The sequence below is a fragment of the Schistocerca americana genome, chromosome 1 (genome assembly GCF_021461395.2).
Source record: "Schistocerca americana isolate TAMUIC-IGC-003095 chromosome 1, iqSchAmer2.1, whole genome shotgun sequence".
Taxonomy (NCBI): domain Eukaryota; kingdom Metazoa; phylum Arthropoda; class Insecta; order Orthoptera; family Acrididae; genus Schistocerca; species Schistocerca americana.
The window spans coordinates 1,098,756,901-1,099,285,788 of NC_060119.1; the positions used below are offsets into that span (position 1 = coordinate 1,098,756,901).

Consider the following 528,888-nt stretch of genomic DNA (forward strand, 5'->3'; position numbering starts at 1 on the left):
GGTCATCAGTCCCCTAGAACTTAGAACTACTTAAACCTAACTCACACATATCCATGCCCGAGGCAGGACTCGAACTTGCGACCATAGCGGTCATGCGGTTCCAGACTGTAGCGCCTAGAACTCCTCGGCCACCCCCCACCGCCATTTCCTAAGGGACCAAACTGCCGAGGTCATCGGTCCCTAGCCTTACACACTACTTAAACTAACTTATCCTAAGAACAATACTCACACATCCAAGCCCGAGGGAGGACTCGGACCGCCGGGGGAGGGGCCGCGCAATCCGTGACATGGCGCCTCATACCGCGCGGCCAGGCCGCGCGGCGATAGGGAAATGGGTATTGGACAGAGAGAGGTGAGAGGAGGAGATGGACAAGGAAAGGAAAGAGGAGAAGTTGGACAGAGAAAGGGGGATGAAGAGACACGCAGAAATACCAGGAGGAGGGAATAAACAGAGAAAGGGAAGAGGAAATGGACAGAGAGATGGGAAATGCGGAGATTGGCAGAAAGGAAAGGAGAGGGGATCATCAGGGAAGAGGAGGAGTTGGACACAGAGATGGGAAAGCAGGAGATGGGCACCGAAAGGAAAGGAGACGAGATGAACAGGGAGAGGGGGAACGAGAGATGGACAGGGAGAAGGGAGAAAGAAATGAACAAAACGAGATAGAAGAGATTGACAAAGAGAGGGGCAGGAAGAGGTGACAGAGGGGAAAGGAGTAGATGTACAGAGGAGGAAGGAGCAGACTGACAGAGTGATGGAGGAGAAGGAGATGAACAGAGAGAGAGGGGCAGGAACTGATGGACAGCAACTGTGAGTGGAGGAGATGGACAAAGAGATCGCGAAGGAGGAGGTTGACTAGTAGAAGATTGGAATAACCACATCTCCGAGCAGCGCTGAATACTCAAGAAGTTTGATTAATAAATGTATTTAAGAGGGCGTAGAACGTCAAACGAACCGACTTGGAGCAGGAGATGCACCAGAGGACGTTTTAATTTCCACTGTCCATACTTTTACAAAAAAAATCATAGAACTTTGTCAGCATGACCAGGAAGGATTCAGAATTCACACTCATAGCAGTGGAAGTTCGAAAACATAACGAAATAATTGTTTTTACATGTGAAATTCCATCTCTTTTTCCACTTACTAATGGCAGTATTTGTTGCTATAGGTACACTTTTCTTCATAAGTTAGAGAGATTCTTCGATGAATTGTGCATAGCATACAAACCATATGGCTCTGAGCACTATGGGACTTAACTGCTGAGGTCATCAGTCACCTAGAACTTAGAACTACTTAAGCCTACATAATCTAAGAACATCACACACATCCATGCCCGAGGCAGGATTTGAACCTGCGACCGTAGACGTCGCACGGTTCCAGACTGTAGTGCCTAAAACCGCGCGCCCACACCGGCCGGCCATACAAACCATACTTAAAGGTGTATGAAACTGTAGAATTTTCAAAATCTATTAAAAACTGTGGTAAAAATTGAGGTAATTAACTATAAAATTTGTGTTTTTTCGACACTTGAAGTTTAAAATATAACAGTTCATTCGTTTTTTCATAAATTAAATAAATTTTATAGTTTCATACACCTGTGAGTGTGATATGTATGATGTGCAAAATTCATCGAAGAATCTCTCTAACTTATGAAGAAAAGTGTACCTATAGCAACAAATGCAGCCATTAGTAAGTGAAAAAATGATGAAATTTCACACGTAAAAAAAATTATTTTGTTATGTTTTCGAACTTCCACTGCGATGAGTGTGAATCTTGAATCCTTTCTGGTGATGCTGACAAAGCTTTATGAATTTATTTGTAAAAGTATAGACACTGGAAATTAAAATGTCCTGTGATGCCTCTCCTGCTCCAAGTCGGCCCGTTTGACGTCCTACCCCCTTAAAAGTCATTAAGGATTTACGCCCCTACTGTCCTCAGTTACTTTTCGTTCCAGTCGTTTCCTGCGCTACAAGTATAAACAAAACAGTGTATGATGTCCAGTCAAGCGTTTCGTGGCGGCCTTCACCTAACGTACCAAAGCGTGAAATAACAACGTGGAGAGTATGGACACTGGAAATTAAAATGTCCTGTGATGCCTCTCCTGCTCCAAGTCGGCCCGTTTGACGTTCTACCCCCTTAAAAGTCATTAAGGATTTACGCCCCTACTGTCCTCAGTTACTTTTCGTTCCAGTCGTTTCCTGCGCTACAAGTATAAACAAAACAGTGTATGATGTCCAGTCAAGCGTTTCGTGGCGGCCTTCACCTAACGTACCAAAGCGTGAAATAACAACGTGGAGAGTATTGACGTTCCTCTCGCTAAATCTAAAACGCGCAGTACAGCAATAACACATGCCATGTGTAATGTGAAAACGAAGTCTGCTCGCGGTTAACGCGGTGATGAGGTAATTGCCGCCAACATTAGTGGCGCAAGAACCGTGGGTAATTGGATATATTAGCACGCTGCGGGCCGGTTTGCGAGCACGTGTAGCTCCGCATCGACCCGCCGCCCGCCCAACGGGGATTACAGCGGCGGTTATCCGCGTTTGCTGCGCCGGTACACTCCCCAGCTGCGCCTGGTCGGTGCCTTGCCTCCCGGTGCCGGGCGGCCAAACAGCGGCGCGCGCTTAGCGTTCCCCGTCCTCTGCACGCGTGTGAACCCTTTATTTACTGCAGTTGTAAGGAATATAAAATCACGGTTCAAAGTTTTTTGCTTTAATGCTTGATGAACTGTTACTGGATTGATTGTAAACGATTTCATTTCAAAAAAGATACAAAGTCTTTAAATGTGTAAAATGTTCAGAGCACTCGTAAATCCCGACCGTATTATACAAGCGAAGTTCATTAAGGGATTGAGAAGCTCCAGAATCATAGAGCTTGCTTTATAGCTACTGGCGGTACTTATAAAAGAATTTCTTTTTTTTTCATTAACACACAGAAAAATATTACGCTCCGAACGCTTTGAATCGGGTTTAGACGCCGTCTTTGTAGATGAGCAGAGTTCACATCTGCCTCTTGAACTGACAGATATTGGCCAGTAAAATCCTGTATTCTAAAAAGGTACGTCGTTTGGCACGGAAAATGCTTTCTTCTCCTTGGAATTGAAAGAGGAGAATTCTGATCCTGTTTTGGACCGTCCCCGTTTTTCGGACATTTCCTTTTCAACTGTGAGTAGATGAAGTATATTTCTACGTTTGAAATTAAGCAATCGAAGTCTTCCTTTGACGTCACAGTGTGATGTATTCCTGGGGTAGACTCTCTGCGTCAGAGATAGTGCGCGCCCTATGTACTAGACGCAGACGCAGGGAGACGCAGAGAGTCTACCCCAGGAATTGGAACATCTGAGAACTGTATTTCGAAAAAATGGGTACTCAGAGTGGCAGATTCAACGTGCTCTCCGCCCAACCACTGCAGCACAACCTCTTGAGATGAATGAAGTCACGAGGGAGGAGGTAGGCACTGCATTTATTCCATACACAGGCGCACTCTCGGGGAAAATCGCCCGCATTCTGAAGAAACACCGGGTCGGAACTGTGTTTTGTCCTCCAAATAAAACTCGTGCACTGGTGGGGAGCGCCAAAGATGACCTCGGTTTAAGGAAGGCCGGCGTGTACCAGATTCCGTGTCAATGTGGCAAGTCGTATATTGGTCAGACGATGCGTACCGTCGAGGATCGATGCCGTGAACACCAGAGGCACACTCGTCTGATGTATCCGAGCAAGTCGGCGGTCGCTGAACATTGTTTGTCGGAAAATCACGCCATGGAATATGACCGCACGAGGATTCTGGTACAGACGTCGAGATATTGGGACAGCGTTGTTAGAGAGGCCATCGAAATTCGCACCAATGACGACCTCATAAACCGTGACTGTGGCTATAATCTTAGCAAGGCTTGGGAACCAGCGATCGGGTTAATCAAGAGTATATCGAGCAAACGTATAGTTGTGACGACCAAGGCGGACAGAGCCATCACTCCGACGTCATCTCAGACGCCGTCGCAATCTGTTCCACCGCGCGACCATGGCGCGGGGCGCGGACGGCGGAGGGAGCGCGCCGCGGGCGGAGGGTATTTAAATCGGCCGCCGCCGCGACCGAACCCAGTTCCCTCTGAGCAGCCATAGCGTACGGATCTCCGTGCAGGCACGTTCACAGGAGCTCAGTCCGTCAGTTCACCTGATGGTGGCGACATGTGTGATCGCCGAAATATTGTGCCCGTTGGACACTGCAGACCGGCAGCACACCCGTGGATATTTTGACTATCAAATACGCTGGGAGAAACTCAAGAATCACACAAAAAATACTGATTACCAAAAAAACTAAAAAACTCCTCCCCCACAGTCCTTGAAGGCCCAAAGGTACCGACTGGCCGCCGTGTAATCCTCAGCCCACAGGCGTCACTGGATGAGGATATGGAGGGGCATGTGGTCAGCACACCGCTCTCCCGACCGTATGTCAGTTGCCGAGGCCGGAGCCGCTACATCTCAATCAAGTAGCTCCTCAGTTTGCCTAACTAGGGCTGAGTGCACCCCGCTTGCCAAAGCGCTCGGCAGAATGGATGGTTACCCATCCAAGTGCTAGCCCAGCCCGACAGCGCTTAACTTCGGGGATCTGACGGGAACCGGTGTTACCAATGCCGCAACGCCGTTTGTGCGATTACGAAAAAAGAAAGAGATAATTAAACTGTCGCTGATCCACTAGGGCAATGAATATCAAAAATCCTAAGAAAGCTGATAGCAAAGAAAATTAGCAAATAGTCACTGACGTGCCAACAGAAGGTTGTCACTCGTCCAACACAACACTTCACGAGAAAATAAGTGAATCAGGAAGCACTGACTTCGCTGTTGCTTATTTTGAAGTACTAAATATTGAAAGCAAAGTTTAACGAAGTTGCTAGGTAAATAACTGACTAACTGTAACTTAAACGTTGCTACATAAGAAATGACTTTCAGTAACCTCAGCGTAAAGTAATCCAAAATTTGGAAAAGGGCAAGCAATTTACTTTTAATTATTGAAAGATTGAACTGAATTTACCTTAAGCAAATGAGGAACTGATTCACTTTTAACATAAGAACAATAAAAGCCAGCAGAAGTCACTCGCTAAGCTAAATACAGCAAAAATGAAATTCAGCACTATTAATTTGTGCTGTATCTTTACTTATTAGTTATGCCAGTGCAATTCTACGTTACTTTAAATGAGTGAAGTTAACACTCAAAATCGCAAATTAGTTAAGCCTCTGTTATGCGATGCAAGAATGAACAGTTACTGAGACAGCAAAATTTAAAGTGAAACTGGTCATCAGGAAACAAAACTGGCAGTAAATAGTTAATCAGTTTTCATATTTTTACGACACTGGGTGATTGCATGGAAAGGAAAGGGACCCTGCTTGGTAAAATGGAAATGAGAGTCTGGCGCCATTGGCGGGGCAGGTCCGGCCGCCTTGGTGGAGGACTTATTAGATTCGACGCCACATTGGGCGACCTGGCCGCCGGATGGGGATGAAATGATGATGAAGGCAACATAACATCCAGTCCCTGAGCGGATAAAATCTCCCACCCAGCCGTGAATCGAACCCGGGTCCGTAGGACGACAATCCGTCACACTGACCACCAGCTATCCTTTTTTTTTATCTCATTTGGTTCTATAGTGTTTGTTGACTTTGTTCGTGGCGGACGTCCGATGTCCAATGACACTCGTTCAGGTTGTTCGTTGATCCGTTCACTCAGTTTTTTTTTTTTTTTTTTTTTTTATTACAGATGCGTTCCTAAATCCTCTGACCGAACACGCTGAGCTACCGTGCCGGCAGGGTCGGACACCCTGCTTCGCGATAATGTCTGAGGCCAATGACAGCAGAGGTACCCTACAAATTTTAATTGTTGCACCTTATTGTTTAAGAAAGTAACTCTTTAACGTTTGTTAAAGAAATACCACTGACAAGGGAACCTCCCCATCGCACCCCCCTCAGATTTAGTTATAAGTTGGCCTAGTGGATAGGCCTTGAAAAACTGTACACAGATCAATCGAGAAAACAGGAAGAAGTTGTGTGGAACTATAAAAAAATAAGCAAATTATACAACCTGAGTAGTCCACGCGCAAGATATGCAACATCAAGGAGAAAGTGACATCACGAGTGCCGTGATCCCGTGGTTAGCGTGAGGAGCTGGGGAGCGAGGAGGCCTGGGTTCAAGTCTTCCCTAGAGTGAAAAATTTACTTTTTTAATTTTCGCTAAGTTATGATCTGTCCGTTCGTTCATTGACGTCTCTGTTCACTGAAATAAGTTTAGTGTCTGTGTTTTGCGACCGCACCGCAAAACCGTGCGACTAGTAGACGAAAGGACGTGCGTCTCCAATGGGAACCGAAAACATCTGATCGCAAGGTCATAGATCAACCGATCCCTCCACAGGAAAACACGTCTGATATATTCTATACGACACTGGTGATGGCATGTGCGTCACATGACAGGAATATGTTGTTGACCCACCCAACTTGTACACTTGGTGAATGGGTAAAACAATTCTTCTACCTTGCCCGATTTAGATTTTCTTGTCGATGTAATAATCATTCCCAAACAAGTGATGAAAACATAAGAATTTGTCACATAAACTGCAACAAATGAATGCAACAGTTTCACAGTCGCACAGTTTTCCCTGTGCTCTGTCAAAACATATGTTTTTCATACAACGTCCCCATACTACCTTGCCCGATTTAGATTTTCTTGTCTCAGTTACCTCGCGTCGGACGAACAGATAATAATTGTCTGAAAATAAAAAATTAAACCTTTCACTCGAGGGGAGACTTGAACCAAGGAACCCTTGTTCTGCAGCTCCTCACGCTAACCACGGGACCACGATACTCTGGGCTTCGGATTCTCCTAGATGTTAACTACCTTGCGCATGCACTACTCAGTTTGTATATTTTGCTTATTTTTTTCATAGTTCCACGCAACTTCTTCCTGTTTTCTCGATTGATCTGTGTTCAGTTTTTCAAGGCCTATCCACTGTGCCAACTTATAACTAAATCTGAGAGGGGTGCGATGGGGAGGTTCCCTTGTGAGTACAGCATTAGTTATACTCTGTCAGGTAACAATCTTACGGTGTCGTAGCCGTGGGGACGACAAAGAATGTAGCCGACGACAATGCTGAGTTGCTGCTTCTGGTACTGGTTGCGAACCGCTGCAGTCATGGACTGTGCGGCTGGTCCCAGCGGACGTTCGGGTTCTCCCTCGGGCATGGGTGTGTGTGTTTGTCCTTAGGACAATTTAGGTAAAGTAGTGTGTAAGCTTAGGGACTATGACCTTAGCAGTTAAGTCCCATAAGATTTCACACACATTTGAACTTTTTTTTTTTTTTGGTTGCGAACCACGAGTCGTCTTCTGACCTACGGATAACTGTGGTGCAGACAATAGTTAGAACCGCAGCTTCTTTCGCTTATCCACTCCGACCGTGCTCTAGATACTAGCTGTTTAATAAAATAGGTGGGTCTACACTGGTGCGATCTTAACTGCACACCGTGTCTGCGGGAGCGCCCAGTAAACAATTCTGCACTCTTTCAATACACAAACTGCTGTCTCTCCTCCTTGCTCGCAGCGCGACAGATGCTTTCCGTATGCAAAGATGAAGGACGACACTACTGCCATTTCTTCGTTGCTGTCGATACATTTAAACAAAGTTCCCTTGGCGATCGCCCCGCAATTTACAATACTTACATTATACGAGGGCTATCCACAAAGTACATTACATTTTGGAACTAAAAATAAATAAAGTATTGGAAATTTTTTTTATTATATACAGATGAAAGCTACACTTAAATACTACTTTTCTACATAGTTGCCATTTAAATTAAGGCACTTACCGTAGCGATGGACGAGCTTGGAAATTCCTTCGTCGTAAAATTCGGCCGCCTGCGCCTTCAACCACGTAATGACTGTCTTTTGGGAAAGAAAAGGTGTGATTTTTGTGGATTTCCTGGAAAGAGGCACTACAGTAAACTCTCAAAGGTATTGCCAAACTCTGCACAACCTCAGAAGAGCAATACAAAACAAGCGCAGGGGAAAGTTGGGCTCAAAGATCTTGCTGATTCACGACAACGCCCGGGCCCACACGGCAAATTCCACTCGTGAAGTTCTCGAATCTTTTAAGTGGGAGTTGTTTCCTCATCCACCGTACAGTTCCGACCTGGCACCGAGCGACTTCCACTTATTCCCAGCAATGAAGAAGTGGTTGGCTATGCAGCGTTTTGATGACGACGCACAGCTTCAAGAAGAGGTAACCACGTGGTTGAAGGCGCAGGCGGCCGAATTTTACGACGAAGGAATTTCCAAGCTCGTCCATCGCTACGATAAGTGCCTTAATTTAAATATCAACTATGTAGAAAAGTAGTATGTAAGTGTGGCTTTCATCTGTATATAATTTAAAAAAATCCAATACTTTATTTATTTTTAATTCCAAAACGAAATGTACTTTGTGGATAGCCCTCGTAATTACAACTACGAGGCTTGTTTTTTAAGTAAGGTCTTTTTTGTTGTAGATACTAGTAGCTCGCACGCATACTGCAACGAACGCGTGCGTCGTGTAGCGACATGCCTCCGGAACAACTGTGCTCAGTTTTAGCTTTGTTGATAACCTGTAAGGTTCTGTTCTGTGCTTTCAAAATGTTTACGACTATCAACTAGCCCGCCGCGTGCGAGGTTCGCTCAGTGATACGGTTTTTGTCAGCAAGGAACCTGTCTGCCGCAGAAATTCATCGACAGATTTGTGAAGTGTACGGTGATACTGCTATGAGTGAAAGCAAAGTGCGTAAGTGGGTACGAGAATTCAAAGATCGTCGTGACAACGTCGATGATGAGGACCGCTCCGGTCGCCCTTCTTTGATTACAGACGATTTGGTGGCTTCAGTTGAGGCGAGGATTCGTGACAACAGGCGCTTCACAATAACAGGTCTCTCAAATGAATTTCCTGATGTGTCGAGATCAGTGCTTTACAACATTGTTTCTGAACACCTTAAGTTTAGGGAATGGTTCAAATGGCTCTGAGCACTATGGGACTCAACTTCTGAGGTCATTAGTCCCCTAGAACTTAGAACTAGTTAAACCTAACTAACCTAAGGACATCACACACATCCATGCCCGAGGCAGGATTCGAACCTGCGACCGTAGCGGTCTCGAGGTTCCAGACTGCAGCGCCTAGAACCGCACGGCCACTTCGGCTGGCAAGTTTAGGGAACTGTGCTCTCGTTGGGTCCCGAAACTCCTAACAGAGGATCACAAAAACAAAAGACTTCAGTGTGCGATGAAGTTCTTGACTCGTTATCACGAAGAAGACGACGGCTTCTTGAGTCAAATCGTAACTGGAGACGAAACACGGGTTTCGCATATCACAATTCAATCGAAGCAACAGAGCATGGAATGGAGACACAGACACTCTCCTGTGAAGGTGAAGGCCAAACAGACTCTGTCCCAGCGCAAAATCATGGCATCGGTGTTTTGGGATAGGCATGATGATTTGTTGGTCGACTACATGCAACGAGGAACCACTATCAATGCAGAAGCTTACTACCAAACCCTGAGAAAGCTGCGCAGAGCGATTGAAAACAAGAGACACGGCATCGTGACAAAGGAAATTGTCCTTCTCCATGACAATGCAAGACCTCACCCTGGAGGTCAGACCCGCGATTTATTGGACAGCTTTGGCTGGGAAGTTTTAGACCACCCACCCTACAGTCCTTATCTTTCGCCGAGCGATTACCACCTGTATCTCCACCTCAATCAACACCTCAGTGGCAACCGCTACAGTGATGACGACGACGTGAAAACGGCAATGAACTCTTGGTTATCGGAGCAAGCGGCAAGTTTTTATGAAGAGGGTATTTTAAAATTGGTTGAGAGGTATTATACGTGTTTTAACAAACTTGGTGTGGTGTGCGTACTGTAAGACCTTCGGTACACACACCATCAGATTATTTGACTTGTCGCTCTAACGAAGTAGGCGAGTGTCACCTATATGTCTCGTGGTCTTATCGTGGCGTGTTTATCTTCTGCCGTTAGGTCAGACGATATAAATGCCACTTGCACGCTTACAGTAGCAGATTGACGGTGACCAACTTTAAACAGAACTTGATTAATTTTCAAACACATTTATTGAAATAATAACATGCATAAAAATAACTTACCTTGGTTCTGGATGCTATTTACAATTGAAAAACTGAAGTTCCTTTGGTCTTGGTACGTTCTCACATATCTCTGATACTTGACAAAGTGTCTATTCATTTATCTTCATGACTATGCACAGGAATATGGTAATCTTATTAGGCGCAGACTGAAACTTGACTATAGACTGGTACAGACTAATGTAGACTGGTAGAGACTGGTGCAGACAAATGCAGATTGACTAATCGGAGGTCTGTACACTCGTTATAATACCTCGCGCGTTCAGGTATCACTGTGCAAGTGTGATCCGCGAGGAGAAAAGGTTCTACGTTAGCAGCAATCTTATTGGCTGCGTTACATATTAATACGCGGATCGGCGGAAGCAGAATTTGGTCCGTCTCTAAAACAGTGCCATCTCGTAGTGCGGAGATGGACGAGCGCTGCGCCTGCGCTGTTGTGTTTAGCGGGGCGCACTCTAGTGGGAAAGTTGTGTACGCACTGACTACGCTGAACTATGTACACAACACTTGGCAACTATGTCGAAACATAGAAGGAAGTATGTACATTCTGAAAACAAATTTACTTTTTTTTGAATAACCTTTTGCTGTGTACTTATGTTTGAACGGACCTTACTTAAAAAAATACACCTCGTATATACATTCACAAATAAATTCACTATTACATCCATTATGTATAAAATTTAGTTTCTGTATTCTTTATTTTCTTTTGTTTGTGCCTTGTTCCCACCATGACGCAGGGTCGGCATGGTTAATTGGATGTGGCAAGGTTAATGTAAGGAGAGGCCGCATGCCCTTCCTGCCGCCATCCCGTACCCCTCAGGATGGAATGAGTGTACCCCAACTGTCTGTGTCTAGCGTAATTCATGGAATAGTGCGAATGTGTACAGAGTCTGCAAGCCGTGGAACAGAGGCGGGACGTTTGTACCAGCCCAGCCTTCACCTAGTAGGATGTGGAAAACCGCCTAAAAACCACATCCAGGCTGGCCGGCACACCGGCCTTCGTCGTTAAGCCGCCGGGCGGATTCGATCCGGGGCCAGCGCGCCTGCCCGAGTCCAGGAAGCGGCGCATTAGCGGGTGAAAATGTAGTTTCTGTATTGAAGCTTACATATTCAGAAGTATCAGTGTATTAAAAGTTATCAACGGATATTAAACGGTGAAAACATTTTGGATGGTGAGAAGGTATCTGATCAGCATTTTCGGTATTACACAGGCCGTGGAGACTTCTGTGAGGGCGCGTGCGTGTTCCTACTGGCGCCTCTTGTGCGTGCGTTCCATTGACTCTTGCCCTCGTCATATCATCTTTGCTGCGTTGTGTGTTCCTTCTGGGGCTGTGTGATGGTGAGTGGTGTGTCGGACACGGAACTGGACGGATGTGCGGGCTTACTCGGCGTCCTGACGACTGCAGCGAGTTAACACCGCTGACCGTTGGGCCATGGAGGCCTGCCATTTCCGGCAGCGTAGAACATTGCTACTGGCGAGTGTTGTGGCAAGGAGCGGCTCTCGTTGCTTGCAACCTGGTTACGACGTGCATCAGTCAGTCGTGGTGAGCTAAACACGCCAAGCTGTACTGAACAACTTGTTAACAGCCACGAGCAGCAGGGTAATATAATCCGGTGCATACATGGAGTCCTGAAGGTATTGGCCTTCCTGGAACTTGTTTCAAATTATCTGTGAAGATTGTTTAGATGTTCTGTAGTTAAAGATTCTCAATTCTGCCTTGTGTGAGCTGGCCAGCAATACAGTTTCTGTTTGCCTTTCAATGACCCCTTTTGGAGCTGTGTGTCTCAAAAATGGTTCCAATGGCTCTGAGCACTATAGGACTTAACGTCTGTGTCATCAGTGCCCTAGAACTTAGAACTACTTAAACCTAACTAACCTACGGACATCACACACATCCATGCCCGAGGCAGGATTCGAACCTGCGACCGTAGCAGTCGCGCGGCTCCGGACTGAGCGCCTAGAACCGCGAGACCACCGCGGCCGGCTGTGTGTCTCAATCTGGAGGTTTCTATATGCGCCAAACTAGTATTTTGCTATGTTAATCTTGTACTTGGAGTCATGGTTTCTTATTATTGAGTATTTGCTGCTGCTGATTGTAATTTCTGTTTGTTGTAGACCTCAAGGCCCTTCGTGGGGCGAGACACTGGATTTAGCCTATAACTAAGGTTGTGTGCGTTCAGCCTAAAGGTAAACACGTTGGGTCATATTTGTGTGCCTGCTTATATTGGCGCACTCTTACTCCGTATTGAGGAGCCCTTCTGGTTATACATGTACAGTTTAACAGGCATCTGCCGTTTGGTGCGTATCCCAGTTACAGTATCTATTAGCCTCTAAGAGCCCACAGTGAAGCTATAGATTTTTAAAAATTTTGTTTGAATTATTACGTAACTATTCTTCTAAATGACGTTGCGCATTGCTTCTTATTATTGCTGTGAAGGTTAACTTGCAATGTTATGAGCGGGCCGCTCCCATATTCTAGTTTTAATAGTTGAATTTTAAATTGCCTGTTTAAGTAATACTGTATATGTTAATTTTTATCAAACTTGTTTCAGTGATTGTCCATTGCTATATGCTGTCAGCCTTGTATCGGCAGCGGTTGACGCGTTTGCTGTTCTGCTGGTCCGGGGTAGGGACGCTTTTTCCTTCTGCTTCGGCGAATTTCCCGTCATCGCACGAGGCGTAAGAGGCACACGTCATTCTGCGTATATCCCGTTCCACCTTTAAGTTGAGTAGTTTTTGTCATTCTTTTGGTATCGTGCTACGGCGGGGATGTCGTTTGATTACGAAGTAACTGACTCAGTAATTCTGTTTTTGTGAGGCTCCCAAATGTTTGCGTGGTGGAATAATTATGGTGTACGCGCACGTGGAAACGGTGTTTGCACAGCAATCGCCGACACAGTGTAATTGAGGCGGAATAAGGGGAACCAGCCCGCATTCGCCAAGGTAGATGGGAAACCTCCTTAAAAACCTTCCACAGGCTGGCCGGCACACCGGACCTCTGCACTAATCCGCCAGGTCGATTCGTGCCTTCCCACCCGGGAAGCAGCGCGTTAGACCGCCGGTCTACCGGGCTGACTTCAATATAACTAACTCAATGAACGTAATATGATGAAAAAGGGATCTTGACCTTAAACGACTTACGATTAACAGTTGACTTATTGTGTCTTGTGCTTATGAAAAGGTCACAACTTCGATTTTTAGTTCATTCGGTGTACATGATATTCACGCTAGTCACATTATCACTTTTTTTCCACTGACCTTTAAGATTCTACATAAAAAAAAAAGAAAAAAGTACCATTCCCTATTGGGCAGAAGTACGTCGTACCCAATTCACGCCACTTTTCCATGTTCCTATTCCTACTGGTTCACACCATAAATGCCAACGCCTTTCTCTGCACGTGCCAGAAGCTCACCCCACTACCTCACTGACGGGCTACCCGCGCACCGTTTATGATTCCGGGTCCATCAGAGATACGTTAGCGTAAGATTCGATACATCACAGCGGTATCGACATCTGCGCCCTTACGATCTATGGCCTCAAGCGTTTGAGGCTCGCGTTCAGGGAAAATGGTTGCAGCAAGGAAGATATTTCTAACGCCTTGAAGTGTCGCCAACGAAGAACGAGGCGCGTTTCAACGACCGACGCAGACCGAACCAGCACCTGTGATGTGAGGTATTGGCAACAGATGGTTTATTCGGTTCGGGTATCGTGAGAAAGACCGTCTAAATTGTAGTCCTTCCTCGCGACTGTTCTCTGCGTTCGGAAGTAGCGCGCGAAAATCACAAACTCATGTTATTAATATTAGAAAAAACAGTGAATTTACTTGACTTTCATATGAAAACATCTCTCAATAGCAGGCTGCCATTCCATTATTTCAAGAGTGTTGAGCAAAATAATAAGCAAATGCTAAACGTAAAGGCAGACGAAGCACTTTGGAGATCTTCGGATGGCGGGCGCAGTGGTGCGCCTGCAAGATCAGAGCTGGTTGGGCAGTCTCGGAAGACAACATGCTATCTGCCTTGGTCAGTGTCGGTTAAGAACTTAATTAGCAAATTCTGGTTATTTGGACATGTAATTGAAAACAGGTTAATTAGTAACTGTTCAAATACGCAGTTAATTGCTTTGTTTATTTTCTGTGGAAGTGTGAAGAATGACGATTATTTGTGATTCATAAAATGGAATATAATTCTTCAGTTTCTCGATTTCCGCCAATGAAAAGCGAGTGATACCCGTATAAAGAAACTAATTGAAACTTTCATTATTCATAAAATATCAGTTCCTCGCTCAGAGTTTACTACAGCCTCAAGTTAACGGCTTCACGACCTACGTTCTGTTTTCTGTGCCGGAGACAACAATTGTAGAAGACTGCAGGTTGGTGAATTTATGCATTCCACCCAGGGTAGTGGAAGCAAATAGGCACCTCGCGTGTACCATATTCTTAGTACAAATGAGATCAGTGAAACGTTATCTGTGGTAACACAGAGAAGGTATGAAGGAGATAAATTTTCGAGGGAAGGGGTTTGTCATACGCACGTAAATCCCTCTCACTACCAATCTCTCTCTCTCTTTCACACGCCATAACTTTCAGCTCTTAATTGTCTTCAGTAAAACCTGAGAAATCAACAATTCCGTTGTAGTGTTTGGCAAATAATTCATTGTGATTCCACTTTAACTTCACTTTCAGATCATGTTCCTAATAAAATCTTTTTATACGTCATAATGTCATTCGAATCTCGTATCCCGATTTCTTTGACTTTTATTTGGCTCTTATGCAGTATGTCTGGAGCTTTTTGTAATACTCCTTTGGTCATGCACATCAATAGAAGAAAACTAGCTGTTTCTGAATCGTCGGTAAGACTTTTCTGAAATAATTCCAGTTGGTATAGAAAGGCAAAAAACGTCTTGCAACGGTCTCTTGTCATTTTCACTATACACAAATTTCAAATGTCCTGCAATATATGGACTTTTTTTATATACTCGAATCCAGTGACTCTCCCGAAATTTTTGTATTTCAAAGCTCTACGCAATTGAATAGACGGATGTCGGAACAAAAAACTAATTATTCTACTGGAAATCCCACTCAGTGTTAATGCTAAAACATTCTGGATGACCCTGGACATCCAGGAGCATTCCATAAACGTTTTAGGAGACTTTGTATTAGAAGTGTGATGGTGTTAATCGTTAGAAAGCACTGAGTTCTTGCTTGGTTCACTCATTTTGTAGCACTACAACTACGAATTGCGTAATTATACTAAGGAGACACGCATATCCGATAGTGTTAGCAATCTAAGAACAGTTTTGGAGGTTGAGGGCCGCTTGGATAAAGCGTTTGACCTTACATTGACACAGAATGTGACCTCACTTCAAACTTGACTCGGAAATCTGCGTTGTATAAATGTTAATTCCAGATTATATAGCGGTGAAGTAGGATACGCTTTGACTGCCGAAAATTCACAGATCAAAGTCAGGTTAAAATGTATTTGTCATTTACTGTGTAGTGACATTAAAAAACAACGCTTTTGTTTTGCGCAAAAAAACAAATTGAAATAATAACTAAGTTGTTATTAACATGTAAATATGTAACTACTGCACTCCCACATTGCTGAAGCTCGAAACACACATTTTTTCCGATCTATACGGTTACGTTGAGGGACTTAATGACTGGAGATAATGATTGATCTCATAACAATTCATGAAAACGTCTCGCAATTTATGCGATTAATTGCGAGGCTTTTTATAGACACTCAGCAACAGAGTAAGAAAGAAAAATTCGAGATACTTGCTGTGAACAGTGACGAATGTTGATAATGACAACAGCCAATAATGATTTAACCTCTGTTATAAATGTCCTATGTCGGCTCTTGTAACGCTAATTATACAACGTGTATTAACTTTTGAACTATCGAACACGTGACTAAACTGTTATGGCAGCTGCATACGCTCGAACGAATAAAGGAGAAATGAGCAAATATACGTAGGTTGTTAAACAAGTTATTATTTATCAGACACCCCGCGCACAACTACTTCGGTAGCAATTGCCAGAGACAACTACAAAAGGTAATATTTGACCCATTCATACACTTTTTATAAGGATGTTTAAAAAGGGAAACACCAGACAGGTACTTTTTAAAGGAATCCTCGAGTATATGTAGATGCATAGCTTAATTCCCTTATTTCGAATGCAGTCAGAAAAATTATATTCTTATAAACTGCCACGAATTATACAAGAACATACCCCTAAGAAGAGGGAGGTTTTCTTTTAAATAAGAAACAGGAATACTCCACAAACAAAATCATATTAAGAGAGAAATGACAATAATGCTGCATACTTTTCCAACTTTGAGAAATTACGAATTTTTTTATAAATTATAAACACAATATACGTTGCTAAAAAAATAAAATGTGTTATTAATAAAAAAAGGTAAAAATGTAGCTCAGCGGCATTCTGGTCTCTCTTACGAAGGAACTCAGGTTCAAATTCGGGTCAACTGGAGGAATTTTTTTTCTGTTTGATACTACTTTCTCTGCTGTATTGGCCATGAAGATAAGTATAATAACGCTACGTTTTGAAACCACATCACTCGTTCGTCCAATGCGTGAGCAGCATTTTGCGTGCAAAAACTTACACGATGTGAATTATGGTATATTTGTACCTTTAGCTTACTTTGCAGACATGTGAGTATTCCCGATGGATCTGTTGAGGACGACAAAGGGCGAACTCATTCTCGAAATTAAATGATGGATCACTTAAGCCGAAGTTTCGTTTGAGGGAAAAAAGTACTGTTAAAACTAAGATTGAAGGAGTATGTACATGAGACCCCACGAAAAAAAACCAGCTACTGATTCCAATGTGCAAGCTACTTTTAACATTAAGATCTTGTGCTACAGGAATCTTTCAGATGATGATTGGCGATTTGTTCAACCAGATGCAGCAACAGCTTGCAGAGTTCTCCACAAGCTATAGGTCTGCACTGCCTGACTGTAGAAAGAATTCACCAAAATGCTTACAGAAGAAAATGACATGAGAACGCAGCATGGTTTTTATCAAATATTACGTTTTGCTGGAATCTCCATCATATTTCCTGGTAGCAAAAGCGCAGAGATATTCAGAGATCCCCACTGATGGTGTGTGTTAAACGTACAAGGAATCCCAGACGCTAAACAGAGCGTATTAAAATGTATACAAGGCGTCACACTTAACTTCGCAATGAAAATCTTTCCACAACAAAATCCAGAACAAACAGAAAATGATCCTAACATGAGTTACAATGTAATGAGTGCTAAATTTATTTACAGAAAAACAGTTACGCCTTTTCCTTGCTGCTGTAATGACATCAGTGTTTTTGCATTCTATTGTATCATTTTATTGGCTCAGTACGATTTCCAACGAAAAATCTTTTTTATATGGGGAAAGTTTGGAAATCTGTTATTTTTCTGTTTACTTTCCTCTATCTTCATAACACGACACTTCCCACAATAAATACTCTGTATATACTACTAATGTCTGCGTTCGAAGCGTGACTAAAAATCGTGCATCGTAGCCGGCGTACGGGGCAGACGCAATAGCCAGTTGGCTCCGCGCTGTCGCTTGTGAGCAGGTTGTCATTGGAAAATGCATGTAGCTGCCTTCAGTGTCCGTGCACTTGCCGAAGCAGCCAGAACTTTGCTTACTTGTATTTTGAAACAAACTTTCGGCAGCCTGTAGGACCTGGGGGAATTTCCATTTCTGGAGGGACGTACAACATGTCTTCAAATTTATTGGCATCTCTTCCTGGCGCTTTATTTTGTAAAACACAGAATGCCTTTATTACGGCAATTACAAAAGTGTCTATTGGACGATGAAACATTCTTCGTTCTCCATTTCCCAGAGTGTAGTCTGTAAACCACTTAGTCCGAGACAGTCGTTTTTTAAAGGTTCTTTTATTATTTTTTAAACTCCTTCCTCCATAAGAATGCATTAACTTTACTGATATACCAAAAGCGTCTTCTCCGACAATGACGCACTGCGTCGCTACTCCCTTATTTGATATGGGGCTTTGCTTCGATATTTGTAAATTTTTCCTAACGAGATTTTCATGCAAAATTCATTGCATAAAAATAGATGATTCACTATATTTCCGAATGCTCCAAACTCTTTGCAAGTGAGCTCATAATTCGCTGAGCATAAAGCAAGTATAACGCCGGAAAAATATTTTTTATTATTACAGTAAAGTAAGTTTGTTACGAGAAAAAAGGCATAACATATTCCACGTCCATCTCGATCGGCTGATCGGTCACGACTGCCCATCAACCGGCTGACTAAATTGGCTGCTTAAGACTACGTTTCCCTAGTGCATTATAACCCAATCTACTGGGTCCGTCGCCTATAAGCATTTTTATGTTTCATTTGTTACGCAGTAAATCAGGTAAAGCTGCGCTCTATTTGAGGGATGATTTCAGCACTGCAGTGTTATACTAGGCTACGTGGTGTGCCCTTTTTCCTCCCAACTCTGAATAGATACAGGCAGTTAGAGGGATACCTCCATTTCAACACGTACTGCGAAATACGGTGCAAACTGAATTCGCATCATTGTCATTGTTGTGGGTGAAGGAAGCGATAAGAACAGAGAAAATTGGAGGACCAGCCAGGAATCGAAACCTAAGCCTAAATTTTGTAGCCGGGAACTCAAGCTACTGAGCCACAAAGGCACGTTTCTGGACGAACCATTAATAAGTTATTTATAAAACAGAAACTGCTCTGGGCCAAGGGAACAAATACTAATTCTGTACAAGAAGTAAACAAAGAAAATACAGCGGCATTATTCGTTATTTAAAATACATATAATTTATTAGCGAATAAATTTGTTAGGATGACCAACTTATACGAATAGCTATTCAGATAGAAACCCATTCGAATAATACCTGTTTCTTTTTATCTCCTGCTAATTCACTTATTCAGCTTACTCACGAAAGCCTACGGTATAGCTGGATTGAAGGTTTTAGTTAATCATAAAGAAAGTTGACAATTATTGTCTGTTACACACTGTCAACGTAAATTCTTTTAAGTTTTTGTCTTCAAAATATGCCTAACTTCAGTATGATTTCAGCAGCTGACTGAAAGCGAGCATTAATTCATCAGCTATTATTTCACGGAAATATACGGTTCCAGCGTTGAAAGAGTGACCTTCAATAACATTCAGTACTCGGTTATCACTTAAATTTTCGTTACATAGTGATACTACTTGTGAATTTCAGGCATACAGAGCACACCTTCTCCATAGAAAACATGGAAAATCGACAGCTAAAAAGAAATTCTAATTCCAAATGCATTTGAACACTTGCTAGACCCATTAGTGCCGCTATGTTGTGTCGAAGCTGTGTAATTAGAGTCTATGTTTCCTTAACCGCATGGCAAGTCGACGTGGCTGTTGCCCGTCACTCACTGAGTGAGTGTTACGTGATACCAAGTAAGTGAACTGCCAGCTGCGTGTTTCCGAGTGCGCGTGCATACCGAGCGACGGATTCGCCACGCTGATGCAGAGCTCTAGCGTCCACCCTTGACCCGACAGTCAACTATCACGCCCTTTTGGACGTCAGATGAATCGCTCTATCTCCGCCTTACGACGACTGCACTGTTTTGCGAGTCGCCCTGACACGCTGAATATTCCCTCCACCGCTAGTGCTGCCACTTGCCGTTTGTTTATCACACACTGACGTCGAACACAGGTGACGTTCACATTAACGTGACTAGGCCGTGTAATTTAAAGTACGCTTTGCTGAGTAGAAGAGTTATGATTTTTAAAATCTGTATTTGTAATTCGGTTTCAGTCTTTTCCTTTGTATTTTCTAACAATCTGGTAGTAAGTAAAAAGAAATATTATTGTGTCTGATAGGAAATAAAAAATTATCATCGCTTACTACTGCAAAAATTTAGACGTCACGTTCTTGTTCGAGCATCTCCAGCCCTCTTCATAAGCACACACTAGGTGCAGATTTCACTGGAAGCAGTTCACAAGGCACCAAAGATATCGCTTCCGCAGATGGAATTTCCGTGGATGTGTGGTAAGAATCCCGCATGGTTGCCTGAAAATGCGGGAAGTGTTCTCCAGGAGGGTGACACGAAGGCTGGCAGACGACAACAATGCTGCGGGCGTGACCGTCTGTCAGATAATGTTGACATGTGATGAAGAAATTAACGGGACTTTCTTTTCAATAACTGTGGCAGTGGAGAAGAGAATGCTGCCGGTTTTCAAATGGTTCAAATGGCTGTGAACAGTATGGGACTTTACATCTGAGGTCATCAGTCCCCTAGAACTGAGAATTACTTAAACCTAACTAAGCTAGTGACATCACACACATCCATGCCCGAAGCAGGATTCGAACCTGCGCTTCCAAACTGAAGCACCTAGAACCGATCGGCCACACCGGCGGCTGCCGGTTTTCAATCGAGAAACAAAGCACCAGCCACACCTCAGGATGTACACAGATTCACCACCACCAGATATATTTCGTGTAAAAGTCAGTACTGAAAAAGTTATGGTGGCCATGTTTTGAGAGAACGGTGTCGTAACAATTACTCATTGTGTTCCAAAACGCGCTACCGTGACAAGCGCGAGTTTCAGAGATGTTTTGAAGAACAAGCCTCTTCCAGCATTACAAGAGAAATGCCCGGAGAAGGCTCCACATGCGGTCTTTCACCAAGACCATGCACCAGAGCAATGGGAGAACAACTCGCACCAGATTCTTCGTGAAAACAACTGCAAAAAGGTTTCTCATGCTCCTTCCTCACTTTACATGGCTACTAGCTATTTTTGGAGTTTTTCAATTGTAAGTGAAACACTCGGTAGTTGCACGTTTTCCATTCGAGTCGCTATTGCACCAGCGATCCTCCAGAGGTGAAAGCAGACCCCTAAAGAAGCTTTTGGAGTGGCCACAAAATCATGACGTCAACGTTGTGAAAAGTTTGTGCAACTTCAGGAAGATTTCATTGAGAAATGACTATTTTGTGACACATAAAATCACAGACCTTACAACATGAATTCCCCTTGCTTATTTGTGTAATTCCGTTTTCTCATGCATCCAAAAGCCAAAGTTTTCGTGAGGTTTCGATTCTAAGATACAGAGGGAGCTTGTTTGGGCTTTGGATAATGCTTACTCACCGAATTACATACTGTAGTGTATTTAAAAATCCAATAAAATATAGGTTGAAAATTAATTCACAGAGTAAAAGATATTTTATACCATATCTTTTCCTTTTTTTCGCTTAGCTTTTGATTAAGATGACATATTTACAAGCTACTTACTTCAGATTCACCTTCAAGCACCTCACAAGGATTCATTAATTAACATCGCAGACCTTCAGGTCTACTGACTGAGAGTGTGATAAAACATTTTTTCGTGCATTACCACATGCCAAAAGACTCTTGAATTACAGCAACTTGTCTCTAGTGTAATCATTGATCACTGCCTGCTTACCTAGGTGGTAACGTGCCTGCCCCCCATGCAAGTGAGCCCGGGTTCGATTCCAGGCCGCGGTGGAGATTTTCTCCGCTCGGGGACTGAGTGTTGCGTTGTCCTCATCATCATTTCATACTCATCACTGGCGCGCAAGTCGCCCAATGTGGCGTCGACTGAAATAAGACTTGCACTTGGCGGCCGAACTTCCCCGGATGGGGCCTCCCGGCCAACGATGCCATACGATCATTTCATTTTTTTCATTGGTCACTCATATACGTAGAAGCTGTACTTATTTCATAACAGTGTAAAACACGAGTGGTTCGCAATGCCAGCAGAAAGCCACTCTGTTTATTCAGCTCTGTATTAAGTATAGCTTCTATGTAAGTCTGCCTCTACATATCACTCTGCAATACACAATTAAGTTCCTGATACTGGGTTCATCGAAACACCTTCCAGCTATTTCTCTACCGTTTCACTCTCTAAAGGCCGGCTGGAAAAACAATCACTTAAATCTTTCCGAACGAGCTCCGATTTCATTATTTTATTACGTTCATCATTTCTCCCTCTATAGGTACATTTCAAAAAACTATTTTCACATTGGCCGCAACGAAAAACGGCTATCTTTTAATTATTTCCATCCTAACTCACGTATCATATCCGTGACGCTGTCTCCCCTATTTCACGATAATATAAAACGAGCTGCACTTCATTAATCTTTTTCGCTGTCCTCCGCCAGTCCTATCTGATGGCCATCTTACACCGCACAGCCGCACTCAAGAAGAGGGCGGACAAGTGTAGTGTAAGCAGTCTCTTTCGTAGACCTGTTGCATTTTCTACGATTTCTGCCAGTAGGTCACAGACTTTGGTTTGCTTTGTCCGCATTATTATCTGTGTGAACGTTCCGATTTAAGTTATGTGTAATTGCAATCTCTAAGTACACCACTGGCCATTAAAATTGCTACACCAAGAAGAAATGCAGATGATAAACGGGTATTCAATGGACAAATATATTATACTAGAAGTGACATGTGATTACATGTTCAAGTTGCGTGCATAGTCCGCAGCTCGTGGTCGTGCGGTAGCGTTCTCGCTTCCCGCGCCCGGGTTCCCGGGTTCGATTCCCGGCGGGGTCAGGGATTTTCTCTGCCTCGTGATGACTGGGTGTTGTGTGATGTCCTTCGTCTAGTTATGTTTAAGTAGTTCTAAGTTCTAAGGGACTTATGACCATAGATTTTAAGTCTCAGAGCCATTTTTTGCGTGCATACATCCTGAGAAATCAGTACCCAGAGCAACAACCTCTGGCCGTAACAGAGTTTGGATGGCGTGTACAGGTACAGCTGCCCATGAAGCTTCAACAAGATACCACAGTTCATCAGGAGTAGTGACTGGCGTATTGTGACGAGCCAGTTGCTCGGCCAACATTGACAGACGTTTTCAATTCGTGAGATATCTGGAGCATATGCTGGCCAGGCCAGCAGTCGAACATTTTCTGTATCCAGAAAGGTCCATACAGGACCTGCAACATGCGGTCGTGCATTATCCTGCTGAAATGTAGGGTTTCGCAATGATCGAATAAAGGGTACAGCCGTGGGTCGAAACACATCTGAAATGTAACGTCCACTCTTCAAAGTTCCGTCACTGCGAACAAGAGGTGACCGAGACGTTAACCAATGGCACCCCGTACCATCACGCTGGGTGATACACTAGTATGGCGATGACGAATACACGCTTCCAATGTGCGTTCACCGCGATGTCGCCAAACACGGATGCGACCAGCATGATGCTGTAAACAGTACCTGCATTCACCCGAGAAAATGACGTTTTGCCATTCGTGCATGCTGGTTCGTCGTTGAGTACACCATCCCAGGCGCTCCTGTCTATGATGCAGCGTCAGGGGTAACCGCAGCCATGGTCTACGAGGTGACAGTATATGCTGCTGCAAACGTAGAACTGTTCGTGCAGATGGTTGTTGTCTTGCAAACGTTCCCATCTGTTGACTCAGGGATCAAGACGTGGCTGAACGATCCGTTACAGCCATGAGGATAAGATGTCTGTCACCTCGAGCGCTAGTGATACGAGGCCGTTGAGACCCAGCACGGCGTTCCGTATTACCAACGCGAGCAACAATGTCGTGATACGATAAACCGCAATCGCGATAGGCTACAATCCGACCCTTATCAAAGTCGGAAAAGTGATGGTACACGTTTCTCCTTTTTACACGAGGCATCACAACAGTGTTTCACCAGGCAACGCCGGTCAACTGCTGTTTGTGTATGAGAATTCGGTTGGAAACTTTCCTGATGTCAGCACGTTGTAGGTGTCGCCACCGGCGCCAACCTTGTGTGAATGCTCTGAAAAGCTAATCATTTGCATATCACAGCATCTTCTTCCTGTCGGATAAATTTCGCGGCTGTAGCACATCTTCGTGGTGTAGCAATTTTAATGGTTGGTTGGTTTGTGGGATGAAAGGGACCAGACTGCGATGGTAATCGGTTCCTAGCAATTTTAATGGCCAGTAGTGCATTTAGTTGAATTTACAGCCTTTAGATTTGTGTGTTTTATCGGTTAGCCGTAATTTAGCGGATTCCTTTTAGTACTCTTGTGGGTGACTTAACACATTTCTTTATTTAGAGTAAATTTTCATTTCTCGCACCAAACAGATACCTTGTCTCAATCATTTTTATTTGCTTTTGATTTTTGATGACTTTACTAGAGGATAAATGACAGTGTCATCTGCAAAAGATTTAAAATAGTTGCTCATATTGTCTTCCAAATCTTTTACATAGCTTAAGAACAGCACAGGGATTATAACGATTCCTTGGGAAAAGCCGGATATCACTTCTGTTTCATCCGATTTACTAAGAGCTGTGATCTTTGGTTGGTTGGTCGGTTTGAGAGAGGGGACCAAACTGCAAGGTCATCAGTCCCATCGGATGAGGGAAGAATGGGGAGGGAAGTCGGCCGTTCCCTTTCGAGGGAACCATCGCTCCATTTGCCTGTATCACCGAAAACCTAACTCAGGATGACCGGACGCGGTCCTGATCCGTCGTCCTCCCGAATGCGAATCCAGTGTGCTAACCACTACACCACTTCGCTCAGTACTGTGATCCTTCTGGTAGAAAATCATCAATCCAGTGGCACAACTGAGACGATATGCCATTGGTATGCTATTGGATTGGAAGTCTTCATAGTTTGAGGGGAACGGTGTCAAAAATCTTGTGGAAATCTGGAAATATGGAATCAATTAGAGATCCCCTGTATATAGCACTCATTACTTCGTGTGAATAAAGAGCTGGCTGTCTTTCACGAGAATGATATTTTCTTCATCCCTATTGTTTGTTAATGGTAGTTCATAATGTTCGAAAGCAGCATATGTTCCAAAATCATACTGCAAATCGATGTCATTGATATAGTTCCGTAATTCAGCGGATTACTCCTATTTCCTTTCTTCAATATTGGAGTCATCTGTGCAACTTTCCTGTCCTTAGGTACAGATCTTTCGTCGAGCGAGCGGCTGTATATTATTGCTAAGTATGAAGCTGTAATATCAGCATACTCTGAAAGGAACCTAGTTAGTATATAATTTGAACCGGAGGATTTGCCTCTGTTAAGGGATTTAAGCTGCTTCGCTACACTGAGGATATCTATTTCGACGTTACTCATGTTGGTAGCTGCTGTTAATTAGAGTTCTGAAGCCTTTGCTTCGTCTTCTTTGGTGAAGCAGTTTTGGAAAATCGTGTTTAATAACTCCGCTTTAGTGGCACTGTCATCGATAACATTACCATTAACATCGGGAAATCTCGTCGTTAGTGCACTTTACATATGACCAGAAACTCTTTGGATTTTCTGGTAGATTTCGAGACAGAACTTCGTTGTGGAAACTACTAAAAGAAAGTCGTATTGAGGTCCAGGCTGAATTTTTAGGTTTGGTAAAGTAACGCCAGTCTTGTTCTTCTAAATATGGCATGCTTATTCTCGTTTCCTCTGCAACAGTATTCTGACCTGCTTTTGGTACCATAGGGGATCAGTACCAACTCTTCACTTAGCAGCGTTGGTGAACAAAAACTTTGTAATTTATAATTTTGGACTACACTACAGCACTAAACTACACTGCACAGCACTATACTACACAGTGTCTCTGGAAATCCTCCCTGGTCCTCCCCGAGGCTCGTCTCCTCACTGCTTTCATCACATTCGCGCTTTTCCAGCCAGCATTGTATTCCTCTCCTTCTCACTGCTAGATTTAGAGGTCTAGTATAGAGATATTTGAGATTTTCCAGATTCTGGGCATCCGACCTTGCAGGAGAGATTCGTTTAATAACACTGTTATACATGGAATAACTTGGTCCACTAGCTGATGCAACACTTCTGCCGGTGTTTTGTCAGGTCCGGTGCATTCTTCTTTGTCAACTTTATTATTGTCAGTCTCACATGGCAAATGGAATCACAACAATGTTATTCACAAGCTCCTATAGTAATTCAGAGTGAAGAGCCAGATGGTATTGTGTGTCTTCCATCGTTGTATCGTCCGAAAACAAAGTTCTGAGTGGATACTGCACTGATGTCTCCCAGTCTGTCGCCATTGTGCCGCCGGATCGTCTCAGGGTTGATAACACAGTGAGTGATCGAACCTTGTTTGTTGCAAGTTTGTATGGAAAACCACAAACATCTGTTACCGTTTGGCCATTAATGTACGCGTCCAACTTTCTACCTTGGTTAGCGTAGTACTTCTTTGTGTTGTTGTTTGACAGTTCGGTAGAAATTCATTCTTCTTTATCGTTCATTGGTAGTCTCTTGCTCTGTGCCTTACGGACGTAGAGCGGGACTGTAAGAAATTTTGAAGCTTTTTAACTTCCTAAAAAATGTTTGGCTTGCCTTGTCTTCCGCCGTCTGCAACACTGGCACCAATTCGTCCACTTTGGCATCAACATCAAATCCGCTTCCTTCCAGTGGCTGTATCTTGAATTCTGCTCTTAAAAGTTCCTGGTTCACTTTGCGTACATCGCAATTGATGTTAGAATCTACGTCATTATCCGCGGTTGTTTTTGTGAAGTAAATGAGACTGTGATCACTTGTTATGAGTCCATCAAAGACCTTCCAGTTGGTGGTATGGTCACTGACATTCGAGTCTGCGAAGATGGAATCTATATTTGTTGCTGCACCTGCGCGGATTTGGAAAGTAGGTATGGTGAGAGGCCTATTCGTGACGCGAAGGTCAAGTTCCTATATAGCGTTCTAAAGGCATAGTCTTATTTCAATCTTTACTCTGCTATGCCACACTGTTGTTTTCACATTTGCGTCCATTACGAAAATGTGTCTGTCATGTCAACACAGTATTGCTGCAGTTAGTAATTGCTCTATATGTGGTTGTATTTCCTGACTATATCTAACATATTGATTCGTTATATAAAATTTTCCTAAGGCAGTCATTATGTTGATGTATCTTTGTCACTGATACGTCTTTATCTGGCACCACAATTGCGGCCATCGGATGATGACCTGATGTTATAATCTGTAATCTGCGCTGGAACTGATATGTGGGGTAATGGAATATGGTTCCTGTACACATAATATCCGTAGTTCCAACTCCTCTCACGAGTTCTTGCATCACTGTGGCCCTGCGCATCTCATTTATTTGGCCGATTTTAATCATTTATCGTTTCCATTGCCGATAGGATGCGATTCGATTGTAAGTGAATGTTACGGGAATCTAGTGAGCACATAGCTATGGGGCCAGTGTAACTTGTAATAATATAGTTCGACCATGTGTCACCAGTAACTGCGTGTGCACATGCTCAATATGAAGTGTCTTTTGCCTCCTCTTAAAGCCTACGTCAAATAGAGTCTGCAGTTCCTTTGTATTTATGGGACTGAGTTGACTATGTCTAGCTTGCTCCATGACAGGAAAATTTATGGTACAGCCTTTTGGATGAATGTGCCGAACCAGGATTCTTATGCCACGTCTAACAGGTGCATATCCTCCTATTCTGCAAGTCTTTTCCATTTTTCATGTCATGTCCATCACGTTTTGTATCCTTTTTGTAATTCCCGTAGCCATATGTAGGTTCTACTATCTGTCTATTTTCATTATATTCCTCCATCAGTTATTGCATGTTACAACACTCCGCCACTATAACGTTCTGTAGCGTGCTATGACACCAGGTATTCACTGCACTTTCAATTATTTCTGAACTTGAAAGTGTGTCCTTGATTAAATCTTCCCTGTCTAGAGTTAGGCATGCTGTCCATTCCTTGTTTTTGTTTCTTCTTAGACACTTCCACAAACTCAATCCTTCTCTCCATTATTCTTATTACTGGTCATTTTATTGTCCATCTCGTTATCCCCCTTGTCTATATGCTCAGTCACTTTTTTTCGGTTTGTGCCGTTATCTCTCTTCTCTATCAGTCCTTCACACTGGACCCGAAAGTTTGGACCTTTCTGCATGTCGCTTTCTTTTGGACAGAGATTTCCATGTCTTACAAAGATGACAAGTGATTTTATAATTCGTTTGATGAGTGGGCTGGGATTTAACAGTTTTCTTCCTGAACAGTGTTTCATCTTCTTCGACTGTCGGCCTGATACTTGCTACATTTGCATTAACTCTATCGTTTCCTGTGATGCGCGTCAGGGGATTACACAATGGTCCAGAAGCCACATTTGATTCATTGAATTTCCCACTCAAAGAACATTTGGTACCTAACCTCGTTAAATGCATGATTTCATCCTTTTCGCTCATGGAATGCAAACTGGAGCTCGCTTGATATTTTTGCAGTTCTTTCTCACATTGTCGCACTCTCCACGGTAGGAGCAGGTCGGTTTCTTTTTTTTATTGTTTTCGTTGTAGTACTTCATGTTGTTGTTGTTGTTGTGGTCTTCAGTCCTGAGACTGGTTTGATGCAGCTCTCCATGCTACTCTATCCTGTGCAAGCTTCTTATCTCCCAGTACCTACTGCAGCCTACATCCTTCTGAATCTGCTTAGTGTATTCATCTCTTGGTCTCCCTCTTCGATTTTTACTCTCCACGCTGCCCTCCAATACTAAATTGGTGATCCCTCGATGTCTCAGAACATGTCCTACCAACCGATCCCTTCTTCTAGTCAAGTTGTTCCACAAGCTCCTCTTCTCCCCAATTCTATTCAATAAATCCTCATTAGTTATGTGATCTACCCGTCTAATCTTCAGCATTCTTCTGTAACACCACATTTCGAAAGCTTCTATTCTCTTCTTGTCTAAACTATTTATCGCCCACGATTCACTTCCATACATGGCTACACTCCATAAAAAATACTTTCAGAAACGACTTCCAGACATTTAAATCTATACTCGATGTTAACAAATTTTTCTTTTTCAGAAACGCTTTCCTTGCAATTGCCACTCTACATTTTGTGTCCTCTCTACTTCGACCATCATCAGTTATTTTGCTCCCCAAACAGCACAACTTCTTTGCTACTTTAAGTGTCTCATTTCCTAATCTAATTCCCTCTGCATCACCCGACTTAATTCGACTACATTCCATTATCCTCGTTTTGCTTTTTTGGATGTTCATCTTATACCCTCCTTTCAAGACACTGTCCATTCCGTTCAACTGCTCTTCCAAGTCCTTTGCTGTCTCTGACAGAATTACAATGTCATCAGCGAACCTCAAAGTTTTTATTTGTTCTCCATGCATTTTAATACCTACTCCGAACTTTTCTTTTGTTTCCTTTATTTCTTACTCAATATACAGATTGAATATCATCGGGGATAGGCTACAACCCTGTTTAACTCCCTTCCCAACCGCTGCTTCCCTTTCATACCCCTCGACTCTTATAACTGCCATCTGCTTCCTGTACAAATTGTAAATAGCCTTTCACTCCCTGTATTTTACCCCTGCCACCTTCAGAATATGAAAGAGAGTATTCCAATCAACATTGTCAAAAGCTTTCTCCAAGTCTACAAATGCTAGAAACGTAGGTTTGCCTTTCCTTAATCTTTCTTCTAAGATAAGTCGTAGGGTCAGTATTGCCTCACGTGTTCCAATATTTCTACGGAATCCAAACTGATCTTCCCGGAGGTTGGCTTCTACCAGTTTTTCCATTCGTCTGTAAATAATTCGCGTTAGTATTTTTCAGCTGTGACTTATTAAACTGATAGTTCGGTAATTTTCACATCTGTCAACACCTGCTTTCTTTGGGATTGGAATTATTACATTCTTCTTGAAGTCTGAGGGTTTTTGCCTGTCTCATACATCTTGCTCACCAGACGGTAGAGTTTTGTCAGGACTGGCTCTCCCAAGGCCGTCAGAAGTTCTAATGGAATGTTGTCTACTCCGGGGGCCTTGTTTCGACTCAGGTCTTTCAGGGCTCTGTCAAACTCTTCACGCAGTATCATATCTCCCATTTTATCTTCATCTACATCCTCATCCATTCCCATTTCCATAATATTGTCCTCAAGTACATCGCCCTTGTATAGACCCTCTATATACTCCTTCCACCTTTCTGCTTTCCCTTCTTTGCTTAGAACTGGGTTTCCATCTGATCTCTTGATATTCATACAAGTGGTTCTCTTTTCTCCAAAGCTCTCTTTAATTTTCCTGTAGGCAGTATCTATTTTACTCCTAGTGAGATAAGCCTCTACATCCTTACATTTTTCCTCTAGTCATCCCTGCTTAGCCATTTTGCACTTCGTGTCGGCCGGCCGCTGGTGGCCGAGCGGTTCTGGCGCTACAGTCTGGAACCGTGCGACCGCTACGGTCGCAGGTTCGAATCCTGCCTCGGGCATGGTTGTGTGTGTTGTCCTTAGGTTAGTTAGGTTTAGGCAGTTCTAAGTTCTAGGGGACTTATGACCTCAGCAGTTGAGTCCCATAGTGCTCAGAGCCACTTTTTGTCGATCTCATTTTTGAGACGTTTGTATTCCTTTTTGCCTGCTTCATTTACTGCATTTTTATATTTTCTTCTTTCATCAGTTAAATTCAATATTTCTTCTGTTACCCAAGGGTTTCTACCAGCCCTCGTCTTTTTACCTATTTGATCCTCTGCTGCCTTCACTATTTCATCCCTCAAAGCTACCCATTCTTCTTGTACTGTATTTCTTTGCCCCAATCCTGTCAGGTGTTCCCTTATGGTCTCCCTGAAACTCTGTACAACCTCTGGTCGTTTCAGTTTATCCAGGTTCCATCTCCTTAAATTCCCACCTATAACAGCCATGAATACGGGCCACTGTGAAGTATTCCATATCCCGGGGTACTTCACAGTGGCCCATATTTCATGGCTGTTATAGCATTTCGTGACTGTAACGTAGTCCTTTACCGTGGTTATTCCAAATCCAATGTATATTCTTCTCTGTGTAACCAATTGTGCCCTGACTTTTCGATTGGCCTTCAGCACATTATTTACAGTCGTGCCCTGGCGTGGCAAACAACTAAACACTTGTCTAATGACAGCACTGCATGACGAAAGCACAGCTTGTTCCTCCAGCCTTATTAACCACGCTCCTGCCCCCCTGCCCCTGCCCCTGTCCCCTTCCCCCCCCCCCCCCCCACACGCCGCCCTGCCACAGCTACCCGTTTACTTGCTGGGAGTAATGGTTCAAATGGCTCTGAGCACTATGGGACTTAACTTCTGAGGTCATCAGTCCCCTAGAACTTAGAACTACTTAAACCTAACTAACCTAAGGACATCACACACATCCATGCCCGAGGCAGGGTTCGAACCTCCGACCGTAGCGGTCGCGCGGTTCCAGACTGTAGTGCCTGTAGGGAAAAGGTAGGCGGAGTTTGCTTTCTCCACTCGCGGTACCATCTTGAGTATATGGTAATCGTTCAGGGCGTTGTGAACAAACTATATGCGAAACATTGTCTTCCAAATAATCATGACATGTGCATCTCATAATTGCGCACCACTGTACAAACAGATCGAAATACATCAATTGATTTTGCCAGAATAGTAGGAGACTTCGAAATGAAGTTTTATAGAAGAAGTGAATCGAAGTTTTTTGTATAACAGTCACAGCCCTCGACAAACATTGTATTATGAACGAAATATTTTTTAATCTGGATTACAAACGACTGCACTGCCTCTCCCTTTCGCTTGTCCCAGATAAATGCTTTGACAAGCATGTTTTAAAACTTACGGAATCTACCCAGAACAAAGTGTTCACTCTAGTCGAGGAACTCCACTGTAGGGAACCAACAAATTCATTCTGCTCCGTTAGCAGCTTTGATCGAGATGCACCACGTCATTGTCCACACGCCTTATCATCAGAGAAATATTTTACCGCAACTGATGATGATGTGATGATTTATGGCTGAGCGCGCTAAACAGCAAGATCATCATCGCTTTACCACAAATTTCTGAAATCAAGCTCTTCCCCTGGCCGTTTCCGCAATCACAATTCAGCTCGCTTGGAATAGTGCTCTTTCTTCTACCATATGCACGTTTACCAAGGAGTCGACGAGTAGGCGATGAGATGACCGCTGGCTGGCAACAAGTGGAAATGACGATGTTCGCCTACCCCATACGGTATATGCGTCACGTATATTATCTGAGATGCTCCACTACAGCTTCAAATCAATTCCAGTAGCAGATTATTCATTGTACCGATGATATCGATAAATAGGAGCTACGAAAGGTACTATGTTGGTGCCTTGGAATTCCGTCTTGGTCTGGTTCCATGTTCTATTTGAGAAGGCTTATTTCTTCGTCAACACCAGGAGCGTTTATTTCGATCACACCCATTTGTGAGTGTGCAGGTAATAAAAAAAAGAACTAGCTCCGTACTAGTAGCCTCCTGCGTGAATACACTGAATGCTGTCTACCAGTTTCCCAGCGTATTTTTTTTTTTTTTTTTTTTTTTGTTCTGTGAGTGCAATAATCTGCATTTGCAATATTCTCCCAATTGTTATTGTTTTTCATTACTGCACTTTGTCCGCATTTATCAACACCTTGGTTTATGTACTTTAGCTTGAACCACAGCAATTCCACGTTTGCCTGATTTGAACTGAGTATTCTGAGCTCTCTTTGGAATTATGTGGTTAGTAGCTACCAGTTCGACTAAATACAAACCTCTCACAACAGTGTTGATAACCTCTCTTCCTTTGGTGATGTTCATTTCTGGAATGGCGTGACAAAATGATCGCTAAACACCCTTCTTATGTCTCTACAGCAAAAAGGTTTCAAATACATCTTTTGCGTGTGGTCTGTCGGACAAGTTTTTGAGACCATTTACTAAAAAATTGTGGTCTCAATTTGCACAAACTATTTTCTAGTTCATAATCGCCAGGTCTTCAAAAATAAATGATAATCCATTCAACATTTATTGAGATAAATATTCTCAAACAACCTTCCAATACTGGGCATGCCGTAACACTACCACTAAGAGAACAGAATATTCTAAGGGTTTTCCATGGAATATCACGTTGATTACGTCACGCTGTTCCATTTGGTTGATTTCCCAGTAGCACTAACAGTTCGTCGATATCGCAGAAGCCCTGTACTACACGTCGACCAGATAACACATTAGGGACATCGTGGTGTAACGCAACCCAGTGGAGATCGCTCGACTGCCTCTCGCTTCTTGTACCACGTCCGCAGGCATACAAAATTAGCATCTAAATTGGGAGTCACCTGCCGATCTCCGGCCGTTGACCGTTGGACGGCGTGGCTACAGTACACAGAGGTGCACGTGCTATGCCTCCAAATCCCTGGTAGCCGTCATGAGTTCATTATTCCAATTCAGTACGACGCACAGGTGCCGCAGAAAGTCAGTCTGTCTGAAAAGTAATCCATGGAGCGTATTATGTCCTAAAAAAATTATACAAGATTGCAAATAAGTTACATAAAACTGCAATTACTTTTTTGAATAATTATGTTTTATTCCATGAACCGGTTTTCGAACCTTTTCGGGTTCATCTTCAGATGGTTTCTGGAAGCTACATCATTGTTTCTAGCATAATGCTGAGTGGTGGCTCTGTGACAAGAAGATGGAACACGCTTTAATGTATCGCCATGACTATCCTTTATCTGTCGATATGGATGTAAATTCAGTTTTTTTTTTTTTTTTTTAACTTACTGCGACAGTATGGGCGGCTTCTTTCGATTAGTGTCCATCTGTCTGCCTCCAATTAAATGGCCAGCTGGTATATTATACCAACAGCTGCCACACCGCCCATACTGTCGCAGTAATAAAGAAACTGAATTTACATCCTTATCGACAGATAAACGACAGCCATGGCGATACATTAAAGCGTGTTCCATCTGCTTGTAACAGAGCCACCACTGTAGCAGCCCATTTTCTGTTTTCGCTTTTTCGTCTAAAAGGTGAAAGTTTGATTTTATTTTTTACACATTGACTGTAATTGAAGGGATTTACTTTTATTTAATATTGTCCCGGCTAAGTATCAGTTTGATTACTTTTAAAACCCAATGTTAAACGTGGGTCACTACACGTATAGTCTTCCCAACTCTGAGAGAAAAAATCTTTAGTAGGTTTTTCCAATGTTTAAAGTCGACGATACTTTAACCTTTCGTTCAATTGTTTTAGTTACGAATCGCGAATTTGTTCTTGGCATAGTTCACGTAACCTTAACGTTTATTAATCTAAGTTAAATTAATGTTCAAGACTTGTATTTGAAACGTCCCCTTTTGAACAATTATACAAGACTGTCCTTTAACTGATACACAATATTTTGTTCCACTGTGTCTAACTGTTGCTGTGTTTGTCTCTGGTGTTGTTCCATTGTGTCTAACTTTTCAAACTTTTGTCCCATTTGTTGCATTAATTGTAATAACAATGCACTGGTGTCTGAAACATGTTCCTCAGTGCTTTTCGGCAGTGAAGTTGCACCGGCAAGATTCACATTTTGACAAGCAGAAAATGTTTCTTGACTCATTTGAGAAAACGGTGAGAACCCAAAACCTGAGTCTACAGTATTTGCAATATTGTGTTCTGTCATTCCCGATTCCTGAGGCGAGCTGTTGCCGATCGATCGATCGATAATGCTCCCCTGTTCACTAATTGTTTCACTGCCTACGCCATTGTTTGCCGCCCGCTCCATTTCCCTATGCACAATTACCAAGTTACTACTTTGAACATTAGTTAATTTATTACTCTGCGGCGCTAACACACTGCTTTCGTCTTCACTGTCATTTCTCAGTTTACTTTGGAGCCTAGTATTACGTTTTTCACACGCCATAATTGTCACAGTATTTCACACGATAACACAGAAAAGCACAATTTGAAGAGTAAAATATTGTGTATCAGTTAATGGACAGTCTTGTATAATTGTTCAAAAGGGGACGTTTCATATGTCGACCCTTAGCAGAGGTACCTCACTGGAAACTTCTGATTTTTTCTTGTAGTTTGTGTAATTAGTGTAGATTTTGTTTATTGCTAGCGCGTAATTGTAGAGAGAATCTCCTTTGTAGTTGCAGTCTTTCATTGTTGTACAGTAAAACAGTTGTGGCATGCATGTAGATTTGCACCAAGTATTTCGCAGCTGCGCTGGCAATTAAGTAGACATTATTTCCATTGCTATGTTATTTTATTTTGCTCTTCAAAGGGGACGTTTCATATTATGTTTCAAATTAACAACGTCAGTTTATTGACAAGAATTATTAATAAATAGGTTCACTCATACGATCTCATTCAAAGAAGTTCTTTAATTAGATGTCTAAGTAGGATTTGCGCTAGCATCAGAGATGTTAGATAATATCCTGTCACTTTCGGTAGAAAAGTTATTTCTATTTAATATTCGCAAACTGTCATTAACAATGATCACTAGTCGCGTGAAGTTAAAGTTTCCCACTATCACAATTCAAAGTCCAAATCCGGGTAAAATTCTCAATTCAGTAAAGCGTTTAAATATTCACACGAATTGACATTAAAGCCAAAGAGGTTACTATTCACCTTCCCGTTTATCTAATCTGATAAACGTCCAAATTAAAGTCTTGAATTGACAACGCTCAAAAACAATCTCGTCACGATCTATTCTTGATCCCCGTTTAATAAAGTCCCAGTTGTTGTTCTCTAAAGATGTACGTACTAAATAACTTCCGAACTAGAACAGACTAGAGACTGCAGCATCGTAATTACAACGTATGGCTATTTATACTTTAGTAAAGACTATCTTTGGTGTCCCAGACCTACGTTCTATGACCATAATACTGATTTTCTTACGTATTGGAATAACTAATATTTTAATATTTTCTACTGTTTTTCCCCTTCCCATGTTTCTAAAATTTATAATTAAATGTTCCTTTTCTTTTGCTTTCTATACTACATATTTCCCTCTATTTGTTTTTATTTATTTTTCGTAATTACTGCTTGTGGAGGGACTTGGGTCATTTTGTGAATTGATATTTTAAGGACATGGGAGCTAATTTGGGAGCTATTTTTGTTTTGTCAACACCGAGAGGCGCTGTAGGTGTCACACCACCCAGCATTATGCTAGAAACAATGATGTAACTTCCAGAAACCATCTGAAAATGAACCTGGAAAAGGTTCGAAAACCGGTTCATGGAATAGAACATAATTATTCATAAAAGTGACTGGTTGCAGTTTTGTGTAACTTATTTACGTTCAATTAACGGTCACGGGTTCTAAAATGTCCATAATGGATAAGCATAATTAGACCAGACTGATAAGGGTTTTGCATCTTCTTCACAAACTGAAGCTTCCAGCGGAAACTGCTTTACTTCTGCACAGCAGACAATACTACATAACAAGAGATGCAGTTGATAACATCCACAGTTACGCAGAACCGCTGCACACGACTCATTCACTGCACAACTATATTTTAGTTAATAAATTCCTTATTAAATAATTATCGTTTACACTTTTAATTTTTGGTTTATCGAAGCGTGCTGCGCTGGCCGCTGTGGCCGAGTAGTTGTAGGCGCTTCAGTCTGGAACCGCGCGACCGCTACGGTCTCAGGTTCGAATCCTGCCTCGGGCATGGGTGTGTGTGATGTCCTTAGGTTAGTTAGATTTAAGTAGTTGTAAGTCTAGGGGACTGATGACCTCCGATGTTAAGTCCCATAGTGCTGAGAACCATTTGAAGCATTTGAACATGTGGAAGGAAGTTCTAGGCGCCGATTCACTATGGTAATCCAGGAAGAGTGTTTTTTTTTTTTTCCGCGCTGCTGCTACGGACGCAGGTTTGAATTCTGCCTCGGGCATGAATGTGTGTGATGTCCTTAGGTTTAAGTAGTTCTAAGTCTAGGGGACTGATGACTTCAGATGTTAAGTCCCATAGTGCTTAGAGCTATTTGAAACTTTTTTTTTTAATCCTTCCAGATATCAAGCCACATACTGACATTCTACATGCAAAAATCCGCGTTCTGAGCTTCACTAACTGCCTACTTCTTGTGAAACCAAGTCAGATCAGGCGTTTGTATTCGCTGGTTCCATTGATTGTCGGGCTAAAAATGACCACACACGCAGTCCATTCTCGAAAGGTTCGGTTCGAGGAAGAGCCATGCCCCACCAGCGCCAGCAGTTCCGTTTTCCGTTTCTTTCCGGTGTAATGAGCACTTCAAGTTTATATTCAGAAAATTAAAATGGGGTTGTTAAGACGGTGAGTATTATTAACGGATGGTACTGAAAGAGTCATCGATTACAATCAAATACCAATGGCGCAATTCAACAGTTTGCACTAATATCGGCCCACTGCTTCGTACCCGTCATATAAGGACATTATTACGTCATGTCTTGAGAGCAAAGACGCTGTTGTATATGATGACATTGTTTATTACAACAGGTCCGTTTCGACTTATTGCCATCTTCAAACTGTCCGTGAAAAGTACATAGTTTGGTGTAATATCTCAAACTATAAATAGATAATCTAACCTTTTATGGAATTGTGGTTTGATGTATACATCAGGTGGTCTTCATATCCTTACAACATCGATGTCTCAGTTGTTGTCACACTATTTTATAAGTTTGCTCATTTAATGCTGTTGGCGCTGCAGTAGATGTGCAATTTTTGTTGGAATAGTTATTTATGTACTTGTCCAATTGTGAAAGTTTTTCACAATGATGTTTCGTGACAGCTATATTGACAATTGACTCAGCGATACTACACGGTTACAAGAAGTTTACTATATCTTCGCCTGAAGATGATGGAGACGCTTTCCATCGAAACGTTGCAACGAGACTGACAACCCATGAAGACTTCATGTAAGAATTTTGCTTCTTTGGCATTGTCTAGGTCACATCTTTGTCCTTATCAGCTATACTACATTGCTTGTAAGATTTACGTTCATGTCGTTCTACGATACAGGTGTACAGTTGGTCATAACGCAACGACGTTAATCTGGTGTTCACTATAACCACTCTGACGAAAAGTGACCTCAAGATGGGCTTACTCAGCTGACAAACTCTCAGGATCCAAGATACGAAGTTCTCCTTCAGGCTGAGCCGGATGGCGACAAATATCAAGTCCGTGTGAATAGGCTTACTATAACCGACATGTCCTAAAGTACCATCAACCTTCCTTCCTCCTGAAGAACACATCAAGGAAGGGAAGACGGCCACTCTTTTCCAACTCCATCGTGAAACAAGTACTGGGGTCAATCGAATTCAGCCACTGGGTGAGTGATGATAATACCGAAGTGGCACCAAAGTCTACGGCCTTTTTGCCTTATGCAGGGAGCAGTTTCAACAGGACCTGTCTTATTTTGCGGAAATGTGATGTGAAGTGTGTTTTTCGACCACCAACTAAATCCAGGATCCTTTTAGGTTCCATAAAGGATTATCTTTGGTTTACGTAAGGCGGGTGTCTATCATTTCCATGTAGTTCCGGTATGTCATATATTGATCAGACTATAAGAACTGTGCATAAGCGTCACACACGCTTAAACAGGGTGACAATTACTGGACTATACGAAATAAAATCGTCGTAACTACTGAACGGTTTGCGTTAGGACGTTCTAAATGAAAGGCAAGCCGAGGGGCATCGTAGGAATTACTATGGTTTGGTTTGGTTTGGTTTAGCGACGAAGCTCATTTTCCATTCGGATAGGTTCGTCAGTAACCAAAATTGGCGCTGGGGGACTAAGAAGCCACATTTCGCGATCGAGAAGTCTCTTCACCCTCAACGGGTGTCAGTGTGGTGCGCAACGTGCAGTCAGGGAACAACAACTGAGATCATCCTTAATGGCACGGTGACTACAGAAGCTTTTGAAAGATGATTTAATCCCCATGATACAAACTGACCCTGGTTTCGACAAGAAGTGGTTCATGCAAGATGAGTTACATCCCACTGAAGCAGGAAAGTGTTTGATATCCTGGAGGAGCACTTCGGGGACCGCATTCTGGCTCTTAAGATACCCAGAGGCCACTGGCATGAGCCTCGATTGGCCGCCATATTTTCCGGATCTGAACACATGCGACTGCTTCTTGTGGGGATGTATTAAATACAAGGTGTACTGCAATAACCCCAAAACCAACACTGAGCAGTAAAAAGCCATTCAGGAGGTCATCGATAGCGCATCGTGCCTACAGCAAGTTTCCATTTTTCACGGTAGGTGGCGTTGGTACACCGTTAGTTACGTTGCATAATTTCACGGTTGTTGTTTTGAAGCTTTTTCAAATAACGCTACATTTTTATATATAGATAATAGTATAGGAAACTCATGCTATTTTATAGTAAAAATACTTCAGTAAATTTTGTTAGAAGTCAAGCGCAATATAATATATTTAACGACGTTATGCGAAGATATAATTTGCTGAGAATTTTTTCACGCCACATACGGAAAACATACAGCAACATAGCAGCAATAAATTTAGTCATAGGCTAGCTGGCAGTGGTGATGCTAGGACACATAAGGTAAGTTCTAATTTATACCAATTTATACCTAATGCTGTGATTAGTTGACTAAGCTGTGCTACATGGCGTAGGGATATGCCCGTATTCACTGCTTTTCTGCTCTCTAGTAGAAAAATATGGGCATAATGCATAACATGAAATCATTCTCCTATCTAAGAGCGTAGCGTACTTCATTCCAGTTTTACGTTTGTTGCATGCTATCTTCAAGAAGCAATTTTAACAAGCAGCAGTATATATACAATATTATTTGGAGCTGTAAACACTGTGAATGTAGTCGATGATATTCCAGGACAAGGCGGACATCGACATGGCAAGACCAGTGAAGAAGCCTTAGACGTGGTCCATTGACGACTGTGGCAACAAGCAGCAAAGAAGCAGGTTCTTTGTACGGATGTGAAACAACAGAACGGGCGTCGCACTAATGAGGAAGAGGGAATCAATGTGAAAGCCATATTAGCATATGCAGAGCAAGTAAGTTGCAGCAAAACAATCTGCAAATAAATATGCACCCTAAATCTGTTAGTGGTACATGTACGTCGTGTCTCTAAGAGTATTAACTGTAAGCCCAAGGATCAGAATTAAAGTGCATTTGCGTACCCTCGTTTCTTATCATGTTAATTTCGCGTTTTATCTAATAGATACGGCTGGCTGCTTGAGACTTTGTCCGGAAGTACAAACCAGGTCTTTCCAGTCATATCCCAGTGAAATGACATTGAGTTAGCGGATTCGTCGTTGAGAGAGAGGGGTATTTCCAGTTCCGCGAATCGTCTCTGAACCACATGAAAATCTCTGGAAATTTTTGTTTAAAATAGTGGATAATTCTTACGAAAATAAAAGTAACATATCATTGCCATGAAGTGCGCGTCGGCTAGTGCCGGTCGCTATTGTGAACGCCAGCACTGTGTTCTCTGGCTTCCAGGAAATAGAAACTGTTCTCCAGGCTGGATATGATGGGTCTGCCTTTCCTTAATATCGCTAAATGGGTTGTGGTCTGGACCGACTGGCCGTTTTCAAATGCAAGAGATCTTCACAGCACAGTTGGTTTTTCCCAATACGTCTTGGGAGAGGTTCTGTTGGGGACAGTTCTGGGGCTCATGACATCCGAAATGGACACACATCTGTTCTGTTGGGGACAGATCTATAGGTGGTCATGCTAGATACTGGAGAACATTGACATCATGCACAAAATTCGTAGAGACACATTCCACGTATGGCAAACACTAGCGTCTTGAATAATGGTACTACGATAACGTCGCAGGAGAAGTAACTCATGAGGACGCAGGATGTCTGCGACGAACCAATGTGCTGCCAGGGATCCCTCAATCACTGCCCCCCGTGACCTGAACTCATATGTACTGACTCACACCATAACGCCAGGGATAACAACGCTGTGCCTCTTCAAAAGATTAGAACAAAGGTATTACTTCTCAGGTCATCGCCACATTCACTAGCTACTATGATCATCTGGGGTAATGCGAAGCCATTCATCAGCAAAGGCACCTGAAATTGTTCTTTTTTGTTGTGGTGTTAAAGGCTGTCTACCTGTGGGACAGAAATTTGCTAGTTCATCTTCTGGCTACTCCCTGTCCAATGGTACAGGATGACACAGAATATTGAACGGGGGTCTATTACTCATTCATGGTTGGCAGGTGCAGATATGAACTCTATCCGATCTGCTTGGTGCACTACGGCCATCATCCCTTGTGGTGGTCAGACTTTGTCAACCAGAACCTTGACGACCAGCATGGAACCCCTCACGTTCCCATGCGGACCAATGGCTTGCTACAGACACATCCAAATGGCTCACTGAACTGAATATTGCAAGATTCCACCAGCCAGCTGTTGGGGATTCACACTGAGGTCGCCCAAGCAAACTCTGTCAGGTGCTGATAACATTGTCTCACATGAGTATGCATAATTTCTGTATCCTTCACAGTGATCACACAACAAGTGACGCTGTTGACGACCCTTACATACCCTACCAGGTCTGGAAACAGCACCAGACACAAACAACACTAATGCACTCTGGCGCCCGTTATCTGACTATCTGCCACATGGAACTGCAGCTCTAATTATTTACACTCTCGTCGATTGTGTGCGTGTGTACGAAGTTTCATTCACTTCTGACCCTGTCTTCTGTGTGCTTCACTGTTTTTTGTCAGGCAGTGCATAGCCTATATTTCAGTACTATAAGCTGTCCATGCAGGGCAAGTAGTGGAACAACAAGGACGCCAGCACATTTTGTTAGGGCAGGCTGCCTCATCAGGGGCAGTTATGCACTCAGTGGCAAACCCATTGTTCTCCTTTGATTCACAGGTAATCAACCTATTATTCTCCTTTGATTGACAGGTCCTTAACCTACTGTTCTGCTAAAAGGATCCTTCCTTTCGATTGACAGGTTCTTAACCTATTGTTTCCCCACCGCCTCCCACTCCCCACCTGCACAAAACCTCCAACCCACTCCCCTCCCCCTCGCTGCCGCAGGTATGCTTTTGATATCAATTTGATAAACTATTTAATTAAACTGATCAATTAATTAACCTCTCCCCCTCTGGTAAGCCCCACTCCCCCCTCCCCTCCGCCAGAAAATGGCGGGAAGTTCAAATTTTGGCGGAAAAAGGTCTCTTGGGCTACCTCCACTAACCTAAGAAAATGGTGGGAAAAAAGGTCACTTGGACTACCTCCACTAACCTAAGTCATCCGACAGCCAACTCTCCTAGGAACTGGCTGGGAAAGGATTCAGTCTGTGCTGGATAGGATGGATGTATGTTTTTATTTTAAATGTTTATTTAAACAATATGATGCAGTAGCTCCATGCAGTGTGTTCACCATGAGCTCCAGAGTCCATCTGACCTATTACACAGTACTGCCACCACAGGGCACTATTGTCCCATGGCGGACTGGGGAAAAATGGCAGGGAAAGGTCTCAGCCTGTGCTGGGCTGCTGGAGAGAGGAAAGAGCATACTTTATTTATTTTGAAACAACTTATTTAGGGACTGATTTCACATAGTTCAATTACTACACTGATACAAAACACTCGCTCTGACGTGCTTGGGGTCGCAATACACAGCCTACAGATCTGCAAGCTACCAGAAAATTACCGAAATAATGCAGTACACTGATATACAGACAGGCAAACCACTCATAAATTACCGAAACAATGCAGTACACAGCACACAGACCTGCAAACTATTTGCAATTTACCGAAACAATGCAGTACACTGATGTACAGACATGCAAACAACTTGTAAATTGTCAAAATAATGGACGTACGAGGGTCGGAACGGGGGCTGGAATAGCAACTGTTTATTTACAGCTCATACAAAATAGATACGTGTTTTAGAGTTTTACTGATCTTCAAAGTAGTCACCAGCATTGTGTATAATCCATTGCCAGCGATGTATAGGATACTCTTAGCAGTGCCAGTTGTGTTGACCGTAGGAGTGGCGCAGTCTATTGCAGAAAGAATTTGTGGCTATTCTGAAGCGAATGCTGTGAGGTGTTTCCTTCAGTTTAGAAATCGAGTTGAGCTCACGTGGGCTTAAGCCAGGGGACTGCAGTAGGTGGTATAGCACTTAGCAGCCCCCTCAGTCAAACAAATCAGTAACAGCTTGCACTGTATGTGCTTGAGCATTGTCCTGCAAAACGATGGTCAGGTTGTGCAGAAATTGTCATCACTTTTGTCTCTAAGCTGGTCGTAGGTTGTGTTCCAAAAATGAGCAGCATAGAAACAGAAGTGTGACTCCTTCTGAAGGACCTGACCATCATTTTGCAGGACAATGCTCAAGCACGTACAGTGCAAGTCGTTACTGGTTTGTTTGATTGGTGGGGCTGCTAATTGTTATACCACTCACTGCACTCCCCTGGCTTAAGCCCTTCTGAGTTCAACTCGATTTCTAAACTGAAGGAAACACTTCATGGCATTCGCTTCAGAACTGCTACAAATTTGTCGTTCAATAGACCACACCGCTCGGACTGTCAACACAACTGGCACTGGTAAGAGTATCCTACGACTTCCGCATCGCTGGCAACGGGTTATACACAATGCTGGTGACTACTCTGAAGGTCAGTAAAACCTTGAAACACGTATCTATACGAGCTGTAAATCAATAGCTGCCACTATTAAAGTTCCAACCCTCGTAAAAGGATCTGCAAACACGCTCACAAAGCTTAAACAGCCGAAATTAATGCAGTGCACAAACACTCACTGCACGTAAAAATGCTTTCGAACTATCATCAATCACAATGTATCTGAGGCTCCAAGGATGCGCACAAGCCGACACTGCCCCCGCGAGCCACCGCCGGACAGAGCAATGCAGGGGCGCATGAGCTATTGCTCTCAGGCTGCAACCACACACAGCCAGTAGATGAAAGTCGCATCTGTTTTTGGGTATACAGTTAGAGTTCTTCGAGTGTTGTACTGATGTCTGTGGGCCGACAGCGAGCTAATGTGACGATCCTATTAAATATACAGCTATTAATTCATTGCACAGGCCAGTATAAAGTTGCATCGCCTGTACTGTAGGCGGATTGCCGTATCGCACAAACTATACTATACGTCGAAGAGACCCTGTGTCGTTCTTTGAAACACTATTATTTTTTTTTTTTTTGCTGTAACATACTTCGTACACTGACATACATTTTGTCTTTCCCGCCACGACTTCGAGATCTATGTCAGGTTCTAAACTGACATTAACACGTTCCGATCCATTGCTTCTCACAGAAAACTAGACGTAGCACGGTATAAGTCATGTTCTTACTGCTGCTACCATAACACACCACACACACTGGATGATTTCAAATAAAAGACAGTTACAACATAAAGAAATCGGAAGAGTTTGACAGCATTGTGGAGAGTTTCCAAACTGCTGTCCAATGGTGACTCATGACCTCTACATTTAAAGTCATCTCTCACAGTGATGAAATAGCTGATGGCATTGCGTTCTGTTTAGACTGCTTCCTCATATTGGAGCCATGTAAGTGATCACTGTTTCAGTGCTAGCCATCCTCAGAAGGTGTTGCCCCTCCACCAAATCTGCTTCTCCAACCCAAACAAGCGATGTCAGTCAATCAAATAATTTTATTTTGAATTATTTTACAACCATTGATCAAAAAAACTGAGATGAATATGAAACTATTTCTTTTGTTACAGGTCATCAAAGAAAATGTAGTTAGTCACTTAAGGCCGAGAAAAGCATCATACTGAAATATTTATTTACCTTGCCACGGTTCGTGTGGCTCCTCTCGTCGGAGGTTCGAGTTCTCCATCGGGCATGGCTGTATTTGTTGTCCTTAGCGTAAGGTAGTTTAATTTAGATTAAGTAGCCTGTAAGCCTAGAGACCGATGAACTCAGCAATTTGGTCCCATAGGAATTTACCACAATTTTTTTTCCATGGCGCGAATGCTGACGAAAGTACGGAGATATCTTTTCTTTTAATTATTATTATTCTCGTGTCAGAATAATACATAAAACACAATTTATACAATTGTTGACAAATCAACGCAGTTTGCATAACATTTGACCAAAATTTGACCACCTCCAAGGCATTTCCGTTGCCTTGTGAAGGTCATCTTCTATGCAGTGGTTGGAAATTGTCGGTACTGAACAGTCTGTTCTTCCCCGCAGTCACATTGGGCTTTCTTCTTTTTGTATCCCCATTTTGCCAGGTTAACCTGTAATCTGCCCACTCCTGATCACAGCCTATTCAAGGACTTCCACATAGGCCAATTCTCATACCAGGGCATAAAGATCCTGAAAATATTTTCCAACCTGGAGGGTGGGATGCCTCAGCCCTCCATAGTTGGGGTGCACGAAAGGAGTCTCCCAGAAGATTGCGACTGAGAAAAGCAATCGGGCTAGCCTGGACGTCAGGAAATGATGGCTGATCCTTTCACACCAGAAACATCCATACACATGCCCTTTTTAGGACCATAGCTAAGCATTATCTCAGTCAACTCTGAAAGAATAACATCATCGAAAGAAGAACTGGTACAAGAACTTCGCAGACAGCACCAATGTCATGTACTGTGCATACAGGAAACACACAGGAGCTGCGACATGCGTAGATTGAAGAAACATTTTCTTTTAATGTGAAGCTAAATCACAATACATGAAGAGAAAATATGGTGCAATACCAGCGGCGTAGACGTTAAATCTAGCGTTTGCTTACAGTACATCCTCAGTTATATACTTCTGAATACTTTGGAATTATGAGTACTTAATGAATTTTGTTGTCCTAAGCTACTGACTCTTACCACTAATTGAAATTCATGGTGACAGGATTCGAACCCCCTACCTGCAGGAGAAGCTGGCCACCTTAACCACTAAGCCATTCCACCAATCACGTACGCTACACTTACTAAATGGTATAATATTGTCTGTGATGTCGTACCTTTTCCGTAAAAAAGAAACGATATACTGAGTGAAAGCAGCGCATTGGGTCTTCGACGGAAATGCAGACAGTCCATCTGACTTTGAATTGGAGGAGTCGTGAAGAACATAAGCTCCTTGCAAGAGACACGGTAGATATTCTGCTAGGTTTTGTCAGATCTATTTGTTTTGGAGATGCCGTGTGTGTGAGAGTGTGAGAACTTAATAGCTGCTGACGCGTCATAAAAGATGGCAATAGCTGGTCCAGAAAGCCTGTTCGTATATTTTGCAACTACGACCAAAAATTCGCGTATAGATGAATATGTTCTATAACAAACTAATGTAAAAACAGAGTCTGAAATGTAAATATTTGCTTCTAAAATTTTTACTTTATACTTTACCGTAAGGAAGAGGTAATTTTTGGTTGGCAGACTTCAGTTAAGAGTTTCTTAGATTTGTACATCATTTTAATCAATTTGGTACAAAATTTTGTGTTGTTGACAAGTCATTGTGCCGCACGGGAACTTTAATTTCGGCAGGAGCCGCAACACTGAAGAATAAAAACGGTAAAAAAAGAAAGGTTTACAAGAAGTGTTTGATTTATTTTGACTTAAAGATATTAGACTCTTTGTTAAGGAAAGATGATTTATTTATTTATGTATTTATTTTCAATTTCTAATTTTGAGGAATTTAACCTGTTATTTTATGGTTCCATGGTTCCAGAGAAGAACTTTAAAGGCAATGAAGCCAGGCCGAGAAGGCAGAATACTGGCAAGCGCAAGGACGGGTTGAAGAGGCAGTGTGAGGCTCTACAGGATTCCAATACAGTATTCTTACTGATGACTAGTTATGATGTCTTTAAATTATCTTCTTAATAAGAATTAATGAGTAAGACCTAACAAAAGCATATAGTCAAGTAAAGGGCAGTGTGAACATAATATTTTGCCTCTGATGGCTGAGAAATGGTGCTGTGCATTACGAAAACTTCACTAGGGCAGAGAATGCTGAAGCTGGATTTTTTTCCAACAACTTAGAGACATATTGGCCGCTGTGTAAGGAAAGCGAACTACAAAACTTCGTCGTGTGTTCGTACAACAAGATAACGCACTCTGCCGATTTCGCTAACAAAACTATCCAGGAGGTTGAGAAGTTACCCTCACGCACTTAGTCTTCTGATCTTACGCCCTCAAATGCTTCCTTTCGAGCTCCTTATCGAAAAACAATCAAGAACATGCTTCTCTGAACTAAAATGTACTTCAAACCTGGCACTTTATGTTAGTGCACTTTTCGATTTTACCGAGTTTTGATGGAAAGGTGAGGATTGCAGAAAAGTGGTCTTCTGTTTCAGACTCTGGTCTGGAGAGGGAATTCTGGTCTTGACTTTTGCTAGGGGTGGATTGCACTTGGGACACTCATCCTGAGCATTATACTGGCACTAGTCTTGACTGGGGAGCTTGTGGTGAAGTCTTAGCTGTACCGACAGTTTGGAGCTCAATCATCTTGGACAACTCACTGGGCCAAGGACAATCTTATTCGTATCAGGTCTACCACCTTGACATTTGATATTCTTGTGCACACTGCTGTATGAGTGAATCGAGGTGGTCCATGGTGTGACTGGCGAATGGGTGTGTCACACGCTGGAATCTGCTGATTTCAGGTCTCCGTCAGAGAGTAATCGCAATCCGTCTAACAGATAGCCTGCTCGTCACTTTGCTTATTTCGTGGCTGCGATAATTACAGGCTCTGCACGTCGCACTCTGCTGACAATTGTACCACGACAATCAGTCGAGACAGTGTTATGCATCGAAGAAGATGCTTTGGCTAGTCATGGAAGACAGAATCACAGTCTCACCACTTGTTCTCACGTGCACCAACGTAGTGTAACTTCAGTGTGGAATAAATCCATTAAACTTCATTCAGCGTTAGATAATTTCAGATAGCGTTATCCATGTTTTGAGCCAGGGTAAACATAGAACTTAAGTATTTGCTAACCAAAAGAAACCCAGTGGAGTGGTAATTGTTTGTTACTTCTATTTGTATTTCCAACAGCTCGTGATATATTTGTCTTTTCGCTTAACTTGTGTTGTTTGTCCTATTTTATGATTAAAACGATGATGGTACATTATTCACCTATCACTAATAGAGTAGAATAGTAACAGAGACATCTTTTTATTAATTTTTCTCAGAATACAATTTTTATTTAAGACTGTAGTAAAAGTGATAACCTCCAATGCAGGCTAGCGACAGCGACCCCTGTCAGAGGGCAGATTTAATTTAGCAGACGAACGGCCAGATAGACAAGTGGGAGGCTTACAAGTCAAAGCGGTTTCTGTCAGGGTGCAAACTAGCATTCGCCTGGAGACTTTCAAATCAAACCGCAAGACCAGTGTAGTAGTCCTGTAGAGTTCTTGCAGCTATGTACCCACGCAGTGCGTAGGAACGCACACAGTGCGGGGCTGCTGTGGCACTTTGCGTGGCGCCAGCTCAACTGGTGTCAGGCGCCGGCCGTGGCTTTATCTGCACCCGGAAGAGGAGTGAGGGTAGCAGGCGAGAGGACAGGACAGCAGGCTCCAACTGAGACAAATAACTCCGAGTAGGGCCGTAAAGCGTTTTACTCGCCCCCACGTAAATAACACAAACTGCTGCCGCTCGTAAAGACGAGTGTAGTGCAGAGGCCTCGCGAGGAATTCGCTGGCTGGCGGCGGGTCGCGCAAATTTGCTGCGTGCCCTGCCGGGACAGAGGCTTATTTGGCACGCACCAGCTCTCTGCGCACCACGTGGCTGCCGCAGCCGGCGCAGATGCCTGCATACGTCCTACTGGTGGTGCTTTCTGTATACAGGGTGGTCCATTGATAGTGATCGGGCCAAATATGTCACGAAATAAGCATCAAACGAAAAAACTACAAAGAACGAAACTCGTCTAGCTTGAAGGGGGAAACCACATGGCGCTATGGTTGGCCCGCTATATGGCGCTGACATGGGTCAAACGGATATCAACTGCGGTTTTTAAATAGGAACCCCCATTTTTATTGCATATTCGTGTAGTACGTAAAGAAATATGAATGTTTTAGTTGGACCACTTTTCTCGCTTTGTGATAGATGGCGCTCTAATAGTCACAAACGTACAACTACGTGGTATCACGTAACATTCCGCCAGTGCGGACGGTATTTGCTTCGTGATACATTACCCGTGTTAAAATGGACCGTTTACCAATTGCGGAAAAGGTCGATATCGTGTTGATGTATGGCTATTGTGTTCAAAATGCCCAACAGACGTGTGCTATGTATGCTGCTCAGTATCCTGGACGACATCATCCAAGCGTCCGGACCGTTCGCCGGATAGTTACGTTATTTAAGGAAACAGGAACTGTTCAAAAAAAATGGTTCAAATGGTTCTGAGCGCTATGGGACTTAACATCTGAGGACGTCAGTCCCCTAGTACTTACAACTACTTAAACCTAACTAACCTAAGGACAACACACACATCCATGCCCGAGGCAGGATTCGAACCTGCGACCGTAGCGATCGCGCGGTTCCAGACCGAAGCGCCTAGAACCGCTCGGCCACTCAGGCCGGCCCAGGAAGTGCTCAGCCACATGAGAAACGTCAACCACGACCTGCAACAAATGATGATGCCCAAGTAGGTGTTTTAGCTGCTGTCGCGGCTAATCAGCACATCAGTAGCAGACAAATTGCCCGAGAATCGGGAATCTCTAAAACGTCGGTGTTGAGAATGCTACATCAACATCGATTGCACCCGTGCCATATTTCTATGCGCCAGTAATTGCATGCCGACGACTCTGAACGTCGTGTACAGTTCAGCCACTGGGCACAAGAGAAATTACGGGACGATGACAGATTTTTTGCACGCGTTCTATTTTGCAACGAAGCGGCATTCACCAACAGCGATAACGTAAACCGGCATAATATGCACTATTGGGTAATGGAAAATCCACGATGGCTGCGACAAGTGGATCATCAGCGACCTTGGCGGGTTAATGTATGGTGCGGAATTATGGGAGGAAGGACAATTGGCCCCCCTTTTATCGATGGCAATCTAAATGGTGCAATGTATGCTGATTTCCTACGTAATGTTCTACCGACGTTACTACAAGATGTTTCACAGCATGACAGAATGGTGATGTACTTCCAACATGATGGATGTCCGGCACATGGTTGAAGCGGTATTGAATAGCATATTTCACGACAGGTGGATCGGTCGTCGAAACACCATTCCATGGCCCACACCTTCACCGGAACTGACGTCCCCGGATTTCTTTCTGTGGGGAAAGTTGAAAGATATTTGCCATAGTGATCCACCGATAACGCGTCAGTGCAATGACAATGCATGTGTGACCATTACGAAAGGCGAACTACTCGCTGTTGAGAGGAATGTCGTTACACGTATTGCCAAATTCATTGAGGTTGACGGACATCATTTTGAGCATTTATTGCATTAATGTGGTGTTTACAGGTAATCGCGCTGTAACAGCGAGGTATTTACAGGTAATCACGCTGTAACAGCATGCGTTCTCAGAAATGATTAGTTCACAAAGGTACATTTATCACATTGGAACAACCGAAATAAAATGTTCAAACGTATGTACGTTCTGTATTTTAATTTAAAAAACCTATCTGTTACCAACTGTTCGTATAAAATTGTGAGCCATATGTTTGTGACTATTACAGCGTCATCTATCACAAAGCGAAAAAAGTGCTCCAACTACAACATTCATATTTCTTAACGTACTACAAGAATATGTAATAAAAATGGGGGTTCCTATTTTAAAAAACGCAGTTGATATCCTTTTGACCTATGGCAGCGCCATCTAGCGGGCCAACCAAACCGCCATCTGGTTTCCCCCTTCAAGCTAGTCAAGTTTCGTTCTTTGTAGTTTTTTCCTTTGACGCTTATTTCGTGAGATATTTGACCGGGTCACGATCAATGGACTACCCTGTATTTCCCTGTTAATCATTGTCTCAGGGTACCCAGCGACAGGTGAGAAAATTTTCGCACAATCACCTTAACAGCGCACGCATCCCAGCTGCTGATAAGAGTAGTATACAGAAAATTGGGGATCTGCTCAATGACGATCAGTCTGGCTTTAGAAAAGGTAAAGGCACCAGAGAGGCAGTTCTGACGTTGCGTTTGGTAATGGAAGTAAGGCTGAAGAAATATCAAGAAACGTCCATAGGATTTGTCAACGTGGAAAAAGCGTTTGACCATGTAAAATAGTGCAGGATTTTCGAAATTCTGAGAGAAATAGGACTAAACTATAGAGCACTCCGTCTTCAGACACAAGTGGCCCATCGGGACCATCTGACCGCCGTATCATCCCCAGTTGAGGTTGCGGTTAGGAGAGGCGTGTGGTCAGCACACCGCTCTCCTGGTCGTTATGATGGTTTCTTTGACCGGAGCCGCTACTATTCGGTCGAGTAGCTCCTCAATTGGCATCACGAGGCTGAGTGCATCCCGAAAAATGGCAACAGCGCATGGCGGCCGGATGGTCACTCATCCAAGTGCCGACTACGCCCGACAGCGCTTAACTTCGTGGTGGACTTATAAGGCAAGGAATGAGGAGGTCCTCCGGAGAATCGCGAGGAAAGAAACACATGGAAAACATTGACAAGAAAAAGAGACAGGATGATAGGACATCCGTTAAGACATCAGGGAATAACTTTCATAGTATTAGAGAGAGCTGTATAGAGTGAAAACGGTAGAGGAAGACAGAGATTGGGGTACATCCAGCAAATAATTGAGGACTTAGGTTGCAAGCGCTATACTCTTGAGATGAAAAGGTCGGCACAGCAGAGGAATTTGTAGCTAGTCACATCAAACCACTCAGAAGACTGATGGAAAAAAAACTCCATAACACGGGTCGTAATGACTTAGTGATCTTAAGACAGCGGTTTCATGACGTCACGACAAACTGTTGTCCGGATGCATATAAACAGTTCGGCTTGCTAAACTTGCCTGAGATTGTAACAGCTTTTTGAGACGTTAAAGTCTTTGATAATAACTCCAGCATGGGAATTCGAAACGTTAGATAAGTGTGCCTTCGACTGAGGCCTCATTAATCATGAGTTGTGAAGATTCACAATTTTGTGTAAAATAAATCAGTTGTGAACTGTAAAAAAAAAGCACTACATCGCATTTGTAACAGCATTGAGTGGTGTCCCGTGTAGTACAAATCCCACTCGGTGTCATATACTTACAGGTGACAGGGGTGATGGAAAGGAAAGGGGGAAAAGGTGGGACGGGGACTGGGTTGTAATACATTAATTGAGACTGAAATGTCTCCTCGCTGGGCTCTAAAATGTAATAAAATGATAACGTCTGTGGCATAAGCCTATGACTGGGCTACTGGCATGACGACGTAGAGTTCAGTCTTTTTTCGTCACGGGACTAGGATGGTGCAGGTGGTGAGCAAGCGCCCTAATCCCAGGGAAGATCCCCATTATTCATTTGATAGCAGGCTGACTGTACGTGAGGTCGTCCTGGACGGACTAGAACGAGACAAAAACCGATCCTATCCAGGACCGAACCCAGGATCTGCAGATCGTAGTCTAATGCTTCGCTTGTTAGACCACCACTGCCAACCTGAACTACACTTAGGTAACAAGTCATGCGATACCTCCACATATAGTCTCAGACCTCCTTGTGCCCGGCGTGCAGCAACTTTTCGCGACGTAGAAATATTGAGCCATGCTGCCTCTATAGTCGTCCATAACTGCGCAAGTGTTGCTGGTGCAGGATTTTGTTTACGAAATGACCTCTCGATTATGTCCCATAAATATTCGATAGGATTCATGTCGGGCCAGTTGTTTGGCCTAATCATTCGCTCGAATTGTCCAGTATTCTCTTCAAACCAATGGCGAACAATTATGGACCAGTGACATGGCGCATTCTCTTTCGTAAAAATTCAGTCGTTGCTATGAAACACGAAGTCCATGAGTGATTGTAAATGGTCTCAAGTAGCCGAACATCGCCACTTCCAGTCAATGATCGGTTCAGTTGGACCAGAGGATCCATCTATTGTACGTAAACATAACCCACCTCATTATGGAACCACCACTGTGCAGTGATTTGTTGACAACTTGGCTCCATGGATTCGTGGGGTATGCAGCACGCTCGAACCCCACCATCAACTCTTAACAATTGAAATCGGGCCCCGTCTGACCGGATGATAATCTTACAGTCGCCTAGGGCCCAACCAATATGGTCACGACCCCAGTCGAAGTCGTGCTGTTAGCAAAGTCATTTGCATCCCTCGTTTGCTGCCATAACCCATTAACGCCTAATTTCGTCGCACTGTCCATTCCCCAAATTTATTTCTGCGATTATTTCACGCTATGTGGCTTATTTGTTAGCACTGATGCAAACAGAACTGCTCTCGGTCGTTAAGTGATGGCCGTCGACCACTGTGATGGCCGTGGTTAGAGGTATGCCTGAAATTTGGTGTTCTCGCCACACTCTTGACCCTGTGGATCACAGAATATTGAGTTCTCTAACGATTTTCGAAATGGAATGTCCCATGCATCCAGCTCCAACTAACATTCCGTGTTCAAAGTCCCGTAGTGCCACCATAATCACGTCTCAAATCTTTTCACATGAATCACCTGAGTACAAACGACAGCTCCACCAATGCACAGCCCTTTTTGACCTTCTGTACACGATATTACCGCCATCTGTAGATGCGCGTATCGCTATCCCATGACTTCTGTCACCTCAGTATGTAATGAAACAATTAAACTGAGAAATAGATCTGCAAATAATAAGTTTTCACTATGCTGAGCGCCAAAAATATTTTGACTGTTAATAAAATGATTTTTATTGCTTCATGAGTCTTTTGACTGGTTTGATGCGGCTCCTCACGAATTCCTCTCCTATGCCACACTCTTCATCTCAGAGTAGCACATGGAACCTACGTCCTCAATTATTTGCTGAATGTATTCCAATCTCTGTCTTCCTCTTCAGTTTCTGCCGTCTACAGCTCCCTCTAGTACCATGGAAGTCATTGTCTGATGTCTTAACAAACGTCCTATCATCCTGTTCCTTCTCCTTGTCAGTGTTTTCTACATATTTCTTTCTTCTCCTATACTGCGCAGAACCTCCTCATTCCTTACCTTATCAGTCCACCTAATTTTCAACATTCGCCTGTAGCACCACATCTCACATGCTTTGATTCTCTTCTGTTCCGGTTTTCCCACAGTCTATGTTTCACTACCATACAACGCTGTGCTCCAAACGTAGATTCTCAGACATTTCTTCCTCAAATTAAGGCCTAAGTTTGATACTAGTAGACGTCTCTTGGCCAGAAATGCCTTTTTTGCCATGGCGAGTCTGCTTTTGATGCCCTCCGTGCTTCGTCCATCATTGGTTATTTTGGTGGCTAAGTAGCACAGTTCATTAACTTTATTTACTTCGTGATCATCAATCCTGATGTTAAGTTTCTCACTGTTCTCATTTCTGCTACATCTGATTAGTTTCCTCTCCCTTCGATTTACTCTCTGTCCATATTCTGTACTCATTGGATTGTCCATTCCGTTCAGCACATCACGGAATTCTTCTTAACTTCCATTGAGGATAGCAATGTCATCAGCGAATCGTATCATTGATATCCTTTCACCCTGAATTTTAATTCCACTCCTAAACCTTTCTTTTATTTCCATCATTGCCTCTTCGATGTACAGATTGAACAATGGGGGAAAGTGTACATCCCTGTCTTACATCCTTTTTAATCCGAATGCTCCTTTCTTGGTCGTCCACTCTTATTGCTTCCTCTAGGCTCTTGTACATATTGTATATTATTCGTCTCTCCCTGTAGCTTACCTCTATTTTTCTCAGGATTTCTAACATCTTACACCATTTTACATTATCGAACGCTTTTATTCAGGTTGACAAATCCCATAAGCGTGTCTTGATTTTTCTTTAGTCTTACTTCCATTATTAACCGCAGCGTCAGAATTGCCTCTCTCGTGCATTTACCTTTCCTAAAGTCAAACTGATAGTCATCTAGCGCATCCTAAATTTTCTTCTCCATTCTTCTGTACATTATTCTTGTCAGCAACTTGGATGCATGAGCTGTTACGCTGATTGTGCGATAATTCTCGCACTTGTCAGCTCTTTCCGTCTTCGGAATTATGTGGATGATGTTTTTTTCCGAAGGTCAGATGGTATGTCGCCAGACTAATACATCCTACACACCGACGTGAATACTCATTTTGTTGCCAGCTCCTCCAATTATTTCAGAAATGGTCGTGGAATGTTATCTATCCCTTCTGCCTTATTTGACCGTAAGTCCTCCAAAGCTCTCTTAAAATCTTATTGTAATAGTGTATCCCTTATCTCTTCTAAATCGACTTCTGTTTCTTCTTATATCACATCACACAAGTCTTCCCCCTCATAGAGGCCTTCAATGTACTCTTTCCACCTATCCGCTCTCTCCTCTGCATTTAACAGTTGAATTTCGGTTGTATTCTTAACGTTACCCTCCTTGCTTTCTATGTCACCGAAGATTGTTTTGACTTTCCTGTATGTCCTTGTGACAATCATTTCTTTTTCTGTTTCTTCACATTTTTCATACAACCGTTTCGTCTTAGTTTCCCTGCACTTCCGATTTATTTCATTCCTCAGCGACTTGTATTTACGTATTCCTGAATTTCCCTGAACATTTTTGTACTTCTTACTGAACTATTTCTTCTGTTACCCATGGTTCCTTCGCAGTTACCTTCTTTGTACCTATGTTTTTCTTTCCAGCTTCTGAGGTTGCCCTTTTTAGAGATGTCCATTCCTCTTCAACTATATTGCCTGCTGAGCTATTCCTTATTGCTGTATCTATAGCCTTGGAGAACTTCAAGCGTGTTTCGTCATCCCTTAGTACCTTTCTATCCTTTGGGTATTGACTCTTCCTGACTAATCTCCTGAACTAATCTCCTGAACCTTCGTCATTACTACATTGCGATCTGAGTCTATATCTGCTCCTGATTACAACTTAGAATCGAGTATCTGATTCCGTAAAGTCCGTCTGACCATAATGAACCTAAGTGAAATCTTCCCGTATCACCAGGTCTTTTCCAAGTATGCCTCCTCATCTTGTGATTCTTGAACAGAATATTCTCTATTACTAGCTGAAATTTACTGCAGAACTCAATTAGTCTTTCTCCTCTCTCATTCCTTGGCCCAATCGCATATTCTCTTGAAGTGATAAACATTTGCAAAATTTATTTATCTTTACTTTTATTCTCATACACAAATTAAAAACACGAACATATTCTCAGGGACGATGTGACTGGGCGTAGACATGATTCATTAACGGGGCAGGTAAGGGGTGGGGTGCATGGGGAGTTAACCGATTCATCTCATCATTTGACAGATTCAGTCTACGTACACGTGTGGGCAGCTAAGGCGATGCCGGCAGGTCTCTCGCGGTGGCATGCGCCTCCTCTCATCCCTGTGTTTCGAGGCTCTTAGGTGGTTCTCTCAGCAGCTAATCTCATTCCTTCTTCCGCTGGCTGATAGCTGAACTAAACCCCTTTCTAGGCAGAGGTCGCCCGGTTACCGATGCAGAGCTATTGTCGGTGTATATGACATTTATTGTCTACAGTGATTAGCTCACGTAATATTTGAAAGCTGAGGTAGGACAAGCAAACCGCAGTCAGACGATGAACGACTCATGCAAGGGACCGCAAAAAGGACTATCGACATGTAATAGAAAATGAGGTTGTCACAAAATGACAATAGACATCGAAATGAATACAGAGATCTTACTGATAGTTTAAAACCGGAGTCGATAATAGGCTGACATTCCACCTGAACGTAAAATCAGAACGCTTTATGTGAATAGCATGTATACTACTGTCTGGACAAAGTGAAACACCAAAACCGAGAAATATGATCACAATGAAATTTATTCCAGCGACTAGAGACATGACTCTGTACAGATGACTAGCACTACAGCCCTATACAGGCACTGTTACTACGGAAATTCAATACGGAGTACCGCCACCATATACTGCACTGAGTGTCGTTAGACATCGTGGCATGTAATCAAAGAATGCCTGAATAAGCTGCTATGGAATACTCTGTCATGCCGTTTGTAGGCGCGTCGACAAAGCATCAAGTGTGTCTGGAGGAGGACCTGAACCAACAAGTTGCCCATCTACTGTATCCAAGACATGTTCGAATGGTGACATGAGAAGCGAACGAGCGGGCCAAGGAAGCAGTGGTAGTTATCGTTCCTTGCCACATGCACCCGGGTGTTGTCAAGCTGAAATATAGCATTTCAAACAGCCTGGATGAGTGGCAGGGCCTCAGGCTGTGAAACCTCCCTGATGTAGCAGTAGCTGTTCAGATTGCCCTCAAGATTATCACGTCTTATATGCGATGGCACCCCAAATAATTACACTTGGCGTTTGTCTGTTATGCCGATCAACAATATAGTCTGTCCGATTGCTTCACCACGGTTGGATCGAACGCGTTAGCGGCCCATCACTGTAGGACAAGTTGAAGCGGAACTAGCCCTAAAACACATTTGGCCACTCAGTACGCCTGTTTCGGCGTCCACGTGCCCTTTGCAGCCTGCATGGTCGGTGAGTTCTGGTCAATGGAAGCCAATGTAATGGCATGCGTGCCACCAGTCAAACCTGCGGAAGACAGCGTCGAACCGTCGACGCAGACATGTCCTCACCCTTTGCAGTGCTGCAAAGTTGCGCGAAGACTGTGGACGAAGCTATCCCGTCCGCTACGGCCAAGGGAACAAGATGGCGGTCATCTCACGCTGTGGGCACATCCTGTCGGACAGTACCACGTCGGCGTCGGGTACGATCCTCTTCTGTCCACTGGTTTCACATACTCCTCACTGCTGAAGCAGCAAGCTCTGTACGAGCCCAGTGTCACGGGACGACAGACCCTCTCCCGGAGATAAATCATTCTGCCGCGTTCGAACGCATTCACATGCCCCTGATATGTCGGTGAGGCACAGTGGCACTTGGTCAGACGTGTCCATTCCCTATGACGGCCTCGCACTGCCAGCCTACCCTAACATTGACCTGTCCAGTCACACAGAAGAAAGCGCTGTTAGGCCTACGTGCACGCCATCTCTCTGCCATAGAAATCCTCTTAACCTGATTTGTTCCAGATCATTTCTTCTGAGTGTTTCACTTTTTACAAACACTAGTGTAGATTACTTATCATAAAGCCTGATAGATCCCTCTGACTGAATGTAACAAGTGAGCGATCAACATTTCTCTCTGAACTCCAACTGATCGCTCAGTAATCTGCTCTCTCATACTCATTGGTTGTTCCTCGTTCAGTGATTGACATACTGAGCTTTCACGATGAAACTGATAATCAGCTCGCTCTGTCCTGGGCAGTTTAGTTCATTTTCCCCCACTCTGTTCTTCAGGGCACGGAATTTCCCGTCACATCGTCTTTGTCACTAGTGGGCTGAGTTTGCAGTCTCATCTAATGAACAATCGCATAGCGGCACTTCCCACCATTTCTGCGGGGGCTCTAGCGGTTCAATTTTTTTTATTTTATTTTATTTTTTTTTTTTTATTAAAACCACTAAGACATTGTCGGCCACGACGTGCTTAACTTTAAGCATGCACAATGTGCTGGCTACGCCGGCTTGGGCTCGGCACGTCTCGACAATATTAGGTACTTCTCGACTTTGCTCGGTCCTTCTCGCCGGCCACCCTCGGTCCTTCTCGCCGGTCGGGGTGGCCGAGCGGTTATAGGCGCTCCAGTCTGGAACCGCGCGACCGCTACGGTCGCAGATTCGAAGCCTGCGTCGGGCATGGATGTGTGTGATGTCCTCAGGTTAGTTAAGTTTAAGTAGTTCTGAGTTCTAGGGGACTGATGACCTCAGAAGTTAAGTCCCATAGTGCTCAGAGCCATTTGAACCATTTTCGATCCTTCTCGGTATAGCGCGACCATTACTTTGGTAGTAGGATGCGACGCTGTCTTACAGCATTTGCTGCGGCTTATTTTGGTTGGCACAAGTTTCTCCAGTTTGGAAGACTGGTAGTGTAAGCGCTGTTTATCCTTCACTATTTGTTCGTGGTGTAATGGAAGTTCAAAGGTCCAGTGGCTGTTTGCGCAAAAATAGTCAATCTAGCGATCTACCGTCGCAGTCCTTTACGAATGAATAGGAATCACACAGTGTAAGGACGAGTACCCCCAGTACCTATAACGCATTCGCATAATCGGCGGGTACTGCTAGTTTCCTATGAAACGGCGTTACAACAGCGTGAAGAAAGAATTTAAAGATTTAGTTGACAACGAATGAGATAAAAATTATAACTATCGACAGGCTACTTGTACGTGATTCATTTTTCTGTGCATCAAGAAGTAATTTCGTTGGATCTGCAAGCACAGAAAACGTGATGGAACTGGTAGCGCGACTAATAATTTTTCTGAAGACAGCATTATCACATCGGTTGATGTAACGGTTTTTGATGGGGTTGAACGAAGAATATGAAGTCGTCATATGTTACTGCAAGGTACGCTGGTTAAGTCAAAGGACATGCCCGATTTAAGACCAATAATGTTGAATTTCTGAAGGAAAAAGAACAAGAAGAACGAAAATTAGAAGATCTAGAATGGATTACAGACCTTTAGTTTTAAATAGAGTTGACTGCAGACTGCCCTTGGTTACCCTTTTCAAGGTGAAAAACACCTTATTTCTGATTTAATGACGAAAGTGGATGCAGTTAAAAAGAAAATCGCATGTTGGAAGAGACACCTGCTGACAAGGAACACCGTCCATTTCCCTAAGTTCACTGGCGCTGAAGAAAACTCGAATTCTCAACACTCCCTTGTGGACTGAAAGAATTGCAGCAACACCTTTCTAACCATTTGAGGACACTCCCAATCTTTTGAGCTGTTTTCGAGACCGATTGCCTTTTGAGATGAAAGCGCCCTTGTGTTTCTGCAGAAGGAACTGGTCGATCTCCAGTGTAAATCCCGTTTAAAAGGCAAATTATTTTACGTTAAAACTATGTAGGAATTCTACATTGTCTTTCCCTGGGACCGTTTCCACATCTCCATAATGAGGCTGGAAGCAATGTATCAATGTTTCGATCAATATTTGTGCATCTGAGGCTCTTTCGCTTATGAAACTAAATAAGTCACAATTAAGTGGCAAACTTAGTGAGGAAAATCTGTGATACTATCTGCATCGGTTCGTATCCAAACAGTTCGTGCTGGTATAATTTCGTTATGTATTCGGTGTGCCAAAAGTAAATAATAATACTAATACTTGTTTTGTTTGTGATCTATGTTGTCAGAGAAATATTAAATATGAAAGGTAGCCGCATGACGTATTCGGCACTTTCACATTTTCCTTCCTCCCCTCTTCCCTCTCAGAAAGCATGGCGTGGTGAAGGGGAAGTGTGCACTCTGACGAGAGGGTTTGGCATATAAGCAGGAGTAGCATTTGCTAGCGAAGTTCTTGGCTATCCCTACGCTCAGAATTCATTCAAGTCTTTATCTGAATTCTGAAGCTGTTGAGGCAGCTGGGGCCCGACATTAGGTCCCCTTGTTCCTAATGAGAATGCGTGTTAGCCTTCGCTCAGCGACTCAGATGCTAAGGACTTGACCACAACACCCTGCTGTTAGACAGTCTTTAAAAGGGGCGGTCTGTTCAGAGTGAAGCAAACACCTCAGTTAAAAGGTCTTCTGCTGCATTTCGGAAATTCTCCCTATGTTCGCGTGCAGCTTAATTGGAGCCCTTCTCTCTCCCTCTCTCTCTCTCTCTATATATATATATATATATATATATATATATTTCTCTCCGTCTCTCTAAGTCATTATGTATCGAAATAATTATCAATCACTTATATAAACCGGTTTCGCACACTTACTGCCCTTCTTCAGAGGGCTACCGCATTATTTGCGAGTTTCAACAATAAGGGGCATGCAGTATGATACCATGGCCCTCACTGGCAGCACATTCCTTATTAAAATTAATGTGGTTCGAGACCTTGAGAATCTTCATTTTTTCTGGTACAGGTAGGTGGCTCTTTGCGTCTGTAGCTATCTCCCTATATCGGAAAAACAAACTGAAGACTCTCAAGCTCTCGAACCACATTAATTTTGATAAGGAATATATCGACAGTAAGGACAACAACAATATGCTGCACGTGTGTTATTGTTGAAACTCGCAAATAATGCGACAGCCTTCTGAAGAAGGGCGCTAACTGCCTGAAACTGATTTAGAAATTACATTTCTTTTTTTCAGCTGGCTACCGATTATTTTGATATATACAGCTGCAGTTTCTGAAGGATAACATACTAGTCTTCTCATAGGTTCGATGAGGTCCGCCCAAAGACCTCTCTTATCAACTATTTGTTGAATATAATTGCGTAGGCTTCCGCGGCCAGAGTCACTCGACATAAAAGTTTTCAGGGTATGGTACCGCGTCGTCTTGTATAAAACTACTGCTGGAGAAAAACCAACGTTTCGCCCACGGTTCCAGTGGCCTTCTTCTGGGTCTACTGGTGCGTTCCAGCTATGCAGTGTCCCTTATATTTTGTTATTACTGTTCACTGCGCATGTCATTATGTCATAATTTTAAAAATATAACTCGTTTCATTGGTCACTTAAGGAAGAAGGAGAGGGAACTGGGGGGAGAGCGTAGCCTCTGTTGCCTGTTGGCTCTTGTGTTATGAGCCACGATTGGTGGTCACCGGCGATTGAGAAGTTGGCTACTGTTTACCAAGTGCTGGACATCGGCCACGCGGCGGCAGTTGCTAGCAGCAGTGTTGACAGTGACGTCTGTTGGGTTCTGATTGTTGGCAGCCAAGATGGGGCAGTCCTGAGTCCATCCTCTCTGTTCATGTTCTTACGGTGTTTAATTCGAACGGCTCTTTGATTTTGCGTGTCACCATAACCGGCTGCTTGGCCACACACAGGCTTCGCTGAATTTTATTTCGCTTCCTCTATCTTGCTGATGCTCTGCCACTGCAGATTTGTTGTGTTCCTCTAGACGAATATAGCGCTCATGTTCCCGAATGCGCGTTGCTATTGGCCTGCCAGTCTCGCCGATGTATGTCTCGCCACATTCGCATTCCACCTTGTACTCGCCTGCAGTGTATAATGCATCCTCCTTGTCCTTAGTGAAGCCTAGCACTTCCTGGATCCTGTGACCACTATAGAAGACAGGCTGCACCACAATCCGGCGAAGGTGTTTGCCTATTCGGTCAGTAACATTTTTCACATAAGGTAGGCGCATTGCTGGCTGCACTTTGTCTCTTTCTTGGTTATCTTGCCTACTTGTATTCGTCGACAAGTCTGTGTGGCTGTATTTCAATCTGTCTTCCTCTGTTTCCATTTTAGTCACTCCCTAATGTCTTGAACAAATGCCTTATCACTCTGGAACTAGTCAGTTTTTTCCATGTGTTCCTTTCTTCGCTGATTTTGTGGAAGTCTTCTTTTCAGCATCCTTCTTGACGTCTCAAACACTTTGATTCTTTTCTTTTCCAGATTTCCCATAGACCGTGATTCACTATCAAACTATACTACGCTCCAAACGTACATTCTCCGAAATGTCTTCCTCAAATTGACGCTGATGTTTGATGCTAGTAGATTTATCTTGACCAATAATTTCCTCTTTGCCTGTGCTAATCCGCTTTTTTTGACCTCCTTGCTTCATCCATCATGCTTCGCTTTACTTCCAAGGTAACAAAACTTCATTACTTCGTCGACTTCGTGGTCCCCAATTTTGATATTAAGTTTATCGCTAATTTTCTGTGTTAATTAAACGGCTGCTGTGGTAGCAGAATACGTGTGACGCGCGCATGGGTTTTCTGGGTTAGAGATACACCCCTCTTGTGATCAGAGATGAATTTCCTGCCAAAATCGAAGGTACAACAGCCATAGTGCTCCAGAGAATGATCGTTTTCGCAGATGGGATGTAGAAAAGGTTACTAATCACATTTGGATTCCTTAATAACATCACTAGATATTATCCAGTTCTTTACTACAATAAATTCACCGCAACCACTGGCTACTAACCTATACTTAAGATAATTACTCCAATCTGAATTGAGAAATTCGTTCCTATTCACTTCATGTTTCAACCAAGTTACTTTCCTAATATATTCTGGGCATTAAGACCTTAAATAATCGAAACTAATTCCGGGACCTTTTCTTGGATGCTCCTACAGTTTACTAATAAAATAACCTTTCCAGGTTTAGACTGGGAGAGTCATGCATTCAAAACTGTTACCGGGTACTATGGATTCGTGCGGCATTATTCTGAAGGTCTTGTCCTCCGAAAATTACTTAGAGCAGATAATTAGAGAACGAACTCGTGAAGGTAACCATCATCAATATCCCTTAGACAAGCATTTTCCGAGCAAGGCCTTAAGGGATGGGACAGACCCACCGTGGTTTAATGACCGTTTTAGAAAACTGCTCTGTAAAGAAAGCATCACAGATTCGAGAAAGGGCAAAACCTAACTGACTAACAAAAGCTGCACGAATAGAAAGTGAACCTAATGAGAGCAATGAGAGAAGCGTTCAGTGACTTTGACAATAAAATTTTGTCAACTGTTCTCAGTAGAACCCCTAAGACGTTTCGGCCTTACTTAAAACTACTAAGCGAAATCCGCTATTCATCCACTTCGTGACCATATTTGCACCTAAACGGAAGATAACAGAGCGGAGGCCGAAATACTGAACTCTGTCTTCCGAAACGGTTTCACCACAGAGGACTGTAACACGGTCCTTCCTTTCAATCGTCATACGAAGGCCGAAATGCCAGATACTGAGACAACCGATTGCGAAATAGGAAACCAACTACAGTTGCTTAGTAGCGGAAATGCATCAGGACATGATGATATATTTACAAGATCCCACAAAGATTATGCGAAAGAATTTGCTCCCCTTCTAGACATAGAACGCTAGAGCAACGAAGGGTGCCTAGTGTCTGGTAAAAACGCGTAGGTCGTTCCTGATTTCAAGAAGAGTCGTAGGATAGATGTACATAATTAAAGTCCTATATTGTTGACGTCAGTCTCTTGTAGAATTATTGAACATGTTTTATGCTCAAGAGTTATGACGTATTTGGAGAACGAAAATCTCCTCTATAAAAATAAACATGGATTCCGCAAACGGAAACCTAGGAAACTCAGCTCGCTCTATTCTTCGGTGAGATCCATAGCGTAGTACACAACAGAGAACGAAAACCTCCTCTATAAAAATAAACATGGATTCCGCAAACGGAAACCTAGGAAACTCAGCTCGCTCTATTCGGCTTTAAGACTGCTTACTGATGACGCTGTTGTCTACAAGAAAGTAGCAACGGCGGAGGACAGTAACGATTTGCAGTATAACCTGTAGAGGATTGATGAGTGCTGCAGGCTCTGGTATTTGACCCTGAACGTAAATAAGTGTAACATATTGTCCATTCATGGGAAAAGAAATCCACTACTGTACAACTACACTACTGATGACAAATTCCTGAAAATAAGATAATCTAAGTGTGTAAGAGAAACTATCTAGAGCGACCTTAAACAGAATGTCCACATAAAACAAATAAGAAGAAAGCAGATGCCAGACTGAGATTCATAGGAAGAATCTTCAGGAAACGTGACTCATCCACGAGAGAAATGGCTTACATGGCATTTGTTCGACAGATTCTTGAATATTGTTCATCAGTCTGGGACCCTTACTAGGTCTGACTGATAGAATAGATAGAGAAGATCCAACGAAGAGCGGCGCGTTTCGTCACGGTATCGTTTAGAGTGGCCGCGTGCGTTACAGAGATGCTCAATAAACTACAGTGGTTGAAGTTACAAGAGAGATGTGCATCATGGAGAGGTTTACTGTTGAAATTTCTATAACACTTTCCGGGAAGGCTCGGACAATGATTCCTTCCCACACATACATCTCGCGCATTGACCACGACTGGAAAATTCGGGAAATTAGTCAGTTCATTCTTCCCAAACACCATTCGCAAGCAGGGAAGGTGTGGCTAAACAAGCGCTGTATCATTTGAGAGATACAGAGGCGAGCGAGTGTGCGGGGCTTAACCCAGTTCACTGCTACTAGCGCCAATTCATCATAACGAGCCTGTGCCTGGCATACAAAGTATTGCGCCATAATCGAAGAATGAAATTAGAAATTAAAGTAGTTTTTCCAAACTTCTTCAACATGTGCTTCAGTACATTAATGTTAAAATTGTTAAATATGAATATCTTTCGCTAAATACATTGTTTTAAGCGAAAAACAAGTGGCGCTAAATAATAAAGCTAGAAACCCAAAAACTGTTCAGAATGTCCATATGTAAGTCGCAATCAACTGTTACAAGTCTCAGATTGATCGCAGCAATATTTTTGTCAAAATTGGTGTTCTTAGGAAAAATATAGAATTAGAAAGATGAAAATTGGTATGAAGCTTCAGTTTGATATAAAAAGATTAACTTTTTGACCCATTCAGCTACCTCTAATAGTTTTCAAGTAATTTACTAATAGGTTAAGTATCATTTATATTAATCATAGAAAGTTATGATTACAGCACTTGATTACATTTATTAAATAATAAATCTATAACAAGTTTCAAGACTTTTATGTGAATAACAATCAATACAAGGACTCTTAAAGAAGTAGTTCAAAAGTCATGTTCTACTGTTGGATCCGCTCTAAAAATTCTAGTCGGCAAATTTTAAACGCAGTCGAGCTAAAACCTTTTCTGTAATTAAAGCCAGCTTAGCTCAATTCATATAAAAATTACTAAGATTGTAAATTGATACACACCAGTGTTATAAAATAATATGGGTCCGAGAAAGCTGCCATTTAGATACTGCTACCAGGGCTTAGGGCAGATGACGGCAGATGTTCCTTTCGGCCGTCCGCTGCGCCCCATAGAAATACGGCCAGAGAGGCAGTGACAGGACTCACTTCACACCGAGCTAGCACTCTGTCCGCGTCAAAGGCCGGCTTACTTCCTGCCTCGGATGACGTGACAGCCAGGCTGCTACTAAACGTATGTTTTCGGTACAAATAGGAAGTGAACGCGCGAGGACGGTACACCGTCCTGGATCGTTTAAATTTCTGGAAGAGATACACTTCGCACCCAGCTGTCAATCGGCCCGCGTCAGTCAAACGCCCGCTTAAGCGCTGCCTCGGATGACATCACAGTCAGTATGCTGCTAAACGCATGTTTTCGGTACAAATAGTGAACTCTCGAGGGCTGCACACCGTCGTGGAGGCCGGCCGATGTGGCCGAGCGGTTCTAGGCGCTTCAGTCTGGAACTGCGCGACCGCTACTGTCGAAGGTTCGAATCCTGCCTCGGGCATGGATGTGTGTGATGTCCTTAGGTTCATTAGGTTTAAGTAGTTCTAACTTCTAGGGGACCTCAGATGTTAAGTCCCATAGTGCTAAGAGTCACTTGAACCATTTGAACACCGTCCTGGATCGCTTGGATTTCACGGAAGTAACTGTGGGTCGCCGTTATGTTAACAAGCAGCGTGGCAAGTGGTGAGATTATTTTCCACTTTCGTGGCGAGCAATTAAATTTGATGATTAGAAGTTACGGCGAAAGACCATTTAATTGGAGCTTACTGTACAGGTCGCCTCTGAACAAGCCATAGTGCTGTTATGATAGGGACGTTATTATCATTATTAGCAGGAATAGTACTATCTTTGTGCGTGTGAACTTTTACTGAACATATGAATCAGACAGAATGCAAAACTTTTATTTATAATCATAGTCCTGGTTCCGCTGAGTAAATAGCGAGTAGAAATACTTCTTTACGTGAGCTCAAGAAGAGTGTGGATTTGCAGACTGGAAACTGTGGTCAGTATGTACTCCATCGTTTTCTGGCTGACTGCAAAATTAGTTTGCAGGCTATTGTAAACGATGGCAAACATTCTATTATACTATTTAACACGCCGCCCCACATTGGGGGTATCAGTCAGCAGTACGAGAAGTGCCCTCAGCCGCACACTGTTAGGTGGATTGAGGAGTATCACGAAAATGCAGGTGTACTGCTCCTCATTATTTTCGCCTTTCTTAGTTTTACTCTCAATGCATATTCTATACTCATTAAGCTATTCCATTCAGCAGAACATGCGGTTGAAACACAGTTAGACGTGAATCACGGACTGTGGGGAAACCAAGAAGAAGAAAATCGAAGCGTTTGAAGTTGGTGTAGAAGGATGTTGAAAATTGGGCAGACCGACAAGAAATGAGAAGGTTCTGCACATAATTAGCGAAGGGAGGAACATGTAGCGAACATTTACAAGGAGGTAACACATGTGTTAAGAAATCAAGGACAAACTTATTACTTGGTACTTCAGATAGCTGTAGGAGCTAAAAACTGCAGGAAAAGTCAGAGACTGGGATGTATCCAATAAGTATTCGGAGACTTCGGGTGCAAGAGTACTCCGACGTAAAGAGGTTGGCACAGGAGAGGAATTACTGGCAGTATGCATCAAATCAGCCAGAAATCCATAACAAAACCAGAGAGGGAACAAAAAGGGTGTAGGACCAACCTAAAAGAGCTCGGATTAAAGATGGTGTAAGGCACAGAATCCCCCCCTCCCTCCAGGGTTCCAAATAAATATCAAAAAATGATGATGTACTCCGCCTTCAGGCCACAAGTGGCCCATCAGGACCATCCGACCGCCGTGTCATCCTCAGCTGAGGATGTGGATATGAGGGGCGTGTGGTCAGCACACCGCTCTCCCGGTCGTTATGATGGGTTTCTTTGACCGGAGCCGCAACTATTCGGTCGAGTAGCTCCTCAATTGGCGTCACGAATATGAGTGCACCCCGAAAAATCGTAACAACGCATGGTGGCTCGGATGGTCACCCAACCAGGTGCCGGCCACGCCCGACAGCGCTTAACTTCGATGATCTGACGGGAACTGGAGTATCCACTACGGCAAGGCCGTTGCCAAATATCAAAAAAGCAGTGAAGTAAATAAGGTGAATGTTCAGAAGTGGGATTAAAATTCATAGTATGATTCGCTGATGACGTTGCTATCCACACTAAAAGTGTGATAGAATTAAAGGAGTTGCTGAACACTGAATACGGATTCCAAGTTATCAAAGAATAGTGGAAGTATTAGAAGCATCAGAAATAACTTATAACAAACATAATACAAAAATAAGGAACTACGGTGTAGACTAAGTGTATGAATTCTGCCAACTTCGAAGCAGAATAATGCATGATAGATGAAGCCAGAATTAGGTAAAAAACCTACCACATCAGGCACAAGAACGCTGTCAGGCCACAACCTGGGCAAGACGCTACTGAGAATATTTGTCTCGCACAATATGGTACGTAACTGAATCATGGACTGTGGAAAAAGAGGTAATAGGAGAACTTGACATGTGGTGTTTCAGCACGATGTTGAAAATTAAGTGGACTGATAAAAAAAGAAATGAGGTTCTCCCCAGAATCAACTAGGAAAGGAGTACGTGGAAACCATTGATTAGAAGAAGGAACATAACGATAGGACATGTATTATCAAAAGATAAATTCTGTCGTACCGAAGACTCCCGTAGAGGACAAATACAGATATTTTAGGGGTTAAAGAATTCGGAATATACCCAACAGATAATTTAGGACGTTAATTGTAAATTCTGTAATGAGATAAAGAGATGGGCAGAGGATGGGAAATGCTGTTCGACTCGATCAAATCTGTCAGTAAGATGATGACCCAGAAAATAAAGTATGTTTCGAATACCGGAAGATCCGTAACAAGTATTTTTCGGTATGTTTATCTCAATTAAGCACCATTCATTGTCATTTAGTATCTCTTTATGTTTGGCAACATACCAGCACTAATGTGAACTGGTTTTCATAAAGTAGGAAAAGTCGTACAAAAAATTATTGCGCCAGATGACATCAAACTACTCACAAGATAGCTGTATATATTGTGAACCTCCAACGCTAGAAGCAGCTACCAAAGAACTGCACGTTTGAGACTATTCGATGCTGCGCAGCAGAGAGAAGACAGCTAGGGTAACTAATGCAGTACAGTGACTTCGAGGGATCGTGTACACTATGAAATGTCGTTGAGGGCAATTGGCAGATGGAAGACTGGTGAAACTGTGACAGATGCGACAACTTATTTAAGTGTAAGTACAAGTTCTGGAAATCACTGCATTAAAGACATATAAGCTGAATCCATAAGACATGTGCCATGTAACTGAAAATGTGTCACAATGATTTCCACATCGGCAAAAGATTCCAGACCAGCCTCCCATTCGGATCTCCGGGATGAGGTGACCACGAGAATGCCACACGTTTGAACGTGTTGTGGAGGCTAGAAAATATGAAGGGAAAGAAAAAAATGTTAAAATGTGTGTGAAATCTTATGGGACTTAACTGCTAAGGTCATCAGCCCCTAAACTTACACACTACTTAACCTAAATTATCCTAAGGACAAACACACACACCCATGCCCGAGGGAGGACTCGAACCTCCGCCGGGACCAACCGCACAGTTTTTGACTGCAGCGCCTTAAGACCGCTCGGCTAATCCCGCGCGGCGAAGGGAAAGAAAAGGCTGAGTCTTCACCGGGGGGTCAGTGAAGTGAAATGGAAAGAAGATAAGGATTTCTGGTCAGTCGAACAGAGAGAAATGTGAGCAGCAGCAGAAAATGGTATCATTGAAGTAGGATTCGTTATAAATAGGAACATAGAGGATAGGGTGCGCTACTGTGAACACTTCAGTGACAGGGTCGTTCTCATCAAATCCGACGGCAAACCAACGCTAACAACAATAGTTCTGGTTTATACGCCGGCGTCGTAAGCAGAAGATGAAACAGAAAAGGTATATGAGGATGTTGAAACGGTAATTCAGTATGCAAAGGGAGACGGAGGTCTGGCACTCATACGGGATTAGAATGCGGTTGCAGAGGAAGGAATAGAAAAAAGGGCTGCAAGAATTTTGGTTTTGGCAGTAGAAATGAGGGAATAGAAAGATTAATTGGGTTCTGTGTTAAATTTCATATCTTAACAGCAAATACAATCACAAGAGGAGATGTATTTGGGAAAGGCCTAGAGGCACTGGAAGAATCCAGTTGCGTTACAGCATTCTCAGACTGAAATTCCGAAATCATACAGTGGATTATAAGGCGTACCCAGGAGCAGATATACACTCAGATCACAATTTAATAGTAATGAAGAGTAGAGTGAACTACAAGAGAATCGTACGGAAGAATCGGTGTGGAAGGGTGTGTGATACTTCGGTATTGAAGAATGATCAGATGCATTTCAATTTCGCTAAAGATATGGGTACTGCCACGAAGTCACAGTAGGTAGATCAGTTTAAAAGGAGTATACATCTCTAAAAAGAGCAGTCTCAAAAGTTGGAAAGACATACATAGGTACTTGGAAGCTAACCGTGAAAAAACTGGGTAAGAAATGAAATATCTACAGCATGTATCAAAAAGAATCATCCTATTTGGCATGTCTATATTTCTGAAACTAATAAGCAGCTACAATGAATTTTGTTTTATGACGAACGGGAAACTGAAAAAGATTTTTTTTTTCATACCTTTCCACAGGTGTTCAATATGCCCTCCTTGAGATGCACGGCATATGTCAATGCAGTATTCAAATTGTTCCCAGATTGCAGCGAGCATGTCTTCAGTTACTGATTCCACAGCTGCTGTTATCGATGTAACAGTTCATTCACTCTTGTTGATAATGTAGGCAGATAAACAGTCTTTTATCAACCCCCACAAGAAATAATCACAAATAGTTAGCTCTGATGACCTTGGAGGCCAGTAATGTAAGGTTGAATCATTTGGCCCACTGCAACCGATCCACTGTTCAGTAATCCTTTGATTTAAAACTTTCCGCACTTCCAGATGCCCGTGTGGCGGTGCCCCATCCTGTTGCTAAATGAAGTCGTTCAAATCAATCTCCAACTGTGCGAAAAGAAAGTTCTCAAGCATATGTCCTTCCTGTAACTGTGTTCTCAGCAAAGAAAAATGTACCATTCATCTCTTCCCGTAAAACTGCACAAAACACACTAAATTTTGGAGAGTCCCTCTCATGTTGTACAACCTCAATGTGGTTGTTCCGTGCTCCATATTCTGACAGTATGATGGTTCACCTCTCTATTTAAATGGAATGTTGCCTTATCACTAAACACTAAGCGTGAAATAAAACTGTAATGGAAGAAAACTATCATCCTCCATCTTACCAAGAACGAAATTACAGAACTCCACACGTTATTATTTGTGACCTTCACGAAGAGCTTGCAGCAGCTGTTTTTTTTTTCATATGTAAAAGTCGACGCAACACACGCCAGACTGACATCGGGGGCATGCTGAGTTATCGAGTTGCACGGCGAACGGACTTCTGCGGACTCCTTGCGAAACTATGGGGGATGCGTTCCACGTCTGTGTCAGACACTCGGAGATGGCCCGGCGATTTGCCTTTACACAAACAACTTGTTTCTCGGAATTGTTCATGCCATCTTCTAATGCTCTGTGCTGTAGGAGGATCCGCATCATACCTAATATGAAAGTCACGCCGAACAGTTATTACTGACCCGCACTGCGCAAAACGTAAAACACAAAACGCTTCCTGTTGCATCGACATCATTTTTGCTAGAACGGAAGTGGGCACACACTGCTGCTACCTAGCGGGAACCATGTAAAACTCGAGAGTTTTCTCTTTCCAACAGTATGTTGTCCACGCACATATCTCAAATAACGTAATAGTTATGATTTTTTATAAATCGGATGATTCTTTTTATACACCTTGTACTCTAATCGATAGACGGAAGAAGGCAGTACAAAAATTTTCGGGAAAAAGACAGGAATACAGGAATATAAATAACTCAGGAATGAAACAATAATAAATACAGGGAAGTCAAGGCGAAATGGCTCCAAGAAATGATTGCTGGGAGGACTGACTCGGCATATAAAAAAGTCAAAACAACCTTCACTGAAATTAAAAGCAAGGGCGGCAACTCTAAGCATGCTATGGTAATTCTGATGTTAAATGCAGAGGAGAGGACGGATAGATGGTGAGAGTATACTGAAGAGCTCAGTGAAGAGGAGGAATTATCTGGCGACGTAATACAAGAATCTACATTCGGAGCTTTGGAAGACGAGAGTCGCAGTAAGTAAAAAATAAAGTTACATCTATATCGTCAGATAAACAACAGCCGTGGCGATACGTTAAAGCGAGTTCCATCTTCTTGTCACAGAGCCAACACCCATCATTATGCTAAAAATAATGATGTAACCTCCACAAACCATCTGAAGATGAACCTGAAAAGGTCCGAAAACCGGTTCATGGAATAAAACATGATTATTCAGAAAAGTGACTGTTTGCTGTTTTATGTAACTGATTTACATACAGATGATACTCCATTTTAATTTCTAAAATCATTGAGGAAAGGGTTAATCAAACGACGGTTCAAGCTGATGTGTAGAGCCTACGAAATTAGCGATATATCATTAGATTTTCGGTAACATATCGTTCTTGAAGATAGGGAGAGCAGATAAGACGAGAATTATCGCGAAGTCTCCTTAGGAGATCATGCACCCAAGTTGATCACAAGAATATATACAACTGGAACAGAAAGTTGAGGATGTGTTAGATGCCGATCAGTTGGATTTCATTAAAGGTTACCTCACCAGAGAAGCAGTCCTGGCGTTGCGCTTAATTTGGCCGCACGGTTTGAGGCGCCATGTCGTGGATTGGGCAGCCTCTCCCGCCGGAGGTTCGAGTCCTCTCTCGGGAGTGGGTGTGTGTGTGTTGTTTTTAGAATTAGTTAGTATAAGTAGTGTGTAAGTCTAGGGACCGATGACCTCAGTAGTTTGGTCCCTTAGGAATTCACACACATTTGAACATTTTGCGCTTATTAACCGAAACAAGACTAAGGAAAAATCAGGACACGTTCATAGGATTTGTGCACATTCAACAAGCGTTAGACAAGGTAAAATGGTGCAAGTTACCCGAAATTATGTGGAAAATTAGGGAAACTATGATGGAAATAAAAGAAACACTCAAGAGTGGGACTGACGTTTAGGGTGAAAGAATATCAATGATAAGATTAGCTGATGATGTTGCTGCCCTCGATGGAGGTGAAGAAGAATTATAAGATCTGTTAACAGGAATTAACAATCTAATGAATATAAAACATGGAACGAGAATTAACCGATGTAAGACGAAAGTAATGAGATGTAGCATAAATGAGAATAGCGAGAAAACTTAACACTAAAATTGGTGATCACGAAGTAGACAAAGTTAAAGAATTCTGCTAATTGGAATCAAAATAATGAATAACGGATGGTGAAAGCAGGATTTAAAAAGCTGACTTGCAGAATTTTCTTGTTTGGAAAGGCAAATAAGTGTCATTAATGAATATCTTCATAGTCAGCTCCAAGCATTCAACGCTGGACATGAAGATATTGAGCAGCTTTGGTCGGAATTTAAAGGTCTTGTTCACCACGTGCTAGATAAGTATGTGCGTAGCAAAAGTATAGGGGAGGGAAAGGATCCACCTTGGTACAACAAACATATTAGGAAGTTGCTGAGAAAGCAGAGAGTTTTGCACATCGTTTTAAACGTAGTCACTGCCCCGCTGACACACAGAAATTATGCGAAATGAAAGCAGCTGTCAGAAGGACAATGAGAGACTCTCTTAACGAATTTGAAAGCAATACTTTATTTCCAGATTCTAAAAATAACCCCAAAAAATTTTGGTCGTACGTAAAATCTATGAACGCTACAAATTATTCAATACCTTCTCTTCCTGACAGTATGGGTAATGTAACTGACGATGATAAACAGAAGGCCGAAATTCTAAACCTAGCTTTCAAGAAGTCGTTTACGATAGAGGACTGCAGCACCATTCCGCCTTTCAATTATCGAACAAACGAAAGGATGGCTGACATAGTGTTTAGTGTATCTGGGACTGTAAAACAGTTAAGATCTTTAGACGCCAGAAAGGCACCTGGCCCTGGCGGTATCCCCGTAAGATTTTATGTTGACTATGCTACAAATATAGCACCATTCTTATCCGTCATCTATCAGAGATCACTGGAACGGCGGAAAATTCCACGGGACTGAAAGAAGGCCCAGGTCATAGCAATCTATAAAAGCGGTAAAAATCGGATGCACATGATTACCGGCCAATTTCACTGACACGATTTGTTGTAGAATCATGGAACATATTACGTGTTCAGACACAATGACCTTTCTACACTCTGAGAAGCTCATCTGCAGCAACCAGAACGGTTTTAGGAAACAGCGGTCATGCGAGACACAGCTGGCTCTCTTTGTGCATGATATACAACAGGCTATAGATACCGGCTCCCAGGTTGATGCCATATTTCTCGACTTTCGAAAGGCGTTCGACTCAGTTCCGCACTGTCGCTTGCTACAAAAAGTGCACGCTTACGGTCTATCCAGTGACATATGCGGTTGGATAGAAAGTTTTCTAACAGACAGGGAGCAGTATGTCGTCCTGAACGGGGTAACTTCAACAGAAACAAGAGTAACTTCAGGTGTGCCCCAGGGCAGCGTAGTAGGTCCTCTGATTTTTGCGATTTACATAAACGATCTGGTTGATGGTATTCACAGCGGCCTTAGACTGTTTGCCGATGATGTTGTAGTCTACAGGAAAGTAGTATCACACGAAAGTTGTGAACAAATCAATGAGGATTTGCAGAAAATAAATGCGTGGTGCAATGACTGGCAGTTATCTCTCAATATTAGTAAGTGTAATCTACTGCGTATAACAAGGCGGAAATCCCCATTAATGTATGAGTACAAAATAAATGATCAGTATTTGAAAGCTGTAACATCAGTCAAGTATCTGGGTGTGACTATTCGAAATGATCTCAAATGGAATGACTAGATTACACAAATAACGGGTAAGGCGAACTCTAGATTGCGGTTTATTGGTAGAATCCTGAAGCGATGCAGTCCTTCAACAAAGGAAATAGCTTACAATACGTTAATTCGTCCAGTCTTAGAGTATTGTTCATCTGTATGGGACCCTTACCAGTTGGGTCTGATTCAGGCGATTGAGAAGGTCCAAAGAAGAGCAGCAAGATTCGTAAATGGTACATTTAGCCATCGCGAGAGCGTTACAAATCTCATAGAAAGTTTGAAGCGGGACACACTTCCAGATAGACGACGCGCTAAACAGAAGGGGGTGCTCTCTAAATTCCGAAATCCAATCTTCACCGAGGATGTAGAGCATATATTATTACCACCAACTTTCAAATCGCCTAATGATCATCATTCAAAGATAAGGGAAATAAGAGCTCGTACTGAAGCGTTCAGACATTCGTTTTTCCTTCGCGCGATCCGCGAGTGGAACAGAGGGGGGGAAATATGACTTTGGCGCGAATTGTGCCCTCCGCCACAAACCGCTTGTTGGCTAGCGGAGTATATATGTAGATGCAGATGTAGATGGAAAAGAAGGCATCTCTGGTCAAAAGAAGTCGACTAGAATCAAACATAGTTTTTAATCTGATGAAGAAATTTCTGAGAATGTGATTTTGGAGCACGTTGTTATACGTAGTGGATTAAGGACTGAGGGAAAACGGGAGCAGAAGAGGAAAGACTGAGACTGGAATATATGAAACAAATAATTGAGGTCGTAGGGTGAAAATGCTACTCTAAGATCAAGAGTTGGCATAGGAGTGCGATTCGCGGCTGCTCGCATCAAAATAGTCAGAAAGGTACAAATAACATTATAAGTCTGGCAACCACAGTTTATAACTTGTACATAATATGAGGGACAATAAAACACTTTAAAATCAGAGACGGTGAAACGGTCTATATTAAGTGAATGTCCGTATCCGCTATAGCTGTTTATCATGTTTTCACTAAATAACGACAGGTTTCATACAATGGAGGTATATATAAAACTAATACTTCATGTGTCACGAATTCCAAGGTACAAGTGAGCGTAAAAACTTGGCACTCCTAGGTAAAGCCATGGACGACAAGGCAGGTGGGCATCCGATGCGAACAAAGCATGAGCAATAGTACATCTCCAAATGTGTGTTGACGTACAGAGAAAGCACGATAAACAGGTATTGCGGATTTGGACTTTCACTCAGTTTCAATACAGACTGTTTTACCGTATCTGATTTAAATTGTTTTATTGGTCTTCACATTACGTCAAAGTCATAAAGTTGATAGCCCCATCAGAGTAGAAATTGTATGCCCTTGCTGCAGGCACCAGAAAGGTAATACCACCAAATACTGCGTACGGAAATCTACTCCAAGGTGATGCCAACAACCATTTGGATACATCGCACAAGGAGCATTTGCTGTGATCACACCTGGAATTCTTTTTGTAGGTACTCATCATTCCGGCTTATGAACAAGTTTCGGAAGAGCCATAATTTTATAGAATTATGGCCTTTGCTTATTTCCTGAATTATCTCACTTTTCAGCATGTTATGAGTGGTACCATAACTACTCTGCCTGACAAAAAAAGTGATACACGCAAAAGACACGCTCGGATGTCAACGTAACTTCATACACGCACACACAACTGGAGGGTATGTAAGTGTTTTCTTACAATCCTCTGTGACAATTACAACGATCACCAGAGCACATTACGGTTGTTCGTGTTTAGTGTTGTTACCAGATCTGATGGGGTACATAATGGAACCGAACAGCGACAGATATTGAGTGATGACTGATGGATGTGGAGATGCCGCGTTGAGTGTGAGGCAGCATCAGCACCTGAGAGAATTTGAATGGGACCTCATCGTGGGTGTCCATTTCGCCAGTTGGTCGAATTGTGCAGTATCCAGATTTGTAGGACATTCGGATGTATCAGTGGCCTGATGTTGGACAGCATCTAAACGTGAGAGTTGGCATGCTCGTCATCAAGGCTCCAGTCTGACCACGACAATAGAGGAGCACATTGTAACCTCTGCATTTCTGCGACTGCCATCCAAGAACAAGATTCCGTGTCATCTCGAACGAATGGTCGGAGACTAGCTGCGACCGAAACAGAGAATTGACATCCCATGAGGAGACTGCCGTTAACAGCACAACGCAAACGGCTGCATTTGTTGTGGTGCAATGACCGGCAAGCATGAACTGTTGATGTTGGTGTCGCATCGTGTTCGGCGATGAACCACGTCACTGTTCTAAGTCGTATGACCAACGTCGGTGAGTACGGCGATCTGCGGAGGGATCCTATGTTGAAGGGAGCCGTCGGATATGACCTCAGGCTGGTAGTGGCTGAGGGAACACTCACGGCAGAATGGTACGTCATGGACATTCTGCGTCCTCATGTGGTATCTCTCATGTGACGGTATCGTCACATGGGACAATGTCCTGCATACATGGCACTTACCACTATGCGTGATTTTTAGGTACCCCCCTGATCTTCCCCGATAGAACGTGTGTGGAACCAGATCGGACATCAACTCCTTCCTAGTGCCAGTATCCAGGATATTCAAGGGCCACTTGTAACCTCTCCCTCACTTATCGACCTTAATGAAAGTGAAAAATTAAACCGCTTCTACTTAATGGAAATTTGATAAAAGCAATCGTCACCGAAGTTAATCTGTCAGTAAAGAGGGTGGAAGGGTTACATCTAAATGAAAGGAAAAATGCAAATGAAATTGGTGGAAATTAATTTTTAAAAAGGGTAAAGTTAACAAAGAAGGTAAATGTGCTGTCGTTACGTTAACAATTAACTGGCGTTAATTAGATATTTGAGATTTGGGGAAAATTACGGTCACCAGTCGTATGCACAACTACTATAATAACTGAAAATGAAAGATTATTGCACATATAATTAGCACTACAAGCGTGGCAACTGAAGGTTGACACGTGTTGTGTGAAAACTGAATGTTTGTCAGAAGTAATAAATTTCGCTACACTCTGACTTCATTTAGCAAAAACATTAATAAAACCGGAAAATTGAAAGTTAATTTAGTGGCTGAAATTAATACCGAACTTTGTTTCTGAAGTGCTACGAAATTAAATAAAATAAGGTTAGTCTTGGGCTACCTCGACAATCATCTCAAAAGCTACATGAAACTACGCAATTTAGAAATAAGAGATTTAACTTTGAACTTGAATCAAATTATTTTGAACAATTAACAATAGTAAAATTTAGTACGTACCAAGCTGAACTGCAGTGGCAGGTAAGCTAAAATATGGTAACGAAACTCGCACTCATAATGTGTGCTTGTGTAATGTAAATATTGAGCCAGCTATAAATACTTTAACTGAACTTTGAAATTAAAGCAGTGAAATGGAATGATATTACTTTAATGCCGGCGTTTGAATTTGAACGACACTCGGGTTCACTTCGGAAAAGGAAGGGACCCTGCTTGGTAATGCAATTGGGGCAATGAGCAACAAAAGTTCATGCTAAGTTGCTGTATTTTAGTGACGCAAATGGAACAGTTTGAAAAGCTGAGGTCTACCATATAGTTCTAAAACTCTACGTGCTTTCAATCTTCCTTGTTGGTTGATTTAAGGTTTGAAGTCGTCGATCGAGGAGGTGGCGTCAATCACTTATTGTCGGACGTAGCTGTTGCAGAAGCTGGATTTTGGCGCGCCTTCTTCTCCACACGGTCACCAGGCGAAACGGGCCCTTGATGTGCGCCAGCTAATGTTTCCCGGCCGCAACACCGTGCCAGAAACTATCATAGTAAGTCAAGCGCAAATACATGCTGCCAAACCCCGAAAGCGCGGCAATTCGCGGGAGCGTCACTCAACACACCTGCTCCACCGCCCTACTCCAGCCAGACTCTGCTCTGCCCGCGCTCCAAGCGGCAGAGTTAACACTACCCAAGATCCTAAACACTTTGATTCTCCACACGACCTATCGATGTAATCGTTCGATAGCGTAGTTTACCCTAGGCAAGACCCAGCATAGAAATACAAATAATATTTACGAAACAAATCAATTACACATCGATAAAACAATTACAATATATAAAGACACAGAAATGTCATGTCTTCAGGTAACAAAATAACGAAAAAATTTATAGTACAATAGATGGAAATAGGAGGATATGCATTTCCGGCGTTACACACTTACAACAATCGCAGGCCAGTATGTCCCTGAAGAGGGAACAACGTCTTAATGACTTCATGCCCAACCAAATCAATGGATACATTCTGGCCAGAGGCGGGGGGAGGGGGGGGGCAAGATTATAAGTGGGCTCGTACTGCCAGTTCTACAGACGAATGGAAAAACTGGTAGAAGCCGACCTCGGGGAAGATCAGATTCGGTTCCCTAGAAATGTTGGAAGACGTGAGCCAATACTGACCCTACCACTTATCTTAGAGAATAGATTAAGGAAAGGCAAGCCTACGTTTCTAGCATTTGTAGACTTAGAGAAAGCGTTTGACAATGTTGACTGGAATACTCTCTTTCATATTTTGAAGGTGGCAGGGGTAAAATACAAGTAGCGAAAGGCTATTTACAATTTCTACAGAAACCAGATGGCAGTTATAAGAGTCGAGGGGCATGAAAGGGAAGCAGTGGTTGGGAAGGGAGGTTTTTAGCCTATCCCAGATATTATTCAATCTGTATATCGAGCAAACAGTAAAGGAAACAAAAGAAAAATTGGGAGTAGGAATTAAAATCCATGGAGAAGAAATAAAAACTTTGAGGTTCGCCGATGAACCTGGAAGAGCAGCTGAACGGAATGGACAATGTCTTGAAAGAAAGAGATAAGATGAACATCAACAAAAGCAAAACGAGGATAATGGGATGTAGTTGAATTAAATCGGGTAATGCTGAGGGAGTAGATTAGGAAATGAGACACTTACGGTAGTAAATGAGTTTTGCTATTTGGGGAGCAAAATAACTCACGATGGTCGAAGTAGAGAGGATATAAAACGTAGACTGGCAATGGCAAGGAAAGCGTTTCTGAAGAAGAGAAATTTGTTAACATCGAGTATAGATTTAAGTGTCATGAAGTCGTTTCTGAAAGTATTTGTATGGAGTGTAGCCATGTATGGAAGTGAAACGTGGACGATAAATAGTTTAGACAAGAAGACAATAGAAGCTTTCGAAATGTGGCGTTACAGAAGAATGCTGAAGACTAGATGGGTAGATCACATAACTAATGAAGAGGTATCGAACAGAATTGGGAAGAAGAGAAATCTGTGGCACAACTTGACTAGAACAAGGGCCCGGTTGGTAGGACATATTCTGAGGCATCAAGAGATCACCAATTTAGCATTGGAGGGCAGCGTGGAGGGTAAAAATCGTAGAGGGAGACCAAGAGATGAATACACTAAACAGATTCAGAAGGATGTAGGTTGCAGTAGGTACTGGGAGATGAAGAAGCTTGCACAGGCTAGAGTAGCATGGACAGCTGCATCAAACCAGTCTCTGGACTGAAGACCGCAACAACAACTGCCAAGTTCTTTGTAAATTTCTCTCGATTTTGTAATCACTGGTATAATATTACGTAACCTCCAATATGTGAAATTTCATCTCATTTCCTCCTCTTCTTGTGGGTGCTTCACTTTTTTTGTCATACAATTGTTTAAGACGACTTGCATATCCAACTTATACAAACGATCGCCTGTAAAGAAATTAGTTTAGCGTGTGCCGCTAGTGGCTGCCTTACGTGATCGCTCCGTATTCGTCAAACTGCTCACAACTCACTATTCTTCACAATTAGCTTCTCAAAATTATTTTGCACAAATATTCAGCAACTCATGGCTCTAATATTTCTTCTTATCACTTTCTATTTATCGTTTACAGATAATCTTTTCTCTGCAGTTCTTGGCCGCAGTCCGACGTCTCTTTAGCCACTGACTGGCTCACTCGAAATGTTTCGAAAACGGGCTCAGTTTACTTGTAAATCCCCAAACGTTGGCGCATAACTGTGGCGTGCTTTCCTTCTAGTACATCGGTAATATCATATCGTCCGGAGACGAGCTGCTAAATCGATCGGTAATAAAACTCGTACAGGCATCAAACAATGGAACAATGACATCGGTATGTACTTTACTGAAACATTGCGAAGAACTCTAAACAACATGAAAAAATCTCTCATTCGAATGACTGAGGAAAACAAACGTCTACAGGCTATCCAAAGAGGAGATGTATCCCAGAGGTCTTTGTCTACGCAAATAGAGACAAACATGTCAGATCACAAGCTGTGGTTGTAACACAACACATTGTCTAACATAATAAGTTTTCGTAGTATTAATGCTGTAATTTTGAGTATTGGAGAATTTGTCACTATTTTGTAAATATTTTCTTGAGAATAAATTTTCTTGAGAATTAAAATGAAACATGTAAAAAATAATTATGCAATCACGTGTAGTAAATACGCTGGACTAGACAGGGCGAACAGTCAAAGAGTATATTTGACATAGGGAACATTGTCGCAGGGCGCGAACGGGCACAGCGCACTTGCGTGTGATACAAGCGCTCAGGCGTAGTAATTGCTAGCCGCATGTAGTGCGGCACACTGTAAAGTAGCAAAGTGGAAGAATTGTATGTTATGACCGGGAATACGTACGGCGTTAATTGGGCACAGTCGAAAAAGCATGAAGGGGAAGTTATACAAAGAAGAGCATTGTGGGCGCAAAATTACACTACTGGCCATTAAAATTGCTACACCACGAAGATGACGTGCTACAGACGCGAAATTTAACCGACACGAAGAAGATGCTGTGATATGCAAATGATTAGCTTTTCAGAGCATTCACACAAGGTTGGCGCCGGTGACGACACCTACAACGTGCTGACATGAGGAAAGTATCCAACCGATTTCTCATACACAAACGGCAGTTGACCGGCGTTGCCTGGTGAAAAGTTGTTGTGATGTCTCGTGTAAGGAGGAGAAATGCGTACCATCACGTTTCCGACTTTGATAAAGGTCGGATTGTAGCCTATCGCGATTGCGTTTTATCGTGTCGCGACATTGCTGCTGGCGTCGGTCGAGATCCAATGACTGTTAGCAGAATATGGAATCAGTGTGTTCAGGAGGGTAATACGGAACGCCATGCTGGATCCCAACGGCCTCGTATCACTAGCAGTCGAGATAACAGGCATCTTATCCCCATGCCACGTCTCGATCCCTGTGTCAACATATGGGGACGTTTGCAAGACAACAACCATCTGCACGAACAGTTCGACGACGTTTGCAGCAGCATGGACTATCAGCTAGGAGACCATCGCTGCGGTTACCCTTGACGCTGCATCACAGACAGGAGCGCCTGCGAAGGTGTACTCAACGACGAATATGGATGCCCGAATGGCAAAACGTCATTTTTTTCGGATGAATCCAGGTTCTGTTTCCAGCATCATGATGGTCGCATCCGTGTTTGGCGACATCGCGGTGAACGCACATTGGAAGCGTGTATTCGTCGTCGCCATACTGGCGTATCACCCGGCGTGATGGTATGGGGTGCCATTGGTTACACGTCTCGGTCACCTCTTGTTCGCATTGACGGCACTTTGAAGAGTGGACGTTACATTTCAGATGTGTTACGACCCGTGACTGTACCCTTCATTCGATCCCTGCAAAACTCTACATTTCAGTAGGATAATGCACGACCACATGTTGCAGGCCCTGTACGAGCCTTTCTGGATACAGAAAATGTTCGACTGCTGCCCTGACCAGCACATTCTCCAGATCCCTCACCAATTGAAAACGTCTGGTCAATGGTGGCCGAGCAACTGGCTCGTCACAATACGCCAGTCACTACTCTTGATAAACTGTGGTATCGTGTTGAAGCTGAGTGGGCAGCTGTACCTGTACACGCCATCCAAGCTCTGTTTGACTCAATGCCCAGGCGTATCAAGGCCGTTATTACGGCCAGAGGTGGTTGTTCTGGGTACTGACTTCTCAGAATCTATGCACCCAAACTGCGTGAAAATATAATCACATGTCATTTCTAGTGTAATATATTTGTCCACTGAATAGCCGTTTATCATCTGCATTTGTTCTTGGTGTACCAATTTAAAAGCCAGCAGTGTAATTTGACGTTAACGCTGGGATATAAGTGATTAAAAAAAAAACATGGTTCAAATGGCTCTGAGCACTATGGGACTCAACTGCTGAGGTCATTAGTCCCCTAGAACTTAGAACTAGTTAAACCTAACTAACCTAAGGACATCACAAACATCCATGCCCGAGGCAGGATTCGAACCTGCGACCATAGCGGTCTTGGGTTCCAGACTGCAGCGCCTTTAACCGCACGGCCACTTCGGCCGGCCTAAGTGATTAAACCTGAATAATTACCAGTAGGGACCTATCCTGCCACTATTAATTAAAACCGAGTGTCACTGTTGATGGTAAAAACACTAAAATTGCTGAGCTAATTTAATTTTGATAATTTGCTCAGAAAGTGAAAGTTATCGAAGTTTAAAAAACAATTAAGACTGATAGTTGAAGATAATGGACTTTGATGCTCAGCGAAATCTTCGCGTAAAACTCAGTATTAATATTTAGCGATTATCAAAAAATAATTTCAGTGAGATTTTTCAGACGTTATTGTAGATCAGAATGTTTAATTTCTTCATGTGATCAATAATTCCTGCTCTTATTGCAAAACTAAGTAACAGGGTTACGCAAAAGTCAATCAGTAGTTGTTTAATTAAAGTTACGTGCTAATAAGACATATTTTACTTATAGGAAATATTTATTTAAGAACAGTTACAGTAGCAGAGATATTAACAGTACGCACTATGGTAGGCTGCGCGAACCTATTTATTACGCAAACTGAGTGCCAAATAAATAGCAGTCAAGTGCATACGCTCAGCGCAATTTGCTTTACTGATTTCACGATTATATGTATTTCATGTGGCTAATTGTAATTTTGAATCTGAGCTCGAGTCAGTGTTACTGTACCTGTTCACGCTTCATTGTCTTGCCTTAATTATTAAATAAATACTTGTCTAATTCGATTAACAACTTTACACCGTGACCTGGCGACCGTTTCCATACTCATTACTAAAAAATTATCTTCATTATCTGAAATTTCACTGACTACTTTATAGTTTTCATCATTTGTCAAAATTCTTTCGATCATAACTGTGTAGAAGTAGCCACGCAACAACGATTTGGTTATAATGATTCTATTTTTTTTAATTTGTTCTTCTAAAGAGATGCTTTTCCCATACGGCAGGGGCATTAGGAGCACGTGTCATCAATTATGTCCATTACCCGAAAGTGCAGGTCCGTTATATGGTCTATAGTGGAACGAGGCTTACGAACAGTAGATTATCTCCTTAAGGGACCGCCATGCGTCTTCTAACGTGAGATAGAGACCCAAAAACAGCTCAGGTACCACTCGTCTACGGCGAGGTGCAGCGAATCTCGGATCATCGAGATGGGAAGACCCACGACGACGTCAGCTTCAAGAGGGCGGAATAGGTGTCAGTGGCAGACATTGGCTAAGATTCCATCTCAATGTAGTGGTAGCTTAGGTGGTATTTAGATTCCTCCAAGCCTCAACAAAAATGAACAGTTTCCAAGTCTCCGACCGATCAGAACTCTCCTGTCCTCGCTCTTCTTTTCCACGACTTACTGTCATCGGTTCATCTACACATTCCAGCCAATGAAATGTTACGTTACGAAATTGTGGCTCACACTACGCTTCTCTAGAACTAATCTGCACACTCGTTAAACAGATTTCCATAGAAACATGTTGCGATCGGAGTTTCCATCTACCTGCAATGTGCTTGTGGCCACGGGAAAGTTCTTTCTACCGTGGCCTGGTTCGCATCGAGTTGCTATATTTTTGTTCCGTCTTGAGGCAGTCATATTCAAGGATTGGACGTTTCCTGTGTCCAAAAGGAATGGCTTGGTGTTTTAGGGCTTAAATACGTTTACCAGTCAATCTGCCAACTACCAGCTAACAGGAAATTTCCAGGAAGATCTCTTCCTGACTTAGCGTTAAGCCTTCTGTTCGCATGAGCAACCTTGGTGGAACCGTAGCTTATAAACGGAAATAGAATCACTGACATACTGAATCACTTCTTTCATACGAAAAAGGTAAATTCATACACAAAAATTTCCATTAACGGAGTGCGTAACTGCCACACAGTGAAGAGGCATTGGTGAGATTTGCAGTCCAGATTTAGGTTGGTGAAGGCATATGTCGTGGCGCCTTTTCCATCTTTCCTTAGTCCACGCGTGTGCTCCGTCTCTGATTAACGAGTTGCGACGTAGAACATGTTAGCAAGAGGCAGCAAAAATTCACAGTGGTCTAGGAAGGTACTTACGTATGTTTCTTTCAGCTGTGGATCACAATTTTTTATACCAGATTAACGATTTTACTCTGTAATGACCATCTTAAGACCTATTAAACACAAAGACTTCTTGCTATTCAAACGATCACCATATTTAGAAAGAAAGGCATCAGAAATGAATTTAAGCGTGTACTGAGTACATGCACGAGACAAGAAAGTGAAGTTCGAGTCCTCCCTCGGGCATGGGTGTGTGTGTTTGTCGTTGGGATAATTTAGGTTAAGTAGTGTGTAAGCTTAGCGACTGATGACCTTAGCAGTTAAGTCGCATAACATTTCACATACATTTGAACAACAAGAACGTGAGTACACATGTCTGATTACATCGTCGTCGATAGGAGTTTAAACTAATCTACAACAACCGTCATTCTTCCCAGTCCGACTCCGCAAGACATAATATCCCATCGATTTTGTCTTTTCCTCCCACGCCGCTCCCCCTCCCCCCAAAACCAACCCTTTGGCCGATTATCCATCCCTATCACTGCCATTCATACCGGGAGCTAATCACGCACAATAATATCCAGTATCTACGAAACAGATGTAGCGCCACTATTCACTTTTCAGCACCAACTACGCCATCTATGCTTCATAAAGAACTGCCGTCCAGACAAATCTCTTACGTTTGCTTGCACGGGCATCTTCCGCAGCAACTGATGAAATTAGTTATTAGTGATTTCTCCGTCCTCAGCTTACTCACCAGTGATGCAGGCAAGGAAATCATAAGGATAAATAACAGTAAAAAACATCTTTTCACCATACAAGAAAACTACCACATTCGGAAAACCATAACATAAAAGAAGCAACTCACAAATGATCTGACCACTGGCAAACCACAGGCTGTTTAAATAGATTGACCAAATAATATGACACTAAATATACACATATAACCACAGGCTCCATTTACCACTACCACCACCTCCTCCCAGTTTCTTTCGTACAAACACTATGCCCGCCCGCCCCCCCCCCCCCCCAAAAAAATGGTCGAACCACAACTCTCAACCACTCCCCCTCCCCCCCCCCCCAAAACACTCAAACGACAACTCGCAACCCTTCACCCCCGACATCACTGATATCTCGACTGTCTATAAACGCGTAAGAGTATGAGAGGATGGAGATCTCTTCTGAACTGCACGTTGCAAGGCATCCCAGATATGCTCAATAATGTTCATGTCTGGGGAGTTTGGTGGCCAGCGGAAGTGTTTAAACTCAGAAGAGTTTTCCTGGCGCCACTCTGTAGAATTCTGCACGTGCAGGGTGTGGCATTGTCCTGCAGGAATTGCCCACGTCCGTCGGAATGCACAATGGACATGAATGGATGCCGGTGACCAGACAGGATGCTTACATCCGTGTCACATCTCAGAGTCGTATCTAGACATATCAGGTGTCCCACATCACTCCAACTGCACACGCCCCGCACCATTACAGAGCCTCCACCAGCTTGAACAGTCCCTGCTGACATGCAGGATCCATAGATTCATGACTATATCTCCGTACCCGTACACGTCCGTCCGCTCGATACAACTTGAAACGAGACTCATCCGACTAGGCAACATGTTTCCAGTCATCAACAGTCCAATGTTGGTGTTGACGGGCCCAGGCAAGGCGTAAAGCTTAGTGTCGTCCAATCATCGAGGGTACGCGAGTGGGTCTTCATCTCTGAAAACCCATATTGATGATATTTCACAGAATGGTTCACAAGCTAAACCTTTTTGATGGCCCAGCATTTGCAGCTATTTGCAAAAGGGTTGCACTTCTGTCACATTGAACGATTCTCTTCAGTCGTCGTTGGCCCCGTTCTTGCAGGATCTTTCTCCGGCTGCAGCGATGAAGCGTATATAACGCAAATGCAGTATTATAAAAGCGCAAGAAGGCAAAAACTGACAGGTATATACGTGTAACGAAATCTCCTTTGACATCAGCCTCTGCTAAAAAAGAGCAGAGAAACAATGGTTTGGAGAACATGTTAACAAAACGCAGGAACACCAACTTTATAAACAAAATGCAGTTTTTAATCTAAAACACCGAAAAAAGTAAAAACGTATGTATACAATTTTCAGAATGACCGCAGAAACTGCTTTGTGAATAAAAGTGAAACGCGTCCAGTGTAAAATTCTCTTTAATTTTCTGCGGTAAACTAAAGACAGAGAAACTAACAATAACTGAAAGCATCTCTTGCTTTTAATACTCTTATTTATTTTACATTACAGTAGTCTACTCATATCTGAAATTGTATTGGGGTCAAGAGCAAGAGCCTGGCTGCTGTCCCCTCCTCAGTTTTACATGGGGAGGGGAATGAAATGATCAACAGAGAAAACAGATCTTCCGTTTTGACCGAGTCACAAACAAAGCGTTCGTAAATCCTCGTCATCGCGAGGGAAATAACGTAGAATGCAAATCACGTGTAAGATCACCTGATGAAAAGTCTGTTCCTCTTCAAGCTGTGTAACAGAGGGAAACAGGATGTCCTGCAAGTCGTAAAAAGTCCCACGCTGGATTACTTAGTGTTAAAGTTTACAGCCCGAGATAAACGGCTGGAATGGCTGCCGGAATTTTTCTGCGTGTTACTGCCTGGGCCATAAAGATTACAAAGCCATTAGCGCTGAACAGACAGATCTACGAGCGAGGCAGAATACGCTCGGGGCATCTTGTTTTAAGGGGATGTGAGTTTGACTGTCCCCTCGTTCACTAACGCCAGGCTTTATGGCGGCCTGCAAGTGTCAGCCAGTAGGTTTCCGCAAGGCAGCTTCCAGTTTCACCCCAAGGAAGCAATGTGTCGTGAAACACAGGCATCTCCTTAACTTCATCTATTTAGCTTCAAAAGTTTGTTTTTCTCCATATTTTTTTTCCTCGCTTTACCAAATGTTTCGATATGAGACCTGCTGATTTGACACTTTGCTTCTGATGAACAATGTAATGAATAGCTATTAATTTAAAAGTCGCATGGCAGAAGGTATTTCCCATTGCCACAGTTACTGGGGCTTTTTCTCTTCCCATTTAAGTATGGAGCATGGGCAGAATGACTGCTTAAACACCACTGTGCATGCTGTAATTAATGTACTCTTGTCTTTGCATACACTACGTGAGCAACAACATACGGTGTTCTTGTACATTCCTAGACTCACCGCTTAAAGTTAGTTTTTGAGACTTACTAAGCAGGCTTTCTCGGAATAGTTTACGTTTATCTTCAAGTCTACAGTACAGTTTCTTCAGTATCTCCATGATACACTCAAACAAACCTGTGCTTATTTATGTTGCCCTTCTTTGTACACATTCTATATCACCTGTCAGTCCTGTTTTGTGTAAACCTCAAACATTTGAGCAACATTCTAGCATGTGAATCATGAGTGTTTTCTAAGCAATCTCCTTTGTAGACTGATCGGATTTCCTTTGTAGTCTACTAGTCAGCTACAGTCTCCTACCTGCTTTTCCTTCGACGTATCTCATACGATCATCCCATTTGATATCACGGCAAATTGTTACATCCAGGTATTTTTATCAGTTGACCGATTCCTACTGTGACTCATTGTTATTGTAGTTATAAGATGCTATGTTTCCTTGTTTTGTGATGTGTACAATTTGGCATTTCTGAACAATTAAAACAAGTTGACAATCTTAGCACCGCTTTAATATCGTATCAAGATTTGACTGAACATTTCCTCAGCTTTTTCCAAACAGTACTTTGTAATACATAACTGCATCATCTGCAAAAAGTCTGAGGAAGCAATTAATACTCCCTGTAAGGTCATTAATATAGAGTATGAACAGCAAAAGTCCCAGCACACTAACCTGGGACACACCTGAAGATGCTTGTTGATATCCCTCCATCAAAAATAACATGCAGCATCCGCCTTACAAAGAAGTCCTCAATTCAGTAACAGATTTCGCTTGACACTGCACACGATCGTACTTTAGATAACAAGCCTATATATGGTAGTGAATCAAATGCTTTTCGGAAGTCAAGAAATAGTTACTGTTCCTACGTGATTAGGTGATCCGTGGCTCTCAGGATGTCACGTGAAAAAACAGCGTTTGGGTTTCACATGAGCGATGTTCTCGGAATCCATGGTGGTTGACGTGGAGGAAGTCATTCTATTCGAGATACCTCATCATATTTGAGCTCAAAATATTCTCAAAGGCTCTATAACAAATGGATGTCGAAGATTTTGCTTGATAACTTTGTAGATGTTCTTCTTGTAGGCGAATATAAACTGCGTTTTCTTCCAACAGCTGGGCATGGTTTTTTGTTCGACAGACGTACAGCACATTTTGTTTAAAAGAGGAGGCGACTCATATACAATGAGACTGGAAATCCATCGGATCTGGAGCTTTGTTCAATTTCAACGATTTCAGCTGTGTCTCAACACCACTGGCACTACCTATTTCACTCACATTTTCTGTGGAGCAGTACTCCTGGTTTTTCCTTTGTAAAGCAACATTTGAAAACGGTGTTGAGCTTTACTGCTTTTGCTTTGATATCCTCGATTTCAGTTCTTGTCTCGCCCATGATTGCTGGACACTATCTTTGCTTACGGACATGTCCGAAAGAACAGACACCACGCATTCATATAATGTGATAGGCCTAGCTAGGCAATGGATCCACCATCTTCGATGCGGATGTACAAATACGTCCGACCTCCCATGGGAATCTCAGAGAGCGAACATGTAGGAAATGGACATTGACTATGGATAGGTGGCGCTCGATGGGAGTGTGGATCGAGCGTGTTTCAAGCCGAGATAGTCTGTGTGTTTGAGATATTGCTATGTTCCGGATGGCGTAATGTTTACCTCACCTGTCTAGTAAGCAGGAGATCCCGGGTTCGAATCCCGGCCCGGTAACCATTTTCACTCGTCACCGCTGATTCCGCGTACTGTCCTAATGCAGCTGACAGCAGGCATCCCCTCCATTTCCTCTCTTCCTCTCTCCAATTTCAATGCATACTGTCTTTGGTACCACTAACAGCCTTCACATACGTCCAGAACTTCTTTGGGTTTTGTTAGAGATGTTTCTGTAACGGTAGTCGTTGAAGGCATCAAGTATTGCCCTCGTGATAGTCACATATATTTCATTCAGCGTCTATGTATAGCCCTAGGCTGTCTATAGCCGTATGCTTTTTTTATACTCTTTATACAGTGGTCTCTGTTTCTTTAGAAGTTCCTTTATGTTGACTGTATACTATGGTGGGACTCGCCCATCACGAATTGTTCTGCTAGTTGCAAGTCGATCCACTGCGTAGTCAACATTCTGTTAAACTTGAGAGGTTTGGCCCCTACGTCCTGCTGTCCAGAGCTGAACGTTTCAAGTTCTTCATTGAGATATAATACTAGTGCTTCTTTATCTAGTTTGCAGAATGCTTAAATCTTTCTACTTGGTTTACTTGCTGTTTGTACTTCGGTATTCATTCTTGCTGCAAATGTTTCATCGTGGACATCCCCGAAGAGGTCAAGTCTATATGTTGCCATTAGATTCAATATATTTCCGTCATTAGTGGGTCTCCGAACCAACTGTTCTAGGAAGTTTTTAGAGACGACATTTAGTAACGTTTTGCAGTATGCCTTATCATGCCGACCACTAACAAAAATGTAATCATCCCAACTGACTGTTGGATGTGGTAGACAGAAGACTGGACATATAAGTTTATGCCCACTTCTGATAGTGGGTCCCGACCAATGAATATCGCATGCACTTCCGATCTCTGTCTCGATGGATTTGATTTTCTCGTCTACTGCGACAAGTGGCCCACCTCCATTTCCCATTAGCGGATCCTTGCAATACGTGCTTAAATTTTCCCCAAAAATTTCGCTGCCATAAATTTTGTGGTCTGCCCAGCTTTATGTTCCTAACATTATGTGGGCCCTACCGCTTTTCAAGAGTGCTTCAAACTGCTGCTTTATTGCGAATGGTTCAGCACTTACCTACTGAGATTGTAGTACTCTTACATTTTGGGGGAAGGTCATTCCCTTGGAACTTACATTGGTACTTCTGGGTCTCCTATAGAAATTATTATCGGGACTGAATGGAGAGTCGTCCTATCTAAAAGATATCCCTGTGTGCACCCCACACGCAGCAAACTACCAGTAGTGGACACTTGACACATTTAGTAGGACCTTTAAACTATGTTGGAACTATAGGAAGTCGCAGCCTGGCTTGTAAGACAACATCCGTAGCCTCTCATTCAAGCCATTCATTCGACTCAGAACCAGGAGCCACGATCTGATTTAGGAACACTGCTGCAGACTGCGAGCTTCGTTCAAAGTTCGTAAGCAAGGCTGGTGTTCTCAAGCTCCTCTACGAGTCTCTGGAATGATCCAGATATGACCCCAGAATTAAGAAGATAGGCATCGTTTGCTCTAACACGCGTCGCAATGCGCAGTTGGTTCTTTCCTCTGTGGCTGCTGGAACAGTCGCTCTAACATGTCGAATGCGCCTTCTGGTATACACACCAAAAACATTGGGTGTTTCTTCGCATCCGTCGGTGCCATTCCCCTAAGTGGTACCGTTATTTGCCCCATGTTTGAAATGCCTCTACCCCTTTACGCTTATGTCTACTTTCATGGGTTGCATCACATTTCGTAACAAGTGAAATGAGTCACACTGGTTCAGTTTCAGTTTGTGTTGAAGAGAGAACCTCGAACTTGATAGTTAGGGTGATCGAAGTAGCACCATGAGTTCTCCCTGGTTCCTGTCTCCCACACACAGGGAACCTAGACCTACTCACAATCAATTGGGCGAGTATCGATAGATAATACATGTAATGTAAAGAAGACAGCATCGGCAGGATGAAATAAAATCTTTGGTATCTCTTGTAGATGTCTCTCGAGAGGCTTCTCAGCACACATGTTTGCAGAAGCTTCCACTCTCTTGACAGCTGTCAGGACGATTTCCACCTGCTTACGAGCATCAGCTAATTCATGTCGTGTTCTAGAACGACGCGCACAGAGGGCTGCACTGTGGCTACTGCAGCTTTTTACAGAGCAGTAAACAGATAACATTAAACTAAGCTCCCATTGACGTACGTGTCTGACATGCAACAGGTATCAACAATTTCCTTTAAGAAAATGGGATGCGGTTTACTGAGTTCATGAAACATTATTAACGTTAAGGACACTAACAGACTATAAATTTGCGTTAAATTACAATAAATACAAATAATATTTATTCTTTTTAAAGAAAAAAACAAAAGTAACACGTTAAAAAGGTTTACAATTGTATATATAGCACAAATTTTTCGCGGCACTTGCAACTGTTCGAGAATACACTATGCAGTATACACACACAGGTCTTGACACAGTTGCTGAAAGATCATGCGAAAACGACACGAACGGCAAGATGTCAGAATCTAGAATGCCGAACTGGACATATCTGGCACACGCTGTCTCACACGTAGGAAATTCGGAAATCGGGTTATATATGTAAACAAACGTGCGAAATGCCCTGCTTTTTTATTTAGCTGAATGTGTGATACCTTCTGCAGTAGCATGACAAAGATGAACACTGCAGTGTCAGCTTATCACAGTCAAAACCGCGAAAACTTCGAAGCGCTAACGAAGGACATTTTCCACTTGGGGTGGCTAGCAATGCAGCTGACAGAGAACTAAATGAAATAAGCTGAAAGAAATCAGCTGACTATACAGTTACTGAAGCGGATGTGGGAATCCGCAGGTTTATTTATCTGCTGCCACACTATTAGATTTCCAGAAAAGACCATCATTTATTTCAGTTCATTTGGATTTGGACATTGGCAAATACAACCAGGTACAAAATTCATTAACATGAAGAAAAACAGTGTGTGTGTGTGTGTGTGTGTGTGTGTGTGTGGTTTGGGATCTTATGGGCGCCCAACGGTGAGGTCATCAGCGCCCTGACATCGCTTAAAACAAACGAATGTGTATAAGAACGAAAACTGTCGTACACGCATACACACGAAACGACCACACGATGACTATCGCACATGCACTCTCACATGCACTAACACCAATGAGGAGGCAAGATAGCCAATCAAGAAATTAAAAGAGGGAAAACAAACCACAAAAGGGCTAAAAGAACAGCAACTGGAAATGTGACTGACTGACCACTTACGGAACTGCTGTTGCTATATATGTAAGATATGAACATATTGAAATGTTTGTAATTAATATTTGTACACTCTGTTTTCATGAATTTAGCTACACTTAATACTGTCTCATTCAAAGCTAACATTTTCATTAACCAAAGAAATTAAGGAAGCAGTCAGGTCATAAGTCCACACTTAATCATTGGAGATCCCTTGAGCAAAATCTAAAGAATATATAAATACAGTAGGAATGTACCAATATACACTAATCTTCTTCGTAAATCAGTCTATCTATTAATGGAAACCGAATAATTTCCTGAGATTAGGCTTTATATAAAGACAGAAAAACAGGGTGGAAACTTTAATTTATAAACTGTATATACTTAGAGTTATGATAGTTCAAAGAATTTAGAACTAATTGACGCGAGAAGTAATCAGCCATTTTCGCTTCTGAGTTTAGTGGTTTCGCCCCCTTTTTTTTTAAGTTTCACACAGCCATAAAGAATTCAGTACAGTATCTTCAGTTTCACAGTAATAACAGTTGGGAGGGAGCATTAACTTTAACAAGTGCTTGATTTATAGCCACGAAGCTTGCTCTTCTGCCAGTTTGCTTCCACTTATGACCAGAATTAAGAAACCATGGGGCTTGATGAATATGCTGTTGGATAGCCCAATACCAAGATCCTTTGAAGTTCATAATTAACTGGAAGAATGTAGAGGGTTGAAATTAACAGTAGAGATGTCTGCAAAAACCGGCAGAGTCCTGTAACTGGGGAGGTATCAAGAATGGTGTCCCACAGGGTTCAGTCTTGGGTCCCTTATTGTTCTTAATATATTTTAACGACTTACCACACTATATTTATGAAGATGCAAAGCTAGTTCTTTTTGCTGATAATACAAGTATAGTAATCACACCCAGCGAGCAGGAATCAACTGATGAAATTGCAAATAATGTCTTTCTGAAAATTATTAAGTGGTTCTCTGCAAATGGACTCTCACTAAATTTTGAGAAAACACAGTTTATACAATTCTGTACAGTAAATGGCATAACACCACTGATAAATATAGACTATGAATGGAAATCTATTTCTAAGGCAGACTACTCGAAATTCCTGGGTATGTGGGTTGATGAGAAATTGAATTGGAAGAAACACATCGATGATCTGCTGGAATGGTTAGGTTCAGCTACTTATGCTATTAAGGTTATTGCAAATTTTGATGGTAAACATATCACTAAATTAGCCTACTATGCCTATTTCATTCACTGTTTTCATATGGCATCATATTTTGGGGCAATTCATAACTAAGAGAGGAAGTATTCATTGCACAAAAGCGTGTAATCAGAATAATAGCTGAAGCAAACCCAAGGTCACCTAGCAGACATTTATTTAAGGAACTCGGGATACTCACAGTACCTTCGCAATACATATATTCACTTATGAAATTTGTCATTAATAACCTATCACAATTCAAAAATAACAGCGAAGTGCATAGCTACAACACTAGAAAAAAGGATGATCTTCACTATTCTGGATTAAATCTCACTTTTGCACAGAAATGGGTTAATTATGCTGCCACAAAAATCTTTGATCATTTGCCAAATAGTATTAAAAGTATGACAGACAGCCAACCAACATTTAAAAGCAAATTAAAGCAATATCTGAATGACAACTCCGTCTAGTCAATAGATTAATTCTTAGATGTGAAGTAGTAACTGTAAAAAAACAACTATTTTATGTAAAGAAAACTTACGTTAAAGTGACGCGTTCCACATAATTACGAAATGTCGTATTCATGATCTCTGGAACAATGATTAATGTATGTATGTATGTATGTATGTGCGTATGCATGTACGTAATATCCTCATTACAGAACGATGACCATTCTTCTTTTACCTTAACTGCAAGTCTTCGACAGTAGTCCTGGTGTGAAAAGCTATTACAGAGATACTTGGTATTTTCGACCCCTCTGTAAGTTGTGCTAACGGTTCCAAAAGTAATTTAATTTAGGCAGGCACTTACGTACACTATACAGGATAAAAATTATCGTACCATCAGTCTTGATATTTCACGGCTGTATATTGTTGAGTATAATAACATACATAGAAAACAGGAGAAGACAAAAGATCGTTAAAGTAAGAAGGCACTTCCTAAGTGACAAGGACCCCTCAAGTAGCCGCGCCTGTTGCCTACGTTGCACGCAAGCACACAAACAAATAGGCAGTCTTAATTATTGTCAACTACTCGAAGTATGGAATTAATGAGAACCTTGGCGTAAATAACAGTATGAACAAAAACAAACCTGTACAATGGCCATGTTAGGGGAAAGATGGTAACAACTCTCAGTTTCAGTAAAATCTTTGCTGTTATGTCTACGCAGTATCCATTTAGTAGGCTACTGATAAACTTCATGTCCCTTTGGCAGTTACTGGAGTTCTGAAGTGTTCCATCTATAATATTTTGTGCAATCTCATACCGCCAATGCTCCTGCACAGGCTTTCGCCGCATGATGTAGCCTTACCTGTAGTAAATCGTCAAAAATACATATTTTTATGCATTCTTGCCTCAGAGAATAGATTATTCCAAAAGCTAAGATACAATAGTTATAATCAGCCACATCTGAAGAGGTAAACGTTGCGTAAAATTCTTGCGTAAAGAAGGAAATGCTAAGACAGTAAGACAAAGTGGCTTTAACCACAATTAATGATGTCAAGCTGCAGAAATGCCCCAAATGAGATGAAAAGGGAGAATGGAGTAAAGCTACATAACAACACCGTCAGAACCACATCATTGGATATGGATGTGATCTTATTATCAACACTCATTAACTAGTTAACAATTTTCATGTTGTCTCTATCCAATGATACGTTTAATACAAAATTTTAGCTGCTACATATTCAACGTTTTGTGGCAGTTACCTACCCTCCCACCAAAGTTTCAATGCTCTTTCAGCTCCAGGGGGCTATCGCTAACAATTGTGACTTATGAATCTTGGCCGAGACACAGTCGTCCTTCATTCTCACTAAAGCATGTTGTATACATGTAAGTAACTAATCATGGCATGTGAACTACCGAACATATTCAAAAATAGGAAGTTGGAGTCGAAATCCATATAAGAATATGGAGTTAAATATAATTGTTTGTAACGTAATAACTAAATTTATGAATCATCTGAGTATCTGTCGTCGTTCACGTAATTACCATCAGTTCGTTTTACGTGATGATGTATTCACGTCGATTAAAATGGCGTAACGGTGAGTAAATGAAAAAACAAACTGTCGGTTCAAACACCCGTGTCGTTCTAAAATTTCCTGAATTATTATGACGCTTTGCTACAAGCGTAATGAGAGTAGTAGCCATACTATCAGTTTTGTCTTTCAGCACAAAAAATACATCGATGGCATTCCTTGTAGACATCTCAAATGTAATATAGACGATCAAATACAATTTGAGGTCTGTCATAACCATCATCCGAGAACAGTAGTCTGCAACATTTCTTTTAATAAAAACCCTTTGAAGCAGAAATGTGGTGACATTATGCGGTATGACGGCAGACGAGAAGCAGAGAACGGTTAATTTGTGACTCAAACCGGGCACATTTACTTTCCCGATATGGTAAAAACTGTGTCAGGGACGCAATACAAGGGGCTCTCCTACTGGTTTCTTGGTCACACCGTGTCTACAGGACACTTTCGCAATAAATCCAATGTTTTAGTAATAACGTAGCAACATAGTAGTCTTAAATTCTTGATTTTAATGGTAATGGTAATGACTGAAAATGTGAAATTATAGCAAAATCAAACGTCACAATAGCCATCATTGTACAAGTAATTAATTGTTTTGATAAAGATGGAAAAAATTTAAAACAACCGATTGTTCAAGAGATTGTAATTAAAACCCCTGCAAGTGAGGACAAGACTGACAACACGCCTTTCAGATCACGCAGCTAAATCCTAAGACAGGTCATACATGACAATCGAAAGCTGAAATAGACTAACACATCTTCTCCCTAATTATACGAAGAGTAGTCATACTGTTTTAATTATCAAGCAGAGATCACGAATTCTAGTAACTGAAGAAAACTTTAAAGGCGAAGTGGCCGGCCGCGGTGGCCGTGCGGCTCTAGGCGCTGCAGTCGGGAACCGCGGGACTGCTACGGTCGCAGGTTCGAATCCTGCCTCGGATATGGATGTGTGTGATGTCCTTAGGTTAGTTAGGTTTAAGTAGTTCTAAGTTCTAGGGGACTGATGACCTAAGATGTTAAGTCCCATAGTGCTCAGAGCCATTTGAACCATTTTTTTAAAGGCGAAGTTCATTAAAAAAGATTTTATTCCGTGAGCGGTTTCGACAGAGCTACGCAGACATCATTGTAACTTATGCTTTTGAATTTCTACAACATAGTATCCTTCAGCGTTGAAAGTCGCTTTACACTGCATATCCTCACATTTGTGAGGACGTTAGTTCAGACCCGCGTTCGGCTATCCGTGATTTCCCTAAGTCGATCCAAGCGAATGCCGGAATGGGTCGCTGGAAAGAATACGGCCGATTTCCTTTTCCATCTTTGAAACCATCCGAGCTTGTGCTCTGTATGTAACTACCCAGCGATCTTGGCTTGTGGGTTTTCTTCAGTTACCATACACTGCACATCGCCCCCAGACTTACCACATCAGTAGTATTGTTGTTGTTGTGGTCTTCAGTCCTGAGACCGGTTTGATGCAGCTCTCCATGCAACTCTATCCTGTGCAAGCCTCTTCATCTCCCAGTACCTACTGCAGCCTACATCCTTCTGAATCTGCTTTCTGTATTCGTCTCTTGGTCTCCCTCTACGGTTTTGACCCTCCACGCTGCTCTCCAATACTAAATTGGTGATCCCTCGATGTCTCAGAACATGTCCTACCAACCGATCCCTTCTTCTAGTCAAATTGTGCCACAAACTCCTCTTCTCCCCCATTCTATTCAATACCTCCTCATTAGTTATGTGATCTACCCATCTAACCTTCAGCATTCTTCTGTAGCACCACATTTCGAAAGCTTCTATTCTCTTCTTGTCTAAACTATTTATCGTCCATGTTTCACTTCCAACCATGGCTACACACCATACAAATACTTTCAGAAACGACTTCCTGACACTTAAATCATTACTCGATGTCAACAAATTTTTCTTCTTCAAAAACGCTTTCCTTGCCATTGCCAGTCTACATTTTATATCCTCTCTACATCGACCATCATCAGTTATTTTGCTCCCCAAATAGCAAAACTCCTTTACTACTTTAAGTGTCTCATTTACTAGTCGAATTCCCTCAGTATCACCCGACTTAATTAGACTACATTCCATTATCCTCGTTTTGCTTTTGCTGATGTTCATCTTATATCCTCCTTTCAAGACACTGTCCACTCCGTTCAACTGCTCTCCCAAGTCCTTTGCTGTCTCTGACAGAATTACAATGCATCGGCGAACCTCAAAGTTTTTACTTATTCTCCATGAATTTTAATACCTACTCCAAATTTTTATTTTGTTTCCTTTACTGCTTGCTCAATATACAGATCGAATAACATCGGGGAGAGGCTACACCCCTGTCTCACTCCCTTCCCAACCACTGCTTCCCTTTCATGCCCCTCGACTCTTATAACTGCCATCTGGTTTCTGTACAAATTGTAAATAGCCTTTCGCTCCCTGTATTTTACCCCTGCCACCTTTAGAATGTGAAAGAGAGTATTCCAGTCAACATTGTCAAAAGCTTTCTCTGAGTCTACAAATGCTAGAAATGTAGGTTTGCCTTTTCTTAATCTTTCTTCTAAGATAAGTCGTAGGGTCAGTATTGCCTCACGTGTTCCAACATTTCTACGGAATCCAAACTGATCTTCCCCGAGGTCGGCTTCTACCAGTTTTTCCATTCGTCTGTAAATAATTCGCGTTAGTATTTTGCAGCTGTGACTTATTAAACTGAAAAAAATGGTTCAAATGGCTCTGAGCACTGTGGGACTTAACATCTAACGTCATCTGTGCCCTAGAACTAAGAACTACTTAAACCTAACTAACCTAAGGACATCACACACATCCATGCCCGAGGCAGGATTCGAACCTGCGACCCTAGCGGTCGCGCGGTTCCAGACTGTAGCGCCTAGAACCGCTCGACCACTCCAGCCGGCCTTAAACCGATAGTTCGGTAATTTTTACATCTGTCAACACCTGCTTTCTTTGGGATTGGAATTATTATATTCCTCTTGAAGTCTGAGGGAATTTCGCCTGTCTCATACATCTTGCTCACCAGATGGTAGAGTTCTGTTAGGACTATCTCTCCCAAGGTTGTCAGCAGTTCTAATGGAATGTTGCCTACTCCCGGGGCCTTGTTTCAACTTAGGTCTTTCAGTGCTATGTCAAACTCTTCACGCAGTATCATATCTCCCATTTCATCTTCATCTACCTCCTCTTCCATTTCCATAATATTGACCTCAAGAACATCGCCCCTGCATAGACACTCCTTCCACGTTTCTGCTTTCCCTTCTTTGGTTAGAACTGGGATTCCATCTGAGCTCTTGATATTCATGCAGGTGGTTCTTTTTTCTCCAAAGGTCTCTTTAATTTTCTTGTAGGCAGTATCTGTCTTACCCCTAGTGAGATAAGTCTCTACATCCTTACATTTGTCCTCTAACAATCCCTGCTTAGCCGTTTTGCACTTCTTGTCGATCTCATTTTTGAGACGTCCGTATTCCTTTTTGCCTGCTTCATTTACTGCATTTTTGTATTTTCTCCATTCATCAATTAAATTCAGTATCTCTTCTGTTACCTAAGGATTTCTACTAGCCCTCGTCTTTTTACCTACTTGATCCCCTGCTGCCTTCACTACTTCATTCCTCAAAGCTACCCATTCTTCTTCTACTGTATTTCTTTCCCCCATTCCTGTCAGTGGTTCCCTCATGCTCTCCCTGAAACTCTGTACAACCTCTGGGTCTTTCAGTTTATCCAGGTCCCATCTCCTTAATTTCCCACCTTTTTGCAGTTTCTTCAGTTTTAATCTACATTTCATAACCAATAGAATGTGGTCAGAGTCCACATCTGATCCTGGAAATGTCTTACAATTTAAAACCTGGTTCCTAAATCTCTGTCTTACCATTATATAATCTATCTGAAACCTTCTAGTATCTCCAGGGTTCTTCCATGTATACAACCTTCTTTCATGATTCTTGAACCAAGTGTTAGCTATGATTAAGTTATGCTATGTGCAAAATTCTACCAGGCGGCTTCCTCTTTCATTTCTTAGCCCCAATCCATATTCACCTACTACGTTTCCTTCTCTTCCCTTTCCTACTCTCGAATTTCAGGCACCCATGAGTATTAAATTTTCGTCTCCCTTCACTGCCTGAATAATTTCTTTTACCTCATCATATATTTCATCAATTTCTTCATCTGCAGAGCTAGTTGGCACATAAACTTGTACTACTGTAGTAGGCGTGGGCTTCCTGTCTATCTTGGCCACAATAATGCGTTCACTATGCTGTTTGTAGTAGCTTACCCGCACTCCTATTTTTTATTCATTATTAAACTTACTCCTGCATTACACCTATTTGATTTTGTATTTATAACCCTGTATTCACCTGACCAAAAGTCTTGTTCCTCCTGCCACCGAACTTCACTAATTCGCACTATATCTAACTTTAACCTATCCATTTCTCTTTTTAAATTTTCTAACCTACCTGTCCGATTAAGGGATCTGACATTCCACGTTCTGATCCATAGAACGCCAGTTTTCTTTCTCCTGATAACGATGTCCTCTTGAGTAGTCCCCGCCTAGAGATCCGAATGGGAGACTATTTTACCTCCGGAATATTTTACCCAAGAGGACGCCATCATCAATTAATTGTACAGTAAAGCTGCATGCCCTCGGGAAAAATTACGGCTGTAGTTTCCCCTTGCTTTTAGCCGTTCGCAGTGCCACAACAGCAAGGCCGTTTTGGTTAGCGTTATAGGCCCTGCAACTACTGAAAAGCCTGCTTCCCCTCTTCAGGAACCACACGTTTGTCTGGCCTCTCAACAGATACCCCTTCGTTGTGGCTGCACCTAGGGCTATCTGTATCGTTGAGTACGCATGCCTCCCCACCAACGGCAAGGTCCATGGTTCATGGAGGGGGGGATCAGGAGTATATAACCATGAAATGAGGGGTGGGGGTGGAGGAGATGGGGAGAGGAATTTTGTAAAACTTGGTAGCTCAAGGAAGCAGCATGAGTCAATGTCCTGTGCTCACTGAGTTGTGTGCCTTGTGTGGCTGGTGCCTAATGACGCGGCACATACGCCGTAGAGTGCTGCCTTGCGGGTTGCCAATCAGCCAGGCGCTTCACTCCGCCGTCCGCAGCAGTAAGAGGTCGCCGCGATCACCGGACACCGTCGGCCGTATTTCGCATCGGCGGAGCCATTTCAAGCCGACCACTTCCTCGTATCCATACGTCGGGAGACCTTTATAGGACCGCCGCCTGCACTTCTCAGTAACTCTTACCTATCGCCATCCTGACGACATCATCCACGCCTCGTCCTTCCTTCAGAAGGTAATTACTGACGCCGTGGAGGCCCATGTTCTTATTAATACCATCCACCCCCACCGTCCCACTCTCCCTCCGCGGGCTGTCCTCCTCCTCCGTGAATCCCACCGCCTCTATCGCTCCTTCCTGCACACTCGTGACAGGGATACACTCCAACGCCACCGGCAAATACAGCGACACGTACTGAACCTTATTACAGCAACGAAACGCCGGGACTGGCGCCAGACCCGCACACGACTCAACGCGTTCCATCGCCTTACTGGTTCCCATTCTGCTCCCCACTACCCCATTCTCCATAACGACTGCCCCCTTCCTGACAACCTCAGCAAGGCCAAGCACTTCCCACCTTTCCGAGGTCTTCTCCACTCCAGACGATCCCCACTTTCCTTATTCTCTTTCCCCCATCTTCATGGAACGTGCCGATACTTGGTCGCTCCTCTTGCTCGTAGTCTCCAGTACTTGGGCAGTTTCACCCCTCCAACATCAACACTCCAATCACAGCACAAGACATTAAACTTATCCTCTGGTCCAAACGCAACATGTCCCCTGTTTGTGTCACCTACCGCCACCTCAGAGAAAGCCCCTATTCCTTCCTGACTGTACTCGCCCATCTCAATAACGTCATCCTCTCTCTTCTGGGTTCTACCTTGACCTGTGGAAGAGTTCCCGTGTCCTCTTATTCCTCCAACCCAACAAACCTCCTTCTGTCGCCTCTTCCTATCGTCCCATCTGCCTCACCTCCGTCTTCAGTAAGGTCTTCGAATCCATCCTCTCCCGCCGTATCCATCAGCACCTTAATCAACACCACCTCCTCCCCTTTACCCATTGTGGCTTCTGACCCTCCTTCTCCGTTGAAGACCAACTCCTTAACCTCATTCACCCTCTCTCCTTCCAGCTCAACTCCCGTCGCTCCGCCATTTTTGTTTCCCTCGACCTCCAAAATGCCTATGACCGTGTATGGCATCCCAGTCTCCTCTTTAAACTCCAAACCTAAGCCCTGCCTATCGGTTTTGTCCATCTGGTCGCTTCCTTCCTCTCGCGCCGTCCTTCCTATGTCACCCTCAAAATTGTTCAAATGTGTGTGAAATTTTATGGAACTTAACTGCTAAGGTCATCAGTCCCTAAGCTTACACACTACTTAACCTAAATTAACCTAAGGACAAACACATTCACCCATGCCAGAGGGAGGACTCGAACCTCCACCGAGACCAGCCGCACTGTCTATGTCACCCTCCACAACACCAACTCCCATATCTTTTATCCCACTGCTGGCGTCCCCCATGGCTCTGTTCTCTCCCCTCTCCTTTATCTCTCGTATACGGCTGATATGCCCAAGCGACCTCCACCTGTCCACCTTCTCCAGTATGCTAATGACACCACCTTCCCGGCTCTCTATCCTACCCTTCCACGGTTCCAACACACCCTCCAAACCCACCTTAACCAGTTCACCATTTGGTGTAACCAGTGGTTCCTCCACCTTAACCCCTCCAACACCTAGTCAATCATCATAGGCTGCACCACCCACTCCTTCCATCTCCATGATGTATACCTCACCCTTTATTGTCATCCCATCCAGCTCACCCCCACCCTGAGATACCTTGGCCTCACCCTGGACGCCACCTCACCTGGACCCCTCACCTCCAGACCATCCAGCAGAAAGTCCATTCCCGCCTCCACCTCCTAAAACTCCTGTCTGGCTGGATATGTGGATTGCATCCTTTCACCATCGTCCACACCTACAAATCCCTCATCCGTCCTATCCTCAGTTATGGCAGCGTTTCCTGGATCTCCGCACCTACCCACTTTTACAAGACCCTCCAAATCCTTGAACGCCATGCGTTCCGCCTTGCCTTCCCTATCAGCCTTCCTTCCCCCACTCGGCTCCTGTATGAACTCATCCCCTTCCCCACCTCCTCCTGTTCCTCCAACATCTCTGCATCCCTTATATTGTCTACTGGCTTGATTCTCCCCACCCCCTGGTTTCCTCCTTCCTCTCCAACCACCACCCATTGCCACGCCTGTATCGCTGTATCCCTCCCTCTATCCACCTCCACACCCTCCATCTCCTTCATCTTGGCAATTTCCAGCGCCTCCCCCTCCTAGATGATGAACTTCGACATGACATATACCCTTCCTTCTAACTATAATCTGGCCTTGTTCCCCCCTCCCCAGTGCCCCCTTTTTCCTCTCCCCTCCTTCTCCCAGAGCGGATTTTCCTCCTTCCCCCCCCCCCCTGAGACCCTGCACCCCATCCATGCCTCATTCTCTCCCACATCCCTCCCTACCTGGCCCCCTTCGGCGCGCCCCCTGCCCATCTCCCCCCCCCCCCCCTCTACCCCTCCCTCTTTTCTTCCCTTCTCCCTCATCTCCTTGGGCCTGGTAGATCCTTCATTTTGATCGTCGTCAGTGTGCCAAATCAGTGTTGTGTTTAGTGCTGTTTCTCCTGTGCAGCGAGAGGTGTGATTTTAAATGTGTGCTGGCCTTGTACTTAGTGTTACTGTCAGTGTTTGTTATGTGCTACGCCATCCGTCGATACTTTTATGCTCCAGTCATACTTCGCCTTGTGTTCTTTTAATTGTCCCAAGGTATGGTTTTTCTGTGTGCGCTACTTTTTTACGGTTCTTATCTCTGTTTTACAGTCACCCCCTTTTTGTCTATTGTCTTCCATAAAGTTCCCTCATTTTTTTACATCTATGTACACGATATTTTCTCCTTTATGTTATTTTTAAATGTCTTCTATTGTATGTTCTATGTCTTTCGGCTGAAGAGCAGCGCATATGCTGCTGCCAGCCCGCATTGAATTGCATTGAAATGCATTAAGGAAAAAAAAAAAGAGTAAACGACCAGTCCATAACGAAGCGCTGCTGGACTAAGAAAACGTCGCTATACCGCCGGTTGTGGCCGCGACCAACTCCGACCGTGCACAGTAAACAATTGTGACAGATTTTGTGCTTTCTCTAGCACCTTTGAAGAACTGTATTCAATGAGTGACAGTTACTGTTATTAGATCAGGACCGATCTCTTGTGTTCATTCATAGGGAATCAATAGTTTCTTGTCGTTTTCTCGTAGAAATAAATTCTTACTCTTCAATGGTACCTGGGTACTGAGCCGCGGCGCTCGATTCCACTACCGGCTTGGTTCGTGATCCTTCCATGCAGAACTGGCTGGCAGAGGAGAGGTATGAGGAAAGTTCGAGAGAGGACGTGAGTCGTAGGTCGGCAACGCGGAATGCCGCGGGATACGGAGGGGGCGCCGCTCTGTGAAGAGGAGATGCAGTTAGGAACTTAGAGTGGATGCGGCGATTGGCATGTTCGGAGCCGAGGAGAAGGACCGTACTCTGGCCGGTGGGGTTGCTGCCTTCGTGTTGCCGTGTACGGTGTTTGGACGACAATATAACCGCTGGGAGGAGACACAAGTTGCTACAAAATTTATTGCTACAAAATTTATTGAAATTCTTTTGAACATATGCTTTATTGAGTATTGCGACGTATTTTAACTACGAAATGTTCACTGTGTAACCAGCATCTACTTCGAGCATTTCGTAAGCGAAGAAATTTGCTTAATTGTGTCCATGCACTCATTGGTTAAAGTTGTACAAATAAACTTTCATTATACAAACTATGAATGGTGCTGTTTCTGAGCTAATCCTCCCGCTGCACAGCTTTGTCTGCTGACTCTTGTGAACTGCTCCTGTTATCCTCGTTTCAGGCACCTACTGTAAGTAGGCTGTTTAGGTTTTTATGTTGGTAACGCCACGTAGCGCTCTATATGAAAATCACTGACTGTGCTGTGTGCAGTCTGTAGGTGGTTTACACTGTTGGAAAATTCGCTTTGTAGTGTTGGGCAATTGGATGTGAACAGTGCATAGCGTTGCGCAGTTGGAGGTGAGCCGCCAGCAGTGGTGGATGCGGGGAGAGAGATGGCGGAGTTTTGAGATCGGACGATATGGGCGTGTGTCCGGCAGAAAGAGGAAGTTTGTAAGACTAGATATCATGAACTAATATATATATATTGACTTTTGAACATTAATAAGGTAAATACATTGTTTGTCCTCTATCAAAATCTTTTATTTGCTAACTATGCTTATCAGTAGTTAGTGCCTTCCGTACTTAGAATCTTTTATTTAGCTGGCAGTATTGGCGCTCGCTGTATTGCAGTAGTTCTAGTAACGAAGATATTTGTGAGGTGAATGATTCATGAAAGGTGCAGGTTATTGTTAGTCAGGGCCATTCTTTTGTAGGGATTAAAGTCAGATTGCGTTGCGCTAAAAATATTGTGTGTCAGTTTACTGATGATTAGAATATGTAAAGAGGGAAATGTCTGAGTACATTCAGTTTTACTCAGCTGTCTCTGTATCAAATAACGTAGAAGTTTACCAGCACAGTAATTTATAATTTTTCTAAGGGGACGTTTCATTACTTCTTCTTTTTTGCGTCCACCGTCTCACAATGATACTTCACTGTGGCGTTGTCTCGGAGCAAAAGCACCCTTTGGGCAGCTTCCCGCGACACTTCATCTAGAGAGCCTCGCGTAACCTCCTCAGTGCATTTCGTTAGTATGCCACTGTGACTGTTAGTACTGTATGAGAATAAGCTGTCAGGTTCAGAAAAAAAATTTAATTCTACCTCGACTTTTGCAGTCGTAGTGATACACAAAACACTTGTTCTTGGCGATTAGGCTGTTAAAAACGTCACCTGTATGTTTTTACCAGCGCTGACCACTAGCTTAAAGCAATCGATATTAAATTTTCCCGGAGACACTTAAGTCTCATCTGTATCTACGATAATTATGGAAGCTGATGAAATGAATTAAAATTTGTGCGACGGCTGTGACTTGAACCAGGGTCTCCTTGCCTACTAGGCAGGAATGCTGGCTAATACATCACCGTAGCAATGTTAACCACAGTGCTGAGGAGGTTTAATGGTCAGCATTCATGCCAAGTCAACAAGGAGACCCGGGTTCAAGTTCCGGCTGTGGCACAAATTTTAGTTCATTTCTTCAGGTTCCATCATAGTTCCAAATTAGTTAACACGTCCTGTTAATCTTAAGTTCCTGCAGAACTGCAGTGAATCAAAAGGTGTAGTTCCAGATTTTCAGTTTTCAAAGATCTACCGTTACCGCAGAAGATAGTTTTATACCTGGAAAAGCTACCCTCCGTACAAGAAGTCCCGGCAGCGTATTTTGAGGCAGCAACATCACTATAAGCCAGTTTTGGTTCGTTGTCTTCAGACGTTGTAGCCTTCCCATAGAGTAACTAACTTGGCACATTGCACAGTATTCAGGATTCCGCTCGAGAAGACATTCCACTTTGTTCTTCATTTCGTCAACCACGTGTCGATGAGACCGACCCATCGGATATGTGCTGTCAGTCAATTCCTCCTTCTAGTCAAGCCGTACTATAAACCTCCTTCTTCCCTAAAACGATTCAGTAACTCTCCACGCTGGTTTATCCTATGCAAGAGTCCTCATCTCTGCACAACTACTGTAACCTACATCTATTTCAACTTACTTTCAAGTATTCGAGACATGGTCCGCCTTCTCAACTTTTACTCTCCATACTTCCTTTCATTACCAAATGGACGATTTCCTGATGCCATCGGATATGTGCTGTCAGTCAATTCCTCCTTCTAGTCAAGCCGTACTATAAATTTCCTTCTTCCCTAAAACGATTCAGTAACTCTTCACCAGTTTTTCACTGTATCCATGTGGCCTTTATCACACTTCTGATGCAACACGTGCCAAAGCTTGCATTCTCTTCTTGACTGAACTGCTTACCGTCTACAGTTTACTCACATAAAGAAAGTTATCTACAATCTAAATAAATAACTTCAGATAAGACTCTCTAACCAGGATGAGATTTTCACTCTGCAGCGGAGTGTGCGCTGATATGAAACTTCCTGGCAAATTAAAACTGTGTGCCGGACAGAGGCTCGAAATCGGGACCTTTGCCTTTCGCGGGCAAGTGCTCTACTAGTTCTGCAAGGTTCGAGGAGAGCTTCTGTGAAGTTTGGAAGGTAGGAGACGAGGTACTGGCGGAACTAAAGCTGCGAGGACGGGTCGTGAGTCGTGGTTGGTTAGCTCAGTTGGTAGAGCACTTGCCCGTAAAAGGCTTTTTCAGTAACAAGATAGTCGGTACCAGTTTAAATCGGGCATTGTTTAATAAAGCGCTCTGCTGTTCAAACCAGTTTTCAGATTAGAGAGTGCGTTATTTCAGCACCACCGCTATCTTCCCCCGATTCAAGCTTTTATTATTATGTCCTCGTCGTCGAAGGACGTTAACTCTTATTCTCCTTCTTTCATGACGAAGAAAGTGCAGCACCACATGAGTATACCTGTACTTTTACTTATGACTTCGACGTTCTTAAAATTTGTGCGCTATTGCATACCAATGGATCCTATAGTGTTTCTCTTACAAACGGAATTTTGTTTCAGATCTGTCCGTTAGTTAGTCTTCACCGCTTAAAAATAGCTTCATAACGCCGTTTAGAGAGGGTGGTTGCATCCGAGTATACGACACACACACTATTCCCTCACTTCATTTGCGTATGAATTAAACTTTGCCCAACTGAACGAGGAACATTTCGTAAAGTGTCTCTCTCGTTCTCATAAACCCGTCATCAATTGCTCTTGCGACATCCGTCTATGTCCCTTTCCGGAATGATGTAATGTTTAATTAAGCGGCATGTCGGTAAGTACTTCTCCGTAGTCTTACATCATGTTTTTATTACGTAAGCAACGGTGTTCCTGGCTCCACGGCAGACTGTTGAAGCATTCAGCGAACACATCGCGGAACTGAAAATTTGTAGCAAGAATCGAGCTTCAGAAATGTGGCTGCCATTACGACGAGTAATTACTGGGAAGGCTCATTCCCTGAGTGCTGCGCTCTCCAGGTGACGTGATGGTGTGTGCACAGTGGCTACGAGTCGGTACTCGCCAGATGTTTGATGCATATTCCGTTTGCGACCACTGTCTGTTCTAGTTACAGGCAGGATGAAGGCTACCAAGCGAAGAAATTTAAATTCCAGAAAAGTCGTAAAAATGCAGTCTCCACTGACTCTACAAATGAATGTTATGATAAACATTCAGTTAAATAAATAGACAAAAACCAGTTCGTTACACATGGCTTAAATTGTAACGATAGGGTAGATTCAACAGTAGCACAAAGAAATTAAATTGCTAAGACAAGAACCACTTGTCGATTATTGAAGCAAAGTCGAACGCGAAACCTAAAAACAGACTCTTTGACCCTAAATTTAATTGCTATTATGCAAATATTTCTTTACATAAGGGCATATTTAACACACCAAAACATTGCTAATTGATTATAAATTCCATAGATACTACACGATCTTTCTGAAATTGTAGTTTAGATTATTTGTAAGAAATCCATATTTCCAATGTTGAAACTACTAAATTCGTCAGCCGATATTTTGCCACCATGAATCATGATACACTCTAAGACAAAAGACAAAAAAGACGCACCACGAATGAAAAGGTAGATGCGTTGTACCTGTACAGACAAACAAATGACTACAATTTCAAAAAAAATTGAATAATTTTTCAAGAGAAACAGCTTCACAAATTGAGCAAATCAGTAAGGCGTTGTTCTTCTCTGACTCTTAGGCAAGTGTTATTCGGCTTGGCATTGATTGACATGTCCTCCTGAGGAATATCGTGCCAAATTCTACCCAATTGGCGCGTTAAAGCGTCAGAATCCCTAACCGGTTGGAAGACTTGGAGAAATCCGGCCTTGCTGGCCAAAGTAGGGTTCGGTAAACAGGAAGACAAGCAGTAGAAAGTCTTGCCGTATGCTGGCGGGCATTATCTTGCTGAAACGTTAGCCCATCAAAGCTTGTCATAAACGGCGCCAAAAGTGGACGTAGTACAGGGTGTTTCAAAAAGACTACACGTATTTCCAATGCATAAATTTATTAAATTTTAAGGCATACGAATATGAAACTTTACACCCATATTTACGAACCTCTCAAGTTCAGATTACAGATGTGCAATATGTTTTCCATCAGCGACACGAACGATATCACATCGATACTCAAATTCCTCCCATACTAGGGCAAGCATGTCCTTCGTCACTGATGTTATGGCGGTACGGATCCGGTTCTTCAACTCTTCCAATTTCTGTGGTAGTGGTGGTACATAAATGTTGTCTTTAACGAAACCCCACAGGAAGAAGTCAGAGGGTGTCAAATCCGGTGACCGTGGAGCCCAGCTGAGACATGCTAAGTCTTCAGCTCCTTGACGACCAAAGCAACGGTTCGGTAGACTTTCATTCAGATATTCACGCACTTAACGACTCCTGTGAGGGGGTGCCAAGTCTTGTTGAAAAATGAAGTTGTCTTCGCGCAGCCTTGGAAACAACCAGTTTTGTAACATAGCGAGATACTGCTGACCGTTAACGGTGTTTCCATCAAAGAAGAATGATCGGGACTTCTCACAAAACACATTGACTTTGGGTGAATCTCGTACATCTTCAATGGCTGTATGTGAGTTCTGTAGGCCCCAAATATGAACATTGTCTTTGTTTACCTGCCCACTAACATGGAAAGTCGCTTCATCACTGAACACGATGCGTTGTGCGAAAGAATTATCATTATCAATAGCATCAACAGTCTCGTTACAAAATTCCACACGTTTGCATTTGTCATCAGGACGCAGAGCTCGTAACAGCTGTAACTTGTACGGCTTCATAACCAACCGACGTCTCAAAACACGCCAAATTGTTGCTGCAGGCAGTTGTAACTCCCGACTGGCACGACAGCTTGATTTCGAAGGACTACGTTTGAAAGCAGTTTGAATTCGTGGAAAATTTTCTTCAGGAACACGAGGGCGGCCAGGATTTTTTTCTTTACAGACACATCCCGTACCTAGAAACTGTCGATAACGTCTGCGAATGTTCCACCCATTCGGAGGATCAAGTTGGTACCCCAGCCTGAAACGTCTTTCCACTGTAATCGTGGAATTGCACTTCGCAAACTCGAAAACACAAAATGGTTTCTGCTGCGGATTAGTCATTTTAAACATATGATGGTTAACAAGCAAAACAAAAGACAACTGACATCTAGCAGCTATTAATACAAACTAGACTATGTACTCGTTTATCCAGTAGCCGAGCCGAGGCGCAGAGATCGATAGTTTGGACAAAATAATACTTTGTAATACGTATGTTCTTTTGAAACACCCTGTATATCGTCGACATACCGCTGTGCTGTGAGGGTACCGGGGATGACAGCCAAAGGGGTCCTGCTATGAAATGAAATGAAAGCCCAGACCATTTGTCCTGGCTGTTGCGCTGTATGGCAGGCGAAGACTGCACTGTAGTTCCTTCTCTAGATTGTCGCACAGATGATAAAATGGTAGATGTGGAAATAGATGACAAAGGGATAGAAAAAAAATTAAAATCGCTCAAAAGAGGAACGGCCGTTGGATCTGATGGGATACCAGTTCGATTTTACACAGCGTACGCGAAGGAACCTGCCCCCCTTCTTGCAGCGGTGTACCGTAGGTCTCTAGAAGAGCGTAGCGTTCCAAAAGATTGGAAAAGGACACAGGTCATCCCCGTTTTCAAGAAGGGACGTTGAACACATGTGCAGAACTATAGACCTATATCTCTAACGTCGATCAGTTGTAGAATTTTGGAACACGTATTATGTTCGAGAATACTGACTTTTCCGGAGACTAGAAATCTACTCTGTAGGAATCAGCATCGGTTTCGAAAAAGACGATCGTGTGAAACCCATCTCGCGCTATTCGTTCACGAGACTCAGAGGGCCATGGGTTCCCAGGTAGATTCCGTGTTTCTTTGACTTCCGCAAGGCGTTCGATACAGTTCCCCACAGTCGTTTAATGAGCGAAGTAAGAGCATATGGACTATCAGACCAATTGTGTGATTGAATTGAAGAGTTCTCAGATAACAGAACGCAGCATGTCATTCTCGGTGGGGAGAGGTCTTCCGAAGTGAGCGTGATTTCAGGTGTGCCGCAGGGGAGTGTCGTAGGACCGTTGTATTCACAATATATATAAATTACCTAGTGGATAACATCGGAAGTTCACTGAGGCTATTTTCGGATGATGCTGTAGTATATCGAGAGGTTTTAACAATGGAAAATTGTACTGATATGCAGGAGGCTCTGCAACGAATCGACGCATGGTGCAGGGAATGGCAATTGAATCTCAATGTAGACAAGTGCAATGTGTTGCGAATACACAGAAAGAAAGATCTTTTATCATTTAGCTACAATATAGCAGGTCAGCAACTGGAAACAGTTAATTCCATAAATTATCTGGGACTAGGCATTAGGAGTGATCTAAAATGGAATGACCATATAAAATTAATCGTCGGTAAAGCAGATGCCAGACTGAGATTCATTGGAAGAATCCTAAGGAAATGCAGTCCGAAAACAAAGGAAGTAGGTTTCAGTACACTTGTTCCCCCACTGCTTGAATACTGCTCACCGGTGTGGAATCCGTAACAGATAGGGTTGATAGAAGAGATAGAGAAGATCCAACGGAGAGCAGCGGGTTTCGTTACAGGATCATTTAGTAATCGCGAAAGCGTTACAGAGATGATAGATAAACTCCAGTGGAAGACTCTGCAGAAGAGACGCTCAGTAGCTCGGTACGGGCTTTTGTTGAAGTTTCGAGAACATACCTTCACCGAGGAGTCAAGCAGTATTTTGCTACCTCCTACGTATATCTCGCGAAGAGACCATGAGGATAAAATCAGAGAGATCAGAGCCCACACAGAGGCATACCGACAATCTTTCTTTCCACGAACAATACGAGACTGGAATAGAAGGGAGAACCGATAGAGGTACTCAAGGTACCCTCCGCCACACACCGTCAGGTGGCTTGTGGAGTATGGATGTAGATGTAGACAATCATGCTGGTATCCCACCGTTGTATGGGGCGTCTCCTGACCCTTCTTCGATAGCCATCGCGGCTCTGTTCGAAGCGGGATTCATCACTGAAGACAAATCTGCTCTATTCAGTGATATGGGCAGTGGAATAATGCCCGCCCACACACGGCGATAATTTCTACTGTTTGTTCTTCAGGAGGACATCCAATAACTATGTAAATCAGTGCTAAGCAGAATAACTGCTTGCGTAAGGACCAGAGCTGGACCAACGTGTTGTAGACTTTCTCAAGCTGTGAAGCTCTTTCTCTTGAATAAATCCTTTAATTTTTCTGAAATTTTATTCGTTAATTTGTCTGTACATGTGTAACACCGATTCCCGCCCTATTCAGTAGTTCCTACGTGGTGTGTCTTTTCTTTTTTTTCCTCATAGTGTGTTAAATTCTCACTAACTTTTGAAATATTACAGAATCCCAAAATCTAAGACCATTTTTGGAATCAGCACAAAAATTCCTTTAAGATGGGACATTTTTAGCATCATTTTGTAATTTCGTTAAAATTACATTTATTATATTTTGTTAAGATAACAAACCAGTTCTGGTTGGAATAGCTGACTGAAATACTATTGCTTCCATATTAACATACACTACAACTAATTTAATATACAATGGAAAAACTCTTATGTTAAAACTGTCATAAATTAAAATAATGTTAACGATCTCGTAGCTGAATAATAGTATGAAGTATATGTTCATAGTTTGGTTTTGTGACCTAACAACCTCTAAACTGGAGGAGAATGCATTGTTTATACAAAGATTTCTGAGAGGTACCAGATGGCAACTCATTGTGAGTTACTGCTCAAATAGGTCACAGAGATCGACAGTACCTATATTTTTGTGAAGATCTTCCAGAAGTACACTACTGGCCATTAAAATTGCTACACGAAGAAGAAATGCAAATGATAAACGGGTATTCATTAGACAAATATATTATACTAGAACTGACATGTGGTTACATTTTCACGCAGCTTAAATACTATAAGATAGTTCATCAGGAGTAGTGACTGGCGTATTGTGACGAGCCAGTTGCTCGGCCACCATTGACCAGACGCTTCCAATTGGTGAGTGATCTGGAGAATGTGCTGGCCAGGACAGCAGTCGAACATTTTTTGTATCCAGAAAGGCCCATACAGGACCTGCAACATGCGGTCGTGCATTATCCTGCTGAAATGTGGGGTTTTGCAGGCATCGAATGAAAGATAGAGCCACGGGTCGTAACACATCTAAAATGTAACGTCCACTGTTCAAAGTGCCGTCAATGCGAACAAGAGGTGACCGACACGTATAACCAATGGCACCCCATATCATAACGCCGGGTGATACACTAGTATGGCGATGACGAATACACGCTTCCAATGTGCGTTCAACGCGATGTCGCCAAACAAGGATGCGACCATCATGATGCTGTAAACAGAACCTGGATTCGTCAGAAGAAATGACGTTTTTCCATTCGTGCAACCAGGTTCGTCGTTGAGTACACCATCCCAGGCGCTCCTGTCTATGACACAGCGTCAAGGGTACCCGCAGCCACGGTCTCCGAGCTGATAGTCCATGCTGCTGCAAATGTCGTCGAACTGTTCGTGCAGATGGTTGTTGTCTTGCAAACGTCCCCCTCTGTTGACTCAGGGATCGAGACGTGGCTGCACGATCCGTTACAGCTATGCGGTTAAGATGCCTGCCATCCAGCACGGCGTTTCGTATTACCCTCCTGAACCCACCGATCCCATATTCTGCTAACAGTCATTGGATCTCGACCAACACGAGCAGTAATGTCGTGATACGATAAACCGCAATCGCGATAGGCTGCAATCCGACCTTTATCAAAGTCGGAAACGTGATGGTACGCATTTCTCCTCCTTACACGAGCAATACAACAACGTTTCACCAGGCAACGCCGGTCAACTGCTGTCTGTGTATGAGAAATCGGTTGGAAACTTTCCTCATGTCAGCACCTTGTAGGTGTCACCATCGGCGCCAACCTTGTGTGAATGCTCTGAAAAGCTAATCATTTGCATATCACAGAATCTTCTTCCTGTCGGTTAAATTTCTCATCTGTAGCACGTCATCTTCATGTTGTAGCAATTTTATGGCCAGTAGTGTAGTTTGCCAACAGTAGTAAACCATGGTAGATGGTTGCGGTTGTTGCGGACTCTGATTGTGAACCGCGTTTAGTAATGAACATCATAGTATGACTACGTTGTTCCTAATTATTATCATGTACCTAGCACAGGTGACCTCTAGCACCAAACTCCTTGCATGGACTACAGACAGTTTACTTCATCATGAAACTGGATTTGGTGCGACAGCTGAATGTGGCTTCACAATTTATTACTGACCTCGAGTTTAGAAAATGCCACACTGTGGGATTCAAACCAAATCCATTAATTTCCAGCGTTACATCAATGGTACACATGACAGGAGTGGACTTTTACTCATTTGTTGAACAACACTGAAGCTTTATAATCTTGTTAAGCTTGTTGAGGATTGTATACATCTTCCATTCCTGTGATAGTAGTTGTGAGAAACAGTTCACTACTATCTAAAATTAGCAGTTGAATTTAACCATTTTTTTATACAACCTTTATCTCTTAACACCATGGATTTAGAGTAAGTGCAACAATTACAATATTTTATAAATCGGAATCCAGAAGCTGTAAATAATTCCTTAATAAACCAACAATTACATATCATTTATTTAAATTTGATCAACGTTACTTGTATCGCTGGGACGCAGACTAAATTTTCAGTGTTACGCAAAAGTAACTCCAAGTACTCATGAGAGCTCTTTATTAAATTTACGTGTTATTATGTTATGCCTAATTGCTGTTGTAATTTGCTATTACTGTCAATATTATTCCATGAAGTTTCGGGATTGCAGCCGAGGACGTCGCCTTCTTGGCAAGATATTTGGGCTGAAAGCCATTTAGCCGTCTTCAGGTTTTGCGCTGGATATTGCTGGCTTTTTTTCTTCATATTTTTTTAATTTTTAATTTTTTTTGTTATATTCTTTCCTCTCGCCCCATATTGGCGGGGGAGGATGGTTGATGTTAGCGTTAAATTCAACCCGCTCTTCAGGCAATTATTAAGTAAATCTAAAGGAGAGCAAAAAACACTAACACGAAATGAGAGGTTTGCAAGCGAGCTACAAAATTTTGAATCCGTAAAGTAATGGAAGTACTTATATGTAGAAGCAACATAACTACTTCATGTTTAAATTAAAACCATCACAATAAAAAGATAAAACGTAAAAGAACTATGGTACTGTTAAAACGCTTAAAATACTATTTAAAAAGTAGCCCTTCACTCTCACTAAAGCTGGAAGGATCTGCCCTGGGGTTGGTAGTCTGCTGTTGAAGGGGAAAGAGTTGGTGGTGGTGGTGGAGAAGGGGAGGAGGGTGTTGGTGTCAGAATGGAGGGCTGGTGTTTTCTACCGATGGGACAGAAGTGGTTATCGGGAAAAGATAGGGGGGGGGGATAAACGATGACTGGAAAAGGGGAGCAGAAAAAGAAGGGAGAAACGGGGAAAAAAGGGGTAGGGAAATGTGGGGTAGGGGGAGGGGGGTGGAGGGAACCGTGACGAGATGGAATGGATGAGAAGATATGAAGGTGGTAAGGTGAGTAAATGTGGAGTTCATGATATGGGAGGGGGAAATGCTTGAAATTTCTTTAGGAGAGAACGTCGAGAGTGTGTAGGTATAAGGTTGGTAGGGTTTATTGGTAGAGGCGCGGCGTCATACGAGGGTTGGAAAGTGCAGGGGAAATTATAGGCTTACTGAAGTCGAGTTTGCGGATGGTGTGGGTAATTAGGAGGCGTTCAATCTGAGAGGAATTTGATGAGTTGGAAAAGGATCCTTGGGACGAGTGAGGCTAAACGAATGCGAAAAGCGAGACAGAGTGCATGGCCTTCCCGGATCTGGAGACACTCACATCCACGTAACATTCACATTGCGAAGGATGGCTCAGATCAAGACTTTGTAGGTGTGGAAGACAGTCGAGGGTCGTAATCACCAAGTTCGGCCAGCTAGTAGTTTTAATCTTTTGTGGGCTTTCTACTGGATGGTTAGAGGGTGATATTTACACGTTAGTTGCTGGTCAATGGTTAGTCCAAGATTTTTTAGCGTATTCTTTAACTGTATAGGACAGTCGTAAGTGGTAAAATAGAAGTCTTCGAGACAGAAGGCACGGGTGGTGCGTCCTATATTATTTTGGAAGTGTTTATCCTCAGGAACCATTGGTTACACCAGGACGTAAACTGACTGAGGGGGATTGGGAGGGATCTGGAGCGTAAGACAGAACGACGAAAGAGTTGCCATCAAGAAACTGAAGCAGGAGGACCGGTAGAGGTGGTCTGGGCATATTGGCAGTGTAGAGAAGATGACGACAAAGGATGAGCGATTAGAGAGGAATGTGAGCCGTGGCACGGTTGATTTCGTGTCTGTAGAGGCTTACCGACAATCATTCTTCCACCAGTTATTCGAGAGTGGCACAGGGCTGGACGCCACAGTTAGTAGTCACCTGCCATTAGGTGGCTGATCTCAGATTTCGCTGTCCTACTGACGTACTTTACCAGTCTCGCTAACAAAATAAACACCCTTTGCCTCTTTGTTTCCTATTGCTGAAACATTTCTTCTTCATTCGTCCAAGTTTGTGGCAGAAGCAAATCCTTTTTGCAGTAACTTAGTCTTCAAGTTGGCGACATCCAGAACACAGCATGGTTTATTTGTGTCAACAGCAAAATTCAGTTTGACATTCATTGCTCGCTGGAACGCAAGCCATTTTTTTCGACAATATGTGAACAAAAATAGTTACTGAATGTTTCATAAATGCAACCATTCATGCATATAAGTAAAACTGACGCTTACAATATATATCTAACTTTTCCACAGGATCTGCGATCTTCTACCTGTAGTTTTAAAGTGAAAATAACTCTTAATGCAATGTTAACTTAAAATGTAACGGTAACCGACTTCATAGACTACATACAAAAGAGAAACAGTAGCCACAACTCAGCGCGGAGCCATAGCATCAAGTGTGGCACTTCGTAGCTCGTCGCGGCCAAATATTAAAATATGTATCTCATTCATTCTTTCAGGACTGAAAGAGATACGATTTCTCCCCAGTGTTAAAAACAATTTCTATATGTTAGCTATATTTTGTATGCAGCAGTGTATGATGTAAAATGCAACAAATGTAAACTGCCGGCCGTTGTGGACGAGCGGTTCTAGACGCTTCAGTCCGGAACTGCGCTGCTGCTACGGTCGCAGGTTCAAATCCTGCCTCGTGCATGGATGTGTTTGATGTACTTAGGTTAGTTAAGTTTAAGTAGTTCTAATTCTAGGGGACTGATGACTTCAGATGTTAAGTCCCATAGTGCTCAGAACCATTTGAACCACTTGAACCAAATGTAAATTGGCCGGTGACCATATTCAGGATTGCAAATTCTTCAAAATATGCCTGGTGGTTTCCTCATTTTCGAAGGGGCACAGTACCTATGGGCAACAGTGAAAAGAAAACCATTTCATTATGAAGCTGTGATGTGGGACTATAACATGTGAACAAAACCATATTTTACCGAATAGTTTCCTTGGAATCGGATGAGGAAAACTACATAACGGAGAAAACATGGAAATCTAACAAACTGTGGTTTCTAATTTTTTACACAAAAAATAAAAGCTTTACAGAGAAACTAAGTAGACAGATGGCTTTAGTTTTTCTTCAATTACGTAAAAAAAATTTTTCAAGACACATCTAATGGCTTTAAATTTATTTCTCCATATTCCTCCCCTTGTACTGTACAACGCAGTAGCATGGAGCAAGCAGCACTTTTTGTTGTGCCAGGTGGTGTGATATACATGTCAGTGTTGTATCGCTGTCGTCCCAACCTGAAGCAGTAAAATCGCTTCAACTACGTTTCCACGCATTCCACCAATGCGGGTTGCTTCTAAGTCGAATCACAAGTCACATAGTGTACCAGATCGCATATCGTATTGCCTCAGAGGGAACCACTCCTTTGTCGCTGCAGCGGCGTATGATCAACTTACACCAGAAGGGGAGCAAGTTCATTTGCGTAATAAGTACAGAATCGTTCAAGTTTCTTGCCAGGTCCAGATACCTTTCCCCTGTTGAGAGATTGTAGTTGTTTCTCTATTCCTGTATTTTAGCTTCCCCGGAAGAACCTTGTTACGCTCTTCTGCTGCAAAACTATTCCGAAATACTGAACTCAGAATTTCCGGTTGTTCTTCATCAGCTACAGTTTCGGTGTTAGCATGGTCACTGAGCTACTAAATAAATAATTTCACCCATTTGCCGATTTTACGCACCGAAACTTCGTAATATTTTACATCAGATCAGTCGCCAAATTTTACATTAGACTATGAACCTGATGAATGCTAATCGCATTTCTCCCTATGTACTCATTTTGTATGTAATTATATAATAATAAAATGAGGGCAATCGATGGCACAAATAGTCCATACAGTTACAGCTCTACTCTGCAAATAATTGTGTGTTTCCTAGAACAGGCTACGTTTAATTGTACCATATAATTAAAGTTACTTCTCGTTTTATTCACAAATGGAATCGGGAGGAACGACTGCCCTTTTATTATGCAGCAGCTGGTATATTTATCTCGTTTCTACGGTCGCCCAAGGAAGCCAATTTCTAAAATGGTTCAAATGGCTCTGGGCACTATGGGACTTAACATCTGTGGTCATCAGTCCCCTAGAACTTAGAACTACTTAAACCTAACTAACCTAAGGACATCACACACAACAATGCCCGAGGCAGGATTCGAACTTGCGACCGTAGCGGTCACGCGGTTCAAGACTGAAGCGCCTAGAACCGCACGGCACACCGGCCGGCCCAATTTCTAAGTTGAAGAATATTCTTAGATCCCCTCCTGAAAGTCGACTCTTAAAATATTCCAAGTAGACCTATTACCCGTCTTTCTTCGAACGCCTAGGATTTCAAAGTTTTCAGCATTTCTGATTCAATGGCGCGAGTCAAACAAGCCTGTGTTGGATTTCGCTGCCTGCAGTGATGGTATGATTTAATTTGTATCCTGCACACTCTACGAATATTTTATAGGACTTACAAGTGTTATCTAGCAGTGACTTCTGCAGACAAACTGTGGTATCCAGATACTTTGTCAGTTAATCGTAGACTGGTATTGGCTCCACCTACAATGGCGCCTGTCTCACGATTCCACTATGCAGTCTTGCACATTGTGACTTAGAAATATTTATACGAGGTGATTATAGGCTGGTAATAAAGTATTCCTTCACCTTTTCAGGTGACATAATTTGTAAACAGCAATTTGTTGTTAATCTTTAACATTGCCTTAAATGCGAATAAAGATTGAACGGGTTTTCAGTTGATGTGTTCGGTAGCACCATACCTTAGACTTCTGCTGAATAAATGTCGTTATGAAAACAGCTAGATAGTTGCATCTAACTCGAACAACAAGTGCACGAAGAGATCACTGACATTTTAAACCTTGTAGATTGACTAGCTCACTATCACAACCTCTTGTACCATAACTTCATTGTTCACTGTCTGTAAACCAAAGAGCTGTAGAGAATGTTTACGATAAAGGCCCCTAAGTCGTTAGGCCATGTCATATTCGTCTTCAAACTCCCTCACTATTCGATGTTTCGATCCCACTGCAAGGACCGTCTTCAGGTTTCCACTAGTGCCCCTGTATGGCTGAACGCTGTTGAAAGACGGTGTCGCATTCTCTAATAAATGGCTATTTTCCCGCGCTTTTTCCTGTTAAGTGGAGGTATAAGGTAAAAATCTTCAATCTGCCACTGGTTCACTGTCGACATTTGGTAAATACTGACACCACATATTGAAACAGAGGAGGGAATCAAATATGTCATGACTGCTGTGCCACCTCCGTATTTCCCGCGCTTTTTCCTGTTAAGTGGAGGTATAAGGTAAAAATCTTCAGTCTGCCACTGGTTCACTGTCGACATTTGGTAAATACTGACACCACATATTGAAACCGAGGAGGGAATCAAATATGTCATGACTGCTGTGCCACCTCCGTAGTTTCCAGATATTTATCCACTTTTCTTGGTCTCAGCGTGGCTGTGTGCTTACTTCCGTGGTAGCCAGTAGCCACAGAGGTGGAAGCAGGTAGCTAAAATCTCTATTAAAATTGTTCTGATGCTTCGGTATTTCAACTGATTCACGGACTTTCCTTCTATAAATTTTACTATGGCTGACATCTGTATGTTTCTAAAATCCATAACCTTATTCAAATAGTGAAGAAGTTTGAAGAAGAATATAAAGCGGCCTAACGACTCATGGGGTTTTATCGTACACGTTCTCCTGGTGCTCCGCAATCGCTGATTTTAGATTTTGTCTTAAAAGTGTGGCGTTCGTGCTCTTTAAAGGCTCCTTTAGATGGTCTCACCTAGTTCTTAGACTCTCTGTTAGCTATCAACGCACTAGCCAAATAAGCTTGTACACGATCCAACGAGTCTGTCAGTTTAACCTCACTTCTGAAGAAAACATTGTTAGTGAATGCTGTGTTTTGACAGTAGTGGAAATGACTACAAATTTAGATAAACCATTTCTGACACTGGCACTTTGTTTAAAGAAGAATAAAACAAGGTGCTGGTCTAAGAAATGGTTGAAAATGAGAGAGAAATATACGCATGAATACCCACTAAAGGACATGTTACACTTCACAACCTTATGATTATATCAGTTTTCTCCAAATGGACAGTGAAAATTTTAATAACTTGTCTGGAGCAATTTCACTCTCACATTTAAAAATAAGATAGAAATATAAGAAAATTCATTCTCTTCTAGTTGATCTTCTGAAGACAGTTCATTAAAATCCAACGTGACAATATATAGCCTACATCTGTGGAAGAATTGAGAAGAACCGTGTTTTTTTAATTATTTTATTTAACTCCCACTTCTATGTTCTGCATTGACCACTGTTCTTTTATTAACCTCTTCTTGCATAATATATTGTAGCGCCGCAGAAAGATATACTGGGAAAATGTAAACTTTTTTTAAGTTTTCCCCAGCCAGTGCCGAGCCGAGCGAAAGCAAGCTCGGGTACAGTAATAATGAGCGTATGGCATTGGTGGCCGGGAGACCCCTCACGGGGCGGTTCGGCCGCCGCTCCACAACTTCTTTAACGCCACTACGGTGACTTGCGAGTGAATGAGGATGAAATGATAATGAAAAACACACAACACCCAGTCATCTCGAGGCAGAGAAAATCGCTGACCCGCCGGGAATCGAACCCGGGACCCCGTGCGGGGGAAGCGAGAACGCTACCACAAGACCACGAGCCGCGGACAGCGTCACAGCTGGAATGACAAACAGGCAGGAGAGCCGATACTCCAATATTGTGGCACGCAACTGAGGCCATTTCCACACATCACTCGAGTGTGATGTCTGAATCACCAGCTCAACAATATGACCTCACTGTGAAGGGAAAATAACGTTATTGTGTCAGCACTGCAAGGTGCTGAAGCTATTCATAAATTATACTCAGAACACCTTTCAGCCTGCTGACACTGTAGAAAGCTCAAAGGTGAAGCGCTGAACGCTACAGTTGACACACTGGGGTGCAGTGAAGAGTGTTGAGTCTAGAAAATTAGGCCACATTCGGTCATCCTCAACAATATGTAGCGTCATTGCATCCAACAGACACCTATAAATATGTAGGATCCTGAGAACTTCTGTATTCCAGTTGCAATGAAGCAATTTTGAGGCAGTGTCTGTGATGTGTTGACTACCATTCGCCAGATGGCTGTTACCTTTGAGGCTGCAGCCAGCCTGGTCTGCTGGACTTTGCCATTGTGAGCTGCTGACCTTCCTTACACTGACATGAAGACTTCGAGCCTTCTATCACTAGCTCACTGGGGGGCCAAATTGATGGTATTTGGTGTGTATCAAACTCTAGCTGTACTGGGGAGGCACAGGAGGCCATGGCTCTTCTTTGATGCAGAAGCTATGATGTAACTCCGCGCCACCCTCACATCCCCCTGTAGAGCTACTTAATGTATACTAGGGCTCTCCCTTATGTGTCCGCGAGTGCGCCCTTATAAAAAGCATCGTCGAGCTGTTGTGCGTCATCGTCGGACGAGCTACGCCTGCCACCAGCAAGGCTGGCTACCCTTCACGGCGCCGCTCGTTCTGCGTTAGCTGCCACAACCTCACCGATTTCCTCGAGAGACTGCTGAGCTGGATCTGTCATAGCGTTCTACTCCTGTATGCTGCGTCCGCACCCCTTCTCCCTGCTGCCACAGAGAGGATGGTTCATTTGTGAAACCAAAGCTAATAAATGTACAGGGTGGTTATAATTAAACCTTCGATTCTTGAGACAGTGTAGACGAAAAACTTACGATATGGGCACTTAACTTCATAGGAATGATTTTCAGACCGTGCAATGCAAGATTTACTTTGTTAGTAATGTTAGTGTCATGGCCTACCGTTGGGCACCGGTGCTGGTACAGCAGCTTAGGACAGAAATACAAGCATCAGTGTGCATTATAGCTGCAGACAGTCAATATGGGTCTGAACAAAGTAAAGCTTTTTATGAAAACAGCACCACTAGTGCTGCTACTCTTCGCGAGTATCGACGCATTAGAATAATATGGAGAGGTTCACTTTATGTACCAGCTTTGAAGAACATGATTGGCAAGTTCGAATTAAATGGTGATTTGGAAATTGCTGCTGGGAGAGGCCGACGACCAATTGCGCCAGAAATTGTTGAAGAAGTTACTGTTGCTATGGCTGAGATTACTGGATACGATGTGCTTTCTTTAAGCAATGCACGAGCTTTGTCACGACAGCTGAACATTCCTGGTCAGCCGTTGTTTTTGTTTTGGGCAGCAGTAAAGCAATCTCTAGTGCTGTTCCAGGCTGTCGTGGATGCAGTTGGTCGTCACATGAGCCACGTTTGTAACCTGGAACGCAAATATGGTACGCAGTTAACAAATAGTACCCTCTCAGGTAGTGAAAGTTTAATAATAATCGGCTTCTATAATTCGGTAATGTGCCATTAGCCTTACAGGCTCTCAACACCGTGCACCACGTTCCGTTATCCTGCATCCGTAGGGGTCACAGCCTCGACTCAAATAATAAGGCTGGGAAATAAGCTATACTGCGACTATTTTGGTAATTGCCAGTGCTGTTTTGTTTCTATTAATGATCGTAGTTTCCATAGTTATGGAAAATTGGAAGAAAATTCTTTTTCCCTAAGCATATAAAGAGAAACATCAACATAAACAAAGACAGTCATTTTGCCAAATTTTTCACCATTAAAATTTTCTCTAAAACACGTCGAACACTTCCTATGATTGACAAACACGCCAAACAGCACAGTACAGCATCAAATATAGGTCAAACAAAGTCAATTTTACAAATTATTTGATCGTGTGCGGAAGCACTAGTAATGGTATAAGTAATGTGTGTATTAGTAAACATAGGATATCAGTCTTCTTCCGACCTAGAGCAGACGGGCCTAACCGCCTCCAAACTGAGGGAGTGTATCAAATGACGTATGGCTGTGGCAAAGTACCTATCGGCGAAATCGGAGCGACTACAAAAGAACGTGTTAAACAGCACGAACATCACACACGTTTAAGACAAAGTGTAAAATCAGCAGTAGCGGAGTACCAAGAAGAAAGTGACCAGGTTATGGATTTTAAGAACTTAAGCGTGCTAGCCATGGTGAAGTAATATTTATAGAAGAAAAGTCTGTAAGGCAGTTGAAATACTGAAGACAGCCACCAGCTGTCACAGTAAACACCCAGCAATGAAGAGATAAAGGGATATAAACAAATAACACGATATAACCGAGGCGACGCAACAACATTTTTATTTCTCCTTCTCTTCCAGTATTGCCCGCATCTCGTGGTCGTGCGGTAGCTTTCTCGCTTCCCACGCCCGGGTTCCCGGGTTCGATTCCCGGCGGGGTCAGGGATTTTCTCTGCCTCGTGATGGCTGGGTGTTGTGTGATGTCCTTAGGTTACTTAGGTTTAAGTAGTTCTAAGTTCTAGGGGACTGATGACCATAGATGTTAAGTCCCATAGTGCTCAAAGCCATTTCTTCCAGTATCAGTTTTCTAGTATTTACCCAATGACGGCGGCGCACCAACAGCAGCCTGAAGATTTTTGCCGACTAACTTCACTTCTCTTGAATAATCGCGGGAAAATAGCTTTTTAAAATTAAATGAGGCGCTGTGTTTCGACAATGTTCAAACAACCAAGGACGCCAGTGAAATCCTGAAGAAGATCCCAGCAGAGTGATAGAACCGGTGAGTTCTGAAGAACAGGGACCTTTAGACTCCCCTTCCGACCCTGTCAAGTGTTCTCCAAGTATTGCAGGGTAGATGATAACCACAGTTAATTTCTTCAAAAATGGTTCAAATGGCTCTGAGCACTATGGGACTCAACTGCTGTGGTTATCAGTCCCCTAGAACTTAGAACTACTTAAACCTAACTAACCTAAGGACATCACACACATCCATGCCCGAGGCAGGATTCGAACCTGCGACCGTAGCAGTCGCACGGTTCCGGACTGCGCGCCTAGAACCGCGAGACCACCGCGGCCGGCTAATTTCTTCCCTTGGAATGAAGACCTCTTGCTTACGAGCACTTTCTGGCCACAGTGAAACACGTCGAACATCTGGATTGACATCTAATACTAATGTTTTCCTGGACTTAACGCGACTTGCTTGCAAGCTAACATCCGAAAGATGTTAGGGCTCACATGCGGTTCCTCTTCGTCGAAACATCTTGGCTCAAACTTGTCTAGGGGTTGAACTGCACGTGACACATTACACGCCCTAAATGACACACTTGTCACTCTGAGAGAGGACAAGTTACTCTATCACCGATTTTTCATAAATATTTTGTATGAAATAAACATTTTTGTTACAACGTTACGCAACTGGTGCGAGACCTCAGAAAGGTAACTGCCTGAGCAGGTGTTGATGGAGCTAGAAGCATGAGAAACTTTTATGGTTATTAGTTCTTAGAAACGGCGTGTTTGAAGTTGAAATCAAGTAGCGGCGAGCCATCCCTCAGTAAATCTTGCCGGACAGCCCCACAGCTGCATAGGGGGCGACAGAGCACCCCCGTAGTCGATACAGGTTTCCAGCAGGACAATGTCTGCTTGACCTGTATCGGCGCCAGCCGAAACCTGGTCTGGGGGTGACGGACTGAAGGGACGCATCTACACACTGAGGTTGTAAACAGGGCATTGTGGACTGCGCCACGCCTAATAAAAATTTACAAGTTTTCGTGTTCGCTGAAAACTGCAAAGGGGCCTGTGACCCACTTTCATCGGCCACCTTGGTAGTAAAAAAAAAACGCTGGCGTCTGGGAAACGTTTAGAGCTAGAATCTTTATCACACCACATAGCTAGGACTAACTTGCTCCAAGGCACAGGCAATTAAGATAAAGATCTGTAAGATTGTATCTGTTCGCTTGTTGCCGCGGGAAGCGACGCTACTTCGGGGAAAAAATCTGCTCCCACTGTGAAAACTTAAACATGGCTGTAATTGGCGGTTTCTTTTTTTTCCAGAGACACAGGTCACTTAGTTCTTGTGCTGGTTCGTCGAGAGCTTGTGCTGGCGTGTAGGAAGGGAAATTTAGCGCCTCTATAGCTCTGTGGTTGACTCAAGTCGAAATAGAAGGCGTTGTCGGTAGTATACTCTACGGAAAAACGGCAATTGTTTCTATCTGGAGAGGTGCGATGCACTCTGGTTCTGGACTTCGGTCTGGAAGCAACTTCTGGTTTAAGCTCTGGCAGGTGTGGTTGGTACTTGGGACCCGCCCTAAGACTGACTCAACTTGTGAGAAGTTACACCGAGGCTCCTGTGGTGAAGTTCTCACTGAACCGACAGTGTGACTTCAGACGTCTCGAACTACTCGTCTGCCGAGGGCACACTTATTCGATTTGGTTTACCAGTTCGACGTTCGGCATCCTTGTGCGCACTGCCGTATAAGTGAGCCGAATTGGTCCTTGGTACGACCAGCGAACGGGTGTGTCACACAATGAAATCTTCTGTGATTTCAGGGCTCTAGTAGGGAGTAAATTGCGATCCGTCTGCCTGATCGCTAGATCGTGGGAATTTTCATTTCTTTCGTGGCGCGATCGACTCACAGGTGCCACCTTACGACTCGCCACTGCCGCACACGACTCGCCAGCTGCAAGTTACATCGCTGCACGAAGCAAACAGGGTAAAGTACTGCTGCTCCAGCCTTGTCTAGGCGTACAAACCCCAACCGCCACTTGCTCTCAGCTGTAACCACATAGCCTACTGCAGATTGAACAGTCAACGTCTGCTCAGCGACAGATTCACATCAATAGCGTTATACACATTTTTAGGGCCACTGTATTTGACACACCTTTGCCACCCACGATCTTTGTCCATTGTGGTCTCAAACCAGCTGTTAGTTGTTTACGAGATTCTCACTGAAATTGTTTAGGTTTAATTAGGCCTGTCTTTGTTTCTTTTGTTTTTTTGTGTGTGTTTGAAAAAATAAATGTTGTGAGTAAACTAAATTTTGCTTGCCTTCTCATTTAAAGCATCACTTTTATATAGTCATCCCAAGTGTTAACTTTCATTCTGTACGATCCTGCCAGGATAATTTTCAACCCTTTGGTTAAACTGTCTCGCTGGTGGCAAGTTTGCGAAATTGTATTAAACATACAGCGTTACTATAACATTAACAACACTAATAACAATATCGAGAGCAAAATTAACGACCCATAAATTATGTAGGCCACACAGTTACGATTTGGTTAGAATAATGTTTATTCAGAAAGCAAACTAATAACGAAAGTGGTCGTATTTAGAATTACTATTACACTCGACGCATATCCATTTGACACAGTTCGATCATTCGCAGACTCATCGTGAATTACAAGTCCAGTACTGCACCTCATTAAGTAAGCGAAAAGTTAGAGTTCACACCAGGAGCTCGGCTGCTCACCGCTCAGAGACTAAGTACCGCGATACCACACAGCGCGAAATTTTCTAAGTCGTTTCGCTTCCTAGCAACCTAAAGACCGACCGTCCGCTTTCGCGTCTCCACCAGCACTGAACTCTGCCCGTCCCCGGCCGCGTTCCCAGTGTGCCGAGTATCCTCGCTCAACTGACTAGGGCAGTTCCCTTTCCTGAAGCTGTCCATGTGATTGGTTACTGGTTATTCTACATTATTTTACATTTTAACATATTTAAATAATCAAAGCCTGACCACTTTCACTCTCTAAATAATGTAACAATAATATCCATTACATGATAAACGTTAAATTCTTTGACGTAAAACCAATATAATTTCCTTCTTAACTTTGGATGTCACGGCCAGTAGCCTTGCACCAATGTGCTTTCTGATAAATAAATGAAGAACAAAAGTAACTATTATGCACTAAACTTTACAACAAATATTCTATTACCTAATGATTCAATAAGGTGTCATGCTGTTGTCGTTCAACGTGATTTGTGTGGAGGAAATTATGATCTGATGCTTAACTGAAAATACTGATAATTTAAATTTACTATATCATTTAAACAAATAAAGTTACAGAGTTGATATTTACAACATTTGTCATTATAATGATGCGCTTCTAAATCAAATGTCAATCGTTAAGATCGACCGAAGCTTTCAGATTTTAGCATTCAGGTCTTTGTTACAAAACTTGTTAATTTCACTTTAACAGTAAATCCTAAACTATTATAGATATGATCTACATTAAAGTTTTATTGGGATCACTATGAAAATTTATGAAGGATGGTATATTAAAATTATTCACAAACAGCTTCTACGGGGTTTCCCTATGACGCAGGTTCCCATCTGTCTCACTCGCACACTACAGCATTTAGGCCTCATTCAGCACAATAGACGCCTATGAATTTCCCCATCTCGTGGCGAAACTGTGATCTTTGTGGCACACGGTCCTGGACGACAGGGTTCGTTTCACAATTCCTGAAGGCTGACTCTTTCGGCCATATGTTTAAATGAACCATGGACCCTGCCGCTGGTGGGGAGGCTTGCGTGCCTCAACGATACAGATAGCCGTACCGTAGGTGCAACCACAACGGAGGGGTATCTGTTGAGAGGCCAGACAAACGTGTGGTTCCTGAAGAAGGGCAGCAGGCTTTGCAGTAGTTGCAGGGGCAACAGTCTAGATGATTGACTGATCTGGCCCTGTAACACTAACCAAAACGGCCTTGCTGTTTTGGCACTGTGAACGGCTGAAAGCAAGGGGAAACTACAGCCGTAATTTTTCCCGAGGGCATGCAGCTTTACTGTATGATTAAATGATGATGGCGTCCTCTTGGGTAAAATATTCCGGAGGTAAAATAGTCCCCCATTCGGATCTCCGGGCGCGGACTACTCAAGAGGACGTCGTTATCAGGAGAAAGAAAACTGGCGTTCTACGGATCGGAGCGTGGAATGTCAGATGCCTTAATCGGGCAGGTATGCTAGAAAATTTAAAAAGGGAAATGGATAGGTTAAAGTTAGATATAGTGGGAATTAGTGAAGTTCGGTGGCAGAGGGAACAAGACTTTTGGTCAGATGAATACAGGGTTATAAATACAAAATCAATTAGGGGTAATGCAGGAGTAGGTTTAATAATGAACAAAAAAATATGATTGCGGGTAAGCTACTACAAACAGCATAGTGAACACATTATTGTGGCCAAGATAGACACAAAGAACACGCCTGCTACAGTAGTACAAGTTTATATGCCAATTAGCTCTGCAGATGATGAAGAAGTTGATGAAATGTATGACGAGATAAAAGAAATTATTCAGGTAGTGAAGGGAGACGAAAATTTAATAGTCATGGGTGACTGGAATTCGAGAGTAGGGAAAGGGAGAGAAGGAAACATAGTAGGTGAATATGGATTCAGGCTAGGAAATGAAAGAGGAAGCCGCCTGGTAGAATTTTGCGCAGAGCATAACTTAATCATAGCCAACACTTGGTTCAAGAATCATCCAAGAAGGTTCTATACATGGAAGAACCCTGGAGATACTAAAAGGTATCAGATAGATTATACAATGGTAAGACAGAGATTTAGGAACCAGTTTTTAAATTGTAAGACATTTCCAGGGGCAGATGTGGACTCTGACCACAATCTATTGGTTATGAACTGTAGATTAAAACTGAAGAAACTGCAAAAAGGTGAGAATTTAAGGAGATGGGACCTGGATAAACTGACTAAACCAGAGGTTGTACAGAGTTTCAGGGAGAGCATAAGGGAACAATCGACAGGAATGGGGGAGAGAAATACAGTAGAAGAAGAATGGGTAGCTCTGAGGGATGAAATAGTGAAGGCAGCAAAGGATCAGATAGGTAAAAAGACGAGGGCTAGTAGAAACCCTTGGGTAACAGAAGAAATATTGAATTTAACTGATGAAAGGAGAAAATAGAAAAATGTAGTAAATGAAGCAGGCACAAAGGAATAGAAACGTCTCAAAAATGAGATCGACAGGAAATGCAAAACTGCTAAGCAGGGATGGCTAGAGGACAAATTTAAGGATGTAGAGACTTATCTCACTAGGGGTAAGATAGAAACTGCCAACAGGAAAGTTAAAGAGATCTTTGGAGAGAAGAGAGCCACTTGTACGAATATCAAGAGCTCCAATGGAAACCCAGTTCTAAGCAAAGAAGGGAAAGCAGAAAGGTGGAAGGAGTATATAAAGGGTCAATACAAGGGCGATGCACTTGAGGACAATATTATGGAAAGGGAAGAGAATGTAGATGAAGATGAAATGGGAGATACGATACTGCGTGAAGAATTTGACAGATCACTGAAAGACCTGAGTCGAAACAAGGCCCTGGGAGTAGACAACATTCCATTGGAACTACTGACAGCCTTGGGAGAGCCAGTCCTGACAAAACACTACCATCTGGTGAGCAAGATGTATGAGACAGGCAAATACCCTCACACTTCAAGAAGAATATAATGATTCCAATCCCAAAGAAAGCAGGTGTTGACAGACATGAAAACTACCGAACTATCAGTTTAATAAGTCACAGCTGCAAAATACTAACGCGAATTCTTTACAGACGAATGAAAAATCTGATAGAAGCCGACCTCGGGGAAGATCAATTTGGATTCCGTAGAAATGTTGGAACACGTGAGGCAATACTGACCCTACGACTTATCTTAGAAGAAAGATTAAGGAAAGGCAAACCTACGTTTCTAGCATTTGTAGACTTAGAGAAAGCTTTTGACAATGTTGATTGGAATACTCCCCTTCAAATTCTGAAGGCGGCAGGGGTAAAATACAGGGAGCGAAAGGCTATTTACAATTTGTACAGAAACCACATGGCAGTTATAAGAGTCGAGGGGTATGAAAGGGAAGCGGTGGTTGGGAAGGGAGTGAGACAGGGTTGTAGCCTATCCCCGATGTTATTTAATCTGTATATTGAGCAAGCAATAAAGGAAACAAAAGAAAAGTTTGGAGTAGGTATTAAAATCCATGGAGAAGAAATAAAAACTTTGAGGTTCGCCGATGACATTGTAATTCTGTCAGAGACAGCAAAGGACTTGGAAGAGCAGTTGAACGGAATGGACAGGGTCTTGAAAGGTGGGTATAAGATGAACATCAACAAAAGCAAAACGAGGATCATGGAATGTAGTCGAAGTAAGTCGGGTGGTGCTGTGGGAATTAAATTAGGAAATGATACACTTAAAGTAGTAAAGGAGTTTTGCTATTTGCGGAGCAAAATAACTGATGATGGTCGAAGTAGAGAGGATATAAAATTTAGACTGGCAATGGCAAGGAAAGCGTTTCTGAAGAAGAAAATTTTGTTAACGTCGAGTATAGATTTAAATGTCAGAAAGTCGTTTCTGAAAGTATTTGTATGGAGTGTAGCCATGTATGGAAGTAATACATGGACGATAAATAGTTTGGACAAAAAGAGAATAGAAGCTTTCGAAATGTGGTGCTACAGAAGAATGCTGAAGATTAGATGGGTAGATCACATAACTAATGAGGAGGTATTGAATAGGATTAGGGAGAAGAGGAGCTTGTGGCACAACTTGACTCGAAGAAGGGATCGGTTGGTAGGACATGTTCTGAGACATCGAGGTATCACCAATTTGGTATTGGAGGGCAGTGTGGAGGGTAAAAATCATAGAGGAAGACCAAGAGATGAATACACTAAGCAGAGTCAGAAGGATGTAGGTTGCAGTAGGTATTGGGGGATGAAGAGGCTTGCACAGGATAGAGTAGCGCGGAGAGCTGCATCAAACCAGTCTCATGACTGAAGACCACAACAACAACAACAACAGCTTAAATGAAAGCAAAATGCTCGTTAACTCACCTGCTGCAGGGCGTGTAATCGTACATCAAGTGTTTTTGGTTTTCATTTTACTTCTTGCGTTCTATTTCTCCTGCTATTCTGCGTTTTACAGGTTGTGGTGCCATGCCAACCAAGGTCAGATATCTGGTTTACAGCATCCTGTAAATAAGCGAACTGAGTCGTTTAAGAGCACGTCCACAAAAAAACAGAGACTTTGTGTAGTTGACCAAAGAGGCTGGCGCTTGCCCAGGATATGCCAGACTGCTGACTAATTTGCAGGCAGTCTGCTGGAAGGCTTCTTCACTGTTAATATAATTGTATTATATTTTAACTATGGATAATTGCAGCCAAGATATGTTTTTATGGTTTACTTACTTATTAGCAGCATTTCATTCAACCATGAGACGCGGTTGACTATTTGAGATTTAGCTGATTGTGGAGATACTTTTTCTCAAGCAGAAAGTGAGTTGGAAGCATGTGGTGAAGAGTTACCAGTTATGGTATTTGTCATATAACCGAGGAATAGCCTTCCAAAAACCTCGCCAGGAACCAGGGTTCGGCCGTTCTTAATATTATTCCAGGGACAGTGATTTTCTCTCTGGTTTTTTTCTTTTTTTTTTTACGTCCTTCATTCCTTGCACACGAGAGGAGGGCGAGCTGTTGTAGAACAAAGTTGTTTCCAGTCTAGTACCTGCAGGCTAAAATTGGGGGGGGGGGGGGGGGGGGGGGGAAGGGATTCCCAGTTGGGACTATTTGAGGGAATATTTCCACTTCTGGCATTCGCCTGGTGCCCATGGGAATCCAGCCAAAAACTTTGGTCGAAACCTGAGGATTGGAAAAATTTTTAATTTGTTTCTGTCGTAATGTTTCCCATTGACCAGACACACTTACAGTGAATGAATGAGAGACAGCTAGAGAGAGGGAATTGAATTGATTTTGGTGTAATTCATAAAAAATTGCTTTCCGCCTTCGATAACTTATGGTTTCGTGTTTGAGCTGCTTAACTTGATCTAGATCGTTTACCAATCCCCGGTTGCAATAAAAGTTTTGCATATCACAGAATTAATTAGCAATATTTTCAGACAGTATGATTTCATCTTGTAATCTTCGGTAACATAAAACTGCCTCCACAAGAATATGTTCACTTTACGAGCATTGGGCTTACATTCAAAAAAATGCTTTTTCTGCATACCGCACTAGTGTACAGACGAACAACTGAACCTGAAACGCTCACACAAGTAATTTTGTGGGGAAGGCGAACCAAATACTGCTTTTTACTGACGGAACACAAGATGCAGGAAATCTTCAAAAGAGGTTGTCTACAATACCCATTGTCCGTCCTCTGCCAGCTTCCTGTTGTCTGAGATATTGGGTATCATTGACGGAGACATAGATTTCAAAGACGGGCAACCAGTTTTGCATTATCACGAAATAGGGGAAAGAGTGTCACATATATGATACACGAGTTGGGTTTGGCAATCAGTAAAACAAACGCGTTTTTCGTTGCCCCCATATTTTTTCACGAAATGTTAACCAGAATCTTTGTCCTCCGAATAAAAAAATATTTTTATGATGCCGATCTATTAGGGAGAATCATTATCATAATGAAATAAGAGAAATCAGAGTTCACACGGAAAAATTTAAAAGTTCGTTCTTCCGCGTGGTTTCCGAGAGTGGAGCGGCAGAGAAATATTGTGAAAGTGGTTCGAAGAACTTAAGTGTGAATTGCATAATAATCACGTAGCTGCCTGCAGTTGCGGATGAAACAGTTTCTTCTCAAATTTAGAAGAGAACACTACATTAGGTGTTTCCCTTTAAAACTCAAACCTGGTCAAACAGTTACTATTGGTACATTCGTTTGTGGATTTTAGAAAAACTTGCTAACAGGATGACGTAGTTCCTAAAGGTGCTGTGTTGAATTACTCAGACTTTTTGGACAACTGCCGCGTAATATTCTCCTCGCATAATTCATGTTACAGTTGTACGATATCATCTCAACAGATAAAATAGACAGCCGGCCGGAGTGGCCGAGGGGTTCTAGGCGCTACAGTCTGGAGCCGAGTGGCCGCTCCGGTCGCAGGTTCGAATCCTGCCTCGGGCATGGATGTGTGTGATGTCCTTAGGTTAGTTAGGTTTAATTAGTTCTAAGTTCTAGGCGACTGATGACCTCAGAAGATAAGTCGCATAATGCTCAGAGCCTTTTGATAAAATAGACATTTGTTGTTGGCAGATTTGCAGTCTGGAAAGACGGTTACATGACGTTACTGATGTATATATAATCATCATTATCATCATCACTGTATAGTTTCAGTTTGCCAGGTACTCTCAGCGAGCCTCTTCCCTTTCCTTCTGCCCATGTATAATCTGTCACAAAGAACATCATCCGTTGTCCTTCCTCTGTCAGTGAAGTCATCCTTCACCAGTTTCTCAATTGTCCCACAAAACTTTTTTGATTCCACCTCTCGTTCCAAATTTATTCGGGCTGCTCTTGTAGACTGCAACACCATTATATGCCATACCACCGTACTCTGGATGTCCTTATTGGCTCTAAAAAGGATGTCTTGTACTGATCTACGCACAAAACTACATAAAATTTTTGCGACGAGACGCTGAAATTTTACAACGATTTTTCTAATAGCATGGCAATATTTTACAATTCGTCGTTTATATTTACAGTTTACTTCCACATATTCCATGGTTACGATGTTTTTACAGTAGGGACGTATAGAGAGACACACAAATACGCTCCAACTCAATCACTGACAGTGTAGTTGAAGGCGGCTACAATTTTATATTTCATGAAGTCTACAATCTCTACATACCTCTACATTAAGAGACAATTGCCAGTCTTTGGGCTAGTCTGATGACCTGTCCATGTCACACTAGCCATTACTACAACATTTACCGTAAACGCTTGAAATATGGTCCTCAGTAATCCTGCGTCACGGACGTTAGCAATTACTGTTTTGGCGAAAGTAACCGAATGTCAGAATTCTAGAAGAATCACAGCAAGACTTTCCCAATCACAGTTGACAATACATATCCTCAAAAAATTAGGATATTCTTCCTCCTCCATAAATTCGGGGTAGTATATCAAATCTGTCGATGATTTTAGGCATTTTCTAGACTTGTGTCACGCAAAATTAAGAGCAAGCCCATCTAGGAAAAACTACGATAAGACTTTCACTAAAAAGACAAATAAAATAAAATAAAAAGTCTATTAAAATTTTCTCTAAATCGATTTCTTGTGCAATTTACTTGCACTAGTCGTATTATCACTACACACACTCCAGCTTCGGCTTCTGTTCAAATAATATGGTTATTCATTCACTGCTGTTTCGTAGTTTGTGGTACAATTCTTTCTAATCTTGACATGTTCAGGCTAGCATTCCCTCTCCCTAATGACACTAATGTCGGTGGCATTTCACTTATGATTCCTTGGTGTCCTCGAGAGAATAACACTCTCCAAAACTGGATACCGACTTATTTTGAAATATGTTAAATCCGTGTTCATTGCGAGGTCTTTTATTTGCTGCTGTGCAGCAATGAATGTCGTGTTTTGCGAACAAACATCTCATAGAAGAGCACTTAAAGAACCTTGAGGGATGGATGGACTGTTCCATAGCTGCTAAAGTAGCCTCATCCACACGAACAATCGATGTCTCCCACGTGTAGCTATTAAAGCGATTCTGCGACCTTTATGCATTGCTGAACAATAAACTGGACGGTTGACTTGTTGGCGAAAACGGGCCTTCCGGGAGACTGCACAACAAAGAGCCCGCCGGCCTCCGCACGTCGCGACGATGAACTCCTACCGGTCAGCACGCAGCGACGGGCGCTTTGAAGAATTTAGGAGGTCGGCGAAACTGTTGACCAGTCAGAAGTTTGCATAATTTTCCGACTGTGTTGTCGACACGTGACTAATACTTGATTTCAGGAAGATCATTATTTTATGAGCACCGATTTATGTCTCTATCACTTCGCAAACCTACGTTTTCAATCAGAAATAATTTTTAATTTCAATTATATTTATCTGAACCTGTCTTATCATTGACGTACTAACTCTGTACCCTTGTAAATGTCTGTATATATGGACTATGTTAGTTTTGATGTTCTCAAAATGTAATCCCAAGACATGTCCAGTATCTCCGCAATAGTGATCAACAAATGAAAAACTCCAGAATGAGATTTTCACTCTGCAGCGGAGTGTGCGCTGATATGAAACTTCCTGGCAGATTAAAACTGTGTGCGGGACCGAGACTCGAACTCGGGACCTTTGTCCTTCGCGGGCTAGTGCTCTACCAACTGAGCTACCCAAGCACGACTCACGCCCCCTCCTCACAGCTTTACTTCTGCCAGTACCTCGTCTCCCACCTTCCAAACTTTACAGAAGCTCTCCTGCGAACCTTGCAGAACTAGCACTCCTGAAAGAAAGGATATTGCGATAGAGCACTTGCCCGCGAAAGGCAAAAGTCCCGAGTTTGAGTCTCGGTCCGGCACACAGATTTAATCTGCCAGGAAGTTTCATACCAGCGCACACTCCGCTGCAGAGTGAAAATCTCATTCTGGAAACATCTCCCAGGCTGTGACTAAGCCATGCCTCCCCAATATCCTTTCTTTCAGGAGTGCTAGTTCTGCAAGGTTCGCAGGAGAGCTTCTGTAAAGTTTGGAAGGTAGGAGACGAGGTACTGGCAGAAGTAAATCTGTGAGGACGGGGCGCGAATCGTGCATGGGTAGCTCAATTGATAGAGCACTTGCCCGCGAAAGGCAAAGGCCCCGAGTTCGAGTCTCGGTCCGGCACACAGTTTTAATCTGCCAGGAAGTTTCATACCAGCGCACACTCCGCTGCAGAGTGAAAATCTCACTCTGGAAACATCTCCCAGGCTGTGGCTAAGCCATGTCTCCGCAATACCCTTTCTTTCAGGAGTGCTATTTCTGCAAGGTTCGCAGGAGAGCTTCTGTAAAGTTAAATTCCCAAATATATCTTCAGTGTAAACAGCAATGAGGCGTATCACTTCACCAGTTTGGGAAATGTTGAGCAGTTGCTATAAAGCCACAAAGCTATTCGTTACAAATTTAAAAGAATTTTTTTCGTAAAATACAACAAAATTTAAGACAGAGGACAATCATTAATCAACATAGAGGAGAACTTCGTGATATTCATAAATTTTTACGCAATGACGCAGAGCACATGTTTGGATTGACACACACACACGTCATTACCTAAGGTGCAGGTGATGTTGAAGAAGGGTAGGCAGGGCGTCAGGCACCAGTAGCCGATCAAGCAATTTGTAAAATTTCGTGCGTTTGTCAATTATTTCGCAAATCTCTGTTTTGTTTGATGTATCTGTCAAATAAACGGTGTATTTTGGCGTGTTTGAGAGAAATTTAGTGTAGCAACCGATTTGACCCACTATAGACAAATGTTCACCTCTGCAATTACTCTAATAATCAATCACATAAATTACAAACGTAGCGTGTAGTTGAGTAATCACTTCCCCTTTTAATATCCGTTGCCTCAGGCTTCACAAGGGCCACATTTCATACCCAAGTTCCACTAGAGGTAATAACACAACTTAGAATCACCTCATTTAACCTTCATTTTCCGACATTGTCAAAAGAATAAATAAATAAACAAGTGGAAGCTGCTACAAGATGTTACATGTTATCAGTTAATTAACTTTTACACTCGCGATTTAATTTCGATACGCGCTGAAAGAGGGAGTAATTAAACCACGACGTAACACTCGCCGTCTGTGTTACGATGATCAAGGTAAGGAAGTTCAAAAATGGCTCTGAGCACTATGGGACTTAACATCTGTGGTCGTCAGTCCCCTAGAACTTAGAACTACTTAAACCTAACTAACCTAAGGACATCACACACATCCATGCCCGAGGCGGGATTCGAACCTGCGACCATAGCAGCCGCGCGGTTCCGGACTGCGCGCCTAGATCCGCTAGACACCGCGGCCGGCGGTAAGGAAGTTATGCATAACAAAAGAATTACTTAGGCATACTTAAAAAAGGAGGAAATAGAAGGATGCGATAAAAAGCCAGTAGCAGACGTTGATAGGAAATGAAATCCTGAAGATGTACAACGAACTACCAGTTAATAACTGAGGTAGAAATTTGTCCACATACATACAACCGGCTCTACTGTGAAGAGTGTAGATAGACTAAGCAGCTTCCCAGGAGGCAGAAATTTGCATTAGTGGGCTTAAATACAGAATATCTCGAGAAATCTGCTTTTGTGTCCCGTTACATTGTAGGCGATTCTACCTCCCTACCTACCTATAACAGACGCTTTACTCTTGAGACGCATCAACCACCAACCACATGAGGGCTCGCTTCGCAGTGCCGCACTCGGGATCAACAATGACCTAAGAGCAGCAGCTACGCCTGCACTAGTCCATAGATACAACAAGGAACAGAATGTTTTTTCTCCCCTCATTTAGATACGAAGCAAAATTCTGTGTATTTCATATTACTTGTTTCATCATCGTTCAAACATTTTGGTGAATGATGCCTTCTTAAGCCACATAAAACAGGCATTACTTTTTCATTTTTCATTTTGGTCAACGTTTTATATCTTGTTCGCAACACCTCTACAACGATGATATGGACTAAAGCTTCATGTACCATCACCAGCAGTACATCTTTTAAACAATACACGATGGTCAAGTCTTAATGGCCGCCTGATAACTGTTAGATTCCGACGAGCGTATCGATGTTCTGAATGAGACCCCAAATACTATCATCATTATCTTCAATTCACGGACTAAGCTGCAAAATCTGTTCCGGGAACAATCTTGGTCTCGGACTTTCTTCGCTTAGTTGTCCAGTGGGCTTGTAGTTCATGGCACCTCTAGGCAGGCCAGGCGATCTTGTTTGCATTCTTTCTAAATGGTTACACCGGCTGACTTTATATTTCTTAATTTAGCTTTACAAAGCGAAAGTATGTAGCTCTTGCCTTCAGTGGCGGAGAGAAATGGGAGGGTGGGGTGGGGTGGGGGTGGGGGGTGGGGGGGTGAGGGGGGCGAGGGTAGAGGGCAGCCCATCAGGTGTCTCTGGTCCATGGGGAGCCTCCAAATGCATTTTTATGCAAAATATAAACATAGGTACCTCCTTAGCTACAATCAGGCCTCGGCAATTGTCGACGGGTATGTTCAAAAATTTTAGAATTATTGTGAAACGTGTCATAAAACTTAAAAACTCTAGAATCTTAAGCCGTTGTCTGCTAAACATAATTATTCAGCGTCAAACGTTTCTTGATACCGTATATCGCAAAGTGTTGTAAACTGAGAATCATGATGCTTAACAAACAAATAATTGATTACGCAATAGTAAATCAAAAATAATATTTTATCACATATGCTCGACATACTGTCGATTGGAACAATGACCAATACACTGATTTAGTCTACAGGTTTTTATTTTTGCCCGCTAATTACTGGGCACAAGGTGTACCGAAACTGGTAGCCAGAAGGCAAAAATTAAAAATTTGCGGTAATAGACTGAAACATATATTATTTCTGACGTTTTATACACTGAAAAAACTGGCTTTATTGTCAGCCGCAATATAAACGCTGCACGAAACATTCATTTGAAAAAGACCATGCATTTAACATAATTATGGTCCTATCTCTACTACGAGCCTACAAGTTACACGGACAAAAAGAAGTATTGTTATTGGACGTGTAGACAATCATCTGTCACCGAAATAGTCTTAACAATCTTTATTCTTTCTTCTGAACAGGCCTAGAAATCCCAACAGTACTGAAAGACCACCGTGTCTTCCTCAGCCCATAGGCGTCACTGATTGCAGATAGGGAGGAGCATGACGTCATCACCCCGCTCTCCCGGCCGTTGTCAGTTTTCGTGACTGGAGCCGCTATTTCTCGGTCAAGTAGCTCCTCCATTGGCGTCACAGAGGCTGAGTGCACCCTGCTCGACGACATCGCTGGGCAGAACCAGACGGTCACCCATCCAAGTGCTAGCCAAGCCAGACAGCGTTTAACTTTTCTTTTTTTTTTTTTGTGACAAGAATTCAGCCATTGCCGGCTGATCGGTTCTAGGCACTTCAGTCCGCAACCGCGCGACTGCTACGGTCGCAGGTTCGAATCTTGCCTCGGGCATGGATGTGTGTGATGTTCTTAGGTTAGTTAGGTTTAAGTAGTTCTAAGTTCTAGGGGACTGATGACCTCAGATGTTAAGTCCCATAGTGCTCAGAGCCATTTGAACCATTTGAGCCAATTCAGCCACCTGGCACTCAAAAAATAAAGCTAAGAAGAGCGAAGAGTGATAGACGCTAAATCTCTCACTGGGTCCTTATGCAAATACTTTCCCGCTCGTGGAGTAAATAAAAACGGCGAAGAAAAGAGTAATCAAACCGTTTAATCTGGCTCTGGCGTGGAGTTAATTATTTAAATTAAGACTAAAAACACACGTGAAAAGCCTACTGCATGTGAGTTTATGAAAACTTTGATACAAGTGACAATGAAAAAAAGTAAGATAATGATAATAACGATGAGAAAATTACTCAGAATAAATATTTTTCTGACACATTTAACTTCGACTGCTCTTCACCCAATGAAACTGCACGTTACCCAATAACTTTCCGGGCATGTCAGAACTGTGACAACTGAAAAGGGCACGGAAGTATATCAAAGCAGGGAGGGTCATTTTGAACCTGTAGGAACACCATGTGAACATACTAAAGGAATACGTCGGTGATGCTATATTCATCCTCAACAAAGAAACTGTACCGGCACTGTTTTTGTTGCCAATTATTTGTGTCTAAGGGCGATACTATCAAAAATAAATTTAGTTCTGGCTTCTGTTAGTGGTGGAAATTGAATCAGAACATATCAAAGCAAGACTCATTGCCTGAACATCTATCAGATTTAGAAAAGTGGAAAACATTCCCTATGGGCCTGGAACTTAATTAAACCACTGACAGAGATAATCAGAAGTTCGTTAACGATGAGGCATAGAAATGGAGAAACGTTTTACAGCGCTTTTTTTATCTTAGACACCATACACTATTTTTAGCCCAGCAAAACATTGATTTCCGCGCTCATCATGAAGACGTTTCATCGGAAAACAGAGGAAATGTCTTAGTGTTGGCACAACTGATGGCGAAATATCATTCAGTGTTGAAGGAGCGTTGCTTAAAACTTGGAGATCGCTGGTGGATCAAATGGATTACATTCTTATTTGTCGAAAGGGATACAAAATGAATTTATTTTTATTTTTGGTGTACATGTTAAGATAAAAGTTATTGGCATACAAAAAGGCTAAACATAACGGAATAATTTTGATAGGGCTCCCGATGAAAGGAGAACTGACAAAATGACTCAAGTAATTAGATATTTCCATAGAGGAGACAACATTGTGGAAATTAGTGGATCTGTCTGAGGTTCTTTTATGTCGAAAAGACTGCAGGAGATAATGTCAAAAAATATTCAACAGCAGGGCGCAGGGCTCAAGGTTATGGCAATACAGCGTCGACATGAGGTGTACATGGAGCACTACAATGATAAATTCAAGCAGTCAGACCAAAAGCTCTAATCATTCCCCGTGCTAATCATTCGTTAAATCTTTGTGGAGTCCATGCATTCTCAAGTGTTTCCTCTAGATTCACCAGTTTTGGAACTGTAGAGAAGTTACATTCATTCATCTTGTCTTCTACATATAGATGGGAATAATTCGTAAAATAAAATAAATTAAAAAAAAAAACTTTTGAAAAGACTGTTTGAAATCGTTGGAGCGCTCATTACATTCAGTGAAAGGCATAACAGAAAAAGTGAAAACAAATGTGAACACTCTGGAAGATATTCAAGATCCATACGATGTAAACCTGAGACTAGATCTACAGTAAGCTCGCTCCTTCTAGCTACACTATGTGATCAAAAGTATCCAGACACTTGGCTTAAATGACACAAGTTCGCAGCGCCCCCCATCGGTAATGCTGGAATTCAGTATGGTATTGGCCCACCCTTAGCCTTGATGACAGCTTCCACTCTCGCAGGCATACGTTCAATTAGGTGCTGGAAGGTTTACTGGGGAATGGTAGCCCATTCTTCGCGGAGTGCTGCAGTGAGGAGAGGTATCGATGTCGGTCGGAGAGGCCTGGCACTGAATCGGCATTACAAAACATCCCAAAGATTCTCTATAGGATTCAGGTCAGGATTCTGTGCAGGTCAGTCCATTACAGGGATGTTATTGCTGTGTAACCACTTCGCCGCAGGTCGTGCATTATGAACAGGTGCTCGATCGTGTTGAAAGATGCAATCGTCATCCCCGAATTGCTCTTCAACAGTGGCAAGCAAGAAGGTGCTTAAAACACCAATGTAGACCTGTGCTGTGATAGTGCCATGCAAAACAACAAAGGGTGCAAGCCCCCTTCATGAAAAACACGACCACACCATAACACCACGGCCTCCGAATTTTACGGTTGGCACTACACACGCTGGCAGATGACGTTCACCATGCATTCGCAATACCCACACTCTGCCCCTGGATCGCCACATTGTATACCGTGATTCATCACTCCGCACAACGTTTTTCCACTGTTCAACCATCCAATGTTTACGCTCCTTAACCCAAGCGAGGCGTCGTTTGGCATTTACCGGCGTGATGTGTGGCTTATGAGCAGCCGCCCGACCATGGAATCCAAGTTTTCTCACCTCCTGCCAAACTGTCATAGTACTGGCAGTGGATCCTTATGCAGCCTGGAATTCCTGTGTGATTATCTGGATAGATGTCTGCCTATTACACATTACGACACTCTTCAACTGTCGGCGGTCTCTATCAGTCAACAGACGAGGTCGGCCTGTACGCTTTCGTGCTGTATGTATCCCTTCACGTTTCCACTTCACTATCACAATGGAAACAGTGGACCTAATGATCTTTAGAAGCGTGGAAACCTCGCGTACAAACGTGTGACACAAGTGACACCCAACCAACTGACCACGTTCGAAGTCCGTGAGTTCCGCAGAGCTCCCATTCTGCTCTCTCATGATGTCTAATGATTACTGAGGTCGCTGATATGGAGTACCTGGCAGTAGGTGGCAGCACAATGCACCTAATATGAAAAATGTATGTTTTTGGGAGTGTCTGGATACTTTTGATCTCATAGTGTATAAGTGATTTTACCTTTTTGTCCTTCATTAGCTTTTGGTATCCGAGATTTATTGGAGGAAGTAAATTTAGTCCAACAAAAGTTGGTAGTCTTCAGAAATGACTTTAAATAAAGACTTTTTAGTGACGGAACGAGCTACAGTTATAGACAGTGCTGTTACTTTTGGCACTAAAAAACGCAGTGATACGGACATTAACATTGACCGACGAGGAAGAAAGTGGGTAAATAAAACAATGCCGGTTAATCTGGCTCATGACGCTGGATTATAAATTCAAGAAGAAGTTCTTCGATCAATGTTTGAATTCATAGACCATTTTATACAAGAATTGTCACAACAGGACGCCCATGAAGGAAATCACTAAGGTTTTCCAAATTGTTTAAACAAAATTCATGCCTGACGCTTCCGATGAGGATCTGGCTGTACTACTGGAGAATTTGGTAGAAATTTACGATGAGTTTGATAAGAAGCACTCTCTGAAAGAAAAGGTATCGCCGACATCTTCGTGCAACCGACAGAAGTGTGGACATTGCTGCTAGGAGGAGAGCTCGAGAAATCCTTCAATTTATAATCAAATGTCTTCACTGAATCATCACTCTACACATCACTTATAATTCAATACTTCTTGACCATTCGTGTCTCTGATGCGTCATGCGAGAGAAGTTTTTCTAAACTGAAGCTAATAAAAAAATTATCTTCGTTCTACTATGAATCAAGAATGACTAGCCAGACTGTCGATTTTATCAACTGAAATATAAGTTTCAAATGAAATAGATTTCATTGCCGTTATTGAGAATTTCAGTAAAATAAATATTCGAGAACATGTACTGAAATAGTATCAACAGTCACTAACTTTACAAGACTACCTGCTATAATTGTACGATCTTTGTTCTATGGTTGTTTATATTATCCGGTGCACTACCAAAGGTTTTTCTTATTTATGTCATTACCTACAATATTGGCACTAGAGCATATGTCAACTACTGTTTCTTAACGCTTCCTCTTTTTAACAATCTTACTTTAGTCGTGTTCTTTTCCATTGCTTTTTATGACTGTAATGCCTTTTATACGTTAAGAGCTCATTATTGGAAACTAGTATATGTCGACATTAGCGACATCTGGTGAACTTACAACACAGACATCTTATGGCTACTATACGGCAGCTTGTTTTGAACAGTAGTGCTACTGACAACCTGACTCGTGCATATTAATATTATTATATATATATATATATATATGACGATGCTGGTGCTGATTCTGCATTTAACATTTGACGATGCCACTATGGCTGCACTACATTAGGACTTTGTTTTTATAAAACGGGTATGCCTCTTCATACTTACAGCGCACAAATGCATATATTCAGCAGTAGTACTTTTCATTATCGTCTATGTATTGTTTTTAAGCTGTAGACAATCTGCGAGTGTATTTATGTTTTTTCCCATTTTTTGCTGCAGATCTGATGATGGCCACTATAGACCGAAAGCGGTGATCTGTTAACAAAACGTTTGTGACCATAGACGTAAATTAAAGGAAACTTATTGTACAATCTTTGTTTCCAGATACAGAAAGTAAAAGGTAATTTTCTTATTCTGTGTGTTATTATTTCTTTGCACTCTATCTGATGTTTTCTGTACCAAATGCTAGTTCGTATTCTACGTTTCCCACCCACATCTTGTCACATGACAATTACAAGTATGTGTACTGCTCATTATAACAACTGAGTTTTGTCAACCATTACATTTGTATTATTCATTGTATCAAAATGTTCACTACAAATACATGAATTTCTAACCAGAGGGGCCTCATTAAGTTTCACCGCCCCAAGTCTCCGACGGGCTTAGTCCGCTGCTACACAATCCACCACCTAAAAATTGATCTTAATCTTATAATCCTACTGTTGACAAAGGTTCCAACGCTACTAGTAGGGAACTCGAGGAACGGAGTGTCTCCGCCAGATGTCAGACACTTCCATCTGCAAGCCCTGCCTCTATGATCCCATTCCAGAAATCCAGCAGGACCTCTAGCCCCTCTTCAAATCCTTAGGTCCATTTCAGGAACTTTCCACTGAGTCCATCTCTTTCCTCGCCTTCATCACTCTTTGCACTCGTACCATCGACACGCTTCCTAAAGTTAGGGCTTTAGCGCCCGGAGATGACAGTGGTCATGTGTGTGCATTTTCTGCTGGTGGTTGGTTCGTTAACTTGGGTAAGGGGACCAAACAGCGAGGTCATCGGTCCCATCGGATTAGGGAAGAATGCGAAAGGAAGTCGGCCGTCTCCTTTCAAAGGTACCATCCCGGAATTTCCCTGAATCGATTTAGGAAAAACACAGAAAACCTAAATCAAAATGACTGGACGCAGGCTTGAACTATCGTCCTTCTAGTCCCTTTCGCCGCGGAAGTCGAACACGCGCCAGAACAAATCGACGTGGTCAGCCCATAGAGGGCTCCGCCTCCATTGCGGCTATTCCGCGCAGCGGTTCTCGCGTAGCGAGGGCGCCACCGCTACACCACGTGCAGACAGCGGCCAATAGCCGCTCCCTTCGGTTTTGTATATAGGGACCCGCTCTGCCCTAGTCCACTTGCCGATGACACCGCCTTCCTTGCCCTTGCCCCCACCCTGCAATGCTCCCAACGCCTTCTCCAATCCCATCTTGACCAGTTCACCGCTTGGTGCGACCAGTGGTTGCTCAAGGTCAATCCTTCCAAAACCCAGGCGATCATTGTAGGCAAAACCACCCCTTCCTTCCGCCTCCTTGATTTCTATCTCACCGTCTATGGCCGTCCCATCGCCGTCACTCCCACCCTTAAGTACCTTGGCGTCACCCTCGACCGTCGCCTCTCCTGGACTCCCCCATCTCCAGACAATCCAAGCCAAGGCACGTTCCCGCCTCCGTCTCCTCAAGCTCCTTTCCGGCCGCACGTGGGGTCTGGACCCATCCACCATCCTCCACACCTATAAATCCCTCATCCGCCCTATGCCCATCCAGCATGGATCTCCACTCCCCCTACCTTTTATAAATCCCTCCAAATCCTGGAACGCCATGCTCTCCGCCTCGCCTATCGCATCCGTCTTCCCTCCCCCACACGGATCCTGTATGATCTCATCCCCTTCCCCCACCTCCTCCTTTTCCTTAAAAGGATATGGATCCTGTACACCTCCCGTAAACTTGATCCTCCTCACCCGCTCGTCTCCCCGATCCTCTCCCACCCCCGCCCGCTGCCGCGCCTGTATTCCCACATCCCGCCCGGTCTCCATCTCTCCACCCTCCTTACCCTCTCCCAAGGTGGCTTCCGCCAGCTCCCTCTCCCTGATGATGCCCTCCCCCCCTCGATCTACCCCTCCTACCAACTTTGATCCTCCCGCCCTCCTCCTGTACTTACTCCTCTGGGCACCCTCCCTACCTTCTCTCCCTTTTCCCTCCCTCCTGCTTTTCTCCCCCCTCGTCCCCTGGGCCCCCCTCCCCTGTCCCTCTCCTCCTGTTCCCGTCTCCTAAGCCATGGCATCCTCTTTTCCTCCTCTTTCCCCCTCCTCACCCCTGTTCCCCTCTTGGCAGGTCCCCGGACTCGCACACGCTCAGTGGACATTCGCGCGCCGGCGATCACCGCCATCAGTGTATCATGTGTGCCGTCATGTTTAGTGTTCAGTTTCGCCGTCACGCTCCATTGTTCACCAGTGCCATCGTCTTCTTCAGTGTTTGTGCGTCGGGTCTACAGTTCGTAGTGTAGATTGTCATCAAGTGTGAACGGCTTCTTGTGCTTTTATGTTCTTGTGTCTCCTGTTTTTTCCCGCCGTTTTTCTAAGTGATGTCTCTTCTTTGTTTATCTCCTTGTACTCTCTTTGGCTGAAGAGCGGCGTATTGTGCTGCTGCCAGCCTACCTGATTGTTCAGTTGTCAAAATAACAATAAAGTAAAAAAAAAAAAAAAAACCTAGTCCACTCAGTCTGTTACTCGCTCTGGATTTCGTTTTTATCTCGTCGGTACTGCGTTCTGCTCATTGCTCGTTGTTGACTTTTGCCTGACTCTGGTTCCGAGTGAATTTACTGTTGGTGTTTGGTGTTGTGGTTTCCACAAGCCTCCCTTGTTTATCTCTTCCTTGTTGTGTCGCTCATAGTCGGTCGTGGTCGGTTGTTGTCAGTTGCCGTTGGTCTGTCGTCCGACTCATCCTGTGTTTACCCGGTGGTGCGTGCTCCACCGCCGGCGGCTTCCCCGCCTGGCGGCTCCGATCCGCGGCCCAAGGCGTTCCCGCTGTTGGTTTTGGTTACTACAGTCCTCCGGAATGCGAGGTCACTGTGCTAATCACAACCACTGCGCCACCTCGCTCGGTTCTACTGCTGATGAAGGACATTGTCCGAAATCTGAATATTTCTAGCGTCTTTTTTCTTATTTGTCTGTGACACAACTCCTCCTGTATGTCGTATGTAGCAGTCTATGCTTCCCAAGTAGTTGTTCGTCCGTCCTGGACTGTCTATTGTTTGACTGCAAATATTGTCTCATGAAGAAAGTCTAGTGCTCTTCGTCCTCCATTTAGCCCTCAAAATGCCTTACATGGCTGGGTCTCTCCAAGGAATTTGAGTTGCTTTACAGTTGTACCTTTTTCCATTCTTACCTCTATCTGCCTTTTATCCAACATTCTAATCTGCATACCCTTCAGCAATCTCGTAGGCCTTACTCTCTTTTCTCAGTAATCGTCCCTCATTCTCCGTCTCTTTTTCCTTCCTATATTCTTCACCTGTGACCACGAACCGTAAAGATTATCTCAATTCCTCCCAATCACTGACCTTCCACTGTGTGTCCTTGCATACTGAAGTGTAGTATTACTCCCCAGGTGGTCATCATTGTTACTTCTATGGCCCCACCACAAGGGGAGGGTAGAGTTTACTACATGTTTTAAATGTAAATGACAATTTGTTTACTGATATATGGTGTGTTGGTTATTGCAGCTTTGTAGATTACAGCTGAAGGTCAGCAGCCGGCGGAGCAACAGTATCAACAGGGAAGCAACTGAGTTTGTGACGTAAGAGTTCCTAACCAGGAGCCAAGCAAATAGTTTCACCTACGTGCTTTGGTAGCTTATTTATGAATTTCTGCGTGGTAGTTTAATATTTACTAGGCAAAGAGCTAGCGTTTTAGTTTTTGTCGAAAATAACCGGTTTTGTGATATTTTACAAGTTCCTAGCCTTTTTCGTCAGTGTATGGTATAGCGGTGTGTGTCGATAGTCATTTGTTTGCGTATGTTTGGTGTAGTTTTCCTCCTTCTTCTGTATGGATAGGGATTGATCGATGAAAGGAGGAAGTACAAAAATGTTCCGGGAAACTCAGGAGTACAGAAATAAAAGTCGTTGAGGAATGAAATGAATAAGAAGTATAGGGAAGCTAAGACGAAATGGCTGCAGGAAAAATGTGAAGACATCGAAAAAGAAATGATTGTCGGAAGGACAGACTCAGCATACAGGAAAGTCAAAACAACCTTCGGTCACATTAAAAGCAAGGGTGATAACATTAAGAGTGCAACGGGAATCCCATTGTTAAATGCAGAGGAGAGAGCGGATAAGTGAAAAGAATCATTGAAAGACTCTATGACGGAGAAGATTTGTCTGATATGATAGAAGAAAAACAGAAATCGATTTAGAAGAGATAGGGGATCCAATATGAGAATTAGAATTTAAAAGAGCTTTGGAGGACTCAAGATCAAATAAGGCAAAAGTGATGGATAAAATTCCATCCGAATTTCTAAAATCGTTGGGGAAGTGCCAGCAAAACGACTATTCACGTTGGTGGGTAGAATGTATGAGTCTGGCGACATACCGTCTGACTTTCGGAAAAGCATCATCCACAGAATTCCGAAGACGGCAAGAGCTGACAAGTGCGAGAATTATCGCACAGTCAGCTTAACAGATCATGCATCCAAGTTGCTTACAAGAACAAAATACAGAAGAATGGAAAAGGAAATTGAGGATGCGCTAGATGACGATCAGTTTGGCTTTAGGAAAGGTAAAGGCACGAGAGAGGCAAGTCTGACGTTGCTGCTAATAATGGAAGCAATACTAAAGAAAAATCAAGACATGTTCACAGGATTTGTCGACCTGGAAAAAGCGTTCGGCAATGTAAAGTGGTGCAAGGTGTTCGAAATTCTGAAAAAAAGTAGGGGTAAGCTATAGGGAGAGACGGATCATATACAATATGTACAACAGCCAAGAGGGAGTACTAAGAGTGGACGACCAAGAACGAAGTGCTCGTATTAAAAAGGGTGTAAGACAAGGATGTAGCCTGTCACCCCTACTGTTCAATCTGTACATCGAGGAAGCAATGATGGAAATAAAAGAAAGGTTCAGGAGTGGAATTAAAATTCAAGGTGAAAGGATATCAATGATACGATTCGCTGATGACATTTCTATTCTGAGTGCAAGTGAAAAAGAATTACATGATCTGCTGAGCGGAATGAACAGTCTAATGAGTATAGGCTATGAATTGAGAGTAAATCGAAGAAAGACGAAGGTAACGAAAAATAGTAGAAACGAGAACAGCTAGAAACTTAACATCAGGATTGATGGGCATGAAGTAGATGAAGTTAAGGAATTCTGCTACCTAGGCAATAATATATCCAGTGACGGACGGAGAAAGGAGGACATCAAACGCAGACTAGCAATGGCAAAAAGGACATTCCTGGGCAAGAGAAGTCTACTAATATCAAATATCAGCCTTAATTTGAAGAAGAAATTTCGAAGGATGTATATCTGGAGTACAGCATTATATGGTATTGAAACATGGACTGTGGGAAAACCGGAACAGCAGAGAATCGAAGTTTTTGAGATGTGGTGCGACAGACGACTGATGAAAATTAGGTGGACTGATAAGGTAAGGAATAATGAGGCTCTGCGCAGAATCGGAGAGGAAAGGAATATGTGGAAAACACTGATAACGAGAAGGGACAGGATGATAGGACATCTGCTAAGTCATGAGGGAATGACTTCCATGGTACTAGAGGGAGCTGTAGAGGGCAAAAACTGTAGAGGAAGACAGAGATTGGAATACATCAAGCAAATAACTGGGGACGTAGGTTGCAAGTGCCATTCTGAGATGAAGACGTTGACACAGGAGAGGAATTCGTGGAGGGGGGGCGTCAAACCAGTCAGAAGACTGATGACTAAAAAAAAGTTTCAGCGGACATGCAGCACAGCCCACGAGACCGGCGATCGGTCCCCACCGGTGGCCAGCCTGGTTACTACTCGCATCAAGGTTGAACTCTCATCCACGGTCGAGTGGGAGATCACCTCGTGGCATGGCAGGCTGTGAAAGACTTCCTGGAGGGCCGAAAGTAAGGCCTACTCGGTTAGTTTGACAAACAGGTTCCAGGTGCTACCCGTAGCTGACAATGTCGCCCAGCCAGATGCAGTCGCTTGTCCTGTTTCAGAGGAAACCTGTCAGCCTCCAAGATTCACGCAGTCACAGAGGATGGGATTACTGGTATTTGGGAGCTCCAGTATTAGGCGTGTTATGGGGCCCCTTAGGGACATGGCTGCCAAGGAGGGGAAGATTGCCAATGTGCACTCGATCTGTATACCGGGTGGAGTCATTCCAGGTGTGGAATCGGTCTTTCCAGATGCCATAAAGAGCACAGGCTGCAGCCAGCTGCAGGTGGAGACTCATGTCAGTATCAATGATGTGTGTGACTTCGCGTCGGAAGAGACTCTCTCTGGTTTTGAGCAGCTGTCTGAAATGGTAAAGGCTGCCAGTTGTGCTTGCGAAATGAAATCAGAGCTCACCATCTGCAGTGTAGTCAGCAGGACTGATTGCGAACTGCTGGTACAGAGAAGAGCGGAGGGAATGAATCAGAGACTCAGACGGTTCTGCGAGCGTGCAGGCTGCAGATTCCTTGACTGGCGCCATGGAGTAGTCAGGTTTCGAGTTCCGCGAAATAGGTCAGGAGTCCATTAAACGCAGGAGTTGGCTACATGGCTAGCGATGGCTGGGGATGTGGTCTGGGCGGATTTTTAGGTTATAAGGTCTCTGGGAAACACAAAAGTGTTTCAGTCTCAAAGGGTACAGGTCGAACACAGGAAGAATGTAGACAGAACTATCAGGAGAACAGTTGTAAGATGTCGCAGATATCTTGGAAAAGTACCAGAGCTCCAAGTGCTAATAGAAAGCACTGATGCTCAAATCGTTATAGGCACTGAAAGATGGCTAAGGTCAACTGAAATTTTTCCGAAGGATCTAACTGTATTCAGAAAGGATAGGCTAAACACAGTTGGCGGCGGCGTGTTTGTTGCTGTTAGAAGTAATTTATGTTGTTGCGAAATTGTAGTAGATTGTTCCTGTAAATTATTAGGGGTACAGACCATTCTTGGCAACTGGAATACAAAAAAGTTGGATCCGTTTACCGACCTCACAACTCAGATGATACATCTGCTGAAAGGTTCAAAAAAAAAATTGAGTAATTTGAGATACGTACCCGACTCATACAATTACAGTTAGTGGTGACTTCAGTATACCTTAGATACGTTGGAGAAAATACGTGTTTAAAACCGGATGTACCCACAAAACATCATCCGAAATTGTGCTGAACGCATTTTCGGATAATTATTTCGAAAAATTAGTTCATGATCCTACTCGAATAGTAGTTGGTTGTGAAAACACACTTGACCTCCTTGCAACAGATAATCCTGAGCTAATAACGAGCATCAAAAAGGATACAGGGATTAGTGAACACAGGGCTGTCGTAGCGAGACTTAATACTGTAATCCCAAATCCACCAAAAATAAATAAAAAATTATATCTGTTCAAAACAGTAGATAAAAATTCGGTTGTCGCCTTCCTGAGAGACAATCTCCACTCCTTCCATGTTAACAATGTAGGTGTGGAACAGATGTGGCTTGAATTCAGAGAAATAGTGTCGATAGGAAATGAGAGATTTATACCCAATAAACTAACAAAAAACGGAGGTGATCCTCCTTGGTACACAAAACATGTCAGAACACTGTTGCAGAAACAACGAAAAAAACATGTCAAATTTAAACAGACGCAAAATCCCCAAGTTTGGCGATCTTTAACAGAAGATCAAAATTTAGTGCGGATTTCAGTGAGACATGATTATAATTGTTTCCACAACGAAACTTTATCACGGACCTTGGCAGCAGACCGAAAGAGATTCTGCTCTTACGTAAAATATGCTAGTGGCGAGAAACAGTCAGTGCCTTCTCTGCGCGACAGCAATGAAAACATCATTGATGACGTGCTGCTAAAGCGGAGTTAGTAAACACAGCCTTCCGAAATTCCTTCGCCAAACAAGACGAAGTAAATATCCCAGAATTCCAATCAAGAACAGCTGCCAAAATGAGTAACTTAGAAGTAAATATCCTCGGAGTAATGAAGCAACTTAAATTACTTAATATAAGCAAGTCTTCCGGTCCAGGTTGTATACCAGTTAGGTTCCTTTCAGAGAACGCTAATGCAATAGCTCCATACTTAGGAATCGTATGCAACCGCTCGCTCAACGAAAGATCTGTTCAGAAAGACCGGAAAGTTCCGCCGGTCACGCCAATATTCAAGGAACGCAATAGGAGTAATCCTCTAAATTACCGGCCCACATCATTAACGTCGACATGCAGCGGGATTTAAGAACGTATATTGCGTTGAAATATGTTGAATCACCTCGAAGATAACTGTCTATTGACACATAGCCAACATGGATTTAGAGAACATCGTTCTTGTGAAACAACGCTAGCTCTTTACTCACACGAAGTGTTGAGCGCTGTCAACAAGAGGCTTAAAATTAATTCCGTATTTCTAGTTTTCCAGAAGGCTTTTGACACCGTACCTCACATGCAACTTGTAATCAAACTGCGTGTTTTTGGAATATCGTCTCATTTATGAGACTTGTATTCCTGATTTCATATTAGAGAGGTCACAGTTCGTAGTCATTGACGGAATGTCATCCAGTAACGAGGAAGTTATTTCTGGCGTTCCCCAAGGTAGTGTTGTAGTCTCTCTGCTGTTCCTTATGTATATAAACGATTTAGGAGAGAATGTAAGTAGCCTTCTTGAATTATTTGCTGATGATGCCGTCATTTATCGTCTATAAAGTCAACAGAAGATCAAAATCAATTCAAAAACGAATTAGATAAGATATCTGCATTTTGCGAAAATTGGCAATTGACCTTAAAATAATGAAAAATGTGAGGTCATCCACATGAGTGTTAAAATAAATCCGTTAAATTTCGGTTATGCGATAAATCAATCAAATCTTAAGGCCGCGAATTCAACATTGGAACAACTTAAATTGAAAAGAACACAGAAAACATTGCGGCGAAGGCGAACCAAAGACTGAGTTTTACTGGCAAAACACTTAGAAGATGCAACAGAGTTACTAAAGAGGTTGCCTACACTACACTTGCCGGCCGGTGTGGCCGAGCGGTTCTAGGCGCTACAGTTTGGAACCGCGCGGCCGCTACGGTCGCAGGTTTGAATCCTGCCTCGGGCATGGATGTGTGTGCTGTCCTTAGGTTAGTTCGATTTAAGTAGTTCTAAGTTCTAGGGGACTGATGACCTTAGAAGTCAAGTCCCATAGCGCTCAGCGCCATTTGAACCATACACTACGCTTCTCCATCCTCTTTTGGAGTACTGCTGCGCGGTGTGGGATCCCTACCAGATAGGATTAGCGGAGTACATCGAGAAAGTTCAAAGAAGGGCAGCACGTTTTGTATTATCGAGAAATAGGGAAGAGAGTGTCACGTACGTAGTACAGATTTCGTTGCAGAGGGATCTTCTCTTAAAATTTCAATCACCAATTTTCTTCCGTGAATTCGAAAATATCTTGTTGATGCCGACCTACATAGGAAGAAACGATCATCATAATAAATTAAGGGAAATCAGAGGTCGCATTGAGAGATATAGGTTTTTATATTTTTCCGCGCTCTGCTCGAGAGAGGAATAATAAAGAGTTAGTAGGAAGGTGGTTCGATGAACCGTCTCCCAGACACTTAAGTGTGGTTTGTGGAATGGCCATTTAGATTTAGATATAGGTCAAGTTAGCATCACGCATTTGTCATAGAGTGTAAAAATTTGTGAGGATGTAAAATGTAATGATCTAATAAGTTCAGTTGTGAGAGCCAGCCATCTTAGCATTGCACAAGTGTGTATGACCCATTCTGAACAGGAATAACAAGAGATATTGAACATACACTCCTGGAAATGGAAAAAAGAACACATTGACACCGGTGTGTCAGACCCACCATACTTGCTCCGGACACTGCGAGAGGGCTGTACAAGCAATGATCACACGCACGGCACAGCGGACACACCAGGAACCGCGGTGTTGGCCGTCGAATGGCGCTAGCTGCGCAGCATTTGTGCACCGCCGCCGTCAGTGTCAGCCAGTTTGCCGTGGCATACGGAGCTCCATCGCAGTCTTTAACACTGGTAGCATGCCGCGACAGCGTGGACGTGAACCGTATGTGCTGTTGACGGACTTTGAGCGAGGGCGTATAGTGGGCATGCGGGAGGCCGGGTGGACGTACTGCCGAATTGCTCAACACGTGCGGCGTGAGGTCTCCACAGTACATCGATGTTGTCGCCAGTGGTCGGCGGAAGGTGCACGTGGCCGTCGACCTGGGACCGGACCGCAGCGACGCACGGATGCACGCCAAGACCGTAGGATCCTACGCAGTGCCGTAGGGGACCGCACCGCCACTTCCAAGCAAATTAGGGACACTGTTGCTCCTGGGGTATCGGCGAGGACCATTCGCAACCGTCTCCATGAAGCTGGGCTACGGGCCCGCATACCGTTAGGCCGTCTTCCGCTCACGCCCCAACATCGTGCAGCCCGCCTCCAGTGGTGTCGCGACAGGCGTGAATGGAGGGTCGAATGGAGACGTGTCGTCTTCAGCGATGAGAGTCGCTTCTGCCTTGGTGCCAATGATGGTCGTATGCGTGTTTGGCGCCGTGCAGGTGAGCGCCACAATCAGGACTGCATACGACCGAGGCACACAGGGCCAACACCCGGCATCATGGTGTGGGGAACGATCTCCTACACTGGCCGTACACAACTGGTGATCGTCGAGGGGACACTGCATAGTGCACGGTACATCCAAACCGTCATCGAACCCATTTATTTATTTATTTATTTATTTATTGTTCCGTGGGACCACATTTAGGAGAAGTCTCCATGGTCATGGAACGAGTCAATACATGAAATTATAACAGGATTGTAGAAACAGATAAAATGAAATATAAGAAACATATTCAGGCGACAAGTCGTTAGTTTAAATAAAGAAATCAAGAATGTAACACTGGAATTTGCTTAATTTTTTAGCTCTTCCAGGAGCTCCTCAACAGAATAGAAGGAGTGAGCCATGAGGAAACTCTTCAGTTTAGACTTAAAAGTGTTTGGGCTACTGCTAAGATTTTTGAGTTCTTGTGGTAGCTTATTGAAAATGGATGCAGCAGAATACTGCACTCCTTTCTGCACAAGAGTCAAGGAAGTGCATTCCACACGCAGATTAGATTTCTGCCTAGTATTAACTGAGTGAAAGCTGCTAACTCTTGGGAATAAGCTAATATTGCTAACAACAAACGACATTAAAGAAAATACATACTGTGAGGGTAATGTCAAAATTCCCACACTATTGAATAGGGGTCGACAAGAGGTTTTCGAACTTACACCATACATAGCTCGAACAGCCCGTTTTTGAGCCAAAAATACCCTTTTTGAATCAGAAGAATTACCCCAAAAAATAATACCATATGACATAAGCGTATGAAAATATGCGAAGTATACTACTTTTCGTGTTGAAATGTCACTTATTTCAGATACTGTTCTAATGGTAAATAAAGCGGCATTTAGTTTCTGAACAAGATCCTGAACATGGTCTTTCCACAACAGCTTACTATCTATCCGTACGCCTAGGAACTTGAACTGTTCCGTCTCGCTTATAACATGCCCATTCTGTCTGATTAAAATGTCAGTTCTTGTTGAATTGTGGGTTAGAAACTGTAAAAACTGAGTCTTACTGTGATTTAGCATCAAATTATTTTCCACAAGCCACGAACTTATATCATGAACTACATTATTTGATAATGTTTCAATATTACACACAAGATCCTTCACTACCAAGGTGGTGTCATCAGCAAACAGAAATATTTTTGAATCACCTCTAATACTAGAAGGCATATCATTTACATAAATAAGAAACAGCAGTGGCCCCAGCACCGACCCTTGGGGAACGCCCCATTTAACAGTGCCCCATTGGGACTGAACATCATTACCACTCTCAATATTGTGGAGGATTACCTTCTGCTTTCTGTTCTTAAAGTAGGAGGCGAACCAATTGTAAGCTACTCCCCTTACTCCATAATGTTCCAACTTCTGCAGTAATATTTTTTGGTCAACACAGTCAAAAGCCTTCGTTAAATCAAAGAAAACACCTAACGTTCGCAACCTTTTATTTAATCCTTCCAAAACCTCAGAGAGAAAAGAGACTATAGCATTTTCAGTTGTTAAGCCATTTCTAAAACCAAACTGTACATTTGACAGCAAATTATGTGAATTTAAATGCTGCAGTAACCTTGTATATACAACCCTCTCGATAACTTTAGCAAACACCGATGGCATAGAAATAGGTCTATAATTGTCAACATTATCCCTGTCTCCCTTTTTATAAAGTGGCTTCACTACCGAGTACTTTAATCGGTCAGGAAACCGACCACTCCTAAAGGAAAAGTTACAGATATGGCTAAGTACTGAGCTAACATACGTGGAACAATACTTCAGTATTCTGCTAGATACCCCGTTATATCCATGAGAGTTCTTGGTCTTTAGTGATTTAATTATTAACTCAATCTCCCTCTTGTCAGTATCATGGAGGAGCATTTCAGGTAACAGTCTCGGAACACTTTTTTCTAAGAGCGCTATATGATTCCCTGTTGGGACTAGGTTTCTATTTAGTTCACCTGCTATATTTTCAGAAAGTGATTATTAAGTATTGTACATATTTGCGACTTATCAGTAACACGGACATCCCCACTACGCACTGATTCTATATTCTCGACCTGTCTCTGCAGACCAGCCACTTCCTTTACGACTGACCATATGGTTTTAATTTTATCCTGAGACTTAGCTATTCTATCTGCATACCATATACTTTTTGCCTTCCTAATAACTTTTTTAAGCACCTTACAATACTGTTTGTAATGGGCTGCTGCATTTAGATTTTGACTGTTTCTAACGTTTTGATATAATTGCCACTTTGTTCTACAAGATATTCTTATCCCTTTAGTCAGCCACCCAGGCTGCCTGTTTGTGCTAGTACCCTGTTTTGAACGTTCTAACGGAAAGAAACTTTCAAAGAGCACGAGGAAAGTCTTGAGGAAAGCGTTATATTTATCGTCTACTGTATCAGCACTATAAACATCTTGCCACTCTTGTTCCTTGATAAGGTTTACAAAAGTCTGTACAGCAACTGGATCAGCTTTCCTAAAAAGTTGGTAACTATATTTAACATATGTTGCAGCAAAAAAATCTTTTAGACTTAAAATTTGTGCATCATGATCTGAAAGGCCATTCACCTTTTTGCTAACAGAATGCCCTTCTAATAATGACGAATGAACAAAAATATTGTCTATGGTTGTTCTACTGTTCCCTTGCACTCTCGTTGGAAAGAATACGGTTTGCATAAGATTATATGAATTAAGGAGGTCTACCAGCATCCTTTTCCTTGCACAATCACTTATACAATTAATATTGAAGTCACCACATATAACTAACTTTTTGTATTTCCTATAAAGTGAACCAAGAACCTCCTCTAGCTTTAGCAAAAATGTTGTGAAATCGGAGTCTGGGGATCTATAAATAACAACAGTAAGAAGTTTAGCTCCACTAAATTTAACCACACCTGCACAACATTCAAACACCTTTTCAGTGCAGTACTTTGAAACATCAATTGACTCAAATGGGATACCGTTTTTCACATACATGGCTACTCCCCCACACCGCAAAGAGCTCCTAGAAAAGCTGCCAGCCAACCTGTATCCTGGTAAAGGAAGCCTCTGAATTATCTCCTTATTTAAGAAGTGTTCAGATATACCAATAATTTCAGAGTCAACATCTATAAGCAGTTCACTAACTTTATCTCTAATACCTTGTATATTTTGATGAAATATACTAATTCCCTCATTAATCGAATACCCAAGCTTTGTAGAAAGTGGTTTCTTTGTTAGAGAGACTTCCCTTAAGCAGGAATACCTATCAGCTGACTTCAATCTAAAAAAGGTACAGCTCTAACACCCACAACTACCGGAATTTTCCCATGAGTGATCCCGACACCCCCACCTATGCTGTCACCTATAAGTTTTGCCAACCTCCCCTTCCCATACCTGTTGAGGTGCAGTCCATGTCTAGTGAAACCCGTCCTACTGATAGACTCCACCGACACCACTGAAATGTGACTCATGCCTTCTGTCATCAGCGCACCCCCAAGTCTCATGTTATTACGCCTGACGGCTGTATTACGATGAGGCCGATCGTGACGCTGAAACAGTTCCACGAAATGCACATTCGTGTTGCCAGTCTGAGTGGCTATCTTTTCCAGGTCACCATCTACGTCATACTCCCCATCCCTATCAATACTATTACCAGCCCCACCCACAATCACTATCTGATCCTCTTTAGTAAAATCCCTACATAACCCCCCTATGTTAAAAGTCACCTGAGCCAATCCTGCATTAGGCTTCACAATGCTGGTGACCTGGTACTCACTCCCCAAAACTTCCTGCAACTGCTGGCCTACACCTCTACCATGAGAACTACCTAACAGCAGAACCTTCTTCTTTCTCTTAGACTTTGCAACTGTCCTAGCCACCGTAACTGCTGAGGTCTGCTGCATACTTCCTACATCTACAGCTACTAGAGATTCCTCTCCACTAGACTCTGACAGTTGGTCATATCTATTACAAACACCAATAGTAAAACTATCTGAAAATCTCCTTCTCCTAGCAGATCTCTTGCCAACAGCCAGCTCCCATTCCCCAACCCCCTTCTCCCTCCTCATCCTATCTAGCTCCTCCTGTGCGTTTTTCAACTGCAACTGAAGGACACAGATCTTACGCTCCTGCTCCTCTATCAACTTACTCTTGCTACATAACCTGCAGTTCCAGGAGAGGATCTCACCAGAATGCCCACTGGCTTCCCCACTGCATTCCCCCCAGTGAAAATACTTCGAACAAGTCTCACACCGCAATCCACTACTCACGAACCTACGGCAAAGCCCACACTTCTCACTCATGGTAAAATTTTACAATTATTGAAACAAGAAAACAACTTTATCTAAGTTCCGCTACTACAATAAGAAGATGTTAAAAACTGACTACAATTATCACAAACTTGCTCTACAAGGGAAGTAACTACTATTATTGACAGTATTAATCAACAACAAATGAGAATATAACAAAATACCAACACAGAAAGAAAATCAAACGTCTAATGACAGTAACGAAACTGAAAGCAGTTCGCAAAAATTTCTTCTGAAGTTATTTCACCGGAAAACGCCAAGAACACCGGTTGAAGACTACTAAAGTTCCTAAATAAACTACTATACACAAACAATTAATTAGTACTTAGCTTTCGATGCGCCGCTACAGCTGCAACTGGTCAGCGCGGAATGTAAACACGGGTAAGAGGTTAAGTTGCTCGATACGAAACACTCACAAATATCAGGCCACAACACAAGAAATGCAAAGGTGAATGAAGAAACCACTAATAAGTCACTTATATAGTAAATATTATCACAAAAACAGTTAAAATATATATCTGAAACCTAAAAATAGATGAAAACTTAGAGAGCGATCTCACACGCAGTCACGCGCTTATGACGTCACACCATTCCTAGACCGGCAAGGGAACTTGCTATTCCAACAGGACAATGCACGTCCGCATGCATCCCGTGCCACCCAACGTGCTCTAGAAGGTGTAAGTCAACTACCCTGGCCAGCAAGATCTCCGGATCTGTCCCCCATTGAGCATGTTTGGGACTGGATGAAGCGTCGTCTCACGCGGTCTGCACGTCCAGCACGAACGCTGGTCCAACTGAGGCGCCAGGTGGAAATGGCATGGCAAGCCGTTCCACAGGACTACATCCAGTATCTCTACGATCGTCTCCATGGGAGAATAGCAGCCTGCATTGCTGCGAAAGGTGGATATACACTGTACTAGTGCCGACATTGTGCATGCTCTGTTGCCTGTGTCTATGTGCCTGTGGTTCTGTCAGTGTGATCATGTGATGTATCTGACCCCAGGAATGTGTCAATAAAGTTTCCCCTTCCTGGGACAATGAATTCACGGTGTTCTTATTTCAATTTCCCGGAGTGTATATGAAAAGGGAAAGCACGAACGTTCACAAGTTTGTCCGATTGGCGGGCGAGCATCACGGAAATACTGAAAAATCTGAACTGACAGTCTCTCTCTCTCTCTCTCTCTCTCTCTCTCTCTCTCTCTCTCTCTCTCCCTCTCCATAGGGACTGCAGAGACAAGATGAGGCTAATTACAATGCACACAGGGACATTTAACAAACATTTAAATCTTAATAAACGGTACCTTGGGAAGTATCCTTTGCCATTCACTTCACAGTGGTTTACAGAGTATGGATGTAGATGTAGATTTTGAAAGCAGAATAACGGACACACTTCCGAAGAACACAAGAATAGATATATAATGAAAAATCACCACACTGTAAGTGAAGTATCACAACCATAAAAAATACTAACAACATTACTTTATCGAAGTCTGGAAGGAGATGCTGAAAATATGTTTAGGATTGCACCAGTTTGGTTTTAGGAAGATGCAGGTCCCTTGAGCAGCTATTTTAGCAGAGTGGTTAATAACACAGGACAGATTCAGGAAAACTATCGAACATACATCACATTCATAGATTTGAAGAAGATTTTTGATTATATGGACTTGAATAAAACGTATTCCCTCATTAAGTAGTGTGGTATGACTAAAGGACTAGAAGGGTAATCTATTCTCTTTATACAAAGCAGTGTGTGGCAGTAAGCACTGACGGAAAGATACATGTTACCAAAATTAGGAAAGGTTTGAGGCAGGGCCACTCGTTGTGTACTGGTATCTAATTTTTACGTCAAAGAGGCGGTGAGGGAAGTAAAGAATTATCTCGGTATGGCAGTGGTTTTTCGAAATTTGTGGTAAGTTCCTGTGGGACCAAACTTCTGAGGTCATCGGTTATACACTACTTAATCCAACTTACACTAACTTACGCTAAGGACAAAACACACACTCATGTCCGAGGGAGCACTCGTACCTCCGACAGGGGGAGCCGCGCGAACCGTTGCAAGGCGCCTAGACCACGCGGCTATACCGCGCAGCTGCGGTTTTTGACAAACAGAGAATCTGTATGGTACAGGATGCCCATGGTATAGTAGTAGTCACCATAAGTCAACAGAGGCAGAGTTTGGTGTTTAATGGAAGTAGTGTATGCTAGCTGCTGGCTATAATGTGCACACAAAATAATACAAAGGTAGTGATATGCACAGCAGATGGACCAGCTAGGTGGCTTAATGTTAAACTTGTACAGGATACCTTTCAAGTGATGGACAAATTTTGCTGCCTGGAAGTATAAGTAGAACAGGTAAATGTGGATAATGGTGAAGACAGAATTGAAACAATTAGAAGACTCTGAAATTAGTTATTGCCGGGGGATTTTGGTCAGAAGGATGAATTAAGTAAGAACTTTAGAAGTCCTGCAACAAGTCATGATAAACACCCCCTCCCCCGCTAGCGAAGGACTGCCAGGCTCAGTGTGATGTACCGTGCAGTGTATCATAACGAATACAGAATGACCTAAATTGCAAGCAGTGCGAAAGGAAAGCAACTGTCTGATTCAAGTAACGCTGCATTCATTGAGGCATTAGCCGTGCAACATGAATTTGTTGTTGATATATTAGACGGCATCACTGCAAACAGAAAGCGCCAGTGGCAGTGCGCAAGAAAACTCTGCACTATTTCTTGAAGAATGATTCGTTTGCTAAAGAAGCGCAAGGTACACACAAAGACATATTTGTTTATGCCTTGTATCACATTTTTATTTTAACGTTCTGTGTTATAGCGTTTTCATTTGTTCACATTTACTAGTTGTAATCATCTAATTAAAAAATAAATAAATAAAATTATAACCTATGGAACAGACCTGAGGAACCTATCACCTTCGGAGTATTTTTGGGAATACTTAAGGAGCAACGCCTGCAGACGGATAGTTCTTTTCTTTTTTTTTTGTGGCAGGGTGAAAGTGGCGGTGTCAAGTTTGCTAAAGCGCCCACTTATGAGACTCGGTTAGGCACACCAGCCGCGGCTCGAATCCGCCTAGACGACTGATGACAAAGGGCATTTTGCCACCCAGAAAAAAATTTTTTTTGTGGTTTTGCACATCCACGTAAAAGATACCAGGCCGGTTCTCATGTACCGCCTCAGATACACTCTGAAAAACCATGTCACGTGTGACCATACGAATATACTAGACACTGACAGAAGGGGTACAAGGAGTCTTTCCCGGGAGCGAGATGGCAGTAGCTTCAAAACGCCTTTAGGAGTTGATTGGCAACTCCACAGAGTGCTGCGTTCACAACGACCATTGTTGTTGTTGTGGTCTTCAGTCCTGAGACTGGTTTGATGCAGCTCTCCATGCTACTCTATCCTGTGCAATCTTCTTCATCTCCCAGTACTTACTGCAACCTACATCCTTCTGAATCTGTTTAGTGTATTCATCTCTTGGTCTCCCTCCATGATTTTTACCCTCCACACTGCCCTCCAATGCTAAATTTGTGATCCCTTGATGCCTCAGAACATGCCCTACCAACCGGTCCCTTCTTCTTGTCAAGTTGTGCCACAAACTCCTCTTCTCCCCAATTCTATTCAATACCTCCTCATTAGTTACGTGATCTACCCATCTAATCTTCAGCATTCTTCTGTAGCACCACATTTCGAAAGCTTCTATTCTCTTCTTGTCCAAACTATTTATCGTCCATGTTTCACTTCCATACATGGCTACACTCCATACAAATACTTTCAGAAACGACTTTCTGACACTTAAATCTATACTCGATGTTAACAAATTTATCTTCTTCAGAAACGCTTTCCTTGCCATTGCCAGTCTACATTTTATATCCTCTCTGATTTTGACCATCATCAGTTATTTTGCTCCCCAAATACCAAAACTCCTTTACTACTTTAAGTGTCTCATTTCCTAATCTAATTCCCTCAGCATCACTCGACTTAATTCGACTACATTCCACGATCCTCGTTTTGCTTTTGTTGCTGTTCATCTTATATCCTCCATTCAAGACACTGTCCATTCCGTTCAACTGCTCTTCCAAGTCCTTTGCTGTCTCTGACAGAATTACAATGTCGTCGGCGAACCTCGAAGTTTTTATTTCTTCTCCCTGGATTTTAATACCTACTCCGGATTTTTTTTCGTTTCCTTTACTGCTTGCTCAATATACAGATTGAATAACATCGGGGAGAGGCTACAACCCTGTCTCACTCCGTTCCCAACCACTGCTTCCCTTTCATGCCCCTCGACTCTTATAACTGCCATCTGGTTTCTGTACAAATTGTAAATAGCCATTCGGTCCCTGTATTTTACCCCTTCCACCTATAGAATTTGAAAGAGAGTATTCCAGTCAACATTGTCAAAAGCTTTCTCTAAGTCTACAAATGCTAGAAACGTAGGTTTACCTTTCCTTAATCTTTCTTCTAAGATAAGTCGTAGGGTTAGTTTGGCCTCACATATTCCAACATTTCTACGGAATCCAATCTGATATTCCCCGAGGTCGACTTCTACCAGTTTTTCCATTCGTCTGTAAAGAATTCGTGTTAGTATTTTGCAGCTGTGACTTATTAAACTGATAGTTCGGTAATTTTCACATCTGTCAATGCCTGCTTCTTTGGAATTGGAATTATTATATTCTTCTTGAAGTCTGAGGGTATTTCGCCTGCCTCATACATTTTGCTCACCAGATGGTAGAGTTTTGTCAGGACTGGCTCTCCTAAGGCTGTCAGTAGTTCTAATGGAATGTTGTCTACTCCCGGGGCCTTGTTTCGACTTAGGTCTTTCAGTGCTCTATCAAACTCTTCACGTAGTATGACATCTCCCATTTCATGTTCATCTACATCCTCTTCCATTTCGATAACATTGCCCTCAGGTACATCACCCTTGTATAGACCCTCTATATACTCCTTCCACCTTTCTGCTTTCCCTTCATTGCTTAGAACTGGGTTTCCATCTGAGCTCTTGATATTCATACAAGTGGTTCTCCTTTCTCCTAAGGTCTCTTTAATTTTCCTGTAGGCAGTATCTATCTTACCCCTCATGAGAAAAGCCTCTACATCGTTACATTTGTCCTCTAGCCATGCCTGTTTAGCCATTTTGCACTTCCTGTCGATCTCATTTTTGAGACGTTTGTATTCCTTTTTGCCTGCTTCATTTACTGCATTTTTATATTTTCTCGTTTCGTCAATTAAATTCAATATTTCTTCTGTCACCCAAGGATTTCTATCAGCCCTCGTCTTTTTACCTACTTAATCGTCTGCTGCCTTCACTACTTCATCCCTCAAAGCTATCCATTCTTCTTCTACTGTATTTCTTTCCCCCATTCCTGTCAATTGTTCCCTTATGCTCTCCCTGCAACTCTCTACAACCTCTGGTTTAGTCAGGTTATCCAGGTCCCATCTCCTCAAATTCCCACCTTTTTGCAGTTTCTTCGGTTTTAATCTACAGTTCATAACTAATAGATTGTGGTCAGAGTCCACATCTGCCCCTGGAAATGTCTTACAATTTAAAACCTGGTTCCTAAATCTCTGTCTTACCATTATATAATCTATCTGAAACCTTCTAGTATCTCCAGGATTCTTCCATGTATACAACCTTCTTTCATGATTCTTGAACAAGTGTTAGCTATGATTAATTTATGCTCTGTGCAAAATTCTACGAGACGGCTTCCTCTTTCATTTCTTACCCCCAATCCGTGTTCACCTACTATGTTTCCTTCTCTCCCTTTTCCTACTCTCTAATTTCAGCCACCCATGACCCATGACAACGAACATATGATGAATAAAATTAGAAGGAAGGTCAGCATTGCCGTAATTTTGATGATTTATTAACACCAAAGTCGATTTTCGATCACATAATGATCATCTTCAGTGCTTTAGCGTACAAGTTAAAGCTCTTAGGCACTGGTGTCTACTTATTAGCAGTAACAGAAGCTATGAAACGATCAACACTTTGGAAGTGGTGACGCCATCATACAGATGAAAAGTAAGGCATGAATGTACGAAGAAGAATGATTGGGCACATGTTAGGTCGTGAATTATTGCTGGAAACTGTACTTGGAAGTATGCTGAACGCAAAGAATCACAGGGGTAGAAATATATATAAGAACACAGGGCAAAGTGTAAGTGTGGTGCATCACTTACACTGAAATGAAGAAGAGGATAGCCAACAGGCAGCACGAACCAATGACTGTTCAAATCAGTCTTAGGGTTAAAGACCAGAAATCAATTCACACACTTAGAATTAATGACTCCTTTTCTTGCAGAAAACAGTTTGCTACCTATATCAGTTTTTTCTTACTTTCGTGTGGCCCTTCTGTGTACTTCGTTTCTGAATCTATATGCTGTGCAACACATTGTCCCTGTATATGAATTAACCAGTTCTGTGTGCAAATACTGATACAATAGACGTTTTTACCACCACGCTATGTCAGGTTGTAACGTCCCCTTAGAAAAATTATGAAACACTGTGCTAGTAAACTTCTACATTATTTGATACGAAGACAGCTGAGTAAAACTGAACGTACTCAGACGGTTCTCTCTTTACTTATTCTGATCATCACTAAACTGACACACAATATTTTTTAGCGCAACGTAATCTGACTTTCAATAATCCCTACAAAAGAATGGCCCTGACTAACAATAACCTATACCTTTCATGAATCACTTACCTCACAAAAATCTTTGTTACTCCAACTACTGCAATACAGCGAGCGCTAATGCTGCTAGCTAAACAAAAGATTGTAACTTCTGAAGACACTAACTACTGATAGACATAGTTAGCAATTGAAAGATTTTGATAGAGAACAAACAATGTATTTACCTTAATAATGTTCAAAAGTTATCACACACACACACACACACACACACACGCACACACACACACACACACACACGCACACACACACACACACACACACACACACACATATATATATATATATATATATATATATATATATATATATATATGCTGTGAAAATTGAGTCTCAGGGTTTTATATAATAATACCCACTTCCGCACCCGAGATCGCTGACGCATGTCTGTGGGGTGGCGCTCGACTCAGAGGCAAACCGGTTCGAATCCTGGTGGTGGATGTGGATGAACTTTCGCTGCCGGCAAGGGAACCAGACGTGGTGGTGTAAAGTTCCTAATCACCAGCCTTTTCCCCCTTGTCCTGGATTAAATTCCAAACCTCTCTACGGTGTCTAATGAAGTGAGGGCGTTTGACAAAGCTGATGGATGATCTGTCTGTCAGATGGGGACGTTAAGCTCAGCGGCCACCACGGTGCTTTCCGAGAGGAACAGACGATATATCGGCACTAGGTTTCACCCGCTCCCCTCCCTCATCTCCAACACGAACATAACACTACACATCCATTACAGTCATCTACATTTAAAAGATACACTTGCACACACTGTTCATATTTCGCGAAGGAGAGTCACCTGCTGGGGGGAAGGATAGGGAATATCTTTTTAATTAGACAGCTGAACCTGCCCTCTGGGATCTCCACAAGACTTTACTTATGTAACAGTAGTCACTACACAACTTAATATTACTTTGCCATTTCCACATTTATAGGATATGTCAAATCCACAGTCAACAGTTCCAGCCCTCACAAACGATAACTTTTACAAGCAGGCCCCTTCACTACATTAATTACACAAGCCAATGATGGAAAAACTTTTTTGCTGAAAATACCTTATTCTAATGTTTTCTAGGGTGGGACATCCAAATATGATACTTAAAAAACTGTATCACCCACCATTTATTCATATTTTACAGTTAAATCTATTAAATTAAGCGATTTTTTAAAGAATTTAACAGCTTTTATATAGTTAAAAAAATTTCAAAAGGAGGTGTAATGAGTGTAGATGACCTTGGTAGCACTGCTGAAAAACATTTGCTGGCAAAAAAAGGTCGGTTCTATTTTTGTGTTAAAAGACAGTGTTTTGTTTACTGTCAACCTAACCTCACTTTCCCGTTTCCTGTACATGTGCTCAGTACAATGTCTAACTGTGGTTGTAAAAACTGTGCTGACAGTTTTTGTTATATTTGTGGTGAATTTGTGATTAAAAAACACCAAAGAAACATTATAGACTTTATGAAAAAGGTTTATCTATCCTACTTTCGATCTAAACTTGGTGATCAAGAAAAATCTTGGGCGCTGCATAAGGTATGTTATGTGTGTGTGTGTGGTGAAGAGCTGAGAAAATGGTCGAAAAAGGCGAAAAAAGCCTTTAGATTTGCTGTTCCTATGATATGGAAGGAGCCAAGAAATCATTCCGATGATTGCTACTTTTGCAGTGTTGATATTACTAGTCATAATTCGAAAAACAAGAAGGTAATAAGCTACCCTGACTTTCCATCCGCCATACGACCAGTAGGGCATGGTGTAGATTTGCCGGTTCCTGCACCACCAGATGATTTAAATTCTATTCCAACAGAAGTATTTTCTGATGTACGATGTGATTTAGATGAACCAGATGATGATGAATTCCATTGTAATACAGGAATCTAGAGCCCAAATTGTTTACTCGGGCCGAGCTTAACGATTTGGTTAGAGATCTGGGTTTAACGAAAGAAAAAGCTGAATATCTTGGCTCTAGATTAAAAGAAAAGAACTTATTGGCAGTTGAAACCAGCATATGTATGTATAGAAAGAGAGAGCAGCAATTTTACAAGTTTTTTCAACAAGAATGTGATTTAGTGTACTTCTCAGACATTCCCAGTCTAATGAATGAGTTTGGTATTGAATTCAAAGAGGAAAACTGGAGGCTATTTATTGATTCATCCAAAACTAGCCTAAAGGCTGTTTTATTACACAATGGTAACATGTATGCATATATACCTGTTGGACATTCTGCACATATGAAAGAAAGCTATGAAAACCCAGTAATACTGCTAAATAAAATAGACTACTCTGCTCATGGTTGGATGATATGTGGCGATCTAAAAGTAACATGCATGCTCCTTGGTCAGCAAGGTGGCTTTACCAAATTTCCATGTTTCTTGTGTGAATAGGACAGTAGGCCTAGGGATCAACACTGGTGCAGAAAAACCTGGCCTGTGAGGGAGTCTTTAAAACCTGGTGAGAAGAACATTCTATACAAAAACCTTGTAGATCCAAAAAACGTACTCCTACCACCTGTACATATAAAGTTAGGCCTAATGAAACAGTTTGTTAAGTCTTTGCCTAAAGATGGACCATTTCTTCCAAATGTTTCCACACCTTTCAGAAGTTAAACTAAAAGACATTAGAAAACTGATTTTAACTTCGAATCCACAGTGACCTTAAATGACAAATAAGAATGGGTATCACTCAAGTAAGTCGTTCCAAAGTGCTTAGGACATGAAAAAGACCCAGAATATGTTTCTATTATAGCTACAATGTTAAAGAAGTTTAAAACTTTAGGATGTTTAATGAGTCTTAAAGTTCACTTTTGAACAGTCACCTTGATTACTTCCCAGACAACATGGAAGATGTTAGTGAGGAGCAAGGAGAGCGTTTTCACCAGGACATTAAAGTGATGGAAAAACGCTATCAAGGCCGCTGGAACACCAACATGGTGGGGGACTACTGTTGGTCACTTCACCGAGAAGTTCAGCAAGTGACTCATCGTAGAAAAAGCTACACAAGAAGCTTCAAAGAAAAAAGAGAAAGAAAATACAAACCAATTCCAGCTGACAAGTGAAACCTCTACGTCATTAAATCCACGTTTCCTGTATAGCATAGGACTTTTATACTATATAATAAAAGGAATATTGCTCAAAAACCATGGGTGATACAAAAAAACTAAGGCTAGGTTTGGATTCAGCTCATAAAAACCTATAAAGATCTGCTATCGAAGTAAAAAAAAATTTATTTTCGTTGGCCTATGTTATCAGTGCGCCATTGACAGTATTCACACTACACAGTCTCATCGCAGAATATGGTAAGCAGGTCGTCTACAGTGCACTTTCGTATTTGAAGTCTGATAGATGGACATTCTCCAGTTGTTATCAAATTACGGAATTAGTGACAGATAATAATGCACAGGAATAAGAGTAGTTGTCACAGAGTAATTAACACAACATGAGAAGATGACAGCTTTGAATTTTGCACGATCGGTGTTTGGTCACAAACAGAGCTTCGACCAAAGAAAGTCACAAAGATACAAACTGTATGTTGTGTTCTACTTTTGTTAAAAAAAAGGAAATGTCAAATGAAATATGAAGAAATATTATGAAACAAATATTTCACAGAAGAATGAAAAGCTTGTGGGACTAATCCTCCTCAAGAAAAACGATGAGCACAGCATTCTCCACAAAGTAAAGATGAGTATTTATCCTTCGATATTAATATTCATCATATTTAATTTTGAATGACTTTTTCTGTAAGTTTTAAAATGCACTAAATTAAAAATTTCAGCAGCTAAAAAAGTACATAATATTTTTTTTAAATCTACAAGAATCAATTGAAGAGAAGGTCATTTCAGGTTTTATCACAATTACATGGAGCAGTTAACTCCTGTTCAGTATTGATTTTGGATTGACTCTGATCCGTAGGGTTAGTAGAGATAAAATGTTTCCACAACAGGAGGGGGAGAAAAGCTCTTTAACGAAACTACCATGATCGAATTGATAGTGGCACAAATGGTAAGTCCTTTGGAAAGGACTGATACTTCCGTGGGACTCAGGCTCTTGGAGGTCAGGTTCGTGACTGGGCTGCATATTCATATTCGTTTACGCTCTGGATTCCGTAGGGTGGCAGGATGGAGTTTCTGAGGAGTGGCAGACTGTGTAAGACTGGAAGGCATGGTTTGGTAGTTATGAGGGGGAGGTTCGATAGAGAATGAAGGCTCTTTTAGTGGTGATGAATAGTGGTAGTCCAGTGCAGGGGCGTGAGGTGAACAGATTGGACAGTTTTTTGAGGCTGAGTTGTGAATGCTGCTCTAATTCCCAGAAGGCAAGAGTTTGAATCTGGGGGATGCGATGCAGGATTTCAAGATTGCAGAAGAGGAGAATTTTGCAGATGCAGAGGAGGTAGTGCAAGGAGGTTTGAAATTGAATTATATTTTTTGTAGGTCTAGGAAGGTAAGGGCTATGGAGTGACAGAATTTGAACCCATAGAGGTCGTTTGGGAACGAAGAGTTGCAACCAGAGATGGGTAATGTGGTGGTTAGGCCATTTAGGGGGGATTCCATGAGCTAGGCAACAATGTAGGAACAGCATGAAGGTCTAGATTCAGCCTTGGGATAGGGAAACTGTTCTTAATTGGCGTAGAGGGAAGAAGCCAGGATCCATAGTGGAGGATAAATAACGCTAAATATACTTACAAATTCGTAGGAAAAAATCACAAATAAGGTGAATTGGGTGATAGTGAACAAAGGTGAGAAACCTGAGTAAGTAGTGACCATGCTGAAAAACGAAAACAAATTAAAATCGACACGAAAAGTGGCTCAGATCAACGTGAAAAAATAAATCAATGTACGATAATAGAGTGGGGTGAAAGTCGTCGAGGAGGCGGGGGGGGGGGGGGGGGGTGATAGGCAAAGGTTCCAACGAACTATGGGTGTCACAGGAGGGTACAGGAAAACAATCGAAAATATTTGAGGGTGAGGGGAGGTAATGGAGTTCATTTGAACGTACAGAAATAATTAGACCAGCAGGATGAATGTGGAATACGAAGCACCACATCAACAGAACGTAAGGGAGCGTCCACACAGGGGAGACCATTGACACAGCTTTGCTCAGAAGTCACAGCTTCTGAGGGTGTGTTGGTATGCGGTAGGAGCGCGTGGGGTTCGGGAGGCAACAAAAGAAGAGGGCGGACATTGAGGAGTCCAGTGCATTAGTTCAAATGGTTCAAATGGCTCTGAGCACTATGGGACTCAATAGCTGAGGTCATCAGTCCCCTAGAACTTAGAACTACTTAAACCTAACTAAGCTAAGGACATCACACACACCCATGCCCGAGGCAGGATTCGAATCTGCGACCGCAGTAGTCACGCGGTTCCGGACTGAAGCGCCCAGAACCACTCGGCCACCGCGGCCGGCCCAGTGCATTAGTGACTAATAACAAAGGGAAACAGCATTGGGTTGTGGAATGGAGGGGAAGCCACATGTCAAAATCAGTTAATGATCCAGGATCTAACAACAATGATACGGAAAGGATGGACTGGTGCTGACCACATCGAGGAGGCATTGAGTCACAAATGAGCACAGTGAAAAAAAGTGGTAGAAATATTCAGCTTTTGGGCAAAGTCCTTCATCGGAAGTAGAAAGCTCACACACTCACAAAAGCACAACTCACACACACATGGCCACTTTGTCTCTGGATGTTGTTTCACTCTGCCTGTCTGTGACTCAACGGCTCCTCTATATGACGAGAAGCATTCTATTCTTTCTGTGTTGTTGTATCTATAATCATTTACTACGAAAATAGTCCTCAGATATCAGATAAAAAGGATGCTACAATGGGTAGCCTCTGAACAGTGTCAAAGTTCTTCCAATAACTCTCAAGTTGTAAATGGGAAGAACTACAGTAAGTAATGCCAGAAAACTAAATGAGATTGGAGTGAAGCGAAAGAACAGGCTTAATAGATTTGTTGCAAAGATTTCATGGGATCAAAATCTTACCATCACAAACAGACTCTGCGAGTATTAAATATCAGTTTAACCAGAGAGTTCATAAAACAGATATTTCTGACTAAGGGCAAAAGTTATCAGTTCTGCGTCTTCCGTTTTGGAGCAGATATTTCAGTCATTATCTTAGTTACCACTATGGACCATGTGTTAGGAGGGGTACTGTACTCCATATGATAAGAGAATTTGCCTGACAACTGGCAGTGCAAAATCCTGTCTGCAGTACTACCTGATAGCCATAGTCAGAACTACCATAAGACATAAACGTACACAAAATCATATTAGTAAGATAAATTTTTTTGCAACAGTCTTAGTTCAATTGTGACGTTAACTAACGAATTATCTGCTGAATATTAGCTTCTCTTAACCAACATCCCATTCGAGCAAACCAACTACGTCTTTACCAGATGTTGCTGTCACCGTAGGTAACTGGGATATGCACGGCTCTGTTTGAAAAGGGTAGCTCGATAACGTCGTAGTGTTAAGCCACGCCCGTCTGCTTACATGCTCAGCGTCTAACTCGCTGCAAATAATAAGCTGTAGATGTGATCCTGTGGTCAAGTAGTCTATGCATTGCCTAGAATTGTGAATTAATCAAATAAGCCAGAAATATTAAACAGAAAATAAATGAATAATTAATAGGTAGGGTTCTACTCTAACATCTGAAATTGATGTAGACGACACCAGAGAATTCTGCTGCATAACTTTTGTTCAAAAAAGTATTTCCCAAACGAACGGAAAGTGGTCCTAAGATAACCAGTTATCATATAGAGAGGACGGTAACCATATAAAATGCAATGTAGTAGCATTAGTAGTATTACAAGAATCCTCAAGCTAAATACTCATCAAAAATTCACGAAGTACCAAGTCCATTTAGTTATCTCAATACATGAAATATTCACCAGCTCTAAATAATTGAAGAGCTCACGATGATAATTTACACATTAAGACACAAGAGCAGGCCTTTTCCTACTGTGGGCGTCAAACAGATGTGATGACAGTGTAACAGAGATTTATACGCTACTATTTGGAATCTATGAATAATTCAAACTAGGACACCAAATGTTTCACATGTCTGCTGAAAAACAGTGATACATATAAATCTGAGCCATGTCTGAAGACCTAAATAATGAATTATTGTATAGTACGATACAGTATCATTCTTTCAGCAGCCATTTAGTATGGCAATTGACACCTCTCGCTATGCCCTCTGAATGAACCTGTTTCTAGATTTTAAAGAGGCTTTTGATACCTACATCTACATCTACATTTATACTCCGCAAGCCACCCAACGGTGTGTGGCGGAGGGCACTTTACGTGCCACTGTCATTACCTCCCTTTCCTGTTCCAGTCGCGTATGGTTCGCGGGAAGAACGACTGTCTGAAAGCCTCCGTGCGCGCTCTAATCTCTCTAATTTTACATTCTTGATCTCCTCCGGAGGTATAAGTAGGGGGAAGCAATATATTCGAGACCTCATCCAGAAACGCACCCTCTCGAGACCTGGCGAGCAAGCTACACCGCAATGCAGAGCGCCTCTCTTGCAGAGTCTGCCACTTGAGTTTGTTAAACATCTCCGTAACGCTATCACGGTTACCAAGTAACCCTGTGACGAAACGCGCCGCTCTTCTTTGGATCTTCTCTATCTCCTCCGTCAACCCGATCTGGTACGGATCCCACACTGATGAGCAATACTCAAGTATAGGTCGAACGAGTGTTTTGTAAGCCACCTCCTTTGTTGATGGACTAAACGACTCTCCCAATGAATCTCAACCCGGTACCCGCCTTACCAACAATTAATTTTATATGATCATTCCACTTCAAATCGTTCCGCACGCATACTCCCAGATATTTTACAAAAGTAACTGCTACCAGTGTTTGTTCCGCTATCATATAATCATACAATAAAGGATCCTTCTTTTTATGTATTCGCAATACATTACATTTGTCTATGTTAAGGGTCAGTTGCCACTCCCTGCACCAAGTGCCTACCCGCTGCAGATCTTCCTGCATTTCGCTACAATTTTCTAATGCTGCAACTTCTCTGTATACTACAGCATCATCCGCGAAAAGCCGCATGGAACTTCCGACACTATCTACTAGGTCATTTATATATATTGTGGAAAGCAATGGTCCCATAACACTCCCCTGTGGCACGCCAGAGGTTACTTTAACGTCTGTAGACGTCTCTCCATTGATAACAACATGCTGTGTTCTGTTTGCTAAAAACTCTTCAATCCAGCCACACAGCTGGTCTGATATTCCGTAGGCTCTTACTTTGTTTATCAGGCGGCAGTGCGGAACTGTATCGAACGCCTTCCGGAAGTCAAGAAAAATAGCATCCACCTGGGAGCCTGTATCTAATATTTTCTGGGTCTCATGAACAAATAAAGCGAGTTGGGTCTCTCACGATCGCTGTTTCCGGAATCCATGTTGATTCCTACATAGTAGATTCTGGGTTTCCAAAAACGACATGATACGCGAGCAAAAAACATGTTGTAAAATTCTACAACAGATCGACGTCAGAGATATAGGTCTATAGTTTTGCGCATCTGCTCGACGACCCTTCTTGAAGACTGGGACTATCTATGCTCTTTTCCAATCATTTGGAACCTTCCGCTCCTCTAGAGACTTGCGGTACACGGCTGTTAGAAAGGGGGCAAGTTCTTTCGCGTACTCTGTGTAGAATCGAATTGGTATCCCGTCAAGTCCAGTGGGCTTTCCTCTGTTGAGTGGTTCCAGTTGCTTTTCTATTCCTTGGACACTATTTCGATGTCAGCCATTTTTTCGTTTGCGCGAGGATTTAGAGAAGGAACTGCAGTGCGGTCTTCCTCTGTGAAACAGCTTTGGAAAAAGGTGTTTAGTATTTCAACTTTACGCGTGTCATCCTCTGTTTCAATGCCATCATCATCCCGGAGTGTCTGGATATGCTGTTTCGAGCCACTTACTGATTTAACGTAAGACCAGAACTTCCTAGGATTTTCTGTCAAGTCGGTACATAGAATTTTACTTTCGAGTTCACTGAACGCTTCACGCATAGCCCTCCTTACGCTAACTTTGACATCGTTTAGCTTCTGTTTGTCTGAGAGGTTTTGGCTGCGTTTAAACTTGGAGTGAAGCTCTCTTTGCTTTCGCAGTAGTTTCCTAACTATAGTAATTTCTAATCAAACTACATGCTTATCGAATAGTTTCCCATCTGTTACAGCTGACCCCTAACGTTATTTTAATTTATTTCAAAACAAGGAGATTATATAACCTTTTTTTCTGGATGTATAAATGTTTCATGAGTGTCTCCTATAAATTCATCACACAGAGAAAAATATGAACCAGCATTAAACAATATTTGTGGCCTTTCTTGAGTTATGGGCAAAGACTGCATTTAATAATATGCTTTTTACTCATGTTAGGTTTAATTCATGTCTCTCTTTAGAAAAGGAGACTAATTTTTACTCAAGATAATGTTACTGAGTTGCTTCGGTTCGTGTAGTTGCGTTAAAAATATAGGGTATTTACTGAATTAATCATCTGCACTGCGTAACCTAACAAAACATTGGACTTACGTGGCGGGTTCCATTCAACAGAAGATATGAGGAATGGCTATTGAAGCTGGAAATAATATAATAGCACTACGCAAAACCGCACTAGCTTCAGCTTGTACAGCTGCAGTGGCCACATTTAACTGTGGCTGCTGCAGGATAGTACAGGATAGGAATTGATAAGGAAGGTTTGCTGAATCTTTAAAACAATTATTATTTAAGTCAGAAGTTACACTTAACATTCATCAGAACAAAGGCAGCAATCGGAATGGCTCTCTCAACATCAAGCAAGTAAGATAATGCTGTGATAACGGACGACTCATTGTCATGTAATAGCGTATATAGTAAAACATGAAATAAATCAGGAGTGCTAGCTCCATACTGTATGCTTATTTTTAGACAAACATGACGCATTACATAAATTATTCATACTGTATGCTACAATTAGTTTTTCATGCATACGTAAAACGACTTGAAAAACGAGAATCCTTGTTAAATTACTAAGCGATTCTGAAAGAGGCACCGCACAGCCCTTTGAATGCTGAAAGCATGAGTGCTGACACCTTGCTTTCAACATTCAATACTACTAGTATGATTTCATAAACATCAGTTTTATGGTTATGTAAAAAGCATTGGGGTTTCAACAGTACTTTTACTTTCAGTTATTTCTGATTATCATCCGTGCCCTTGGCACAATCACTCCAGACGTCTTTAGCCATCAGAAACGACACAGGCCATTAAGTTTCCATGAGTATTTAGCATTATCATCTTTATAGTTCGCATCACATTATGGATAATCAGTCAACATTGGTTTCGCTTGTCCTTTCACAATAGCATTTCAACGAAAGTCTATTACAGTTATTGCTATTATCATCACCAATGTTATCATATATAGTCCGTCACATTACCCCACATTATTTCAGTTAGATTTTGCTTCATTGGTCTTATATAAATTTAAAATTTATGACTATTATACTATTATACATTCTACCATGTGGATGTAATCATTTTGCTAGAAAGGTGATTTCCCAAAAAAAAAAAAAAAAAAAAAAAAAAAAAAAAGAGGTTTTAGCTGTGGTTGGGAATCAGTTCAAATTCAGCTCCCCAGGTAAATGGGCACAGGTAAATGGAAAAATCTGAGCTAAAAGACCATGATAGAGGTGTAGAACATTACCTTTCACGTTTATTGACAATACTTGTTTGACGATTACGTATCAGTATATGTTCTCCTTCTGGGCAGTTTTACATACATAGATATCAGGGATATCTGGGTTAAATTACATCCCAATTCTCAATTCTTTCAGATTTTGGTAACATGGTTTCATCCGAAATATTGTTCATTGACATATAAGTTTTCAGAGAAATATAAGCATCAGAGTACATCAAATGTTCTTTCATCAGGTAATTTTAGATTTTTGTACATCACAAATAGAACACGAACTACTCAGTTTTTTCCGAGTTTTACGAGTGTTATTAATTATAAATTTTGTGCCTGCCGCTGCCTACTGCCTAACGAAGTAGTATTAGATTAGATTAGATTAGATTAGATTAATACTAGTTCCATGGATCATGAATACGATATTTCGTAATGATGTGGAACGAGTCGAATTTTCCAATACATTACATAATTAGGTTAATTTAACAACATACTTAAGTTAATATAACAACTTTATTTTTTTGTGTTTTTTTGTTTTTCCTTATTTTTTTTATTTTTTTTTTCTTAATTTATATCTAAAAATTACTCTATGGAGTAGAAGGAGTTGTCATTCAGAAATTCTTTTAATTTCTTCTTAAATACACTCCTGGAAATGGAAAAAAGAACACATTGACACCGGTGTGTCAGACCCACCATACTTGATCCGGACACTGCGAGAGGGCTGTACAAGCAATGATCACACGCACGGCACAGCGGACACACTAGGAACCGCGGTGTTGGCCGTCGAATGGCGCTAGCTGCGCAGCATTTGTGCACCGCCGCCGTCAGTGTCAGCCAGTTTGCCGTGGCATACGGAGCTCCATCGCAGTCTTTAACACTGGTAGCATGCCGCGACAGCGTGGACGTGAACCGTATGTGCAGTTGACGGACTTTGAGCGAGGGCGTATAGTGGGCATGCGGGAGGCCGGGTGGACGTACCGCCGAATTGCTCAACACGTGGGGCGTGAGGTCTCCACAGTACATCGATGTTGTCGCCAGTGGTTGGCGGAAGGTGCACGTGCCCGTCGACCTGGGACCGGACCGCAGTGACGCACGGATGCACGCCAAGACCGTAGGATCCTACGCAGTGCCGTAGGGGACCGCACCGCCACTTCCCAGCAAATTAGGGACACTGTTGCTCCTGGGGTATCGGCGAGGACCATTCGCAACCGTCTCCATGAAGCTGGGCTACGGTCCCGCACACCGTTAGGCCGTCTTCCGCTCACGCCCCAACATCGTGCAGCCCGCCTCCAGTGGTGTCGCGACAGGCGTGAATGGAGGGACGAATGGAGACGTGTCGTCTTCAGCGATGAGAGTCGCTTCTGCCTTGATGCCAATGATGGTCGTATGCGTGTTTGGCGCCGTGCAGGTGAGCGCCACAATCAGGACTGCATACGACCGAGGCACACAGGGCCAACACCCGGCATCATGGTGTGGGGAGAGATCTCCTACACTGGCCGTACACCACTGGTGATCGTCGAGGGGACACTGAATAGTGCACGGTACATCCAAACCGTCATCGAACCCATCGTTCTACCATTCCTAGACCGGCAAGGGAACTTGCTGTTCCAACAGGACAATGCACGTCCGCATGTATCCCGTGCCACCCAACGTGCTCTAGAAGGTGTAAGTCAACTACCCTGGCCAGCAAGATCACCGGATCTGTCCCCCATTGAGCATGTTTGGGACTGGATGAAGCGTCGTCTCACGTGGTCTGCACGTCCAGCACGAACGCTGGTGTAACTGAGGCGCCAGGTGGAAATGGCATGGCAAGCCGTTCCACAGGACTACATCCAGCATCTCTACGATCGTCTCCATGGGAGAATAGCAGCCTGCATTGCTGCGAAAGGTGCATATGCACTGTACTAGTGTCGACATTGTGCATGCTCTGTTGCCTGTGTCTATGTGCCTGTGGTTCTGTCAGTGTGATCATGTGATGTATCTGACCCCAGGAATGTGTCAATAAAGTTTCCCCTTCCTGGGACAATTAATTCACGGTGTTCTTATTTCAATTTCCAGGAGTGTACTTGTTGGTTATCTGTCAGACTTTTGATACTATTTGGTAAGTGACCAAAGACTTTAGTGCCAGTATAATTCACCCCTTTCTGTGCCAAAGTTAGATTTAATCTTGAATAGTGAAGATCGTCCTTTCTCCTAGTATTGTAGTTATGCACACTGTTATTACTTTTGAATTGGGTTTGGTTGTTAATAACAAATTTCATAAGAGAGTATATATACTGAGAAGCTACTGTGAATATCCCTAGATCCTTAAATAATTGTCTGCAGGATGATCTTGGGTGGACTCCAGCTATTATTCTGATTACACGCTTTTGTGCAATAAATACTTTATTCCTCAGTGATGAATTACCCCAAAATATGATGCCATATGAAAGCAATGAGTGAAAATAGGCGTAGTAAGCTAATTTACTAAGATGTTTATCACCAAAATTTGCAATGACCCTTATTGCATAAGTAGCTGAACTCAAGCGTTTCAGCAGATCATCAATGTGTTTCTTCCAATTTAATCTCTCATCAACGGACATACCTAAAAATTTGGAATATTCTACCTTAGCTATATGCTTCCGGTTAAGGTCTATATTTATTAATGGCATCATACCATTCACTGTACGGAACTGTATGTACTGTGTCTTATCAAAATTCAGTGAGAGTCCGTTTACAAGGAACCACTTAGTAATTTTCTGAAAGACAGTATTGACAATTTCATCAGTTAATTCTTGTTTGTCAGGTGTGATTACTATACTTGTATCATCAGCGAAGAGAACTAACTTTGCCTCTTCATGAATATAGAATGGCAAGTCATAAATATATAATAAGAACAACAAAGGACCCAAGACTGACCCTTGTGGAACCCCATTCTTGATAGTTCCCCAGTTTGAGGAATGTGCTGATCTTTGCATGTTACGAGAACTACTTATTTCAACTTTCTGCACTCTTCCAGTTAGGTACGAATTAAACCATTTGTGCACTGTCCCACTCATGCCACAATACTTGAGCTTGTCTAGCAGAATTTCATGATTTACGCAATCAAAAGCCTTTGAGAGATCACAAAAAATCCCAATGGGTGGTGTTCGGTTATTCAGATCATTCAAAATTTGACTGGTGAAAGCATATATGGCATTTTCTGTTGAAAAACCTTTCTGGAAACCAAACTGACATTTTGTTAGTACTTCATTTTTACAGATATGTGAAGCTACTCTTGAATACATTACTCTCTCAAAAATTTTGGATAAAGCTGTTAGAAGGGAGATTGGACGGTAATTGTTGACATCAGATCTATCCCCCTTTTTATGCAAAGGTATAACAATAGCATATTTCAGTCTATCAGGGAAAATGCCCTGTTCCAGAGAGCTATTACACAGGTGGCTGAGAATCTTACTTATCTGTTGAGAACAAGCTTTTAGTATTTTGCTGGAAATGCCATCAATTCCATGTGAGTTTTTGCTTTTAAGCAAGTTTATTATTTTCCTAATTTCAGAGGGAGAAGTGGGTGAGATTTCAATTGTATCAAATTGCATAGGTATGGCCTCTTCCATTAACAGCCTAGCATCTTCTAATGAACACCTGGATCCTACTATATCCACAACATTTAGAAAATGATTATTAAAAATATTTTCAACTTCTGACTTTTTGTTCGTAAAGTTTTCATTCAATTTGATGGTAATACTGTCTTCCTCTGCTCTTGGTTGACCTGTTTCTCTTTTAATAATATTCCAAATTGTTTTAATTTTATTATCAGAGTTGCTGATTTCAGACATGATACACATACTCCTGGATTTTTTAATAACTTTTCTTAATATAACAGTAGTTTTTATAATTTTTGATAGTTTCTGGGTCACTACTCTTTCTTGCTGTCAGATACATTTCCCTTTTCCGGTTACAAGATATTTTTATACCCTTAGTAAGCCATGGTTTGTTACAAGGTTTCTTACGAGTATATTTAACTATTTTCTTGGGGAAGCAGTTTTCAAATGCATTTACAAAAATGTCATGAAATAAATTATATTTTAAATTGGCATCAGGTTCACGGTACACCTCATCCCAGTCTAACTGCTGTAGGCTTTCCCTGAAATTTGCAATTGTTAAATTGTTGACTGAACATACTACTTTGGAGGACTGTTTAGTATTGCTGAATGGAGCTATGTCATATATTGTAACTAGCTGTGCACCATGATCCGAAAGACCATTCTCAACAGGCTGAGCATTTATCTGGTTAAACTTATCTTGGTCTATAAAGAAGTTATCTATCAGTGAGCTGCTATCCTTTACCACCCGAGTAGGAAAATCAATAACGGGTGTCAAATTGAAAGAACCGAGTAATACTTCAAGGTCATTTTTCCTATTACCTTCTTTCAGAGAATCTACATTGAAGTCCCCACAAATAATAATTTGCTTCCCCCTGTCTGACAGATAGCACAACAAGGAGTCCAAATTTTTCAGAAATAGATGAAAATTTCCTGATGGGGACCTATATACAGTTACAATTATAAATGTGCCTTTATTTAATTTAAGCTCACAGGCACATGCTTCTATATGTTTCTCTACACAAAACTTTTTTGTTTCTATACTTTTTGCACAATGATAACTTTTGACATATATGGCAACTCCTCCTTTCTCCATATTTTCTCTCATTACATGTGCAGAGAGCTTATAACCACTTACATTTACCTTATCCATATCAGTAACAATGTGATGCTCAGACAGGCATAGTATATCTATCTCATTCTCAGCTTCTAAATCTTCTAAACAAACCAGAAGCTCATCTACTTTATTCTTTAAACTCCCAATATTTTGATGAAATATACTTACATTATTTTTAATTATACTTTTATGAGAACCTTTCCTTATTCTAACATTTGCAGTACTCTCCTGTCTGAATTTCTCATTGTGCTTAGGCCTAGTTCCTATACCAGTGGTCACATGGTGTTCAGAGAGGCAGATTATGTCAATTGGGTTGGGTGACTTTAATTCATCAATGCAATTACCTAGGACTGAGATACAACTTGGTGGAGATAAAATTTCTGGTGATTGGTAAAAATTTATAATTGATAGCTGTGATTGGTGATCCAATGTGCTAGAATTGTGCTGTTTAATTTCTTTCCTAAACTGAAGATTTGTTTCAATCCTGACCTCTCGTAGAACTTGACATCTTTCTGTCTTACCTATCCTAAAAAAGGTGCTGCTCCAACACCTGTAACCACTGGTATTTTACCATTCATGGCAGTGCCTCCCCCCCTTAAATTTCCTGCTATTACCCCAGCCAGTTTCCCCTTCCCTTTCCTGTTGAGATGTAGGCCGTGCCTGGTATAGTCCCACCTACTGAGATAATCAACAGGAACCACACCAATGTGAGCTCCCGCACCCGACCCAAGCAGCCGTTCCAACTCCAAATTAACTCTCCCGACAGAAGAGTTCAAATGAGGCCGGTCATGGCGTCTCAGGACAGATACAAATTCAACATTGGTGTGTCTCGATGCCGACGCAATCTTTACCAGGTCACACTCTATACTGTACCCAGGATCTCTGTCGATGCTGTTCCCTGGCCCTCCCACAATAACCACGGCGTCTTCCCTGGTAAATCCTTTACAGAGTGAACCTAAATCCTCTGTCACCTGATCCAGACTAGCACTTGGTTTGAAAAAATTTGTGACCTGGTATTCTGGTCCTAATTCCTCCTGCAGAAGTTGGCCTACACCTCTGGCATGAGAACTGCCTAACAACAAAACTTTCTTCCTTTTCGATGACTTTCCTACATTCTTTTTCAATTTCCTATTGAAAGTTTGTTGTGTCCTGTCTACACCTACCTCTGCTTGAGGCTCATCAGTTTCTAACTGAAGCAACAGGTCAAACTTATTTTTGACATTCACCACAAAACTGTCAGACTTAGTTCTAGGCCTGTTCCTTCTGCTACCTGTTGCCACTTCCCACCTCTCTTTGCCCTTCTCCCTCCTTAACCTGTCCAGATCTTCCCTAGCCTGATCTAGCTCAGCCTGAAGGGCAGCAATTTTCCCCTCCTGTTCCACTATCTTCCTATCTCTGCTGCAAATCCTACATAACCACTGATGAGCCTGATCCACTTTCCCAACACCCACGCCACTGCAGTCCCCCCAGTGAAAAAAACTACTGCATCCATCACACCAAACCCCGGAACTAACAATTCTACGGCAAGTCAGGCACTTCTCACTCATGGCAAAAATAATACTTTAGCTAGAATAAATCAATTAAATTACCGAAAATCAAAAAAGACGTTACAAGAATTAAGCCTATTCACAAATGTATATAAGCAAGTTTCTGATTAAAAATTCCGCTGTTTTTCTGAGATCTGTATTAAAACAACGAAGGTATACGCTATTTATTATATATTTCACTCGATGGAATGAAAAAAGGACAATTAAACGAGATACTTTAACTTCGATTCTCCAAAAACGTTACGAGAATTAGGCCTATAAACAAATGTATATAGGCAAGTTTCTGATATAAAGTTACGCTGTTTTTCTGAAATCTGTATTAAAACAATGAAGTTATACGCTATTTACGGTAGTTTACTTATTTGTTACCGAGAAACTAGTTAAATTACCTTGAAACAAGAAACAAACACGTTTATAAAATTTAAGCCTAAGCGCGACTTCGCGAAGTTACGATCTTTTCGTGTTTTCTGAAAAAATACGCAAAGAAAAGTCAAACCTTTAACGGCAAGACTAAACGATACACTAATGCACGTATTTAATTTGTTGTCAGCGTTAAACTAAAGTATATTCCTGTCTAAATCACTTAACTTTCTGGAAATGGTTTCTGGCGTCACTTACTCGGCGGCCATCTTGGAACACCGATCTGCCAGGCACCGCCAGGAATGCGTGACGTAGACCCGACTTCACGATCTTGTAGTGCCTACCAGCATGATGTAACTTACTTATCGGCAGGTTACCCAGAGTAGCTGGAGATCAGCATCAGGGCATGAAAAATCGTACAGCAGTATCAGATTTTTCTTATGTGTAGTTACTGTACAGGGTGGTCCACTGATAGCGACCAAGCCAAATATCTCACGAAATAAGCATCAAACGAAAAAACTACAAAGAACGAAACTCGTCTAGCTTGAAGGGGGAAACCAGATCGCGCTATGGTTGGCCCTCTAGTTGAAACCAGATGGCGCTATGGTTGGCCCACTAGATGGAACTGCCATAGGTCAAACGGATATCAACTGCGTTTTTTAAAATAGGAACCCACATTTTTTATCACATATTCGTGTAGCATATAAAGAAATATGAATGTTTTAGTTGGACCACTTTTTTCGCTTTGTGATAGATGGCGCTGTAATAATCACAAACATATAAGTACGTGGTATCACGTACCATTCCACTAGTGCGGATGGTATTTGCTTCATGCTACATTACCCTTGTTAAAATGGACCATTTACCAATCGCGGAAAAGGTCGATATCGTGTTGATGTGTGGTTATTGTGATCAAAATGCCCAACAGGTGTGTGCTGTGTATGCTGCTCGGTATCCTGGATGACATCATCCAAGTGTCCGGACCATTCGTCGGATAGTTACGTTATTTACGCAAATAGAAAGTGTTTAGCCACGTGTGAAACGTCAACCACGACCTGCAACAAATGATGATGCCCAAGTACGTGTTTAAGCAGCTGTCGTGGCTAATCTGCACATCAGTAGCAGACAAATTGCGCGATAATCGGGAATCTCAAAAACGTCGGTGTTGAGAATGCTACACCAACATCGATTGCACCCGTATCATATTTCTATGCACCAGGAATTGCATGGCGACGACTTTGAACGTCGTGTACAGTTCTGCCACTGGGCACAAGAGAAATTACGGGAAGATGACAGATTTTTTCCACGCGTTCTATTTAGTGACGAAGCGTCATTCACCAACAGCAGTAACGTAAACCGGCATAATATGCACTATTGGGCAACGGAAAATCCACGATGGCTGCGACAAGTGGAACATCAGCGACCTTGGTGGGTTAATGTATGGTGCGGCATTATGGGAGGAAGGATAATTGGACCCCATTTTATCGATGGCAGTCTAAATGGTGCAATGTATGCTTATTTCCTATGTAATGTTCTACCGATGTTACTACAAGATGTTTCACTGTATGACAGAATGGCGATGTACTTCCAACGTGATGGATGTCTGGATCATAGGTAGCGTGTGGTTGAAGCGTTATTGAATAGCATATTTCATGACAGGTGGATTGGTCGTCAAAGCACCATACCATGGCCCGCACGTTCACCGGATCTGACGTCCCCAGATTTCTTTCTGTGGGGAAAGTTGAAGGATATTTGCTATCGTGATTCACCGACGATGCCTGACAACATACGTCAGCGCATTGTCAATGCATGTGCGAACATTACGGAAGGCGAAGTTGAGAGGAATGCCGTTACACGTTTTGCCAAATGCATTGAGGTTGACGGACATCAGTTTGAGCATTTATTGCATTAATGTCGTATTTACAGGTAATCACGCTGTAATAGCATGCGTTCTCAGAAATGATAAGTTCACAAAGGTACATGTATCACATTGGAACAACCGAAATAAAATGTTCAAACATACCTACGTTCTGTATTTTAATGTAAAAAACCTACCTGTTACCAACTGTTTGACTAAAATTGTGAGCCATATGTTTGTCACTATTAGAGCGCCATCTATCACAAAGCGAAAAAAGTGATCCAACTAAAACATTCATATTTCTTTACGTACAACACAAATATGTAATAAAAATGGGGGTTCCTATTTTTAAAAATGCAGTTGATATCCGTTTGACCTATGGCAGCGCCATCTAGTGGGCCAACCATAGCGCCATCTGGTTTCCCCCTTCAAGCTAGAAGTTTCGTACTTTGCAGTTTTTTCGTTTGACGCTTATTTCGTGAGATGTTTGGCCCAGTCACGGTCAGTGGACCACCCTGTATACAAAAACGTCTCCTCACATACAACTACATACTAGATGACAGTTATCAGTTCTGATAATAGAAATTGGCTATTTCCAAGTGAAGAAAGGGGGTTGGGTTGTTAGGGGAAGGAGACCAGACAGCGAGGTCATCAGTCTCATCGGATTAGGGAAGGATGGGGAAGGAAGTCGGCGGTGCCCTTTCAAAGGAACCATCCCAGCGTTTGCCTGGAGCAATTTAGGGAAATCACAGAAAACTTAAATCAGGATGGCCGGAGGCGGGATTGAACCGTCATCCTCCCGAATGCGAGTCCAGTGTCTAACCAGTGCGCCACCTCGCTCAGTCACAGTGAAGAAAGGTTTACTGCCAAGTTATCGTATTGTACATAGGGTAACTAGTCCAGTGAGTGAACAGGCAATAGTGAATGAACAGCAGAGATACAAATTTAAAAAATTAGGTTTAAAAAGCCCTCCACTTTGGCTGTTGAACTCAGTTGTCTACTACTGACCAGTGGGGAGCTAGCTAAAAGCTAATTGGACCTCCACATCAAGCAACCTCAGCAGTAGAAAATGGTGGATTGTTTGATGCATCTGTAGCTGTTGTTTACTGCTGTCTGGTACTAAGGTAAGAGCTTCATCACAACTCATTTTATTGGTGAATATTCGTATTTTGGTAAACTTTGTTGCTTGTTTTGTACAATATGTACATACTATAACAAATAAATAACATTTGTAACGTTTATAAATAATGAAGAAATGTTATATTTTGAGGTTAGGGGGGTGTTCAGTAACTGGAACTTAAAATCAAGATTTGCCAATAAATGAACATCTGTTCATTCACTGCCTTCAGATCAGATGTAAATGGGCCTAAAAGAACTGCTTAATGGAGAAAGTACATGCTAGGTTAAGTTTAAAATATCCTGTATGCCTCTGACGAGTTGCTGAACATCCTGTGTTCATTCAGTGGACGGACTGGTACAAGTTCCCAGTGAATAAACATGGCTTGTGAGATTTTTCCAGAAATGATTCCACTCAGCTGAATACAAAATAGGTATGCAAAATAGTTATATACCAACAGTTTCTGTTCTTAAAATTAAGCTCCAGTAACAGTTAAGAAGGGATCTGTAAGAACTTTGAAGTCATATTTGTGTATCATTTCCTATAAACTGGATCTCTTTCCTCAAGTTAGTCTGATAGTCTATTTTCTATTTTACAGATGTCTGATAAAGAAATTACCTTGCAGAGAAAGCAAAGAAAATATTATCGCTTTAAATACTCAGAAAAACAATTAGATCATGTGTTAGAGGCAGTAAGATCTGGAATATTGAGTTTAAATAAAGCATCAGCAGATTATAATGTACCAAAAGCAATGTACCACAAAGCTTAGTGGAAAGACTATTGATTGAAGGAACTCAGATGGGGCCAGCCCCCATCTTAACACCAAATAAAGAACAGCTGTTGGAAGATTGGATATTAGAGAAAGCAAAAATTGGTTTTCCAATGCATCTGGATGAGACGAAAGATGCTGTGCACAAATTTATCATGGATATAGGAAGGAAAAATCCCTTTACAAATTGTAGGCCAGGGAGAAATGGGTCAAACTATTTCTTAAAAAACATCCAGCAACTTCACATCGTAATGCAGAAATCATATCAAAAGGAAAGCGAGTTTGACTGAAGGCATTATATGAAACTGGTTTGATGAACTTGAGAAATATCTTCAGGAAGAAAACTGCCAGGACATACTTCTTGATAGTGACTGAATATTCAATGCTGATGAGGCAGGAGTTGAATGTTGCCCAAAAACTGGAAGAGTCTTAGGCCCAAAAAATTATAAAATATTTTTTACCATTGCTCCTGGCAAAGAGAAAGAATGTGTCACTGTTTTGGATAATTTTCCTGTTTCCAACTGCTTTTATCCATGGTTGCTGGAAAAACAGGTCACTCTTCCTGTTTTGTTACTTTTAGATGGGCATAAGTCTCATTTAAACTTAGCACTAAGTAAGTTCTGTTCAGAGAAAAGAATACTTATTTTTAGTCTGCCACCAAATGCAACAAATGTCCTTCAGCCTTGTGATGTTGGTGTTTTCCAGCCACTCAAAGCATCATGGAAGACTACTGTTAGATGCTGGAAACAAAAGCATGGTGGATCAAAGTCAATTACAAAAGCAAAGTTTGCTTCTCTCTTCAAAGAAGCTTTTGAATCTGTTGTTGATGAAGAGAAAATACAGAAAGCTTTTAAAAAAATGTGGAATCTTTCCTTTCAATGTTGAAAATGTAGATTTCAACAAATGCATGCAGACTCGCCATCAAGAGCTAATGAAAAATACATTAAATAAAGGAAATCTATGTTTTCAGAAGGAAACACTTACACTTCTATGAATTACAGAGCAGAATTACCTACAGATACACTTGAACTTTTCAAAACAGCTTTAATTGATGAATAAAGAACCACTGAGATTAAAGAGCCAGTTTTGTTTTCCATATGGAAGAAGTATTCAATCAGAGAAGGCCCAAGGCAACATGGACAAACAATACTTTAGGTGAACCATTAATTCACTCAATAGCCCCACTGGAAACTAAATTTGAAAGCTCTGCTGAAGCCAGAGCATTGCAAGCAACTACTTCTGTAACGCCAGAAAGAAGATGCTCATCAGACAGTCAAACACAAGAGATGGTTTCAAAAGAATGCACCTCAGCCACATCTCTTCAGTCTGAAACACTCATTTGGATGTACAAGAAGGCATTCATGATTCTCAGGATCAGAACTCCAAATCCCCAACAGCAAGCTCTTCTCAGGAATGTCATCAAACCCCTGAGGAAATCTGGAAGGACAACCTTCATTGGCCAGTAATTGAAGATAAGAAAAGGAAAAATAAAAGAAATGCAAATAAACTTCCTTATGCACTTACTTCAGAAAAGTGTATAGAATATTATGAAGCATTAAGAAAACCCAAAGAAGATAAGGAAGAAAAATTAAAAAGGAAGAGGGAGGAAAAGGCTCTGAAACAGATGCAAAAACTGGGTGCATTCCAGAAGAAACAAATTGTCAGGAAAGTGAGGAAAGGTGAAGAAGACACTTCAACTGATGAAGATGCAATCTCTCTACATGATTCAGATGAGAGTTTAGGAGATCTGCTTCAGGACTCTGATGATTCAGCTTCTGACTGCAATCTTGAAGGAATAGAAGTCAATAAAAACTATGTAATGCGAATATTTTCCAGGAATTGTTACTGACAGAAAGATGATGAAATTGAAGTAAGCACCATGACAATGTGTGGACCAACACGTTGGAAATGGCCCAAGAAAGAAGGCAAAGTATGGCATCAGGAAGAGGAGATAAAAGAGATTATTTCACATCCTAAGGCAATCTGTGGAATATCTTCATGTATATCTCAGACTTACATTGTTGTGGAAATGAAGAAGTATAAAAAAGTGTAATAATTTTCTTTTGTTGTGAACATTATAGTTTCTAGTTTGATAAGTGTGATGAGGAAGCAACTAATAGGCCTATTCACTCATGTTTGTGTTGTCATCAGAAAACAGGAATAACCATAGGTTGACTAATGTTGTGATAGGTTTCTCAGTTTTTATTAATGTAATCTGCCCTAGCATCTCATTTTTATATTTAAATTATCTGTATTACAGTTTGTATGTACTGTAGTTATTTTATATTTCTTTTCATGTTAATTGTAAAAGACTGTGTTTGCACTTACTCTGTTTTTCCTATGAGTATTTTGATTTATGACATTCCCAGTCTGATTCTACTAAATAAAATATAAAATTGATAATATATTTGTGTGTTTTATTTATTATTATTGTATAACTGGCCTTGAAATTATACTTATAAAATTATGTTCATTTACTGGAGGGAAGCTGTTCGTTCACTTGGTTTTCTGTAACATTTTTTTATATGCATTGTAAAGATGAGAAAATTGTTTCTTTTCTCTAGTTCCAATTTTTGTACTTATTTGAGAGAGTCTGTAGTATGTGTTATCAGCTAAAAAATTCCCCAGCAATTACTGTAGTGGCGGGTATGAATTTTCCAATGTAAATTTGCCCTTAACTGTTCATTCACTGGCTATCTTACCCTATTTAATAAAAGCACCTTTCATTTCAGTGTAGGTGATAATTTTTTAATCTGTAACTCTTGTTGTAATTTTTTCCTTGGTCTGCAAGTCCATCCATTCTCAATACCAATCACATGTTACATGCAGTTCTTAGAGGCTGTGCAGCTTTCATGAATTAAGTAGTTTCGCTTTCTGGAGTTGGTCGAAACAAGCTGCATTCCTGAGCAAGTCAGATGCAGATTTCATCACTGTGGACCAGCGTCTCAACAGTTGGATCCCTTTTGTGTTGCCAGCTCGATCTCTCATAACGAATGTCCCAATGTCATTGTGTGCTGCTTGGGAGGATCATACATAGTTCTTTGCACTTTAAATGAATAATACATTTGCACTTTTCAAAGTTATCACTAAGAAGAGTTAGGCAACGAATTAGTGTCTTGCACTTATATTCACATCTTACACATTGTTATTCACAGAGACGTAACATATTTGCACTCACAGAAGTGTCTATTGACTGTCATTAGAAAACGGAGGCACAAACAAGGGTTGTTGGCAAAATATCAACATATTGATATTTTTTCCTGTGTGAAGGAGTCTTACTACTTTTCGAGCTTTCAACACGTCCAATCTTTCTCTTTGAGTATGTGTTGTCAGTTTTGGCCTTCCTATCCCTGCCCCCTTCCCGCTACTCTCCTTTCTGCCACACCAAAAACTTTTGCTGTTCTGATCCAGTAAATTCTCTCTCTCTCTCTCTCTCTCTCTCTCTCCCTCCCTCTGTGTGTGTGTGTGTGTGTGTGTGTGTGTGTGTGTGTGTGTGTGTGTGTGTGTGTGTGTCTTTCCACCTTTGTTAGCCCCCTCTCTCCCCACTCTATCTCTTGTACAGATTCTTAATGCACTGCCTTTCCCTGCATTATACTATGATTTATTATTGCCAAGTGGGAATGAGGCTCGAGGCTCCTGGGGGCTCAATCTACATTTGTACAGCACTCAAAGGTGCAGTTTTGGATCTTTTGGCTTTAAAGTTTGGAGAGACATTCATGAGACATCCATTATTTTCTGTGTAGATAGATTTTGGTGGTGATCTGACAGCAGGAACGCTTCTCTCTAGCTGTCACACCCTTAAAATGACTAAATGTTGGTTCATCATTATTTCTGGCAGTTACTTTTATACATAATTTCTCAGACTTTCTAAGTTATTCTATCTATATGTGTACGCATATATGAATTCACATATAGACCTACTAGTTGTTAATAATGCTGCTATTAATATTGTCACTACAGTAATACATTCCAGTAACTGTATTCCATCTGCTTACCTGAAATGCTCCTCCATGATACTGGCAAGAGGTAGATTGAGTTAATAATTAAATCACTAAAGACCAAGAACTCTCATGGATATGACGGGGTATCTAGCAGAATACTGAAGTATTGTTCTATGTATGTTATCCAGTACTTAGCCATATCTGTAACTTTTCCTTTAGGAGTGGTCGGTTTCCTGACCGATTAAAGTACTCGATAGTGAAGCCACTTTATAAAAAGGGAGACAGGGATAATGTTGACAATTATAGACCTATTTCTATGCCATCGGTGTTTGCTAAAGTTATCGAGACGGTTGTTTATACAAGGTTACTGGAGCATTTAAATTCACATAATTTGCTGTCAAATGTACAGTTTGGTTTTAGAAATGGTTTAACAACTGAAAATGCTATATTCTCTTTTCTCTGTGAGGTTTTGGACAGATTAAATAAAAGGTTCTGAACGCTAGGTGTTTTATTTGATTTAACGAAGGCTTTTGACTGTGTTGACCGCAAAATATTACTCCAGAAATTGGACCATTGTGGAGTAAGGGGAGTAACTTACAATTGGTTCGCTTCTTACTTTAAGAACAGAAAGCAGAAGGTAATTCTCCACAATATTGAGAGTGATAGTGATGTTCAGTCCCAATGGGGTACTGTTAAGTGAGGCGTTCCCCAAGGGTTGGTGCTGGAGCCACTGCTGTTTCTTATTTATATAAATGATGTGCCTTCTAGTATTACAGGTGATTCAAAAATATTTCTGTTTGCTGATGACACCAGCTTGGTAGTGAAGGATCTTGTGTGTAATATTGAAACATTATCAAATAATGTAGTTCATGAAATAAGTTCGTGGCTTGTGGAAAATAATTTGATGCTAAATCACAGTAAGACTCAGTTTTTACAGTTTCTAACTCACAATTCAACAAGAACCGATATTTTGATCAGACAGAATGGGCATATTATAAGCGAGATGGAACAGTTCAAGTTCCTAGGCGTTCGGATAGATAGTAAGCTGTTGTGGAAAGCCCATGTTCAGGATCTTGTTCAGAAATTAAATGTTGCTTTATTTACCATAAGAATAGTATCTGAAATAAGTGACAGTTCAACACAAAAAGTAGTCTAATTCACATATTTTCATACGCTTATGTCATATGGTATTATTTTTTGGGTTAATTCTTCTGATTCAAAAAGGGTATTTTTTGCTCAAAAACAGGCTGTTTGAGCTATAAGCGGTGTAAGTTCGAGAACCTCTTGTCGACCCCTATTCAATAGTCTGGGAATTCTGACATTTCCCTCACAGTATATATTTTCCTTAATGTCGTTTGTTGTTAGCAATATTAGCTTATTCCCAAGAGTTAGCAGCTTTCACTCAGTTAATACTAGGCAGAAATCAAATCTGCATGTGGAATGCACTTCCTTGACTCTTGTGCAGAAAGGAGTGCACTATTCTGCTGCATCCATTTTCAGTAAGCTACCACAAGAACTCAAAAATCTTAGCAGTAGCCCAAACACTTTTAAGTCTGAACTGAAGAGTTTCCTAATGGCTCACTCCTTTTACTCTGTCGAGGAGCTCCTGGGGGAGCTGAAAAATTAAGCAAATTCCAGTGTTACATTGTTGATTTTCTTTATTTAAACTTACGAATTGTCACCTGAATACGTTTCTTATATTTCATTTTATCTGTTTCTACTATCGTGTTATAATTTCATGTATTGACTCATTCCATGACCATGGAGACTTCTCCTTAATTTGGTCCCACAGAACAATAAATAAATGAATAAATAAGTAAAATAAATAAAAAACCAAATTATTTGTGCAATCAGCACACCCACCTCAAGCTGCCCTCCTTTTTTATCCTGTCCCTTCCTCTCCTGGTGTAGTGCCTGGAGCATTCAAACAGCAGTTGTGCTTCTGAGTCGAGCCATCCAAATTTGGATTTTCTGTGGTTTCCAAGATCTCTCCAGGTAAATGCCAAGATAGTTACTACAGAAGGCCAAACAATCTGAGCAAAACCTATCTCTGATGACCTCGGCTGTCAATAGCACCTATAAAACTAAACTTCCTTCCTTTACAAAAGCAATATTTAGGTATGTGATGATTATACTTCATAGAAGAATGTGCTGCTACAAAGGTTCCAAATGTGATTATCACCTCTGCTAAGGTAAGGTTTACCTCAGCAGCTCTGGCATTTTCATTGGCATATGAAGTGCAGGGATAGAAAAGTAACAAATGGAGACATTAATCTGTCCTATGACACTAATAATTCTCTGAGGATAGTTTCAAATTTTTATAAGCCCACTTAGTACATAATACTGAGTGCTTGGTAGAAGTCATGTCACGTCAAACAGTTTTTGATGTTTCCATATCAAATTTCAATCCTATTTTCCAATTACCAATTAGACTTACACAAAAGACGCATACACTTGCATTAAATCTGCAATTAGACATTTTGGTAAAAGCTTGTGAAGACTACCTAATCATGATCTGAAAGCATACTTTATGGATACAGTAAACAATTTAGACATCGTGTTGCGAGGGTATCCATGATGGTTGTGATAGATCCAGCACGAGCAATAAACCCTTAACTACTATGAATTGCACCTTTCAAAAATGAAATTTGTGTATTATGGCAGACAGTGTTCCAGACTTGGACAAGACAAACAGACAGCAGAGGGCTGATGCCATGTACGCACTGCTGGCCACTCACTTCAACACATTTAGTACAGTGTACAATGCAGTACTGTACATTAATTTGTATTTCTTGATTGAGTTGACACCAGTGTACAAGGAAATAGGTACAGTGTGTTGTTTAACATTTTGAAAACTGCTATTTGCAACTTTACACACCATCAAAGATATACTATAGTAAAAAGTGTGTAGCATGTGGCTGCCAGTGTTCACACAGCTGCAAGTGTTAACTTCTGATCTGTCTGATGACCACGTGGCAGCAGTCTGTGTATTAAGAGGTAACATTCATTTGTGGCAGTGCATATCACTTACAAGCAATTTTTTTTTTAATTAATTTTGTTTTGTGTTCTGTACTTATAATAAAAACTGCACCAGCTGAAGGAAAAAACATAAAGGACACAAACAAAAGAGATTGCTCAGTTACAGATGTCATCAAATGCATTTGTATTTCCCAGGTTTTCTATCCAGTGAACAAATCATCACTAGGAACCAAAAGTGAGTGTGTGGTTGAAACAAGATAGAAAAAAAAGATCACTTTCTGTTACTGACATTTCTTCATAATACTGCTATTCAGCATTTGATGACATCAGCTTGTGCACTCATTCTCTAAATCTTTTGATTATTGCAGGCAATGCTTTTCTGTTACTGCTATTGTATGTCAAATTTACATGTTAGCGTTACTCCATTATCTCTTGTTGCTCTGATAGAAGCCTTAGGGTCCAAGACTGTTACTGTCCTGATTTGTTTCCTCTTCACTGCTAGTATCCTTAAGCTCATTTAATGCAATTCTGGAATATATTGTGAGTTAAGAGGTGAGTAGTCTGTTATCCTAAAAAAATTTATTCAACAATTTCTGCAAATTAATTGTACAACACATATTCAGCAAATGTATGTGACACAGTTTACTTTGCAATGTACACTCTAGTTCACAGTTCAACACCGAGAACAGCCACATTCAGATTTAAACCAAAAAATTAAAAAAAAATAATTAATTAATAAGTACTACTCCCTTGGTATCCCAAAAATATCTTAGAACACAAAAGCAACAAATTTCTTGAATGATTCTACAAGTTATTCAATCATGAAAATTGCCCAATGGCAGTCAGCAAAAACACACATAATAAAAGCCTTTGAAGTATAACTGAAGACCAGTTATGCAAGGAGCATAATGTTGAACAAACAGGACTGAACAATAACTGTAATTATTCTTACATGGAGGTTTTTTTTTAATGTGCATAGTGCCTGGCCACTTAAACAACTTCAACGAATGAACAGTCTGAGCTAATGTGCCAGATAACAAAACACCTCTAGGTACCACAACTGGCCATGAGACTCCTTACGTAACTCAAAATTTTTATCCAGAGCAGCTTCGCTGGTACATGTCAAAGAAATGAAACAATTTTGAAACACAGTTAAATGAGAGGAAACCAAATGAAGACAAGTGGACTATGAAACAATCATACAATGTTTATGTTGGCATTATATGTGCACACACACTGAGGTATCAAGTAGACAACATGTAGTCTACTGGATGCTACAGCACTATTTCACTGACTTAGCAACATACCGTGCATGGAGGCAACGTAATTTCATAACCGATCTGCAGAACACACAATAATCAGAGATCACCCTCATCATGGCAAGAAATTTTGTATCTAACAATCACTGCATTCTCTCCAATAGAACACATCCTGATTGCATCTGTGAGAGAGCTAATCACCACTTGTCACAGAAAGTTAAAGTAGCCCTGTTTCATCACACATTCAAACAGGCTAAGTATCTGTCGCCACTGTTGCCTTGTAGGAACAGGGTGGACAGATAGCCCTAAAGCAAACTGTGCCCGACATGCCATACCATGACCATTCGGGCAGCCCACCATTCTTAATGCCAACTGACGTAACCACATCTACCCAGGCATAGAGTTAAATCCACATGGCCCACTTCCTGGGTGATTTCCCAAGGTTGCTTCTTGACATTTCTCATTCGGGTGCACTCTTGCTAACGAGTCTCGCTCAGCACCTCATAATGTCGGCCATGTTGTGGTGCACCATTAGCACCATCAAGAAGTAGCTCAGTGGTGACCTCAACACTGCTGGTACAGTTTTTAAATAGCTGAAGCTCAGTGAGGTCTTATGATGGCACATCCGCCCTGCTTCAGTCTCCAAGGACCGAGGATAGAAGTTTGGCTGAAAAACTTGAAAAATACCAGGGGCACATCATTTGCACACATTGACCACCTGTCACCTCACAATCGAGAGCATACATGATGGACCTCCTCACATATGTAGACATACAATATAATTCTCCATTTCCGACTTACTACAAAAAGGAATCAAATCTCTTCTGATATAGCTTCATCTCAGAAATATGGACTCTGTAAATTTATCAATTCCTTGGATCTCTCACTAGTAGGGAAACCAGAGTGATGAACCTCACAAATAGAACTGGTCCCACAAAGTGAGGCAACAGTTGCCCATTATCTTCTCGTTGCGTGTACTTACACCTCAAAATTCTTGACATATATTTCCTGGTGTCAAGCAAATGAGCCATCATCTGATGTTATAACACTGAGTAGGACTCTGATGACTTTTTTAGGTTCTTTGCCTGCCTATTCCCGTGTTTCTTGGATTTGCACAGCAACCATCAACCCTCTCTGGTAATGGATCATTTAGGTCCACAGATTGGAGAGTGGTGAATTTAGCTTGAAGGCAAATATAAGGGTAGCCAGGGTTTCCTTGCACACATTGTGAACAGTGGTACTAAATGCATAACTTGATTATCACAAGAAATTTCTGTTAAACTGCTCTGCAGATGAGAGGTTTGGGCAGTAGGGAATTGTCATAGTGTGGAGTGTCCTTATTTCAAAACAGAAATTTCTAAATGCTGGAGAAGTAAAGGCTATCACATTATTTGCTATAACAGCCCTAAGTGCTCCAAACATTCCTAAAATCCCTTTCAAATTCTTTATAATTGTCATGTGTTAACTTTCCTCATGAGAAGCAGCCAACAAAAATGCATATGAGCATCTAAGCACACAAGTGCAAACCACTTTCCCTCCTTTGACCTAGGAAATGGGCTGAAATAGTCAATGTAGATTTTGCTCAGGGGAGCCAACTGAACTTCAGAAGACAGCAACCCCTGCAGGATATTCACTGCTAGTCTACTAACACAATAAGTCTTACCTTATGGTACTAAATTCTGATTCTGTTTGTACATGCATTTTCAAATGAACCTTCATTCTGATCCTACCATTGTTTCATGAATATATCCAAATATGCATGGCAGTGAGTCTGATGGTGAAACAGTTTTGTTGCCTTGATGTCCTCAAGTTGTGCAGCATAAAACATTGCCCTTCATTAATTACCAGTTAACAGTCTCCCCAATTCTCAAGTGCTCTTTAATTGGAGCTTCTCCCTCAAAACGAGAGGTAGCCCAGTCGAAATTGAGCATACTAATTTGCCTGATTCAGTTTCAGTGACTTACTATCACTCACCATTAGACATATCTCCCTGCCTTTCATCACCAGACATGCAGTTTAGGCTGTCAACAACAACATTCTCCATCCCTCGGATATGTTTAACCTTAAATTGAAAAGTGGGTATCCTCACTGACCACCCCAGCCGTGTGAGCATCCAGGTGCAAGCTAAAATATCTGTCTCTAACTGGAATGCTCCTATGCTCTTCATAGATTTTAAAATTCTCCAAAGTAAATAACATGACCAAGGCCTCCAGTTCATATACTGAGTCCTGAACTCCCAGTGGCAAAAGAACCCAAGAGGCATATGTGACTTGCCTCCTCCTATCTGGATGGCAGCCACTCCTGATGTCAATGTGTCCTCAATGCGTCCTTCTGGACGTCACCAGTGCAGGTACACATGCCGGAGCTGTCTTTAGACCTTCAAAAGATGCCTGTTGGGAAGGACCCCACTCAAACCAGTTTCCCTTTTTTCATAACTCATTAAGAGGAGCTGCTAACTCTGCAATATTGTGGAACAATTTATGGAAGAAATTTGGCATGCATACAAAACGTGCTATCCATTTTGTGTTCTTATGTAGCAGGCAGGTGTGGAGTGCTCCTGTTTGATTTTGATCAATACTGACACCCACAGAGGATACTACGTGTCCTAGAAAGGAAACCTCTGGCTGTGCAAATTTCACCTCGAGGGTTTGTCTGTAAATCTGGCCTCCTACAAATGCTTAAGTACTTCCCTGTCATAGCCCATATGTTCTTAAAAATTCTGATAAACCGTCCAAATCCACCACTGAACTTGAAATCAGAAAAAACATTGTCCAAAATGTGCAACAAAACCACGGCCCAGTTGAGAACTCAACTGTACACCTATAGATTCCAGATGGTTACAGATGCAGTTACCAGTTTAAGTTCTTCCACTAACAACAGCTGAAAAATATGACTGGTTAAGATCAAATGTTATAAACACCTTAGCTTTCTGGAATCATGCAAAGTAAGGATTCAAATCCAGCAAAGGAATGGATAGCCAAATTATTTTCTTATCAATCGCCTGACAATCAGCCACTGGCCTAACCCTGCCATTTAGTTTCAGGAATAAGAAAGTGAGAGATGTATATGGTTACTTCAATGATCTAGTCATGTTGTCCCTCAACTGCTGCAACCATTAATTGCCTCATGCATGGTGGAGGCAGCCAATATGGAGGAAGTCTCACCAGAATATTATCACACTTGATCAGGCCTAGCTGGTTAGTAAGAACATCATTATATTCCCAACATAAATTCTCCAACTGCTCTCACTGTTATTGGCTTAAATGGCTCAATCTGAAGACAGACCCAGTATTAGCATCACCACTGTTAACCATTATATGCATACCAACTTGTGCGATATGTTTATAAAATTCGAAGATGGCATGTGACTCAACATGAAGAAAAACTTCTTGTCATGCCAGTTTGGGGTCTACCCACATGGTAAACAAAATCCACCCCCAGTACCATTGGTACTGAAAATCCTTCTGCCAACTTGACCTGAAAGGGCCATTTAAATGTCTTAATGTGCAGTCTTACATCTAACTCTCCCAGTAAAAACATTTCACTTAAATTGGCTACAGTCCACACTTCCTTCTTCCCTGACAGGGATCCAGACTTACAGATGCCTTTATTGTGTTATAAAATTCCTTACTAATCAATGTCGAGGAACTGCCCATACCCAGTAGTGCACAAACAGGTTCTCCATTAATCTCTGTGAATACAAAAGGAGCCCAATTTGAGGATGCTGCAAATATGCTATTACAGCCTGAGACTAGTTATGGCACCCACTTTCTCTGGTGGACTCTACAAGTGCCTTTCTGCTTGTCAGGACAGTTCCTGTCCAAATGATCCAGGCAGTTACACCCTCAACTCCATAGTTCCTCCATGTTAAATTTCCTAATTGAAAATTGTTTACCCTTCTCTAATATTAACACTATGTTGTTTTCCTCAGAACACTCCCTATCACTTCCCTAACTGCCTTGACTTGCAACAAGAGCTGTTCTATCTGTACAAAATTTTGTGGCCAGGTAATAGATATGATATGCATCCTATCCTCAGTGCACATACCTTCTAAGATATTAACAATCTTTTCTTTGGAAGCAGAAAGAGACATACTCTAACCACCTCTTTCATTCTGCTAGCATAATCTAGTGGCTCATCAGAGTGCAGTAGCCCAATGTATAATTTACTGACTAGCTCATGGCGCATTCTACCTGAGGGATGCTGGCTGCAAATAAGTTTGTCTAATTGCACAAATGTTAGCTTACTACACTACTGGCCATTAAAATTGCTACACCACAAAGATGACATGCTACAGATGCGAAATTTAACTGACAGAAAGAAGATGCTGTGATAAGCAAATGATTAGCTTTTCAGAACATTTACACAAGTTTGGTGCTGGTGGCGACACCTACAACATGCTGACATGAAGAAAGTTTCCAATCGATTTCTCATACACAAACAGCAGTTGACCAGTGTTGCCTGATGCAATGTTGTGATGCCTCATGTAAGGAGGAGAAATGCATACCATCACATTTCCGACTTTGATAAAGGTCAGATTGTAGCCTATTGCAATTTCAGTTTATCGTATTGTGACATTGCTGCTCGTGTTGGTCGAGATCCAATGACTGTTAGCAGAATATGCAGAATATGGAATTGGTGGGCTCAGGAGGGTAATACGGAATGCCGTGCTGGGTCCCAACGGCCTCGTATCACTAGCAGTCGAGATGACAGGCATCTTATCTGTGTGTCTGTAACGAATCGTGCAGCCACGTCTCGATCTCTGAGTCAACAGATGGGGACATTCACAAAACAACACCCATGTGCACGAACAGTTCAATAATGTTTGCAGCAGCATGGACTATCAGCTGAGAGACCATGATTGTGGTTACCCTTGACGCTGCATCACCGACAGGAGTGCTTGCGACGGTGTACTCAATGACGAACCTAGGTGCACAAATGGCAAAATGTCATTTTTTTGGATGAATCCAGGTTCTGTTTTCAGCATCATGATGGTCACATCTGTATTTGGCGACATTGCGGGGAAAGCACATTGGAAGAATGTATTCGTCATAGCCTACTGGCGTATCACCCGGCGTGATGGTATGGGGTGCCATTGGTTACACGTCTCAGTCACCTCTTGTTCACATTGACGGCACTTTGAACAGTGGACATTACATTTCAGATGTGTTACGACCCATTGCTCTACCCTTCATTCGATCCTTGCGAAACCCTACATTTCAGCAGGATAATGCACGACCCCACGTTTCAGGCTGAAAATGTTCTACTGCTGCCCTGGCCAGCACATTCTCCAGATCTCTCACCAATTGAAAACGTCTGGTCAATGGTGGCCGAGCAACTAGCTCGTCACAATACGCCAGTCACTACTCAAGAATCATGAAAGAAGGTTGTATACATGGAAGAGACCCTGGAGATATTAAAAGGATTGTAGCGTCTCCCCGATGTTGTTCAATCTGTATGTTGAGCAAGCAGTAAAAGAAGCAAAAGAAAAATTCGGAGTAGGTACTAAACTCCATGGAGAAGAAAGAATCTATTGGTTATGAACTGCTGATTAAAACTGAAGAAACTGCAAAAAGGTGGGAATTTAAGGAGATGGGACCTGGACAAACTGAAAGAACCAGAGGTTGTACAGAGTTTCAGGGAGAGCATAAGGGAACAATTGACAAGAATGGGGGAAAGAAATACAGTAGAAGAAGAATGCGTAGCTTTGAGGGATGAAATAGTGAAGGCAGCAGAGGATGTAGTACGTAAAAAGACGAGGGCTAGTAGAAATCCTTGGCTGACAGAAGAAATATTGAATTTAATTGACGAAATGAGAAAATATAAAAATCCAGTAAATGAAGCAGGCAAAAAGGAATACAAACGTCTCAAAAATGAGATCGACAGGAAGTGCAAAATGGCTAAACAGGCATGGTTAGAGGACAAATGTAACGATGTAGAGGCCTTTTCTCATGAGGGGTAAGATAGATACTGCCTACACAAAAATTAAAGAGACCTTAGGAGAAAGGAGAACCACTTGTATAAATATCAAGAGCTCAGATGGAAACCCAGTTCTAAGCAATGAAGGGAAAGCAGAAAGGTGGAAGGAGTATATAGAGGGTCTATACAAGGGTGATGTACTTGAGGGCAATGTTATAGAAATGGAAGAGGATGTAGATGAACATGAAATGGGAGATGTCATACTGTGTGAAGAGTTTGATAGAGCACTGAAAGACCTAAGTCGAAACAAGGCCCCGGGAGTAGACAACATTCCATTGGAACTACTGACAGCCTTAGGAGAGCCAGTCCTGACAAAACTCTACCATCTGGTGAGACAGGCGAAATACCCTCAGACTTCAAGAAGAATATAATAATTCCAATTCCAAAGAAGCAGGCATTGACAGATGCGAAAATTACCGAACTATCAGTTTAATAAGTCACAGCTGCAAAATACTAACGCGAATTCTTTACAGACGAATGGAAAATCTGGTAGAAGCCGACCTCGGGGAAGATCAGTTTGGATTCCGTAGAAATATGGGAACACGTGAGGCAATACTGACCCTACGAATTATTTTAGAAGCTAGGTTAAGAAAAGGCAAACCTATGTTTCTAGCATTTGTAGACTTGGAGAAAGCTTTTGACAATGTTGACTGGAATACTCTCTTTCAAATTCTGAAGGTGGCAGGTGTAAAATACAGGGAGCGAAAGGCTATTTACAATTTGTACAGAAACCAGATGGCAGTTATACGAGTTGAGGGACATGAAAGGGAAGCACTGGTTGGGAAGGGAGTGAGACAGGGTTGTAGCCTCTCCCCGATGTTGTTCAATCGGTATATTGAGCAAGCAGTAAAAGAAGCAAAAGAAAAATTTGGAGTAGGTATTAAAATCCATGGAGAAGAAATAAAAACTTTGAGGTTCGCCGATGACATTGTAATTCTGTCAGAGACAGCAAAGGACTTGGAAGAGCAGTTGAGTGGAATGGATAGTGTCTTGAAAGGAGGGTATAAGATGAACATCAACAAAAGCAAAACGAGGATAGTGGAATGTAGTCTAATTAAGTGTGGTGATGCTGAGGGAATTAGATTAGGAAATGAGACACTTAAAGTAGTAAAGGAGTTTTGCTATTTGGGGAGCAAAATAACTGATGATGGTTGAAGTAGAGAGGATATAAAATGTAGACTGGCAATGGCAAGGAAAGCGTTTCTGAAGAAGAGAAATTTGTTAATATCGAGTATAGATTTAAGTGTCAGGAAGTCATTTCTGAAAGTATTTGTATGGAGTGTAGCCATGTACGGAAGTGAAACATGGACGATAAATAGTTTGGACAAGAAGAGAATAGAAGCTTTTGAAATGTGGTGCTACAGAAGAATGCTGATGATTAGATGGATAGATCACATAACTAATGAGGAGGTATTGAATAGAATTGGGGAGAAGAGGAGTTTGTGGCACAACTTGACTAGAAGAAGGGATCGGTTGGTAGGATATGATATGAGGAATCAAGGGATCACCAATTTAGTATTGGAGGGCAGAGTGGAGGGTAAAAATCATAGAGGGAGACCAAGAGATGAATACACTAAGCAGATTCAGAAGGATGTAGATTGCAGTACGTACTGGGAGATGAAGAAGCTTGCACAGGATAGAGTAGCATGGAGAGCTGCATCAAACCAGTCTCAGGACTGAAGACCACAACAACAACATACTCTTGATGAACTGTGGCATCGTGTTGAAGCTGCATGGGCAGCTGTACCTGTGCACGCCATCCAAGCTCTGCTTGACCCAATGCCCAGGCATATTAAGGCTGTTATTATGGTCAGAGGTGATTGTTCTGGGTACTGATTTCTCAGGATTTATGCACCCAAATTGCGTGAAAATGTAATCACATCTCAGTTCTGGTATAATATATTTGCCCAATGAATACCCGTTTATAATCTGCAATTCTTCTTGGCATAGAAAATTTAATGGCCAGTAATGTAACAACTAACGAAACTGAAAATCCTTCAATCCCAGCACCTCTCCCTGATTTCATAAATCTAGAAGGAATTTTATTGTATATTTGATATCCTTATTACTTTCAACTGATAGGAACCCTCCTTCATTCAACAATCCTACTAAGGGTTTAGCCAGCTGGGTAAGTAGTTCAGACATATGCTCCCCTTGTCCCAATCCCATCCTGCCTCTGTTTTCTACCTCACCACCATAATACCTTTCACTATTGAAACATTCAGAAATTTTACCTAGCAGTTTCTGGGTGTAATCCTGTAAATATTTCATTTGACTCTGCAATGGAGAGTAAGATTTGTGAAGTTGTTCTGTACTCTTAACACTATACAGATCCTTGAGTCTCTTTGTATAATGCAACACTCATAACCACACTCTATCAACTTGAGAACATAAGGACTCATTCACTTTTAACATACCTGTCACTGTAGCTAGCTCAGCCAATGCAGACAATATTGGAGATGGCTCACTCATCTCTGCCGACTGTATGTCCAGTGGGACCATCAGGCAGTTGAGAACCTCACAAAAATGGTGCATCTTTTCAGCTACACTCCCACGACACATGCACTCCTGATTTCTAATTAATACTTCAACTCATCCTTGTGCAAATCTGTCACCCTGGTCACTTCCATGCAGCAGAACAGTAAACAGAGTAGTATTTGTCAAAGTAAGGAACCCATTTCAAAACACTAAATACTAAGACACTAAACTATTCTATTTACCACCCACAGCTCATCATAAACACAGCCGAGCTCTGCTACCAATTTTTTCTGTTTGAGGGAGTAGTAGGACTGGGTTGAGCTGTGAGGGGTCTGTTACCCTTAAAAATTTTATCCAACGAATTCTCAAACTTAATTTTACAACAAATATTCAGAAAATTTGTGCGGCATAGTTTAAATGTGCATTATATAACATGATGCCTTTAACAGTTCAACACCAAGGAGAGGCACAACCAAACTTCACAATAAATAAAAAAACAGAAAGCAAGTAACACCCATGGTATCCTCAAAATAATCTTAGAAAACAAAATCAACAAATTTCTTGAATAATCCTACAAGTTCTTCAATCATGAATATTTCCCAGCAGTAGTCAGGAGAAATATACTTTGTTAATCCCTTTACAGTACAACTTAAGTCCAATCATGCAGGAAATATAGTGCTGAACACAAGAGTTAACAATAATGGTAAGTCGCACGGGATTAGCCGAGCTGTCTAGGGCGGTACAGTCATGGACTGTGCGGCTGGTCCCAGCGGAGGTTCGAGTCCTCCCTCAGGCATGGGTGTGTGTGTTTGTCCTTGGGATAGTTTAGGTTATGTAGTGTGTAAATTTAGGGACTGATGACCTTAGCAGTTAAGTCCCATAAGATTTCACACACATTTGAACAATAATGGTAATTGCTTTTACATGGAACTTATTTCAAAAATTGTACACAGCACCTGGCCACTAAAACAACTTCAACCAATGTACTATCTGAGCAGACATACCAAATAACAAAACACCTCCAGGTACCACAACTGGTCACAAAATTTCAAAATTTCTAATGTAACTCAAAATTTATTTCTGGAATGGGTTCACTGGAACACTAAAGATAGGAGTCTATTTTGTGAAACATTTAAATGAGAAGGAACCCTGTCAAAATAAACCCACTACAAAACATATGTGCTATGGGTATGTTGCCACTATATCTGCACAAATCCTGAGATAGCAAGTACAAAACATGCATGGTGCTCCAAATGCTACTGCTCCACTGCACTGACTGAGCAATATATCTTTTACGAGGGCAACATAGTTTCATAACCAATCTAGGCAACACACAGTAATTAGTGATCACCCTAGTCATGGCAATAAATGTTGCACCTAGCAAACACTGCACTCTCTCTAATTGAACAACTAATGATTGTATTATGGAGAGAGCTAAACACCACTTGTCATGGAAAGTTAAGATAGACCTGTCTGGTCACACACTCTCATGTTTCCAAAGTTGCCTTGCAAGAACAGGCTGAACATATAAGCCTAAAGTGTACTGCACCCAACATGCCATGTGACAACCTTTTGGCCAACCCACTTTTCTTACTGCTAACCAACTCAACCACGGCTGCCCAAGTGTAAAATAAATTCGTATGGTCCAGTTCTCAGGTTATTTCCCCACGTTTCTTCTTGATGTTTCTCATTCAGGTGACTTTACTATTCTCTCTGCAAACTCACTTGCTGATCTCACCCAGTACCTGACAGTGTCAACTGTGTTTGGCACACCCACCAGTAGCACCCCCAAGAAGTCACCGAGCAGTGGGTGCATCACCGTCACAGTTTTTGAATAGTTGCAGCAGAGTGACATCTTATGACAGCACATGGTACAGGCATAGGAACTACTGTTAAAGTCATCCCTATGTATCTCATCAAGATTTTGAATTTCAATAAGTTATGTCTATAAATTTCATACATTTTTTGAAATACCCATTCTGAGCAAGAGATTACGCTGAAACAGAAATCATTGTTGGAAATTTCCACATCTGGAATTATGTGTAATCAAATTTTCCAAAGTTTACCACATAATAATAGTCTCTAGACACAGTACTTTCAACACAAAATGTTACCTCAGCCATTATTATAACTGAATTTTTTTTTAAGATCAGTTTATACTGAAGAATATCTTTTCATTATGTTATTGTGAAATTTGTATGTGTTCCCATGCAAGAAATGAGGGTTCTCTCTGTTGTAATATTTGATTGCTGAAGTCTCCAGACAACATTTCTTATTCACGCTGCAAAGGGAATCATTTACTAAAAAGTTCCAAAACCCCTTTCAATAATTTGTGTGAAGTGTACTTAAGAAACAGATGTTACACCATTTTTATCACTGTTTCAAGAAAATTTCTTTATTTACTGGCAAATTTTCCCTAGTCTCAAAAGCTTTCACACACCTGGTAGACAACCACAACTAGAGCTCAAGAAAATAAGCTAGTGTACTGGGATTTCTTGCAAATGTTTCATTAGTTTCCAAATATTTTTTATGTTAAATATGGATGGTTCAAATGTTGATGAAGCAGTTTGTCTCCAAGGCTCAGAATTATTTTACTTTCTCCTGGTACAATTAGTGTCATGTGCAATTCCATCAATCACACAGAAATCAGTAGTCTAGCAGGCTTGAATGAAATTAACAAGCAGACAATTGTTTTCTGGAAAAACCATCATGGGTGATGAGACTTGGTGTTACCAATACAAAGAGCAGATATTCAGATGAAAGGTCAACACTTTGATGACATGACCAGTTGACCAATATTCAAGATAATGTGATGTGTGAGTAGAACATCAACACAAAGAAGGAGTGATGTTTTCACATGCTTGTATGAATGTAACATTCTGTGCATTGTGATTGTGGGGAAGGGGGAGGAGGGGGAAGTGGCAGGCTATGTAGAACATCTGAAGCTCTAAACCAACATCTTAACACACTGGTGGAAAATGTCGACTCCTTATGTATATTTTTGCATTTATATAATAACACATGAACTGTGTATATGAATTTGAAATATGAATAGATTAAATTGTGTAATTATCATTTTTAACAAAGAGTAAACTTAATATATTCCTTATTCTAGGGAATAAAACAATGTTTTATCAATAATTATGAAAGAATTTCCTTACTATCTTGTGAACTACCCTCTAGAGTCTACGTGGAAATAAAGTAGTTGGTGATGTTGGACCCTGGGCAATATAAGCAGCTGAACAATGCATGAGCTTTTTCATTTGTTTGCTTCACAAGAGGAGGATAAAGAGAACTTGAAATGATGGCAAATAAACATAGACTCTACTAAGGAGTCCACTTCAGAGGAGTTTCTATACCTTGTATGTCTCCCCTGGCCATGTCATTTGCCCTTTCCTCTGCTCTCTGTAGCCCCTCCCCCATCTTTTAATTCTCTGTTCTTCCCTGACCAGGCGGATAATAATTCTGTATGTGATTTTCTGGGGAGCATCTGCTTAAGGCTACTAATACTGAAGAAGGATGTCATTAGAAATGTCTATAACTCAGTAAAAAGTGCTAATATTCCATCAAAAAATTCATGGATATGTGTTTATAATAACTCTCCAATAGATATGTCTTAAGTTATAGTTGTGAAATCATGTAAAACATTTCAATAAACACTCCCATAAGACAGTTATAACTGAAGCAACAATGAATCTAAAATAATTTACAGTAATTTTTCTGTTGTGATTCACCATCTTTCATACCCAACTTCCCAGATTTTACAGCAAATAACATAATTTTACTTGTATGTTAGGAGAAACATTAGATTTCAAATTAGAGATACCACAAGTGTTTATCACTTCAATTTCATCACTGGCCGCTGTTAAATATTTCCCTGTGTAGTGTGGTCGCACAAATGCAAAAACTGTTCTAAAAGTGAGCCCACAATTTTTTGATCATGGTACTAAGTATTTTTTAAATCTCATTCTTCAGTTTCCTTCCATACGAAACCAGAACATTAAGTAAAGAAGGGTTTGTATATGTAGGCCTACTTGTTTTTGCATTTCGTTACTTGAAAGCACAAAATGGAAATCCTCTCTTACACAAGCTGCTAAAAAAATTTTTGTCAAAAATGATCCATTTCACTCATGAGGACTGGGTAGTGATTTGTTGGTCTGACAGACAGCATCTTTAAAATTTTATTCTAGCACATCTTACACACAGAAAGCACCCCATACAGTGAATGAGCCTCAACCATAAGCTGTGATGGGACTTGTTCGCATTCAACACAAAGTTTTACTTTATCAGTTGCCACTTATTTCTCTGTACTGACAGGTAATGACTGCACACACACACACACACACACACACACACACACACACACACACACACACACACACACAGGCTCATTCACTGTATATATTCACTGGGAACTTGCTCTTCAATATATCCTCTCTTCCCGTTATCCACCAGGCCTCAATCTCCGCTAATTTCAAGTTGCCGCCACTCATACCTCACCTGTCATTCAACAACATCTTTGCCTCTGCACTTCTGCCTCGACTGACATCTCTGCCCAAACTCTTTGTCTTTAAATATGTCTGCTTGTGTCTGTATATGTGTGGATGGATATGTGTGTGTGTGTGTGCGAGTGTATACCCATCCTTTTTTCCCCCTAAGGTAAGTCTTTCCGCTCCCGGGATTGGAATGACTCCTTACCCTCTCCCTTAAAACCCACATCCTTTCGTCTTTCCCTCTCCTTCCCTCTTTCCTGATGAGGCAACAGTTTGTTGCAAAAGCTTGAATTTTGTGTGTATGTTTGTGTTTGTTTGTGTGCCTGTCGACCTGCCAGCACTTTCATTTGGTAAGTCACTACATCTTTGTTTTTAGATATATTTTTCCTACGTGGAATGTTTCCCTCTATTATAACTATATATATATATATATATATATATATATATATATATATATATATATATGGGTCCAGGATGGCCCCCTCGTACGCCAACCTATTCATAGGTCGCTTAGAGGAAGCCTTCTTGGTTACCCGGGCCTGTCAACAAAAAGTTTGGTACAGATTTATTGATGACATCTTCATGATCTGGACTCACAGTGAAGAAGAACTCCAGAATTTCCTCTCCAACCTCAACTCCTTTGGTTCCATCAGATTCACCTGGTCTACTCCAAATCCCATGCCACTTTCCTTGACGTTGACCTCCACCTGTCCAATGGCCAGCTTCACACGTCCGTCCACATCAAACCCACCAACAAGCAACAGTGCCTCCATTATGACAGCTGCCACCCATTCCACATCAAACGGTCCCTTCCCTACAGCCGAGGTCTTCGTGGCAAATGAATCTGCTCCAGTCCGGAATCCCTGAACCATTACACCAACAACCTGACAACAGCTTTCGCATCCCGCAACTACCCTCCCGACCTGGTACAGAAACAAATAACCAGAGCCACTTCCTCATCCCCTCAAACCCAGAATCCCCCACAGAAGAACCACAAAAGTGCCCCACTTGTGACAGGATACTTTCCGGGACTGGACCAGACTCTGAATGTGGCTCTCCAGCAGGGATATGACTTCCTCAAATCCTGCCCTGAAATGAGATCCATCCTTCATGAAATCCTCCCCACTCCACCAAGAGTGTCTTTCCGCCGTCCACCTAACCTTCGTAACCTGTTAGTTCATCCCTATGAAATCCCCAAACCACCTTCCCTACCCTCTGGCTCCTATCCTTGTAACCGCCCCCAGTGTAAAACCTGTCCCATGCACCCTCCCACCACCACCTACTCCAGTCCTGTAACCCAGAAGGTGTACATGATCAAAGGCAGAGCCACATGTGAAAGCACCCATGTGATTTACCAGCTGACCTGCCTACACTGTGATGCATTCTATGTGGGAATGACCAGCAACAAACTGTCCATTCGCATGAATGGACACAGGCAGACAGTGTTTGTTGGTAATGAGGATCACCTTGTGGCTAAACATGCCTTGGTGCACGGCCAGCACATCTTGGCACAGTGTTACACCGTCCGGGTTATCTGGATACTTCCCACCAACACCAACCTATCCGAACTCCGGAGATGGGAACTTGCTCTTCAATATATCCTCTCTTCCCGTTATCCACCAGGCCTCAATCTCCGCTAATTTCAAGTTGCCGCCACTCATACCTCACCTGTCATTCAACATCATCTTTGCCTCGGCACTTCTGCCTCGACTGACATCTCTGCCCAAACTCTTTGTCTTTAAATATGTCTGCTTGTGTCTGTATATGTGTGGATGGATATGTGTGTGTGTGCGAGTGTATACCCGTCCTTTTTTCCCGCTAAGGTAAGTCTTTCCGCTCCTGGGATTGGAATGACTCCTTACCCTCTCCCTTAAAACCCACATCCTTTTGTCTTTCCCTCTCCTTCCCTCTTTCCTGATGAGGCAACAGTTTGTTGTGAAAGCTTGAATTTTGTGTGTATGTATGTGTCTGTTTGTGTTTCTATCGACCTGCCAGCGCTTTTGTTTGGTAAGTCACATCATCTTTGTTTATATATATATATATATATATATATAATAGAGAAACATTCCATGCGGGAAAAATATATTTGAAAACAAAGACGATGTGACTTACCATACGAAAGCGCTGGCAGTACTAAATTGGTGATCCCTTGATGCCTCAGAACATGTCCTACCAACTGATCCCTTATTCTAGTCAAGTTGTGCCACCAACTCCTCTTCTCCCCAATTCTATTTAATACCTCCTCATTAGAAATGTGATCTACCCATCTAATCTTCAGCCATCTTCTGTAGAACCACATTTCAAAAGCTTCTATTCTCTTCTTGTCCAAACTATTTATCGTCCATGTCTCACTTCCATACATGGCTACACTCCATACAAATACTTTCAGAAAAGACTTGCTGACACTTAAATCAATACTCAATGTTAACAAATTTCTCTTGTTAAGAAACGCTTTCCTTGCCATTGCCAGTCTACATTTTATATCCTCTCTACATCGACCATCATCAGTTATTTTGCTCCCCAAATAGCAAAACTCCATTACTACTTTAAGTGTCTCATTTCCTAATCTAATTCCCTCAGCATCACCCAACTTAATTTGACTGCATTCCATTAGCCTCGTTTTGCTTTTGTTGATGTTCATGTTATATCCTCCTTTCAAGACACTGTCCATTCCATTCAAATGCTCTTCCAAATCCTTTGCTGTCTCTGGCAGAATTAAAATGTCATCAGCAAACCTCAAAGTTTTTATTTCTTCTCCATGGATTTTAATACCTACTCTGAACTTTTCTTTCATTTCCTCTACTGCTTGCTCAATATACAGATTGAATAGCATCGGGGAGAGGCAACAAACCTGTCTCACTCCCTTCCTAACCACTGCTTCCCTTTCATGTCTCTCGACTCTTATAACTGCCATCTGGTTTCTGTACAAATTGTAAATCGCCTTTCACTCCCTGTACTTTACCCCTGCCAGCTTCAGAATTTGAAAGAGAGTATTCCAGTCAACTTTGTCAAAAGCTTTCTCTAAGTCTACAAATGCTAGAAACATAGGTTTGCCTTTCCTTAATCTTTCTTCTAAGATAAGTTGTAGGGTCAGTATTGCCTCACGTGTTCCAACATTTCTACAGAATCCAAACTGATCTTCCTTGAGGTCGGCTTCTACCTGTTTTTCCATTCGTCTGTAAAGAATTCACGTTAGTATTTTGCAGCTGTGACTTATTAAACTGATAGTTCGGTAATTTTCACATCTGTTAACACCTGCTTGCTTTGGGATTGGAATTATTATATTCTTCTTGAAGTCTGAGGGAATTTCAATTGTCTCATACATCTTGCTCACCAGATGGTAGAGTTTTGTCAGGACTGGCTCTCCCAAGGCTGTCAGTAGTTCTAATGGAATGTTGTCTACTCCCAGGGCCTTGTTTTGACTTAGGTCTTTCAGTGCTCTGTCAAACTCTTCACACAGTATCATATGTCCCATTTCATCTTCATCTACCTCCTCTTCCATTTCCATAATATTGTCCTCAAGAACATCGCCCCTGTATAGACACTCTATATACTCCTTCCACCTTCCTGCTTTCCCTTCTTTGCTTAGAACTGGGTTTCCATCTGAGCTCTTGATATTCATGCAAGTGGTTCTCTCTTACCCCTCATGAGATAAGACTCTACAGCCTTACATTTGTCCTCTAGCCATCCCTGCTTAGCCATTTTTCACTTCCTGTCGATCTCATTTTTGAGACATTTGTATTCCTTTTTGCCTGCTTCATTTACTGCATTTTTATATTTTCTCGTTTCGTCAATTAAATTCAATATTTCTTCTGTCACCCAAGGATTTCTACTACCCCTCATCTTTTTACCTACTTGATCCCATGCTGCCTTCACTATTTCATTCCTCAAAGCTACCCATTCTTCTTCTACTGTACTTCTTTCCCCCATTCCTGTAAATTGTTCCCTTATGCTCTCCCTGAAACTCTGTACCACCTCTGGTTTAGTTAGTTTATCCAGGTCCCATCTCCTTAAATTCCCACCTTTTTGCAGTTTCTTCAGTTTTAATCTACAGTTCATAACCAATAGATTGTGGTCAGAGTCCTCATCTGCCCCTGGAAATGTCTTACAATTTAAAATCTGGTTCCTAAATCTCTGTCTTACCATTATACAATCTATCTGAAACCTTTTAGTATCTCCAGGGTTCTTCCATGCATACAACCTTCTTTCATGATTCTTGAACCAAGTGTTAGCTATGATTAAGTTATGCTACATCTACACCTACATTTATACTCCGCAAGCCACCCAACGGTGTGTGGCGGAGGGCACTTTACGTGCCACTGTCATTACCTCCCTTTCCTGTTCCAGTCGTGTATGGTTCGCGGGAAGAACGACTGTTTGAAAGCCTCCGTGCGCACTCTAATCTCTCTAATTTTACTTTCGTGATCTCCTCGGGAGGTATAAGTAGGGGGAAGCAATATATTCGATACCTCATCCAGAAATGCACCCTCTCGAAACCTGGCGAGCAAGCTACACTGCGATGCAGAGCGCCTCTCTTGCAGAGTCTGCCACTTGAGTTTATTAAACATCTCCGTAACACTATCACGGTTACCAAATAACCCTGTGACGAAACGCCCCGCTCTTCTTTGGATCTTCTCTATCTCCTCCGTCAGACCGATCTGGTATGGATCCCACACTGATGAGCAATACTCAAGTATAGGTCGAACGAGTGTTTTGTAAGCCACCTCCTTTGTTTATGGACTACATTTTCTAAGCACTCTCCCAATGAATCTGAACCTGGTACCCGCCTTACCAACAATTAATTTTATATGATCATTCCACTTCAAATCGTTCCGCACGCAGACTCCCAGATATTTTACAGAAGTAACTGCTACCAGTTTTTTGTTCCGCTATCATATAATCATACAATAAAGGATCCTTCTTTCTATGTATTCGCAATACATTACATTTGTCTATGTTAAGGGTCAGTTGCCACTCCCTGCACCAAGTGCCTATCCGCTGCAGATCTTCCTGCATTTCGCTACAATATTCTAATGCTGCAACTTCTCTGTATACTACAGCATCATCCGCGAAAAGCCGCATGGAACTTCTGACACTATCTACTAGGTCATTTATATATATTGTGCAAAGCGATGGTCCCATAACACTCCCCTGTGGCACGCCAGAGGTTACTTTAATGTCTGTAGACGTCTCTCCATTGATAACAACATGCTGTGTTCTGTTTGCTAAAAACTCTTCAATCCAGCCACACAGCTGCTCTGTGTAAAATTCTACTAGGTGGCGTCCTCTTTCATTTCTTAGCCCCAATCCATATTCACCTACTATGTTTCCTTCTCTTCCTTTTCCCACTGTCGAATTCCAGTCACCCATGACTATTACATTTTCATCTCCCTTCACTACCTGAATAATTTCTTTTATCTCATCATACATTTCATCAATTCTTCATCATCTGCAGAGCTAGTTGGCATATAAACTTGTACTACTGTAGTAGGTGTGGGCTTCATGTCTATCTTGGCCACAATAATGCGTTCACTATGCTGTTTGTAGCAGCTTACCCACACTCCTATTTTTTTATTCATTATTAAACCTACTCCTACGTTACCCCTATTTGATTTTGTATTTCTAACCCCGTATTCACCTGACCAAAAGGCCTGTTCTTCCTGCCACCAAACTGCACTAACCTGACTATATCTAACTTTTAACCTATCCATTTCCCTTTTTAAATTTTCTAACCTACCAGCCCGATTAAGGGATCTTACATTCCACACTCCGATCCATAGAATGACAGTTTTCTTTCTCTTGATAACGATGTCCTCTTGAGTAGTCCCCGCCCAGATATCCGAATGGCGGACTATTTTACCTCTGGAATATTTTACCCAAGAGGACGCCATCATCATTTAATCATACAGTAAAGCTGCATGCCCTTGGGAAAAATTATGGCTGTAGTTTCGCCTTGCTTTCAGCAGTTCACAGTACCAAAATAGCAAGGCCGTTTTGGTTAGTGTTACAGGGCCAGATCAGTCAATCATCCAGACTACTGCCCTGCAACTACTGAAGAGGCTGCTGCCTCTTCAGGAACCACACGTTTGTCTGGCCTCTCAGCAGATACCCCTCCATTGTGGTTGCACCTACGGTACGCCTATCTGTATCGTTGAGGCACGCAAGCCTCCCCACCAACGGCAAGATCCATGGTTCATGGGGGGGGGGGGGGGGATAAATGCAGGTAATTAGAGTCATAAATAGCTTTTAATGATGACATAATTGAGTAGCTTGAGACCAAAATCAGTGTGTGAAATCAGAAACATGTACATCTTGTTATACAGTCTATACTCAATTTATGAATACAGTTTGTAAATGTCTACCACACTAGTTGCTAATTGTTCATACAAACTAACTTTCATACATAGAAGCCTAGAAGATTCATTTACAATTGATAAATAATACATACTGAGTGCTGAAATAAGAGAATTCTCTGAAATGTATGACTACTAACCGAACCGTGCCTAATTTTATCAGACTTGGTAATTATTTACAATATGGTTCATAGAATGTATCCTTGAACTTTTTAATTTTTCATTTTTCTGTGTTGAACATAATAAATCATCAGTCATAGAACATCAGCCTTCCACAACATTATTTAATGTTAGATAATGTATTGGGAAGTTAATCCCCCTACTTGAAAAAAACATACATTTTTGTGACAAGGGCTACATTTCTAAACAAACAGTTCCACAAATTTTTCAGATAGGATAATTTATTGGCTAACAATTTACAAATTTCAGTCACAAGACTAATGTAGTTGACAGATGCTTGAGTACATTACCCAGCACCTATCATCTCTTGTAAGCTGACTGGAGCAACAAGGTTGCAGCCATACAAGAGTTTGGGAATGGATCCACCCACATCTTTCAGTTTCCTCCCTAGATTTCTCATCACACCCTCCAACAGATAGGTAACTTCCTGTCTAGCTCTCACATAGAATCTTGAAACACTGTTTCATGTACTAAGTATGCTGTTCAATACCTCCCCCACATCACACAGCATATGTTGTGCCTATCTGTATTGAAAACATAAGTACGCACGGTTTATGTCAAAATGGATTAAAAAGTGTTCACATATATGGTACATTGATAAACAGAGCTAAATGCAATGAAAAAATGAACTAGTAAGGTAATACACACAGATATACTAAAGATGTCTCAAAATAACATTTATCTAGCAATTAGCAGATTAGAAGAAATGATGTACACAAGAAAGACAAGTTCGACTGCACTGATGCAGCATCCAAGAAAAATTTATTACTAGATATTTAATGACATTGTCCCATTTCAAAACTGTAAAAGGATCTACCCATTTAGTCATATGGCATATTTGTACTAAAGTCTAAAGCACAAATATATTACAAAACAGAATTATATAGTTGTATGAACCTGCAAATATAGTATATATTTTCTTTCAGACTAGGGATCACATGCATGTTCAAAGGTCTTGTCTTCTATACTTAAAGTTAAATGTACCTGAGATTTTTCCAATTTGCTTTGCCTACATGGAGCTCATCTTATCTTTACACCTACAATGGGCATTTACACAAAATTCTTATTATACTTGATCTTGTCCCTTAATTTCAGATGTACCACAAAGCAGGCTACCTGTTTGAATCAAATAGTTGCTTTCCCACTGATCAATCTCTATTTTAATGTAATGACACACAAAATCTGAATTATCTTCTCTGTTGTCAGACATTTCATGCAAAAGATCACTTTCAATTTCATCAAATGCCTGTCTTCACAAGGTTTTATCAACTTTACAGGTATCATAACATTACTTTGATTACTCATGTGGTCAGGTAAAGATTGAACAAACTGAATAGATTCCATGGCACAACTAACATCACTTGTTACAGAAGGAACAAACAACACATTGCTGTCAAAAAACACTTCCTGCTTAGATCCTCTTTCACTTCATTCCACTAACTGAGATACAAATTCTGACTAACCACAGCTATCTTATTCCAGAATGCACCTTAATCTATGTTATCATCAATCTGGTCCCAAATAAACTTCAAAAAGCTTTCACCTTTATTCTGCAGGCTCACAGATACCTCACCTTTACTGTTTGGATCATTACTCTGCATGCCATTAATGAAAAACTGTTTTAACTGGACTGGTATTCCATGACCCTCACTTACAACATCACATACATCACTTACCTTACATGTATTGTCAACATCATTAGCAAATAACTCTGAAACTTCATTATTATTGAACTCCACAAATGCCTAAAACTCATCATATTACTCCAAACTAAAATTAATTCATGAACATCATTGACAACTCATGTCTCATCTCCATCAAAGTCACTTACTTCACCTACATTCATTTGCAATAAGCCACCAGTCTCAAACTTACCAACCTCAGTCGCCTCACAGCTCTCATTCACATGTACATCAAAAATACCATCTAATTCAGATTCAATACAATCAACACCTGATTTACATACATCAACAACACTGTTTTCCACCCCCGAGAAGAAATCATTGGTACGTATTACATCAAAATTCTCATTACCCTTACATTCTGGTTTGTGATTAGCACTTACATCACAGTATCCCAAAACTTTTGATCAAAATATAAATGAGAAATCTGATATTCCTTTTGTTCAGTTTTGGATACATGTGCTATATCATTAACACTGTTATTATTGTCTAATTGCAAGTATAAATTGGAGGTTCTGTGCTTGTAATGTTTTCTCACCCCAAAACTGTGAACCTTCATTGAGGTGAACTGTTGTTTCCCGAGTAGTTACTTCTATGATTCTTTCTTTTATTAAAATGCTAATGGTTCTCCCCCTTATTCCCATCCTAATGATGTTCAGAATTTCTCTCTCTATTGACACTTTTATCCTGATAGAAGTTACTGTTATCTCTGTTTCTGTGATTACTCCCATTGTGATTTCTATCACTCCTATTATTATGGTACATACTTCTTTCTACTGCTCTATCCAGCCTGTCAACACATTGTAAAGATTATTCAAGACCATTGTCAGGTCCATGTTCTAAATTCCACTGCAATCTTTCTGGTAATCTCCTTTTAAGTGCATCATTTCATCAAGTGCACCATTTCATCAAATGGTTTGTCAATATGTGCTAATTTGTTAAGTTTGCTCTTACAAAACCCTTTCAAACTGCCATCCCTGTTCCTAGTTGCAGCTATTGTCCACAATAAGCAAAGTCTTTTCTGAAGATTTGAGAGGAGTAAGATTACAATAAACTTTTTTGTTTACTTATCATTTCCTATAGAGATGGCTCCAGTTCTTCTTGTCTAGGGGTCTGATTCTTGAAGCTGAAATTCTCACATTTTAGATCCTCATGGTTGAATTGATGTAAATAATTTTGAAGATTGTTGCTGCAGAATTTTTGTTTTTATGTTAATATATTTTGTCACATTTTGGTATACCACACAGTCTTTTGAATTTTCACATTAATGAAGCTGAAATTACATTGTTCACCCAAAATACAAAAATATGTCCAATCACATCAGAGGCATGCTTACTACTACTTCACTCTGGGATGATAACAGTGTTCCAAAGGGTTTACAATATTTCTTGACAAATGAAATTCTATTATTTCTGATTATACTTTCATAACTTAATCCAGAAATAAACATAATAAACAATACTAGATTGTGTAATTAATAATAGAAATTTTAAATGTGCCAAATAATTCATAATTTCAAATGTTTCTAAAAAAAATTAACTGTACCTTCAGAACTAGTGTTTGTCGATTAAAACATCCAAAATAATAATTCCCAGTCATACGTTTTAACTTAAGATATAGCATATTACGTATAAAATTATATGAAATTTTTCAGAAAACAGCTGAGATAATACTGACCTGTCCAAAATCTGACAAACATTACTGGCATCAACTGCTACCATTGAGGAAAAGTAATGTTAGAGGAGGATGTCCCATTACAAGAGGTCCTAGAACACTTCCCTGTGGTACTGTTGTGTCTGTCTAACCCCACTACAATATTTTCCAAGAAAATGGGAATCAGCTGATTCTGTACTCAATGCTACACAAATCTGCGCTGGTTTACAGACAAGAGATTGAATTTTTCCAGGAAATTTGTAATTCTCTGTTTCACGACTGTCTCTATTACTTTTGAAAACATAGATAACAAAGCTTTTGGTCTATAATTTCCCATTTCATATATATTGCCATTTTTATATAGTGGTTTTCTTTTTGAAATTGTTAATCTTGAGGAAGCACTCTTTCCGATAATGCTATATTAATGATGTGTGAGAGCAGTTCTGATATGACACTAGTATAGTTTATTCTGACTGAAGCAGGTACTTCAACAGTCCCTGAAGACATTTTATTCATCTTTGTTTTCATTATTCTTAGAACTTTTTATTTATTTGTGGAACATACCAATACTGAATTGACACCTTGTTTCCTTTGGAACAGAAGTTCCACTATTCCTAAGGCTGTTTTTACTTAGGTTGACTCTTGTATTTATGAGGTAGTCATTAATGTCATTTGCAAGCATAAGACTTCTGAGTAACACACCATGAATATCTTTTAAAACAAAGTCCTCTTGACTTTTAACATTTTTGTTTATTTCTTTTTTTTTACTACAACCATTTTGCTTTGTTGTGTTTTCTGGTGCTAAAATTACTTTGGCATTGTCCATTGTTTTACCTTCTTAAATCACCTTCCTACAAATGTTCTTATGTGTCTCCACATCATCTGTGAAGTGTTTATCTTTGTTGTCTTTTTTGATTTGACTGAGATGGTTTAGAGTTTGACTAGATACTTTGATAGCAGGTGATATCCACTGGCTGTAGTTCCTTGGCATGACATTGATTTTTGTAAGCTTTTTCGAAAAATGCACCTCAAATAGGCACATGAAAGTACTAGAAAAAGCATTTATGCATTATCAGTTGTTGTTTTTGAAAATAAATTTCCCAGGTTTCCTGTATTAACATCTGAATATAAGTATTAACTTTTTCTTTGCAGAAATGCCTTTTATATTCCCACTTTTATTTTATTACCTTGGGTAAAGACGAATTTATAATGTGGTGAGTGTGTTGAGACCCAAAAGACAGTAACAGTGGAACAGTGGAACACGGGACATGATATCACATCACTGCTATTGAAATTGCTCGTCAATATTTTATAAAGTTTTAGTCTTCAGTTACCTATTTTAAAGTTTATTTGTGTTAATATTTGCTGTAAAAGCAACTCATTAGTGGATTTTCATTAATCTCAGTCTTTCTTCCTGTGTTATTGACTCAAGTGGTCTATTATTTGAGAGTGTGCTTACATAATTCGTCTAAGCCTCACGCCTCAGTAGTGTGTTTACATTTTGCATCATGCACTGCAGCTGTAGAGGTTATAAAGCTAAGTACTGACAAACTTATTTGTGCACTGTTATACAGTTATTAAATTTAATAGTTTTCAGCTGAGTTTCATGGCATTTGTGGTGAAATAATGATGTAATAAACTTTTGTAAACGTTCACTTACTATGTTTTTTAGAGTTTTCTGTGCATTGAAATCATTTGCTAAATTTTGTTCTTTAGTTTTCAAGTGACGTTTTGTATTGTTTCTAGTGAAATATTTCAGTAAAATTTTCATTCAGCGTTTTAACTTCGTTTATTGTTCCAGTGGTCATTTGAATTTTTTGGTTTCAGCTAATAATTTTGTGAAGTTTCATTGGTATTGGTATTAGCTGATGTGTAGTAGTATTAATACAAGTAGTTACTTTCTTAGTAGACAGATAATTTCAAGACTGCTATTCTTAGTTCTATAGATAGTTCTACTGGTGTAACAGAACTTTGGTAACATAGACGTATAGCTTCTTTCAGTAACTGTAAAATTTTACCATGAGTGAGAAGTGTGGGCTCTGTCTTACATTTGTGAGTAGTGGGTTATGGTATGGGATTTTTCAAAGTATTTTCATTGGGGGGAATGCAATGGGGAAGCCAGTGGGCATTCTAGTGAGATATTTTCCTGGGAATGCGGAATCTGTAGTTGAAATAAGTTGACAGAGGAACAAGAGTGTAAAATCTGTGCCTTTCAGGTGCAGTTAAAATGCACAAAGGAGGAACTAGATAGGTCAAGGAGGGTGAAGGGTGGTGGGGAATGGGAAATGGGAGATGGAAAGAAGGCAGCTAGGAAGAGGAGTTATTAAGTGAGTTATACTTTGTGTATATGCAATAGATTTGACCAACTGTCAGAGTTGAGTGGAGAGGAGCCTCGTCTAGCTGTAGATGTAGGGAGCATGCAGCAGTCTGCAGCAATTAGGAGGCCTAGGTCAGTTGCAAAGTCTAACAGAAAGAAGAAGGTTCTGCTGCTAGGTAGTTCTCACAGTAGAGGTGTGGGCCAGCAGTTTCAGGAAGTGTTGGGGAGTGAGTACCAGATTACCAGCATTGTGAAGCCGAGTGCAGGGTTGGCTCAAGTGACTGACAGCATAGGGGAGTTACGCAGGAATTTTATGAAGGAGGATCAGGTAATGATTGTGGGTGTAACAGGGAACAGTCTTGATAGGGACAGAGAATAAAGATAGCTACTCAAACTGGTGGCACCAATGTGTATTTCATGCAACTGTTTCAGTGTCATGATCGGCCTCACCTTAATGTGGCTGTTAGGTGCATTAACATGGGGTTGGGGAGGGCGCTGATGGCAGAGGGCATGGGACACATCTCAGTGGTGCCAGTTGGGTCTATCAATAGATCGGGATTCATGAGACATGACCCGCACCTCAGTAGGTATGGGAAGGGGAGGCTGGCAAAGCTTATGGGTCACAGTGTAGTGGGTGGTGGTGGTGGTGGTGGGATCACTCATGGAAAAATTCCTGTAGTAGTTGGTGTTAGAGCAGCACCTTTTTTAGATTGAAGTAAGCCGATAGATATACCTGCTTAAAGGAAGTCCACTAACTGAGGGCTCACCTTCCAAGGATGTAATGTTTCCAAGAAGAGAAGGAATTGGGATATTTCATCAAAATGTAAGAGATATTAGAGATAAAGTTAGTGAACTGCTTATAGATGTTGACTCTGAAATTATTGGTATATCAGAGCACCACTTAAATAATTTGACAATTCAGAGGCTTCCTTTACCAGGATACAGATTAGCTGTTTTTTTCTTTTTTCAAGGAGTTCCTTGCAGGATGGGGGAGTGACTATGTACATATAAAACAGTATTCCATTTGAGTCCATAGACGTATCATGACACTGCTCTGAACAGATATTTGAATGTTGTGCAGGGCAGTTGAATTTAGTGAAACTAAACTTCTTATTGTTGTTGTTTATAGGTTCTCTAACTCTGACTTCAGAGCAATTCTGCTCAAGCTAGAGGGTTCTTGATTCATTTTGTAGGAAGTGCCAGAAATTAGTTATATGTGGTGACTTCAATATTAATTTTGTATGATGGTACAAGAAAAAGGACGCTGGCAGATCTCATAAATTCACAATATCTGATGTAGACTGTGTTTTTTCCAACTAGGGTGCAAGGGAACAGTAGCACAGCCATAGACAGTATTTTTATTCATTCTTCATTACTAGATGGGCATTCTATCAGTAAAAGGGTGAATGGCCTTTCAGACCATGATGCACAAATTTTAACACTAAAAGGATTTAGTACTTAAACAAATGTCATATTTAATTAAAAACTATGTAGGAAAGTTAATCCAACAGCAATAGAGAGCTTCTTAAACCCTGTCAAGGAACAAGAGTAGCGGGATGTTTATAATGCCGATAACATAAATGATATATATAATGCTTTCCTTAACTCTTTTCTCATGCTCTTTGAGAGTTGCTTTCCATTAGACCGTTCTAACAGGGTACTAGCTGTAATAGGCAGCCCAGGTGGCTGACTAGTGGGATAAGCATATCTTGTAGAACAAAGCAGGAATTATATCAAAATGTTACAAGTAGTCACAATCAAGCTACATTATACCATTACAAACAGTATTGTAAGGTGTTTAAAAATGTTATTAGGAAGGCAAACAGTATGTAGTATGCAAATAGAATAGCTAATTCACAGGATAAAACAAAAACCATATGGTTAGTTGTGAAGTGAGTATCTGGTCAGCAGCACAAGGTCGACGATATGAAATCAGTTTGCAGTAAAAATATTTCTGTTACTGATAAATCAGATATATGTACAGTATTTAACAATCATTTTCTGAGCATTGCTGGTGAGATAAATCAAAGTTTAGTTTCTACAGGGAATTATATAACTTTCTTGGCAAATGCCTTTACGAGATTGATGTCTGAAATACTCCTCTGTTATACAGACAAGATGGAGACTGAGTCAATAAGTAAATCACTGAAGACTAAGGACTCCCTTGGTTATGATGGAGTGTCCAGTAGAATGTTAAAGTACTGTGCTGCCCATGTTAGCCCTATATTTAGCCATATTTGTAATTTTTCCTTTAGGAATGGTCGGTTTCCTGAACGATTAAAGTAGTCAGTAGTAAAGCCACTTTATAAAAAGGGAGAAAGGGACAATGTAGATAATTTTAGGGCTGTTTCTTTGCCATCAGTGTTTGCAAAAGTTATTGAAAAGTCTGTTTATGTAAGGATAAGTGATCATTTTATATCACACAATTTGCTATCAGATGTATCAGCTTTAGAAGTCATTTAACAACTGAAAATGCTATATTCTCTTTTCTCTGTGAGGTACTGGATGGGTTAAACAAAAGGTTTTGAATGCTTGGCATATTTTTTGATTTAACTAAGGCATTTGATTGTGTTGATCACAAAATATTGCTCCAGAAGTTGGACCATTACGGAATACGGGGAGCAGCTCACAATTGGTTCACCTCTTACTTTAGCAACAGACAGCAAAAGGTCATTATTCACAATGTTGATAATGACTGTGATGTTGGGTCTGAGTGCGGTGTGGTCAAGTGGCGGGTGCCCCAGGGATCAGTGCTAGGGTCACTCCTGTTGCTTATGTATATAAATGGTATGCCCTCTAGTATTACAGGTGGCTCTAAAATATTTCTGTTTGCTGGTGACACTAGCTTGGTAGTAAAGGATGTTGTGTGTAACATTGGCTCAGTTTCAAATAGTGCAGTACATGACCTAAGTTCATGACTTGTAGAAAATAAACTAATGCTAAATCATGGTAAGACTCAGTTTTTACAGTTTCTAACATGCAGTTCAACAAAACCTGATGTTTTAATTTCACAGAATGGGCATATGATCAGTGAAACTGAACAGTTCAAATTTCTAGGTGTTCCGATTGATGGTAAGCTGTCGTGGAAAGCCCACGTTCAGGATCTTGTTCAAAGCCTTGATACTACCATTTTTATTTATTCGAATGGTATCTGAAGTGAGTGATCATTCAACACAAAAATTAGTCTACTTTGCTCGTTTTCATTCATTTATGTTGTATGGTATTATATTTTTGGGTATCTCTTCACATTCTAAAAGGATATTTTTGGTTCAGAAACGGGCGGTTTGGGAAATTAGTGGTGTAAGTTTACGAACCTCATGTCGACCCCTGTTCATGAGTCTGGGTATTTTGAAATTGGCCTCTCAATATACATATTCCTTACTGTCATTTCTTGTTAACTATCTTAGCTTATTTCCAAGAATAAACAACTTTCACTCGGTTAATACTCAGCAGAAATCAAACCTGCATTTGGATCGGACTTCCTTAACTCTTGTGCAGAAAGGTGTGCAGTATACTGCTACATCCATTTTCAATAAGCTACCATTCAAATTCAAAAATCTTATCAGTAATCCACACTCTTTCAAATCGAAACTGAAGAGTTTCCTCATGGTTCACTCCTTCTATTTTGTTGAGGAGTTCCTTGAAAAAGTAAGTTGATTCTTGTTATATTATTGATTGTGTTTGCTTAAACTTATGGACTGGCTTTTTTTTCGGTTCATAAACATTTATTTTTATCTGTTATTACTTTTACATTGTAATTTCATGTACTGACACGTTCCATGGCCTTGGAGATTTGCTCCTCAAGTTGGTCCTAAGGAACTTGACGTGCAAATAAATAAAAAAATAAAAACCTAAGTTTACATTTTGTGCCTCAATGATATTATTTTCCATACTTGTAAAGATATTATCTAAAAGGGAAGATGAAAACTCTGTTATTCTACTGAGATTCAAAGAGTGGTTTCATGTGGAAGCAGTTTTACCAATTGGTGATCTATGTATTGCTATGACAGTTAGTTTTTTGCTCTTCTCCTCAGTTTTTATCTTTATGGCACTTGATTCAAAATGTGTCTCAGTATTTAGATGGTCCATTTCTGTTTTTTTTTAAACTGTAATACTGTTTTTTGTATGAATGCATACTCCACCATTTTACATACACTGCATCAGTAATGAGACTTAATTCACTTTCCTTGCACCAGTTTTCTGATAAAGAAATACATTAAACATCAGCAAAATTATTTGTAGCTACTTCTAAATCTAACACTTTGTTCTTGAGGCACTGTGTATTTTGACACTTTATCCTGAGCATTTTGCAAGTATTTTTGTTTTTGTCATTACCTGGTAATGTGCTGTTTTTTTCCGGATGTTTGTCACTTATCTGCAATACGGACTATGAAGAAAGAAAGATAATTCCAGAAAAATCTGTATCTCTGCTTTATTGTTGTTCTAAGGCCTTTGACTTCGTTGAGCGCAATAAATTATGAGAGTACCAGATCACCTCATTTACTTCATACAAATTTATATTCTGGCCAAGAAGCCACAGTGAGAACCATATATGGAGCAATTAAAGGGATCAAGATTCAGAAAGGAATACAGCAAGGCTGCTTATTGTCACCTTATTTATTCAGTGTGTACACAGAGAACATTATGAGGAATGTCAGGTTACTTGAAGAAGAAATTGAAATTAAAACAGCTGGGATAAAAACAAATAACTTTTGATGTGTATATGATACCATACTGAGAGCAGAAAGCGAAGAGGAACTAAAGATACTCTTACTGAAGGTGCATGAATAAAGCACAAAGACTGGCATAATGCCAAATTTCAAGAAAATGAAAATTATGGCAACTACGTCTATCACTTCTTGGCATAAAGGAGATGAAATAATGGAGACAGTTTCTACTTTCAGTTACCTCAGCTGTAATGTTTCTTGTGATGGTGATTGCAGCCACAAAATCAAGAGACCCATGACAATGCTTTAATATACAACCAGGTTACTCCTTGGAAGCTTTATTACTTAAACAAAAACTGATCTACTTTTAGTACATAGTGAGAAGACATGATTTGCTAGGAAAGACATTAATGCTGGGAAAGATTGAATGAATGAAGAGAAGAGGGCGGCAAAGGATGATATGGCTCAATGACATCACTTATGTAGGAACTTAGAAAGGCTGTAAGACAAAGTGTTGGACAGAAGAAATTGGCATGCTTTTAGTTCATGGGATCATGGAGAGTCAAAATTGTGTAAACGAGTAGAGAGACAGAGAGAGAGAGAGATGCGTGTGTGAATCTTTGCAATTTTAAGTAAATGAATGTACAGCAGTATGCAGATGTGGTTCTGCATTGTGTATATGAGTTTTATACATCAGGATATGAATTTAAGAAGCAAAAAATATACTTAAAGTCTGGGAACACTTTCAGTTATTTATTGCACAAGAACTAAACATTGTACAAATGTCATACATATTGCATTTTGGAGAGAAACTCTGAAAGTTTTTATTTTTTTTTTTTTTTTTTTTTTTTTTTACAAACATTCAATATGCCAACCATGAATGACCCGGCAGATGTCAGTATGGTAATCGAATTATTGCCATACCCGTCCCAGCATGGCCTAATCGCCTTTGGCAGCTGCTTCCCATATTCTCTCCTGGAGCTCTGCTACATCACGTGGTAGAGGCAGTACATACACCAGATCTTTAATGTGTCACCACAGAATAAAGTCACATGGAGTGAGATCTGGTAATCGGGAAGGCCATTTCATGAAACAGTTGTCCCCTTTCATAGCATGGCCGATCCATAGATGTGGCAGCTCCGTGTTCAGGTACCCACGAACTTCACGATGAAAATGGCATGGAGCCCCATCCTGCTGAAAGGCAAATGGAGAGTCCAATTGCATTTGAGGCATCAGCCGTTGCTGCAGCATGTCCAAGTAGGAATATCCAGTGACAGTGCTCTTGGTGCAGGAGAATGGCCCATACAGCTTTTGACGTGACAAGGCACAAAAAACATTTATGTTTTGGGAATCACGCTCAAATTCAATGCATTCGTGTGGATGTTTTGTACCCCAGATTTGACAATTATGCCTGTTCACTTTCCCGTTAGTATAAAAAGTGGCTTTGTCACTAAAAATTAAATGATCAACAGTGCCATACCCATCCTCATTCAATTGTTGCAACTGCAAACAAAACTCAAAATGCTTATCTTTGCACATTGTCATTGAGCATCTGCACTAGCTCCAATTTGAATGGTTTCATAGACAGCTTCTGTCACAGAACTTTCCACACTGTCATTGGAGCCATTTTGAGTTCACAGATGCACAATGCACTGATTTCTTTGGACTCGTTATGAATGTCTCTCATACATGCTCCACATTCATTTCACTCGCAATGGGATGTCCGCTCTTCTTTGTTGGGCACAAGCAACCCATCATAACCTTCCTTGTTGGTGGCTTCTTACCATACTTGGTTCTAAACAGCCACTGAACAGCTGTAGCACGCTTGTTTTTGTCAAACTCCAACACACAGAAAGCTCCCTCCATGCCTGAACTCACCATGTTTGCAACTAGTGCTGACTATCGGCAAATCACCAAACTACACTGTGGTGGTATACTGACAAAAATCTTTCAGGGTTTCTCTTCAAAATGACATATGTATGATATCTGTAAAATGTTTACTTCTTGTGCAATAAATAATGGAATGTATTCTTGAACTTAATGTACACCATATATTTCAGTAGTTCACAAATTTAAAGAAGGCACTCATTTATTTTTATTTTTTTGTCTGAATCATATTATATAAAAATCTGGTCTAAAGGAATTGGCAATGTGGTTGGTTCAAAACACAAAATATAGGATAGTATAGATCAAAATCATACACTGAGTGGCTGAAATATGATTCCAACCAATCAGAAGATAGTGATTTAATATGCACTGATTCTGTGGGTAGGGTTGCAACCAGGAGTCTGGGGAATATGTGCTTAGCTCTTGTGATGAATGAACAAGTCACACGAAGCTCTGTAAAAATGTATTAATCATGAGTAATTGTAAAATTTAAGAGAATGTACAGTAAATTATGAACACGCAAATGCTAGCTTTTGTATAGGTAGACTGAAACTTTATTTTGAGTAACTAAAATGCTGCATGGCATGCTGTGCAGTTGTAACTGGAAACTTATGGTCTGATATGAACATTTTCAAAGCAATGTGGGAACTTTCAAACTATAGAAAATCTTAGAATGCAGGCTTTCATGGCTGTGTTTGCACTATTGCTGATATTTGATTTATGGGCATAAGGCCACCATCCCAAGCAGAAAAGAGGAGTTATTGAAACATTGGTGGACCACACCAAAAGAATCTGTGAGCCACTGTACTTGGAGGACAAGCTTCTTCATTTAAGAATGGCCATTAGAAGAAATGAGATAAATAAGACATTACATCTTAAAAAGTCTACAGCTTATAACGAAAAAGAATGAACTAAAGGGATAGTTTTCCTTCAATTTGCAAACACTGTCACAGGCTACACCAGCAAATTACTCAGAAAACACTGAATTGATACAGTGTTGAAACCAATCAGAAAGGTGCACTAATACTTTAACACTGCAAAGGGCCTACACTCATTGCTTGCCACAGCAAGAGTAAATAGAATCACTTGCACTAGTAGTCAAGTATACATAGAAACTGCAAAAAGGGGCATTAACACCCACCTTAAGAACCACAAGAGCAATTGTTGCCCATGCAAGACAGGTAAATCATCATGACAAATCTTGCACTAGGATGAGGAAACCACAAAATTCATTTATCTGACACTGTGGTTTTAGCAAGACCTAATAATTACTACGTTGGGATGCACAGAGATGGCATAGAAATTCAAAAGTACAAAAAAGTTTTCAACGGCAATGAAGAATGATTGAAATTAGACAAGTTGTGGGCTTCACTGCTAAAAAAGCAAACAGAGCCAACCCTACCCCCTGCAGGCTCCAAAGCATATGTCAGTGTGACTCTGTGATCTGTGTGTCATCTGTTCAAGGCAACAAAAATTGGCCTTTGTCTGGATACACACAAACAGTTCTGTTTGTACCCTCCTGAAATGTTTAGTGTGGGTAACTTTTTACAGAATTTTTAGATGAGAAACACTATATGTCATACCAGGGAAGGCATGTATGCTGCAGAAGTATCACCCAAAGGTTAGTAGAACATTCTTATGTAGGTGCAACAAACCATACTGCCTCACACAGGCTATGTCAATCACAATGGTAAAATCCAATGTGAACACGGTAAGGTGTATCACATAGGGATATTGTGGAAGTTAATCAGGACTGTGTTAATGTAAAGATGATGGTGGGCAAGTAATTAAGTAGTGAACCATCAGATTGTAACTATGTAATTCAGCAGTGAACAGTAATCATTGTGAATTTATTTCAGGAGTATTTGTAAATAATATGTGGCATCAGTGAATGCATTAGGAATAAATTGCCCATATCTTGCAACATTGTGTGTCAGTGTCTTCAACTGACATGCATATATTTCCATTTTACAATGCACCACCATGTTTGAAATTTTAGATTTTCAGTTCACAATGATAACAGACAGACAAGCCTGACATGGTAAGGATGCATCATTTCAATATGAATGCAATGATTAGGTTGAATCAACCTTTTGACACAGTGCATGTTGTTTTTTGAGGTGGGTTCCCTTGGCCGCACTGTTCTTTGCTTGCATTGCACATCCATTTTGCTGTTATCAAATTTCTAGCGCCAAAACTACATTTGTTTCAATGAGCCTACTATTGTTTCATAAATGTCAAGTTGATGACATGAACTGCAGATGGGGATATTTTCTTTAAATGCAAAATTTACACTTTGCACTTCAGTTGCCAACAATGTAGCTGTCAAAACCTCTGTGTTGGAGTGTAATGGTGCAGCTACCTCCATTTACAGGTGATGTTACATTCACAAACTTTCACCATCTTATGTAATTCGTTTCAAACAGGGTATTTACAAACACTTAAGAGCTCTCGTTACCTTACCTCCATACTGATTGAACTGCTTTTGTACTTGAGGATCTGTGTAGTAATGGGATACTTAGACAACTTCAGTTTGGATTTTAGGAGGGCTACTGTACTACAGCAGCTTTTTATACTTTCACTGAGTACACAGTGCAGTTTTAAATGATAAAATTTATGCAACTTATCAAAGGCATTTGATAGTGTCAGTCACAACATTCTATTAGAGAACTCAAGTTTTTTTGGGATACTTGGTTCAGTAAATACCTGATTTGGTTTCTATTTAAGAAACTGGAAGCAGAAAATTACACTAGCATATTTAATTAATACAAATTGAGACATTACATTACCTGCCTAAAGAAATCCAAATGATCATTCCACAGGGTTTGATCAAGTCATTACTGTTTCTGCCTGTGTTAATGATCTACCACTTTACTTTCAGGAAGCAGATTTAATCCAGTGGATAATGCACCAAAAACTGTCAAGCAGGTCAAAAAGGCATCAGTAGAGAAAATAATAAATGATGTTTCTGTTAAAGATATTAGTTGGTTATACACAAATGGACTAAAGATACCCATTACACAACTTTAAACATTCAGAATTGCAGTAAATTTATTCACTGATGAAATTTGTTGCCTACAATCCATTGCAATTTGAGAATAATACAATTATTCATAAATACAGTGCTAGAAGTCAAAATGATCTGCACTTTACTCTGACGAACATTAGATTGGCTCATAAAGGAGTGAAATGTACAGATATAAAGCTCTTTGACAATTTGCATATGAAAATAAAATGTTTCTCAAACAGTAAAAGTGTGACCAAATGTAAATTAAAGTTGTTTTCATTTCTTATTAGTCCCTCCAATCTCTTACTGAACTGACACATTCCATACCAAAATGTTTAACATGAATATTAGAACATGGATATAACTCTCAAACTAACTAATCAAATTATGCAAAAGAATGGTGAGTGGGGAAAGCACTGGTTTTCGTTTTATTTGGTTTGTTTTTTGTTGCTTTAAGACACAAAACAACAGAATCATAAACACCAATGGCATAACTTAAAATGGTCAATTACCGAATGAATCAAAATCAATAATACTCAGGGCCTAATTGACTGGAATATAGGGATAGCTAAAAACAATCACTACCCCTTCAGAGAGGTTGCTCAAATGGTTGAAAATTAAATTTCCTTCATCATATTTCTTGATGAGTAAAAAAGTAAAATGTGGTCAACATCTCATGCTGCATCTGCTAAAATATGTGATAATTTAATTGGCAAACATACATTAAAAAATAAACAGTTATAAAAGCAGCATTTGGTCAGAAAATGGTGCACTATAAATGACTGGTTGCAGTAAGCAAGAGTGGTGCTGGGTCTCCACTTAACAAATGATGGTGGTTTAAACAACAGTGCCCAACATGCAGCCTAGCTAAAAATATCTCCTCACAATGAGAGGGATGAGGGGAAGTCATCCAAACCATTGGGAGGTGTTTTGTTTCCCAGAGGTTGTTTCCATATAGAGAAGATCTGTGTTCATGTCAGAGTGACACAATGTTCCTACATGCAGCAACACAAAGATCATCCAAAGGGACAGAATAGCTAAAAGGTCTACATAGTTGGACTGTAGGCTTGACAGCAGCATCAGCAGCTTCATTCCCCAACATTCCAACATGAACAAAGACCCACGTGAACACAACATTGGCTCCATCATCAGTGATTGAGCAGAGGCATTCATTGATTTGTTGTACTAAAGGGTGGTATGTGTATAGCACACAGAGGCTCTGGAGGGCACTAAGTGAAACAGAACATAATACACAATTGAGTAGCCTGTGTTATTGGATGTACTGGGTGGCCTCATAGAGGGCAGAAAGTTCTGCAGTAAAAATTGAGCACTATTTGAGAAACCAGTATCTCAAATGTTTATTACCAATGATGAAGGCATGTCCAATACCACAGTCCCTCTAGGAGCTAAGTGTAGATGAAGGTTCTGTCTCCAAGTTGCGTGCACAAGAAACTTACAGCAATATGTTGAATCTAGAGTAATGTCCTAGGGAGACAAACTAAGTCCAAGATGAATGTGGACCTCTGCATGAAGTCAATTTGATGAAGGTCTCTCACCCATCAGAGATATGGCAGGTGACGTAAGATTAAGCTTCTGAGGCAGTATGTGAAAGCGAACTCCAGGGGACAACAAAGAAGTTACACTTACCCTGCATTGCTGGTCAAGGAAGCAATCAAAAAAGGATACATAGTATGAATGGTTGGGCGTAGAGGACAGATGGCTTGCATATTTGCTGAGAAGAACATCTCACCAATATGACAGCAGTTTGGCAGGTCTGCATAGAAACTCATAACTGGGCTAGTGTAGAAAGCTCCAGTGGCCAACTTACAGGTATGTTTTGATGGTGGACTGAGTTGAAATGACATAAAATAGATGGTTGTGCAGATAAGTAAACTAGACATCCATAGTCCACTTTTGATTGGACGGATTGGTATAAGTGGAAGAGGATTTTTAAATTTCACACCCTGTGAAGTTCCATTTAAAATACAGAGGTTATTTAGAGATTTGGTACAATATGCTGCCAGATATGATGTTTGGGAGGACCAACAGTTTCCAATTGAATGGGAGCCCCAAGAATTTCATGATTTCAATAAATGGAAGGACAATAGGACAGATGTATGGATGGTGGAAGAAACTCTTTACACTGTAGAAGTTCAGACAGTTTTTTTCAGTGGAAAAGTGGAAGCCATTGTTGATGAGCCATGAATAGACACAGTTGAGACATTGCTGAAATTGTTGCTCAAGTAAACAGGTCCTTGAGAGCTGCTGTAAATCACAAAGTCAGTGACAAAAAGAGACCCTGAGATGCCTTGCAGGAGACAGTCCATGGCAGGGTTAATTGCTATGGAAAGTAGGGGTATGCACAGCACAGAGCCCTGAAGCACCCTGTTCTCCTCAATGGATGTGTTCCACAAGACCAAACCTTAAAAACCTCATCTTTTAAAAAGTCTCAAATAAAATGGGGCAGACAGCCTTGGAAGACCCACAAGTGCATTGTACAAATGATGACCATCCTCCAGAAGGTATCTTAAGCCCTCCCCAAATCAAAAAACACAGGTACAGTCTGGCATTTCCATAGAAAATTGTTCATAATATAAGGTGACAGGGCGATGAGATGATCAACTGCAGAGCGGTGCTTACGAAATTCACATTGTGCATTTGTGAGCAAATTCTGAGACTCAAGCCACAATAGCAGTTGACCACTGATCATGCATTTCATCACCTTGCAGACACTGCTAGTGAAGGAAATTTGGTGGTAGCTGGATGGAAGATGATTGTCCTTACCGGGATTGTGTATGGTGATTACAGTGGCTTCACACCAACATCCGGGAAACGAGCCTTCCATCCCGATTAGATTACCATGCATAGGAGAAAGTGTTTGCCATGAAGAGATAGGTACTCCAACATCTTAATATGACTATCATCCAGTCCTAGAGTGGAGGATAATGAAAAGGCAAGAGCATGTTCAAGCACCTTCATAGTAAAAACAGTATTGTATTGTTCATGATTATGAGAGGGGAAAGATATCTCCTAAGCCTCCTCCACTCATTTATGAGATAGGAAGGTGAAAAAAAGCACGGGTAGTCAATGTACTTCTTTACTTTTTCATCTTCAATGGAAGCATTAGGTGATACATACTGGATAAGCTGTAGATGTAACAAGAACATTATGAGTAGCCAAGAGGTAAAATCTCACAAAATTCTTCCCAACAGCATCCATTACCTCACTCATACATTGATCATGATGCACTTTTCATATTAAATCCTAAGTAGATGATCTTATCCATAGTATTCTTATCTCCTTGGCAGCACTACCTTTCTAGCTTGTACAGTGTACTGTCACTGACAAATTAGCATTAAAATATACCAATAGCAGTATCAATGAAATACAAATTTGAAAAGAAGTGACATGACTAGGAATACCCAAACTTATTTTTAGAGTGATGGGATTTGCCATAAATTTTCTTTTTATAGTTATTTGTGTTTGCATGAAATGCTGTTTCTCTTGGCATGTTTGTGAATAGGTCTGAAAGCATCTATCATATTAACATTAATGTCACAGCTGCCTGAGTGCTTACCTCACGACAATACTGCATTTCCCAGCAATGCATCTAAAACCTAAAGTAGTCTTCAGAGTGTTTGCAATGGCACACAAACTCTAAGCTGTAATCAGTGGTTTATCTTAGCAAACTAAGTACCAAATCATAATCTATGGGACCAATAAAGGCATAATCTGAAAATAAATACTTCTCCAGAGGAGCTCCCATTTTATTCATAATTATTTGCAGTAGAGATATATGAGCCATAGAAACTATGAAATGTGTAATCTGTAGCAGCTGCAGTAGTTTCTTCCATAAAAATTTCTATATGGGCCTACAAACACTATGAACTGGAGAGTTTCTAACTCTTCTTCTTTTTAAAAAGTTTGTTTTGCCAAATAATGAGGTTTAATGAGGAAGAAATTTACACCCTTTTTCAGTAATTAATTTTTATTTTTTAATATCAAAAAATGATTTACATTTTACTCAGATGAGGCATTTCATCATACACTGATGAAGTACACATCATTAAAATATAACAGGCTGTCACTTTTACAATACTGACACAAAGGAAAGTATTAAGTATATAAAAGAGATGAACCTCTTTATCCAAGCACAGTCTCTTCATACAGAAGTACTGTTGACATCAACTATAAGGCTGTGCATACACAATCTCAAAGCCTTGAGTTACTTAAATAAATAAAATATTTTTAATGTTACTAACAGAGTATGTTTGTGCAATGAGAACGTTCAAGTTAAACACATTTTGAAAATGAATGTGCACTATGGAAATGAATTTATGTTGATGGAAAGAAGTCCATATGCCAATTGTGTAAGTTCACATCACTGCCTTGTCACTCCATATTAGTGTTGTGATCATAAAGATCCTGCATTTCATCTTAGAGTTTTGGAGTAACATCTCTAGAGGCCATTTCGTGGGTTTTTACTTGGCTACATGTACCACTTCTCAATGTTTCACTTGGGCAATGTCTGTATGAGTTATCTGCTGTACATTCTCACTCCTTGAGGGAGAACACCAAGCAGTTAAAAGACAGGGCAATTTCTTTGACGTGATAGTGTGAGCCTTTCAGTATCAATACCAAGTTCAACAAGTTTGTTGTACACTTGGGCTCGGACTTCCACTGGAAGTTCTTTCTTCCTTCCCAGCACCCAAACCAAATCTGAAAAATATAGAAGTACTTTAATAATATGACTGGAAAACAGCATTAAAGACTAACTCTTGCTAACTGTGTGTAGACTGGAGTCAAAAGCCATATCAATGTAAAAACAATTGTCAGATCTTAATTGACTATATATAATTCAGTTATTACTAAGTTCACAGAACATTAGTTATTTCAAACTGAGACACTGATGTCAGGAACATAAGTAGTGATCTAGATTGTACACTGAGGAGAGCCAAAGAGGGCACAGGGATCTCCTATACTTTAAAGTACACCACCCTCAACACTGATCTAATTATTTCTGGTGGTTTCAGAATGTGAGGAATGCAGAAGAGGACACAGGGATCTCTTCTACTTTACAGTACACCAGCCTCAAAATTGATCTGACTATTTCTGGTGGTTTCAGAATATGTTTTTCTCAATCAGACAACCACTAATGGTACTTTCACTTCAAGAACATATTCTACACCAAAAAGCTCTCACTTACAATCACAGGGCTTATAGACAAATAATCCCAATGTCTATTCAGTTCTTATCTAGATGTACAAGTAATATTACAAGCTCTCAACAGGCAGTAAATATACTGCTTAGCAGGGCAACAAACAGTTCTCTTCTAGTTCACCCTCCATATCCTGCAACTCTGTCTACATGATCTTGCATATAGGTTTGTTCTGGTCCTCATTGATTACTGGAGCTTTCTGTGATTTCTTCCTATCCCTCTCTCCTTGCACCTTTCCTCTCTTCTCACTCTTTAAATCAGTACAAACAATAAATAACAATTCCATGATAGTTAACTATCAACAAATTATACAGAATTAGTTTCTAACAATTGCTTCTCTTTGTTAACATAGATCTTGAACCATTCACATCCCTACTTACTCTCCATCATGATGACATTCACAGAATATAAAAAGTACATGACTGAACAAATGAATCCTTAGTAGTTATCGTCAACTTGTCCGCCCCCAGTAGTTGAGTGGTCAGAGCGACAGACTGTGAATCCTAAGGGCCTGGGTTCGATTCCCGGCTGGGTTGGAGATTTTTCTCCACTCAGGGACTGGGTGTTGTGTTGTCCTAATCAACATTGATGTGCAAGTCGCTGAAGTGGTGTCAAATTGAAAGACTTGCACACGGCGAACGGTCTACCTGACAGGAGGGCTAGTCACATGACATTTAAATTTATCATCAACTTTCTGTTGTGGCCCTGAAGCTGTGTCTGTGATCATGCTGATCTGAACATGAAAGCTTGATACTACACAGATGTATTCTTTTCTGCACCTGCATGAACTCAGCATTTCATAAAGATCAATGATGTCTTATCCTTGGAACATTTACTTTTTGACCACCCTGGACTTTTCACAATTCGTCCATTCATAAGTGACTGTTTACAGGATGATATGACAATAACTATTGTTTGAGGGATAGCAACAAACAGAATAAACAGATCTTTAGGCCAGAAAAAGATAAAAAAGTTTGTGAGACAAGAAACAAGCATGAATCAGAAGAACACTAGAATTTTAAACAATTTGAAAAGGTGTAATTTTAACATTCTTTTGACTGCTTGTTTGTAGTCCAAGCTGCCAGAGCTGTTGATCATGTGTGTGTAAGGTGTACTTACTTCTGTGAATGAATGGTGTGTATTCGTCTTTCTTTTTCTGATGAAGGCTGCGTCAGAGAACTTATGTGTAAGTGTGTTAATTGTGCCTGTCTGCAAGTTAATGTGTCATCTTTACGTTAAGTAGCAATATATCTTTTCCTACATTGTTGTTTTTGGATTTAGTAACTTTTGCTTTCTGTGCCTTCAGTTTGTAGTGTCACAATAATTTGTTTTGAAAAATTATGTAATTGTAATTTCTATAGTTTTTACACACTCTCGTCACACCTCCCTTGAGTACTAAGATAAGAAACTTCAATTCTTACAGTTGGACAAATGTTGAAAATTTAGTGTTTTTTTTTTAAAATAAAAGTGATGAGATCTTTAAGTAACGCTTCGCAGTGCTTTTGCAAACAAGCATATAGATGTATGGACACCAGAATATAATGTATTGTAATTGAATAAAAGCTAATTTAAAGAGCTGCTTTCAGCTTCTAAACTGACACAAGCAATCAACTGTTGTGAATCATTAAAAGAACTTTTACTATATTGTGAGATATGACCTGAGGCGTAGCGAGATGATATGACTCCAGCTTTTATAATCCTATGCAAATATTCCTTTTCCAGTATACCTAGAAGTAATGCATGTACCATGTGTATACAAAATTGCCAAATTCTCGTTCATGTAGTATTTCATCAAATTTAATTATTCACAGTATAGTTTATCAACTTCTCATGACAACAGTATATTTAATCCATATGGATACACTTTATTTAAAGAATGTAAATACTTTTGGAGTAAAGACTACCGCTCACCAAAAAAAAAAAAAACAGAACCATCAATTCATTGACAGACACATGCTAAAAAACTATTGTTTTTAAGAGTGACCTAGTTTATTTGAAACTGTGGTTTAGCATGAGGGGGGCAGAAAGGGCCATGGCAGCAGGCACTATAGATGTGCGGGGTGGCAGGGAGTGGCCAAGCTGGATAATCCTGCCTCCAGCATCAGCTTATAGTTCTTGCATCAGGTAACTGCATCATCAATGGGACTACGCAGGTACAATATGTAAGATTTCAGAGAAATTGGACAAATGGCAGTGATTCAAATACATTGCCGAGGAAAAAACTGCAACACTCTCAATGACTTTGTTCAGTGGCACCAGTTGTACTTGGATGCATGGATACTGAGAATTGTAGTGTTAGTAATTCATTTTCATAGTCATTAGTGATAAAATGGCACTCAGGAAACTAGTTTTGACTCTGCAAGTTATGCTAAGTTTAGAGGTGAACAATATTTTCAACCGCTAACAAACTTTATTAATAAAAAGTTAAATACAATTTACATCTCTCTTTACACAGTGAACACATTCAGAGTATGGCACTAGCTATTGTACATACATACACACATTTCATTGAGAGCCTTCAACACTATTGATGTCATCAATATAAACTTACCACATTTCAACAGACCTCCTTACCTTTATATCACAGTCAAATTACATTCAACATCTCTCAAAATATTACAGATTTATCTTTAATCAAAGACTGGGCAAAATGTCTGCTACTTTGTTTTCTGGAATACTTTACAAATGTTGATAATTCTGTTCCTATAACATTCACTCACAAAATGGTAGTGTACTTCAGCCTACTTTGAATTTTTTAAAGTTATGATAGCTAGGAATAATGACTGCCACTGAGTTTTCTTCATATACTTTAACAACCTCATCACAATTTGCATAAAAATATTTAGTATTAATTAATCTCAGTGACAGTGTTTGACAATGCTTCATACTCAGGGAAAGTAGAAGATTTTGTAACACTTCCTTGTTTCTTAGAAATCCAAAATACACTCAAAGAGAAAAAGAAAGAAGAAGAAGGAAGAAATGAGGAGTTATGCAAACTGGTTACAAATTTATGTTCATTCAGGTATCAATGGAAAATGCAAAGTTGTAGACTTTGGTGATCAATGGATGAATGTGTGACATTGCAAGCAGTTTCATTGTGCAACTGGTAAGGATAGTAAACTGGGGACATGTCAACTGAGCAATTGTCAAAGAGGCACTCAGAGCCCTGAGTTTATCATTATCATCAGTCCAATGCGTAATTCATGTTTCAGTAATCACAAGGACATTAATTGGTGGCTCACAGAAAGGGAGACTGAGATCACAGTGTCCCTTGCACCAACTACAATTGACCGCTGTACACTAAATAGCCCATTTCATGTGGTGTTTGGCACATTTGGCCTGGAATCTCATTGACTGGAGCAGATTTATCTTCAGTGTTGAGTCCTGCTTTGAGCTGAGCCCCAGTGAGAAGTGAAGATGTGTCTGGAGACACCCCTGACAGAGATGGGATACCAACCTGACTGTCACCCACCTAAGGATCCAACAACCAGGAGTGATGTCTCAGGTGCCATTTCATTTCACAGCAGGACCTCTTTGGTTGTACCTACAGCAGCCTTACAGCACATCAGAATGTCAATGATATTCTATGCCCTGTTTTGTTGTCCTTCATGGCAAGCCATCCTGAACTTACATTTCAACAACATAATGTACACCCGCATAAGTTTCTACTGTTTGTCTACATGCTTGCCAAACACTACTGTCTCTCCACAGTCGAAAACATGCCCTACAACCAGCTCAGGGCTTTAATTATCTAACACACCAATTGGCAGAATCTGGCATGATAGTCCTCAGGATGATTTTTAATTGCTCTATCAATCAATGTGAAGCCAAATAGCTGCTTTTATAATGGCCAGGGATGGACCACACATTATTGATTTGTTCAATATGTGAAGCTCTTTCTCTTGAATAAATCATCCTGTTTTCCTGAAACTCTAATCATTTGTATGTCTGTATCTAACTACTTACACTGATGTAGACTTACAATCTAGACAACCACATGCCTAATTTGTATCTACAAAACAACATAAGAGATCAATATTTTCAGCCCTTCCATAAGTTAACTTCAAAGATTTTGTTTAATACAAATATTTCAGCATTCACTTTCAGTAATCATCATTTTGAAATTATTCAAAATTATTCAAAATTATTGCAGGCAACTGGTATATTTTGTGATCTGTCAAAGGCATTTGACTGTGTAAATCACAATATCCTTTTAAGTAAACTAGAATATTATAGTGTAACAGGAAATGCTGCAAAATGGTTCAAATCTTATATCTCTGGCAGGAAACAAAGGGTGTTATTAGGAAAGAGACATGTATCAAGCTATCAGGCATCATCCAACTGGGAACTAATTACATGTGGGGTCCCACAAGGTTCCATTTTGGGGCCCTTACTTTTTCTTGTGTATATCAATGACCTTTCATCAGTAACATTACCAGATGCCAAGTTTGTTTTGTTTGCTGATGATACAAACATTGCAATAAATAGCAAATCAAGTGTAGTCTTAGAAAGATCAGCCAATAAAATATTTGTAGACATTAATCACTGGTTCCTAGCCAATTCTTTGTCACTAAACTTTGAAAAAACACACTACATGCAGTTCAGAACTTGTAAGGGGTGTCCCAAGAGTATATGTCTAACATATGATGACAAGAAGATAGAAGAAGTGGACGGTGTTAAATTCTTGGGATTACAGCTTGATAATAAATTCAACTGGGAGGAGCACACCACAGAACTGCTGAAGCGTCTTAACAAATCTCTGTTTGCAATGCGAATTTTGTCAGACATAGGGGATATAAAAATGAAAAAGCTGGCATACTATGCTTACTTTCATTCCATAATGTCATATGGGATTATTTTCTGGGGTAATTCATCAAGCCAAGCTAAAGTTTTCCAGGCACAAAAACGTGCAGTAAGAATTATATGTGGTGTGAACTCAAGAACATCCTGCAGAAGCCTGTTTAGGGAACTAGGGATACTAACTACAGCTTCCCAATATATTTATTCCTTAATGAAATTTGTCATTAAAAATATATCACTTTTTCAAACCAACAGCTCAATTCATGGAATCAATATTAGAAATAAGAATAATCTTCACAAGGATTTAAAGTCACTTAGTCTTGTACAAAAAGGTGTGCATTATTCAGGAACACACATTTTCAATAACTTGCCAGCAGCCATAAAAAGCTTAACAACCAATGAAATTCAGTTTAAGAGAAGCCTAAAGGATTTATTGGTGGCCAACTCCTTCTACTCCATTGATGAATTTCTGAGGAAAACCAACTGATTTGTATATAAGTACAACATAACTTCTGCACAATTTCAGTGCAGTAATGTGTTCACTGAAAATTTGTGTGTGTGTGTGTGTGTGTGTGTGTGTGTGTGTAAGTATAATCGAACTTCTGCACCATTTCAGTGCAGTAATGTGTTCATTGTAAATAAGTATTACAGTAGTTGTATTACATGTTTCTTACCTTATAAATAAATATAAAACTTTTTTATTTTAAATTCAGTGCAATAGTATTTGTAAAATGACTCTTAGTGTTCATTAAAAAATGACGATCATTCCACTTGGGACCTGTGGAATGGTACATTAGCTTATTTGTTTTAGTTTAAATATTTGTCATGTATTGTTGTTTTTCTGACATGTTCCACATCCTGGAGGACCTCCTCACTACGGATCAATTGGAATGAAAGTAAATCTAATCTAATCTAATCTTTACACTGTAGCTTACATCTGGTCATGTTCTTGAGCCAATGTGTGGGAGAGCACCTATCAAGTTTCTGCATTTAATATCATGACTTGCACCTTGTGCTGGTTGTAATTTCAAATTATCTACCATTGGTACACTGTAAACCTTTGAGTGTTCAATCTGATATTTCATAGCTAGAGATTCATCATAGCTTTCCTAACTAAGAATCATTACTTTCTCTGCATAAATATAGTCATATTTATCCCAAGAGCTCATTTGAAATCACTTGAAGAAGAGAGTGATTTCTTGCATTTTCCTCTTACTTTTACCACAAATTAGAAAACCATCAACAAACACAATTATATAGTTTCAAATAACTTAAAGGAATGCAGCAAGATAAAATTGTCAACAACCATCAACATGTCAACAGGTGACTATCGATAGTGAAAATTACTAAACAACAGATGAGGTAGCATTAACTTTGCCCCTCTGTTTTTTGATGGAAACAATCTTAATGTTACCTCACCTTAATGTTAATTTTTCAGTAATTTTCACTATCAGGAACTGCTGACATTGGCCGCCATTGGTTATGGTGACACTGCTGTTGACAGAGTGTGTGTGTGTGTGTGTGTGTGTGTGTGTGTGTGTGTGTGTGTGTGTGTGTGCGTGTGTATGTGTGTGTGTGTGTGTGTGTGTGTGTGTGTGTGTTTTATCTTTTCCGAATTGCTCTGTAAACTGAGGTTTTAAATTCCCTTGCACAGTTCTTACTTGTGGGTGCTCACCTTTCAAAATATTGACAGTTGTCAATGATGTTACTCAGTTTCATTCCCGTAAGTTGCTGGAATGTCATGTAGACTGGGAGAAACTCAGGCCTCACAGTTGTATAGATCACACAATTTGCAGTTCAGTATGTAAAGGCAATAATCAAGTTTACTTCTTAAAACTCATCACTCAATCATACTGTGCTCAAGGACTTTCTTTCAAGCCATATAATGCCCTAAATAACTAATAAACTCTGCCCCTTTCAACCTTGTACCCTACAGGTTCATTTTACTTTCAATACAAACTTTACACTTCACAAACTGATGCTAACTTTGTTCGAAATCCATCTGTTAACTGATGTTTACACAATGTATCCAGATCATTCAGATATATGTGTCCAAGGGTACAATATCATTTCTCCTTTGCCAACATACTATCCTTAATACTCACACTATTTACATTAATCCCTTCCTCATAAATTCTACTTACCATTTTGCACAGCCTATCTTTTTTCAAAGCAGTCACAAGTTACTTCTTGTCTTTATCAAAAAATTTTGAGATACTGTGTACAGACACAATTTTATGTTTTTCTGTTACTTTAAGATAGCTAATTAGATTTCTGGCCATGTCATTCATGTAAAATACATGTGGGGACATAGAGGCACTGACTCCCCCCACCCTTCCCAATAATATCGCTCGCTGCCCTACTGCAGAAAGAACAACTGTGTCTTTGGCAGACCAGTTCTCTGCAGCACGTGTTCTATGCTACACACATTGCGTATAAGCTGCAAGAATAAAAGCATTCCTAGTAATTGATGGGAGTGCGAATGATTATTTATCATCAGAATTACCATGCCCACTCCCCACTGCCTACACCGGTGATCCCATTATTTTCTTTTCAACTGTGTCATGAAATACTGAGCTATACTCGCATTGGCATGCTGCCAATCGCTATGGGATACAAACTTCACGCAATGAAGAATACACCCCACAATGGTGCTTCATCACCCGAAATCTTCACAGATGATTTATTTGTGCATCTATTTGGTGTTCTGTCAATTCCCAAATGATATAACATATGCAACTGTGATTCTCGAACAGTTGACAATGTTTCCATAGTTTCAACAACTGCCCAGCCAGGACATCATTAGCACTCGCTGAACAGGCAAACATATTAAATTGCAAAGTATGATGTTATCAGTGAAGGTGGCAAGACAAAGCCTGCCACTCCCTTAATTAACTGTGTTACATCAACAGTGACCACACATGGTGAACAATGACTGCCTGCCACCATCCACACCTACCGACTGACCAGTGTTACTAATATACTGATCAGTGACAGTGTTTATGAACTACACCACACTCGTTTTCATTCTAATGACTCAGTTCGTATCGACATTCCATGTGCAATGTACTAAATTATGGACTTCCTCCAGAGCATCACAGTTGTTGACAAACAATTGCCACCATATATGACTGCCTTCCACTGCAGAGAACCAATATTTACGGGTTACTGTGGACAAATATGTCCTACAAGTGCCCTTCATGTGCCAGACCATGTTTTTCCATGGCCTACATCTGAACTTTATGTTCTGTGTGATACTGTACATCACCTGGGTGATGTCACAGTTGTTACAGCCATGCCGTGACCTGCATCATGTCATCACAACGATGTCACACCGACAAATCTGCACCAAGCTCTGGTCCACACCTGCCATTTGCCATCACTCAACAAACAGCCACACCGTGTCTACCTGCAACTGTGCAGGCTTTTCACACCTCATGACCACAACATATCAATACAGCAAGCCTGACCGCAACTATGACTCACACACTATGGTAACACAAGGAGTGCCTACAACAGCCGCCACTTTGGGTGACCTACACCGATGTACCATCTGCCATGATTGCCACCAACTAGGACTCAACCACCATGCCACATTCCTCGGTACCCTATTATGATGCCATCCTCCATTATGCCAATGCACCAGCTGTGACACTCATGCTGTGTCCTGTGATAATCGGTTATGACACTCGCATTCCCGACACACCTTCCATGACAACCACACCACGATGCCAGCTGATGCTTCTATCAGTGCCACCAGATGGTGTTCACAAACCTCCACCATATACTTCACTTGATTACAACAACCTCATACTGGTACTGGCCCCTTGCCACCAGGCAGATTACCAGCAGCCACACACAAAGTTCTATCTGCCACTGCTACAAGTTGATTCTCCGCAAGTATGACCTGCACTCTGCGAGTGCACGATTTTGTCAGCTGGGATCACATATGATCGGGACAAGTTTTCAGTGCTTTTGAACCACCTCCACACCAACAATTATCTTATCAGTGACCTCCTATTGCACACACCAACCACTGACTGATACGAGACTGTGAAGAAGCTCACACTATAGTGCCTGTTGCTTTCACTGGAACAACATCTCCACCTAGCCATCACCAAGCTGTCGCTGGGCCACAAGATCCAGTCAGTACTCTGGCACAGGTTATGACTCCGAATTGACACAAACCTCTTACCAGATCATACTCTCTGGCCACTATGGCTTCTCAAGCTGCCTGAAAATATACAGGCGGCCATACTAATGCATGAGGACAAACTGTTGGTAACCCAGTTATGCCTTGCCAACCAGATGCTTGCCATCACGCATCACGCCTTGATGAACACCCACATTGGCTCCGGCACCAACGTCAACACCGGTTGCATCTACAGCCAGCTCGAGCCAACCTGCACACCAGCTACACCCATGGTGACCACCATGCAGTACTCACTGTGCAGTGCCCAGTCAACCAAGAGTTGCCAAGCTGGTCCAATCACAGCTGAACCCTTGGATGCTGTGCCCGCAGCAGCCTCACAAGACGCTGCTGCAGTGAGGTACCAACAATCAAATACAATGACGGACCCAGGAGTCAAATTTGTAGCAGAATGTTAACAACCACCTGCTGCATTCATGCCTGGCTGTTGACCCACGTGTAACTGTCACAACAACTCACCCAGCAATGACACTGTGCCTGCTTGTCCACACTGCTCCAGCTGGTTCCAAGCATGCTTCGGTACCGATGCCCCACTGTCATTCACCTGCAGCTACCCAAACTAGTACAGCAGCCTGACACAGGCACATCAGGTCACTGCCGTGCTTCAGCCGCCTTGCTGCAAAACATGACAATACTCGTCATGTCTTTGGTATACATTCTAATGTCACACGGCTCTTCGTCTATGACAACTATCTTAGAGAGCACTTCCTAGTTGACACGGGCACTGACATTAGCATGCTGCCATCTCAGCTGGCACCTGGAAAATGTACTCCATCTGCTATACAATTACACACTGTGAACGACTCAGTGATTCTTGTGATAGGCATGGCCTCTACCACAGTTCAACTGGACAACCACACCCCTGGCCCTTGGACGTTTTTCGTGTGTGTGTGAAATCCTAAGGGACCAAACTTCTGAGGTCATCGGACCCTAGACTTACACACTACTTAATCTAACTTAAATTAACTTATGCTAAGAACAACACACACACACCCATGTCTGAGGGAGAACTCAAACCTCAGGCGGGAGAGGCCATGCAATCCGTGACATGGTGCCTCAAACAACATGGCAGAATTAACACTACCCTCGGTCCACCAGTCCAATGCCAGCCCCTCTGCCTAGCCATCACAAACTAAAGATGGCCAGGGCTGCAACTGTGAAATGTTATGTGAGGAAACCATCAGGCCATCAGACAGTGCATGAGCCTCACTGATAACTATGAGAATGAAAAAAGATAAAATGTGGCACCCATGCAGGAACTATAGACATTTGAATGCCCACACCATCACAGATAGTTACCCGTGCCCAGTATTCAGGAATTCTCCCAGAAACTGGCTGTGGCAACCATCTTTAGCATGACTGACTACAAAAGAGCTTATTTGCAGATCCCAACAGCCATGGAGGACATCTCAAAGACGGCAATAATTACACCGTTTGGCCTTTTTGAATTCCTCTTTATGCCCTTAAGACTAAAGACTGCAGCCCAGACTTGGCAACAATTCATTAATGGCTTGTCTTTTTACCATGCCCTTTTGTTATTGTTACTTGGACGATGTAATCATCTTTTCACAAACATCTCAAGATCATGAGAAACACCTTCAGGTGGTATTCAACAAACTTGCAGAGCATGGTGTTATGGTCAATGAGGACAAATGCCAACTCCGACAAAAATGTGTAACATTCATAGGCCACTTTGTCAGTGCTGTGGGCATCCACCCCACCCCAGAAAAGGTAGACCAAATCCTTAACTTACCACCTCCAATGGAATATCAAGAGTTGCGTCGTTTTATTGGGGCAATTAATTTTTACCAACAACACATCCCCCATGCTGCAGAAACGCTTCTTCTGCTACTTCACTCCACAGAATGAACATGCTGGGCAAATGTAAGCTCACTTGAACTCCTCATGTGCAAGCAGCTTTCGAGAACATCAAAGTCGAGCTCACTCAGAGCACCACCCATCACCAGACGCCCATGTGGTTATAATGGCTGATGTAAGTGACTGGGTGATTGGCGTGGTACTACAACCCGAACTCCCCAGTCCACCTTTCCACAAGTCCATTGGATTGAGGATGGTAGTCCTTCATGTGAGATGGGTGGCACACAATGAGGTGGCAGAGCTCAGTGAACAGGGCTGACTCAAACTGCTGGCCCCAGTCAGGTGTCAGGGACTCGAGTCAGCTGAAGCATGCAATCGACAGTGTGATGGAAGCTCAGGTGACAGTGTTTGCCAAGCTATGAGTCAGAGGTGTGGCCTTCACCCACTGAGTTGTCCTGTTGTGGCAGACAAGATGTACTTGTATCCATTTGAATCTGGGAGTGGCCCCACCAGGTCTCTCTGGATATGTTGGAAATGGCCATGCTGGATGGGGAATTTCCCACAGTTATGAGTTTCAGTGTCGAGCTTGCTCCAGGTTGAGACAAGTTGTGGAGGAGGTCAAAATTAAAACAAAAGGTCAGAGTTTGCTGTAATATTGATGGTTTATTGATATCAAAATCGATTTTCCATCATATAGTGATCATCTTCAGTGCTGTGGTGTACAAAATAAACTCATAGGCACTGGTATTAAGTTATTATCAGTAACCAAACCTGAGAAATGATCACAATAACTCATAGTTATAATTCAAGGGAAAGGAAGGGGGCTAAACAAAAAGGGCTGGTGAGGTTTAGGAAAAGGGATAGAGTGCAGGAAAGTCATTTAGAGCCCCAGGTCAGGGGAGACTTACTGGATGGGATGAGAGGCAAAGACCGAATGTTGGGGAGTCCCCAACAATTGCCCATTACTTCTCATCCTGTCTGGTAAGAGTCCCCTGACTTGAGGTTAAGGGTGACTTTTCCAAACTCTACCCCTTTTCCTAAACCTCACCAGACCTTTTCTTTCATCCCTCTACCTTCCCATTCAACCCTTCTGCCAGAAGAAGGAGGCAGCAGCTAAAAAAGCTAGCTCCCTGTACTACCTGTTATTTGTGTGTTCTCCTGCCACTGCTTGGTGAGTTGATATTTTATCTATTCAGTTACTTATACTTTCAAAAATTGATTATCTTTATTGATATTTTATGTTAATAAAATGTAGTAGTACTGTATTTTACCATTTTGTAATTTATGTAATACCTGCATCCATAAATAGGTATCACGTACACAGCAGCAGTCATTCAGTGCCTGGTAGTCAAAATGTATACAGCAAAACACAGTGAATAACTAGTCATCAGTTTCAGTTTTTACACAAACATCATTATTGTAAATCCATCTTTGCCAAAACAGGTCAGTAATGCTTTAAGCTGCATTCCCCAATTTGAAAAATGTAACATACCCAGAGACTTAATGAAACCAGTTTTTGATAAGTAATTTGACGGCAGCATGTTACATCTCTGAGCAACAGTGTCGGAAAGAGAAACTTAATGCATCAGTACAATGAAATTTACTTGTTTCTGGACAGACTAATCATTATTGTTAGGTACTTAGCATGTAAACTCCCACTGAAATAGGAAAGAATGTGTACAGAAGCATAGTAAATACATTTTTCTAGTTGAATTTTGCACACAGTTTTCTACCAGTATTTCAAAATTTTAAAATCTATGTAGTTGACCTTAAACTAAATGGAAAGAATTCTTGGAATTGTTTTTACAATTCAATGTGCATTTACATATAGCTCCTCAAATATAGCTTTAGTTCTAGTGTTAGCAAGGAATTTTTAAGACAGTGGTTTATAATTACCTGCATGCATAACAGCGAGATCGGAGCAAGACCACAGAATTGCATAGTTGTCATAATCTGTATGTAGAATTGTGTACAAGCCAACACCAGGCATCATCCTTGCAACTGCTGAAGGAAGCCTTGTGTTCACTCTGTAGTTAAGAGTTGCAGAACCTTCATAGAGTGGGTTGGCTGAGCCAAGGCTTGTACTCATGCTGCCTGTTCTGTAAGAAAGAATTTGATATAAGTTTACATTTGTCCACTTTTGTAACACAGTAATTTTTTTTTTCATGTTACAATATACTTTTCACATATTTGGTGAGCATGTTTTTGGAAAACTGGTAGCAATAATATGTATGATGAAGGTGCAGACATAGGTGGAAAATATGACAAAAAAATGTTCAACAAAACATGAACTTGAGAAAAAAATAAATAAAATAACATTACAAAAAATTCAGTCCATTGAGCAAGCCACGTAATTTCTATTTCACTTATACACTCACTGACGCTACACTGAAACAGTTCAGTAAATCCTCAAACTCTTATTATCAAAGAAACAATAATTCATGCACTGTACTTGAAAAAAAAATTAATTGCATAGGGCTTCACATTACTAAACAGGAGACAAAAATTGAAGTTCTTTCCCTTACATGAAAATATTCTTTGGTCTTTCAGGGGGAGGGGGGGACTGTAACCTCTAGAGTCTACATCTCCAGGGGCAGTAATGGATGGTAGGAGGAAAATAAAATGCTTCCCCCAGACGAACAGGCAGTGCAGCATCTGGCCCAGAGCAGGTGGCTGCAAACAGGTGTCTGTATCCCATGTTAGGGGCAGCCTCCAGAATTGCAATAGGCAACAGAATACCATCATACACTGTTATTCCTGCATAATGCAGTCACCATTTTATAAGCCAAATATGGCTTCCTCTTATGTTAAATCAATATCTGGAAGCAAAATAGTACCCTGCTCGGATCTTCAAGTTGGAAACTTGAAAGCAGGCACAATATCAAACAGTAGAGTAACAAATACTTAATTTTGGTATAAGCCTTACTTTTAAGATAGAAGAAATCACTAGATATTATTTATCATATATTAACACCTTGGCTGTAACAATGATAAGGGACAGTAAGTGAGAAATAGAGTTATTGCAAGCAGAACATGGTGAATGATGCACATTATTCATATTAGTTTATAGTTCCACGATAAACCACGAAACAGCAGCTCTATCTCCAACTTCAGATTCTCACAGATGGCAACATTGTCAGGATGTGTGTATGGTAGAGTGCTATGTACCAAAATATAAGGCTATCAATAGTAGTAGCAATGCATGCAGTGTTCATGCCAGGAAAATGCTTTTCAAGCATGATTTGTAGGAATCTGAGGCTGATGTAGATAATTATGACTCAGATAAACATCCTGAATATATTCATCAATACAAATGTGCTTCAAAAACCATTACTATTCATGTAAATGTGAATATTTGTTTAAGCAAGTAAACAGTATTAAACTGTATCCCTTGCTATTGTTTGCATGTATTTACATGGCAGGGTGATGGTTTAAATGTTGAGGATGATTCTTAACATTCTTGATGTATGTTTGTAAGGTGCTTGCTAAAATTAATTTTATGAGGTACTGAATCACAGATTAATATTTGAGGTTGTTATACTTCTTTATTGTAAAACTATCAATGCAAACATTAGAATCAAAAACAGAAACACTTCAGACCTTTTAAATTTGTGTTTTTTAGAGGTTTTGCAATTATGTTTCATTAATTCATCCTGTAAAAATAAGCAATGCTAACTCTTATTAAGTGCACTCAGTTTGCAAATATACAATGTTAACTACCAGTTGACCAATTCTTAAAGTTGGGTACAATTTATCATCTTAAAAATATGTTGTTACTGTAGAAATGTTTAAAAACAGTGACTTACCTGCATAAAAAAGTTACATTGGATGTAATTCAGATACCTTATTTATGAGATCTTATTGTAATGTTACTGCATAATGTCTCAAAATAACCAGCTTGTTTCTCAAAAAAAAAAAAAAACTTGTTAACTGTAAGTAATTGCTGCTAGAATTAAGGTGGTAAAGCAGTGTAGTCCTGTGCAGTGAGTAGTCCTGTGCAGTGAGCATATCAGTGCAAAGTTTGTTATAAAATAATGCTGTGTACTTTTTGTTAATTTGAACATCTGAATTGTGAGACATATGATGGTGTTTAGAAATTTTGTGCTTACACAGATTTGGGGAAAGATAATTGTGGCTGATTCTCCTTTTAGGTGATAAGGGGGGCTTTGTGAAGAAACAAGAGAAGATATAAGCTGTAAACATTTTGGTTGATATGCTGTATGCAACTGGCAGTACATCTGATCTAAACTGTAAAGAAAAAGATAACTTCTGGTTTTTCCACTATGAGACAACTATCTAATATAGCATATTACAACACTCTTGCTAGCTGTGGGAGCGATGGTTCTGCTGGCTCAGCAGAATCGTCAGTCATGAAACTTGTAGGAATGCTGTAACATGAAGCTGACATTTGGAAACTGTTGAGCTCTGTGCAGTGAAGGTATATAGTAAACAGATACTAGAGCTGTTCCCATAACAGTTTGTTAAGCGTAGCCTCAGTTTTATTCATTTAATCAAGGTGACCTGACAGTACACAGTTTGTAACAGATACCAGATAAAATTTGTTAACATATATTATGGATAGACTATGGTATCATAATACATGGCAACGGAGTGAATAAGTTAGCTTCACTGAATAGTTCATGATATGCACTTAAACATAATCAGTGGGATTACTTTTCTAGGTATTCTTTTACAATGTAAAAACAGTGATACAGCAAATAGGACTCCAAAGCTTTACTAAACTGTATGTTGTCTTCAACACACACAATACATGTGAGAAATGTGTTGAACAGCTGGAGGCCCATGTGAAATGCTCCTTTTACAAAGTTGAGTGTTTGCACATAACTTATACAGATCTGTGTTTATTCTGGTATTGTATTGTGTACTTCAATATTTGTTTTAGTCTGGATTCTGTCAGTACTATGTGCTTCTTTAAAAATTTTACAGTCAGGAACATGTACAGACAAGGCAGTGTTAGGATCTCTAACTCCCTGAAGATGGGTTTTCAGTAATCACCAGGCATGCTTTCACATACGATACTCATGGCTTTGTTCTGGATTTTGAAAGTGGATTTTTCCCAGAATATCACATAATATTTTACATAAGTCTGTATGTATGTATAGTGCACACTGTTTTCTGGCTAATACATTATTTCAGCACACAGCAGCTAGTACTTATTCTGGCATTTACCTTTTTAGTATGCTTATTCCATTTCAGGTTATATTGTACCCACAGACCTGCATTGGTAACTATTGGTTTATTATTTACTGTTCAGTTGGTTGAGAGGGGTTTGCATCTTGTGTGATGTGAAAGTTCATGGAAGCTGTCAAACTTTATTTTTAGTATTGTTGGTTAATCTGTTGACTGTTGTCCAGCTGCTGAGTTGTTCAGAAGCCAGGTTCACAGCTTTCTGAATTGTGTTTATGTTCTCCTCTTTGAAGAGTACAGTTACATTGAACATTGTGGTTATATGAGCATCTACATACAGGCTCAAATTGTTGATATGTAGGAGGAATAGTAGAGGTCCCAATACTGAGCCCTGGGGAACGCCTTATGCAATAGTTTAACAGTTTTACTACTAGACTGGATTTCAGTTATTCAACTGAGTTGTTTGATAGTGTACTTCATGCTGACTCTCTGTATGTAGTTGCTTAGGGGCGATGCAGTCCACTCATTTGCAAGTCCTCTGACACCATACTGTTCAATTTTTCGAGCAATATTTTGTGACCCAATGTATCAAAAAATCTTTGAAAGATCTAGAAATATGTCTAGCATGAGTTGCTTTGTATCTAACACATCTAGAATCATATTCATAAAGTTATACACTGCCTTTTCCATAGATTTATTGTTTCTAAACTTATGTTGGTACATTCTCAGTAAACCTTTTGTATTTATGATGCCCATCAGTTTTTTGCAAATAATTTTTTCAAATGCTCTAGAGAAACATGATAAAATTGTGATAGGCCTATAGTTGTTCATGTCTTTATTATCATCTTTTTTGAAAACAGGAATTACTTTAGATTGTTTGATAAAGTTTATCAGCTTTATGCAGCCATCACAGTGTCATGATGTTGAGTAAGGGCTGCAATTATTTCCACTGACAACTGGATTGAAGGATTTTCATTATGTATTGTGAAATGGGACTTACAATTATTTCACAATGATAGCTGATGCTGTCTTCTGTAAGAAGGACATCAAGGCATTTTAGAAATTAATTTTGCTGTCTTAGTATGCCAGTAATAATAATATCACACAGCAAGAGTAATTCCCAACTGAACTTTGCAGAACATTGACTCATTAAGTAATGATTCAGCCTTGTCATTGGTTTGCAATACCAGTAGGACCTACTCTATTTGGCAAACACATCCATTTCTGTTAGTACTGTAAGCACTTACCACACTAATATCATTGCATCTTCCTCTGAATGATTTGCATTTATTATGAATGGTTAACAGTGTGTAATACACTTTGACTTGAGTTCATGAATGTGTTTTTACTCATTAACAGGAACATTTTAATTGCATTTATTGATCCACTAGATGGCTTCATCCAAATTAGCAGTACAGTCCTATTCATTTTAAAATGGCACTATGCAATGGGGTTACAGCAAGTAGGTGAAATACCAGAATGAAAGCTAATGAGATCAGAATCAGAATCTTTTGAACAAGATTTTCAGCAATGTGTATGCTACTATATCAATTAGGTTTGTGAAACTTGATATCCACACCAATTTTAAGGTGGTGTAAAGGCAACAAAAATATTATTGGGACAACTAAAGAATAAATGTAATGCACTAGCTTTTCATTGTTATGCTACCTTGCAGGACTTCACAAACAATTTCTCGTAAATTTTATAAGTCTCACTACTCTTAACTTCATCTTAATTAAGCTATGATGGAAGGTTAAACTTTAACATCTCAATGATAACAGTAGCCTCAGGTATGGAATAATGTAATTCATCCATGGAAAAAGTAGTTACAAAACCTTGTTCAACGAACTCTGGAGTATTACTTGTCAGTCTGTGAATCCACCATGTAGGTTTACACAACAAATCAAGACCATTATCAGCAAGGGGAGGGATGTCTACCCCAAATATTAGGAAAAAATGATCTTTGAAAACTGGACTGGCATCATGCACCATCTGACACACACACACACACACACACACACACACACACACACATCAATTCAGTATCAATTTGACAACAGCACCAACATAACAGATGCCATCTAGGATTCAGTGCTATTTTGCTTATAAATGTGAATGCTAGATTGCTTTGAGTTCTAAAAGCTTCAGGTAGCTTTGTACCCTTAAATCATGATTTTTCTTTTTCTTGTTACCAGCTACTACAGCAGCTAAAACTATGAAACAAAATATAGAAAGTATTTTCATGTTTAAAGTGGCAGCATTAGGATGTTTGATCTTTATTAACGGGAGTTTTCAAGAGTTTTGAGTTTTGTTATGTCAGAAGTTCTGCTTTGTTTCTGCCATTCCACCCCCTTTCACAAAAATCTCAGAGACATAATTCATTCCATAAACTGAACCGTCAATACTTACAATCTGTTTACAGTCTTAATAGCCACTTTCACATTTCCAGAAGGCTTTGGTGAGAAGTAGATTGAAGTACAGCTGCTGATGATCTCATACAAGTAGAACGAGCGCTCAACTTCGTACCACTTCCCTTCAAACTGTAAAACAAGAAAAACAAATGTCAACATTTATCAATAAAAAAATCATTAATGTAATTCTAATTTAGCAGTGAAGGGACACTTTCAGACAGACAAATTAGCACGCATTTTTGGCTAACACCCAGGTGTTTGAATGTCTCCAGAACATTCACATACTCTTTAGCTTGGAGACTCACAAGAGAATGTGCCAGAGGAGCAGACGGATCTTCTCATAGTTACATTAGAAAGGTATATGCACAGAAACTAACATGCGATTCCTGCATACTTGGCAAGCATAAGTGTAGATTTGACGTGTATTGAGATAAGTATTTAACTTTAAATTTCAAATCTGCAAAAACTGATGGACAGCTGTAAAAAAAGAACCACTTCTTTTAAGACTTTCAGACATCTCACATACATGACATTAGAGATGATATTTACTTTATTTAGGAAGTGTAAATGTAGAAATCAGGTCTGCAGGGTTGACCATTCACCCAAAATAAATTGTATAAAAGCCGAACATTTTACTACCATGCCATTTTACTTAATTAAAAATAATAACAATAATGTTAATAATAATTATTATTATAGAATAATTTCTTCAGCATCAAATAATTCATTGCATACATACAAAAACCGAAACGGGTACAAATATTAAGATTTAACGAAAAGTATTTTCTTCTGACTATGGCATTGATTAACATATAATGACATGACAAACAAATTGTTTGCTTAGCACTAATTATATATTTTTTCAAAGTTCTTCCAATTCTGCATATGAATATGATATTCTTATAACGTTTAGAAAGGGTTCTGCGAAAGAAATTTTTGAAGCTGAAACTTAAGCTTCTCTGTGAAAAGAGTCATAAGTATACTGGGCATCGCATTGGCTAACTTTAATCCTGCATATTATGGATCCTTTACATAGAGGAATTTTCTTTGTCTGCTGGTGTAATTTTTTCCTTATTTCTGGTATTCTACTGATGCAAATCAGAGTATATATTGGGATGCAGTCTTTTAACGAGCAATAAGACTTTTACAATATATGCATTTACTATGCTCAACATGAAGTGTTTGGAAAAAAGCCAATGTATGATTCCTTATATTCAGAACCACAGATGACTCTTATGGCCATTTTTTTTTTTTTTGAGGAATCAGTACCTTATTTGGATTTTCTTTGGTAGTGCTCACCAAATTTCTATTCTGTAGTTTCAGTATGCAGCTTTTAGGATAACAGTATCTTTTCAAAACTTGCTAATCATACTGACTGCAAATGTATTCTTAGATTGCTTACATCTCAGACAGTCAGCATATGTGTCCCATGTCAGATTGCTTCACATGGCTAAACCAACGAACTTTATACTAAACTCTTATTTTTTTCATATCATTTCCTAAGTAGATGTAATTTCATTATTTTATCTACTGTTGTTGAACATCATGGGACTTCTCTTAATGGTTCTTACATTTACATGGCTTTCATTAAAGTACTGAAGACAGACATGTCTGTGCTACCTCCTGCAGTTATTACACATGATATTATTGATTGTGAGTTGTGCTATAGTTGTACAATGTAAGATTACTCCTACACAGTGATTAAGTATGAAATTAAATCAAATTTTCAAATAACACCAACTTTTATTAGAGAACAACAGTCAAAATTAAAAGTAAACAAAAATTCTAATTTCAGGTACGAATATTTACGAACACACAATCTGTGCAGTTAACAAAATATTAATAAATGTTCAGTAAGTCACTTAAGTCATCAGTGAAGCTAATCATATATTTTAATCTACTAGGGGAGACTGGGGACAAAAGTAACAGGGTATGAAAGTAACATACCTCCCCTACCTTCGCATGCAGCTCCGAAAATCACGTGATTCAAACAATGTATTCCCTTCATGTTTCCCAACTGCCTACCAATTGTTGGCCAGTATTGGAGAGTCTCTGTTGGGTGTGGTGCAGTAAAATGTTTTTTCAGTGTCTCACCAAGTTCTCTCTATTTTCTTAGTTTTGTGATAACGGTGGTATTACGCTGTAAACGTAAGTCTACTGTAATAATTTAACTACGTGAAACTTTCAGTTTTGGTATATTAGTGTTAGGAGCAGCAGTGTCTTGCTGAACAAACTCGTTCTTACTGAACAGACTCGTTATTTACTTAGTTATTTCGTTACAGGGAATTATACCACGAACACGGGTTAGGACGACTACATGAGGACTAACTCCTACTACTGTATATCAAACTGCGGCAGATGATGTTGCAAATTATAATATAAGTATTAGAGCAGCAGAGAAGAAACACAACGTATGCCATGTGACATTGCATCGGTACATTAAAAGAAAGAGAAACGTATGAGTGATAGCAGCACACCAATGCCTCGTGTTGGATGTAGAAGTGTAAAATGAGTGTTCTCTGATGAACAAGAAAAAATTATAACTGAATATGTGATTGGAGATATTTTACGGACTTTGCCTTAAATTAGCTCGCGAACTGGCAGCGACAAACAACATATCAATTCCATCAACTTGGGTGGACAATCAAACTGCTGGTCCAGACTGGTTTTCAGCATTCATGAAGAGGTATCCCCAGTTGTCTAATCGGTCGCCTCAACCCACAAGTCTTGCTCGAGTAACGAGATTTAGTCCAACAAATGTGAATGCCTTTTTCAACAACCTGGCTAGCGTTATGGAGAGATATAAGTTAGAGCCCATGGACATCTGGAATATGGACGAGACAGGAGTAACCACTGTTCAGAAACCAAACAGGATTGTTGCTAAATGGGGAATAAAGCATGTAGGAGCTACCACGTCGGCTGAAAGAGGCAATCTTGTCACTGTTGCTATTGCCATCAACGCTCAGGGACACAGTACACCACCTCTCTTTGTATTCCCTCGCTTGAGACAGTCCTATTGGTTGCACTGGAGCAGAAAATGAGAGTGGCTGGATGCAAGAGGAAGAATTTTTGTTATTCTTGTACCATTTCGTAAAATTTGCTAAACCAACTCCTAAGCACAAGTGTTTACTGCATCTCGACAGTCACGAATATCATATATCCATAAGAAGCCAGAATTTTTGCAAAAGCACGGGGATTGTTAGGCTGTCATTCCCACCACACTGTACACAGAGGATGCAGCCTCTAGACCATTCAGTTTATGGTCCATTTAAAAAGATGGTGATTGCTTTTGCTGAAAACTGGATCAAGAATCATCCGGGAAACAGCATGTCAATTTATGACATCCCTTCAATTGTAAGGGAAGCATGTCCACTTGCTGTAACTCCCAAAAACATTGCAGCAGGATTTCACTGCATAGCCATAGTACCATTTAATAGGAATGCGTTCAGTGAAATCGATTTTACACCATCTTTTGTCACTATCGCCCAGCACAAGCTTCCAATTATGGAAAGCAAACTATGTCCTTAGCAGAATCATTAGCGATTTCTAGTGACCCACCTGGAACTGGGATGACATCTAATCCTGATCCAGAAGCAATATGCTGGAAAACACTTTCAAATGTCATAGCCTGTGATGCAGGACCTAGTGGTTTACAATCATCTTCTTCAGTTCGCGCAGCATTTTCACTCGAAGGTGTTCGTCCATTACCAGAAGCAGGTCCAAGGCAACAAACAAGAAAAGGAAGAAAAAGGAGAAAGTCTGCAATTTTGACCGACACTCCAGAGGAACTGACTATAGAAGAAGAGCTAAACGTCCGTCCCCAGGCGAAAAGCGGCAAAGAAGCTAAACTTAAAAAGCAGCTGGCCAAGAGCGCGAAAGCAGAAAAAACCTGAAGAATCATCATCGGAAGACAATGATAGCTACTGACTAGTATGTGTCGAGTCTTTCCTCTACAGTCGTCCCAAAGAGAAGTGGATTAAAGTGTTGGGAATGTAAGTGTTGGTCTCATATTGCTTGTACCAAAGGGGGGGGGGGCGTTATTTACATGTGCCACAATTGTGAATCTGAATGGGACTAAGATATGCATTACTTTTCTCTTTTACTGACTCACTGAACATTTGCTTATAAAGCCTGAATTCGTTCAGTGCTATTAATTCTATTTCAATTAATATAATAATTTTAAACGAATGAGAATTGAAATTTATTGATGTTTAATTAATGTTTTATATTGGTAATGTACTTTAAGTTACTGTATGAGTCCTTTAGGTAGCAAAATGTGGTTTAACTCATTATGTTACTTTCGTAGCCTACCTGTGTTACTATCGTCCCCAATAATGGGGACAAAAGCAACAGGTACACTGATGCCTTAAAATTAGTTTTACAAATACCAAATATATGTAATTTTGTGGAAACTAAACTCATTTGTGTTAGGATAGCTTCAGAGAACACGCACATTAGTTCCTTTTGTTTCAAAAGTTTATAGGGAGGTAAAAAAAAAACAAAACATGCAAACTGCTACTTTTGTCCCCAGTACCCCCTACAGCTGCTTTTAAGGGACTTTGACAGCTTTCTTACTATTTCTTTTTTGGCAACGTTGGACTCTTCTGGTTTCGTAAATAAATTGTCTGATGCAGGTCAAAGTATCTCAAGCATCTGCCTGCTTATACCACTTTAGAAAAATTTTGGGGGTAACTGTGTCGCCCCCTCAAGTTTGTAACCTGAAGAAGAACAACTAAAATGTTCATTATGATTCTGCTTTATGCTAAATTTCTTGTAACACTGATAATGCTTATAGCGAACCTGTAGATATTTTGTCAATTCAAGATGGCACTACGTTACTATGAAGTCTAGTACTACAAAATCGAAAAAAATGCGACACGAAAGCCGCAACACGTAGAAAGAAGAAACGTAATGTTGAAGAGAAATGCCGTCGTTCTTTAGTGCTTCCAGTCACTTTAAGTGAAATTACTCTCACAATTTCTTTGGAAAAAAACCATGACTCAGTTACCCCATCGGCCCAGATACCTCAACTGACCTTACCTCTTTTCCCTCATTCCTATTCAATCTAACTTTTCTCTGTCATTCCCCGAAGTAATGAAGACGTATTTCGTATAACTATCAATATGAGTAGATTGGTAGTTATAATTTCGTGTTAGTATATACCTACTTTACAGAAGTAGCCTGCAGTAGCATCTTTTACCAATTAATATATAATTTGACTCGTTTCACATCACTGAAAACATTCTTTCACTGAGAAATTTATGTAACATGATGTGCGAATGGATTAATGTATGAAGCTCGAATAAAGAAAGAAGGAAGGAATATTAGTGTTTAACTCCACGTCGAAGACAAGGTCATCAGAGACGGAGAACAAGCTCGGATTAAGGAAGGATGGTGAAGGAAATCGGTCATGCCATTTCAGAGGAACAACCCTAGTATTTGTCTCAAGCGATTTAGGGCAATCACGAAAAACCGAATTCAAGATGGTCGGTCGCGGATTTGAACCATTGCTCCCCCGGTTTCGATTAAGGGATCTTGTTCAACTGTTCCGAAATTCAAGGAGTACCACACATATGAAACTAAATTGTTGCATGTGGCTTGAAGCAAACAGGTTTCTATCGTCCCAATAAAGTTCAAAGTGGAAAATTCCAAAGAGAAAAGAATAAATTTCACGCATGCAACAAGATGACTGCGAGGGTCAACGTGTGTTTTTGCCGCTGGGAGCCAATTGGTCGCAATTGGGGCCCCCCCGACGAATCAAGGAAGTAACTCTCCCAGTCGGGGTCCCCCTCCTGCGGCACGTCACCGCCACAAATCAAGTTGCGACATTAGGGACGCTGCGAGCGAACCGTAAAATATGTGTGCCAGTCTTTAGAGTCTCCGAAATGTAATATTGTTACATGTAACGACGAATCACTGCATGACAAAGTGTGATACTTTTCGTTACACTCCTCTCTACTCTTTTTACTGTAGTGGACTAACGCTCCGAATGTTTGTGACAAGCGTATAGAGTACTGAAGCATGAGAAGCAAAACAAAAAATAGGCGCACATCGCCCTTCATCGAAAGAAAAACAAATTCGAAATATTTTCGTTCTTCATGCCAAGTGATACGGTCGTTTTTCTTTTAACGTGCATTGCTTGTTACGTTACTGCTAAGTTTACTAAAGAATTACAGCTGTCTTCTAAAATTACGTTGCCTCGATCAGTCGTTGGTGTCACAGCGATATCAGGGCCTTGATAAGTTAATCCAGGGGAGGAAGGGATAAATCGTCCCGTGATTCGCCTTAGGTGAGGTAGAGATACCACTGAAAAAAATAAACCAGGTTGATCGGTGCAGAAAATATCGATCTGTGATGAGCAGAAAAGTACCCACTATGTCGGTTTCGATGTTTAATATCAGGTGATCTACGGCCGTCCTTAATCGACGTGATAAACTTTTCATGTCACACTAGATTTTGGTTCGCGCCCGTTGTCTAGTATGGGAACCTCTCATTGCCGTCCTGTACAAGATACTCACGGAGGCATTTCTTCGACCTTTAATGAAGCACGAAATGTGAGACTACAATATGTAAATGACTGTGAAGGTGCAACAGATCTACTAAAGAGACAGCTTACACCAGGCTTGTCCGCGCTATTCTGAAATATTGGTTCAAATGGCTCTGAGCACTATGGGACTTAACATCTGAGGTCATCAGTCCCCTAGAACTTAGAACTAATGAAACCTAACTAACCTAAGTACATCACACACACCCATGCCCGAAGCAGGATTTTAACCTGCGACCGTAGCGGTCGCGCGGTTCCAGACTGAAGCGCCTAGAACCGCTCGGCCACTCTGGCCGGCTCTGGAACATTGCTGTGCGGTGTGGCATCCGCATCAGGTGGGACTGACGGATGACGTCGAAAAAGCACAAAGAAGGGCAGCTCGTTTTGTATTATCGCGAAATAGGGGAGACAGTGCCACAGGCATTATACGTGAATTGGAGTGGCAATCATTAAAACAAAGGCATTTTTCATTGCGACGGGATCTTCTCATAAAATTTCAATCACCAGTTTTCTCCTTCGATTGCGAAAAAAGTCTGTTGGCACCCACCTACGTGGAGAGAAATGATTGTCACGATAAAATAAGAGAAATCAGGGCTCGCAACAAAAAAAAAATAAGTGCTCGTTTTTCCCGCACGCCGTTCGAGATTGGAACGGTAGAGAGGTGGCTTGAAGGTGGTTCATTGAACCCTCTGCCAGGCACTTTATTGTGAATAGCAGAGTAATCACGTAGATGTAGATGTGATGGGTACTTGTGTGGTATAATATGTTTGCGTTATGAAGGATGAGTATGCCATTAAATAGACAGAAAGAATGAAACACATTACTGACACATGACTTACTCCCGTGGAACAGAAGATGGGCATCGAATTTCAGGTCCACATCCAACGCACGGATCACCATCGATAGTGTCACATGCCATCATCCCATGAGCCACTGTGGGAAGTTTTGGAATCTAATCACGGATCTACCACACAGTATAGTAATTGAGAAATTGTACATAAGACTCATACTCCCCTTTCCAATTACATTTTGACGATAAAAATTTCTCCATCATCGTGATTCTAACCAGCCAGCTCTGCCTCGAGTGACACGAGACTTGTGTCAGTAATTTACATCGACTGCTTGGGTGCACAGTATGAATTTAGCGTACGTGAATCACGTTAGACCATATACAGTCTATTTGCTTCTATCCGTGTAATCAATTTTCGAGATCGGCTTCGTTGCTCGCTTTTGTTACATCTTTAATGCACATGTTGTACCTCTGTCTTTGTCTGCAGACTGATGTACATCCCGTGCAGCGGCCGGGCCGGCCGTTGTGACCGAGCGGTTCTAGTCGCTTCAGTCCGCAACCACGCGGCTGCTACAGTCGCAGGTTCGAATCCTGCCTCGGGCATGGATGTGTGTGATGTCCTTCGGTTAGTTAGGTTTAAGTAGATCTAAGTCTAGGGGACTGATGACCTCAGATGTTAAGTCCCATAGTGCTTAGAGCCAATTTTGAGCAGTGGCCGGACAGATGCGCACTGAGTGGCCAAAAATGGAAAGGCCCTTTATATGATATTAATAGCGAGTCGCTCTTCAATGAGCACTTAAAAATGCAATAACACGTTGAAGGTAATGGTCTATACACACATAGTCGGTAGAGGTTCAGAAAATATTCTTGTAAAACACAACTAGCTCTTTATACGCACGAAGTAATGAATGCTGCCGGCAGGAGATGTCAAACTGTTTCCATATTTCTATATTTCCAGATGGATTTTGACACCGTTTCTCACAGGCGACTTATAATCAAACTGCGCGACTTTGGAGTATCGATTCAGTTGTGCTACTGGCTTCATGATCGCCTGTCAGAAAGGTAGTATGTAGTAACTGACGGAAAATCGAGTCAAAACAGAAGTGATACTCAGCGTTCCCCAAGGACGTGTCATGGGCTCTCTGTTGTTCCTAATCAATACAAATGAAGTAGGAGGCAATCTGAACAGCGCTCTCAGATTGTATGCAGTTGATGTCACCATTTGCCGTCTCGTCAAGTAATCAGATGATGAAAATTAATTGCAAAATGATTTAGACAGAATATATATATGGTGTGAAAAAGGCAATTGTCTCTGAATATATCGATTACCCGATAAATCATAAAAATCCATCGTTGTCAATTCATCTAAATACCTAGGAATTACAGTTATAAAAAAATTCAGTTGGAATGACACACAGATAATGTTGTGGGGAAGCAAACCAAAGACTGTGTTTTATTGGCAGAACATTTAGATGATGCTACAGGTCTAGTCTTACTAAAGAGACTCCCTACACTACGCTTGCCGTCATCTCCTAGAGTACTGCTATGTAGTAAGGGATCCTTACCAGATAGGATTAATGGAATACATCTAAAAAGTTCAAAGAAGGGCAGATCGTTTTCTATTATAGCGAAATAGGGGAGAGAGTGTTACGAATATGATAAGCCAGTTGTACTTCATTGAAAGAAAGGCGTTTTTCGTTGCGGCAATATGCTGTGCTACTCACAACTGTTCTTGTGTTGTTTGAGCCGTGTTCACTGAGCATACATGGGTGTCGACAGAATTCTGGAAATGCATGACTGGATTGACATCTGGTGGTCTGGCGGAAGAGGGGAAGCCATCGTGGTGAATTCACTTGAGCGCTCGTGGTGAATTCATCTGCATACAGTCAAAGAACAGTGACTTGCTGCATTGTCATGATGAAACGTGGATATTCTAATCCCAGAAAGAAGTGCAGATGGTCTGCAAGAATGTCCACATAACGTGAACTTGTCACTGCCCATTTCATCCGGACAGAGGGACCTAATGATGACCAAATGAACACGATCCAGACCATAGCTGAACCACCAGCTACCTGGACACAACCCTGTTGACACGCCAGATTTATAGTTTCACTCTGTAGTCACACTCTCACGCCAAACCATCTCGATGCAATTGCATCTAGGCTTCGCTGGATCATACTATACGCTAGCATGGTTCCATGGTCGAGTGATTGTTTTTGAGAGTTCATATCGACAACGCAGATTACGACCTCGATATTGGCTTAAGAAAAATTGCGGGTGTGGGAGGCCAGGACCCATGCTAGTCGTTGAGCTCTAAGGTGAGCTGCAAATAAAGAGAATTATCTGGAAGATGAGGAATGAACGGGGATGCATTTCCCGTCAAATGTGGCATAAATTAGATCCTAATGGCTCTCAAACGACACTTATGTTTTGATATTAAGTAGTAAACATTTCCTAATGTTTTGAAAAACTGTATTTAATCGGTCACAAACCGGCTTTCGGCTTCTTAGACCATCACTGGTGACAGATGAATGTCGTACATACCGATAAAAAGACGTGTGACTTACATACGTATTATTTTATTTATTTATTTATTTATTTATTTATTATTCCGTGGGACCAAATTAAGGAGAAGTCTCCGTGGTCATGGAATGAGTCAATACATGAAATTATAACACGATAGTAGACACAGATGAAATGAAATATAAGAAACGTATTCAGGTGACAATTCGTAAGTTTAAATGAAGAAAATCAACATGTAACACTGGAATTTGCTTAATTTTTTAGCTCTTCCAGGAGCTCCTCGACAGAATAGAAGGAGTGAGCCATGAGGAAACTCTTCAGTTTAGACTTAAAAGAGTTTGGGCTACTGCTAAGATTCTTGAGTTCTTGTGGTAGCTTATTGAAAATGGATGCAGCAGAATACTGCACTCCCTTCTGCACAAGAGTCAAGGAAGTGCATTCTACATGCAGATTTGATTTCTGCCTAGTATTAACTGAGTGAAAGCTGCTAACTCTTGGGAATAGGCTAATATTGCTAACAACAAACGACATTAAAGAAAATATATACTGTGAGGGCAATGTCAGAATTCCCAGATTTTTGAATAGGGGTCGACAAGAGGTTTTCGAACTTACACCACATACAGCTCGAACAGCCCGTTTTTGAGCCAAAAATACCCTTTTTGAATCAGAACAATTACCCCAAAAAATAATGCCATACGACATAAGCGTATGAAAATATGCGAAGTAGACTACTTTTCGTGTTGAAGTGTCACTTATTTCAGATACTGTTCTAATGGTAAATAAAGCAGCATTTAGCTTCTGAACAAGATCCTGGACATGGGCTTTCCACAACAGCTTACTATCTATCCGAACGCCTAGGAACTTGAACTGTTCTGTCTCGCTTATAATATGCCTATTCTGTCTGATCAAAATATCGGTTCTTGTCGAATTGTGAGTTAGAAACTGTAAAAACTGAGTCTTACTGTGATTTAGCATCAAATTATTTCCCACAAGCCACAAACTTATTTCATGAACTAAATTATTTGTTACTGTTTCAATATTACACACAAGATCCTTCACTATCAAGCTGGTGTCATCAGCAAACAGAAATATTTTTGAATCACCTGTAATACTAGAAGGCATATCATTTATTTAAATAAGAAACAGCAGTGGCCCCAGCACCGACCCTTGGGGAACGCCCCACTTAACAGTGCACCATCGGGACTGAACATCACTACCACTCTCAATATTGCGGAGAATTACCCTCTGCTTTCTGTTCTTAAAGTAAGAAGCGAACCAATTGTAAGCTACTCCCCTTACTCCATAATGGTCCAACTTCTGCAGTAATATTTTGTGGTCATCACAGTCAAAAGCCTTCGTTAAATCAAAGAAAACACCTAGCGTTTGCAACTTTTTATTTAATCCGTCCAAAACCTCACAGAGAAAAGAGAATATAGCATTTTCAGTTGTTAAACCATTTCTAAAACCAAACTGAACATTTGACAGCAAATTATGTGAATTTAAATGCTCCAGTAACCTTGTATATACAACCTTCTCGATAACTTTATCAAACACCGATGGCATAGAAATAGGTCTAAAATTGTCAACATTATCAATGTCCCCCTTTTTATAAAGTGGCTTCACTACCGAGTACTTTAATCGGTCAGGAAACCGACCACTCCTAAAGGAAAAGTTACAGATATGGCTGAGAACTGGGCTAACATACATAGAACAACACTTCAGTATTCTGCTAGATACCCCATCATATCCATGAGAGTTCTTTGTCTTTAGTGATTTAATTGTTAACTCAATCTCCCTTTTGTCAGTATCATGGAGGAGCATTTCAGGTAACGGTCTCGGAACACTTTTTTCTAAGAGCGCTATATGATTCCCTGTTGGGACTAGGTTTCTATTTAGTTCACCTGCTATATTCAGAAAGTGATTATTAAATACTGTACATATATGCGACTTATCAGTAACACGGACATTCCCACTATGCACTGATTCTATATCCTCGACCTGTCTCTGCAGACCAGCAACTTCCTTTACGACTGACCATATGGTTTTAATTTTATCCTGAGACTTAGCTATTCTATCTGCATACCACATACTTTTTCCCTTCCTAATAACATTTTTAAGCACCTTACAATACTGTTTGTAATGGGCTGCTGCATTTAGATTTTGACTGTTTCTGACGTTTTGATACAATTGCCACTTTGTTCTACAAGATATTCTTATCCCTCTAGTCAGCCACCCAGGCTGCCTGTTTGTGCTAGTACTCTGTTTTAAACGTTCTAACGGAAAGCAACATTCAAAGAGCATGAGAAAAGTCTTGAGAAAAGCATTATATTTATCGTCTACTGTATCAGTGCTATAAACATCTTGCCACTCTTGTTCCTTTATAAGGTTTACAAAGGTCTCTACAGCAACTGGATCAGCTTTCCTGAAGAGCTGATGACTATATTTAACACGTGTTGCAGCACAAAAATCTTTTAAAGTTAAAATTTGTGCATCATGATCTGAAAGGCCATTCACCTTTTTGCTAACAGAATGCCCTTCTAGTAATGAGGAATGAACAAAAATCACTTGTAGATACAAAAATCACTTGTAGAGTATTTACATAGAACATTACACTTTTTCTCACGCAGAATAGTTACATTAACTAAAAAAGGAAACAAATCTTTTTATGTGGAGGAACATTTAACAACTGATGAAAAATAAAGTTGAATGTAAATTTTTACTCTAGTACTTGTAACTAAAACTTAATTTAACAAGTGGGAAAAAGGAAACTGAGTTGGATCATTTAGTACTAACCTGGTTTCGGTTTATCTCTCCATTGATATCCGGTATTTCCAGTAGGTTCATCTTTTTTATTTTCGTAACAGAATGTAAAACTTTACTTTTTATAAATCGTGAGTGGTTTTCTTTTAAAAGTTGATAACCTAACTGTCACAATTTTGTCTGACTGACCAATATATACTTTTCCTCAGTGCTTGAATGTGATTTTATACACATCTTTCTGTGTCAAGGATTACACCTTGTCTTTACTAATGAATAAAAGTTTTGATATGCTGTTGGTATCATTAAATGCAGGTCTGCAAGACTAATTTTTTCGCGAGATCAACTGAAATTTTGCCAGTCTACAGGATAATGCACCAGTTTTTGTAACAACTGACTTGTTCGTGTTGGCCAGCGTACAGCGTGGTGTAATTTTAGCCATTTTCTTTTTTCGTAGTACATTATCAGGCATAGTAAAGCATGAGCCTTTGCTGGAAGTGGTATGTTTGAAGGTCTGTAGTTCTGCTCGAGAGGTAGATTCAAATGTCTGTGGCTGTGTGGGTGTCTGGAGCTTGTACGGATTACTGCGTGTGTAGATGTGGGTTTTGTGTAAATGCTAAATAAGCTTATCCTTGCGCTAATATCTAAGAAATGTATAGAAGAGCCTTCCAGCCCTTCTTTGTACTGAATTTTCTTATGTTGGAAGTTTCAGTGTTGTAGGAATATATTTAACTGTCTAGTGGAATCGGTCCATAAACACAGCACATCACCCACATATCTGAACCAGTATTTAATTTTGCATTTCAGTGACTCTTTCTGTAGGAAAATTTGGGCTAAACTGTAAATGAAAATTTCAGCTAGTATAGGACTAACAGGTGTACCTATAGCTTGACCATCACAATGACTGTAATATGTGTTCTTTCAGACAGCACAGAGATTTCTAGAAAGCGTTTGACACGGTTCCCAGCTGCAGACTGTTTACGTAACCCGCTGAAAACTGTTAACGAAAGTACGAGCATAAGGACTAGGTTCTCAGACACCTGAGTAGCTCGAAGACTTCTTAAGTACTAGAACGCAGTGCGTTGTACTCGATGGCAAGTTTCGTCAGAGACAAGAGTATCGTCACGAGTGCGCCAGGAAAGTGTGAGAGGACTGCTGTTATTCTCTATACGTAGAAGACCTGACGAATAGCACTCCGTCTTCAGGCCACAAGTGACCCATCGGGACCATCCGACCGCCGTGTCATCCTCAAGTTGAGGATGCGGATAGGAGGGGCGTGTGGTCAGCACACCGCTCTCCCGGTCGTTATGATGCGTTGCTTTGACCGGAGCCGCTACTATTCGGTCGAGTAGCTCCTCAATTGGCAACACGAGGCTGAGTGCACCTCGAAAAATGACAACAGCGCATGGCGGCTGGATGGTCACCCATCCAAATGCCGGCCACGCCCGACAGCGCTTAACTTCGATGATCTCACGGAAACCTGTGTATCCACTGTGGCAAGTGACGAACGGGGAAAGCAGTTATTTGCAACTGTTTGCTGATGACGCTACGTTGTACAGAAAGGTACCGTCGCTAAGTGACTAGGAGGAAACAAGTCGACTTGGACAGAATTTCTAGTTGGTGTGACGAATGGGAGCTTTCTCCAAATGTAGAAAAATGTAACTTAATGCAGATGAGTAGGAAAAACAATCCTGTAATGTTCGAATACAGCATTAGTAGCGTGCTGCTTGGCACACTTACATCGATTAAATATATAGGCATAATGTTGCAAAACGATATGAAATGGAATGAGCCCTTAAGGTCGGTAGTAAGGAAGGCGTGTGGTCGACTTTGGTTTATTTGAAGAATTTTAGGAAAGCGAAGCACATCTATAAAGGAGACTGCGTATAGATCATTTGTGCGAGCCATTCTTGATACTACTCGAGTGTCCAGGATCCCCACCAGGTCGGATTAAAGGAAGTGATCGAAACAATTCAGAGGTTTGCTGCTAGTTTTGTTATCGGTAGGTTCAATCAGCACACAAGTATTACGGAGATGCTTCGTGAACTCAAATAAGAATCCCGGGAGGGAAAACGACGTTCATTTCGCGAAGCTCTATTGAGAGCATCTAGAGTACCAGCAATTGAAGATGACTGCAGAACGATTCTATTGCTGCTAGCTTACACTTCGCGTAAGGACCACGAAGATAAGATAAATCTGGACTTGTACGGAGGTATATAGACAGCAGCTTTTCCCTTGCTCCATTTGCGAATGCAACAGTAAAGGAAATGATTTGTAGAGCCACAAGGTAACCTCCCCCATGCATCATACGGTGGTTTGCGGAGTATGTATGTAGATGTAGACGTAGAAGAACCTGATACTACACGGTCCAGCTACATTAACGTGACTACAGCCTATGTTCCACGTCAACTGTACTAACCACTCACAGACGGCAGACGGCTCAAATGGTTCAAATGGCTTTAAGCACTATGGAACTTAATATCTGTGGTCATCAGACCCTAGACTTAGAACTACTTAAACCTAACTAACCTAAGGATATCACAGACATCCATGCCCGAGGCAGATTCGAACCTGCGACCGTAGCAGCCGCGTGGTTCCGGAGTGAAGGGGCTAGAAACGCGCGCGGTCACAGCGGCCGGCTGGCAGACGGCAGCACTAGCAGTGGAGGGTATATAAAGCGTGTCAGGGGAACGCGGAAAACAATGCAATAGTTATAAAGTGGAGACGTCACGATTTATGCGGCGTCCAGAAGAGTATGATCATTGGCTTTCCGAAATAGTAATGTTTGTAAAATGTTCGCGTGCTTCCGCAGTTAAAGTTTAACGTGCAGGGAAAAACGACGCTATACTGTTATACAAATCCGGCGCCGGGGCAACTATTGCGCACCACGTCCATAGATGACAAGTGTGAACGGCGGCAGCGAAGATGTGTACGGGCGAACAGACCTGGTGCTGTTGAGCTACTGACCACCCAGATGAACCAGTGGTCTACCAACAGTGTCTCCCCAACCACCGTTCAGTAAACGTTGCTGCATGTGGGCCTCCACAGTGGATGCCTAGTTCATGCACCCATGCTGACTGCTTTTCATCGGCGACGAATGCTGGAATTTCCACGCCAGTACGGCAACCGGACCTCAATTGAGTGGCGACATGTTGCCTTTTCAGCAGAATCACGTTTTATGCTCCATCGGAGAGATGGCCGTTGGTGTGTACGGAATGAAACGTCTGAAACCAAACATCCTGCAGCAGTTATAGTCTGGGGAATGTTTAGTGACATTGCTTGGATGATCTCATCAGTCTGGGAGGCACAATGGATCAACACAAGTATGCATCTATCAATGGGGGTCATGTTCATCCCTAAATGCAGTTCGTTACTCTTCGGCACAAAGGCGTCTACCAGCAGGGGGTTGGGTTGGGTTGCTTGGGGAAGGAGACCAGACAGCGAGGTCATCGGTCTCATCGGATTAGGGAAGGACGGGGAAGGAAGTCTGCCGTGCCCTTTCAAAGGAACCATCCCGGCATTTGCCTGGAGCGATTTAGGGAAATCACGGAAAACCTAAATCAGGATGGCCGGATGCGGGATTGAACCGTCGTCCTCTACCAGCAGGACAATGCAATGTGTCACACAGGTCACAGTGTCCAGAACGAGATTTTCACTCTGCAGCGGAGAGTGCGCTGATATGAAACTTCCTGGCAGATTAAAACTGTGTGCCGGACCGAGACTCGAACTCGGGACCTTTCCCTTTCGCGGGCCATTGCTCTACCATCTGAACTACCCAACCACGACTCAGGCCCCGTCCTCTCAGCTTTACTTCCGCTAGTACCTCGTCACCTACTTTCCAAACTTCACAGAAGCTCTCCTACGAAGCTTGCAGAACTAGCAGTCCTGAAAGAAAGGATATTGCGGAGACATGGCTTAGCCACAGCCTGGGGGATGTTTCCAGAATGAGATTTTCCCTCTGCAGCGGAGAGTGCGCTGATATGAAACTTCATGGCAGATTAAAACTGTGAGCCGGATCGAGACTCGAACTCGGGACCTTTCCCTTTCGCGGGAAAGTGCTCTACCATCTGAGCTACCCAAGCACGATTCAGGCCCCGTCCTCACAGCTTTACTTCCGCCAGTACCTCGTCTCCTACTTTCCAAACTTCACACAAGCTCTCCTGCCAAGTTTCAGGTCACAGTGTACTTGCGCGATTAGAATTAGCTTACTGTACTCCCCTGACCACTAAACCAACTAATTAAACGTAATCGATAATCTGTGGGACCACCTCGATCGGCGCCGTGGATCCTTAGACGAGAAACCTTGTGCAGTTGGCCACAGCACTAGAGTCGACAAGGTTTCACATCCCTGTCGGTACCTTCGAGAACATCACCGAATCTCCTGCTCATCCTGCTGTGGTCAGTGCTGCAAAAGGTGGTGGTTCGAGTTTCTGACAGTTGTTCACATTAATGCGACCGAGTAGTACGGTGCTGAAGAATATTTACATGTGGAAAAGCCGGCCGGAGTTGCGAGCGGTTCTGGGTGCTACAGTCTGGAACCGAGCGACCGCTACGGTCGCAGGTTCCAATCCTGCCTCGGGAATGGATGTGTGTGACGTCCTTAGGCTAAGTTCTAGGGGACTGATGACCTCCATAGTGCTCAGAGCCATTTGAACCATTTGAACATGTGGAAAAATGAAACACGTGATTCATGTGCGGACGAGTCCCTCGGCGCTGGTGTGGACTGAACCTTGCCCCCGCGGGCCCCCTTGCACATTGGTGCGGGCGCCCGTGCCTGCTCACTGCGCTGTCAACAAACAGAGCCCGGCCAGACCTCTGCGACTGGGTTATCACCGACGTCACACGCGCTCCGCCTCTGCATCTGGCGGTGTCGCACGCAGGCTGACCCCGAGATAGACCGCGGGGTCAGGGAGACGTGTGGCGCGATACACACAGAGGAGGCTCGCACAAAGAGAAGCCGAGGTCGTCCTGCAACTGTAAAGCTAGCACAAACGTTAACCTTCAAAGTGCAGATAGTTGTACATCCTATTTGAAGATATCTCAACAGTTTTGTTCCTCGCGGGACGTCTATGCTTCCTTTTCTTTATTCCGCGGACGAAGAGATGTAAAGAGCTTTCGGCCAACGACCTAACTACTCCCACGTGTCATCAATGGCAAGACGAAGATATGAGATACACTACTGGCCATTAAAATTGCTACACCAGGAAGAAATGCAGATGATAAACGGGTATTCATTGGACAAATATATTATACTACATTTACACGCAATTTGGGTGCATATATCCTGAGAAATCAGTACCCAGAACAACCACATCTGGCCGTAATAACGGCCTTGATACCCCTGGGCTTTGAGTCAAACAGAGCTTGGATGTCGTGTATAGGTACAGTTTCCCATGCAACGTCAACACGATACCACAGTTCATCAAGAGTAGTGTCCGCCCCGGTAGCTGAGTGGTCAGCGTGACAGACTGTCAATCCTAAGGGCCCGGGTTCGATTCCCGGTTGGGTCGGAGATTTTCTCAGCTCAGGGACTGGGTGTTGTGTGTCCTAATCATCATCATTTCATCCCCATCGACGCGCAGGTCGCCGAAGTGGCGTCAAATCGAAAGACCTGCACCAGGCGAACGGTCTACCCGACGGGAGGCCCTAGCCACACGACATTTCCATTTCCATCAAGAGTAGTGACTGGTATATTGTGACGAGCCAGTTGCTTCCACCATTGAACAGACGTTTTCCATTGATAAAAGATCTGGAGAATGTGCTGGCCAGGGCAGCAGTCTAACATTTTCTGTATCCAGAAAGGCCCGTACAGGACCTGCAACATGCGGTAGTGCATTATCCTGCTGAAATGTAGGGTTTCGCAGGGTTCGAAGTAAGGGTAGAGCCAAGGGTCGTAACACATCTGAAATGTAACGTCCACTGTTCAAAGTGCCGTCAATGCGAACAAAAGGGGAGCGAGACGTGTAACCAATGGCACCCCATACCATCACGACGGGTGATACGCCAGTATGGCGATGACGAATACACGCTCCCAATGTGCATTCACTGCGATGACGCTAACCACGGGTGCGACCATCATGATGCTGTAAACAGAACCTGGATTCATCCGGAAAAATGACGTTTTGCTATTCGTGCACCCAGGTTCGTCGTTGAGTACATCATCGCAGGTGCTCCTGTCTGTGATGCAGCGTCAAGGGTAACCGCAGCCATGGTCTCCGAGCTGATGGTCTATGCTGCTGCAAACGTCCTCGAACTGTTGGTGCAGATGCTTGTTGTCTTGCAAACGTCCCACACCTGCTGACTCAGGGATCGAGACGTGGCTGCACGATCCGTTACAGCCATGAGGATAAGATGCCTGTCATCTCGACTGCTAATGATACGAGGCCGTTGGGATCCAGCACGGCGTTCTTTATTACCCTCCTGAACCCACCGATTCCATATTCTACTAACAGTCATTGGATCTTGACCAACGCGAGCAGCAATGTCGCGATACGATAAACCGCAGTCGCAATAGACTACAATCCGACCTTTATCAAAGTCGGAAACGTGATAGTACGCATTTCTCCTCCTTACACGAGACATGACAACAACGTTTCACCAGGCAACGCCGGTCAACTGCTGTTTGTGTATGAGAAACCGGTTGGAAACTTTCCTCATGTCAGCACGTTGTAGGTGTCGCCATCGGCGCCAACCTTGTGTGAATGCTCTGAAAAGCTAATCATTTGCATATCACAGCACCTTCTTCCTGTCGGTTAAATTTCGCGTCTGTAGCACGTCATCTTCGTTGTGTAGCAATTTTAATGGCCAGTAGTGTAATTACTGTGAAATGGAGCTACCGAAAGAACATCGACTGCTCAGACCTGTCCCAGATGTTGTATTGCATTCTAAAAAGACATCCTAGGATGTTTTTACTAAGAAATGGATGAAATTAGGCGTTTTGAATTCTTCTTGGTACTGAATGCCAAATTAGAATGTCTGTGTGCAGTCTTCCCGAGGTATGATCGAGTATGCAGCTGCCCTCTATCCACAAAGCTATCACTCGCAGCTGTAGCCTAACCACACTAGCAGATCATGGACGTCGTGGGTCGATGCCGTGCTGCACCATCGGATTAAGGCGCGCACCTGTAACCCCTGAAGCTTGTCGCAACAATAAAGAATTCCCTAAACACCGTCTGTTTTGCTGCCGTCTGTCTTTCTCCTCCGAGAGTTCCGTATGGCCCCCACCAATCCATCGAACCCACAATGTCCAGATGGGAGAGCCGAATGTCATCCTGACAACCAGAAGAATATCTCCTCCACCTCCCCGTGGCCCTCATTGCAACCAGGCCGCTGCAAATGGCTGCCCTTTGGAGTTTATAAGTTCCGTTATACCTTGGTACGTATAATCTGTGGACCACGTCTCGGACGTTGATTCAAGACGTGCGGGCAAGGAACTTAGAGTGTGAAAACAAACGTTCGCAGAAAAGCACGATGCCGCATTCTTTACGGCGAATGCAGCCAGATATGAGTGTAGCTCATGGTTGCGTACTCTGCGCCTGCTTCCGGCAGTACGATTACCGTTTTCAATAGAACAATAGAACTGGAGAAAAATAATGCTAATAAATGCCTGCTGCACATCTTTTTCAAAATCTATACTTACTGAAAAACGTAAAGACCGCTCTAACATTCCCAATACGCCTGATCCCACTTACTATATCCACAGCGCTACCACTCGCTGCTGTAGCATCACAGACTATAGCGAGAGGTTTTAGGTTCAAATATGGTTCAAATGGCTCTGAGCACAATGGGACTTAAATTCTGAGGCCATCAGTCCCCTAGAACTTAGAACTACTTAAACCTAACCAACCTAAGAGCATCACACAAATCCATGCCCGAGGCAGGATTAGAACCTGCGACCGTAGCGGTCGCGCGGTTCCAGACTGTAGAGCCTAGAACTGCTGAGGTTTTAGGCAAAGTGGGAATGTTAAAGAGGTAGTTACATTTTTCAGTAAGAACAGATTACGAATATGGTGTGTAACAAGCACTTATTAGCATTACTTTTTCTGTCCTAGCTAAAAGTATACCTCTAATACCGGAAATAGGCGCAGAATGTGCAGCCTTTGCCGAGCGGAGTGGCCGCGCGGTTTGAGGCGTTACGTCAATGACTGCGCGGCCCCTCCCGCCGGAGGTTTGACTCCTCAAAAAATGTTCAAATGTGTGTGTGAAATCTTATGGGACTTAACTGCTAAGGTCATCAGTCCCTAAGCGTACACACTACTTAACCTAAATTATCCTCATGACAAACACACAAACCCATGCCCGAGGGAGGACTCGAACCTCCGCCGGGACCAGCCGCACAGTCCATGACTGCAGCGCCTTAGACCGCTCGGCTAATCGTTCGACTCCTCCCTCGGACATGGGTGTATGTGTTGTTCTTAGCGTAAGTTAGTTTAAGTAGTGTGTAAGTCTAGGGACCGAAGACCTAAGCAATTTGGTCCCTTAGGAATTCACACACTTTTGAACATTTTGGGCAGCCTTTAAGGTACACTTGAGAGATGGAGCACAAGCTCGGACTGAACAAAGGAGTGGCAGAAAATCAGGTGTGGCATTAATCAACCTGGAAACTGCCTAAAGTGACGAAGAAAAATTACAGAGAAGCTACACGTATCTGCCGAGATGGAGACTTTAACCACTCTGCTCCCCAAGGAACTGTTATTGGTGGAGAGTACTATGCTTCGATGTGGCCATTCTTCCATATTGTTTCCGTAACAAGTAGGGTTTTATGTATGACAGGACTGTCGGTGAAGCCTATTCAATAAACTGGCTATTCAGTACTGTGAAATTTGGAAGTGACTAGCATGGTCCTATTACACACTTATGTTACAAAGTCATGGGATAGCACTATCCACAAATAAAGATTGCTGTAGTATCGGGTACACAAGGTATAAAATGGCTGTGCGTTGGCGAAGGTGTCATTTGCTCTCAGGTGAAAAGGTTTCCGGCATGGTTGTGGCCGAAGGCGAGAATCAACAGCCTTTGAACGCGGAATGACGCATGGGACAATTTATTTCGGGAATCATTAGAGCACTCAGTACTGCGGCAGCGTTTGCGTAGAGTTGCCAACGCTAAGAGGCAAGCAGCACTGCGTGAAATAACCGCAATAATCAATGTGTGATGTACGACGAACTTACCAGTTAGGACAGTGTGGCGAAATTTGGCGTTCATGGGCTGTGGCAGCAGACGTCCGATGCGAGTGCCTTTGTTAACAGCAAGATATCGCTTGCAGCACCTTTCGTGACCATATACGTTGGACCCTAGAAGATTGGAAAACTGTGGCCTCATTGAATGGCTCCAGATTTCGGTTGGTAAGAGCTGAGCAATCAATACCTTCACTGCGCGATAACAACGGTGAAGTCACTGGTGACAGTGCCACTAAATCAGAGTTATTAAACACGGTTTTCCGAAACTCCTTCACCAAAGGAACGATCAAGAACAACTGCCAAGATGAGAAACATAGAAGTAGATATCCTCGGTGTAACAAAGCAGCTTAAATCACTTAATAAAGGCAAAGCCTCCGGTCCAGATTGTATACCAGTCAGGTTCCTCTCAGAGTATGCTGATAAAATAGCTCCATGTTTAGCAATTATATACAACCACTCGCTCACAGAAAGATACGTACCTAAAGACTGGGAAATTGCTCAAGTCACACCAAGACCCAAAAAGGGAAGTAGAAGTAATCCGCTGAATTACAGACCTATATCACTAAAGTCGATTTGTAGTAGGGTTTTAGAACATATACTATTTGCGAACATTATGAAGTACCTCGAAGAAAACGATTTATTGACATATAGTCAACACGGATTCAGAAAATATCGTTCTTGTGAAACCCATGAAGTAATAAGTGCTATCGACAGGGGATGTCAAATTGATTCCATATTTTCAGATTTCCAGAAGGCTTTCGGCATCGTTCCTCACAAGCGTCTTCTAATCAAACTGCGTGCCTACGGAGTATCGCCTCAGTTGTGCGACTGGATTCGTGATTTCCTGTCAGAAAGGTCACAGTTCGTAGTAATAGACGGAAAGTCATCGAGGAAAACACAAGTAATATCCGGCGTTCCCCAAGGAAGTGTTATAGGCCCTCTACTGTTCCTGATCTATATTAACGATATAGGAGACAATCTGAGTAGCCGTCTTGGATTGTTTGCAGACGATGCTGTCATTTACCGTCTTGTAAAGTCATCAGATGATCAAAACGACTTGCAAAATGAAAAGAGGCAGTTGACCCTGAATAAAGAAAAGTACAAAGTTATTCACATGAATACTAAAAGAAATTAGCTAAATTTCGATTACGCGATAAGTCACACAAATGTGAGGGCTGTAAATTCAACTAAATACTTAGGGATTACAATTACAAATAATCTAAATTGGAACGATCACATAGATAATATTGTGGGTAGAGCAAACCAAAGACTGCGATTCACTGGCAGAACATTTAGAAGGTGCAACAGGTCTACTAAAAAGACTGCTTACACTACTGTTGTCTGCCCTGTTCTGGAGTACTGCTGTGCGGTGTGGCATCCGCATCAGGTGAGTCTGACGGATGACATCGAAAAAGTACAAAGAAGGGCAGCTCGTTTTGTATTATCGCGAAATAGGGGAGATAGTGTCATAGACATGACACGTGAATTGGAGTGGCAATCATTAAAACAAAGGCGTTTTTCGTTGCGTCGGGATCTTATCATGAAATTTCAATCACCAGTTTTCTCCTCCGATTGCGAAAACATTCTGTTGGCACCCACCTACATAGGGAGAAATGATCATCACCATAAAATAAGAGAAATCAGGGCTCGCACGGGAAAATTTAAGTGCTCGTTTTTCCCGCGTGTCTTTCGAGAGTGGAACGGTAGAGAGACAGCATGAAGGTGGTTCATTGAACCCTCTGCCAGGCACTTTATTGTGAGTAGCAGAGTAATCACGTGGATGTAGATGTAGATGGTAGGGTTTAAGTGTGGCGCACATTCCACGAAGCTGTGGAACCAAGTTGTTAACAAGGCACGGTGGAAGCTGGTGGTGGCTCCATAATGGTGTGAGCTGTATTTACAAGGAATAGACTGTGTCCTCTGATCCAACTGGACTGATTTTTGACTGGAAATGGTCGTGTTCGGCTACTTGGAGACCATTTGCAGCCATTCGTGGACTTCATCTTCCCAGACAGTGATGTCATGTCACCAGGCCGTGACTGCTTGCGATTGAAGGGCATTCTGGACAATTCCAGCGAATGATTTGGCGGCCCAGATCACCCGACATGAATCCCACAGAACACTTATGGGACACAATCGAGAGGTCAGTTCTTGCACAACATCCTGAGCACCGACAACACTTTCGCAGTTGTGGACGGGTATAGAGGCAGCATGGCTCGAAATTTCTGCAGGGGACTTTCAACGAGTCCATGCCACGTCGAGATGCTTCACTATTCCTGGCAAAAGGATGTCCGAAACCATATGAGGAGATATCCCATGACTTTTGTCAGTGCATTTCATGATGCACGACTAAAAGCCGAAAATTCTACTGTCGTTTCAGATGTCTGAGACCAGTTCGGGACCCAGCTACGAATTTCTAGCAGTGCCATGTGTTTTCGAGATGACACTTCTAACGTTGTTGAAACTTTGCCCGCGTGGTGCGTGATTGACATTAGACAGCTGTTTATTTTGTTTCGGAACTTTTTGTAGTGCGTATACGTGTTTACATTAATGTCTGAAAAGGCATTGTAAAGTATAAACACTGAGGCAGCGCAGAAATAGTTTAGCGAATTGAGATGAGTACATGTGAATGCAATATTTGAGACAGTGTAGGAATTCTGTCGAACGATGCTGTTCAAATGTCAACCGATTAGTGAGCATAAGATACTACCAGAGTCTTAAACATAGATATGGCCACATTAATGAAAGATCAACCAAATTAGTGGGATATACTGACTAAACTTCAAGGATTGCTGGATAGGGTGAGGGGGGAGGGGAGTGCTGCCGCCCAGCCCCACACGCTCAACCTTCAACCCTCAACATCCACTGGAAAAAGAAATACCCAGCCAAACAGAACGGATGTATCAGAACAGCTTGAGTTGAAAGAAAGCCAAAACATGTGATGGTTACTGACTAGTAGCAGGTGTATTCAGAGACATTTGGTTTGACAATACTGGTAATCTGTGTGAAGTAGATCACTGAGAATATAATACATGTGCATCTAATCATTTTGGTCAGCTAAAAGGAACCTGTTTCATTTTGTGTGTCTCGTTGCAAAACAGCTGTTGTTGAAATCTATTGCAGCATGCGCTGGACAGGAAAATTGCTTTAAACTACCATCGGTGGAAGATTGAATGATCCATTCGTAATTAATGAAGATGAATGAACTAGCTTCCACTAAGTAGACAAGTTCACAATGGCAATATCTGTTATGCGTGCTCACTATAATGAATGTATTAAATCTATAAATTATCGAATTGAGAACAAAGAATGAAAAAATCTGTTTTTCAATGAGGAAACGAATAATTATCACCAATTATCCTGGTCCACCCAGTCTCCCGAGCTGAACACTTTCGTGGATTTGTAGATGACTTTAGAGCAGAAAATCCTGTACATATTTCGTCCCAATCATTGCTGCGAAATTTGAGTGCTACACTATGTACGCAACAGTGCAGATTGTCACGCTCTCTATGCGTCCATTCTGTAACGAATCGCAACAGTGCTGCAACTTAGAAGGAAAGCAATTTCCTGTGTGTCACGTTTTTTAGAACGCGGTTAAGTCATGCTCCATCAGCTCAGGCCTGCACGGTAGCTCAGCGTGTTTGGTCAGAGGGCCAGCTGTGCTCCGTAATAATAATAATAATAAGAAAGAAAACCCTGAGTGAAGCAATAAACGATTAACTTACACGGATGTCATGTGGCGTCCGCCCAGACCAGATGTCGTCACGAACAATAAAGAACAAAATGAAGGAAGAAAAAAGATCTTTAAAAAGTAAAAGTTCGTAGAACACTGGTTTGCCAAAGGTAAAAGTCCCGGCTTCGAGTCACGGTCTGAAACACAGTTTTAATCTGTCATGTAATTTCAAATTAGTGTACACTCCTCTGCAAGGCAAAATTCATTTGGCTGTTCTTTAAATTTTTTTGCTCTGTTTTGAACGATTGTTTGCAAACTTCTAGCGAAATGGAGCAGTAGTAACGATAAGAAAATGTGTTCTGGAGGTGCAGTGTTGAAACTGAAATCCCATTTTAGGGTATCTGTCACGTAGCATTTTAGGCAAATGACGGAAGTGTTCGTCCATTAAAGCAATCGATTTTTGTCCTATCCTCCTACAACCTATTTATGTTCCCCGTGTCCGCAGCTCGGGGTCGTGCGGTAGCGTTCTCGCTTCCCACGCCCGGGTTCCCGGGTTCGATTCCCGGCGGGGTCAGGGATTTTCTCTGCCTCGTGATGACTGGGTGTTGTGTGATATCCTTAGGTCAGTTAGGTTTAAGTAGTTCTAAGTTCTAGGGGACTGACGACCATAGATGTTAAGTCCCATAGTGCTCAGAGCCATTTGAACCATTTTTTTTAAGTTCCCCGTTTGCAATGGTCTCATTATTAACTCTGACTAAAGGATTTTAAACACGAGACTGGTCTTAGGTGGCCGACCGTTAGTCGATCAACACAATAATGAGGGAATTACCAGCTTTGTTCCAACAAATTTGCTATTTTAAGTAAATACAGCTGTGGTGTGTCTACACAACGGGAAGCCTGAGGACAGAAAAGACCGGAGACACGGGTGGCACTGTAGCTGCGGGAGCGACTTCGCGTTTGTTGTTGATCTGTAGGTCAGTGATGGCACGCAATGGATGACACAGAGCTCTATCCGAACATCATAGAGCTTTTTACGATCTTATAGGATACGAAGTTTTTCAGGTTCTTCGAGAAATGTTGGCAAACAATGGTGTATTCTAAAATATTTTAGACGGAATACTTTTAGCAGTCGTGCTTGTTTTTAGCGTAAAAAAAAGACGATAGACAGTCTATCAAAAGTAAGACACACCCACACCGAATTGTAAAGAACACATTAGGAGACGAGGTATTTCGATTTACTTCTACTGGTGAGGATACTAAGCCGCTACACCTAATTTGAGACATTTCATTTTGATTTGGAATTTCACTCAAGAGTTTGCTTGCTAGCACAAACCACAACAATAAGAGTTATTGCTGCTAAACGTGTAGTTCAATACTGCACAGCCTGCAACCACACCAACAGCCACTGCTTACCGTATTACACATACAACAAGAAAACCGTGTGACACAATGATGTCACCATTCGCTGCTCACCACACCATAATGATATTCACTAAGACACCCCAATAAAAGTGTGCCTGCCATTGTCCCATTAGGTTCATAAGTCATAAATAACTAAAACCCAATAATACAACCCTAAATTCAGTATTAACATAATGATTGTGCATATTACGTAGGACACTTTGCGTGTAGGGCATATAAGAAATCTATCGGAAAACTATGAGAAACAGAGGAGGGATGTTTGTCGAATGGTTTCTGTGAGTGACCCGTGATTTCCAGCGACTCGTTACCAAGTAATTTCGTCTCCCGAAAGACTGAGAAGAGACACCTGCAAATCACTGGTTGTTACGTTGTTCCACGCACCTCGATGTCGACGGGACGTTGTACTACCTTACTACCTAAGAGATCGAAATCACGGGGTAACGGTACGCTTTGCCCTATATCTTAGGACCATCGCGATTTACAAGTCGATAACGGACTACCGATCGTTGTGGTCTACTTCCATGGTCAGCTTCGCCACCAAATTGACCCTGATGGATCTCTTCTTTTGGTCGTGAAAAAAAGAGTGCGGCTCCATCTGCTACTTGGATTTCTGTTATCATCCGCCTGGTGTGCCATAAATTGTCGTGTCACACGTAATCCATCGCAGTAATCTATTTATGGAGTTCGACATTTTAAATAAATGATTTGAAGACACCTACGCAACAAGAGGACCGATGTTGAGGAGTACTGAAATTCAGGTGTAAAAGTTTTATATAAACAGAGTACACTAGTCATATTGTGACTGTCTACTTTTAAACTCATTTATAAGTACGCAAAGAGCAGCTGATTTATTTGCTTTTAATATCGTAATGCATCTATAACGGTCATGCTTGTAGCTTATGTTAAATATATCAGCATCAAATTACATGAAAGAGAATGGATTCCAGACCTCAAATAACCAAAAAAATTTGTCAAAAGAGCTCACACGAGTATCTTAGCAGATATGGATCACACGTGGTAGTGAGATTATGTGTTTCGGTGTTACTAATCATCTAGGTAGATTTTTAAGATAACGACGTAATGGCAATAGACATGTCTGCATCATAGTAACGTGGGGAACGGGAGATATGGACACCCACGTCTGTGTTATATGTTGCCACTATGCTGGTCCGGTGCTGAGAAAAGCGTTTGATTAGCTGCCTGTGATTCACTTTTTGGCATCCAACACCTGTTCGTTGCGACGTTAAGTTTAGCTTCTACAGTGGACTGTGTGCATTCCATTAACTTCCTCTGCGTATGTGAGTAAGAAGCAATTTCGACCGTTTTCACGATACACCACACCTACACCACATACATATTCCGCAAGCCACTGAATTGTCCTTGAGCGAGGGTACCTTGTACCACTACTAGTCATTTTTTCCTGTTCCACTCGCAAAAAGTGGAAGGGAAAAACTGCTGCCTATGTGCCTCCGTATGAGCCCTAATTTCTCTTATCTTCGTGGTCCTTATGCGAAATGTACGGTATTGGCAGTAGAAATGTTCTGCAGTCAGCTTCAAATGCCGCTTTCGTAAATTTTTTCAATAGTGTTCCTCAAAACAATGTTGTCCTCCCTCCATGGATTCCCATTGGTGTTCCCGGAGCATCAGTGATACTTGCGTGTTGATCGAATTGATCGAAGCTATCGTTAACGAATCTAGCAGCCCGATTATAAACTGCTTCGATTTCGATGTCTTCCTTTAATCCGACCCGGCGGGGATCCCAAACACTCAAGCACCATTCAAGAATGGGTCGCCCTAGGGTTCTGACCGCAGTCTACTTTACAAAAGAACTGCACTTTCCTAAAATTGTCCCAATAAACTCGCCTTCCCTACTTCTCTCCTTACATGCTCGTGCCATTTTATATCACTTTGCAACGTTACGCCTAGATATTTAATCGACGTGACTGTGTCAAGCAACACACTACTAATGCTGCACTCCAGTATTATTGGATTATTTTTCCTGCTGATTTACATTAACTTACATTTGCTGCATTCAGAGCTAGCTACCATTCATCACATGAACTAGAAATTTTGTCTAAGTCATCTTGTATCCTCTAACAGTCACTCAACGACGATACCTTCCTGTACATCACAGCATCATCAGGAAACAGCCGTCAACTGCTGCTCGTCCTACCTGTTAGATCATTTATATATATACAGAGCAATAGCCGGCCTGTCAACTTCTCTGGGTCACTCCTGACGCTACCCTTGTTTCTGATGAACACTCGCCTTAAAGAGCAACGTAATTGATTTAAATACGTATTAACGTATGGTCTTGCGGTAGCGCTGTCGCTTTTCTCGCATGGGGTCCCGGGTTCGATTCCCGGCAGTTTCAGTGATTTTTTTTTCCTGCCTTGAGATGACTGGGTGTTGTATCGTCATCATTCGTCCCCATTACGGTCGGAGGAAGGCAATGGCAAACCACCTCCACTAGGACCTGGCCTAGCACAGCGGTGCGTGGCTCCCGCATCGTCCCCTAAGCTCCTCGGAGTATGGGACCTCATCATCATCATCATCATCTCCCTTACGAAGTCTTTGGGAACTTATTCCGCGTGCTCTTACGTTCGTTAAGTCTGCAGTTGGGCACCCTGTCAAACGCGTTTCGGAAATCTAGGATTATGAGACTGCTGCTGCCATTCATCCATTGTTCACCGGCTATGAGAGAAAAGGGCAAGCTGAGTTTCGCACGAGTGATGCTGATTTGTTAACAGATGCTCTTCCGTCTTAAGGAAATTTATTATAGTTGATCTGAAAATATGTTCAAGAATTCTGCAGTATACATCTAAATGTGAGGAAATTTAGGGATTATGAGCGCTTTCAGTATCCCCGAAGACAGAAAATATTGCATCCTCCTCATCAGAAAAGGGCTCATTGATAAAATTTGTCAGGTAGGAGACACACATTTCTCGCTGGCGACACAGAGGTGACCAAGCTTGCTAGCATAATGACAATTTTTTTGAACGGAATATTTGCGACTGAGCTGAATCGGCATTACTCTGCAGATTACCAGTGAAGTAGTTTTCGCTTATTTTTCCGCACGTCCTCAGCCCGACTGGCTGGAGTTTTTCTAGATGCCAACGCACACATAGAACGCATGTATGAAATCTTGGATTTTGCAACACATTTTATGTTCTAGGTACATATAAAAATGGGAATAAGTAACGAGAATCGTCACCACATTTTACTGTATTGTAAGCGCGATTTCAATTTCTCTTCTCATCGAGGATATACATTTTATAAAACTTTGCAGAATACCCCGAATACAGAAATGAAATGGGCGTTGGGTGTACCCTAACGAAGCGTAAGGGTCTCAAGTTCTGAATACAAATAAACCATTTATCAGATGGCATCATGACGATGAAACTGTTTATAGGAATGTATCGTAGATGGACAATCGTAAAGAAAAATTAAATAGAGTTGAGCCAAATCTGCACTTCATGTAATGAATAGTAGCTGTCCTTAAATGTGGATAAATGCAAGATAACACCTACCGTATAGAAAATGAAACCGGTAGTATCGGATTATAAGGTTAGCGGTGAACGTTTAGAGCACATCCCAATGTATAAGTATTTGGAGGTAACACCTAATACGAAGTATGAAATGGGACCATCACTTAAAACCAGTTCAAATGGTTCAAATGGCTCTGAGCACTATGGGACTTAACATCTGTGGTCATCAGTCCCCTAGAACTTAGAACTACTTAAACCTAAGTAACCGTAGCAGTCGCGCGGTTCCGGACTGAGCGCCTAGAACCGCTAGACCACCGCGGCCAGCCTTAAAACCAGTGCGAATGAATGTGGATGGAAGATGTAAATTTGTTGGTAGTCCAGTGTCTCTGTTAAAAATACCGCGTACAAGACGATGGTGCGACCAGTTCCACAATACTGTACAAGCTTTTAAAGTTCTTATCAACAATGCTTAACAAAAGACATCGAACTACAGAACGTGCACAAAAGTACGTAAACGCTAAAAACGCAACACATTACTATATCTAATACGGTACAGAAAACCTGTTGGCATTCAAAACAGCTTGCAGTCGCCACGGTATGGATACATATATGTCCCGTATCGTTTTCAAGGGAATCTTATAGCATTCATCATGCACAATAGTGGCAAGTTCAGGCAACGATGACGCTGTACGCTGGTGGACGGCTATCACCCACCCATCCTTCCCTCTAAAGCAAATCACATACGTTATTTGATTTGATTTTAACAGGAGATCTAAAACAGCTTAGGTCTAAATCGCCACTGCCCGCACCGAAACTAGTTTTATTGTGCGGTATCGCTCCCTGTATATCTAGTAAAGCCAACCAGTGCCATTGAATAGTGAAAGGAGTCCCTCTACCAGTTTTTTGTTAGACACAATTTCTTCAGGTCTAGTTGTCCCGAAGATTCTGTATCTTTTACTCTCCAATGTCATGCATTCAAAGATTAGGTGTGATGCAGTTTCTTCACTCTCATCACAGATCCTACATTTAGGGTCCTCTTCCATTGTACCCATTGTGTGTAGGTGTTTTTTGAAGTTCCCATGGCCGGTCATCAGTCCAGTCACGAGTTTGATCTCTTTCCTGTTCAATCCCAGGATTACAGAGCTTCTTTTAAAACATGGCTTGGGCATCATTACCTTACCATGTTTTTGTTTAGGGACCTTGGTCCGATATCCTACGTGCTGTTTCCTAAGCCAGTTCCGTAGTTCTAATTTGATCATAGCTGTGGTGATTGTTAAGACAGGTTCCAGTCCAATAAATGGAGCTGTTGCCCCCATCCTAGAGGCCTAGTAATACTGAGACCTGGTGACTGTGATGGCAAGGGGAGATGCGACAATTCAACCTCGTGCTTACAAAACCTATTCTAGGCGAGGCGAACTGTGTAAAAAGGAACCCTGTCGGCTTGTAACACAGCATTGTCACTCGGAAACAAACATAGTACTATGGGATGCACCTGTTCAGCCAAAATGCTCACATAATCCCCTGCAGTAATGCGACCTTGCAGAGTAACTACTACGATATGTCTGCTCAAATCATCACCAAAAGCCATGCTTCACTCTTGCGACATAAACGTGGCCCTAAGTTGGAAACTGGCCTACAAAACACTCGTTCGTCCTATACTTGAGTATTTATCCTCAGTGTGGGATCCGTACCAGGTCGGGTTCACAGAGAAGATAAAGAAGATCCAAAGAAGAGCGGCGCGTTTCGTCACAGGGTTATTTGGTAAGCGTGATAGCATTACGGTGATGTTTAGCAAACTCAAGTGGCAGACTCTGCAAGAGAGGCGCTTTGCATCGCGGTGTAGCTTGCTGTCCAGGTTTCGAGAGGATGCGTTTCTGGACGAGGTGTCGAATACATTGCCTCCCCCTACTTATACCTCCCGAGGAGATCACGAACGTAAAATTAGAGAGATTCGAGCGTGCACGGAGGGTTTCCGGCAGTCGTTCTTCCCGCGAACCATACGCGACTGGAACAGGAAAGGGAGGTAATAACAGTGGCACGTAAAGTGCCCTCCGCCACACACCTTTGGGTGGCTTGCGGAGTATAAATGTAGATGTAGATGTACGACATTCAAGTCTGCAATGATTTTTGCAGCTGCCGTCCTCTCATTTTTTTGTCACGATCCTCTTCGATCAACGTCTGTCACGATCACTTGCACATTCTTTCGTCGTGGTAGTGACTTAGCGGATATTGTTCTTCCGCTTTCCCTTTACGTCGTACAAATCTTCGATACGGCTTATCTTGAAACACCAAGCAGTTCTGCTACCTTGGTTCCGGAATCACCCACTATAGGAACACCAACAAATTGCTTCACGTTGCTCCGACGTAATGCACTCACAACTACACAGAGTATTATTGTGACCACGACTGACTTTTGTAATGTGTTGAGGACATTGCATAGGTGCGTTAGCGGTTAAACACAGCAGCGCAACCTGCAGGTGTGGCTAGCATCTGGGTTGATATTCAACTAAGCAGTTCTCATGGTGTTTCCACATTTTCGTTCGATCCCCACATTTCAGAGACGCGCCACTGGTATGATAACAGGACAAAATAGGGTCCAAGCGAAAGCGTAACAAAAACGTTCGGCTAACTTCACACTGTGAATCCTTGTACTTCTCACGAAAATCTGTTGGGTGAATTTAGAGAATCGATATTGGAAGAAGATTATGCGACCACTTTGCTGCCAAAGTCTTACATTTCGCGTTGTGGATCAAGATGACAAAATAGACAAAATAAGAGAGATTACTGCACCTTCAGAGGCATATAGAGAGTCCTTTCTCTCTCACTTAACACGTAAACTGAACTTGACAGAAAATCGTTGATACAGAAACAGAGTACCCTCCGCCATGCACTGCGGAATGACTTATGTGGTACAAATGTAGCTGTAGAAATGGAGGACATGACTTCCTACTTTGATAAAAATTGGTCCTCATCAAACCAATTTTTAAATTAGAGGACGAAAGTAAATCTGCTTAAATCTGGAAAGTAACGAAGGTGAGGGAACAATTCTAATCACGATTAATGCAATGTCTACCCTGTTACTGCTGTTGCGGTGTGTCAGGAGTTTACTGGCAAAAGAGCACTTCCTTGCGTGCCTATCATAATAGCTCTTACAGCAAGCTGTTGTTCAGCCTGTGTCGGAACAATTTATAATTAATATGGAAATAAAAATGTATTGATTTTTATAGACCTGAATGCGGGTACGGAGTCTGCATGTACGTATTTACACAAACTCGTCTTTGATCGTCTCAGTTTACGAAACCTTCAAACGAAAATAAATTATAACAAAATGTAACCGTTTCTCCTATTCTAAGCCAAACTACACTAACCACTTGAGACGCTGTCAACTAGCAAATGCAGATAGAATCCGTTTGAAGCTTTTACCTAACCCGTAACAAGCATCATGCTTAACAGCATTTGTGTAGTTTAACGAAATTTCGATTCCCTCAAGTACACTAATGTCCATTAAAATTGCTAGACCACGAAGATGACGTGCTACAGACGCGAAATTTAACTGACAGGAAGCAGATGCTGTCATATGCAAATGATTATCTGTTCAGAGCATTCACACGAGGTTGGCGCCGGTGGCGACATCTGCAACGTGCTGACATGAGGAAAGTTTCCAACCGATTTCTCATACACAAACAGCAATTGACCGGCGTTGCCTGGTGAAACGTTGTTGTGATGCCTCGTGTAAGGAGGAGAATTGCGTACCATCACGTTTGCGACTTTGATAAAGGTCGGATTGTAGCCTATACCGATTGCGGTTTATCGTATCGCGACATTGCTGCTCGCGTTCGTCGAGATCCAAAGACTGTTAACAGAATATGGAATCGGTGGGTTCAGGAGGGTAATACGGAACGCCGTGCTGGATCCCAACGGCCTCGTATCACTAGCAGTCGAGATGACAGGCATCTTATCCGCATGGCTGTAACGGATCATGCAGCCACGTCTCGATCCCTGAGTCAACACATGGGGACGTTTGCTAGACAACAACTATCTGCACGAACAGTTCGACGACGTTTGCAGCAGCATGGACTATCAGTTCGGAGATCATGGTTGCGGTTACCCTTGACGCTGCATCACAGGCAGGAGCGTATGCGATGGTGTACTCAACGACGAACCTGGGTGCACGAATGGCAAAACGTCATTTTTTCGGATGAATCTAGGTTCTGTTTACAGCATCATGATGGTGGCGACATCGTGGTGAACGCACATTGGAAGCGTGTATTCGCCATCGCCATACTGGCGTATCACCCGGCGTGATGGTATGGGGTACCATTGGTTACACGTCTCGGTCACCTCTTGTACGCATTGCTGGCACTTTGAACAGTGGACGTTACATTTCAGATGTGTTACGACTCGTGGCTCTAACCTTCATTCGATCCCTGCGAAACCCTACATTTTAGCAGGATAATGCACGACCGCATGTTGCAGGTCCTGTACGGGCCTTTCTGGATCCAGAAAATGTTCGAGTGCTGCGCTGGCCAGCACTTTCTCCAGATCTCTCACCAATTGAAAACGTCTGTTCAATGGTGGCCGAGCAACTGGCTCGTCACAATACGCCAGTCACTACTCTTGATGAAGTGTGGTATCGTGTTAAAGCTGCGTGGGCAGCTGTACCTGTACCTGTACACGCCATCCAAGCTCTGTTTGACTCAATGTCCAGGCGTATCAAGGCCATTAATACGGCCAGAGGTGGTTGTTCTGGGTACTGATTTCTCAGAATCTATGCACCCAAATTGCGTGAAAATGTAATCACATGTCAGTTCTAGTATAATATATTTGTCCAATGAGTACCCGTTTATCATCTGAACTCTTCTTGGTGTAGCAATTTTAATAGCCAGTAGTGTAAATTTACCAGACTTATCCATCTCTTCTCAACTCTTTTTAAAGAGATATCTCGGGTACATCATTACCAGGACTGTGAAAATGGTGCACTCCCGTAACGAAAACAAAGTAAGTAAGAATAGGGACTCCGGATTACATCGGATTACTCTACTGACTTGGACAGATGAGACACTTCAGGCGTTTGGGACCACAACAGTAAGTTGGCAACGTGTAAACAGCTCTGTGTTTAATTCGCGTCAAGGCCTGGCGCAGCTATTGGGTGTGGGTGCCAAGGCGGCGCAAAGGCTGCACGGCGTCCCTCAATGGCGGCAGGGGTTCGCCTCGAACGGTATGCGCGCCATCTGAGTCAGCACTGCCGGCGCCTGCGCTACTGCCGCTCGCGAACAGCTCGTACCGCCTCATCAGAGAAGCGCTTCCGTATCCAGCTAATCGGTCCGAAATCATACTTATCTTCACTGATCCTCGACATCGCCTCTAAGACAAAAAAAAGGCGCACCTCTGAGGAATTATCCGAATGGGACTGAAATCGATAGATGGTGTACATGTACTGATAAAGTAATAATTGAAATTTCAGGAGAAAGTGCTACATTGGTCAACCTCTAGCCCTTGTACAAGCTGTTATTCGGCTTGACATTGTGAAACATCCCCTTAGAAAAATTTGGAATGATAGTGCTGGTAAACTTCTTACGTTATCTAATTTTCAAACAGCTGAGCAAAACTGAACATACTCAGACATTTTTCGTTTACTTATTCTGATCACCACTTAGCGCAACTTTCAATAATCCACACAAAAGAATGGCCATGACTAACAATAACCTATACCTTTCATCAATCACTTACCTCAAAAAAATCTTCGTTACTCGAACTATATATATATATATATAGATACGGCCAAACTTTCAGGAAACATGCCTCACACACAAAGAAAGAAAATATGTTATGTGGACATGTCTCCGGAAACGCTTAATTTCCATGTTAGAGCTCATTTTATTACTTCTCTTAAAATCACATTAATCATGGAATGGAAACACAGCAACAGAACGTACAAGAGTGACTTCAAACACTTTGTTACAGGAAATGTTCAAAATGTCCTCCGTTAGCGAGGATACATGCATCCACCCTCCGTCGCATGGAATCCCTGATGCGCTGATGCAGCCCTGGAAAATGGCGTATTGTATCACAGCCGTCCATAATACCAGCACGAAGAGTCTCTACATTTGGTACCGGGGTTGCGTAGACAAGAGCTTTCAAATGCCCTCATAAATGAAAGTCAAGAGGGTTGATGAGAGCGTGGAGGCCATGGAATTGGTCCGCCTCTACCAATCCACCGGTCACCGAATCTGTTGTTGAGAAGCGTACGCCGGCCGCGGTGGTCTAGCGGTTCTAGGCGCTCAGTCCGGAGCCGCGGGACTGCTACGGTCGCAGGTTCGAATCCTGCCTCGGGCATGGATGTGTGTGCTGTCCTTAGGTTAGTTAGGTTTAAGTAGTTCTAAGTTCTAGGGGACTGATGACCACATATGTTAAGTCCCATAGTGCTCAGAGCCATTTGAACCATTTGAGAAGCGTACGAATACTTCGACTGAAATGTGCAGGAGCTCCGTCGTGCATGAACCACATGTTCTGTGGTACTTGTAAAGGCACAAGTTCTAGCAGCACAGGTAGATCATACCATATGAAATTATGATAATGTGCTCCATTGAGCGTAGCTGGAAGAACGAAACTAAAATGAGCTCTAACATGGAAATTAAGCGTTTCCGGACACATGTCCACATAACATCGTTTCTTTATTTGTGTGTGAGGAATGTTTCCTGAAAGTTCGACCGTACCTTTTTGTAATATATATATATATAAGTTTATGACATCCAGTCTTACAAATTTCCTTTTTCTGATGGACACACGTCCAGATCGTCCGCTCTCAAAACGCTGCCATTACTCCCCACATCCACCACTCCTGGCGGCTGACCTCCAACTGCGCAACGCTACGCACTGTTCACATCCAACTGCCCAACACTACAATAGCGAATATTGCAACAATGCCAACCAGCCACAGACTGCACACAACACAGTCAGTGATTTTCATACAGAGCACTACGTGGCGTTACCAACATAAAAACCTAAACAGCCTACTTACATGTCAGTGATTTTGATACAGAGTGCTACGTGGCGTTACCAACATAAAAACCTATACAGCCTACTTGTTTGATGGGGCTGGACGTCATCGTGAGGGATGCCGTGCCAAATTTTGTCCAATTGACGCGTTAGATGATCAAAGTCCTGAGCTGGGTTGAGGACCCACCCTTAATGCTCCAAACGTTCTCCGTTAGGGAGAGATCCGTCGACTTTTTTGGTCAAGTTGGGGTTTGGAAAGCACGAAGACAAGCGGTAAAAATTCTTGCCGTTGCCGGATGAGTATTATCTTCCTGAAATATAAGCCCAGGATGGCTTGTCATGAAGGGCAAGAAAACGGGGCGTAGAATATCATTGACGTACCACTGTGATGTAAAGGTGCCACGGACGACAACCAAAAGAGTCCTGCTATGGAAAGAAATGCCACCTTTGACCATCACTCCTGTGTGTCGGGCTGTATGGTGGGCGACATTCAGGTTGGTATCCTCCCATCGTCCGTGACGTCTCCAGACACATCTTTCGAAGCCGGACTCATCACTGAAGACGATTCTACAACACGCAAGGCCGAAGACGTGTCTAGAGACGCCCTGGTGGGATACCAACCTGACTGTTGGCCGTCATACGGCCCGACAATCAGGAGTGGTAGTCTGGGGTGCAATTACTTTTCATAGCAAGACTACTTCGGTTGTCATCCACAGCACCATCCACGGCACCATAAGCGGCAGCCTTTCAGCACAGCGGTACGTCGACTATATTCCACGCCCCGTTTTTTTTGCCCTTCATAGTATCCATCCTGTGCTTATATTTCAGCAAGACAATGATCGCTCATACAAGGAGAGAGTTTCTACTGCTTATCTTCGTGTTTTCCAAACCCTATCTTGGCCAGTTAGGTAGATCGATCTCTCCCCAATTGAGAACGTTTGGGGCATTATGGGCAGCCCCCCCCCCCCCCCCCATCTCGGAATTTTGACGATCTAACGAGCCAGTTGGACATAATTTGGCACGATACTCATCAGGAGAACATTCAATAGCTCTGTCAATCAATGCAAAGCCGAATAACTGCTTGCAAAGGGCCAAAGGCGGACCAACGTGTTATTAACTTGCTCGGTTTGTGAAGCTTTTTCTCTTTAATAACTCATCCAGTTCTTCTGAAGTTGTAATCGTTTGTCTGTCGCCGACCTACGTAGAGAGAAACGATCATCATAATGTCGTGTGACTAGGGCCTCCCGTCGGTTAGACCGTTCGCCGGGTGCAAGTCTTTCGATTTGACGCCACTTCGGTGACTTGCGCGTCGATGGGGATGAAATGATGATGATGAGAACAACACAACACCCAGTCCTTGAGCGGAGAAAATCTCCGACCCAGCCGGGAATCGAACCCGGGCCCTTAGGACTGACATTCTGTCGCGCTGACCACTCAGCTGCCAGGGACGGACATCATCATAATAAAGTAAGGGAAATCAGAGCTCGCACAGAAGATATACATGCTCGTTTTCTCCGTGCGTTATATGAGATTAGAATAATAGAAAATTGTGAAGGTAGTAAGATGAAACCTCTGCCAGGCACTTAAATGTGATTTGCAGAGCATCCTTGTAGATGTAGATGTAAATGTGGATGTGCACCACATGTACCGATTTCCGTCCCTTTCGCATAATTCTTTTGTGATGCGTCGCTTTTTTTCGTGGTGTGTGTTTACTTATGTATTTATTTCTACTGGCCAGACTAGAGCCTTCAGACCCTCACTTACACGTAACAAGAGATTCATAGCAGGTTAAGATTACAATCTGTATAGTATGCAAGCAACAGAATAATCACCATCATTAGTCGGTTAACTGATCGCTGAGTGCCGTAACCTAATTTCTTCTTTCGTTTCTTAAGTAACTGAATCTTCCACTAGACGTCTCTGTCCACAGCTACATTCAGCTCTTGTTAATATAATGTTAAGAGGGTGTAAGCAGGCTGTTTAGGTTTTTAAGTTGGTAACGCCACGTAGCGCTCTATATGAACATCACTGACTGTGCTGTGTGAAGTCTGTGGCTGGTTTGTATTGTTGGAATATTTGCTATTATAGTGTTGGGCAGTTGGATGTGAACAGCGCGTAGCGTTGTGCAGTTGGAGGTGAGCCGCCAGCAGTGGTGGATGTGGGGAGAGAGATGGCAAATTTTGGGAGCGGACGATCTGGACGTGTGCCCATCAGAAATAGTAAATTTATAATATTGGATATCATGAACTGATATATATATGATGACTTTTGAACATTATTAAAGTAAATACATTGTTTGTTCTCTATCAAAATCTTTCATTTGCTAACTATGCCTATCAGTAGTTAGTGACTTCAGTAGTTAGAATCTTTTATTCAGCTGGCAGTATTGGCGCACGCTGTATTGCAGTAGTTTGAGTAACGAAGATTTTTGTGAGGTAAGTGATTGATGAAAGGTATAGGTTATTGTTAAGTCAGGGCCATTCTCTTGTAGGGATTACTGAAAGATTGCGTTGCATTAAAAAAATATTGTGTGTCAGTTTAGTGTTGGTCAGAACAAGTAAAGAGAGACATGTCTGAGTACGTTCAGTTCTGCTTAGCTTTTTGAAAATCAAATGACGTAAGAGGTTTATCAGCACTGTAATTCATAAAATTTCTAAGGAGACGTTTCAAGGGATTCCGGTAATCTTTTTCGCTTCCTCGAACTATACACTTGCTGCTCTTCCTCGTGGTCTTCCGCCTTCGATTTTGCCTAGCAGGGTGGTCTTGTCTAAAGTATGCCTTGTCATCTCAAAATGTGCCCAAGGAACTGGAAGTATCTTTGGCTGACAAGAGACGCTTAGTTCTTCTACACACAACAAAAAAAGGTTTGCATCACCTCGGTTCCGAGAGTACCGAACCCGTACAGAAAATCGGAATAGAAATCGACATAAACATCATTTCCGCCCTTTTTATTCCTCATGAAAACCACACATTGCATGTTGTACCACCAAACAGTGAGACCTTCAGAGGTGGAGGTCCAGATCGTTGTACGCACCGATGCCTCTAATACCGAGTAGCACGTCCTCTTGCATTGCTGCATGCCTATATTCGTCGTGGCATACTATCCACAAGTCCATCAAGGCACTGTTGGTCTAAATTGTCCCACTCCTCAACGGCGATTCGACGTAGATCCCTCAGAGTGGTTGGTCACGTCACTTCCTGAAAAGTGGAGACTTTTGATTCTCCTGTCGCCAATGGAAATTCCCCCATCCCAGGCATCCAGTACCAAATATTATAGAGGCAAGGTGACAGTATACAGTCTTGTGTGACTCCATTTCTCTCATCGAAAAACTCCGAGCACTCATAATCCACCTTTATCGTGCAGTATGACTGCTATAAAGACCTTTTAGTAATGATACTTCATGTTTTGGAATTCCAACTCATAACTTGTCCCACATAGCACAATTAAAGGACTTTTTCTGACCTAGAAAACAAATGAAGGCAGGGACAAAGTTATCCACCTCAAATTCATGGCTGTCTCTCAGGTACAAAAGCTGCTTGTTCTGCAGAATTCTGAGATTGCAGGGGTATTTTAGGTGTTAGTTCATTATATATATAAAGTTCTTTGCTAGCATACGATATTAATGCCATAGTCCTACAACTGGAGCAATCTGTTACTTATCCTTTTTTGTTAAGAGGAATTGGAACAAATGTAGTCCGGTGTTTATGGCATTTACCACTCTTCCACACCGTATTACTCATTAAATATAAATTTAAATGTCATATATTAGGTTGGTACATAAATTCGTAGAGTTTTTCCATAAGTCTAATGAACGTAACAGACATACATAACAGAGACTTTAGTCATCAAATATATTCTCCTTCGCTATTTACAACAAGCTGCCAACGCCGGAGAAACTTTTCGATTTGGCGACTGTAGAAGTCACGTAGTTTTGAGGCAAAGAAATCGTCATGTTCGTAGCGCATTTTAATACGGAAACGAATTTCTTACAATCTGTTTGATAGAGAGCGGAGAACGTGAAAATCTGAGGGCGTAAGATCAGGTCGCTGCAGAAGGACTTCCCAGCCCACTTCTGCGTAGCGTTTTTGGTCCATCTTGCAGGATGCGGGCTGGCGTTATCGTGGCGTGTCATCACGTACGCAGTCTTCCTGGTCGTCGTTCTTGGACTGCGTTTGCAAGACGTCTCAGTTGTTGAGAATAAATGTCAGCAGTGATGGCTACGCCTCAGTGTAGCAATTCGTAGTACACCACACTGTCGCCTTTAAACCAGATGCATAACATTATCTTCTGTGGATGAACGCAGGTCACTGTACGGGGATTTGCTGCCTTCTGGCTCCACCATTCCTTTCTTTTCCTCACGTAAGCACAGAGATACCATTTCTCGTCTCTAGTAATGGTAAAGTATAGGAATGATCGATGTTGTGAATAGCCATTTGAAGACGAGCAAGCAGAGATGCAGACATGAGCACCTGCTGATTTTTGTGATTTTGGATTAGAGCATGCGGTACCTGCACACCTGACTTTTTAACGTTCCCCATTGTACGTAAATGTCGCACGATGGTGGAATATTGTAGTTCATCACATTCGCCAGTTATCGAGTACACTGAGGTGGGTCATTGTGGAGTAATGAGTTTAAACGATCTTCATCAAACCCCCTTAAACCGAGAAAACCACTTTCTTGCCGTGCTTCGTCCACTGCACCATGTTGTTGTTGTTGTGGTCTTCAGTCCTGAGACTGGTTTGATGCAGCTCTCCATGCTACTCTATCCTGTGCAAGCTTTTTCATCTCCCAGTACCTATTGCAACCTACATCCTTCTGAATCTGCTTAGTGTATTCATCTCTTGGTCTCCCTCTACGATTTTTACCCTCCACGCTGCCCTCCAACACTAAATTGGTGATCCCTTGATGCCTCAGAACATGTCCTACCAACCGATCCCTTCTTCTGGTCAAGTTGTGCCACAAACTTCTCTTCTCCCCAATCCTATTCAATACTTCCTCATTAGTTATGTGATCTACCCATCTAATCTTCAGCATTCTTCTGTAGCACCACATTTCGAAAGCTTCTATTCTCTTCTTGTCCAAACTATTTATCGTCCATGTTTCACTTCCATACATGGCTACACTCCATACAAGGTGCAAATGTTTCTGGCTGCCTCCATTGCTGTCATCCCTCTAATGAAGTCAAACAGAAGAATACATCGGAAATGTTCCAATTTCTTCACTTGGAATTCCATTAGCGTCCACAGCTCCACTGATTATCTCCAAATGACAAAATGACAATATGTAAACTGAAATAGCAACAGTGAACTACAAATAAAAAACGACAATCGATAATAAACATACAGTAACCGGAATACCAAAATGCAAAACAAAATCGCTACGAATTTATGCACCAACCTAATAATAATAATAATAATAATAATACGTGTAGTAATGAATATATGAAATTTAAGAAATGTCAGTCTTATTAACATTGTATTAAACAGTTTCCTCATTTCGTCCTTGTCGAATGAGAGTAATGACACCTCAAAGAAACTTGCGGCTACAGTATAGAATAAATCAGTAGAGACGAGTTGAATGGCCAGAGGAAGAGAGAGTAATGGTAGGGAAGGATTAGCAGATGAGTCCAAAGGAAGAAAAGAAAATTATAAAGGGATTATAAAACCATAGCTGTGACGGAGATACTGGTCCTATTGGACAGAAAGAAAACAGTTGAAACTGTCGAGGGGGGAACTACACGTATAATAACTGATAAAAGTCTTAATCTACTCTTGAAAGTAGAGTGCATCTGCATAAGACGCAGGGTACTTGGTAACTTGTCCCACAGTCGTATGACTGACGTGGGGAAGAAGATGGAGAAATATTTAGTGTTACACGAACGTACTACCAGGATCCTAGACGTATCCGTCTATTACTGCAGTTATGGAATGTTGATAGGCGTATTGTACATGAAGAGAGTGAGGACGTCAGGGGCTAAGAAATCTACGCAGTAAATAGAACCCATGAAAACTGCGTAGCTTATTTGTCACAGCCAACCTAAATGACTATACCCGGCCGAGGTGGCGAAGCGGTTCTAGGCGCTACAGTCTGGAACCGCGCAACCGGTACGATCGCAGGTTCGAATCCTGCCACGGGCATGAATGTGTGTGATGTCCTTAGGTTAGTTAGGTTTTAGTAGTTCTTAGTTCTATGGGACTGATGACCTTAGAAGTTAGGTCCCATAGTGCTCAGAGCCATTTGAACCATTTTTCTAAAGTCTGTAGAAATGACTGACGTTATCAAAAAACCAAATGTTGCCCACATACCTTACGCAGTCATTCTAGTCATCCGAAGTCACCACTACTTAATCCATATTCAACTATACCACAGTAGGATTCTTTTTTTTTTAAGTTGTGGTGGAAATATTTTTCTAAAGTTTTGGACTTCATCTGCGGAACGGAGCGTTTTCCTACATGCAACAGTTTGTTCTTCCCAGTTTGAATGCTCACCAAAGATTACGCCTAGGTCTTTTGCTGGGTTTGTAATCATTAACTGAATACCATCAAGAAGCACTGGAGGAACTGATCACCTTTCGGTGTGACAGAATTAATAGAAAATTAGGAACGGAACTGAGATGTAACCACACATTCGCATTCGTTCACAAATGCAAGCACTAACATAAAAGTTTACTGTTATTTTGAGTCCAAAAACACCGGAATGGCGTATAAAGTGGGATAGCGGTGTGTGACGGAAGGCTTTCCTTATTATGCTAGATTGTCTCTCACTGACATCAGCCTACCTCTGACTTGAAGTGGAAGGTATAACACGAATGGAAAGGGTCATTGCAGTTCTCTAAGCTGACAAAAGAACAACATTTTGCAAAAACTTATCTTACATACCTAAAAAGAGCACATTACTTTCGAGCCTGGGTAATCTGAACGCCAAATATCTATGAGAAATCCATCAGGTAGGGACACGGATGTTATCTGTCACATCTCTACAATAAGAAGAGATTAGTATCTTTGTTCTGTGAATTTCACATAGGTGAACTTGCGGCTCTCAAGTGCGTAACGCAGCGTCCATCTTCTTACAGCATTAATTAAACTAGCACTGCCTCTACCCACGAGTGTTAAGGCTTGTGGCCACTAGCAAGTAACTACCGCAAGTATAGTCCGCAAGCACTTGCTGAGATGTAAAAATTTGCGCACGTTTACTTCTGCACGTGCCTTCACAACTTCATTTCAGAAACTTACTGCAAGTACCTGCAGAAACATTTCCGTTACAGTTGCGTCGTGACACAGGCGACTGCAAGTTTACAGTGTCATGGTTCAAAACAGAGCAGCCGCCATCGTTATTGAATTATTATTATTGGAAAAAAATCGTTACGACATACAAATTTAAGGAAAGAAGAAATGTTTGTGTGATGAAATGGATACAGAGGCATACATATTTAAGTTATCAATACACACTATCGAACGAAATAAATCACTAAAAACTTTCTGAGAATGTCTATTGTACAACCAAATATACGAAAACAGGTTACAAAAACGCGGCAAGTTATACCACCAAGAGATGCTTTTTAATTATTCTTCGATTTTACAAATGCAATGCTTCTATGTTCATGCTAACATTAAAAAGCTGCTAAAATTTAAAGACGTCTGTACTGCGATTCTACTTCCCCATTTCGTGGAACAAAGTAATCTGTAAATTAATTTGGCATTTCCTTGGCTGTGGTGACCAATTATATTCGTTTAGGAGTTCCAGATGAGCATCTGTTTTGGCCCATCTGTCCATGCACCGTTCTTCTTTGCGAAACTGACATTTTCGTACCGGTATTTAACCACTAAACTTCTGAAAATTTGAGGAAGACAGCTAGCAGCTGGCAAATTTGGCGTGTACTTGTAGCAGGATGCAAGAAATTACTGTTTTACTAATTTGTGGAAGTTGCTTCTGCAAGCTGAAGAAAAATGAGCGGAAGTCGACTTGCTAGGAGTGTTTCCATTCTTTGGTACATTTTTGTTAGAATCTGACATCTAGCTCTAAAGCTACAACGCAATAAAAAAATAAAAAATAAATTAAAACGGGAAGTGCGAGCAGGACTTACGCTCTGAGGGTTCCGTACAAACTTCGTTATGCATACAGACAATAATAATAATAATTTCGAGTGGGTCAATTACTTGGTGCAAGCCTTTGTGTTGGATGCCACTTCAGCGACTTTGGTGTTCCTAAGCTACCCCAGTATCCAACTGCGGAAGGGGGACCTACAGTTTAACGTGGAATCCGAGCCACTTGTCTCTAGCGACTCCTCACGTCGTTGAGAGGTGAAGGCTAGGTTAAAACCGAGACTGAAAAACCCGTGGTCTGACCGAGATTCAATCCCGCGACCTCTCAGTTTCCATGCGTGCGTTTTACCGCGAAATCACCAGACCCGACATGTATGGGAACATGAGCGAATTTGTGAGTATCAGAATATATGACATGTGTGTCTGTATCTTTCGACTGCATTGACTTAGAAGCTTAATTGTTTTACACCGTAAAAGGACAGTAGACGGTGGTATTTGACATACATTTTAACTTGATACCTTTGCACATTCCTGAAAAAAATGCACCTTTACAGATGGCCTTATCTTTTGATTTACTGACTTAGAAGCTTAAAATTTTTGCACCATCAAGTGACCGTAGGTCTTAGTACCTGACATAATTTCAACTTCATATCTCTATCTGTTCCTGAGAGAAATGGATCGTAAGTGATGGACAGTCAGACAGGCGGACAATAAACGTCAAAAAGAATTTTTATGTGATGTAATTACAAATTAACAACTTTCAGATTATTTTCCTTTACTTGCACTGTGAAACCTTGCTTCTCGTCGAATTTCATGATTGTAGATTAGTGGGTAGTATTCTATAGGTTTTGATAGGAGAGTTCGCGAGCATCGAAACATATGACGTAAATGGTCCTATCCTTTGACTGCATTGACTTAGAAGTTCAAATGTTTTACACTGCCAGGCAAGTGTAGACCTAAGTAATTGACATTAATTTCAACTTGATAGCCGCGCGGTCTGGGGCGTCTTCTCACGGTCCGTGCGGCTCTCCCCGTAGGAGGTTCGAGTCCTCCTTCGGGCATGGGTGCGTGTGTCGTCCACAGCGTAAGTTAGTTTAAGTTAGATTAAGTAGTGTGTAGGCTTAGGGACCGATGACCTCAGCAGTTTGGTCCCATAAGACCTCACCACAAATTTTGATTTCAACTTGATAGCTGTACCCATTTCTGAGAAAAAGGGGTCTTAACAGACAGTCGGACAATCAGACTGACAGGCAGACGGACAACTAAGTGATCCTACAAACGTTCCATTTTCACCGACTGAGCTACGGAACCCTAAAAGGATTAATTGTACCTTGTCTCTTTCATTATGAGAGATAGCAAACCGTGGTGATCACAAGTCATCTATTGGAACGTTGCCTGGTGGTAGAACAGCAAACCAATTGTCTCTTACTTGGCACTATAACTGACATTTCGTACTCGATGTTCAAATCACTCGGAATTTTTATTGTTTCCACATCTGGAGCGATAATAAGCTAGTTCTCACCAGCAGACGTTTTTCCAAACAGCCTGGCTGTCGTAATCAACTGACCAGTTGCGTTAGCCTAGCTCCTCTCTGACATCCAGCCAGCTTGCGTCAATCTCTCGTGACTTTCTTAAAGGACTGTTGACCGTTGATAGTTGCTTCGCTTGTTTGCAACATAACAACCGAAAGACGAAAACCGAAGGTAGGAAACAGAGTTTTCCTTGACAACTTTACTTGTTAAGATCTGAATCGATTTTACTAGATCGGTCAAATATCGAATTTCCTATCGTCAGATGTTTCACACGAATGACAAATAGAAATCAGCTGTTCTGGTTTCCGATTTCATCAGCACGATGGCCGTTTCTCTTCAGTTAAATACAGAAGGTGAATATTTCCTTACTCAGTCTAATATTTCTTTTTCTTCGTTGCACAAAATCTCTGTCTAATGGTTCAAATGGCTCTGAGCACTATGCGACTCAACTGCTGAGGTCATCAGTCGCCTAGAACTTAGAACTAATTAAACCTAACTAACCTAAGGACAGCACACAACACCCAGCCATCACGAGGCAGAGAAAATCCCTGACCCCGCCGGGAATCGAACCCGGGAACCCGGGCGTGGGAAGCGAGAACGCTACCGCACGACCACGAGATGCGGGCATCTGTCTAAATTAGCCCACATTTTTAGAATCAAGTAAGAGCCTGACATCCCAAACTCATTTCCAAAACGGCAGAGAATTTACGAGTGAGCGAATATCAGTTGTAGAAGAAGAAATTGGACTATTATAACCGCAGTTCCAGAATCGATACTGGAGTGTTTACGCGAGCGGCCGAAACAGATGCTGGGAAACAGGTTTTCTAAAACTGTATTTGAGAACATCATGTAAACGTAGTGAGAGATTTGTGGCCCTCATTATAGAACAATCTTTGCGTCATTCCTGGATGTACTATTTCACTGCAACATCTTCTTCTGTAACTAAACGACGTAACAAATGTTGAGGTTTTGTCTGGAAATCAGTTCCTTCCAAATAGTTTTAAGATCAGTGTATTACCGCTCAGAGTGTGGTACTCTCGAGTATAGAGGCCACCAAAATGTGCCGTTCAGGTTACAAAAGCGGATTTGGTGGTTTCAGAATATCTTCCCTCTTCTACAGGTGACCACATCCTGTTCTGTTAACTTTGTGGTTCGCTTTATAATATAGCGGCTAACTATTATATTTTTACGATACTGCAGTGCCTGTGTTATTCTGATTACGATGTAAAGTTCCTTTGGACATACACTCCTGGAAATGGAAAAAAGAACACATTGACACCGGTGTGTCAGACCCACCATACTTGCTCCGGACACTGCGAGAGGGCTGTACAAGCAATGATCACACGCACGGCACAGCGGACACACCAGGAACCGCGGTGTTGGCCGTCGAATGGCGCTAGCTGCGCAGCATTTGTGCACCGCCGCCGTCAGTGTCAGCCAGTTTGCCGTGGCATACGGAGCTCCATCGCAGTCTTTAACACTGGTCGCATGCCGCGACAGCGTGGACGTGAACCGTATGTGCAGTTGACGGACTTTGAGCGAGGGCGTATAGTGGGCATGCGGGAGGCCGGGTGGACGTACCGCCGAATTGCTCAACACGTGGGGCGTGAGGTCTCCACAGTACATCGATGTTGTCGCCAGTGGTCGGCGGAAGGTGCACGTGCCCGTCGACCTGGGACCGGACCGCAGCGACGCACGGATGCACGCCAAGACCGTAGGATCCTACGCAGTGCCGTAGGGGACCGCACCGCCACTTCCCAGCAAATTAGGGACACTGTTGCTCCTGGGGTATCGGCGAGGACCATTCGCAACCGTCTCCATGAAGCTGGGCTACGGTCCCGCACACCGTTAGGCCGTCTTCCGCTCACGCCCCAACATCGTGCAGCCCGCCTCCAGTGGTGTCGCGACAGGCGTGAATGGAGGGACGAATGGAGACGTGTCGTCTTCAGCGATGAGAGTCGCTTCTGCCTTGGTGCCAATGATGGTCGTATGCGTGTTTGGCGCCGTGCAGGTGAGCGCCACAATCAGGACTGCATACGACCGAGGCACACAGGGCCAACACCCGGCATCATGGTGTGGGGAGCGATCTCCTACACTGGCCGTACACCACTGGTGATCGTCGAGGGGACACTGAATAGTGCACGGTACATCCAAACCGTCATCGAACCCATCGTTCTACCATTCCTAGACCGGCAAGGGAACTTGCTGTTCCAACAGGACAATGCACGTCCGCATGTATCCCGTGCCACCCAACGTGCTCTAGAAGGTGTAAGTCAACTACCCTGGCCAGCAAGATCTCCGGATCTGTCCCCCATTGAGCATGTTTGGGACTGGATGAAGCGTCGTCTCACGCGGTCTGCACGTCCAGCACGAACGCTGGTCCAACTGAGGCGCCAGGTGGAAATGGCATGGCAAGCCGTTCCACAGGACTACATCCAGCATCTCTACGATCGTCTCCATGGGAGAATAGCAGCCTGCATTGCTGCGAAAGGTGGATATACACTGTACTAGTGCCGACATTGTGCATGCTCTGTTGCCTGTGTCTATGTGCCTGTGGTTCTGTCAGTGTGATCCTGTGATATATCTGACCCCAGGAATGTGTCAATAAAGTTTCCCCTTCCTGGGACAATGAATTCACGGTGTTCTTATTTCAATTTCCAGGAGTGTACATGCTTGTCCAAAGGAACGGGCACTGCGGTGACTACAGACGTTATGAAATACATTAAACGTATTCGCAATTGCGATTATGAGCGACCATCGGTTGTAGAATGGAATGACGATGATGAAAATTTGTGCCAGACCGGTACACAAACCCGGATTTCCCGCTCATCGCGATACGCTCGCGATAATCGGGAAATAGGGGTTTGTGTTCCTGTCTGGCACAAATTTTCATTGTGGCCATTCCTTTCTACAGCTGATTGTTGTCCACATTCGCAATTGTGAATAAGTTTAATGTATTTTCATTTTAGGATTCCATCTAATTGACTGTTTTGATTCTCTGCAGATAAAACCGTATTAGCGTAACGTAACCATTAAACCTGTACGAGTGCCGGGATAAAAGCTCCGATTAGGTATAGAAAAGTTCGCAACAACAAAATGTTTTTGCATTTTAGTATGTACAATGTTCTTTATGGTACCTATCAAAGGACTCAGATATTTGAAGCCATTATTTTTGCTGTGCTCGAGTTCCCATACCTGAAGAGTAATAGTGATACCACGGAAGCACATCCGTGCGAAAATACAAAGGGAAATGTAACTATTCTCTTCATTTGTATAGAGAAACGATGTCTGCAGTTCAGAAGGAAGTAGTCTTCATTGTGGTTGACACGAAAATGAAAACACAGTGCTGTATGGTATTTAGAATAAATATTGACTTAATTAAACTTTTCTTTTTCTAACGCATGGTGATCTGTATCACGTCAAAACTTTGTTTCACAATTTCTAGCATGAGTCGCCCCAAAATGCACCAAGTTCATACACTCCTTAATGATGAATTTTTATAATCAGCTGATTCGAGACAAGCACCATTTCTATCGGATCTTATTCTAGTTGGATACATTTCTGTAAGGAATTGCAAAAGAAGGGTCTACTGCACTTGTTTATCTAATGTAAACTTACGTGCCATTTATCGAGGCGCTGTAACTATACACAGCAATGATGGTTTAGAGCGTGTGGCAGGAGATCGAGTTTCAACGAAGTCGTTACAACTGTTACTAGCATAGCCTGTCATTCTCTCTCCTGTATTAACATCAGCAGGGTTTTAAAAAAATGTTTAAGAGATACCAGTCCACGATTTTCATGAATTCGTTCGGCGACATCGCTGTTCACGGCATTGACGTACCACATCGTGAAAACCTTGACTCAATGCTACCAAACTTTTACTCGAGTATTCCCATGCTTGTGGAATAACTAAAATTTCATTCTTATGCGAGCTTATTTTCAATACATAAAAAAGTCATTCCTACAAATGAAAAATGAGGTGAATGCATGATGGTTGTTGGGTGTATCTATGGATTCTTTAACTTTTAATGAGGGATCACAACACAGCATGACCAGATGGTGTGTAAGTGCTACTTACCACCATCGTTTGGCGTTTGAGAAAGGTCGAATGACTGGAACGATAGGTACAAGATCATAGTATTAGCAGGTTGCACAGATAGTTAGCTGTAGTGCAGTAACTGAGCAACGAGTGATGACAAGGCGGATTTAGGACAATAACCTAGCAAGGAGAGCAACTACTGGTCCTTCCAAAACGACTGCTCAAAACAGTGAGTGACATTCTATAGTGCTTGGAAATGAGTCTTGCTTCTGTTTGTAGCGGTCAGATCGACGACAGTGAGTGCGTACAGGAACAGTTGAAAGGTATCAGGCAGCATGGCGTCTGCCTGCTTAGGTGAGTGGTAATGTGCTTGCCTCCCATGCAGCGGGCCCGGGTTCGATTCCCGGCCGGGTTGGAGATTTTATCTGCTCGTGGACTGGGTGTTGTGTTGTCCTCATCATCACTTCATCCTTATCACCGGCACGCAAGTCGGGCATTGTGGCGTCGACTGAAATAAGACTTGCACTCGGCGGCCGAACTTCCCCGAATGGGGCCTCCCGGCCAACAATGCCATATGATCATTTCATTTAATTTAATTTCAGGAAGCAGGGATTCTCAAGAGCCATCCATATCTCCCAACTCCTGGAGAGGGGAGCTATTGGATATGAAAACAAGACTGAGTTGGTAATTGTTGAAGGGAGACAGAATGCTCGCCAATATGTAATACCCTTCAAATCCGGCGTAAGAGTTGTCGTATTCCATCAAGATAACGCAATATACTGCACTACAGCTCAGAGAGCAGACGCCCTGACGAATATACGAATAGGTAACTGGCCTGCCCGGTCCCCAGATTTGTCACCTGTAGAGAATGTTTGGCATGCGACGGGAAAATGTGTAGCTAACCACCAGTCTTCAAGAACGGCCACAGAATGTGTTTCATTCGTGGCAAGAATTCCTCAAGATGGCATTTGGAGGCTGTTTCCTTGCATGGCATCATGACAACGAGTATAGGAGCGTATTCGTGCCTATACGGATCACTCGCATATTGATGCTGTCGATGGAAATCAGTCCAGAACGGAATGAAAGTTCAAGAAATCAATACCCGATACGTAATGGTCGCATCTGTATGGAATGTAGCTACGTATGAAAGTGGAACATGGACTATAAATAGTTTAGACAAGAAGAGAATAGAAGCTTTTGAAATATGGTACGACAGACGAATTCAGTAGATTAGTTGGATAGATCACATAACTAATGAGGAGGTATTGAACGGAATTGGATAGAAAAAAATTTGTGGCACAACCTGAACAGAAGAATGGTTCGGTTGATAGAACCGATTCTGAGACATCAAGGGATCACTGGTTTAGTATTGGAGGAAAGTGTGAGAGTTGACAATTGTAGAGGGAGACCAAGATATGAAACAGTAAACAGATTCAGGAGGATGCAAGTCGCAGCAGTTATTCGCAGATGAAGAGTCTTGCACAGGAAGACTTGCACAGGCCGGAGAGGTGTATCAAACCAACCTTCGGACTGAGGACCACAACAACAACAACAGCGACAGCAACAACATGTGATGACGAAGTTTGATAAATATCGGGCTGATGTTTTATGGTGTAACTACATTTCCGTATGTGCAAGTCGCACAATCAGGAATTTAAAAATAAGTAACGAATAAGAAATTAAGAAATGAACTCTATTATCAGACCATGGGCGGCGTTACTCGATGATTTCAAGCTGCTTTAAACCAGCAGACGACTGCATTCTCATGAAAGCGGTGACATTTTGTTGAGTTTATCAAAGCAACAAGACTTAACGAAAGTTGGATAGCGGTTATTATAAAACATACATAGATGCCTGCATTTGAAGATCTTAAGGTATGTAAAAGCCTACACGACACCTTTAGCCAGAAGTGGAAGTAAAATGGCCGCTGTTGATGATGGACACAAGCACAAGAAGTACAAGACTTATGGAAATACTGGGAGTACTTCGTATGTTTTAATAGTGACATTCATTCCCGAATGCAATAAAAATGATCGTCAAATATTCACATAGTTAAAATGTGGTCATCTTTCGTTTATACGTGTTGGGTCAGATGCCTACATGCGTTTTTTTTTAAATCTCTTTTTCCAGTGCAGGATGTCATTTAAAAGTAGAATTTCAGATGCTGGTAGTTTAATGCACGATTCAGTAAATGTCTCGCATTAACTATAGTTTACACTCGTGAGAACAGTTGTGGAAATACAGCGTGAGATCCATTCCGTCACTAGCAGAAAAAACGCGGATGTGCCAGCTGCAATGAAAGAAACTTCTGGGTAAAGGTTTCACTTTAATAGCAGGCTATTATGAATGAAGTGGTAACCTGATTAGCGTAATTCTAGGAAGGACGGACCAGCTGTGGCGGACTTTCGCTCTAGCGACTCAGTGCGTGTGGGCGACTGATGACGTTAAGGAGACAGTGCGCGGTTGCGAAGGAGCCGGGCGACAAGCTCTGGTAAGCCGCCCTCAGGAAGCTCGCTTCCTAAACACAATAGCGGGTAACGAACTCTGCTTTCTCACTCTATTCCGAGTCGTACATCGTGTCATGCTAAGAAGATACACTGCTGGTCCGCCAGACAATTGACTGACGCAGATGAGTGGCAGATCAGGGTGGAATCTTCATGTTGTTTTACGTCCGTCGACCTGTTACACTGGCCTGTCTTAGTGTAGGTTAGTGTGGTTTCACACGTCTCAGCCTCAAATACATAACACGCAAACGTTTGATACAAACCGCAGAGATCTTGTGCACACGACTTTCCTCCCCTTGCGGGACTGACGTGACATCGTGTCATGAGAAAGCACATCTGGGCATAGATACGAATGTCAGACCCACAAAGTGCAAAGAGTCTGTAGAAGGAGCACAACACTACAATGAAGGGATAATTAACAACTTGACTGTTTCTGGTATCGTGGAAACATGCACTGTGCGCGTAAAGAAAATAGGAAGTGAAATGATACTCCTTTCAGTCTTTAGCGTGGCTGTCATAGAAGGTCTCCATGAAAAACTCTCTCGCTATTATGCAGTGTTAACGATAAATCGTGATAAACACTGATATGTTCTGCGGGCAAGTATAAATTGGTGTTATAATTTTGTTTTATAAATGTTACACGAATTATCGTCTCAAAATGCTATGTTTGTTCCGTATTTCATTCTCAACGATCGAGTCCAGGCATGATGTTCCAGTTCTGTTCTGACAGTGCGGCAATAGGTAAATCGAGCGCTATTGGAATCCATCCTGCCGGCCGAAGTGGCAGTGCGGTTAAAGGCGCTGCAGTCTGGAACCGCGCGACCGCTACGGTCGCAGGTTCGAATCCTGCCTCGGGCATGGATGTTTGTGATGTCCTTAGGTTAGTTCTAAGTTCTAGGGGACTAATGACCTCAGCAGTTGAGTCCCATAGTGCTCAGAGCCATTTTTTGGAGTCCATCCGACGGCTAGCGGGCAGCAGACGACCTGGAAGACACTGTCGAGACGTAATTTGATTATTAAATTATCTTTCTAAATAAATAGAATGTTGAAATTGTAACCACTGTTGTATCTGATGTTTAACAGTGAACATTAAAAAGCTATGTTCTATCAGATGTGTGTCTGTTAGTGATTCAGTTAACGTGAGAGTTCCTGAGAAGAAGTATAACCATGGCCCTGATAGGATAGTTACAACATACGAGGATATTTCATTTTGAGGGTTTATAGTTGCAGGAAGATTCGGTAAGCAACTTTGGTGGAGATTCACATGGTTCGTAGGAACTTTAAAAGACGTTTTCTGAACTGAAGCATCTCATGTAGCTGTCATTAACAGTGGATTACTGGTTAAAATGCACCAAAGTGTAATGTGCTGCGAATACGTAGAAAGAAAGATTCTTTATCATTTAGCTACAATATAGCAGGTCAGCAACTGGAAGCAGTTAATTCCATGAATTATCTGGGAGTAGGCATTAGGAGTGATTTAAAATGGAACGACCATATAAAATTAATCGCCGGTAAAGCAGATGCCAGACTGTGATTCATTGGAAGAATCCTAAGGAAATGCAGTCCGAAAACAAAGGAAGTAGGTTGCAGTACACTTGTTGGCCCACTGCTTGAATACTGCTCACCGGTGTGGGATCCGTACCAGATAGGGTTGATAGAAGAATAGAGAAGATCCAACGGAGAGCAGTGCGCTTCGTTACAGGATCATTTAGTAATCGCGAAAGCGTTACGGAGATGATAAACTCCAGTGGAAGACTCTGCAAGAGAGATGCTCAGTAGCTCGGTACGGGCTTTTGTTGAAGTTTAGAGAACATACCTTCACCGAGGAGTAAAAAACAAAAAAAAATGGTTCAAATGGCTCTGAGCACTATGGGACTTACCTTCTGAGGTCATCATTCTCCTAGAACTTAGAACTACTTAAACCTAACTAACCTAAGGACATCACATACATCCATGCCCGAGGCAGGATTCGAACCTGCGACCGTAGCGGTCGCGCGGTCTTAGTCTGTAGCGCCTAGAACCGCTCGGCCACCACGGCCGGCGCCGAGGAGTCAAGCAGTACACTGCTCCCTCCTAATTACACCTCGCGAAGAGACCATGAGGATAAAATCAGAGAGATTAGAGCCCACACAGAGGCATACCGACAATCTTTCTTTCTACGACCAATACGAGACTGGAATAGAAGGGAGAACCGATAGAGGTAGTCAAGGTACCCTCCACCACACACCGTCAGGTGGCTTGCGGAGTATGGATGCAGATGTAGGTGTAGAACTATTTTACGGAATTACGAATTCAGTGCATGTGAGTTATGACAAGTGATTTCAACTGGCTTATTAAGGGCAGTTAGGCTCTGGTAAAGCCGGCCGCGGTGGCCGAGCGGTTCTAGGCGCTTCAGTCCGGAACCGCGTGACTGCTACGGTCGCAGGTTCGAATCCTGCCTCGGGCATGAATGTGTGTGATGTCCGTAGGTTAGTTAGGTTTAAGTAGTTCTAAGTTCTAGGGGACTCATGACCACAGTTGTTAAGTCCCATAGTGCTCAGAGCCATTTGCACCATTTTTTTTGCTCTGGTAAAGAACTTATACGACTTGATTGTGATTGTTATCTGATATATTAGCACGCATTATCCCAGTTCTTAGTGAGAGTGTTATCTCTGGTTGCCATTCGCAAGTGAACATAGGTATTTAACCTAAGTTAATGAAGCTCAGCTATATCAAATTGCAGGCAGTTATGCAGACGCATTTGGACGCTAAAAACGCAAGTGAACATAGGTATTTAACCTAAGTTAATGAAGCTCAGCTATATCAAATTGCAGGCAGTTATGCAGACGCATATGGACGCTAAAAACGCTTATCAGAAGAAACTTACATTCTAAATGTACATGAAAGAAGACATTACAACCAGAGATTGCCAAACCGTGTGAATATCGATTGACTGATACTTCGTTAGTTTCACAAAATTGACAACTTTTATTTAAGAAAGGGATTCAACATTCTACACCCAAAATTATCCCTGAGTCTTCTTGTTAGCGAAAAAGATCTGCTACTGAAGATTAGAATTTAATAGAAGATTTTAATTTGATGAAGATCGATGCGAGTTCGTCGAATTTCTACTCAGACTACGATTTGCATCTGCGGCGTGGCGACACTTGGTCACGACAGCACCCATATCAGAATTAAAACTCCGTATCTATTAAATATTTCGTCGCAAGCAGCCTGTAGTTAACATCAGGAGGGGCGTAACAGGGCAACTGTATGTCAGGCTCACCAGTAAAAGGGACAAAGCTTTAATGACCGGCTGACGACGGTGTCATTAAAGACGGAGCACAAGCTTGGGATGGAGAATTATGGTTTAACAAGGATTTGAACACCGCTACTCATGACTCCGAATCCAGTGATTTAAACATTGCGCTATCTCGCTCGGTCATTGACTACAGTTTCGCCTCCATCCTTCAATACCTTGCACGCCTTTGACCTGAGGTATTCACGAGTGCGTGTTTTTTAATCATTATTTTGAGCTTAATGGCACATACATCTTCTTGCTTAACTTTCACAGAAAGATAATAATACTCCTCCTTCGGTTTTTCTGTGTTTAATTTATTCATACATATTTTCAGACATGTGTAACTGCAACGACGGTTTCACTTTTTGTCTATGACTTCAGGCGCCAGAGTGATATGGTATTTGGTTTCGGGAAGATCCAGAAAAAGAAGGTAAAAATGACCTTGTATTCACTAACTACGTAAATTTTACCTCCTAGAACGTTAGCGTTGATAAACAGGAACATATAGAAGCGAACACTACCCATATCTACATCAATATACACACTCTGCAAACCACTATGAAGTGCGTGAAAAGGGCATTTAGCGTTGTACTACTGGCGAGGGCTTCTTTCTATTCGATTCGTGTATCGAATGCGGCAAGAACGACTGCTTAAATGACTCCATGGGCTCTATACGTTGCCCACTCTTGTCTTCGAAGGGACTACTGGGGCGATACGTAGGGGTTGAAAACAGGGTGAATCACCTAAGACTTAGTCTGCAAATATTGTGTAAATAGAAAGTACGATTGATGTGAGGTTTTCACAGACTGGATTGGTAGTCAGAGGCTTGTGTTATTAGCCAAAACACAGATGTAATAATTTTTAGAAAGTCTATTTTTGTGCAAACATACATTTTAAATGGAAAAATTGCCTATCGATTTTAAGAGACGAAAAGTAGTGCAAAATTTAAATTTCAATGGTGTTTGTTGCAGGATTCTAGTCAGAGTAATTTACGAGATATCATTTTGAAAAGTTTCCACATCGACACTTGCTTGTGACCTTCAGCCTGCGTAGTTGATAGGTACGCTGTTATGTTTGCTTACGGTGTCGTTCAAATGGCTCTGAGCACTATGGGACTTAACATCTGTGGTCATCAGTCCCCTAGAACTTAGAACTACTTAAACCTAACTAACCTAAGGACATCACACACATCCATGCCCGAGGCAGGATTCGAACCTGCGACCGTAGCAGTCCCGCGGTACCGGACTGAGCGCCTAGAACTGCTAGACCACCGCGGCCGCTTACGGTGTGATTGGGTGTTCCTTGAATGCACTGAGTCTTGCTAGTTAGCTAGTGTATGACAGTCCAGTAGGAGGTGAGTTGTCGATGGAATTTACCAATCCAGGAAACGCCGACATGCTCATGGTGTATGGAGAGAGTAGGAAGAATGCAGTTCGTTCTTGTACGGTGTATGTGGTAAGACATACCAACAGACGTCAACCATCTCGGCAATTATTTACCGGCTTCTTCAATCAGTTACGTGAAAGTGGTAGCGTAACACCTAGACAACGTAACAGAAGGAAACAAGTGACGACAGAAAAGGAAGAAATAAGTGTTCTTGCTGCTCTTGCCGTTGATCCGCAGGTTAGCCCCAACGCAACCGCAAGTGGCAGCGGCATTAGTCAAGCAAGTGTCCTACGGAGCCACCATCGACATAGGTTCCATCCCTATCACATCTCTTGCCATCAAGAACTGGCCGGTAACCGTTATGAGAGTTGTGTTAACCCCTGCAAATGGGCACTAAGACAGAATACTCCAGATGTATCTTGGTTAGTGGTGAAGCCACATTTTCAAATCAAGGACAGGTAAACTACCGAAACCTGCACTATTGATCTCTTGCCAAACCCCATTGGCTTCGTCTGGTGAAACGTCAGCGTCTATAGAGTGCAAACGTGTGGTGTGGGATAGTGAACCACCACCTCATAGGCCCGTTTTACATAGATGAAACACTGAACGCGCACAATTATCGCAGCGTCCTGGCGGACAACGTTCAAAGATGCTAGCAGATTGTCCTCTGCAGTCTCGGAGGAACCTGTGGTACCAACATGATGGCCATAGCGTACGAAGTACTACAGCATGTCGTCACGAAGTGTTTCCAAATCGCTGCTTTGTACACGGAGGACCGTTCCACGGATTTCACTCCTGTAGACGCTGTCTACAAGGACTCACCAACTATAACCGATGATAAGCAACGACGTATTACTACAGCTTGTTCGGACATCTCGGCTGAAATTCTAGCTCGTGTACAGCAGTCATTCCGTGCCAGACTGGAAGCGTGTACTGCCGCTGTTGGTGGACATTTTGAACACGACTTGTCATGGTCAAGTGTCTCCCTACTGGCCAGAATCTACGTAAGTAATGTATGTACTTGTGTTGTTCTTTAGTGTGTGCTAGCACAGGTATTGTACTAGTATCGGAGTGGGAACTTTTCAAAATACATCTCGTAAAAGACTAGCAGTAGATTCCTGCAACAAACACCACTAACATTCTGACTTACGCTATTTTTAGCTTTTTAATGTCAATAGGTATTTTTCCAGAATGAGATTTTCACTCTGCAGCGGAGTGTGCGCTGATATGAAACTTCCTGGCAGATTAAAACTGTGTGCCCGACCGAGACTCGAACTCGGGACCTTTGCCTTTCGCGGGCAAGTGCTCTACCAACTGAGCTACCGAAACACGACTCACGGCCGGTACTCACAGCTTTACTTCTGCCAGTACCTCGTCTCCTACCTTCCAAACTTTACAGAAGCTCTCCTGCGAACCTTGCAGAACTAGCACTCCTGAAAGAAAGGATATTGCGGAGACATGGCTTCGCCAGAGCCTGGGGGATGTTTCCAGAATGAGATTTTCACTCTGCAGCGGAGTGTGCGCTGATATGAAACTTCATGGCAGATTAAAACTGTGTGCCCGACCGAGACTCGAACTCGGGACCTTTGCCTTTCGCGGGCAAGTGTTCTGGAAACATCCCCCAGGCTGTGGCTAAGCCATGTCTCCGCAATATCCTTTCTTTCAGGAGTGCTAGTTCTGCAAGGTTCGCAGGAGAGCTTCTGTAAAGTTTGGAAGGTAGGAGACGAGGTACTGGCAGAAGTAAAGCTGTGAGTACCGGGCGTGAGTCGTGCTTCGGTAGCTCAGTTGGTAGAGCACTTGCCCGTGAAAGGCAAAGGTCCCGAGTTCGAGTCTCGGTCGGGCACACAGTTTTAATCTGGCAGTAAGTTTCAGGTATTTTTCCATTTAAAAAAATGCACGTCTGCACAAAAATCCGCTAAGTATTATTACAATATAATTATTGGCTGACAATACGAGCCCCTGACTACCAATCCATTCTGTGAAAACCGCACATCAACAGAACTTTCCATTTTCGCAATATTTGCGCGCAAGTGTTAGGTGCTTCACCCTGTGTATTTCTAGATTCATCACTTAATTCTGGTTCACCACAGTTTATGAACAGGCTTTCACGAGGTGCTGGGGGTCTATCTTCCTGCGTCTACCAATTCAGGTTTTTCTTTTTTTGCGTGACACTCACCCGTGAGTCAAACATGTTGCCCTTGTTTGAATGCATTCGGTCTCCTCTGTTAGCCCTTTGGTCTGAGTGCTGCACACTTGAGCAATATTCTGAGACGGAAAAGTGTTCTGTAAGCAGCTACCTTTGTAGACCGACTGCAGTTTCTCAGTTTGCTACCAATGATCCGAAGTCTGCCACTTGCTTTACCTACGAATAAACCGATATGATCATTCCATTTCATGTTTATACAAACTGTAAACCCAGGTATTTTTATGAGTTGACCGATGCGGATTATGACTCGCAATCATAGACTAATACGACGGTAGTCTGAAAAGTTTTCGGAATGGAATAGAAAGAAACAACTTACCTCCGTGAAACTTTTCTATTTTCACTGTAGTCTCCGTGTACATTAACGCACTTCGTCCAGTCGTGTTCCGATGCCTTGTTCCCATATCGAAAATTCGATCCCTCCAGGCATGCAAAATACCCCTCGACGTCGGGTATCAGTTCTTCATTTGGGGAGAATCTCCGTCCATTCAGGAAAGTTTTAAGCTTAGGGAAGAGACAGAGGACTGATGGAACCCAATCACACGAATAAGGCGGGTGTGGCAACAGTTCGTGTCTTAGTTCTTGCATTTTTGTCATGGCAAAGACACTTGTATGTGGACGTGCATCGTCTTGACTAAAAACGACTTTTTTCCTTGCCAGACCTGTCCTCTTTTTCGCGTATCTTTTGCTGTAGAGGGTAACTTAACATTAGTCCGTAATTTTTTGACCGGTGGGAAGATAACATACCAGCAAAATCGTTTCCTTGTCCCAGAAAACTGGTGACATGACCTTGCCGGCCGACGCTATAGTCTTTATTATCTTTGGTGGTAGTGCAACAACATGTTTGCCCTGCTTTCAACGTTGTTTTCTCTCTGGGGTATAGCAGTGTATACAGATCTCATTTATAGTCATAACCCGGTGCAAAACTTTTGTTAGTTGCTCTGAAAATAGGTTAAACTTTGTTCGGGCATTTCCATTGTGACGCGTTTCTGGTCCTGCATTAAGAGTCGTGGTATCCTCCAGTAGATGATTTTCTCGTATCCAGTTCCACCGTTAAAATGTGATATGCCTGTTCAGATCACATCCCCACAGCTTCAGTAGTTTCTCGCACTTTCAGTCGGCGATCTTCCATGACCATTTTATGCACTTTTGCAATAATTTCTGGGGTAGTGGTACATCTTGCCTGTTCACTACGTGGATAACCATTAAGCTGTCTCGGCCATATTTAAACTCGTTTGTCCACTTGGCAATAGTTGAACATGAAGGAGCCGTCTGCCCGCGTGTTCTGAAAATCGGCGTGAATTTCCTTTGGTTTTATATATTTCTTTACGGAGTAGTAAATCACTGCTCGCATCTCGATTTTTTTTTCCATCTTCACAGATTAGTATTTGGGAACAACAACAGAGACGCCCGCACCACAGATCTCTAGGCCCAGCAATGACACGTCACTCATTTCCTCATAAAGTATGGCCTATTATTACGCGGGTACCTCGTTGTACCAGCGCTGACATCTGGTAGTAATTCCGCGAACTTTTCAAACTAAACTCACACTTTTCTGCGTATTGCAATATGCGCAGTTTTGCATCTCAGCACATATAAAGCAAGTTGACAATCTTGCAAAAATGCAAATCTTATCAGTATCTGAGTGGATGTTTGTGCTGCTTTTCAGGTACTATTTTGTGGATGATGATGTTTGGTTTGTGGAGCCCTCAACTGCGCAGTCGTCAGCGCCCGTACGAAGTCCCAACCTTTTCACACTCCAACGTTTTAAGCAGTCCGATCTAGCCACTATCACGAATGATGATAATGATGAAGACAACACAAACACCCAGTCCCCGGGCAGAGAAAATCCCGAACCTGGCCGGGAATCGAACCCGGGACCCTGCGATTCAAAGGCGGCAACGCTAGCCACTAGACCACGAGTTGCGAACATATTATTTTGTTATCTGCAAATATTATGGGGCTACTATTAATATTATCTACCAAGTCATTAATACACAGCATGAATATCAAGGATCACAAGACACTTTCCGACAGAATGTCTGTAGTTATTTCTAGTTCTGTCGATTGTTCTCCATTCACGACGGCATACTACATCCTTCTTACCAACGAATCCTCAATACAATTACAAATTTTGTTTGGTGCCGCCCAGGACAGTACTTTCACAAGAAAAATTGGTGTAGTAGCGATTCAAATGTTCTTCGAAAGTCAAGGAACACTGTACCAGATGGCTCTAGGCACTATGGCACTTACCATCTGAGGTCATCAGTCCCCTAAATTTAGAACTACTTAAACCTAACTAACCTAAGGACATCACACACATCCATGTTCGAGGCAGGATTCGAACCTGCAACCGTAGCAGCAGCGCGGTCCCGGACTGAAGCGCCTAGAACCGCTTGGCCACAACGGCCGTCGGAACAGTGTACCCAACAGACTAACTTCATTAATGACTTTTAAGATGTCATGTGGAAAAGTACGTGTTCGGTGTTTTTCCGAAATTCATGCTGGTTGGCATGGAAGAGGTGATTCTGTTCGCGATGCCTCATTATAATTGAACTCAGAATTTGTTCTAGGACACTACAACAGATGAAAATCAATAATAATGCGTTATATTTTTGTAGATTACTTCTGCTGCCCTTCCTGTAGAGGGCTGTGTTCCAACTTCTAGGCACAGTTTTCCGTTCGAGGCTCCCAATTTAAGCATAAAGTACCATAGGTCCCTTGATCCTTGTTAGATCTGAATCCAACCTACCCGATTTCAGTTAGCTTTTCTTTAACTTCCACAAACGACATCAGATGAGTGCTAGAATGATTCCTTTATTAAGGTCGCAAATTATCTTTTCTCCATCAGAGTCCAGCTGAGTTTGTGATTCATTTCTGCTGATCTCCTCAGCTGCACAATTTAAGTCACAGCGGAAGCAAAACTCGTGGCAACTCCATGTTTGTTTGTAGAGCACTCTTCGGTAATGGACGTCCAGAGAATTTTCCTGTTACCAACACATCTTATAGAGATGGCAAGACTGCAAGAAAATATCAGTTTAACTTGTTAGATAATCTCTAAGAACTTGTTTATACTGCCGATAGAGCCACTGGCAACAGACAGATGTCTCGTAAGACGCAATATGAAGTGAGATGAACTTATTTAAGCACTACTTCTCTGCCATCTGCCACCTTCCCCCCTCCTCCCCCCCCCCCCCTGCAGTTTTACTAACATGGCGGGGTTAATGCTTAGTCCAGTAGCTTTAAGAACAAGGTGACAAAACGCACGAGGACTGGAAATATTTTTATAACATTTACAGTCGAGAATTATTTATTATTTATTTAGTAGATACTTCTCTTCATACGTTCCAGGTGACCGCCACCATTTTCAAGGTTCTACTTGAAATTGAAGTCCAGTTCATCATTAGAGTCTTCATAGATCTCGCTGCACACCTAATGTGCTTGCTTTTTCCTCTTCTGCACTTTCCGTATTAGGCCAGTTGTGGTCTGTTACGGTTCCAATTTTTTACTCGGTCTGCAAGGATCTGACGTGATAGTTCTCTGGATCCATTCTTTGTAGACGTTCATGCCATTTCTTTTTGCTCTCAAACAATTTTTCCTTCATATCCAGATTTCCGCCGGCCGCGGTGGTCTAGCGGTTCTGGCGCTGCAGTCCGGAACCGCGGGACTGCTACGGTCGCAGGTTCGAATCCTGCATCGGGCATGGGTGTGTGTGATGTCCTTAGGTTAGTTAGGTTTAAGTGGTTCTAAGTTCTAGGGGACTTATGACCTAAGATGTTGAGTCCCATAGTGCTCAGAGCCATTTGAACCCATTTGAACCAGATTTCCAGTTCCTTTCGAATATCTTCATTTCGTATATTATCTTAATTTTATATTCCCCCACTGTTCTAAGAAACCTCATTTCTACTCCTTGTGTTTGTTTTCCGTTCTTATTCAATACCCACAATTCGCTTCCATATAATAAGGTTCGCAATGCGACTGTTTTATAAAATTTCAATCGTGTTTCTTTCCATGTTTTATCCTTTAAAGTTCTGTTAATTGTTTCACAGATACTTACAAATCTATTCAACTAACCTGCATATCTTCATCATATTCATACGGTATTTTACATCCAAGATAGTTAAAACAATATACCTATTCTATTGTTTTCTCATTAACTACTATCTTAATTCTCATTTAATAATTTGCACAAAATGCCACTGACTTAGATTTACAGGAAGGTGCCTTCATATTATATTCCGAACGTATTTTATTTAGTTCATAAATTCCTTTCTCGAAACCGTCTTCTCTTGAAAAAAGCAATTTAAGGTCTTCACCATATAGAAGTGATTTGAACTTTACCGAATTGTCTGGTCGTAGCCCACTGTTTATCATAGGATTTCACCTGCGAACTGCATCGTCAGTGCAAATACTGAACAGCGTATGGTATAAACTACAACCTTGTCTCATTCCTTTATTTATTTGTATCGTTTCTGAATACAGGCCTTCTATATCTAAAATTACGAATGTTTCTTTATACAGAGTTTTGAAGCAGATATATGCCTCTGTGCTCCATTATTCTCCACAACTTTTCTCTAACCACATTGTCAATTGCTTTCTCAAAACTTATTAAAACAATAGGCGTCTCTTTGATAAATGCTTTCTGTTTTTCAATAAGCTGTTGTAAAATAAAAACTGCATCAGTTGTTGATCGTCCCTCTCTAAATCCGACCTGTTCCCCCACTTGCAAACATTCTGCTATTTTTTTAGCTTTTTGTTTAAAATTCTCGCATAAAGTTTACATGCAGTGTCAAGTAGGCTTGTCCCTTTGTAGTTTTGATGGACATTAATTTTGCTTTCTACCAGCACGCATTAACAGATGCAACAACTTAAAGTGTAGTGGCAATCCTCCATATTTAATTAACTCTGAATTAATGCCGTCTAAATGTGTTGTTTATCGACTTTTTGTGGTTTTCTAGGCTGCTGTGACTTCTTTCATTGTTAGGTCATCTAGGCCTTTCACTTTTCTTCTTCTTCTGCTTTTACGGCCTCATTGGACCACTTCAGTCAATCATTTCTGGTCCTCTTCTTTGGTATTTTCCCCTTCCGAGTGGCCCAGTATCTCTTCATTCGTTCCGATGCTTTTCGTCGTTCCTTATCTGTAAATACCCTTTTCATTGTATGTCGTTTGTCAATTTTTGGTTTAAATCTTATTTCTGTGTCCCTCAACTTCTTTAAATTTGGCGTTTTGTTCTGCGAATCATCCAGAGTTATTTCCAGTTCTTCCAATCCTCTCTTATTTCCTTAAGCCATCCTCCTTGTTGTTTCAAATTCCAGAGTTTCTCAATAATTTTCCTTGATAATCTGGTTTCTGGTGTCCTCAGAATGTGACCACAAAAAGAGATCCTTTTCTTTCGTATAGTATCAGTGATGGGCTTCAGTTTTCTGTATACCACTTCATTTGGAACTATCCGCCATTGCCCAGCTTTTTGATATTTCTTATTTATGCATGTTCTAGCAATTCTTCTCTCTACTTTTAAAATTTTGTCAATTCTGTTTTTCTGGGTGACTTTAAAAAGAGTTTCACTTCCGTATGTAACCTCTGGTTGAACCACCGTCTTGTAATGTTTTAATTTTGTTTTAATTGATAGACATTTTTTATTGTACGTAGACCACGTTAGTTTTTGAGCTTTTATCATTTTATTAGTTCTTGCTCGCCATGCAGGTTTCTCGTCCAATTTATGTGTTATAATTTCACCCAGGTATTTAAATTGTTTCACTATTTTAATTTCCCTATTGTTCACTGTGATGTGATCTATTACAAGTGGATCCGTTACCATTATTTCAGTCTTTCACTTTTATTTATAGATCTTTTTTCCTTTCTTCGCTTCCATATTAACACCATACCATAAGTTTTTTGTAGTATTTAATCCACCCTTCTTTCGCAATATTACTAAAATGAGTTTTATTCTTTTCTGTTTCATTTACTGTTTTCAAAGCCTTATATGCTACCTGCTGACAGCCGTGAATATCTTGTTCTACAGGGTGAGTCACTAACTATTGCCACCAAGAAGAACTCTGAAAGTATGATAGGATCTGAAAAGTTTGTGGGACAAAAGTTGCATGAGGCAACGGAGGCCATAATATGACGTGGGTTTTTTGTTGCTGCGTGGGGTCGCATCAGAGATATGAAGGCCAACTTTGCTTTTTTTTAAATGGGATGCTATAGTTTGGTACTCATTTTCTGATAGCGGCTATCGCGACGAATCCAATGAAGTGTAACAGTAATGTCTTTGAAGATGAACGATGGTCAAAATGGCTCTGAGCTCTATAGGACTTAACATCTGAGGTCATCAGTCCCTCAGAACGTAGAACTACTTAAACCTAACTAACCTAAGGACATCACACACATCCATGCCCGAGGCAGGATTCGAACCTGCGACCGTAGCGGTTCCAGACTGAAGTGCCTAGAACCGCTCGGCCACACGGCCGGCGAACGAAGGTTACAAAGGTGACATGAACGTCCATTTACAGAAGGTGTTCGAAGTGATGACCATTGGTATCAATGCAGTGCTGCAATCTTCTTATCATAGTTTGAGTGGTATTCTTTATGGCTTCGGCACTTATCGAAGCACATGCTCTGACAATTTTCTGTCGCATATTTTCAGGTGCAGCTGGAACGTCCTTATAAACAATGTCTTTTAAGAATCCCCTCAAGAAAAAATCCAGAGGCCTCAAGTCTGGCGAACGAGCCGACCAGGACACGTCTCCTCTACGTCCAATCCAACGATTTGGAAATTGACTCTGCAACTAATTTTTAGCCATCAGCGAAAAATGTGCCGAACACCCATCGTGTTGATACCACATTCTATTCCTTGTACCTAAAGGTATTTCTTCGAATAATAGACCTAATGTTCCTTGCAGCAGTGTGGTGTACTTTCTACCATTAAGATTTCTTTCGATGAAATAGAGGCCTATAATTCTGTCCTCCACAAAATCACACCATACGTTCACCGACTACGGTTTTTGGTGTGCAACTTGCCGCAGCCAACATGGAGCTTCAGTTGCCCAATAACGCATGTTATGCACATTAACATGTCCGTGGCTCGTGAACGTAGCCTCATCAGTAAATAAATTCAAATTAATAAATGTGTCAGCCCTCTGAATCTGAAGCTGAGCACATTGGCAGAATTCAAAGCGACGCATACAATTCGTACCAGTTAACTCTTGGTGGAGACTGATATGGTAAAGATGTTATTTATGGCGATGCAGAACACGAGCAACACTACTCTGGCCCATGCCAGATTCCCAAGCGATTTGACGCGAACTAACACAAGGATCTCGAACCACAGTGGCAAGAGTATCAATTTCCGTTTCCTCGTTAGTAACTTTCCCTTGCCGGATATGTTTCCGATGCTTTAAAGATCCAGTTGTTCTCAATTTATCATACACGTATTTATGTGTACGACGTGTTGGGTGAGTACGTTGAGGATATCTTTCAGCATATAAGTCTCTAGCTGTCATTGAATTTCGTTAGCATTCTCCGTAAATGAGAAGCATATCGACTGGTTCTTCGAAGGAATACATCATTCACATTCGCTTGATTCGACTATACTAGTCTTACCGTTCGTATTTGTGTTGTATTGCAAAACCATCGAATGGTGTTTACATGTCAATGGCACGTTAGATGGAATCGCCGTATTCGGCAAATATTTACTATTTGCACGATGTACGAGAGAGAACCGTCAGAGTATGTCCTTCGGTAAGTGCCGAAGTGATAAGGAATACCATTCTATCCATAATAAGAAGATTCCAGCACTGCATTGATACCAATGTCATCACTTCGAACACCTTCTGTAAATGGACTTTCATGTCACTTTACTGACCTGACTGTTATATGTCATTGGATTTGTCTCGATAGCCGCTGTCAGAAAATAAGTACCACACTACAGCATCCCATTTAAAAAACGAAGTTGATCTTCATATCTCTGACGCGACCCCACCTAGCAACAAAAAACCAACGTCATATTATGGCCCCCGTTGTCCCATGCAACATTTGTCCCACAAACTTTTCAGCTTCTGTCATTCTTTCGGAGCTATTCTAGGTGGCAATAGTTAGTGACTCAACCTCTATATTACTAATGCATTTCTCCCATGCTTGCTGGTAGGCTCTCTTCACTGTGTATTTCGTGTAATTTCTTTTCTGTTCATAGATTTGTTCATTTTTCAGGCTCATATTTATGCTTGTACATCCTCGAAAAAAAAAATGGTTCAAATGGCTCTGAGCACTATGGGACTTAACACCTGAGGTAATCAGTTCCCTAAACTTAGAACTACTTAAACGTAACTAACCTAAGGATATCACACACATCCATGCCCGAGGCAGGATTCGAACCTGCGACTGAAGCGCCTAGAATCGCTCGGTCACAGCAGTCGGCTGTGCATCCTCGATTCATGCTAATAACCCACATTTGACTCCCTCGACAATACAGCTATTAAGGTGTTCTCGACGTTAAAATATGTATGGAATATTCACGCTTCACCATAGAGAATTTTCTGAGCGTTATTTTGAAATATCTTTGCCACATTGAGACGGAATTTCAGGTAACACAGTAACATCCATCTTTTGCATAAACAACAGTGCTTCAGGAAGCTGGACGCACAAGTTCATAGAAGAGAGCGTGCCGGTCGAAGAATTGACACGGTTATTTTAAATGGAGACACTAAGTTTCATGTTGCTGGGGATCAGCCAGGTAAACAATGACTCAGCGGTCAGCACGACTGATGTTACTGAGAAACCACTACTTTCTCTGCTTTTAAAACTGTTCCTTCTCTCTACCGACAACTAACACATCAAGCTACATTTTTTTTACACCTACCCAGTGGGATAACATTGCGATAAATATCGTAATGTATTACACGTCTAAAAATTGACAAATTTAGAACCTTAATCTAGCAAGAAGAACGGAAAGAAATGGAAATTTTTAAGTGCACGGAAAGGAATTTCAGTGGTTAGTTCTATGTAATTTCCTTCGCTATGGATCCGGAGATTAACTTTAAATTCTAAAAGAGTGCTCAGTAGATTTCAAAATTATTTAAATTGTATGAAGCAGAAAAAGTGAGAAAAGTTGCCTTCAAAAATTCTCATTACTAACACGACTTGAATTTTTTTTTAGAAATGATAAAAATCTATTGCAACAACAGCTATTTACTGCAATTTGTGACACGACTTACAAGACCCTCAAAGAATAAAATAATTCCTCAATAGATAGGACAACACAATTAGTATGTGGATGGCAGACACCATTTCTTTGGTACTGCGGTCTGTGATAGTAAATGAACATAAGTGGATGGCAGAAAAGAGCATGGAAAATTGTAACACGGAATATGGGGCTGCCGTATTATGATGTTACCATTCGATTTGTTTCGTGCAGGAAACCGTTATGAGGACAGTCAAGCTCGTTGAGAGAAGGTAGGTGTACAACCTTAATGTGTTCAGTGCTGAGTCGGTGCAGGCGGCGTGAAACTAGTGGTGTCATGCTTGACAAATTTTTGTTAGCTGGCACTTTGTTTTAGTGCTGAGTCTGAAAAAAATAAAGGAATGGAGAGTCTACGGCCCGAGGTGCGATTTGAAAGCCATGGTGGTCCCGGGGCTTTAGTAAGCATGTACTGTGGCGTGCCGTTGCCTTCCTTTAACTTTTGAACTTACAGGGAGAAGGCATCAGACACGTCCAACCGATTCGCCTCATATCTGGCAGGTCGCTTGTGTTCAACCTAAACCGAAAAACTCCAAGATATTTTGGCGCAAGACACCTCCGTTTTTGGGAAAATAAATCCTAAAGTTCATGATGTAAAATCGACTCAAAATTGTCAGGATCGACTGATAACTGGAAACTGAACCTTCTTCAACAACATCTAAAGGGGGTCCACATTTACCTAGAAATCGAGGAAAGAAACTTTTTGGACTGCCACTTAGGTACCCGTAAGTTATGCGCTGTTCAACGAAAGTGCAGCTGGTGTAGCGACCCTTGTCACCTGTAAACATGCTGTCACACACAACAGTGTTAGTTTGACCACACCAGGAATTCGGTATCAGACAAAAATTGTTATCAGCAACATACGGTTTTAAAACGTTCTCAAGATCTACTTTCTCTCTCTTTCCAATCATTTATCCCGACTTGCAGGGTCTGCTGTTATGGTTAATCGGATTTGGCCTGTTAGTTTTAGGGGTGGTCGGATACCCGTCCTGTCGCCACCCTGTACTCCCCCAGGACGCAATGTGTGGTTCCCAACTGCCTGCATCTAGTGTAATCCATGGAATAGTGTGAACGTGTTACAAATGTCTGCAAGTCGTGGAACTGACGTGGGGACCAGCCCGGTAATCACCTAGCAGGATGTGGAAAACCGCCTAAAAACCACATCCAGGCTGGCTGGCTGGCACACCGGCCCTCGTCGTTAGTCCACAGGGCGCATTCGATCTGGGGCCAGCGTGCCTACCCGAGTCCAGGAAGCAGCGCATTAGCTCTCTCGGTTACCCTGGCGTGTTCTCAAGACCTTCTTTGTAAATAGAATTCTTCTATTACTCAGATTTGGAAAGGGAAGAAAAACATATTCAATGAGTCGGTTGAACGACTGACCTGTTCTACATCCTGAAGACCGATTCTTATAAGCACGGGAAAACTTTAGGCAACAGTTTTGCAGAAGCTGTGATGGAATATCGGACAGAGCAGGAATGGGTTATTTTATGTTCACTGCCAACTGCGACAACAATTTGTTTTTTTCCTTATGTGACAACGTGCCTCGCATGCTCTCTCCGCAGCAAACTGACTCAGAATTTTATTCATACAACGAGGCTTAAAATTTTAATTCTTTACTAATCCAGTCGTTTGAGAAATTTATTTCCCTACATAGTTCCTATTCTTTACTGATTTACTTACCCTCCTATTCCTATCAGCTTTGATCCGAAAAAAAAGCAAATGAAACAAACTGCAGACTGCAACGGCGAATCGATCACAGATTCTCTGCTTCGCAGCCATATACTTTGGTAGCTAGGACAGCGGTGCTATAACGGCGCATGCATTACGGGTACATAAGCGGCAGTCGAAGAAGTTTCTCTCCTCGATTTTTAGGAAAATATGGATTTGGGTACCCGTATATGTTGCTGAAAACTATTCAATTTTCAATTATCTGTCGATCCCGTCAGTTACGAGTCGATTGCGCGTCACGTACTTCAGGGGGAATTTAGGGGTATAGGAATAAAAACCGTAGCAGAGCTCGGAGTTTTTCACGTAAGTAAACGTAGCAGAGGCTACCTGATGGAAAAAAATTCCAGGACCTACTGGAGATCGAACCTCGAACCTGTAGTTAGTAGACTGGGGTCTACGGTAGAAAATGTATTCAAAATATACTCTGCAGACGCCCCATGAAAGGAAAGCTAACTGGGCTGCGCACCGGTCATTTTCATTTTCGTGAAGGAAATTCTACAGGTAACACAGCTGCACACAAACAAGGCGTTACTAAAGGAGCCAAGTTCAGTAGACAGTTGCGCTAATGTTAGATACGGCCCGCGCTTGCAGTAATCTCTGCTGACCTTGGATTCCCGCACGGTTCGAAGAAGTAAAGGTCCAACAGTATCTGGTTAGATATTGCGAATTACTGCAGAGACTATGTTACTTGATAACCCTCTCGTGCTTGTCCGTAAAAAGGTAGTGTCAAGGACTGAAGTACGCTGTGAAGGTGCCGCAAAGACGACCAAAGCGGTCCTGCTGTCAAAGTTAATGGCACTCCACAGCTTCACTCCCGTTTATCTGTCTGTATCGCGGGCGGAAGTCAAGCTGCCACCGCTGTCCAGAGTGTCTCTAGACACGTCTTCGGCCTGGAATCTTACTGACTGGAGTAGAAATGTCTTCTATGATGAGTGCTGCTTCGAAATGAACTCCAATGACCACCAGAGACGCCCCGAAAAAAAAAAGAAAAAAAAAGGCTCTGAGCACTATGGGTCTTAACTTCTGAGGTCATCAGTCCCCTAGGACTTAGAACTACTTAATCCTAACTAACATAAAGACATCACACACATCCATGCCCGAGGCAGGATTCGAACTTGCGACCGTAGCGGTTGCGCGGCTCCAGACTGTAGCGCCTAGAACCGGTCGGCCACCCCGGCCGGCCCGCCCCGGACAGTGTTGGGACACAGTATGACTGTTGCCCGCCGTACGCCCTGATAACCAGGAGTCGTGGTCTGGGGCGCCATTTCTTTTCATAGCAGGTCCCCTTTAGTCTTCATCCGCTGCTTCCTTACAGCAAAGAGGTAAGTAGACGACATTCTATCACACGTTTTGTTGCCTTCATGCTAAGCCACCCTGGGCTTACATTTCAGCCGGATAACGCCCCCTCGTTCACGGCAGCTTGTTTTCATGCTTGCCAAACCTTATCTTGGCCAGCAAGAGCGCCGGGTCTCCCCGTAATTAAGACTCGAACGTTATGGACAGAGCCCTCCAACCAGCTCTGGTTTTTGGCGATCTAATGCACCAATTGGACTGAATTTGGCACGATATCCCTCACGAGGGCATCAAACACATATCAGTCAATGCCAAGCCTGACAGCTGCTTGCATAAGGGGCAGAAGTGGAGCAACGCGTTATTGACTTGCCCAATTCGTGAAGCTCTTTCTCCTGAATAAATCTTCCAGTTTTACAGATACTGTAATCATTTTTTTGTCTGTACATGTACATCACATCTACCAATTTCCGTCCCAACCGGACACCTCTTTCGTGGTGCGACCTTTTTTTTCTTGATTGGATATTACATAAAATCCGAGCCTTAGTCTTCATCCGCTGCTTCCTTACAGCACAGAGGTAAGTAGACGACATTCTATCACACGTTTTGTTGCCTTCATGCTAAGCCATCCTGGGCTTACATTTCAGCCGGATAATGCCCCCTCGCTCACGGCAGCTTGTTTTCATGCTTGCCAAACCTTATCTTGGCCAGCAATAATACACACTCAAACGCTGTAGCTCATCTCTTCAATTCCCTCACGTCCCCACATCGATATATTTTACTACGCTGATTCTGTACAACCGACTGGTTATGCATTTCTATTTACTGTCATTACTTTGGTTAGCAGTGGAGAGTCATACGACAGCCTGAAACCAGTTCTACGCCAAATACAGTGGTCAAAGCGATGACTGTGCTTTTTTTGAGGTGACGTGTAACATTTTGTCCGGTGAGCTTACCATCTAACCCAGTTTTCACTCAATTTGACAGCCTGTAAGGTAGTACTGATCCCCTCGGATACTGGCGTAATATTTCGATGTGTTTCTTGATCCCACTGCTGCCCAGCGGCAGGGCAAGCAAGGACGGCAGTGAGTGCAGTTGGAGGAGTATTCCTGTCGAGCACCAGCGGCCGGTCGCGACGGCCGGCGAGGGCGGTCACCACAAATAGAGACCCACCTCCGCCTCCCCGCCAATGCGCGTTCCGGGACGCGCCGAGAAATTTGCACGTTGCAGCGCCGGTTTGATCCGGCGACCGCCTGGCCAACAGCCACTGCGAGTCAACAGTTAGACACGGTGTGACTTAACCGCTGTGCTAGTCCACTCCTGTTAACTACCACGCCGCTCACACATTGTTACGTGAGTCAGCGACGTAGAAGCATAACAACTACTTTCTCTCCCCCCACCCCCTCCTGTTAGTCTCTCTCTCCCTCTCTCTCTCTCTCTCTCTCTCTCTCTCTCTCTCACACACACACACACACACACACACACACACACACACACACACACACACTCATACACACCCCGCACACACACAAACGCGCGAGCGTTCATAGTTAATTACAGTGAGAAAGATCAGGCGAGTGAGAAAGTACCAGTTAAATAATCCAAAAAACGCAGATTACAACCCTGCCTAATACTGTCTGTTTATTAACCTTTTTTCAGCGCTGGCGAAATGACAGATTCGTTCCTAGAAGTAATCGCAGAGTCAGTCGTTGATAGAAAATTTCATTACTCTATCAGACATCACATTTTTTTATGAGATCATCAGTCTTCTGAACGGCTTGAGGCGGCCCGCTACTAATTCCTCACTCGTGCCAGACTGTTCATCTCAGAGTAGCAATTGCAGCCTACGTCCTTAATTATTTACTGCAAGCATTCCAATCTCGGTCTTACTCTATAATTTTCCCCCTCTTCAGCAGGCTCTATTGCCATGGAAATTAGTTCCTGATGTCTTAGAAGATGTCCTATCATCCCGTCCCTTTTTCTCGTCAATGTTTTCCATATATCCTTTCCTTCACGATTCTCCGTAGAAACTCCTCATCCCTTACATTATCAGTCCACCTAATTTTCAATATTCCCCTGTAGCACCACATCTCAAATGCTTTGCAAAAACAGACATAACGTGTGATAGGATAGCCGCAATCAGCGAATTTACAATGTTACTTATAATCCGTCTTGATTGCAGAATGTTTATTCATATAATATAAATCGTCCTATGTTTTTAGATCGTATAAAAATGATAATTTTATGTGTTTTTTTAATTTTGATAAGTACAGATTTTAACCTTGATATCTACAGACTTTAATTAAGTATTTTTGGAGATAAAAGTTAATCACAAAAATCTACTGAATACAGTAAGTGCATAAGTGATGTAACAAATGTACCAGACGCCACCTGTCGCTAATAGTGTTATAATTAATATAAATGATGTGCATTCTGCCAACCAATTTTATGTGACGCAGCATGTGAAAGTTGCTGTATTTGGACGGGTTACTCCTGTAACCGAAACATCAGATCTGAAGATGGTTCTAGATGAACCGAAACCGGTCATATGAATAAACATTTTGAAATATTTTGCAATCAATACGGATTATAAGTAACATCTCAAATGCTTCGATTCTCTTCTGTTCCGGTTTCCCCACAGGCCATGTTTCACTACCATAGAATGCTGTGCTCCAAATCTACATTCTGAGAAATTTCTTCCTCAAATTAAGACCTATATTTGATACTAGCAGACTTTTCATTGCCAGGAATTCCTTCTTTGCCAGTGCAAGTTTGCTTTTTATGTCTTCATTGTTCCACCCGTCGCGGGTTATTTTGCCGCCTAGGTAGCAGAATCCCTTAACACCATCGAATTCGTGATCCTCAATTCTAATGTTAAGTTTCTCGCTGTTCTCATTTCCGCTACTCCTCATTTTTTCCACTTGTCTTCAATTTACTCTCAATCCATATTCTGTACTCATTAGACTGTTCATTCCTTTCAACAGATTCTGTATTTCTTCTTCACTCTCAATGCCTATAGCAATGTCATTAGCGAATCTTATCATTGATACCCTTTCACCTTGAATCTTGCTCCCACTCTTGAAAAAGTCTTTTACTTCCCCTCATTGCCTCTTCGATGTATAGATTGAACAGCAGATGTGAAACACTAAATTGCTGTGTTACACCCTTTCTAACCGCAGCTCTCTCGTTCTCGGTCTTCCAGTCTTACTGTTCCCTGCTGGTTCTCGTAAATTTTGTATATTACCCGTATTTCTCTATAGTTTATCCCTACGTTTCTCAAAGTCATGTAGAGTCCCGAAAATATCGAGGATCCACAATAGCTCCTCGTGATCCACGGTCGCGAAGCTAGCCGGCCGTTGTGGCCTAGCGATTCTAGGCGCTTCAGTCCGGAACAGCGCTGTAGCTACGGTCGCAGGTTCGAATCCTACCTCGGGCATGGATGTGTGTGATGTCCTTCGGTTTGTTAGGTTTAAGTAGTTCTAAGTCTAGGAGACTGATGACCTCAGATGTTAAGTCCCATAGTGCTCAGAGCCATTTCAACCATTTCTGGTCCCGAAGCTGACTGCTCAGTCCGGCTCCGTAGTTCTGTGAATGTCTGTTTTCGCGCACAACCCACAACCCATTAACCAGATAAACATTGCTACACGATCTCACAAGCTCTGTGCATGACCGTTTCCCGACCTCGCAGCCTGCTCGCGTTTATCTTCTCAGCTTACCGCTAGTGTTAACAGAACGTGATGACAATCTTAACTCACTTCTCTACGTTCTGCTGTCGAAAAGAGCATTGCAGTGCTCTTCTCTCATCTCTTAGGGAAGCAAAGAACATGAGGTGGATTGAACCCACAGATAATGGACGTCACATTTGATTTGTGACGTAATGATGGTCTACCATGTGACGTCATGTGTGTGTGACGTCATAGTACGTGTCTATATTATTTTCTGGAATGTGTGCTGTGGTGACAGACCCGTCTGCAGCGTAGCTCGAGTTATAAGTTTGTGCCGGCGTAGCTCGAGTTATAAGTTTGTGCTGGCGGAGCCAATGAACGTGAATACGAAATCTGAGCTGTAGAGACATATGGATTTATAGTGTACCCCAATGTATACGTCTGGATGAAAGGTGATACTTTGTAACTTGGCGAAGCCAATGAATGAGACGTGAAAAATATTTTAAATTCTTGTTATAGCTCCTGTTTTATGCACATTGGATTTCGATGAGTGGTTTGCCGATGAGTTGTTTATGATTTTGATGACGTCGTGGTTCAATGATGATGGGTGGAACAGGCAGAATCAGTATTCATGGAACATGTCCACTAAGTGCTGTTTTTCGTCTCTGTTTTCAGAAGTGATACTAGTATTATCACTCCTTTAGGGTTCAAATGGCTCTGAGCACTATAGGACTTAACTTATGAGGTCATCAGTCCCCTAGCACTTAGAACTACTTAAACCTAACTAACCTAAGGACGTCACACACATCTATTCCCGAGGCAGGATTCGAACCTGTGACCGTACCGGTCGCGCGGTTCCAGACTGTAGCTCCTAGAACCGCTCGGCCACTCCAGCCTTCACTCCTTTAGGGTAAAGACGCCTCCCACAAGCACATACCCAACAATTACTGCAGATTTCCTCCAGTGTCGAATTTGTTGGTTGATTAAAATAAAATATTTTATGCTTGACTATTCATTCACATTTACCTTAGACAATCGTTTCTCAACACTTTTACATGCAATCCACAGCACTGCGATCAGAACAGTAACACGTGCTGGCGCCTGCCCGGTATCAGCTCTGTCTCGAAGCTATTAAACTGGTGTACGAAGGCAGCAGTGAATTGCCATCTTCTTGCTGAAAAGCAAGACGCAGCGCTGTGGTTGGTTGGTTCAAATGGCTCTGAGCACTATGGGACTCAACTGCTGAGGTCATTAGTCCCCTAGAACTTAGAACTAGTTAAACCTAACTAACCTAAGGACATCACAAACATCTATGCCCGAGGCAGGATTCGAACCTGCGACCGTAGCGGTCTTGCGGTTCCAGACTGCAGCGCCTTTAACCGCACGGCCACTTCGGCCGGCCGCAGCGCTGTAGTGTCTATCTTATTCTTCATATTTATCACCTATGAGCTACCTGCTCTTCCCAAAACTGAAAATTCAGCTGAGAAGTTGAAAGTTTGGTTCGACTGAGGAGAATCAGAATGCTGCGCATTCAGTCATGTGGATACGCCTTTGATTTTGGATTCCTTATTTCCTTGATATGGGAACATATGGACAGCAATGTGTGTGATTTTTTTTTTTTTTTTTTTCACCGGGGTTCCTCAATGAAATCCCAGTTCAGTAAACCAACTATTCTATATAACGTCTAGAAATTTCGGGGTAAACATGCAGATAATTTTTTTATGTCCTCTGGCGTATTAAATGACCAGCTAATCAACAGTGTACGACGTTCTCATCTGGAAAACAGCCTCGCCGAATTAGAAGATATTTAACCATTTGCATTATTACCCTCCGACGGATTTTAGTAAAGTTCAGTGGATTATTGTCCGCGGAGATAAAGTTTATTCGGAGGGCCAATAGGGGTCGTTGAAGAACAACTTCTGTACTTCGTAACACGAAAGACTAGCGTCTATGACAAGTGATTCTAGTTATTACCTGAAAAACAAACGATTTTAGAGTTTTGTTTTTGTCACCCGCAGGAACTGTAAAATATATACAAGTACAGACGTCCAATAAAGTGGCTGCATCACCAGCTGTGCAAAATAAAATAGCTCAATTCCAAATTACACGTACTTTGACGTTTTACGTCTTCAGAAAATAAAAACAGCAATAAATTTAAAAAATATGGAAACTGTTTCAGCGCCATAAGAATGTCTTCAAAATGTTATTTGCTTACTTTTTTGAGTTATCTTAAAAGAAGTTCTTTCACAATTTCAAATCAATTTTATCCGCAGTAGTTCATAATGATAATGAGGTAAATTCGTAATGATAAAGACGTAAATGCCGCTGTAGGTATTTGAGAGCAAGTAGATGCAGATGTTAACAGTAGCCTACAAAAAGATTTTTGTTTCATAATTTCCTATACGGCGTATAAATACAGTATATAGCACAGTCACCACGGAGCTGCTTTCAGAATTATTGGCAATCCTTTGTTAAGCCTAAATGTTGAATTCCAAGAAGCTCTTATCATTCAGACTTCCGGCATCGTAGTGTGACGTCTGCACAACGCCTATAAATATGTCAAATTATTTCGCTCCCGATACTGAGGTCGACTATTCTTTTGCGCATGTGATATATGTGAGGCTAATTACGCAGCGAGACAACATTCTCAAGATAAAGACAGCACTCGATTGATTTTCATGTTTGCATTGCCCAGTTTCATTGTGGGACCTATTAATAGGGACGGATGTAGTGATAATCCATTGACGAAATAATGGTGTTACTCTTGTTTTATTTCCTCCAGTTTTAAGACAAAATGCCATAAATTGCCCTTCTGTTTGATCGAAGTCCATCATTTTTGTATTGCGTCAATCTAGTCATTGAAACATACACATTTGACACAAATACATAAAGCAGATAAACGCCTTCTGACCTTTGCCATTGTACACACGTTTAATCTTCTGGTTAGCCTTTTATTACAAGCTACTTAATTTTACATTGTTTAGCTTGTCATCAGTCCAGTGTGCTATTACGAAACATTTACAACTGATGGAATTCAGTTATACTTTTCTCGGTGTGCTTCATCCTTTTTTCAGTTTTTTTTTATCTACAGCGATGATGTATTAATAAAATAGTGGGGCCTTGTTTGAGAGGTGTGTCTCAGTCTCACATATTTCGCCGGCTCTTCTAGATTTTAGCCTCAGTCACGTCCATTACTTTCTTTATTGTTCTTAATATAGTGGACCGCATCTAATAAAATCGTTGTCAGCAGTATATTAGGACCTGACAAGAAAAGGAAATATATGAAGATGGTATCTGTTCCTTTGGACATGTCGCACTAGCCTCTATGCCCTTCGTGGCTCATACGGATAGAGCGTCTGCCACGTAATCAAGAGATCCCGGGTTCGAGCCCCGATCGGGACACACATTTTCAACTGCCCCGTTGATGTATATCAACACCTGTCGACAGCTTAGTGGCTTGATTTAATTATCATTCCAGAAAAGGAAATGGTTATTTATTCTCTGCTGATAGCTATACCGTTACAGTGTGAATACAAGCCCAGATTGGTCAATCGTCTAGAAACGAACCTGTCGTCGTTTTAGATTTAAGCTATTGGACCTGTTAATAAGTATTATCACTCTCCTCCCTTTTCGCAGTATTGGCTTGGAGTTATTTAGAGGAACAAACAAATTCGAAATAATTGCAACTGGAACAATACGGTACTCGAACACAGATTTTCCGCAGTAAAAGCTCAGCGTTTTGTTGTTTCTGTTTTGCTGCTTTATTAGTATTATTTGCATTTCACTCTTTCATGCAATAGCTCCTTTGTACACGTCAGGCTTGACAGGCCGACATAAATCGCATCTTTAAGATTAATCTCTGCTTCCATTGTTCATTCTCCAGTGTGATCTCATTAATCCCGTAAACATTGTCAAGAACTCTTTTTGCTTGGTATGAAGGGCGCAAGTTCACATATGTTACTAAAAATCGCAAGTGAGTGTATTTCATGAAAACTTTTCAAAAGATGAGAAACGCCGATCCACCAGATTATCTTTTCATTAGCTTTTAGGAAATCATGTGTAGAGAGCGTGAAATGCATTTAGTATGGTAGTTTTGTAATAAAATCTATGCTGGTTGCCACATAGATTTCCATTTTTTATTAATAGGTTCTGTATGTTTGTTGTTTGTACATCCGGGTGATATTTGGTTTATTCCAAACACTGAGGACAATTTACTTCTGAAAAAACTGTTGGTTAACCATTGTTACGAGTGTATCAGATCAGTTGGTAATATAACTCCCTGCTTCTTCAACACTGTCGGTGTTGCATGTGCGACAATGGAACAGTGAGAAATCTTTAAAAAGAAAAAAGAAAAAAAAGCACGCTTTAAAACTGCTGGCACGTGTCGTCAATTTGCATTACCATGACTTCAGCGAAAGACTCGCTAGTAATTCTTAAGCATCTGGGAGGCTGGGTTTTAAAACACTCATTCACGCTCCGTACAAGCATATGTGAGTCATTGTATGGCCTTACAAATATTCGACTTGGCCGTGTGTGTAATACTTTCAGCCACTGATTGCTGTTATTAGTGGAGCTGTTGGAAGCAGCAATACCTGGGTAATGAGCACTGCATTTTGGCTGTATTCGCCGTGGTACGTGACCCACCTTACAGATGGCGCGCCACCTGTTCCACGTCGTAGCCCGTCGTGGGTGTAGCGAGCTGGCAGCCGTTGGTTGTTGGGAAATACAGAACTTCGCACCCGATTGGCACTGCCAACATGTTCAGAGGACAGAGTAGGATTCCGCAAATATGCAGGAGAGTGTAGGTGTCAGTGTCAGGTAACTGTCATTGGCAAATCGATATTTTAATTGTAGCGAAAAATAATTTTATATTAAATGGACTTTTAATGCGGAAACCATTCCGAGACAGGGAGGTGCTCAGTGAGCAATAGAGAGATGCATCTTTAGAATTAGTGCAAGACACAAGAAAACGGACAAATGGATCAGGAGACAGACTGGAATGGAAAACGTAACGATGACGTAAAGATGACTGCAATGAAAAGAAAATCTAGTTGGGCGCGACTTTTGGTCAGAAAGATATATGATAGATGGACGAAGCAAGTTCTTTGCAGTATTCCAAGAACGGAACTACGCTAGGTAGGGACGTAGATGAGACTAGAAAGCATACAGGAGCAACGTGGATTCATATCGCTGTAATGTGAAGTAGTCTGAAGGACACTTGTATCTAGCAGTTGATGTCAATTGGCTGAGGATGTCGACGATGATAAACTACAGTCCAGCCGGTCGGTGTGGCCATGCGGTTCGAGGCGCTACAGTCTGGAACCGAGTGACCGCTACGGTCGCAGGTTCGAATCCTGCCTAGGGCATGGATGTGTGTGATGTCCTTAGGTTAGTTAGGTTTAATTAGTTCTAAGTTCTAGGCGACTGATGACCTCAGACGTTAAGTCGCGTAGTGCTCAGAGCCATTTGATAAACTACAGTTCACATTCGGATTATTATTTCAATTAATGAATGATTTGCTAATTTCCTCAATTTATTAAATGTTTTGCGAAATGCTCAAGTTGAGGAGTTACTCATAGACTTCGAAGTATTTGTGCTAGCTTATGAGATTTTTTTAGAGGAATAACAGTTTACATTCAATGAACAAAAAATAGAGGGAGGATCTTTATGCTGGTGACACATCCTTAAGTCCTGTTACAGACATGTGGCATACGACAATGTAAAGGATGGTCAGGAACAGTTTGAGAAGCTTGGTAAAGGTATTGCAGGGGAGGTTAAGAAAAAATTCGGTAGTAGCGCCACTTTCGAGTTATTTATAATTGAAGTTGGCAAATCAGGTAGTCGCGCGAGCAAATAGAAGCAGTCTACCAGACACAGTGTCGCCAAATGTGTTCTTCATCAGCCGGACAGGGTGGCCGAGTGGTTCTAAGCACTACAGTTTGGAACCGCGCGACCGCTACGGTCGCAGGTTCGAATCCTGCCTCGGGCATAGATGTTTGTGATGTGCTTAGGTTAGTTAGGTTTAAGTAGTTCTAAGTTCAAGGGGACTGATGACCTCAGCAGTTAAGTCCCATAGTGCTCAGAGCCATTTGTTTTTTTGTTCTTCATCTGAGTTCCTCAAAGCAAATAAACATAGCTTTTGCTCACGTAACTGAATTTTATCACTCCCGAAAAAGGTACATTTCGGCTGCTAATGAGCAGTGGAACAATTAATTCAACGACCCACAGGCGTCTATTCATTAGCGCATTTTAGCATGTGCAAGTGCTTGAATTTTCGCGCGCAACGACATGAGAGCTTACTTCAATGCTAAATAACTCGGAAACGGCGCAGCGTATCTACTTTTTTCTTAACAATTATTTCTCAGCACAGCCTGCCCTGAAACATTATTACAAGCTTTTCAGGACTGTTTCTGACCACCCTTTATACAGGCTGAGCACAAAGTGTTCCCCTGATTTAAAAAATTTATTTTTAAGGAACTATGCTAGTTACAGCTATGCGGTTTGTCGCAAATGGTAGCTCAGCTCGTAAAATGTTTTATGAATACGCGTCAACATCTGTTCACTTTGTTTTTCGTAGAACATATATGTTATATACGAGAATCTCTCCATGTCGCCAACGTCTCTTCCGTCACCGCCTCTACAGCATCTCGTATCCAAGGCAGGAAGTGGTGATCTGAACACTTCAACTTTAACGTAATCCCACAAAAAAGTCAAGAGGGATTATGCCTGGTGAATGTGGTGGCCCTGATGTTGGCCTGTCTCTCCTGATTCACCTGTCCGGAATGGTTTCATCTAAGAGCTGGCAGACAAACAACCCCAGGTATGTTTGTGCACCATCTTGTGAAACACTACTCATGGTTGAAATTCCTTTTACTGATGTGTCTTAGCACGTGTTGAAGTGTATCCAAAAAACAAAAAAAGTCACGAGTTAAGCTACCATTTGCAAGAAACGGCTTAGCTATATCTATCATAGTTCTTCAGAAATAAATTTTTGTATTGAGGTAAAGACTTAGTGCTCACCCTGTATTTTCAATAGGGTTACACAATGGTTTCAGGCAGTTCGTCACAACAGGGATTGTATCGGTCATTAAGTAAATCACCAAGGTGCCAACGACCAATTCCAGCACTCACTTGCTAGCCTTGTGAACTTGGAGAATAGGGCTCATCATTGGAAAATAGGAGGTTGGCATAAGGATGAACCAAGCGAAGACGAAAGTGCTAAGAGTAGCAGAAATGAGAATACCTCCTTACATAATACCAAAATTGTGAAGGACATGGTATTAGAAGACGTGAAAAAATTCTCCTATTCAGGAAGATATGTAAAGTCGATTAGTACAGGCGACGAAAGCTATCTCTGACAAAAGAAAAAAGGGAAAAGTTGCTGAAAGTGTACGTCTGAAGCACAATATTGTAAGGGAGTGGAATGTAACGTCGAGATAGAATTCACCCTGAGGAAACGTCGGAATTTTATAGTTGACAATGCGATCCCAAACCCAGAAGAATTTTATTGACTGTGACAACGGCCGCGGAAGCCTACGCTTACACTGACTTCACTGATTAGTGATTCGATACTTAAAACGGAAGGTATTCGCATGAAAGAAAATAATAGCCCATTCGCTGATTTTATGCTTACAGCCGAGCTGCAAAAACTCTGACAGCATTGTTTCTGACTTGGTCTCAGAGATTCTTAAAAATTTATCGGTACCATTGTGTATCCCAAAGAAAACAGAGACTTGCGATTCAGGACAATGGTCCAGAAAACTGACACATGCGCTGTCCACTTCCCACAAAAAGAAACTGCAAGGTCTCATGCAGTTGGCGTCTCGCCACATTAAGCATTAAATCAGCGCCAGTTGTTGAGACTCCATCAGCTCTGGTGAATGAGATTCATCTGTATCTACGATAACTCTGAAATTCACATTTACGTGGCTGGCAGAGAAGTCATCCAAACACTTTTGCACTAGTTCTCTACTACTCCACTCTCGAACAGGGCGCGGGAAAAACGTACACTTTAAATTTTCCGCACGAGGTCTGATTTCCCTTGTTTTACAAGGGGCGATCAAAAAGTTTCCGTTTGAAGACGTTGCTGCAGTATGTATTCAACCCTAGAGCGATTCCGATACGGGGCACGAACGAAATTTTCACTCTGCATCCCGAAATGGAGAGCACTTGCCCGGAAAGGCAAAGGTCCAGAGTTCGAGACACGGTCCGGCACACAGTTTTAATCTGCCAGGAAGTTCCGGTACGGGGCAGTTAGAACCAGTCTGAAAACCCTGTAAGAGTGATGCAGAGTGAGTTGTGCTGAGAAACAAGTGTTCATGAAAAAACTGAATATGTTGTGCCGTTTCGTCGTTTATTAGCGTTGAAGTTAGCCAATCAGGCTGCTGTGCTCGTAAATTCTACCGGGCCGCCACGTACAGTTAGTGTCAGCTGTTCTCATAGCGTAGATGATAGCGCACGAGACTACTCAGTTTTTGGCTCTGTTTCGATCCTTATTACCGTCCCATGTCCAATTTACGTATTGCTCTCTTGTTCGGTTTTAAGAAAGCAAACGAACATCACGTTTGGCGACACTTTCTCTGACGAGCTACTTGAATTTGGGCTCCCAACAGCCTGATTGGCTAACTTCAACGCTAATTAACTGGGGAATGGCACAACGTATCGAATTTTTTTCTTAAAAATTATTGTTGTCAGCACGACCTACCCTGCAGCAACCGTACAAGCTTTTTATTCTGGGCCGCACGGTCTTCAAATGATCATGTCTCCCTATGTAGGTGGGCGTCAACAAAATATCTTCACATTCGGAGAAGAGAGATGGAGATTGAAATTTCGTGAAAGGATCTCGCCATAAGGAAGAACGCTTTTATTTTAATGATTGTTACCCCAGATTGCGTATCATAACCCTGACAGTCTTTCCCGTATTTCGCGATAATACAAAACGAGCTGCCCTTCTTCGAAATTTTTCGATGTCCATCGTCAATCCTATCTGGTAAGGGACCGATACTGCACAGCAATACTTAGGGAGAGGACGGACAAACTTAGTGCAAGCAGTCTCTTTAGTGGATCTGTTGCAACCGCTAAGCGTTTCGCCAATGAAACACAATCTTTGATTCACGTTCCCCACAACATTATCTACACGATCGTTCCAAATCAAGATCCTTATAACTGCTCTCTCTAGGTAATTAGCTGCACTTTTCATTATTTAGGATCACCTGCTAATTTCCGCACCATACAGATATCTTATCTAAATCATTTTGCAATTGGTTTTTATTTGATGACTTTATTAGACTGGTAAAAAACAGTATCATCTGCAAACAATCTAAGATGGCTTCTCAGATTGTCTCCTAAATCATTTATAGATTAGGAACAACAGAGGGCCTATAACATGCCAGATTACTTCAGTTTTTCTACTATTTCCCTTCAGTTACTACGGACTATGACCTTTCTGACTGGAAATCACGAATCCAGTAGCTTAACTGAGACGGTACCCCACAGGCACGCAATACGAATAGAAGTCGCTTGTGACGAACGGCATCAAAAGGCTTCTGGAAATCCAGAAATATTGAATCGAGATTCCCTGTCGATAGCACTCAATACTTGAAGAGAATAAAGAGTTAGTTTTGTTGCACAAGAACGATATTTTCTAAATCCGAGCTGACTATGTGTCGATACATCGTTTTTTTCGTAGTAATTCAAAATGTTCGAACACAATAGATGTTCCAGAATCCTACTCCAAATCGCCATCACTTATATGGACATTACTCCTGTTTCCTTTCTTTAGTATTGGTATGACCTATGCGCCTTTCCAGTCTTCAGGTACGGATATTTCATCTAGTGAGCAGTTGTATATGGTCAGTAAATATGGAGCTTTTACATCAGTGTACTCTGAAATGAACCTAACTGGTTTGCCTTTGTGAAGTAATTTGAGTTGTTTCACTACACCGAGGGTTTCAACCTTTAAGTTACTCATATTTGCTGCAGTTCTTGAATCGAATTCTGGAATATTTACCAAAGGGTGGAGGAATTTCAGAAAACCGTATTTAGTAACTCCGCTTTAGTGGAACTGTCATCGGTAACATTGCCGTCGCTATAGCGCAGTAAAGGTATCGATTGTGTCTCAGTGCTGGTGTACTTTACATACGACCAGAATCTCTTTGGATTTTCTGCCAGATTTCGTTGTGGAAACTATTAAAAGCACTGAATTTAGTGTTTGGAGATTTTGCGTTCTTTTAAACTTGGCTCGCTTTTTTCGTTCTTTCTGCAATAGTGTTCTGACCGGATCGGTTCCATCTTTTCTTAATTCATTTGGTGTAAATCACTCACTTGCCATCGATACTTCTTTGAATTTAAGCCAAGTGAGGCCTACGCTTACACAGTTAATTTGGAAGGAGTGGAGACTGTCTCTTAGGAAGGTCTCAAGCGAAATTTTACCTGATTTTTTTAAAAATACATATGGATGTTACGATATTTAGTCTCACTACAACGACTTTGTTGTCACTAATCCCTGTATTCGTCGTGACGCTCCCTATTTGCTTTGGATTATTTGTTGCTAAGAGGTCAAATAAGTTTGCGCAACCATTTGTTGATTGTGTATCCTGCGTCTGTTTCAGACTGATTTTACGCCCGCTCTAGTTTTCTAGAAGAAATGTGGTATAGATAACGAGTTCGTTGTGGCCCATCATGGCATGTCAAGATCATTGTTTCCTGTTTACTTCCGTCCTCAGTCTTGTAGTATTTTATAAAAGACAGCTTTTTGACCTATACTGTTATTATGTGGACACTCTAACGTGAATGTATTAGGTGGTGTGTGTTTTGAACTCTTGAGTGCATAAGATACCGGTTGAGTTTTGCGACAGTTCCAGCCTCAGCAAGTATTGGGCGGTAGGCGTTGCCAAATGCTTTGTTTTTCCCTGCTTTGCTTCTTTTGTGCGTTGTCCGTTGCTTTCTAGTCTTATTTTGAAATGAGTGAAGCAGCTAATAGTGGTTCATCACAGGGTTAGAGTACGATTCTCACAATACCAGAAGGAGTCAGCAGTCCGTATGTCTATAGGTCAGTTCTGCTTTTTCAGAACCAGAAATCGCGGATTTGGCTACTAGCCCTGAGAGAGGCTTGCACCGCTCCTCTCCCCACCCCTCGGGTGATGTAAGTTATTTATTTACGCTCGCGGCCTACTGCCACGTCGTAGTTTCAGCAGTTTGTTAAACAGTTCTTCTTTATCCCGTGCTTGTTTCAGAATTGGAGAGGAAAATCCGCCTTAAGCAAGCCACTGTTTTATACTTTTATTTTCACCCAGAAAATAAACAAATAAATCCACTGAAGATAACAGAAAATGTGCTGAAACATATCTGGGTGAAAACAAATCTACAAAATGGTGTCTTGTATAAGACGGTATTGTGGCGTCTGGATCTCCTTAGAGTTGACACGACTCGTTGGTGATGGTTGTCCCAATCAGTATGACGTGGAACGCCGTCCGTCGCTCACGACAACGCCACCCTGTAACTAGGAGAAGAACACAAACTCCTCGCGTGCTTTGGTCATATTTCAGATACCGTTTTTCGTGATTAATGTCATATTTCGATAGAGTAAAGCGTCAGAATATGTAAGCCGCTCTTGCTTCTTCACTGATTAAACGCGGCAATTGCACCACTCGTTGACGCCATGACTCTCTTTGACCTAAAATGATGACTACCGGTTTTCTTTTGTTGTGATTCCGCGACCGACTTCTCAGCTTGCGCGAACTGGCTAACTGTATTTCTTCTTTTTATTATGCCCGGTTAGATAATGGACGTTGAATATTAAAAATATAAAGTCTTGAATCTTCAATTCATAACCCAAGTCGTGGCCACATTATGGAACTGCGAGGATGTTACGTTGATAAATTGTTATTCCGTCGTCAAGACGTCGCTAAGTCGCGTATTCAATAACCACACGACATAATTCCAGAGATAATATATACTTAAGCAATGTTCAGAATGCGTCGTAATCTTGCGACAAATCGATGATTGTTCACTGTTAAATAATCATGAACTCACTTTTCACTTCATAATATTCTAATAATCAAATAATTTTCACTAATACTCGTGATAGGGTCTATTCAATTATGTAGGCGATACGAAGAACTAAAGTTTGAATCTAATTTTATTGTTCCTTGTAATTAATTGTCCCTACACTGAGCACGCACGCCGATTTCTTACTCAGGGAATTGCTTCCGTTTGCATCAGTAATCCTGTCTTTGACGACAACTTCTAACAACTCGGCGCAATTGTGCGTTCTTCGTGTTGGCGATTGTATGTTACCTACTCGAGACTAATAATTGTTTTTCTGTCGGCTATCTTTCTTTTTCATTGTCCTTGAATGTCCGTGCTAATTCAGTATCACGAAGGCAAAGTCCCATCACAAATCTCACACTAACTTCGTCGCGAATCTCCGTATCCCGTTATCTTGCTAACGCTAAAGATGACTTTGCTTTAGTATGACTTCTGAATAATGCTTCAGTCTATATCGAAAAACTTTCAAAAAAACTTTCAAACTTCCAATGTATCCTACGATCGCTACAGTACTAAAGTGCGACTAGATAGCAACTGAAGCTAACATTTCCATTTCCGGGCTACATTGTAGTCACGCCGAACTTTTCGATGCGGCCATAAATCTCTTCTATGGTAAATGTTATCTTTGGCCAATTTACAATCTGGGCTTTAACCTTCGCTATTAATTATTTTGCAATTCTCTCTTTGATGTTTTTGTTGCGTATCTTATCAGATTCTTTCATTCAGTCCCTATTTCATGATAAATATTATTATTCACATGACATTCCTGTTGATCAAATTATCACAAGTGTAAAATTTGTCGTCAGTAGCTGCCGTCACTGTGAGGATGACTAATTTTCCTACTTCTTTTACAAGAAGGGGTTGTTTGTAATGGTTTCTGTAATTGAGGTGTTACAGTATTCCTCCCAAATAAATGTATACTGTTATTCAATATACGTAATAATAGTCCAGGCGGAAAATGTTTTCATTTCTAAAACTGAGACGCCTTCTATGTTCGATTTACTTTCGTAAATGGAACGTGGAAGAAATGTGGGACAGCTCTCGCAGCAGGAGTTAGGAAACAAGTACGGGGTGACAGATAGGAAACGGGAGGTTTTAAAATGAACAGTATGCTCCTAACTGGTAATGCAATAGTGAATTTATTGTAACAACATCTTTGTAATCATATTCCATTTGAGATGCATATTATGAATGACACGTAAGACCGGTAAGTGGTGTTCACTTTCTCAGGTGCAGTTTTGAAGCCTGTGCTGAAAATCAATTAAGCACCGTCCAACTTTTCACATCCGATTGCTTCTACTTCCTTCACGATTGCCTCCTACAGATTAACGAAGTCGAGGGATTTGTTGGAATAATCAGTGAAATTAGTTATCTCCCCAGAAAATGTCGCAAGTGCTGAAATCTGGGGACCTTGGAGGTCACGGGACGTCACCGAAACGGAAAATAATCCTTCCTAAAAACGTGCGACAAACCACGTCCACTGACCCACATGCAGTGTCAGGGGTAGCACCATCTTGTTGAACATGGACGTTGCTCTTGTTATGTCGACGTTGCCGTTGAAGCTGTGGACGCCAGACAGCTTTAAGCATATGACTGTAACGTTTGCTGTTGACGGTCACAGGGGACTATTTTCTTCTTCTAAAAAATACGGACCAGTGATGCCGAAGTTGTTAATCGCGAACCACACCATTAAACGCTGTGCATGGAGCGGTAAATTATTCCCGGGTTCTCAGAAGCCCAGAAACGGAAACTTTGCTTGTTTATCTCCCCACTCAAACGAAAATGAGCCTCATCCCCCATGATGAGTATCGCAGTTTCATTGTCTTCAACCAACACATGCGTTCGAACGATCAAAGTCCTCTCGTTGCTCATAATCAGTTACCTCAAACAATATACATATTGTATGGGTGAAATGTTTAAGTCATTTTTTTTCAAATAGTGCGCACCAGTTCACTTAACCTGAACTCGTATCGTCGTGCAGACCGCTCTGGGCTCCGAATCAAAGCCTGTCGCACCATCTCGATGTTTTCCGGCGTCCTTGCAATCTTATTAGGACCAGGTGGTTTCTTGTTTACGATACTTCCTGTCGTACTGCAGCTGGGAACGGTACTCCGGCATCTACGGTTTAAATGTAGCGAGAATGCCGCTGCACTGCTGTGACAGGCTCAGAATTTCACACATACGCATCATACGCAAATATACTATGCTCTACCATCCACAGCGCCATTGCTACTGAAATGGCGTCCGATAGCAAGGGCTCTGCTGAAGGTTCTCCCACTGTACCTTACGAGGGGCATCACACGAGCCGTTTCGAAAACATCTGGTTCTCGTCCTGGTTCCACATTACAAACTCCTCAGAGTCAACACTCTTGTCTTAGTCAAGTGGCAGAGGACGATAGATTCTTGGTACAATATGAGAAAAAGAATCATATGTCGGTGGTTGGCGAATCAGAAAAGAGTCACAGTACTGAGAGCAACGGAATGTGTACTTTTACGTGTAAAGGAAGCCGTCAAATTTATAGGCACAATACGGGAACAAGTATCGAAACATGAAAACTAACATTTTAAAATGGATATGCAAATGATTAGCATCTCAGCGAAACCTCATAAAGTAAATACGAACAATATCACCTACATTCTTCATAAAAGGAACGGTTACGCAACAAGCTTCTCATTCAGAAATTGCATTTGATTGTTGGTTGTTTGTAAGAAAAAAAATGGCTCTGAGCACTATGGGACTCAACATCTTAGGTCATAAGTCCCCTAGAACTTAGAACTACTTAAAGCTAACTAACCTAAGGACATCACACACACCCATGCCCGCGGCAGGATTCGAACCTGCGACCGTAGCAGTCCCGCGGTTCCGGACTGCAGCGCCACAATCGCACGGCCACCGCTGTTTGTAAGAAAATCGTATTATGCCTAGTATACGAAGACTAAACATCTACCAGCACATGTCGGAATTCGACAACACCAGGATCAAGGAGATGGACAGCGGCGGATTATGGCGTATCGAGATTGTTTACCATTCCAAAATGTCTCTGTTCGTGTCAGTCGGCATCTCAAGAATGCGAATGTTCAACCGACAAATTTCAGAGAGCTATAATGCAATACGGGATCCGAACGGCCCCCCCGACGCTAGCTCACAAGAGAAGAGACATATTCTTCGCTCGGTTGAGCATGATCGTACAGCCACGTCAAGTACCTTGAATCAGGAAATTCGTCAGGTTGCAGCAAGATAAGTACATAAACAAACGGGCAGTGCATGACATCGGAAAACCAGGGATGTTCAGCGCAGTGACCATTATCTTGACACAGTAGAAGAGAGCCATGGGCCCACGACAAGGGCCAGCTGCTGTGACCGAGCGGTTCTAGGTGCTTCAGTCAGTAATCGCGCTGCTGCTGCGGTCGCAGCAGGTTCGAATCCTGCCTCGGGCATGGATGTGTGTGATGTGCTTAGGGTAGTTACGTTTAAGTAGTTCTAAGTCTAGGGGACTGATGACCTCAGATGTTAAGTACCATAGTGCTCAGAGGCATTTGAACCATTTGAACCAAGACAAGGCTGGACGCAATAGTGGCACCATGTCATCTTTTCAGAGTCCTGGTTGTGCGTGCAGCGCTACAATAGACGTATATGTCTATGGTGTTCTGAGACTATAGTTGAGCTCTAAGCATATCCTCTGATGGCACCAAGATCTGAATCCGATGGCCTGTACAGTGAACATACTGCGTTCCGTAACATTACGTGGAGTGTTAAGACAAGGTCACATGATGGGTACTATTGAACATCTGAATTTGAACAGGGGTGCCCCAACTAAACATGAAATGTGGGAAAAAAAGAAAAAGTTACGTACAATTACTGAACGAAATTAAGGGTCACAATACAGTCGTGTGTACTGCTGAAACGCATGAACGTGACCTCAAATATTGAATACGTAGATACAAGTAATTACTAAGTGCACAATGGTTCAAATGGATTAGAAACATAGGCGGAAATATCTTGTAACACGTGGATGGATTAGAAAATGAAATGATAATGACGATGTACAATTTGCTGTGTCCACAAAAAACGCCAATTATTGCGTAATAAGCCAACAAATTAAAAGAAAGGCCCAGAAAAGTACATATGAGCACCGGTTCCCTTGCCTTGAACTCACTAGCTGAGTGAGTGAGCACCTCAAAAAAGCAAAAACCCTAACTCCAAATAAATAACTTTGTATCTGCCTTTTCACACATTTTGCTATTAATGCAAAAGCTTACCATCAGTCTAAAACTGAACTGCAGAGAGTGCTGCAGTGGTTGCTGAAAGTTACAAGTTTGGTCCCAGTATCTATGATTGGCTCTGAGACAGAGACCGTCAGGAGGTGCAGACAAAGGGGAAGTTCTCCCTCTCTGAAACTCTAAGACGAAGTGTCCTCCCCACAGACCTCTAGTACCAAGTACCTATATGTTCCTCTTGTCAAAATTTTGTTGGTTCTGCTAACACCAGGTTCTCTTTACGAAACCTCTCTGTGCCTTCCGAGTTCCATGCAATAAATAAATCCATAAAAATACCAGTAATCTCCCTCCTCTTAAGGAATCTGCCGTGACTGACCAGTAACGCACATTTCTCTTTTAGAGTGGGGCAGGAATTAGAATTCTCTCCCACTATGAGGATGGTTTCATGTTTTGCTCAATGATGCGAACTGTACACAGACACTCGTGAGTTCTCATCCCTGCCACAGAAGTAATTTTGGTGGGCCAGTACTGGACTCCCTTACAAAACTTTTGCATCAGTTATTGCTGACCTCCTTTGAATCCAGCCGATCCCTCTCTGAGTGTCATATGTCTTCCCATCGCCTTACAGGATCCTGTCTTTTATGAAAGCGCCCTTCTCGCTGCTTCTCTCAATGGTAGTTAAGAACTGATCCCTGATCCCTGTTGGGCCCATCACGGGGCACCAAGCACCATCACAAACAGCATCTGTCACCCAGTTCCTACCAGCCACAAACTCTGGCTTTTAACGGAAAACAGTTCTATGATTCGCTTGCTGTGGTCTTCATACTCTCACAATCAAACAATGGGCTCAGCTCACAGTTTTCACCATCATATAGAAATTCGCGATCATTTTTGTTCGTTTCAGTTACGTGTATATTTTCATGCATCGCTTGTAATTTGATTTGACTTGGTAGTCTAGGTTTATTAATTAAGTTACAGAACAGTTTTGGGGAAAACTGTCCAGTGATAGAGCTCCGAGGGGAACAGATTTTGCCATGTTGCATTTGTCCTGGTCACACGAACTCAGCACCTGGCAAGATGGAATGAGGCACCACTGGATACACAACACGATCACCTCCGTGTACCTCAGCTGGTAATTTGTACAGTGGCCGTTACATTTCAAGGCCAGTGACTGTGGTCTGGCCTATCTTGGAGGCGTGTTAGACCCGTGTACTGTTCAGCAAGTCCTCTAGATCTCTGAAATACTGAAAACATCTGCTCATGAGTTGCCGAGTGATAGAGATGCCAGCCATTATAATAAATGAATTCTGGCACACAGCTGAAGCAGCAGGGGCTGGTGTATCCTTAATGTGTCATCCAAGCTTAGTTTGACTCGATGCTCAGCCGCAGTTTTAGACATTGTCGCTGCTAGAGGAGGCATTTCTGTGTAATAAATTATGCAGTCTGTATATCCACAAATTACCTACAAATTTTATAACGTATTCTTCCTACTATACTGTTTACACATAATAATTAAAATTTCGTTATAATTACCTGACATAGAATGGAGACAGCGATCTGCTCACCTGACTGGTGGAAGTTTTATAAAAAGCCTTTATTTGGCCAAGATGATTATGTGGAAAACATCGATTATTAGTTTCAACTGCTTGAACAGGCGTCTTCAGATCTGGAAATATTACGTTGGTGCATAAGTTCTATGCGTTTTTATTTTGCATGTTGGTATTCTGGTTGCTGTGGGTTTATTTATCGATTGTCGGTTTTTATTTGTTGTTCAATATTGCTATTTGAGTTTACATAGTGTCATTTACTCATTTAGTGGTAGTGAGTGGAGTTGTGGGCGCTACAGAATAGAGTGCCAAGTGGAGAAATCGGAAACGTTTTGGACGTATTCTTCACTTTGAGTTCAATAGAGGGTTGACTGCAGAAGAGGCAGCCAGAAACATTAGCGCCGTGTATGGGGATAATAACACTGGAGAGAGCACGGACCGTCTTGACGTTAGTGACTCTCGGCTCAGAAAGACTTTCGGGATTTGATGAAGATTGTTTAAACCCATTAATCCGCAATGATCCAGGTTAGTGCACTCGAGAACTGGCAAATGTGATGAGCTGTGATTATTTCACCATCATGTGACGTTTGCATGCGATTGGGATGATTCATAAGTTGGATGTATGTGTACCGCACGCTCTAAGCCAAAGTCATAAAAATAGCGGGTGCCCATGTGTGCATCTCTGCTTGCTCATCATCAATTGGCTCGTGAACAACACTGACCATTCCTATCCTGTACCTTTACTGGTGACGAAAGAGGGTATCTCGATGCTGTTATACGGAAAAGAAAGGAATGGCTGAGCCAAAACAAACCAGCCCAGCAACTCCCCGTAAAAAGACCTGCGCACGTCCACAAAACATAACGCTGTGCATAACCATCACTGCTGACGTTTACTGCTGGTCGCTGTGGTCGAGCTGTTCTAGGCGCTTCAGTCCGGAACCACGCGGCTGCTGCGGTGGCAGGTTCGAATCCTGCCTAGGGCATGGCTGTCTGTGATGTCCTTAGGTTAGTTAGGTTTAAGTAGTTCTGATGACCTCAGATGTTAAGTCCCATAGTGCTTAGAGCCATTTCAACCATTTGACATTTACTGTCAACAACTGAGACGTGCTGCTTACGCACTCCAAGAGAAACGACCATGCTACTAGACTTACAAAAATCACTATACAGGAGTTAGAATGGAATCTCATTCCGCACCCAACACATTCACCTGATCTTGCGCGCTCAGATTTTCACGTTTCCGCTCTCAGTCGAACAGCCTTCGAGGAACTTCCTTTCCGGATGAAAATGCGCTCCGAACATGGCTCGTGAGTTCTTCGCCCCAAAACCGCGTGATTTCTACAGTCGAGTAATCGAACAGTTACCGCAGCGTTGGCAGACTGTTGTAAACAGGGAAGGAGAATATATTATTGATGACTAAAGCCTCCTTATCTGTCTCTCTTGTGTTTATTAAACTTATGGAAATGCTAAGAACTTATGGACCAGTCCAATAGTTGCACAAGGCCACAAAAAATTTTCAGAATACAATAGCATTAACAAGGATAATTATGCAAAAGCTGTTATGAGGACATACCAGGATACCAACAGGTCCTGTGGACCTATGTACGCCAGCCGCTGTGACAGAGCGGTTCTAGGCGCTACAGTCCGGAACCGCGCTGCTGCTACGGTCGCAGGTTCGAATCCTGCCTCGGGCACAGATGTGTGTGATATCCTTAGGTTAGTTAGGTTTAAGTAGTTCTAAGTCTAGGGGATTGATTACCTCAGATGTTAAATCCCATAGTGCTTACAGCCATTTGATCCATTTTTAAACATACGTACACAATGCCAGTCAGTCTGTTTACTACCTTGATCTGGTTAACTCTGAATGACACTGTAAAAGGGCATCGTGCTTAATTAAATGTCAGAATCAAATTACTACAACTGTCTTTGTACAATAAGATTCACATAGTATAAAGTAAATGTTACTGTTTGGTACGTTTTGACCGCAATTTTTTTGTACACAGCTTCGGGCACTGCCTTTGGAACGTATGCATCTAATTTTATTCTATTTTGTCTTACAGGTGACATTTTCTAAAGGATGTTAACACTATAATGACAAAGTTTCTATTCTCTTGATTTAGACTTTACAAGTTTGCATCCCGCTATACACTCCTAACAACTTTTGCTTGAGTACTCTTGTCAATGCTATTGTAATACGAAAATCCTTTGTGGTCCTGTATAACTGTTCCTATATATGAAGATGGCCGTTTAAGCGCTTGAAACTAATATTCACTGTTTCCTAGACTGCGATGTTGCGAAGTAAAGGTTTTAATAACAGATACAACATTAAAAAAATCCTTACTTTCTTTCCTTATTTGTGCTGCAGTTTTAATAACCGGGAGTTAATATAACGCATTTGACTATTTGTTCTCTAAATTGAATACGCAATTCCGAGCTATTTACAGCACTGGCCATTAAAATTGCTACACCACGAAGATGACGTGCTACAGACGCGAAATTAAACCGACAGGAAGAAGATGCTGTGATATGCAACTGATTAGCTTTCCAGAGCATTCACACAAGGTTGGCGCCGGGGAGACACCTACAACGTGCTGACATGATGAAAGTTTCCAGCCGATTTCTCATACATAAACAGCAGTTGACCGGCGTTGCCTGGTGAAACGTTGTTGTGATGCCTCGTGTAAGGAGGACAAATGCGTACCATCCGACTTTGATAAAGGTCGGATTGTAGCCTATCGCGATTGCGGTTTATCGTATCGCCACATTGGTCGAGATCCAATGACTGTTAGCAGAATATGGAATCGATGGGTTCACGAGCGTAATACGGAACCCCGTGCTGAGTCCCAATGGCCTCGTATCACTAGCAGTCGAGATGACAAGCATCTTATCCGCGTGGCTGTAACGGATCGTGCAGTCACGTCTCGATACCTGGGTCAACAGATGGGGACGTTTTCAAGACAACAACCATCTGCACGAACAGTTCGACGACGTTTGCAGCAGCATGGACTATCAGCTCGGAGACCATGGCTGCGGTTACCCTTGACGCTGCATCACAGACAGGAGCGCCTGCGATGGTGTACTGATCGACGAACCTGGGTGCACGAATGGTAAAACGTCATTTTTTCGGATGAATCCAGGTTCTGTTTACAGCATCATGATGATCGCATCCGTGTTTGGTGACATCGCGGTGAACACACATTGGAAGCGTGTATTCGTCATCGCCATACTGGCGTGTCACCCGGCGTGATGGTATGGGGTGCCATCGGTTACACGTCTCGGTCACCTCTTGTTCGCATTGATGCCACTTTGAACAGTGGTTGTTACATTTCAGACGTGTTACGACCCGTGGCTCTACCCTTCATTCGATCCCTTCGAAACCCTACATTTCAGCAGAATAATGCACGATCGCATGTTGCAGGTCCTGCACGGGCCTTTCTGGATACGGAAAATGTTCGACTGCTGCCCTGGCCAACTCATTCTCCAGATCTATCACCAATTGAAAACTTCTGGCCAATGATGGCCGGGCAACTGGTTCGTCACAATACGCCAGTCACTTTTCTTGATGAACAGTGGTATCGTGTTGAAGTTGCATATGCAGCTGTACCTGTACACGCCATCCAAGCTCTGTTTGACTAAGTGCCCAGGCGTATAAAGGCCGTTATTACGGCCAGAGGTGGTTGTTTGGGTGCTGATTTCTCAGGATGTATGCACCCAAACTGCGTGAAAATGTAATGACATATTAGTTATAGTATGATATATTTGTCCAATGAATACCCGTTTATCATCTGCATTTCTTCTTGGTGTAGCAATTTTAATGGCCAGTAGTGTAAATATTAATAAGCATTTTTTTTTACCAGAGGCATATGTTACCAGCACACATGGTCGATGGACTGTCGATCGTGACCTAAAACATCTCTAGAGCTTTGATTGACGAATAGTGCTTCGTCGACTGCTGTCAGACCTCCTCCGTGCAGTTCTGTCTCTTACGTAATGTTAGGTAACGCAGTGAAACACGCCGCGGACGCGGACACGGTCTAGTTAATTATATCGCAAGCGGAGACCCGCGGAGGCCGGTGACAATGGAGTGCTTGGCGTTGTTCGGCGAGACGCGAAGCGGCGCGGCGCGCGCTCAGGAACCGCGTGCGCTGAAACAGCCACTCCTACTGCCGAGGCAGAGGCGGCGGCCGCGCGGGTTTCTCCGGAAGGGCACGCAGAAGCCGCTTTCCCCTGCTGGGGCCGCCAGCTGACTGCGAACGCCGATCCCGAGTAACGAGCAAAACCACGATAGTTGCGTGACAGGATCATCGCAGAGTCCGAGCGCGCACTACCTTGCCGGTCTCGGTTCGTTACTGCAGTTCAGGCTCGTACTTTACTATTTGACAAGAAAAGAGACGCATCCAGACGACGTGGTCGGATGTCAGTGAAACTACGTACACGAACAAGACATCGACAGGTGTGACAATGACTAAAGTGCGCGTCATTTATGACGGCGGCCGAGTGTAGGTTCGTTCTGCGCATCTGACGTCACAAAACACAGTCAGCCAATGAACAGAGAACGACGTTGCCAGAGCTCGACTGCAGTGCAGAGCACAGACACTGTGTCTTCAGTTTTAGAAACGTTCAGTCATAAATAAAGTAACTGAACGAAAGCAATGTCTTGATAGCCAAATTTCTTTTATAGAAAGTTTGGAAAAAGCATTCTTTATACCAATTGCTTCCTATTCTATTAATTAATTAAACCAAACAAGCAATAAGCCTCCTAGTTCAGGTGATAGCAAGGAAAGGTGTTTGTATCATTCTCACTAACAGCTTTTTTGCAATAAAGAACAGCGGTAATTGTTTATTTTCTATTGTTCTTCGACGAAACGTGAGTAATTCATAGTCATACCAACCGTGTTTGTCGGTATTTTGCGTTCCAGTTTAAAGTACTCCAGGAACTTTACTGAATGATGAGCTGCGTTAGCGTAATGGTTAAAGTGTTTGGTTACTATGTGAAAGGTTCCGAGTTCAAACCTTAATCTGTACTTAATACTTTCTTTATTTATAAACAATATCGAAGTGTCTTACTTCATGAATTTTATTCGTTTGAATGTAATTTTTTGAAATTTCTAGTGGCAACTGAAATTAACCATACGGAAAGTAGACGCTATGGACTTTAACCTCTGCAAACTCTTCAAAATTTCGTGCAGTGGTTTACTGCATTTAATGCTGCACAATAACTGCGTTGAACATCGAAACAAAATTAGGTCATTTATGGGGGGAAGGTATCAGTCAAGAAGATGTGTAAAAATCAAATTTTTGGGCCAAATAGTTTTTGTGAAATCGAATGATAAGTGTGTCAAAGCAGTCAGAACACCAGTGTCTGCACAGGCGAGCAGTGCAGTGATGACAAAATCGCGCACAGCGCGGAATGCGCGGAGCACGTCTCTGTAGCAGCGAAAGGGTTAATGCGTCCGTGGTGGCTTTACTTCATAAACTGCGCGCTCCCCCCTAAACGTAAGTTTGCTTGGCGCGTGCCACTGGCAACGCAGCTATCTCCCGCGTCTGAGCGGGCATGCGCGAACCAACAAGATAAAAGAATTGAGCTATAGAGTTGCAAGTCTCTGTGACAAGTAGGACGGCCAGCAGAATGCATTATTGTTGTTCGTGTTTTGCATTGTTACCAAGGGTATAACAGGAGTGTGAACAGCGTCAGACGTTAAGTGATCTGATGCCGCATACTCGTGTGAGACAGTGTTATCAGCAACTGAGTAAGTTTGAAAGACGCTTCCTTGTGGATCTTCATATAGAGGGCTGGTTGAATAAGGTAATATCCAGATTTGTGGGTCATCCGGATGTGACAGTTTTTGGACCGCACTGGGACATGAGGACAGGCATACTGGACGTTAAAGTTAAGGTCTACCACGTCTGCCCACCACAAGGGCGGATAACCGTATACCGCTCCAAGCACATCGTAACACATTCACATCTGGGCCTACCATCCGAGATGGAGTAATGGACCCGCTTCCATGTCTTGTGTAGCCAACACTATTGGTCGGAGAGTAGGAGCAGCGGCACTAGGGAATTACCGTCCCGCGCTTGGGCTCTCAATCCAATACCCGACCACCGGACGGAAAACTACTGGCTCAAAGTCTACACTTAACGTCCCAGTGAGTTGTTCGCTATGTCCTTGGAAGCCCAGAAAAGAAAATGTGTCGTTGAAAGCATTGAAATTCCGTTACTGAAACGTAAAACTAGTTGGTTTCCTTAGAAAACGCCGTTTATCCAGTTCAATCAAACCTCACCGAGTTTGGTTCTTCGAAAAAAAATCTTGTCTGGTATGCTCTTAGCTTACCTATCTAAGGGAAGGGTCTTGTGAGCTGTGTCACTACTCGCTCACCTTTCGAAGCTTCAGAATTCCCGATAAAACTTCACGTACAGCGAAAGAAATTAACAAAGTTTTCACATTCTCTCCACACTTGAAAGGTAACTCTGCCCATCAATAGGGGCCACGTCTCTCACCTAAATAATAGAGCGTATAGGTTTTCGTCTTGCTGAAAGGACCTTTGTATCAAGTACAGCATCTGATGAAATTAAATTTTCTTGGAGACACATTGAGTATCAGCTTAAACGTCGATAAGGATAGAAGCTGAAATAATGAAATAAAAATTACGCCAAGCACAGCATCGTTCCAGCAGGAAGCATTCTAGTGTCAAATTGAAAATATGTCCTTCCAGCATGATGCGTTTTTTCTCTAGTACTGCAGCAAGGCAAAGGGTAATAGTTGAAAATAAATTGCCGCCTAGTTTTCACTGATAATATGTTTAGCCACACAAATTGTTTGACGTATTATACTGCAGATAAGATTGTAGTTGTCATAGTCTATAGCATCGATGTACGTTGCTAAGACGTACATGTGAGTCAATCGTTCCACTGTTGTTTAATAAACGAATAGTCATACTAACTTCAACCGTGCACACTATTTTCATGTGGTCATACTGCTCGTGCTGGCAAGACACCAAGGCCTATTCCAACGACATTGCGCAACACACTTAAACGCTCACTTTCTTTTTAAACCCCGTAATTGTCTCCCATTGCGCCGCAGTAGTTTTAAATTTGGCTCACAGGTGCCTACAACCTTCCTCTGTAATTATGCAAAGGCGTAGTTCGTAGTTCCCTGCAACGCCACTCTTTGGCTCGGCGTGGCTTCAAACAGCAAGCTGTCGACACGTGCGAAAAAAGAGATAGAAATATAGAAATTCGTGTGAGGTGTTGGCTTAGTGACGTCACACTTGGACGTGTCACACGATGGGAAGAGGTCGACACCCCTCCCCCCCCCCCCCTCCTCTTAGCCACATTTCATCCCTTCTCTTGATGCCTCTGCGATGAAGATAGAAACGCGGATCCCAGTATTGAAATGACGAAATGACGCGATTTCTTTTAGGTGTCCGGGTAAAACATTTCACACACCGCCGTTCAGAACACACACTTAAGTGTCTCCGAAAGTGGCATTAAAGAACAACAGCAAAACAACACCTTCTCTTGAGGCGTTCATTCCCTCACATTTCGCCGTCGGAAACTACAGTTCGCAATGCGGTGAGCCAACAGGACGGCGTTATTGGCCATCTTTGATGCTTCTGACCGCCACAGACGATGCAACTCTTCTCTAAGGACTCCGTGTGCCTGAAACCACATTAAACGTGATCTCACCTCTTTGGAATGTTCTGTGATTGCAATTTTTTCTCTCGAATAGAGGATGGAATCACTAGCGATGGAACCACTAGAGACCGTTCAAAACCCTTTGACGAAATCTGAACGTGATCTAAAGCAGTAAAGGGTGTACATGCTTTTTCAGCACTCTTGTTTCGCGATCTGCTGTGGTGTGATCATGGGGCGGGGTGCGACATTGACACATGTGTGAGTGGAACTACGAAAGGTCCCTCTAAAACTCTCCACAGCTGAACAACGCCCTCCGGTGACTACAATGCTCCTTTGTTGAGCATTTTAAAAATGGTCATGTACAGAGTCAGCCATTTACTGATTCCTAGCACTAGTGTAACAAGCATCAATTTCGACATCGACATACCTCAGCTGAGTGGCGCTACGTCTCTGAATTATAGCCTGCTGGTCGCATGCGAATTCTGAGGGGGACGGGGGGGGGGGAGGGGGGCGGAGGGGAGGATGCCTGTCATGCCAGTTCCTAGGAATCAGTGACTGGCTGTCTCTGTGCAGGAACATTTTGAAGTGCCCAACAGGGGTACACGCATGACACCTATGCTGTTGCCGCGAACTGGGGCGTCTTTGCCCCGTTTTATTCACGCACGTATCAAAGCGCAGTTTTAACCCCCTCCCCCACCCCGCCACCTGTGACCACGTCACAGCAGTGTGCCATGAGTGCTAAAATAAGCGTGAACATCCTTTGCTGCTTCAGATTACGTTCAAATTTCATCGAATGGTTTACAACTGTTCGTAGCGGTTCCACACTGTATTCCAGAGCAAAATTTGCGGCCCTGTTACACTCCAAATGGGCGTAACAACATTCGATGCTGTAGCAGGTCTACGACGTCCGTAGAGAAGGGTTGACTCGTCCGGGGGGTCTCAGCAGTGTCAAAGGTTGTCAAGAACGTCGCCCTATTGCTCATCGCACAGAGAACTGTCCTTTCCAACAGCGAAATGTGTGGGAATCGACGCCCCAAGGGAAGGGATGGTTTTATTATCGCCCTTTTGGCCGTCCACTGACACCTTTTCGTATCAATTCTGAGCAGCTATGTCTCTGAAGTGTTTTCCTCGGCCACCCATAAAGAAACTGCGTGTTTTCATCTTGAGGCGTCGCGGTTCTGACCACCCATCGCAAGGGCGTCAAGATAAAGGATAACTGTGGGTAAGAGAGGATGAGACGCCCTTCCCATGGTATGACACGTCCACAGTCGCGTTGGCCACAATTGTAGTGACATGTGCGACAATCTACATCTACATGCAGACTGTTACATTTTCTAAGTGTCCTGCTAATAAAACGCAGTCTTTGGTTGGCCTTCCCCACAACATTTTCTATGTGTTCCTTCCAATTTAAGATGTTCATAATTGTAATACCTAGGTATTTAGTTGAATTTACGGCTTTTAGATTAGACTGATTTACCGTGTAACTGAAGTTAACGGATTCCTTTAAGCAGTCATCTGGATGACATCACACATTTCGCTATTTAGGGTCAACTGCCACTTTTCGCACCATTCAGATATCTTTTCTAAATCGTTTAGCAATTTGTTTTGTCTTCTGATGACAATTAGTCGATAAACGATAGCGTCCTCTGCAAACAACCTAAGACGGCTGCTCAGATTGTCTCCCAGATCGTTTATATGGATAAGGAACAGCAAAGGGCCTATAACACTACCTAGAGGAACGCCAGAAATCACTTCTGTTTTACTCGATGACTTTCCGTCAATTACTACAAACTGGGACCTATCTGACAGGGCCGGCCGGAGTGGCCGTGCGGTTCTAGGCGCTGCAGTCTGGAGCCGAGCGGCCGCTACGGTCGCAGGTTCGAATCCTGCCTCGGCCATGGATGTGTGTGATGTCCTTAGGTTATGGTTTAATTATCTATAAGTTCTAGGCAACTGATGACCTCAGAAGTTAAGTCGCATAGTGCTCAGAACCATTTGAACCTCTCTGACAGGAAATCACAAATCCAGTCACATAACTGAGACGATATTTCATAAGCACGCAATTTTGCTACGAGCCCCTTGTGTGGTATAGTGTCAAAAGCCTTCCGGAAATCCTGGAATACGGAATGGATCTGAAATCCGTTGTCAATAGCCCTCAGCACTTCGTATGAATAAAGAACTAGTTGTGTTTCACAGGAACGATGTTTTCTAAACCCATGTTGACTGTGTGTCAATAGACCGTTTTCTTCTAGGTAATTCATAATGTTCGAACACAATATATGTTCCAGAATCCTGCTGCATATCGACGTGAACGATATGGGCCTGTAATTTAGTGGATTACTCCTACTATCTTTCTTGAATATTGGTGTAACCTGTGCAACTTTCCAGTCTTTGGGTACGGATCTTTCGTCGAGCAAAACGGTTGTATATGATTGTTAAGTATGGAGCTAATGCATCAGCATACTCCGAAAGGAACCTATTTGGTATACAGTCTGGACCAGAAGACTTGCTTTTATTAAGTGATTTAAGTTGCTTCACTACTCCAAGGATATTTGTTCTACGTTACACATGTTGGCAGCTGTTCTCGATTCGAGTTCTGGAATATTTACTTCGTCTTCTTTTGTGAAGGCATTTCGGAAGGCTGTGTTTAGTAACTCTCCTTCCGCAGTACTGTCTTCGATATCTCCGTTGCTATATACTTCACATACGACCAGAATCGCTTTCGATTTTCTGCCAGGTTTCGAGACAAAGTTTCGTTGTGGAAACTGTTATAAGCATCTCACATTGAAGTCCGCGCTAAATTTCGAGCTTCTGTAAAAGATCGCCAATCTTGGGGATTTTGCGTCTGTTTAAATTTGGCACGTTTGTTTCGTTGTTTCTGCAGCAGTGTTCTAACCCGTTTTGTGTACCAAGGAGGATCAGCTCCGTCGTTTGTTAATTTATTTGGTATAAATCTCTCAATTGCTGTCGATACTATTTCTTTGAATTTAAGCCACATCTGGTTTACACTTATATTGTTAATTTGGAATGGGTGCAGATTGTCTCTCAGGAAGGCGTCAAGTGACATCATTAACCCACCTTACACCTCACATAAACTTCTGGCCTTTTTTCGCACGTGTCGATATCTTGATGTTTGAAACGTTGTCGAGTCCGAGCGTGATATCGAAGGAGGCCACGCCCTTTCACCATAGCAGAGGGAGATTGTTGTCACCTTTGAGCCAAATTTGAAACTTCTGTTTCATAATGGGAGACGGTTACGGGATTTCGAAAAGTGGACATTACGTTCTGACGGTAAATATTATTTACGCTCTGTTACCAAAGAAATAACAGCTTTTCAGAGTTTCGTGGTGAACAGTCACTCAGATACTTACGAAATTTCTGTTTTACAACCAGTTCCTGTGCAATGTTTGAGTTGTTAAAAATTCTTAACTATGTAGCTGCGTGATTTTGAGTCAGAGAATTCGTCTACTAGGAAAGTTAATCACACATCAACTTCCAAAAACATGTCTTGTCTTTCCTGTGTCCCAAAGGACGTCTCCTTCGTTCATACTCCATGAGAGTTACTGAGAGACTTCCCGATTTGACGAGTTCTTAACAGTTCTCGAAAACTGTTGAGAATTAGGCCTTTTATCCAGACTGCACGTGATTACAGATTGGTTCAAATGGTTCAAATGGCTCTGAGCACTATGGGACTCAACTGCTGGGGTCATTAGTCCCCTAGAACTTAGAACTAGTTAAACCTAACTAACCTAAGGACATCACAAACATCCATGCCCGAGGCAGGATTCGAACCTGCGACCGTAGCGGTCTTGCGGTTCCAGACTGCAGCGCCTTTAACCGCACGGCCACTTCGGCCGGCGGTTACAGATTGGTTACGCTTTGCATCAGTCACGGGTATTCTCACTGGCTCTGCCATCTATTCGCCAACTGCGACCCAACGGTGTGTGTTGCTTCCTGGCAAGCCCTCTCGCTACACTAGTTTGCATTCTAGCGACCACACGAGAACAAGTTATCGTGGCGTAATGGAAAACTTTCTACAAACTTACGCTAGCCCAGAAACTCTTTCCTTCGCAGCCCGAGTGCACTGTCCCCCATCCTCCTCCCAAACCTAATTCACTACGCAAATTAAGTAAAGCCCCTCCTTTCCAAAGTGTATGCCAGAAAAAATAGAAGCTTATCAGCTAAGCGGCTCTTAGACGCATTTCTGGCACAGATTAGCTGTGGAAATGCCTGCTGCTGACTCAGTGAGTTGAAGATTACACCTGTGCCGCGTCTATATTTCGTGCTACACTTAACGCAGTTTCAGAATGAAATTGCAGATGAGGCAATTTACTGCCAAGAAAATTCATCCTTACACGCCTCGCAAATAATAAGTGACAATAATCATCACCATCATACAAATTTATGCTCTGACTTGCGTTCAGGATGAGGTGATTCAAATTGCAATACGGCCAATCTAATTTGGGTTTCACTTGGTTTCCCTAAATCACTATATGTGAATAATTGAAATCTTACTTAATGTTGCCATGACCGCTTTCATTCTCCAGCCTTGCCCCGTTCAGCGTGTTGCCCGACCCCACGATTTGCTGGACTACTACTGTGACATTTGGTGTCTGTGAAATCTGTGTAATATTCGTCATGAGAGGTTTTTTAGCAACTGTTAGGCACTTGGAAGTTATTTTCCTTTACTAGTTCCAAATGTGTTAAAGTATTCACATATTTTCCCAAGCAAAAATAATGGAAGATGAATTTATAATGTTTTGTTACTTCAGTATGATTGTTTTCATCTTCCTTCAAATTTCTCCTCCAACTGTAGTGTCCATATCTTTACATTCGTGTATTGAAACGTCCCCTTAGAAAAATTAGTGAATTACTGTGCTGGTAAACCCCTTACGTTATTTGATTTTCAAACAGCTGAGCGAAACTGCACATACTCAGACATTTCTCGCTTTACTTATTCTGATCATCACTAAACTGACACACAATATTTTTAGCGCAACGCAGTCTGGCTTTAAATAATCCCTACAAAAGAATGGCCCTGACTAACAATAACCTATACCTTTCATGAATCTCTTACCTCACAAAAATCTTCATTACTCGAACTACTGGAATACAGCGAGCGCCAATACTGCGAGCTAAATAAAAGATTCTAACTACTGAAGTCACTAACTACTGAAAGGCATAGTTAGCAAATGAAAGATTTTGATAAAGAACAAACAATGTATTTACCTTAATAGTGTTCAAAAGCCATTACTTATATATATATATATATATATATATATATATATATATATATATATATATATATATACTCTTGGAAATTGAAATAAGAACACCGTGAATTCATGCTCAATGGGGGACAGATCCGGAGATCTTGCTGGCCAGGGTAGTTGACTTACACCTTCTAGAGCACGTTGGGTGGCACGGGATACATGCGGACGTGCATTGTCCTGTTGGAACAGCAACTTCCCTTGCCGGTCTAGGAATGGTAGAACGATGGGTTCGATGACGGTTTGGATGTACCGTGCACTATTCAGTGTCCCCTCGACGATCACCAGTGGTGTACGGCCAGTGTAGGAGATCGCTCCCCACACCATGATGCCGGGTGTTGGCCCTGTGTGCCTCGGTCGTATGCAGTCCTGATTGTGGCGCTCACCTGCACGGCGCCAAACACGCATACGACCATCATTGGCACCAAGGCAGAAGCGACTCTCATCGCTGAAGACGACACGTCTCCATTCGTCCCTCCATTCACTCCTGTCGCGACACCACTGGAGGCGGGCTGCACGATGTTGGGGCGTGAGCGGAAGACGGCCTAACGGTGTGCGGGACCGTAGCCCAGCTTCATGGAGAGGGTTGCGAATGGTCCTCGCCGATACCCCAGGAGCAACAGTGTCCCTAATTTGCTGGGAAGTGACGGTGCGGTCCCCTACGGCACTGCGTAGGATCCTAGGGTCTTGGCGTGCATCCGTGCGTCGCTGCGGTCCGGTTCCAGGTCGACGGGCACGTGCACCTTCCGCCGACCACTGGCGACAACATCGATGTACTGTGGAGACCTCACCCCCCACGTGTTGAGCAATTCGGCGGTACGTCCACCCGGCCTCGCGCATGCCCACTATACGCCCTCGCTCAAAGTCCGTCAACTGCACATACGGTTCACGTCCACGCTGTCTCGGCATGCTACCAGTGTTAAAGACTGCGATGGAGCTCCGTATGCCACGGCAAACTGGCTGACACTGACGGCGGCGGTGCACAAATGCTGCGCAGCTAGTGCCATTCGACGGCCAACACCGTGGTTCCTGGTGTGTCCGCTGTGCCGTGCGTGTGATCATTGCTTGTACAGCCCTCTCGCAGTGTCCGGAGCAAGTATGGTGGGTCTGACACACCGGTGTCAATATGTTCTTTTTTCCATTTCCAGGAGTATATATATATATATATATATATATATATATATATATATATATATATATATCAGTTCATGACATCCAGTCTTACAAATTTACTGTCTCTGATGGACACGCGTCCAGATCATCCGCTCTCAAAACTCCGCCATCTCTCTCCCCACATCCACCACTGCTGGCGGCTCACCTCCAACTGCGCAACGCTACGCGCTGTTAACATCCAACTGCCCAAAACTACAATAGCAAATTCCAACAATGCAAACCAGCCACAGGCTGGACACAGCACAGTCAGTGGTTTTCATATAGAGCGCTACATGGCGTTACCAACATAAAAACCTAAACAGCCTACTTACAGTATCTATTTCACTTGCCAGGAAGAGTGAAATTCCGAACCATTTCCATCCTAATGTTGCCTACATCTCATAGGTACCAGTTTTGCGATTGTTACAGTTACTTCTTTCATAGTTTAAATCACAATAATCATGGATGCTAGTTGACGTTACGATAATGAAACAAAAGCAAGGAAGAATGTATCGCATACACTCGAGGACAGCAATGTGAATACTTGCCTACTCAGCAGGAGTGCCTCACAGGGCATCCAGAATGCCCTTAGTTGCGTATTTGGACTCACACTTGTCCGCGTACGACCTCAGGTGGAGGGAGAAGTTGGAAGACGCCTATCTGCTGATCGCTCTCTGATCTCGCCCGTATCGAGTTTCGCGCCGCGGCGGCGGCGAGCGGCGGCAGGTTTTGCAGGCTGCAGGCACGTCTCGAAACAGCTGCGAGAGTGGCTGACGCCGCCGCGCTGATATGTGCGGGAAAAACCCTGGTTCACTTCCTGCTTCGTACAGAGCAGCTCGCTAAACGAATCGCACTACTGTTTCTTAATTACTACTGTAAATATAAATGACCGCCGCTCAAAACCAGACGCTGATTCTGCAAAACCATTGTGACGAACACAAGAAGTGTTGCACAAAGCGGTGGAACTAGTATTTCAAGTTCAGATTTTACCATAAACAAATCGAGTTTATTATCGTGTAAGTGATTTTGCAATTAATCACAATGCTGCGCATCCCTTTCTTCTTTACTAAGGTTCTGTGCACTTCGATGGGTGATCATCCAGGCCACCATACGCTGTTGCCATTTTTCGGGGTGCACTCAGCCTCGTGATGCCAATTGAGGAGCTACTCGACCGAATAGTAGCGGCTTCGGCCAAGAATACCATAATAACAATCGGGAGAGCAGTGTGCTGACCCCACGCCCCTCCTATCCGCATCCTCCACCGAGGATGACACGGCGGTCGGATGGTACCGGTAGACCACTCGTGGCCTGAAGACGTAGTGTGGGTGCCTACAAGCATTTCACAAGACAAAATTTATCTTCTAAAGTTGCAATGTTACTTCTTTCTGTAGCTTGTGGTAAGTTCTTTCTGTTGCCGTTACTCCATTTTGAAACATTCTTCACAGTTTTGTGATACGTGTCGAAATTAGCAGTAGAGAAAGGCTGTAGGTTCTGAGTACTATGGGACTTAACATCTGAAGCCATCAGTCCACTAGACTTAGAACTACTTAAACCAAGCCGGCCGAAGTGGCCGAGCGGTTCTAGGCGCTACAGTCTGGAACCGCGCGACCGCTACGGTCGCAGGTTCGAATCCCGCCTCGGGCATGGATGTGTGTGACGTCCTTAGGTTAGTTAGGTTTAAGTAGTTCCAAGTTCTACGGGACTGATGACCTCAGAAGTTAGGTCCCATAGTGCTCAGAGCCATTTGAACTTAAACCAAACTAACAAAAGGACATCACACCCATCCATGCCCGAGCCAGGATTCGAACCTGCGATCGTAGCAGCAATGCTGAAGCGCCTAGAACCGCTCGGTCACAGCTGCCGACAAATAGAGTAACATTCAATGTGGGAATTGCTGGGATGACCACACAAGTTGACTAATTGCAACAAAAATGGGACTGGAAATTGTAGCTGTCTGATCACCTGCATCCATTCGTTTCCGTTGTGCATTCCGCATATCTGGGATGCCTTGCAACGTGCTGCTCTGAAGAGATCTCCACCCCCTCGTGCTCTTACTGATTTATGGACAGCCCTGCAAGATTCAAGGTTGTTACCTGTATTTTACGGCAACTTAGTAGACGTTACGGAGTCATTTCATTATCAAAAGTTATTTTTCGTATCAACGCTGAAACATCTCACATCCTCCCTGTGGCATCATTAAAAATAAATTACTATTCCAAAAATGGACCTTTTGTAGAGTAATTGACAAAATATGTCCGTTAATTAGAGTTCAGCTGTTATAATTATCTTTCTGTGTTTTCAGGAGGCATCACTGTGAGTACGAGTAGGTCAGAGTTGCTACGCCATACTGTTTACGCTATGTCTCAACAGTTCGATAGCCGCGCGGGATTAGCCGAGCGGTCTGTGGCGCTGCAGTCATAGACTGTGCGGCTGGTCCCGGCGGAGGTTCGAGTCCTCCCTCGGGCACGGGTGTGTGTGTTTGTACTTAGGATAATTTAGGTTAAGTAGTGTGCAAGCTTAGGGACTGATGACCTTATCAGTTAAGTCCCATAAGACTTAAAAAAAAAAAAAAAAAACAGTTCGATATATTCAGCAAGGATGATACTTGTAGCATTTAAAAGGAACATATCATTGATTAGCAGATTTGCACTGAACCATAAATAGCATTTCACTATGAATCAGATATGACACACACAAATCTAAACTCAGAACTACATCCAATTTACTCGCAAATTGCGTATGGTTCTCAATTTTGTAGATGACCATTGTACATTAAATATGATATGACAACACTGGTGGACAAGTGCGCAATAATGGAATTCTAGCAATGAAGTACATAGCAATGAGTTATCCTCCTATGCACACGGCATACTATTCTCTGCTCCACGTGCCAACCGTTCCAGTTGTACGGATGATTTACGACCCAAAATATTCTTTGTTAAAAAATATTAGAATTTGTGCAGTTTCAACACTGTGTCGACATAGAGAACTAGTAATTCATTTTCTTTCTTTAGTTGTCTGCCACAGCTGCACATAACGATTGTGTTGATTTTCAAAGTGGTACCATAATTCCAGTGAAACATTCGAAAAACTTGTTCATACATCAGATTTACATATGTTACGTAGACCTGGCGTATGAACAAGTCTTTCGGATGTTCCATTGAAATTATATTACAGTCAAATATTAGAGACGCAGGTATGCTTTGAAAATGAACGTAATCGTTCGAAGATAATCACCGTTAAAAATTATGTGCAATTGTGACAGAAAACTAAATAAAAGATAAAGTATTAGAATTGGTTTTAGCCACCACGACGTTGAGTTTGCTTGGTTATTTCGTCAATTTGTAAAGTGCAGCGTTAGAACTGAAACAGCTACAAAATGCATACCGGAGAGCTAGCAGTTAACTCACCTAAGTGCAAGGACATTTTTGTTTGCATTTACGTCAAAAAATATTTGGATTCTTGTATCAGGTTTATTCGTCCGAGACTATCACAAATTGCACTTTATGTGCTCACTGGGAAGAAAATGTAGTTCTGAAGTACATTAAAAATGGGAGACTAGATACGAAATATAAACGAACGTGAGGGACGCATAGTAGTGCTTCATGTAGGCGTAGTCACCCAAACCACGCGACTGCTACGGTCGCAGGTTCGAATCCTGCCTCGGGCATGGATGTGTGTGATGTCCTTAGGTTAGTTAGGTTTAACTAGTTCTAAGTTCTAGGGGACTGATGACCTCAGAAGTTAAGTCCCATAGTGCTCAGAGCCACTTGAACCATTTGAAACCGGTACAGGCATGCGTACCCAAATACAGAGATATGTAAACAGGCAGAATCCGACACTGCGGTCGGCAACGCCTATATAAAACAACAGGTGTCTGACGCAGTTGTTAGATCGGATACTGCTGCTGCAATGTCAGGTTATCAACATTTAAGTGAGTTTAAACGCGGTGTTTTAGTCCGCGCACGAGCGATGGGACACGTGGGTTATTGATGACTGGAAACATGTTGTCTGGTCGGACGAGTCTCGTTTCAAATTGTATCGAGCTGGTGGACGTGTACGGGTATGGAGACAACCTCATGAACCCACGGACCCTGCATGTCAGCAGGGGACTGTTCAAGCTGGTGGAGGCTCTGTAACGGTATGGGACATGTGCAGTTGGAGTGACAGGGGACCCCTGATACGTGTAGATACGACTCTGACAGGCGACGCGTACGTAAGCATCCTGTCTGACCACCTGCATCCATTCGTTTCCGTTGTGTATCCCGCATATCTGGGATGCCTTGCAGCGTGCTGCTCGGAAGAGATCTCCACTCCCTCGTGCTCATACTGATTTATGGACGACCCGGCAGGATTCAAGGTCTCAGTTTCCTCCAGAACTAATTGAGACATTAGTCGAGTCCATGCCACGTCGTGTTGCGGCACTTCTGCGTGATCAAGAGGGCCTGCATGATTTTGGGCAGCTCCACCAGTTTCTTTGGCTCTTCAGTGTATGTACAGGCACGATGATAATGGTTAACTACACAGTGCATTGCGCCTGGTTTATAAATGCTAGAACCGTACCCGAACATTACGAAGTGGACTTAACCGTGGCAATATAGTCAATATTTCGTCAGCACGGAAACAAAGTCTTCCTACACCTCTTACCGATAGTAAATTCATTGACGTTCATATCTCGACTGCCAGACAAAAAAAGTTAAGCACCCAGAAGAGGGGGAGGAAACGAAATCAAACCTCACGGATTGAGAGGGTGTGCAATGTTTTATCAGCGATTGCAGAATCGAATAAAATTTACAATGAAATTGTCAGTATGAGTCCCTTTATCAGTATGACACAGCGCCCCCTCTGACGAGGAAGCATTCAGTGATTCCGATGGTAAGGGTGTCACGAAGCCGTTGCAGCCTCACCTGAACCAAGCCAGTCCGCCACTGTTGCAGCTGATTCTTGATATCCTGGACGCAGTTGTCAGCCGAGGTGGTCCCACACACACTCAATCAGGGACATATTCGGGGATCTTGCTAGCAGCGTGAGTACCTCAACACCATGCACAAAATTCACAGAAACGCGTCCCTTGTGTGGACGAGCATTGTCCTGTTGAAAAATGGCATCACAATATTGTCACCTAAGAGATAACACGTGATGACGCACGATGTTCGTGACGTACTGTTGTGCTGTCAGACAACAAGACGTGACGATGGCTCGCCACAGCATAACACGAGGAATAACACAGCCGTATCCGCCGACGATGGTCATACTGGGTAGTGTTGAACCACGATTCATGGCTGAACATCATGTGACGCCATCCACCAGCAGTCCATGCTTCCCAGTCACGGCAGCACTCACGACTGCCCACGCAAGGGACGGTAATTTCCTAATCCGGATAGTGCTAGTCTCTGACCAATGCTACGGGAAGACGTAGAATGTTACAGGGAGACCATTACTTGGTATCGGAAGGAGGAGCAGATGCGAAGAGGTTACGTGTGTTTGGTGCACAACTCGGTGATTCATTCTTGTTGCGGTCAGACGCGAGTAATTGGAACCTTGACGTCGAGTTAAATAATGTCTGCCCTCACGCTCCCACGCACCCAGCAACGAGCCACTGTCACTCACGAATGCTCCAAAAATGTGGGTACTGCACGATTCGACCAGCCACCCAACTGCAGACCGACAGTGAGGCCCCGTTCAAATGGTGTCAGGTGTTCATTCGAGTACGCGGCATGTCTCTGTCCTTAACAGTGTTCACTCAACATCTGACGCTGTTCGTGCTTCTTAAATACCCTAACTCGTCTGACAACAACACTAAACACGAACAACAGTAACGCAACGTGGTGGTCGTTCTACTCGTCACAGAGAATTGAAAATCTACGAGTATAATCATTTACACACCCGCAGACGCAGTGTACGTGTCGGATGTCAGCGTGTCTGGGTGCTTCCCTTCTTTCTGGTCAGGCAGTGTATATTTATGTACTGTAATTGACTGTTAAATGCATGACTGGGGGGGGGGGCTTTCTATTGCACCTTATATTATAGTTTTTTCCATACTATCCACAGATAGAGCGTCAAAAACTTTGCTCCTCATATGCCTCTTTGCTAGCTATTGCCAGACTAATTTTATCTTCTGCATACTGCTACACTCGTCTACTCACTATAACCCGCCTGACACATCTTTACAGTCTCTTGGAGTGAAAATCTTTTCTTGTAATAGTCTTTTATAAGCTGGTTGAAAAATAAAAAAATCCAGAAAATTTGAAATGCAAGTTATTCTTGTAACAGTTAAACCTATGTTTATTAGAGATTTCTGATATATGAAACAAAGTGTTTTCAGTTTTGAAGCAACCTTTGTTTCGAGAGAGATAGGCACCTCGGATTTCGGGTTAAATAGTAATCGCGAGCGGTAACATGTAGGAGAAACGCGGGAAGATTAACGTTTAGTTGAATTCGAGGCGATTAGAGACGCGTCTGTAGCTCATTTGGAAAAGAGTAGACACCTGCAGTGACCGCGATTTGTCAGCGAAACCACAGGACACCCAAAGCTTCTGATCCGAGCTCCACCCCCTTCTCCACTTTTCCACCTCAAAGTCCGACGTCTTGTTAAAAAGTTAAACTGCATATTTCAAAAATATTTTTTGCGCGACCCAGTACACAAATACCAAAGTTATCAATTCTATTTCCTGAGATTGTGTGCTCAAGCATCCAGACGCCGTATGAAAGCTCTGAGAATACTTTCGCTCTCTGTAAAATTAAACATTAAATTTGAAAGAATAATAGGCCTACTTTCAATGAAACATTAAGCCAGTAAAAGATACGATTATGAGCACAGAGCGCACGAGAAATTTTAAAAGCTAGTAAATCGCTGCTTGTGCTCCGATCTTTAGGCTGATCACGCGATTTTAAATCGAGCGCAGAGAGCACGAAATCTCCCCGGCAGTATATTTAGCTACTCTTCGAGCGCAAAGTGTGCCGCATTTAAAATTACTGCAGGATCGTTACGCTTCGCGTGGAGTCAGCTCTGGGCCTCTTTCCCTGCCCTGCTTAACTTATTTTCGGAGAGCCGCCATCTGCAAGATGACGCTACGCTCCAGTATGGGTGAACATCAACAGTTCATTTACGTCGCCATGTCACTCGGAAATAAGTGTTTACACCAGACCGGCGCCGAAATGGCAGTCTAAATGAGTACAGTTTTTCTCATCGGCGCTCCGAAAGTCATCAAACAGGCATTCATATCCATCAAATATTCCTTTTTGTACGTCAATCATGCCAAAATTACATTGAAGCGCCAAAGAAACTAGTATAGGCAAGCTTATTCAAATACAGAGATACGTCCAGACAGAATATAGCGCTGCGGTCAGCGAGGCCTACATAAGGCAGTTGTTAGATCGGTTACTGCGCTACAATGGCAGGTTATCAAGATTTATGTGAGTTTGAACTTGGTGTTACAGTCGGCTCACGAGCGATGGGACACGGCATCTCCCAGGTAGCGATGAGGCGGGGATTTTCCCTTTCGACCATTTCACGAGTGTACCGTGAATATCAGGAATCCGGTAGAACATCAAATCTCCGACATCGCTGGGGCAGGAAAAAGATCCTGCAAGTGCGGGACCAGCGACGACTGAAGAGAATCGTTCAACGTAACAGAAATGCAACCCTTCCGCAAATTGTTGCGGCTTTCACTGCTGGGCAATCAGCAAGCTTTAGAGTGCAAACCATTCAACGGAATAGCATCGATCTGGGCTTTCGTGTATCCTTGATGACTGCACGACACAAAGCTTTACGCCTCTCCTGGGCCCGTCAACACCAACATTGCACTACTGATGACTGGAAACATGTTGCCTGGTCGGATGACTTTCGTATCAAATTGTATCCTGCGGATGGACATGTACCGGTATGGAGACTACCTCATGAATCCACGGACCCTGCATGTCAGCAGGGGACTGTTCAAGCTGGTGGAGGCTCTGTAACGGTGTGGGGCGTGTGCAAGATATGGTTCAAATGGCCCTGAGCACTATGGGACTTAACATCTGAGGTCATCAGTCCCCTAGAACTTAGAACTACTTAAACCTAACTAACCTAAGGACATCACACACATCCATGCCCGAGGCAGGATTCGAACCTGCGACCGTAGCAATCGCGCGGTTCCGGACTGAAGCGCCTAGAACCGCTCGGCCACCGCTGCCGGCGGGCGTGTGCTGTTGGAGTGATGTGGGATCCCTGTTCCGTTTAGATTAGCCTCTGACAGGTGACATGTACGTAAGCATCCTCTCTGATCGCCAGCATCCATTCATGTCCATTGTGCATTCCGACGAACGTGGGCAATTCCAGCAGGATAATGCGACACCCCAAACATCCAGAGTTGCTACAGAGTGGCTCCAGGAATGGGGTTACATAAAGTCTTAGACGTATAAAACACAAGTAGAAACGGAAGAGGAACTGATTGGAATGGCAGTAACTGCTTATCTTCTTGTACAACAGACAGCAGGGAAATCTGAGGATGACAGTAACTTTTATACACCATTGTAACGCATGCATTCAGACTGGCAGTCGTCAATTTGCATAGTTTCTAAGACCTGACGTTGTTGCTATAAGGTGTTAGTTGTCAATCCAAAAAACTAAATGTTCATCAGTATTATTTTATCAATGCGCAATCTTCACAACAGTTAATCATTGTTGGCGAATAACGCAACCAGTCACAAATACTTTTGAAGTGCTATTATTTCAGAGCCATAATCGGTTTCAACATTGATGCCATTTTTCAGATGTCAATATAATTTTCCATCTAAATCACTACTTATGTTTTAATTTTTTTTTAAATGTACACCTTTACTGGTTCCGACCGCAGCCATCATCAGAATCTGCCAGATAAACAGAACAAATGACAAGTAATATGTATACAGACTAAAACGCAGCTTTGCCACATTTGAAACCTCGATTTTATCCGGTCAGTTCTTCTGTAAACTGTTAAACTGTCCCCCCCCCCCCCCCCCCCCCCCCCCCCGGTAGCTGAGTGGTCAGCGCGATAGAATGTCAATCCGGGTTCGATTCCCGACTGGGTCGGAGATTTTCTCCGCTCAGGGACTGGGTGCTGTGTTGTTCTAATCATCAATTCATCCAAATCGACGCGCAAGTCGCCGAAGTGGCGTCAAATAGAAAGACTTGCACCCGCCGACGGTCTACCCGACGGGAGGCCGTAGTCACATGATATTTTATTCTGTGTGCTTGTACCTTGACTAATGCTGTTTAGTGAAGGAACTAACTCATGCACCAATTTGTGACCATTAGATGGCGTTAAATGCAATCGGTTTTGTCAACTACAGTTCAAATTATCGTCAAAAAATTAAGCTTACAATCATTTCAAAAATAAGCTATAAATATAATGCACTGCAACTGTCAATTCAAGGTAAAGATTACAAAGAGAACACACAGTCTTTTCACACGAAAATGTAGCATACAGCCACTTTGTAAAAAAAAAAAAACAGCATACATACATTTCGTAAAAGTAATCTATAAAAATAAAATGGACGGTGTTGTTGTTAAACGGTTTAGCGTATGGCATTAAAAGTCTTACAGGAGGAGCACAGTGTAACTTTTGTCTCTGATTTAAAATATGCCCATTTATATATACCGGGTGACCGAAAAGTCAGTATAAATTTGAAAACTTAATAAACCACGGAATTATGTAGATAGAGGCGTAAAAATTGACAAACATGCTTGGAATGACATGGGGTTTTATTAGAAGCAAAAAAAAAAAAAAAATGCTACACGCATGAAAGATCTCTTGCGCGCGTCGTTTGGTGATGATCGTGTGCTCAGCCGCCACTTTCGACATGCTTGGCCTCCCAGGTCCCCAGACCTCAGTCCGTGCGATTATTGGCTTTGGGGTTACCTGGAGTCGCAAGTGTATCGTCAACGACCGACATCTCCAGGGATGCTGAAAGACAACATCCGACGCCAATGCCTCACCATAACTCCGGACATGCTTTACAGTGCTGTTCACAACATTATTCCTCGACTACAGCTATTGTTGAGGAATGATGGTGGACATATTGAGCATTTCCTGTAAAGAACATCATCTTTGCTTTGTCTTACTTTGTTATGCTAATTATTGCTATTCTGATCAGATAAGCGCCATCTGTCAGACATTTTTTGATCTTTTTTTTTTGGTTCTAATAAACCCCATGTCATTCCAAGCATGTGTGTCAATTTCTACATCTCTATCGACATTATTCCGTGATTCATTCAGTTTTTAAATTTATACTGACTTTTTGATCACCCGGTGTATCTGGATGGGTAGAGGCACCATTTATAATTGTATCTGTGCTCGTCGGTTTTCTGGACACTCCAAATAAAAAAAAATCTGTGCTATCCTCTTTTTCGAGTTCTACCGTAAATTTAATTTTTGGAGGCGCTGCACTTATCTTTTTCAGCTGTATTGTGCGTTACACTCTATGTTCAAGTGCAAAGCAAATGTCAAGCTCAAACTGGCATGAATAATATTATGTAGTGTGTTTTACGTGTCACAGTGACTTTTTTAGAATATTTGTACTGTTTACAGTCGAACATCCTGTATCTTGTCCTGAAAGAGCAAAGGGGCCATGGCAAGGTGAAGTGCCGTCCACTGGAACATGTTACTAGAGCTGAACACATCCCACTGATGAAAACATTGTGTGATTAAAACATTAGCCATCTGAAGATGGGCGTCTGGTTCTTCTTCTTTTTCTTGTGCTTTTGTCCTGCGTCGGTGCAGTGTTGGTGTCGTTACTGTTAGATGACGACGAACGAGTCGTCGTCGAAGTTGACTGGCGGCCATTACTAAATAGAAACATATAAATCACAGCAGGTTTGTCAGTAACTTCGATAAGGTGCTGGCTGCATGGTCTGGATCTGCAACGACTAAAATAATTAGAAGTCTTTGATAAAAAATGATATATATTGAACTTAAATTGGTTGTGCAGGATTCTTCTTGGCCGCATACATATAATTATAAACAGATAGCTATTGAGGCCTCACTTAGGCCATACGTTACTAAGCGCCTTGTTAGAGATTGGTTCCTATCAGCTGAAGGCTATGCTACTTTACTACTTGACGTCCCGAGCAAGAGTGGACGAGAGCTCGCTAGAAACTTGATACAAGCCGCGGAGCTGCGCTAGCGGCGCTGGTCGCGACTCGCGGGTCCAACGAACCTAATATGGACCTCGGTCGATAACTGCAACCCCTAACAAGTGGGGTATCGAACGTTGATACCACAGTTACTAATGGGCGAGGCATGGTTAATTTAAGGGTTGGCCGGGCGACACCCTTTTAACCACTGGGACGGAACATGTGTACCCCAATCGCGTGTAGTTTTTCTAAGCGTAAATGTGCAGACTGAAAACTTGTACCACGCTGGGATTCGAACCTAGGTCTCGTGTTCACTACGCCACCCTGGCACAGTAGCTTTTCACAACCGCACGCTCTAATCTAGCACGCCTCCCTTCTCAATCCAAATTCCCGTTCAAGCGGAAGTACAGTTGGTGTCCCCTAAACTCTAACAGCATTGTAAAGGCTCCCCAACCGTATTGGAATAGAGTCTCACCATCGAGCGGAATGGGGGGCGGCGTCCTACCTGAAACCTAGACAAAATCGCTTTAATCAAATGAAACTATATGGTTCCAGAGACCGTTTCAAGTCCCAAATATCTATGATGTATATACGCAGACTGAAGCGACGAATGAAAATCCTTCAATCTGCATATGTACATCAGAGATGATTGAGACTTGAAAAGGTCTGTGGCCCACATAGTTTGATTTGTTTTTTTAAGTTAACCGCCCTAAAACCACATCCAGACTGGCCGGCAGACCGGCTCTTGTAGTTAACCCACCGCGTAGATCTACGGCCAGCCCACCTCCCCGCCGCGGAATCAGCGCTTTAACGAGCACAGCTATCCGAACGGGTCATCTATTGATGGGTATGAATGCCCAAAAATGTTGCAAATGTGTGGGAAATCTTATGGGACTCAACTGCTAAGGTCATCAGTCCCTAATCTTACACACTGCTTAACCTAAATTATTCGAAGGACAAACACACACACCTACGCCCGAGGGAGGACTCGAACCTCCGCCGGGATCAGCCGCAGCGTCCATGACTGCAGCGCCCTAGACCGCCCGGCTAATCCCGCGCGGCTATGAATGCCCAAAATCGGTTGTGGGTCTGAAATAAACCATTTTAAAAGTATTTGTGGGTGGTTGCTTTATTTACCAAAAACAAATGTTAGTTTTCGACCGTTAGTTCCTTGTGTGAAAGAAATCTGTTTATTATCTTTTATCATCTGTATAATATTGTCGCACAATGTTTGGGTACGCTGTGTGTGGCTTGCGTGTCACTTTCTCCAGTGTTGGGTCACTGTGGCGATAAAGGTTACTGACCTCCTAAATATGATAATCTTAAACCCAAGAAGTTCACTTGGTTGTTGCCGGCCGCTGTGGTCGATCGTTTCTAGTCGCTTCAGTCCGGAACCGCGCTGCTGCTACGGTCTCAGGTTCGAATCCTGCCTCGGGCATGGGTGTGTGTGATGTCCATAGGTTAGTTAGGTTTAAGTAGGTCTAAGTCTAAAGGACTGATGATCTCAGATGTTAAGTTCATATGTTCAAATGGCTCTGAGCACTACGGGACTTAACTTCTGAGGTCATCGGTCCCCTAGAACTTAGAACTACTTAAACCTAACTAACTTTAGGACATCACACACATCCATGCCCGAGGCAGGAGTCGAACCTGCCACCGTAGCCGTCGCGCGGTTCCAGACTGTAGCGCGTAGAACCGCTCGGCCACCGCGGCCGGCAGATGTTAAGTCCCTATAGTGCTTAGAGCCATTTGAACCATTTTTGAACTTGGTTGTTACGTGTGAATTTCGAACTGTGGAATAGCGTCAGGAAATGTACCGGGTGATCAAAAAGTCAGTATAAATTTGAATACTGAATAAATCACGGAATAATGTAGATAGAGAGGTACAAATTGACACACGTGCTTGGAATGACATGGGGCTTTATTAGAACCAAAAAAATACGAAAGTTCAAAAAAATGTCTGACAGATGGCGCTTCATCTGATCAGAATAGCAATAACTAACGTAACAAAGTAAGACAACAAAGATGATTTTCTTTACAGGAAATGCTCAACATGTCCACCATCATTCCTCAACAATAGCTGTAGTCGAGGAATAATGTTGTGAACAGCACTGTAAAGCATGTCCGGAGTTATGGTGAGGCATTGGCGTCGGATGTTGTCTTTCAGCATCCCTGGAGATGTCGGTCGTTGACGATACACTTGCGACTCCAGGTAACCCCAAAGCCAATAATCGCACGGACTGAGGTCTGGGGACCTGGGAGGCCAAGCATGACGAAAGTGGCGGCTGAGCACACGATCATCACCAAACGACGCGCGCAAGAGATCTTTCACGCGCCTAGCAATATGGGGTGGAGCGCTATCCTGCATAAACATCGTACGTTCCAGTAGGTGTTTATCAGCCAGGCTGGGGATGATGCGATTCTGTAACATATCGGCGTACCTCTCACCCGTCACGGTAGCTGTCCAGTGCCATCTGTCGAACATTTTGTGAACGTTTTTTTTTTTTTTTTATTCTAATAAAACCCCATGTCATTCCAAGCATGTGTGTCAATTTTTACCTCTCTCTCTATCTACATTATTCCGTGGTTTATTAAGTTTTCAAATTTATACTGACTTTCTTATCACCCGGTAGATATTCTCCGTTTGCTGCACGTTACTACCGACTCATTCACACTGGACTCGCATTCGGGAGGACGACGGTTCAATCCCGTCTCCGGCCATCCTGATTTCGGTTTTCCGTGATTTCCCTAAATCGTTTCAGGCAAATGCCGGGATGGTTCCTTTGAAAGGGCACGGCCGATTTCCTTCCCAATCCTTCCCTAACCCGAGCTTGCGCTCCGTCTCTAATGACCTCGGTGTCGACGGGACGTTAAACACTAACCACCACCACCACCGACTCATTCCTTTAATCGCTCGCCGACGGCTTTTCCTCAGAATCAGCTTCATTTGACTAAATACTGCCCCGCCCAACGATTTTGCAATTAGCTCGGTGTGAAACAAGGGAAGAATGCCTACTTTCTCTTCTGCGGTTCCCGGCGACGCCGCACGGCTGAGGTGTAGGCATCCCGGTCGGTGCGCATCAACGTGCGTCAGGCTCTGAAACGAAAGTAGGCTCTGGCGGGAGCGTCGCGTGGTAGGCCTGCGACGTTTCCGGCCTGTGTAACTGAGCCGCCTATGTGGAGCACTCGCGACATACAAGGGCAAGGTCGCCGCTCTCCCAAGGACTCGTCTCGCTAAGGACGCTCAAAGGCGGCGCCAAAACAGGGAGGCAGTGAGCGCACACCGTACCCGCGAGCTCAAGGAAGCAGCCACCACGATTCTTGATAGGCAGTGCGTTCGCGACATCAGTAGTACACTGAGTTGACAAAAGTCATGGGACAGCAATATGTACACATAAAGATGGCGGTAATATCTCATACACAAGGTATAAAAGGGCAGTGCATTGGCGGAGCTGTCATTGGTACTCAACTCAGATGATTCATGTGGAAAGGTTTCCGATGTGATTGTGCTGCACAACCGGAATTAACTTGAAATGGTAGTTGGGGCAGACCATGGAACATTCCATTTCAGAAATCGTTGGGGAATTCAATACTCTGAGATCCACAGTGTCAAGAGTGAGCTGAAAATACCAAATTGCAGGCATTACCTCTCATCACGGCCAATGCAATGGCCGACGGGCTTCACTTATACAGGGTGTTACAAAAAGGTACGGCCAAACTTTCAGGAAACATTCCTCACGCACAAATAAAGAAAAGATGTTATGTGGACATGTGGCCGGAAACGCTTAATTTCCATGTTAGAGCTCATTTTAGTTTCGTCAGTATGCACTGTACTTCCTCGACTCACCGCCAGTTGGCCCAATTGAAGGAAGGTAATGTTGACTTCGGTGCTTGTGTTGACATGCGACTCATTGCTCTACAGTACTAGCACCAAGCACATCAGTACGTAGCATCAACAGGTTAGTGTTGACCACGAGCGTGGTTTTGCAGTCAGTGCAATGTTTACAAATGCGGAGTTGGCAGATGTCCATTTTATGTATGGATTAGCACGGGGAAGTAGCCGTGGCGGGGTACGTTTGTATGGAGACAGATTTCCAGAACGAAGGTGTCCCGACAGGAAGACGTTCGAAGCAATTGATCGGCGTCTTAGGGATCATAGAACATTCCAGCCTATGACTCGCGACTAGGGAAGACCTAAAACGACGAGGACACCTGCAATGGACGGGGCAATTCTTCGTGCAGTTGACGATAACCCTAATGTCAGCGTCAGAGAAGTTGCTGCTGTACAAGGTAACGTTGACCACGTCACTGTATGGGGAGTGCTGTACCATGTACAGAGTGTGCAGGCACTATCAGCAGCTGATTGGCCTCCACGGGCACACTTCTGCGAATGGTTCATCCAACAATGTGTCAATCCTCATTTCAGTGCAAATGTTCTCTTTACGGATGAGGCTTCATTCCAACGTGGTCAAATTGTAAATATTCACAATCAACATGTGTGGGCTGACGAGAATCCGCACGCAATTGTGCAATCACGTCATCAACACAGATTTTCTGTGAACGTTTGGGCAGGCATTGTTGGTGATGTCTTGATTGGGCCCCATGTTCTTCCACCTACGCTCAATGGAGCACGTTATGATGATTTCATACCGGATACTCTACCTATGATGCTAGAACATGTGCCTTTACAAGTACGACACAACATGTGGTTCCTGCACGATGGAGCTCCTGCACATTTCAGTCGAAGTGTTCCAACGCTTCTCAACAACAGATTCGGTGGCGGATGGATTGGTAGAGCCGGACCAATTCCCTGGCCTCCAGTCTCTCCTGACCTCAACCTTCTTGACTTTCATTTATGGGGGCATTTGAAAGCTCTTGTCTACGGAACCCCGGTACCAAATGTAGAGACTCTTCGTGCTAGTATTGTGGACGGCTGTGATACAATACGCCATTCTCCAGGGCTGCATCAGCGCATCAGGGATTCCATGCGACGGATGGTGGATGCATGTATTCTCGCTAACGGAGGACATTTTGAACATTTCCTGTAACAAAGTGTTTGAAGTCACGTTGGTACGTTCTGTTGCTGTGTGTTTCCATTCCATGATTAATGTGATTTGAAGAGAAGTAATAAAATGAGCTCTACCATGGAAAGTAAGTGTTTCCGGACACATGTCCACATAACATATTTTCTTTCTTTGTGTGTGAGGAATGTTTCCTGAAAGTTTGGCCATACCTTTTTGTAACGCCCTGTAGAGATCAGCGGTGTTGTGAGTGCTAACAGAGAAGCAACACCGTTCGAACGGTGTGATGAAATTTGGCGTTAATGGGCTACTGTAATATTTCTGGCTTAGTCAGCCATGATATTACGCTCCAAGGAGCTGTTCCCAGAGAAGTGGAGATGCAAGAAGTATATAGTTCTAAATCTAGGGGACTGATGATCTCATATGTTAAGTCCCATAGTGCTTAGGGCCATTTGAACCATTTGGAAAGTGGTCAGATGAGTTCCGATTTCAGTTGGTAAGAGCTGATGGTAGACTTCCATTGTTTCAAATGACTCTGAGCACTATGGGATTAAACTTCTGAGGTCATCAGTCCCCTAGAACTTAGAACTACTTAAACCTAACTAACATAAGGACACCACACACATCCATGCCCGAGGCAGAATTCGAACCTGCGACCATAGCGTGGTTCCAGACTGAAGTGCCTAGAACCGCTTGGCCGGCGACTTTATTATTCTACTTTCAACGACGTAATCGGCCTTTAATCGTTTATCAATTCTATCACAAAAAAAGCAGCCCATTTTCACTCATGTAGTTCCTCGGTTTGCATCATGGCGCTGAGTGCACCTTGTTCCAGTCCTCCCACCAAATAAAATTCCGAACCTGAGTCCTCCAGGAAGTAGCTGTCCATTGAGTTACGGAGGCGCACTACAACTACGCACTACACCCCTCCATGCATTTCAGAATTTGTCAGCATTGATTCCCTTTTGTTCTCCTATACTCCTTCCCCCGAAGTAAAATGAATAACAGGAAACATTCCACCTCTCTCGTAATCAAACTATCTGTGCTTCTTTTATGGTAGGTAGTTCCCCTGAAAACACGCAAATCACGTAGCCAACTATCCTGCGGATCTCTTCCATGGCCACTGGAATTCTTTGGAAAATTACGCCACCAATAGTAATAGAAACCTGCTTCATAGGTAATTATCAAATCTGCTACGTTTATTCTACTCCGCCGATGAATGTAAAAGAACTGCTAGCACACATCCAGGCCGTTCTTGTGGCTGTGGTACAGCTAACATACGAATAATACACATGAGCGTGATCCAGTGGAGGGAGGTCGGTTTGGGCATCTGGTCTGAAGACCATGGGCGTTTTTAGACGAAGAAAAGTGACGCATCACAAAGGAATTATCCAAATGGGACAGACATAGACCAAAGTTGTCAACAAGATATTGTGCATTCTGCTTGTGGTTCCGTAATGGCGTGGGCTGTGTTTACCTGGAATGGGCTACGTTCTCTGGATGTTCAGCTGTTTGAAGATCATTTGCAGCCATCGCGGACGTCGTGTTCCGAAACAGCGATCGAATTTTTATGGATGAAATGTGTAAGTCACAGTTGTTCGCGACTGGTCTGAAGAACATTCTGGACAATTCGAGCGAATGGTTTGGCCAGCCAGATCGCCCGACATGGATCCCATAGAACATTTATCCGACGTTATCGAAAAGTGAATTCGTGTACAAAATCTTGCACCGGCAAAACTTTTGCAATTATGGACTCCTATAGAGGCATCATGGATCAATATTTCTGCAGAGGACTTCCAATGACTTGCTGGGTCCACGCCACGTCGAGCTGCTGCATTATTCCGGGCAAAAGACTGTCCGACACGAGAGGCTGACAGTTTATTGCCATATCTTCGTCATATTACAATGATCATTTAATCAAAAACGCACAAAATTTTTGTTTCACAGCATATTTATTGATATTATAGGATTTCCAAGGACGAAGCACACACCAGGAACAACTTGTGAGTATTTTTAACTAAAAACACACCCGCGTTTCTTCGCGAATTTCTATAACACATGAACTTGCAGATGGGGACAGATACCTTGCAGGCCGTTTTCTAGGCGCTCAGTCCGGAACCGCGAGACTGCTGCTAGGGTCGCAATTTCGAATCCTGCCTCGGGCATGGATGTGTGTGATGTCCTTAGGTTAGTTAGGTTTAAGTAGTTCTAAATCTAGGGGCCTGATGACCTCAGATGTTAAGTCCCATAGTGCTCAGAGCCATTTGAACCATTTTTGACAGATACCACAAAAATAACTGAAAGTAACCACAAAATATAGTAGGGAAATACTTTCGCTCAGCAGCATCGCGGTTATAGATAAAGTGACTTGTTATTTCTTCGCCGCGCGGGGTAGTCGTGCGGTTGAGGCGTCTTGCCATGGTCGCGCGGCTACAGCCGTCGGAGGTTCGAGTCCTCCCTCGGGCATGGGTGTGTGTGTTGTCCTTAGCGTAAGTTAGATTAAGTAGTGTGTAAGCCTAGGGACCGATGATCTTAGCAGTTTGGTCTCATAGGAACTTACCACAAATTTAAATTTTTTTGTTATTTCTTCAACTAACCACAGAATAACTTTTCGTTGGAGACTAAATTACTTAATAAGACTAGCTTACCAATCGAATTAGACATAAATGTTTTCAGGTCTAATTTGCATTCCAATGAAACATGTTTACAGTTTACAAAATGGTTGAAATGGCTCTAAGCACTATGGGACTTAACATCTGAGGTCATCAGTCCCGTAGAACATAGAACTACGTAAATCTAACTAACCTAAGGAGATCTGACACATCCATGTCCGAGGCAGGATTCGAACCTGCGACCTTAGCAGCAGCGCGGTTCCGGACTGAAACGCCTAGAACTGCTCGGCCACAGCGGCCGGCCTTACATTTTACAGACCAGAATAAATGTACCCACTGATGATGGCACAAATGTGCCGAAACATATTTGACGCTAAAAAGAGTGGTTTGCATAATATGCGGTCATGAATTCCCATAATTTTAGATGCAAACACGGTTGCTGTCAAGGTTTCAAACCCAAACGATGAGTATTTAGTTAGAGGGGTAGTCATAAAGTTTAAATTATCGCTTAGAATATGATACACTTATTTAATTATTCTTTTGGTTCTTTGTAGGTGTTGATATGCAGTGCTGATACGATTTACATCCCCCATCTCCCGAAACAACAACATGCAGACAATCTTTTTTAAGGTGATAAATAAAACTTTATGACTACCCCTTACACGTGGGTGTGCTGAAAAGTAATGCCTCCTATTTCTTAATGTGAAAAATTTCAATGCTTTTTAAATAAAAGAAATGTTAACGTTGTTCATCTTTATTCTTCATGTCTACAAATTTATTTCTCAACATTGTTGCCCTGGTGGTGAACAAATTTCTTCCAACGAGAGACCAGTTGATGCTGTCATTGTGGTATGTCTGACTTTTTTTTGACGGCACCACTTCATCGCTATCAAAGTAAAGTCTTCGAAGGTGTTCTTAAACTTTTGGAAACAAATGAAATTCGGATGGGGCCAAGTCGAGACTTTATGGAGGATGATCGACGACAGTGAACCCATGGCGTCGGAATTTTGCACATGTCGCAGCGCTCGTCCATGGTCTGGCATTGTATATTATAGTATGTCCTTACAGAGCTTCATTATATAGTGTTCCCCCTCCTCATTAACTGGAAGCTGACGTCTGGAATAGTTTTTCATTTTCAGTTTCGCTGTCATCTGTCGAGTTATTCGGAAAAAATTATCAGTAAGCTCCTTGAGAGAAGAAATACTACGAACACGTACGGCTTTCGTTTTGGTACCTTTGGGCCGTAGCATGCTTGTATAAAATGTGACCGGTTTACAAATCACTTCAAATTTGATTTGAAACGAGCTTGTGGAGTCATTCAGTCTTCACCAACAAGGTTAACTGCCAGAACTGATGTGTGTCTGATATACAATTTTGGTCTGGTGAAGTAACGTCATCTGTGGCAGGATTTGCGTGTGCAAATGCGGGAAGAGTAAAAGGAATCACTAGTATCCAAGACACACATGGATAAAAATAGTGAACATATGCGATAGCCAGTTTCAACTCAAACATAGCTGGAACACTTCAATAGCCTCATGTTCCGTGGAACAGTAGACATTCATTGTCGGCTGTTGGCAGACAAGATTCAAAGTGCGATAACTGCAATATCCAAACAGCCCTGCTGTAAACTTTAAGGCCTTGTTCCAGCACCTATGTCGAAGTGTTTTAACCTGCATCAGAATTTTGGTGACTGAATTTCGCTGTGAGACACTTGCAGAGAAAACTGTAGAAAATGTAGAATATCAATTTGTTTACTAATAGCTTGATTGGCGGAACTGAAAACACAAGCTGGCTATTCGAATGCAAAACACACACAGTGTATGATTTGCTGGAACTACGAGAGAAAACAGGAAACGGAAGTTTCCTCATCACGGATTTGGCACTTCCTTGTCTGTGACCAGTTGGCCTTATCTCCTCAATGACATAAGCCTCTGCCTGCACATGCGAAAACGGACACCCTTTAATGTGTATGTGTGTGTGTGTGTGTGTGTGTGTGTGTGTGTGTGTGTGTGTGTGTGTGTGTGCGTGCGTGTGACTGGTGCGATGGAGAGGCTTGGGGAGAGAAATTATGCACCCAACTCAGTCGACTACGGGAGAGTTGGATAGAGCGTATTTGAAGTGTAAATAAACCAGCCCGATCTTTTCTGCAGGTCGGTGTACTGGTCTACGAGTTTATTAACTTTGTGACAGAGTTGTCGTTTCCTTTTAACCCAATATTGAACAAGTTCATTAGTTCGTCAAGTGTCGAGAGCAGATTTATTTGCTTGCCGTTTGGATTCCAGCCAACCACAGTTTGGTCAGAGTCCAAACAGCAAGCAAATAAATCTGCTCTCGAAAAATGACAGAAACAACTAGGAACGTTGTTGAAATACCGTGTAAACAGAAAGTGACATCTCGCCTGCCAATCCAAAAACTTGTAGACCATGAGGTACGCCGTGGAAACGTGAGAGACCACAATCAGTGTACCATCTGGGCAATTCTTGCTAGCCTGTCGGATTCGATGAGGGCCTATACATCCTTATTCTTCGCGAAGTACTATGAGTAGCGCTAAAGGGTGTCCCAGATTTTTAGTGTTTTAAAGAGATCCTAAACTAGGTACTTGTAAGGATGTAATTGTGTGAAGCGAAGCTTTCAAGCTGTTCGACATATTGAACAAGTAATGTTTGTGAGGTACGCATTTGTAAACCACTTACGTGTTTTCATCCACGTTGATGGCACTAACTTAAAACCAATATACAATTGTATATTATGTGTCTACGGTGGTTTCTTTGCGATGTGGCTGGATGAAGTCGTCGCAGTTCGAAACTCGATATAAAAACTGTGGAAGGACTGAATGGTAGAATGCTGAATCTATGTACCTCATCCGTCTGTGCGTCTGGAGCACATATCACGTTCAAGCATGATACGTTTTCTGTGTCTGCGTATTCTGTATCTCAGGTGGGGCGTGGGTACCAGCCCGGTATTTACCTATTTGGATGTGAGAAACCGCCTGAAAACCACACCCAGGCTAGCCGGCACACCAGGCCTCGTCGTTAATCTGCGAGGCGGATTCGATCAGGGGATGGTTCAGTCGCTAAATTTTAAATGCTGTTGAAGGGCGTGCACTGCGGCTTTGAAGATTTGCTATGAGTTTAAGCTGTTGTTAAAACATGTAAGTTGCTTTGTGAAAGTTCCTCGTGTCAGGGTATTCTTTTCCATCTGTTTATTTTGTACTCAAGGTATAGGAATCCTAGAAACGAACTATTACTAAGTTTAAAGAGGACCAGTATGTGATAACTGACTCCTTAAGAACATACCTGGGAAGGCCAAACGGTACTGACGTGCCGCCGTGTCATCTTCTGCGGATAGGCGTCACTGGATGCCGATACGGAGAGGCATGTGAACAGTACACCATCCTCCCGGCCGTTACCAGTTTTAGTGTCCGGAGGCGCTACTTCTCAGTCAAGTAGCTCCACATTTGGTCTCATAAGGGCTGAGTGCACTCCGCTTGCCAACGGAACTCGGCAGATCCGGATGGTCACCCATCCAAGTGCCAGCCAAGCCCGACAGCCCTTAACTTCATGTCATAAATCAATCTGTTCTCGTACTTCAAAGATAAAATTGTACCTTTTATCTGTATTACTCTACAGCTATCGTCGCTATGATTTTCGTTACTCAATTTAAAAAATTAATGAGAAACACATAGCTTCCGGAATATCGTCTTTCTTCTACTGTCCACCTGCATGTATGGATGCATTTTCTTGTTACTGATGCTATTACAAATAATAATAATGGTATTCAGATGCATTTATTGATTTTATACTAGCCCAATATAGATTCTGTTAGTAATAATACGTCCAGAATTTTTCTCTATTTCAGTTTCTAATTATATTTGGAAGAGATTGGTTTGATGACATGTGATTTACGCCCCACCCGCGGGTCTTTATATGCAGAATTACGTTCTATATAAGTCGGATTTTGAATTTCTTGTCAGTAAGTCTGATCAATGTCTTTTGTATAACGCAAAACTTAAATTTCAATTACCACGATCCGTCGTCACCAAGCTTATCTGCAGCCCAACTAAGACTCTGAATCTGACCGCTACGAAATTAAGTAACGGGAGAATTTTATTTTAGCCAAAAGCAGGTGAATTTAATCAGAATAAAACTTCTTAGACAATATGTTCCCATATTCTGCTACTGTTGTCGTCACTGTGACGTGTCAAGGCTCGTAACAATTATTGTTTGAGGGAATTAAGTACATTCATTACTTTTGAATCAAATTTCTTTACAGGAACAAGAGATCCTCTTTGTTAGTAACCAATATCCTAACGCGGAGATAAGACTGGCCTTAGCAAATAGTGTCAGTTGGAAACCTATCGCCGGCCGCTGGTGGGCGAGCGGTTCTGGCGCTACAGTCTGGAACCGCGCGACCGCTACGGTCGCAGGTTCGAATCCTGCCTCGGGAATGGATGTGTGTGTTGTCCTTAGGTTAGTTAGGTTTAAGTAGTTCTAAGTTCTAGGGGACTTATGACCTCAGCAGTTGAGTCCCATAGTGCTCAGAGCCATTTGAACAATTTTTTTTGAAAACCTATCTTAATCTCTAGAAACTGCGACCGAAACGATGATGTCACTGCTTCCAGACCTAGTGTTGCTATATAACTACGCAATACTTGCAGTTACAACATCTATAAATTTAACGCGTTATCTCCACACATGTTTACGAGTGCGTTCAGTGTTACATTAGCAAATATTCGACGCTTGCGTAAAATATTAACATGTTCGCTGAAGAAGATTCATTGACGTCACACAACTGCGTTATTACTGGTTTTTCAGATAGAATTTTTACGTCACTCCACTGTATCTAAAAAAGAATGTTAGTTCTTCTGATTTCAGGTGACGCCAAGTCTGTAATATTTTTGAAACAACATCAGTCCGTAAACAACGCTACGTTTATTGCTGCTATTTGTGCTATAACGTTACGGGAGGCGGAAAACACGAGTTATTTGCCAAACAGGTGTTTAAAGCTTTCTCTAACATCCATGTTAGATTTTGTTTCTTAGAAAGGTTCGGTTCATGTGTTTCTCGCCACCATATATCGATTGCAAGCAATGACTAAATAATGACTTATATTAAAGGGTGATGAGCTACAAATTCAAATCCAGTCACGCTGATTTTAATTTTCTGTCGTAACCCTAAGTTACTTTTTCCTTATACCTGAACGATCCCTCGATAAGGCCATGCCAGATACCTTACTCTCGCAAAACCTGTAGCCTTACAGGTTCGCTGCAGTGACCTCGATATCGAGGGGGCTTTCAACCCCACTTTTTAAACAAATGTTTTTTTAGGTAGAACTTTTTGTGCAAATGCTGTGAGAGCACGTAAGTTTTCACATCTAGTTTGTATATAAAAATAAATAACGGATATGTAGCTAAATGAGCTGTCTATCAATTGCCACCAGAGATAAAAGAAATAGTGTTGGAGAGGTCACCAAGTACTGGGTGGCTGTAATTAAAGTGTACCAGTTCACGGAGGTCCAGTGTGGGCTGTAATTATCGTATGGCAGCGAAGCTTAGTAGATATTCTAATACCTTAACGCGGAACCGATTTACGCTGAAAAACAAATAGTTCCAATTTTGACCATCACGTGCATACTTGGCAATGTAAACGCAAGAAAGACATATAAAAATATTTTCATATTTAATGGGCTAGGAACGGGACGTGGGCAGTGAAGGTCAAACAAGTGAGAAAAGCATGATGTTGATTATATTATTAACTGCCGCATATACAATTTGTTCCATATGAGCACCAGAGACGCCGTCGAGATCCTGTACAGATCCAGATCTGCATGTGGTGGCCAAAATTTAAACTACAAGGTGTGCAACTTCGCTTCCACCGTTTTTTCCCCATCATTTGAGGTTTTAATGAAACAAATTGGTTACATATGTATCATTCAAAGTATTTTCCGCCGCTGGCCACTACTTTCTCCCATCTTTCGGGCAGTGTACGAATCCAGCATCGAAAAAATTGTTCCATCTTTTAGAGCGATCCACGAATCGATCCAATCTGTGAATTCTTCGTGAGTTCGGAAGTGTTATTCAGCCAGGCCATGCGCCATTGATATAAACAGGTGACAGAGGAAGAAATGTCTGGAGAATACGGCAGTTGGGGTGGGACTTCCCATTTTAACGTTTCCAAGTACGTTTTCACCTCTTTTGCAACGTGGGGTCAAGCGCTGGCGTGCTGCAAAATCACTTTATCGTGGCTCTCGCTGTATTGAGGCCGTTTGTCTTTTAATGATCTGCTCAAACGCATTAATTGCGTTCGATAACGAGCACCTGTGATTGTTTCATTTGGATTTAACACATCATAGTACACGACGCCGAGCTGGTCCCACCAAATGCAGAGCGTGATCTTGGAGCTGTGAATATTCGATTTGACGGTCGACGTGGAAGCATGGCCGGGACGTCCCCATGATTGTTTGCATTTAGGGTTATCGTAATGAACCAATTTTTCGTCCTTGGTCACAATGCGATGCAGAAATCCCTTCCGTTTTTGCCTCTGAAGCATCTGTGCACAAACACACAAACGCCATTCAACGTCTCTTGGTTTCAGCTCACACGAGACCCAACTTCCATCTTTCTGAATCATGCCCATAGCCTTGAGACGTTTTGAAATGGCTTGCTGTGTCACTCCCACTAATCGTGCCAAATATTCTTGAGTTTGACGCGAGTCTTCACTCAGCAACGTCTCCAATTCTGCATCTTCGAAAACATTCTCTCTTCCAGCACTGTGCCGGTCTACGACGTTAAAATCACTGTTCTTGAAGCGTTGAAACCATTCAAGACACGTTCTTTCACTAGTATCGTCCTTACCATACGCACCTGAGAGCATTCGATGAGACTCAGCCGTTGTTTTCTTCATACTGAAACAAAACAGTAGTACCACCCGCAAATGACGAGAATTAAGTTCGTAAATTGACATTTTTAATCAAGAACAGTTTTATGATGCAGGCACAAATTGACTAATGTTTGAATGAGTTTATGTTGACCGGGGTCCAAGCTAGCTGTCTCACATCTGCGATCTGTTTCTTTCGACCGCTACTTACCGTATTCGCCACCTATCGACAAACGGCGGAAGCAAATTTGAACACCTTGCATTTTTTTTTAAACGGTTCCGCTTTAACGCATCAGCATGTCTACCAAGCTTCGCTATCATATAATAACTACTGCAAACATTGGACCTCGTGAGCAGCAGCACCTTAATTATAACCATCCGGTATAATATTAAAATAAAAGTTCAGTAATTTGTTGCCGTTTGTCCGTTACTTTCTCCTTTCATATAATGTAAGATGCCAATTTAGAACAGCAATTCCAGCGATTATTAGAGCTAACTGAAATTCTTAAAGGATAGTTCTATGGATTTCAGTTGTACATTTAGATGTGTTAAAAAATTATGTACACCAATACCATGCAATACAGGCAGACACTCCCTTATTCACTAATCGAACCCCAAAACTGGATGTCTAAAGGCGTTGCCACAAGCATGAAGCGATATTTACATGTTATACGAGTTGTCCAATGCGCGTTTCATCACTATCACTGATCGTGTTGGAAAACAGTTTCAGTAGCTAAGTACATAGCAGTGCTGCAGCAATGCGTAAAAATGCTCACTTTTGTATACAGTTCGATTTGAGCGGCATTCATACACGCTTGTTACGTCTTTCATCGCGGTTGGTCAAATTATGTTGCTGGCAAAGGGAGGCAGACAGACACCGTCCTATAGCGTGCCACACATGGGCAATGAGGAACTTTTCATCATGCAGGCCGATGCAGCCGATGACTGTATTGGAAAGCATGAAGGTTCACGGGAAAAATTTGTGCACGGACGTTTTCCTGCTGGAAGATCACACACCCTGGACGTTACTGAAAGGACGACAGAGTAGGCTGGACGTATTCTTCACTGTTCAGTGTTATCTCACCTAGCCCTGGTCGGCTCAGGTTCCCTGTATTATGACGACTGGAGCCGCTGTCTTTTATAATAGCTGATCGCTTGGTCGAAGCTGCTGTTATAAATGACTATGACTGCCGTTAAAGTTAAATCTGTTTTCATCACTAAATATTGTGCCATTGAGCCTACCAGTTGGATCTGTCGCTACACTTTCACAGGCGGGATGCCGGTGATGGGGTGTCCATCATACTTCGATCTTGCTATTACCACTGCTTCGAGAAAACGGTTCTGCGTGCGAAATGGGCGCTAATTGACGCTGCTGTCACCGTGTGATGGTGCTAGATTCGGAGACTTAATGGTGGAAAATACTAACACGAATTCTTTACAGACGAATGGAAAAACTGATAGAAGCCGACCTCGGGGAAGATCAGTTTGGATTCCGTAGAAATGTTGAAACACGTGAGGCAATACTGACCCTACGAGTTATCTTAGAAAATAGATTAAGGAAAGGCAAACCTACGTTTCTAGCATTTGTAGACTTAGAGAAAGCTTTTGACAACGTTGACTGGAATACTCTCTTTCAAATTCTGAAGGTAGCAGGGGTAAAATACAGGGAGCGAAAGGGTGGTAGCAGGGGTAAAATACAGGGAGCGAAAGGGTATTTACAATTTGTACAGAAACCAGAAAAATTCGGAGTAGCAATTAAAATCCATAGAGAAGAAATAAAAACTTTGAGGTTCGCCGATGACCTTGTAATTCTGTCAGAGACAGCAAAGGACTTGGAAGAGCAGTTGAACGGAATGGACAGTGTCTTGAAAGGAAGATATAAGATGAACATCAACAAAAGCAAAACGAGGATAATCGAATGTAGTCGAATTAAATTGGGTGATGCTGCGGGAATTAGATTAGTAAATGAGACGCTTAAAGAAATAAATGAGTTTTGCTATTTGGGGAGCAAAATAATTGATGATGGTCGAAGCAGAGAGGATATAAAATGTAGACTGTCAATGGCAAGGAAAACGTTTCTGAAGAAGAAAAATTTGTTAACATCGAGGATAGATTTAAGTGTCAGGAAGTCGTTTCTAAAAGTATTTGTATGGAGAGTAGCCATGTATGGAAGTGAAACGTGGACGATAAATAATTTAGACAAGAAGAGAATAGAAGCTTTCGAATTGTGGTGCTACAGAAGAATGCTGAAGATTAGATGGGTAGATCACATAACTAATGAGGAGGTATTGAATAGAATTGTAGAGAAGAGAAATTTGTGGCACAACTTGACTAGGAGACGGGATCGGTTGGTGGGGCATATTCTGAGGCATCAAGGGATCACCAATTTAGTTTTCACGATGATGATGATAATGCAAGGTTTCAGGGATGGTGGAGATGGGCTATAAATTTGACATGAGCAAACTTGGTCCAAAGAAGGTTAATTCGAAAATTATGAAGCCAAATGTGTTATGTGACAACTTTACCAATGAAACTGGAGAACCTACGACACAACGTAAAAAATTAATTTATTGCGTATGTGGCTGTAGGTTAGAGAAGCCCTACCAATATGTAGGCGTACATCAAGAGAAATGAGAAATGGAAGCTCCACTAACGCACTGCAGATGGTGAGTGTATGCCCTGTTTGCTTGTTAACATATTAACGAGTTGTAGGTTACGGCAGATCAGCCCTAGTGAAGTGGCGTTGTACCCTGTTTGAAATTACCGGACATGACAGAGAAGACGCACACCAAGTCTGTTCAAACGGTTAAGGGAAACACAGCAAGTCGAATAACGAGGCGGACAACTAACATGACGGACTCCCCACTTCGAAGAAGTCGCCTTAAATGCCCAGTCGGCCTATTATACGTAAAATGGTGCTATGTGCAAAGTAAACCAGAAACAGCGGGTACGTCGTTACCGTTCACAGAAAGAGGAAGCTGTAAGTCATGATGACTTCGGCTCCTGTGGATGCTGTATTGTCTCTCTCCACTTTGCTCGGATGAAGCCTATTTCTGCAGAGATAGAATGTCCAACAGCCGCAATAGGCAGGCAGAGAGCGCTGATAACCCTCAAGCTACAGTTACTGTGTGAAGAGCCGTCAACAAAGATATGGAGTGAACCTATGTTCTAGTATGATTAATAAATAATAGACCTATATCTGCTTCATCACCGCTTGCTTAAACCATTGTACGCTGTGTTTCTTGAAGATCCCTCGTTTTAAAAAGACCCTCTCGATTTTCGTGTACCCATGCGATTCCAATATGATGGATTCGCAACTGACTCCACACACCTCGTTCTTGTTAACTTCCTTTATACATTCCTTGAAACGTGAATAAGAAGAGGAGGTCAGGTCGATTGGGCAGGTTGGTCGCTTTTTATAACCTTACTTGGCTCCCTTTTGTGCGCTCTTGTGAAAAACATTGTACACCAGATACCTATACCGAGCGAGGTGGCGCAGTGGTTAGACACTGGACCCGCATTCGGGAGGACGACGGTTCAATCCCGCGTCCGGCCATCTTGATTTAGGTTTTCCGTGATTTCCCTAAATCACTCCAGGCAAATGCCGGGATGGTTCCTCTGAAAGGGCACGGCCGACTTCCTTCCCCATCCTTCCCTAATCCGATGAGACCGATGACCTTGCTGTCTGGTCTCCTTCCCCAAACAACCCAACCCCCCCAACCCAACCAGATACCTGTAGGGACTGAAGAGATTTTTCTGTGACGCTGTTCAAATGCTGAAGTTGTTCGAACGGGTACAACGGAACTTAGTGCTACGATATTATGTCGCAGTGAAGCTGGGCGACTCCACCTTGAGCAATTGTTAAGGAAACATCTCATGCATCTTGTGAAGTCTTTTCAGAACCACCGTCTCTCTCTCATCCATACATTTTCAGCCCATCATCTCCCTCTCTTTCGTGTCTGAAAGTTTTTACCATCGTGCCTATGGCTGCGCTTGTGTAGGTTGGTTCCATTGTTTGGTTATCTGTTCCCTCACATTCTGCCAATGTCTGCAGAGTTACAATCCCGCTTGGAGAGCAGACGTCACAGGCATCGTGAACTTCGTAGCAGCAGCCATTTGCGTCAGTATCCATACGGCAGACAAGCAGAAGCCGGATAAGGGGCTTGCGAAACCAACTTGAAAAAAATGGTGCAAATGGCTCTGAGTACTATGGGACTCAACTGCTGTGGTCATTAGTCCCCTAGAACTTGGAACTACTTAAACCTAACTAACCTAAGGACATCACACACATCCATGCCCGGGGCAGGATTCGAACCTGCGACCGTAGCAGCCGCACGGTTCCGGACTGCGCGCCTAGAACCGCGAGACCACCACGGCCGGCAACCAACTTGACTCAGGCAACGTCTATCAAGACGACAGAAACTAGTCAGCTGCATCGTTCGTAGCGAGACGCCCGCCCGCCGAAGGTCAATGTTCTTCGGTCGTTCTCTAATGACGCGAAGAAGTTTCACCAAAACTTGCTTCAGTTTAGATAGTTTAGATCCGTGTTATGCATTTTATCGGAACAGAAGAGAATCGAAACTTTTCAGATGTAGTGCTATAGAAGAATGTTGAAAACCAGGCGAACTGTTAAAATAACGTTTGAGGAGGTTCTCCGCAAATTTGGCGAAGGAACATATGGAGAAGGCTGACAAGAAGGCACAGGAATTGGGCAATAACATCTATTGTACTAGATGGAACTGTAGAGGGTGAAAACCGTAGGGGAAGACAGAGATTTGATTGCGTCCAACAAATAATTGGGAAAGAAAGCTGCAAGTGCTACTCTGAGGTGAAGAGGTTAGCACGGAGATGAGATCGTGGCGGGCCGGATCAAAGTAGTCAGATGAGCAATGACTCAAAAATGTCCTTTTAAAATTCCCGTTAACAAGCAGTATTCAGGCTCGAAAAATATCCCATGGTCTTATTATCTTAGCATGTAAAGAAATTATAGATTGACACATCTTGCAAACAACGAGGAAAAAGGTTTATTGCTGTAGTAACTGTTTATATTCATTTTAACGTAGTAAATAACATTTCATTTCTCAATGTTATCTCCATTAAGTGCAACGCAGTTGATCCAAAGCAACTACATCGTTCTCATTTCCGACTCTGTGCAATACTCATTTACAATAGATTTCGTTAGACGCAAATTTCTTTCTTTCAAGTTATATTTTGAGGTCACGAAACAGACTTGGAGCCAAGCGTGAGACATAAGGCGAATGCGAAACTGTTTTGAACCCCCTGGACATTATCATTTGCTACCGCAATGGACCATGTACGAGAAGATGCAAAACACATGTTTGTGGGATCACCATGGTGACTTACGCTTCACTCCACTATGAAAACAGGTCAGTAACGTTGAAAAATGAGACAGTCACAATTTGTAAAATAATCACTCGTGATGATGTACGGACCAAAGAGAGCCCACATTTTTTCGGTATTCCTAGCCAACCTGTGTTTCACTGATATATGTTGGAAATCATGCAAGATAAATTCAAGCATTTTCAACTACAGTTTTGAAGTGCCGCTTCTCGAGCGTTGTTCACCTGGAAAAACAAATGCGAACCCCTCGGACATTCAGCTCCTTCACAAAGTTCCGTTCCATCATAGTCTTTCCATGGTTCCCACCACAAGGCATCCCTTTGCTTCAAACGTTTATTGCCATAAACTCTTCTGCAATGTTGGTATCCTTTATTCAAGGCAGATTACTTTCATTTAAAAAGGTAAGATTAAAAGTGCGATAATGTTATTGAGCAGTATAAAAGAGAACTCTAAAGTTGCATGTGCGGCGCAGGTAGCTGTGAACTGTAATGAGTAACCAATAAAGCAGCAAGCAGTTTCAGACACTGTAGTCCACAGAAATGAATTGTGATTTTAGTTTCCATATGCCTAAAAAAGACTTTTCACTGGAACAGGTTTCCGTAGCTCAACAATAGCTTGAATTTTAGCCCCGATTTAGTTTCTGAATTTTAACGCGACAAACGTGCTACTGTAACTTCACTCCTAACGTACCTAGAAACGACGAGAGGACTACTCCTGAGGTTGGTGGAACGTTTCATATCGTGCTGAAATCACAAAATATTAGCTACTGCTTCGCTTCGTGAAGAAAAAATGAAGCTCTCATATATATACGGAACTTCTTGGACGCATTCTGAGAGTGTTTGCATGCATCCCTAAAGCAGTATGAGCATTTGGACTTTTCATGTCCGTATTTCACATCCCTTAATTCACTAACTGCCATTCGAAATTTGTCAATACTGTGGAAGGCAATTATGTTAACAGACGAGGCATCTGTCGCACATTGTATTAGGGTACCCTTTTACCCTCACGACCTACTGAATGAAAACGGAGAGGCAACATTTTCGTGACTAAGGCGAACGCGACAGTTCGGAGTGCATAAGACCTATGATTCTGTAAGGGTAATTTCTAGAAACACTGCATCCGATTTATTGTTTTCGAACAGCTGCCCGTTTGACTGACGCAGCTTAGAGCAACACCAGTTTGAAGAGTCACCCACTCACTTAACATTTTATTATTCGTGAAACAACCAACGATCCTAAAAGTGACAATGTGCATAAAAATACACACATGTCTTACGACATTTCTGGAGTGAAATTTTCTAGTTCATACTCTCCTCTGCGTTTGTCTCTTTTCACAGTATGAGCGCCCTTTTTGCTTTTCTCGGCAGTTGTGGTAAATTGTGGTCGCAATTCCCTCAACCCTCTCAAGACTGTTAAGTTACTTGATTAAAAATGGTGCAAATGGCTCTGAGCACTATGGGACTTAACATCTGAGGTCATCAGTCCCCTAGAACTTAGAACTACTTAAACCTAACCAACCTAAGGACATCACACACATCCATGCCCGAGGCAGGATTCGAACCTGCGAACGTAGCGGTCGCGCGGTTCCAGACTGAAGCGCCTAGAACCGCTCGGCCACACTGCCGGTTTACTTAATTAAATTGATTTTCTTTGAACCTGGATTCACAGTTGCTAAGATTTTTTGACAGGTGGAGGGCGAGTTATAAAAATAAATAATTAAATTTAATTTATTATATGTTAATAATCTGACGCCTGCATTTTTTTAAGTCTCTGGCATTGACCCGTCTTCTGTAGGTAAAAATTCCTTAATTCTTCTGACGATGTATATTCCTGATCCCTAGCAAGATGTTAAACGGTGAAGGAGGTTGGGGGGATTAACACGGCAAACTTTAAATGGTGTATACGGGGGAAGATATTGAGTTGAAACACACCCAGAATACCTTCTGTGTTAAAGCATCCACTTTGTAGCCGCGCATGTCAAAAATGTGAATGAAGTTATCAAAGGATAAAAGCTGATTCTACCAAACGAAATAACACCGCAAGCTGTGATAATCCTTTTGCATTTCTTTTATGTTTCCTTCTTCTTTAAAGGCAAAGAGAAAAGATGAAGCGGTAGCCCACCATTGAGCCTATGCCTACCGTCAGATATTTTTGATTTTCAGTTGTTAAAAAAAGAGAGAAGTTTTTCTTGTACCAGTAGGAGGAAGGAAGGATTCGCGCTCAGTTAGTGAACGAGTGAGAAACACGCCATTTTAAGCGAGTAATTGTAGACCGCCATTATGTATTTCATATGTGCACCGTTTAGAAAATACAGTATTGTTTTATTAACAAAAAGGTCGTGTGAGTTGTTCTTTCAAGCAGTACGATAATTACAAGAAATAAAGCCCACCTGTGTACTTTGGAAAATTATGAAGATCCGATAAGCTCAATGGGAACACGGACAAGACTTCGAAGGTGAACACGGCGACCAAACGTAGCATTATAAAGAAGGGTAAGCACAAATCTACAGCGGAGAAAGAAACTACTTCCTCCTGCAAAATAATATGAACTAATACGAACTTATTTCCAGGCATAGCTCAGTTAATTGTGCTTGTCATTCGTGCCAAAACATTAATCTCAATAACTCAATACATTTTAAAAAGCCACGCAGTTCAACATTTTATTATCATCAATTCCATTATTTTATTATACAGGGTGATTCAAAAAGAATACCACAACTTTAAAAATGTGTATTTAATGAAAGAAACATAATATAACCTTCTGTTATACATCATTACAAAGAGTATTTAAAAAGGTTTTTTTCACTCAAAAACAAGTTCAGAGATGTTCAATATGGCCCCCTCCAGACACTCGAGCAATATCAACCCGATACTCCAACTCGTTCCACACTCTTTGTAGCATATCAGGCGTAACAGTTTGGATAGCTGCTGTTATTTCTCGTTTCAAATCATCAATGGTGGCTGGGAGAGGTGGCCGAAACACCATATCCTTAACATACCCCCATAAGAAAAAATCGCAGGGGGGTAAGATCAGGGCTTCTTGGAGGCCAGTGCTCTGTCACGGGCTGCCTGGCGGCCAATCCATCGCCTCGGGTAGTTGACGTTCAGGTAGTTACGGACAGATAAGTGCCAATGTGGACTCTCCATACAGTTGATTGTGGAATTTGCAGCTCTCTGCTAGCTCTGCGAGTCGATTTTCCTGGGCTGCGAACAAATGCTTGCTGGATGCGTGCTACATTTTCATCACTCGTTCTCGGCCGTCCAGAACTTTTTCCTTTGCACAAACACCCACTCTCTGTAAACTGTTTATACCAACGTTTAATACACCACCTATCAGGAGGTTTAACACCATACTTCGTTCGAAATGCACGCTGAACAGCTGTCGTCGATTCACTTCTGCCGTACTCAACAACACAAAAAGCTTTCTGTTGAGCGGTCGCCATCTTAGCATCAACTGATGCTGACGCCTAGTCAACAGCGCCTCAAGCGAACAAATGTACAACTAAATGAAACTTTATAGCTCCCTTAATTCGCCGACAGATAGTGCTTAGCTCTGCCTTTTGTCGTTGCAGAGTTTTAAATTCCTAAAGTTGTGGTATTCTTTTTGAATCACCCTGTATTATAAAGCAGAATAAGACAATTCACGCAGTAGTAATCACAATGAAAGCAGCGTAACCACCTGCTAGTAACATTCAAGCAGGAGGAGTGTATTATATTCTGGACGGAGAGAGGAGGCCGATTAAGTCTGAAACAACTTTACGTACTTACGTTGGCCAAGTAGCTATCAGAGTGCTGGGGGGGCAATGGACATTTCTCATGTATAAGCGCAATGTGCATAGCTGTAAACAAAACACTGAAGTTCTTCATGAAGCACGTTTACTGTCTAACAAGTTTACTGTCTGAAATTGTTTGGAGATCCGTGTTGCACAGGAATGTGCAAGCTCACCCTAATTTGGCGGTCATTGAGGCCAAAGTTCTTTGTCAGTCACCTGACCACTACTTCATGCGTGACTGCCCAAGCGCGGCAGGTGTTCCCAGTGGACCGACAAAGTAGATGCAATCTTCGTAGCCATTTTCAGTGCATCCTGTCCACAAATAACACACCTGATAGGGGAGGCTCACTGAATACAGCTTCCTAAGTTGCGACCTCTGTCAACAGGTCTACCTGTGTAAAGGTCGATTTGCACTCGACGCCAACGCTTCGTCACTGAACGAAATGTCAACGTCAAATGGTGGTGTGTTCACACTAGACACAACATCAATGAAACCTCACGTTGCTCAGCCCTGCACTCAACGGTGAAAGTGGGGTTAAGAGAAACCGCCCATCTCAGGAAAGTCGTAATCTAGTATCATCAATAAAAAACTAGCAATGGTAGCAGAATTTATTAATGCCAAACGAAACTACAGCACGAATGTTCTTGATAAGGGGCGTATACTAAATTTTACACAGCTGCTGCAAATTAAAAAGAGATATGAAGCGTGTTATGAAAGCGATCAACATCTATCGTGTATAAAATACGTATGTATAAACACAACAAAAAAATTTTAGGAGCTGGTTCATAGCATTTTTCACTTTTTTATGCAATTTCCCATTAACATTTTGATACTTTTTTTTCAATTTTGTGCAAGAATATTGGCAGGAAAAATATCAAGTCCTTCTGCAGCTTTCTCAGTGTGTCACGAAAACACTGCAGTCAATAACATAAATATCAAGAAGACCCAAAGGCACAAAATCCACTACTATCACAAAAGTGGATGCAGAGAGAATTGGTTATCATACAATGAAGGCCTCCACGACCGGATGTTTCAGCTGCTGAGAATTCTTCCGGGTTGTATGGCCGATAGGGATAGAAGAGTTCCATGCACCACGGCCATACAACACGGAAGAACTGTTTAACCAGACGATGTCCACGTGAAAACTTTCTTCTTGGAAAATCTGCATTTTAGCTTGTTTGGACGTTTCATTCCGTTCAGTTCACTGACTTCCAGTTGTAACGATGTCATTCCTTGTTCCATTTTCACAGGAGAATACACATAAATTTACAATCAAATTCTAAACGGTTGTCAAACATTCCTGAACTGTGCTACATTTGGCAATAACATTCACACTAATTGTGGGCCTCCCCTCAAACTATTTGTGATTCACAGCATCTGTCGTAAAACATCGTGTCTGAATTTTATAAGACACGCTTTGCTTAATTTATGATCCAAAACTGAAAATCAGCAAGTGATCTCCGTTGAGAAATTCGTAGTATGTCCTGTGAGTTCACTTTATTAGATTCATTGCGTAACTTCCTTTTCTTTGAGAGAGAGGATATGAATGCACGACTGTTTTAGCTCTTGTCATGTCCTTGCCCTTGTAAATAAAAGGAATGATGGAGCCGATATTTAGCGCCGTCAGCTGAGCAGCTTTGCCCTACCATTTAACCTACTAACTGCTACGACGCCAGAAGATGGATGCCACAGCTCCTCAAGTCGACAAGCGTACCAGTGATAAACGTTTTGCATCCGTCAGTCATCTACAAAGCGCAGTCCCATTTTTATCCACCTAAGATAACCCTCTCGCTCACTCTAAGTTTATCACCAAAAAACTTACAGTGTTTGTTGACACTATAGATGTCATCGGTGGAATGTAATACGTCGTTATTAATTAGCTGCTACCCGCCCATCATTAATCAGTTATAATTAACGACATGATAAGACGATTTCAAAGCAGAGAATTACAAGAACAGAACGCGCTCAAGTTTGTTCGGATGAAAACAATATAGCAAGAATGTCCTACTAGCAGCTGATAACCCGTGCTTCAGTAAGTTGTGACTATTGGCTACGTACATTTCTAAAGTGTGCGTGTCGGGAGAAGCTCTTTAACAAAGACGCGAGACAGGGCAGAAATTATTACAACACGAAGAATAAAAACACAAACATAAATGTAAATTCCATGTCACTACGTTGGTTTTCACTGGCTAGTGGTTTATGTTCTACTTAGGTTTGCTGCTAGATGATTAAACCAACTTGACAGTGTTTCAGCGGCCTACTTGACTGTGCCGGGAGAACAGTCTCATCTTTTCAGACGTGACGATCTTGCTCAGTTTCGCTGCGACTGGTGATACACAACAGCAACATTAGTTCGCTAGTTTAAACACCAAAAATACGTCACTATTGGATATGGTAACACTTTGCACGTCGCATGGAAGATCTTTATAATATTGAAAAAAATATGCGTTCAACAAAGATATGTAATGTGAATCTGAGAAACACTATGCTCAGAATTATTACTAAGGACAATTTCCTTGTGTTCCGAGCCAACGAGACACTTTACACAAATTATCAACAAAATTTCGCATCTGCAAGCAGTCTTAATTGATTTATTCTGCTAATACATATATCAGCTATGAGCCTTGCATTTTAACCTCAGAGTAAGTATGAGAAATTACTGTGCACATTTCCGGATGTTATCTTTTAACTCTGACAGCGAGAACATGCATCAGCCACACATTTTAAATGATGCAAGTTTTAATGAACACTGAAAAATCTAAAACGTGCGCCGGTCTCTTACAAGGCTGCATTACCTTCAATTACTCTACGTGCTCAACACAGATATTTCGTAGTAGATTAACCTAGTGACATTATGATTTCTGTTTTGGGAGAAAATGAGAGAGAAAGACTGAATCCATCCAGGCAGAAATCTTATTTACATAGTAATGAGATCTACCTCAAGTATTTCCACACCTTCCTAGACAATTGAGTTCCAGAATGCAAAAGATAATATGTAGAAGTTATTGTAATCATGAACGATAGCCGTGGTATATTTAGCAATAGTGTAAAAGACGAGTAAACCAGTGAATTTTTAATACGCACTGTTAGTGCATGGGGTGTGTTGTTATCTCTATGTAGGCCTTGCTACGTAATCGCATCGTCTAAGTTACCGGCAAGTAAAGTTTTCCGTAGGCGTTAGCAAAAAGCTCATAAACAATGTTGTGTAAATCTGTGTATATTGCATAAGATTTGTAATTCGATAAGTCCTCGTTCGCCGTAACCACGTCATTCTAGTACTAAAATAAACAAGTGTTTCCTACGTAAAATGGGTACAGCTATGTATGAGATACCAACAAAATCTGTTATAGGCTTTCACTTGTGTATTCTTCATTGTCATAACAACTCGATCTTGCTAATAATTCTTTGTCTAGACCGACACAGTTTATTTGAAATCGCACAGTTCCCTCCTCATAAGCAACATTTTTTCTCCGAGACCTATGTAAGGTTTAGGAAATGTCTTTAATCAGCATTATTGTTGTTTGAATTCCAGAATGTTATAATCTTAATATGTTATCTTTTCAAAATTACAGTCTTATTATACACGTTGAACGGAGTATCTCAACAGTAAAATTTTGTTTCGAGAAAAATCTTTACAGGCTTTAACAGGGAAGATCTTATACACTAAAACTTGAGTCCCCAAAAGTAGAACATTTCACTGGATGTTTAGTTACATGTCTTTCACACCCTACATATCAATATTTCGTAAAAACTTACCTATGTCAACCTTTAAGTAGGGGCTGTGTACCGTCCTACAGTCAGTCACTGTTTAGAGTTTACTTAAAAATGTTTTGCAAAGTCAGTCTCAGTTCAGACAGTAATGATTAGTGTTCTGCGCAATCGGTCTGCTTCTGTGAAAGTGATTTCTTTTATGATATCGAATAAATCTGGAATATCAATGAAAAGCAAGATCTATGAGTTCATTTGCATAAGAGTAAGATTATTAATATTTTAATAAACATACTGAAGAACTCGGACCTTTAAAAACACTGTTAACTGCAACAGTAACGGCAACAAGTTAACATCAAGGAGATCTCCTTAGGATTTTGCTACTTGCCTCTTTAGTAAAGTAGCTACATGGGCTAATACGTACCTAAATTTTCGTGGGCACTTGGTGAGGGAGAGGAAAAAGTATTTTACCACCTCGCTATACTGACAGGTAATTATGAGTCTTCCGTCTTGCGTAAAAGCAAATTATCTTTCACACGACCAGAGTCGCAATCTTAGTCAGATGGTGTACCACTTATTACATGCTTCATAAGGATTCGGCTTAATTCTAAGGAAACGCTTCCGGCATTAGGAAGGAAAGAAGACAGGCCTCAAGGCGAGGTTCCACCGACGGCGCAGTCACTAGAGAAAGGGCACATGCTCGAGTGGACAAGGATGGTGAAGTATACCGCTTGCGTCCTTTTCGCAGGAACCTTAAGTAAATAACGGAAAGCAAGAGAAAACTATCTACGTGATCGGACGATAACATGAGCCCGATCCTCCCGAATGCAAGTCCCGTGTCTTAACAAAAGCGTGACCTCGTTCACTGTCATTTTTTGTTGTAGAGCTCATCTCTGGACTGCATGCGTAAAACCTTGCGGATCTAGAACCGGGTACGAACCCGAAAGTTCATTGATTTCTCTGTTGGACGGTTGGGGAGATCAGGCACGGGAATCCCGATTATGCTGTCAAACTAGAGTAGGCCGAGTGGCGACGGAGTGTGTCATTGTCCACTTCACATTTCAGTTCTTCAGTCAAACACAATAATATCACATACACACCCTCACAATAGTATAAAAATATAACTCTTCCGACGAATGTACGCCGCTGAGCAATAAACGACCAATAAGCTCACCAGACCAAATATTTAACAATGAAATTCACCAAACAAGCCGTGTAATTGAGAAGTTATTTTATTTTCGCTACCAGTTTCGGCATTTCATTACGCCACCTTCAGGCCCCATATGCACCTCTAAAAAATAACGGATATTGGCATACAGGGGCCACTGTTTCTGGATGTCGTGAGTTCTCAAGTGCTTCCTTCGAAGACTGACTGCAAGGAACCACTTGAGAATTCACAACATCCAGAAACATGTGGTCCCAGTACGCCAATATCGATTATTTTTGAAAGGTGCACGTGGCGCCTGAAGATGGCATAATGAACTGCCGAAGCTGGCAGCGAAAATAAAGTAAAACAACTTCTCAACTGCACGGCTGTTTGGCGAATTTCATTGTGAAATATTTGACCAGTCGCTATCCCATGTCCACAGTGGATCAACAGAGACCAAATATTAGTCGTCGACCCCTTAAAGGAAGCATACAGGTCGCATTGAAGCGCTATAGATGCCGTAGAACTGGTACTCGCGATCACATGATCCTTCAGTGCTGACGTAGCAGAAGTGCCAGTCAGTTGAATGGAATCAGCTCAGTAAAGCGTCTGGAGATGGAGACGGGACACACTGGCAGAATGGAAGTATTGAGTTTGTACGTGCCTATGACCACACCGTGAATGAAGTTGCCCTATTTACTGGTATATCAATGCGGACTGCGCAACGGGTTTGCAAGGCATAGTGCACCGGTTGCAGCTATGTAGCACGGCATAACAACAGTGATCGTTAAAGGGTTCTAACCGACAGGAACCGATGACAAGTCCAACGCTCCGTGAAAACGACAGTCAGTTTCAAATCCGACAGGAATTGCTGCTGTCTCTGAATAGCACCCCATCTCAACCGATTTCTATGCGAATATTGCGAAAGGAACTGAAAGCAGCGGGCATCTGAAGGCGGGTACCTGGCGAAAGGCCACTGCTCACAGTCACAAAATTACTGGACTGTAACCGACTGGAGGTACACTGCCCTCCATAAGTTTGGAAACACCCTGTTTCGTATTACAACGGAGCAAGATGGAAGTGATCTGTGTGAGTTATTGGTTAGAATACGGAACAGCAAGCTCAGATAACGGTTAATACTGGCACGTACAGTATTGTACACTTAATTATTGTATGTATACATACATATTGGAATATACTAGTATTGCTCCGTTTTATGTAAACCGACGTTACCTGTCCAAGCAGTTCTACTAAACACGCCAGGTGGCGCGAGTAGACCGCATGGCTTTGTAGAGGTACGTTGTTTACATTTCTGTTCACTTGTAGTTGCGTTTGCATAAAGGTATAACACGCCGCGAAAGTAAATGAAAATGGCCCTAAAGTGCAAGATTCCTTATGAATCACGGGTAATGGCAATCCCTTTTCTACAAAAAGGCAATAGTGTCCGACAAGTAGCAAGACTGACTGGTTTGATGCGGCCCGCCACGAATTCATTTCCTGTGCTAACCTCTTCATCTCAGAGTAGCAGTTGCAACCTACGTCCTCAATTATTTGCTTGACTTATTTCAATCTCTGTCTTCCTCTACAGTTTTTGCCCTCTACAACTCCCTCTAGTACCATGGAAGTCATTCCCTCATGTCTTAGAAGATGTGCTATCATCCTGTCCCTTCTCCTTATCAGTGTTTTCCACATATTCCTTTCCTCTCCGATTCTGTGTGGAACCTCCTCATTCCTTACCTTATCAGTCCACCTAATTTTCAACATTCGTCTACAGCACCACATCTCAAATGCTTCGATTCTCTTCTCTTCCGGTTTTCCCACAGTCCATGTTTCACCACCATACAATGCTGTACTCCAGACGTACATCCTCAGAAATTTCTTCCTCAAATTAAGGCCGGTATTTGATATTAGTAGATTTCTCTTGGCCAGAAATGCCTTTTTTGCCATAGCGAGTCTGCTTTTGATGTCCTCCTTGCTCCGTCCGTCATTGGTTATTTTACTGCCTAGGTAGCGGAATTCCTTAACTTCATTGAATTCGTGACCATCAATCCTGATGTTAAGTTTCTCGCTGTTTTCATTTCTACTACTTCTCATTACCTTCGTCTTTCTCCGATTTACTCTCAAACCATACTGTGTACTCATTAGACTGTTCATTCCGTTCAGCAGATCATTTAATTCTTCTTCACTTTCACTCAGGATAGCAATGTCATCAGCGAATCGTATCATTGATATCCTTTCACCTTGTATTTTAATTCCACTCCTGAACCTTTCTTTTATTTCCATCATTGCTTCCTCGATTTACAGATTGAAGAGTAGGGGCGAAAGGCTACAGCCTTGTCTTACACCCTTCTTAATACGAGCACTTCGTTCTTGATCGTCCACTCTTATTATTCCCTCTTGGTTGTTGTACATATCGTATATGACCCGTCTCTCCCTATAGCTTACCCCTACTTTTTTCAGAATCTCGAACAGCTTGCATCATTTTATATTGTCGAACGCTTTTTCCAGGTCGACAAATCCCATGAAAGTGTCCTGATTTTTCTTTAGCCTTGCTTCCATTACTAGCCGTAACGTCAGAATTGCCTCTCTCGTCCCTTTACTTTTCCTAAAGCCAAACTGATCGTCACCTAGCGCATTCTCAATTTTCTTTTCCATTCTTCTGTATATTATTCTTCTAAGCAGCTTCGATGCATGACCTGTTAAGCTGATTGTGCGATACTTCTCGCACTTGTCAGCTCTTGCCGTCTTCGGAAATGTGTGGATGATGCTTTTCCGAAAGTCAGATGGTATGTCGCCAGACTCATATATTTTACACACCAAAGTGAATAGTCGTTTTGGTGCCACTTCCCCCAATGGTTTTAGAAATTCTGATGGAATGTTATCTATCCCTTCTGCCTTATTTGACCGTAAGTCCTCCAAAGCTCTTTTAAATTCCGATTCTAATACTGGATCCTCTATCTCTTCTAAATCGACTCCTGTTTCTTCTTCTATCACATCAGACAAATCTTCACCCTCATAGAGGCTTTCAATGTATTCTTTCCACCTATCTGCTCTCTCCTCTGCATTTAACAGTGGAATTCCCGTTGCACTCTTAATGTTACCACGGTTGCTTTTAAGGTCACCAAAGGCTGTTTTGACTTTACTGTATGCTGAGTCTGTCCTTCCGACAATCATATCTTTTTCGATGTCTTTACATTTTTCCTGCAGCAATTTCGTCTTAGCTTCCCTGCACTTCCTATTTATTTCATTCCTCAGCGACTTGTATTTCTGTATTCCTGATTTTCCCGGAACATGTTTGTACATCCTCCTTTCATCAATCAACTGAAGTATTTCTTCTGTTACCCATGGTTTCTTCGCAGCTACCTTCTTTGTACCTATGTTTTCCTTCCCAACTTCTGTGATGGCACTTTTTAGAGATGTCCATTCTTCTTCAACTGTACTGCCTACTGCGCTATTCCTTATTGCTGTATCTATAGCGTTAGAGAACTTCAAACGTATCTCGTCATTCCTTAGTACTTCCGTATCCCACTTCTTTGCGTATTGATTCTTCCTGACTAATGTCTTGAACTTCAGCCTACTCTTCATCACTACTATATTGTGATCTCAGTCTATATCTGCTCCTGGGTACACCTTACAATCCAGTATCTGATTTCGGAATCTCTGTCTGACCATGATGTAATCTAATTGAAATCTTCCCGTATCTCCCGGCCTTTTCCAAGTATACCTCCTCCTCTTGTGATTCTTGAACAGGGTATTCGCTATTACTAGCTGAAACTTGTTACAGAACTCAATTAGTCTTTCTCCTCTTTCATTCCTTGTCCCAAGCCCATATTCTCCAGTAACCTTTTCTTCTACTCCTTCCCCTACAACTGCATTCCAGTCGCCCATGACTATTAGATTTTCGTCCCCCTTTACATACTGCATTACCCTTTCAATATCCTCATACACTTTCTCTATCTATTGATCTTCAGCTTGCGACGTCGGCATGTATACCTGAACTATCGTTGTCGGTGTTGGTCTGCTGTCGATTCTGATTAGAACAACCCGGTCACTGAACTGTTCACAGTAACACACCCTCTGCCCTACCCTCCAATTCATAACGAATCCTACACCTGTTATACCATTTTCTGCTGCTGTTGATATTACCCGATACTCATCTGACCAGAAATCCTTGTCTTCCTTCCACTTCACTTCACTGACCCCTACTATATCTAGATTGAGCCTTTGCATTTCCCTTTTCAGATTTTCTAGTTTCCCTACCACGTTCAAGCTTCTGACATTCCACGCCCCGACTCGTAGAACGTTATCCTTTCGTTGATTATTCAATCTTTTTCTCATGGTAACCTCCCCCTTGGCAGTCCCCTCCCGGAGATCCGAATGTGGGACTATTCCGGAATCTTTTGCCAATGGAGAGATCATCATGACACTTCTTCAATTACAGGCCACATGTCCTGTGGATACACGTTACGTGTCTTTAATGCAGTGGTTTCCATTGCCTTCTGCATCCTCATGGTGTTGATCATTGCTGATTCTTCCACCTTTAGGGGCAATTTCCCACCCCTAGGACAAGAGAGTGCCCTCAACCTCTATCCGATCCTCCGCCCTCTTTGACAAGGCCGTTGGCAGAATGAGGCTGACTTCTTATGCCGGAAGTCTTCGGCCACCAATGATGATTATTTATCAAAATTTAGGCAGTGGCGTGGATCGAACCCGGGACCGAAGACGTTTTCATTATGAATCAGAGACGCTACCCCTAGACCACGGGTCATACCAGTAAACGTAACAGATTAAAAACTGTCCGTGAATTGGCTGCTGAACTAAACCCAACGAGGGATACACCGGCGAGTGAGTCAACAGCGAGACGACGCTTGGCAGACAAAAACCTCCGAGGTTGTGTAGCAACAAGGAAACCACTGTTGCGCCCTGTTAACAAGAAGAAAAGGCTTCAGTGGGCTAAAACACACCAACATTGGACAGCGGGGGACTGGGTTTGGTTCAAACGGCTCTGAGCAATATGGGACTTAACTTCTAAGGACATCAGTCCCCTAGAACTTAGAACTACTTAAACCTAACCTAAGGACATCACACTTATCCGTGCCGTAGCGGTCGCGCGGTTCCAGACTGTAGAACCTAGAACCGCTCGGCCACCCCGGCTGGCAGGGGGATTGGGAAAGAGTCTTATTCACTGATGAATCCAAGTTCGAAATATTTGGAAGTAAACGCCGTCAATTTGTACGCCGTTTACCATATGAACGCTTGAATCCTCAGTGCGTAATTCCAACTGGAGGGGGTTCTGTTATGGTATGGGGATCCTTTGGAGGCAATAAAGTTGGAGATTTGATGAAAATAGATCGGAAAATGAAACAAAAGGCTTATCATGGCATTCTCCAGCGACATGCTAAGACATCTGGTTTGCGTCTCATTGGGAAAGGGTTTGTCTTGCAGCAAGACAACGACACGAAACATACGTCTCGCTTGTGTCAGAACTCTGTGAATTCTCTAGAAGTTCGTAAAATATTGAAAGAAAAAAAGGAATGGCCGCCCCAATCCCCTGATTGTTGCCCAATCGAGCTGCTATGGGATGAATTGGACAGGAGGATCCGAAAACGAGAAATCATGAGTGGGTCACAATTGTGGGAGGTCCTGCAACAAGAATGGAGATTAATTCCAACTGAAACATTGGCAAAACTGCCGCAACGTATGCCGAGAGTGTGCAAGGCAGTGATGAAAGCAAAGGGTGGCTATTTTGAGGAATCGAAAATTTGATTGTTGCATCTTCCTGTGTATTATTTGAGCTTAATAAACATTTGGAAAACAACAAAATGCATTTTTATACTGTATTTCCTTTCCATTGTCTATAATTACTAGGTGTTTCCAAACTTATTGAGTGTAGTGTATGCACTGTGGTTACGATGATGTCTCTTTCCAAATGTTGCAAGGCGTAAAGAGCACCGACTGCCCAAATAAGGGATTTGATGAGCATTGCTTGGCATCTGTAGTTGAGGGCAGCCGGTGGTGGTATGATTTTTGGTGCTGTTATCCGTATCACTATTTTCGCCCTTTCATGTTACCATTAATAAGAAACAAGATGTTTATCTTAACGTTCCTGGTGACAGAGTGTTCCCCTTTCTTCCACATATTGATGATAAGTGAACTGTGTGTTTTCCAGTATGACAACGACCGTGTTCACATGGTTACCTGGGTAACTTCCTCATTTGACGAATACTCAAGCATTCTATTGCACATTGACTGGCCCGCTTGATCCCTTAGAAAATGTCTGTGAATATTTCGAAGCGCATGCGAAAGGCAGCAATCAGTATCCACGCAATTTGGTAGCTGTAGGGCAGACAAGCCACGGCGTGCCAAACCGCACGCTACCCGGGTGTGCGAGCAGTGAGCGAGACGAGACCCCGACCGTCTCGGCGTTGCACAGTGCTTCTCGGAAGTACTCGATACAGCGAGACATTTCATTTAGTATTGCGGTGTAGCATTTTTCAGTCGTCCCAACTCTCTTCAGTTCGGCTATGTCTATTAGTATGGCGGGAAAGTATTTGTCGCTGATGCTATTTGTTACAGTCAGTGCTGGTTGGCGGCGTCTTCTATTGATCTACCTTCCCTGATGCCGAACTGGTGGGGCATTAGGCCGAGGAGGTGCCTGTGTGATTGTCGGCGCTTGCACAAGAGTCTTTCCTGTACCTTGGGTAGAGTGTTTAAAAGGCAGACAGGACGGTACGTTTTGGGGTCTGTTGGCTCTTTGTCTTTTGAATTCCTGATTATTATTACATTAGCAGTTTTCCAGAGGTTTGAAATTCTGTCTGTTATTAGTGCCTCGTTGAACATCATCGTAAGAAAAGGCATTATCTGTGTCACTGTGTGTTTTAATGTCTCTGAAAGTATTTTGCCTGGACCAGGTGCTCTTGACAACCTGTGGTAGCCTTCCTTCTTCACCAGGTTAAGGGAAGTGCGGCTATCAGCTTCCCTCTACAACAGCCTCTTCCCTCTACAACAGCCTCTACAACAGCAGAGGTTCCGTCCCCGCCGCAGCTGCAGTGGTCCACAACCCCACGACGACTACCGCAGTTCACTTCACTCCTCCGCCGCCCCACACCGAACCACTCCTTCAGGGTTGGTTCAAATGGCTCTAAGCACTATGGGACTTAACATCTGAGGTCATCAGTACCCTAGACTTAGAACTACTTAAATCTAACTAACCTAAGGATATCACACACTTCCATGCCCGAGGCAGGATTCGACCCTGCGACCATAGCAGCAGCATATTTCCGAACTGAAGCTCCTAGAACCGCTCGGTCACACCCGTCAGTGGCATTCAGGATTATTGTGCGGGTCGGACGTCCCCTCCCCCCCCCCAATCCCCCCTCCTAGGGAACGCCTCACACCAGACAAGTGTAACCCCTATGTTTGTGTGGTAGAGTAATGGTGGTGTACACGTACGTGGTGAACTTGTTTACGCAGCAATCGCTGACTTAGTGTAGCTGAGGCGGAATAAGGGGAACCAGCCCGCATTCGCCGAGGCAGATGGAAAACCGCCTAAATACCATCCACAGACTGGCCGGCTCACCGGACCTCGACACAAGTCCGTCGGGGACCAGGCGCTCCCAATCCGGAAAGCGTGCATTAGACCGCAGGGCTAACCGCGCGGGAGGAGGGTTAGTGCACCCAAGATTGTCAAGAAAACAACAAAGGGTTGCTTGCTGAACACCCTGGGCGGTGACGATGGAGTAAGAGGTGTGATGGCATACGCAGATGACCTGCTCGTACTGGCGTCAGCCAACTCGAGAGGAACATTAGAGACAAAAGGTACGCAACTGCTTCAGAAAATGAACAACTAGTGCAAAGAAAATAACTTAAAAATAGCACCCAACAAAACTGTATATTTACTGCTCAGAGGGACCCAATTCTAAAATTAGACAATACTAGCAAACAGAGGAAGCAAGCCACACGTTATCTAGAACTGCATCTTGACGAAAAACAGACTTTCAACAACCATATCAAACTGACAGTTCAAAAATCCTCCAAAACTATGCACAAACTAGCAAGACTCCACACAACTCAGTACGAATTACCTATTAAGACGATAAGGACCCACCACATTGCGAAATTTGAATCCATCGCATGCTTCACAGCAAGTGCTTAGGTTAACAGAGTGAATGAATATAAAGACTAACGCGACAATTGCAAGACGAGGTCAGCGTAGTGAACTCCTGAGAATGAGCGAAGCCTTCAACACCACATCACTAGAGGCACTTCGCGTTGTAATGGGGACCTGCCCCATAGACATAGAGCTGCACTTTACAGACTTAAGAGGAACATGCTCGATACAGTCATCGAAATTACAGGAACCAACACTATAAACAGAACACAAATAAAACAATGGCGGACTGAAACGTGGCAGAGAGAGTGGGAGGCTTCCGACAAGTGTCGCCGAGTACGCACTTTATTTCCTGACGTACGCGAAAGATTACAACTAAAACATGTGGACCCAAGCCGGGGGATGGCTCATTTCCTGACAGGCCACGGGCCGTATCCGATTCACTTAAACCGCATGGGACTAACAATGGAATATGCATTTGCGGAGAAACTGGGACACCAGAAGAAGTCACACTGCTATGCAACACTCTAGCACGTGTGAGACCCATACGGAACGACAATGGCATTGCCAAAATAATACGTAATCCCGATGATTGGAACACAATAAATAGTGTAGCCGCTATTGCATCGAACACTCTGCACGAAGAATACAAGCGCCAAAACCCAAATGGAAGGAGGCGGAGATAAACACGATCAGCACAACGAACCACCTGCGAGGACCCAAGCCTGACCACAGATTCCGAAACCGAGGAAGGAACCAACACACTAAGTGAGGATGACTCAAAAGTGATCGTCACATAAGGGACCCAAACCAACAAAACATGTCACTTCATGCCATAACACAGTCACAAACAACACAACAGGCAGTAACAATTATCAAATAAACAAACACCGACACAAGAAGTGACACCTCACACTAAGATCCTAGCAATAAAGTAACATTCGGGAGGAGAAGGCTCGAAGAACTTTTATTCCGACGCTCCACATCCCCCACAACACGTGGCATACTGTTCAAAGAATACTACACACAATCCAGTAATGTATTATTCATCTTATTATTGTAGACCGAAGTATATTCCCTTCCCTAAGTAAAGCTACAATCAAGATATTTTGTACAGCAAATGTATTTTCTGTATAAACTATGTATAAAACTAAAAATGTAATGTATTACGTTAGTTAAGGAATATTGCACTCAAGTAGCAATGAACTACATTCCGTTTCTACTAACAAAAGTTACAGGTATAAGCGTATTCTTCATGTAAAGCAAAAATTCATGTATTCCATGTATCAAATGCTCAGTCAGTATATAATCTGAATAATACCAGGTATGTACGAGGGCAGTTCTATAAGAAATGGTCATAATGTTTCAGTGGCCAAAATTTCTCGCACTAAAATTTAATCTTATGATATTCTGTTAGCTTAATGTGCAACAAACACGCCGTACTACTTTCATTGTAAGGACGCCTGGTTCCCGCCTGTGAGAGGCAGGCAAATGAAGACATGGTCAGTATCGACTACCGCTGCAATGGAGGTAACACGAGAGGAACAATATGCATCTTTGAAATTCTGCTTTCATCTCAACAAATCTTCACCTGAGGCCTATACAATGTTACAGGAGGCCTGTGGAGAGTCTTTTCTTCCCTACACCATAGTTTGAAGGTGGTTTAAAATGTTTAAAGAGGGGAGACAATCAATTTCAAAGAATCTCTTTTACAAAGTATGTTTACTGCCTCATGACGTTTGTCGTCAACAATCAATCATAATCTGAAAACAACAACAACACTCATTAGTGTAATACTAGAAGTTGAATTATTTACACTGTCCTTTACTCAACCCTATATGTTTTGCGGGGAAAATGTACCATGGTTTCATAACTGGGTCGTATAACATCACAGCGAGATGCCTTAATTATGATCCAAGGAACATGCAAATAACTAACTGCCGCGGTTGCACTACTGGTTAGACGGGTTCACTGCAGCTAATCGGCTATTATCTCAATGCTGGACAAATGAAACAGGAGGGTTTCTGAATTCTGTCGGAATGGTTTGAGGACCTCTCCATGGACATAACAGTGCCCACATCTACAAATAGCACTCAAGTTTCCTGGTTATCTGACCACAGTCCCCTGAGCGCCTCTGCGAGCCCACAGAGCGAGAGTTGTGGGTGACAGTTGAGTAGCTATGCATCACGTTTTCGATGTTTCGTGGAGTCCCTCCAGCGACTTGTCGTCGCTGTCATGACGCTACAATCTAGCTGTCTTTAATTCATTTGTTTGTGAGCGTAAATATATCTGTGATGTAAACAGAACCATGTGCATTCACATGTACTGGAAGATACTGGTATTGCTAGTTTTTAACTCTTCTCTAGAAAACTGTATTCAAGAGGGAATTAATTTGACAAGCCAAGCAACTATAATTTGCAGTGTGTAATACATACGAACAGCCTGTGCTCATCGAAAATGCGTGAAACGGATTCATTGAGATTGTTAATGAGTTTCTGAGACTGGAGCACCGACCGTAATGTGATTCCTCACCACTACAGAGATAAACTGAAAATCCTCCGGTCAGGATTTGAAGCATGGCCCATGTGAAAATCCTTGGAATTTGTGGTATGGTTTTACGGGACCAAACTGCTGAAGTTATCGGTCCCTAAGCTTATGCACTACTTAATCTAATTTAAACTAACTTACATTAAGCACAACGCACACACCCATGCCCGAGGGAGGACTCGAACCTCCGACGGGAGGAGCCGTTCGGACCGTGACAAGACGCCTCAGACCGCGCGGCGAAAATCCTTAAAAGTATTAAGACTGCAATTAGAAGAAGCAAGTAAAATATCGAGGATTGTGGCTTCCTTGACAGACGACTCTTTACAAGGGCGCGAACAACAAACGATGGCTAAAATACTCTACTGTGCATCATGGAGTACCTAGTTAAGGAAACACCAAATCGCCAAGAACATATTAAATGCTGATCTAATGAACTTTAAGAGATGCCTCTCTCTCAGAGTTACAATTTTTCTTGTTCGAAAATATCTACTTAACAGTATAATTTCTGTATGTATTCATTTTATTAATTTATCTGTTTTTGCATTTGCTCCCTCATACACATGCCCTATGTTATCATGCAGAAACATATCAACATGCTAATCATATTTATACTAACACAAGTAAATAAATAGAAGAGTTTCGCACCGACCTCCATGTCTATGCACGTGGAACTGTGTGTGTTCAGAATAACGGATGTGTGACCTCGTGTTATTTCAGTATGTATTTATTTATTCCTACAAGATAACAATAGACCACACAGGATTCGTCCCAACGACGAATGGCTTAAGTTTCAAACTATTCAGGATATGAATTCGCCACCACAATTTCTCGACCTTAATGCCACACGTAATGTTTGGGTCGTTCCTCGATAACTTGTTGCAGCTCGCATTCTCCCTCCTACACTTATCCCTACTGAGAAAAACTTTGGAAGAAGAAGCCATTCACATCAGACAGAGACATTAACAAAAGCACTGAGTACTTCATGTGTTGTATTGCTATTTGAAGAAATAACACTCATTACTGACTTTATTCGTACTATACGAAATTGTCAAGTTCCTTTTATCTATTGCAAGTACTAACAGCATTTTAATACTCGAAACATATTCTATATTGCGACGTAATCAAGTTGTCTGGAACTTTGTTTTCTGTATTTTGGGTAAGGTTCATCAGATCGCCACCTATGTTTTTGGATGACTATTAAATCACTTCCCTTTTTTTCTAGAGTTATCTTAGATACGTGTGAAAAAAAGTTCTGGACATTTTCTCAATGTACTACAAACAGTGATAATTCACAGATTATTCAACGTGATATAGGAATTACAAAACGTATCTGACAATAAAATTGCTGTAGATTTATGAAAGCAAAACCCATTTCTGTTCGATATACACTCCTGGAAATGGAAAAAAGAACACATTGACACCGGTGTGTCAGACCCACCATACTTGCTCCGGACACTGCGAGAGGGCTGTACAAGCAATGATCACACGCACGGCACAGCGGACACACCAGGAACCGCGGTGTTGGCCGTCGAATGGCGCTAGCTGCGCAGCATTTGTGCACCGCCGCCGTCAGTGTTAGCCAGTTTGCCGTGGCATACGGAGCTCCATCGCAGTCTTTAACACTGGTAGCATGCCGCGACAGCGTGGACGTGAACCGTATGTGCAGTTGACGGACTTTGAGCGAGGGTGTATAGTGGACATGCGGGAGGCCGGGTGGACGTACCGCCAAATTGCTCAACACGTGGGGCGTGAGGTCTCCACAGTACATCGATGTTGTCGCCAGTGGTCGGCGGAAGGTGCACGTGCCCGTCGACCTGGGACCGGACCGCAGCGACGCACGGATGCACGCCAAGACCGTAGGATCCTACGCAGTGCTGTAGGGGACCGCACCGCCACTTCCCAGCAAATTAGGGACACTGTTGCTCCTGGGGTATCGGCGAGGACCATTCGCAACCGTCTCCATGAAGCTGGGGTACGGTCCCGCACACCGTTAGGCCGTCTTCCGATCAAGCCCCAACATCGTGCAGCCCGCCTCCAGTGGTGTCGCGACAGGCGTGAATGGAGGGACGAATGGAGACGTGTCGTCTTCAGCGATGAGAGTCGCTTCTGCCTTGGTGCCAATGATTGTCGTATGCGTGTTTGGCGCCGTGCAGGTGAGCGCCACAATCAGGACTGCATACGACCGAGGCACACAGGGCCAACACCCGGCATCATGGTGTGGGGAGCGATCTCCTACACTGGCCGTACACCACTGGTGATCGTCGAGGGGACACTGAATAGTGCACGGTACATCCAAACCGTCATCGAACCCATCGTTCTACCATTCCTAGACCGGCAAGGGAACTTGCTGTTCCAACAGGACAATGCACGTCCGCATGTATCCCGTGCCACCCAACGTGCTCTAGAAGGTGTAAGTCAACTATCCTGGCCAGCAAGATCTCCGGATCTGTCCCCCATTGAGCATGTTTGGGACTGGATGAAGCGTCGTCCCACGCGGTCTGCACGTCCAGCACGAACGCTGGTCAACTGAGGCGCCAGGTGGAAATGGCATGGCAAGCCGTTCCACAGGACTACATCCAGCATCTCTACGATCGTCTCCATGGGAGAATAGCAGCCTGCATTGCTGCGAAAGGTGGATATACACTGTACTAGTGCCGACATTGTGCATGCTATGTTGCCTGTGTCTATGTGCCTGTGGTTCTGTCAGTGTGATCATGTGATGTATCTGACCCCAGGAATGTGTCAATAAAGTTTCCCCTTCGTGGGACAATGAATTCACGGTGTTCTTATTTCAATTTCCAGGAGTGTATTTCATGGTTTTCTCAGTATAAAAGAGCACGTGTGTATAATTGGTTAAATTATCTCTCCTTGGAATTTCGAAAGACATTGATTTGTGGCTATGGGATTGAGCACAAGACCTGTCACTCTGTGCATGTTTTCAACACAGAACCATAGTCCAGGACTAGCAGTTCTTTACTGTGATGCAGTTGTTAGTCATCTTGGCATATTCCATCACTAAATTAAAGTTCCTTCCAAATTCCATTATTTATGCATTTACTTTTTATTTCACAATTTCAAATTATCATAATAAAGTCCTTACTCCAACTACATACAGGAATAAACGCCCCTACGCAACGGTTAGATTACCTCTTCACCTATTTCAGAGTCACGGATGTGAAAGCTACATATTACGTATGACTGTACTATGTGAACCTGACATACAAACAACTTTCACGTAAATATATCCATAGAATAATTGGAAACCCACAACGAAAACAGACTGGACGCCACTTCTTTTTGCTTGTATCCGTCCAGTAGGTCCAGAGCAGCCCTGCCATAGTTTCTCCGTTCGGCACGTCACGTTTTGTCAAGAGCTATTATACTCCGTTGTTTCAGTAAAAGGCACGCAGCACAACAAACGCAGGGAAACAATTGAGTTTTAAACGAAATTTCGGGGAGTCAATCATTCGTTGTCTCAGTGTCTGTACTAAGACCTTCTGTCAGAGTTGCCACTTTTTACAACTGCAGCGTTTTGACTTTAGAGAAATCATGGCAAAAATCAACGAGGGTGATATTTGGAAGAAAAGTACAATCTGTTGTCAAACACTCATTGGTCTGCAAACGACATGCTACGCTACGAGTATGGGCGTTGTTACATCATGCAGCTGCCTTGCAGCTGCCTTGCACAAGAAATCTGAACCCGCTAAAAAATGCTTTGGTACCCGCGTAAGTCCTCAAATATACGCGATCTCAATATGATCCATGCAGAAAAATTGACGGCAGATTTTTATACTCACTCGTACTCGTAAAACAGCATTTTTAGTTCACAAACTATCACATAATCACCCATGAGATGACAGTCGTATTCACTCCACTCGACGAAATATGTCAGCGATATAAGACGTAACAGTATTACATCATTGCATATGTTATCCAAATTATGTTTTACTTTGTACTAGCATTAATTTTCCAAAGTCACCAAATATTTTTTAAGAAAAACATAACGTAAATTCTGCCGATGATAGAAATATAATCATGTAATTTCCAACAGATGTGCTGTACTGAATTCAATGTCTCGGCTGTATCTGTTCTACAGAGTATGAGGAAATTTTTGTTAAATTTGAGAAGAACGTACAGCAGGCAAAGGTAAGAGAATAAATCAGTTGATCCGTTGTTGAGACGTGTTTGGGGAAATACCCACGAAAAGCAGGTCCAAATCTTGGGCTTCAACATACTCTTAATTTCTCGCAAACAGCTTTTAGTGTAGCTTCTATATTTATTCAAGCGACCAACTGCATAAATTTTTTTTCTGTTGACCGAGGGCCGATGCATTATCAACAGAAAGATAGGCTGACGGAGCAGATATTTAAAACTTACATGTGGGGAGATAATAATAATAATAATGAGCGTATGGCATTGGTGGCCGGGAGACCCTTCGCGGGGTGGTTCGGCCGCCGCTCCACAAGTTCTTTAACGCCACTACTGCGACTTGCGAGTGAATGAGGATGAAAGGCACACAACACCCAGTCATCAGGAGGCAGAGAAAATCCCTGACCCAACGGAGAAACGAACCCGGGACCCCGTGTGCAGGAAGCGAGAAGCTACCGCAAGACCACGAGCCGCGGGCTGTGGGGAGATGAAACTTTCGTATGAACATCTACAGAAATCGGCAACTTCGCGGAAATTAGAAATGCACGATTCGAGTAGATGGTCGCTTATATGAATGGCTCCTATCAGCGGAAATTACAAGTACGTCGTACATGACATTTCTACAGAGTGAAAGTCTCTTGTTACACGGAAATTAAAAACTGTCTGAAGCTGGAGCTATTCCGCAGCAAGCTCTGATTCTACGAGTATCGGCTAACATGTTCCCACTCAATCCTTCTCAAGCTGTATAGTTCAAAAGAGCCGATAAAAGTTTAAATTAAAAACTGACATACACAGTGCGCATCGGGTAAAGTGCAAATACTTTTACTTGTTGACCTTGATATGTACGCACATCATTGCATTCATTGTATTTTCTCTGAGTCGAACAATCTTGTCAGAAACACGTCACAAACATTACGACCTGATGTTTTTTGCACAGTCAGTTCAGACTAACCGTTTTGCGTCCACATGTCCGCACTTAAAAATATGATCTTCTGCCCAAGGGGAAAATAAGCATTAATGGCTTGTTCTTGTCACATGCACTTGGAGATACTATCAAACCCAAAAACAAATGATATGTGGTAACTATAATTATTAGTCTGAAAATAATGTAAGTACTGACGTAATGTTGTTCAGTACACTGCCCTCAGTCATAAATACAAATATCTGCACTTATACCGTTACACCCCGTATATATACACAGGGTGGTTTGAAAAGCTTGTAGAGGTCTTGAGGGGAGGCTGTGATGCGAAGTAACGGTTCATAAAAATATTCGATACGTTGTACCGTTTCTGAGTTATTTGACGCTAAAGTTAGCCAATCAGGTCGATGCATGGGCAAATTAAGCAGCCTTCCAGAGACAGTCTCGCCAAACCTGTTCCTTTGGTTTACTCAGACTGAACAAACGTAGCTTTTGCACGCCTAGCTTAAAGTTATTACTTCGAAAAACGCACATTTTAACTGGTAATGAGCATTTTAACAAGTGGTAACGCACAGATCTACAGATGTCTGTGCATTACCGCGTTTTAGTGTGTGCAAGCGATTGAATCTGCTGGCCCAACCACCTGATGAGCTAATATCAGTGATAAACAACTCGGAAACGGCGTGGCGTATCGATTTTTTCTAAGCAGTTATTCGGCAGAAACAGTCTGAAAAGTATGCAAGGGTGTTGCAGAGGAGGTGTACTGAGGAAAATTTATTAAGAAAGAAATTCGATACGTCACGCCGTTTCCGATTTATTTGGCATTGATGCTAGCCCATCAGGTAGTTGGGCTCGTATATTCAAGCACTTGGACGAGCTAGAATGCGGTAACGCATAGACATATGTGTGTCCGTGAGTTACTACTTGTTCAGACGCTCATATATATGTTGAAGAGCCAAGGAAACATACACCTTCCTAATATCGTGTAGGGCCCCCATGAGCACACAAAAGGGCTGCAACACAACGTGCCACGGTGCCATGGTCTCGACTAATGTCTGAAGTAGTCCTAAAGGGAATTGACTCCATGAATCCTGCAGGGCTATCCATCAATCCATAAAAATACGTCGGGGTTGAGATCTCTTCTGAAAAGCACGTTGCAAGGCATCTCAGTTATGCTCAATAAGGCCAGCGGAAGTTTTTAAACTCAGAAGAGTGCTCATGGAGCCACTCTGTAGCAATTCTGGACGTGTGGGGCGTCGCATTGTCCTGCTGGAATTACCCAAGTCCATCGGAATGCGCAATGGACATGAATGGAAGCAGGCAATCAGACAAGATGCTTACGTACGTGTCACCTGTCAGAGACGTATCTAGAGGTATCAGGGGTCCCATGTCACTCGAACTGCACACGCCACACACCATTACAGAGCCTCTACCAGATTCTGCTGTCATGCAGGGTCCATGGAGTCATGAGATTGCCTCCATACCCGTACACGTCCATCCACTCGATACAATCTGAGAGTCCTCCGATTAGGCATCATGTTTCCAGGCATCAACAGTCCAATGTCGGTGTTGATGGGCCCAGGTGAGGCGAAAAGCTTTGTGTGATGCAGTCATTAAGGCTACACGAGTGGGCCTTCAGCTCCGAAAGCCCATATCGATGATGTTTCGTTGACTGGTTCGCACGCTGACACTTGTTGATTGAAATCTGCAGCAATTTGCTGAAGGATTGCACTTCTGTCACGTTGAAGGATTCTCTTCAGTCGTCGTTGGTCCCGTTTTCGCAGGATCTTTCTCCGACAGCAGCGATGTCGGGGATTTGATGTTCTACCGGATTCCTGACATTCACGATACACTCATGAAATGGTCGTACGGGAAAATCCCCACTTCACTACTACCTCGGAAATGCTGTGTCCCATCGTTCGTGCGCTGACTATGACACAACGTTCAAACTCACTTAAATCTTGATAATCTGCCATTGTAGCAGCAGTAACCGATCTAGCAACTGCGCCATACACTTGTCTTATATACGAGTTACCGACCGCATCGCCGTATTCTGCCTGTTTACATATCTCTATATTTGAATATGCATGCCTATACCAGTTTCTTTAGTGCTTCAGTGTATATATTGGAAAAAAAAATTAGTACTCCTGGAAAGACGAGGTCGGTCTCGATCCGATGACGCCATATGCCAGCTGGGGGATCAAAGATCTACTGAAAATGGTTTCAACGTCGTCCGCCAACAGATAGGGTAGTGACATAGCTATCAACGCTCCATCTCAGTCTACCCTTTAATGTGGAATGCTCACAGCCAGAAGGCTCGGCATGGTGCAAACGTGTGAAGAAAGCAGCCAACCATGCCACGGAGAGGCACTCGTGCTTCCTACAGCCAACTGAGCGAATTTGAAAGGGTTCAAATTGTGGCTTTCTGAGTGAAGGGATTTTCCTTCCGTAGAATTGTCCAACAAGTTCGACGTGGTGCGCCAGCTGTCCAACAATGCTGGTATCAGTGGTCACGCGAACGTTCTCACACTCGAAGACAAGATTCTGGATGTCCACGTAGACGCCCTACAGGCTCGTCGTATTTGTGGGGCGGCAGTGGCAGGTCGTACGGCTACCATACCACAGATAGAGGGCCTGTGAGCCAGACGTGTCAACACAATCTGTTGCTAACCAGTTATTAGCAGTGGGTCTATGGTGGTGTACACACATGTCTAGCCCGTCTTCTATTTTCACCACAACATCGACGTGCACAGCTAGACTGGTGTCATCAGGGCATCACTTGGGAGATGGAATGACACCCGTGGTCTTCAGCGGTGAAAGCGGATTCTGCCTGCACGCAAGTGATGGTCATCTGCATGTACGACTTAGGCCTGGTTACTGCCATCTCGCAGAGTGCAAAGACACAGCCTGGGGTGTGATAAACTGCAACTCTCATAAACCATTGGTGTTTTGGGAGGGGAAGCTAACCAGCGCTCAGTATGTGCAGATTGTTGTTAGAACCATTATTTTGCCCTTTTTGCAAAAGGAAGGTGATGTGTTCTTCCAACAGGATAATGGTCGCCCATACACTGCCCGTGAAACTCGACGTGCTCTGCAAGACGTGCACCAACTTCTCTGAGCAGCACACTCTCTTGACTGGTCTTCAATCGAGTACGTGTGGGATATGATGGGGCCGGCCTCTGTGACCGAGCGGTTCTAGGCGCTTCAGTCCGGAACCGCGCTGGGCGTGAATGTGTGTGTGATGTCCTTGGGTTAATTAGGTTTAAGTAGTTCTAAGTCTAGAGGACTGGTGATCTCAGATGTTAAGTCCGATAGTGCTCATAGCCATTTGACCCGTTTTTGATATGATGGGACGAGAAGCAAGTCGTGTGACTCATCAGCCAACAACTCTAAGAAGTCGTTCGAGCAGGGGTGTCATAACGTATCCCAACAGAGCATTCGCCTGCTGTACGATCGATTGGATGTGAATATCAGCGTCCACATTGCCGCTCGTGGAGGCTAAACCAAGTACGAATATGGGTGTTTCAGCGTGATTCGAAACCTGGTACCTCAGAACCGCTTGCACTATTGATTTGTAAATGCAATCACTTCATGTACTCCACAAGCTCTTGAGTAAATTGGAAACCTCTAAAAGGATATACTAATCATCTTCTTGCCACTCAGAGGAGGAGATCGCTGTTTAGGTCCAAAATATTTGAAACAATTATGTGGTCATCAGCATACGCCATTACAAAATTGGAATAACATTATAGTTCATAAATGAAGCAGAAAATGGGCACATTGAACATGAACTTCGTACAAAGCTCGACAGTACAAGCTGCATGACTTGACATCATGCCCCTGTTTGTGTAAATACTCAGGTAGGTACACTGTTTTACTACAACTTTATAAACATCGTACTGCTACAGATGCGGTTTGTTCCCCATTTTTGTGCTCGATTTATTTATTTATTTTGCATACTGTGTAATTTGTCGTGCCCTCGTTTAAGCTTTCTGGTATTTTCTAATATCGCAACAGATTACTTGATAGATGCATATACTTATCACGCAAAAGTTAATAGCAACGCAATGGGTGTATTTCAATACTTGAGAACACTGCAGTCGAATAGTAAAAAGTGGAAAGTGGAAGAGTAAAATTTAAGAAGGGAATACGTATAATTTGTCTAAGACTTAGAGTGAAAAAAAGACTCCAAATGGCAGGATGCGGAAATACAATAGGAAATAAAGGCACAGCTAAAATTGTATCAAAAATAAAGGCATTAATTTATTTTTGATGTTGTGGGGCAGTTTATTTCATAGTATTTCATAGTTGAGTGCTTGCAACATTCGAGAAGGAGGAAACGTAAACATTTATTTTTTTATAATGATAAGTACTTTCATATATTTAGTCTTACATTTGGTTTAATTTCACTTTTTTGTCATGCACGTTAAGAGTACATACCTCTAAAGAAACCAAGATAAAAGCACCTGTCAATTCTTTTGCATAATATTATATGATAAAACACACCTCAATACTTCCCTTCGCTCAAATTACAGTTAATCTTAATATTTCTCCTGTTCTTCCATACTTAATACCATTTCAAACTATTCTTTAACACAAGTACTTTTGTGTAAATTTTATTTTATTTTATTTCTTTGTGAGTGTTAATTTAATTTTAATCAGTTATATATATTATTAGGTTGTTTTACAACATGTACGTTTTCTCTTCAGCGTAACTGTGTGGTAACACACACACCACACACACAGACGCACGCGCGCGCGCACACACACACACACACACACACACACACACACACACACACACACACACAGAGTTTCGCCTTACGTTTCTTTACTGCTTAATACGTTTGTTACGTTACTATTGCCCCGTAAAAGATAACATTTACTCTGTATTTGTATCTCACTTTCTGTGTGTTCACCACTATTGTATCCTTTCTGACGACATATTCAGTTTAAGTCTGACGATGCCTTGTAAGCCGAAAACTGGTTAACAAAATAAATTAATACTGTAGAACATACACAATCTGTGCTTTCCATTTAGAATATTATTGAAAGTAACGAAATGCATCAATACATTCTGTTATATATGACTTTATAGCATACGAAACTAACTAAACTCTTCGGTTACATTTACCCTGACCTCAGTTGTATCTGTGGTGTAAGTGTTAATTTAGAGCGCTGCAGGTTTTCTACCCCAGGAAAACGGTGGCGGCTAGCCATCTTCCGTTTCGCGTAACCAGAATAGGTCGGCGTCTAACTGCAAGTGACTTTCACGTGAATTGCGGTCTGCGCTTCGCGGTCAGAAGCAGGTCGCCGCTGACGTTTTTCCGTGGCCTTGCCTGGATCGCAGCATCTTTACGCGGGAAGATGTTGTATTCCACAGAAGCAGTAGGCCACGGTCCTTTCAGCAGCGTGACAGGCAGCCGAACAGAAGACATGACGCGTTTACCCCGCTCTCCGGCCGAGATCGTTGACAGAACACGGAAGCTGATGTTTTGTTTTCAGTCTTATCACTTTACTCCGACTTGTGACGCACGTTGGTGTGGCGTGTTGTAAGAGGAGACGCAGCAGCGTCAAAACAATAGCGCATTACTGCTGATCTCTTCCGACTTCATTCCTCTCATTCTGCAGAGGCAGTAATGTGAAGACAATACCTGCGGATGAGCGATGTTACCTTAGTCTTCACGTAACACATGAGTTGCTTATTTCTTGAAAGCTGCTTACTAGAGGATTCACACAACTGCTTAAACTGAAGACCATCCAACACTTAAAGTTACACATTTATGATGAATGAAAGCATTGTATTACAGATATATTACCAAGAAAACGATTATGTACACACGTTGACAATCACTCAGACTACGGGCCTTTTAACATTCGGAACGTCGATTACACCAGCAGTCGTCAAATTCTTTTGCACAAGAGCCAATACTGATGTTGTGGATTGGCATTCCGGGCCGAAAATATTGATCTTATTATTAATTGGTAACGTACATCTACATCTACGTGATTACTCTGCTATTCACAATAAAGTGCCTGGCAGAGGGTTCAATAAACCACCTTCATGCTGCCTCTCTACCGTTCCACTCTCTAAGGTCGCGCGAGGAAAAACGAGCACTTAATTTTTTTCTGTGTGAGCCCTGATTTCTCTTATTTTATCGTGATGATCATTTCTCCCTCTGTACGTGGGTACCAACAGAATGTTTTCAATCTGAGGAGAAAACTGGTGATTGAAATTTCATGAGAAGATCCCGTCACAGCGAAAGCGCTTTTGTTTTAATGATTGCCACTCCAATCCACGTATCATATCTGTGGCACTATCTCCCCTATTTCGCGATAGTCGAAAACGAGCCGCCCTTCTTTCAACTTTTTCGATGTCGTCCATGAGTCCCACCTGATGCGGATCCCACGCCGCACAGCAATACTCCAGATTATGGCGGACAAGCGTGGTGTAAGCAGTCTCTTTAGTAGACCTGTTGCCCCTTCCGAGAGTTCCGCCAATGAATCGCTGTCTGTGGTTTGTTCTACCCACAACATTATCTATGTAGCCGTTCCAATTTAGGTGATTTGTAATTGTAATCCCTAAGTGTTTACTTGAATTTCAGCCTTCAGATCTGTGTCACTTGTGGCGCAATGGAAATTTAGCGGATTTCTTTTATTACTCATGTGAATAACTTCACACTTTTCTTTATTCAGGGTCAGCTGCCACTTTTCGCACCATACAGATATCTTATCTGAATCATTTTGCAGTTCGTTTTGGTCAACTGATGACTTTACAAATGACAGCATCTTCTGCAAATAATCTAATGGGGCTATTCAGATTGTCTCCTATGTTGTTAATATAGATCAGTAACAATGGAGAGCCTATAACACTTCAGTTTTAGCGACAGAGGTCAACTGGCTGGCCGGCCGGAGTGGCCGAGCGGTTCTAGGCGCTACAGTCTGGAACCGAGCGGTCGCTACGGTCGCAGGTTCGAAATCTGCCTCGGGCATGGATGTGTGTGATGTCCTTAGGGTAGTTAGGTTTAAATAGTTCTAAGTTCTAGGCGACTGATAACCTCAGAAGTTAAGTCGCATAGTGCTCAGAGCCATTTTTTTTTTCAACTGGCTGTTCCACACGCCGTCAACGTTAGCTGATGGTGCTGTCTGGAGATGGCCTAAGGCTAGGGCGAAACAGGTCATTTTAATAAAACAACCATCGCTATCAAAACAATTTTTTCGTTGATTTTATATAGATTATATGATCGCTGGTTTCCCAAAAATATTACCAAAATATTTGAGTGTTGTTGTGTTGTCCGAATGAGCAAGTAATAAGTTGGTTAATAACTGTACCTATATTTAAAAACACTATGCAATATGAGACACGGTCACAAATGTTTACAAAATATTTTGACTGCCATTTTTCTTCTACTCATTGGGTTGTATTAATCTGATTTCATGTTCAGTGCTATAAATATGTACCGCATTTGAAGATGACTGCCTCTCTAATGTACATTCACGAGTTTCTGTTACTTACGTGTAAAAATCCATGGAACACCATTGCTTCTGACCGCTGACCGGTACGAGTCCCGCATTCACGCCAGTTATCAGTACTGGATGACAATAAAACATTCCCCCTCTCACATTGTCTAATACGGCAGTTGCCCCGCTATCCTCTGTCCCTGCCGTCCGCTGTGGCCGAGCGGTTCTAGGCACTTAAGTCTGGAACCGTGCGACCGCTACGGTCGTAGGTTCGAATCCTGCCTTGGACATGAATGTACGTGATGTCCTTAGGTTAGTTAGGTTTAAGTAGTTCTAAGTTCTAGGGGACTGATGACCTCAGATGTTAAGTCACATAGTGCTCAGAGCCATTTGAACCATTTGTCCTCTGTCTCTGAGGTAAGCAGCCAACTTTACTTAGCTCACGGCCAAATTCATCAGCGTCAATTAAAATTAAACATATATTAAAACATTACTGTTTTTGTAAGTATTTTTTTTCTGAGCAGGAAAATTGTACCCCTAAGAAATTCTTGACGTTATTTGGCGTTTTTGGATTCGTCTCTGAACTGATAGATGCATGTTATTATAAAATACAGCTGAGAACCGTGGGCAACAGGAATACTTCATTCGCGTCACATGCGGCCCGCCGGCCACATTTTGACGTCCGCTGGACTACACTGTGACATTCTGCACTGGATACAAACGTAGTCAGAATAAGAAAGCTGAGAAGGAGCAGCAGTAATGGCATACCAGCTGAAGAAAAATTCTTACAGTACTGCTAGCTCTAGGTTAAATTTTGCAGTGAACTGCTGCCAACAGAATTATGTTATCGCTGTTGCTATCAGTTATGTCGACGACAGCATCTTCTCCGTCAGCAAACCCCTACAATGCTGGATTACCGACTCCAAAATTCAATTTTACCAACATTCTCAACAATTATCTTCAGTGAAACCTGTTATTTGTTGACTATTACAATTTCGCACAGTCCCACAGTCTGATGGCACCGGACACATTTCAGTTACAACCGTTTATGCTCGTATTACACAGGGGTGAACCAAAAGTCACTACCCGTCGTAACCCATTGATAACGTAAGGTAGCCTTGTTTGTTTGAAATAATTAGAGATATAAACACTAAAGTGCGCTGCTGTATTTTCTTTCCAGATAATTATTGATACAAACGCCAGAGTGCACTGCTATTACGTCAAACATCTCTGACATTTTTTATTCTAATCTGTAATGAATATTTTTTTCTAAGGAGGAATAAGCGTTTGCTTTGAAAACGTGGTTCAAAAGTGGTTACAATTTAATAATAAATGAGAGGAAAATAATGTAATCACTGTCAAACCTACAAGGAAGGCTGCTTACAATTTACTGAAACGTTTAGGGAAAAGTCGATCTGCAGCGGACTGCCACAGGTCAAATAGGCCATCAACAGATAAGTGATGAAACTAAGTTTAAAGTTTTACAAGCGGCTATTCAGAGCACTAAAATATCTACTCGTAGGCTATCTGTCGGAAAGGATATTTTTAGAACTTCTGTGCGGAGAATTTTACACAAGGCCAAATTCAAACATAACATACTGCATCTCATATATGGATTATAGGAAGACGATCATGATTGTAGACTTAAATTTTGCGAGACAAGTTAAATGAATAAAAAGAAGATAACAATGAGTTTTTTCTAAGATAATTTGGAGTGATGAGACAACTCAAATTATCAGGCACTGTCAACAGACACAAGCAGAGAACAATAGACTTATTTTTGAAAGACGTTTAAATCAAAGTGGGGTGACTGTTTGGAGTGGTATCTCATGTCGTGATGTTCAAAATGGCTCAAATGGCACTGAGCACTATGGGACTTAACATCTATGGTCATCAGTCCCCTAGAACTTAGAACTACTTAAACTTAACTAACCTAAGGACATCACACAACACCCAGTCATCACGAGGCAGAGAAAATCTCTGACCCCCGCCGGGAATCGAACCCGGGAACCCGGGCGCGAGAAGCGAGAACGCTACCGCACGACCACGAGCTGCGGACTGTCGTGATGTAATAGGGCCTTGGATGTTTGATGGAACAGTAACTGGAGAGGAAATATTGACTTCTTACACGATTCTGGGACTACAAATAAGCCGCGATGACTTCAACTCTCTTTATTTCAATTACGAGGAGAGTGCAATAAGTAATGCAGTACATTTCTTACGAAAGCAGGTTGGTTTCATTTAGGGTTCGAATACACCATTTTATTCCCCACTCTTTTGACTAAAAAATCCAATTTTCCAACATAATCTTCGTTCAATGCGGCGGCCTTAAAACACGTTACTGCGAGGGCCTGCATGCCCGCTTGGTATTACTCCACTGGCCGACGTTGGAGCTAACGTCTTTCTGTATCAATAACCTACCCTTCATCCACGTACTGCTTCCCGCAGAGTTCTTTCTTCATTGGACCAAACAGATGAAGTCGAAGGATGCGAGATACAGGCTGTAGGGTGAATGAGGAAAAATAGTCCAGTGAAGTTTTGCGAGCTTGTCTCGGATGCGCAGACTTGGTTCAAATGGCTCTGAGCACTATGGGACTCAACTGCTGAGGTCATTAGTCCCCTAGAACTTAGAACTAGTTAAACCTAACTAACCTAAGGACATCACAAATATCCATGCCCGTGGCAGGATTCGAACCTGCGACCGTAGCGGTCTTGCGGTTGCAGACTGCAGCGCCTTTAACCGCACGGCCACTTCGGCCGGCTGCGCAGACTTGCGTGAGGTCTTGCGTAATGTGGAAGGATTGGACTATCAAGATATGCTTTTCATTTCCTTACTTTACTGGTGTTCTCAGTCTCTTGTTTATTTCCTTACTTTACTGGCGTTCTCAGTCTCTTGTTTATTTCCGGTGGGAGAGTGTCGAAGAGCTTTACACCAAAGTTGGCACCCCTGTCTGAACATTAGAAAGAAAGGCAAGATCTACGTGAATAGTACACTGCCCTGCAAAACTTAAGGACAGGCGGAAATGAATAAAGGCGCGGGAGCATCTTGCCAGAGGTCTCCCCGTCGAGCACAGAAGCTGGGCGTCACATGACGTGAGGTCAGCGTGATCATAGCGCAAAGTGGGGCTGTCCTCGCCTCACGAGGCAGCTGGAGAAACAGGAAAAGGCAGTGTGTGTCAGTTTGTGAGGAATTACGGTGCGCTGCGCTGGGGTTCTTCACTAGAACATGGCCCAGAGACAACATTTGGATGACTTCTCAGGGGGAAGAATCATCGGGCAACTGGAAGACGGACGCAAATTGTTATTGCTCTAAACACTGTTCCACGTTCGTGTGGAGCGATCCGAACCAAAGGCGCTGCAGGAGAAAAGGTGGTCGACAGTGTCAACTACAGCAGCAAACGACAGCTACAGTGTGCAACAGGCAAGCCGGGGCCCACGTCAAACAGCGAGTGAAAGTGCAACCAAATTTCACAGCACGCGACGCACACAATCTCGCGCTCCACAGTGGTACGGCGAGAGCACGGGGGTGATCTCTTCGGCCGACGACGCGTACGTTACGTTCTGTTGATACCCTCGCATCGTCGGTACCGTTTGCGGTGGAGCTGAGAACATAGGGACTGGACCAACGAAGAGTGGGATAGAGTGTTCTTCTCGAATGGGAACAGATTCAGTCTAATTAGTAATTCTGGACTTATCCTCTCGCGGCGAGAGATCGGAACACGTAATTCACCCAGAAACATTGTCGAACATGATCTTTTGTGGTCCAGATATTAAGGTGTGGGAAGGCTTACACACCTCCAAATCTTTGAAAGCGCTACACTTAAAAGTCATTATTATTGCGACACTCTACTGTCCTGCGTGTGTCTTTTCAGGGGTCCATTACGCGTCAATGACCAGCAATCGTCAACCGCGGTGGTGGGAGAATGGAACGCTGTACCTCAAGAACTTCTTACCATCATTGTGGCCAACATGGCAGCTCATTGGAGATCATACACTGCTGTCCGTGGTGATCACACGTCCTGTTAATAATCGTGTTCCGATTTATGTGCACTACTGGCCATTAAAATTGCTACACCACGAAGATGACGTGCTACAGACGCGAAATTTAACCGACAGGAAGAAGATGCTGTGATATACAAACGATTAGCTTTTCAGAGCATTCACAGAAGGTTGCGCCGGTGGCGACACCTCCAACGTGCTGACACGAGGAAAGCTTCCAACCGATTTCTCATACACAGAGCGGCGTTGCCTGGTAAAACGTTGTTTTGATGCCACGTGTGAGGAGGAGAAATGCGTACCATCACGTTTCCGACTTTGATAAAGGTCGGATTGTAGCCCATCGCGATTGCGGTTTATCGTATCGCGACATTGCTGCTCGCGTTGGTCTAGATCCTATGACTGTTAGCAGAATACGGAAGCGGTGGGTTACGGAACGCCGTGCCGGATCCCAACGGCCTCGTATCACTAGCAGTCGAGATGACAGGCATCTTATCCGCATGGCTGTGACGGATCGTGCAGCCACGTCTCGATCCCTCAGTCAACAGATGGGGACGTTTGCAAGACAACAACCATCTGCACGAACAGTTCGACGACGTTTGCAGCAGCATGGGCTATCAGTTCGGAGACCTTGATGGCTGCGGTTACCCTTGACGCTGCATCACAGACAGGAGCGCCTGCGATGGTGTACTCAACGACGAACCTGGGTGCACCAATGGCAAAACGTCATTTTTTCGAACGTATCCAGGTTCTGTTTAGAGCATCATGATGGTCGCATCCGTGTTTGGTGACATCGCGGTAAACGCACATTGGAAGCGTGTATTTGTCATCTCCATACTGGCGTTTCACCCGGCGTGATGGTATGGGGTGCCGTTGGTTACACGTCTCTGTCACCTCTTGTTCGCATTGACAGCACTTTGAACAGTGGACGTTACATTTCAGATGTGTTACGACCCGTGGCTCTACCCTTCATTCAATCCCTGCTGCCCTGGCCAGCACATTCTCCAGATCTCTCACCAATTGAAAACGTCTGGTCAATGGTGGCCGAGCAACTGGCTCGTCGCAATACGCCAGTCACTACGCTTGATGAACTGTGGTACCGTGTTGAAGCTGCATGGACAGCTGTGCCTGTACACGCCATCCAAGCTCTGTTTGACTCAATGCCCAGGCGTATCAGGGCCGTTATTACGGCCAGAGCTGGTTTTCTGGGTACTGATTTCTCAAGATCTATGCACCCAAATTGCGTGAAAATGTAATCACATGTCAGTTCGAGTGTAATATATTTGTCCAATGAATACCCGTTTATCATCTGCATTTCTTCTTGGTGTAGCAGTTTTAATGGCCAGTAGTGTAATAATCAGGGGAATATCATAAATCGCGGAGACGTGTACTGTCTTCGAATAAAAACATAAATTCCGTTCGTGTTATTGCGTATTTCTTTCAGTTACCTTCTGTCCTGCAGTGTAGCAGTTCTTTCTGTGTAAGACCAAACTCCGTCGAGCTGTGGTACTTGGCAGTGACACATCATGCGAAGTTACTTTCATATTTTTTACTCTGGATTTCAAGTAAAACTCATTTTAATTATTAATAATAAATACCGTTATGGAGTAAATGTCCTGGAAAGTGAGCGTTTCGTTCAGACTTGACATTTCTTTAGAGGGATATGCGGTATGTATCAGTAGACTTGTTTTTGTGTTCGTTTTTGAGCGCATGCGTACATGCGATTTGGACAACGTATGTGATAGTGTCAGTTGTAGCAAACGTCGTTGCCTGTACACAGCGTCACGTCTATCCGTCGCTAGCGTCTTAGCGAGAGTTAGTGTTGAGTGTAGCTGCGATTTAACAGCAAGAACAGACCTGTGTGTGTGCTGAGTGACGCGCTGGTGACTTACGTTATGTCGCACGTCACGAGCAGCCTGGCGAGTTCGCCGGAACTCCTCTTTAGCGGCACTTGGAGGCTTTCTAAAGCGCCGGCGCAGCGTTCCTGCAACTCACTCAGGATCGCGGAAACGTAGAGTTCCCCATTCTTGCTCCTGAGGTACGAAAAAGAGGCTGACGTTCGTTGCTCCCTCTGCTAGTCTACACCATAGTTCACCGACGTGTTTCCTGCTTCCGCAAATTGCCCATGTTTCTCACAGGAGAGAGATATATTTTGTAATCAACACCGTCCTCCGATCGTCGTTTGCTTCTATCGAGGTATTTTAATCTTACTGCTAACATAGCAATACATAAAGATCACAGAGATTTTAATGTACAACTGTTCGTCCCCCCACCATCCTAATTTCCCTGCTAAAACGTAATGCCCTATACTAAAATGACTTTAGCATATCGTGAAATGTTTATATACCGGAAGCACTTTATTAGTTCTTTCAATTATGTTGCTGGGAACTTATGTCATTGTGTGAAGATCTCTATCGCACAGCAGCCGTGGCTATTAATTGCGTTTTGGCATAAGTGGAGCACAGCGACTAAGTATGGAATTCCAGAAGACGTGGGGACTGAAGATCGATATGGATATACAGTAATAACACCTTGGGTTCTGTTATTCGATCTCCAATAGATAGCCACACCTCTCATACTAATCGAAATCTTCATGACTGGACACAAAAACAACCATGAGATTAAGGAATATTGTCATAGTCTTGGGAGTTTGCAGTCGCTTCACTCTCCAGGATATCACGTTGGGTTTTTTGCTTCGCCTCTAAGAAAGACCTTCAGCCAGTTTTCTCTTTCAGTTAACTGCGTCAGTCTGTGCGCTGTCAGAGAAATTTGGCAATGAAACATTCTCGCCTCCAATCATTGGAGGTGAGAATGTAAATGTAAAGCTTTCCTCAACCTGAATATTTGTTTGAACACCTCGGTGTTTTACTAGGCACGGTCTTAATGGAGGTGGTTTGCTCTCTCCTCCCTCTCGCCTCTGAACTGATGACGTCCACCAGCTTACAGGGACATCTACAGTTTAATGCGAACTTCGAACAAACCTGTAATTTAGAATTTTTCACAACTACAAATCACTGTCAGATGTTATAGAAGTAATACATGACAGAAAAACTGGATTTACTAATGGCCGGCCAGAGTGGCCGAGCGGTTCTAGGCGCTACAGTCTGGAACCGCACGACCGCTACGGTCACAGGTTCGAATCCTGCCTCGGGCATGAATGTGTGTGATGTCCTTAGGTTAGTTAGGTTTAAGTAGTTCTAAGTCTAGGGGACTGATGACCTCAGATGTTAAGTCCCATAGTGCTCAGAGCCATTTGAACCATTTACTAATGAATGCCACACCTCTGAATATGTAATAGGATACTTCCCACTTAGACACTGTGCCAAACGTGTTCCACGTTTTATCAGAAGCCTCATGGAAATTGACACGATTGGTATACCGAGAAAATTCTGTTACATTAAATATCGTGAAAAACCTTCATTTGCACGGCAAAATTTTTCTATCGCTTCTATACATAGCATGAGAGTATTTCAGATTTATATATTTGTAAGTAGGGTATGCATATCCTCGATACTGTTTCTACAGACAAAGATATCGCTCACATAGTTCAAGCAGGCAGTAACTCCTACCAAATAGTTAAAGACCTAACTCATAACAAGAAAATACGAGGGTTGCCCAAAAGTAATGCACAGCAATTTCTTTTCTCAGCCGAAAACAATGCTACGAATGCGAAACGTTACGTATGTATTACTTGAGGAGCGCCGGAACAAAAACCGATGAATCCGCATTTGCTGTTAATACAGAAGGTAACAAATAGTGATCTCTAAATGGCTCCAGAAGCTATAAAAAGAAGAAACACACCATAAAACATTTGATGTCGCGTTGTGCTGAAAATTATTTTGTGGCAGCATGTATTATTACTCCCGTATCTCTCCCCTACAGCTGAAACACGCGAATACAGCAAAAGTGGATACATCGGGTTTTGTTCCGGCGCTCCTCATTTCAAGTCTCCTGAGTGAACGCGCCAGGTTTCCGTCACTTCTGACAGATAGCGTAGCTGCAGGACAGTTTCAGAATGGCGTCTGTAAGTGACGTACGTTACAAGCAACGTGCCGCCGTCGTATTTCTGACTGCAGAGAAAGAAACTGTGGCGAATATTTACAAACTCTTGTGCAAAGTCTGTGGAGCATCTGCTGTCGGCAGAAGTACAATACAGCAACAGAAGACCACTCAGATTGCCCTTACTATGTCGGAGATTAGGAACCTGCCCTCCATTTGCCTAGACGAACGAGGAAAACCTCCTGAAAATCGTGCTGGTGCTGACTTGTTTACCATACCAACGGTTCTACTTCCGGCGCGCATGTTTACCTGTCTCGAGAAGCAACACGCCAAGTGTTAAAAAAATAAATAAATAAAAAAAAGGCTCTAAGCACTATGGGACTTAACATCTGAGGTCATCAGTCCCTCAGAACGTAGAACTACTTAAACCTAACCAACCTAAGGACATCACACATATCCATGCCCGAGGCAGGATTCGAACCTGCGACCGTTGCAGGAGAGCGGTTCCAGACTGAAGCACCTAGAACCGCTCGTCCACAGCGGCCGGCTACGCGGTACCACCAAGGAATTGACGTCAGGGAGAGGACTGTAATTGGGTCCATTCAGCCTTGTGAGGTCATCTGATGAGTAACTTGACGGAGAAGTGACCACTCTCTTAGAAAACAGCAGCCGACAAGTGCCGCAGCTTATCTGAAACCTACCCTAAACTAAAGGACGTTTTCATTGCAGAGAACTAAGAAGCTATGTCATATTCATTCAACCAAGATAATCGATTTGACGTCAAAGGCTCGTCTTGATGGTGTAGTGTAGGTTAAGCATCGTACTGGCAAAAAAATATTAAATATTTATTAAAAAGTTTTAATTAGTTTGCTACTTGCGTAATTTCTATTTACCAAAAAGAAAGGTTCTTCGCACAGCAATTATTTAATTGTTATAGAAACATATTTGCGTTATCGTCTACATAACACTCCAATTAACAAAAACTGGCCAATATACAACTCAAGGACACATTATTTAGAAGTGTAAATTTACGTTTAAGATGATTAATCCTTTTATGCCTTAAACAACAATTTATTATTGAGAATCTTAATACCAGTTGCTGACACTCAGTAACAAAATAACTCGACTTCTACTGTTCAGTGCTGGTAACGCTGATTTGAGTGGACGATTAACATCACTTCCAGCCAGTATTGTTCGGACTCATCGAATTTCTGGTGCCTTTCACTGCAGTTATCTTATAAAGATGAGCCCCGCTCTGGATCGTTCCTACCTCTTCCTTTCTCTTTAAAAGGGTTCTTAAAAGGGACTACAGGACGATACCTTTGTGTTTGTAACCAACGGCTATAGCTCAGGGAGAAAGGATGCTGTTTTTCACAAGATAAGACGTACAGCCTAGCCCTGCGGAAACGATGTGGAGGAAGATTACTACTTGCATAACTTTCACGTCAGGACATAAGCTGAGAGATAAATAAGGTCGTTTCTTTCACGCGCTATCTCCAAACAAAACACCTAAAACTACCCAGAGATGCTAAAACAGTGTAGCGGAAGAAGGTAGCGTAGGAATAGGATTTCACGCTCGTGGCCGAGGGGATCGCAGCAAAAACACTCCTTCGTTCAGTGCGACTGTGGCTTCCATAAAAATCTGCAGGGAATTCAGTAACAACTGGATTTAGAAATACAAATAGGGAGTGTGTATGCGTAGAAAAGGACTGGAAAGTAAAAATTAAACGTTATCTTAAAAATGTAAATGAAACGAAAGCGCAAGCCACACCTCCTTTTTATTAATAGGCTACGGGCTACACTCGACTGACCATCATCAACCCTCTTCTCTCTCTTGGATTCATAGTTGCAAGATACTGCTAGAACTGTATGACACGTCCGTAGAAGAAATAAATGTACTGCGATGGTAAGGTAGTGCCAAATATGTCCTGTACAAAACCATGTGCAATTTCTCTTAAAATAATATCTTTCCAGGAGACTGTACGGGAGGTACACCATTCCGTCTTATTGAATAAGGGGTTTATAATGATTGACAAAGCAACAGAACTCTGTTGTTATTATAATCAAAAATCATATTTACCATCCTCAAAAAAAGATGTAAATGTAACATTATGTAGCACTTGTGAGACGAAACGCATAATTAATGAAAGATATGGGATTGCAAGTATCTGTGACATTAATATGGGTTATTTCACATTCATGGAAAAACACATACAGTTTTCTGTTATCTTGAAAAGATATATCAATTCTTTTTTGGATACTCCTAACAGAACTCTTCTAGATGTATGACACTGTCGAACAGAAGAAAATGAAGGGCCATTTACACATTACTGGTATTTCTTTCTTTCTTTCTTGGGGCCTTTGTCCCGCGTCACGGGGGTCAGCCGTGTTACTGTTGATTTGGCAGTGTTTGTTGCAGAGGGTAGCCGGATGCCATTCCTGCCGCCACTCCAAACCCCCTGGGATGGAATTAGTGTACCCCAGCTGTCTGCGGCAAGTGGAAAGTGGAAGCCACGTAATTGTGCGAACGTTTTCAAATGTCTGCGAGTTGTGTAACTCAGGTGGAACGTGGATACCATCCCGGTATTCACCTAGTGGGACGTGGAAAACCGCCTAAAAACCACACCCAGGCCCTCGTCGGTAATCCGCTGGGAAGATTCAATCCGGGGCCGGCGCGCCTACCCGAGTCCAGGAAGCAGGGCATTAGCGCTCTCGTCTATCCTGTTGGGTCTTACACATTACTGGTATATCCCACACTAAATTGCTACAGCTTTTTAAATTCTTCAATGTGTCGTGTTGGGATTTCGACCAGTGGAAATAAGGATTTTAAGAATTTATAAATCACCCAGGTGTCACGTTGAATCAATAAAATTGATGTGCCGTAAAAGTGCCACTCGTTCCCCGAATATGTCTTCATATCCCAAACACGCATGTACGGAGTTCAATAAGCAACGCAACACATTTATTTTCTCGGTCAATTTCGGCCACAACAATGCTCAACTAGTTGTGGGACGTCGGAAGTTCCGATAAGTGGCGGCACTGTACAGAGCCTTCGAAATGACGTGTGTAACGGAGGTGCGTTCGAAGCAGAGATCTGTCACTGAGTTCCTTTTGGCGGAAAAGCAGAGAACCGCAGATATTCATAGGAGCTTTCAAAATGTCTATGGAGACGTGACAGTGAACAAAAGCACGGTGAGTCGTTGGGCGAAACATGTGTCACCGTCGCAACGAAGTCGCTCTAACCTGTCCGATCTACTGCGCACCGGACAGCCGCACACAGCCGTGACTCTAGCAATGTTGGAACGTGCGGACACTCTCATTCACAATCAAACACATTGCTGCTTGACTGGACGTCTCCGTCGGCAGTTCTGGCACGGTCAAGCACCAGCTGGGTACTCAAAGGTGTGTACCCGCTGGGTTCCTGGCCGCCTGACAGAAGACCATGAACAGCAACGGGTTTAGCCCAATGAAGGATGCATTCCGCGGGAAGCAGTACGTGGATGATGGAGAGGTTGCTCATGCAGAAAGACGTTGGCTCAGACATAGACCAATATCATACGGATATACGAGGAGTGTTTTGTAAGTAAGTACCGTTTTGAAATTAAAAAAAGACGTGCTAAGATATCTCAATAATTTTTTTTTTTTACGTGAAAGCCTGTACCTTAATCTACGCACTGACGCCATTACAGTCTGATTCTTCCTTGTTTACGTTCTGTACTGAGTGTTTAAGCTGCCTCCGATAATCGTGAGTCCCGCCAATGTGAAGTACGGGCTGTTATAAGATTTCTTGGTGCTAAAGGCCTAAAAGCGATCGAAATTCATCGTAAGATATGTGCAGTTTACGGAGAAAACATTATGAGTGATGAAATAGTAATAAAATGGGTGAGAGCGTGTAAAGATGGCCGCACAAATGTGCATGATAAACAACGGAGTGGGCGTCCTTCGGCCATTAATGCTACTTTGGTGCAGGAAGTGAACAATAAGGTGAGAGAAAACAGACGCTTTACGATTTCCTCCTTGCGGGATGACTTTCCTAATGATTCTCGTAGTGTTTTGCATGGCATTGTGCCCGTGCACTTGAATTACCGAAAATTGTGCGCACGTTGGGTACCGAAAAGGTTGACGGATGTGCACAAAACCAAACGTTTAGACAGTGCATTGACTTTCCTTGAGCGGTACCACAACGACGGTGATGATTTCTTAAGCCAAATTGTTACGGGCGATGAAACATGGGTGGCCTACGTCACACTAGAATCAAAGCAACAGTCCATGGAAGTTGAGCAAGGACATCGTTTTGCTGCAAGACAATGCCTGTCCGTATGTGGCGAATCAGAGTAAAGATCTCATCACATCTTTTTGATGGGAAACTCTAGATCATCATCCGTACAGCCCCGATCTTGCGCCCAGTGACTACCATCTGTTCCTGCACTTGAAGAAACACCTGGGCGGTCAGCGTCTTCAAGACGATGACGAAGTCAAAACAGTTGTGATGCAGTGGTTAACAAGTCAGGCGGAAGACTTCTATGAGGAGGGTATTCAAAAACTAGCACAACGTTATGACACGTGCTTCAATATTGACGGAAATTATGTAGAAAAGTAGATTAAGGTACAGGCTTTCATGTAAAAATAAAATTATTGATATATCTTAGTATGTCATTTTTAATTTCAGAACGGTACTTACTTAAAAATCACGCCTCGTATAAGCCCTACCAATAAGGTGCCGCAAGGTCGTCGGAGTGAACGGAGGCTGTGTTAAAAAAAAGTATGGAAGCTAAAAAAGTATAAACCAATATTGCATATCGGAATCCTGAATAAAAACAACCGTCTTTCAGAAAAACTATGTTTATTATTTACTGAACACCCCTCGTATTTTCTATTCGCGTAGCCTGATCTTTGTAATAGTGAGCGTTTTCGACGATGGTGAAAAGTCAATTGAGAGTACTTAATCCTTCATTCCTGCAGGTTATTCACTATGTTTAATTTCGAAATTTTTCGTACAATGTGGGAGACGTCTCACTCCATGCTGCTGGAGAATTTGCTGTTGACATAATAGACGTCCACTGAGTGTGAATTCTTTCCGAATGAGTGCGGTCGATGGGGCACTGGAATCCAATTCGAGAGAACCCATTAAGGTGAGCCAAAACATTATGAACACCTGCTAAAATGGTTCAAATGGTTCTGAGCACTATGGGACTTAACATCTAAGGTCATCAGTCCCCTAGAACTTAGAACTACTTAAACCTAACTGATCTAAGGACATCACACACATCCATGCCCGAGGCAGGATTCGAACCTGCGACCATAGCAGTCGCGTGGTTCCGGACTGATGCGCCTGAACCGCTCGGCCACCGCGGCCGGCGAACACCTACTCTGTAGTTCGTTGGCCCATTTATGGAACGAAGTACAGTAACAATTTGGCTTGACACGGATTCGACAAGTCCTTGGTAGGTTGTCGAAGGTATGTGGCATCAGGAGTCTGCGCACAGTTCACCCAATTCGCAGAAATTGCGGACCTTTGGTTTGTGGGCTCGGAGCTGCCGTCCGATGCCGTCCCAAATGTGTTCCATCGGGTTAATACTAGATTAATCTAACGGCAAAGGCATCACCATGGACTCACTATCATGTTCACCGATCCTCTGTAGCACGATTGACGACATTCCTGCTGGCAGATACCATCGCTATCAGAGAAAACATCAAGCACGAATGGATGTAGGTGACCCACAATAATATTCATGTAGTCTGCAGTTGTTATGGTCCCTACCATTCTCAGGTCCCACAGAAGCCCAGGAGAAAGTCTCCCATAGCATAACACTGCCCCTACCGGTCTGCGTCCTTGCCACGAAGTATGTTTCGAGCAGCCATATGCGTGGATGGCACACACAACCATTAACCTTTGATTACAGAAAACCTGATTCGTCCGATCGTGCGAACAAGAAACGTAATTCGTTCCACTGGGCGAAACATATCTATTGATCCACAGTCCGTTCTCGACGATCCCGTGTCCGCGGCAGTCGTAACTGACGACGTCTGTGAGTAGCTGTGGGAACACTAGATATGATCTGTTGCGGAGCCCCATGTTCATAAATGTGCGCTGAACCGTGAGCTACGAAACACTTGCGCCTGAACCAGTAATCTACTCTGTCATCAGAACTACCACAGATCGCCACCAATAGAAGTTCTACAAAGCGGACATGCTTCCGATCTCGACTTACAAATGTCCGGACATCCAGATTTAGAATTTTTCTTTGTTTTTCTAGTTCACGTATGGTAAATTGGTTGCTTTGAACAGAAGACTGTTGATTTCTTCTGCAATCGGAGGATGTTATTCGCCACTAATTGTCTTAGAGTTGACGGGAAGCTAAACCCTAACTTTTCTAACATTTTCCAACTCACTGCTGCAGAGAATATCGGTATATTATTTTTGAAATGCACTACCTCACGTGAACATTTAAGTCACAGAGTAACAAAACGAAACTGAGGCCACAGAGTAGGGCGAGAAGCAAGGTAGTGTAAGGTGCACCGGCGATGTATGTTTCAACAATAAAATGCAACGCTACACAAAATTTTCGTTTCTCATTGGATGCTGAACATAATCCTCCTAAAATGGGCCATTTCTCGTAAATATTTGAAAAATTCCTTATTTATTCAACCGGTTTCGATCGTCTGACCATCAACAGTTTCCTAAAAGTATACACAGCATCATGTTTAGCAAAATGTAAAATCGTTAAAGTCAGATGATAAAAGCATGAATTTGACACATCATATCGTAATAGAAATTTCATCGTAAATCAGTCTTTATAGAGTAGTAGCTTAAGGTGGTAACATGACATGTTTCAAACTGTTCACAGAGTTCCAAATTCGATAGCAAACGAGACACATTGTGTACGTGTTACTATTTTCGAAATGTGAACTAAATCAGAAGTTACAAACAAAAAACAAGTTATAGGGTTATACCGTAGATCTGTTGTTTATGTGGGGAGAAGGGAGAAGAGGAAAACAGTGTTTCACGTTTCTTCCGCCTACATTAAAAAATATATATGTATATATATTAGAAAATACTTGGAGTTAGAACGGTCACTGGGTAATGGGAAACGGTCACTTCTTGTAGAAGTTTTGCCGCTTTGACATACTGTCAAGAGATGTATTTCCTACTACATGTTGCGCAAACGACTCTACGTTTTCAAAATATATTGCAAGAAACACTCACACCAGAAATTATTTATTATATTACACCACCGCACGGCTAGTGCTCAGAGCAGGTAGCGTACTTCTCCGATACTGGAAAAAAAAAGAGACTCGTACCAAGCTTTGCAAAATGCTTACATGAGTCTGGTGATAGTGCGTAAAAATATAATTATTCAGTAGACAGCCTCAAATTTGAAACGCGAATAAAGCGCATCAGAGATGTTTTATTGTCTTTGAATAGTTCGTGTACGTCTCTTAGAAAAGTGTCTAGCAACATACGAGGGCGTTATTTTTTTTTTCAAATTCCGATGGGTCACGAAATTAAAACATAGTGCAAATCCGGTGAAGCTACACGCAGATGTGATGTGCAATATTTCTAATGTTCCCGTCTATCGCATGACGTCGCGCTTTTCAGTTCTGAACGCCCAGTGAGCACTTAAAGATGCCTATAAATAGCGTTCCTACCAAGTCTGAAGTCCTGCTGAGGAGTTCCGCCTGATTTCATGCATCGAATACAACAATATAACGTTACAGTCATGCTTTTCCTTCTTCAGCCGGAACTTAGGTCCCTCTGATTTTCATCTCTTCGCTCACATGAACCGCTGGCTATGAGGACAACTTTTTAGCACAGACAAGGAGCTGTATACCACCATAGGGAATTGGCGGAAATCACAGATGGTTGCCTTATATGACGTGGGTTCTGGGAAGTTCGTGCCATGCTATGACAAATGTTTAAGCCGTAGCTGGAAGGTATAGCTAAATGCTACAAATAAAATAGCCTTTGAAACTTCCTGGCAGATTAAAACTGTGTGCCGGACTGAGACTCGAACTCGGGATCTTTGCCTTCCGCGGGCAAGTGCTCTCGCAGGAGAGCTTCTGATAAGTTTGGAAGGTAGGAGACGAGGTACTGCCAGAAGTAAAGCTGTGAGGACGGGCGTGAGTCGTGCTTAGGTACCTCAGTTGATCGCCGGCACGGTAGCTCAGCGTGTTGGGTCAGAGGGCCACCTGCCCTGTGTAATAAAAAAAATTGAGTTCATGGATCAACAAAGAACTAAAACGGGTGTCTTCCGACGGCCGCCTACATGAGATACAACGAACGAAAACGAACAAAATGAGATTTAAAAAAAAAAGAAGAAGAAGAAGAAGCTTGGTAGAGCACTTGCCCGCGAAAGGCAAAGGTGCCGAGTTCGAGTCTCGGTTCGGCACACAATTTTAATCTGCCAGGAAGTTTCATATCAGCGTACACTCCTCTGCAGAGTGAAAATCTCATTCTGGAAAACAGTCTTTTTCCTTATGTGAATCTTCAGGTTTTGGTGGCGCAAAGACTGTTCCATTAAGTTTCCACCCGAAACTTAATGGAACAGTCTTTTTCTTACTGTGGTTTCCATTTCGCACCCGATCGCAGGCTGAAAAAAAATGTCCCGTAATAAATGTACTATATATCTATGAATAAGTTCCACCAGCAAGGGAACTCTCTACGCTGCTGGATTGTTCCCGGGGTTTGATCAGCTGAACCACTGGCACTGAATGATGAGCTGAAGTGTAAATGGTGAGAAGTCAGTATAGACAGTTAACCACTGAATAATGGCTCGGGAACGACTAGCTATTTAGGGTGTCCGGTGGCTGAGGGGACGTGTCGACAGTAGTAGTTCCTGAAAGACCAGTCATGAGTGTTGTGTTGTCGCAGGTCTGACATTAACGGCATGTGGTGACGGGAGAGTGGGTGTACTCGCGCCGGCGTGCGAAACTTGGCGAGTCCAGAGAAAGCTTGGCAGTGGGCGGCGCCTGTGATGTAACCAGGAGGCCAGGGGCTGCAGCAACGGCTAGCTACACCCGCCTTAGATACTCGCTCTCGGCGAACCGCCGCCTGGCGTCCATCCATTGCTTGCCTTAGAACCTAATTAAATTTTCGCCCAGTCGACGCTGTTTCCCGGTGTTCTTCTGCTTCATTCTGTTTCTCTCTTTCCTCTTCCCTTCTCACGCTCTTCACGCACACATACGTGTGATTTGTCGTGCAATGTATGTTCGCACAACACCTTGTCGGAGAGTAACGGACTTAGGAGGAATGGGAAGACAGCCTGCGCTGAAGCATTCCCAGACTCCAAAGCATCTTCTCTCACACTTCCTTACGAAACGTTTGCGTACAGTGGGAACCTAGAGAACGCAATGGTGTCGTAATGATGATGTCTCTGCGAAAGTAGCTATGCGGCTGAATGTCTTGAAAATTTGCTACCCGTTGTAGAAATAATGCAGACATGTAATTATCTAATTTAAGGCCTTCGGAAATTAAACGCAAAATATGCAGACTGTTCTACATATGACACAAATGACATGAATAGTGACACAATTAATAGGCGTGGAAGAGGTCGAAATACGGCTCAACAATTTGTGCACCAGCTATTCCTGCTATGAAAACCTGCGAGCGTTTGAGACTCGTTACCACATCTGCATCTCTTATAACTCCAAAAAATACTGCCTGCCCATTGTTCACAACGGGAACTTCGTGACAGTGAACCAGACATCCTAGAAATGCAGCTGGTTATTTTTGTTATTTAAGGGTCGCCTAACCATAGGGAGGTTGTAGGACATTAGGGTTCTCAAAATGCGAGTCAGTTTGAGAATATAAAACTTTTAATTACTCTAATCAAGTCAACAACTGACAATGAGTAATACTCCTACTGAACGATCTTCTCATAATCGTTGCAAACTAAAATAAAATGAGTCTAAGTTTTGTGAGGCGTACGTTTAGTTGGAAGACATCAGGGAGCAAAATGAATAATACTTCCACATCTGGGCAGCTCGCAGAAACAACTGAGCATTCTAGATGCATAACCAAATGAGTTAAATGCTAGCTGCTCAGAAGACGGATTGCACTACTGCACGGGCAAGACTCACATTCTTCAAGGACAGTGAGAGGACACCCGTCGCACTAGATAAGATCCGTGAAGCGACGGACAAATAAGTTCCTTTTCTATGTGAAGAAGGAGAAAAGATAGAAACTTCCCACCAAACCTTCCAGAAAACTATCGTTACGTCTTATGAGGTTCACACTGCTTTCAGACAGTCTCTTTCCATTGGTCAGTACGGAACGCACCTCGTCTGGTGGAGGAGGCATTGCTTTGGAATGGACAGCAGGTAATTTTCGAGGGAAGCAACGAGCTTTCTCACACCAAGGAAGCACCGGCAGGCGGCCTTCTCTTTAACGTGCAGACAGAAAGCCAAATTTTACCTTCAATCGCCAAATTTTACCTTCAATCACCCTCACCAGCAGCGTTGAATTAGCACCACGAACTCTCCACAACAAGCATTTCGGCAATCAAGACCATTTCCAAGAAAACGAGTGTCGCCACCTTGGAGACGCTCGTTCCCTGCTATTGAGACACTGTGAAATGCCTTCTGTCCATCTTACAGGACTGATAGTTCTCCGTATCTACTCCCTTCTGACAGTAAATGGACTGCTTGCCACATCGAGCAAAATGTACTAAGATCACACAGTTAATTATCGCGTAATCGTGACACAGGTGAAACAAAATCGCAAAGTGATATGAAACAGTCACGCCGCAGTTCATATAAACTAGAGGTATTAAATGGAACCATTTTTCTGCAAGGCTGTTGTTGCAGTTTCTCCTGCTACCGGAATTGGTGCGATCATCTCATGGACGTAATATTAATGAATGGGTCAGACAAAGGTGTTGTATTTCACCTATACTTTTTAATTTATTAGTTTGTTGAGGACCAGATTCTATCCAGAATGGATTTTTACTCCACATCGGAGCGTGCGCTGGTGTGAAACTTCCTGACAGATACAAAGTGTGCGCCGAACTCGACTTGGAAGGCATGAGATAGGTATTGGAGGAAATGAAGCTGTGACGGCAATTCGTGACTCGTACTTGGATAGCTCAGCTGCGTGCCATGATGGAGTAGAGATAAGCGCGTCTGCCTAGTGAGCATCAGATCCGCATTCAAATGCTGGCCTTGGTCGTTTCACTCTACATATATACATTATAAATGTCTCTGGAACCATATATCTTCATTTCTGCGGCAGCGTAGCTCAAATGTTAAAAAATGACTGTGAATTCCTAAGGGACAAAACTGCTGAGGTCATCGGTCCATAGACTTACACACTGCTTAAACTAACTTATGCTAAGAACAATACACACACCCATGCCTGAGGGGAGATTCGAACCTCAGGCGGGAGGGGCGGCGCAATCCGTGGCATGGCGCTTCATACAGCGCGGCCACTCCACGCGGCTGGCACCGTAGTTCAGCGTGTTCAGGCAGAGGGTTGGCTGCCCTCTGTAATAAAAAGCTGAGGTGAAGTATTCAAGGATGAGCCTGAAGGGGTGTCATGTGACGTCTTCTAGTTTCGGACGAGGATATTTGAACTATATAAAATACCACGTAGCCAGATGTGGTGGCCGAGCGGTTCTAGGCACTACAGTCTGGAACCGCTCGTCCGCTACGGTCGCAGGTTCGAATCCTGCCTCGGGCATGGATGTGTGGTGATGTCCTTAGGTTAGTTAGGTTTAAGTAGTTCTAGGGGACTGATGACCTCAGATGTTAAGTCCCATAGTGCTCAGAGCCATTTAATTTTTGGTGACCTCAGAAGTTAAGTCCCATTGTGCTTAGAGCCATTTGAACCATTTGAATTTGAAAATAGCAGATAAACATAATTGAAGCATATCGACTAATAAAACCAAGGCCACGGCATTCTACGGCTCACAACTTTTAAGATGTCAGTTCTTACAGGGAAGCAAAACTATTGAAGAAGTTAACTCATTCAGATTTTCGGCTGTGCCGTGTCAAATCTCGGCAAAGGTGATATTAAAAAAAGATTGAGAGATTGAATGTGATGAATGGTGCTATCAAAAGAACGCCCACGGGAAAAGCACGAAAGGACATTATGCTAAAATTTCTTAAAGTTATGACAATTCCCTGTGGATCATGTGGGAAAAAATGAGCTGTGAACTACAGAACAAAGAGTAGACTCCAAGCAGCAGAGACGAGATATTTGAGAACAGTTCATGGAGCAACAAGAAGATAGAGATTTAAAAATGAAACCATTAGGAAGAATGTAGGAATGTATAACTTACATGGAAAGACTAAGGAATCCAGAAAAGAATAGAAAATGTAAAAAGAATAGGCGATGAACATATCCCAAAACAACTGCTACAGTACTTGCCTAAAACAAAAAGGAACACTGGTAGACTCTAGAGAAAATGGATGAATCAAGAAGTTGCAATGGACCAGCTCGTCTAATACCTGAGGGAGCAGAAGAATATAAGAAGAAGCGCATGCAATTTGTTCTCCAAAGGTTTTTTCTCACTAAGAAAAGAAGGTGGTTTTGAAAGTTAATATATGTTAGAAATTTCAGGCAAGATCTCTAAAAAGGAACCCCTAAGTGAAAAACTGAGCGAAATGTCGACATCTTTCGAAGTAAATGCAGGTAACATGTTTGATATTGAAAGGAACAGGAAAATTCGAGTAATCATATGCTGTAGTCAAAAGTTTGACATTAATGCATCACAACCAACTTTTAGAATGTGTAAATTTAGGCCACAATATCAGAGAGCTTTTAGTCTGCAGCAGTCGATCAGCTATCGATCTGGTGCTTTCTGTTGATCTCTGAACACAATAAGTGGTGAATTCAGGATTTCACACTCTTCTAATTTAGGTTTCCTGTGGTTTCGTTGAATCACTCCAGGAGTCTGCTGGGATTATTTTCATAAACGTCCCACATGCTCCTCGTTCCCCATCGTACTCCATTTGTGAAGTTCATGCCACGCCACTGTCTGTTTCGCTTAACCATCATCACAGTATACAAGTTCATACTTTATTTCCATGTCACACCTTGCCATATGAGTATGCGTAAATAATATATGAACTTTTATACTGTGATGGTGGTTATTAACCAGTATCATTAGTGATAATAAAGGACGTATAGACAGCTACGTGTTACGCATTCCTTAACAGCTGTTGGCAGTCGCCTTTAAAATACGTTTAATCTTCTCCAATCAGCTGTTTGGTTCCTTTAATTAATTCGATGAGTCTGAACTTCAATCTTTTTCTCCTTCGTTTTCTTCGGAGAAAACGAAGTGACCGAAGCAGCTAGTTAGTTTGCAGTAAGCTAGCTACCGAGGAACAACTGAAGGCCAACTGGGCGATCACTGCGCGCAACCTGCAAGTGAAAGGCACTTCCGAGTATCTCAAACATCTAACTTGCAGCGCTGTCCAGAATGATTGCAGGCGTACCAATGAGGCCTAGCACGATTAAAACAGCTTAACGAATTCTCTATAAAGAGTCGAAGTGGAAGGCAGAGTGTTTGGTGCCACTGGGAATCAATAATGATCTCGTTGTTATTCACTGTGAGAATCGTGAACGATCTCAGCTTGAGTGTGCTGTAGATAATTCAGCCATACCCTTCCTTCGTCACACTTCTGATAGAATGTTCCAAGACGACCTCTATCACAAGAGACTATGCTTCATCCCTGGCCTACCTATGAGCTAGGTTTGTCTAAGAGAGACATTTCTTATTATAAGTGGTCGCTTGCCAATTAGCGTCGCAATGTCCTTCAGCAATGGGTATGAATAACATTCGTTATCGAATCGGACAATCGGACAACATCCTGAAAATACTTTCTGCTACTCTTTCATTTCCGCCAGGGCATGTAGAGGTTCTGAATAAGATTTTCTCGGTCCTCAGTTCACACCAGTTCCATTAAAATCTCTGAGCTTTCCACACTTTCAGCATCATCGTCATCATCGTCAGAAACGAAGTAACGACTGCAGGGGTTAGGTCAGTTTTCTTCTAACATTAAATGGGAAACACTTGCCTCATACTGTCTGAAATATTGTTCATTTGATCAGGAACCGGCTTTCTGCATCCTGAGCCATCGTCAGGCGACAACTGAACGTAGCAACAACAGATAGAATGACATGTGACTTACGAATACAGAAGTTTGTGGAGGTATATAAAGGAGGAGGGTGATACAGACTTACGTTGTACGTTGCTTTGAAGTCGGCGCCGCCGTCTTAGATGCCGCAAAACATTTGCAGACTACTGTTTACGATTGCTTCTTAATTTCTGTCATTTGCAGGCAACAGATGTTTCAAATAGTAATCGTTACAGTAGTTTTATGAGAAACACACATTCAGGTATCCATTTTCAGACGCTTTTCTGATCTTAAATGCATACTTGATCCAATAATACTGGCGTTTGGCCTTGTTAATGTAACTTTCTTTTCGTTACATGTTTCGAATAAAAAGAGAAGTATGTGATATCAAAAGGCTATTTTCCTAGTTCAGAATTCTTCTTAATTTGGAATGACCGAACTGATGTTCGGTCTATGTTCCCTTCCCGAAAATACTGCGAACATATTTCGCTTGTTTGTGCGGTTTCCCATCTTCCTTTTCATATCGTTCACCCAGAAAGCTTTTCGAATAGGACAGATGGAAATCTAAAGCCAAATGGCAGAAATAAAACCACTACATTAAAAGTAAATGACGCAACCAGAACTCAGTAATATAAAGGAAAATTTCGTTGATCGAGTGCATTTATGAATGAAATATGACTCCTTGGCACTTTAGATACAGTCGGAACGATTAGTACACCCGTCAATGATGCAAGCTGGCAGTTTTGATCAAAAAACTTCCATCAGAAGTTAAAGTTTGTGGCAAGTGACATGGTGGACTTCTGCTTCAATTATGTGACATTATGACTACCCCCATGCAGAAGATACATAAAATGATGAGATATGCAGTGTTGACAAAGGAAATTAGTAGTTTATGTTACTCGGAAATCATTACATTTAGCAAAAAAAAGAAAAAGAAAATTGAATTTACTATCATAATCTAACATTTGCATAACTGAAACATAATTTTACATAGGAGAAGGAAACTGTCGTTTAAAGTTTGCATTCTGTGTCATATGTTTACTCATTTTTAGAATTCGATTTCTGCATAAAATAAAAAGTAATACTGTCCTAAAAATCTGTTCGTGATCAATTAAATAATAATTTGCAGTTGATCAGAAAAATGTATGCTTTTTATTATTTTTGTCGTGTTCTGTCAAACATCGGCGAAAAATCCAACTACTGTTAATGTTTCATTTGTAGGGCAAGTACAGGAGAGTGTATGAGTGTACAGAGGTAGGCCGATAGGTTGCAAGTCCCGAGAGACGAGTCGAGAAACGATGCGCATTTCTGTTGCACTACGGAAATCAATGACCTCAAGGGGTACGTTGTCGCCATCGTCATCATTCCTGAATCTCTTGAAACTTTGTTTCTCTGAGTCCAGTCAGGGTCCAACGAAGTTAGTTCCTGACAACAGTGGAGCTGATATACAAGGACTTAAGCAGAATCGACGTGTCCTATAGGTAGATAGGATTTTATTTAGGGGATGCCACCGCAAAAGAACTGAGAAGGCACATAGGAGCCCTAGAGACTACTCAGCAAAACTATGATCTCGAGCGAGGACTATAAATTTCATTATTTTTTTCTGTTTCATTATGTCATATAAGGCATAAATCTTACGCTTTAATGGACTCACATTTTTGGGAAAAGTCGACGTAAAGCCAAATCCCTGGCTCTGTGTACGATACGATAGTAAACTCGTTGACAAATAGGCTGCAGCAAATAGTCTTAAACTAGAGTCTGTTGTATGTCAGACGAGAATTCTGTCCTTAATGATGGCGGTACTTTACGTCATTTTGTGCATTTTGCGACCTTGTTGAAAGATGAAACGTTTTCAGTTGTCTTGAAACGAGTAAGGAGAGGAGAACATTAATTATGAGAAACTTCCTAATCTGAATGCTGTATAATTTGTGAGAATAGTTGTTTTTTCTTCGTTTACGAAATATATAAAATTCATTAAGCTAATACTATTATTTCAAAAGCTTAATTCTTTACGGACTCTTGCCAAATTTCACGTTATACAGGGTTTTACAAAAAGGTACTGCCACGCTTTCAGGAAACATTCCTCACACACAAATAAAGAAAAGATGTTATGTGGACATGTGTCCGGAAACGCCTAATTTCCATGTTAGAGCTCATTTTAGTTTCGTCAGTATGTACTGTACTTCCTCGGTTCACCGCCAGTTGGCCCAATTGAAGGAAGGTAATGTTGACTTCGGTGCTTGTGTTGACATGCGACTCATTGCTCTATAGTACTAGCATCAAGCACATCAGTACGTAGCATCAACAGGTTAGTGTTCATCACGAAAGTGGTTTTGCAGTCAGTGCAATGTTTACGGATCAGGCTTCATTCCAACGTGATCAAATTGTAAATTTTCACAATTAACATGTGTGGGATGACGAGAATCCGCACGCAATTGTGCAATCACGTCATCAACACAGATTTTCTGTGAACGTTTGGGCAGGTATTGTTCAAATTCAAATGGCTCTGAGCACTATGGGACTTAACATCTCAGGTCATCAGTCCCCTAGAACTTAGAACTACTTAAACCTAACGAACCTAAGGACATCACACACATCCATGCCCGAGGCAGGATTCGAACCTGAGACCGTAGCGGTCGCGCAGTTCCAGACTGAAGCGCCTAGAACCGCTCGGCCACCAAAGGCCAGAGCAGGCATTGTTGGTGATGTCTTGATTGGGCCCCATGTTCTTCCACCTACGCTCAATGGAGCACGTTATCATGATTTCATACGGGATATTCTACCTGTGCTGCTAGAACATGTGCCTTTACAAGTACGACACAACACGTGGTTCACGCACGATGGAGCTCCTGCACATTTCAGTCAAAGTGTTCGTACGCTTCTCAACAACAGATTCGGTGACCGATGGATTGGTAGAGGCGGACCAATTCCATGGCCTCCACGCTCTCCTGACCTCAACCCTCTTGACTTTCATTTATGGGGGCATTTGAAAGCTCTTGTCTACGCAACCCGTTACCAAATGTAGAGACTCTTCGTGCTCGTATTGTGGACGGCTATGATACAATACGCCATTCTCCAGGGCTGCATCAGCGCATCAGGGATTCCATGCGACGGAGGGTGGATGCATGTATCCTCGCTAACGGAGGACATTTTGAACATTTCCTGCAACAAAGTGTTGAAGTCACGCTGGTACGTTCTGTTGCTGTGTGTTTTCATTCCATGATTAATGTGATTTGAAGAGAAGTAATAAAATGAGCTCTAACATGGAAAGTAAGCGTTTCCGGACACATGTCCACGTAACATATTTTCTTTCTTTGTGTGTGAGGAATGTTTCCTGAAACTTTGGCCGTACCTTTTTGTAACACCCTGTATATTGTTTATGGAATATAAGGAGTCTCACAAAGACATTGTTTACTGCAAGTAATTTTCTGAATGGCTTTTTGTTTAATATTGATTAGTACACTGCAACACCCTCCACGTCGAAAGAACTAGAGATACGGCAAAAAGCTCAACCCTTTCTAGTGGGTCGTATGCTCCAGAGGGAGCCGCTACGACAACGGCCAAATTATTGTTTTGGCGCACATAGCGCTTGTCCATCCTCGTACTGAAATAATTAGGCATTAACGCCCTTAGCTGCAAATGTACGTACCGAGATTATCACTTGTATACGACATCAGATGAAATTTCAATTGTAATACACCGCACGTTCTTCATACATAGTGTTGCTTTTCTCATCAAATACTCCTGCCGGCTGTATTTCATGCGCGCATCAGGCCGAAGCGAGTCGTCGTTACGTGTCACCAAGCACCCAGTGACGTAGCACCTTTGGCTCAAGAAAAACTAAAATGCGACTTTGTCGGAGATTACTCTTTTAAAGCAGTTTGGTACGAGATGTCGAACGGCAGGTATTGTCTGAGCTTTCCTAATGGTAAAATCGTAGTAGCATATGTACACTTGACATCAAAACTTTACTGCTGTTTCACTGACAAGGAATAAATATTTCGTCCTTAACAGTGTTATTTCCACTTGCAAAATGCAAGGTGTAAAGGGTATAAGTAAAAATATTTTCATGGATGACTGCGGACAGTATACTGAACAACACCACATCAGTATTTACGTCATTTCGAGACTAATAATTGTAGCTATTGCATTTCGATGTTTTTAGGTTGGTTATTACCTCCAAGTATATGTGGGAAAAGCAAGCCATTAACGCTTATTATCCCTTGGGCAGCAGGTCAGTGGTTGAAGTGTGGTCGCGTGGACGCAAAACTGTTAGTCTATACTGACAGGCGTAGTCCACTCCAGTGCTGCAGTTATGGTTGTGCAGAAAACATCAGGTCGTAAAGTTGGTGAAGTGCTTGTCGAAAGACTGTTCGACACAGAGAAGAAACAACTGACACACTCATGAGAGTACATATTAAGATACCACATATAAAAATATCTACAGTTATGCCTGTTGCAACTTGTGTGTGTTTTGAGTGGTCAGCTAACATTATCCCCCCCTTAGTCCTAACTAAACTCGTTGGTTATTTACCCGATGAGGTGCTTGAAGTTTACTTGGAAACAACCGTACTTGAACCACGTGAAGCATAGGTGAAGCCATGCTTGCCATGGACAACAACACAATCTTCCTCGTTTCTCAAACTCAATATTCGCGCGCATAGGATTTCTTCAAAGGTATATAGTTTCCATTTTGTTATTAGTGGGTGGTGTAGTGGCTCGGTACCTCGGAATGTAAGCGCCAAACTACAACTGTTATGAACCAGGATTCGACTCGCAAACTATGCAAGGATTTTTTCTGTCGCATCGCTTCTTTCAGCTCTGGAACCCATTGCTGAGGAAAGTGCCAAATTGCACCATATTTTAAGTCTATGTTAAAATGTAGGTTTCCCTATAAATGACTGGGTGAGTCACATCAAAGAACCGTGGAAAGCCAAAGCGTACTACCACCAACAGGACCATGCTTAATAACGCGCTGTGGTGTTAAGAAAGATTCTCGAGTTGAGGGCAGCTTTACCTACTTGATGTGAGCAAACTCACAAAACATTCGCCAATATGAGAGTTGTCTCACATACAGAGTGAATTTAAGTTATATGTGTTAATGTACATGTAACTGCTGTTCTCTTTTGCCTTTCTAGTGGAAACAATGCTGACCAGACTCCCAAAGATGTGCGAATGTTGAGAGCACTTTGTTCCATAGACGACTAAGTCATTCGAGCACATATTGAGACTGAACAAAGATGGGCCAGGAAATCGGCTGGTCATATTTTAAAAGTAACCAGCTCAGGATTCACCTATTTGATTTATGGAAACTACAGAAAACCTATGTTTTGAATGACCGGAGAGGAATTTCACTGCTACTACTGAATATGAATCCGGTGCCACAACCTCGCTCCGTGCTAGTAACCGAGGTAACAGGCGTTCATAGAAGCGGCTTTGTCATGAAACTAGTCAACTTCACTGGCTGAACGAAGTTTTCTCGTTTATGGATCATATTGCTTGAGTCGCTTCCTCTGCAAGACAAGAAATTTTGTTTCTGTGAATAGAAAGATTGCACTGGCACGTGAGTTTGCGGTATTACACACAAAATTGAGCGACGGTTTAGAATCAAAGAAAGATGTAGTTGATATAGAGAAAATATAAATTTATGCATATATGCCATATGAGTTGGTTCGTACCATCTCTGTGAGAAGACAAAATGTCTACGTTGTTGACAGCAAAAATAAAACATACCAGAAAAGTTTAAATGGCAATAGACATGGTACAGTGGGGCTCCCAGCCTGGAACAAGCCTTCCTATTGGACGTCACTTCGACAGATTGGTTGTCAGTTTGCTCCTCGTTTCATCGAGCAGTTTTTCACTTGATCTCATGAGGCTAAGTGGACCCTCTACACAGGCACTTGCATCACCTATGAGGTGGTCACCGAGAGTCAAACCCAGGATCTCAGCTTCGGTAATCAACAATGATAACCATTAAACTACGGAGGCAGGCTGCATGATTGTTAAAATAATGGAAATGTGCTTGATAAGAGCAACGTTCAGATCCCCGCGTGGCTGTCGTAATTAATATTTTACGTGGTTTGGCTAAATCAAGCTCCCCCCCCCTCCCCCCTCCCCCCCTCCCCACGACCCCTTTCACACTAATATTACGTCTCTAATAAACATCGACAGTATCCTAAACTCAGATCTTACTTGCTTTGGTGACATCTACATTTACAATACTAACACGTACACATGCGCAACATAATGTAGATTCTGACTGTAAGAATACGTTCCCTCCAGTTATCATAAAACAACAAAATGATAATCTTAGAAACTATATTATTCACATTCTCTGGGAGACAGGCGAAATTTGTAGCGTTACTTTCTGATTTCTGCACCTACATCTACACGACTACTCTGGAATTCACACTTGAGCACCTGGCAGAGGCTGTATCGAACCGTTTTCACACTATTTCTGTACCGTCTCACTCTCAAACAGCGCACGAAAAAAACGAACACTTACATATTTTCGTGCAACTTCTGTAATCTCTTTATTTTGTTATAATGATCATTTCTATGTAGGTGAGTGTCAACAAAATTCGAATTCGGAACGTCGGAGATGGAAATTTAGTGAAACGATCTCGCCGCAATGATAATCTGTTTCAATGATTGCAACTCGTATATCATATCCGTGACACTTTTTCCCCTGTTTTGTGACACAGTGCTGCACTTCTTCGAACTTTTTCAGTGTCCTCAGTCAATCTCATCTGTTAAGGATCCCATACCACACAACAATACTCTAGCAGAGGAAGGACAAGTGTAGTGCAGGTAGTCTCTCTTTAGTGGACTTGTTGCACCTTCCAAGTGTTCTCCTGTCTTTGGTTTGCTCCCCGTCAACAATATTTATGTGATCGTTCCAGTTTAAGTAGTTCGTGATTCTAATTCCTAGCTATTTAGCTGAAATGATTGCCTTTAGATTTGTGTGATTTATTGCGTAACCGAAATTTTGCGGATTCTATTTAGTACCCATGTGAATGATTTCACACTTTTCATTATTTAGGGTCAAATGTCTTTTTTTTTTTTGTGCCAAACAGATATCTTGCCTAAATCATTTTCCGATTGATTTTGATCTGTTGGTGACTTTACTAGACAGAAAATGACAGCAAAATTTGCAAATAATGAAAGATGGCTACTCAGAGTGTCTCCTAAATCATTTATATAATTTTTATAATTTAGAAACAGCAGAGGGTCTACGACATTTCCTTGGAGAGCGCCAGATATCACATGCGTTTTACTCGATGACTTTTCGTCAATTTATTACTAACTGTAGCCATTCTGACAGGAAACCATAAATCCAGTAGCACAACTGAGACGATACTCAATGGGCACGTAATTTGATTAGAAGTTCACTTGTGAGATAGAGTATCACAAGCGTTCTGGGAATCTAGAAATATGGAATCAATTTGACATCCTCTGTCGACAGCACTCATTACTTCGTGAGAATAGCTAGTTATGTTTCACAAGAACGAAATTTTCTGAATCCGTGCTGAATGTGTCAACAGATCGTTTCCCTCCAGGTAATTCATAATCTTCGAACGCAGCATATGTTCTAAAATCCTACTGCAAGTTGACGTCACTGACATAGGTCTGTAATACATGGGATTACTCCTATTTCGTTTCTTGAGGATTCGTGTAACCTCTGCAGCTTTCCAGTCTTTAGCCATGGTTCTTTCGTCAAGCGAGCGTTGTGTACGTTGTTAAGTATGGAGCTGTTATATCAGCATACTCTGAAAGGAATTTAATTGATATGCAGTCTGGACCGGAGGACTAGCCTTTATTAAGTGATTTAAGCTGCTTTGCTAGACCGATGATGTTTGCTTCTAAGTTACTCACGTTGGCAGCAATTCTTGAATCGAATTCCGGAATATTCACTCCGTCTCCTTTGGTGAAGGAATTTCGGAAAACCGTATCACTAACTTAGCTTTAGCGGCATTGTCATCAGTAACATCACCATTGTTAACGGGCAGTGAAGGTACTGATTGTGTCTTTCGGTTGGATTAGCTTACTACGATCAGAATCTCTTTGAATTTTCTGCCAGATTTCGAGGCAGAGTTACGTTATGAAAAATAGTAAAAGCATTTCGCATTGAGGTTTGCGCTAAATTTCGAGCTTCTGTAAAACTTCGCCAGTTTTGGGGATTATGCATTCTTTTAAATTTGGACGCGTTTCTCATTGCTTCTGCAACAGTGTTCTAACCCGTTTTGTGCACCATAGGGGTTCAGTTCCGTCTCCTACTATTCGGTATAAATTGCTTCGCTGCTGTCGATACTATTTCTCGGAATTCAAGCCACGTTTGGTCTAAACTTACAAAGTTAGTTCGACAAGAATGGAGGCTGTCCCTTACGAAGGCGTCTAGCGAATTTTTATCTGTTTTTTAAACAGATATATTTTGCGTATATTTTGAGTGTTTTTTTGATATTAGGGTATTCAGTCTCGCTAGAATGACCTTGTGGTCACAATCGCTGTGTGTGTCATAATACTCCTTATTTGCTTTGGATTATTTGTTGTTAAGAGGTCGAGTATGATTTCGCAACCATTTACAATTTTAGTGGGCTCCTGAATTAACTGTTCGAAATATTTTTCAGAGAAAGCGTTTAGTACTGTATGGATAAGTTTTATGTGTGTCATCGACTATAAATATCTATTGTCACCAACGTATTTACCTTTGGTAAAAATAATTACATTTTAAAGGAGCTGCACTGTATCTGCCAAATAGGTAATCGGGTCTATAACCCGTTGTCTGTGGCGTCCGATACGGAGGGACAAACAACTGTATATATAATACCAGAAGTAAAAGCCCACTTACATTGTATTGTCTCTATAGCAATGACATGAGTGTCAACGAAAAATACACACATCCAAAAAAAGTTTTGCATCACCTCGGTTCCGAGAGTTCCGGAACCTGTAAAGAAAATTCGAATAGAGATCAACATAAACATCATTTTCGCCCTTTTATTGGTCACGAAAACCATACATTGCATGTTGTACCACCATACAGCGAGACCTTCAGGGGTGGTGGTCCAGATTGCTGTACACACCGGTACCTCTAATACCCAGTAGCGCGTCCTCTTGCATTGATGCATGCTTGTATTCGTCGTGGCATACTATCCACAAGTTCATCAAGGCACTGTTGGTCCAGATTGTCCCATTGCTCAGCGGCGATTCGGTGTAAATCCATCAGAGTGGTTGGTGGGTCACGTCGTTCATTAACAGCTCTTTCCAATCTATCCTGGGCATGTTCGGTAGGGTTCATGTCCGGGGAACATGCTGGCCACTCTAGTCGAGCGATGTCGTTATCCTGAAGGAAGTCATTTACAAGATGTGCAACACGGGGGCGCGAATTGTCGTCCATAAAGACGAATGCCACGCCAACATGCTGCCGATACGGTTTCATTATCGGCCGGAGGATGGGATTCACGTATCGTACAGCCGTTACGGCGCCTTCCATGACCACCACCGGCGTACGTCGGCCCCACATAATGCCACCCCGAAACAGCAGGGAACCTCCACCTACCCGAACTCGCTGAACAGTGTGTCCAAGGCTTTCAGCCTGACCAGGTTGCCTCCAAACACGTCTCCGACGATTGTCTGGTTGAAGGCATATGCGACACTCATCGGTGAATAGAACGTGATGTCAATCCTGAGCGGTCCATTCGGCATATTGTTGGGTCCATCTGTACCGCGCTGCATGATGTCTTGGTTACAAAGATGGACCTCACCATGGACGTCGGGAGTGAAGTTGCGCATCATGCAGCCTATTGCGCCCAGTTTGAGTCGTAACACGACGTCCTGTGCCTGCACGAAAAGCATTATTCAACAAGGTGGCGCTGCTGTTAGGGTTCCTCCGAGCCATAATCTGTAGGTAGCGGTCATCCACTGCAGTAGTAGCCCTTGGGCGGCCTGAGCGAGGCATGTGATCGACAGTTCCTGTCTCTCTGTATCTCCATGTCCGAACAATATCGCATTGCTTCACTCCCAGACGCCTGGACACTTCCCTTGTTGAGAGCCCTTCCTGGCGCAAAGTAACAATGCGGACGCGATCGAACCGCGGTATTGACCGTCTAGGCATGACTGAACTACGACAACACGAGCCATATATCTCCTTCCTGGTGGAATGACTGGAACTGATCGGCTGTCGGACCCCCTCCGTCTAATAAGCGATGCTCATGCATGGTTGTTTACATCTTTGGGCGGGTTTAGTGACCTCTATGAACAGTCAAAGGGACTGTGTCTATGATACAGTACCCACAGTCAATGTCTATCTTCAGGAGTTCTGGGAACCAGGGTGATGCAAAACTTTTTTTTCATATGTGTATTTAGGATGTTCAGATTTCTAGATGCACACCAAGCTCAACATCCCAAAGAATTTATAAACGCATATCGTTGCTACAGATATACATAATGTAAGTAGATTTATATTTCTGCTATTGTATATGCAGTCGTCATGTTTTAGAAACTGTTGTACGTGTAGTTGTTTGTCCCGTTGAATCAGATGCCACTGACGATGGGTTATTGACCCGAACACCGGTTTGGCAAATAAACATTTCAAGTGCAACTCATGGTGCTTGGAAGATGTTCTTTAACAAACATCTTAAAGCTGCGGAGTATGAAGCGTTCAAGATTTTTAAATAATTACATTATTTTGGATTAAGTACGCTTTAAACAGTACTTGTTTTCTGTAGCTTAGTCCCGGAGTGGTAGATATACTGGAACACATAAAAATATGTTGGGGAAATATTTGTCTACCTCAAGTGTATTCTGCTTTTCTCTGCTTAAAAAAAAAATCAGAAATTTAAAAGAACGTACATTTGAATGATTTCTCGCCATAAATTTTCGTGTAATAATTCTCTCTTTGAATCTAAAGACCAGAATTAATTTCTTCTTCTTCAAATTACATTCGCAAATGTCAGACAAAGTATAAAGTACAGTAGACTTTCTAACGGAGGTACTTCTTATCTAATATTGTAAGTGCACATTAGCTACGAAAGCGGAAGTGTCTACTTTGTGCGTTCTTTCTTCAGTCAGTATACATCAAGAACGAAATACCGTAATTACTACAGAATCACAACTGAAGTGCAAGCTATATTTTTAGTGTTGCAGTTAACAATAACAGTATCATTCACTCCAGAAAAGAATGAAAAAATTAAAAGTGTATAAATGAAGAATGTACACACTTAATAAGTATTTGAGGAGTTCTACGCAGAACAATCTATGAAAAACAGCAATATACGAATGCTATTTTTTTTTTCAACCACCAGTCGGTCGCGAACTTAAAACCCCAGTGAAAATCAAGTGAAGCTTTGCACAGATGTGTTCCGCAGTGACTCTCGTATGCACTTTTCAGTTTTGATCACACAGTGAGCACGTAAAGATGCCTAGAAAATAGAATGGCTATGAGTCAGCATATTGGCACAGACAACGAGCTGCAGGCCAGTATAAAGAATCGGTGAAAATCACCCAACGGCTGCCTTCTATGACGAGCGTACTGGGAAGCTGGTACCATGCTACGACAAATGTCTAAGTCGGCGTAGCGACTATGTAAAGAAGTATCTGAAAGGTGTAGCTAAATGTTGCGAACAAAATGTTTTTGCATCTAATAGATGTTAGGTTTTATTTTCCCAATCACAGCTGGCTGTCAACTGAAAGGCAAGTGTGCAAGCCCACGCCCACAACACCACACCAAAATGACACTTCGCTGCTGGTCAAGGCTGCCTAGTCTGTTAGTAGTCTGTTGCCCAAGAATGATGGGAATGAAACTCCTGAAATTGTTCCTGTAATAAGTTATGAAACGTATTGTAGCCAGAGTCTACTTTATTTATAATTAATATAACATGGTTGGAAACAGCACCAGGAAATAAACTTGATATAATTGTGAAATGTTTTAGTCTGTAGTGTTTGGTAGGGGCACAAGGAAAAGAATGCAACGTTTACGCTCAATTTGTTTCTATAAAACATTAATTCAAATTTCTGTCACAGTGCTACGCCAGCACGATCCTCATAAAAATGTAGTAAGGTGTTCGGAGATAGTTGTTACGCGGTTCTTTGCGAAGTAGTTGGGAGTTGATGTCTTTGAAAGCTAACATTCCAGAGATGATGGGAGGTAGAAATTTATATGAAATCGGCTACTCACTGCATTAGTACGACTTAATCCTATGTACATAGTAGCATATAATTAAAACAGAAAGAACGTTACGTGATCAATCCAACAACCTTCGGGCGAAACACGCACAGTTTCACTGAAGACAATACAATATTCCATTATATGAAAGATTGCAGAGTTCCCCAGACTCCATTTTATTAACGTTGCTTATTCGTACAACATACACGATCAGTTTCAGAATGCACATTCAATCATCTGATGTATCTGAGAAACCAATAATATCTATATCGACGATGGAACATGTTTTCCGAAATCGGTCATGTCGAATGAATAATCAGAATCAATAAATTGAAATTTGAGGAATGTAATCTTTCACACCCCTTTAGTAAAATACAGCTTGTCCCATTAGAAATTATCAGTATCCAGGAATACGACAGTCGCCAGATAGTCAGTGTTAGTTGCACCTAATTACTCGGGTACACATGGCTGGCGCAAGGCTTACATTCTATGAAAGGAAGTCAGTTTTGAAGTGGTATTTTAAGTACAAAATGAGGTTCAACGGCAATGGCGAAATGAGTATCAAACAGAGCCACCGACACGTTTAACGATTCGTCTCATTCGAGACAAATTTGAAGCCGAAGGCTGTGTTAAAGATTTACACAAACAACGATCTGGACGACCTGTAACAGTAACAAGTCCAGCTAACTCCCGTCGTGTGTTACAATTCACTCACTCATCACAGAAGTCTGTGAGACAGTGTGCCCGTGAAACTGGAGTGAGTCGCTCAAGTGTTCGGCGAATTTTGAGGACAGCAAAGTGGAAGTGCTACATCCCACGATTGCTACACGCAGTGAACGAGGACGACCCAGATCGTAGAATGGAGTACTACGAGTGGTTTACTAACATGGTGCTCAACGATGAAGAGTTTGCAGAGATGATTGTGTGGTCTGGTGAGGCACAGTTCAAACTCAATGGTACAGTAAATCGCCACAATTGCATCTACTGGGCCGCCTAAAATCCGAACGTCCATGTAGACAAAACCGTGAATTTCCCAGGAATAAATGTGTGGTGCGGGTTGTCTTAACGGGGCTTGATTGGGCCATTCTTCTTTGACGGCACAGTTACCGGTGAGATGTACCTTCAGAAGCTTCAAACATCCATTTTACCTGCCATCCGAGACTTGTATGGAGACGGAAGAGTTTACTTTCAACAAGATGGTGCCTCAGCCCACTACCAAAATCGTGTTAGGGCCCATCTCGAAGAAAATTTACCAGAAAGATGGATAGGCCGTAGAGGTGCTGTGGAGTACCCACCACGTTCCCCAGACCTAACTCCTCTGGACATTTACCTGTGGGGAACACTAAAGGAAGTTGTTTATCGACAAAAGCCACGCACATTGGATGAACTTCGAGAATCCATCGTACATTTATGTGAAAATATCCAACTGAACACGTAGCAGTCAGTAGTTCGTGCTGCAGTTCGGCGGCATCGTTTGTGTGTGGATGTTAATGGTGACCATTTCGAACACCTACAGTGATATCTTTAAGTTGGGCTTTAAGCTACACTTTCACCAAAAATGAGACAACTCTGTCAATTAGTTTGCAAGTTATGGACTTTTAAACAGTGGATACATTTTTTTGGACCCGTCTGTATATGATGACTTTTGAACATTATTAAGGTAAATACATTGTTTGTTCTCTATCAAAATCTTTCATTTGCTAACTATGCCTATCAGTAGTTAGTGCCTTCAGTAATTAGAATTTTTTATTTAGCTGGCAGTAATGGCGCTCGCTGTATTGCAGTAGTTCGAGTAACGTTTTGTGAGGTAAGTGATTCATGAAAGGTATAGGTTATTGTTAGTCAGGACCATTCTTTTGTGGGGATTATTGAAAGCCAGACTGCTTTGCGGCAAAATATTGTGTCAGTTCAGTGATGATCAGAATGAGTAAAGAGAGAAATATCTGAGTGCGTTCAGTCTGGCTCAACTGTTTGAAAATCAAATACCGTAAGGGTTTTTCCAGCACTGTCACTTCATAATTTTTCAAAGGGGCTGTTCGAAGCTGTTTCCCCAAAGACAGTGCGATGAAAGCGAACCCCCGCCTCCGGTGTTGAAACTACAAGGGTCCAAGATCTGTCAGAGATACACATTTTAATCGTAAAGAGTCTGTGAGACTAGAATAACATTTGACAGACTCTCAAGAAAAGCAACTTTGCCTCCACCGTCTCTCGAGAAATGCGGTTACTCTGAACCAATGAACACCAGGATTCTTCAAATCAAATCGCTCACGAGGAGAACACGGCAAGTGCCATAATCCGATTTCCCAGAAACTTCGCTCAGTGGAAGAGGAATCACACTAAGCGACTACGTGTCTCGGCTTATCCGTAGATATTAGACCGTTCCTGAGAAAACGGCAGTCAAAGTTTTCGGCGTACTTTAGATGTCTTTCACCGCGTGGTAAGCGCAGTACAACTGGTGGCATAGTCGTTACTTCTCATTTTCGCCTCTTGTGTTCCTAACCCTTTTACTGTTTTTATTTATTTATTTTCGTTTATCTAAGCATGTAGAATGTTTCGTACGAAGTTGGTAGACAGAAGGGCATTATATTAATTGTAAAACTACAACAGGGTTTAACTTTAAGTGTCACAAATTTGTATGTATGTGGTTATGGCAATTTCAGTGTGTTTTTTTAAAATTCGCTTAGTCTTATATTTCATTCTTCTATGAATTCTTGAGTCAGATATTTTATTTTTATGTTTATTCTCCACGAAGACTTGATGCATACCTTTGGATGATATCGATCGTGGAAACATTCGAAACAGAAATTCCGAATAGCACCGGCATCACACAAAGGGAGGTTCTCCACAGCGACATTTCTTCGAATGAATTTCGCTCGGGAAGAAAATATCGCAACTGGTCCTGGCGGAGGTTCGAGTCCTCCCTCTGGCATGGGTGTGTGTGTGTGTGTTTGTCCTTAGGATAATTTAGCTTAAGTATTGTGTAAGCTTGGGGATTGATGATCTTAGCAGTTAAGTCCCGTAAGATTTCACACACATTTGAACATTTTTGAAGAAAATGTCGTTAGCATTGCAGAAGATTTCAAGTATTGCCAATAATTTCGTGGAAAACTACGCATTACGGAACACTTTTCCGAAAACTGACGCTTGCAATTGATTTTGAGTCAATTTCGTCGAAGACAAATCCAAATTATTTTCCACTCATTTATTTTGTTTTTTATTAATTCACTATAGATACAATTAGCAAGCGAATAAGGACAACGTTATTACGATATGAACTGGCAAACATTCGTGTAACAAACTTCTATAGACAAAGGTAGACAAATTGATAAAAAATAAACGTAAAATAGCGGGTTACGAACACGGGGCGCAAAAGCGTGAAGCCGCAACGCTAGCTGCTGTGCCACAGCTTCGGTTGATCTGTTTATTCGCAAAAAAAGCACATAAAGTACCTCGAAATTTGACCGTCGTTTTCTCAGTAACGATCGAGTTCTACAACTAAGCTGAGACCCGAGTTCCTTATGTTGACCCCTCGTCCACCCAGTGAAGTTTCTGGGAAATCGTGTTGCCGTGTTCTCCTCGTCGGTACGTACCATAAAACAACTTCCGAGATTGTTTCTGTTTGGTTCATACCAGTTCTGTGCAATTTTTAACACCAGTCTATTTTTTTCACCTCATATTATGAATCAAACAAGTATAACCATGCCCAAGGAAACAGGTTGAACAGTGAAACTTCCTGGCAGATTAAAACTGTGTGCCGGACCGAGATTCGAACTCGGGACCTTTGCCTTTCGCGGGCAAGTGCTCTACCAATTGAGCTACCCAAGCACGACTCAAGCCCCTTCCTCACAGCTTTACTTCCGCCAGTACGTCGTCTCCTACCTTCCAAACGTTACAGAAGCTCTCCTGCGAACCTTACAGGACTAGCACTCCTGGAAGAATGGATATTGCGGAGACATGGCTTAGCCACAGCTTGGGTAGCTCAGTTGGTAGAGCACTTGCCCACGAACGGCAAAGGTCCCGACTTCGAGTCTCGGTCCGGCACACAGTTTTAATCTGCCAGGAAGTTTCATATCAGCACACACTCCGCTGCAGAGTGAAAATCTCATTCCAGGTTGAACAGTCTTCGACTGCGAACCATAACAGTGCTTTGTTCTTCACTGAATATCGAGCTTACAAACCACAGTCCGCTGTGACAGATTTTTACCAGTGAAGGTAGCACCTGTACATGCTGTTAACGTGGTGACTAACTGTTGTCATAATTCCTATGTGCCCGGTAGCACTGACATATGAGAGCTGTTTTGTTGTTGATGGCCTGAGTCACCCAGGGGGGATCAGAGGGGTGACTGTGAAGTAAGAGACATGACTGACCTTCTTGATGTCGAAGTCCCGCATGCCGCGGTGCGACGGGCACCTGCCGAAGCCGAGCCTCTGGGCCGCGGCACCGGGCGCGTCCATCAACACGAGCAGCAGGAGGAGCGCGAGCGCGGGCGCACACATCGCGGCAGTGGTCGCCATGGCGGTAGGCGGCGGAGTGGCGAGCAGCCGGCTTCTGCGCGGTGTCCCCGCGTCGGCCGCAGACGCCAGCGCCGCCACGCACTGCGGTCAGCGGCCGCGCCGAACGCTGCCGCTCGCCGCTCGCCACCACTGTGCGACTTCCTCCGTTCTGCACTGACCTTCTACTGTGAAGTCTGTCGGCAATGATAAAACCCTCAGTTACTCATTTGGCCTTGCGAACTGCATCCAATAATGAACGAAAGCAATAAGATCAGCGGCTGTAGCGTGTTGATCCACCAGTGGAACACGATACAGCAGTGACTCTGCGGGACACTGACTCGTCAAGTCATTGGTAAACTTCCGGAGGCATGTAGCACCAAATACACTACTGGCCATTAAAATTGCTACACCAAGAAGAAATGCAGATGATAAACGGGTATTCATTGGACAAATATATTATACTAGAACTGACATGTGATTACATTTTCGCGCAATTTGGGTGCATCCTGAGGAATCAGTATCCAGAACAACCACCGCTCGCTGTAATAACGGCCTTGATACGCCTGGGCATTAAGTCAAACAGAGCTTGGATGGCGTGTACAGGTACAGCTGCCCATGCATCTTCAACACCATACCACTGTTCATCAATAGTAGTGACTGGCGTATTGTGACGAGCCAGTTGCTCGGCCACCATTGACCAGACGTTTTCAATTGGTGAGAGATCTGGAGAAGGTGCTGGCCAGGGCAGCAATCGATCACTTTCTGTATCCAGAAAGGTCCGTACAGGACCTGCAACAAGCGGTCGTGCATTATCCTGCTGAAATGTAGGGTTTCGCAGGGATCGAATGAAGGGTAGAGCCACGGGTCGTAACACATCTGAAATGTAACGTCCACTGTCCAAAGTGCCGTCAATGCGAACATGAGGTGACCGAGACGTGTAACCAATGGCACCCCATACCATCACGCCAGGTGATACTCCAGTATGGCAATCACGAGTACACGCTTCCAATGTGTGTTCACTGCGATGTCGCCAAACACGGATGCGACCATCATGATACTGTAAACAGAACTTGGATTCATCCGAAAAAATTACGGTTTGCCATTCGTGCACCCAGATTCGTCGTTCAGTGCACCATCGCAGGCGCTCCTGCCTGTGCTGCAGCGTCAAGGGTAACCGCAGCCATGGTCTCCGAGCTGATAGTCCATGCTGCTGCAAACGTCGTCGAAATGTTCCTGCAGATGGTTGTTGTCTTGCAAATGTCCCCATCTGTTGACTCAGGGATCGAGACGTGGCTGCACGATCCGTTACAACCATGCGGATAAGATACGTCATCTCGACTGCTAGTGATACGAGGCCGTTGGGATCCAGCACGGCGTTCCGTATTACCCTGCTGAACCCACCGATTCCATATTCTGCTAACAGTCACTGATTCTCGACCAACGCGAGCAGCAATGTCGCGATACGATAAACCGCAATCGCGATAGGCTACAATCCGACCTTTATCAACGTCGGAAACGTGATTGTACGCATTTCTCCTCCTTACACGAGGCATCACAAGAACGTTTCACCAGGCAACGCCGGTCAACTGCTGTCTGTGTATGAGAAATCGGTTGAAAACTTTCCTCATGTCAGCACGTTGTAGGTGTTGCCACCGGCGCCAACCTTGCGTGAATGCCCTGAAAAGCTAACCATTTGCATATCACAGCATCTTCTTCCTGTCAGTAAAATTTCGCGTCTGTAACATGTCATCTTCGTGGTGTAGCAATTTTAGTGGCCATGGGCTGTAGCTTGTTGATCCACTAGTGGACCACGACACAGCAGTGACTCTATGGGAAACTGACTCGTCAAGTCATTCGTAAACTTCCGGAGGCATGTAGCATCAAATAGTATACTACCGGAAAAAAGCAACATCCTCAAAGAAAAGGTCATTTAATTGACAAGTGAGTTTACAGATTAGTTCATGATTGTAGGAGTACACAAAAAATAAGCCAAAATACGATGACCATAAAGGATATCTCCTGGTGGCGATGCGGGCACCTGACGGGGAACAGAACTCTGTAAGCGGAACAGACATGGGCGGGGTATCACCACAGCGAGGATATGAGCTGCAAATGGAGAAATCCTTTGAGATAAGTGACTTTGACAAAGGACAGATTACATTTATGCAGAAGCTGTGAACATAAAATCCCGGAAACGACGAATCTGGTCGAATGTTCACGTGAGGCCGGCGGCGGTGGCCAAGCGGTTCTAGGCGCTTCAGTTCGGAACCGCGCGACTGCTACGGTTGCAGGTTCGAATCCTGCCTCGGGCATGGATGTGTGTGATGTCCTTAGGTTAGTTAGGTTTAAGTAGTTCTAAGTTCTAGGGGACTGATGACCTCAGATGTTAAGTCCCACAGTGCTCAGAGGCATTTTTGTTCACGTGATACTGTCGTGAACACCTACGGAAAGAGGTTTTTTCGGAACCGAGTTGGTAACACACTGTCTGATCGCTTTGAGCAAGAGAACGGTGTCTCCCAGGGCAGTGTTTTAAGCGTTACCCTCTTTCCATAGCTATTAACAGTATAACGTCTACAGTGAGGAGTCCAGTACAGTGCACCTTGTTTGTGGACGACTTTGCAGTTTTCTGTTCCTCCTCCAGTATTGCAACCGCGAGCCGTCAGTTGCAGCTAACAGTGCGGCGGTTAGAGGAGTGGACTGCAAAGACGGGTTTTCGGTTTTCTGCCGAAAAGTGTGTTTGTGTTCATTTTAATCGTTCTCGTCATCTTTTTACCTTGCCTGCCTTGCATATGGGGGATACTGTCCTACATTTTAGAGACACAGTGCGGTTTCTGGGCCTAATTTTTGACTCCAGGTTGTCTTGGCTGCCACACCTACGTGACTTGAAAGCCAGAACCCTGAAGGCACTGAACATCCTCAAGTGCCTCAGCCACAGGTCTTGGGGGGGCGGACAGGGCGCGTCTCCTTCAGTTTTACCGAGTTTTTGTGCGTTCACGTCTGGACTACGGGTGCACAGTGTATGGGTCAGCAAGGCCGTCTTATTTGCAGATCCTTGACTCTGTTCACCATGCTGGGATTCGACTGGCCACGGGTGCTTATCGGACCAGTCCCGTACCCAGCCTCTGTGCTGAGGCTGGCGAACCGCCACTTCCCATCCGGCGGCAGCTCCTGCTGGTGCGCCAGGCTTGTAAGTTTCTTGCATCTCCCAGATCGCCTGCTCACTATCTTGTTGCCCATCCACCTCTGGACCGCCTTTTTGTCCGCCGTCCCCGGGCTACGTTGCCGTTTGGGATCCGTGTACAACGTGTGCTTGAGTCCCTCGGTGTGAAGAATGTACAACCCCAAATCCTGGATTTTAACCGCCTGCCACCCTGGTTACTGAAGAGGCCCGGAGTGATTTTAGATTTATTGCAGTACAAGAGAGGTTGCAGTCCTGCCACCGTTTTTAGTGCAGCATTTTCTGCCATTTTATCTGAGCACCACGATTGTGTAGCTGTTTTTACGGATGTGTCGAAACAAGGGGATTCCGTTGGTTGCTCTGTTGTTTTCCCGGATCATGTCCTCGAGGTCCGACTGCATCAGACTTTTACTGTCTTTGATGCAGAATTGTCTGCGATCTTGTGGGCACTGGAGCTGATGAGACATTATTCCTGTCCTAAATTTCTTGTCTGTTCTGATTCACTAAGTGCCCTTCACTCTTTGCAACGTTTGTATCCAGCAGATAAAATAGTCCAGACCATCCAGGATGCCCTCCTCCAACTACAGCGACTGGGGAAGGTGGTGGCTTTCTGCTGGGTTCCGGGGCATGTCAGCATTGCTGGGAATGAAAGGGCAGATCTCGCAGCCAAGGAGGCGTGTCTTGATACACAAGTATCTCAGTGTGCTATACCCCTGCACGCACTCACCTCGCTGTTGAGCTAACGAGTCATGCGTCGGAGGGAGGATGAGTGGCTGGAAGCGACTGACAATAACCTCCGTATAGTCAAGCCCACAACGCGTGTGTGGTGCACTTCCTTTCAGCCCCGTCGACGGGACGAGGTTCTCCTCACTCGGCTTCGGATAGGCTTCCTGCTCCGGCGGGAGGATCCTCCAATGTGTGGTGCTTGTGGCGTCCAGGTCACTGTGCGCCACGTTTTATTGGATTGCGTTTTATTTTCTGACCAGCGGGCCGCTGCTGACTTGCCAGCGGACCTGCCATCTCTTTTAGGCAACACTCGGACGAATGTGGTTAAAGTTTTAAAGTTCTGTGCCATGTCAAATGTTTTTACAAAGATTTTAGGAAGAGGATCTTAATTTGCTCACTGTGTGACAACTCGCCCATATTTTATGTAAGTGGCCAGCCAATGACAATTTACTGTGGCATTCTTATTGCTACGTTTTCCCTTTCCTTACGTTCTACTTTCTTATGTAGCATTTTCCTTCTTTTCCTGCTTTCTTTGCGTGTGTGTTTCAGTTTTATTAGGTCTGTCCACATTCGTTCCCCTTAACGTGTGTCAGGGCGCTGATGACCTCGACGTTGAGCGCCCATAAGCCCCAACACACACACACACACACACACAGAGGTAGGTCAGTGAAACTGCTACTAGGAGCTAAATGGTTGGACTTCAACGACTCTTCACAGAACGTGGGGTTCGGAGGCTTGTAAAGTACGATCTCTCTGGCATATCTGTCGAAAGAGCACAATGCTGGTGCACGCACAAGTGTTGGAGCGCACCGTTCATCGTGCACTGTTGAACATAGAGATCCACAGCAGACCACCCATACATGTTCACATGTTGACCAAACGATTGCAGTGGGCACAGCACCATCGGGATTCGACCGTCGTTCTTTGGAATCCTGTCAGCTCTTAGGGTGAACTACATTTTTGCTACACTATGTCAATGGTCATCTCCACGAAGACGTCCTCGAGGTGAACGGCGGCACGAAAGTGTTGTAAGCACTCTGCTGTTCCTTCATAAACAATTTAGGAGACAAATTGAGTAGCCGTCTTAGGTTGTTTGCACATAATACCGTCGATTATAGTCTAGTAAAGTCATCATAAAATCAAACACAATTGCAAAAGGACTTAGATAACTGTACAGTGTGAAAATTGACAATTGACCCCAAGTAATTAAAAGTGGGAAGTCATGCATATGAGTGCTGAAAGGAATCCGTTAAACTTCGGTTACACGATAAATCAATCAAATCTAAAGGGCGGAAACTCAACTAAGTACTTAGGAGTTACAATTACGAACAATTTAAATTGGAAAGAATACATAGAAAATGTTGCGGGGAAGGTGAATCAAAGACAGCCTTTTTATTGGCAAAACTCTCAGAAGATGCAACAGATCTGCTAAGAAGACCGCCTGCATTACGCTTGTCCGTTCTCTTTTGGATACTGCTGCGCGGTATGGGATCCTTATCAAGTAGTATTAAAGGATTACCTCTAGAAAGTTCAAAGAAGACAGCACGTTTTGTGTTATCGAGAAATATGAAAGAGTGTCATGGATACATGATACAGGATTTTGGGCGGAAATAATTAAAACAAGGGTATTTTTCTTTGTGGGATCTTCTAATGAAATTTCAGTCACCATCTTTCTTCTTCGAATGCGAGAATATTTTGTTGACGCCGATCGGCATAGAGAGAAACGATCATTATAATAAAATAATGGAAATCAGAGCTCACAGGGTAAGATACATGTGTTCTTTTATTTCTGCACGCTATTCGAGAGTGGAATAGTAGAGAATTCGCAGGAAGATAGTTCGAATCCTCTGCCAGACACTGAAGTGTGATTTGCAGAGTAGCCATGTACATGTATACTAACATCCTGCGGTAGACAATCCAAGCATCTTGCGCCTTCTGCTGCAATTCGTCAATGGCTCTTGTAGGCCATCGAGAATGAGCACGTTCCCACTTCATCACCTCCCACACAGTAGTAGGGCAGCAAGAACATAACCCCACTCCGCACTGTTGCCAAATGTATTCAAGGTGACGGATCCAAGATGGCGGCGATAGATATGGCAACGTCGCAATGATCTCATGGTGGTAAATTCAAATTTTGCCGGGAAAGTAGGTCAATTGGGCTATCTCCACTAACCTAACGCCCTCCCTTCCCCCCTCCTCTCCCCCAGAAAATGGTGGGAAGTTCACATTCCAGCAGGACAATGTAACACACCATGGCCACCTCCACTAACCTAAGAAACTGGCGGGAAAATAGGTCACTTGGGCTACCAATACTAACCTAAGTCATCTGACCGCCACCTCCTCCTAGGAATTGGTGGGAAAAGGACTCAGCCTGTCCTGGCCTGCTGAAGAGAGGAAGGAGTGTACTTTATTTATTTTGGAACAATTTATTTAGGGGTGGATTTCACATAGTTCATTTATTACACTGACTCAAGACACACGCTCTGACAATACACAGCCTACAGACCTGAAAACCACTCGCAAATTATCTAAATAATGCAGTACACTGGTGTACAGACACGCAAACAACTCGTAAATTACCGAAATAATGCAGTACACAGCATACAGACCTGCAAACTACTCGTAAACTGTCGAAATAATGCAGTACAATGATGTGCAGACACGCAAACAACTCGAAAATTGTCAACACAATGCTTGTATAATGCTCTGCTAACAAACTCACTAATTCTAAACTGTCCAATAAGGACATGCAAAATAAAAACTTACGTCGATCCTATCCAGCAGCCCAGCACAGGCTGAGTCCTTTCCCTGCCAATTCCTCTGAAGATGGTTCGGTCGGTTGACTTAGGTTAGTGGAGGTAGTCCAAGTGACCTATTTTCCTGCCAAAATTTGATCTTTCTGCCTTGACGTCATTGCGACGGTGCCATATCTATCGTGGATCCACCATCTTGAATACATTTGGCAACAATGCAAAGTGGGGTCACGTCCTTTTAGCCCTACTACTCCACACACACCTGTTCAAGCGGCCTTAGATCTGGTGATCTTGATGGTGAGGGCAGTTTTCGTACACCACAAAGAGCACAGTCTGCCATAGCATCTGCGCACAGACATCTATTTGTCCTGCCAAAAAAGTACATTACCTTCCTGTCGAAGAAATGCCAGTAGCATGGCGATAACAGTCCGTTCAGTGTAGCACCCCTACAGAAACACCTTAAGTTATCTTCATCCTGCTGCAAGCAGGCAGTTCCCATTAGTCGCTGATGAAGAAGCAGTTGCAACAGGTGGCAGCGTTTCTTCCCTGGATGGTGTTCGGTACGCCGCCGCTGCTCGCACAGTGCAGCGATCTTGATGTGGATCGTACTTTGCGGATGTCCAATACCCAGTCTACAGGTTTGGGAATGTTCCACAGACAACTGTTGAAAGCAGCGACACACCATCGATCTATTGTGCCCAACACGTGCGGCAATCCTTCGATACCTCCATCCAGTTCACGCAAGTGACCCGATTCAAATGGCTGAAGCTGTTCAATAGAAGTATATACTCGTCAGTGGGGCATGGCTGTACCCTAGAATGAACGCTGCAATCGCTGTTCACCTTTAAATTCAGCACAATTATTGCCTGCAGAGTCAAAACAAAGGGCCCACAAACAGGCTCCCTTAACACCTTCTGATTGCGGAGATCGTGATAACTCAATTACTACCGCGTGATTCTTGAGTTTCTCCCGGCGTATTTCATAGTCAAAATATCCACGGGTGTGCTGCCGGTCTATAGTGTCCAACGGGCACAATATTTCGGCGATCATACATTTCGCCATCATCAGGTGAACTGACGGACTGAGCTCCTGTGAACGTGCCGGCACGGAGATCCGTACGCTATGGCTGCTCAGAGGGAACTGGGTTCGGTCGCGGCGGCGGCAGATTTAAATACCCTCCACCCGCGGCGCGCTCCCTCCGCCGTCCGCGCCCCGCGCCACGGTCGCGCGGTGGAACAGATTGCGACGGCGTCTGAGATGACGTCGGTGTGATGGCTCTGTCCGCCGTGGTCGTCACAACTATACGTTTGCTCGATTTACTCTTGATTAACCCAATCGCTGGTTCCCAAGCCTTGCTAAGATTATAGCCACAGTCACGGTTTATGAGGTCGTCATTGGTGCGAATTTCGATGGCCTCTCTAACAACGCTGTCCCAGTATCTCGACGTCTGTACCAGAATCCTCGTGCGGCCATACTCCATGGCGTGATTTTCCGACAAACAATGTTCAGCGACCGCCGACTTGCTCGGATACATCAGTCGAGTGTGCCTCTGGTGTTCACGGCATCGATCCTCGACGGTACACATCGTCTGACCAATATACGACTTGCCACATTGACACGGAATCTGGTACACGCCGGCCTTCCTCAAACCGAGGTCATCTTTGGCGCTCCCCACCAGTGCACGAGTTTTATTTGGAGGACAAAACACAGTTCCGACCCGGTGTTTCTTCAGAATGCGGGCGATTTTCCCCGAGAGTGCGCCTGTGTATGGAATAAATGCAGTGCCTACCTCCTCCCTCGTGACTTCATCCATCTCAACAGGTTGTGCTGCAGTGGTTGGGCGGAGAGCACGTTGAATCTGCCACTCTGAGTACCCATTTTTTCGAAATACAGTTCTCAGATGTTCCAATTCACGTGCGTTGACGAAATCCAAGCCGATGAAGTCAAATATCAGCAGTAAAGAGAGGGCGGCCATTCGTGATCTGAGGGAGCGCTCTGAAATTGTTGTCTTACCGGCTGACAAAGGCAATGCTACAGTTGTTGTCTCCCATAAGGACTACACTGATAAGATGCAGAGCCTGCTAAATGACGATTCCTACCGGAAGATCAGCGTTGACCCTACAAAGAAAGTGGAGAACAAGACGAGGGCGCTTCTCAAGGACGCAGATTTACTGGAGGGTGACGTTAAGAAATTGTTACCCCAAGGTCCGGTACCGCCTAGACTATATGGACTCCCGAAGGTTCACAAAGAGGGGGTACCATTACGCCCCATTGTCAGCAACATCAGGGCACCTACATATTTGTTGGCCAAATACCTGATGGGAATATTAAGCCCTTATGCCCTCATCACATCCGTAATTCCATGGATTTTGTTAAACGCCTTGATAGCTTCAGGTTGGATGAGTCAGATATCATGGTGAGTTTTGACGTCGTTTCCTTGTTTACGAGGGTACCCCTGCAAGAGTCACTAGAATTGATTAGTCAGAAGTTTGACGAGAAGACCACTGAACTTTTTAGTCATGTCTTGACTTCCACGTACTTTCTTTTTAATGGAGAATACTACGAACAAACGGAGGGAGTCGCCATGGGTAGCCCACTCTCACCGGTGGTAGCGAATTTGTACATGGAGAACTTCGAGGAGGTAGCCCTGTCGTCATCCGTATGGAAACCTACTTGCTTTTTCCGTTACGTGGACGACACGTTCGTCATCTGGCCACATGGTATGGATAAACTCCTTGACTTCCTTACACATCTAAACTCCATACACCCCAATATCAAATTCACTATGGAGACTGAAACGGAGGGTAAATTACCTTTCCTTGACGTCTTGGTCAAGAGAAGGGCTGACAGCACCCTAGGTCATGGGGTGTATCGGAAGACAACGCACACTGATCTGTATTTGCACGCAGACAGCTGCCACCACCCATCACAGAGGAATGGGGTACTTAAAACTCTAGTACATAGGGCGCGCACTATCTCTGACGCAGAGAGTCTATCCCAGGAATTGGAACATCTGAGAACTGTATTTCGAAAAAATGGGTACTCGGAGTGGCAGATTCAACGTGCTCTCCGCCCAACCACTGCAGCACAACCTGTTGAGATGGATGAAGTCACGAGGGAGGAGGTAGGCACTGCATTTATTCCATACACAGGCGCACTCTTGAGGAAAATCGCCCGCATGCTGAAGAAACACCGGGTCGGAACTGTGTTTTGTCCTCCAAATAAAACTCGTGCACTGGTGGGGAGCGCCAAAGATGACCTCGGTTTGAGGAAGGCCGGCGTGTACCAGATTCCGTGTCAATGTGGCAAGTCGTATATTGGTCAACGATGTGTACCGTCGAGGATCGATGCCGTGAACACCAGAGGCACACTCGACTGATGTATCCGAGCAAGTCGGCGGTCGCTGAACATTGTTTGTCGGAAAATCACGCCATGGAGTATGACCGCACGAGGATTCTGGTACAGACGTCGAGATACTGGGACAGCGTTGTTAGAGAGGCCATCGAAATTCGCACCAATGACGACCTCATAAACCGTGACTGTGGCTATAATCTTAGCAAGGCTTGGGAACCAGCGATTGGGTTAATCAAGAGTAAATCGAGCAAACGTATAGTTGTGACGACCACGGCGGACAGAGCCATCACACCGACGTCATCTCAGACGCCGTCGCAATCTGTTCCACTGCGCGACCGTGGCGCGGGGCGCGGACGGCGGAGGGAGCGCGCCGCGGGCGGAGGGTATTTAAATCGGCCGCCGCCGCGACCGAACCCAGTTCCCTCTGAGCAGCCATAGCGTACGGATCTCCGTGCCGGCACGTTCACAGGAGCTCAGTCCGTCAGTTCACCTGATGATGGCGACATGTATGATCGCCGAAATATTGTGCCCGTCGGACACTATAGATCGGCAGCACACCCGTGGATATTTTGACAATTACTGCTGCATTTGTGGTCACAGTACGTAAATGAAGCAGTAAATGGTAGGATTATCAGTTGTATTGGTAGCATTGGTAGAGAAAGAATCATAAATGAATGTGTGAGAGAGGAACTGTTTTTTGTTTGTTCACTTGTTTTGCATATAATTAGACCCGCACATTGTTCAGTGTTAGTGCATTGTGTAAATACATCCTTACAATATATAAATTGCATTTTATAAGTAAAATAAATTAGCTGCTCGCGTAAATTATGCGCTGTTATATAACCAAAAAAATTATTTTCGAAGTAAGTACAGTTTACATGCGCAAACAGAAAAACATCTGTATAATTTTTATTGTTATTTTGTACCCAATGAGTGTTCTTAATCGTGATCAAATGCAAGAGTTTCCTTTTATAACTGATAAGTGCGAAAGTTGTTTAGCAGTAACAGAAAAAAACATGTTTTGTATAAGCTCAAAGAAGTGTTGAAGTTATGTGTGATATGTGCTTGTTTTGCATTTCTTAATTTTACCTTTTTCGAGAAAACTGCATTTTATAGCGCTATATGATAAATCTGTATTGCTTTTTTTTAATTTTTACTGCAACACCCCTGTGTTTCACATTATAAATCAACAATTTTCGAATAAAACCTGAATTAAACAATGACCATTCCAATTTTGCTGTGAATACTGTTTATTTTTAACTAACTGACAGGAGGATAACTATGTATAACAAAAATATTCCATAGGTTATGTGGCCCTTTATATATTCACTTACTTTCTAGTCGGTTCACCACCTCTAGTTTTCTAGGGGAACACTAATTGCATATGCAAACAAATCGATCGAAAAGAGGTAACGCCTGACAGGTATGCAACACACCTACTGTACTGGTAATGCCGTTACGATCTTAACTGACCAAAGCTACTAGGAAAGCTACCATAATCTACACTTACTTACGATAGTCCACAGTAGTTTTACAACTCTACTTACAACCCCTCAGTATGCACAAACTATGCCCTGGTGCCGCTGAACACAGTCCTAGATGGTTTTGTTGCACGGGCCAAAATGGGAACACTTGGGGATAGTGAGCTACAGAACCCATGTCCAACAATGTGCTGTAAACGGAGTGCTCTGAAATACTTGTGGCTGCTCCAGCTTTGTATTGTTCGTCATATCCACCACAGATAGTCGTCTATCATGCTTTACAAAGCTGGGAAGCGTCCAGCGTCTACGTTCAGTGATGAGGTGTGGACGTCCTTTTTTCGTACTCGAGTTTTCACCGTCCTTCAAAGACTTTCATTAGATGCTTACAACCGCAGCCGCGAACAGCCGACAAACCTATCCATTACGAGATGCTTGTTTCCAGGCACCAGAACATAACAATCTGCTCCTTCAAAGTCACTTATATCAGTGGATTATACACTTTTGCGGCCCCATGTCGTCGATAGAAGGATTTCCTTGTCTTTTCTTGTTTTTTCTTGTGGTGTGTGACAGCCCCATTGCTTGTAACATTTGCCATTGATGAGTGGACCAGGTTAGGGTGAAATTTTTTATTCCATTAGTCTTAATAAAACTTCACTTGAAAGGAGTGGGCTGCAAGGGACCTCAGACGTCCTTAACCAGGCTTCCTCGGTATCGCGCCATCGGTGGTTCTCACGTTGTTGAAGATAGTAATTGTCTGCTGCTAGTGGTAATTTCTATAAGATAGAAGGGCACCTTGTAACGATAACCTGCTTGGAACGCACGAGATCTGTTTCGTTGACTTTTCCCAAGGGAAGACTCAAACTTCCGACGGGGGGAGCCGCGCGAACGGTGGAAAGGCGCCCTGAGAACCTATCGGAGTACTTTGTTCTGGAGTACTTGCAACTTATGGATACGGGTGCTCAAGCGATGCTGCTGAAGAGAAGAGCCACAAGTGGCATAGCTTGGTATACGTGGATTTTTGCTCTCTGTTCGAGCTGTTCACGGATGAATGGTGTGCGGATTTTTGCCACCCGAATGAAGTTTTTGGCGTTCTGTCTGAATATGGCTATGAAAACACAGACCCGTGTCCAACGCGATCCCGAGGTATCTCACGCAAGGGGACCATGGAGTTCCAAGGCCCTGCACTTCTAAACCTGGTCGCTTCTTTGAAAACACAGCCTAGTTTTATTTGCGTCTAAGATGACATTAGATCCACAACGCATAACTGCCGTCTCATCTGCTTCTACAGACGGGCGAGATGTTCAAAGAGCTGTAGAAATTGGAAATTTGTGGTAAGTTGTATGGGACCAAACTGCTGAGGTCATCGGTCCCTAGGCTTACACACAACTTAATCTAACGTAAAGTAACTTACGCTAAGGACAACTGTCACACCCATGCCCAAGGGAGGACTCTAACCTCCGACGGGGGTGGGGGGGGGGCGGGAGGCGGCGAACGCGAACACTGTCAGGGCGCCTAAGACCGCACGGCTACCGCGTGCGGCTCAAAGAGCTGTCTAGCGCTATTAAAAACCGCAGTATCATCTGCGCGAGATTCACATTGTTCTCGAGGGTAGGTCGACGTAAACGTTGAATAAAGTCTGCGAAAGGATCGAACGTGCTCCAGCAGAAGAAGCACCTGCATTTCTGTAAAGAGCATCATTTGGAGGACAGTCTGTTCCGGCCGAATATGCATCTGCTGTTAGCTGTTGTTTTATTATGTTAAGTAAGGCTTTTTTCCAAGACTTTACTCATAGTGCTGAGCAAGCTGACGGGCCTGTAATCTTCCAGGATTTGAAGATTCTTAACTGGTTTCGGTATGGGTATGGTTTTTGCTTTCTTCCATTATCGGGGGAAGAAATTCAGTTGGAGACACTTAATGAAAATTCTGGTGAGAAGTCCGAGAGGTTTCCTCGGAACGTTCTTGAGGTGCTCATTGGAGACGCGGTCGATGTCAGCTGCAGCTGTACCTTTACGTTTCAAGATGGTAACAGGCGTCATCTGTAGTCTTCTACAAATTGGAGTGTGCAATATTCCTTGAGGCGTTCTTCTGCGTTTATGTCGTGCAGTGGGAAAGTTCTTGCCGTTCACAAGTGTCTACGAAATTTTACGCTGTCTGGAAACTTTCGTACACTACTATCTGAACAAATGCTCAGGCTCGTTTTGTTTGTCGTAGAGTTGCTGGAAATATATTCGCGGTTCCGAACATGCACCAACTTCGGCTGTATATTAGAACGATGACACTGAAAATTTGTGACGGATCGGGACTCGAACACGAATTTCCTGCTTTCTGCGAACAGTCGCCTCGGTTATCTGTGCACTAATCACGGCTAGACCCCGACTTCCGTACGTCGTTGACCTTTGACGCAAGGACGAGGACGTATGGAATTTGGGTCTAGCCGTGATTCGTGCACGTGTAGCCGAAGTTGTTAAGACGTCCGCTCGCGTGAAACGGGTTCAAATGGCTCTGAGCACTATGAAACTTAACATCTGAAGTCATCAGTCCCCTAGAACTTAGAATTACTTAAATCTAACTAACCTAAGGCCCGAGGCAGGATTCGAACCTGCGACCGTAGCGGTCGCGCGGTTCCAGACTGTAGCGCCTAGAACCGCTCGGCCTCTCCGGCCGGCCGGGAAATATGGGTTTGATACCCAGTGCGGCACAAATTTTCACGGTCGTCATTCTAATACACATCCGAAAGTGGTTCATATTGACAACTGCGAATATGTTTCGTGTATTTCTTGGCGGCTGTAGTTGCAGCAGAGCCTGTTCCTTCGAACATGTTTACATGTCCGAAGGAAAGTTGCATCGTACTTCTTAATAAAACAGCTACTGCTGCTCCGTATTCGTGTCGTGGTGTTCTTATGGCTTTCATCAAATGTCTCTCTTGTTTTTATTGAAAATGGAAAGCCTCCCTCGTTTCCACTCCATAAACCTGACGCCCAGTTCCCTTTGCACTCCATGCATCTGGCGCCTTTCGGAGGCGTTTCTATACGTTTGTCACCTGCACCTCAATCAGTTTTTTTATGTCGGAGTTCATGAAGAGGAGGCGGGAGATCTTCTATTAGCTAGTCGGGGAACATGACAATTGTATGTCGAATGACTTTTTTGGGTCAGGAAATCGACTGCATAGTTTATTTCGTCCTCCATCGTAGATTTAAGGTTTCTTTGGGTGTTTTGGTGAGTCATCTTTTTTATGACGTTCCTTGGTGTACCTACTCGTTGGTATGGTTATGCGCCCGAGGGTGATTGTCGGAAGATAAGTCGTTGATCGTGGCCAGATCCATGGTCGGTTGTACATTTTTGATTTCCCATCGTCTCTGCTCCGCTTATATACTTCCATCACCGTGTCAAGCGCCCACGACGCCACCAGCCGGCATTCAGCCTCATGTTGGGACCGGTAATAGTGTTTTGGGTCACTTCCCATATGGAAATCAAATGAGCGTATGGCATCGTTGGCCAGGAGGCCCCCTTCGGGGGGAGTTCCGCCGCCAAGCGCAAGTCTTATCTCATTCTACGCCACTTTGGGCGCCTTGCGCGCCGGTGATGAGGATGAAATGATGAGGACAACACAGCACCCACTCTCCGAGCGGAGAAAATCTCCAATCTGACCGGGAATCGAACCGAGCCCGCTTGCTTGGGAGGCGAGCACGTTACCACCCAGCTAAGCAGGCGGACGTTTCCCATATAATACAACGTTTAACATGATCCACACAGTTTCCCGATCTCAAAGGTATGGTAAACTGTATAGAAGTTCTTCGTCTAAATTTATTTCGTTCTGAAGGACAAATACTGGTTTCTCAACACCGTCTTCACTCTGTTTTTCGTTTTGCCTCTTGCTTGTACGGATGGATTAAAAGGTGGTGTCCTGTCTGATACACTGTTTGAGTTTAATTATAATGTCGTGAACACTTATTTGATTCACTTCTTATTATTCAATTTATTCCCTGTCCTCAAATAATTTTAACTGTCTTCTAGTAAATATTCGTTGTCGATCGTCTTAACACGATGATGCAAGGTAACGGCAGCCATTGTCGCAGCCTTAAGAGCTTAATGCACGTTCCAAAAACGAACCTATCCTTATTCAGTGGCCATATTGCGAAGTAGTATTTTTAGCGTCATTTTATTGCGAGGTTCATTTTGGGGTGAAAAGACTTTTTAACTTTGTCATAAAAGTTCCTAGACAGTTTTTTTCATTTCTTAGTTTTAAAAAATGTGTGTGAAATCTTATGGGACTTAACTGCTAAGGTCATCAGTCCCTAATCTTAAACACTACTTAACCTAAATTATCCTAAGGACAAACACACACACCCATGCCCGAGGGAGGACTCGAACCTCCGCCGGGACCAGCCGCAAGGTCAATGACTGCAGTGCCCTAGACCGCTCGGCAAATCCCGCAAGGCGTTTCTTAGTTTACAATACTAAAAAGGAACAAATGCTTTTATGTTATGTGGTACGTGTGCGCCCTTGAAATGACATGGTCATGTTTCCGCAGAAACTCAGTAGGTGGCAGGGTTGTGCTTAGCAACACAGTGTTTGGGTTCTTGGCTTATTAGTTACGGTGGCAACAGTGGATGCTGATTATGAACAAAGAGCAAACATGAAGTTCTGCATTAAGCTCGGAAAAACCCCTCGTGAAGCATGAACATTGATTAAGCAAACATATGCAGGCGGGCACTTCCAAGAAGTGATGTTTCGTGGGACAAAATTTTCGTGAAGGCAGAGCTTCAGTGCAAAACGATCCCAGACCTGGTCGCCCGTCTACAGCACTTACTGATGTAAACGTGGAGCATATAAGGCAATTATTGCAAGATGTTCGTCGTGCAACTGTGCATGCGATATCAGTAAAACTTAATTTGAATTGTGATGTGTGTCATAAGATTTTACGAGAAGATTTAGGGAATTGGAAACTTAATGCAAAACTCGCCCCTCACACACTAACAGAAAGAGGAAATGAAATTGCAGTTAAATCAATACAATGAAATGAATACCCTTAGCTGCATACAGGCGTTGATATACGTCAATGGGGACAGTTGAAATTGTGTGCCCCGACTGGGACTCGAACTCGGGAGCTCCTACTTACATGGCAAATGCTCTATCCATCTGAGTCACCAAGGACACAAACGATAGTGCGACTGCAGGGACTTATCTCTGTCATGCGTTGTAACGCCGCTTCCTTTGGACGCAAAATTGGAAATATAAAATAGTACCCATAACCCAACAAAAGTCCCAAAATCCAAGACCCAAATTTCAAGTCCCACTGGAATAGAATCACTTGAATAGTAGCAAGTATATAGAAAGGAAATCCAGTATAAGGTGACTTAATGTTTTGGAAGGGAAAGAAAAGAAATAGAATCCATTAGTTTCAAATTAAAATAATAGTAGATCGCAAAGTAGTGTACTTATAGATCACGGAATATACCGAGTGAACTCAAAGAATACTCTGTGAGTACTCTTTGAGGACGCTGCGTAATACAGAAGAAAAAAGTCATTCATTGTTAATGTGCTGCTAGCGTTTGCTGGATCGGGTCATATCTCAACGTATGCTCTTGTACGTAGGCGCGACGAGACTGTTTTTGTGCTTTTTGGAAATTTTGCGATCTACTAGAAATCATTGAACTTGAAATAGGTAGATCAGCAACCTTGAGTATATCATTACGTAAAGCCAAGAGGGGAAAAGATCTGAACTTGTCTTAAATTGATTATCATACAGGGAAGACTGAACTTTACCCCGAAGTAATAGACTGTTAGCAATTTACCGACATAGGAAGTGAACCTTGGTATTGAATTGTGAGAAAGTACTGAAGTTTCGTTAAAGTAGCAAATGAAATCTGGATCTTGTTACAACCTCTTTGACTGAAACTTACGTAACTAATTCCGCCCCCTCCCCCCCCCCCCCCCCCCCCCCAGCTTAGGGAAAAGTTACTTCCTTAATACAGTGATAGGAAGCGAATAGTACAGAATAAACCAGCGTAAAGTGGATTTACTGTGTGACATTTCTTTCGACCCATTTAATATTGTGTGTTTATGAAATATTCATTTGTGCGACGGCATAGATTAATAACAGAGTGCAACATGCATAAATAGTCTTTGCCGCGTTAGACAGTTACTGTACCGATTCGAACTATTAAGCTTGCGTAAACTGAAAACTTTAAGGGAGAAACAATAGCCGTACATGGACTGTAGCCATAATTAGTACAAGGATAGCCATTGGTGTGCAACTACGTGTAGCTGTGCTCGTATACATCGGGGAGCATATAATTATTTGAACTGATCGGTATCATTGACACGCACTTGGCATAAATACAGTGTAGCAGGACAGATTTTTTTTATGTAATGTTCCTCATAAGACAATATTACCGCTAGTTAGTCGGAGCACGAATTTCATCAACGAAAATTTCCAATATATCTTAAGATGAGCAGTTACAACCTCCCGTGAGACCCACATTCCGAACTTACTGTCCCGCACTATATTCGTAGTGCCCCTGCCCATTACACTCTTTACTCGCGGCTTTACCGATTCCCGTAAGAGTTCTGGCACTGTTTGTGCATCCACACAGAAGATGGTCGTATGGCCGGTGAGCCTTAACTATTTGTATGAAGATATATATATGAAGAAGAGATGAAAATATATACTATATATATGAAGATGTCCGAAAGAACAGATACCATCTTCATATATATAGTTAAGACTCACCGGCCGTTTGACAATCTTCTGTGCGGATGCACAAACAGTGCCCAACTCTTACGGGAGTTGATATCCGTTTAACCTATGTCAGCACCATCCAGCGGGCCTACCATAGCGCCATCTGGTTTCCCCCTTCAAGCTAGACAAGTTTCGTTCTTTGTAGTTTTTTCGTTTGACGCTTATTTCGTAAGATATTTGCCCGGTCACGAGCAATGGACCACCCTGTATATGAGAATGCAATGGAAACAAAAATTGGATTTTTTTTTTTTTTTTTTTTGCAATGAAGGTGAAGAGAATAATATACGCCTATGTTGTATTTCATCTCGCAATTTTATCATATATGTTGTTTAGTTAAGAAAAAATTGGAGAAATCATTCATACTAACGGAAACTCCAACTACCATTTGATCTTGATAAAGTATTCCCATACAAAGACATACTGGTCTAATAGGTAAACCAGAGACAAAAGTACAATATCTGCTAGCAACAAAGAATACTTCAGCATTGAAGGCAACACGCTATTAAGCGTTGTGTTGAAATATAATCTCAGCTTTGTGCTGACGGAAGAATGCTGTTTCCACCGTACGTCTCTCAGTTGATGGATATTTTTAAACCAGAGACTGACTGTTAAATCTTAGTGACACAGCGCCATGACCTCCACAATTCTTTCGCTGCTCTTTCTTTTAATTTTTTTTTTTACAGAAATCAGCAATATTTTGACTGGTTCCCCTTTTTCTCATTTACATACCCAATATCTTTGGCAATCTGTTCGGCATATTCTAATCTTTGATTTCCCCAGCACTGTCTTTCTGGTTGACAGTTCTTACCAACGCTAAGTTCCTTCATCTGTATCGTATATTCACACTAACCTATCTCTTATTCCGACATGCCATTTCTTGACAAATTTATTTCCTCATCTTTTCTTTGCAGTACTTTCTTATTCCATGATTTACTGTATCTGTCCACTTTACGTAACACGCGAACTGCCAATCCCCTCAGTCGATGGGACACGAAAATTTCGACTGAAAATTTCAGTAGACCGCCGATCCCGTCATTTGTCAGGGTACGACTGTTTCCGCTGTTAAATACAAAATCAAGCATGTCGACATTGCGTTGCGAGAGACAGGTAGGAAAAAATCATAAAAACGGCCGGTATTCTAAGAAACGGGGAGGTTTACGTGATCGGCAGTCGAAGCGGTAAGTTTCTTCGGCAACATCACAAGTACGTTAGTTTCAGTTTGCACCTCCATTACTTTGATCAGGGAAAGTGTTTTAATATCTACCCTGTGGCTTTTCTCTTTTCTTCGTCGCACAGTCAGATTTGCTCTGTCGGTACACTGCCTACTTTTATTGAAACAGTAAACAGCTAATGTAGAAAGGATATAAAATGTAGACCGCCAATGGCAAGAGAAGCGCCTCTGCAGAAGAGAGTGTCCGCAGCTCGTGGTCTTGCAGTAGCGTTCTCGCTGCCCACGCCCGAGTTCCCGGGTTCGATTCCCGGCGGGGTCAGGGATTTTCTCTGCCTCGTGATGACTGGGTGTTGTGTGCTGTCCCTAGGTTAGTTAGGTTTAAGTAGTTCTAAGTTCTAGGGGACTGATGACCTTAGATGTTAAGTCCCATAGTGCTCAGAGCCATTTGAACCTCCCATCTGCAGAAGAGAGATTTCTTGACATTGATCTAAGTATTAGGAACTCTTTTCTGAAGGAATTTGTCTGGAGTTCAACCACATACGGAAGTGAAACAAGGGCGATAAATGATTTAGATAAGAAGAGAATAGAGGCTTTTGAAATGTGGTGCTACAGAAGAATGCTGAAGATTTAGATGGTATAACGCGTAAGTAATGAGGAGGTACTGAACAGAATTGGGGAGGCAAGAAATTTGTGTCACAACTTGACTAAAAGAATAGATCAGTAAGTAGGATACATTCTGAGACATAAAGGGATCACCAATTTAGTACTGAACGAAATTGTGTGTGCGGGTAGGGGGTAAAAATCTTAGAGGGAGATCTGAAGATGACTACAGTAAGCAGATTCGGTAAGATGCAGGTTGCAGTGGTTATTTGTAGATGAAGAGGCCAACACATAAAATAGCATGGACAGCTGCTTCAAACCAGTCCCCAGACTGAAAACCACAACAACAACAAACAAACAAAATAAATACAAAGCTTTCAGTTTGTGTATTGAGTACAGTAATAACGCTCTAGCCAAATCGTGTCGGTTTCCTGTCATAATTAACCCGATAACAGGTATCGTAAACAGCGAAAACAGGGACGTCCGGGGACAGTGAAGTGCGCCAGTCGTCGCAGAAGTAATCCATTCTACACTGATAAGCCAAAACATTATGACCACTGCCAATGGCAACGTTGGATGCCACCAGGTGCCGTTGGGGACACGTGACGCGGTAACGAAAGTATGTAAGCAGAGCATAATTTGACAAAGCGCAGATTATTATTACGCAGAGCCTGTGAATTAGTACCTTGAAAACAGTGAAGCTGATCGAATGTTCACGCGCTACTGTCGTGAGCACCTAGGGAAGGGGCAGAAGGACAGTGAAACTACTACTAGGAGCTAAATGGCTGGACATCAACGACTCTTCACATAATGTGGTTCAGAGGCTTATCCGCACTGCAAAGCACGATGGACTGTGACTTGTGGCATGTCTGCCGAAAGAGCACACTACTGGTGCACGCACAAGTGTTTCGGAACACACCATTTACCGTACATTGTTGAACATGGAGCTCATCAGCAGACCACCTACAGGAAGGTGTGTCATTCGTGTGGGTATAAGTGGCCATATACAGTCCTTAGAATTCACCGTCTTACAAGAGTGTAGTCATGACGTCATTCTCGGATGGGACTTGTTGAAAGTTTCTCAGGCAGTTATAGATTGTGGTCACTCGAAGATTATGCTAGACGAGATGTGATACTGTGGACAGGAAGATGCTCATCCGAGTGTGTGGATACTATGTGTGTTGTATGAAGTGATCATTCCTGCAGTCAGTGCTAGAAAGGTACCTGTCATGTGCCATGCCATACGTCAACCCATGGATCTTGTAGTGGAATGTAAGAGAAGCATGCCACTGAAGAATAACTTCGTCGTCCCAGCCTCTGTCGCCTCGTTTAAGATCGGATTCTGTGAATTGTGGATAGTTAACTGCCGCCGAGAACCTCAGATCCTTCCAAGACGCATGTGCGTAGCAAACGCAGAGCCGTTAATTGCAGAATATCTGAGGGTCATAGAAACGTCCCTTGCCGAGTCTGTGGGCGAAATTTGCGCTAACACTACAAGACAAGATCTTCTAGCTCGACTATCACCAGATCTCACTAAGGAACAACAGAAGGAGCTACTTGCCATTCTTCAGGAGTTCTCTGACGGCTTCGATCCACAGGTGAAGAGCAACTTAGACAAATCGACGGTAAAGCACCGGATTAGCACTGGAGACCACCAACCAATAAGCCAGAGAGTATACTGTGTGTCAGCAACGGAAAGTCGAATAATTCGCGACGAGGTAGAGAAAATGATGAAGAATGACATCACTCAGCCTTCGCAGAGCCCATGGTCGTCACCAGTAATTCTCATCAGGAAGAAGGATGGCAGTTGGGGCTTTTGCGTTGATTACGTGAAGCTTAATAAGATAACTAAAAAGGACGTTTACCCTCTTCCACGAATTGAGGATACACTGGATTGCCTGAAGGGGGCTAAGTTTTTCTCAACCATGGACATGTACTCGGGATACAGGCAAATCGAAGTAGACGAGGCTGATCGTGAAAAAACTACATTCGTCACCCCTGAGGGCCTGTATGAGTTTAAGGTAATACCGTTTGGTTTGTGTAATGCACCAGTAACTTTTAAACGGATGATGGATAATCTTCCAAGTCACCTGAAGTGGTTGATGTGTCTTTGTTATTTAGATGACATTATAGTGTTCTCAGAGACATTTGATGAACACATAAAAAGACAGAGGGCCGTTCTTAAGAGTCTCCAACGAGCCGAACTGAAACTTAATCCAAGAAAGTGTCTCTTTGGAGCAAAAGAAATCAAAATACTTGGACACCTTGTGTAAAACGAAGGTGTGCTGCAAGACCCATAAAAGATGAGACCTATAACGGAATTTCCTACTCCTAAAAGTGTTACATATGTGAGAAGCTTCGTCGGATTATGTTCTTATTACCGTCGTTTTATCAAAGACCTCTGTATCAAAGCCAGGCTGAGGCGTAGCGCCGCATACCGATCTTGCCTTGGAGGCGGTTAAGTGGGAGATGTGTCTCAGAGCTGGATAGTGACAGATGGTGGCGCGAGACTGGACGCGCACGTAGTTTATGTATCAGCCGATAGAGGACAATATTGGATAGGGGGACAGTGATTTTAGTTTCGATTGTGCCCACTAGAGTGCATTAAAGTAATAGGATGTTTTTCATAAACTGTTCTAGTATTTTCATAAAGCGTTACCGGTATTATGTCTTTTGTGTATGTAAAATGTTATAAATGTGTTTTAGCAGTATGAATGATGCGGGAGTGTGGTTTAAGGTTAATATGAAGATAATTGTTTAACGAGCTATGTAGTGGGATGTAGTGTGGTGGGAACATTTCGAAGAAGTATGGATATGGACAAAGGGGATTTTTGTAGAATAGACTTGTAAAGTAAGTTTATGGTAAAGGGGAAGTTAATTCAGGTATAAGTAACAATAGTAAATAACTTTATTCATAAGCAAAACTTCGCATATTAGATAATTACGTGGGTAAAAAGTGCAATCGTTAGGTTTACTATTTTGCGATTGGTTATTGATGAAAAGCGCGGACTGACGCGGGAGAATGTTGTTTGTTGAGTAAACTGACCAATGGTAAAGCAATATTCTTCGCGCACCTTTCTCTGCTGGTAGAGAAGACAGAGTATTCTAGGGAAGAGTCGGAGCCTAGCCATGAAACAGTTCGGACGTGTGTAGTAGTAGTTCCGATGGAAATGGTAAGTTACCGGATCTAGAAGTGTTTCATACATCAAAATTGTTGTGAAGTGACGGCATAATTATTCCAATGGGTGTGTAGAAATTTCGTAATTTTTTAAGTGAATTTGGTGACGAGAAAAGACACATATTCCGCGTGGCGTATTGAGCAGGTCGGTGGCTAAAAACTGTGACTGCATTAGGTACTGACAGACTTAATATTTGGCTAGCATTATCAATCAAAAACAATCAGTATTTTTGTAGCTATTACATTTTCGGGAAATGCAACACCAAAAACTTGCTAACGTGAGTGAAATGGATTGTGAGTGACTGTGTTAAGACTTGCACGGGCTTGGCAGTGATACTTGTTCACCTAACTTTCAGAATATATTAATTGAGGACAAAATTTCCAACCTTTCATTTCATGTGAAAACTTTCTCCCGAAACTTAGATTAGTGACTTCAATTGCAGCCTGGTTCACGTTGAAGTACAGTAGGTTTCGCTCGGCTTCCCTACTGATGATATGCTGAGACATTGTTCACAGGTAGGTGCAGGTTAGTCGTAAAGGGACGGAAGGAACCACGCCGCCGCAAGGCCACTCCAGGAGTTGTTAAAAGCCAATGCTAAATTTATCTGGGGTGGTGCTCAACAAGATTCTTTCGATGTGCTGTGAAAAGCTCTGACAACTGACCGTGTGCTTGGTATGTATGATGAGAGAGCACCTGCAGAACTACGCACAGATGCCAGTGGGTATGGGATAGGTGCTGTTCTGGTGCAGACTTCGGATGGAAAGGAGAAGGTTATAGACTGTGCCTCTAGGACACTTACAAAAGCCGAGGGAAACTATTCAACTACAGAAAAAGAATGCCTTGCTGTGATCTGAACCATGTGCAAATTTCGACAGTATCTGTATGGAAGGCCATTTACAGTTGTTACAGACCATCATTCACTTTGCTGGTTAACAGGTCTTAAGGATCCAACAGGATGACTCGCCAGGTGCGCACTATGTCTTCAAGAGTACGACATTACCATAGTGTACAAAAGTGGAAGAAAACACCAAGATGCTGACTGTCTCTCAAGAAACCGTATGCATTACCATCAAGACTTTGATGAAGATAGTGTCTGTCTCGCTGCACTCCAGGATCTCTCTGCTGAGCAGAAGAAGGACGCCAACATATCTCAAATTATGCTTGCCTCAAATCGGTCAGAGGATGTGAAAGGAAAATTTAAGGTAGTTAATGGATTACTTTGCAAGAAAAACTTTGATCCGTTTGGAAAGATGTGACTACCAGAGATTTCTAAACACATGCACTTAGATGTTCTACAGAAATTCCATGACACACCTGAGGCCGGACGTTTAGGATTTATTAAGACATACGATAGGATCCGCAAGAGATTTTTCTGGCCAGGTTTATTTAGGAGTGTCTGTCACTATGTGCCGCACTGCCGAGAGAGCCAGAGGAAGAAGGCAGTTCTTCAGAAACCACCTGGCCGACTCATATGAATTCCACCAGCCGAAACGCCTTTCCAGCGTGTTGGGATTGACATCCTCGGATGATTTCCAACATCTGCTAGTGGCAATAGATGGATTATTGTTTGCACTGATTGTCTGACACGCTGTGCCATTACTAAAGCCATGAAAACAGCTGAAGCATTTGAGGTAGCCAAATTCATCATAGAAGACATTGTATTAAAACACGGTGCCCCAAGGTCATTAAGTACGGATCTAGGGAAAGTTTTTCAATCGAATCTTGTGATAGAGATGAACCGTCAGTGCAACATTACGCATCACATGACAACTCCCTACCATCTGTACACTAATTTTCTCACTGAACACCTTAATAAGACCTTGGCCGACATGCTATCAACATGTTGAGCATAGCAACTGGGATGCGTTTCTACCTTTCGTGACGTTTGTCTACAACACTGCCAAATAAGACACCACAGGATTTACGCCATTTTTCCTGGTGCATGGGCGTGAGGTGACAACGACGATGGACACTGTGCTTCCATTGCATACTGATGACATGGATGATGACTACATCAGCCAGGTGTTAACCATAGCTGAGGAAGCTCAGCAGTGAGCTCGACTCCGCACGCTGCAGGCTCAAGAAAACGATCGCCGAAGGTATGACGCGAGCCACCGCCCTGTTGTTTACCAGCCTGGTGACCTCGTCTGGATCTTCACTCCTGTTCGGAACGTTGGTCTCTCTGAGGAAGCTCCTCAGGCACTACCTTGGACCTTATAAAGCTGTAAGATTTCGACCCCAACAGAAGATGACGAAAGATCAGAGATACGGTCTACGTCCTTTGAATGAAGTCCTATAAGGATCCTGCAACCCAGGGTAAATTCGAAGCTCCAGTGACAGACAACAAGCAGAAAGGTGATGAAGAACGTAGCGGCAAGAGAAGTTCTAAGAAGATCACCGCCAGGGCGAACATCAGTCATCAGGAGTCGAAGTATACAGGACTGATGACTCGATCCTGAGTGAGAGTGATTTCGGGTGTGCTGCAGGGGAGTGTCATGGGACCGTTGCTATTCACAATATACATAAATGACCTGGTGGATGACATCGGAAGTTCACTGAGGCTTTTTGCAGATGATGTTGTGTTGTATCGAGAGGTTGTAACAATGGAAAATTGTACTGAAATGCAGGAGGATCTGCAGCGAACTGACGCATGGTGCAGGGAATGGCAATTGAATCTCAGTGTAGACAAGTGCAATGTGCTGCAAATACATAGAAAGATAGTTCCCTTATCATTTAGTTACAAAATAGCAGGTCATCAACTGGAAGCAGTTAATTCCATAAATTATCTGGGAGTACGCATTAGGAGTGATTTAAAATGGAATGATCATATAAAGTTGATCGTCGGTAAAGCAGATGCCAGACTGAGATTCATTGGAAGAATCCTAAGGAAATGCAATCCGAAAACAAAGGAAGTAGGTTACAGTACGCTTGTTCACCCACTGCTTGAATACTGCTCAACAGTGTAGGATCCGTACCAGATAGGGTTGACAAAAGAGATAGAGAAGATCCAACGGAGAGCAGCGCGCTTTGTTACAGGATCATTTAGTAATCGCGAAAGCGTTACGGAGATGACAGATAAACTCCAGTGGAAGACTCTGCAGGAGAGACGCTCAGTAGCTCGGTACGGGCTTTTGTTAAAGTTTCGAGAACATACCCTCACCGAAGAGTCAAGCAGTAAATTGCTCCCTCCTACGTATATCTCACGAAGAGACCATGAGGATAAAATCAGAGAGATTACAGCCCACACAGAAGCATACCGACAATCCTTCTTTCCACGAACAATATGAGACTGGAATAGAAGGGAGAACCGATAGAGGTACTCAGGGTACCATCCGCCACACACCATCAGGTGGCTTGTGGAGTATGGATGTAGATGTAGATGTAAACTAGGAGGATGTAACACCGAAACGCTGTTCTCTTAAGGAGGCACCAATGTCGCAGAAGAAATTGAGAAGCACAGTCACTGTAGTGTAGTGGCTATAATACATGACTCTTGCATTGAGAGTCGTGAGTTCAAAACTGACCTAAACTGTAAAATTTTAAGTTCTATATTCGGTTTGAGTATGTTCTAGATGTATCCACAAATGGCAAGAATCATTGTACTATAATGTTCTGTAGCTGTATACAGGGTGGTCCATTGATCGTGACCGGGCCAAATATCTCACTAAATAAGCGTCAAACGAAAAAACTACAAAGAACAAAACTTGTCTAGTTTGAAGGTTCAAATGGCTCCGAGCACTATGGGACTCAACTTCTAAGGTCATCAGTCCCCTAGAACTTAGATGACACTATGGTTGGTCCGCTTTATGGCGCTGCCATAGGTCAAACAGATATCAACTGCGTTTTTTTAAATAGGAACTCCCATTTTTATTACATATTCGTGTAGTACGTAAAGAAATATGAATGTTTTAGTTGGACCACATTTTTCGCTTTGTGATAGATGGCGCTGTAATAGTCACAAACATATGGCTCACAATTTCAGACGAACAGTTGGTAACAGGTAGGTTTTTTAAATTAAAATACAGAACGTAGGTACGTTTAAACATTTTATTTTGGTTGTTCATATGTGATACATGTACCTTTGTGAATTTATCATTTCTGAGAACGCATGCTGTTACAGCGTGATTACCTGTAAATACCACATTAATGCAATAAATGCTCAAAATTATGTCCGTCAACCTCAATGCATTTGGCAATACATGGAACGACATTCCACCTAACAGCGAGTAGTTCGCCTTCCGTAATGTTTGCACATCCATTGACAATGCGCTGACGCATGTTGTCAGGCGTTGTCGGTGGATCACGATAGCAAATATCCTTCATCTGTCCCCACAGATAGAAATCCGGGGACGCCAGATCCGGTGAACGTGCAGGCCATGGTATTGTGCTTCGACGACCAATCCACCTGTCATGAAATATGCTATTCAATACCGCTTCAGCCGCACGCGAGCTATGTGCCAGGCAACCATCATGTTGGAAGTACATCGCCATTCTGTCATGCAGTGAAACGTCTTGTAGTAACATCGGTAGAACATTACGTAGGAAATCAGCATACATTGCACCATTTAGATTGCCATCGATAAAATGGAGGCCAATTATCCTTCCTCCCATAATGCCACACGATAAATTAACCCGCCATGGTCGCTGATGTTCCACTTCTCGCAGCCATCGTGGATTTTCCGTTGCCCAATAGTACATATTATGCCAGTTTAAGTTAACGCTGTTTGTGAATGACGCTTCGTCGCTAAATGGAATGCAAAAAATCTGTCATCGTCCCGTAATTTCTCTTGTGCCCAATGGCAGAACTGTACACGACGTTCAGAGTCGTTGCCATGCAATTCCTGGTGCATAGAAATATGGTACGGGTGCAATCGATGGTGATGTAGCATTCTCAGCACTGACGTTTTTGAGATTCCCGATTCTCGAGCAATTTGTCTGCTACTGATGTTCGGATTAGCCGCGACATCAGCTAAAACACCTACTTGGGCATCATTATTTGTTGCAGGTCGTGGTTGACATTTCACATGTGGCTGAAAACTTCCTGTTTCCTTAAACAACCTAACTATCCGGCGAACAGTCCGGACACTTGGATGATGTTGTCCAGGATACCGAGCAGCATACATAGCACAAGTCTGTTGGGCATTTTTATCACAATAGCCATACATCAACACGATACTGACCTTTTCCGCAATTGGTAAACAGTCCATTTTAACACGGGTAATGTATCACAAAGCAAATACCGTCCGAATTGGCGGAATGTTACATGATACCACGTACTTATACTTTGTGACTATTACAGCGCCATCTATCTCAAAAAGTGAAAAAAGTGCTCCAACTAAAACATTCATATTTCTTTACGTACTACACGAATATGTAATAAAAAATGGGGGTTCCTACTTTTAAAAAAACGCAGTTGATAACCGTTTGACCTATGGCAGCGCCATCTAGCGTGCCAACCATAGTGCCATCTGGTTTCCCCCTTCAAGCTAGACGAGTTTCGTTCTTTGTAGTTTTTTCGTTTGATGCTTATTTCGTGAGTTATTTGGCCCGCTCACGATCAATGGACTACCTTGTATATACATATGTGTTGTGGCTGGAGGCAGTTGACTTTGAGCTGTTAAATGTGCAAGTACTTAATAAACCTTCGTTAAGTAAAGTTAGTGTTTGTCATTCATCTAATTACACCTCCTTCTATGTGACATTATTAAGAACATTCACATAGTTCATACAGTTCAAACTAACAAAATCATTAAAGTGATATGGAATAAAAGATTAAACCTATTAGATATTACTACAGAAACACAAGTGATACAGTGTAGATGAAGAAACTTCTTCTGAAAAGTCTACAGCTCTTACAGTCATAAGGTTATGGAGGGAAGAAAGAGCTGTAGTGGTCAGAAGACTACAAGGGATAATGGAGCCTTGATCTAAATAGAGGATGTGGGGCTAGGAATATAACTGGGAAGATAGGTAACAGTGAGCTTGGTGTTCTATGTTAGCAACAGAGAGGAAGTGATTGGAATTTTCTTGGGATAGAATATGATGGGTATGTGAGGGAAAAAATGGGAATAGTATGTTGGTATAGCTGCTAAAGCTGTCCAAGATTGGAGAGGAATTGGTAGACAATGGACTTTTTGTTTTCACATTAATGTTATGTATAGGATTTGCAAAGATGGAGTGCAGGGTTTCCTGTAACTTGTAAGGAGAGATACAATTCTTTGAGTGCTGAGATCCAAGCTACATTTGTGTAAATAAGGATAAGAGGCTGTTCCATCAGCCTTATTCATGAATGATCTGAGGAACACCACAGACTTTTCGGAATGCTTCCAAGTATATGGCCCCAGGGCAAATTGACATTGCCATTGAAAATATCTTGGACGCCATAGAGCAAATTCTGCACACTGTGAACCCAGCTCTGATCAGTCTATAAGTACATCTAGGTTGTAAAAACTACTGTGAAGTGCATGGCAGATAGTACTTCCCATTGTGCCAATTATTATAGCTTCTTACCATTCCATTTGCATGTGGAGTACAAGAAGATTGATTGATTAAGTGCCTCTTCACAATTTCTATGAGAGTGATGTGTAGGCGGCTGAGCTCATTCCTAGATTCCTCAGTTAATGCTGATTCCCAGAACTTTTGTGGAATACTTCATGTCTGTCTCCACGTGTTCTGTCAGCCCAGGTTTTTCAACATCTCCATGATGTTCTCCCACGGGTCAATCAAACCTGTGAGCATGCATGCTGTCATTCTTTGTATACAGTACATTCAGTGCCCCTGACAGCCATATATCTTGTAGGTATCATACATTTGAGTGATATTCTCTGAGTTGTTTGTGAGGGTTGGGCATTATAGTTTCTCAGTGCTTTTGGCACATGCTACAGATCCTACTCTGGCATGACCCCATAAGAAGCAGTGGTACAAACAAGCTAGATGTGAGTAATGCAAATGCCCACAGGTGTATACCACTTCAAAAAGTACACTGTGTGACAAGTGAAATGCTCAGAAAGGGAGGAAGAAACAAAATCAAACTTTATGGGTTGAGTGGGTATGCAATGTTATTTCATTGACTGCAAAATAAAGACAAATTTACAAAGAACTTGGCAGTATGATCCCACTCACTAATATGATGTTGCACCCACTCTGCACTCTTAATGCATGTACTGAATCAGTTTGGAAGGTTATTATAAAGCTGTTTCATCCTGTCCTGAGGCAGAGTGGCCCACAACTGTTGTAACTGTTCCTAGGCAGCGGGCCAGAACTGATGTCCGAGCTGACACACACACGTCCTATCAGGGATGGCTCTGGGGATCTTGCTGGCCACAAGAGTACCTTAACATCACATAGACAGTTCACAGAGTTACGTATCTTGTATGGATGAGCACTGTCCTGTTGAAAAATCACATCACAATACTGTCACATGAGAGGTAACTCATGAAGATGTAGGCTGTCTGTAACATACTATTTTACCGTTGGAGTTCCCTTAATCACTACCAGTTAAGGCCATGAAGACATACCCCATGGCTCCCCACACCATGACAACAGGAATAACACCACTGTGCCTTTCCAAAACATTGGAAGAATGGGACCTCTCACCCGGTTACTGAAGATGGTCATCCACAGTATCACAGAACAGTGATTCATTGCTGAACACAATGCAATGCCATTCACCTGACCTACATGCTTCCAGGTCACTGTGTCATTACAACTGCAGCCATTTGTGTTTTGACTTTAATGGCAGCCTGCATGTAGGATGTTAACTCCCTAATCCGGATGCTAGTTAGTTATCAACAAATGGTGCACAGTGAGGCTGAATGTCGCAGGGAGTTCATTACTTATTCTTGGATGGCAGACGCAGACACAAAGGAGTTACAATGTGCCTGATGCACACTACAGTGATCCTCCCTTGTGGTGGTTAGATGTGGTCAGCAAGAATCTTGATAATGGGTACGACTGCTATCAAGTTCTCGTATAGTCCAACATCGGGCCACCGTTACATCTGAAATCACAAAAATCTGAATATTGTACAAAGTTAAAAAATATATCGGCTCAACCACTTGTTTGTGGTGTAAAACACTAAGATTGACACATTTCGGAAGTCAAGCTTCCATCATCAGAATAATAAAAAGTAAAAGAACCTGTTAAAACTCGCTAAAATGGAACATGCACCAGGCGACTATGTGGAGATGCACCTTGGAAGACATGGCTGCAACAAGGGAAGTAGCCACGCTGTTTTAATTTTATTATCATTTTTATTGTGCCTGGTGCATGTTCCATTTTAGCGAGTTTTAACAGGTTCTTCAACTTTTTATTATTCTGATGATGGAAGCTTGACTTCCGAAACGCGTCAATCTTAGTGTTTAACACTATAAACAAGTGGTTGAGCTGATATATTTTTTAACTTTGCCATTCACAACCACGGCCTCTGATCCAGTATGGATAAAATCAAAGTGAATATTGTACAATTCAACCAGCCAGCAAAATGGAGACCCACAATGAAGCCCCTTTCAAAATCTGTCCAATACCAATAACATTGTCTCGCAAATACACGTGGCATCTCTGTGTTTTTCACAATGATCACTGTTTACGCCCCTTATATACCTCACTGGGTCTGGCAACAATAGTAAACATGAACAACATTAACACATTCTACCCATCACAGAGAATTACAGCTCTATAATCTCCATATGTAAAAGAAAATGTCCTGACTGATTCACTGGCACATCATCTCACAGCACTAATCACTATTCGAGAGGGTGTTGATCCTATTTTGTAGGCATCGTTTAAGAAGGGATTTTTCAAAATTCCATCCCTAATGGGGTGAAATAGGACAGAGGTTCTCCAACTTTTTCTGTCATGCCCCCCTCGTGAAACATAATAATTTTTTGCCCCCCCCCCCCCCCCCACACACACACACTTTTCTTTCTGTCCTTAGCACATCTCACACTTGGCACAAAAATGGCCCATGATATCGATTTACTTCTCTCTAAACTTTGCAGCTATCAGTTACAATAATAATAATAGTTAGATAGTGTTCTTTGAGTACATTAAACATTTTTTTATATATTTTGGTTGGTTTTTAAAATTTTGGTTGTATATCTGAAACAGCAACTCACAGATCCACTTCAGCTGCAGTCAAGGCAGATATTTTGTCTTGATTAATGCCATTGCAGGAAATGTCCCACACAAGCAAGTTGATTCCAAAACATGTTGTTGGTGCAGTGCCTTTCAAATGCATATTATGGAATAGTCCTACATAAAATATAAGTAATGGTCTTATGAAAAATGATCAACAGAATTTAATGCAAAAGGCAACTCATGTATCAGAAAAGGTCATGCAGTAACACATTCATTTTCCATTTATTCTACGTCTAAATCTACACTCCGCAAATCACTGTGAAATGGATGGCATACCCTTATGTCCCATTGCACCAGTTATCAGGGTATTTTTCTGATCCATTCACATATGTCATGTGAAAAGAATGATTTTTTAAAATACCTCTGTGTGTGCTGTAACTAATATAATCTTGTTCTCACAATCCCTATAGGAGCAATACATAGGGGGTTGTGGTCTATTCTTAGATTCATCATTCAAAGTCAATTCTCAAAACTTTGTCAGTATGCTTTCTGAAATAGTTTACATCTATCTTCAAGCATCTGCAGTTCCATTCTTTCAACATCGCTGTGGCAATTTCCAATGTGTCATACAAACCTGTGACCATTTGTACTATCCTTCTCTGTCGACATTTAATATCCCCTGTTAATTCTATTTAGCACCGATCTTACAAACTTGAGAAACATTCTAGAATGGACCATGTTTGTGATTTGTAAGAAGCCTCCTTGGTAGACTGATTGCATTTCCCTAGTATTCTACAAACAAACTGACCACAGCTGAGCCTATGTGATCATTCCAGTTCATACCCCTGCAAAGTGTTAGAGCCAGGTATTTGTATGAGTTGACCAATTCCACTGCGACTCATTGACATTATAGTCATAGTATAGTACTTTTTTTCTTTTGTTTTGTGAAGTGTATAATTTTACATTTCTGGATATAGAAAGCAAATTGACAATCTTTTCACCACTTTGAAATTTTATCAAGATATAACTGACTTTTTTTGCAGCTTCTATCAGATAGTACTTCATTGTAGATAACTCTATCGTCTGCAAAAAGTCTGAGACTACTATTAACATTATCTACACAGTCATCAATACATAACATGAATAGCAAGGGTCCCAACACATTTCCCTGGAGTACAACTGAAGTTGCCTCTACATCATCCAAGATAACATGCTGCATCTCCCTAACAAAAAGTCCTCAATCAAGTCAAAAATTTCACTTGATACCCCATATGACCATATTTTTGACAATAAGCATAGATTTGGTACTGAGTCAAATGCTTTTTGGAAATTGATAAATACTGCATCTACCTGAATACCTTAATCCAAAATTTTCAGTCAGCTGTGTGAAAAATGTGCTGAGTTTCACATGATCGATGTTTTCAGAATTCATGTTAGTTGGCATGGAGGAGGTCATTCTGTTTGCGATACCACATTATGTCTCACCCAGAATATGTTCAAACATTCTGCAGCAAACAGATATCAAGGCTATTTAGCATTAGTTTTGTGGATCACTTCTACTACCCTTCTTGTAGATGGGTGTGAACTGACCTTTGTACCAACTACTGGACACAGTATTTTGCTCAAGGGATCTATGGTAGATTATAGTTAAAAGAGGGGCTAATTCAGCTGCAAATTCAATATTGGATCTGATAGGGATTCCATTTGGCCCTGGAGCTTTGCTCTGTTTAACATTTTCAGCTCTTACTCAATGCCACTGACCTGACATATTTCACTTATCTTAAATTGGAGCAGTTCACCTAGCTTTTCCTTTGTAACTGAACATCTGAAAACAGAATTAAGCATTTCTGCTGTTGTTTTGTACATCTCAGTTTCAGTTTCTGTCTCATTTGTAAAGTGACTGGACGCTAACTTTGGTGCCACTAAAATTCTTTATGTACAACCAGAATTTCTTTGGATTTTGTGAAAGATCATTTGATAGTAATCACTGAAGGCTTCATGTGCTGCTCTCTTGACAGTGAAATGTGTGTCATTCAACATCTTCATCTACAGCCCTATGTTGTTGGGTTTTTTTTTCTTTTTTGTCAAGTACTGAAATGATGATCAGCCTTCTACAATCATCTCAGAGGAGGAACACAGCTGCCTGTTTTAGACTGCACATGCTCTAATGTGACATCATTGTTGCTGGCTCTAAGGGTGCTCCAGTGCTCACAACACCAGGTCAGTATTTTTCTCTGAAAGTGCTTGTAAGGTACTGCGCAAGGAACATGACGAATTCTGTAGATAATCTTTTGAAGAGACCCTTTTCCAGTAGATTTTTGGAGGACAAAATGTGAGTTTAAGAATTAGGAAGACTTAGGGTAAACCATACAATTATTAGTCACTTGCCAGTTACTGCCATCTGGCACATAACATTTCAAAATAAGGAAGTGGTTTATTGAAATTTATTATTTCAGCTGCCAGATGGCAGTGCATTGTTTCCCTCCAACTGCCTCATCGTGTTATCTTTGCATTGTTTACTCTGAGAAGTTTAATAGCTGCCAGTGCATAACACTGATTGTAGATATTGTGATTCTTGTTAAATCATTAAGGATACAAAAAGTTTGAATCTTTCTGGTAGCTGAAAATTTATTGTTGGAGGCCTGTGAATAGTTTAGTATGTAAGTGGAAGCTGTATGTATTCGTAGACAATGAATTTCAAGTAATTATATACTGATTCATTGTAAGATTGTGTGTGGCCAATAACTGACTGTGATAATGATGAATATTTAGCTATTGACCCTCCCTCCCCCCCTTCCCCCCCCCCTTCCCATCCACAGCCAGTAACAGTCTATGTGTTGATATGAACACCATTGATTTTCTTACACCCTTTTATTATTCTGAAATATCTATCTTAGATATTATCTTTTGTGGGTGATGTAAGCAGTTATTGGCCAGGTGGCCGATAACAAGATGGCCTGCGGCCCATTACTATGCTCTATACTACCTTACTTATTTCTTATTATCAGTAGGCAGTCAAAATGCCTAAATGAGTTCCTTGTGGCTCTGCTACTTTGGAGGCAGCAAGTCAAGAAATAAGTAATTCCAGAATATAATTAAGGCCAGCTGCAACGAAATATATGGTCCCAAGGACAAGTCTGCAGTTCAAATAAACAGTCCACAGCACAAGAGATCTTACGTTCCAAATCCTGTTCTCTCACATACGAAGAGCAGACATTAATTAGGTAAGATTGTATCCTGTTGCGACCACATGCTTTACTGCCTAGGAGAGCTACCTTGTAAGCTGATTTTGTATTGACTATGTCACTGCTAATGAGTGTGCGCATTTCACTGAAGGGGCATACAAGAGATGGCAAGATTAGGTTTTACAGGAGGAGGAAAGAAAATGTAATTTCAAGCATTCAGAATTTCTTGATTTTGCAACCTACACCAAACCCATTCAAAAATAATCGACCTGGTGATGACTGGATGAATGTAAAGGAGAAGAAAATTGTTTATGTTTCATACAGACATTGCACTCCTATTTGGAAATATGGCCTAGAGAAACCTATTACTGTCATTACAACTTGCAAATTGTGAGTACGTTTGTGTTCTTTCATCACAGGCTTTACTGTGGCATCGTCCTGAAATATGAGGAAGGACAAGAGAAGCAATAACAGCAGCGAGTGTATGTGTTTCACAAGAAAATATTAGGAAATGGTTCAGTGAAGTTCAAGACTATGTCAAAGAGAAAAATTTGGAGGAAGTGCTGAACAACCCATCATGAATAAATAATGGACTCAAAACAAGGTTTCAGATTTTTCCATCCACAGCTCATGTCTTCACAAGAAAAGGGGTAAACAACGTATACCCTGTTGACAAAGGAATTTCAAAGGAAAATGCAACAGTGATATTTATGTTTTCAGCAGATGCTGTCCAATGATAGTATATATTTATAAAAAAAATATCCCAGAGAGGATTTCCCAGACAGTTCCATTTGAATGGGGACTTGCTCAAAGTGACAGAGGACGGATGACATCTGAAGTATTCAATGAATACATTGCCAGTGTTTTCCACCCATATCTTATTTCTCAAGAAATAAAATTTCCCATGGTTCTGTTTGTTGATGATAATAAATCGCATGTCACATACAGTTAGGTGGTCTGTGCAGGATCTCCAGAAAGGAATCATAGCACTGTATCAAAACACAACAAGGATACTGCAACCCGCAGTTGTAGTTGTATTTCAGCCAGTAAAACTAGGTTGGTGCAAAGCAGTCAGAGATTGGTATACAAAACACCCAGGTGAAGTTTTAGAGAAGGAATCATTTGCACCATTCCTTAAAGAACTAATAGCACCTACCATACTACCAAAACGTTAGTCAGTAGCTTCTAGGCATGTGGTCTGTACCCACTCAATGCTAATACTGTGGATTACATTAAATTTATGTGTAAAAACATGGCTACCAGCACAAATAGTAAGGATGCCTCTATGACAGAAGTGCTAGAAGGAGCACTTGCTCCCATGGCTACAGCACATTCGTCAGCATTGCCATGAAGAAGAGAGTGGAGAGGTTCAAAAGAATTAATAATAGTATTATCAGAGAGGATATCAGATGTATTAATGACAATGGAGACTTTTTTTACTTATTGCTGTCTCTGGGAGACGTTTCAAAAGAACAGATGGCTCACCATTCAAGTCAGAGATGTGTTAGTGACTTTAGGATACAGTGACTGTGTTCAAGAGAGTGTTCAGCTTTTCCATGCCAATAGGAGAAAATTTACTTCCCTGTGAAATTGTAGAATGAACTTTTGGTGATGATAAAAAATGATCCACATGGTTTACTAGATACTGAGCTACATCCTGAGCCCTGTACTAGCAGCAGTACAAGCAGGCTTAACAAACAGAGGCCTATCAAGGAATTCCTCATGTGAACTTTCATGCCAAAGTGCAAAGGGAAAAGGCAAGTTCCAAGACAATCTTATGCTGCAACATCAGGAATGCACCAAAATACATGTGAGTAAAAAAGCAAGAGAAACACAGAGTGGAAGAAGAAACTGAAAGAAAGGAAAATAAAGCCACTTGAAGCAAAATAAATGACAAATGTAGCATTTTATTCAACTAAAACTGCAAAGCGGGAGTTACTCACACAATTACAGACAGTTAACTCTTGCTCAGCTTGTTTTATAGCTGCTAAGGTTAAGTGCAGCTTATGTTGTGATAAATGTAAGAGAGTCTTCCATCAAAAGAGTGTTCCTGAGCATCACAAAGTACACATCCCTGATTGACAAGATGGAGGTGAAATTTTGTGTCACGACTGCTACAAGGTAAGGCCAAATGACATCAATGCCAGAGAAATAGAGGCACATTTCAGCACTGCACAAGACAAAGATGAAGATGATGATAATGATGAGCGATCACAATTGTTCAACCTTGTGACAAAGATCCTGGTGCAGTAAATTTTATCAGAATATGCATTTGTTATGAAAAACTCATAGTGGCCCAGAACCATAACTATAGTGGCCAATAACTGTCTAAAGTGGCAAATAACTGTATATTTTTAGCATGTATCATCCTAGCTTTCGTTTTTATTTTTAAAATTTCTAAATGCATCTCCTATCTGTACATGTTTAGGTGAATAAATAGGCTTTCTAAAAATGAATTTGAAATATTTTCAAATGAAATCTTACCCTTCTGTTGTATGAAATGTGAAAAGTTTCTTTAAATGGTCAATAACTGTTCAGTTTACCCAATCGGAAATTTAAATTTAACAAGGGGAGGGTGTGTGATGAGTCTCACCAATAAGTGTCAAACTATGTGAGTAACAGTTTTAGAGAAGGAAATTTGCTATTCACCATATAGCGGAGATGCTGGGTCATGATAGGCACAACAAAAAGATTCACACAATTATAGCTTTCGGCCATTAAGGCCTTGGTCAACAATAGACACACAAACACACACGCACACACACACTCCCACACAAACGCAACTTGCACACGCATATGCAGTCTCAGAGAACAGAAACCACAATGCAAGTAGCCGCACCAGTGTATGATGGGAGTGGTGACTGGGTGGGGGTAAGGAGGAGGCTGGGGCAGGGATGGAGGGCAGGAGTGAAGGTGGAGAGGGGGGGGGGGAAGGAAGTAGTGGAAAGGAGAGAAATAAAAAGAAATTAAAAGACTGGGTGAGATGGTGAAATGACATCTGTGTAGTGCTGGAATGGGAACAGGGAGGGGGCTGGATGGGTCAGAACAGTGACTGATGAAGGCTGAGACCAGGAGGATTATGGGAATGTAGGATGTATTGCAGGGAAAGTTCCCACCTGTCCAATTCAGAAAAGCTGGTGTTGGTGGGAAGGATCCATATGGCACAGGCTGTGAAGCAGTCATTGAGATGAGGGATATCATGTTTGGCAGCGTGTTCAGCAACAGGGTTGTCTACTTGTTTTTTGGCCATAGTTTGTCGGTGGCCATTCATGAGAACAGAGAGCTTGTTGGTTGTCATGCCTACGTAGAACGAAGCACAGTGGTTGTAAATCACATTACTTGTTTCACAGGTAGCCCTGCCTTTGACGGGATAGGTGATGTTAGTGACCGGACTGGAGTAGGTGGTGGTAGGAGGATGCATGGGACAGGTCTTGCATCTAGGTCTATTACAGGGGTATGAGCCATGAGGTAAGGGATTGTGAGCAGGGGTTGTGTAAGGATGAATGAGTATATTGTGAAGGTTCGGTGGACTGCGGAATACCACTGTAGGAGGGTTGGGGTTGTTTGGGGAAGGAGACCAGACAGCGAGGTCATCGTTCTCATCGGGTTAGGGAAGGACAGGGAAGGAAGTCAGCCGTGCCCTTTCAGAGGAACCATCCCAGCATTTGCCTGGAGTGATTTAGGGAAATCACGGAAAACCTAAATCAGGATGGCTGGACATGGGATTGAACCGTGATCCTCCCAAATGCAGGTCCACTGTAGGAGGGGTGGGAAGGATAGTGGGCAGGACATTTCTCATTTCAGGGCATGACAAGAGGTAATCAAAACCCTGGTGGAGAATGTAATTCAGTTGCTCCAGTCCCAGACGGTACTGAGTTACGAGTGGAATGCTCCTCTGTGGCCGGACTGTGGAACTTAGGGAGGTGGTGGGAGACTGGATAGATAAGGCATGGGAGATTTGTTTTTGTACAAGGTGACAGTGAGACCCTTGGTATATTTTGAGAGAGACTGCTCATCACTGCAGATGCCACAACCATGGGTGGCTAGGTTGTATGGAAGAGACTTTTTGGTATGGAATGGGTGGCAGCTGTCGAAGTGGAGGTATTACTGGTGGTTAGTAGGTTTGATATGGATGGAGGTACTGATGTAGCCATCTCTGAGGTGGAGGTCAACATCTAGGAAGGTGGCTTGTTGGGTTGAGTATGGCCAGGTGAAGCAAATGGGGGAGAAGTTGTTGAGGTTCTGGAGGAATGTGAACCAGGTGAGGGGTTTAGGATTCTGGGTTTTTAGGAAGGATACCTCTATATGGCCCATGAATAGGCTGGTGTAGGATGGTGCCATGCGGGTGCCCACAGCTGTAACCCAGATCTGTTTGTAGGTAATGCCTTCAAAAGGAGAAGTAATTGTGGGTGAGGATATAGTTGGTCATTGCGACTAGGAAGGAGAGTGTTGGTTTGGAATCCGTAGGGTGTCTGTAAAGGTAGTGTTCAATAGCAGTAAGGCCATGGGCACTAGGAATGTTAGTGTACAGGGAGGTGGCATCAACAGTGATGAGCACGGCACATTGTGGTAAAGGGACAGGAACTGTGGAGAGTTGGTGAAGTAAATGGTTGGTATCTTTTATATAGGAGGATAGGTTCCAGGTAATAGGTTGAAGATATTGGCCTATGAGAGCAGAGATTCTCTCAGTTGGGGCCCAGTAACTGGCCACAATGGGTCATCCTGGGTGGTTGGGTTTATGGACTTTAGGAAACATGTAGAAGGTGGGGGGTGCGAGGAGTGGTAGGGGCAAGTACACAGATGGACTCTGGTGAGAGGTCCTGGGATGGGCCTAAGGATTTTAGTAGTGACTGGAAATCCTGCTGGATTACTGGAATGGGGTCACTGTGGCAAGGTTTATAGGTGGAAGTATCTTTTTGTTGTGCCTATCATGACTCAGCATCTCCGCTATATGGTAAGTTGCAACTTTCCTTCTCTATATTGCTACATTCCATCCTGGATTTTCCATTGCTTGAAACTATGGGAACGCTGTCAGTCAACTTAACTGGTGCAAGAGACTCTCTGAGATTTCACTCACATACAAAATCTCTTCATGCACGGTCCCTGCCAGTGTGGATAGCAATGCAGTCCATGTGACAAAAAGTGATAGTGACATTCTTTTGGATACTGCTACATCAGTGTACAACAACTTGAACAATGGAATGTGCTAAACAATGAGCTTTGTGATTTCACTTGGAACTCCACTCCTTTCGGCAATCAAGTCACACCCAAATAAAGGCAACCCAACTGATTGCACATATGCATGAACACATTTGAACAGTCAACCGTGCCATGTTTTAATAAGACCACACTGAAATTCATGCAGCTGGCTGCATCACTTTTTACGCTGTCTAATGTGCTGCGGTCAGGTAACATGTGCCCTGATTTAATCCCAATGCAAATATCATCAAGGCAACCCATCAACTACAGGATCCATCTCAAACTATTGCCTTTGAGACCAGACCAACCAGTGCTGTGGTTCACCATCATGGACAATATCTCCACTCTGAATGAAGCAATCCGTGATACCACCAAGTTCGTTATGCCCCTAAGTCACTTAGGAGACACCACAGATACTATAAGTGATATCATCCTTGTACCACCAACAGTCAGTAAAATGAAAACTTTGTAAGCTGCTCTACTTTGTCACTTCAGTCACTTTCCAGAGGACAAATTCATCATGTCATTTATGACAATGTGGTTAGTGATAAAACACCACCACAATTATGGAGCCATCTTTCTACACAGATTGACATTCATCTCATGTTGGACCACATGCTATGGACTCTTTGGGTTGTGAAATTTCCTGTGCAAGTACAACTGGCTATAGTTGCCCATCAGCATGGACTTCTGGATGCTCATCTTAAACTAGCAGATCAGATACATTCAATCATGTTACAGAAACATTGTATGAATCATGTAGGCAACAATGACAGTGGGCTGACATGCAGTTCCTACGGTTGCATTCGTAATAGCCTGCCAGCCATGAGCTGAGACAACTTCTCTTGACCCTAACCAACTCTGACATCACCATGACCAGTCAGAGCAGTGACCTCCTCACGACATCAACAAGCCCCCACCTGCCTACCATTCACACCATGCCCATGTGTACACACCATCTACCTCACTTCATGCACATCTGCTCAAAATGCCACCAACCACAATGCACACACACAGCCACAACATGCAGCTGACCACACCACACCCAAGCAGAACTGCTTCTACTGGTATAATGCAACATACCACAAACTGCAAACGCAGACAAACATGCAATTTCCCAAACTAAATTCATGGCTTTCCAACACCCGTGGAGGTGGTGACAGATCACATTCATCATGTCTACTCCATAATAACAAACTTTCGGGGCATGACAACACCGGCAGTTGACTATACCTCATAGACACAGGTTCTGAGTTGAGTGCTATGGGCAGCATGAGCACATGTACACACCTGTTCATCTCCATACAGTGAACAATTCAACTATCCATGTTTATGGCTCACAGGTTCTCACACTTTACCTCAGCCTCACTAAAAAATTCTCCTGCACGTATGACATAGCAGAACCTGTTATTGGTGCCAATTTTCTATGACACTTCAACAAGATTCCAGATCTCCCCAGCAACAGGATCATCCACATGACCAGTGGCCACTCTATCTGTGGTGTCTTTGGCCATGTCCCTTCAACAGCTCAGCATAATGGCACAATCATCTCTGCACCCCAATCTCCTCCACCCAAGGATGCTCTCAACAACCATTAGAGACTTCAGGAGTGCATCAGTGTGATCCAACAGTAGCAACACGTCTTCCAACTTTTTTCCGACATATGTGAAACAAATCTTCAATTATGTCACAACAATGATGCCATCAGAGGCAAGGTTAAAGACATAAAACATGAGCTCCTCAGGGCACAGCAGCATCTTGACTGTCTACATCAACTGTCTCTGCTCATAGCCTCCTCCTTGCAGCCACACCCATGACATGCCAAAGCAACACCTCTATTGCCATCCAGGAAGAAGCCCATGAGATCGCTTCCATCAGACACTTCAAAAGTTAATGCAGCGCAGCTTGCTTGCTCAATCCCTGCTGATTTTTTGCATGGTCCTCCACCAGTATGTATCAGACAGTGTACCATTACAAACAGAACAGTCCATAAAATCATCACCACTCCTGGCTCCCCTGAATGTCATCTACCATATTGACTGCCACCCAACCTACTAAGGGTTGCCAAGGAATCAGTGAATGAGCTTTTACAAAGGGGAATATTCTGCCCCTCCAACAGTTCCTTGTCTTCAATAAAAATGGTCCCAAAGAAAAATATTTCTACAGTCTTTGTGAGGTCTACAGAATTCTTAATACTCGCATCATCATAGAGAGCTACCCTGTTCCAAACATACAGAACTTCACCGAGCATTTGGCTAATACTTGTCTTCGGCGTTATTGATTGTAAAATGATGTATCTACAAATCTGATCCCAAAAACAGCCATAATCATGCCATTCAGTCTGTTTGAATTTATGTTCATGCCATATGAACTTAAAAATGTAGCTCAAACTTAGTAACACTTCATTGATGGACCACTCTTCAGGCTCCCAGTTACTTATGCCAACCTAGATGACATCTTAATTTTTTCATCCAATAGGGAATCACACAACAATCACTTCAAACAAGTTTTCAACATCTTCTCTCACAATGGTGTCACAATACATGAATATCAATTTTGTCACAAAGAAGTCACCTTTCTCCGACAGATTATAAGTGCATGGGGAATTAGGCTGACACCACAACGTATTGCGTATTGAGAACATCCATCAACTGGTTCCACCATAAGACTATCAACAATTATAGGGGAGACCAGGGCATGTTGGCCAGAGGGGCAGGGTGGCCCAGTCGAGTTAGTTCATACAATAGACACTAGATCGTGCTGGGAATCAATCAGCAGGTTGGTAGCACTGTCCTGCTCCCTCTACAGGAGCAATATTGCCAGAGGAGCAGTTTTCAACAAGTTGTGTTGATTAACTGTTTTTGTGCGTGTGTGAGTAAAATTCTACTTGTCGGTTAAATGTGTGTTATGTAATGTTTGCTTACTTTAGGCACAAGAGGTGAGTAGTATAATTAAATGTTGTAGTTTAAGGATTATTTCTATATGGCATACAATCTAAATTGGTTCAGCGGGTTTTGTGACAAATAGAATTTATTGTACACATGGTGATGGGGCAGGTTGGCCCAGAGACAATGGGGCATGATGGCCACCCGGGCCAACCTGCCCTGTCCTATATATTTTTTTTAAACTCGATGAAACATTTGTTATTTTTAATGATAATAATATTTATAATTCATTGAATTTATGAAATTATTAACATAATTTTTGAAGTTAAACATATTTTGATCTACATCTACATCTACATCCATACTCCGCAAGCCACCTGACGGTGTGTTGCGGAGGGTACCCCTATCAGTTCTCCCTTCTATTCCAGTCTCTATTGTTCGTGGAAAGAAGGATTGTCTGTATGCTTCTGTGTGGGCTATAATCTCTCTGATTTTATCCTCATGGTCTCTTCACGAGATATACATAGGAGGGAGCAATATACTGCTGGACTCTTCGGTGAAGGTATGTTCTCGAAACTTTAACAAAAGCCCGTACCAAGCTACTGAGCGTCTCTCCTGCAGAGTCTTCCACTGCAGTTTATCTATCATCTCCGTAACGCTTTCACAATTACTAAATGATCCTGTAATGAAGCGCGCTGCTCTCCGTTGGATCTTCTCTATCTCTTCTATATGATTCAGAGGTCAAAAGATCGTCATATTCACGAGATAAAAAGCGTTTTAAAAAGAAAACACAAACCTGTAAATTTTGTTATAATCTTAAATAGTGATCTGAGTAGTCAGAATCTGGTTCATTTCTTTGTTTGTAGGACAACAGAGTTATGGCCTTAGGTTAATCCATTTGTTTTATCTATAGGAACACAAAAATAGTGCGAAATTATAAAAGAAAAAGTGAAAGATGAATGATTTCTGAAGATACGATGCTAACAGCAGTTTTAGAAGTAAAAGAAAAGAGAAGATCTGTGAGGGCTACTAGCAAGGTATTTGGGATTCCAAGAAAAACTTTGGGGAGGTACTGTGCTAAGTACAAACAGACCTCATGTCAGCCTGCACAGTCAATTGAACTTCAGGAAACTGAAACTGAACCTCAACCCATGGACCAAACCCTCAGCCTGGAGGAGCCCTACAAATACTTAATGACAAAAAGAAGCCTTGGGATAAATTTAGATAAAAGATTTCAGGTATGAAATGTTATTAACTAAAATTATTTTTATTTGCAAAGCTATTTTTCTATTTCTAATGTTTTTTCTCTATCCCTGCCATTGTTATTGTGTCTATCTCTGTGTCGTCTTGTGCACTGTAGGCCTACTGATTTCTCTCTCTCTCTCTCTCTCTCTCTTTCTTTCTCACACACACACACATACTCACACATACAAACACACATGAAAAGAAAAACTGTGCCTCTATGGGCAACTTAACTAGAGTTGTTTATTTTCAGATATTTAATTGCAGACAAGAAGATATGCTTGAACAATACCTCATGAAGGCAAGTGACATATATTATGGTCTTTCCCCGAAAGAAGTCAGGCGGTTTGCTTATAGATATGCTATTGCATGCAACAATAAAACACCCCAAACATGGACTGAGACCAAAATGGCGGGAAGCGATTGGTTCACAGAATTCTTGAAGAGGCACCCTCAACTCTCCATTCGGACTCCTCAAGCAACTAGTTTAGCCCGGTGCACCAGTTTCAATGAGCATAATGTAGAACTGTTTTTTAATAATCTCGACATAGTTTTAAAAAGATTAAAAGTGACCTCTGCGAACATCTGGAACATTGACGAAACTGGAGTAACTACCGTCCAGTGTCCTGATCATGTAGTCGCTCAAAGAGGTTTTCGCCAAATAGGGCGAGTGACATTGACTGAGAGAGAGTCACTTGTTACGATCGCTTTTGCAGTTAGTGCGTTGGGTAATGGTGTGCCTCCATTCTTCATCTTCCCGAGGGTCAACTTCAAGTCTCATTTTATCCTTGACGGCCCGATTGGGTGTGATGGAACAGCTCATCCTTCGGGATGGATGACGGAGACTTACGTTGCAAAATATATGAAACGTTTTGTTCTACACGCTCGCTGATCAAAAGAACGCCCTTGCTTGGTTCTGATTGATAATCACAGCTCGCATCTCGACTCTGAAGTTCTTGATTATTGTAAAGATAGTGGAATCACCTTTCCCTCTTTTCCAGCGCATTGTAGCCACAAGCTGCAGCATTTAGACAGAAGTGTTTATGCACTTTTTAAAAAGTTTGTAAACTCAGCAAGTAATGCATGGGTTACCAATAATAAACGGCCTATGACTATTTACGACATCGCGTCTATAGTGCGAATAGCACTGCCAAATGCTGCAACTCCCAATAACATAACCAGTGGATTCAAGGTAACTGGGATCAATCCATTTAACAAAAATATTTTTACTGACAGTGAAAAATCACACAGAAGCATACAGACAATCCTCCTTTCCACGAACAATAGAGACTGGAATAGAAGGGAGAACTGATAGGGGTACCCTCCGCAACACACCGTCAGGTGGCTTGCGGAGTATGGATGTAGATGTAGATCAAAATATGTTTAACTTCAAAAATTATGTTAATAATTTCATAAATTCAATGAATTATAAATATTATTATCATTAAAAATAACAAATGTTTCATCGAGTTTAAAAAAATATATAGGACAGGGCAGGTTGGCCCGGGTGGCCATCATGCCCCATTGTCTCTGGGCCAACCTGCCCCATCACCATGTGTACAATAAATTCTATTTGTCACAAAACCCGCTGAACCAATTTAGATTGTATGCCATATAGAAATAATCCTTAAACTACGACGTTTAATTATACTACTCACCTCTTGTGACTAAAGTAAGCAAACATTACATAACACACATTTAACCGACAAGTAAAATTTTACTCACACACGCACAAAAACAGTTAATCAACACAACTTGTTGAAAACTGCTCCTCTGGCAATATTGCTCCTGTAGAGGGAGCAGGACAGTGCTACCAACCTACTGATTGATTCCCAGCACGATCTAGTGTCTATTGTATGAACTAACTGCCTTCCTACACTTCGGATAGGCCAAACCCAAACACTGAAAACAGTCCATCAACTCAAGCAGACAAAAACGTGAGACCATTTCCAACTCCAGAAGAGGTCAGTCCTTTTGAAAAAGCAGAGCCCAGAAAAAGTATGGGAGCAGGGAAAAAGAAAAGAGTTTCTGCCAAAGTGACAGACACTCCAGTAAAAAAAGCCCTCGAGGAAGAACAAAAAGGTGCAAAAGAAAAGAAGGCAAAAGCATTGGAAATAAAACTTAAATCACAGGCTAAAAAAGCTCTTTATCAAAAAGAAAGTAGGAGCAATGGTAGAATGAAATTATCTAAATCAACTGCAGTAGGCCTAAAATGCAAGAAGAAGCCAATGGAAGATGACAATGCTGAAGATGATGCTGACGATGAGGAAGATGAAGATTCACTGTGCCTAAGGTGTCTCAAGCCTTTTTCAAACAGTCAACCTGGAGCACAATGGATTCAGTGCACAAACTGCAAGCATTGGGCTTATAAGACATGCGTGAAAAACGAAATCCATGGACTATTGTATGTGTATTATAACTGTACTGATCCTTTGCATGTGGACAGTGATTAAAGTTGGTTGATTTGTATTAAGACACCATAATTCCTAATAATTTCAAGCTTTCTCATTGTCATAATAAAATGTTAAGCATTTAACTCAATATTAAACTTGATTTGATGTACATTAAAGTATGTTTCTTGATAACTATTCGTTTTATTTTGATATCCTAAAGTTATACTAGTTTAACTTATCAAAACACTGGCACACTCTGCGATGTATGACCCACCTCCTACACCTTCTACTCCTGGTGCCCCCACAAACTGGCACAATGGTAGGCCCCACCACTTGCCAGCCCACCTCTACAATTTTCAACTATACACCATCCAGTGTATCTTATCACCCCCACATATAGTCATCCATAAATGGAAATGATTTATTTTTCAGTGCAAGTAGTTAGCGTGGCCCAAAGATACGAACAGTATGGTGGGAGGCCATGAAAATGGGATCATAGATTTACTTCAAACTTTGTACACTTTTAGTGGGCCACTAAAAAATATAATGTGCAAGTATTATGTTACACTACTGTGGCAATTCTAAGAAAATTGCCCGGGAAGTTTTACATGTCTAGTATGTAATGGACGTAACTGTGTGTAGGTTCTAAATGTCATTGTTCATGGTGGTCAAGTGATAGCCATCACAGTAGCTCAGTGTGTTTGGTCAGAGGGATAGCAGCCCTCTGTAATAAAAAAAAAACTGAGTGAACAGATCAACAAAAGACCTGAATGGGTATCATGAGACGTCTGCCGCAAACAAATAAAATAACAGTGTAGAACAAAATGAGATTAAAAAAGAAAAAAGGGGTTAGTGTTCGAGTGAATAAGGGTATGAATGAGGCGATGGTCCAACTCCCGCTCAAACTTAATTTTTAATCTATATTTTTTTCATCACTGGTCATATTATTTAATTTATGACACTTGAGAGTTAATATAATTTAAAAAAACTACATGTAATTGCATGAAGTTTTATTAAATTTCATATTATTTGACTACTTACTATTTTTAATTGAATTTAATTACTAGAACAATATAATAGAAGGAAACATTCCACGTGGGAAAAATTATATATAAAAACAAAGATGAGGTGACTTACCGAACGAAAGCGCTGGCAGGTCGATAGACACACAAACAAACACAAACATACACACAAAATTAAAGCTTTCGCAACAAACTGTTGCCTCATCAGGAAAGAGGGAAGGAGAGGGGAAGACGAAAGGAAGAGGGTTTTAAGGGAGAGGGTAAGGAGTCATTCCAATCCCGGGAGCGGAAAGACTTACCTTAGGGGGAAAAAAGGACAGGTATACACTCGCACACACGCACATATCCATCCACACATACAGACACAAGCAGACATATTTAAGGACCTGGTCCTTAAATATGTCTGCTTGTGTCTGTATGTGTGGATGGATATGTGCGTGTGTGCGAGTGTATACCTGTCCTTTTTTCCCCCTAAGGTAAGTCTTTCCGCTCCCGGGATTGGAATGACTCCTTACCCTCTCCCTTAAAACCCACTACCTTTCGTCTTCCCCTCTCCTTCCCTCTTTCCTGATGAGGCAACAGTTTGTTGCGAAAGCTTTAATTTTGTGTGTATGTTTGTGTTTGTTTGTGTGTCTATCGACCTGCCAGCGCTTTCGTTCGGTAAGTCACCTCATCTTTGTTTTTATATATAATTACTAGAACAAATATATTTATAACTATCAATAAGTTCTTGAAGAATCGCATAGAGTTTTCACGAATATGTATGCCTGTTGTGATTTGCAAAATCCCTTATACATGTAATCTGGTAAGGTATCTGAAGTACTTTGCACCCTGACACTTCAAGCTGCAGACGCAGAGGTAGGCCCTCTTGGCAGTTTACCTACGTAGCAGCGAGATGTTGCTAAGGTAGCAAGAACAAATAGTGTAGGTGCAAATTTTCTGAATATCAAATAATTTACACTTGTAATCCAAAAATGAAGGTTTTAGCGGGAGTTGAACCGTTGCCTCATACCCATTTGTTTTACGAAACTTGAACACAACCCACTTGACTACCATGAACTCTAATCTCTGGCACATGTGCACAGATACATCAGCTACATAACAGATAAGTAGAACTTCTCTTGTGATTTTCTCGGAATTGCCACAGTAGTGCACCTTACTAATTGCACATTATGTTGTTTTAATGGCATACTAAAGTTGTACAAAGTTTGAAGTAAATCCGTGATCTCAACATCTTGGCCACCCCCCTTTTTAGCTACAGCATTTTCACACACTAATTGGCATACAGTTTTGTAAATTTAATTGATATAATGATAAATCAGTTACATACATAACAGAAAATACACAACAGACGGTCATAAACAGTCACTTAAATTTACGTTACACCATAAAGAATTTGGGATGATAGAGACAGGATCATGGAAGTTTCAAACATGGACACTCTAATTACAAACATTCAGTTACAAATAGATGTATCAGTATCTACAGTACATTTCAGCTGTATAAATCTAGTTTAGTTAATGAAAAAGTGTTTACTAGTAGCTATTGTATATTAGTATCTACACTTGAGCCACATAGTAATGCACTTTAAAGCTTATTGCCTATAAGGATTAATACCCCCTTTTTTTTATTTCCTCCATTCACAAAACCCCTTTGTTCGCTCCACTATGGCAGCCTGCATCTGTGTGGAAATTAATGGTATTTCTCCCGTGTTCTGGTCAGTAAGTTTCTCACATTATAGGCCTAGAAAAAGAAAAAGAAACACAAACTACTTGATTCGTTGTAAGTACACTACAGTAACAAATCTCATTTGTATGATCTTAAGCAGCTGTAGTCTTTTTTGTAACTTCATTCTAACCCCCTCTGACAAATTTCTTTCTTTTGCTGTACATCCATTAAGTTTGCTTAGGAAATGTTTAATATGTGCTACATGGCTTGCTTCCTTCCCCATCCCAAACATTATTTTGTTCATGCAATTTAAAAAATACATCATTTGAGGATTAAAAGTGTAGGCCTAATGTATTGAGAAAATCAAAAGACGTAAGATACAATACATTTAGCTCCAGAAAGGCAAAAGAATCTGCTTTACAAGCAACATTATATTTTAGCACAAATAAACATTTAATTACATTAATTTTTAATTCAGCTGAGGGAGATATGTGGAAAATAACAAAGTAACAATTCTGTAATGAAGATATGTTAAATCTCTAGCATAAAATGAAATTAGAGACTTGACTTACATTTTGTAACACCTGAAGATTACTGGTGGCAAGAGGCACTTCTTGGCTTGCTCAGAAGTTCTGCAATCAACTCTTCCATTTCTCAAAAGCATGGATCTCTCCATTGGTACAAAACATACATCCTACACAGTTCACCTCAATAAACTTCTCAAGCACACCCACTTTCCAGTCAAGAGCACGGTCAACACATACATTCTCAGAATTCACACAAACACAGAATAACCAACAACTAGATCAATTGCCTCTCAGATCTGTTTGCCAACTACAGACACAAAAAACAAATGAACTGTCCCACCACTTCGACATCAGCTTGATTTGTGCACACTGATCGATGAACATCACAAATGCTCAGCTACATTATTTTAGTGTCTCATTACATGCAATATAACTTCACTGTGGTGCCCTGCATACACAGGTCTTTTAGTTTATTCAAAGAGAGAGTGTGACTTACCCTCCTCCTAAAAATAGTTTTTGACAGATCTGCCCAAACATATCAGGGTTTTTTATCTGCCAATGAAAGGTTTGCACTGTGAAACATTACACATACTAATAATGCAATTATTGTTGGTTAGTTAGTTAGTTTCACGTTCCATGGATCATTTTGCATGATAACTGGTAGTGATGTGGAACAAAGCATTTTACATTCATATTGCAAATTAATTTGTCAATATAGGGACACACACACACACACACACACACACACACACAGACACACACACAGATGTGATTTAATAAAACATTCCTCTACAGAATATAAAGAGTTGTCAAAGAGCAATTTTTGCAGTTTGTTTTCAAATTTTACTTCACTGTCTGTTAGAAATTTTATATCACCTGGTAAGTGACCAAACGTTTTTGTTGCATCTTTGTGCACCCCTTTTTGAGCTAAAGACCACCTAGATGTGAAGTAATGAATGCCGGTTTTTCCTTCTGGTAGTGCAGTTATGTACATAATTGTTCCTTTTGAACTCTAGTGGACTATTTACAACAAAGTTTGTGAGGGTATAAATATACTGTGAGGCAGTAGTCAGAATACCCAACTCCTTAAACAGATATCCGCAAAATGGTCATGAGTGATCACTACATATTATTCTTACAGCACTTTTTGAGCAATGAAGACTTCCTTTCTTAAAGATGAGTTACACCAAAATAGTACGCCATTCGACAATATTGAATGAAAATATGCAAAACATGTCAACTCACTGATTTGTCTCTCCCCAAGATTTGCAGTGATTATAAGTACAAATGTTGCTAACTAAGTTGTTTTCAGAGTTCAAAAATGTGTTTTTCCCTGTTTAAATTCTCATCAGTATGAATACATAAGAATTTTGAAGTTTCCACCCTGTTTATTATTTCTTTATCATTGATGTAGTACCCATAGATATGCAGAACTGAATATTCTGTGTCTTTTTAAAACTGAGGGTAGACCATTTGCAGAAAACCAGACAATGATACTTTTAGGAAAGTATAGATTGCTACTCACCATATAGCGGAGATATTAAGTCACAGGCAAGCACAACAAAAAGACTACTAAACACATGTACTTTTGGCCAGAACGCCTTCTTCTGAAATAGACTAAAAATATACAAACATTCACACAAAAGCAGCTCACACACACATGATCAGTCTCTGGCTGCCTGGCCTCAGCAGCCAGAGACAATGGTCATATGTGTATGAGCAATGTTTCCATGAATGTGTGTGTGTATTTTGCCTATTTCAGAAGAAAGCCTTCTGCCTGGAAGCTTGAGTGTTTAGTAGTCTTTTGTTGCCTGCCTGTGACTCAACAGCTCCACTATATGGTGAGTATCAATCTGTCCTGTTCATAATATTGTCATAATTCCATAATTTATTTTCCATTGCTTGATTCATTGACACTTTCAAGAACATTGTTTACCATTTCTTCTGATTCTGTATGTATGTTGGGAATTATTACAAAAATAGTGTCATCTGCAAAGAGAACTTCAATTTATCTAGGAGAATACTGTGATTCACACAGTCAAATGTTTTAGACAGATCACAGAAAGTAGGCTTATTTGTAGCTGTACATTGTACCAATACCTTAACCTAGATTGCTACACAAAATAATCTGTTTTACCTCTCACAGGTAGAATTTCATATAAAATTAGGTTTATGTTTGAACTATAGACAGTCTTCATTCCTTGTGATTTTGTGTTACACTTATACACAAAAGTAACATATGAACATATTACAAGTAATGTGAACATTTCGCAGCAGTTAGCTTAACATCTAAGCTCTTCTTCCACATCATTGACAAATGGCAATGCAAAGGGCGTGTGTACCACAGAACACATGCATATGTTTCTTGCATTAATTGGTGGCTATTGTTGTAAACTTTTTCCATGCAACCAAGGGTGGGCAAAATATCAGACTCACATATACATATTTTAGTATGTATCCAGCAAGTCACTATAAACTGCATCATAAAGCAGAAGGATAAGAGCTTGTTGGAGAGAAATCATTATATGAGCTGCGATTCCTTTCAAAGTAGAAGCATGGATAGGATAAGGATAAGGTGTATTTTAGGTAGTATGAAGTGGTTGCATATTTGTTGGGATGTTACATATTTTAATACCGTTGCAAAGATTAAATCTGCCATGACAATGCCCAGTTGAACAAATATGCTATTGTAAATAAGTACTGCACCTGCATTAAAACTCCAATGTGTCACTTTTCCTTCTTTTTATTTAATCATTCATGGTATTCTGTAGAACCCATCAAGAATGTGGACCTTCAGGGTTATGAGCTAAGGCTTTAACAAAAGAAAAACGTTTAGGAATTTAATTATGGACAATGAACTCTGACTATATGCTCAATATTATTTATGAATAAAGCCTAGTAAATTAAAAGGAGAACTGCTATTCTGGGGAAAGAAATCACTGGTGCTACATTTTAGTCATATTAAATAGCCACTGTTTATCTATTTATTTTACATGAATGCAATGATATTTAATAGAAAATTGTTTGTACCTGTAACAAAAAAGGGACTTAATTCATTCATTGTGTTCCATAAATCATAGCAAGAAGCAGAACTGCCAATGATAAGAAGTGGAAAGCAATGGAAAGCTGCTTTAACAAAAGAAACCAAACTCGATTACTTAATACTGTTTGTGTCTATGCTGGCCAATTCTAACATTATAAATTAGAATACGAGTTGCCACTTCGAAGGAAAAGAAATTTACTTCTTCCTCAGTTCTTTCTTCTCTTGGTAGGTTAATATTTACTTGACTATAACAACTAAGGTATGTTTACAGTGTACTACTTGTCATGCACCTTTACCTTTCCTGTGCAGCAAATAGGATTTTCAGTCCTTGAATGCAGATAACCAGACAATTTGTAGGAGTCGCCAATCAAATACGTTTTCTTATTTTATTTTTAATGAGCAGGGAGATTCCATTTCTTATTTAACATTAGATGGGAACTTGTTGGATACTTTTTCACCAGATTATGTAACTCCAATCTAAATTGTAGATGTAAGTGTAAAAATTACAAGATCCTTATACATGTCCCTGTAAGATGCACCAATATCCACTTTACACAATATTCTTGCTGCTTGCGTCTACTGAATATTATTTTAGGTGCATTACCCCAAAAGTAACTCCACAAAAACAGCAGAGAACCAAAAAAAACTATGGCCTAGCCAAATTTCACTGTCTGTGAGATTGGTTCACCTTAAATGTTTCCTTACTTGATAAACTTGTGAGAATATAACCCGCTTTATCAAAATTAGTTTCATTGAAAGGAAGGCCTAAATCTTCACACTGCTCATCTCACTCTTGCACTTTCTCCTGTAGAGAAAGGAGCAAAAATGCTACCTTAAAAACATTTGACCATTGACCACCTCTTTTATCTATTGGCAGACAATGAAATTTTAAAAATTAACAGAAATTATTTCTCTTGACAACTCGCTCTACTCTGTAGATGCATTACTGTGTAGACAGTATGTAATGTCACTGTGGTTGTGTTAAATTTATCAAATTTTGTTGAAGATTAAAAGTAAAAAAATTATCCAGTTATGAAAATGGCCAATTAGCCTGTTGGGCTACCCTTTCATTTTTCCATTCTTCCGTTCTTCTTTTTCTTCATATATTCAGTTCAGAATTTGGTTAAAAAGTTATCCAATTGTATTTACACTTTAAAACAGTGACTTTGCAACTGTTTATAACAGACTTACAAAATAACCCCAGAAAAGGTGATTGATAAGTAGCCCATTTCATATGTATTAGACTCTTTCGTGAGTGCATTCTCATTGTTCTTAGGAGTTAGTCGGAAATTTGGCTGGAAGATGGCAAGAAGTTCCTGTGAGGATTGTGTCATTTCATATTCTAAGTTTGAGACTTGCCTGAAAGTTGAAATTGTGATATGTCAAAGAGATGAGAATTAAATGATCTGTGTGGGAGATATAGTGGCTCTAACAAGTTATTTCCCATACATATTTTTAATTAAAACCTGAATATTCTCCCACAAACAGAAATCATACTTCTATCTACAGAATTAACAAACACATCAAAATACATCAAACTTTGACAGTGAGATAAGTAATGAAAATTACTAAATTAATTTTTATCATAATCTTTATTTTATGAACAATTTGACCTGTGTTCGTATTTGTTCTCAGTGGCAGAACACATTATGCAAACATATGCAAGAAGCAATTTGTGAAGTTTATTATAAAATTATATTTTGATAAAGTAGTAAATGCGAGTAGCAAGGTTTGAGACTGGACTGCGAAGCATTTGAAAATGAACTACATTCCTGGTGCATCCATATGGCATAAATTCATACACTGAGATCACAACTTTTTGTTGGACAGTGAGTGAAGACAGTTACATATTAGGTTCACAGGTAACTCCATATGATAGCCAAATATCGATGGTAGGTACCAACAAAGTCCAGGTCACAGACGAGGAGAAAACCACTTAGCGCAGGCCCACCAGAGAGGTTGCATCAACACCAATTGTTTGTAAGAAGTGAGACTGTGGTGGTCCATGGCAACCATGTAATATGCTGCAGATATTTTTACATGTGAGCTGGTGCCAATGGATGCATCCTCCTGTGCCACACCTAGTGTCCTCAGTGGACAATACATACAGTGAGGCATCTTTGGTTACTTCCAATCGCTCCATCATTAATCCATTGATAACTCATTATGGAAGGCAGATACCTTGTGCAAAGATATTCTCATTTAGTGAGTTAAAATCTGTAACATGAAACCTTTAATTTTATTTTTGATGGTGTCAAGGTTCTGTTATGTGAATCACAAACAAACATCAAGTTATTTGCAACCCCGTTGTCACAAGTTTTAAATGTATGAACCGCATATTACATTAAATTAGCCATATTTCATGGAACCTGGGGAGTGTGGTGTATGGGATGGAGAAATAATTTAAAAATGCGCAGATGTACAGAGGCTGCAATTTGTGGCTGGAGCAGAAAGGGGGAGGGAGGATCATAATGTTACATAATTTGCTTTGTCCAAGTTAATGTGCATATCCTGTTCATAGGTTTTATGGTTGCCCATGATATAGAAAGCACATGGTGGAATTTGAAAGCTTGTAGGACAAATCGAAGCATTAGACCAACTTTAGGAATTGGTAGCTCCAGTTAATGCTGTAGGAGTCCCAATTAGCTTGGGAGTCATGAAATTTACCCTGGGAAAAATAAATAGATCTGAGAATTTACTGCCAGCAGCAGTCACAGCACAAACCTTTCTCATCAGGTGCAGTTCCTTCAGCATTTTGGTACCATGACTTCTGAAAGCTCATATGAGCTTAATCTTGTCCCATCATAATTCTGTATGCCATTTTGTTGGCATTGATGATAGTCAAGGATCTTTTTGTAGCTGTTACAGATATCTGCACAATTTCTTTATTGAAAGTAATATCCCAAGGCAAAATTTTTGCTTGAGGTTTCCAAAGGGACAGCTTATCATGATAGTTATTGCCTTAAACTTCAGCCTTTGTTTACCTACACTTTTTTGGCCAATTCAAGAGGAATCCATGACTTTTTATTACAAAGTCATAAACCAAAGACATTACTTGGCTTTTTGTAAGGTCATAGAACATATTAGCCATAGTTATCAAATTTTGAGCAATAATTGAGCCTCTTCGTAAATGAAAACTTTTTTTAAATACATATACATAAAAATGTCTAACTGTTTGACTGTTTTGAGGTGGAAAATCAAGATACTTCGTTAAATTAAAGGACCCTGATGACTCGGCAACAGTCATCATTCTTTCTTGAATGAGCTTTGTGGCAGTTTCCTTATTTTGTATATCACTTTTTTTCCCAGCATGATGCCAGTCTTACACTCAGTATTTTGAAATGTATTCTAACAGTGCGAAACAAATCACTGAGTAGACATCTGAAACATTAATTAAAAGAGTTCTCGCAATTAATTCTATTCATAGTTAATGTCATCTGTAATTAATTTTATAAAGTGTGTTTAGTTGACCTGATCAAAGTACAACACATTAAAGTGGTCAGGGATAAAACATGTTGTCAGTATTTTTTGTGTTATTTGTTTTAGGTTAGGAGCAGAAGAGTCAAAGTTTTCATTCTGCATACTGAAAAGTTCATAAACATTTTACTTTTATTTCAGCAGTATAATACCAACCCATCAAAGTTTGTAGTCAAAAGGTAACAGCAGAAATACTTACATTTCAATGATGATAACTGATAGAGATTTACAAGCAGCTTACAATAAGTAACGCAATACACTTTTTTTCAGCCAATTTTGGCTGAAAAAATTCGGAACTGGTTGTGGGACATAGTGGAATATTCAAGCTTCAGCACCTACAGTTTCATGAAGTTCTGATAGGTGGCAGTCCTATATGTAGCCTCCAAAATGGCATCTGTAACAGAGGTACATTCCGAGCAGAGAGCTGTCATTCAATTTCTTTTGGTGGTAAACCAGAGCATTGCACACATTCATAGGCAATTGCAGAATGTCTACAGAGCCCTGGCAGTGAACAAAAGCACTGTGGGTCACTGGGCAATGGTTCTAACGTTCTTGCAACATGAGCACAAAAACCCGTCTGATCTCTAGTGTCCTGGCCAGCCGCACACAGTTGTGACTCCTGCGATGTTGGAATGTGCAAAGATTCTCATTCAAGAAGACGAACCACAATCAAAGACCTTGTTGTTATACTGGGTGTCTCTGTCTGTAGTGTTGACACACTCATTCACAAGTTGGAGAACTCAAAGGTGTGTGTCCGTTGGGTTCCTTGCTGCCTGAAGGCAGATCTCAAAAACCAACAAAGTACCATCTGCGTGGAATTGCTTATGCATTACAACCTCATTACAACCTGCTGATCATGACCATTTTTTGTTGAACGTCATCACAGGCAATGAAAAATAGGTTCATCATATTTAACAGGAAACAAGAAGAAGATGTTAAAAGCTGCACCCTCAGCTAGTAAAGTTACAGTGTCAGCCTTCTGGGGCTCTGAAGGGGTTATTCTGCTTGATGTCATTCCTTATTGTGCAACATTCAACTCTGAAGTGCACTGTGTTACACTCAGGAAATTGAAGAAACAACTTCAGTGTGGTTGTCACCACAAAAATGCAAAAAAACTTCTCCTTCTCCATGAAAACGCAAGGCCTCACACAAGTCTGCACACCTGTGGTACTACTGCTACTGCTGCTGAGTTGGAAAGTATGGATTCTCGTAATGTGATTGCTTATAGCACTGCAAATGTAGGAGAGGTTGCAAATAAGGAATTTGGTAGGTCATATTATGTTTCGATATAATGTGGCTCTCCCTACTCACAGTAAAAGTAGATTGGAGGGTAATGTATTTGTAAATCTGTGGTTCATTGAACTGTTCTTTCTCACCCACTCTACAGCCTGGATCTCTCGTCTTCTTTCCCCACTCTTAGTCTTTATTAGAATGAAGTTTCCCACTTTAAAGCTAATATGCTTGACTCTTTCATTGTATCTCCTATTTCTCTCATTGGACATTCTTTTTATCCATTGCCTAGCCAGTCTTTTCTTTCCTTACAAAACCAATTTTCTAACTTGCATCTGTTTGGTCCAATGAAGGATGCAGTCCACGTCGATGATGGACTTCAGATCTAAAGCATTCTCAAGCCAAGCTTTCTTTCTTCATTTATTTGCTTGGAATTATTCTTAGTCTTTACTAGAATGAAGTTTCCAATTTAAAGCTGATATGCTTCACTCTTTCACTGTACCTCATATGTTTCTCATTGGTCATTCTTTTCATCCATTGCCTAGCCAGTCTTCCCTCTCCTTCCAAAAACAATTTTTTAACTACCGGAAACTCTGTTTCTTCCAGAATTATGTTTCTCAGTTTCTCACATGGCATAACGTGGCAAGAAAAAAGCCCTACTGCTTTTTACAAGAAGTTATTACTGTAATGCTGTTCTTCTCACCACTGATATGAAACCAGACTGTGCTGAATGTTTTCTGTGAGATTATACCCTACACAAATGATTTAAACCCTTCACTCTGATTCTGCTCATATTTGCTGATGGAAAGTGTTTATAAATCTATTTTATTTCTTTCCACGGATTCCTTGAATATCTTGGATATGTAGTGTGCCTTGTATTAGATCAGTTGATGCTTTTACACGTTGGCATCAGTAAAATATCTGTAGGTGATTCTTTAACCTCATTGACAGGTTGTTAAAGCTCAAAAATTCTTGCAATTTGACTAGTCAATTTGGCAAAAGTCATGGGATAGTGATATGCACATATACAGACGGTGGTAGTATCGTGCACACAAGTATAAAAGGGCAGTGATTGGTTGAGCTACCATTTGTACTCAGGTGATTCATGTAAACAGGTGTCTAACATGATTATGGCTGCATAACAGGAATTAAATTTCAGGCATTACCTCTCACCACAGACAATGCAGTGGCTGGCAATCTTTACTTAATGGCCAAGAGCAGCAATGTTTGCGTAGAGTTGTCAGTACTAACAGGTGAGCAACAATGCATGAAACAACCACAGAAATCATCGCGAGATGTATGACAAACATATCCATAAGGATAGTGCAGAAAAATATGGCATCAATGGGCTATGGCAGCAGACAACAAAGGTGAGTGCCTTTGCTAACAGCATCACATCATCTGCAGTGCCTCTCATGGGTTCGTGGCCATATTGATTGGATTCTAGATGACTGGAAAACTGTGGCCTGGTCAAATTAGCCCTGATTTCAGTTGGTGAGAACTTATAGTAGGGTTCAAGTGTGGCACACACCCCATGGAGCCACGGACCCAAGGTGTCAATAATGCACTGTGCTAGCTGGTGGTGGCTCCATAAACATGTGGGCTGTGTTTACATGGAATGGACTGGCTTCTCTGGTCCATCCGAACTGATCATTGATTGTAAGTGGTTACATTCAGCTAATTCAAGTCCATTTGCAGCCATTCATGGATTTCATGTTTCCAAACAACAGTGGAATTTTTATGGCTGGCAATGTGCCATGTCACTGGGCCACCACTGTTTATTTTATTTTATTTTATTTACACATCAAGTAACATAGGACCAAATTGAGGAGCAAATCTCCACAGTCACGGAATGTGTCACTACATGAAATTACAACATAAAAGTAATAACAGATAAAAATAAATGTGTACGAGCCTGAAAAAAGTCAGTCCATAAGTTTAAGTAAATGCAATCAACAATACAATAAGAATCAGCTTAATTTTTCAAGGAACTCCTCGACAGAATAGAAGGAGTGACCCATGAGGAAACTCTTCAGTTTTGATTTGAAAGCATGTGGATTACTGCTAAGATTTTTTAATTCGAATGGTAGCTTATTGAAAATAGATGCAGCGGTGTACTGCATCCCTTTTTGCACAAGAGTTAAGGAAGTCCACTCCAAATGCAGGTTTGATTTCTGCCAAGTGTTAACCAAGTGAAAGCTGCTTATTCTTGGGAATAGGCTAGTATTGTTAACAAGAAATGACAGTAAAAAATATATATATATATATTGAGAGGCCACTGTCAAAATACCCAGACTCATGGACAGGGGTCGACAAGAGGTTCGTGAACTTACACTACTTATTGCCCGAAGCACCCATTTCTGATCCAAAAATATCCTCTTAGAATGGGAAGAGTTACCCCAAAATATAATACCATACGACAATAGCGAATGTTGCACATAACATCCTTTACTACCAAGCTAGTGTCATCAGCAAACAGAAATATTTTAGAGTTACCCGTAATACTAGAGGGCATATCATTTATATAAATAAGGAACAGGAGTGGCCCCAACACTGATCCCTGTGGCACCCCCCACTTGACAGTACCCCACTCACACCCAACATCACAGCCGTTATCAACATTGTGAATAATAATGACCTTTTGTTGTCTGTTGCTAAAGTAAGAGGTGAACCAACTGTGAGCTACTCCCCGTATTCCATAATGGTCCAACTTCTGGAACAATATTTTGTGATCAACGCAATCAAATGCCTTAGTTAAATCAAAAAATATGCCAACTATTTGAAACCTTTTTGTTTAGCCCATCCAGTACCTCACAGAGAAAGGAGAATATAGCATTTTCAGTTGTTAAACGACTTCTAAAGGTGAACTGTAATTTGATAGCGAATCGTGTGATATGAAATGATCAATTATCCTTACATACACAGCCTTTTCAATATCTTTTGCAAACACTGTTGGCATAGAAATAGATCTAAAATTATCTACATTATCCCTTTCTCCCTTTTTACAAAGTGGCTTTACTACTGAGTACTTTAATCGCTCAGGAAACTGACCATTCCTAAAGGAAAAATTACTTATATGGCTAAATAGAGGGCTGACACGTACAGCACAGTATTTTAATATTATGCTAGACACTCCATCATAACCATGACAGTCCTCAGTCTTCAGTGATTTAATTATTGACTCAATCTCCCTCTTCTCTGTATCACAGAGGAGTATTTCAGACATCAATCTCAGAAAGGCATTTGTCAAGAAAGTTATATGATTTCCTGTAGAAACTGAATTTTTATTTAATTCACCAGCAATGCTCAGAAAATAATTGTTAAATACTGTACATATATCTGAATTATCAGTAACAAAACTATTTTTACTACGAATTGACTTTATATTGTCAACCTTGTGCTGCTGACCAGACACTTCCTTCACAACGGAACATATGGTTTTAATTTAATCCTGTGAATTAGCTACTCTATTTGCATACCACATACTAGTACTCTTTGCCTTGCTAATAACATTTTTAAGCACCTTACAATACTGCTTGTAATGGGCTACTATTGCTTGATTGTGACTACTACTAACATTTTAATATAATTCCCACTTTGTTCTACAAAATATCCTTATCCCACTAGTCAAGACACCTGGGTTGCCAGGTTTAGTTTCACTACATTCAACTGCTCCTGCACAACATTCAATATCTGTTCAGTGTAGTGTTGTGATACATCTATGAACTCAAATAGAATACTGTTTTTTACGTACATAGCCACTCCCACCATCCCGCAAGGAACTCCTTGAGAAATAGCCACTCATTCTGTATCCTGGTAAAGGAAGCCTCTGAATTGTCAAATTATTTAAGTGGTGCTCTGATATATCAATAATTTTAGAGTCAACATCTATAAGCAGTTCACTAACTTTATCTTTAATACCTCTTATATTTTGATGAAATATGCTAATTCCTTCTCTACTTGGAATCATTACATCCTTGGAAGGTGAGCCCTTAGTTAGAGGACTTCCTTTAAGCAGGTATACGTATCAGCTTACTTCAATCTAAAAGAAGGTGCAGCTCTTAACACCAACTACTACAGGAATTTGTCCATGACCCACTACACTGTCATCCATAATTTTAGCCAGCTTCCCCTTCCCATACCTACTGAGGTGCAGGCCATGCCTAGTGAAACCCGATCTACTGACAGACCCAACTGGCGCCACTGAGATGTGACCCATGTCCTCTGCCATCGGCGCCCTCCCCAGCCCCATGTTAACACGCCTAACAGCCGCATTAAGGTGAGGCCGATCATGACGCTGAAACAGTTGCACGAAATGGACATTAGTGCCACAAGTTTGAGTAGCTATCTTTACCAGCTCACCACCTAAATCATATTCCCCATCCCTATCAAGACTGTTCCTGCTCCACCCAATATCACTACCTCATCCTCCTTCATAAAATTCCTACATAACTCCCCTATGCTGTCAGTCTCTTGAGCCAACCCTGCACTGGGCTTCACAATGCTGGTGGCCTGGTACTCACTCCCCAACACTCCCTGCAACTGCTGGTCCACACCTCTACCATGAGAACTACCTAGCAGCAGCACCTCCTTCTTTCTGCTAGACTTTGCAACTAACATTGGCAACTAACATAGGCCTCCTAATTGCTGAGCACTGCTGCATGTTCCCTACATCTACAGCTACATGAGGCTCCTCTTCACTCAACTCTGACAGTTGGTCAAATCTATTGCATACCCAAAGTAAAACTGTCTGAATACCTCCTCTTCCTAGCTGCCTTCTTGCCAACTGCCAGTTCCCATTCCTTACCACCCTTCACCCTCCTCAACCTATCTAGTTCCTCCTTGGCGCGTTGTAACTGCATCTGAAGGGCACAGATCTTACACTCCTGCTCCTCTATCAATTTATTTCTACTACAGATTCTGCATTCCCAGGAGAGGATCTCACTAAAATGCCCACTGGCTTCCCCACTGAATTCCCCCCAATGAAAATACTTTGAACAAATCCCACACCGTAACCTACTACTCACAAACCTACAACAGAGCCCACACTTCTCACTCATGGTAGAATTTTACAGTTACTGAGAAAAACCGTATGTCTACATTACCAAAGTTCAATTACACCAGTAGAACTATTTATAGAACTAACTATAATGGTCTCAAAATTCTCTGCCTACTAAGAAAGCAACTACTTGTATTAATACTAGTACACCACAGCTAATACCAATACCAACAAGACTTCACAAATTTATTAGCTAAAACCAAAAAATTCAAATGGCCACTGCAACACTTAATGAAGTTAAAACACTGAACGCAAATTTTACTGAAATATTTCACTAGAAACAATAAGAAATGCCAGTTGAAAACTAAAGCACGAAATTTACTAAATGACTTCAACACACAGAAAACTCTAAGAAACACAGCAAGCAAATGTTTCCAGAAGTTTACTAAAACATTATTTTGCCACTATTAAATTTAAGAACTGTATAACAGTGCACGAATAAGTTTGTCAGTACTTAGCTTTATAACCGCTACAGCTGCAGTGCATGCCACAAAATGTAAACACACTACTCGCAATTGGTTTGAAGAATATTCTGGATAATTTGAGAAAATGATTTGGGCACCCAGAACACCCAACATGAATCCCATCAAACATTTATGTGACATGATCAACATTTAATTGCCAGTGCAATATGGCGATCTGTGTAAAATAACCGCTGAAAGTCTCGTCTGCAGAAGGACAAAAAGGTGGACAGTGCTTCGATACCAGCGTGGACAAAATCTTGCACCAGCAACACTTTCGCAAATTGTAGATGGCTATAGAGGCAGCACAGCTCAATATTTCTGCAGGGGACTTCCGATGACTTGTCGAGCCCATGCCACGTCAGGTTGCTGCTCTACACCAGGCAAAAGGAGGTCTGACATGAAACTAGGAGGTATCCCATGACTTTTGTCACCTCAGTGTACAGTTCCTGATACCAAATTGCCCATAACTTTGTTTTATGTAATCAAAACAATTTATTTACATCATGATCTGGCAAGTACAATTTACAACACCTCAATTTCAGCTGAGCAGTACTCCATTTTACAACATGTAATATATTTTCTCTTGGGTTGGTCATTTGGTTTCAAGTAACATTTCACTTTCAACTATCTATTGCTATCATCTTGCTGTCGGATATTTCTGAAAACTGAACTCTTAAGCTCACTGTTGATTATGACTGCTATATATGGCAAACTGTGCTCTCAAGTTCATTGTCTTTTACTGATGTTACACAGAATATCCTTATCTCTATGTTGATCCTTCTTCTAAAAACTGATTTTTCCTAAGCTCTTAGCATTCTTGTCAAGGTGTTTACCTTCACATCTATAAAAGGTAATATTGAACTGTTGTAAATATGCGGTCTGTCTCATCAGGCAACCAAGTGTCATAAACACTCAACACCTTATGATCTATGGACACTACTGCTCTATGCTCCTGCAGACATTTTATTTTATTTTATTTTTTTATTTTTTTTATTTTTTTATTTTACTCTATTCTCACCATCGCCAGCAGAAAAAAACCCAGTAGCAGATTCCAAGATGGCTATACACAGCAAATGGCTGCAATTTTTCTCAACAACTAAGAAAATTTTCTTCATATCCTTATCCATTTTCTAGACACAGAGCTTCAAAGTCACCCTTCTTGTACACTTAAAATCCAGTGAGAGGTGAAAGTGTAGTTTATAAAGTGGTATAGCACAGAGAAATAGTTCATAAAGTCTCTCTTTTATCATCTGGAAACCCCATGTGTTATGACTAAAGCACATGCAAACTTTTTTTTACGAGTAAAATTTGGTCTGGGATGTAAAATTAGTTTTGCATTATTTCAGTTTCACATAAGTAAACTGTCTAAATTTTACTTTCATTTCATATGAGTTACTTGCCCTGCTGCAGTAGGGAAAAGAAGAGAACCAATGGAAAAAAATGTGAGTAAGTTCCTGTTTATATATAAAGATTGTGACTGAAAAGTGGGCTACTAGCTGCCTAATTTTACCTTCCTCAGCACCTTTAAAAATTTCCCCTAAAATTGTGGCATGCATACATATTTGCACTTTTTTAAGCCAAGAGAGATGAAGACAGTGGCACAGAGAGAGAAATGTAATAAATAGTGGAAGATGGTAGACTTTGGCTGTGATATAGAAAAAGTAAAGGAGACAATGGCTGTGTGAGAGAGAGAGACAGACACAGTGGCAGTGAAACATAATCGAAAGTGACAGAACAGTGCTAGGAGAAGAGTGAAGGAGACAGTGAAATGGAAAGACATAGTGGAAGTGGGTAACAGTCAGTGATAGAGTAACAGAATATACGACAATGACAACAAGAGAGAGAGATTGTGACAGAAAAGACAGCAGCAGAAGGAAAGAAGAAATGAGTTTTCAGCAGTAAGAGAGACCAAGAGGGAGACAGTGTCAGTGATAGGAGACTAGTAGTTGGACAGAATGAACGGGGCTGTGTCTGTGACCCAGGAGACAATGACAGAAAGACACAAAGAGATAATAACAATGAGTTGTGTTGAATGAGCAAGAGAGAAAGGGCAACTGAGAGTGGATACGCGTACGAGCAACTTACAGCAATGGACTAGCGAGTGAGTTACAGTTAGGGGAGCTTATGGGATTTAAAAATAGTGTG

At 42.2% G+C, this 528,888-nt stretch overlaps 1 protein-coding gene and 2 non-coding genes across 3 annotated transcripts; 1 reads left to right on the forward strand and 2 right to left on the reverse strand.

Annotated features, from left to right (window-relative positions):
• Nucleotides 1-49,264: 49,264 nt before the first annotated feature.
• Nucleotides 49,265-49,348, reverse strand: Trnap-ugg. The gene has a single exon. It is a non-coding gene; the product is annotated as a tRNA-Pro (tRNA).
• Nucleotides 49,349-233,806: 184,458 nt separating this feature from the next.
• Nucleotides 233,807-463,122, reverse strand: LOC124550624 (apolipoprotein D-like). Its single transcript, XM_047125350.1, has 4 exons — nucleotides 462,962-463,122; nucleotides 253,429-253,559; nucleotides 247,768-247,970; nucleotides 233,807-234,544 (listed from the first exon to the last, which is right to left on the reverse strand). Exons 1-4 carry the CDS (start codon nucleotides 463,106-463,108, stop codon nucleotides 234,408-234,410), a joined length of 618 nt encoding a protein of 205 aa, XP_046981306.1. The 5' UTR covers nucleotides 463,109-463,122; the 3' UTR covers nucleotides 233,807-234,407.
• Nucleotides 313,360-313,434, forward strand: Trnas-uga. Its single transcript has one exon. It is a non-coding gene; the product is annotated as a tRNA-Ser (tRNA).
• Nucleotides 463,123-528,888: the final 65,766 nt, after the last annotated feature.

Bases quoted from the DNA above. Each gene is read 5' to 3' on its own strand.
- LOC124550624 (XM_047125350.1), bottom strand. From the start codon at position 463,108: ATGGCGACCACTGCCGCGATGTGTGCGCCCGCGCTCGCGCTCCTCCTG. The intron at 253,560-462,961 runs GTCAGTCATGTC...CTTGTTTTACAG, and splicing joins GGGACTTCGACATCAAGAAG to TTTGAAGGGAAGTGGTACGA. The intron at 247,971-253,428 runs GTAAGTATTGAC...TCTTTCTTACAG, and splicing joins ATTAAGACTGTAAACAGATT to AACAGGCAGCATGAGTACAA.